The sequence below is a fragment of the Hermetia illucens genome, chromosome 2 (genome assembly GCF_905115235.1).
Source record: "Hermetia illucens chromosome 2, iHerIll2.2.curated.20191125, whole genome shotgun sequence".
Lineage (NCBI taxonomy): Eukaryota > Metazoa > Arthropoda > Insecta > Diptera > Stratiomyidae > Hermetia > Hermetia illucens.
The window spans coordinates 72651331-73228046 of record NC_051850.1 but is presented as its reverse complement, the minus strand read 5'-3'; the positions used below and the strand labels follow the sequence as shown (position 1 = coordinate 73228046).

General features: G+C 43.0%; 2 protein-coding genes and 2 long non-coding RNA genes across 15 annotated transcripts; 1 reads left to right on the top strand and 3 right to left on the bottom strand.

The window, feature by feature from the left end:
- Nucleotides 1–162243: 162243 nt before the first annotated feature.
- Nucleotides 162244–258918, bottom strand: LOC119647680 (type 1 phosphatidylinositol 4,5-bisphosphate 4-phosphatase). 5 transcript variants are annotated; one of them, XM_038048761.1, is made up of 6 exons: nucleotides 256704–256843; nucleotides 256472–256642; nucleotides 201980–202161; nucleotides 201715–201924; nucleotides 201498–201662; nucleotides 162244–162463 (listed from the first exon to the last, which is right to left on the bottom strand). In XM_038048761.1, the coding sequence occupies exons 2-6, from the start codon at nucleotides 256563–256565 to the stop codon at nucleotides 162347–162349; spliced, it is 768 nt and encodes a 255-aa protein (XP_037904689.1). In that variant the 5' UTR covers nucleotides 256566–256642; nucleotides 256704–256843; the 3' UTR covers nucleotides 162244–162346. The 5 variants fall into 5 exon arrangements, with proteins under 5 accessions (XP_037904689.1, XP_037904692.1, XP_037904691.1 ...); XM_038048764.1 differs by lacking the exons at nucleotides 256472–256642; nucleotides 256704–256843 and adding an exon at nucleotides 258864–258918 and having other exon boundaries at nucleotides 201980–202128; XM_038048763.1 differs by having other exon boundaries at nucleotides 201980–202125; nucleotides 256472–256783.
- On the bottom strand, nucleotides 219191–221328 carry LOC119647683. Its single transcript, XR_005248919.1, has 3 exons — nucleotides 220085–221328; nucleotides 219863–220017; nucleotides 219191–219804 (listed from the first exon to the last, which is right to left on the bottom strand). It is a non-coding gene; the product is annotated as an uncharacterized LOC119647683 (long non-coding RNA).
- A 71387-nt stretch (nucleotides 258919–330305) lies between the features above and the next one.
- Nucleotides 330306–555236, bottom strand: LOC119647708 (cyclin-dependent kinase 14). Of its 4 annotated transcripts, none has more exons than XM_038048795.1 (10): nucleotides 554967–555236; nucleotides 535177–535254; nucleotides 506869–507027; nucleotides 464876–465075; nucleotides 444512–444603; nucleotides 430333–430507; nucleotides 430015–430276; nucleotides 415883–416095; nucleotides 352360–352539; nucleotides 330306–331179 (listed from the first exon to the last, which is right to left on the bottom strand). In XM_038048795.1, exons 1-10 carry the CDS (start codon nucleotides 555040–555042, stop codon nucleotides 331115–331117), a joined length of 1500 nt encoding a protein of 499 aa, XP_037904723.1. In that variant the 5' UTR covers nucleotides 555043–555236; the 3' UTR covers nucleotides 330306–331114. The 4 variants fall into 4 exon arrangements, with proteins under 4 accessions (XP_037904723.1, XP_037904726.1, XP_037904725.1 ...); XM_038048798.1 differs by having other exon boundaries at nucleotides 555165–555185; XM_038048797.1 differs by lacking the exon at nucleotides 554967–555236 and adding an exon at nucleotides 554432–554452.
- Nucleotides 555237–555416: 180 nt separating this feature from the next.
- Nucleotides 555417–566361, top strand: LOC119647709. 5 transcript variants are annotated; one of them, XR_005248921.1, is made up of 5 exons: nucleotides 555417–557265; nucleotides 557532–557718; nucleotides 557781–557898; nucleotides 565587–566084; nucleotides 566164–566361. It is a non-coding gene; the product is annotated as an uncharacterized LOC119647709 (long non-coding RNA). The 5 variants fall into 5 exon arrangements; XR_005248922.1 differs by having other exon boundaries at nucleotides 555418–557265; nucleotides 565587–566026; XR_005248924.1 differs by lacking the exon at nucleotides 557781–557898 and having other exon boundaries at nucleotides 555418–557265; nucleotides 557532–557631.
- Nucleotides 566362–576716: the final 10355 nt, after the last annotated feature.

The window sequence follows — 576716 nt, the reverse complement described above, 5'->3', positions numbered from 1 at the left end:
ATTTAACCAATTTAATTATCATACTTTATTGGAATCATAATTTAATTGATTTATGACAACTAATACAGCTTTAAGATTAAAATTGATTTATGGAAACTAATATAGACTAGATCTTTTTTTTGTCGTAAGTCATTCTCTTTTTTGTTCTTAAAATATGACATTTTTCGTCACCTACATGGCACTCTGCTCTTCACTCCTGTAGCGAGGTCTAAACTGAGTGGAGAGCGCCGGGGACGTCATCTGTCCGCTGGTATTCGCAACATTCGAAATAAATTTCGAATGCCACGCCACATCACTCCGCCCCCGGATGAAACCGAGGGGTTTCAGCGACCGAATCCGGAACTGTGTTCCTGCCGTTGTTTAAGGGTGCACACGGGCTTCAGCCTGGAAACCGATCTCGAGCTGGAAGAAATGTTCTCCCCGCTCGATAACGCGGTACGGGCCTCCATAAGGAGGCTGCAGCGGCTTTCGGACGGCATCCATCCTGACCAGGACGTGCGTACACGTGTCAAGTTCCTTGGGCGCACAGACAGGTGTGGACGAGTGTTGTGTGGGAGATGTGGCCTTGATGCGTCGGAGATTGTCTCTCAGCAGACGCACCAACCCCGACTCTGTGAGACCCGATTTCTTGTCGAAGACCGGATCACTTGGAAGTTTCAGGGTCCCCCCGTTTACCAGCTACGCGAAGCTGGCACCTCTCGGCGGGTTGTACGTAGACCGAGTAGGACGAGAGGCAAGACTTGGGTCCAGGACGGATCGTCGTGTGCCATAATGGCGGATTTCAGCGTCCGGTGCCAACGTTCTAGCACCCCATTGGATTGCGGGTGGTATGCAGTAGTCCGCTGGCGTTTAAACCCCAGGAATTTGCCTAACTCGGAGAAAAGGGTGGACTCAAATTGCATTCCCTGGTCAGTGATGAATACTGCAGGGACACCAAAGCGAAGTATCTACCCTCCACAGAGAACTTCGGCCACAACGTTGCGCCGTAATGTCTTTCAGAGGTATTGCCTCAGGCCACCGCATAAACCTGTCGATGATTGTGAGGCAATACTTGTAACCGTACGAGTCTCGCAAAGGCCGTACTATGTTGAGGTGTATTGTGTGGAACCGCTTGGTAGTGCGGGGGAGTGAGCCCACTTCTTTCCTTACATACCTGGAGACTTTACACTTTTGGCATGCGATCCACTCTCTGCTCCAGGAATTGACATCCTTGCTCATGGAGGGCCAGCAGTACTTATCGGTGCCCAACCGATTTGTTGACTTGATACCTGGATGCGATAAGTCGTGAACCACGTGGAACACTTCCTTGCGAAATGTGGCCGGAATGTAAGGCCGAGGTCCCTTTTCCGGGTCTTCGCAACAGAGAGAGAGGTTTGAGCCGAAGATAGACAACCCTCGAAATTTGTATTTGGGGTTGGATTTGAGGCTCTGAAGCTCTGAAATCGAGTGAGGCGGGGATGTTAACCTCGGAGACACGAGACAAAGCGTCAACAAGAATGTTGTCCTTGCGGACATGTGCTGGATGTCTGACGTAAACTGGCTTATAAAGCTCAGGTGTCGAAGCTGACGAGGGACGCTTTGTCGGGCTTTTCTTTCAAAGCATACGTGAGAGGCTTATGGTCCGTGAACACTTGAACGGCCTGCCTTTTAGAGAGGAACGGAAGTATTTGATGCTCAAGTACGCGCGAGCATTTCGCGATCGTAGGTACTGTAGTTCCGTTGAGCGGGATTCAACTATTTCGAGAAGAAGCTCAACGGCTGCCAGACTTGATCCACCTTTTGGTGAAGGGCAGCACCTACTGCGATGTCAGAGGCATCAACAAAAACGGCTAGGGGTGCATCTTGCAGAGGAAATGCCAAGAGTGTAGCGTCGGCCAGTTGCTGTCGGGACTTATTGAACGCACGGGCAGCCTCGTCAGACCACACGATCTCTCGCGTGTCCTTATTTTTGGGGCCAGACAAGTACGCGTTCAAAATGAACTGGTGTTGGGCGGCCTTGGGCAGGAAACGACGATAGAAGTTTAGCATGCCCAAGAACCTCCTCAAATCCTTTACAGTTTTAGGACGCGGGAAACTTGTAATCGCTTGCACCTTGTCTGGGTCGGGCTGTATTCCTTCAGGGGAAATGGAGTGGCCGAGGAATCTCACCTGTGTTTGAAGGAACTTACATTTCTCAACGTTTAGGACTAACCCGGCCTCAAGGACATGTTGAAAAATGCACTCGAGAAAAGCTTAATGCACAGACTGTTCCATTCCACTCACCCACAACTTTGCGCATCACCCCGCGAATTGCCGCATCCGACAAAAAAAAAAGATGTCTAGTCTGTATTAGTTGTCATAAATCAATTTTAATCTTAAAGCTGTATTAGTTGTCATTAATCAATTAAATTATAATTCCAATTAAGTATTTTAATTAAATTGATTTATGACAACGAATGCAGCTTTAAAATTAAAATTGATTTATGACAACTAATACAGACTCGTGACTGTCGTAAGTCATTCCCTTTTTTTGTTCAAATATGACATTTTTCGTGACCTATATGGCACTTTGCTCTTCGCTCCTATAGCAAGGTCTAAACTGAGTGAAGAGCGCCGGTGACGTCATCTGTCCGTTGGGATTCGCAACATTCGAAATAAATTTGGAATGCCGCGAATCCCGCCGCGCCACATTTTCATCAAAAATTAACTAAAAGTAATCTGTTACAATAAATATTGATAAAGTTAAAATGGACGCAATCCCGAATTATGCTAAATTAAGACGACCGGCTCGGTCGACCGTTGGCAACTAACTCTATTCAATTATTTTATACAATTTTTTAAAATAACAAATTAGTTGGCAAGGCCTACTTCACACGACAACTACACGAGAGCACCGGTGGTGGCATCTGTCTGCCGCATTAACACCCTGTTGCGCCACAGACTTGCAATATAAAAATGTGGAAAACAGATTTGGAGAATGCACGTATTATTATTCAAATGAAGTAGACGAACATTTAGTGAGTGAGTGCATTCAGTTAAAATCGTACTTATTACAGCTCAAGCCAGAGTCTTGCACCTTTTGCAGAGAAACGAAATTCATTGAGGTTTTCCCAAATCGCGATACGTTGCCAATTTTTGAAATGTTACAAAAGTGCTGACATAATTTTGAAGCATATTGTGGGATTTTCATTATGAAAGTTATTGACCCTTTACATACATATGAATTTAGAAAATTAGAAGACAATGAAATTGGAATTCTAACATACCGTCCGCCACAGTTAGATACCAGACAGCTACCACACTCCCCCTTGCCCCTCAAGGGGGGAAATCAGTGCGAGTACGCACGATTTCAAATGGTTTTCCCCTTGAGCATGAGCGAGATGTAACGAAAATCCGATCTGCTGTGTTTGATACACTGCCCGGACTTGCCAATGTATTGGTGAGATCAGCAAGTTTCTGCTTATGGTTAGTGAATACGTGAAACAACTTTTTGCTATATGGGTGAGCAGAATAGCAAAAGCTCGACGATCTCTCTTTTACCAATACGATTTGACCACAGTTAGATACTAGACAGCTACCACAGTCCTCCTTGCCCCTCAAGAGGGGGGAAATCAGTGCGAGTACACACGATCTCAAATTGTTTTGCCCTTGAGCATGAGCGAGATGTAACGAAAATCCGATCAGCTGTGGTTGACATACCGCCCGGACTTGCCAATGTATTGGTGAGATTGGCAAGTTTTTGCTTATGGATAAGTGAATGCGTGAAACAACTTTTTGCTATATGGGTGAGCACGCCGTAGTACCAGAATAGCAAAAGCTCACCGATCTCTCTCTAACCAATACGATTTGACGAAGATTATGCCTTTTCCTTCTTTAGCGTCTCTGATGTGTACAGATAAGCTTCTGCAAGCACATTTGCAAGTGGGGTCATTTTTGTAAGGGTACTGCCTATAGTAGATCTACTGTGGATTTGACGAAGAGTATGCCTTTTCCTTGTTTAGCGTCTCTGATGTGTACATATAAGCTTCTGCAGCAAATTCGCAAGTCAGGTCATTTTAGTGTTGGTACTGCTTATAGTAGATCTACTGTGCCGTCCACCAAGAATCGCCGTGCTGGTTCTTTTAGGGGGGATCAATGGCGTGTACATTGCGATTGGTTAATTGTTTTGTTTCTAATATAACAAATGAGATCAGTACCCAATAGACTAAAAGTAATTATAATTGATATAGATGCTGATGCAATATGACGATGTAACGGCCTTCAGTCGATGTCGACAAGTTCCTCTTGATTGTCATAAGCTTTTGGGATTAAGTTCGAGAATGAGCCCGATGCTTGAAGTAATAAGGACCCATTTAGCATGGGGATAACGTCACTGGATTTGTTCATGGCCGGCTTAAAATAGACGCTTAGTCTTGACGTGATTTTGGTATTTTCTGCCAGCAGTAGAACTTCTGACGTAGATAAAGCGCAGTTTGGTGTCAGTCGAATAGTTCCTGCGCCGTTTAGCATCTCAGATCTGGTCCCACTTCATACCGCATGTGCTATGGCTGGAGACGGGGTGATATATAGCCAGTAGTTCGGTTGATTTTTTCCACATTATGGATTATAGGGAGAATGGTTCCGTAATTAAACGGGCCATGTACGTTCTTTCCTTTACAAGTAGGCTAGTCCTGAAGTCCTCGTTGAGAATCTGAAAGTATTTTTGATAGTCGTAATTTACCGCAAGAATTCCCTCATGAAATCTGCTAATGATGAACAAATTTTTGAGGAATATTGTGGGACTGGCTTGGCTTTAATCAAATCGCATTGGTCAGTCATAATCATCATCAACGGCGCAACAACCGATATCCGGTCTAGGCCTGCCTTAATAAGGAACTTCATGACAGCCCGGTTTTGGCCCGAGCAGTGCCAGTGCCAGTCCTCATGTATTCCACAAAGACTTGAGTTCTTAGCAAGAAAAATTGCGAACTCTTGGCTGCGTTCGAGAGAAGAATCTTCCGAAGAATTTTTGGCCCCCTACATGAGGATGGACGATTCCGTAGCCTACATAACGACAAAATCTATGAGCGACACCATGACCGTCTGGTTGTGGATAAAATCCAACTCAATAGCTCAATAGTATTGGGTGTTTTTCCGCGGTACTAATAGTCGCATTTTACAGTCGTCCGGCCACCCTGAGGATACCCTTGGTATCTAAATATGGACTCAACTGTAAAATTCGTGATTTCGACTCGATTGGTTTTCCCTTATTCAGTCTGGTAATTTCGACTCCGAAGACTTCCCGTTGGGCATTTTTAACACATACCATTTCGGCTTCCTGAAGTTCTTGTGCCGTCAAGAAATGCTCAAATCTGGGCCGTTGGGAGCCCACGTGATGCACAATCCGCTGGATTATTTGCTGATGAAATATAGTGCCAAGGAGCGATGGTGCTAATTAAATGTATATCGCTCATACGGTTCACGACGTGTGTATTCCAACGGGCCGGGTAATCACTAAGCCAAGAGGGGACGACACTTGAGTCAATCCAATAATGTGTCGGGATATCAGCGCTTTTGTGAAAGGATGATATTGTTTGTTCCATTAGCTTCACTGACAACAAGGCGCTAGCCAATTCGAGACGCGGAATGGTCTGAACTGCCAGGGGTGTCATTTTGTTTTCGAGGTCAACAGTTTGATCATTGGTATATCCTGCGCATCCTTCTGGATCCTAATGTAAATTACTGCCGCTGTTGCTTGTCTGGAAGCGTCACAAAATCCATTCTACTTTTTAAATGCGTTTTTCTCGAAACCACATGTTGAAAATCGGCTGCACCGTAGCCCAAAATCTATCCAACGACATTCTTTGAAATTTTCAGGACTTATTCAGAACATATTTCTACAGTCCACAAAGTAGGATTATTCAAAAATATTATCTCCATCTCCAAAAAAGGTGTTTTTCTGCTGACACGCTAGAGGGCGCCCCGATCATCTTAGAGAAAAAAAGCAAACGGCATTTTAACGTACAGACTTAACTACAGTCCGCAAAATAGGATTATTCAAAAATATAAAAAACTAAATTTTTGGTGCCGTGTTAAACCTTTTTTTCTTAATTTTGGCGTTATTTTACGGCTTCTCCAATGAATAAAAAACAAAACTACTGAAAGAATCGCAATTATCCTAGTTTGTGGACCGTAGAAATAGGTTCTGAATAAGTCCTGACAATTTCAAAGAATTTCGTTGGATAGATTTTGGGCTAAGGTGGCAGCCGATTTTCAACATGTGGTTTCGAGAAAAACGTATTTAAAAAGTAGAAAGCAGTTTTTAGCCATAAAATCTTAACTGACCATTAATCTGCTATACCTATTCGTTTTGAGAATGATGGGGTCCTAGGTCCGCATCAACTTAATACTGGACCGGACCAAATGGGGAGCAACTTACTCCGTCTTTCCTGGTCTTTTCAAAAAAGTCAAGTGATGACGGCATTTACGCTATACCTAGTCCGTAAACCTTAGGTTTCTTGAAGAAACACATGTACGGCTGTGGCGCAGCATTCGAAATTTATTTCGAATGTTGCGAATGCGAACAAATAGATGGCGCGGAACTTTCCACTTTGTAGGGCTCGCCACGGGAGTGGAGGACTAGCGAGGAAAGTGTGCCATGAGAACCACATGAAGACGGATCGTTCTCTTCTGTCTCTAATTTTTGGATAGTCGGTTGTCTTGCGTGCAGCCTTTGAATTTAAATTCTTTCGTTCCAATTATTCGTAATTAATTTAAACTCTTACGTTCTAAAAGTGATTTCCAAGTTGTTAAATATATACAAAAATATGAAATTACTGAGTTTGGTCTCAAGGGTGTAAAGAATCAATTAAACGCGAAAATCGCTAAGAAGTCTAGTGCAAATTGCACATATTGGTGACCCCGAAGAGCACCGCAGCGCCAGACGTCAGCACCACAGTCCCAATTGCGTGAACAACCGCAGTCGTTTCACCGTCGCCGCAGGGGTCGAACCCGCCCCCGTCACTGCAGCCCCGCTGTCGCCGTCGCCGCCACCGCTGCCGCCGCAGCCACCACCGCTGCCGTCACAGACGCAACAGCTGCCACCGTTGTCGCTACAGGCGCCGCAGCCACCACCGCTGTCTCCAAAGACGCCATCAACGCAGCCCCAGCCACCATCATTGCCGCAGCCACTTTCGCCGCCGGAATCGTCTCCACCGTCGTCGTCACTGCAGCCCTCGCCGTCAAGGCCAGCGCAGCTGACCGACACCAGCATCACTGCCACAGCCACCGCTATCAGGCAGAAGCCGAAGACTCCGCCACCATCGCTGCAGCAGAAGCCGCCGCCGCCGCGTTCACATCGACGCCGTCTTCACTAAAGACGCCGCAGCAGCGAAGAGTGATGTGGCGCGGCAGGATTCGCAGCATTCGAAATTTATTTCGAATGTTGCGAATGCGAACAAATAGATAGCGCGGAACTTTCCACTTTGTAGGGCTCGCCACGGGTGTGGAGGACTAGCGAGGAAAGTGTGCCATGAGAACCACATGGAAACGGATCGTTCTTTTCTGTCTCTAATTTTTGGATAGTCGGTTGTCTTGCGGTGCAGCCTTTGAATTTAAACTCTTTCGTTCCAATTATTCGTAATTAATTTAAACTCTTACGTTCTAAAAGTGATTTCCAAGTTGTTAAATATATACAAAAATATGAAATTACTGAGTTTGGTCTCAAGGGTGTAAAAAATCAATTAAACGCGGAAATCGTTAAGAAGCCTAGTGCAAATTGCACATATGGCCTTGGCTTCAATTCTTGTCCTTTTAGCGAAGTCATTCGTACGATAAATACGAGTTTTATTACGGCGATCGACATAAGTCTAGTAAATGACTTATCACGTATTTTACACTATAATTTCCGAATGACTAAATCATGACGAATATCAAAAGATCACTTTACCCATATATTCTACACTATATCTGGATACAATTGACGCCAAAAAAAATTCGATTCCGCGGATCCGACACACGGGATGACCCCATTAATGACACGGGAGACTAAAACGCTGATCAACAATTTCAGGTCGAATAACCAGCATCTGCTTCATCTGGTACAAGCGGAACGTCGACCCTAACGAACTATCAGTGCTATAGGGAGATTTGGCTCCATGGACGATGAAAATGCAGCTAAAATTTATAAACAACTCTTGATAATACAACTCAAGGAATTGCAAATATTTAACTTCCTCCATCAACAAGCCACGGTTATGGCAACTAACCTTCAGAAAATCGCACAGCCGCTACAGAACTTGGCCGCTCAAATGGAAACCATCGAGTGACATCAACTAGAAGTGGGTTTTAATAATCTCACCGCCCAATCGAACTGGGAAACCCAAGCGCTTAATGTGCCGGCGAAGGCTTACAAATTACTGACATCTATAAATTCGAAAATAATGGAAGTAGAAAGCAAATGGTCGAAATTAGCATACTGGACGGCCTCTTCCACGGAAAATTGCACCTTTCATACTCGATACTACCGATATAATGAAGGGATCGGAAAACGTCGGATTTATGAACAGTTTACTTGGGAAAAATAGCTACGTCTTGCAACAAATAATAGACAATTCGGTTTTGCCAGGCAATTTGAATTTTCTCATCAAAATTGTGGTACCATTCCCCAATAATATGGAATACATCGTTCGGGTTGTTCATTTAATCCCTATCACGTCCAATACTTAATGGGATTTAACGATTCACACTAAGCAGAAATATATAGCAGAATCGGTGGATCACTCATCCGACGACATGTTATTCGACGATGAGCTGTGCTACTGTAAACGCGTGTCCATCACCGTACTCGTTTGCAGCCTTAACGATCCCACCTTAATGACCGGGAGTGATTAGTGCTTAATCAAGCTCCTCCAACACTCAGAAAAAATCACTTCAGAATTGCAAATATATAACAGTTCCAGCGACTGCTTGATAAAAATGCTCATACCGAATAATTGGTTTCTAAGACTTTGTATAAAACAAAATCTAATTAAAATCGATTCACTGTTTTCCTGTCTATCTGTCATACGCACTTTCTTCGAAAACGGCAAACTGATCCGAACGAAATGTTGTGGACAGATGGGAACAATGAAATCCCATGCATATAATGAGTGATATAAATTTAGGAGAAGTTTAAAGGGAAGCCCGGGGGGAGTGTTCGGATGGCTCAAGTGGTTACAGCGCTTGGCTTTCGTAGCAGAAGGTTGCGGTGCAAATCCCACTGGTTGGCAGAGGGATTTGTTATCGTGATTGTATGTCGGATACCAGTCGACTCAGCAGTGAATGAGTACCTGAGTCAAATCGAAGTGAGAGGCGAGCGCAATGCTGACCGCATTGCCTCCTACAGTTTACTTTAGCGTACCGTTACGGTCTTGAATGAAGTGCTCTAACACACTTCAAGGCCCTGATCCAATATAGATTGTTGGCTCAACCATTATTATTATTAATTAATTATATTATCCGAGTTACCTAATACTAGCACTAAGTGCCAAGCATTTAGGCTCGGACCATCCTGCCTACTTAAACAGTAAAGGGGCGCTGATGGTGGTGGCCGGCCGTAGATCAATGGGAGAATCCGTTGAGAACTCCCCATAACATCGAGCACGTATGCGGAATGGTGTACTTCTGTATTGTTTGAACCAAACTGTGCGAGATTCCCAGGACATCAAGGGATGCCGTGAAGGATTTAGGTACAGTATCTGTAGGTGACAATACTACAACCACCCACTGGGGACACCAAATTTCTTTGATTTCCCGAGCCAGCAGCTCATAGTTCACCTTCATCTCCACGTATTTCCGTTCGATGTTGCTGTTATGGGGAAAGCAACATCAATAATATACGCGTCTTGCCAACTAACAGTACGTCAGGGTTGTTATGTAGAGTATGGCGAGCAGCATGCTGTAAGCAGAACTATCAAGTACTACTTGCGGCTCATATCAGTAAACCGGACATGTTCCCGTGATCAGTCCATGCTTGTATGCAAGGTTTTGATGGATAACCTTACACACAGCATTATGCCTGGTGTTGTATTGCACCGATGCCATAACAGTACAGCCAGAAATGAGATGGTCTAACGTCTCTAACGCCGAACCACACGTTCTGCATTGGTCGTTCTCCATCCGTTCTTTCATGGTTAGCTTTTTATAAGCTCGGGTGGCGACCACGCCATCCTGAATGGCACACATGAACCCCTCCGTCTCAGTAAAAAGCTCCCCAGAAAACAGCCATCTGTTCCACATATGCAAATCCGAAAATGGCTGCCAAGGACCGTGCATTGACTTCGACTTCATCTATTTGCTCTTGGTCCGACTTCACCTCACTCAGAGGATTGAAAGATCGATCCATCAAGTAAACCCACAGTCTGCATTACAAACAGCCGCATGCAAGTGACTCATCTGCTCTTCGCTGTAAAAATAAACGCGCAGCGAGTCGAATAGGCAATGATGTTGTACCACCACGTCAACCACCTCCGATATCACGAGGCAGGTTTTTCCGCTCCACGGCAGAGTTTCGATAATGCATTCGGAATTTGGACATAGTTGTCCGTATCCGCCGCTGGACGCTTTCCAGATCGATCTTCGTCCACAGCAATATTCCAAATGCATAAGCCAGTGAAGGGACAACGAATACGTGCAATGCGCTTCAGATCACCAGCTCGAGCTGGCAGAATTCCTAGGTATTTGTAGAAGTCTGTCTCGGTCATAGCTTCGATGTAGAGGTCACCAATGCTATGTTCGGCATGCGCCTCGTGGTGACCTTTATGGATGGTTTGGATTTGACACTTGTTTAATCCAAACTCCATCCGAATATCACGGCTGAACATTTCCACTGTTCACAACAGACTTCTAAGATGGTCGTCAATACCAACATACAGCTTAATGTCATCTACGTACATCAAGTGTGTCAGTTCGCACTTAGCACGTAGTCCATATTTTATTGCAAAACCATGCTCTCTAGCATCATTCAGTAGCCATGAAAGGGTGTTCAGTGCCATACAAAACCAAAGGGGACTCAACGAATCCCCTGGAAGATGACCCTCCGTATACGGATGGGCTCTCTATGACCGAACTCTCTCTCTCTCGCAGCCCTTCTGCTCCTCGGACAGAATGTTTATTTATTTATTTAATTAACGGACAACAAACAGAGAAAATTCCAATTAATTATTGTCCTCAGGAGGAGGAGAAAGCAAAAAACTTATCCTACGTTTAAAACTACTTAAAGTAGGGAATTTAAAAGGACCAAGCTGTTTTGCATTATAATTCCGGCAAAGTCTGGGAATCGGGGAATGAAAATAGACTTCGAGCTCCGCTAAGGGCACGTTGAAAATGTCTGTTGTTTGAGCGCCACAAGCCATAGATCGCATAAGTTGTATTTAAACAGCAGCGAGGCGGAAATGGATCGGAGTTCTTTTTGAGAATGGATCGGAGTTCTTTTTGGGTATTAAGCGGAGTTTTATTGAGTTTTATCGGAGTTCGGAGTTTATTGGAGTTGTTTTTAGCAGTTTTAGGAGTCTACGGAGTAATGGAGTAGCCGAGATCAAACAAGCGGTCGAGTAGCTAGGATAGTTAGAAAGTTGGTGTAAGATAAGGAAAATTAGTATATTATTAAAAGATGAATAAAGTGTTAGTGAAACCCGAGAAGAGTGTTTGTGCCTTTATTGGAACCGCTGGAACTTCCAAAACAATTGGTAAGTCCTTAACTTTGTCCTTTCCACAGCTTTACTCGACATCGAGGGCTCCCAAGAATTAAGCGCGCCGAGTTTAATACTGGGCTGGGCTTGGGTGCGATCTGCGCCCTATTAGATGACTCCCAAACAATTGGTCCGTTGAGCCGGATAGGATACCAAACTAGGATCCTTCACGTAAGTGTCTATAAATAAATTATAAGTTATAATATATTGAATTTCATAAAATTTTTGTGCAAATTGTGTTGTTAATGAAATTCAAGTGCGTAGTTTACAAACTTGTTAGTGTTCCGCCGCGACAATACTGAACGGCATGTATAGTTCATCGGTAAAATTATCGGTGCTTTGTTTGTGCTGGAGCAACATAGGAACGTTCAGACCAAAGGAAAGGTCCTTGTAGTGTTGCGTCTCCTACGTTTCCTGTGCACCATTTTGTTGTTACGTGGGCGCGTTCAGACCAAAGGATAGGTCCTTATAGTGTTGCGCTTCTCACGTATTCAGTGCCCCGTTCAGAGTATTGCCAATGCGGAGTGGAAATCACTAATTATTGTTGTTACGGCGCTCAAATTATTGTTGTTGCGGCGCCCAAATTTAAGGGCGCAAAATTGTTATTGTTGAGGCGCTCAAACTTAGGGCGCAAAATTACTGTTGTAACGGCGCTCAAATTAAGAGCGCAAAATTATTGTCGTTGCGGCGCCCAAATTAAGGGCGCAAATTGTTATTGTTGAGGCGCTCAAACTTAGGGCGCAAAATTATTATCGTTGAGGCGCTCAAACTTAGGGCGCAAAATTACTGTTGTAACGGCGCTCAAATGAAGAGCGCAAAATTATTGTCGTTGAGGCGTTCAAATTTAGGGCGCAAAATTATTGTTGTTACGGCGCTCGAATTAAGAGCGCAAAATTATTATCGTTGCGGCGCTTAAATCAAGAGCACAAAGTTATTGTTGTTGCGGCGCCCAAATTAAAGGCGCAAAGTTATACTATCGCCGCGGAGCTCGGCATTACCGCGATCTTCAAATTTAGCCAGAATGGAGATTCAGGCAATTATTGATGCCCAGCAGGAAAGGGTCGCAAAAGTTGAAAGTCCTCGCCGGCCACAGCCAACTTCTTCGCCAAAACGCTTCTAAGGACATTGTTTATTTCCGAGAAAATAAACTATCCGTTATGATCGGTATTTACAATGCGACTAAGGAGCTGATTGGGCGTGTTCATCGCGATCTCATTCCCGAAAGCTCTCCCGTCGATGTAGAAATCACAGGTGGAAGGGTAACATCAAGTCCGCGCCCCGGACCTTCAGTCGAGCTTAATGAAGCTCAAGGGGAGTCGGATGACGCGACAAAACAGCCGGAAAACTTGTTCTCTAGAGAATGGTTTCCCAGGGTTCGCGATGAATTGAACATACCTTTTAGTGACATACCGTTGCCGGCAAGAGGCTTCGGGCTAAGAAGCTCCGAGACCGAAGGCATTCCTTATTGGAATCGCGGCCATAGACCTCGTCCTTGTCCACCAGTCCCTGATATTCCTTCGATTGATGGGGACCTTCGTCACTTTGAGTCTTTCCGCAGTATTTTTCAATCAGTTTATGAAGGATCTGATATTGGTCGAGCTGAAAGGCTAATGATGCTGCAGAGCAAATTAAAAGGTGATGTGAGAAGAGTCGTAGAGCACTTAGGAGTGCATGGGGAAAACTACTTCTGGAACGACGCTACAGTAATCCTCGGGCGCTGGTTGAAAAGGAGATCCAGGCCCTCATAGATCTTCCCCAGATAGTATTACAAGACCCCAGTACCATTGGAAGGGCACAATGCGCTCAGTGGTTCAAAACCTGAGGAAAGCAGGGTTCAATTGTAATCAAGGTGTACCTTTATTATTATTATTATTCTGTAAAGGGAAAGTCGCACCGCGTCCTTGAAGAACTATTGTGCCCCTTTTACTGGTTATAGTGTACCTGTTGATCATAGTATCTCAAGCAGGCCAGTAACCGTTAGGAACTTTAGTATGTTCCCCACTTCCAGAAGTTTCAGCTTTGCATCTGGTATTAAGTGTTCTCCCAGATGTATCGACCTACTTTGCACAAGTGCCGGACACTGTCCCAGGACGTGCATAGAGGTTTCGTCCTCCTCCTCACAGAACCTGCAGGCAGTGTCCGTAGATATCCCTAGCTTCCCTAGGTGGTAGTTCAGCCGACAATGACCAGTGAGAATTCCCACTATGATTTGGAGTTTCTTTTTGGTGAGGTTTAAGCAATCCTTTGTGCGCATGGGTTCGTATCCCCCAATAAGCACCCTGGACTGCTCCATCCCTGGTAGGCATACCCAATATAGTTCCCTCAACCGTTTCTCTTCGTTTCTTAGATTCATAGCCATGAAACCGTTTCCGATTCCACAGAAGGGTTCTGGCCCGTATAAAGGCATCCCTGCTCCCTTCTTGGCTAGTTCATCCGCTGCCTCATTGCCTTCCAGCCCAGCATGGCCTGGAACCCAAAGTATCCAGACCTTGTTGGACGAGCCGAGTGTATTCAGTCTCTCAAAGCATTCCCATACCAGTTTAGAGTTCACCTGGTTAGACCTAAGTGCCTTGATCGCTGGTTGGCTATCGGTGAGAATAGCTATGTTCTGCCCCCTGTAGTTCCTTTGCAGATTAAAGGAGACACATTTGTCTATGGCGTAAATTTCCGCCTGGAATATGCTAGTGTACCTGCCCATTGGCTCAAAGTACATTTTCCTTGGACCAATGACACCGGCACCCGCTCCCTCTGCTGTGAGGGATCCGTCAGTGTACCAAGTAATCAGTTGCTGGTTTAAGCCGTATGTCGTAGCCACGCTCTCCCAGTTTGCCTTGTTACTCCAACGTGTTTCAAACTTCTTATCGAAGTGAAACCTCGTTGTCATGTTGTCCCTCGGTATCAGTAATTCGGGATACCGCCTAGAAAGGATATCAATCTTCCTTCGATTTAGGCAGCTCCCCGCCTCACTCATGCTACCGGCCATCCTGAATATTGATCTCCTTGCCTGCATCTGTATGTGCAGATGGAGAGGGGTTAATCCCAGAAGGACCTCCAGGGATGCCGTTGGGCATGTCCTCATTGCCCCACTGATACACACGCAAGCCAGCCTTTGGAGCTTATGTAATTCCCTGGCTTGTGTGCTGAGTTGGGTTCTTTCTGCCCAGATTACCGCTCCATAGGTAATCATTGGTCTTACTATTGCAGTATATATCCAAAGTAGTATCTTCGGGCTATAACCCCATTTTTAAGGTTTTGTGTGAAACAAAACCTTATTAGAATGGTGACGGTGTCTGTCTGTCCGTCTGTCCGTCTGTCTGTCTGTCTGTCTGTCTGTCTGTCTGTCTGTCACACCCGATTTATTCGGAAACGGCTAGACCGATTGTCACGAAAATTGGTGAGAGTATGTAATCTGGTGATCCCTTTACATGCAGTAAGTGGCGCCATCTTGCGTTAAGTTTAAGGGGGGGCTCCCCGTACATGTGAATGGAGGGTGCAAATTTTTTTTTCACAGAATGTAGCCAAGTGGGGTATCAAATGAAAGGTCTCAATTAGTACTTTTCGAATCTGGTTCAATATTTGATATTAGATGAAACATAGGGGAGTAAGGGTTGAAAATATGACCCACAAAAAGTGTAACAGGTCTCGTTCTCAGAACCTATCCAACCGAAAAATCTGGAAAAAATCACAGTGGTGCATCTCTACGAAATCTAGGCCTCAAAATATATCCGGTTCCGATATCTGCACAAATAAAGTTAATAATAGTATATTTCCACATTTTAGAAATTTACCCGGCACCCCCCTTTATATTCATCCCAGAAATACAAAATTTAGCATGAGTGTAACGAAGAATATAATGCACAGTTTGGTCAAGTTTGAAGAAAATCCAACTATTATTAACAAAGTTATTGGGGGTGAAACTTTACAATTTTTTGTGAATTTCGTGCACTCTACAACCCGCATGACGTCATCATCACATATCAATTCGTCAATACCACAACGAAATGAATTCTTATGAATTGGGTCGCAGACAATTATTTTGTTTTAGTTTGTTAGTTATTTGTCAACCAGACATGTGTATATGTAGGTATATAATATATGCGTGCTAATGAACTTTGCGGCTAGTGCCTAATTCAGTTAGATATAAGACGTAAATCGGAAATATGGGTACGATAAATTTAGATACGTGCATATATGTGTTGTTTGTTTAGGGTGAGCGTGATATCTATGGCTCTAATATGTACGTATGTCTCGTAGTTTGGAAAAATATGAAGGATTATGTTGGATTTGTAGCTATATACGGACGGAGAAATGTGCGCCTCTTACATAAGATGAACACAAAACCTTTATACCCGAAGCGCGAGCTTCCGGTATTCCGACTTGTTTTTCCTGCTATGGATCTGCAAGTCATCAGAGCCCTCGTGGCTTTCCGACAAGTGTTTCCGACATGTGTCTTCCAGAGTAATTTTTGGTCTAGCGTGATTCCCAAGTATTTGACCTCTGTTTCTCGTTTCACCTCCATATCATGTAATGTTATGGCTTTCAGGTGATCCAGCTTACGCCTCCTAGTGAATGGTACTATGGTGGTTTTGGTTGGGTTGATCCGCAGTCCCACCTTCCTGCACCAGGCACTAGTAACCCTTAATCCAGTTTGGATTCTATCACATAGGGTATCTTCATATTTGCCCCTACAGATTAGAACAATGTCGTCCGCGTAGCCCTGGACTTGTATTCCAGTATTAGTTAACACGTCCAGGAGTTCATCCACTACCATACTCCACATCAGCCTTGAGTGGTGTTCATGATAATAGAATTTGTACCTGTTTGTACCTCTATTTGTCTGCTTTCTAGCATTTTGCCCATCCAGAGTGCCAGGGTGTTTCCCACTCCTTTGCGGCTCAGGGCATCCTGTATCTCTGTGTGCGATGTGTTGTCGAATGCTCCTTCGATATCCAAAAACGCGCACAGTGCAATTTCTTTTGTTTCTATGGCGTCCCGTAGTACCTTTGTCAGCTGATACAGAGCAGTTTCAGTTGACCTTCCTGCCCGGTAAGCGTGTTGACAGTGATGTAAGGGATTACGCTTTAGAACGTTAGTTCTAATATAGTTGTCTATGACCTTCTCCACCGTTTTGAGTACGAACGATGTTAGGCAGATTGGTCTGAAAGATTTAGGGTGAAAAGGATCCTTTTTACCCGCCTTCGGAATAAAGACCACTTTTGCCCGTCTCCATGCCCTTGGTATGTAACCCAATGCTATGCTCCCCCTTACCAACCTCAGAAGAGACTCTAAGATAATTCCTAGGCCTCTCTGGATAAGTGCTGGGAATATGCCATCTGCTCCGGGAGATTTCATTGGTTGAAAGGTTCCCACTGCCCATCTTAGCCTAGCTTCTGAGCATACCTCTTTTGCTAGTTTCCAGCTCTCTTTCCTTCCCCCTTTATTCGTTGAGGTGTCAGGCAGATTATTGTCGCCTGCCGCCGAGGGGTAGGACCCCGGGAAATGAGTTCTGAGAAGCAGGTGTACCCTGTCCTCCTCATTCTCGGTGAATGTCTCATCTTCCTTTTTCAAGCAGACAGAGGATATTCTCCCGTCTTTGGCTACAGCCTTGTACAGCCTGGTTGCTTCTGTGATCTGTTCAATCTCTTCACAGAATTCCCTAAAGCTGTTCCGTTTCGCTTCCCTGATGGCGTTGCTATACGCAGTCAGTGCATTTTTATACCTCCGCCAGTCCCCGGTTCGTTTTGCTCGGTTAAAGAGTTTTCGTACCTCCGTTCTCATTCTGGCTAAGTTTCTGTTCCACCATGGTACATCCCTTGATGACTTGACTGTCTTGGCCGGACAGCTGGCCTCATATGCGTCAATGACGATTGTGTTGAGGTCTTCCACCACCGTTTCTAATTCTAATTCGCTCCTGATGTCACCGCTCCCTTGAAGGTGGACAATGTTGTTGCTCAGGTGCATTGTGTAGGATTCCCAATCCGTTCTCTTGGGATTGTACCTTTCATACCATTTATCCTTACCCGTAAAATGGATGTCTCCACCCGACGGGAATTTGACTCATTGCTTAAGCAGCCAAAACCTCCCGTAACAATTGATGATATTGATCTATTTCTGGAAAATAGATACATAGTTATGTCTCCCAGTTGGGAGGGGTTGGGCGGACTCGCGAAAGCTCAAGCAGAAGAACATTCTGTTGCTAAGAAGACAGAGACCTTAGGTGGTGGCAAAAAACCGCATGGGGAAATTTCCCTTGCCGTAAAAGCACAAGGGGGAAAAATAAAGCGTTTTCCATGCTACATTTGTATGGAAGCAAGGACAAAGGGGATCTGCTCCGGCATTATGGTATATGTGTCTTCTGTGCCTCCCACAAGTACAAACAAGTCGGGAAACCGGAAGCTAGGCGCTTCAGGTATGAAAGGTTTTGTGTATTTCTTTTATAAAGAGATTTGGGTGTGTATTTGTCCCATTAGCATGTAGCACGTAAAATATGCATATATTATGTGAAAATAGCCACTTTTAAGTGATATTGACATTCATAGTCTCGAATTTGCAGAGAAGCGACAGCTTTGACCTAGTATTACTTTGTTAGTAATAGTGCGATTTTCACCAAATTTAGCAGGATGATGCTCTATGCTGTAGCCTATATTGTTGCAAAATTTTGTGATTCTAAGGTGAACTTAAGGGGGGCTTTCCTGTCAATTACTAAAAATTATAGTAATGTACTATTATTAACTTTATTTGAACAGGTATCGGTATGGAGGGTATTTCGGAGCCTAGGCACCATATAGTGACAGCCCCCTGATTTTTTTCAGATTTTTCGGTTGAGTAGTTTCTGAAAATGGGTTCGTTAAAAAAATGAACACTTTCAACCCCCCGCACCCCCCACATTTTCAACAAATGTCAAAACTAAGACTGGCTTCAAAAAGTACTAATCGAGACCTTTAATTTGATACCCCACATGACTATATTTGATGAAAAAAAAATGTACACCCTCCCTTTGCGTGTATGGGGACCCCCCCTTAAATTCGTCGTAAAAGGATGTAACTCACTATATGCGTGACCGTTCACAGTTCCCACCTTTGTACCAAATTTGGTGCCAATCGCTACAACCGTCTTCGAGAAAAATGCGTGTGACGGACAGACAGACAGACAGTCAACCGATTTTAATAAAGTTTTGTTTTACAAACAAAACCTTAAATAGGTACGGAATATCAAAGGCGTAAGTTTTTGAAATGCGAGCTTTGTCATGGGCAGCATGAAACAGTATTGCATTCCGGCAATGATCGATCGGGCGGGTCATACATGCAAGGGAGTATTTCTCATCACGCGGAAAACTCTACAAAACTTGCCCATTCCGAAACCATATTGCCCACAGCTGTAATAAAGATAAAGGCAAAGGATGGAAGTGTAATTTCAGTTCGGTGCTTGGTGGACCAAGGTAGCCAGAGCAGTTATATCACTGAGGAATTAGTTCAAAGGCTGCGACTAACTAAGAAGAGAACCAATGTGGAAGTATCCGGAGTGGGAGGAGTATCCGCAGGAAGAGTGTCTTCAATTGTCGGGTTGAATCTTAGTTTGGAGAATGGTTCAAACGTGGAAACGAAGGCGCTAGTAGTCAAGCGAGTTACCAAAGGGGGTCTTCCTCGTCCACCTAGGGGAATTAGTTCATTGTTCCCAGGGAAGAGGCTGGCAGATCCGGTTACAGATCACGTTTCGCATGTTCCGGTTCTTCTAGGTTCCAATGTCCTTCCTCAATTATTTTTGGAAGGAGTGGAAGTTGTGGAAGGATTTTTAGCGCAAAATACTCGACTTGGATGGGTAGTATCTGGTTCTGCAGCATTGCCTGCTTCTAAAGTTACGGTCTCATATGTCTCCTTGGAGGAACTTGAGCAAAACCTAAGATCTTTTTGGGACATGCCCATTGACAAAAATGAGAGGGTTGAATTGGATGAAGAGCGATGTGAACATCTATTCCAATCACAGCACTATCGAACTGAAGACGGTCGGTATGTTGTACCAACCCCGTGGCGTCAGGAGGATATTCAGTGGGGAAACTCGTTTAGCGAGGCAGTTCAGTATTTTCTCGGCCAGGAGAAACGGTGGTTAAAGAACGCCGAACTCAAAACGAAATCGGGCGAGTTCATGTCAGAATATCGGAACTTGGGCCATATGGAAGAGGTCCCTACTGAACTCCGAGGTGATACTAGTGGAGACGTTTATTACATACCATACCTGAGTGTGATTCGCAAGGATGCTACCACATCGAAGCTCAGGAATGTTTTTAACGCCTCCAGTCCGACGTCGAATGGCGTTTGTCTCAATCAAGCAATTCTTCCTGGACCAAAGTTACAAACCCACATCTTTGACATTGTTACCCTTAGTCGGAAATTAGAGTTTGTTTTCTCCAGTGATATTACTAAAACGTATCGCCAGATTTTGCTAACACCAGAGGACTAGTTAAGACTGAGAATCTTATGGAGATCTAACCCGAAGGAATCTATTCAGGAGTATTTTCTGAAAACAGTGACCTATGGGATCGATTGCGCTCCCTGGCAGGCGATTAGGACACTTCATCAGGTAGCCGAGGACAACGCGCCCGATGAGGAGACAAAATGGGTAGTAAAAAACGCCTTCTACATGGATGATTTGTTGAATGGGGCAACAAGCATTGGTGCTGCCAAGGAAATGATTAAAAAAATTTCGGTAACATTGGAGAAGGGGAAGATGTCCCTAACGAACGGCCAGTAACCACAGGGAAGTGTTGGAAAACATAGATAGATCGCGGCAAATTGATTCCTTTGTAGAATTGCAAAAAGCCGAGAGTGACTTAAAGATCCTGGGGTTGCACTACAATCCTCAAAAGGATTGCTTTCAGTATAGTATCAAAGTAAGAAAAATTACTATGTTCACTAAAAGAAACATACTGAGTGTGAGTGCATCTCTGTTGGATCCCATTGGCTGGCTATTGCCCGTTATTATGAAGCTACGAATCGAAATTCAGAAGTTGTGGCAAGAAGGGTATGGCTGGGATGAAGAGATTTCGGGAGTTGCCCAAGAACAAATAGAAAAAGTGTTTGCTTCATTAGGGGATGTGAATCAGGACTGGGTACGGTAATGAGAGCCACGTAACTGAGTTAGTTGGTTTCAGTGATGCTTCGGGGGATGGATACGCTGCCGTTATTTATAGCAGAGTCAAGACACATCGTGGGTATGTCGTCCGTTTTATTGCATCAAAGGGGCCAGTTATCCCTCTGAAGGCAAGGGTTGGTCATGCCGAAGGGCTTTGTACCATTCCCAAGCTCAACCTGGAAAGCGTGGTATTATTAGTCGAATTATTAAGGGATATCAAAAAGTGCTCAACCTACACTGATTCTGAGGTAGCCCTCGTTTGGATCTGGAGTCAGAAGGAAATTGAAAATAAGGCTGTGAAGCGTAGGGTCGCATCAATTCGAAAGGTTCTCGCTCCTTCCGAAATTCATTATGTACAGTCAAAGTTGAACCCGGCTGATTGTGCATCAACAGGCATGCTCCCCCGGAAATTTGTCAACCATGGGCTATGGTTTGAGGGTCCTCCTTTTTTGCAAGGGGATCTACCTGTCACTCCCTTTGTGATAAAAAATTCAACAATAAGTTGCGTCTCTTTAGATCATGGGGAGTCGGTGGGCTTTACCGATTTTAGTACCCGGTTCTCATCGTTGACTAGATTGATCAACACCGTTGCGTGGTGCTTGAGGTGGAGAAACAGGGAGTCGGGCTTCCTTTCGGCCATGCAGTTAAAGCAAGCAGAAGTCGCGGCGACTAAATGGCAGCAAATGGAGCTATTTGGAAAGCAAATTGCGAGGTTGGCGCACAGGCTACCCGTGGAAAAACATCGTTGGCTAAGTACGCTCAATCCCTTCTTGGAGGAAGGAAGTGGTCTTCTCAGGGTGGGAGGACGGTTGAGCAACGCTCCATTACCATTTGAGCAGCGGCACCCCATCATTTTAGGAAAATCTCATTTGGTGAATCTCCTCATTAGACAGGTTCATGAGGGCAATGATCATTGTGGGATTGGAGTCACCATGACTATAATTCGAGAAATGTATTATATACCTGCCCTACAACAAAGGCTTAAAAAATGAATAAGGACGTGTACCAAATGCATTCGTATGAAAGGTCTAACAGTTACCCCCAGGATGGCAGATCTCCCAGTAGAACGGACAGCAGCTGAATTTGTGTTTGAAACCGTTGGGACTGATCTCAGTGGCCCATTTCAAATCAAAGGTGGCCCGTTGCGAAATTCAAAAACAATAAAAGTATACGTGGTTGTGTTTGTGTGTATGGTAACCAAGGCTCTCCATCTTGAGATTTGTTCCGACCTCAGCACCAATGCCTACCTTGCCTCCTTCCGTAGATTTGTGAGTCGAAGGGGGCAGCCGAGGTCGGTTTGGTCAGATAATGGCACGAACTTGGTCGGCGCAGCTAAAGTATTGACCAATGCTTGGCAGCAGGTGTCTGCCGAAGTCGGGAAAAGTTTAGCACAAAAGCGGATAGTTTGGCACCACAATCCGCCAAAGGCAAGCCATTTCGGAGGGTTGTTTGAAGCTGCAGTGGGAAGCTTCAAGCGTTTTGTGAGAAGGATGCCAGCGGTGGTTAATCTGTCATATAAGGATTTCCATACCGCTGTATGTACTTGGGAAGCCATCTTTAACAGTAGACCATTATACCCGTTGTCAGATAATAGTCACGATTTGCAGGTGCTGGCCCCCCACATTTTTTAGTCCAGCGGGGATTATTAAATCCTCCGATGGGGAAAGGTCTCAGGGAAGATCTTCCTGCAACAAGGCGGTAGCTGCAGGTCCAGGAATTACAGCATCAGTTTTGGGTAAAATTTGAACAAGATTACTTGGGCCATTTACGGAAACGATATAAATGGAAAAATCCAGGGCGCCAGCTAGATCAGGAAGATTTGGTTCTAATAAAGGAAAAGGATCATAGTCCCCTGAATTGGAAGGCGGCACGGGTCGTTGAGACGTTTCCGGATCCCAACGGTTTGGTGAGGCAAGTGAGATTAAAAACAATTGAACGGGATAACGTGAACCGTGCAGTGCATCAGCTTGTCCCATTACTACCGGAGGATGGTAAGCTGCAATCGGATTTATCAGCAGACAGCAGGCCTAATCCGGGAGGCGAAGCAGCAATCGATGGTCCTGCGTCTAGAACCCGTGGAGCCGTAAAGTTTAAAGGTGGCTTTCTGGCTCGAGCTGCCTTGATTTTGTGTTTGTTCTTTCTACCCGGCAGTTTGGCCTCCTCATCGGTAGAGCCGGTGTTAGAGTCAAGGAGTATTCATTTAGGCGATGTTCAAGTTAAGGTGTTCGAGTTAAAGTACATGGTAGCAACCTCAGTAAATTTAACCGCCGATTTAGAGGTCATAGCAGATCAAATGGAAAAATTTAAAAAAATATGCGCCAGACAAGTCAAACAGGACATCGAGGAACATTGCGGGACTCTGTTAATCGCTAACGAGCAACAGACTAAGGTCGTAAACCAGAACCTTATTACCGCTTATAAACCCAATCGAGCTATGCGGGCCCCAAGCGTGGTTCTGTTTATGGTAAAGGAGGCTGCGAAACTAGGGGTTAAGTACTTGCCAGCTGTGTTTGGCACGGGGGCAATGGTATACATGGGTTATCGAGATGTCGTGATCGGTAATGAGATACAGAGCTTGCAGAATCAGCAAGCTAAAATCGCATCCTTGATGCTTAATATCACGGATCTCGAGTACCATTAGGTTGAGGGGCAGATTAATGGTGTTGTGGAGCGACAGGAAGTAGCAATGCTCCAACAAGAAATATCAGAATACTCAATGGAGTTACAATCCCTAATAGCAGGGATATGGGCCAAGCATCAACAGTTGAGTAAACTGAGACCAATAGGAGAGCTTACATAATATGTAAAGCGAATAAATAAGGAAGTTCCAGGGATGACCTTACCAAATTTGGAGCATCCGGAGAGCATCTTTGACATTCATCTTCCTTCTGCATGGGTAAAAGACGATTTAGTCACTATCGAATTTTTAATCCCTCTGGCTTACAAAAAACGGTTTGCCCATGTAGCAGTAATTACTACCCCCGATCATCAGAGCCTTACGTGGGATTTGGGGACGGCTGTCCCGTTTCCGGGTTTATTCATGGGGTCTGGGAAAAATGACAAATTTTTCTTTGAGGAAGATGCAGTGAAGATTCTACCCGGATTCTTTGAAACTAAGCTTGTTCGATCAGGACCATCCTGCGTGCGTGAAATTGCAAAAGGAACAAAAAATCTGCAAGAGTGGTGTTCTCTTAGGAGGTGGAGTAATGGCACTTTTGTGGCACGTTTAAAACCACAACTTGGGGCAGTGTTTAAGGGTCAGGTGAAGGAAATTCCAATAATCTGTAGTGAAACTTCTTTAGAGCTTCGGTTTCCAGTGTCCTTGATAGACTTGGCTCACTGCACACTTGACATGGCCATGTTCAATATCACAGGGACTCCTCATACCGTAGTATTGAATTGGACAGCAAAATTTGAGGCAGTGACTCCTCGATTTCACCAATTAGATAAGTTGACAGCGGCCGCAAACATTTCGGGATATTGGTATTTTGCGGCAGGAATTAGAAGCAACACTTGGATCGGAATCAGATTTTCGGCAATACATCCCACACGGATTAATTGGAGGAGGTTTGTTGTTAATCGCAATCATTATCGCTGGTTTAATTTGGGTAATTAAAAGACGAGGTAGAAATCCGGAAGAAGAATCTAGCTTCGTGAGTCACCTATCCTTGGAAGATAGAAGGCCAGGGAGTTGGCGAGAGTCAGGGGAGCAAACCAGGGGCGAAGGAATCACCACTTCAATCGTATAAGAAAATTTATCAAGTAGGTGCACTGTATATATGTATTGTTTTTGTAAATATAGTAGTTGAGTTGAATATCTAGTTTTTCACGGCAACAAAAGTGGAAGATGGACGAAATGACGTCGTTTGGGGAGCGCCATTGAACCGATGTTGAAAAGTTGTAAAGTAGCTTCAATCTAAAAATTGTAAGGAAGTTACTAGTAAGTTAAATTGAACTAATATTATTACTTCGTAAAGTAGCTTCCATCTAAATCTTGTAAGGAAGTTACTAATCAACAGAAAATTAAATAGAAACTGTTATTACGTTGTAAAGTAGCTTCCATTTAAAAAAAAAAAACTGTAAGGAAGTTATTAATGAACAGGAAATTTTGAATTGTTACTTCGCAAGGTAGTTTTCAAAACAAGAGAGAATTTTAAAACAATCACTGATAAGCATCATGTAAAGATTTTTGTAAGTTTGGTAAAACTATTATGTATATTCCGTAAGAAATAACTTTGTAACATTAGAAAATAAGTGCGAAGTCTACACGTCATGTAATTCGTTATGTAATTCGTAAGAAAAAATCTTTTGTAATAATAGGTAATAAGTTCAAAGACCACAGGATTTACTCATCTGGTACAAGCAGATCAACAGAAGTTACTATGACCGTTATCAAAATCCTACGACTCAGCAGGAAGCTTTCTCGGGTGGGAGAATGTTTGAGAGATTTCCCACAAGCCATCGATCGCCTAAGTCCGCATCAACAGCGTCAGCAATCACCGGCAGTGATTGCTGCAAGGTCAGCGTGCGTTGCTGACTGATCAAATTTCACAACAAACAACAGCAATCTTGCCCATGTGCTAATGTACAACATGCACATGTGCTAATGTGCAACATGCAAGCGAGACCGTGTTCCGGCTTGCTACTGAGTGATGTCGTCACCAGTACCATAGCATATGGGAATATTCTGACGACATCGCCCATCGGCTGACTGTTGTGTATACTATTTTTTATTTGATCGGACCTTACAAACAAAGCTAAGTTTCGGGTTGCTGCGAATGGACTTGGCGTAATTAAACTGCAGCGAAGCGGAAATGGATCGGAGTTCTTTTTGAGAATGGATCGGAGTTCTTTTTGGGTATTAAGCGGAGTTTTATTGAGTTTTATTGGAGTTCGGAGTTTATTGGAGTTGTTTTTAGCAGTTTTAGGAGTCTACGGAGTAATGGAGTAGCCGAGATCAAACAAGCGGTCGAGTAGCTAGGATAGTTAGAAAGTTGGTGTAAGATAAGGAAAATTAGTATATTAATAAAAGATGAATAAAGTGTTAGTGAAACCAGAGAAGAGTGTTTGTGCCTTTATTGGAACCGCTGGAACTTCCAAAACAATTGGTAAGTCCTTAACTTTGTCCTTTCCACAGCTTTACTCGACAGCGAGGGATAAAGGGCCAGGACTCCATCGCTCCCAAGAATTAAGCGCGCCGAGTTTAATACTGGGCTGGACTTGGGTGCGATCTGCGCCCTATTAGATGACTCCCAAACATCTGTGTTAGGTGTGTTATAAGACGCAGGACGGCAGGTGATCTCGTCAGCGGCGGAGTAGTCCATCAGACTCGAGGAAAGTTTAAAGAATGTGCATAGATCCAGATAGGATCTACGCTGTTGTAGGAAGGGAAGGTTCAGGAAGCGGAGGCGGGAGGGGTAATCCACACGAGGGAAGCTTTTCTTAAAGAAGAGGGAACGGGTGAATTTACGTTGCACATTTTCAAGGGCAAGACAATCACAGTTACGGGAGGGTGACCAGATCACGGAGCAATACTCGAGGGTATTCCTCACGAGGGAATTAAAGAGAGCTAAGGAGGGTTGGATGGAGTCAAAATCAGAGGAGGAGCGAAGAACAAAGCCTAACAATTTTGCTGTTCGAGTGATGACATCGAGGCAATGGGTGTCAAAGCGGAGCTTATTGTCGAAAGTGACTCCGAGGTCTTGAGTGGAATGTAAGCAGGATAAGGAATGTCCGTCAAGCGAGTAGGAGAAAGAAGTGGGTGAGGATTTTAGGGAGTAGCACATAGAGTGACGCTTTCTGACGTTTAGCGCTAAACCATTAGTCGAGCACCAAAGGACCAGAGTGTCCAGGTTATTCTGAAGGGAAACACAGTTCATAGGCGACGATATAGCGGAAAACAGCTTAAGGTGGTCTGCATAGAGCAAACAGGGACAAGTAAGGAGGGGAGGAAGGTCGTTAATAAAAAATAAAAATAGCAAAGGACCCAGAATAGACCCCTGTGGGACGCGAGAAGAGAAGGAGAAGGAGCGGGAAGTACAGCCGTCAAAAGAGACGCGGCAGGATCGGTTGGAAAGGTAAGAGACAAGCCCTAAAACAAGTGGTATGGGAACGTTTAGGGACGAGAGTTTGGATAGAAGTATCTTGTGATTTACAGTGTCGAAGGCTTTCGTGAAGTCAGTGTAAATGGTATGCACTTCTTGCCGTGAATTTAGACATTTGGCGACAAAGTTGGTAAGCAGGTTGGAGGCAGTGGACCTACATTTAACGAAGCCGTGTTGCTCTTTCACTATGTGTTGGCCAAAGTGGGCGGACAACCAGTCGTTGACATATCTTTGCAGAATTTTGGAACAGGAGGAGAGGAGGGGAATGGGACGGTAATTCTCGGCAAGCGAACGATCGCCACTTTTGAGAGAATTAAATGGACGGAGGGGATAACTGGGCAGGGCAGCGGGAGTTGCGAATGTGGGACCAGAAAGGTTTCAGATTTCCGCGTTTTAGTGAGTCTTCCACGCTGGACAAATATTCCTTTCTGGACTTACGTATTAAGGATTTGACCGAGGAACGAAGGGATTTGAAAAAAACTAAGTCAGCAACGTTTCTAGAAGACAGGAACTTCTTTCTCGCAGCCTGTCTTTGACGTAGTTTTTTGTGAATTTCAGACGAAGGGATTGGGAAAGATAACGTACTGGAAGGTTAGTGAGGACAAGGTCAAGAGTGCGATCTAAGTGGTTTCTAGAAAGGGCGCCACAGGTGTACATGAAAGTGGATAGAGGAAGGGGAGGGTGGGTCGAGTTATTGGGGAGGGAGGGAAGGCCAGGAATAACGGGCCAGGAGAGCATAGGAAGATTAAAGTCACCACAGAGGATGAAAGGAAGTGAGGGAAACAAAACGGTTAGGGCCTCTGATAATCTGTCGAAGAAATCCTCGTACAGAGAAGGCGGGCTTAGGCAGGAAAAATATACACACGATATGATAAACGGACATACGTTTGGCGGAAGGACACGTATGGTAACAGAATCGTAAGAGGAGGAGGAGGAAAAGATAATTTGGGCACGACGAGGGGACTTAATAGCTATTAGGGCACCTCCGCCAGTTGCCTTGCCAAGCGCAACGCAGTCTCTTTCACAACGAAAGACAGAGTAACCTTCGAGGAGCTCAGAATCTAAAATCCTGTCATCCAGCCAGGTTTCGGAAATGCAAATGACATGATGTTGGAATGCTAAGACAGACAGTTTGAAATCCGACAGCTTGGTCCTTAGACCCCTTACATTTTGATAAAATAGCGTATAGTTATTGAAATCATTCAAGTTCGGCGAGGCAGGCGGGCGGGCCGGAAATTTTCACGAAGCTTAGACCTCTGATAAGGCTTAACGAAGACCCCCTGTGGCCAAAAGGAGGATTGGACGATAGCATCGAAGTCATGGGGATATGTTACTTTGAAGGAAGCTATCACTCGGTGAGGAGAGCCATCCTTCGTCAGCTTCACACAGGAAAGAGGTGACAAAGTTGAGTTGGTTTTGATTCTGATATAGGCCAGAATTTCGTCGGCGTAGTGGAGTACGCTAGCCTTGACACGAACAGCTGTTTCGGTAGCGAGGCGACGTTCAATTGGGGGCTGCTCGGACGACATGCGGTTGGAAAGACCTGCGGTTGAGCGGTGGCGGGCGTCGATGATACACACGTATTTCCGTTCAATGTTGCTATTATGGGGGATAGCAACATCAATAATATACGTGGAGCGACCCGTCTTGTCAACTAACAGTACGTCAGGCTTGTTGTGTGCGGTATGGCGATCAGTCAGAACTTGCCGGTCCCAATACATTCTGTAAGCAGAACTATCAAGTACTGCTTGCAGCTCATATCGGTAAACCGGGCAAGTTTCCGTGATCAGTCCATGCTTATATGCAAGGTTTTGATGGATAACCTTACATACAGCATTATGCCTGGTGATGTATTGCACCGGTGCCATAACAGTACAGCCAGAAATGAGATGGTCCAACGTCTCTAACGCCGAACCACACATTCTGCACTGGTCGTTCTCCACCCGATCTTTCATGATGAGCTTTTTATAAGCTCGGGTGGCGACCACGCCATCCTGAATGGCACACATGAACCCCTCCGTCTCAGCAAAGAGCTCCCCAGCACACAGCAATCTGTTCGACATATGCAAATCGACAAATGGCTGCCAAAGACAATTCACGTGTTTACCGTGCATTGCCTTCGACTTCCATTCATCGATCCACTCTTGGTCCGACTTCACCGCACTCAGAGGATTGAAAGATCGATCCTTCAAGTTAAGTGGAGTCAGTCCACAGTCTGCCTTACAGACAGCCGCATGCAAGTGACTCGCCTGCTCTTTGCTGTAAAAATAAGCGCGCAGCGAGTCGACTTGGCGATGATGTTTTGCCGCCACGTCAACCACGCCCCTACCTCCGATGTCACGAGGCAGGTTCATCCTCTCCACGGCAGACTTTGGGTGATGCATTCGGAATTTGGACATAGTTGTCCGTATCCGCTGGACGTTTTCCAGGTCAGTCTTCGTCCACGGCAATGTTCCGAATACATAAGCCAGTGAAAGGATAGCGAATACATTCAACGCGCTCATTTTATTCTTCCCCGAGAGATGCGATTTCAGCACCAACTTTACACGTCGCAAGAATTCAGACAGCCGAGCATCAGATCACCAACTCGAGCATGGGTTCGTTGCAGAATTTCTAGGTATTTGTAGAAGTCTGTCTCGGTCATAGCTTCACTGTGGAGGTCACCAATGTTATGTCGGGCATGCGGCTCGTGATGACCTTTGCGGATGGCTTGGATTCGACACTTGTCTAATCCAAACTCCATCCGAATATCACGGCTGAACATGTCTATTATTCGCAATAGACTTCTAAGATGGTTGTCAGTACCAGCATACAGCTTGATGTCATCTAGGTAAATCAAGTGTGTCAGTTCGCACTTAGCACGTAGGCCATATTTTATTGCAAAACCATGCCCTCTAGCATCATTCAGCAGCCATGGAAAGGGGGTTCAGTGCCATACAAAACCAAAGGGGACTCAATGAGTCCCCCTGGAAGATGCCGTTCCGTATACGGATGGACTCTGAGGTGTTAGCACCCTCAGGATTACGCACTGATAAGGTGGTATGCCACCCTGTCATGACTGCCAAAAACTTTATTAGTTTCGGATCAATGCGATACAGATGTAGGATATCGATTAGCCAGGTATGCGGAACGCTATCAAAAGCCTTGGCATAATCGATATAGCAACTGAAGAGGTTTCTTTGGCCTCTAGTTGCTTGTCCTACAACTACCGACTCGATAATGAGTTACTCTTTGCAACCCCTTGACCCAACTCGGCAGCCGTTCTGCTCCTCAGACAGAATGTTGTTGGTCTCGAGGTGCGCATTGATCCTTCCACTAATAATGGACGTAATGAATTTGTAGAGGGTTGGTAAGCAAGTGATCGGTGTTGTGTCTGCGGGGTCTTGCACCGTGTCCTTCTTAGGGATAAGGTAGGCAATCCCCGCAGTGAGGAAAGGTGTTAATTCCTCCGGCCAACTCATGACCTCATTTATACTACGTGCCAACCGACTGTGTACGCTGGTAAATTTCTTATACCAGAAATTCTGCACCCGATCCAGACCTGGGTCCCTCCAGTTCTTCGAGATGTTTATGGCTCGTCGAACTTTCTCTTCGGTAACATCCGCGAAATTCATGCCAGGTGTATTGGCATGGTGGGTGCCTTCGGCGGTGATCCACTCAGTCTGCTCAGCATGCTGGGCAGGTAACCCCCAAAGTCCACCCCAATACTCTTTCGCTTCCGTCACCGAGAACTGTATTGTCTGGGCGCTCTGTTGGGATTCGTTGAGAGATCTGAAAAAGCTCCGCTGGTTCCTCGCGTATGTTGCATTTTGGACACGTCTGGAATAACTTTCGCCATACCGTCGTAACCGACTGCATATGACAGAAAGTTTCTGTTTTAGTGTGTCCAGAATTTCAACTACGGGTGCCTCACAGGGGATGGCATAGTTCCGGTAAACCCTCTGCACTTTATTTCTCACCCGTCGGCTGGCATTGCCAGTGCTGATCTGAATCAGTCTAGCAACTTCCTGCCTTAGTAAGTCCCGCCGACGTTCCAGACGAATATTCCATTTTGGATCTCTTTTGTCACTCAAACCAATAACACGAAAACGAATCTTCTGACAGTGCAATCTGATAGCCTCAACTGCACCACAATACAAAAGTGATTGTAGTTGCAGCAGCGACATATCAGCACACAGTCGAGATGCAATCTCATCATTGATTTGAGATAGAATTCCCGGAGTTACTGGAGATGCATAGAGCTGGGAGTACCTGGTCTATGCAAAGGATCCATATCCGAGAATTCTATACACGCTCTTTGCAATTCGTCCCGAACCTCAGCGGAAACCTCAGCTGGACGGTGGAGAAGAGTGCTTCGGCGAGTACTGAACCTGTTGCCTGCAGTGCGGCGTGGTGTTGGTGATGCCGCCGTCTCTGCCCCCATCGACTCTCGGTTACCAGTTTCCCCGATGACTTCAAGTCGAACACGTTCCCTGATGGTGGCCGGGATTGTGTCGCTGCGAGTAATAAAGCGGTACTGGTCTGCGACTCGCTGCACAGTCACGTGCGCGAATTGCGAGAAACGCTCGACGAATCTCTGGTGCAACAAGGGGCGGTAAGATGTTGTACCCGCCCCCGCCGTTATTTCGTAGAAGGAGCGCATGATGAAGAGCTTTCATTTCTTCAGTCCATTTCATCCGCTTCCTACGCGAACCTGCTGAAGTGGTCGCCACAGATTGTGGCGAAACAGCTGCAGCAGGCGGAGCTGTGCTCCTGGTCGTCGTGGCGCCTAGACGTCGAACCGCCCCACGACTAGCGGTTTCGACGCCGTGCTGTCCATTAGGAGAGCCCGACCCAGTCTCCAAGTCAGACGACTCCCGCCGGTTATCCGTACCGGACCTTAAATTTCTCGTTCTTCTCATTGTTGGTGGTGCATTTTATCCCTAGCTGCCAGGCGTTGAGATAGCTTCCTTAGTGAGTAATCTGCAAGACTGCAAAGTTCCTGCACTTTCCTCACCTACCCCCTGAGACGCTGCGGTGGCGTACAGCCATTCAGACTGAAGCTATCCATCCCTCCTCCTTTCACAACCGGGCTTGGGACCGGCTTCGGTGGAGTTTATTATTATTAAAGGGGCTCTCCATACATGTAAAGGGGGATTTAACATTTTTCTTCACCGGATATAGTCATGTGAGGTATTAGGTCTCAATTATTGCTTTAGGAAACTGAGGTTAATTTTGGCTTCCGCGAGTAAGGAATCAAAATGTGCATACTTAGAGTGGGGCAGGACTCATTCTCGGATAGTACCCAACCTAAAAATCTGAAAAAACCGGATGGTTAATGAAATGTAGGCCTCAAAATATGTCCCATTCCGATATCTGCTCAAATAAACTTACTAATAGTATATTACCAACTTTTAGAAACTGACTAAGAAACCCTCCTTAAGTTCACCTTAAGCAGTTCAAACTTAATAATTTCATGCGAATTTACTGCATCTTAAGCCATGCAAATACGATGCTGACGTCATAATTACTGAGAATAGTTGACATTCGAGTGAAATATTAAAATTCCCTTTTTTGTATCTGTTGTATTTGTTAATAAGATTAAATTCCTAGTGTGAAGCCTATGAGGTTGACTATCGTCAATACAGTGCATTCAAGATCAATTTTTTTTATGTAAATGGATCCTTAAAAGATATGGCGCCGTTGAATATTTAACTATGTACACGCGAAACTGCTATGCACTCATCGTTACTCACATAGGGAAACACAAAACCTTTTATACTTGAAGCATCTAGCTTCCGGTTTCCTGACTTGTTTAAAATTAGAAACCAAACAGCTCTGAGCGTAAATTGTAATGGAGAATACTCCACCGTCCATTTTTCAATCTCCGGTATTCTCAAATTAATTCGACCTTGCAACTACAGCACTGAAGCGATGCGATTGCCCGGCGGAATAGAGCAACCGCTTTCAATTTCTTTATTCCGAACGTAAGCCCAATGGACCTAACCGGCATGCTTAATTTAATTGACTTTCAAACATCGAATAACAAGATTAAAGCGCTGTCTCCTATCAAGATGGGAAACCACCAATATATTCGAGGAACGATAGTGGATATCGGAGGGTTCGTACAGCAGTTAAATAATGATTGGATTCAAGCTAACGAATCCCGACAATTGACCAAGGACGATCGCGTCATGGCTAGCTATATCATCTATAGTGTGACAACAATGTTGATAGTCGGTGATGTGATGAGTTGGTTCGTTTTTAGGAGGACCAAAAAAGCGCCCTAACGAAACCGAGTAAACATTCAACTGCACACTATAACTTTATCGCATGTGATCGACTTTCAAAAGCCACGATAACTAACACCGCCACGTAAACCACGGGCACGCCAACGATCGTAGCGTCACCTTCAGATGAATTATTATATATACACATATATCGTATTCATGTTGTGGCTTTCTTCCTCCTCTCACATCCTTCCAGTATTTCAAACCACGACACCCGCACTCACTCCGTGCAGCACTTTTAAGCTTGATCGAATATTGGTCAGAGGATAGTATAGGTCCCAGGGCGAAACGTGGATTAGTACCCACGATGGAACATAAAACCTGAGAAATGCCTGCTGAACCAACACCAACAGCTCTACTACCAAAGCCTATCTCCACCTCCACGTGGTGACCGCTGGGAGCGCTTTCTTAACGAAAAGCTCCAGACGGAGAAGTATGAAGGCGAGTCTCCCGTGCTTAGAAACGGGACAAATTGTACCAACTGGTCCTCCTGCGGGTTCGGTAGGGCTGAGAACCCTACACGGAAAACCGAAGTTACGAAATCACAACAGGAGTCTCGGACTGGACGGTTAATAATACAACGGCGAACCCGGCAACGATAAAGAAATACCGATTTGCGCATTTTCTCATGGAAAGTGCGCTCCCTGTGCAGACCGAATGCTGCTGACCAGCTAGCCGATACCTTGCTCCAATATAGGGCTGATGTAACAGCGTTACAGGAGATGCGTTGGACAGGGACCGGTTTCTTGGAGAAGAGTCAATACACCATATATTATAGTGGCCATGCAGTAAACCATGTGTTCGGAGTAGGTTTCTTAGTCAGCCAAAAAATGAAACCTCCTGTTATCGACTTTGAAAACATAAGCGAACGACTATGCACTCTGCACTTGCGAGGTAAATTTAGAAATATAAGCCTCATTAACGTTCACGCCCCAACAGAGGAAACTGCAGAGTCGGAGAAGGATACCTGCTACGAGGCAGTAGAACGAACCCTCGAAGACTGCCCCAGATATGATATCAAAATCATACTTGGGGATTTTAACAGCCAAGTAGAGACGGAGCCCGTATTCGGGCGGTACGTTGGCTTTTATAGCTTACACCAAAATACAAATGATAACGGACTGCGCATTATTCAATTAGCAGTGTCACACGAAACGGTTATTGGAAGTACCTGGTTTGCGAGCAAAGCGGTCCACACACCTACGTGGGCCTTTCCAGACGGAACCACTTTCAACCAAATTGACCACGTGTTGATCGAACGCCGCCACCTCTCAGCCTTGATGAATGTGAGAACATATAGGGGGACCAATATAGACTCGGATCACGATCTCGTTGGCATGGTGCTCCGAGCTCGAATAACAATACCACCCAGAATCCCCTCTGAAAATCAGATGAGTAGTAAGTGGGATGCTCTCCCAATAGGTTCTGTGTGTTAGCGGGAGATAGCATGATAGAGCTTTTAAGCTGGGAGATAGCATGATAGAGCTTTTAAGCTTTCATGCTATCTCGCTCGCTCCGCCTCTTTCGCACTGCGAGCTTTTGAATGCGCGCCTTGGGTAAGAGTGTGCGCATTGGGTAAGGGGCGTGCCTTTGCTGAGGCTTTGGGCTGTGTGATTTTGCTGGGGCTTCGGGTGCGTGCCTTGGGTGAGGGGCGTGCCTTTGGATCCTTTGGGTTTGCGACTTGGGTATGGGGTGTTGCTTTGTGTGGGCGGCCTGTGCTTTTGTCGGGGGTCGTGTGTTGGTATCAGTGGTTTGTGTCTTGGGGATATTAAGTTCTATTGCTGTTTTTCTAGGATAAGTACTTTTGCTATGTGTTTTGGATAATACCGAGTTATATTTTGGTGTGTTTCTGAGACAGCGATCTTTTTCAAGTGTTTTTGGGGAGTGTGAAGTTTTATTTGGTGCCTTTATGGGGTATCGATCTTTTTGTTGTGCTTTTTGTGGGTTATTAAGCTGGTTTGGTGTGTATATGAGATAGCGATGTTTTCCGAGTGCTTTTTGGGGAGTGTCAAGTTGCCTGGATGCGTGTGTTTCTTTGTAGGGGGTATCGATCTTTTTGGTGTGCTTTTTGTGATTTATTAAGCTGTTTTGATGTATTTGCCTGGGTATCGGCTTTGCGGTGAGTGGCTTGGTTGAAGTGGGGCGGGCGGCTATGGTGCGGGCTTTAGGTGGTAAGCTTCGCCGCGGGCTTGAGGTGGTTGGCTTGCCGATGCAGATTTTGCGGTTATCATTGCTGACTTGGGACTTGGGATTAAGTTTAAATAAAAAAGTTCGTTAAAGTTCAAATATTTATTTTATTATACTTATTTACACATACATCATTCAATATTCTTTAGAATTAACAATATGTGTACACTTATTTATATATATTTTCTACTGTGCATCTAAAATGTGTACAATTCGCAATGTTTGATGAAGCCATTACAATTTTGGTGTATATAGTAGGCAAAACCTAGGGCTATAACTACTGCCGCTATAGGCTTCATTAGGTTGAAAATATGTTTGTGATTCTTCGAAGACGATGATTTAACACTCGGTCGATTAAAAGGTCTGCATACTTCTTCTCCGTTAACATAAACACATGTTGGTGAAAGACGCAGATGTTCAGCTTCAATGTCTGAGGGAGTGTTGAATGCGTTGACTTCTAACACACAGAAATAGCACTTAACATAGTCTTTTAAATTTGTGTAAAAAAATCCACTTTTTGCAAATTTTTGCGCCTTTCTATCCTCAATGTTCAAATTGCTGAAAGTTTTCAGACGATCGTATTCACGTTTTAAGTTTAACATTTTGGCTGTGAATTTCCACTTTGAATGACGTCTTTTATATTAATCCAGGAGTTGTGGTCGGATGTGAAACCAAGCCACTTGACAAGAACACGATCCCCCCTCCTTTTTAAGATCTTTTCTACGAGATATACATCTGGTCGCTTTGTTTGTAGTAATTCCAGTTCATAGAACCCTCCTTTTATTAAATTTCCTTGGTAATCTTTAAGAGTATAAGTACGCGGTTCTGTATTTTTTATCTGATCTACCCTGAATATTTCTGTGGACCAATTTGGAGTGAAGCCCTTTTCAAAGACATGTTTGTGCTTGCTAATTCTTACATAATCGCCTTTTTTTAATTTCGGTTTCGAGGTTACGTTAACCTTTCTATACACGGTTGATAATAACTTGATTTCCTTTGATGGGCCAACATCTACCGGCTTCATTTTAATGGTACGATGTTTAGTCATATTGTATAATATTTCTTTATTAATCTGCCGAGCAAATTGATCCAATGGTAGTTCCCGTTCATACTGAATTCATTCCACATAAAATGTTTTAGCGTACGGTTAAATCTTTCTACAATTGACGCTTTCAAGGAACTGTAGGTAGAGTAGTGATTGACCTCGAATTTCTTCATCAATTGTTTAAACGTTTTATTAAAAAATTCTTTGCCATCATCTGTCTGCAAATTTCTTGGTACACGTTTTTGGTTTAGAATTGTCTCTTGCCACTTCGCTCCCGCTTTTATTATATTTTTGATTGGCGCTGCCCAGGCAAATTTCGAAAATGTGTCGATGACTGTAAGGAGAAATTTGAATCCTTGGTTGTCAGTCAAAAATGCACTCATGTCAACCTAATCTGCCTGCCATAAGTCATCTATACCTTTGATAACGACACCTCGACGTCTAAAATTTCTGCGAGCCGGTTTATGTAACTCGTTGATAACCTGTCTCCTACTCATTTTCATAATAAATGCGTATAAATATCGGCTCGGATTTTATTTTTATATTGGTTGTACGTACCAGTGACTTTGTACACGAGATAAGAACTATGTTAAAGTTTATTCATCCATTTACAATGATGCTTGCCGGTCCTTCAGGATGCGGGAAGACAACATTTATAGAAAATCTTCTAAACAACACATCTCTAATACAGCCTCAAATTAAGAAAATTCTTTGGTGTAATGCGGAGAAACATGCCCTACCTTCAAACTTATCATTTGCAAACATTGAATACTTGGATACTATTCCAGATGAATTTACCAACATCCAAAATGAGCCGACACTAATTGTATTAGACGACATGATGTTGAATGCTTTTTCAAGGCAGGTGTGTGAGCTTTTCACAAAAGGATCCCATCATCGTAACTTTTCAGTAGTTTTAGTCACACAAAATGTGTTTCACCAAGGCAAATTCTGTCGCGACGTATCGCTTAATTGCAAATACCTAGTAGTTTTTAAAAACCCGCGGGACAAAAGTCAGTTTCTCCATCTCCATCAGATTTATCCAGAGATTAGTAGAGAGCTAGTGAAAATATATAAAGATATCATACAGAGGCCGTATATTTATTTACTGGTGGATTTAACCCAAAGTATAAACGAAATCCTTAGATTTCGGACCGATGTTTTTAAAAAAAAGTTTCCTTACATGTTATTGTTCACCAGACGGTATAAGGAATAATCATGGTGTCGAAAAATGAGACAATTAAAGGACAACAAGCATATATTGTGCATTCTCAAGAATGCTAAATCCTGTTTAAGAAATGCAATAATCAAGACGGCTGATCCGGAAGTGATAAAAGCGATATGTGAAATAACACTAAACACCCTCAATGGTAACCACCTGCCAAGCAGAAAAGTATTTAACCAACTCTGCAAGTATAAAAAGAATATGCGAAAGTTGGCTGAAGCAAAACGCTCTGTTCGAAAACAACGGAAAGTGCTTATTCAGCGGGGTGGCTTTGTTCCCATATTATTAGATAGTTTACTTTCAAGTCCTATAGGAGCAGTTACTTAAAAGCAAATATGCAGAGAAACAATGTTCTTAACAAAATGCTTCTATTATCACCCGAGGTATACGAAAACCTCAAAGACGTTATTGAAGAATCAAACAATCAGACTTTATTTGATAAGGCGATGAGTAAAATACTGAAGAATAAAAACCTTTCTGATATGAATAAGTGGTATAGCTATAGAAATGAGCTAATAAAATGTTTAAACGCCAAACGACGAGGTAGACATATTCCAGAACTAAAAGTCGATTTTCCAGCAGCTAGTGGAGGTTTGAGCAAAAAGGAAAGTCTTCGAGACAATCAGACGCAAACAAGATTGACTTTTAAAGAAGATTTATCAAGCCAGACATCACCAGAAAGGGAACCGTTCTTGACGGGAGAGAAATACTTTGAGGCAGAGACTGAAGAAATAACACCACCCAGAAAATCCCTTTCACCTGCAGCTAGACGACGTTTATCAGCAAGTAGTATTGCCAAAAATCTTCAGCAACCGAAAATGCAGAAAACTAGTACAAGTAGATCAGGCACGGATGATTATAGGGTAATAACAGTTGATGATGGTATAACTCAATACACAGTTCCTATAGACATGAGTCCCGGTGAAGTTGCCAGAGCTATGGAGAAGTTAGAGGAGAGAGTAGAGGAAGGGTATAAAAGGAAGCAAAAAGGTGCTGTCAAAAAGACTACATTAAAACCTTCACGTCTAGATCCTGGTCAATATGAAATATCTTTTCCAGTGAAAAAAACTGCAAGGCAAAGTGAACGTTTGAAAGGTAGAAAGGAGCGAGCCGATAGTGTACCGGATTTTGATTGGGAAAGGATATAAAGTAATAAAGATGCCCGTCGATATCGAAAGCGATGACTTTTATATTTCCCTCCTAAGTAATAGTTCGTTGCTCTTTTACCCTGATAACACACACGCACGTTTTCGAAATATATTACCAAGATTGTGTAAACTAAACGATACCTGGTGTGTGGGAATCACAGAAGTAGCATTGCCAGTGCAAAAGGTGAGCACAAAAAGATTTCCCGGCTAGTCAATTGAGGAAAGTGGTAAGAAGAGAACAAAACGTGCTTTACCAGAAATAACTAAAGCTAATCCCATAGCTTTGCGAATTGTACTGGACTTTGATGACTTTCATGGTTAAACTTAACTGGACGCAAAAGCAGCTCAAAGAGATAAGCAATAAAGATGGGTCAATTGATTGTACAGCGTTGATTTATTCTTTTCTAACCAGAATAGATCCTCCTGATCCAAGTAATCGGGGTCTCACCAGAGTAAAAGAGAAAATGTGGAAACGTGTAGAGGCTGATTTAACAGATAAAGTCATAGCTGAAGCTTCTTATGAGGCTCTCCCGACTGAATTTACACTAAACATAAAACAATCCGACACTGCTGTAGAGAAAGTTATTTTGAAAAGTTATACATATCCCTCTATTGAACACTTCATTGATGTGATTATAGGTCAAATCCTAAGGAAACGAAGAATGTATGACAGTTTAGAATCCATTATTGTTTTAGGTGCAACTTTGCCGCCACCATCCGTTGAATCTCTTAGCAAGATTCCAACTACTGACAGTGCAATATTATTAGAGAAGGTTAAAACAATGGGAAGCGATATTCATCGTATAATGGAAAGGCTCCCGGATGAAAAAACCGCATCATCTGAAAAGATTCATGAAGAATACACCTCAATAATGAATAAAATTAGCAGTCTTAATGAATTAATTGGTGAAGTTAATGGAACGCTTGATAAGAAAACCTCTGATTCTGGTAGAGGCTTTAGCAAAGAACTTTCAATGATACTAGATGAAATTCAATATTAGGATAAAAAAGTTGGGGGAATATCGAAGAGTACTTCAGAAAAGTCGCCTGCTGTATCTAGCAAATATGGCAATGGAGGAATGGCTTTTATCTCCAGTGACATTGTAAGACCAACAATGGTGGGTGATAGATTCGTACGATGCCTACGTGTAATACCACTGGAAGAGTGTGAGAAATTGTTAAGATTTGAACATATTGAATATCATCCAATCGAAACAACTTTTATTGAAAGTATTTCTGTGGAAGTAACTAAACAGCAAGGCGAATTGATTGAATTCCGTGCAAACGAGGCTCCATCATACCTCATGCTGCATTTCAAACGTCGATAAAGTATAAATATACTGGCTGGATGTCAGCCAGGGAATTCCTCAATTCAGAATTTATATCGACCGCCAGATATTAGTCAGCACGGTGGAGGTGTTGGGAGTTTCCTTAGAGGTTTAGTGCAACACGCAAGCCCGCTGGTCTCGGCAGGAGCTACAACCTTAAAACAACAAGCAGTAAAAACTGGTAAGGCAATACTATCAGAAGTAGGAAGTAAGCCGATTAAGATCATTCTAAAGAGGCAGGCTAAAACTGCTGCCCGCGAGCTAACCCAGAAAGGTATAAATAAACTCTTCAGAGGTTTACATAATGTTGTTATCAATAATCATTCATCTCGAAAAAGACCCAATCCCTTTGAGACGAAAAAATCAAGATCGATTTCGAAGTTTAAACGCAGGAGGTATTCTAAAGGAAGAAAAGCTGTTAAAAAATCTCCGTCTTCAAAGCAAGGCAAACCACGCAAAAAGCAGATACGTAAGCGTGTGATAGACATTTTCGATAAGTAGAAATGTCGTACAAAGAGTGCATGAAGTCTGAACTAGATCTCTTCTCAAGTTTGTCAATTCAAAGCCCATTAGATAACTCTACCGTTTTAGAATTTTTGTCGTTAGGTCATGGTGATACATACCGCGTGTCTAGCATATATCTTCGACTAAAAGTACAACTTATTAAAGCAAAAGATGGGAAAGAGGAATTGTACGATAAAGGTGCTCCACCAATTGGTGTTGTCAATAATGTTCTGCATTCGCTGTTCAGACAATGTACAATACAGTTAAATGGTAGGCAAATAGCGCAAACTGACCACAATTAGCAATACAGAGCGTATATTGGAAATTTGCTAAATTATGGCAAGAATACGGCCGAAACCCATTGGTATCTCGATGGTATCTCGATGAGAATGAGATGGACATAGTTGAAAGTGGAAAGCCATCTGATTCAAACCAAGGATATAATAAAAGATCCAAATTGCTTGCACACAGCAATGTGGTGGAGTTTATGGGAAAAGTTCATGGAGATAACTTAAATCAAGATAAGTTGCTAATCAACGGGGTAGATTTGCGTGTCATTTTTTCGCTAGAAAAACCCGAATTTTACTTGCATTGTAAAGACGACGTTCAGCCATCACTAATCAAAATTATAGAGGCGACAATGTACATGAACCATGTAACTGTCAATCCGAACATCTTACTTGCGCATGAAAGTGTTCTCCAAAGATCTAATCCAATATACGTGCAGAAGTGAAGACATATACTCTACCCGCAAACACATTTTCACTTTCACTCGATAATGTGGTCATTGGACAATTACCTAACTTGCTAGTGTTTGGTATGGTAGACAAACACAATAATCTGACAAGGTTCAATTTATCAGTCAATGGAGTACAAGTACCGAACCAACCTCTAGAGTTTGACTTTTCAAATGAAACTCCTATTAGTACGCGAGGATATCTAAGCTTGTTCAAGGGTACTGGAACACATTATTCCGACAAGGATCATCAAATATCAAAAAAAAATCTTCAATAATGGAGCGTTCTTGTTGGCGTTTGATCTCACTCCGGACAATTCGTACAATTCAACATGTGGAAGTCTACTCAACCAGGGCACGATTAGGATCGAGGGGCGATTCAAAGACGCTCTAAAGAAAAGCGTCACATGCCTTGTTTACGCAGAGTATGATAGCAGTATCGAGATAGACAAGGCTCGGAATGTTTTCACAAACTATTAAAATCTATATATAGTGCCGGCATAGTTAAGTATCATGCACACACACAGGACTCAAATACCCTTGAATCGTGCTCGCAAGTCAGCGATATTAAATTTCCTAATCTTAAACAAGTAAATTAACGCTGACTTGGTTTTCCATTTAATTACACAAACCGATGTGGCTTTCCAGTACTTATCATAACAAAAACAATCTTATCCTGCAGACGACTTATTGGAATCAAGAGATCTCATAACAATAACAATGTGATCTTGCGGACTAAACAAGAGATCTCATAATAATAACATTTTCTGTCTATAAAAGATTTCTGCAGCCAACGATTGTTAGTTAGTAAGCTTGAGGTTTTAGAAATAAACGAATCTTTTTCACCCACGTCTTAGTAATTCACTGTAAGTAGAAAGCCCGGATAACCTCAAACAATTAAAAGCGTATCGACACTTTATTCTTTTCACCTCTGCTCGGACTTGAAACTTCACTGGCGCAGTCTTGGTCTTTGGGAGGGAGGAATAATTCAAAAACCTTCTCAGAAATACATATCAACCTAAATCCGCGTAGTGAAAACCACGGAAAAAAACAATCCACATAATATCTATAAATCAGTATTTGTGTGATAAATAAATCTTATCTAGTAGCAAGTCTTAATGCTGTAACCCTAAAAGAGACCGGTTAGGGGCTAGATAATAATCAATTTAGTGAAAAGTGGAACGTGCCTTATTTTTTACAATATTAAACCAGTAGATCATCGGATCATCAGGTACTGTAAAAAAAGAAAATAGCAGTAGCGTTAACTTTTGTCAGAAGTGATTAGAGAAGCTAGAGCTGTACAACGGTACACGGGAGAAGATGGATTCCAGTTATACGATTATATAAATGAAGTAGAAAACGTAGTGCGATTAGCAGTTGAAGGGCCGCAAAGAGAACATGTTGCTCAAATCCTGATGTCAAAAATTCAAGGGAAAGCAGCAGCCGTAGTGAGACGTTTAAATGACAGAAACTGGGAAAATATGAAGGTGCTTACAAACACATTTGGAGTGAAAGAAACAAATCTACAAATCAAGGAGGATGCTGACAGGGTTCAACCGAAAAGCGCGAAGGAAATATTCGAACATCTTCAGTTTAATTTAGATAAGTTAAATTTGAAATATAAATTAGATAATAATCACCCTTTTGAATTTACCCCAACTAACAATGAGAGTAGTACATCAGAAAAATTTTTAAACAAAATTCATAGAAATTCATGCTATGTATCTTAGAACAATACCAGTAACTTCCTTAGAGCAGGCATAGAGTGAGTTACTATTGACAGGTTACAAAGAACGTAAACATAGTGACAAGAGCCGTGATAAAAACAAAGATTATAAATATAGGGATCGATGCAATCGGGAAAACGATCAAGACCGAACGAATAAAAGAAATTGTGAAGACAGTGGGAGGTATAATAGTAACAGGTGGAGAACGATAATTATCGGCATGTAAGTGGTAGAAATCGACAGCAACCACCGGAACCAATGGAAGTAAATAATACACAAAGTGTACAGGATTTTCCGTCAACAGCTTCGGAAACCTCAATTTTCCAATAGTGAAGATACACATAAATAACTTTCCGATCGGAGCATTGATCGATTCACTCCACTACATCATTGTTAAATGAAAAGAAATTGGGAAATCACCCAAGAATAAAAGTAGAAGGTGTACAATATAGGACCATATCCGGAATTCAACAGGTGCAGTTTGAGACCATTACTAAAACACCATCCGAAATTGAAATTCGAGAATTGAAAACGTGGAGACTGGCTGATCTTAGCAATAGAACATTTGACGCTATCATTGGTACTAATATCTTAAACCCAACAGGAGCTGTAATGGACTACAATTCCAAAACGGTCAAATTTGGAAACAACACCATACCCTTCCTAACCAATGAGGAAGTAGAAATAAAACACGAAGATGTGAATTTAATGGAACCAGTGGAAAAGGTGGAAATAAAAAGTGAACATTTGAATTCGGAGGAAAAAGAGAGGTTAACGAAATTAATTCGGAAGAACGAGGATATCTTTTTCAAAGAAGGAGACTCTCTAACTGCAACAAACATAGTGAGACATGAGATAAACACTACCACAGAGGATCCGATATATTCCAAAATGTGCCGCAATTAAAGAAATGCTTCGTCAAGGCATAATACGGGAAAATAAATCGCCATACAATTCGCCCGTAGTGATGGTTAAAAAGAAATTAGACAACTCTGGAATTGTAAAATGGCGTATGGCGATCGACTATCGACGGCTGAATGCTGTCACATGATAAACACCCACTGCCCAATATAGAAGGCATTCTAGAAAAATTGGGTCGCGCCCAATATTTCACCACTTTGGACTTGGCCAAGGGATTCCATCAGATCATGATGAATCCAGCCGATATAGCGAAAACCGCGTTTTCGACAGCTCAGGGACATTATGAATATTTACGCATGCCATCCGGACTGAAGAATGCGCCTGCCACCTTCCAACGCCTAATGAATCAAGTGTTAAAGGAAGAGATAAATAAAATATGTGTAGTGTATCTCGACGATATTCTAATCTTCGGAACATCGCTTGAAGAACACCTACAAAATATTAAAAATATATTCACCAAATTGCGAAGAGCTCACCTGAAAGTCCAAGTAGATAAGTGTCATTTCTTAGCTAGAGAAACTCAATTTTTAGGACACACAATTAATCAATATGGGATATAGCCCAACAGCGATAAAATTGAGAAAATTCAGACAATACCTATACCAACAACTGTCAAAGAAATAGAATCATTCCTAGGACTAACGGGATACTATAGAAAGTTCAGAAAGAATTACGCTAAGATAGCGCAGCCAATCACCCGATATTTGAAAAAGAACCAGAAAATAGATACTACAAATGCTGAATATATTAATGCAATTGAGAAATTAAAAATGATTCTAACTACTTCTCCAGTACTCAGATACCCGGATTTCGAAAAGAAATTCGTAATCACTACAGACGCAAGTAACTATGCGATAGGGGCTGTACTTAGCCAAAATAAGCATCCTATATGCTACATCAGTAGAACCCTAAATGAACACGAACTGAAATACGCCACAATAGAGAAGGAAATGCTAGCTATTGTATGGGCCGTGAATTATTTGAGACCGTATGTATATGGAAGGGAATTTGACCTCCAAACAGATCATCAACCCATCAAATGGCTCTATCAAAAATTCAAAGGTAAAGACATAACCCCACGTTCCCAATAAGAATTGATCGCGCTACTGTATAAAATTGAATTGTTGAATTGTTTCCATTGATTATTCGTCGTCGTCATATTTAAAATGAACATCAACGATCAATTGGAATACATAAAGAAAATGTCTAGGATATGATGTATGTATTTGCAATTTGAAATTTCAAAATGTCATATATAATCGCGTAAATATCGGCGGGTAATGGGAATATCGAATACAGATATGCTGGAATATAAAAATATAAGAATACATATACCTTATGTACATACCCGTCACATGTGTAGAAATATATTTCCTATATTGTATAATACAATAAACTCCGCCATGCTATTAACATAGTATGCTGGTCCCAAGCCCAGGTAAAGGAGGAGGGTTTGAGGCAACGTACTCTGTACTATCCTCAGTAAAACAAAAATAAAATGCTGAGATCAGGGAAAGAGATAAATAGAGTATAGTTGGAGTTATTCTACTATGCTAAATCCTACCTGATCTCTCTTGGTGACAGGCCCCGCGACAGGTCGACCAAGAAAATGCATAGAATGTCGTTACAAACATGATGATCGGACTAAGTCACAGGCCTCGGAGAAATGCTAGGGCGTCCACCTCAGTCGACGCGGCAGGACGGGCCCCGGTCCTGTCGAGAAATGGGCAAGGGTTCTTGACGCATGGACGGCGTCAGGACGTAAGCAAGTTAGTCCGCACACAACGAACAAAACACATACGTGTCTGCACGCTAAATGTTGGTACCCTAACTGGAAAGACCGAGGAACTCGCAAGAGCCCTTCGGAAAAGGTGCATTGACATCTGCGCTCTGCAAGAAACCCGATGGTCTGGTTCCAAAAGCTGCGACATTGAACGCGAACGCGGTAAAAATGGCTACAAACTTCTCTATTTTGATAACCCACACACTCAATATGGTGTTGGCATTGCCATCTCAGAGGGTTTCCGTGATGCCATTAAAGAAGTCGAACGATTTGATGATCGGCTGATGAAGCTCACCATTATATCAGCTGATCGCACTATTCACTTCTTCACCGCGTATGCACAACAGACAGGCCGACCTGATGCCGAGAAAGATGCCTTCTGGCAACTTCTCGATGAAAAGACTTGTCACGTGCCTGCTGACGATTACATAATCATTGCCGGCGACCTTAATGGTCATGTGGGTGAAAAGGCAGACGGTAACAGGTGCCATGGGGGAAAGGGGTTCGGAGCGCACAACGAAGGTGGCGAGCGTATAATCGATTTTGCGGACACCCATGACCTTGTACTTATGAATACATGGTTCATCAAACGATTGTCTCATCTTCCCACATTTTATAGTGGGAACAATAAAACGCAAATCGACTATATTCTCATAAGACGTCAACATTTTACCACTGTCACTGATTGCAAAGTCGTTCCCTATGAGACCATCGCACCTCAACATCGGCCGTTGATTGCCGTCCTGCGAATTAAGCCACCGATAAAACGGCGTGAGGAACGCACTGGCCCGCCGCGCATTAAATGGTAGCGATTTGGTGAGAAGAACGAAGAAACGGTCTCACTCATACGATTGCCAACCATTACGAATGTGGAAGAATCATGGAACCAAATGAAAGACACGATCCACAAAGCGGTCTCTGCAACCCTCGGGGTAACCAAGCCGGGTAAGCGGTACATCAACCGAGATACTTGGCTTTGGAATGATGATGTTGAAATGAAGGTCCGTGAAAAGAAACGCCTCTACCACAAATTTCTCGACGATAAAACGCCTGCTAATTGGCAAATTTATAAGAATGCCAACCGGGAAGCAAAGAAAGCGGTCGCTGTCACCCGAGCGAACCATTTCAAAAATCTTTAGATAAACTGGACACTCGGGATGGCGAGAGAGATCTGTACCGACTTGCTAAAAGCCGTGATGAACGCACACAGGATATCGAACACTTCTGTTGTGTTAATGACAAGAACGGTACTTTGCTTACTGATCGTCGAGCCGCGACGGATAGATGGCGAGAATACTTCGAGCAGATTTCAACTGAAGAATTTGCTCATCCTCCACTTCCACAATCATTGCCGACATTTGGAGCAGTTCCACCAGTCAGCGCAACTGAAGTTGAGGAGGCAATAAAACAAATGAAATCGGGGAAAGCAACAGGACCTGACGACATCGCATCTGAGCTCTGGAAAGCAAAGAGCTGGGACCCACCACCGTGGCTGAGTGAATTCTTTAACCGGGTTAATGAAGAACACCATCTGACTGGCAAGAAAGTACCACTGTTCCAATATGGAAAAAGAAAGGTAGTCCAGCAGAATGTTCAAATTACCGTCCGATCCGGTTACTTTCCCATACCATGAAGATTTTTGAACGCATTCTTGACAACCGTATTCGCGAAATCGTTGAAATAACCGTGAATCAAGCCGGATTTGTTAAGAACTGCGGAACTACTGACGCAATACACGCTGCGCGGTTACTCATGGAGAAACACCGTGAGAAACATCGCCCTCTTTACATTGCCTTTCTGGATCTAGAGAAAGCGTTTGACCGTGTACCACACGAACTCATCTGGTATGCTTTACGACAACACTTCGTGCCAGAAAAACTCGTGGGCTGGGTTCAATTGCTCTACCACGATCCGAAAAGTAAAGTTCGAAGTATGGCGGGTGTATCAAAACCGCTTCGTGTCTCTGTTGGAGTTCATCAAGGAAGTGCCCTCTCACCACTCCTCTTTGTCCTTGTTATGGACATCGTCACACGGGATATCCAACGTCCAGCGCCCTACACACTGCTTTATGCAGATGATGTTTTCCTAGCATCTGATAGCAAAAATGATCTCGAGCAACTTGTTCAAAAATGGAATGATCGCCTCATGCAACACGGTCTCAGATTGAATTTAAACAAAACTGAATTTTTGACGACCGATCCCCATGAAACAGGTACAATCACTGTCAGCGGCAGTGATCTGCCCAGATCTGAGCGATTTAAATACCTCGGGTCAACGCTATCAGCCAATGGAGAGCTGCGTTATGAAATTGCTTCACGCATTAACGCAACCAGGATGAAGTGGCGTTCCACAACTGGTGTCCTTTGTGATCGACGTATCAACGAACGTCTGAAATCTAAAATTTACCGCAATGTTGTCCGTCCAGTCGCTCTCTATGGTTCTGAGTGTTGGCCGACCATAAAAGACAATGAACGGCGTCTCGCGGTAATGGAGACGAAGATGCTACGTTGGACTAGTGGCGTCACACGTTTAGATCACATCCGAAATGAGGATATCCGCGATCGTTATGGGGTTGCACCGATCGTGGAAAAGTTGCGAGAGAGGCGTCTTCGATGGTATGGTCACGCAATCCGTGCAAACGAGAATTCACTTGCAAAGATTGGTCTGAACATCGAAGTCGATGGTAAACGACCAAAAAGCAGACCTAAGCAACGGTGGCTTGATACGCTGGATGGGGATTTGAAAGCCTCGAGATTGCACCCAGATCAGGCATTCGATAGAACCAAATGGCGAAGCCGATCACGACGAGCCGACCCCGCTTGTGAACGGGACAAAGGCTGAAGAAAAAGAAAAAGAAGATTGTATAATACAATAGCTATCAACATCTACATATATTCGCTTTCAATCATAGTCTGCATAACAGTCTTATAATAGTGCATGCTCGCACGTACATACGAATGTCATAAGTTTTTCCAATATGTATACACATATTTCATAAAAATCTAGCATACGGAAACGTGCAAAATAATCTAGCTTTAAGGGGAAAAGTTGTCATCATCATCATTCATTAATACATACTGTACAGGTAAATTTCGGGAATGAAAGAAAACAAACACACGCATAAACACACATATATTTCGGAAAAACGGCAAGAAATAGATTTGATTATTTCCAAAATCAAGTATAGAGTAGCGTGCGCAATATATAAAGTGCAGAACTAGTCATCATTTCAATATACATAAGATAAAACCAACGTACTTACTATTACACATCACATAAACACACAAAATGGCCGCCGACTCTTCTTACTACACTAAGATTTCAGGAGAATCAATGAAATTCTTCTTGCTAATGCAATTGGAATTGCAATTGCAATAAAAACGTGCAAATATGGCACGGTGGCGGCTTCGTTCTCAGTGCCGAGGTGCCGGCTATATATGGAAAAATGCAAAATTGTCGAAAAAGAGACGGAGCGAGCAAGATAGCATGAAAGCTTAAAAGCTCTATCATGCACCTATAGAGGGAAATGGATGCCGCAATAACCGCAGTCAACAGAGATTCTGGAGATGAAGCATCAACAAATGATCTTCACAACCACCTGAAGAACGTTATCCTTGATACGGCCGCAAAGGTACTTGGCCCATTCGCAAAAAGAATCGGAACCTCTCAAGCTTGATGAATGTCAGAACATATAGACTCGGATCATTATCTTGTTGGCATGGTGCTCCGAACTTCAATACCGACACCACCCAGAATCCCCTGTGACAATCAAGTGAGAGTTAACACTGAAGCCATCCACAACACAGCCCTCCGCAACACCTATGAGAGAGAAATGGGTGCCGCAATAACCGCAGTCAATAGAGATATTGGAGAATTATAAGCCCCCAGGAGCAGATGGAATTACAGCCGAATTGGTTAAATATGGAGGCGACCGATTACACCAAGTGGTTCATCGACTTGTGTTCAAGGTGTGGGACAGCGAATCAATGCCTGACGACTGGCAAAGAGGCATTACTTGACTCATACATAAACAAGTCGGAATACCGGAAGCTCGCGCTTCGGGTATAAAGGGTTTGTGCTCATCTTATGTAAGAAACTTCAAAGCACATTTTTCTATCCGTATATAGCTACAAATCCAATAAAATTCTTCATATTTTTCCAAACTACAAGACATGCGTACATATTACAGCCATAGATATTATCCTCACCCTAAACAAACCAACTGCTTATTTCCGAATATTGTACATATATATGCAAGTATATAAATTGATCGTTCCCATATTTTCGATGTACTTCGTACACAAAAGCATACATATGTGTGTATATTAAATGCGGCTGGTTTAATGTACAAATATATCTATCTGAATTAGACACTATCTGCAAACTTCATAGCACGCATATACCATATACCTATATACACACAAATAACTAAAAAACTAAAACAAAATAATTCTTTCTAATAATAATAGGATTTTCTTCAAACTTGACCAACTTGTGCATTATATTTTTCATTACACCTATGCCAAATTTTATACTTCTGGGATGAACATAAGGGGGTTGCCAGGCAAATGTGAAAATATACTATTATTAACTTTATTTGTGCAGATGTCGGAACCGGATGTATCTTGAGGCCCATATTTCATAGAAATGCATTTTTTTTGATTTTTTTAAGATTTTTCGGTTGGATAGGTTCTGAGAACGTGACCTGTTACACTTTTTGTGGGTCATATTTTGAGCCCTCACTCCCCTATGTTTCATCCAATATCAAATATGGAACCAGTTTCGAAAAGTACTAATTGAGCCCTTTAATTTGATACTCCACATGGCCACATTTTATGAAAAAAAATTGTGCACCTTCCATTCACATGTATGGGGAGCCCCCCTCAAACTTAACACAAAATAGCGCTACTTCCTGCATATAAAGGGAACAACAGATCACATACTCTTATCAATTTTCGTAACAATCGGTTCAGCCGTTTCCCAGTAAATCGGCTGTGACAGACAGACAGACGGACAGACGGACAGACAGACAGACATCGACACGATTCTATTAAGTTTTTGTTTCACACAAAACCTTAAAAAGGAGATATCAGACAGTGCAGCAAATATAGAGGAATTGTGGCGCGGCAAGATTCGCGGCATTCGAAATTTATTTCGAATGTTGCGAATGTGAGCAGTCCGATGACGCCACCGGCGCTCTCCACACATTTTTAGAACTCGCCACAGGAGTGGAGAGCAGGCGGTGGAAGAGAGCCATTAGTAGGCGGCGGAATGACAAGAAAAAAATGGCGAGTCTTCCGTCAGCCGTCATAGAAAGAAGGAGATTACGAAAAAAGATTTATATATCTTATGTATAGAAGTTGTAATTTTAATTATTTACAAAAATTAACTCGAATTAACAAAAATCGATCCCAATACGTTTTCATAATAATAGTGTTAGCTATAATGTGTAAAATAAAGTTGTATTAACTAAATGGGTATTATTAGCTAAATTGGTAACCCAGACGAATGCGTCCACTTCAGCACAGAATCGGAGTGAGCTAAAAACATTTGGCGACGACAACAACAACACCTTCGCCAGGGCGTCTGAAGCTCATCCGCAACAATCGCAGACTCTGGAATTGAAGAACGATACCTCCCTAGCTGTCTGAGGAGTCCCCACGAAAAACCCAACCAGAACCGGTACTCAACCGATCGCTTGGTGTTCAATTGAATCTGTGAGTCACCGCCGAGGGGATCCTTCGAAACGTCCCCGGCTTTTGATCTTCGTCGAACTTGCAACCCGCCTACTTGGACGTCAAACTTGCCGTCCCGTGCAGATCGTGCTGATTGCAGACTGAACCCAAAAAACAGCAAAAACCACGGAAAGCACCTCACCCAGATTGTGTCGCGCAACTCGGCTCGTGCCCGCGTTTCCTTGAACGGAAAACGTGAAAATTCACTCTAAGAAATCACCACCTGGCCACGATTTGTGAAGATTGTGAAGAGGTTACTCTCCGGATCCGTGTCGCTAACCATTTCATGATTTTCCTACATTGTGTGCCCCGTCCTCCGCCGCCCGCTCGCAGGATAACGTCCAACGAGGAGCAGCACGAACCGCAGCCCAGCACAAGTTCCGGCCGAAGAGCAACAGCTGCAGCGAGCAGCACGAATAACAGTTACAAATACAATATTTTTAATAGAATTCGTTCATAAAAATAAATAAAAATTTAAATCGCCCCAAGAGACGGCGTCGAGGTGTTTGCCAAATCTTTCATCGGTGGATCTCTTTTCGCCTGCTTTCCGCTCTTTTGGTGAGCTTTCGTAGTTCTTGTTGGTTTGTGCATCAAGCGTTCACTTTGGAGTACGTCGTTCCCGTTTCTTTTTTTTTCGCTCGTGCGGACATTTGAAGGTGCGGCCTGCCGTGTCGAATAGGGCTTTAGCTAAAGTCGGTATCACCGTGTTTTCGTCATAAATTCGCGTCGCAGCTTTAGCTTTTTGGAATGTCGGTTGACGGCAAAGACGTGGCAGGTCTATCGGACCCGCAAGTGACCGCCCTCACCGTGCGCGTCCCTCCGTTTTGGCGGCGGAACCCGGAATTGTGGTTCGTGCATTTGGAAGCACAGTTCCAGATGTCCGGGATCACAGCGGACGCGACCTGCTTCAATCACGCGGTGGTCGGCCTGGACGAGGAGTCCATCCTGCAGGTGTAGTGAAATGGGCTTCGTACTCGCTGCTGAAGACCGAATTGATGAGGCGCCTGTCAGTAAGTGAGTCGGCAAAACTGGATCCCTTGCTGGCAGGCCTAACGTTGGGAGATCGAACTCCCAGCAAATTGCTGCGCGAAATGGAGCAATTGGGTGGGAGTAAGATCGGCGACGAATTGATGAAGTCGCTTTGGCTGCGTCGGCTCCCGGAGGGCACTCAGACGGTTCTCGCGTGCGTCTCCGGTTCTTTGGAGGCCCTGGTAGCTGCGGCCGACAAAGTGCACGAGATGCACGCACGCCCGACCATAGCGGCCGTTCAACAGCCGTCGGACGAGGTGGGCGACTTAAGGCGCGAGATAGTCGCCTTAACAGCCAGTGTGGCCGAGATGCGGGCGACGCTGGACGCTCAGCGTTCGGGCGCCAGATCACGAGCTCATTGGCGTTCTACCACTCGAAAAGGGCGATCAGGTAGCACCACCAAATGTACGATTCCATGTAAATTCACGCCTCGCGACAGCCTCCTAGAACACAGCACTACGTCGCCTCACAATTTATGACCCTCTCAGCAAGCGCAACTACCTCGTGGATACTGGTGCGGAGGTTTTGGTTCTTCCCGTACTCCAGTACCATCGACTATTTCCACAACCATTAAAACTGGCAGCGGCAAATTCCTCCCGTATCTACACCTACGGGGATAGGCAAGTGGACGTGAGTCTTGGCTTGCGTACGACATTTTCGTGGCGTTTCACCCTGGCGGATGTCAGCTTCCCCATACTAGGCGTTTCTTATAGATTCCACGACCAGCCTTAATTCGTCGGGACAAATGGTATCTCACCCAGCCAATAATCTTTCCGTTCTTTTAGAAGACATTACCGACTCTAATGTTCGGGTCCTTCTCCAAAAGTTCAGCCAGATTACTACCGAGCGTAGTCTTTCAAAATCAGCGAAACACAATGTGCAGCAACACATTTAAGTATTTAACCAATTTTATTTTTATTTTAACACAAATGAATAGTTTATAGTAATTTTTATAATAGCAATAATTACAATATATTTTAAATTTTTAATTTTAAGTCACGAGTTCAGAGCCACGGTTGGATACCTCATTTCCAAAACGTTAGAGGCAGAAGAGAAGTCTCGCTTCATCTGTTTCTTTTCTGCCCCTAACTCATGGCACACTTTTCTCGCCGGTCCTCCACTCCCGTGGCGTGCTACGCAAAGTGGATAGATCCGCGCCATCTATTCGCTCGCACTCGCAACATTCGAAATAAATTTCGAATGCTGCGAATCCTGCCGCGCCACATCACTCCGCCCCCAGATGAAACCTAGGGGTTTCGGCGACTGATCCCCGAACTTCGTTCGCCGTTAATCCACAAAGCGGACACGACGTTGCTTCGGGGCGCATGCGGGTTTCAGCCTGGACAAAGAGACCGCCTTTTTGTGACCACCGATCTCGAGCTGGAAGAAATGTTCTCCCCGCTCGAGAACGCGGTACGGGCCCTCATATGGAGGCTGCAGCGGCTTCCGGACGGCATCCGTCCTGATCAGCACGTGCGTGCATGTGTCCAGTTCCTTGGGCGAACAAGCAGGTATGGACGAGTGTCGAGTGGGTGGTGGCGCTTTGATGCGTCGGAGATTGTCCCTCAGCAGACGCACCAACCCCGACTCCGTGAGACCCGATCTCTTGTCGAAGACCGGATCGCTTGGGAGTCTCGGGTTCTCCCCGTATACCAGCTCCGCGGGGCTGGCAGCAAATTCCTCTCGGCGGGTTGTTCGAAGGCCGAGTAGGACGAGAGGCAAGACTTGAGTCCAGGGCGGGTCGTCGCGTGCCATAATGGCGGCTTTCAGCGTCCGGTGCCAACGTTCTAGCATCCCATTGGACTGCGGGTGGTATGCAGTAGTCCGCTGGCGTTTAAAACCAAGGAGTTTGCCTAACTCGGAGAAAAGGGTGGACTCAAATTGCATTCCCTGGTCAGTGATGACCACTGCAGGGACGCCAAAGCGAGGTATCCACTCTCGACAGAGGGCTTCAGCACATGATTGCGCCGTAATGTCTTTCAGAGGTATTGCCTCAGGCCACCGCGTGAACCTGTCGATGATTGTGAGGCAATACTTATAACCGTGCGAGTCTCGCAAAGGCCCTATTATGTCGAGGTGTATGGTGTGGAAACGCTTGGTAGTGCGGGGGAATGAGCCCACTTCTTTCCTTACATGCCTGGAGACTTTACACTTTTGGCATGCGGTGCACTCTCTGGCCCAGGAATTGATATCCTTGTTCATGGAGGGCCAGAAGTATTTTCCGGTGACTAACCGGTTTGTTGTCCTGATGCCGGGGTGCGCCAAGTCGTGAACTGCGTGGAACACTTCCTTGCGAAATGTGGTCGGAATGTATGGCCGAGGTCCCTTTTCCGAGTCTTCGCAGCAGAGCGAGAGGTTTGAGCCGAAGATGGGCAACTCCCGAAATTTGTATTTGGGGTTGGACTTGAGGCTCTGAAGTGCTGCGTCATCCACTTGCGCCTTGGCAATAGCCGAGAAATCGAGTGAGGCGGGGATGTTAACTTCGGAGACACGAGACAAAGCGTCAGCAACAATGTTGTCCTTCCCGGACACGTGCTGGATGTCTGACGTGAACTGGCTTATGAAGCTCAGGTGTCGAAGCTGACGAGGGGACGCTTTGTCGGGCTTCTGTTTCAAAGCGAACGTGAGAGGCTTATGGTCCGTGAACACTGTGAACGGCCTGCCTTCTAGGGAGAAACGGAAGTATTTGATGGACAGGTATGCGGCGAGCAGTTCGCGATCGTAGGTGCTGCAGTTCCGTTGAGCGGGATTCAACTGCTTCGAGAAGAAGCTCAACGGCTGCCAAACTTGGTCCACCTTTTGGTGAAGGGCAGCACCTACTGCGATGTCAGAGGCATCAACAAAAACGGCTAGGGGTGCATCTTGCAGAGGGAATGCCAAGAGTGTAGCGTCAGCCAGTTGTTGACGGGATTTGTCAAACGCGCAGATAGCCTCTTCAGACCACACGATCTCTCGTGTGTCCTTAGTTTTGGGGCCAGACAAGTACGCGTTCAAAATGGACTGGAGATGGGCGGCCTTGGGCAGGAAACGACGGTAGAAGTTCAGCATGCCCAAGAACCTCCTCAACTCCCTCACTGTCTTTGGACGCGGGAAGCTTGTTATCGCTTGCACCTTGTCTGGGTCGGGCTGTATTCCTTCAGGGGAAATGAAATGGCCGAGGAATCTCACCTGTTGTTGAAGGAATTTGCATTTCTCAACGTTTAGGACTAAACCGGCCTCAAGGAGACGTTGAAAAATGCACTCGAAATGGGCTAAGTGCTCAGACTCAGTGGAAGAAGCGACCAAAACATCATCCAAATATACGAAACAGAACTCGAGGTTTCGCAGGACTGAGTGAATCAACCTTTGAAAGGTTTGCGCCGCATTGCACAATCCGAAAGTCATCCGGGTGAACTCGAAGAGTCCAAAGGGTGTGCATATTGCCGTCTTTGGAATGTCTTCAGGAGCTACTGGGATTTGGTGATAAGCCTTGGTTAAGTCCAAGGTCGAAAAGATGCGGCAATTCGCGAGGTGATGCGCAAAGTCGTGGATGAGTGGAATTGGATATCGGTCAGGAACAGTCTGTGCATTTAGCCTTCTGTAATCCCCACATGGGCGCCATTCGCCGTTTGGCTTAGGGACCATATGCAGTGGGGAAGACCAACAGCTGTTTGAGGGCCTACAGATACCCTGTTGAACGAGTTGTTCAAACTCTTTCCGTGCAATTGCCAGTTTCTGAGATGGTAGAGGACGCACCTTCGAGAAGATCGGGGAACCAGTAGTGATAATGTGGTGCTGCACATTGTGCTTCACTGGTTTGGAGAGACTACAGTTGGTAGTAATCTGGCTGAACTTTTGGAGAAGTGCCCGAACACGAGAGTCGGTAATGTCTTCTAAAAGAACGGAAAGATTATTGCCTGGGTGAGATACCATATGTCCCGACGAATTAAGGTTGGTCGTGGAATCTATAAGAGACTTGTTTTGCAAGTCCACCAGCTATCCATAGTGACACAGGAAGTCTGCGCCTAGTATGGGGAAGCTGACATCCGCCAGGATGAAACGCCACGAAAACGTCCTACGCAAGCCAAGACTCACGTCCACTTGCCTATACCCGTACGTGTTTATGCGGGAGGAATTTGCTGCCGCAAGTTTGAGCGGTTGAGGGAAAAGTTGATGTTGCCGAGGTACGGGAAGAACCGAAACCTCCGCACCAGTATCGATGAGGTAGCTGCGCCCGCTGAGGGGGTCGAAAATGGTTAGGCGACGTGGCGCTGCGTTCTGGGTGGCCGCCGCCAAGACCCCCCGCGGACCTAGTTTTTTGCGGTAGGAGAGAATCTACACGGTAGCGTACATCTTGTCGCTTTATCCCCGAATCTGCGGTGGTACCAGCAAATCCCTTGGTCCGTGGACTGTCTTGACGACCTGCTACCTGATCGCCCTTTTCGGGTGGCAGACCGCGAGCGTTCGTGATGTTTACAACGGCACTCCACACTCAACTGTAGATGCGAACGCGTGAAAATCGCTTGCCGTACGGTCTACTGATGTTTTTGATGGATTTCTCAGTCTTTGGAAGTTCTATTTCTGCCGTGTTGCTCGGACGAATTTTGTCGTTAATAGAACTTCACCAATGGCGGCGATGGCGGACAATTTGTCACTTTTTTAATATCGGGGTCACCAATTAAGTATTTAACCAATTCTATTTTTATTTTAACACAAATGAATAGTTTATAGTAATTTTTATAATAGCAATAATTACAATATATTTTAAATTTTTAATTTTAAGTCACGAGTTCAGAGCCACGGTTGGATACCTCATTTCCAAAACGTTAGAGGCAGAAGAGAAGTCTCGCTTCATCTGTTTCTTTTCTGCCCCTAACTCATGGCACACTTTTCTCGCCGGTCCTCCACTCCCGTGGCGTGCTACGCAAAGTGGATAGATCCGCGCCATCTATTCGCTCGCACTCGCAACATTCGAAATAAATTTCGAATGCTGCGAATCCAGCCGCGCCACAACATTAATACAGGGTGCGGCAGCATAACTTCCTTTTTTAAAATGCGCGCCACTCAGTTAGTTGATGTCATAGCGGAGCGCTAGTGGTCTCGTTCAGTCGCCATCATGCGTTGGAATAGTGAGGAGCGTGCCTTTGCCGTTGAGGTTTACTTTTCAAGCGGATGTTCGGTTATTGCAACACAGCGTGCATTCCGGAATCGCTTTAATTTAGACCCGTTGGCTCCCGTCCCAGACCGCAAATCAATTGTTACATGGGTCACTACATTCAGACAAACTGCAAGTACGACAAAAGGAAGAACTGGAGTCCCTCGGCCCGTTAGATCACCTGGGAACATTGAAGCAGTGAGAGCGTCAATGTTGCGATCGCCACGGCGTTCTGCGCGCAAACACGCATCTGCCCTTGGACTATCCGATCGTTCTGTGAGAAGAATTCTTCGTGATGATCTTCATTTTCATCCCTATAAGATGGCGATAATGCAGGAACTTTCAGAACGTGACTTCAACTCTCGGATGAACGCGTGTGATCTTCTTCTTGATGTCGTTCCCGAGGGTGCTATTGTTTTTTTAGCGATGAAGCCCATTTTCATTTGTGTGGGTCGGTTAACAAACAAAAGATGCGCTACTGGGCTGACACCAACCCTCGAGAATTGCATCAAAAGCCTTTGCATTCACCCAAAGTCACAGTGTGATGTGCAATTTCCTCAGCTGGAATTATTGGTCCCTGGTTTTTTGAGGAAAATGAGGTTACAGTGACAGTGAATTCGGACCGGTATGTAAACATGCTACATGCTTTTTTCCCACGGCTAGAAAATTTGGATTTGGGGGACACTTGGTTCCAACAAGACGGTGCAACAGCACACACTTCAAGAGCATCGACGGCTGTTTTGAGGGAACACTTTCCAGAGCGCCTTATCTCAATTAGAGGCGATTTGGAATGGTCGGCACGCTCTCCCGATCTGTCCCCTTGTGATTTTTTTCTATGGGGTTTTTTGAAATCCCGTGTTTATGTGAACCGTCCAAGAAGGCTTCAAGATTTGAAGATCAACATCCAAGAAGAAATTGCCAACATAACACCTGCTATGCTAACAAGAGTCATGACAAACGCCAGAAATCGGTTTACGCAATGTATGGAGAATGGGGGACGTCACCTAACAGATTTGATCTTCAAAACTGTGTAAATAAAAATTTTAGACATGTACCTACATTATAAAAAATAAATAAATATTTTCCGATGCATACAATAGCTTTTATTGAGTTTTTGAAAAAAGGAAGTTATGCTGCCGCACCCTGTACTACTGGTTCCCCGATTTTCTCGAAGGTGCGTCCTCTTCCATCCCTCAAGCACCTGTTGGTCTTCCCCACTGCATATGGTCCCTAAGCCACACGGCGAATGGCGCCCATGTGGGGATTACAGAAGGCTAAATGCACAGACTGTTCCTGACCGATATCCAATTCCACTCATCCACGACTTTGCGCATCACCTCGCCAATTGCCGCGTCTTTTTGAACTTGGACTTAACCAAGGCTTATCATCAAATCCCTGCAGCTCCAGAAGGCATTCCAAAGACGGCAATATACACACCCTTTGGACTCTTCGAGTTCACCCGAATGACTTTCGGATTGCGCAATGCGGCGCAAACCTTTCAAAGGTTCATCCACTCGGTCCTGCGAAACCTCGACTTCTGTTTCGTATATTTGGATGATGTTTTGGTCGCTTCTTCCTCAGAGTCTGAGCACTTAGTTTAGTCCTAAACGTTGAGAAATGTAAGTTCCTTCAAACACAGGTGAGATTCCTCGGTCACTCCATTTCCCCTGAAGGAATACAGCCCGACTCAGAAAAGGTGCAAGCGATTACAAGCTTCCCGCGTCCTAAAACTGTAAAGGATTTGCGGAGGTTCTTGGGCATGCTAAACTTCTATCGTCGTTTCCTGCCCAACGCCGCCCAACGCCAATCCGTTTTGAACGCGTACTTGTCTGGCCCCAAAAATAAGGACACGCGAGAGATCGTGTGGTCTGAAGAGGCTGTCCGCGCGTTCAATAAGTCCCGACAGCAACTGGCCGAAGCTACACTCTTGGCATTTCCTCTGCAAGATGCACCCCTAGCCGTTTTTCTGATGTCTCTGACATCGCAGTAGGTGCTGCCCTTCACCAAAAGGTGGATCAAGTCTGGCAGCCGTTGAGCTTCTTCTCGAAATAGTTGAATCCCGCTCAACGGAACTACAGTACCTACGATCGCGAACTGCTCGCGCGTACTTGAGCATCAAATACTTCCGTTCCTCTCTAGGAGGCAGGCCGTTCAAGTGTCCACGGACCATAAGCCTCTCACGTATGCTTTGAAACCAAAGCCCGACAAAGCGTCCCTCGTCAGCTTCGACACCTGAGCTTTATAAACCAGTTTACGTCAGACATCCAGCACATGTCCGCAAGGACAACATTCTTGTTGACGCTTTGTCTCGTGTCTCCGAGGTTAACATCCCCGCCTCACTCGATTTCTCGGCTATTGCCAAGGCGCAGGAGGATGACGCAGTACTCCAGAGCCTCAAATCCAAACCCAAATACAAATTTCGGGAGCTGCCCATCTTCGACTGGAACATCTCTCTCTACTGCGAAGACCCGGAAAAGGGACCTCGGCCTTACATTCCGGCCACATTTCGCAAGGAAGTGTTCCACGTGGTTCACGACTTATCGCATCCAGGTATCAGGTCAACAAATCGGTTAGTCACCGATAAGTACTGCTGGCCCTCCATGAGCAAGGATGTCAATTCCTGGACCAGAGAGTGCATCGCATGCCAAAAGTGTTAAGTCACCAGGCATTTAAGGAAAGAAGTGGGCGCATTCCCCCGCACTACCAAGCGGTTCCACACAATACACCTCAACATAGTAGGGCCTTTGCGAGACTCGCACGGTTACAAGTATTGCCTCACAATCATCGACAGGTTCACGTGGTGGCCTGATGCAATAACCCTGAAAGACATTACGGCGCAATCTTGTGCCGAAGCCCTCTGCCGAGAGTGGATACCTCGCTTTGGCGTCCCTGCAGTGGTCATCACTGACCAGGGAATGCAATTTGAGTCGACCCTTTTCTCCGAGTTAGGCAAACTCCTGGGTTTTAAACGCCAGCGGACTACAGCATACCACCCACAATCCAATGGGATGCTAGAACGTTGGCACCGGACGCTGAAATTTGCCATTATGGCACGCGACGATCCGTCCTGGACTCAAGTCTTGCCTCTCGTCCTACTCGGTCTACGTACAACCCGCCGAGAGGAATTTGCTGCCAGCTTCGCGTAGCTGGTATACGGGGAGAACCCGAGACTTCCAAGTGATCCGGTCTTCGACAAGAAATCGGGTCTCACAGAGTCGGGGTTGGTGCGTCTGCTGAGAGACAATCTCCGACGCATCAAGACCACACCTCCCATCACGTGTATGCACGTCCTGGTCAGGATGGATGCCGTCCGGAAGCCGCTGCAGCCTCCTTATGAAGGCCCGTACCGCGTTCTCGAACGGGGAGAACATTCCTTCCAGCTCAAGATCGGTGGACACAAAAAGGCGGTCTCCCTGTCCAGGCTGAAGTCCGTGTGCACCCCTAAACAACGGCGAGTTCGCTTCAGGGACTGATGGAGAACGCAGTTCCGGATTCAGTCGCTGAAACCCTGGGTTTCATCCGGGGGTGGAGTGATGTGGCGCGGCAGTCAGGTGACGCCCCGGGCGCTCTCCGCTCATTTTCTGAACTCGCCACAGGAGTGGAAAGCAGGCGGTAGAAGAGTGCAATTAGTGGGCGGCGGAATGACAAAAAAAAAATGGCGAGCCTTCCGTTCGCTGACATAGAGAAGGAGATTACAAAAAAAGATTTATGTATCTTGTGTATAAAAGTTGTAATTTTAATTATTTACAAAAATTAACTCGAGTTAACAAAAATCGATCCCAATACGTTTTTATAATAATAGTGTTTGCTATAATGTGTAAAATAAAGTGGTATTAACTAAATGGGTATTATTAGCTAAAGTATCCTGTTGCTGAGTACCATCTGTAAGATATTCTCCGCTATCTTGCTAGACCGGATAGCCAGAACATCATTAGCCCATACCAAAGAGGTTTCACTCAAGGCAAATCAGCAACAGATCAAAATTTTCTCTCTGTGGCAAGCGATGGAAAAACTGTTCGAATGTGGACATCAGTTGCACCATCTTTTCTTCGACTTTAATGCCGCCTACGGTAGTTTGGCGTGGCAGGATTCGTAGCATTCAAAATGTATTTCCAATGTTGCGAATGCGAGCAAATAGATGGCGCGCCGAACTCTCCACTTTTTAGAACTCGCCACGGGTGTGTAGGTAGGACTAGCGATGAGAAGGTGCTGTTGGTTGGGACAGAAAAAGACTGCATGCAGATAAGCCGGTCTCTTCTGTCGCAACCACCAAGAGGTACACGCGACTTCTCACGCGGCCAAGTAGAAAACCATTCACCAGTCACGGTATATTTAAACTCTCAAAAAGTAAGAAGTGGAATTCTTCGACTGAAGTTTCTAAATTGAGTGATAATAATAATAATGTTGTAACGTAGCGTTAATTAATATCAGGAATATGAAATCTGTAAAAATGAATGCTCGGAATGTCTTGAAAACCCATATATACCAAAGTTAGAAAACTGCGTTACTCCTTCTTTCGATGAAATTACTGAGTTTGATCACAAATGTGTAGAGAATCGTAATAACTGTGAATGACCAGGCGATACTGAATTTTTCTTAAAGTTTGGCGATTCAAATTGTATACCAAAGTACGCACCAAAGTGCGTGAGAGCGCCGCTGCAGCCACGCTCGCCACCGACGCCGCAGCCGTTGCCGCCAGCGCCGCCGGAGCTGTCGTCACCATCGTCGCCACAGCAGCGAATCACCCGCGACGGCCGCTCGCATTCACATCCGCCCTTCGATTGTATGAAAATTTAGGTTTTGTTAGGAATAAGGGATTATTTCGATATTATTTGAATGGGGTCGGCGCCTTACGTCTTAAATTGTGGTTTAGATGAGGCTTTCTCTAGGTTAAATGTCTTCGTTTGTTCTTAATTCAAAATTTTTATTCTCAGAAAACATATAAAATATTTTTTTTTTTTAAAGTGGTTTCAAGCAACCAAAAGTTAACATATTTAGAATGTGTACATGCAATTAAACCAAATATGCAACTATGTAAACTCACACAAAGAGAAGTCTAAGAATATTTATACTTAGTCTCGGTAATTCAAAGTCGCATATTTGAATGGGATTGGGTCGAATATTTATCACCAATTTTATACATATATACTAATAGGCTAAGAGCTATCAATAGGAATTTTCAAAAGGAAAAGCAATGTAGATTTCTATATTCGTGCGTTCATTTGTGGGTTCGGCCTGCGGTGTAGTTAGAGTAGTTTCACCGCGTCTCCGTTTAAACACTCACGTTGCAAAAGTAGTTTTTTTTGTTAGTCAAGATGTCGGTCGACAACAAAGATGTGGTCGGCCCATCGGACCCCCAAGTGACCGCCCTCGCCGTGAGTGTTCCTCCATTTTGGCGGCGGAACTCGGAGCTGTGGTTCATACATTTGGAAGCGCAGTTCCAGATGTCCGGAATCACATCGGATGCGACCCGCTTCAACTATGCGGTAGTCGGCCTGGATGAAGAGTCCATTCTTCTGGTGTCCGAAGTAGTGAAGTCGGCATAATACTCACAGCTCAAGAGCGAGTTGATCAGGCGCCTGTCGGCAAGCGAGTCGGCAAAATTAGACCACTTGCTGGCGGGTTTAACGTTGGGTGATCGAACTCCCAGCCAATTGCTTCGCGAAATGAGGCAATTGGGTGGGAGCAAGATCCGCGACGACCTGATCAAGTCGTTCTGGCTGCGACGGCTCCCGGAGGGCACCCAAGCTATCCTCGCTTGCGCCTCCGGTTCCTTGGAGGAACTGGCGGCGACGGCCCGCCCAACCATAGCGGCCGTTCAACCACCGTCGGACAAGGTGGGCGACTTGAGGCGCGAGATAGCCGCTTTAACAGCCAGCGTGGCCGAAATGCGGGCGACGTTGGACGCTCAGCGTTCGGGTGCCAGATCACGAGCTAATTCGCGTTCTGCCACTCGAAAAGGGCGATCAGGTAGCAGGTCGTCAAGACAGCCTGCGGACAAAGGCATTTGCTGGTACCATCTTAGATTCGGTGATAGAGCGACCAGATGTACGCTCCTGTGTAAATTCGCGCCTACCGCAAAAAACTAGGTCCGCGGGGGGTCTTGGCGACGGCCACCCAGAACGCAGCGCCACGTCGCCTAACTATTTTCGACCCCCTCAGAAGGCGCAACTACCTCGTCGATACTGGTGCGGAGGTTTCGGTTCTTCCCGTACCCCGGCAACATCGACTTTATCCACAGCCGCTCAACACATACGGGTATAGGCAAGTGGACGTGAGTCTTGGTTTGCGTAGGACGTTTTCGTGGCGTTTCATCCTGGCGGATGTCAGCTTCCCCATATTAGGCGCAGACATCTTGTGTCACTATGGGTTGCTGGTGGACTTGCAAAATAAGTCTCTTATAGATCCCACGACCAACCTTAATTCATCGTTCCAAATGGCATCTCACCCAGACAATAATCTTTACGTTCTTTTGGAAGACATTACCAACTCACGTGTTCGGACACTTCTCCAAAATTTCAGCCAGATTACTACCGAGTGTAGTCTCTCAAAACCAGTGAAGCACAATGTGCAGCACCACATTAACACTACTGGTTCCCCGATCTTCTCGAAGGTGCGTCCTCTACTACCCCAGAAAATTTGAACAACTTGTTCAACAGGGTATCTGCAGGCCCTCAAACAGCTGTTGGTCTTCGCCACTGCATATGGTCCCTAAGCGGCGAACCGCGAATGGCGCCCATGTGGGGATTACAGAAGGGTAAATGCACAGACTGTTCCTGACCGATATCCAATTCCACTCATCCACGACTTTGCGCATCAACCCGCGAATAGCCGCATCGTTTCGACCTTTTTTTTTGGGTAGGGTAGGTGAATCCATTTACGCACACAGTGTTGGACTCCCGATTCGGTACGTCGTCGGACTACCAACTAAACACCTCCGCATCGTCAGAGAGCTAGCCTGGAACCGTTTGTCATATTACTTCGGGGCAGCCCCCGAAACCCTCCCGCCTTCCGGAGCCTTCAAATCAGGGAATTCCTTTCACCAACGGGAGGGGAGAGGAGGAAGGAAACTGTCAGTTCAAGGAGCCCCCTGCCATCCGGCTCCTCCACCAGTCGAGTTCTATCTTCTTAGCAACGAGAAGGTCCCGAACGTAATGGGCAACACGGTTCCAGCTGTCAGCAGTCCTCAGCATCTCTTCCACAATGTTGTCTGGAGAGAGATCCCCTGTGTTTAAATAGAGCTACTGACGAACCCCATCCCACCTTCCACAAGAAAAAAAAGTGTGGTGGGCATCGTCCACAACTCCATTGCAAAACACACAATCCGGAGAACACGCCTTTCCAATTTTGTGCAGGTAAGACTGAAAACTTCTATGCCCACTTAAAAATTGGGTAAGTAAATAGTCAGTCTCACCATGCTTCCGATTCAGCCACGCACCTAAGTTGCCGATGAGCCGCGCAGTCCATCTGCCTCTAGTTTCATTTTGCCAAGAGAGCCACTCGCCTAGAGTATGTTGCCGTTCTTCGCGAGCAACCACCTCCCTTGGCTCATCTCCCTTGCGCTTGTATATGGCCTGACGCTCCCTAGCAAGAAGGGCAACGGGGATAACTCCCGCGATCTCCATCACGGCCGGTTCAGAGACTGTGCGGTACGCAGACGCCACCCGTAAAGCTCCCCCTCTCTGTATTTGCGCGAGGTGTCTACGATATACCTCCTTGCCAAGAGCGCCAGCCCATACCTCTGCGCCGTAGAGCAGGGCAGACTGCGTTGAGCTCATCAGGAGACGTCGCCTACTCGACGTAGGACCCCCAATGTTTGCCATTAGCCTACTTAACGCCGAAACTCCAGCCGCAGCCTTGTTCACTGCTGCTTGGATTTGCTCAGAAAAGCTCATCTTTGAGTCAAGAGTCAACCCGAGGTACTTTACCGCTGATTTTGATTCGATTATCGACTCGCCGAACGATATGGGACGCAGGGTCGGAATCCTCTTCTTAGTCAGGATGACTACTTCGGTTTTTCCAGTGCAAGGTTGAAACCATGAGTAGCCATCCATCCGCTTACCCGTCGCATCAATATGCCGAGTCTGCTTTGCGCCTGTTCGACAGTGCGTCCAGCAACAAGCGCAGCGACATCATCTGCGTAGTAGACCAGGCGCGACTCTTCTGGCATGTCGAGTTTAAGCAGACTGTCATAGGTAGCGTTCCAGAGGTCCGGCCCTAGGATGGATCCCTGTGCTACCCCCGACGTGACCTCCATCCACCTTTGACCCTCTAGTGTTTCATAGAGCAGGGAGCGGTTCCTCAGATAGTCCCTCAATATCCGTAAGAGATAGTTCGGCACGTTGAAGGTATTGTCTAGTTTGCCTAGAATGTCTTTCCATCTTACGGAATTGAAGGCGTTTCTGACGTCAAGCGTTACGAGGAGCACCATCCGTCGAGTTCGCCGGCTATGTGCCTCTGCTCGTCGAACGGCGTCCACGTCCTGCATGACAGCATCAATTGTTGATCTCCCTGCCCTAAAACCAAACGGCCGGGGAGATAAATCTCCGGCAGCGCGTATCGCTTCAGCGAGTCTACTTCTGATGAACTTTTCGAGCACTTTCCCAGCGGTATGAAGCATACATTAGTGAGCGGTATTAAGACGGCAGTTCGGGATCGCCTTTCCCTTTAGGGATCAGCGCAAGCCTCGCAACTTTGCAGCGAGCAGGGAAAATTCCCTCTTTCAGGCAAGCGTTGAATGCGCCGAGCAGTAGGTCTGGCCGGTGTTGGATCTTTTCGACCTTGGACTTAGCCAAGGCTTATGATCAAATCCCTGTAGCTCCTGAAGACATTCCAAAGACGGCAATATGCACACCCTTTGGACTCTTCGAGTTCACCCGAGTGACTTTCGGATTGTGCAATGCGGCGCAAACATTTCAAAGTTTCATCCACTCGGTCCTGCGAAACCTCGACTTCTGTTTCGTATATTTGGATGATGTTTTTGTCGCTTCTTCCTCAGAGTCTGAGCACTTAGTTTAGTCCTAAACGTTGAGAAATGTAAGTTCCTTCAAACACAGGTGAGATTCCTCGGCCACTCCATTTCCCCTGAAGGAATACAGCCCGACCCAGACAAGGTGCAAGCGATAACAAGCTTCCCGCGTCCAAAGACAGTGGAGGAGTTGAGGAGGTTCTTGGGCATGCTAAACTTCTATCGTCGTTTCCTGCCCAAGGCCGCCCATCACCAGTCCGTTTTGAAAGCACACTTGTCTGGCCCCAAAACTAAGGACACGCGAGAGATCGTGTATTCTGAAGAGGCTATCCGCGCGTTTGATAAATCCCGTCAACAACTGGCCGACGCTACACTCTCGGCATTTCCCCTGCAGGATGCACCCCTAGCCGTTTTTGTTGATGCCTCTGACATCGCAGTAGGTGCTGCCCTTCACCAAAAGGTGGATCAAGTCTGGCAGCCGTTGAGTTTGTTCTCGAAATAGTTGAATCGCGTTCAACGGAACTAAAGTACCTACGATCGCGAACTGCTCGCGCGTACTTGAGCATCAAATACTTCCGTTTCTCTCTAGGAGGCAGGCCGTTCAAGTGTCCACGGACCATAAGCCTCTCACGTATGCTTTGAAACCAAAGCCCGACAAAGCGTCCCTCGTCAGCTTCGACACCTGAGCTTTCTAAGCCAGTTTACGTCAGACATCCAGCACATGTCCGCAAGGACAACATTCTTGTTGACGCTTTGTCTCGTGTCTCCGAGGTTAACATCCCCGCCTCACTCGATTTCTCGGCTATTGCCAAGGCGCAGGAGGATGACGCAGTACTTCAGAGCCTCAAATCCAACCCCAAATACAAATTTCGGGAGTTGTCCATCTTCGGCTCAAACCTCTCTCTCTGCTGCGAAGACCCGGAAAAGGGACCTCGGCCTTACATTCCGGCCACATTTCGCAAGGAAGTGTTCCACGTGGTTCACGACTTATCGCATCCAGGTATCAAGTCAACAAATCGGTTAGTCACCGTTAAGTACTGCTGGCCCTCCATGAACAAGGATGTCAATTCCTGGAGCAGAGAGTGCATCGCAAGCCAAAAGTGTAAAGTCACTAGGCATGTAAGGAAAGAAGTGGGCTCATTCCCCCGCCTACCAAGCGTTTCCACACAATGCACCTCAAAATAGTAGGGCCTTTGCGAGACTCGCACGGTTACAAGTATTGCCTCACAATCATCGACAGGTTCACGTGGTGGCCTGATGCAATACCCCTGAAAGACATTACGGCGCAATCTTGTGCCGAAGCCCTCTGCCGAGAGTGGATACCTCGCTTTGGCGTCCCTGCAGTGGTCATCACTGACCAGGGAATGCAATTTGAGTCCACCATTTTCTCCGAGTTAGGCAAACTCCTGGGTTTTAAACGCCAGCGGACTACAGCATACCACCCACAATCCAATGGGATGCTAGAACGTTGGCACCCGACGCTGAAATCCGCCATTATGGCACGCGACGATCCGTCCTGGACTCAAGTCTTGCCTCTCGTCCTACTCGGTCTACGTACAAGCCGCCGAGAGGAATTTGCTGCCAGCTTCGCGTAGCTGGTATACGGGGTGAACCCAAGATTCCCAAGCGATCCGGTCTTCGACAAGAAATCGGGTCTCACAGAGTCGGGGTTGGTGCGTCTGCTGAGAGACAATCTCCGACGCATCAAAGCCACACCACCCACCCAACACTCGTCCACACCTGCTTGTTCGCCCAAGGAACTGGACACGTGTACGCACATTCTGGTCAGGATGGATGCCGTCCGGAAGCCGCTGCAGCCTCCATATGAGGGCCCGTACCGCGTTCTTGAGCGGGGAGAACATTTCTTCCAGCTCGAGATCAGTGGACACAAAAAGGCGGTCTCTTTGTCCAGACTGAAACCTGTGTGCGCCCCGAAGCAGCGTCGTGTCCGCTTTGTGGATAGACGGTGAACGAAGTTCGGGGATCAGTCGCCGAAACCCCCTAGGTTTCATCTGGGGGCGAAACGATGTGGCGCGGCAGGATTCGCAGCATTCGAAATTTATTTCCAATGTTGCGAATGCGAGCAAATAGATGGCGCGCCGAACTCTCCACTGTATAGAACTCGCCACGAGTGTGGAGGACTAGCGGTGAGAAGGTGCCGTTGGGTGAGACAGGAAAAGACCGCATGGAGATAAGCCGGGCTCTTCTGTCGCAACCACCAAGAGGTACACGCGACTTCTCACGCGGCCAAGTAGAAAACCATTCACCAGTCACGGTATATTTAAACTCTCAAAAAGTAAGAAGTGGAATTCTTCGACTGAAGTTTCTAAATTGAGTGATAATAATGATAATGATGTAACGCAGCGTTAATTAATATCGGGAACATGAAATGTGTGAAAATGAATGTTCGGAATATATTGAAAACCCATATATACCAAAGTTACAAAACTGTGTTACTCCTTCTTTCGATGAAATTACTGAGTTTGATCACAAATGTGTAGAGAATCGTAATAACTGTGAATGACCAGACGATACTGAATTTTTCTTAAAGTTTGGGTATTGAAATTGTATACCAAAAAGACTGTAAGCTACACTAAAGTAGCATAGCCAGGATAAAATTGGCCGTGTAGGTCATGAGAGAATTTGGTAGAAGCCAGATAAAAGCAGCAGTGTCACTTTCGGGACCTGTGAGTGTGAGTTATTCGCGATACAGATATAAGTCCTTCATCGACTTTAAAGCGGCCTATGATAGCATAGCCAGGGTAAAACTGTACACGGCCATGAGAGAATTCGGTATTCCGACGAAATTGATAAAACTGACTAGGCTGACCCTGACCAATGTGTGAGGCCAGATAAAAGCAGCAGGATCACTCTCAAGACCATTCGACATTAACAACGGTCTACGAAAAGGGGATGCCCTATCATGCGTCCTCTTTAACCTGGCCCTCGAGAAAGTGATCCGTTATGCTGAAGTAAATACAAGAGGTACCATTCTCTTTAATTCCACCCAACTACTGTCCTATGCTGACCATATCGACATCATAGGAAGAACGACTCGAGACGTATAATCTGCCTTCATCCAGATCGAGCAGGCGGCACGAGATCTTGGGCTGCACGTCAATGAAGGCAAGACAAAGTATATGGTGGTAACGTCAGCACCGAAAACCAACCAACCAACAACATCAAACCGGACTGATCAAACGGGAAGAATAAAGATAGAAGACTACAATTTTCAGACCGTTGATAATTTCTCCTATCTAGGATCGAAAAGCACAACCGATAACAGCTACGATGATGAAATCCGCGCACGGTTGTTGTCAGCCAACAGAACCTATTTCAGCTTACAAAAACTATTCCGCTCGAAACGTCTCACCATATGGTCAAAGCTCTTACTGTACAAGACCATGATCTGCCAGTCCTCATGTATTCCTCGGAAACTTGGGTTCTTGTCAAGAAAAATTGCGAACTCTTGACCGCGTTCGGGAAAAGAATCTTTCGAAGAATTGTTGGCCCCCTACATGAGGATAGACGATTTTGTAGCCTACATAATGACGAAATCTATGAGCAATACCACGACCGTCTGGTTGTGGATAAAATCCGGCTCAACAGGTTGCGGTGGGCGAGTCACTTAATCCGTATGGATGAGCACGATCCAGCGCGGAAAGTCTATAAGGGCAATACCTATGGTAGAAAAGGAAGAGATGGAGCGATGGCGTAGGTCAGGACGCCAGACAGCTTTTAGGTACAGCGAATTGGTGTATCTCGGCGCAAAACCGGGAGTCTGGAGTTCCTTGTTAAGGCTTGATGATGATGATGATATATATCATGTACATATAAACAAATACATTCAAATGAAAATTAGATTAATTGGAAAACGCAACGATACAATTCTTATCAATTTAAAAAAAATTATTTTTATTGCCCATTAATCTTTTTTTTGTATTTTATTTTTCGGTCGGATTGAGAGTTCGACTTATAACGTTTTTGTCAATTTCGGAATTTCAGACGTTACAGCCCACGTTCTCTGATGACGGGAGGGATTGTGTCGCTACGAATAATAAAACGGTACTGGTCTCTGGCCTGCGAGCAGCTGTACAGTCACGTGCGTGTACTACGGGAAGCGCTCGACGAATCTCTGGTGCAATAAGGATTAAGAAGATATTGTACCCCTCCGTTATTTCGTAATAGGAGTTAATGATAAATAGGCACTAATCTTCAGTCCACATCATCCGCTGCCTATACGAACCTGCTGAATGTTTCGCCACAATCTGTTATCCATACCAGACCTTCCTTCTTCTCGTCATTTTTGAGTTTGCATTTTATACCTCACTGCCAGGTGTGATGTCAGTTTCCTCAGCGAGCAAGTCTAGACAGTTACCGCACTTTCACCACCTGACGTTGAAGTACAGACATTCAGACTGAAACTTTCTATCCCCACTCCTTTTTCAACCGGGCTTAGGACCAGCTACGGCGTAATTACTAAGAGTATTAAGGTTAGGATTTTTATTGTTTGATCGAACATTATCTTTTTAAAATCGGTTTACTGTGTGTCTGTCTGTCTGTCCGTCACACGCATTTTTCTCGGAGACGGTTATAGCGATTGGCACCAAATTTGGTAGAAAGGTGGGAACTTTGAACGCTCACGCATACAGTGAATTACATCCTTTTACGTTGAATTTAAGGGGGGGGGGGGGGGGTGCCCATACATGCAAAAGGGGGTGTAAAATTTTTTTTCATCAAATAGAGTCATGTGGGGTATCAAATTAAAGGTCTCGATTAGTACTTTTCAAAGTCGATCTTAGTTTTGACATTCATTGGAAGGGTGGGGAGCGCGGGGGGTTGAAAGTGATCACTTCTTTAAGGGGGCCATTCTCAGAAACCACCAAACCGAAAAATCAGGAAGCTGCCAGTATATGGTGCCTGAGCTCCGAAATACCTTCCATGCCGATATCTGTTTAAATAAAGTTAATAATAGTATATAACTACAATTTTTTGTAATTGGTTAGAAATCCCCCTCAAGTTCATCCTAGTACCATGAAATTTTGCAGAGATATAGGCTATAATATAGAGCGTGATCTTACCAAGTTTGGTGGAAATCGCACTATTACTAACAAAGTTATAATACGTCAAAGTTGATGGTTCTTTGCAAATTCAAGACTGTGAATGTCAATATCACGAAAGTGGATACTATCACATAATATATGGATACGTGATGGATACGTAATACTACGTACTAAGAAATACACAAAACCTTTCGTACCTGAAGCGTCCATATGTGTAGAGGATTCCAAGTTATTAGACTTAAAACTCAAATTTAAAGCTAAAACTGCAATTCTTGAAGGATACATTTGGATACAGCTGGGCAAACAAAGATATTCAGTGGAAGACATCCAACAAGACGGTATAACCGAAGAGTTAGAAACCAGTTTGCCAAATTTACAAGAAAATTTCATCATGGCTGATTTTAACTTAGAAACAGCAATAAAGATAATCCCAATCTTTGGCGGAAAATATAAGGAACTAGAACCATTCCTTACAATTGTCGAATTACTATATACGACACTAGCAACAACAGGAAAAACTACACTGATAAACTTCGTCACTAATGTGAAACTCAGTGCCACTGTTAGACTATCGTTATGTAACGCCTCCATAACAGATTTTAATTCTTTGAAATCCGAATTGTTAGGGAAATACAAAAACAATTGACAATTCCGCAAATACATTCAGTGCTAAACAACACTTACCAAAAAAAATCAGGCGTCACAGTATACAAAGACAAGATTTTGCCTCTAGTTGATGAGTTGAATCAACTTCAGATTCAAGAATTGGGTAACCAAGCAACTTTGAGCGAAAAAAAGGTCATCACGTGCATGAACGAGACATATGCGTTAACTATCTTTAAAAAAGAATTAAATGACCAGCTCAAAAACACTATATTTTCAGCAAGACCCACAACCTTTTCTGGTGCTGTATCTTTAGCGTAAGAATTGGAGAATGTAGAGCTACAGGCCCCATCCAACATGTTGCACATTAAAAGCAACTGGAGAGGAAAAAGAAAAAATCAAAAATACAACGATAATTATAGAAATGATTATAACAAAAGTAATAAAGCACAAAATAACCGTAGCAATGGTAGAAACAATAAATGCAGCTACAATAACAATAACCGCAATAATAATAACAGTAACAATATAACCATAGAAACAATAACAATAATAGAAACCATAGGAACAGAAATAACTATAATGATTGACGGAACATACACATTACCAAGAACCAGGGAAACGTAATAGGTTCCGGAGAGAACACACAGAACCTCCCGGAAATAAATATGTAAATAATATTTTCGATATTAGTGGTAACTGTACTAATTTTGTCAAAATGCACAGTTACGATGCGAAGAGGCATCTATCTATTAATTGGGAATCAACGAATCAGGGAATCGTTCCACATTGTATACAGTAACTTTCCGATAAATACGGATGGTATTATCGATAGAGATTTGATGGTCAGCTTTATGTGCAAAATTGATTATGAAACGTTTACAATTACCTCCAATGTGAACGATGAAGAAATTGTGTTACCTATGGATACAAAAAGGCACGATCATTCAGAGGTCAACATATCTGCTAGAACTAAAATGATAGCTCCAGTCAATAAAAATGTAGATGAAGACAGTATAGTGTTGAACACAGAAATACAAAAAGGTATTTTTATTGCAAATACAATCATACCTGTAAAAGGTGCCCAACACATAAAAATTCTCAACACCACTGACGAAGCTGTTGTTATCAAACACTTTAATGTTAAAACCGAACCCACAGTTAGATACTAGACAGCTACTACACTCCCCCTTGCCCCTCAAGGGGGGAAATCAGTGCAAGTACGCACGATTTCAAATTGTTTTGCCCTTGAGTATGAGCGAAATGTAACGAAACTCCGATCAACTGTGTTTGACATGCCGCCCGGACTTGCCAATGCAATGGTGAGATCGGCAAGTTTTTGCTTATGTATAAGTGAATACGTGAAACAACTTTTTGCTATATGGGTGAGCACGCCGTAGGATCAGAATAGCAAAAGCTCACCGATCTCTCTCTTACCAATACGATTTGACGAAGATTATGCCTTTTCCTTGTTTAGCGTCTCTGATGTGTGCAGATAAGCTTCTGCAAGCCAATTCGCAAGTGGGGTCATTTTAGTAAGGGTACTGCCTATAGTAGATCTACTGTGACCGAACCATTAGAAATCTATAACATTTTCAGAGGAGAGAAACAAACATACAAACTAGATACAAAAAAATTTTGGAACTGATAAATAAAGACAATTTAGATCAACCCGCAATAATTAGTTTGCTAGAGATAATTCGAGAATATCAAGATGTATTCCACTTGGAAGGAGAGAAACTTTCCACAAATAATTGTTATAAACAAAGACTAAGGATTATAGACAACAACCCAGCCTACAAAAAAAATTATAGACTACCTCAAGTCCAAAACACAGAAATCTTAAAACAAGTAAAAGACTTGGAAACAAGCGACATTATTGAACCATCTATAAGTCCATATAATTCACCACTGTTGTTGCACCAAAAAAAAGTACAGATGGCAAGTCCAAATGGCGACTTGTAGTAGATTTTCGGAGACTGAACGATAAAATCGTCAATGACAAATTTCCCTTGACAAGACTAGAAGACGTTCTAGATAAGCTTGGTAGAGCAAAGTATTTCTCAACTTTGGACATGACCAGCTCTTTCCATCAAATTTAACTTCAGAAAGAGTCTAGGCCATTAACAACATTTTCGACCAGCGACGGTCACTATCAATTTAAAAGATTACCATTTGGATTGAAGATGTCATCCTACAGCTTTCAGCGTATGGTTACTATAGCTTTAAGTGGCTTAAGTCATGAAGCATTTCTATATGTAGATGACATTATTGTCTTTGGATGCAGTATTATACATCACAATACCAACCTCTGCAAAGTATTACAAAGGCTACGACGGCACAATTTGAAATTAAACCCAGTAAATGTCAATTTTTGAAATCGGAAGTTGTATATCTCGGTCATCTAATAATCGATGAGGGTATCAAGACCGACTCATCAAAGTACCAAACAATTAAAAACTATCCAATTCCAAAAATGCCGATGAAGTAGGTAGATTTGTAGCATTATGCAAACAACTATAGACGTTTTATTCCGTATTTTGCCGAAATCGCTAAAAGTTTAAATTCTTTATTGAAAAAGAATGTAACCTTTAATTGGACAGAACAATGTCAAAAGGCATACGAAACATTAAAAAACAAATTGATATAACCACCAATTCTCCAATACCCAGATTTTGATAAACCATTTATCTTAACTACGGATGCATCACATTACGCTCTAGGTGCAGTATTATCTCAAGGCGAAATTGGCAACGATTTACCCATTTCATACGCAAGCACGATATCAACAATCCTGTTATCGAAAAAAAACTTTTAGCTATACACTGGGGAATAAATTTTTTTAGACCGTATCTATATGGACGGAAATTCATAGTCGTGACAGATCACAGACCATTAGTTTCTTTATTCACCCATAAAAATCCTTCATCCAAACTTACTCGAATTAGAGTCGACCTATCTGATTATGATTTCACGATCGTATACAAAAAAGGCAGCAGAATACGAATGCTGATGCCTTGTCAAGAATCGAACTAGATTCTGATTCCTTAAAAGCAACATTCATTCCAACCCGCGTCATCATTAAAACAATAAATCACTTAATCGAGTAAACAAAACTTTACAAGATACCATTCCAAGGTACTTGAACTCGACATAGAATAAATTCACACGACCTAGAATTATATTCAAACAAGTCGGAATACCGGAAGCTCGCGCTTTGGGTATAAAGGTTTTGTGTTCATCTTATCTAAGAAATTTCAACTCACATTTTTCTATCTGTATACAGCTACAAAACTACCAGACATACGTATTACAGCGGGGGGTATGAGGGGCAAGGGGGAGTGTGGTAGCTGTGTAGTATCTAACTGTGGATGTTACGTTCAGTTCGCTTCGAAATCTCGTAGTGAACGGACGTGTAGCGGAGCAATCCAAGTGTTCTAGGAACGGAAAATTAAAAAGTGACGGAAGTGTTAAGTGGAGTGCTCTGTAGAGCAATTAAACAAAGGAAGTATCGTTCTGTTAACAATATACAGTGGATCTCAATATTAATGAGACACCGTATATTAAAGTATAATTTACATGCGATTGTTTTTTTTTGTTTTCTTTTAGTGAACCGATTTCCTGACATCCACGCAGGACGGGTTTGGGGACAGGATGTCCGCCAAGAGGGCGAAGACCGGGGTCCTCTGACGAAGAGAGGGGCCCGAGCCCCGGAGGCGAGAATCGAGCAAATCTGCTCGAGATAATTAAAATGCTGAAGGAGGAGATCGCGGAGCTCCGGGCAGAACTCAGAGCAGAACGTGAAAAACGGCAGGAGAAGGAAAACCGGCAAGCCGGACAGCCCATTGAAGTGGACGACATCGTGGGATGTGCGTCTGCTTTCGCCGGAGCTGTCTCGGTAGAGCCGACCAACTTTGAAGCCAGCAATATCGTAGTCGGCAACATTGAAGCCAACAACGTTGGAGACAGCAACATCACTGCCGCAACATCGGAGGACGATGACCCATTCAACTTCGTCACAAGACGTAAGCCAAAAAGGAGTAAGGTTAGTGCCAAAAGTGTTAAAATTAGTGAAAGCACTCCCCAGGCAAATATTACCCCAACCCCCGCTCAGAAACCAAAGAAGCAAAAGATACCGGTATTTACCGGATATTCATTAAATGTTCCTGTTCTGCTAAAGTCCCTTAAGGCAAAAGGGATAAAGGCAACGTTCAAGAACACGAAGGCGGATAAGACCCTCATTTTCGCCGAATCCATCGAGGATCACGGCAAAATCTTCGCTCTCATCAAAGAGCAAGGCTTAAACGCCACAACGAGTACCCCTCAATCCCTGAGGACGCAGTCCCCCATTATTCGAGGATTACATCGGGAAACCGATGCTGTAGAAATTCTGGCGGAGCTCAAAACTGAGCATCCGCAGCTTAAAATCCAGTCTGTAGCCAACTTCCTGACAAATCAAGACAAAGCTCTACTTAAGGGGAATCCTTATCTCCCAATGAAGTCTCAATCGAGACTTTTTATAGTAACCTTCGAGACCTCTCAAGAGCTCAACGACGCCTTCAAGGTGAAATACATTCTACACCAGAAGGTTACCTTAGAAAAAATAAGACCGTTGGGACAGATTCAAAGTTTCAGTTGTCAAAATTTTGGGCAGGTTGCTCAAAATTGTACAATTGTATATCGGTGCGTTAAGTGCACCACAAAACATCCGCGTGGCGACTGCCCACGCCCCTCAACGGAGGTGCAAGATATGCAGGCCCGAAAAGAAGCTGTCAAAGTCCGCAAATCTAAAGAAGCACAGCAGACCAAACAGGCAGTAGCACAACTGTCGCAAAGTTTGGCCAAACCAGGCATATCTTACGCACAAGCCATGAAACAATCACTGCCCCGGGTGGCCCCTGCACCTCCACCTCCAACAAAGTCTCTCCCAAACCAGCCGGCTGCATTCCGCATTCCAGCACGAATGAACAACGGCAATTCGCTGCCATTAAACTCATTCTTAATTTATGGAGTTAAGCATCGTTACTTTTAACTCCGCGTCCCTTGTATCTCACGCCAAACGTGCCACTGCCCGGGTGTTGATCGACTCTCTGAAAGCAGACATTTATTGCGTTTCGGAAACCCATCTTAAAAGCAGGAATAACGTGAACTTCACTGGATATAATACCCTCCGGGACAATAACAACACCAGCTCTGCCCTATTAATCAAAAAAGATTATGAATTCGCGGAAGTCGCCATAGACAACCTGCTAACCTGTTCAGTTGCGGCGGCTTTCATTAAAATGGCTGGCAATAAACGGATTCTCATTGTCTCCGTTTATATTAGGTGCCAATCTAGAAATGAGGAACTGGGCCATGACTAAAAGTCTTGAGCGATCTCCAGTTGAAATCTAATTACCTTGTCTTTGGAGGCGACTTCAACTCCAAGCACACTCACTGGGGCGACACGGCCATTAACTGTAATGGGAAAACCCTGCTCAAATGGATCCACGACCCTTTCTCGCCTACCAATCTCGTGATGATCTTGCCGAATTCTCCGTCAAGGCCCAGTAGTCAATCTAATTATATTAGACTACTTCCTTCTGTCTATGGAAATGAAGCAAAGCTTTCAGGTAATATCATGTGATACCTTACCAGGCATGTTCGACCATTTCGCGGTCAATCTCAAACTGTCCTCACCTCTTTCTCTGAAAAAGAGAATAATAACCACAATTAGGTCTTTCGCCCACACTGACTGGGATAAATTCAGAGTTGAATTAGCACCAAAACTCAACTTGAAAGAACTCTCAAATAATCGCAATCTTTGGGACAAAGAAATCGACGATTCTATTAACTTGGCGTCTGACGCTATTGACACTACTACACGCAGGAACTCTAAGCTGATAAAAGTCGATGAGTTTGAATTTAATTCTCTTCCACATGAGATAATGCTCCACTTGAAAGTTAGGCAGATTTGGAGGCGTAATCTCAAGCGCAAATTTCACGAGCACGGGAATAAAATAAATGCGGAATATAAAGCATTACTCTCCCGAATTAACTGTCTCAGTACGCTAATCCGTGGTATGGTGGCGACCTTCCGTAGCAAGGAATTGACCCGCAAACTTGCAAACATTAAGCCTGGAGCTAATATGTTCCAAAATATCAACAGGCTAACCGGGAAATGCAAAGCCCGTAACTTTGTTCTAACCCAAAACAAAGTGCGAGTCTGCAGTGATGCTGAGAAAGCAAAAACACTTGGGGAATTCTTCGAGCGGCACCTCAACGCAATACCTCCAAGCAACTGAACGGCTCTCACTAAGACTGTTGATTCAACAGTCCGAGATTTCACTTCTAGGAACTGCTACAGAATCACGTCTTTTTCTGCCCAGAACCCTTCCAACAAGCCTACTGATTCGAGCAAACTTCTGAGTTTATCACAACTCACTGCTATTACCCATAACCTTAACGGTAAAAACTCAGCAGGCCCAGATGGAATTACGAATTTCGTCTTAAAAAATCTTCCAGTAGCCTCCATTAAGTTCCTGCTTGCGGTTTTTAATAACTGCATTAATAATGGGTACTTCCCATCCACCTGGAAAATAGCCAAAATTATAGCCATTCGGAAAGGAGGTGTCTCCTGTGAACCTGGCAACTTCAGATCCGTTTCACTTCTATCTAACCTGGGGAAGCTTTTTGAGAGAGCATGGACCGTAGGGCTAGTCCAACACTGCAATCTTAACAACATTATTCCAGACCATCAATTCGGTTTCCGTACTAAACATGGAACACAGCACGCCCTGAGCTACCTCCAGGATACTTTGGCCGGCAGACTTAACGTCAATAACAAACCTTGCGCTCTAGATTTAGAAAAGGCCTTTGATTCCGTCTGGATAAACGGGCTAATCTATAAACTGATCAAATACGAATTCCCAATCCCGACGATCAGACTTGCCATCAGTTTCTTCGAGGATAGACATTTTTACGTCAGTGTTGGAAATGAGATTTCCGATCTCTTGCCGGTTACTTCTGGGATGCCGCAGGGATCCATTTCTGGCCCTACTTTATACAACATTTTCACTGCTGGTATCCCCTCCCCTGAGGTCGGTACAGAACTTATGCAGTATGCCGACGACACACTCGTCTACTCCTCTAATTTTCGCGCATACAAGGCAGTTAGCGATATAGAGGATTACTTGGTTGACCTCTGCTACTACTACTAGAGCTGGGGTATTAAAATTAACTCAACCAAGACACAAGTCTGTATCTTCAGGAGGAAATCTAGATACTCGGGATCTAGATCTATCCACAGGAAGGCTAAACGCCTGAAACTGGAAATAGGGAATACAATAGTAAGAGGGTCGAAATCGACCAAATATCTAGGAGTCAATTTCAACGAATTCCTAAGATTTAACGACCATGTTAAACTCGCCATAGGCAAAGCAAATGGTGCATTGCGCAAGATCTACTTTCTTCTTCGCAAAAAAGTGGGTCTAAGCAACAAAACTAAGCTGATCCTATATAAAATTGTCATCAGGCCTATCATATGCTACGGAACCCCTTCGTAGATCACTTGCTCTTCGAAAGCCATGGATAAATGCATGTCTTTCGAACGCCGTGTATTAAGACTTTGCACAGGATTGTCTTACAATTGGAAGACTACGAAGTGCGGCTAGAATGCCATAGTATACCCGCGAGCAAATATAGACCCCATTAGAGAATATATTCTCAACATTACGGTTTTTTAATAAACTTGAAAACCATCCAAACCCAAAAATTATAAGATTGCATGAGCAGGGCAAAACAATCCCACTAGCGACTTTCCTTAGGCCGTGCCAGATACCGAACCCTGACCTAAAGTCAATAATCCTGTCGCTCTTCGACACACCTTGCCTGGTAGGAGTGCAAAAAGGCTAAGCACTATATGAATATTAAGTGCTATTGTATATAGTAAAATTAAGTATTTATGTAATTAAATATAAGTAGTAATAAGGTAGATGTAAGTAAGTAAAACAAAACCTTCTTGCGTCATTAGTACGGACGCAGTTTTGAAAATAGGTTAAGTAATGTTTTAATTAAATACAAAGCCAAGGAACATTGTAAATTACAGTTTGTTAAGTTAATTACAGAGAAGGTCGGGTAGGCCAAACAATGTATAGCCACCCATTGTAATAATTCTAAGCTAACACTAATTGGAAAAAATAAAATGAAAAAAAAAATGTTACGTTCACCCTAAACAAACAAACTGCCTATTTTCGAATATTGTACACATATAGGCACGTATATAGATTGATCGTACCCATATTTCGGATTTACTTCTTATATCTATCTATCTATCTATCTATCGCAAAGTCCATTAGCACGCATATACCATATTTTTTTTTCTTTTTGTGCGTACACGGAGGTGGAAAATCTTAGAAAGACACGTCCGACGCAGCTCTGCCGCCCAAACGGCGGAACTACAGCGGGCGCGTGTGGGATTCACACCCACTAAAAACCACCCCCGGTCTCTCCAGCCCCAGCCCCACGGGACCACCATTGAGGTATTACTTCGCGGGGTAAGTTTGCACTCTTAGGCACTCATCCTTCTCCTATTTGCAGCTTTCCTCCTTCTTTGTTCCTTCAGCTACTCCTCCTGCATTTGGATGATTGTGGAGCCAACCGAAAGCCACTTCTCCTCGAACTCCAGCATCTCACTAACCAAGCTCTCTGGGGTCCCTCTCCTGCCCAGCACTTGGTTTAAGCTCATTCTCTCCATCGCAAATCGTGGGCAGTGAAACATCACATGCTCTGGATCCTCCGGTATGCCATCGCATCTGGGACAGTTCAGAGAATCATCCAACCCAAAGCGGTGCAGATACTGCTTATAGCAACCACCGTGTCCCGTGAGGAACTGGGTAATGTGGTAGTTGGTCTCCCCATGTTTTCGCTCAAGCCATATCCTAATGTTGGGAATGAGCCTGTGCGTCCACCGGCCTTTCGTAGACTCGTCCCATCTGCGTTGCCAGAGATCATGCGACTCTGACCTTGCCGCATTTCTACGCTGTGCATGCCCCTCCATATGTCTTGCATTATACAGGACACTCATTTCTTTGGCCAGAATGTCAACCGGGATCATGCCTGTCACCACCAATACTGCCTCATCTGATGTGGTTCTAAAAGCACTGCAAACCCTCAAAGCCATCCGCCGGTAAACCGAGTTCATCTGCTTCCATCTCTGAGAGTTTGCAAGCGCCTCTGCCCACACAGGCGAAGAGTAGAGCAGGATGGAGTGCACCACTCCGGCTAGCATCAACCTCCGGCAATGTTTTGGTCCACCAATATTTGGCAACATTTTTGCAAGTACCGTGGTGACACTGGCTGCCTTTTGGCATGCATACTCTAGGTGTTCCCTAAAACTCAATTTGGTGTCAATCATTACCCCCAGGTATTTGATAGCCGATTTTGATACGACCGTATGTTCACCGACCTCCACTTTTACAGTGTTATTTTTCCTGCGTTTCGTTATTAAGACCGCTTCCGTTTTCGTGTCTGCCAAGGTCAGCCCGGCCTTTTCTAGCCAGGACTTTACCGGTCTCACTGTTTCCGTTCCGTAAACCTCCACATCTTCTGGGTGTTTTGCTGCAACAACCACAGCTAGGTCATCAGCAAAGCCGACAATCGTAGTCCCCTCTGGGACGGGAAGAGCAAGCACCCCATTATACATGATATTCCACAACAGGAGACCAAGTACCGATCCCTGTGGTACCCCGGCTATGACAATGTACTCTTTGGGGCCCTCATCCGTCCCGTACCAGAGAGTCCTCCCTGAGAGGTAGTTTTCCACCAAATTCGCTAAGTATCCGGGGACACCTATGTCAGCCAACGCCCCTTTAATTCTATTCCAGTTGGCCAAGTTGAATGCGTTTTTGACATCCAACGCCACCACGGCACAGCAGCCGCCAGAAATCAGTACACCTTTTGCCAGGCTCACCACCGTGCCAATTGCGTCCACCGTAGAGTGGGCGCGTCGGAAACCAAACTGGCGTTCCGACAAACCATTGCTGGCTTCGACGATGGGCAGGAGTCTGTTGTAGATGACTCTTTCTATCATCTTCTCCATTGTATCCAACAGGCAGATAGGACGATAAGACGCTGGGTTTCCAGGTGGCTTGCCAGGCTTCGGAAGCAACACCAACTTTTGCTTTTTCCACTGGGCAGGGAATATTCCTTCTTTTATGCACGCCTCGAAGGTGTTGGCGAAAATGTCGGGCCTAGTCTTCACTGCCAGTTTCAAAGCTCGGTTGGGGATGCCATCCAAGCCTGGGGCCTTGTTGTCACCGCACCTACCACATATTTCCCGCAGCTCCTCCACAGTTACGAGCGGTATTATGCCGTCATTTAGCTGGACAAAAATTTGCCTTCCCCTATTTTGGGGAACATTAGTTATCCGGCTGCCCCATTCAAGAGCCCACGCATTGAAATCGCCTCCTATTATGATCGGCCAACGTCCTCTTGCATCCAAAACAAGAGCAGCAAGCATCCGCTCGTACTCGACGAGTGTAGCGCTGGGTGGAGCATAGCAGCTGTAGATGTGGATGCCCTTCACCTTCGCTCTAATGAAGCCCTCCTCCGGGTGCTCCATTATTTCCTGGAAGGCTTGTTCTCCACAAGTCCACAGCGCTGCTTGGCCCGTTTGGTCTTTGGCCCAAACGCTACCACCGCGGTTTCGGTATGGTTCACTTAGTATGGCCACATCGATGTTTTTCTCGCGGATGGTTTGCGCAAGTAGATCCTGCGCCGCCTCGCAGTCGTTGAGGTTGATTTGTATCAACCTCATCTGCGATTTGTACTAAGGGCTCTCCTGTATTCCGGGTACCTGCTGCTACCCGCAATGTGCCGATGGTCCACACCCTCCTTTCCTTTGCACAGTAGACAATTTGGGTCAGCTCCGCAGTCCTTGCTGATATGGCCTGCCACTCCGCATCTCCTGCATTGCTTTGACCTGTCATTTGGGTTAGTGCATGCCTTCGCAATGTGACCAAAGGCAAGGCATCTAAAGCACCGTTTTAACGCCACCTGTTCCCTAAGGCGACACATAACCCAGCCTATTCTAACTCTCCCTGCTGCTAACAGTTTGAGTTCGTTCTCCACTGGTAGGCTGATGATGGCGGTTTGTGTTCCCCCATAGGCTTTCCTTAGCGTTTTCACCACTGACTCTTGTAGTCCGGCAAGATCGAACTGTTTCTCCAACGCTTCGCGAACCTCCTCCTTAGTCGTGATTTCATCTATATCTTTGCAGATTATAGTGATCTCCGGCCTGCTAGCTCTTATGTCGGCTTCCAGCTCTAAAGTCTTTCCGATTTGGCTCAAGAATTTGTCCGCGGTTACATCCTTGAATTTCTTAAGCTCCAACATAAGATCTCCCTTCTGGGACCGTCTAATGCGGCTGACATTGTCTCCCAAATTGGTGAGTTCGGGGTCTGCCTTCACTTTCCTGAGAATGTCGGCATATGACCCTTCGCCCCGTTTGAAAATGAAAATCACCTCCAGTCTAATCTTCCTCCGATAATTTCTTTTCCGCGGTTCTACCTTCCTCCAAGCTTCCGCATCCGCCTTTGAAGGTTCGATCCCTTTTCTCGAGGTAGCCACTGCAGTATTTTCACTGGCAGCTTCAGAAGTACTTTTCATAAACTCCGCCTTTTTGGGAGTTGGGTCCTTTTTTCTTTTCGGGGTTTGCTGGCCTGTTGAGTCATTCAGCTTCTCGCGCAGCCTCTTCCCCGGTTTCTCCCCTTTTGTGTTTTGAACCGGCGTTACTTGAGTTGCCTGGTTCACTTTTCCAATCGGCGACTTCCCTACTCGTTCATCCTGGGCCTTGCCGCACGTCAAATGAATGCCTCTTATCATGGCCCTTATATTTTGGTGAATGTAACTGCGCTCCTTTATAAACTCACACAGCTCCATGATCTTTTTACCGAGGGCAGTAAAGGCAACTCCAGACTGATCATTGCCCAAAACATCGCTCGGGTGAATTGGCGTCCGCGATTCTTCCTCATCGAAGACTCCCGCTATACGCTTCCCACTGGGGGTAGCGATCGTGGGGGCTTGTGCCCGTGTGGGAGGGGATCTGCGAAAAATCGAGCTCCTTCTGAACGGATCCATCACTGAAGCCAGTTTAAGTTCCTCCCGTACGCTTGTAACATTAGATGCCACAGTAGCCAAGGTTCCACTACTGAGGCACTGCGGTCGTTGGATAAAGCCCGCTTGCTCACTCCCAAAAACCGCCGGTACTGGGTTTCCCGAAGCCCTGCACCGTAACTTCATTCTTCTTCTGCTCCTCCATGTTTGGTTTTATTTCTGGGTATCCTTCCCATAGCCAATTTTTATCCACGGGTCGGCGTTTACTTCCCACCTACCCGGCCTGCGCATAAACATGCCCATACACGCACATCTCCGGATGCGTGCATGTGCATGGCCATGACACATTCGCCGAGCATTCCCTTATCCGACCGAAGGGACGCGCCTGATGGGAGATTTGGCAACTCCACACAGGATGTATATGTTAATGGAATTCCTTGGTAGTGCCCAAATCAAACAGATATGCATATGTATAGCACCAGTGTATAGGCTATATTTATGACTTTAATATGTATGCAAATGTGTATATTTTGCAATTTGCAAATATATGAGGGACTATTTTGAATTTTCAGCAATGGTCGAATAGAAAAACCTGCATAGAAAGTTTCTCACATAAGTTAAACACAAAACCTGTATACCGCCGAGCTTTCGGTATTCCGACTTATATATATAATACAAACATATGCTTGATTAACCCATAATAAACAAAGGCAACGAGTGATTGTTTATCTTTTACTTGGCATCACTTGACTCACACTTTCGATATTCTTAATTAATGGCCGTTCTATCTACACAATGCAGAAGAAGAGAAATGGAAAGTGCATATTATTATACTTTAGTGGTAAATAATATCAGGTAATGTCATCTGATTTTTTTTTTTTTGTAATGAAAGGTGATTCTTGTTATATTACATTTTATTTTTTTTTTTCATTTACATTTACACTTTTTTCAAAAAGTAATAGTATATTACCTACAAAGGTGATGTTTGGCGTGTCTCTATTTATCATTTCAATTTCTGAGATAATCAAATTGAGTTAAAAGTTCAATTTATCTTGGAAACAAGGAGACTATACACACGTGGTGAAACTTGTCAAAGAAAGCAGAGGCCGAGTCAGGATTAAAGTGCGTTCGGCGCAACAGCCAACGTATTGTGGATCATGTTTTTATAGAACTTCTGTGTGTGCGAATCCCTGTAACTAGTCAACCAGCTACAAACAACCAATGCGTACGTACATAAATACAATAGGAAATTTGTAAAATCTCATCGCAATATTATTCGGATCGCCACCTGTATGATTAGTTTTGGCACCAAGCTGGAACATTTCTATAACAAACTTGAGAGTTAACACTGAAACCATCCATAGCACAGCCCTCCACTACACCTATAAGAGGGAAATGGATGCCGCAATAACCGCAGTCAACAGAGGACCTGGAGATGAAGCATCAACAAATGATCTTTACAAACACCTGAAGAACGTTATCATGGATACGGCCACGAAGATATTTGGCCCCAGCCGCAAAAGGAGTCGGAACGGCTGGTTTGACGATGAATGTAAACTACCAACGGAACGGAAGAATGCCGCATACCGAGTAATGTTGCATTTTCAAAAAACGCGGGCACGCGCAGAGACTTATCACGAACTCCGTCGAGCGAAGAAGAGACTTCACAGACGGAGAAAGGAAGCCTGAGAGAACCAATAAGTCTGTGAACTAGAAAAGTACAAAGAGCAACCGTACCAGGCGCGCAAGTTTTACCAACAAGTCAACAGGATGAAGTTTTATACACCTCGATGCTCATCCTGCCGAGACATAGAGGGAGATCTGATTTCCGACAGAATGGGCATATTGGAGCGATGGGCTGAGTACTTTGATGAATTACTGAACAAACAGAACATCGACGAGTTGGAGGTCCCGCCAACTGAAGACGACGGACAAATACTGCCACCACCAAGTTTAGGAGAAACAGTCCGTGCAATTCATCGGCTAAAAAATCATAAGTCGCCAGGAGCCGATGGAATTACACCGGAATTGGTTAAATATGGAGGCGACCAGTTACAGCAACTGGTTCATCAACTTGTGCTCAAGGTATGGTACAGCGAATAAATGCCTGACGATTGGCAACGAGGCATTATCTGCCTCATACATAAAAAGGGAGAAATCACACAGTGCAGTAATTATAGAGGTATCACGTTGCTGAGTACCATCTGTAAGATATTCTCCACTATCTTGCTAGGCCGGATAGCCCCATACGCCCAGAACATAATTGGCCCATACCAAAGAGGCTTCACTTCAGGTAAATCAGCAGCAGATCAGATTTTCTCTCTGCGGCAAGCGATGGAAAAACTTTTCGAATATGGACAACAGTTGCACCATCTATTCATCGACTTTAAAGCCGCCTATGATAGCATAGCCAGGGTAAAACTGTACACGGCCATGAAAGAATTCGGTATCCCAACGAAATTAATAAGACTGACTATGCTGACCCTGATCAATGTGCGAGGCCATATAAAAGCAGCAGCATCACTCTCAAGACCATTCGACATCAACAGCGGTCTACGACAAGGGGATGCCCTATCATGCGTCCTCTTTAACCTGGCCCTCGAGAAAGTGATCCGTGATGCTGGGGTAAATGCAAGAGGTACGATCCTAAGTCCACCCAACTACTGGCCTATGCTGACGATATCGACATCATGGGAAGAACCACCTGAGACGTACAAACTGCCTTCAACCAGATCGAGCAGGCTGCACATCAATGAAGGCAAGACAAAATATATGGTGGCAACGTCAGCACCGAAAACCAACCAACTTGTTAGTTGGTTGTTACATCAAACCGCATTGATCAAATTAGAGGAATAAAGATTGGAGACTACAACTTTGAGACCGTTGATAATTTCTCCTATCTAGGGTCGAAAATCACAACCGATAACAGCTACGATGATAAAATCCGCGCAGGGTTGTTGTCAGGCACCAGAGCCGCGAGATCTTGGGCTGCACATCAATGAAGGTTTAAGAACTTTTATAATTCTTTGTTCATTACATTTATTAAAAGTCGTAGACCGGACTTCAATTATTAATTTTCTTTGTGATCTGACGGCTGACAATGTATTCATTTTTAAACAATACAAATATTCATGTCAAACAAATTAAATAAATAATAACCAATTATAAAAAGTGTTAAGTTATTTAAGTTAAGTTTCGTTAAGTTATTTATGTGAAGTTTCGGAAGCTAAATACATTTATCTTTTCTTAAGTCATAACAATAACGTCTCTTGATGTTTCAAGCTTTTTTTTAAACTAAACAATATTTTCTCTTTTCCACATTTAGGTATACAATTGACGACGTTCGGCCGATATCAAGAAAGCAGGCATACTTTTTTTGTATTAGTTTTTTTTTAACATATCTGCCGTTCCTTTATGGCACTCTGATCTTCCCTCCTGTGGCGAGGTCTAAACTGAGTGGTTGCGCCGGTGACGTCATCTGTCCGCTGGTATTCGCAACAAATAAACTTCGAATGATTCGCGTGCCGCGCCACATCACTCCGTCCCCAGATAAAACCTAGGGGTTTCAGCGACCGAATTCGGAACTGTGTTCCCCATCAGTCCATGAAGCGAACGCGCCGTTGTTTAGGGGTACACACGGGCTTCAGCCTGGACAGGGAGACCGCCTTTTTGTGTCCACCTATCTCGAGCTGGAAGAAATGTTCTCCCCGCTCGAGAACGCGGTACGGACATCCATCCTGACCAGGACGTGCGTACACGTGTCCAGTTCCCTGTGTAGGGATGAGAAGTCGACATCGTGAAATTATTCAGATAGTTAAAATAAGAAGAGCTACATAAGTTACTTTAGAATTATAACTTTATTAAAAATAAAAACCTTCTTTTGATTTCCTATCTCCGCAACAATCTGCGGAAGCTACAATCAGCAGCAGTCTGCCGTTGGTCTAAATGACACTGGAATTGCTCAGGAAAGATATCGCTGTATAGCAATTATCTATCCTTATGAAAAGCAAACAACCAAGTGTGTCGAGCCTCGGGGCTCTAGTTCTTTTTATACGATTCTTACTTACATTCTAACATATGTTAATTCCTTATTTTCTATGCACTAACCAATCAAATTCCTTTAATTACTTACTTGCAAATTTCTTGACCAATTGGGTCTGTACATAACAATATATGATTGTGACGTCATAACTTTCTCTTTCTTTCAAATTACCAATCTATAAACATACGGGTCGTGCTGGTCATATGACCGTATGCATTTCTTATGCATAGTCATGTAGCTATGTATAATATATGGGTCATGTATGCATGGTATGTTGTGACTCAAGTGGATCTTATTTCTTGGCGGTAGATACAAAGTGAACTCTAGTGACTTATGAGGAAATATAGGTCAGTTAATGACTGATTGTTATTGTTTATGTAACTTGAATATTTGTGTGAGGTCGGGTAAGGTTTCGTATTACTAATGAATTAAATGAATGATGAATGATATCACTACACCACGGGGGTTTGGGAGATTGAGCATTTCTCGTAGTGAAATGTGAGATCTCGATATGTTTTGAAAAAAAGAGTGAAATTATAATTCGGTTGAATGTTAACAAATAAATGTTTTTTGTGTTTAATTTATGTTCTATTTTAAAATTTCTTTACTCTATTCTTATGTACGGTTTTTTCTACTCCGTTAATTTCTATATTCAAGTTTACATTATCTACACTTTTTACTTTATATAGTCCTAAATAAGGTGATTGGTTCTTTTTTCTTTCTTCATTTCTTAATAAGACTAAGTCTCCTATATTCACATTTATTGGGCTTGTTTTGTTATTGTCATTTATTCTTTTAATTTTTGTCATTTCTATGATTTTTCGAGCTTTATCTAAAGAATACTGTAGTCTAATCTTGAGCTCTTTCGCGTAATCGTCTATGTTATATACTTTGCTATTTATGTGTAATATGTCATCTGGTAAATAGGGTAATTTGCCGAAAACTAGTTCGTATGGAGTGTAGTTGTTATCCACGTGAGGTGTGGTGTTATATGCAAATGTGTAATATGGAATCCATATATCCCATGCCATATCTTCAGCGAATGCTAATATGTACTCGTTAAGTACGCGATGGTTTCGTTCGTTAGTGCCTAAAGTTTCGTGGTGGTAAGGCGTAGAAAATTTTTGGTTTATTTTCAGAAGTTCGCAAATTTCTTTCATTAGTTTGTTAGTGAATTCAGTTCCCTGATCTGATTTCAAAATTTTAAATATTCCATATTTTAGTATAAATTCTTTTACTAGTGTTTCTGCTACCGTTTTAGCATCTTTAAATTGTATAGGGGCTGCTACTACAAATTTTGTTAATTCACACTGCATTGTCAAAACATATCTATAACCGTTTGATATGCGTAAAGGGCCTACTGTATCTATCGAAATAGTTTCAAAGCTCGTCGATGGAGTGTCTGTTTTTACCATTCTTTCCTTTGTATGACGGGTTTGTTTATTTATTCTGCAAGATTTGCAGTTAGATATATAATCTTTTACCATTTTACTCATATTCTTCCAGCAATAACGTTGTTTTAATTTCAAAATTGTCTTCCTGACTCCTAAATGTCCTCCATGTGGCGTGTCATGGCACTTTTTTATCAAATTTTTCTGTATCGCGATATTCTCAATTCTTTTAGGGGGTTCATATATCATTATATTTACTTCGAAGTTCTTTTCTTGTTGCAACGTATTAATTATACTTTTTAATTCATTTTTACCTAGTACCTGGAAAATATCATCTGTGTTCGAAAGTGCTAGCTTGTGAATTTTCCATTTACCGCTGTTATCAATAACTTCTTCATGATAGATGCGTACATCATATCAGAATTATCGCTATTATTAACCGATTTGGTATCTGTGGAAAGTGTTACTGAATGTAGTTTGTCACTAATCGAAACGGATTTCTTATTAGTTTTATTGCTACAATATACACTTATTCCCTCTGTGGTGCGCATAATTTTATTCTTACTTGATTCATTCAAGATGAATTTCAATTTTAATATATCTCTGACGTCTGATATCGAAGAACAATCCCAAATATGAAGTTGATCAGGCTTCTTAGGATGATCTGCTTTTGCGTCCTCGTGCACGTTTTTTACAATATTGTCAAGCTTTCTCTTAGCTGACATACCCCTTGTAATCGCCAAAGTTTTCTTTACAGTAGTGTCATTCTCTACTGGAGTCATCTTCTTCAATATGTCTGAGTTTAATTCAATTCTTGAGAGTGCGTCTGCATTTGTGTTCATTTTCCCCTGCTTGAAAACAATGTCAAAGTCGTAATCTGAAAGGTCTAATCTGATTCTCGTCAGTTTGGAAGATGGATTTTTGTGTGAAAAGAGTGATACTAACGGTCTGTGGTCAGTTACTACAATAAATTTCCTACCGTACAGGTATGGTCGGAAAAAGTTGATACCCCAATGTATGGCAAGTAACTCTTTCTCGATAACAGGTTTGTTTAAGTCATGTTTTCCCAAAGACTTACTGGCATAAGAAATTGGTAAGTCATTGCCTATTTCGCCCTGCGAAAGTACAGCGCCCAATGCATAATTTGATGCATCTGTAGTTAATATAAAGGGTCTGTCGAAATCTGGGTATTGCAGTATCGGTGGTTGGATAAGCTTCTGTTTCAATGTATTGAAAGCAGTCTGACATGCCCCTGTCCAGGTAAAAGTAGCATTCTTTTTTAAGAGAGCATTTAGTTCTTTCGCTATTCCCGCGAAGTCCGGGATGAAGCGTCTGTAGTAATTGCAGAATGCAACGAATCTACGCACTTCATCTGCGTTTTTGGGTATGGGATAATTTCGAATGGTTTCGTTTTTTGTAGGATCGGTTCGTATCCCTTTGTCCGTGATAAGGTGCCCTAAGTATACGACTTCTGATTTTAAAAACTGGCATTTGCTGGCGTTCAACTTCAGGTTGTATTTGCGTAACCTCTGTAGAACTTTTATTAGATTTTCATTATGATGATTTATACTACATCCGAAAACTATAATGTCGTCAACATAAAGAAAAGCTTCTGATCCTAACCCAGTTAGTGCTATCGTTAACATTCGTTGAAAGCTATTTGATGAAATTTTGAGGCCGAAAGGTAGACGTTTAAACTGAAAATGACCTGTACCTGTTGAAAATGCGGTGAGTGGTCTAGAACTTTTTTCCAATTCTATTTGGTGGAATGAACTCGTCATATCCAAAGTTGAAAAGTATTTGGCCCTACCTATCTTGTCTAATATATCCTCTAGCCTTGTTAACGGAAATTTATCGCTTACGATTTTGTTGTTCAATCTGCGATAATCTACTACTAGTCTCCAGTGTTTTTTGTCATCAGTGCCCTTTTTTGGTACAATTAATAATGGAGAGTTGTATGGGCTTACCGAAGGTTCGATAATGTTACTATCGGATAATTGTTTGACCTGTTCTTCAATCTCATTAAGCTGTGCGTGTGGTAATTTATAGTTTTTTGTGTATACTGGCACATCATCCGTAACTGCAATTTTTTGTTTATAAAAGTTATTTACGGTAAGTTTTTCTCCTTCAAGGTGAAAAACATCCTGATATTCTGCTATGACCTTCATAAGACTATCCCTCGCTTTCTTATCTTTCACGTCTGTTTTTATCCCATCTAAAAGTCTCTGTAAACGGTCTGGACCTTGTGATGTTGCTTCTAGTATTCGATAGTTCTTTAGTGGTTTTATCTCAGCATCGAAATGCTTGAGTTTTACCGGTCTATCATTTGTATTTAGTATTTTTACGTGACAAACACCTTTGGCTGGAATTATGGTGTTGCCTACAAAAACGCCTCTCTGAATTTCCTTATTTAGAATCAAACTGTCTTCTTCTCTTACCAGATCTATTGGTATTATTACCTCAGCTCTAGCTGCTATGTTAACGTAAGAACTTGTTAACGGTTTGGTGTTCATAGGAATTGTTACCTCGTCATATTTCGTACTGAAGGTTATGGTGTAAGTTTCGAAATCTATCCGACATATGTATTTCTCTAAAATATCTCGCCCTATTATTCCATCTGTTTTTATTGGAAAGTTATCTCCTACTATATGAAATCTATTTCTATCAAATTTTTCACCTATACGTACAGTAAGTTCTGTGGTGCCTGAAGATTCTACTGACTCTTTAGTGATGCCATTTAACTTGCATTTTTCCTTATCATCTATTCTGTCTGAACTAATTGTTAGTTTTTTGCATAGCGAAATATCTGCCCCTGTATCTATTAGAAAAGTTAAATCTTGGCCCAAATCCTTGCAATAAAGTTTTATATAACTCGAAATCGAATTATTGTTCGATAAGTTGTATACATGGTTTCCGGTAAGGATTCTATCTTTATTTTCTAATCTTGTTCCTCGCCGGAGGGTGTCCCGTTTCCCTGGTTCTGAATTATATTTACTCTGTAGTTGTTCCTATTATCTCTGGGGTTATTGCGATTCTGGTTGAAATTACCTCTATTCCTACCACGATTATTGGGTCTACTTTGGGTATTGCTGTTATTTCTAGCGCTGAAATTTTGGTCACGATTCCGCCACGGTTGTTGATTATAGTTATTAGATCTGTAGCTGTTATTGGGTCGATGGTCTATTCTATTATTAAATGAGTTATTTGAAGAATGGAAATTTCCGCGGTTTGTATTTCTGTTTTGAAAATTTCTACCTGAACTATTCACTTGAAAAACGCTAGCCCGATTTCCTGAATCTCGTTTCTCTAACTCTAATGCGTAATTTGCGGCTTCAGTCATGTCTTTCGGTCTTGAAGAGAAAACGGTATCTCTTATCTCAGGGTTTAATCCGGTAAGGAAAGTTGTAAGAGCTTGTCGCCCATTTAGTTTTGTAATCAAATTCTTTTCTGCCTCTGTCACCGTTTCACCCAATTCGGCAACTTGTAGGTGACTCAACTCACTTGTAAGGTGTAGTATTTTGTCCCGATAATTAGTCACTGAAGATTTGTTCTGGGATACTGAATTCAGTGTTGTTTGGATGCTCTGGATTGTGTTCGAGCTTACAAATTTTTGTTTTAACAATTTTACAAAGCTTGCCATATTAGTGGGTACATTAGTACCTACAGCTAAGCGAGCTGTGTCTGTTAACTTGACATTTATGACAAAATCTAATAACTGTTTTCTCCCTGGTTCGTTTAATGTCTCATTTAAAAATTCTAGTAATTTTGTGAACGTATGGAGATCTTTATATTTACCATCGAAAGTTGGTATTACTTTGACGGCGGTTGTAATATCGAAGTCACTCATATTTGATTCTATTAATTGTATTTCAAGAAGTTCTTTAAATGTATTGTACGCTTGTTTAAAAGATGTCGATAAGCTCAAGGTTTTACTATCAGTAGTGTTCTGGATTATGCTCGAGGCTTGAGCCTTTATCTGTTCTAAGTTTTGCAATTTTGAAAGGACAGTGTCACGTTTGTAACCTCTACCCGCACTTTTTTTTGCGTTTGCTATATCTCTTTGTAAGTTACTCAATAATCTTTTTAGAGTCTCTAAATCGCCCATGAAAAATTATTTTTGTGAATAATATGTTGTATTGAACGTTACTTATAAAAAAAAAATTGCTCTATGGTTATACATTGTTTCTATTAACTACCTTCCTAACGTAATTCGAATGATACCTATTATATAAATATATGAAAAAAATTATGATGACGAAACATCCTGATGTCGTGATTGCCTGACGATATTCAGTCACGAGGCTGTTGTTGGTTGTCGAGCTGCAATTGCCCATGTTTAACGTTCTGCTTAAGTAGTCGCAGTTGTTCTGCTATCTCCTTAGCTTTCTTTATAAATTCGTTCTTCTGGCTCCCCGTTGCGATAGTCGCTAGTCTGTAGTACTCTGCTTTTTCCTTTCTCAATTTCTGCCGTTTACCTCCTCTTGTCTTCTTAAATTTTTGTCGATGTCGCTCCTCTGCTTCCTTCTTCGCTTCAGTTCGCGCCTTTAGTTCCGGAATTGTTAGTTTCTTCGGTCCTATATGTTTTAGTTCATCCTTCGGGGTTGCTACATATGGTGGTGGTGCTGTCCCTTGCTGTTTGATGCTTTCTGGCTTGTATTCCTCTGCTATCTTGATTATCCGATTAAATATACGGTCGACTTCTTTTTGAAAGTCGTCTTCGATCAGTATGTTGATGGTGTCGTCCATGATGTGGAATTACTAACTTCTTCTTTTTGGTCCATAATAGGCAGGATCGCCATGTAGGGATGAGAAGTCGACATCGTGAAATTATTCAGATAGTTAAAATAAGAAGAGCTACATAAGTTACTTTAGAATTATAACTTTATTAAAAATAAAAACCTTCTTTTGATTTCCTATCTCCGCAACAATCTGCGGAAGCTACAATCAGCAGCAGTCTGCCGTTGGTCTAAATGACACTGGAATTGCTCAGGAAAGATATCGCTGTATAGCAATTATCTATCCTTATGAAAAGCAAATAACCAAGTGTGTCGAGCCTCGGGGCTCTAGTTCTTTTTATACGATTCTTACTTACATTCTAACATATGTTAATTCCTTATTTTCTATGCACTAACCAATCAAATTCCTTTAATTACTTACTTGCAAATTTCTTGACCAATTGGGTCTGTACATAACAATATATGATTGTGACGTCATAACTTTCTCTTTCTTTCAAATTACCAATCTATAAACATACGGGTCGTGCTGGTCATATGACCGTATGCATTTCTTATGCATAGTCATGTAGCTATGTATAATATATGGGTCATGTATGCATGGTATGTTGTGACTCAAGTGGATCTTATTTCTTGGCGGTAGATACAAAGTGAACTCTAGTGACTTATGAGGAAATATAGGTCAGTTAATGACTGATTGTTATTGTTTATGTAACTTGAATATTTGTGTGAGGTCGGGTAAGGTTTCGTATTACTAATGAATTAAATGAATGATGAATGATATCACTACACCTGGGCGCACAGACAGGTGCGGACGAATGTTAGGTGGAAGGTGTGGCCTTGATGCGTCGGAGATTGTCTCTCAGCAGACGCACCAACCCCGACTCTGTGAGACCCGATTTCTTGTCGAAGACCGGATCACTTGGAAGTTTCGGGATCCAACTCCGCGAAGCTGGCACCAAATTCCTCTCGGCGGGTTGTACGTAGACCGAGTAGGACGAGAGGCATCGCTTGGGTCCAGGACGGATCGTCGTGTGCCATAATGGCGGATTTCAGCGTCGGGTGCCAACGTTCTAGCATCCCATTGGATTGTGGGTGGTATGCTGTAGTCCGCTGGCGTTTAAAACCCTGGAGTTTGCCTAACTTCGAGAAAAGGATGCATTCAAATTGCATTCCCTGGTCAGTGATGATCACTGCAGGGACGCCAAAGCGAGGTATCCACTCTCGACAGAGAACTTCGGCACAAGATTGCGCCGAAATGTCTTTCAGGGGTATTGCCTCAGGCCACCACGTGAACCTGTCGATGATTGTGAGGCAATACTTGTAACCGTGCGAGTCTCGCAAAGGCCCTACTATGTCGAGGTGTATCGTGTGGAACCGCTTGGTAGTGCGGGGAAATGAGCCCACTTCTTTGCTTACATGTCTGGAGACTTTACACTTCTGGCATGCGATGCACTCTCTGCTCCAGGAATTGACATCCTTATTCATGGAGGGCCAGAAGTATTTCTCGGTGACTAGCCGATTTTTTGTCCTGATGCCTGGATGCGCTAAGTCGTGAACTGCGTGGAACACTTCCTTGCGAAAGGTGGCTGGAATGTATAGCCGAGGTCCTTTTTCCGAGTTTTCGCAGCAGAGAGAGAGGTTTGAGCCGAAGATGGGCAACTCCCGAAATTTGTATTTGGGGTTGGATTTGAGGCTCTGAAGTACTGCGTCAGCTTCCTGCGCCTTGGCAATAGCCGAGAAATCGAGTGAGGCAGGTATGTTAACCTCGGAGACACGAGACAAAGCGTCAGCAACTATGTTGTCCTAATCGGACACGTGCTGGATATCTGACGTAAACTGGCTCAACGGCTGTCAGACGTGATTCACCTTTTAGTGAAGAGCGGCACCTACTGCGGTGTCAGAGGCATCAACAAAAACGGCTAGAGGTGCATCTTGCAGAGGAAATGCCAAGAGTGTAGCTTCAGCCAGTTGCTATGGGGACTTATTGAACGCACGGACAGCCTCTTCAGACCACACGATCTCTCGTGTGTCCTTAGTTTTGGGGCCAGACAAGTACGCGTTCAAAACGGATTGGTGTTGGGCGGCTTTGGGCAGGAAACGACGATAGAAGTTTAGCATGCCCAAGAACCTCCGCAAATCCTTTATAGTTTTAGGAGGCTGAAGCTTGTAATCGCTTGCACCTTGTCTGAGTCGGGCTGTATTCCTTCAGGGGAAATGGAGTGGCCAAGGAATCTCACCTGTGTTTGAAGGAACTTACTCTTCTCAACGTTTAGGACTAACCCGACCTCAAGGAGACCTTGAAAAATGCACTCGGGCTGGGGGGGCTAAGTGCTCAGACTGTGAGGAAGAAGCGACCAAAACATCATCCAAATATACGAAACAGAAGTCGAGGTTTCGCAGGACCGAGTGGATGAACCTTTGAAAGGTTTGCGCCACATTGCACAATCAGAAAGTCATCCGGGTAAACTGGAAGAGTCCAAAGGGTGTGTATATTGTCGTCTATGGAATGTCTTCTGGAGCTACAGGGATTTGATGATAAGCCTTGATTAAGTCCAAGTTCGAAAAGATGCGGCAATTCGCGAGGTGATGGGCAAAGTCGTGGATGAGTGGAATTGGATATCGACCAGGAACAGTCTGTGCATTTAGCCTTCTGTAATCCCCACATAGGCGCCATTCCCCGTGTGGCTTAGGGACCGTATGCAGTGGAGAAGACTAACAGGTGTTTGAGGGCCTGCAGGTACCCTGTTGAAAAGTTGTTCAAACTCTTTCCGCGCAATAGCCAGTTTCTGGGATGGAAGAGGACGCACCTTCGAGAAGATCGGGGAACCAGTAGTATTAATGTGTTGCTGTACACTGTGTTTCACTGGTTTGGAGAGACTATGCTCGGTAGTAATCTGGCTGAACTTTTGGAGAAGGACCCGAACATTAGAGTCGGTAATGTCTTCTAAAAGAACGGAAAGATTATTGTCTGGGTGAGATACCATTTGTCCCGACGAATTAAGGCTGGTCGTGGAATCTATAGGAAACTTGTTTCGCAAGTCTACCAGCAATCCATAGTGACACAAGAAGTTTGCGCCTAGTATGGGGAAGCTGACATCTGCCAGGGTGAAACGCCACGAAATTGTCCTACGCAAGTCAAAGCTCACGTCCACTTGCCTATACCCGTAGGTGTTGATGCGGGAGGAATTTGCCGCTGCCAGTTTTAATGGTTGTGGAAATAGTCGATGGTGCTGGGGTACGGGAAGAACCAAAACCTCCGCACCAGTATCCACGAGGTAGTTGCGCCTGCTGAGAGGGTGATAAATTGTGAGGCGACGTGGTGTTGCGTTCTAGGTGGCTGTCGCCAGGACCCCCCGCAGACCTAGTTTTTTGTTGGAGGCGTGAATTTGCATGGAATCGTACATTTAGCGGCTTTCTCGCCGAATCTGTGATGGTACCAACAAATCCCTCGGTGCGTGGACTGTCCTGACGACCTGCTACCTGATCGCCCTTTTCGAGAGGCAGACCGAAATTGTCCTACGCAAGTCAAAGCTCACGTCCACTTGCCTATACCCGTAGGTGTTGATGCGGGAGGAATTTGCCGCTGCCAGTTTTAATGGTTGTGGAAATAGTCGATGGTGCTGGGGTACGGGAAGAACCAAAACCTCCGCACCAGTATCCACGAGGTAGTTGCGCCTGCTGAGAGGGTGATAAATTGTGAGGCGACGTGGTGTTGCGTTCTAGGTGGCTGTCGCCAGGACCCCCCGCAGACCTAGTTTTTTGTTGGAGGCGTGAATTTGCATGGAATCGTACATTTAGCGGCTTTCTCGCCGAATCTGTGATGGTACCAACAAATCCCTCGGTGCGTGGACTGTCCTGACGACCTGCTACCTGATCGCCCTTTTCGAGAGGCAGACCGCTAATGAGCTCGTGATCTGGCGCCCGAACGCTGAGCGTCCAACGTCGCCCGCATCTCGGCCACGCTAGCTGTTAAGGCGGCTATCTCGCGCCTTAAGTCGCCCACCTCGTCCGACGGCTGTTGAACGGCCACTATAGTCGGGCGAGCGTGCACCTCGTGCACTTTGTCGGCCGCAGCTGCCAGGGCCTCCAAAGAACCGGAGACGCACGCGAGAACCGTCTGGGTGCCCTCCGGGAGCCGTCGCAGCCAGAATGACTTGATCAGGTCATCGTCGATCTTGCTCCCACCCAATTGCCTCATTTCGCGAAGCAATTGGCTGGGAGTTCGATCACCCAACGTTAAACCCGCCAGCAAGTGGTCTAATTTTGCCGACTCGCTTGCCGACAGGCGCCTGATCAACTCGCTCTTAAGCTGCGCGTACGATGCCGACTTCACTACGTCGGACACCAGAAGAATCGACTCTTCATCCAGGCCGACCACCGCGTAGTTGAAGCGGGTCGCATCCGCTGTGATCCCGGACATCTTGAACTGTGCTTCCAAATGCACGAACCACAGTTCCGGGTTCCGCCGCCAAAACGGAGGGGCGCGCACGGTGAGGGCGGTCACCTGCCGATCCGATGGACCTGCCACGTTTTTGCCGTCAACCGACATTCCAAAAGGCTAATAACTACGACACGAATTTGTGGGAAGGAAACTGCGGTAATACCAACTTCAGCTAAATTCCTAAACGACACGGCAGGCCGCACCTTCAAATGACCACACGAGTGAAAGCGAAACACCAACGACGTACTCCAACGTGAAAAGCTCGCTAAAAGAGCGGGGAGCAAGCGAAAAGAGATCCACTTATACAAACGCCTAGACGCCGTCTCTTGCGGTGATTTAAGTTTTATTTTTACCACCGTGTTTGCTGCGCGTCTGCTGAGGAGGCGGCAGATGGCGGAGTATCCTGCTCTTACGGCGATAGCGGTAGTGTTGGCGGCTACTGCGGCGGTGTCTGCTGTGATGATGTTCGAATGGGCTGTTGTCGACATCGGCGGCTGCAGAACTCTTACCTATTTCCAAGTTTTTGTATTCCTCAGGCAATTTCGGAGAGTGACGAAAAAAAAACCAACGCTATGGCCTTACTCAATTTCCTATCGACACCAGTGATTACTGCGAATTAGATGGGGGCTGTTGTTGCACTTGTGACCGTGAATTATGGTGTAGTGGATGTTGCGATGAAGACTTCAGCTTCTGTGTTGATGGTGAGGGCTGCAGTGACGGCGGCAGCTTCGACCCTTCCGGCGATAATGGAGACGAACACGGCAGTGATGGTGGCTGCAGTTGCGGCGGAGACGGTAATGGTATTAGCGGCTGCTGCTGCGGCGTCTATTCTTGCGCAGACTGTGATTTTATTGATGGCAATGGTGATGTATTTGTGCAATTTGTTGCATGGATATAGGCGTGAGAACCTGTTTTCAAAACCTCTTTTGGGATTAGCGTGGCGAACTTTCAAAACGTGCGATATACTCGAAAAACACAGCAGCCGCGGAAATTCACTTGTACCCTTACCACTTCTGTAGTTTCTATCGGGGTCACCAATTTAAGAACTTTTATAACTCTTTATTCATTACATTTACTAAAAATCGTAATTTCGAATGCCGCGAATCCTGCCGCGCCACAAAGGCAAGACAAAATATATGGTGGCAACGTCAGCACCGAAGACGGATCAACCAACAACATCAAACCGCACTGGTCAAACAGGAACAATAAGGATAGAAGAATACAACTTTGAGACCGTTGACAATTTCTCCTATCTAGGGTCGAAAATCACAACCGATAACAGCTACGATGATGAAATCCGCGCACGATTGTTGTCAGCCAACAAAGCCTATTTCAGCTTAGAAAAGCTGTTCCACTCGAAACGTCTCACCATAGGGTCAAAGCTCTTACTGTACAAGACAAGGATCATGCCAGTCCTCACGTATTCCTCGGAAACTTGGGTTCTTAGCAAGAAAAATTGTGAACTCTTGGTCGCGTTCGAGAGAAGAATCTTCCGAAGAATTGTTGGCCCCCTACATGAGGATGGATGATTCCATAGCTTACACAATGACAAAATCTATAAGCGATACCATGACCGTCCGGTTGTGGATAAAATCCGGCTCAGTAGGTTACGGTGGGCGGATCACTTAATCCGTATGGATGAGGATGATCCCACCCGGAAAGTCCATAAGGGCAATATCTATGGTAGAAAAAGAAGACGAGGCAGACCCTGCCTAAGATGGAGAGATGGCGTAGGTCAGAACGCCAGACAGCTTTTAAGGATATCGAACTGGTGGACCTCGGCGTAATACGTAATTATCGTGACTGGGAATTCATTATCGATTAATTTATATATAAGTCCGTTTACCCACACGAAGTCGAAGGCCTTTTCCAAGTCTAACGCGCATGCGACTGTAGGTTTATTGGTAACGACAGTATCGTGTAGGTAGCTCAGTACGTGCTGGGTTCCGTGTTTAGAGCGGAATCCGAACTGGTGGTCAGGGATAATTTTGTTGAGATTACAAGGCTGGACTAGCCCAGTTGTCCATGCTTTCTCAAACAGTTTGCCAAGGTTGGATAATAGGGAAATGGGCCTGAAATTGCTTGGCTCGCTGGAGGTGCCTTTTTTCCGGATCGCAATAATTTTTACAACTTTCCACGTGCATGGAAAGTAGCCACTATTAATGCAGTTGTTGAAAACTACCAATAACAATTTCAAGGTGGCTCTGGGGAGGTTCTTTATTACAAAGTTCGGGATTTCATCAGGCCCGGCTGACCTTTTACCGTTGAGGTTTTTGGTTAAGTCGGTGAGTTGAGGTAAACTCAGAAAATGTTGCGATTCCGATGGCTTGACTGAGGTGTTGGTTGCGACGAATTTAATTAGTTTCTGGGAGTTCTCAGAGACGAAGATCTTGATTGTTGAATCAACAATCGACGATACAGCCGGGTTGTTTTGACGCGGAGAGGAATTGAGCTCAGTCTCAAAAGATTCCGCGAGAACTTGCGCTTTCCTAGCATTACTGCATATGTGCTCCCCGTTCTTGGAAAGAGCGATATTGCAGGCTTAATATCTGCTAGTTTCCTTGTGAGTTCTTTGTTGTGGAAAATCGCCACTCTTTGCCGAATTATTGTATTCAGAGCTCTCCTCTTGAGCATGAGCGATATATAAGGAAAATCGAATCAGCCGGGTTTGAGATTAGCAGCTTGTTGGCTATGTATTATACATATAAGTGAATATAAGTGAATACGTGAAACAAATTTTGCCTACTTGGGTGAGCACGACGTTAGTGCTAGAATAGCAAAAGTTCATCAAATGAATTATGCGATATGACCAGATGGATAAGTATCGTCCAAATGTGTGGCGCTAATCCGGAAGTAACCGTTTGGCAATTTGGACGAAATGAAGTGCATAGCAAATTAATTTAATAATGAATAATATAATAATTCTATAAACTGCAGACTATCCATCTTAAATTGTTATAAATTTATATTCCGTATATCGGTTATAAATCTTATAAAAGCATAACTGACCTTCATTCAGTCTTCGATTGGTTTTATACTTGTTAGCACTGATGAAGGGAACAAGTTGTTCCCGAAATATCGGTATTTGCAAGAATAAATATCCGCACCAACGAAAAACAAACAACAAGTTTTTCTACAATTTCAGCCATTACAACATACGACATTCAAACTTTATCGCAAAAAAAACGCTTTTTATACAGAAACGGGTCCCATTTCCCTCATTTGTCAATAAAACCGCAAATAATTCAAGATAAACTAAACCTCTTCAAATAAAATTCCCACTTCCATTACCTTTCAAAACTCACGTTTCGTTGTACATATTACCTTTATTTACTTTTTATTTGCACTGAAGCAAACAATCAAACGTACATTTTAATTTTTAAACTTTTATAATGAAATTCTTGCGGTGCACGAATTTCATGAAAGAAACTATCGCATCGGCAGCTTCCAAATAAAGTTCGCTTGAGGCTACGCAAGATGCATGCCATTCAAATGTTTTTTTTTCATTTATTTCTCTTTTTTTGCTTCAAAATACAAAAATACACAAATCTGAGAGAGGCCTTGACGCATAATTTTTCAATCAATAAAATATGGCTACTCTTTTCATCTCTGTCTTACCAATACGATTTGACGAAGATTATGCTTTGTCCTCCTTTAGCGCGTATCATGTGTGCGGATAAGCTTCCGCAATACATTTGCAAGTCGGGGCATTTTAGTGTGGGCACTACCTATTAGATATACTGTGATGATGATGCTCAGAACACAACTGCGATCCTGACTGAAAAGCCCAGCAGACGCTATATTTTTTGTCCCGCAAAACTTCAAGGCTTGCCTAGGCAGTTTCACTTCCTATTTCCTGTGTATAGTCTTCTTGCATGGAAGGTTTCCAGATTACTTAAGTAACTTACAATAACACGAAACAGAATTTCAAAGCCATTATAGAACAATTAGATTCGACATATTCCGATATAGTCCATTGTACGTTTAAGAAAAGGAAGTGTCATTTATTCGACAGTGGACAATGGACTATATCGGAATATGTCGAATCTAATTGTTCGATAATGGCTTTGAAATTCTGTTTCGTGTTATTGTAAGTTAGAATTTCTTCAGTTGTTCCCTCTATTTTTGATCTTATGGTTGTTGATATCTCACGGCATGTGTTTTTGAACGTTTTCACTGTCTCGCGTAGCAGTACTGAAACTTTCCTCCGCGATCTGTACTCACATTGATTTTCCGTAAATATTGTATATGCAATATATGAATTTGTCCATATTTCCTTGCACAACGTTGTTGGATTGGCATAGTTAATTTGGCAAGTTTTGTTGTATATTTTTTCGACGACTGAAACTTTCTATTAGAGTCACGCGTTCGCTTTGTCTAGTTATTACTTGCAGCACTTCGCAGACAACACACAACGCTGTCACTTTCATTTTTATTTTGATTTTATTTTCCATAGTTCTTAATTTGACCAATTTAAGGACTACATCTTAAAGTTTTCCGTTTATTAAAGGTTGGTGGTCAAAGGGTAGTATAGGTCCAAGGGCGAAACGTGGATTGGTACCCACGATGGAGCACAAAACCTGGGAAATGCCTGTTGATCCAACACAAACAGCTACCCTATCTCCACCTCCACGTGGTGCCCGCTGGGAGCTCTTTCTTAATGAAAAGCTGCAGGCGGAGAAGCATGAAGGCGAGTCTCCTGCGCCTAAAAACGGGACAAATTGTACCAACTGGTCTTCCAGATTGGGGGTTGGGTAGGGCTGACAACCCTACACGGAAAACAACTTGTTACGAAGCCACAACAGGAGCCCCGGACAGGACGGATTACACAACGACGAACCCGGCAACGACAACGGAATAACGATTTGCACATTTTTTCATAGAACGTGCGCTCCCTGTATAGAGATGAAGCTGATGACCAGCTAGCGATACCCTGTCCCAATATAGGACTGATATAACAGCGTTACAGGAGATGTGTTGGACAGGGACCGGTTTCCTGAAGAAGAGCCACTACACCATATATAATAGTGGCCATGCAGTAAACCATGTGCTCGGAGTACGTTCCTTAGTCAGCCAAAAAATGAAACCTGCTGTTATCGGCTTTAAAAACATAAGCGAACGGCTATGCACTTTGCGCTTGCGAGATAAATTTAGAAATATAAGCCTCATTAACGTTCACGCCCCAACAGAGGAAACTTCAGAGTCGGAGAAGGATACCTGCTACGAGGCAGTAGAACGAACCCTTGAAGACTGCCCCAGATATGATATCAAAATCATACTTGGGGTTTTAACAGCCAAGTAGGGAAGGAGCCCGTATCCAGACGATACGCTGGCTCCCATAGCTTACACAAAAATACAAATTATAACGGACTGCGCATTATTCAATTAGCAGTGTCACACGAAACGGTTGTTGGAAGTACCTGGTTTATGCGGAAAGCGGTCCACAAACATACATGGGCCTCTCCAGACGGAACCACTTTCAACCAAATTGACACGTGTTGATCGAACGCCGCCACCTCTTAGCCTTGATGAATGTCAGAACATATAGGGAGACCAATATAGACTCGGATCTCTCATTGGCATGGTGTTCCGAGCTCGAATAACACCACCCAGAATCCCCTCTGACAATCAGGTGAGAGTTAACACTGAAAGCATCCACAACACAACCCTCCGCGACACCTATAAGAAGGAAATGGATGCCGCAATAACCGCAGTCAACAGAGGACCTGGAGATGAAGCATCAACAAATGATCTTCACAACCACCTGAAGAACGTTACCATTGATACGGCCACAATCATACTTGGCCCAAACCGCAAAAGGAGTCGGAACGGCTGGTTTGACGATGAATGTAAACTACCAACGGTACGGAAGAATGCCGCATACCGAGTAATGTTGCATTCTCAAAGAACGCGGGCACGCGCAGAGACTTATCACGAACTCCATCGAGCGAAGAAGAGAGAAAGGAAGCCTGAGAGAACCAACAAATCTGTGAACTAGAAAAGTACAAAGAGCAACCGTACCAGGCGCGCAAGTTTTACACAAGTCAGCAGGATGAAGTTTTATACAACTCGATGCTCATCCTGCCGAGACAAGGAGGGAAATCTGATTTCCGACAGAATGGGCATATTGGAGCGATGGGCTGAGTACTTTGATGAATTACTGAACAACCAGAATATCGACGAGTTGGAGGTCCCGCCAACTGAAGACGACGGACAAATACTGCCACCACTAAGTTTAGGAGAAACAGTCCGTGCAATTCATCGGCTAAAAAATCATAAGTCGCCAGGAGCCGATGGAATTACAGCGGAATTGGTTAAATATGGAGGCGACCAGTTACACCAAGTGGTTCACCAGCTTGTGCTGCAGGTATGGTACAGTGAATCAATCCCTGACGATTGGCAACGAGGCATTATCTGTCTCATACATAAAAAGGGAGATATCACACAGTGCAGCAATTATAGAGGTATCACGTTGCTGAGTACCATCTATAAGATATTCTCCGCTATGTTGCTAGGCTGGATAGTCCCATACGCCCAGAACATAATTGGCCCATACCAAAGAGGCTCCAGGCAAATCAGCAACAGATCAGATTTTCTCTCTGCGGCAAGCGATCGAAAAACTGTTGGAATATGGACACCAGTTGCACCATCTATTCATCGTCTTTAAAGCCGCCTATGATAGCATACACGGCCATGAGAAAATTCGGTATCCCGACGAAATTAATAAGACTGACTAGGCTGACCTATGTGCGAGACCAGATAAAAGCAGCAGCATCACTCTCAAGACCATTCGATATCAACAACGGTCTACGAAAGGGGATGCCCTATCATGCGTCCTCTTTAACCTAGCCCTCGAGAAAGTGATCCGTGATGCTGAGGTGAATGCAAGAGGTACGATCCTCTTCAAGTCCACCCAACTACTGGCCTATGCTGACGCTATCGACATCATGGAAAGAACCACCCGAGATGTACAAACTGCCTTCATCCAGATCGAGCAGGCGGCGCGAGATCTTCGCCTGCACATCAATAAAGACAAGACAAAATATATGGTGGCAACGCCAGCACCGAAAAACAACCAACCAACAACGTTAAACCGCACTGGTCAAACGGAAAGAATAAAGATAGGAGAATACAACTTTGAGACCGTTGATAATTTTTCCTATCTAGGGTCGAAAATCATAACCGATAAAAGCTACGATGATGAAATCCGCGCAGGGTTGTTGTCAGCCAACAGAGCTTATTTCAGCTGACAAAAACTATTCCGCTCGAAACATCTCACCATAGGGTCAAAGCACTTACTGTACAAGACAATGATCTTGCCAGTCCTCATGTATTCCTCGGAGACTTGGGTTCTTAGCAAGAAAAATTGCGAACTCTTGGCCGCGTTCGAGAGAAGAATCCTTCGAAGAATTTTTGCCCCCCTTACATGAGGATGGACGATTCCGTAGGCTACATAACGACGAAATCTATAAGCGATACCATGATCGTCAGGTTATGGATAAAATCCGGTTCAATACGTTACGGTGGGCGGGGCACTTAGTCCGTATGAATGAGGATGATCCAGCCCGGAAAGTCTATAAGGGCAATATCTATGGTAGAAAAAGAAGACGAGGCAGACGCTGCCTAAGATGGAGCGATGGCGTAGGTCAGGACGCCAGGCAACTTTTGGGGATATCGAATTGGTGGACCTCGGCGCAAAACCGGAATGTCTGGAGTTCCTTCCTAGACCGAATACCGGTTGTTGCACCGTTGCTGATGATGATGTTTATTCAAAAGTCATTTTTTCTATCCCGTCAAATACGGGTACTTCAAGAATTCTGCAAGTATTTACATTTACTCTATTTTTTCTACTTTTTACTTAACTCTACTCACTTCAGCTACCTTGGAGTATTCTTTTTCATGTCTGGAACTTGATGATTGGCGTCCTTCTAATTTCTGCGGCGCAGGATCAAGTTGATTCGATTTACTGTTGCCACCGACTCGGTTTCTTGATTTTAACAAACTGATGTTTAAGAGGAAATGTTGACTGCATATGATTTTTTCGAAGAACTACTCCGCCTCAGGTTTTGAAGCGGCGGCGGCGGATAATTTAAAAATAAATATTTCAACTTTTTAATAATTTTATGGGAAACTAGTATCTAAAATAAATTCGTTTTACGAGTCTTAACACTGCTCCCGGAGAGTGCTACTTTTCCTTGCTTGTCTTCTATTTCTTATAAAGTATACATGCGCGACTTTTTCTTTCATTTCTTCCTTGCTTATCTCATGTGTTCATCTACATCCTAAATTATTGCATGTGATAATTCTTATCATTTCCGACTTATGCATTGTGGCCGGTGGTGACTATATTTATAGTTCATACAATTTTGGCGCTCTTGATACCGATTCCCAAATTGTACTGAAGCTGGAACCTTCACGGACAATCTCCTGTAATGTAATTAACGGACAATTTGAATTAATCCCGTGGATGCGATCACGGTCCAACTAGCAGCCACAAAACACTTCACTCTCAAGATCGAATTCCTGACAACGATTAAAAATGCCCTGCGTTCAATCAAGAAAGAAAGGGTTTTATTTAGCACTAATTGTAACAAAAGAGTTTAAAAGGAACTAGGTTTTATTTAGTACTAATTGTAACAGAAGAGTTTAAAAAAGAACTATGAGTCGCTGTACTGCAAACAATCAACTGTACGCAGCCAAGGTTGAGGCAGAAGAGACCGGCTTATTTCCATGCGGTCTTTTCGTGTCCCAACCAACGGCACTTTCTCACTGCTAATCCTCCGCTCCCATGGCGAGTTCTAAAACCAGTGGAGAGTTCCGCGCCATCTATCTGTCCGCATTCGCAATATTCGAAATAAATTTCGAATGCTGCGGATCCTGCCGCGCCACATCACTCCGCCCCCAGATGAAACCTAGGAGGTTTCGGCGACTGATCCCGGAACTTCGTTCACGGTCAATCCACAAGGCGCACAACGACGCTGCTTCGGGGCGCACACGGGTTTCAGTCTGGACAAAGAGACCGCCTTTTTGTGTCCACCGATTTCGAGCTGGAAGAAATGTTCTCCCCGCTCAAGAACGCGGTACGGGCCCTCATATGGAGGCTGCAGCGGCTTCCGGACGGCATCTGTCCTGACCAGAATGTGCGTGCACGTGTCCAGTTCGATTGGATTGTGAGTGGTATGCAGTAGTCCGCTGGCGTTTAAAACCCAGGAGTTTGCCTAACTCCGAGAAAAGGGTGGATTCTAATTGCATTCCCTGGTCAGTGATGATCACTGCAGGGACGCCAAAGCGAGGTATCCACTCTCGACAGAGGGCTTCGGCACAAGATTGCGCCGTAATGTCTTTCAGGGGTATTGCCTCAGGCCACCGCGTGAACCTGTCGATGATTGTGAGGCAATACTTGTAACCGTGCCAGTCTCGCAAAGGTCCTACTATGTCGCGGTGTATTGTGTGGAACCGCTTGGTAGTGCGGGGAAATGAGCCCACTTCTTTGCTTACATGTCTGGAGACTTTACACTATTGGCATGCGATGCACTCTCTGGCCCAGGAATTGGCATCCTTATTCATGGAGGGCCAGAAGTATTTCTCGGTGACTAGCCGATTTTTTGTCCTGATGCCTGGATGCGCTAAGTCGTGAACTGCGTGGAACACTTCCTTGCGAAATGTGGCCGGAATGTATGAGAGCGAGAGGTTTGAGCCGAAGATGGACAACTCTCGAAATTTGTATTTGGGGTTGGATTTGAGGCTCTGAAGTGCTGCGTCATCCTCCTGCGCCTTGGCAATAGCCGAGAAATCGAGTGAGGCGGGGATGTTAACCTCGGAGACACGAGACAAAGCGTCAGCAACAATGTTGTCCTTGCCGGACACGTGGTGCATGTCTGACGTAAACTGGCTTATAAAGCTCAGGTGTCGAAGCTGACGAGGGACGCTTTGTCGGGCTTTTGTTTCAAAGCATACATGAGAGGCTTATGGTCCGTGAACACTTGAACGGCCTGCCTCCTAGAGAGAAACGGAAGTATTTGATGCTCAAGTGCGCGCGAGCAGTTCATGATCGTAGGTACTGTAGTTCCGTTGAGCGGGATTCAACTATTTCGAGAAGAAGCTCAACGGCTGCCAAACTTGATCCACCTTTTGGTGAAGGGCAGCACCTACTGCGATGTCAGAGGCATCAACAAAAACGGCTAGGGGTGCATACTGCAGAGGAAATGCCAAGAGTGTAGCATCAGCCAGTTTCTGTCGGGATTTATCAAACGGGCGGACAGCTTCTTCAGACCACACAATCTCTCGTGTGTCTTTTGTTTTGGGGCCAGACAAGTACGCTTTCAAAACGGACTGGTGATGGGCGGCCTTGGCCAGGAAACGACGATAGAAGTTTAGCATGCCCAAGAACCTCCTCAACTCCCTCACTGTCTTTGGACGCGGGAAGCTTGTAATTGCTTGCACCTTGTCTGGGTCGCGCTGTATTCCTTCAGGGGAAATGGAGTGACCGAGGAATCTCACCTGTTTTTGAAGGAATTGGCATTTCTCAACGTTTAGGACTAAACCGGCCTCAAGGAGACGTTGAAAAATGCACTCGAGATGGGCTAAGTGCTCAGACTCAGTGGAAGAAGCGACCAAAACATCATCCAAATATACGAAACAGAAATCGAGGTTTCGCAGGACTGAGTGAATGAACCGTTGAAAGGTTTGCGCCGCATTGCACAATCCGAAAGTCATTCGGGTGAACTGGAAGAGTCCAAAGGGTGTGCATATTGCCGTCTTTGGAATGTATTCAGGAGCTACTGGGATTTGGTGATAAGCCTTGGCTAAGTCCAAGTTCGAAAAGATGCGGCAATTCGCGAGGTGATGCTCAAAGTCGTGGATGAGTGGAATTGGATATCGGCCAGGAACAGTCTGTGCATTTAGCCTTCTGTAATCCCCACATAGGCGCCATTGCCCGTGTGGCTTAGGGACCGTATGCAGTGGGGAAGAATAACAGTTGTTTGAGGGCCTGCAGGTACCCTGTTGAAGAGTTGTTCAAACTCTTTCCGCGCAATAGCCAGTTTCTGGGATGGAAGAGGACGCACCTTCGAGAAGATCGGGGAACCAGTAGTGTTAATGTGATGCTGCACATTGTGCTTTACTGGTATTGAGAGACTACACTCGGTAGTAATCTGGCTGAACTTTTGGAGAAGTGTCCGAACACGAGAGTCGGTGATATCTTCCAAGAGAACGGAAAGGTTATTGTCAGTGTGAGATACCACTTGGCCCGACGAATTAAGGTTGGTCGTGGGATCTATAAGAGACTTATTTTGCAAATCCACCAGCAACCCGTAGTGACACAGGAAGTCCGCGCCTAATATGGGGAAGCTGACATCCGCCAGGATGAAACGCCACGAAAACGTCCTACGCAAGCCAAGACTCACGTCCACTTGCCTATACCCGTATGTGTTGATGCTGCCGCCAGTTTGAGCGGCTGTGGATAAAGTCGATGTTGCCGGGGTACGGGAAGAACCGAAACCTCCGCACCAGTGTCGACGAGGTAGTTGCGCCTGCTGAGGGGGTCGAAAATAGTTAGGCGACGTGGCGCTGCGCTCTAGGTGGCCGTCGCCAAGACCCCCCGCGGACCTAATTTTTTGCGGTAGGCGCGAATTTACACAGGAGCGTACATCTGGTCGCTCTATCACCGAATCTAAGATGGTACCAGCAAATGCCTTTGTCCGCAGGCTGTCTTGACGACCTGCTACCCGAACGCCCTTTTCGTGTGGCAGACCGTGAGTGAGCTCGCGATCTGGCACCCGAACGCTGAGCGTCCAACGTCGCCCGCATCTCGGCCACGGTGGCTGTTAAGGCGGTTATCTCGCGCCTTAAGTCGCTCACCTCATCCGACGGTGATTGAACGGCCGCTATGGTTGGGCGTACGTACAACTCCTGCACCTGGTCGGCCATCGCTGCCAGTTCCTCCAAGGAACCGGAGACGCAAGCTAGGATCGCCTGGGTGCCCTCCGGGAGCCGTCGCAGCCAGAGCGACTTGATCAGGTCGTCGCCGATCTTGCTCCCACCCAATTGCCTCATTTCGCGAAGCAATTGGCTGGGAGTTCGATCACCCAACGTTAAACCCGCCAGCAAGTGGTCTAATTTTGCCGACTCGCTTGCCGACAGGCGCATGATCAACTCGCTCTTAAGCTGCGCGTACGATGCCGACTTCACTACGTCGGACACCAGAAGAATCGACTCTTCATCCAGGCCGACCACCGCATAGTTGAAGCGGGTCACGTCCGATGTGATTCCGGACATTTGGAACTGCGCTTCCAAATGTATGAACCACAGCTCCGGGTTCCGTCGCCAAAACGGAGTAACGTGTACGGCGAGGGCGGTCACTTGCGGGTCCGAGGGGCCTGCCGCGTCTTTGTTGTCGAACGACATCCTGAGTAACAAAAAATAGGAATTTGCAATGAAAACGCGGTGAGTTTGTAATGAAAACGCGGTGAATTTGCTCCGACCCGGCAGGCCGCACCCACAAATGACCGCACGAACAGAGCAGATAACAACAACCCGAAGCGGACGTTCTCAAGCGCAGACCGAAATTAAGGAGGAACTCGCCAAGTGAATGGAGAACCCGCGATGATTATAAATGCTTCGACGCCGTCTCTTGCAGTGATTATTACTTTAATTTATATTTTTTTGTTTTTAAAATTGAAAATATGAATATAATTTAATATTACTATTAACTAACTATTTGCTTTTCAAAACTCTAAATAGTTCTCTGCACAGTTGAAATAACACTTGTTTTGGACGTTGCAATGGTCCGTACAATTAAAGTTAAAAAAAAAACAATACCGAAAGTAATTAAATTTTACTAATTCCCAAAGGCTGGCTCGGTGCTGCACTCTTTGTTGTTGCTGACGTGCGGGGCTGCGGTAATGGCGTCGCGGCTGCAGCGGCGGCTTTTCCAATGGAAACGGCTGTGGCGTTGATTACGGCGGCGGCGCCTTAAGGCTGTGGCGACGGTCGACTGCGCGTTCTCGTGGTCACCAGTTTGGCGCTCTTTATACCGATTTCCAAACTGTACAGAACCTGGAACTTTCACGGACAATCTCCTGTACTCTAATTAACGTGCAATTTGAATTAATCCCGTGGATGCGATCACGGTCCAACTTGCAGCCACAAAACACTTCACTCTCAAGATCGAATTCCTGACAACGATTAAAAATGCCCTGCGTTCAATCAAGAAAGAAAGGGTTTTATTTAGCACTAATTGTAACAGAAGAGTTTAAACAAGTCGGGAAACCGGAAGCTGGACGCTTCAGGTACGAAAGGTTTTGTGTATTTCTTGGTACGTAGCACATAATATATCCATATATTAAGTGAGAGTATCCACTTTCGGGTGATATTGACATTCATAGTCTTCAATTTTCAAAGAAGCAACAAATTTGAGGTATTATAACTTTGTTAGTAATAGTGCGATTTCCACCAAACTTGGTAAGATCATGCTCTATATTATAGCCTATATCACTGCAAAATTTCATGGTACTAGGATGAACTTAAGGGGGGTTTCTAACCAATTACAAAAAATTGTAGTAATATACTATTATTAACTTTATTTAAACAGATATCGGCATGGAAGGTATTTCGGAGCCCAGGCACCATATAGTGGCAGCCTCCTGATTTTTTTTCAGATTTTTCGGTTTGGTGGTTTCTGAGAATGGCCCCCTTAAAGAAGTGATCACTTTCAACCCCCCGCGCTCCCCACCCTTCCAACGAATGTCAAAACTAAGATCGGCTTTGAAAAGTACTAATCGAGACCTTTAATTTGATACCCCACATGACTGTATTTGATGAAAAAAAATTTTACCCCCTCTTTTGCATGTATGGGGACCCCCCCTTAAATTCGACCTAAAAGGATGTAATTCACTGTATGCGTGAGCGTTCACAGTTCCCACCTTTCTACCAAATTTAGTGTCAATCGCTATTACCGTCTCCGAGAAAAATGCGTGTGACGGACAGACAGACAGACAATCAGACAGACAGACGGACAGACAGACAGACAGATAGACAGACAGACAGACAAACAGTAAACCGATTTTAATAAGGTTTTGTGTTTACACAAAACCTTAAAAAGAACTATGAGTCGCTGTACTGCAAACAATCAACTGTACGCAGCCAAGGTTGAGACAGAAGAGACCGGCTTATTTCCATGCGGTCTTTTCGTGTCCCAACCAACGGCACTTTCAGTATTTAATTTTATCTCTACTTGTTTGCATTGAATATTTCCTCTGGACAAGCATTCATATCCTCCGATCTATTAGTGGAATATTTTACTTGGGCGCGTTTGAATTTTGGGTCTTTAACTCGTGCAAATGACTTAAAAATACTTTTCTTTCACCATACAAAGCAATGCTCCGGTAGATGAATAGCCTGTCCGGAAACGTAGAAGCAACCAGATTATATTGTGATCAGCGGTAGATTTAGGAGTTGTTTTCTGAGTGTGAAAAAAAGAAGAAAAGAAGAGGTGCTGACGTAGCCCTCTAGAGGGATCATCACCTAATGGTCGCTTGCGTGTTGTGCCCACCGCTTCTCGCACAATTGGAGAACTGCGACTATGGTACATACCACATGGAGTATCAACTGAAAGGGCCCAATTAGTAACTTTTGAAACCTTCCTTACTTCAGATACTGAGTCAAAAAATAGGGGAGGGACGGCTTAAAATGTTTGCTCCAAAAAGTATAACAGGTCTCGTTTTCATAACCGAAAACCCTGTAGTGCATCTATATGAAATGAAATGATACCTGTTCAAATATATTTAATGGCATATTACCATATTTTAGGAATTTTTCAGTTTCGGAGAACGAGAACCGAACTCACAAAAAAGAACCCTTAGTCGATTCAGGTAAAATTTGAATCTCATATGCCGATGTGTAGAAACTCAAAGAAATTTAATTTTCTATCATAATTGTTTACGATCATCAAATACATATAATAGCATCGATACGCATAAAATTGTACCATAATTGTTGAATCAGGGAAATTTTTAATTATTGGATTACAATAAAATCAAATCAAACGCGGTTGCAGTTCCTTAGTGAAGTCATTAAAGACCAAGCAATTAAACATAGCCACCGACTACCATCACATGAGAATAACGGAGTCCGAAAATTGACTGATATCGCCGATATAATGAGACGACTCAAACGAGTAAATCCAAACGACTTGCTAACATATAAGATGCCTAAAAATGCCTAGGCTACTGAGGAACAACCAGTTCCTCAGTGAAGCTAACCAAAGTGCTGGAGTGGACCACAGGGTCTTCTCTTAATAAAAACGAAACTTAAATTTGCAAAGAAAGCTACTGCATAGGGAAAACTCAATCGTAGCTTGACGAGAGGTTGTTTTAGTGGGTAAAAATCCCACACTCTCAGGGAACGAAACAATTGAGCGATCCTGGCAAATGGAGGAAATGAATTCAGGCGCAACAGCATTTGTTTTCTGGGTGTGCAAAACAAGAGAGGTGCTGTCATAGACCTCTAGAGGGATCATCACTTAAAGGTCGCTCGCATGTTGTGTCCACCGCTTCCCGTAGGGTTGGAGACTTGCGTCTCCTCAAGATCAACATTGATCGCATATATGTATGATCTAGATGTCGCTCGACAGTGGGAGAGCTGTTTTGATTTCAACAGTCCAGCGAGGGACGTAAACGGTGGAGTTAGTCCAGGCATTAAAGCTGAAAATCTGGTGCGACCTCCGAATTCTTTCAGTCAAGACCGGTTCACATGAAATTGGGGGTGGGGTAGAGAGTGGCATAAGAAATAAAAGTTTTATAGCGCCGATGTGCGCCTCTCGGGTTGTAATTTTTTTTTTCGAAATAACCACAGAATAATCGATTCTAAGCAGGAAATGGTTAGTGAAAGTTTTTCTTACATGGAGTAGTTTTCGAATTAATCGTTTTTTTTATCGAAAAAAAATGGATGTTTTCCACGGTTTTTCGCAAATAGCTCGAAAACCATGCGTTTCATGTAGAAATGAAAATAAACAGAAACAAAACATATTAAATAACAAAAAGTATGAATCTTTTATTTTTTTTGTGGGTTAGTTAGTTAGTTTAGTTAACTGGGGGGAGTCGCAGCTCCGAGCACTCAGGCCATTATTAGGCCCATTGTACCATCCCCGTAAGTTGCCTATTCAATGGCTTCCCGCCTACGGTGTTCGCAGGCCTTAGCGAATCTGAGAACATTCTCAAGAGGCAGAGAGTGTGCAGATTCTTCATTGAAGAAAACATTGCAAAGGTGTCTTCGTCTGAGATCTGAGGCTGCCGGGCAGCTGCATAAAAGTCTCCTCCTCCTCCTCACATTGGCTGCACACAGCCGAAACCACTACCCCAATCTCTTCCATATGGTAGTTTAAGGGGCATTGTTCTATTGTATTTTTTTTCAAAGCCTGCCACCATACAATAGAGCCGTACGTTAGGGTCGGACGCACTCCAGCGGTGTACATCCAGAGAACCATCCTCGGCCGGAGACCCCATTTCTTTGCAAAGGTTCTCTTGCAGGCATAGAAAGCTATACAGGCCTTCTCAACCCTCAGTTCAATGTTCAATCTCCAATTTAGCTTAGGATCAAGGATTACACCTGGATACTTTACATTAGAGGAAAAAAGAGGCAGAGGCAAATCGTCAGACGCTGCCTCACCTCTGCCCAAGGCAGAGAGATCTCTCTGCCCAGGGCAGAGAGATATAATTCGTAGGCATGTCGTGTTCTACGAATTATATAAAGGAGCATTCAACATCTGCGAGCCGCTACGGCCACGCTGCTCCCAGGGCAGAGGTGAGGCAGCGTCTGACGATTTGCCTCTGCCCTGGTAAGAAACCGTAAAGCCGTCGTCGCTTGACTTTTTTTAAAAGTTTGGGTGCAAGCCCTAAGCGAGGGGTTCGTGGACCAGGAAAGAGGGAGTAAGTTGCTCCCCATTTGGCCCGGTCCTGCATTAAATTGATGCGGACTTAGGACCCCCTTCACTCTCAAAACGAATATCCCTGATACTAATATCACCAAGTCGTCCGCATGCGCCACCACCTTCACCCCGCTGCTGTATGTAAAATACGTAAAATTCTGTCCATTACTATTAACCAGAGCACCGGTGAGATGGCGCCACCCTGGGGCGTGCCTTTGTTCACAGCTCTGGTCAAGTGGTTGCCTCCCCGATCCGATTGGATTATCCTGGTACTTAGCATGGATATAATCCAATGCGTGAGATACCCCTCCAATCTAATACCGGTCAAGGCTTCCTTGATGGCGTTGGTACTGACGTTGTTAAAAGCTCCCTCTATATCCAAGAAGGCAGCAAAGGTATACTCCTTGTACTACAACGACCGCTCAACCGTGCCAATTACCTCATGGAGGGCGTTTTCTGGGGATTTTCCTTTGAGATAGGAATGCCGGGACTTAGAGAAAGGCGTTCTCTCCATAAGTGAATGTCCAGGACGCGTTCTTCAGCACGAAAGAGCTCAGGCTGATTGGTTGAAAGTCCTTCGCGGACTCATGACCGCGCCTGCCCGCTTTCGGTATGAAAACCACTCGTGCGTGCCTCCAGGACTGCCGTACGTATCCTAAAGATATGCAACTCCGGTAAATCTCAACAACACGGCACAACCCTTTCCTGCTGCTTCTGCAGCATGACTGGCATTATGCCATCTGGGCCTGGAGATTTGTATGCAGAGAAGCTGTTTATAGTCCAGCCGAGCCCAGCTTTGGCATGCTGCAAATTAATTTGACTAACTCTTATGTTTGTATCCATAAGTGCAGTCTCATATGAAAACCGTCGCTAACTAAAAAGTCTGCTTCGTTCAATGTGGATCTTACCGGGGGTCAGCAGGTTGTCTTCACCTTCCGTTGAAATTTTCGCTTTCTTGCGTCTGATTTCTCTGGATATCGGGACACTTGGTGGTGTAGCAATGTCCATGTCCCCATTCCTAGGTTTCCAGTTCCTCTTATTAAGGGAGTTGCTGTGCTATCCTTTATGGTTTACCGCGCCGTAGATATCCGGTGTAGATTTTTTACTGAAGTGGAGAGCCTGTCTTCCACAGATTTCTCCGTGGGGAACATGAATTTGGTGAGGCCCCCAAATCCGTGCCTGTGACTTCTTGCCACTTCTTTTTTTTCTGATTTTTCTTGAGCATTTTTCACATTCACAAGCGGGGAATGCCTGATCTGAGTACAATCTCGAGGCTTTTAAATCCCCATCCAGCCACTTGAAGAGTTACAATCCTTTGTTTCTATCTTCACGTATTTTTGAACACCCTTAATGTAGTAGTAAACCACAAGCTCCCTGACCACGACAAGATTGTTGATGCTTGTACGCTAATCGACGGCGGTAGGTCTCGATTCTTAAGGGCTGCGGTCCAACACGGCGGTTACTGGTTTTGCTATTTTTTCCGCTGGGCCTATTTATGAGTTGGGTTCATCAACTGACATTACTTTAGTTTGGGTGCCCTTCTGGCAGGTGATCTTGTTGATTTTTGAGAATAGTCTGGAGAAAGCCCTATCCGAAATCTGCTGGTCTGTTGGTTGGATTTCCTGAACCACAGGTTCGCTTTTGTCCGGGATCTCCTGTCCATGTGACGGTCCCCATGTGAAGATCGTCACGGTCGCATTGTATTGATCCACCTATGCGCCATTTCAATCCCGTGTCACAATTTGTTGCGGGCGAGGTAGCGAACTCGTAAGCTCCCTGCTACACAACCGAAGGAGCCCTTAGGAGAAAACTCTTAGGTGATGTTTACCTCGTCAATGACGAGTGTCGTTTCGTTCGCTTTTCATTTTTATACAATACTTAAGCTAAATAATTTTCCATGCATTGTGTGCTTGCGCATACACTGGACTTCCAAAGTTTTCTCTTCCATCTTTTTACCAATAAATTTCTGAACCTACTATATCATATGAAGATTTTTTTGTTCTAAGTTTGCTCTTAAGTTACATCCCAATTCTAGAACAATATTTTTTTATGGTATCACAGTAACATTTTTTTGATATTCAGCAAATACGATTTTTTCTTTATCATACATATTTCTTATCTTTTTCCATACATTTTCTTATTTCTTCACATACAATTTTTTTACTCTCGCAACACAGTAATAATTTGTCATACAGGAGTTAACAACCTTATTTTCTAATTATCAAAATTTCTTACATCAACAAATGTTGCCTGCTTTAGCTTACAACCCGTTTCATTCCAGAAATCTACACTCGGTAACCGCACATAAACTGCATACTTTCACACAGAATTACATCACGCTTTCGTTCTTACATAGCCAACACAGCCAAATCACATGTGATTTGGCTCATGATACACATAAGTATAATATATACCTTCGCTCTGTTCTCATTCTTTTCACACCGCATACGATTCAAGTTCAATTTTTGTATTAGACAAATTTCAAAACATTGCTGCAAGCGGGCGTGCCCCCGTAGTTTGCTTAGTCATATGGCCTGGCGGAAAAGAAGCTGAACTTGAGATCATTTTTAAGGTTTTGGGTAAAACAAAACCGTATTAAAATCGGTGCTGCTTCCAAAGCCATGCAAATCAGATGCTGACGTCATAATTACCCGGAATAATTGACATTCCCGTGGAATATTAAAGTCGCATTTATGAAGAATCTATTTATCCGCAGCTCTTTTTAAGGTTTTGTGTAAAACACTTATGTGAAATCTAATCTTCGAGAGATGTCCCATTCCGGTATCTGCTCAAATAAATTTACTAATAGTATATTATCAACTTTTAGAAATAGACTAAAAAACTCCCCTTAAGTTCATCCTAAGTGTACTAAATTTTGCACCGACATAGAGGACAGCCTCGTGCATACACATGCCAGGTTTCATGAAAATCCAACTATTAGTGGGAAAGTTATAGCAGTTCAAACTTATCAATTTCGTGCTAATTAACAGCATTCGAAGCCATACAAATAAGATGCTGACGTCATAATTAACGAGAATAATTGAAATTCGAGTGAAATATTAAAATTCGATTCAAGAAGAATCTAATTCTCCCTAGCCCTTTTTAAGGTTTTGTGTAAAACAAAACCTTATTAAAATCGATTCAATGTCTGTCTGTCTGTCTGTCACGCGCATTTTTCTCCAAAACGACTAAACCGATCCGAATGAAATTTGGTAGACAGATGGGAACTATGAAATCCCACGCATACAGCGAGTGGCATAAATTTAGGTGGAGTTTAAAGGGGGGCTCCCCATACATGCAAAAGGGGGATTCAAAAATTTTTTTCACCGGATATATGATAGTTGTGTAGGGTATCAAATGAAAAGTACCGATTCGTACTTTCCGAAGCTGACATTAGTTTTGGCATAAATTGCAAAGTGCGTGAGTAAGGAGTCAAAATGTACGCACTTGAAGTGAGACAGGACTCATTTTCGGAAACTACCTAACCTTAAAATCCGAAAAAAATCGGGGTAGTGCGCCTAGATGAAATCTAGGCCTCAAAATATGTCCCATTCCGATATCTGCTCAAATAAACTTACTAATAGTATATTACTACTTTTTAGAAATTTACTGAAAAATCCCCTTAAATTAATACCAGCATAGGGGACAATATTTCGTATATATGTGCTAAATTTCATGGAAATCAGGCAACTAACGCCAAAGTTATAGCAGTTCAAACTTAGCAATTTCGCGCGAGTTTACTGTTTCCAAAGCCATGCAAATCAGATGCTGACGTCATAATTACCCGGAATAATTGACATTCGCGTGAAATATTAAAGTCACATTTATGAAGAATCTATTTATCTGCAGCCCCTTTTAAGGTTTTTTGTAAAACACTTATGTGAAATCTAATCTTCGAGAGATGTCCCATTCCGGTATCTGCTCAAAACATGTACTAATAGTATATTATCAACTTTTAGAAATAGACTAAAAAACTCCCCTTAAGTTCATCCTAAGTGTACTAAATTTTGCACCGACATAGAGGACAGCCTCATGCATACACATGCCAGGTTTCATGAAAATCCAACTATTGGTGGGAAAGTTATAGCAGTTCAAACTTATCAATTTCGTGCTAATTAACAGCATTCTAAGCCATACAAATAAGATACTGACGTCATAATTAACGTGAATAATTGAAATTCGCGTGAAATATTAAAATTCCATTCAAGAAGAATCTAATTCTCCCTAGCCCTTTTTAAGGTTTTGTGTAAACACAAAACCTTATTAAAATCGGTTTACCGTCTGTCTGTCTGTCTGTCTGTCTGTCTGTCTTTTTTTTTTTTTTTTTTTTTTTTTTTGAGGAGGTGGAAATCTTCAAAAGACACTGGTCTGCACACACCAGCGTGTGGGATTTTTACCCACTAAAACCACCCCCGACTCCCTCCCTGCCCCGCGGAACCACCATAAGGTATTACATCACGGGGCGGAGTCAGCTCACTCTAGCTTAATCCCATTTCTTCTATACGCGGCGCACGTGACCGCGTTTTTCTCCTTTCCTCTGCCTTTCGCAATTTATCTTGAATTGATGCGATCATGGAGTTGGCCGCATCCCAATTCTCTTGATGTGCTAGCATTTTCGGCACCAGATTTTCTGGTACCAGCACCTCTCCTAGAGTCTCCTCTAGGTTCCTCCTTTCTTCCACAAATCTCGGACAGTGGAAGAATACATGCTCTGGGTCCTCTGGGACTCCATCGCAATTTGGACAGTCGGGTGAGGTCTCCAATTTAAACCTGTGAAGGTATTGGAGATATCCTCCATGTCCCGTGAGAAACTGGGTGAGATTATAATTAACCTCACCGTGTCGTCTCTCCAACCACTCCCTGATGGCAGGAACGAGCCTGTGAGTCCACCGACCCTTTCCCGAGCGTTCCCACCGCTCTTGCCATCTATTTATGGATCTCTCCCTCTCAGCCTTCCTCGCCTGCAATAAGGGAGAGATTGGCTTCGCATGGTATATATTCGCCATCTCATCTGCCAAGATGTCAATCGGCATCATTCCAGAGATGACGAATGCTGCATCATCTGAGACAGTCCTGAAGGCAGAGCATACCCTCAGAGCTGTCCTCCTGTAGACTGCATTCAGTTTGCTTGTGTTAACTGACATCCGCAACGCCTCGCTCCAAACTGGGGTCGCATAGAGCATGATTGAGGTCACCACCCTGGCTATAAGCAACCTAGAGGTATGCCGTGGCCCTCCCACGTTCGGCATCATCCTGGCCAGGGCCATACTGGCAGTGGATGATTTATCACAAACATACTGTACGTGTTGCTTATAGCTGAGCTTCCTGTCTATCACCACCCCCAAGTATTTGATGGCCGGCTTGGAAGTGATGATATGATTCCCGACTTTAACACAGGCGTAATTTCTCTTCCGGCGCTTCGTGATGAGGACCGCTTCCGTTTTTTCCTCCGCAAGCGTCAGACCAGAGCTCTCAAACCAGCATTTGACAGCACCGACTGCCTCGCTTGAGTATAACTCAGCATCTTCGAGATGCTTTGCGACAACAACCATTGCAATGTCGTCAGCGTAACCCACCACTGTGGCTTCCTCCGGAAGGGGAAGATTAAGTACATCGTTGTACATGATGTTCCACAGTAGTGGGCCCAATACGGAGCCCTGCGGGACACCCGCGGAAACGACGTACTTCTGCGGTCCGTCATCAGTGTCGTACCAGAGCCTCCTTTCAGTTAAATAACTATCGACAATTGCGGCGAGGTAGGCGGGAATACCAACCTTCGCTAGGGATTTCCGGATTAGATTCCAATTGGCCGAATTGAATGCATTTTTCACGTCCAGGGTTACTACCACGCAATATTTGCTGGTACTACCCTTTCCGTGGATTGCATCTTCGGCCAAGCCAGTAACCAATTTGATGGCATCAATGGTTGATCTGGCTTTACGGAATCCATACTGCCGATCTGAAAGGCCGCCTTGGCTCTCAACTACTGGGAGTAATCTATTATAGATTACCCGCTCTAGCATTTTCCCCACCGTGTCCAAAAGACATATGGGTCGGTATGAGGATGGTTCACCTGGTGCTTTACCAGGCTTAGGCAGAAGCACCAACTTCTGCCGCTTCCATACCGCTGGAAATATTCCCTCGGACATGCACGCTTCGAACAACCCAGCAAACATGTCCGGCCTTGATTTGACGGCAAGCTTAAGGGCCTTATTCGGTATTCCGTCCAGACCCGGTGCTTTGTTGTCTCCTATTCTGCCGCAGATCTCCAGGAGCTCGTCTCTGGTGACTGGCGGGATTGCCGTCACATTCAGAGGTGGTTGGAATGTGTCGGTGTTCTCCTCTTGCTGGGGGAATAACCTCTGGATAATTTTCAACAAGAGGGTGGGGCACGTGATCTGCGGAGACGAACGGCCTCTAAATCGTCCCATCACGATTCCATAAGCTCTCCCCCACGGATTTACGTCCGCTTCTGAGCAGAGCTCCCTAAAGCATTTCCTCTTGCTTCGCTGGATGGCGAGCTTGAGGGTTTTGCGGGCTGCCTTGTAAGCGCACTCTTTCTGCCCTTGATCGACTCTACCTACCGCCCTCTGAGCCGCTCTTCTCGCTCGGTGGCAGGCCGATCGAAGGCCGGTCAGTTCATCATTCCACCAGTAGTTTGGTCTTCTACGGGGGAATGCGCACCTCCTAGGCATGGACGCGTCACATGCTTTGCCGATGCATTGAGCCAGATGGACAGCTCTTTCCGTAGAGGCGCCTACTTTATCAGGCTGATCTAACCACACCTCTATGAAGGTCTCCTCATCCAAAGATTTTGCAGACCAGCCTGAAATCTTTTTCGGTTTCGGGCATGATAGCTCTTTGCCCTGAGGTTCGACATATGTCTCAAAGAAAATTGCCTGGTGATCGCTGTGGGTGTAGCGTTCGCTGACGCACCAGGACATACCACGCGCCAGCGAAGGGCTGACAAAGGTCAGGTCTACAACCGAGCCTGATCCCCCTTTCTGGAAGGTGTTTACAGCACCTTCGTTAGCCAAAACTATGTCCATCTGCGCAAAAGCTTCTAATAAACTGCGCCCCCTAGCATTTGATTCCCTACTACCCCACTCTAGGGCCCAAGCATTGAAATCACCAGCAATCACCTTTGGACTTCGTCCCTTCGCGTCGAGAACAAGATTATCAAGCATTTGCTCGAATTCAGACAGTGTCAAACTTGGCGGGGCGTAGCAGCTGTATACATATACACCACTTATTTTCGCCCACACGAAGCCACTGCCTGCCTGACTTGCAGTACATTGTATGGCCTGTCGACCGCAAGCCCATATCGCCGCTCCACCAGTCGAATCTTTGACCCATATGCCACCGTGACGGTGTCTATACGGTTCGCTTATGATGGCGATTTCCATCTCAGATTCGAACGTGGTCTGCTCAAGTAAATCCTGAGCGACCCTGCAATGATTGAGGTTTATTTGAATAAACCTCATTTTCTCATTGCAGTGAGCGCCTTCCTAAATTCTGGACATTTACCACTCCCGGCAATATGCCGGTTATCCTGTCCCTCTTTTACTTCGCACAATAGGCACTTGGGGTCCCTATTGCACTCTCTGGCAATATGGCCTTTCTCCCCACACCTTCTGCATCGATCGGATCGATCAATGCTGCTGGTGCATGCCTTCGCGAAGTGTCCAAACATGAGGCATTTAAAGCACCTCTTCAGTGAAATTTGTTCCCTTAAACGGCAAACAACCCATCCAATCCGAACCCTTCCGGCAGCCAATAACATCTGTGCTGCCTCCGCTGGTACTCGTATTGTGGCTGTTTGAGTACCACCATAGGCTTTTCGTAAGCCCACAATAGACTCCTCGGTGAGTTCTTTCAACTTGAATTGCTCCTTCAGAGCAATACAAATTTCTTCTTTCGATGTTACTTCATCGAGATCCTTACATTGAAGGTAGATCTCATGTTTTTGGGCACGCACTGCGGCATTCTCCCCAAGTGAGTTTTTCACTTGAGTGCGAAAGTCATCAGTTTTGCCCACGCTGGATCTTTTCAGCTCGAACATGAGATCCCCTTTCTGGGTTCTTCGGATTCGGTTTACATTTCCGCTCAGATCTTTTAGGTCGGGATCCGCTTTGACCTTTTTGAGTATCTCCGCGTAGGACAGATTGCCCTTACTGGAGATAACAATTACATCTGGACGAGTTCGCACTTTTGCCTTTCGTTCCGCTTTTTTGTTGGTAACTTTAGTCCATCCATCGTTTTCGCTGGTCTTAGGCTTCGCAACGCTGGTCGAGTTTCCTAGATTCGCTGTACGGTTTCCTCCTTCTGACCTGTTGGTGTTGGTTTTCCGGATGTCCTGTCCGCCTTTTTTTCTCTTAGGCGCCTGCTGATTACTTAAAGGATCCCCCTCTTTTTCACGTACTCGCTTATTTCGCTGGGATTCGATGGTAGTACGGTTAGGCGTCACTTGGGTCGCTTGTGATACTGTTGGCACAGCGGGGTTCGGCGTATCCTTATTATTCTTTTCCTCCATCTGCGATCTATTATAGAGGACTCTAATAGCCCTCACCATATTCTTTATGGCTTGGTGCACGTTGTGCTTGTCCTTGATAAACTCGGACAGCTCAACTATTTTTGCCCCAAGCTGGGTGAAGGGTAATTCCTCCGGATCGGGACTCTGCTCCCTATAAGTCCCGGCAGGGTTACTCCTTTTACATGGTCCTTCACTTTTGGCCTGTACTTTATCCTTCATCGTCTTTGGCATTGGTGGAGATCTCAAAGTTGATGAGCTTCTTTTGAATGGATCTCTTCCTTGTTCCTGGAGCACCTCCTGCTGTCGAGCATCTTGAACATGTGCGGTGGGTGTTGTCACGGTTTTTGTTGTCCAAAAAGCTGCTTTTAGTTCATCTTTGTTTGGTCTTGTTATTGGTGTTCTCGGTAAAGTCGTACTTCGCTTGAATACTTCCTTCTCCAGATCCAAATCACTTGTAGCATTATATGCCAAGGTGGCCAAGTTGTCCACCACCGAGGCACTGCGGTCGAGGGATATCGACGACCGGGAGCCCGCTTGCTCACTCCCAAAAGCCGCCGGTACTGGGGTTCCGAGCCCCTGCACCGTAAGTTTCCTCCTTCTCGCGTCTTCCATGGTGGTTTTATGTTCTGGGTATCCTTCCCATAGCCATTTTGGTCCGCGCACCAGAGATGAGCAAACACTAGCCCATGCACAATCAAACAAGTCGGGAAACCGGAAGCTGGGCGCTTCAGGTACGAAAGGTTTTGTGTATTTCTTAGTACGTAGCACGTAATAAATGCCTATATTATGTGAGAATATTCACTTTCGGATGATATTGACATTCACAGTCTTGAATTTGCAAGGAAGCGACAACTTTGACGTATTATAACTTTGTTAGTAATAGTGCTATTTCGACCAAACTTGGTGAGATCATGCTCTGTATTATACCCTATGTTATTTCGAAATTTCATGGTGCTAACATGAACTTAAGGGGGGTTTCGCAGCCAATTACTAAAAATTATGGTAATATACTATTATTAACTTCATTTGTACAGATATCAGTATGGAAGGTATTTCGGAGCCCAGGCACCATATAGTAGCAGCCTCCTGATTTTTTTCAGATTTTTCGGTTTGGTAGTTTCTGAGAATGGCCCCCTTAAAGGAATGGTCACTTTCAACCCCCCGCACTCCCCACCTTTCCAACAAATGTCAAAACTAAGACCGGCTTCGAAAAGTACTAACTGAGACCTTTAATTTGATACCCCACATGAGTATATTTGATGCAAAAAAAATTTACACCCCCCTTTTCCATGTATGGGGACCCCCCCTTAAATTCGACGTAAAAGGATGTAACTCACTGTATGCGTGAGCGTTCACAGTTCCCATCTTTCTACCAAATTTGGTGTCAATCGCTGTAACCGTTTCCGAGAAAAATGCGTGTGACGGACAGACAGACAGACAGACAGACAGACAGACAGACAGACAGACAGACGGACAGACAGACAGACAGACAGACAGACAGACGGTAAACCGATTTTAATAAGGTTTTGTGTTTACACAAAACCTTAAAAAGAAAAGTGCATGAACACATATTTACACATCAATAGGTATGCCCCTATCCGCCAGCTGGGGTCGCGCCTGATGGGAGATCTGGCCACTCCTCACAGGTCTGTCTGTCTGTCTGTCCGTCTGTCTGTCTGTCTGTCTGTCTGTCTGTCTGTCTGTCTGTCCGTCACACGCATTTTTCTCGGAGACCGTTATAGCGATTGACACCAAATTTGGTAGAAAGGTGGGAACTGTGAACGCTCACACATACAGTGAGTTACATCCTTTTACGTTGAATTTAAGGGGGGGTCCCCATACATGCAAAAGGGGGGTGTAAATTTTTTTTTCATCAAATATAGTCATGTGGGGTATCAAATTAAAGGTCTCGATTAGTACTTTGCGAAGCCGGTCTTAGTTTTGACATTTCTTGGAAACGTGGGGAGTGCGGGGGGTTGAAAGTGATCATTTCTTTAAGGGGGCCATTCTCAGAAACTACCAAACCGAAAAATCTGAAAAAAATCAGGAGGCTGCCACTATATGGTGCCTTGGCTCCGAAATACCTTTCATACCGATATCTGTTCAAATAAACTTAATAATAGTATATTACTATAATTTTTTGTAATTGGCTGGAAACCCCCCTTAAATTCATCCTAGCGGCACGAAATTCTGCAGTAATGTAGGCTATAACGTAGAGCATGATCGTACCAAGTTTGATGGAAATCGCACTATTACTAACAAATTTATAATACGTTGAAGTTGTTGCTTCTTTGAAAATTGAAGACTATCAATGTCAATATCACCCGAAAGTGGACATATGCAAATATTACGTGCTACGTACTAAGAAATACACAAAACCTTTCGTACCTGAAGCGTCCAGCTTCCGGTTTCCCGACTTGTTTTATAATTGATGTTGGTTAAATTGTTTTCATTCGCTAATAATATTAACCTGAAGGCGTCAAGCGTATGAGGTTGACCATTACACAGGGCTTTCCATCAAGTGATTTATTTAAATTGCTTTCTAGAAAATAGAGGGCAATGGAGTTTTAGCTATATTACACGGAGCTGTCGTGCACTCGTCGCTCCTCACATCTTTTTCTTTTTCTTCAGCCTTCAGTTCACAAGCGGGGTCGGCTCGTGGTGATCGGTTTCGTCATTTTATTTTATCAAATGCCTGATCAGGATGTAATCGCGAGACCTTTAAATCCCCATCCAGCGTATCAAGCCACCATTGTTTTGGCCGGCTTTTGGGTTGCTTATCATTGCTTTCGATGTTCTGATCAATACTGGTTGTTGAATTCTCGTTAGCGTGAATTACGTGACCACACCCTCGAAAACGCCTCTCTTGAAGTTTTCCCACGATCGATGCAAACCCATATCGATCGAAGATATTCTCATTTCAGACGTAATCAAAACGTGTCACGCCACCAGTGCAATGCAACATCTTCGTCCCCATTACCGCAAGACGCCGTTCATTCTCCTTTATAGTCGGCCAACACTCAGAACTATAGAGAGTGGCAGACGGACGACATTTTACAGTAAATTTTAGATTTGGGATTTGGGTAAATTTTAGATTTGGGACGTGCGCTGATACGTCGATCACAAAGAACACCAGTTGGGGAATGCCACTTCATCCAGGTTGCATTATTGCGTGAAACAATTTCATTACGTAGTTCTCCATTGGCTGATAGCGTTGACTCGAGATATTTAAATCGCTGACTTCTGGCAATGGCAGTAACCTTCGAGATACTTAAATCGCTCAGTTCCCGCAATGGCAGTAACCTGCACAGAACTGACCGATTTCAATATCTCGGGTCAATGCTATAAGCCGATGGAGAACTACGTTATGCTCCTCACATAGGGAAACACAAAACCTTTTATACCTGAAGTGTCAAGCTTCCGGTTCCCCGACTTGTTCTTTTTTCGAGGTAGTCAATGAAAATTATACCATTCGCATCCCAGAATACGGACGCCATCACTTTGGTGGCCGACTGTTGTGTTTTTGCACGCTTCGGGCGGTTTTTACCGGTCGTACGCCATTCTGCTGACTGCCGACTTCACTCCGGAGTGAAATGATGAATCCATGTTTCGTCCACTGTCACATATCAACGCAAAAAATCCTGTTTATTGCGAGTAAACAGTGCCAAACAGCTCTCCGAATCAGTGATACGTTGTTGCTTTTGTTCCATTATGAGCAAACGTGGCACCCATTTGGAAAAAACCTTTTTCATAGCCAATTTTTGGTGCAAAATAGTAAATGCACTACCAGTTGATATGTTCTCCATCTTAGCTATGTCGCGCACTTTCATTTTGCGGTCACCCATCACGATTCTCAATACTTGCTTGGTGTTTTCGGGAGTTACTGCCTCATTTGGCCGACCCGAACGTTCCGCATCATTTGTATCAGCACGACCGCGATTCAAGTCAGCATACCACCGACAAATGGTTGTGTTCGACAGAGTAGAGTCCGGATAACGTTTTCCAAGCCATTGCTGAGCTTGAACAGTATTTTTTCCCATTAGAAAACAATGTTTTATCAACACACGAAACTCGTTTTGGTCCATTTTTTAAGGTTTTGTGTAAACACAAAACCTTATTAAAATCGGTTGACTGTCTGTCTGTCTGTCCGTCACATGCATTTTTCTCGGAGACTTGTGGGGTATCAAATTAAAGGTCTCGATTAGTACTTTTCAAAGCCGATCTTAGTTTTGACATTCGTTGGAAGGGTGGGGAACGCGGGGGGTTGAAAGTGATCACTTCTTTAAGGGGGTCATTCTCAGAAACTACCAGACCGAGAAATCTGAAAAAAATCAGGAGGCTGCCACTATATGGTGCCTGGGCTCCGAAATACCTTCCATGCCGATATCTGTTTAAATAAATTTAATAATAGTATATTACTACAATTTTTTGTAATTGGTTAGAGACCCTCCTTAAGTTCATCCTAGTACCATGAAATGATGATGAATGAATGAATGAAGTGATATAGGCTATAATATAGAGCATGATCTTACCAAGTTTGGTGGAAATTGCACTATTACTAACAAAGTTATAATACCTCAAATTTGTTGCTTCTTTGAAAATTGAAGACTATGAATGTCAATATCACCCGAAAGTGGATACTCTCACATAATATATGGATATATTACATGCTACGTACTAAGAAATACACAAAACCTTTCGTATCTGAAGCGTCCAGCTTCCGGTTTCCCGACTTGTTTCACGATTGCAAAGGTAGCGTCACTTTAACCACTATAGCTTTCTTGGTTATGTTTCGAATTACATCAAATTTTGACACATCGTATCTGAAGGTTGATACTTCTGAACCTTAGTATATAAATGGCATTATTAGCGCCATTTCTACGCTAGTCCCGGGACTTATTGAACGATGTGTTATTTCTCTGGAATGCCTCTAAAGCACTCCAGAAACGCTCTCTGTAGAAAACCTTCTCGAAATCGATGAAGAACAGGTGAAGTGAAGATCTAAACTCCATGCATTGTTCCAAAATTATTCGCAGCAAGATTCAAAGCGGAAACCAGTTTGCTCTCTGTCGATCAGGCCTTCGGAATGTTCCCTGACGCATGCCAGGAATATTTTTGCCACTACCTTTGCGACAGCAGAGGGGACGCCAATACCCCTCCAATTTCACACTCAAGACTTCTATCACTCTCTGGGAAAGGTAGAAGTGGAAGTAGTAGCTCTTAAGAAATTGTAGGAGCGGCGATGAATAGCTCTGCCAGAAGGCCATTAAGCTTCACTCCGTTTGACTGTATTGATGGGTGATGACGATTCCTCTTTGGTGGATCAGTTTGTATCCAAATGTTACGGCAACCAGCCATTTCATCCATAAAAGGTTAAACTTCACTGAATGCTCTACGGTTGGGAAGGAATGCTCTCTCTTCGTGAACGAAGAGTAGTGCAGTCACTAAAGCTTTCAACCTCCGAATTCTTTCAGTGAAGACCGATTGACATGAAATTCGGAGTGGGGGTAGACGGTGGAACAACAAAACAAAACACCAAATTTGCAGAATTTATTGTAGGGGGTTAAATGAAGGATTCGGCTTACTTTATGAGAAAACCAGGTTTTGTCTTTATTGATTTTTTTAGTGTATAGTGGAGAAATTTGGACTCTTGCCGGCAAGTGAAAATCCTTGTGAAGGAGTCTAGGGCCACTAGAGGGGCATTTTTGTTGTCCCTTAAGAAGTGGGACATGGAAACCCTAGTAGGGCTTTTGACGGGACACTGCCCCTTAAACTACCATATGGAAAAGATTGGGGTAGTGGTTTCGGCTGCACACAGCCCCACAGCTCCCATTTCTTAAGGAACAACAAAAATGCCGCTCTAGTGGCCCTAGGCTCCTTCACAAGCATTTTCGCTTGCCGACAAGAATCCAAATTTCTCCACTCGGCTGCGTGAATCCTTGTATTTCACCCTTCAGAGTAGACTTGACAGTAGATGATCGGATTCCAAGAGCTGGTTCTGGCCCCACCATTATGGATCCAGACTCTCGGCGAGCCAGTCTGTCAGCCTCCTCATTACCGGCGATGTTAGAGTGCCCCCCAGGTCTTACCTATCGCATTCCTACAGCACCAGAGCAACCTGCAGGATTTCTGATATTGTTCCTGGATATGATGCTTCCACGTTAACTTGGAGTCGAAATGTACTCCTAAGTACTTAACTGTTTGTGCCAGCTGGATTTCCGCCCCTGCTAAGGTGGGTAGCGTATAGCTGCCCCACCTGACGTTCCTAGTGAACATAACTAGTCCAGTCTTCCTAGCGTTCACCGTGAGTCCATTGCGGAGGCACCAGCTGTGGATTACAGAGTTGCATTCAAGCGGTCACATACTGTGTCTGCAAACTTGCCGGTAATTATTACGGCTAGGTCGTCCGTAAATGCTTGCGCGAAGACTTTTTTGTCCTCCAGGAGCCACAGCAGGGTATCCATCATCAAGAGCCATAACAGTGCAGAGAGAACCCCTCCCTGTGGGCAGCCCCTGAGACATCCTGTTTCAATATACTTCTGGCCGACCGATATATGAATTTTTCTCCACTCTAGCATGTGAAGGATATAACTGATTAGCAGCGGTTCCATTCCATGCTGTCTTGCCGCATCACAAATTGCCGGAAATGAGGCATAATTGAAGGCACCTTCGATGTCCATGAATATGCCTAAGGCGTATTCTTTTTCGGACATCGCCTTTTCAATTTTTGCCGTAGGTTCATGGAGTGCTGTCTCCGTGGATTTGCCTTTCTGGTAGGCGTGTTGCCTATGGTGAAGTGGCCATTTAGGAATGTGTGTATCCCTTATGAACCGATCTACTTGTGGGTACAATATGGACAGAGTTATGGCTCGTCAAACGTCAATTCGTAATATCTAAAAAAATAATTAATACTTTCAAGGTCAAATAACGCAAAATTAGTAAATTTTAGTGGAAAACTCTATCTAAGATCTAGAACTAAGGTTTTTTTTAAAGTGCTTGAAAAGTTCTTTCAAAATGAGGGATGATAGAAGTCAGTGGAATAAATAATAACGGAGCTATGATCAAAATATTGGAATTACCTGAATTTTTGATTTAAAAATCAATAAAGACAAAACCTGGTTTTCTCATAAAGTAAGCCGAATCCTTCATTTAACCCCCTACAATAAATTCTGCAAATTTGGTGTTTTGTTTTGTTGTTCCACCGTCTACCCCCACTCCGAATTTCATGTCAATCGGTCTTCACTGAAAGAATTCGGAGGTTGAAAGCTTTAGTGACTGCACTACTCTTCGTTCACGAAGAGAGAGCATTCCTTCCCAACCGTAGAGCATTCAGTGAAGTTTAACCTTTTATGGATGAAATGGCTGGTTGCCGTAACATTTGGATACAAACTGATCCACCAAAGAGGAATCGTCATCACCCATCAATACAGTCAAACGGAGTGAAGCTTAATGGCCTTCTGGCAGAGCTATTCATCGCCGCTCCTACAATTTCTTTAGAGCTACTACTTCCACTTCCACCTTTCCCAGAGAGTGATAGAAGTCTTGAGTGTGACAATTGGAGGGGTATTGGCGTCCCCTCTGCTGTCGCAAAGGTAGTGGCAAAAATATTCCTGGCATGCGTCAGGGAACATTCCGAAGGCCTGATCAACAGAGAGCAAACTGGTTTCCGCTTTGAATCTTCCTGCGAATAATTTTGGAACAATGCACGGAGTTTAGATCTTCACTTCACCTGTTCTTCATCGATTTCGAGAATAGCGAATGGTATAATTTTCATTGACTACCTCGAAAAAGGAAAAACCATCAATAGCGACTACTACATAGTGCCCACACATGAAGAAGAAGAAAGTCATCTTTCATCAAGACAACGCACCGTGCCACAAGTCAATCAAAACGATGACCAAATTCAACGAATTAGGCTTCCAACTGCTTCCTTATCCTCCGTACTCGCCGGATCTGGCCACCAGCGACTACTGGCTCTTTGCGTATCTCAAAAAGATGCTCCAGGGAAAAAGATTTGGCTCAAATGAGGAGGTGATCGCTGCTACTGAGGTTCATTTTGAGTCAAAAGACAAATCGTTCTACAAACATGGCATTGAAAAGTTAGGGAAGGTTTGGAATTACCCTTGAAGGAGATTATGTTGATGAATAATAAAGAATTTTGCCGATAAAATGTTGTTTTCATAGTTAGTCCCGGGACTTATTGAACGATGTGTTAAATATCTTCAGAGCGACATACGATTGCGTAAAAAGTCACATGTTACACCAAGGCCAAATTTCAAAGAAATTTGAGGTTCAAAGCTGAGCCCATAAGAGTTGCAGCTTGTCACCTGTTTAAGAAAATTTGTTGTTCGTTCTGCGTGCGATGTAACTCACGGTATACATGAGTGTTCCCACTTCCTACCTTCCCTCTAAATTTTGTGTCAATCAGTACAACCGTTTCTGAGAAAAGTACATGTGGTAGATAGATGGCAAACCGATTTTAATACGGTTTTGTTTTACCCAAAACCTTAAAAATGATCTCAAGTTCAGCTTCTTTTCCGCCAGGCCATATGACTAAGCAAACTACGGGGGCACGCCCGCTTGCAGCAATGTTTTGAAATTTGTCTAATACAAAAATTGAACTTGAATCGTATGCGGTGTGAAAAGAATGAGAACAGAGCGAAGGTATATATTATACTTATGTGTATCATGAGCCAAATCACATGTGATTTGGCTGTGTTGGCTATGTAAGAACGAAAGCGTGATGTAATTCTGTGTGAAAGTATGCAGTTTATGTGCGATTACCGAGTGTAGATTTCTGGAATGAAACGGGTTGTAAGCTAAAGCAGGCAACATTTGTTGATGTAAGAAATTTTGATAATTAGAAAATAAGGTTGTTAACTCCTGTATGACAAATTATTACTGTGTTGCGAGAGTAAAAAAATTGTATGTGAAGAAATAAGAAAATGTATGGAAAAAGATAAGAAATATGTATGATAAAGAAAAAATCGTATTTGCTGAATATCAAAAAAATGTTACTGTGATACCATAAAAAAATATTGTTCTAGAATTGGGATGTAACTTAAGAGCAAACTTAGAACAAAAAAATCTTCATATGATATAGTAGGTTCAGAAATTTATTGGTAAAAAGATGGAAGAGAAAACTTTGGAAGTCCAGTGTATGCGCAAGCACACAATGCATGGAAAATTATTTAGCTTAAGTATTGTATAAAAATGAAAAGCGAACGAAACGACACTCGTCATTGACGAGGTAAACATCACCTAAGAGTTTTCTCCTAAGGGCTCCTTCGGTTGTGTAGCAGGGAGCTTACGAGTTCGCTATCTCGCCCGCAACAAATTGTGACACGGGATTGAAATGGCGCATAGGTGGATCAATACAATGCGACCGTGACGATCTTCACATGGGGACCGTCACATGGACAGGAGATCCCGGACAAAAGCGAACCTGTGGTTCAGGAAATCCAACCAACAGACCAGCAGATTTCGGATAGGGCTTTCTCCAGACTATTCTCAAAAATCAACAAGATCACCTGCCAGAAGGGCACCCAAACTAAAGTAATGTCAGTTGATGAACCCAACTCATAAATAGGCCCAGCGGAAAAAATAGCAAAACCAGTAACCGCCGTGTTGGACCGCAGCCCTTAAGAATCGAGACCTACCGCCGTCGATTAGCGTACAAGCATCAACAATCTTGTCGTGGTCAGGGAGCTTGTGGTTTACTACTACATTAAGGGTGTTCAAAAATACGTGAAGATAGAAACAAAGGATTGTAACTCTTCAAGTGGCTGGATGGGGATTTAAAAGCCTCGAGATTGTACTCAGATCAGGCATTCCCCGCTTGTGAATGTGAAAAATGCTCAAGAAAAATCAGAAAAAAAAGAAGTGGCAAGAAGTCACAGGCACGGATTTGGGGGCCTCACCAAATTCATGTTCCCCACGGAGAAATCTGTGGAAGACAGGCTCTCCACTTCAGTAAAAAATCTACACCGGATATCTACGGCGCGGTAAACCATAAAGGATAGCACAGCAACTCCCTTAATAAGAGGAACTGGAAACCTAGGAATGGGGACATGGACATTGCTACACCACCAAGTGTCCCGATATCCAGAGAAATCAGACGCAAGAAAGCGAAAATTTCAACGGAAGGTGAAGACAACCTGCTGACCCCCGGTAAGATCCACACTGAACGAAGCAGACTTTTTAGTTAGCGACGGTTTTCATATGAGACTGCACTTATGGATACAAACATAAGAGTTAGTCAAATTAATTTGCAGCATGCCAAAGCTGGGCTCGGCTGGACTATAAACAGCTTCTCTGCATACAAATCTCCAGGCCCAGATGGCATAATGCCAGTCATGCTGCAGAAGCAGCAGGAAAGGGTTGTGCCGTGTTGTTGAGATTTACCGGAGTTGCATATCTTTAGGATACGTACGGCAGTCCTGGAGGCACGCACGAGTGGTTTTCATACCGAAAGCGGGCAGGCGCGGTCATGAGTCCGCGAAGGACTTTCAACCAATCAGCCTGAGCTCTTTCGTGCTGAAGAACGCGTCCTGGACATTCACTTATGGAGAGAACGCCTTTCTCTAAGTCCCGGCATTCCTATCTCAAAGGAAAATCCCCAGAAAACGCCCTCCATGAGGTAATTGGCACGGTTGAGCGGTCGTTGTAGTACAAGGAGTATACCTTTGCTGCCTTCTTGGATATAGAGGGAGCTTTTAACAACGTCAGTACCAACGCCATCAAGGAAGCCTTGACCGGTATTAGATTGGAGGGGTATCTCACGCATTGGATTATATCCATGCTAAGTACCAGGATAATCCAATCGGATCGGGGAGGCAACCACTTGACCAGAGCTGTGAATAAAGGCACGCCCCAGGGTGGCGCCATCTCACCGGTGCTCTGGTTAATAGTAATGGACAGAATTTTACGTATTTTACATACAGCAGCGGGGTGAAGGTGGTGGCGCATGCGGACGACTTGGTGATATTAGTATCAGGGATATTCGTTTTGAGAGTGAAGGGGGTCCTAAGTCCGCATCAATTTAATGCAGGACCGGGCCAAATGGGGAGCAACTTACTCCCTCTTTCCTGGTCCACGAACCCCTCGCTTAGGGCTTGCACCCAAACTTTTAAAAAAAGTCAAGCGACGACGGCTTTACGGTTTCTTACCAGGGCAGAGGCAAATCGTCAGACGCTGCCTCACCTCTGCCCTGGGAGCAGCGTGGCCGTAGCGGCTCGCAGATGTTGAATGCTCCTTTATATAATTCGTAGAACACGACATGCCTACGAATTATATCTCTCTGCCCTGGGCAGAGAGATCTCTCTGCCTTGGGCAGAGGTGAGGCAGCGTCTGACGATTTGCCTCTGCCTCTTTTTTCCTCTAATGTAAAGTATCCAGGTGTAATCCTTGATCCTAAGCTAAATTGGAGATTGAACATTGAACTGAGGGTTGAGAAGGCCTGTATAGCTTTCTATGCCTGCAAGAGAACCTTTGCAAAGAAATGGGGTCTCCGGCCGAGGATGGTTCTCTGGATGTACACCGCTGGAGTGCGTCCGACCTTAACGTACGGCTCTATTGTATGGTGCCAGGCTTTAAAAAAAAATACAATAGAACGAAGTATAATAGGATTCAGAGAACCGCGTGTGGAGGTGCTACTGGGGCTCTGCAGTCCTGCCCGGCAGATGCTCTCAATGTACTCCTGCATCTCCTCTCCCTAGGCCTCCACATTAAATATGTTGCAGCGTGCAGTGCCGTTAGACTACGTGATTCCGGATGCTGGGCAGCGAAGTCCTACGGCCATAGCAACATCTTAGATGAAATACCTCGGGAAATCTGGGGATCCGCCACGGAATATGCGACACACAAGCTGAACTTCACGAGAAACTTTGCTGTGGACCTTCCAACCAGGGCAAAGTGGAAGACCGGCGGCGTGTTGCAAGACTATGATACAGTATTCTTTACGTACGAATCAAAGATGGTCTATTGAGTCGGCGCGGGGGTTTTCTCGAATATGCACGGTGTATCCAAGTCGTATGGTCTCCCAGGTTTCGCCAGTGTATTCCAGGCGGAAGTACTGGCGATATTGGGAGTGTGTCGATGGCTGGAGCGTGATTCGAGCCCCAAGCGTAACATAGCCATTCTGACCGACAGCCAAGCGGCCATCGAAGCCATGTATTCAGCGACGACATCTTGCCGGCTGGTGGGGCATTGCCGAGACGTGCTGAATCGTCTGGTTGGCACGCTCATGGTCGCTCTCCTCTGGGTTCCCGGGCATAGAAACACAGAGGGGAATGAGCGGGCTAACGGATTGGCCAGGTAAGGCTCTGCTCTTGGCAGTCCTTCGGCGAATACAGTCGGTGTTCCGCTGGTGACTGTCGGGGGCCGAGTCTACTCGCACTACCTAGCAGCCACGGGCGTGAGATAGCGAAGGCTTACAAGATGTTCCATGTCAAGGAGAATTTGGCGCGGTTATAACATAGCCCGATCACGAGAGCTCCTGTGCCAGACGCGTACAAATGCATTCAAGATTACGCGATCTGCACAGGGCACTGACCCATAGGGGACCATGCCGCTAGGCTCGGGATACACTACAACTCGCATTGCTGAAGCTGCGGAGAAGGAAGGGAAACCCTCATGCACTTTCTCTGCGATTGCCCAGCTCTGGCTAGAGTCAGGCTGCGGACACTGGGTAAACCATCCTTTGGGGACCTCAGAGAGATTTCTAGCTGCAGGGTGGGAGAGCTGCTTTCCTTCGTGAATGCTGCGGGCTGGCTCTGAAGATCGCCGCCGGGTGGACTCTGCCTCCCTGCTCCCATAACAATAGTCACGGTCTTAGGAGTTTGTGGCATCAAAACGGTGGACCAAACCGCTAATTGGGCTCCTCGGAACGGCCACTGATAACTACGTACCTACCCATGCCAAAGCTTCTTCCTACCTTCCTGTCTTAGAGATGATTAAGAACTGCCGAGTGTTAGATGAAGTGTCACTCCCAGATCACCGTTACTTAGAATTTAGTCTGACCATTGCAGGCGAACAGCCGGAAAGACGGAATCCTAGGAAAACGGACCAGACAAAGTTTAATAAATTTCTTGGTGACAAAGTTGAGCTCCCTAGGCGGCTCCTTTGGCGATAGAAGATTAATTGAAAACTCTGAATCGCACACTTTTAGAGTGTTTTGAAGAAGCTTGTCCTATAACGCGGTAAAACCGTTCCATGGTGGAATCGAGAACTGCAAAGATTCAGAAAACCAGCCAAACGACTTCTAAATAGTGCTCGCAAAAGCAATAAATATGAAGACTGGTTAAACTTCCGGAACTCACAGCGTGAATATAAGAGACTCGAAAAACGAAACGAAACGAGACTCTTTTAGAGCATACTGTGAGAAACTGGAAGGTGAAATGGAGACTTCCAGGTTGTGCAGAGTCCTTAATAAGTCGGCCAAGTTGGACTCTTAGAAAACCGGTTGGTACTTTCACCAACCCCAGAGTTGAGTCTATACAGACTCTCTTGGAAGTACACCATTCGAGAGTACAGGTCTCAGAAGTGGAAAGAAGAGAATTGGCGGTTTCTGCAAACCCTTCAACACGAAGGTGTTGCAAGGGGAATAGGGACACTGCGAGAGCGGTTGTTACCAATGAAAAAGCCAAAGCTGTTGTACTATCATTTCAACACTTCAAAACATCTGGTCTGGATGGCATCCACCCAGCGATGCTAAAGGAGGGTATAGAGCACTTAGAGCAACTAAGAAATATTTTTCGAGGATGCGTGCTCTGGGCTACGTGCCTTCCTCTTGGCAGAAAGTGAAGGTAGTCTTCATACCAAAGCCTAGGAAAGATGACTATTCTAATCCAAAAGAACTTCAGGCAAATTTGCTTAACGCCATTTTCGCTAAAATGGGGAGACGGGTTGAGCGTCACATTCACGAGAGAGCACTAAAGTCGCACCCCCTAAATGAAAACCAGAATGCTTACCAACGTGGAAAGTCCTGTAAGTCTGCTCTTCATTCTTTGGTTTCAAAGATAGAGAATGCAACTCTGAAGGGTGAGTACGCAATGGGGGTGTTCGTGGAGATTGAAGGGGCTTTTGACTCTGGGCCCTTTCAAAAGCTCTGTGATGTCGCCAGAGAGCATAGTGTTGACGAAACTCTAATAAAGTAGATCTACGCTATTCTAATGCTAAGGTTGCTGTGTGCTGAAGTGGGTGTTGATCACTCCTTAACAACGGAATCGACGAAAGGCTGCCCTCAAGAAGGTGCGCTATCGCCACTTCTGTGGAGTATGCTGATCAACTCACTATTCAAGCTTATGCGGATGACATGGTTGTGCTGGCTGTTGGTCGAGATCTCGGAATGGTGTGTTGAAATACACAACGTCCCGTTGATTTGATTGACAGTTGGTGTCTCAGGCATGGACTTTCAGTAAATCCAAATAAAAGCACAATGGTATTATTAAAAAAAAGGAGGAAACTGAATGGGCTTTGGCTTCCAGAGATGAGGGGTACAACCCTTCAACTCTCCGAAGAAGTGAAATCTCTGGGAGTTATTCTAGACAAGAAGCTTCTTTGGAACAAACATGTAGAGGTAAAGATGAAACGGGCTCTCATGGTTTATGGGCTGTACAGACGGACCTTTATCTCGACATGGAGACTTAGGCCTCAGGTAGTGATGTAGATATCTATTGCCATCATTAGGCCGAAGTTCGCTTATGCATCCGTAGTGTGGTGGGTTAATGTGAAACAGACGAGTTTTCGCTGTAAACTAGCCACACTGCGAAGAACTGTGTGTTTGGGTATCACCGGTGCCATGAGCAACACATCCGGCGCAGCTCTGAATGCATTACTCAATTTGGATTTGTTTATTCAGAGCACTGCAATGAGAGCAGCCCATAGACTAATTCGAATCGGGGGCACAAAGTAGTCACAAAGCAGAGTCATTGGGAGAACTGAATCTAGTATTCGCAATGGATTTTGAGTCTCAGATCTGTTTGGTAGACGATATGATGTTATCTTAAAACGGAGAGAAAACTGGGACGCACCAGAAGAATGCGTGTCAGGATATATTGACGTCTTCTACACCGATGGCTCAAAAACAAAAAATGGTTCTCGAGCAGGAGTCTACCTCTCGAATAAAAAGGGGAAGTGGGCTTTTCCTTTGGGACAATTCACAGCAGTCTTTCAGGCTGAAGTGTAGGCGATCCTAAAGGCTGCAACTTCGATGATTGCGATAGTCAAGTGCATTAGGTAGTACTTTGATCACTTCAAAAATCATTCAGGAATATAGAAACCGATTGAATTCTGTTTCTAGATTCGATACGGTGGATTTACTCTGGGTCATTGTGGTGTAGACGGAAATTAAATCTCGGATGCCTTAGCAAAAGAGGCTTCAACTTCCCCCATGCCATGACCGGAACCAGCAACTGGGGTGTCGGTAGCATTGGCTGATTCTATCAAAAACTGGGAACAAACTTCCCACAATCACAAGGTGCGAAGCCTTAATTCTGCTAGAGAAATCAAACTTGTCTTGCTTACGGACGCATCAGACATCATATTTTTGGTGCTGATGTGCTCCAATTCCAGCGGATAGCATCACATCCACTAACGGAAGTCCTGCGATACATAAAGGGATCCGGGATATTCCGTTAGACGGAGGAATCGAGTACAATGGACCACTAAGGTCCGAATGCTCAGACGCTTTGCCTCTCCCCCGCCTCAAACACACACACACACGCTCCTCCTATGGATGCATCAGACATCAGATTTTTGGTGATGATATGCTCCAACTGCAGCGGGTAGCATCACATCTACTACTGCAATACATAAACGATTCCGAGATATTCCGTTAAACAGGGGAATCGAGGTCAATGGACCACTAAGGCCTGAGTAATCAGAGGCTTTCCCGCTCCCAATCTCAAACACACGTACACAGCCCGGGAGAACTAAAGCAGTATCAGCAATTGAAAAATTAGGAAATAATAACATGAAAACAAAAAAAAAATATGTATCAATAAAATGTAAATAGTCAGCCAAAAATCAATTCTTTGATTAATTCATTGAGGGTAAATCTCTCGATTTGCTTTCTCCAAATGGGCAAAACGCAGTCCAAAAGTATGGACAGTAATGCCGCAATAATCAATACAATTCAGGTAGAAGACACCGTGCAAGCTCAAAACGAGGAAATAAAAATTTTATTAGCTATAATCCTGCTCATTACAATATTAGAGATCACTTACAAAATTTGTAAGTCACATAGAAGAGGGCTTCGTACACATTACATGAGTACACCGGCTAATTTGAACGTTTAAGGGGGTCATCCCGTGTGTCGGATCCGCGGAATCATTTTTTTTCTTCTGGGATCAATTGTATCTAGATATAGTCTAGAATATATGGACCAAGTGATTTTTCTGATATTCGGAGTCGTTCGGAAATTATGTGTTAAATACGTGATAAGTCACATGTCAGATTTATGTCGATCGCCGTAATAAAGCTCGTATTTATCGGTCCGAATGACTTCGCTAAAAGGACAAGAATTAAAGGTTTATGGACTAGGTATAGTAGATTAATAATGGTCAGTTAAGGTTATATAGTTAAAAATCGCATTCTACTTTTTAAACGCGTTTATCTCGAAACTGCATGTTGAAAATCTGCTGCCACCATAGCCCAAAATCTATCAAACGAAATTGTTTGAAGTTTTCACGACTTATTCAGAACATATTTCTACGATCCACAAACTAGAATAATTGCGATTCATTCAGTCGTTTTTTTATACATTGGAGAAGCCGTGAAAAAATACCAAAATTCACAAAAAAAAGTTTAACACGGCCCCAAAAATTTTAATATTTTTTAATAATCCTAGTTTGCGGACTGTAGTTAGGTCTGTACGTTACAATGCCGTTTACTTTTTTTCTTTAAGATGATCGCAGCGCCCTCTAGCATGGGCAGCAGAAAAACACCTTTTTTTGGAGATGGGTGTATAGATTGCACTGTATTTCAATAACGAACTATGCGATCGGCTACCATGCACGCTCAAGATATCACTAAATCTATGGTGAAAAATTCATATTTATATCTTCATCGAGTTCTGCACAAAGAATTTATAAAAATAGGCAAGAAAACGGCCTTCACACGGGATGATCCCCTTAAATTTCCTGACAGTAGTCCTACATTGTAATTCCAACTAGTATCTCAACATTGTTTAGCCCTATCTACATACTAATGGAATCACTGATTGCTCATAAAACCCAGCTTAGTGCAATTTTAAGTAATTTTAAAAAAAGAAGTGTAAACAGACATTATAGTGAAAAGAGAAAAGATAGCAAGTAGAATAAATAATAGAAAACACTAAACAAATAATGAACATCACCCCAAAAACAGTGAAAGAAGCACCGCTTATTTTGCAAACATACGGCGAAATTAATAATACAACAATAAAATCCTTGAATTCATTAAAAATTAAACCGCCAATATGGCATTTGTCATAGAAACGGCGAAATCAAACCCTACGATGGAAACGTAGAGGAAACTGATTCATTGATAGAATCAATACGACTCCTAGATGTGCTTACAGGGGAAGACCAAAAGCCTCATGCTGAAATTTATCAAAACTAGAGTATGCGATAAAGCAAAATATGCCATCACTGCGGCTATTAACACAGTCAATAAATTGACTGATAAACTGAAAAGTAAATTTACCTCGAAAAGCCATCAGAGCGGTGCTTGCACAATTGAAAAAGTGCAAACAAAGTAATATGCCAATTTCAAATTATTCCACAACACAAGGAATTATCAAGGCAACTAACTCAACCCTTCATATCAGAAAGCATGCTCACAGGGGATGCAGCAGAAAAATTTGCCACTCAGTCACTAGTTGAAATGTAAACAACCCTGAAACACCCCTAATACTAACAGCAGGAAACTTCCCAACACTATCGGACGCGATAACGAAAGCCATAGCTCTAGATAACAATTTGGCCTCAAATAGAATTTTGCATTTCACCACAAATCGCAATAGCAGCTATTCGAACATCACCAACCGAAACAATAGACCTTCGTCGTGGAAATAGAAAAAAAACAGTCAATATATAAACCAAAATAACTTTTTCCGCAAAAATCAGACAAACATCCGAAATAGCTCTTCGAACTACAGTAGATCCCAAAATAAACAACAAAATAACAGACGAGTAAATCAATACAATTAGGGGAGCACCATACCCCTCAGCCAGAACAGGAGTCAGTCCGACTTAACGACAGTACCCAAACCGATGTTTCTCAATAATTGTTTCCTACATATTACAGGCATAGATATTATGCTCACGATACCCAAATATACATTGCCTAGTACCGAATACTGTATTCCATATGCGTGTATTAGTCGTACACCTATTTTCGATTTACTACATCCATAAAAGTATACAGATGTACATATAAAGTACTTACATTGAATACCGCTTGCCTAATGTACAAATATATCTATCTGAATTAGGCACTACCTCAAAGCTTCATCTACATATATATATGGATACATCCATATAGCTGTGTGGAGTAATTGATTTTGATATATAAATGATAAAAAAACTAAAACGAAATGTTTCCCTGCGACCTCGCATTCACCTGAGCTCACTTTGTCGTGGTATTGACCAATTGCTATGTTATGATGACGTCATACACGTTTTATAATGCACGAAATTCACACAAAAGTTTCATCTTCTATAACTTTGTTAATAATAGTTGGATTTCCTTCAAACTTCGCAAAGTCATTCCTTATGTTGTGACTCATGCACAATGTGAAACGTGAGCTGAAGGGGGGTTTCCGGCTAAATTTCCAAAATATGCTAATATATGTTACTAACTTTATTTGTGCAGATATCGGAACGGAATGTATTTTGAGGCCTAGATTTCCTTTAGATACATCGACATCGACTCGATTTTAATAAGGTTTTGTATCACACAAAACCTTAAAAAGGGAAAATATCAGGAGACCAAATAATAAATAAACCACTTGCCTAATTCAGGACGTGACAGGTTTAGAGAGAAAAACTATTGGTAAAGCCAATCCAGTAATAAGGATCAACCCACAAATTTCGGTTGAACACAACTTCCAATGGAAGCAGACGGTATCCAATGGAAGCAGTCGGTACAATACTAGCACCTTCCAGTTATGAAATTATTCTTAAATTACACGTTAAAAATACAACAAACACAGTGGTAGAAAAAAGCGAAATATAATCACGAATATTTATCGCTGGGACAATAATATCACCCAATTATTAGAATATTAAATACAAGCTCACAAACGGCGACTATAAAAAACACAACAGTTAGCACCATTATCAGACTATCAATAACTTACAGAATCGCAAAAATTAATTAAACAACTATGTCAGAAATACAGCGACATTTTTGTAACACAAAACACACCCTTACCCCACAACAATCCTCCTAGTACCAAAAAAACATAACTACCAAAAATGGGATCTAATAGTAGACTTCAAAATTTCGAACAAAAAACTGACTATAGTTGTGGCAGGCTTAGCACCAAAAATCACATTCTTAAACATCGATGATATAATCGTAATTGGTTGCTCCAAAAATCACCATTTAAAAAATCTGAAAACAGTATTTGATAGATAGAAACCTCGCAACCTTAAAATTAACGTAAATTCTTTCAAACTGAGGTAACTTTTTTGGGAGATGAAGTGCCTGCAGAAGGGACAAAACCAGACAGTACAAAATTCAGTTCAATAAAAAGTTACCCCAATACCCAAAAATGCCGACGAAATAAGACGATTCGTGATATTCTGTAATTACTACTGTCGTTTCCTACCAAATGTTGCTGAAATTGCACAACCATTAAATCAACTACTTCGGAAGAACACGAAATTAGATTGGACAGAAAACTGTCATAAAGCTGTGTGACCTCCACTTTCACTGTCCACTTCTTTTTAACACTCAAAATCTTTATTTCCGTTTCTAATGAAATTTTATTATTTATTACACTTAATTTACACTTTACACTTACATTTACGTTACTTTACATTACTTGAACTTTTCCTACCTGGCGGGTTCGCTTTTAAAAATCGACTAACTCTAACATTTCCTTATGCTTATTCTAGACCTACCTTAACCTACTTTCCTATTCTCATTTGCCGACCCACGATTACCTCAAAACATGTTTAAGAGGTCAGTGCTGTTATGCAAACACTCAGCATGTTGACACAATACTGACCGACAGGTATGTTCCGCATCAATATGCAATTAATACAACCAATATTACAATTAATACATCAATATTACAATTAATACAAAGCTTGCACTTTCCATCACAATATCGGTTACACACTTCCAGGTCGCACCCAATGAGTCACCTCATCCCTCCCACCTTAGATGAAGCTATCCCTGAGAGCGACCTCACAATTGCTCCGAGTCAATCTTGGCCTGCTAAATGATACTACTAACTTAATTAGCAATTACTATATATTATCATTATACAATATATTACTATATATTATCGTTAGAATGCCTTTTACCCCAAACAATATATATGAAATAAATAGTTTTCCTATTAATATAATTACAATTTACTTAACTTAAACAATTATCGACATGCCGATGATTTCTGTGAAGCTATTTCTCGTCGAGATGGATGCTGCTGACATTCGGCACTAGTTTTCCCTGATAAAGCCTGGCTCGATGATGCTAACCCCTCTTGTTGTATGGTGCCTGTGCGTGTGTCCAACGGCAAAGGTGGTGGAATCGGAACTTTCACTGGACGGCTCCTTGACAGGTTGCTGCTCGATAAGGGTGTTCCTTTTCTTAATACATCTGCTTGCTGGGTGTCGACCGAAGACGTCACTTTTTCTGCATTTGATTTAATCGATTGATCTCGTCCTGCTGTCCTCCTCCACCTGACATATGCCATCAACGTCACTGCAATGATAATAACGAACATAATGCCCAGTGTACCTGCTGATGTGTACATATGCAGTCTTCCCGCTGCCTGATGTTGTCGAACGAATTCCTCCTCCTTAACTCGTCTTGTTAGCTCCTCCACCGCCCGACCTTCGCTGCGCCACCGCTCACCTAATCCATCAGCGCTCAGTACGTGCAAGGGCCTTGTTTCGTTAAGTCGCACGAGCTCACGAACCTCTTCCAGCAACGGTTGAACCACGTCACAGCATTAACCCGTATGAATGAAGACCTCTTTCTTTACCACATCTTGCGACGTCAAGCGAAACCCATCCGCTCGCAAAACGCACCGATCTCCAAGTACCAACACTCTCATTCCGCTGAGGGTGCTATCCTCTCCTTGCCCATCTGAGCAGAGGGGCGTAACTGCCACTACCTTCCTCAGGATAAAGAGCCAGTAATTACGGGTATTCATTTTAATTATTCCATCCTAAGGGCTAGCCCAACTGCCACGGCAGCCCTTATTACCAATTTTGGCAAAAATGCTGGTCACACACATCCTTTCAGCCGACACAATGATAGCGACTTTCTTTTCACATGCGAAGCGTGTTTCATCAGCTGCCAACAGCATCGGGGTACATTCGCTAATTCCCTTTTCACTTCACTTTGCACCATTCGAACTTTCATCAAATTGATGATCCAGACTCAAAGTCTCCATATTCAGAGGATCCCGATTTGGTAGCTGTTTGAAGAGTGCTAGGAGGTCCTGATTATGAAGTAGACCTGGGTGTAGCCTTCCATATTTCGCGCTCTCAATAATCCCTCCTAGAGTTCGTTGACGGTCCAGCAAAATCTGAATTTCCAACTGCGCTAATAAAAAGAGCTCGATTACATCACTCCGTCGCTCCTCGAAGTTCACCGCACTCGCTGTCGAATTCAAAGCTGCTGCTAAAGATGCATAGAGCAGCACGATTCGCTTTCATTCTTTCGCTTCCTGCCCCCTCGTCTCGTTGTATAATTCGTAATTGGACTTCATCACGATCACTTGTTCCTCCAGTAAATGGAAAGTCGGATTCTCCTTGGCATCCAATTCCGCCAGCCCGTCATTAATTCGCTTCTCATCTGTGGAATCCATAGTACCAAAGGGAGTCTTGCTAAGCCTCCCAATACCATCAAAGAAAGATCGCCTTCCACACCGAGGGGTTTCTGTTATCACGTGGAGAAGCTGCCTCCTTTCGCTTTCCCCTTCATCCAGCCAGCGATGTAAGGTTGCTGCCAGAATTCCACACCTCGCGTCAATTCCATTCAGCTGTGCACATAGCCTGTCTGCATTCTTAGAGATGTTTGCCACCATTTCCCATGATTCGCTTGTATCTCCTAGTTGGATTTTCGTCAAGATAGACCATTGGGACGCGAAAATATACAAACGCCCTATCTCCTCAAACAGGGCTCCTGTAGGCTCGACCTGCTTCACCTGTAGCATTCCGCCGCAAACCAATGTCCACCACCACGAAACTAGCAGCAATATGCATGTTGCCTTATTTCTAACAGTTGTTATTCCTAATTTTACAAACTTCATGTTCTTTCCCACTAGCATCTACCACTAGCTATTATACAATATTTTTCTTTCCTTTTCTTCTCTTTTCCCTACTTATCTACTACTAACTACTGCAAATCTTACACTAATAGTGGGAGTAGCAGCAGCTGATGCCTGCAAAGAGAGAAAGAAACTTAATTTGGTCGCCTAAAGAGGGATTTACACAAATTTTACACAAAATACTTATTCACCGCAATTACAGCACCCGTCGCCAGTCCGCTCACTTGCTTAGTTGAGAAAACTGCCCGTTCACCTAGTCAAGAAAACAACATTACTCATTTGACCTTCTTGGCATTAAAAATTCTAACTCTGTTCACGTGAACTCTTCGCAACTTCCCGTTCACTAGAATGGATATATTTTCAGGAGAATTGACATTGACAACCTTGTACGGGCCTCGGAAGATAGAATCCAGTTTACTAGATCTTCGCGTATCTTTCAGTAGGACTATCACCAATGTGTACCTGAATAGAATTCATCTTCCTATCGTACCCCCTCTTAGATACCCCCCAAATTTTCTTTCGCATGCTTGAAAGCAACTTGCAGTTTCCTACGCAGCTGCTTATGGTACAGTTGGTCATTTTAAACCGGCTCAGGGGTTCTCTTGAGACTACTCGGTATATCTGACACAAACCCGAAAAGAGTTTCCATCGGACACAGCCCCGTTCGAGAGTGGGGCGTGTTATTGTAGGCGTGAGCCGCCGTCCTGAGGTATTCGTCCCAATCTCCAGGTGCATCATCCACGAAACATCTCAAATAGTTCCCCAAGGTCGAATGCTGCCTTTCTACAGCATTAGACTGCGGATGATATGCCGTCGTTTGCAACTTCTTCACATTCAAAAGTTTACATAAAGACTTGAAAACCTCACCTGTGAAATTTGCCCCTTGATCCGTCACAATGAACCGTGGTAAAGAATAGCGACTAATTATTTCATTAAACAATACCTTGGCCACTGCATTAGCTTCCTGGTCAGGCAGTGCAGCGAAATCCACAAACCTTGTCAAGTCGTCCACCATCGACAGAATGTACTTGTGACCCCTCGGGGTCTCAGGCAACGGCCCCACCAAATCGATATATATCTTATCGAATAGCCTGTCTGATACCGAAGGAACCACCAACGGCATCCTCGTTTGACGATGATTCTTGTTCTTCTGGCATTTAAGACACTTGGCCACATGTCGCTGGACGTCTTTTTTCATCCTCTTCCACTTGAAAAACCTTCTGACTGTAGCGAAAGTTTTACTGGCCCCAAAGTGGCCTCCGAACCGTGAGTCATGATAGTCTCTAAGGACTAGCCGTACTTCCTCTAGACTCCTTATTTCTTGCACGTCTTGCCTCTCTCAGACCTTAGGCTGCCCTAACTCCACCTTACCAGTGCGCCTTTCATCTTCTACTTGCACCTGTCCTCTTGATCGCGTTACCACTGAGTAATCAGACCCCGACTCTGCTGAGACTTCTCGCTGTACCACCCTAATCAAAGCATCTGCATTCCCTATATTACGGCCCGGCTTATATAGCAATTCGTAATCATACTCAGACAACTTCTGTTGAAGCCGAAGCATCCGGCTAGTGGGGTCTCTAGCCTTTAGCATTCCCTTCAACGGCTTGTGATCCGTGAACATTTTAAATGGTCTCCCTAGGAGGTAACGACGGTAATTTTTTGTCGCCCATGTCAGTACCAAAATTTCTCGCTCAGAAGTTGAGTAATTCCTCTCCGCTGGGTTCAGCATACGACTCGCATACCCCACTGGTCGTCCCTCCTGTTCCAGTACCGCACCCAGAGCTTCTAAACTAGCATCTGTCACCAATGCAAATTCCTTATCGAATTGCGGATACGCCAAGACAGGCGGCGAGACTAGTTCTTTCTTCAACCTCTCAAAAGCCTTCTCGCATCCTTCATCCCATTCAAACTTCACATTTTTCCTCACCAGGCGATTAATAGGCGCGGCAATATTCGCAAAACCGGGTACAAATCTTCTACAGTAATTGGCCAACCCAAGGAAGTATTTTATCTGCTTGGGGGTTTTCGGCCGCGGGAAATCCCTGACTTTCTCTGTTAGTTTGGGATCGGGTCTAATTTCATCTTCTGAGCAAATGTGCCCCAAGTAAGTTACCTCCTTTCGCAGGAACTGACACTTCACTGGCTGAAGCCTTAGCCTGGCTTCACGGAATCGTTGAAATATCTCTCTCAATTTTCGGTTCGTAGTCCAGGTTTTTGGCAAATACGACTACATCATCCAGATATACAAAGCATTTTATACCCTGTAAGCCTGACAAAACCTGGTGCAGCAAAGACTGGAAAAACGCAGGAGCAGTTTTAATACCAAAAGGTACCCTCTTAAACTGCAGGTGCTGGTACAAGAAACTGAATGCAGTTTTACATATATCCTCCTCATCGATAAGCACTTGGTGGTACCCTTGCGCCAAATCGAGTGTAAAGAAATATCTTGAGTTTCCAAGTTCATCCACGATATCCTCAATCCGTGGCAATGGATATGACACAGGTATCACTTTAGTGTTAAGGTCACGGAAATCTACACATAGGCGAAAAGTTTCTTCCCCGCCCTTTAGCTGCTTCTTCGGTAACAGAATGAATGGGGAGTTGTACGGACTATCACTTGGCTCAATTATATCCTCCTCCAAAAGTTTATTTATCTGCCGATTACATTCATCCCGATGAGCCCGCGGTATCCGATACTGTGGCTTATTTGCAGGCACCGCACACGGCAACAGGGGTATCGAAAAAGTCTTTACTTCCGTGTACGGCAACTTATCCCCAGGGAGTAGAAATATATTCCCATACTCCAGGCATAACTGAGTAATGCTATCCCTCTCTTCCTGATTAAAATTGTCCGATAACTCCAGTATCTCCTTTAACTGCTTAAGTCTATCGGCGTTCAGATGTCGGCTCGGTCCTTCCTCCGACCGCCAGAGTTTATGGTCAGACAAATACCCGAACTCAGGCCTAAGGTTCCTAAGCTTCACTTCCTTCTCATTCACGTTGATGAGCCCAATAAAAACCGTCCCATTTCGAGGTTTCACCACGGCATTACTTATAAATACACCCGGCACTACTTCCTGACGAAGACAAATTCGGGTCTCTTCAAACTCTACGGGTAACTCAACGATCACATCCTCCCTAGGACCTACCCTAATATTTTCTAGCTCTGCTTCCTCTCGTGTGGAACCTTCCCAGTTTTCAAGCTCCGATGCTACGCTGTTGCTGCTTTTTTCCGCCCTTTGCAGCTCTTCCAATGTTATTCCTGTATCCTCCGTCGCAGTTTCCGCACTCCTACCGTGCAGCTGCTTCGAGCCTACTCGAACGTCCTCATTCCTTATTTCGCCACTTTGTACCGACGCAAAACTCCTTCACAGTCTTCATCCAACAATAACTGAAATACTCTCCCCTCCGGTTCGTCCTCGTCGGATTCCTCAGTATCTTTCTCCGTCCTCTGAGAAGAATCATGTACTCCACGATGCGTATTAACCTGTCCGTAAGCCTTCCTGGATACCGGTAAAATTCCTGGAATACAATCAATGATGGCGCGCCCCTGCAAGAAGTCCCTCCCCAAAATTCCATCTTATAAGAGGGACTCCTGGTTCTCAACCACATTAAAATCACAATTGTGCCATTCCGAACCCAGTTTCACCCGACCTTTACATCTGCCAAGTGTTTTCCTTTTTTCCCCAAACAGTCCACTAATACTAATTTGTTCGGTTATATCTAAACCTACTCCTTTCCTCACTACTGAATTTTTTATTAAGTTACACGCCGCCCCTGTGTCTACCAGTAATAATAGTTTTGTTCTAATTCCTATATTAACGGGGACTTCAATCACTCCATCACAGTACACTTCAACTTCTGAAAATTCCCCTTCCTGTACCTCACTCTTCGTCTCATCTCCCCCAAGGACGGCTTCTACTCGTTTTTTGATTGGTTCTGTTCCGTCAGGTACTTGCGCAAGCAATTCGAATGGTGGTGATCTCGCGTAGCGCAAAAGTCGCAATAATGTGGCAACCCCTGTTCGCTAATATGTTGCGTCCCCTCATCATCCTGTAATCCTACAAAGTTTACGCTACGTCGACCCTGCTGGGAAGACGGGGGAGATTTCTGTCGGGAGCATTGTCCCGAGGTATGTCCGTACCTCCGGCAGTGAACGCAAAAAGGCTCAATCTGTCTCATTCTATACTCCCTTTCCCGGTGCCTGAATTTCCCACAATTGAAATAATCTACAATTTTCCCTTTCCTGCCAAGGGGTGGTCCTGAACTCCACGAAGGACATTGCCGGGGATCCTGTTCAGTCGAGGAGGAGGAAGTGTTATTGTGACTGCTGACATTATTAGAGACCGGCGGGTACTGTACAGATTCCAAAGGTGGCTTGTAGTTTCCCCCCGTCGTATATGACATACTCCCGAAAGGAACCCTGCTGGTAGCCTCAAAGTTAATTCCCGGAAACTGTCCGAAAGGGCGATCACTGAAACGCGAATAACCTAAAAGCGTTCTCTTTGGGACGTACACATTGCTCAGAGTCAATTCCAAATCTCTGATTGTTCTACAGTGCGCCGTGGATATCAAATAGTAGGCATCCCCTGTCAGCCTGTATTTAATACAACTAAACAGAGCAACCTTTTGCTCCCCTCGTAATCGCTCATAAAGCTCCGTCACGCAGTCTAAAAATTTAGATAGTTCCGAAACGAGGAAGGGTGATCTTTCCCCCGAAAATGAAGGAACAAACTTTATCACCATATCCATGACCCTATCATATATATCATTCCCTACCGGAGCCATTTTGTTAATTTCGCTTCTGGAGCTAGCCTGTACTTCATTTGCGCGCGTTTTCGATGAAGTGGCACCAGCACTTTCTGTTCCACTCACGCCACTGACACTTTTCCTCCTTTCGTATTTATTCAATTCCTTACTTCCGCGAACACCTTGTTCAATATTTACGCTTTTTCTGTTTAGATGCTTTTCCAATTCCACGTTGCACTCTCCTGCTTCCCTTAATTGCCGCTTTAGTTCACTCACTATCTTGCTTAACTGTTCCACGTCTTTATCCCTTTGTGCTAATTTCCCCTCCAATTCTTCTGCTGTACACTTTCTAGGAGGCTAGATAGTAGAATATCCACAACCTCCACCGCACTAAGAGTATCACTCTTTATATTTACTTGCTCCCCCCGAGCCCTTAATCCGGTTTCTATTTGCTCCGCAAAAAGGATGTAAAATACTGTAAACTTATCCACATTATCATTGCCTACTATGTAATATTTTCTCTAAAATACTGTAAATTCATATGTACCGGCCTACTAAGTATAGGTAAAAATTGTATAAAATAGAAAATATGAATTAAAAATACGTAGTTCGTTAGAACTATCGAACATAAGCCCAACGTATTTTATTCTGTGGAGTCCAGGCAATTTGCTGTTCCCAAAATTTACACTACTTGGCTAAATTATTGTGGAGTTCAGGCAATTGCTGCTCCCATAGCTGGTTAGTCTGGAGTTTGGCATTTAGCTGCTCCGACTAACCATAAACTCATTTACAAAGAAAGAAGAGTAAGGGATTGCCAAGTGGACTGGCAACATCCACATAAGGTGGCACATCACAGGAAAAGACTTTTCATTGTGCCTGCCTGAACCTTTTTCAGCTGAGCAATAGTGTCCGAACACAAACCATTTTCGACTTGCAGTGATTGAAAAAGAGCAAGCTCCTCTTTTGTCAATACGTTGGTCATTTAGTCCCACCCTCAGGACTCCACAACGGCACAATAACCTGCGTATAACAATTCAACGCCACAATAAATTTAACATTACACTAAATTTAACGGCATACTAACTTTTCCACGCAGGATTCACTCAATTATTCTAACATATAATTTATAATTTATTTAAAATAAGGAATATAAAAACACTTACCTAATACCGGCTGCGCCAAATGTCGTGACCTTCACTTTCACTGTCCACTTCTTTTTAACACTTTTCTTTTTCCTAGATAGGAAAAATTATCAACGGTCTCAAAGTTGTAGTCTCCTATCTTCATTGTTTTCATTTGACCAATGCGTTTCGATGTTGTTCGTTCTTTTGGTTTTGGCGCTGACATTGTCCCCATGTATTTCGTCTTGCCTGGATGAAGCTAGACTGAACATCTCGGGTTGTTCTTCCCATGATGTCAATATCGTACAGTAGTTGGGTGGACTTGAAGAGGATGGTTCCTCTCGCATTTACATCGGCATCGCGAATCACTTTCTCAAGGGCCAGGTTGAGGAAGACGCATGATAGGGCATCCCCTTGTCGTAGACCGTTGTTGATGTTGAATGGTCTTAAGAGTCGTTCTGCTGCTTTTATCTGACCTAGCACATTGGTCAGGGTCAACCTAATCAGTCTTATCAATTTCGTTGGAATACCGAATTCTATCATGGCCGTGTACAGTTTTACCCTGGTTATGCTATCATAGGCGGCTTTAAAGTCAATGAAAAGATAGTGCAACTGATGTCCATATTGCAACAGTTTTCCATCTCCTGGCCGCAGAGAGAAAATCTGATCTGTTGCTGATTTGCCTGGAGTAAAGCCTCTTTGACTGTTAATCCTGCTGTGCCACATCACTCCGCCCCCAGATGAAACCTAGGGGTTCCAGCGACTTAACCCGAAGCTGCGTTCTCCATCATTCCGTGAAACGACCGCGACGTTGCTTTGGGGCGCACACGGGCTTCAGCCTAAATAAGGAGACTTTTTGTATCCTCCGATCTCGAGCTGGAAGAAATGCTCTCCCCGCTCGAGAACACGGTACGGGCCTTCATATGGAGGTTGCAGTCGCTTCCGGACGGCATCCGTCCTGACCAAGACGTGCGTGCACGTGTCCAGTTTCTTGAGCGCCCAGACATGTGCGGACGAGTGTCGGATGGGAGGTGTGGCTTTGATGCGTCGAAGATTGTCCCTCAGCAGACGCAGCAATCCAGATTCTGTGAGACCCGATCTCTTGTCGAAGACCGGATCACTTGGCAGTCTTGGGTTCTCCCGTTGTACCAGCTCAGTGGGGCTGGCAGCAAATTCCTCTCGGCGGGCTGTTCGGAGGCCGATTAGGACGAGAGGCAAGACTTGAGTCCAGGATGGATCGTCGCGTGCCATAATGGCAGATTTCAGCATCCGGTGCCAACGTTCTAGCATCCCATTGGATTGCGGGTGGTATGCCGTAGGCCATGGGAGAATTCGGTATCCCGACGAAATTAATAAGACTGACTAGTCTGACCCTGACCAATGTGCGAGGCCAGATAAAAGCAGCAGGATCACTCTCAAGACCATTCGACATCAACAACGGTCTACGACAAGGGGATGCCCTATCATGCGTCCTCTTTAACCTGGCCCTGGAGAAAGTGATCCGTGATGCTGAGGTAAATGCAAGAGGTACGATCCTCTTCAAGTCCACCCAACTACTGGCCTATGCTGACGATATCGACATCATGGGAAGAACCACCCGAGACGTACAAACTGACAGATCCAGATCGAGCAGGCGGCGCGAGATCTTGGGCTGCATATCAATGAAGGCAAGACAAAATATATGGTGGCAACGTCAGCACCGAAGACGAATCAACCAACAACGTCAAACCGCAGTGGTCAAACATGAAGAAGAATAAGGATAGGAGAATACAACTTTGAGACCGTTGATAATTTCTCCTATCTAGGGTCGAAAATCACAACCGATAACAGCTACGATGATGAAATCCGCGCACGGTTGTTTTCAGCCAACTGAGCCTATTTCAGCTTAATATTTCACTCGAAACACTGTTCCGCTCGAAACGTTTCACCATAGGGTCAAAGCTCTTACTGTACAAGACTATGATCTTGCCAGTCCTCATGTATTCCTTGGAAACTTGGGTTCTTAGCAAGAAAAATTGCGAACTCTTGGCCGCGTTCGAGAGAAGAATCCTTCGAAGAATTTTTGCCCCCCTTACATGAGGATGGACGATTCCGTAGGCTACATAACGACGAAATCTATAAGCGATACCATGACCGTCCGGTGGTGGATAAAATCCGGCTCAATAGGTTACGGTGGGCGGGTCACTTAATCCGTATGGATGAGGATGTTCTCACCCGGAAAGTCTATAAGGGCAATATCTATGGTAGAAAAGGAAGACGAGGCAGACCCTGCCTAAGATGGAGCGATGGCGTAGGCCAGGACGCTAGACAGCTTTTAGGGATATCGAATTGGTGGACCTCGGCGCAAAACCGGGATGTCTGGAGTTCCTTATTAAGGCAGGCCTAGACCGAATACCGGTTGTTGCGCCGTTAATGATGAGGATGATGCCGTAGTCCGCTGGCGTTTGGAACCCAGGACTTTACCTAACTCCGAGAAAAGGGTGGACTCAAATTGCATTCCCTGGTCAGTGATGATCACTGCAGGGATGCCAAAGCGAGGGATCCACTCTCGACAGAGGGCTTCGGCACAAGATTGCGCCGTAATGTCTTTCAGAGGTATTTCCTCAGGCCACCGCGTAAGCCTGTCGATGATTGTAAGGCAATACTTGAAACCGTGCGAGTTTCGCCTTATTTCGCGAAGCAATTGGCTGGGAGTTCGATCGCGCAATGTTAAACCTGCCAGCAAATAATCCAGTTTAGCTGACTCACTTACCGACAGGCGCTTGATCAACTCGGTGTTGAAAAGCGTGTAGGAAGCCGACTTTACTATGTCGGCCAACAGTAGGATGTACTCCTCATCCAGACCTACTATCGCGTAATTGAACCTGGTCGCGTCTGCCGTTATTCCGGACATCTGGAACTGTGTTTCCAGATGGACAAACCACAGCTACGGATTCCGCCGCCAAAATGGAGGGACGCGCACACCGAGAGCGGTCACCTGAGGGTCCGATGAACCTGCCGCGTCTGTATTGTCGACATCTCCAAAAGCTGATTTTACGACGCGAGTTTCTTTCGAAGACGCGGTGATACCGAATTCTGCAAGGCCCTACTTTGACCACAGCAGGCCGCACCCACAAATGTCCGCACAAGCGAAACAGAAACACCAACGACGCACCCCCCGAAGCGGACGCTTGATGCGCAGACCGAAAAGAACAAAAACAAAATAACTCGCCACAAGGGCGGAAATGCACCGATGCAAAATTCCGCAAACAATGTCGATGCTGTCTCTTGTAGCGGTTAAACTTTTATTTTAGGGTGGTGCGCCTAGATAAAATCTAGGTCTAAAAATATGTCCCATTCCGATATCTGCTCAAATAAACCTACTAATAGTATGTTACTAATTTTTAGAAATTTACTGAGAAACCCCTTAAATTCATCCTAGGACTTCCGAATTTTGTACCAGCATAAAGGACAATATTTCGTATATACGTGCTAAATTTTGTGGAAATCTGGCCATTAACGCCAAAGTTGTGTGTGTGTACCAGTTTAACGGACAATATTTCGTATATACGTGCTAAATTTCATGGAAATCTGGCCATTAACGCCAAAGTTATAGCAATTCAAGCTTAGCAATTTCGCGGGAATTTACTGCTTCCAAAGCCATGCAAATAAGATACTGACGTCATAATTAACGGGAATAATTGACATTCGCTTGGAATATTAAAGTCGCATTTATGAAGAATCTACTTATCTGCAGCTCTTTTTAAGTGTAAAAAACTTAGGTGAAATCAAATCTTTGAGAGATGTCCCTTTAGGGGTATCTGCTCAAATAAATTTACTAATAGTATATTATCAACTATTAGAAATTGTCTAAAAAACTCCCCTTAAGTTCACCCTAGGTGTACTATGCACCGACATAGAGGACAGTCTCGTGCATACACATGCCAAATTCCATGAAAATCCAACTATTAGTGTCAAAGTTATAGAAATTCAAACTTATCAATTTCGTGCTAATTAACAGCATCCTAAGCCATACAAATAAGATGCTGACGTCAAAATTAACGAGAATAATTGACATTCGAGTCAAATATTAAAATTCCATTCAAGAAGAATCTAATTCTCCCTAGCCCGTTTTTATATTTAATGTTGGTTAAATTCTTGACATTTGCTAATAATATTAAACTAAGAGTGTGAAGCGTATGAGGTTGACTATTATCAATACATGGCTTTCCATCAAATGATTTATTTAAATCGCTTTCTAGAAAATAGAAGGCAATGGAATTTTTAGCTATGTGACACGGAGCTGTCGGGCACTCATCACTCTTCACATCATTTTCTTTTTCTTCAGCCTTTGTCCCGTTCACAAGCGGGGTCAGCTCGTCGTGATCGATGCCTGATCAGGATGTAATTGCGAGACCTTTAAATCTCCATCCAGTGTATCAAGCCACCATTGTTTTGGCCGGCTTTTTGGTTGCTTACCATTGACTTCGATGTTCTGACCAATATTAGTTAGTGAATTCTCGTTAGCGTGAATTACGTGACCACAACACGCCTCTCAGTTTTTCCACGATCGGTGCAAACCCATATCGATCGCGGATATTCTCATTTCAGACGTGATCAAAACGTGTAACGTCACCAGTGCAATGCAACAGTCCAGTAAATTTTAGATTTGAGACGTGTGTTGATACGTCGATCACAAAGAACACCAGTTGAGGAATGCCACTTCATCCAGGTTGCGTTAATGCAGGAAACAATTTCATTACGAAGTTCTCCATTGGCTGATAGCATTAACTCGATATATTTAAATCGCTGAGTCCTGGCAATGGCAGTAACCTGCGCCACGAGATATTTAAATCGCTCAGTTCTGGCAATGGCAGAATCCTGCCCATAACTGAACGATTTTGATACCCCGGGTCTATGGTATAAGCCAATGGAGAACTACGTTATGCTCCTTACATAGGGAAACACTAAAACCGTTTATACCTGAAGCACCAAGCTTCCGATTTCCTGATTTGTAATTTTTAGTTAAAATCTGATAATCATGACTGCGTGCACACTGCACGACGGTTGGAGCAGAAGAGACCGGTTGGTTTTCCATGCGGTTCCTCTGTCTCCAACAAACGGAACTGTTTCACCGGTTGCTTTCCCTTCTCGTGGAGACTTCTAAAAAGCCACGGAGAGTGTCGACGGCGTCATCAATCGGCTCACATTAAAAATATTCGAAATAAATTTCCAATGTCGTTAATCCTGCTGCGCCATACCTCTATAATTGCTGCACTGCGTGATATCCTCCTTTTTATGTATGAGACAGAGAATGCTTCGTTGCCAGTCGTCAGGCATTGATTCGCTGTACCATACGTTGAGTATCAGTTGATGAACAATTTGGTGTAATTGGTCGCCTTCATATTTAACCAATTCGGCTCCTGGCGACTTTTGGTTTTTAAGCCGATGAATTTCACGGACTGCTTCTTTTATGCTTGGTGGTGGCAACATTTCCCCGTCGTCTGCAGTTGGCGGGACCTCCAACTCGCCGATATTTTTGTTGCTGAGCAGTTCATCAAAATACTCAACCCATCGCTCCAATATGCCCATTCTGTCGGAAATCAGATTTCCCTCTTTGTCTCAGCAGGATGAGCATCGAGGTGTATAAGGCTTCATCCTGCTGACTTATTGGTAAAACTTGCGTGCCTGGTGCGGTTGCTCCCTTTACTTTTAGAGTTCACAAACTTGTTGGTTCTCCCGGGCTTCCTTTTCCGTCTGTGAAATCGGTTCTCCGCTCGACGGAGTTCGTGATAAGTCTCTGCGCGTGCGGCATCCATTTCGCCCTTATAGGTGTTACGGAGGGCTATATTGTGAATGGCTTCAGTATTCACTCTCACCTGATTGTCGGAGGGGGGTTGTAGGTGGTGTCGTGATTCGAGCTCGGAGCACTATGCTCACAAGATAATGGTCTACATTCATCTCCAGGATCTCTGTTGACTGCGGTTATTGCGGCATCCATTTCGCCCTTCTAGGTGCTGCGGAGGGCTGTATTGTGAATGGATTCAGTATTCACTCTCACCTGATTGTCGAAGGGGATTGTAGGTGGTGTCGTGATTCGAGCTCGGAACACTATGCCAACGAGATAGTAGTCTATATTGGCCCCCTATATGTTCTGACATTCATCAAGACTGAGAGGTGGCGGCGTTTAATCAGTACGTGGTCAGTTTGGTTGAAAGTGGTCCCGCCTGGAGAGGCCCACGTATGTTTGTGGACACTTTCCTAGCAAATCAGGTACTTCCAACAAACATTTCATGTGATACTGCTAACTGAAACACCCGCAGTCCGTAATCATTGGTATCCCTATGAGGCTATGGGAGCATTCGGTCTGCACACACATGAGAAAATGCGCAAATCGTTAATCCGTTGTCCTTGCCGGGTTTGTCGTTTTTAAATCCATCCTGTCTGAGGCTCCTTCCGTGGCTCCGTAACATCGGTGTTACCCAACCCCCAACCTGGAGGACCAGTTGGTACATTTTGTCCCGTTTTTAGGCGCGGGAGACTCGCCTTTATCCTTCTCCGTCTACAGTTTTTCATGAAGAAGGAACTCCCCGTGATCTCCACGTGGAGATGAAGATAGGATTTGGTAGTAGAGCTGTTGGTGTTGGTTCAGCAGGCGTTTCCCAGGTTTTATGCTCCATCGGGGGCACCAATCCACGTTTTGCCCTGGGACCTATACCAACCTTTGACCGCCCAAATGTATTACGATATATATTTACAAATCCCAGGTAAAAACCTTGAAACCTGAAACAATCGAATAAATACTAACAAACTTCGATTTGAAACCCACTAGGAGAAATTTTGGACAGAATAAATTTTATAAAAAACTGGAAGAATATGAAAAAAGCCATCAGCAATTTCATGAAAAATTGTGAGCTTTGTGCGAAAAACAACCATCAGCGAACAAACATCGAACTTATGGAAATTACAACAGCCCCAACCCAAGCATTTGATATCGTATCGATAGATACAGTTGGTCCTTTCACTAAAACCATCAATGGAAATAGGTACCCAGTAACAACAAAATGGGACCTTACTAAATACGTCATAGCAGCCCCAATAAATGATAAGGAGGCTAATACTGTTGCAAGAGCATTAGGAGACCAATTCATACTAATATACGGACCAATGAAAAAAATTAAAACCGATTTAACTACAGAATATAGAAAGAAAGAAATTGCAAATGCTTAAACGAGTACCTTCGATGTTTTGTCAACAATAATAAAGATGATTGGAACAACTGGGTAAAATATTATAAATCCTCTTATAACACAACCCCACATTCGGCACACAGCTACACATTTTTCGAACGGATATTCGCGAAAAAAAGTATACTTACCCTCGAATCTCGAAACAACCAAACCCGACTCCGTCTATAATCATGATCTTTATAGTAGTGAAATGAAATATACATTTCAAACTACAATAAATAGGATCAAACAATTACTAAACCCAACAAAACTAAAAACAAAGGATAGCAAGGATAGAACTACTAACCTAATTAACATAACCATAGTTTTACTGTCAGTGGGAAAAAGAAAAAAATTAAATTCTCTCTATAAAAGGCCATACACCGTAACCGACATTAACAACACTAATTGTGTAATAACAGACAGTCAAGCTGCCAGTACTACAATACACAAAAACAGACTCCGACTATTCAAATAATATTCATTCAAATTATAACACAACTGACCATACATAGAAAATATATGTAAATAAACAATGTAAAACAACAAATATATATCAACAATAGATATCCCATATACATAATTATATAGGTACTACTGAGAATAGATTAAGAAAAATCAAATTAACTATATAGTAAGCGAATTAACATATCTAATAAGCAGCACCAAGGAATGATAATCAATTAATAAAATACATATCATACAAAGGTAAATACATAAATCATGTAAAGTAAAATTAGGGCAATCATCTGTATATAAAAAATGTGTGATAGATTCATCTCAAATACCCATCAAATTATTACTCTGATTTGACTCAGGTACTCATTCACAGCTGAGTCGACTGGTATCCGACTTCAAATCACGATACAAATCCCACTGCCACCAGTGAAGATTTGAACCGCGATCTTCCGCTACGGCAACCCACCACTTGAGCCCTCCGGACACATCCGGTGTAGAATAAACCACGTAAACACACTCGTCACTGACGAGGTAAACACCACCTAAGATTTTTTTCTCTTTACCAATACGCAGTCAGTGGCCAAAAGTACAGCCTAAGGGCTCCTTCCGTTGGCTAGCAGGGCGCTCACGAGCTTGCTACCCCATTCATAACAAATTGTGATACGGGATTGAAAAGGCGCATAGGCGGATCCAAACAAGGCGCACCAAACTACAAAGTAGCGGATGAATTGTCAGATATTTTGTCAACAACATTAACGTTGCAATTAAGTCCAACAAACAACCGGAGCATGCGGAAGCTTGACGGACAAAGTGATCGCAAACAACCGGAGCATGCGGAAGTCTGACGGATTTAGAGTGGTTTCGAGCATCGCGCGATAGCAATTGGAACTCTGTGCAGTCAGACAAGAAAAACAAAGGTATTGTCATCCATTTTACAGAGTTTCAGGTCACCTAGGGAGTTGCCGAGCATCCGGGATTCAATATTAGACGCTTTGGGTAATCTCTAAAATATCACCGATATTATTTCTGGTTATCGGTGACGTTCTTCGTGCTGCCTTCTTTGGTTTCAATGGACCGAGCCACCTCGACTACACTGAAAACATATGTTTGCTGCTCAAAGGGTCAGGGATCTTGGCCAGAAGGCGGTGGAGTTGGAAAGAGAAGCACGTAACAGAGCATCGAAAGCGTTCCTCAATTTGTACTTTATAAGAAGGGGCGTTTCTGCCGAGAGTGGCATTGAACTTTATGCCGTTCGACGCATTAACAGCAGTAGAACCGCTTTCCCTACTTTATCTAAAATCTGAACATGCAGTGATCTTAACTCCGACATCAAGTTGAAACTCTTCTGTGCTAATACTCTTTCTACGTTGCTACATGGGAGAAAGCTTTCGTCAACACTTTCCCGCGAAATGATCAGGGTACGAGTTACCTTTAAACGTGTTGATCCAAAGGAGAAAGTGACAGTGGTTAGGCTACATATTAAAGAAGGGCAACATCTCCATTCCTGAAGGCGTCACACATATAGTGCGGTACTTTGGAGGAGTGCCAGCGTGAGTAAGAGTGAATGACAACTACATATATATATTAATTCCTGGGGAGGAAACTTAACAACATTTGAACATTTGTCATATTTAGTTTCATAGCCAATAAAACAATCTATTGGAGAGTCGAAATATTCATTGGAATGTCATTAAAATATTTTTCTGCACACTTGTAAAAAATCGAGTCATTTTGGAAATAAAAGCAATATATTTCTGGAAATACATGTAAACAATTTCATCAACATTGAAAGCAATACCAAAAGGGAATGATAAACAATTAATAAACTTTTACATAGGGCCATCTATGGCGCTCACTTGTAATCGACAATAGTACAGAGTACGGACAAATAAGAAAACAGCAATTAAAAAAATTGCGATGTAAGCGACGAAGATACCGCCATGATCCTGAAAAGGAAAAAATAAATTGTTATTATATTTCCGCTTGAATAATTTTCTATATGTATAAGAAATACTTTCGTTTTGTTTGTCAGAAAAAGAAAAGAAAGACAAAATGTAGGTGGTAGGGTGGTGGATTGGGCGGCGTTGGATGAAGACGATTCTCCCGCGCCTAAAAACGGGACAAAATATGCCAAATGGTCCTCCATGTTGGGGGTTGGATAGGGCTGACAACCCTACACGAAAAATCGATGTTACGAAGCCACGGAAGGAGCCTCGGACAGGATGGATATCAAAACGACGAACCCGACAACGACAACGGATTAACGACTTGCGCATGTAAAATACTGTAAAACTTATCCACATCATCCACATCATTGCCTACTATGTAATATTTTCTCTAAAATACTGTAAATTCATATGTACAGGCCTACTAAGTATAGGTAAAATTTGTATAAAGTAGGAAATCTGAATTGAAAATATATAGTTCGTTAGAACTATCAAACATAATCACAACGTGTTTTATTCTGTGGAGTCCAGGCAATTGCTGCTCCCAAAATTCACACTACGTGGTTAAATTATTGTGGAGTTCAGGCAATTGCTGCTCCCAAAGCCGGTTAGTCCGAAGTTTGGCATTTAGCTGCTCCGACTATCCATAAACTCATTGCATTTAAAAGAAAAGTAAGGTAAAGAGGAACTATCAAGTGGACTGGCAACATCACACGCATTTTGTCATGCAACGTGCGCTCCTTGTGCAGACTGAATGCTGCTGAGCAACCAGCCGATACCGTCTCAATATAAGGCTGATGTAATGGCGTTGCAAGAGATGCGATGTACAGGGATTGGTTTCTTGGAGAAGAGCCGCTACACCATATATAATAGCGGCCATCCACTAAACTATGTGCTAGGAGTAGGTTTCTTAGTCACCCAAAAAAAAAAGAAACCTGCTGTTATCGGCTTTGAAAATATTAACGAAAGGCTATGCACTCTGCGTTTGTGAGGCAAATTTAGATATATAGTCCTCATAAACGGTCAAGCCCCTACAGAGGAGGAGGATGTTACGGAGCCACGGAAGGAGCCTCGGACAGGATGGATTTAAAAACGACAAACCCGGCAAGGACAACGGATTAACGATTTGCGCATTTTCTCATGTGTATGCAGACCGAATGCTTCCATAGCCTCATAGAAATACCAATGATAACGGACTGCGGATTTTTCAGTTAGCAGTATTGCATGAAATGGTTGTTAGAAGTACCTGGTTTGCTAGGAAAGCGTCCACAAACATACGTGGGCCTCTCCAGGCGGGACCACTTTCAACCAAACTGGCCACATGCTGATTAAACGCCGCCCCTCTCAGCCTTGATAAATGTCAGAACATATAGGGGGCCAATATAGACTACTATCTCGTTGGCATAGTGTTCCGAGCTCGAATCACGACACCACCTACAATCCCCTTCGACAATCAGGTGAGAGTGAATACTGAATCCATTCACAATACAGCCCTCCGCAGCACCTACAAGGGCGAAATGGATGCCGCAATAACCGCAGTCAACAGAGATCCTGGAGATGAAGCATCAACAAACGATCTTCATAACCACCTGAAGAACGTTATCATAAATACGGCCACAAACATACTTGGCCCAAGCCGCAAAAAGAGTCGCAACGGCTGGTTTGACGATGAATGTAAACTAGCAACGGAACGGAAGATTGCTGCATACCGAGTATGCAGAGACTAATCATGAACTCCATCGAGCGAAGAAACGACTTCACATGCCGAAAAAGGAAGCCCGGGAGAACCAACAAGTTTGTGAACTAGAAAAGTAAAAAGTACGGAATCGTGATGGGACGATTCAGAGGCCGTTCCTCCAGCCAGGGGTTATTCCCCCAGCAAGAGGAGAGCGCCGACACATTCCAACCACCTCTGAATGTGCCTGCAATTCCATCAGTCACCATAGACGAACTGCTGGAGATTTGCGGCAAAATAGGAGACAATAGAGCACCGGGTCTAGACGGAGTATCGAATAAGCCCTTAAGCTTGCCGTGAAATCCAGACCGGACTGTTCGCTGAGTTGTTCGAAGTGTGCATGTCCGAGGGAATATTTCCAGCGGTATGGAAGCGACAGAAGTTCGTGCTTCTGCCTAAGCCTGGTAAACCTCCAAGTGAACCATCCTCATACCGACCCAAATGTCTTTCGGACACTGTGGGGAAAACGATAGAGCGGATAATCTATAATAGATCACTCCCGGTTGTTGGGAGCCAAGGCGGCCTTTCAGATCGGCAGTATGGGTTCCGTAAAGCCAGATTAACCACTGATGCAATCAAATTGGTTACTTGTTTGGCCGAAGATGCAATCGACGGAAAGGGTAGTACCAGCAAATATAGCGTGGTAGTAACCCTGGACGTGAAAAATGCATTCAATTCGGCCAATTGGAATCTAATACGCAAATCCCTAGCGAAGGTAGATATTCCCGCCTATCTCGCCGCAATTGTCGATAGTTATTTAACTGAAATGAGGCTCTGGTACGACACTGATGACGGACCGCAGTCGTACGTCGTTTCCGCGGGTGTCCCGCAAGGCTCCGTATTGGGCCCACTACTGTGGAACATCATGTACAACGATGTACTTAATCTTCCCCTTCCGGAGGAAGCTACAGTGGTGGGTTACACTGACGACATAGCACTGGTTGCTGTCGCAAAGCATCTTGAAGATGCTGAGTTATTCTCAAGCGAAGCAATCAGTGCTGTTAAAAGTTGGCTAGAGAGTTCAGGTCCGACACTGGCGGAGGAAAAAACAGAAGCGATCCTCATCACTAAGCGCCGGAAGAGAAACTACGCCTGTATAAGAATCGGGAATCATATCATCACTTTCAAGCCGACCATCAAATACTTGGAGGTAATGATATACAGGAAGCTCAGCTATAGCGATAGATCGTCCACTGCTAGTAAGGCCCTGGCAAGCATGATGCCGAACGTGGGAGGGCTGCGGCATACCTCTAGGTTGCTTATAGCCAGGGTGGAGTTCTCAATCATGCTCTATGCAACCCCAGTTTGGAGGGAGGCATTGCATTGCACTAACAAACTGAGTGCAGTATACAGGAGGACAGCCTTGAGGGTATCCTCTGCCTTCAGGACTGTCTCAGATGATGCAGCCTTCGTCATCTCTAGAATGATGCCGATTGACATCTTGGCAGATGAGATGACGAATATATACAATGCGAAGCCAATCTCTTCCTTATTACAGACGAAGAACGCTGAAAGGGAAGAATCCATAAATAGATGGCAAGAATGGAGGGGCATGGAGGATATCGGCAACACCTTCACAGGTTTAAATTGGAGACCTGACCCGACTGTCCAAATTGCGGTGGAGTCCCAGAGGACCCAGAGAATGTATTCTTCCACTGTCCGAGATTTGTGGAAGAAAGGAGGAAACTAGGGACAGGAGAGGTACTGGTACCAGAAAATCTGGTGTCGAAAATGCTAACACATCAAGAGAATTGGGATGCGGTCAATTGTATGATCGCATCTATCCAAAATAAACTGCGAAAAGCAGAGGAGAGGAGAAAAACGCGGTCACGTGCGCAGCGTATAGAAGAAAGGTGACTAAGCTAGAATGAGCTGACTCCGTGCGGTGATGTAATACGTTATGGTGGTTCCGTCGGGCAGGGAGGGAATCGAGGGTGGTTTTAGTGGGTAAAAATCCCACACGCTGGTGTGTCCAGACCAGTGTCTTTTGAAGATTTCCTTCTCCTGAAAAAAAAAAGACAGACAAACAGGCAGAGATCTGTCTTTTGAAGATTTCCACCTCCTGAAAAAAAAGACAGACAGACATCGACTCGATTCTAATAAGGTTTTGTTTCACACAAAACCTTAAAAAGGCGGACAGGAAACTCTGAAAACCAGCAACAATAACTCTGAAGGAGGAAAGCGTACAGCGAATGTACGAAACTCGACCAGCGTTGCGAAGCCCAAGATGAACGGAAACGATGGATGGACTAAAGTTACCAGCAAAAAACGAAAGGAAAAGCAGAAGTGCGAACCCATCCAGATGCGATTGTTATCTCCAATCTGTCCTACGCGGAGATACTCAGAAAGGTCAAAGCAGAGCCCAACCTACAAGAGCTGAGCCGAAATGTGAACCTAATCCGATGAACCCAGAAAGGGGATCTCATGTTCGAGCTGAAAAAATCCATCGTAAGCGGAACTGATGACTTTCGCACTAAAATTAAAAACTCACTTGGGGAGAATGCCGCAATGCGAGGCCAAAAACATGAGATCTACATACAATGTAAGGATCTCGATGAAGTGGCATCGAAAGGAGAAATTTGTAGTGCTTTAAAGGAGCAATTCAAGTTAGAAGAACTTACCGAGGAGTTTGTTGTGAGTTTACGACAAGCTTATGGCTGTACTCAAACGGCCACAATACGAGTACCAGCGGAGGCAGCGCAGAAGTTGTTGACGGCCGGAGAAGTTCGGATTGGATGGGTTGTCTGTCGTTTAAGAGAACAGGCACTAAAGAGGTGCTTTAAATCCCTCATGTTTGAGCACTTTGTGGAGGTGTGTACCAGCAGTATTGATGGATCCGATCGATGCAGTAGGTTGGGGAGAAGGGCTATATTGCCAGCGAGTGCAATAGGGACCCCAAATGTCTATTGTGCGAGTTGAAAGAGGGACACGATTATTATTATTCTGTTAAGGGAAAGTCGCACCGCGTCCTTGAAGAACTATTGTGCCCCTTTTACTGGTTATAGTGTACCTGTTGATCATAGTATCTCAAGCAGGCCAGTAACCGTTAGGAACTTTAGTATGTTCCCCACTTCCTGAAGTTTCAGCTTTGCATCTGGTATTAAGTTTTCTCCCAGATGTATCGACCTACTTTGCACAAGTGCATAGAGGTTTCGTCCTCCTCCTCACAGAACCTGCAGGCAGTGTCCGTAGATATCCCTAGCTTCCCTAGGTGGTAGTTCAGCCGACAATGACCAGTGAGAATTCCCGCTATGATTTGGAGTTTCTTTTTGGTGAGGTTTAAGCAATCCTTTGTGCGCATGGGTTCGTATCCCCCAATAAGCACCCTGGACTGCTTCATCCCTGGTAGGCCCGCCCAATATAGTTCCCTCAACCGTTTCTCTTCGTTTCTTAGATTCATAGCCATGAAATCGTTTCCGATTCCACAGAAGGGCTCTGGCCCGTATAGGCTGGTTCATCCGCTGCCTCATTGCCTTCCAGCCCAGCATGGCCTGGAACCCAAAGTATCCAGACCTTGTTGGACGAGCCGAGTGTATTCAGTCTCTCAAGGCATTCCCATACCAGTTTAGAGTTCACCTGGTTGGACCTAAGTGCCTTGATCGCTGCTTGGCTATCGGTGAGAATAGCTATGTTCTGCCCCCTGTAGTTCCTTTGCAGATTAAAGGAGACACATTTGTCTATGGCGTAAATTTCCGCCTGGAATATGCTAGTGTACCTGCCCATTGGCTCAAAGTACATTTTCCTTGGACCAATGACACCGGCACCCGCTCCCTCTGCTGTGAGGGATCCGTCAGTGTACCAAGTAATCAGTTGCTGGTTTAAGCCGTATGTCGCAGCCACGCTCTCCCAGTTTGTCTTGTTACTCCAACGTGTTTCAAGCTTCTTATCGAAGTGAAACCTCGTTGTCATGTTGTCCCCCGGTATCAGTAATTCGGGATACCGCCTAGAAAGGATATCAATCTTCCTTCGATTTAGGCAGCTCCCCGCCTCACTCATGCTACCGGCCATCCTGAATATTGATCTCCTTGCCTGCATCTGTATGTGCAGATGGAGAGGGGTTAATCCCAGAAGGACCTCCAGGGATGCCGTTGGGCATGTCCTCATTGCCCCACTGATACACACGCAAGCCAGCCTTTGGAGCTTATGTAATTCCCTGGCTTGTGTGCTGAGTTGAGTTCTTTCTGCCCAGATTACCGCTCCATAGGTAATCATTGGTCTTACTATTGCAGTATATATCCAAAGTAGTATCTTCGGGCTATAACCCCATTTTTTTCCTGCTATGGATCTGCAAGTCATCAGAGCCCTCGTGGCTTTCCGACATGTGTCTTCCAGAGTAATTTTTGGTCTAGCGTGATTCCCAAGTATTTGACCTCTGTTTCTCGTTTCACCTCCATATCGTGTAATGTTATGGCTTTCAGGTGATCCAGCTTACGCCTCCTAGTGAATGGTACTATGGTGGTTTTGGTTGGGTTGATCCGCAGTCCCACCTTCCTGCACCAGGCACTAGTAACCCTTAATCCAGTTTGGATTCTATCACATAGGGTATCTTCATATTTGCCCCTACAGATTAGAACAATGTCGTCCGCGTAGCCCTGGACTTGTATTCCACTATTAGTTAACACGTCTAGGAGTTCATCCACTACCATACTCCACATCAGCGGCGATAGTACTCCGCCCTGTGGACAGCCTTGAGTGGCGTTCATGATAATAGAATTTATACCTGTTTGTACCTCTATTTGTCTGCTTTCTAGCATTTTGCCCATCCAGAGTGCCAGGGTGTTTCCCACTCCTTTGCGGCTCTGGGCATCCTGTATCTCTGTGTGCGATGTGTTGTCGAATGCTCCTTCGATATCCAAAAACGCGCACAGTGCAATTTCTTTTGTTTCTATGGCGTCCCGTAGTACCTCTGTCAGCTGATACAGAGCAGTTTCAGTTGACCTTCCTACCCGGTAAGCGTGTTGACAGCGATGTAAGGGATTACGCTTTAGAACGTTAGTTCTAATATAGTTGTCTATGACCTTCTCCACCGTTTTGAGTGCGAACGATGTTAGGCAGATTGGTCTGAAAGATTTAGGGTGAAAAGGATCCTTTTTACCCGCCTTCGGAATAAAGACCACTTTTGCCCGTCTCCATGCCCTTGGTATGTAACCCAGTGGTATGCTCCCCCTTACCACCCTCAGAAGAGACTCTAAGATAATTCCTAGGCCTCTCTGGATAAGTGCTGGGAAAATGCCATCTGCTCCGGGAGATTTCATTGGTTGAAAGGTTCCCACTGCCCATCTTAGCCTAGCTTCTGAGCATACCTCTTTTGCTAGTTTCCAGCTCTCTTTCCTTCCCCCTTTATTCGTTGTTGGGGTGTCAGGCAGATTCTTGTCGCCTGCCGCCGAGGGGTAGGACCCCGGGAAATGAGTCCTGAGAAGCAGGTGTACCCTGTCCTCCTCATTCTCGGTGAATGTCCCATCTTCCTTTTTCGGTGACATATGGGTCACAGATTCGACTGGTGGAGCGGCGATATGAGCTTGCGGTCGACAGGCCATACAATGTATTGCAAGTCAGGCAGCCAGTGGCTTTTTGTGGGCGAAAATAAGTGGTGTAGATGTATACAGCTGCTATGCCCCACCAAGTCTGACACTGTCTGAACTCGAGCAAATGCTTGATAATTTTGTTCTCGATGCAAGGGGGCGAAGTCCAAACGTGATTGGTGGTGATTTCAACGCTTGGGCCCTTGGGTGGGGTAGCAGAGGATCAAATGCTAGGGGGCGCAGTTTATTAGAAGCTTTTGCGCAGGTGGACATAGTTTTGGCTAACGAGGGTTCTGTGAACACCTTTTAGAAAGGAGGGTCAGGTTCGGCTGTAAACCTGACCTTTGTCAACCCTTCGCTGGTGCGTGGTATGTCCTGGTGCGTCAGGGAACGCTATACCCACAGCGATCACCAGGCGATCTTCTTTGAGACATGTATCCATCCACAGGGCAAACACCCATTATGCCCGAAACCGAGAAAGATTTCAGGCTGGTCTGCAAAAACTTTGTATGAACAGAGCTCCATAGAGGTGTGGTTAGATTAACTTGCTAAAGCAGTTGCTTCTATGGAAGGGGCCGTCCATGTGGCCCAATGCATCGGCAAGGCATGTGACGCGTCCATGCCTAGGAGGTGCTCATTCCCCAGTACGAGACCAAACTACTGGTGGAATGGTGAACTGGCTGGTCTTCGATCAGCCTGCCACCGAGCCAGCAGAGCGGCTCAGAGCGCGGTAGGTAGAGTCGATCAGGGGCAAAGAGAGCGCGCCCATAAGGCAGCCCCCAAAACCCTCAAGCCCGCTCTCCAGTGAAGCAAGAGGAAATGCCTTAAGGAGCTCTGCTACACAGAATCGTTATGGGACGATTTAGAGGCCGTTCATGTGCGCACATCACGTGTCCTACCCTCTTGCTGAAATCATCCAGGGGTTATTCCCCCAGCAAGAGAACACCGACACATTCCAACCACCTCTGAAGGTGACGGCAATTCCGCCAGTCACCAGAGACGAGCTGCTGGATATCTACGGTAGAATAGGAGACAATAGAGCGCCGGGCCTGGACGGAGTATCGAATAAGGCCCTTAAGCTTGCCATGAAATCCAGGCCGGACATGTTTGCTGAGTTGTTCAAAGCGTGCATGTCCGAGGGGATCTTTCCAGCGGCATGGAAGCGGCAAAAGTTGGTACTTCTGCCTAAGCCTGGTAAACCTCCAGGTGAACCAACTGTGGGGAAAATGTTAGAGCGGGTAATCTATAACAGATTTCTCCCGGTTATTGAGAGCCAAAGCGGCCTTTCAGATCGGCGGTATGGGTTCCGTAAAGCCAGATCAACCATAGATGCCATCAAATTGATTACTGGTTTGGCCGAAGATGCAATTCACAGAAAGGGTAGTACCAGCAAATATTGCGTAGTAGTGACCCTGGATGTGAGAAATGCATTCAATTCGGCCAATTGGAACCTAATACGGGAACCTCTGGCGAAGATTGGTATTCCCGCTTATCTTGCAGCTACTGTCAACAGCTATTTACAAGAACGGAGGCTTTGGTATGACACCGATGACGGACCCCAGGAGTACGTTGTTTCCGTGAGTGTCCCACAGCGCTCTGTACTGGGCTCACTGCTGCGGAACATCATGTACAACGATGTACTTAATCTTCCCCTTCCGGAGGAAGCCACGGTGGTGGGCTACGCCGGCGATATAGTGTTGGTCGTGGTCGCAAAGCACCTCGAAGATGCTGAGTTATACTCATGCGAAGCGATCAGTGCTGTTAAGGGATGGCTAGAGAGCTCAGGTCTGACACTTGCGGAGGAAAAAACGGAAGTGGTCCTCATCACCAAGCGCCGTAAAAGAAATTTTTTCCGTATTCAAATTGGGAATCATATCACCACTTCTAAGCCTGCTATCAAATACTTGGGAGTGATGATAGAGGGGAAGCTAACTATAAGCAACACGTGCAGTATGTTTATGTTAAAGCATCCAATGCAAGTGTAGCCCTGGCAGTACCTGGCCGCAGTAACCGTGGATGTGAAAAATGCATTCAATTTGGCCAATTGGAATTTAATACGGAAGGTTGGTACTCCCGTCTATTTCGCTGCTATCGTCGATAGTTATTCAACTGACAGGAGGCTCTGGTATGACAACGATGACGGACCCCAGGATTACGTTGTTTCCGCGGATGTCCCGTAGGGCTCCGTATTGGGCCCACAACTGTGGAACATCATGTACAACGATGTACTTAATCTTCCCGTTCCGAGGGAAGCCACAGTCATGGGTTACCTTGAAAACAGCGCTGGCTGTTGTCGCAAAGCATATCAAAGATGCTGAGTAATACTCGCGATACCATGACCGTCCGGTTGTGGATAAAATCCGGCTCAATAGGTTACGGTGAGCGGGTCACTTAATCCGTATGGATGAGGATGATCCCACCCGGAAAGCCTATAAGGGCAATATCTATGGTAGAAAAAGAAGACGGGACAGACCCTGCCTAAGATGGAGCGATGGCGTAGGCCAGGACGCTAGACAGCTTTTAGGGATATCGAATTGGTGGACCTCGGCGCAAAACCGGGATGTCTGGAGTTCCTTATTAAGGCAGGCCTAGACCGGATACCGGTTGTTGCGCCGTTGATGATGAGTTATACTCGAGCGAGGCAATCAATGCTGTTAAAAGTTGGCTAAAGAGAACTACTGAATGAATCGCAATTATCCTAGTTTGCGGATCGTAGAAATATGCTCTGAATAACTCGTGAAAATTTCAAAGAATTTCGTTGGGTAGATTTTGGGCTATGGTGGCAGCAGGTTTTCAATATGCAGTTTCGAGAAAAACGCATTTAAAAAGTAGAATGTGATTTTTAGCCATAAAACCTTATCTGGTCATTAATCTGCTATACCTAGTCCATAGACCTTAGGTGACTTTAAGAAACACATGCAGCGCCTTGACTTCAGTTGTTGTCCTTTTAGCAAAGTCATTCGGACCGATAAAATTGCACTTTATTACGCCAATCGACATAAATCTGGCATGTGACTTATTACGTGTTTAACACTATAATTTCCGAACGATTCCGAATATCAAAAAATCACTTTGCCCATATATTCTACACTATATCTAGATGCAATTGATACAAAAAAAAATTGATTCCGCGGATTCGACACACGGGATGACCCTCTTAATGAGAAGAAAAACATATTATTTTCCCCTTAATGTTATTGGCATAAATATATTGATTTTTTTATTCATTACTACGATTAACATTTTTAAATGTATATTATGATTCTATCCCAGATTTTTTCTTGTACTATGGTATTTTTTCCTAAATCCCCCTTAAGTTAAAAGTAGTGTTACCATGAAAAAATCGATTTTTTTTAAGCATTTGATTGAAAGTCTTCGGTCCAAACTAAATATACTCCTAAAGTATAGAAATTCAAAATATTTCTAAAGTATAGGCATGGAAATTAGCCGCCAGGACTTGCTCCAATCGTCCCTTCTATATAATATCCTCCATCTTATATGGTTATAAATAGCTGACTAAGATCTAGGCATTACGTAAAAACATTTATTAAAAATAAAAAAAATAAGAAATCGACCCAGTACATGAGAAAGGATTTTAGAACATCTTATCAGTTAATTTTGTTATGAAAAATCGATTGTCAACACTTTAAACGTGTTTTAAATGGAACCAGATTTTTAAAGTGTCGGAGAAGCACTCATGAAAAACCCTTAGCCTTAGCCGATTTAGGTGAAATTTGAATCTCATATGCTACACACCTATGATGATGAAATCCGTGTACGGCTGTTGGCAGCCAAGAGAGCCTATTTCAGCTTACTTTGCTTCGCTTGAAACGTCTCAGGGTCAAAGCTCTTACTGTGCAAGATAATGATCATGCCAGCCCTCATGTATTCCTCGGAAAGCTGGGTTCTTAGCAAGCAATATTGCGAACTGTTGCGTCGCAATAAGTTCAAGAGAAGAATCTTCCGAAGAATTTTTGGCCCCCTATATAAGGATGGACGATTCCGTAGTCTACATAACGGCGAAATCTATGAGCGATACCACGACCGTCTGGTTGTGGATAAAATGCGACTCAACAGGTAGCGGTGGGCGGGTCACTTAATCCGTATAAATGTAGTTGCCTGGAAAGTCTATAAGGGCAATATCTATGGTAAAAAAAGAAGACGAGGTAGACCCTGCCTAAGATGGAGCGATGGCGTAGGTCAGGAAGCTAGACAACTTTTAGGAATATCGAATTGGTGGACCTGGGTGCAAAACCGGGGTGTCTGTAGTTCCTTATTAAGGCAGGCCTAGACCGAATACCGGTTGTTGCGCCGTTGATGATTATGATCAAATCCAACCAATATTCTAAACCTGTGGGGCGAGTTCTTGCCGAAAATGTTCACGTACCGTCAATACTCTTCTGCATTATTATGCCTCTTGAGCGCTGCAAGAGTGCGGCTAACGGCGGCCAATCTTCTGCAGACATGGGACAAATGTATCTATACTTGGCTACAACATGTCTACAGCGCCCGGCTACTGAATGGAAAATTAAATATCTAGAAAGATTAACGATGTTAAGTTGAAATTCCTACGTTAGCGATATTCGGATCGAATCAAATTAATGTAGCACATGCCGCTCAGACATAATCAGCGTTACTACAAGAAGTAAAATTTAAAGTAAATAGTCCGTCAACGACCCAAGACAATATTGCTCCAGAGGATTAAGAACTCCAAGTAGATCCAAGTAAGACGCTGTATTACTTTAAGACGCTAGGAATGATCTGACTACCACAAAGAAACCAATTCATGATCAGCACTAACGTGGAACAATCAAAGAGAATTACAAAACGAACAGTTGTATCAAAAATAGCCCGCTTATTTGGCCCATTGGGGCTCGTAGCACCGATAGTTCTTCAACAATTGTATAAGCTAGAATGGGATTGGAATGCTGCGTACCTCAGGAAATACTTGTATATTCAGGGTGGGGCCTGTGTCGAGAGCGACATGAGACATTTGATCACTTGCAGACCCAAGACACGATTGTTTACACGATTACGCAAAGATTTGACTGCATGTATTTGCCGATGTATTAGAATATGCCTTACGAGTTGCGTACATTCGGTCATTCGATGGAAACCACAGGGTTATCCTTCGGCTTGCCTGCGCAAGGTTGTAGCTATGTGTGGCGAAATTTGCTGCTCAACTATCAGAAAGGATCAGACGAGACTTCCAGATAGCATATATGGTAATTTTTTTCGAATCGACTCTGAAATTGTATTATCCTGGATAAATTAGAAGCCTACAGTGTACTGTTGTGTACCGTTACGGTCTTGAATGAAGTGCTCTAACACACTTCAAGGCCCTGACCCAATATGAATTGTTGCGCCAACGATTATTATTATTAATTAGAAGGTCTTCAACTACCAAACATTTATTGCAAACAAGATCGGAGCTGTATACGAAACCATCACTCCTAGCCAATAGCGTCATGTTCCAAGCATAGAAGATCCAGCAGTTGTCTTACCACGCAGGATCTTGTAATATTTAGCGAAAGCGTAGGTTGGAGCAATGTGATTAAAGGTTTCACGATTTCTCCACGAAATTGAAAACACATAGCGCTAGCGCAGATTCTATCCTTCAATAAAAATTTATAACGATTTCTGCGACAACATCAACAAAAAACGAAAATATCATAAATAGTATCAATCATGAGAATTCATTTTAAAAACTGTAATCAATCTTGGTATACGTGTAAAATTCATTAACCGAACACGAAATCCTCAATCCTATCAAGTGATTAAAACGTCCGTTGTTAGAGACGACTTTAAAGAGGAGATCCGTCAACTTCAACAGCATGGAAGGATCGACCAGAAAAGTTAATTTAGATTTCATTTAAATACATCACTGTGATTTTTTTAGATTTTTCGGCTGAGAACAAGACCTGTTACACTTTGTGAGGGTCATATTTCGAGCAATCACTCCCCTACGCCTCATCCGGTATTACATATGGGACCAGTTTCGAAAAGTACTAATTGAGCAATTTAATTTGATACCTCACATGATCACATTCTGCGAAAAAAAATGTGTACCCTCCATTCACATGTATGGGGAGCCCCCGTTAAACTTAACACAAAATGGCGCTGTATGTAAAGGGAATAACAGGCTACACGCCCTCACCAAATTTCGTGACAATCGGTCTAGCCGTTTCCGTATAAATCGGGTGTGACACACAGACATCAACTCCATTCTAATAAGGTTTGGTTAACAAAACCTTAAAAACAAGCAGGGAACCCGCAAGCTAGACGCTACAGGTATGAACGTTTTTGCTTGTTTCTTATGTAAGTACATTTGAGTGCAGAACTATCCCAATTGTACGAAGCCGGTAATGTATATGTATACTTATATTTCCACTTCCTCAAAAAAAAAAAAAATTATCGAAGTCAAGCAGACACACGAGTGCTTGAATTAAATCTTGCTTCAATGGAATATCGCCGATATATTGCCTTAGATGAATGTGTTTAATGCGCATCATATTTAATGCATGTTCATAAGAATTTGGGTTTGGTTGGTTTATGTATGAAATTCAGCTACATTCAAAACGAAAAAAAATAGTAAAAATACAAGTGATTTTCAAAGTTTCCCAGTGTGATTTTTATGAAAAATTTGGTAAGTTTTCTCTCCGAATTATGTGAGAATGTGCTGCACGAGATTTTCAACCCTTTTTTTCGCCAAAAAAGTAGATATTCTTGGGTCGATTCAGCCAAAACCTAACGCTAATTTAGAATTTAAAGTGAAAAACATCACGTGAAAATGCCCTTGCGAAGCATATGAAAAGTATATTTGGTGAACCGGAAGTTTCAATAGAACTGAATAGATTATTTTCCTGGCTGTTCATGAATAAGAAGTGTCTTTGGAATAAAGCTGGATTTAGTGATTTAATTTTATGGGAATACATCTTCAGGCATTATTAAACCACATTGCTTTGGATCTCAACGAATAGAGTTCATGTTAAGTAACCGTGTGGCAATATCTGTTAGTTTACATAACGAGAACATTGATGTTTTAAAATGTTTGATTGACACAATAATTGTTAAAAAACAAGTCGGAATACCGGAAGCTCGCGCTTCGGGTATAAAGGTTTTGTGTTCATCTTATGTAAGAAACTTCAACGCACATTTTTCTGTCCGTATATAGCTACAAATCCAACATAATCCTTCATATTTTTCCTAACTACGAGACATACGTACATATTACAACCATAGATATCACGCTCACCCTAAACAAACAAACTGCCTATTACCGAATACTGTACACATATATGCAAGTATATAAATTCGTACCCATGTTTCCGATTTACTTCTTATATCTATTTGGATTAGACACTACCTACATACACACATGTCTGGCTGACAAATAACTAAAAAACTAAAACAAAATAATTCTCTGCGACCCAATTCATAAGAACTCATTTCGTTGTGGTATTGAATTGATATGTCATGATGACGTCATGCAGGTTGTAGAGTACACGAAATTCACAAAAAATTGTGAAGTTTCAACCCCTATAACTTTGTTAATAATAGTTGGATTTTCTTCAAACTTGACCAAACTGTGCATTATGTTCTTCATTATACGCATGGTAAATTTTGTACTTCTGGGATGAACATAAGGGGGGTGCCGGGTAAATTTCTAAAATGTGGAAATATACTATTATTAACTTTATTTGTGCAGATATCTGAACCGGATATATTTTGAAGCCTAGATTTTGTAGAGATGCATCACTGTGATTTTTGTCAGATTTTTCGGTTGGATAGGTTCTGAGAACGAGACCTGTTACACTTTTTGTGGGTAATATTTTGAACCCTCACTCCCCTATGTTTCATCTAATATCAAATATTGAACCAGATTCGAAAAGTACTAATTGAGACCTTTCATTTGATACCCTACATGGCTAAATTCTGTGAAAAAAAAAATTTGCACCCTCCATTCATATGTGCGGGGAGCCCCCCTTAAACTTAACACAAGATGGCGCCACTTACTGCATGTAAAGAGAACACCAGATTACATACTCTCACCAATTTTCGTGACAATAGGTCTAGCCGTTTCCGAATAAATCGGGTGTGACAGACAGACAGACAGACGGACAGACAGACACCGTCTCGATTCTAATAAGGTTTTGTTTCACACAAAACCTTAAAAAGAGCTTAATTTTCGAATAATGAAAACTCCTTATTTTACAATCCTGGCAATTGGAAATCTGTGAAGTTTGTATATTCCGTTAATTAAGTCCCATATACATAGATTCTCTCAAATAACGGGTTTATCGAATGGCATTCAAAACGATCTTATTTCGGCTTTAGCTAATGTAATTCGAAATCGAATCGGAAAATGTAAAGGTAGACGAAACGCCAGATGCTAGCGACCGAAAATAAATGGGCAATGATTTTCAGATGAAATTGAAACAAGTCCGGAAACCGGAAGCTTGGCGCTTCATGTGTGAAAGGTTTTGTTTGCTTCTTCTGTGAGTATATTTGAGTGCAGAAGTATCTCATTTGTACGTAGCCCGTTACGTATATACATTTAGCATGTCAGACTATTCACTTTAGGGTGATATTGATATTTAGTTGCAGTAAATTTACACGATAAAGTCAACTTTGGCCTACTGTAACTTTGTTAGTAATAGTATGATTTTGATCAAACTTGGGAATAACATGCTCCATATTATATTCTATTCTACGACAAATTTTTATAACTCTGGGCTAAACTTAAGGGGGGTTTTACTCAATTTCCCCAAAAATATAGTAATATACTATTATTAACTTAATTTGAGTAGATATCGATATGGAGAGTATTTTATAAATATAAAGGCCGCTTCATGATATTTTTCAGATTTTTCGGTTGCGTAGTTTCTAAAAATGGGTCCGTTAAAGAAACCATCAGTTTCCACCCCTCCCACTCCACGCCATTCTAACAACTGTTAAAATGAAGACCGGCCTTTAGAGTACTAATCGAGACCTTTGATTTGATACCCAACGTGACTATATTCGGTGAAAAAAAATTGTTTGCAAACAAAACCTTAAAAAGATTCGTCGGATTGAAAGGCGTAATTGTCAATCGTACTGAAGCGCAGCAATATGTTCTTACATTTAATGTGCCAGTGTTACAGTAAACATCCGAAACTGAGGAAGGGAACAAGTTGTTCCCGAAATATCCAGATATGTCAAAATAAAAACCACTGTTAGCGGCGAAAACGGTGTTGCGTTTTAATCCATTAATTTTTCGTTAGAAACACCGTGAACACACACTTTCTCAGAGGTATTCTAATAAATCAATTTAAATTTTCTACTGACCGGAAAACAAATTCCTTGAACTGCTGAGTATCCTTGAGTTTTATTTTCTAGCACTCCACTTATAAAATTTCAGTGAAAACCATCAGGCAAATTTTTCTGACGTGTTTTCTGGAGTGACAAGCGATAATCAGTTATCTGACGAGGCTAAAGCAAGGGCCTGGAGAATTTTAATATCGGTAACAAATTGATTGCACAACGTTACGATGTCGCAGCAGACATGAATTCTAAAATTCACGCAGTTTAAATGATAATTCATGAAATACATAAATTAGCAATGTTCGTTCCATGTTATGGACATTCACCAAGCTTAGTTTTGGCCAAGAAGGCTGAGTTTATCCTGGAAATTATTTTTGTTTTTCCCGTATTGACAGAATCCCATATTTCTTTAATCATCATCATCAACGGCGCAACAATCGGTATCCGGTCTAGGAATGCCTTAATAAGGAATTCCAGACATCCCGGTTTTGTGCCGAGATCCACCAATTCGATATCTTTAAAAAAGCTGTTTGGCTTCCTGACCTACGCCATCGCTCCATCTCAGGCAGGGTCTGCCTCGTCTTCTTTTTCTACCATAGATATTGCCCTTATAGACTTTCCGGGCTGGATGATCCTCATCCATACGGAGTAAGTGACCCACCCACCGTAACGTATTGAACCGGATTTTATCCATAACCTGACGATCATGGTATCGCTTATAGATTTCGTCGTTATGTAGGCTACGGAATCATCCATCCTCATGTAAGGGGCCAAAAATTCTTCGGAGAATTCTTCTCTCGAACGGGGCCAAGATCCCTCTTTTTTTTGCTAAGAACCTAAGTCTCCGACGAATACATAACGACTGGCAAGATCATAGTCTTGTACAGTAAGTGCTTTGACCCTATGGTGAGATGTTTCGAGCGGAACAGTTTTTGTAAGCTGAAATAAGCTCTGCTGGCTGCCAACAACTGTGCACGGATTTCATCGTCGTAGCTGTTATCGATTGTGATTTTCGACTCTAGATACGAAAAATTATCAACGGTCTCAAAGTTGTAGTCTCCTATCTTTATTCTTCCCGTTTGACCAGTGCGGTTTGATGATGTTCGTTGGTTGGTTTTTGGTGCTGACGTTGTCACCATCTACTTTGTCTTGCCTTCATTGATGTATAAATTATAGTACAACAATAATATTTTTTTAAGGAAATCTACAGTACAAGCATATGTTATTTATATTGCTTGTACCATAGTTCTAAGATAAGATATCTTTGCACTTTGACCTGCGCGTCAAACAATGTAACATCTGTGTAACGCATGATTACAAGATGCACTCTGACCCAATCAGTGTAACATTTGTGTACCACGTGATGGGAATGTACGAGTATTAGATATTATGACATCTGCATCGCAGATGGTTGAATAAGAGTTTGACCTGCGTGCCAAAAATAGAAATCAATTTTATGACTTGTTCTTCATAAGAAAAGAACAATATTTGGCCTGCGTAGATATAGTATAAATAGTTAAGATCCTACATGTTAGTAGTTAGTTCTGATTCGGAAATAAAGAAGATCGTATGATCTTAGGAACGGAAACTCTGTTTTTTATAACGAAGTGAAAAACATAATTGGCGCCCAACGTGTATTAAACCCATGGTTCTGGGGGGTAAAAAGTAGCAGCGATAAAGTGTACGACGAGACGATAGCAGCGATAAGTGTACGACGAGACGATAGCAGCAGCGAAAAGGGCTTAAGGACGAGAGTTGCAGCTTTGCCGTAGCGTAGAAGGACCCAGAAGGCAGCGGAGACGGACAATGTTTATTTGGTATATGTAGGTATTCTAAATATTGTATAACTAGACATAAGATCAGTGTATTTTTTTGGAGATAACACTGATATAGTGTTATATTTATTGGGCAAATTGACCGAATGAAGACTTCAGGATCGTTTAAAAATGTCGTTGTCTGCCGAAGCTATTGCCGAGATGGTAGAGAGGATTACCCTTTCGGTAGCTAATCAGTTAAGGCAGGAGTTTCACGCTTCCTTAATGGAGCTAAGGTCACAGCCAGGTCCGTCTGTTGAAAGTACTGTAGCTATTGACACTATAGCCACTCAGCTTAGGCAGGCATTTCAAGCTTCGCTAAGTGAATTAAGGCAGTCAGGCCCGTCCGTCCAAAAATACGAAGAAATCAGTATTTCGAAAAAAATGGATTGCAACTTAAGGCTCGATTTACCGAAATCAATGCCTGATTTCAATGGTGCCATGGAAAGATATCCATCTTGGCGACAGTTAGCAAAGGCTGCGATTAAGCCATACGAAGGATATCTTGGGTCTGAAATATATTACCAGGCTGTTGCTATAATTCGCAACAAGGTAACTGGGTCAGCCGATATGGTCTTATCGTCATTCAGTACTCCACTAAATTTTGAAGCCATTCTCGCTCGATTTGACCACACGTATTCCGACAAAAGACCATTATACTTGTTGGAACAGGAACTGTCTACCCTTAGGCAAGGCCACCTATCCATTACACAATTTTTCGATGCAGTCGAAAAACAGTTGACCTCAATTACTAATAAAGCTATTATGCAATATGGAGATGATAGCGAAGTATTAAAATCTCTGAACCAAAAGTACAGAAACGATGCTTTACGCATATTCATTTCTGGGCTTAAAAGACCTATTGGCGACATTCTGTTTGCTAGTCAACCAAAGGATTTACCATCTGCGTTAGCTTTGGCTCAGGAGTTAGAGTCTAATAGACAGAGGTATAATTTTGCAACAGCTTTCGCAAATTCCAATTCCAATGTCGAATATAGTACCAATAGAAGCCCACATTATAAAGTGGTTCGTAAAGAACAAGAAAATAAAGATCAGGATCAACCTGAACCGATGGATGTGGATCCATCTTCATCTAGATTTAGACAGAACTCCAGAAGAAACAACAATTTCCAATCACACTCTTCGAAAAATAACTTTTCAAGAAAACACCAACTGAATACGTTTACGGTGGGAAAACCGAAAACCAACAATGGCCTTCGAATTTTAGAATCAGGATCATATCTTCCCTATATCGAGCATACTCTATTGAATGGACATAAAATTAAACTCCTTTTAGACACAGGAGCCGACAAGAATTATATCAAAGATCTTCCATTTTTAGTTGGTGTATCAAAGGTTAAAAATGCTTTCAGTGTTCATTCTATACATGGTGAAACTGCCATTAAAACAAAATGTCAAATAAGTATTTTTGGCGAAATTGCTGATTTTTATGTAATTCCCATCACCCACGATATGGACGGAATAATTGGTTATGATTTTCTGAAAAAAATCAATGGAATTGTTGACTCTTCCAATAGCAATCTTCACTATAGAGATGGAAGCCAAAAGCTTACTATTGATACTAGTTATCAAATTAACGTTCTTCAGAATATCGATTATAATTCTATTCCTAAAGAAGGGTTACAACAATTTAAAGTGATTATGAATGAAAATAAAAAAGTATTCGCGGATCCAAATGAGGCATTACCGTACAATACTAATGTAGTTGCTACAATTAAGACTACTACTGATGAACCCATTTACTCTAGAAGTTATCCATACCAGATGACGGCAACTAAGTTTGTTAACTCAGAAATAGAAGCCATGTTGCGTGATGGAATAATAAGAAAAAGTTCTTCACCGTATAATAATCCCATATGGGTGGTGAATAAAAAAGGTGTAGATGAACACGGTAACCCAAAACTTCGTCTAGTGATAGATTTTCGCAAGCTTAATAAAAAGACTACTTCCAACAGATATCCCATTCCCGAAACGTCCGTCATATTGTCAAATCTAGGCAATTCAAAATATTATTCCACTATTGATATGAAGTCTGAGTTCCATCAGATTCTTTTAGCCGAAGATGATCGAAAAAAACTGCCTTTTCAGTGAACAATGGCAAACATGAATACTGCTGTTTGCCATTCGGGCTCAAAAACGCTCCAAGCATTTTTCAGAGAGCGATCGACGATATATTGCGCGATGACATAGGCGTTCGTTGTTATGTCTATATAGATGATGTTATCATCTTTTCCCGTAATGTTGAGAGTCATCTCAAGGGCCTACAAATTGTGGTAAAGAAGCTACTTAATGCAAACATTCGCATTTCGTTAGATAAATGCAAATTTTTCAAATCGGAATTGGATTTTTTGTGGTTTATCGTATCTGAAATTGGACTCAAAACAGCCGATGATAAAGTTAGCGCTATTCTAACACTAGTTGCCACCGTCCACTGCAAAATTTTCGATTATACATCTTCAAATTACATACCAATACGAAATGGGGACGTGGGGATCTATGAAGACTACATATACCTGACGCATAACATTAACCTAACCGATTTTGAACAAATTATGGCGGATATAACCGATCTCAGAAACATGTTTGGAGTATCCGAACAAAAAGAGTCTATGGAAACCAACGCGAATGAAATTTCCAGATTAATCAAACCTCTTACATTAGGATGCAATAGACATAAGCGGTCTGTCGACTTTATTGGTTCTGCAATTAAGTTTGTAGCTGGTACGCCTGATCACGACGATTTCGTATTACTTGGCGAACGTCAATCTAGATTAATAAATGCCGAGAATCAGCAGGTAGAAATCAATTCTGACCTAACAGACAAAATAAATGAACTTACAGAGCAAATTAATGCAATGAAGTCTCAATATTATGATACTAATGAACCGAAATTTCCAGACCTATTTGAAATAGTCTCAATTAGAAACCAAAGAGCGATATCTTTGCTGACAAATGCTGTCTACTCGGTTGCTTTAGCCCAATTAAATGTTATTAATCCTGTTATTCTAACGGACGAAGAAGTCCTCACAATTTTAAAAAAAGAAGAATTACCAATAACAATTAGCGACTTAATTTCTTCATCACATGTAGAAATATATATAAGTAACAAAGTGTTTAAGTATATGATTAAAGTACTAAACGTAAGAAATATCTGCCCGCTGGTCATTGTACATCCAGTCAGACATAATAATACAATAATAGATTTAAGCAATAAGCACGTCGCAGAATGCAAAAAAGAAACACATTCTTTGAACAACTGCCGAGAAGGAAGTGGAATGCCAACTTGCAGAATCGATCGCTTCGACAAATGCCTCACCATGATTTTCAACAGTAACGCCGCTATATGCAAGACTACATCGTCGTATCATATTGCTCCTCTCTCGAGAGTGGATGATAATAAAATCATAATAAATGACGTCACAATATCCGAAGGTAATCAGAAGTTAAACCTCACAGAACATTCGGTTTCGGTAACATTACCCTACCTGCACCAAGTTCACCTGCGTAACTTGCACAAGATCGACAAATCCAATTCGGAAGCAAGATCAACAAGCAGGGTATGGTATATAATGGTGACGATATTAGCAATTGTGGGTTGTATCCTAGTAATTTATCTAAAATGCCATCACAAACAGCCGAATATAAGTCCAGTCACAACGAACTTCAACATGGAGACAGAGGTAGAAAGGATCGTACGCAATATCGCCGAAAGTCATCAGAAGATTCGGGACGAATCCGTTTAAGGGGAGGGGTAATTATAGTACAACAATAATATTTGTTTAAGGAAATCTACAGTACAAGCATATGTTATTTATATTGCTTGTACCATAGTTCTAAGATAAGATATCTTTGTACTTTGACCTGCGCGTCAAACAATGTAACATTTGTGTAACGCACGATTACAAGATGCACTCTGACCCAGTGTAACATTTGTGTACCACGTGATGGGAATGTACGAGTATTAGATATTATGACATCTGCATCGCAGATGGTTGAATAAGAGTTGGACATGCGTGTCAAAAATAGAAATCAATTTTATGACTTGTTCTTCATAAGAAAAGAACAATATTTGGCCTGCGTAGATATAGTATAAATAGGTAAGATCCTACATGTTAGTAGTTAGTTCTGATTCGGAAATAAAGAAGATCGTATGATCTTAGGAACGGAAACTCTGTTTTTTATAACGAAGTGAAAAACATAATTTGTACCCCAAGATCTCGTACCGCCTGCTCGAGCCGAATGAAGGCAGTTTATAGGTCTCGGGTGGTTTGTCCCATGATGTCGATATCGTCAGCATAGGCCAGTAGTTGGGTGGACTTAAAGAGGATACCCCTTGCATTTACCTCAGCATCACGGATCACTTTCTCCAGGGCCAGGTTAAAGAGGACACCTGATAGCGCATCCCCTTGATGTAGACCGTTGTTGATGTCGAATGGTCTTGAGAGTGATCCTGCTGTTTTTATCTGGCCTCGCACATTGGTGAGGGTCAGCCTAATCAGTCTTATCAATTTCGTCGGGACATCGAATTCTCTCAGGGCCATGTACAGTTTTACCCGGGCTATGCTATCATAGGCGGCTTTAAAGTCGATGAAAAGATTGTGCAACTGATGTCCATATTCCAAAAGTTTTTCCATCTCCTTAACGCAGAGAGAAAATCTGATCTGTTGCTGATTTGCCTGGAGTCAAGCCTCTTCTTTAATACATCCACTAAAAGGTCGAACCCCTTTCAACTATATTTAAGCGCCCTTTACCAACTTGTTTCCCAATAGCGTTGGCATTAACATTCTTGAATCATTAATGTCATATTTGAATAATATTATGTTGATATTAATAATGTTTTTAATAGGATTTTGAATCCCTTGACTTTTTCATACTCGTTAAAACTTTCAGAGTTCGACTTTCAGTTTTATTAAATTATTAATATTTTCAGAAATTTTTCTATATATATAGTCAAAAAAGCCCAGCGGACTCAGGGGCGACCAAGCTAAAGATGGGCTGAAGGCAACATCCAAAGGCCCGCATCACAGCGATGATGCGTTTCAACGCAAAGTCTGTGCGACCATGCAAAAATGTATTGCTACATTCCACTCTCTGCTACCGGCATGAGAGATAATAAATTATTTCCTTTGAATTTGAAAAGGAGAAAATGGGATCCCATATCGAAAGTTACTTCAATCTAACAGAAGGTCGATATGTGGAAAGAGAAACCCATTCATGGAGGTCATATAAAAAATTTGTTGTCGCCAGGCATTGACATCGAAGCCTCCAACAAATGGTTGACTAATGGTGTACTTTTCTTGAGACCGAAGCATTCCTAACTTCAATTCAGGATGCTTCGCTCCCAACAAGAAATTACAAACGATACATCCTTCATGACTCTTCAATCACCAACTCCAGTTGTAGGTTATGCAACTGTGAAGAGAAGACCATCTAGCATATAACATCTGCGTGCAGGATGGTGAGCAGTATCGAGTACACCAATCGTCATAACTCCGTCTGCAAGATTCTCCATGAAAATCTAGCGTTGAAAATATAACTTAGTGGCAACTTATCATCCTTATTATAAATATACACCGCAGAGAATATTGGAAAATGAACGGCTCAAACTACTGTGGGATCACACTATTGTCACCGACCAGTATTAATCACAACAGACCCGATCTGATTCTGTTTCTGAAGGGAGAACATATTTGACGCAGCAGTACCGTTGGAACGGAACACTGTTGCAAAAAGCCCGAAAAAACGGGGAACTACGACCGCTTGGCGGACGATATTAAGCAGACTGGGGACTACAAAAGATCGAAGTAGTGGTGATTTTAGCGATGCGATTAGTCTCGCAAAATTTACACAAAGCGCTGAAAACGCTCGATCTTAGGGCTAGACTATACATAGAGATGCAAAAAGCGGTTATCCTTCCAACCTGTGCTGTAGTCCGAAGAGTCCTCCCTGGCAATAGTCTGCTCTAGTGGGTTTCAGGCTCGATTCGTGCTGTCTTTAAAATAAAATCTATGCATCTGCAGATTATAACCATCGTGTCGGTGCTTGAAGTGTTCGTGACAATCGGGTATGTAGCAATAAATTTTCGCATGGTCGTTGGTTTGCGTTGAAACACATCATCGCAGTTCTGACTGATATTGCCTTCCACTCCGCATTTTCTGCATCGCTTCAACCTGTCATTTGGATCAGTGCATGCCCTCGCAATATGACCGAAGCCAAGACATCTGAAGCACCGCTTCAACGCCACCTGTCCCCTGAGACGACACATAACCTAGCATATTCTCATTCTCCCTGCTGTTAACAGTTTGAGTGCTACCTCTACTGATAGGCTGATGATGGTGGTTTATGTCCCACCATACCCTTTCCTCAGCGTTGTCACCGGCAAGATTGAACTGCTTCTTCAACGCTTCGCGAACCTCCTTCTTCGTCGTGATTTCATCTATATCTTTGCAGAATATAGTGGTCTCCGCCGTGCTAGCCCTATGTCGACCTCCTGTCCTAACGACTTTCCTGATTTGGCTCAAGAATTTGTCCGCGGTTATATCCTTGGATTTCTTAAGCTCCAACATAGGGTCTCCCTTCTGGGACCTTCTAATGCAGCTGACATTGTCTTCCAAATTGGTGAGTTCGGGGTCTGTCTTCACTCTCCTGAGAATGTCGGCATATGACCCGTTTGGAAATGATACTCACCTTCGCTCTTATCTTCCTTCGATTGTTTCTTCTCCGTGGTTCCACTTTCTTCTAGGCTTCTGCATCCGCCTTTGAAGTTTCAATCCTTTTTCTCGAGGTCGCCGCTGCAACAATTTCGCTGGCAGTTTCAGTCGAATCCTTTTTCCTTTCCGGGGTTTACTCTTCCCTGGTTTCTTTTGTATTTTGAACAGGCGTTACTTGAGTTGCCTGGTTCACTTTTTTGATAGACGGTTTTCCCCTCGCTCGTCCTGGGCCTTGCCGTACACCAAATGGATGCCTCTTATATTTTGGTGAACGATCCTGCCCTCCTTTATGAACACACAGCTACCTGATCTTTTTACCCAGGGCAGTAAAGGCAGCTCCAGACTGATCGTTGCCTAAAACATAGTTCTAGTGATTCGGCGTTAAGGATTCTTCCTCATCGAGGACTCCCGCTATACACTTCCCACGGGGGGTAGCGATCGCGGGGCTTATGCCCGTGTGGGAGTGGACCACCGAAGAATCGAGCTTCTTCTGAACTGGTCCGTCAATGGAGCCAGTTCCAATCCCTCACGTACGCGTGTAACATTAGATGCCACAGTAGCCAAGGTTCCCACTACTGACGCACCCCGTAAGCGTGTAACATTAGATGCCACAGTAGCCAAGGTTCCCACTACTGACGCACTGCGGTCGTTGAATATCGATGGCCGGGAGCCCGATTGCCTACTCCCAAAAACCGCTGGGTATTGGCCCTGCACCGTAACTTTATTCTCCTTCTATTCCTCCATGTTTGGTTTCATTTCTGGGTATCCTTCCCATCGCCAATTTTTATTCAAGGGCAGGCTTTTTGTTCCCACCTACCCGGCCTGCGAATGAGCATGCCCATACACGCACATCTCCGGATGCGTGCATGTGCATGCCCATGCATTCCCTTATCCGCACGAAGGGACGCCCCCGATGGGAGATTTGGCAACTCCGCATATCTACATATATAAATATAGTCAAAAACACTCACGGACCGACGGGCGACCAACCTAAGGATGGGCTGAAGGCAACATCCAAATGCCCGCTTTTTGCATTTCCATGTATAGAACAATACTAAGATCGAGCGTTTTCAGCGCTTTATGCAAATGTGGGACTAATCCCGTCGCCAAAATCACGACGAGAAAGGTGGCTCCTCGGAAAAAGAGAGATAGGAGAAGGATACGACCGGAGATTATCATCACCTCCAAGCGTGGTGAAGGGTCATGCGCTGATATTCTCAACAGAGTGAAGGCAGACCCCGAACTTACCACTCTGTCAGATAATGTTAGCCGCATTAGACGATCTCAGAAAGGAGACCTTATGCTGGAGCTCAAGAATATAACGGGACGAAAAATTCATGAGTCAAATTGGAAAGTCCTTGGGACAGAAAGCTGAATTCAGGGCTAGCAGACAGGAGATCTCTCTAGTTTGCAAGGATATATATGAGGTCACCAAGAAGAAGGAGGTTCGTGAGGTTTTGGAAAAAGAGTTTGACCTCTTTGGATGTGAAGAGTCAGCGCTACGAAAAGCCTACGGTGGAACACAAACCGCGATAATCAATCTGCCAGTGCAGGCAGCACTCAAACTGTTGGCAGTAGCGAGGGTTAAAATAGGCTGGATTATGTGTCGCCTCAGAGAAGGCATGTTCCAGTGCCGATGGCAGGTCGAAGCTATGCCGGACATGTGAAGCGGAGGGCCACATCAGCAAGGATTGTGGAGCAAACCCAAATTGCCTGCTGTGCAAAGGGAAAGAGGGAGTGGATCATCGGCACATTGCAGGCAGCAGCAGATGCCTCGAATTCAGGAGAGTTCTCAACATAAGCCGCAGATGAGGTTGATACAAATCAACCTCAACCACTGCGAGGCGGCGCAGAATCTTCTATCGCAAACCATCCACGAGAAAAATACCGATGTAGTCATAACTAGTGACCCATATCGAAACCACGGTGGTAACATTTAGTTCAAAGACGAAACGGGCCAAGCAGCGCTACGAGCTTGTGGGGAACAAGCCTTCGAGGAAATAATGGAGCACCCAGAGGAGAGCCAATGTGAGAGGTATCTACATCTACAGCTGCTATGCTCCACCCTGCGCTACACTTGCCGAGTATGAAGCAGATGTTTGCCGCTCTGGTTTTGGATGCAAGAGGACGTTGGCTGACCGTAATTGCAGGAGACTTTAACGCGTGGACTCTTGAGTGGGGCAGCCGGACAAATTATGTGAAGGGATGGGTTCTCCTGGAAACATTCGCTGAGCTAGACGTGGTACTGGCGAATGTTGGAGCCTGGGATCCATAGTGGACCTGACATACGTGAGTGCCACTTTAGCCAGTAGAATCGCTTGGCATGTCAATCAGGACTATACTCACAGCGACCACCAGGCAATCTGCATGGAAATCAAAGGCGGATCGAGCACGAAAAAGAGTTCTCGCAGAATGCTCGACTGGACAGCGAACGCTTTCGAGGATAACACGTTTTCCGGAGCATTTAAACACGACAAAGCCACCCAAATCACCCGATGGGTGACGGCAGCATGCGATGCTACTATGCGATTGCTCCCCAGTAGGCAACGCAACCACTGGTGGAACAACGAAATTCCAAGTTTGCGAGCGGCATGTTTCCGGGCAAGGAGGCTTTCCCAGAGACTCAGGGGAAAGCCTAAAGAAGAAAAGAATTGGCGACGGTCGAGAGGAGGCACACGAGCAACTGCGTGGCCGCCTAAAAGAAGCCATTCGGAGGAGCAAAAAGAACTGCTTCAAACAGCTGTGTGACCATGTCGACATAAACCCTTGGGGCGAGGCCTATGGAGTGGTAATGAAAAGGCTACGGAGACCATCCCAGGTGGCCCCCCTGCGCCTCCTGAAACAGATTGTTACCACTCTGTTCCCACACCACGAAAATAGGGGACGGCAAATTGTTGTCCAGGCTAAATGAGGGCATAATACCTCCAGTAACTGGAGGAGATGCGGGAAATATGTGGTAGGATCGGTGACAACAAGGCCCCAGGTTTGGATGGTATTCCCAACCGACCTCTGACACTGACAGTGAAGACTAGGCCCGACCTTTTCGCCAACACCTTCGGGGCGTGCCTAAAAGAAGGATTATTCCCTGTCCAATGGAAAAAGCAAAAGTGGTTGTTGCTTACCAAACCTGACAAGCCAACTGGAAACCCAGGATCGTATCGTCCTATCTGCCTGCTAGATACAATGGGGAAGATGATGAAGAGAGTCATCCATAACAGACTCCTACCCATCATCGAAGCCAGCAATGGTTGTCGGAACGCCAGTTTGGTTTCCGGTGTGCACACTCTACGGTGGACGCAATTAGCACGGTGATAAACCACGCAAAAAGCGCACTGACTTGTGACGGCTGCTGTGCCGTGTTGGTGCTGGATATCAAAAACGCATTCAACTTGGCCAACTGAAACACAATTAAAGGGGCGTTAGTACATAGGTGTCCCCGGGAATTTAGTATATTGTCACATTTGGGGTACCACAGGATTTGGTGCTTGGTCCCCTGTTGTGGAATATCATGTACAACGGGGTGCGTGCTCTTCCCGTCCCAGAGGGAACTACGATTGTCGGCTTTGCTGATGACCTAGCTGTGGTGGTTGCTGCAAAACACCGAGAAGATGTGGAGGTATACGCACCCAAGATTTCCAATGGAGCTTAAACCAGGTGCAGGCGCGTGAGCCCCGAAAACACAAGTAGGAGAAGGACGAGTGCCTAAGGGCAAACCTACACTGGGAAGTAATACCTAAATGGTGGTTTCGCGGGGCTGAAGAGACCGGTGTGGTTTTTAGTGGATGCTAATCTCAAACGCGAGATTTGGAAGGAGAGAGAGTCAAACCCTTAATTTTGTGTGAAAAAAATGTCAGGAAGGAAAAGTGTTGAGGAAAAGGCCGGTATTCTGGTTTTGCGGGAACGGGATGATAGAAATAGGGAAATAGGGAGAAAAATCAATTGTTCTGAGGTAAGTATGCCAGAGATGGCAGTCTGGGACGAAAGGAAGGGAGCGGGAGGAAGCAGGTGATTACTTCTCGGGCCAGGCGGTCATTAGAGTAAACATCTTTGCGAGATAGATTTGCAGCTGCTCCTCAATTACATACTGAATTGCTAGAAGGGGAAAATGTGTCAGTTAGTGTGAGAAGTTGCAGCGACGGTTGAATGAATTAGGACTCAGAGCTGTTGTTCCTACACATGCAAAAGGGGAAAGTAAATTTTTTTTTCGTCAAATATAATCATGTCGTCAAATGAAAAGTCTTGGTAAGTACTTTCCATAGTCGGTGTTAGTTTTGACATTTGTTGGGTGGGGAGTGCAGGGGGGTTGAAAATGATCATTTCTTTTACGGACCCATTCTCAGAAACCATCAACTCAAAAATCCGAAAAAAATCAGGGGGCTGCCACTGTATAGTGCTTAGCCTCCAGAATACCCTTCATACCGATACCTGTTCAAATAAAGTTAATAATATTACTATAATTTTTAGTAATGGGCTGCCCCTTAAGTTCATTAAGGAGCACCACAAAATTTTGCAGTAACGTAAGCTATAACATCCTACCAAGTTTAGTGGAAATCGCACTATTACTAATAAAGTCACAATAGGTCAAAATTGTCGCTTCTTTGCGAATTCAAGACTGTGAATGCCAACTTTTGGGTTGAAAGTGGATATTCTCACATAATATATGCTAATGGGGCGAATGCACATTCAAATGTCTTTATATAAGAAATATACAAAACCTTTCATACTTGAAGCGTCCAGCTTCCCGTTTCCCGACTTGTTGTTTTATCAACAATACTGTTCTTATTGACAGCTGACATTTTGGAACGAGGAGCTTGGCATACATTCGCTACCGTGGCCAGAAAACACTCCAGCTTTGAACCCCATAGAGAATTTATGGCCGTTCATGAAGCCGCAACTGCAACAAAGATCGATAAGGAACAAAGCAAATCTGGAAAAAACTTTAGAAAATATATGGTTTAACGAAATCCAGGACGATTTTATTGAAAATTTACATCAATCGATGCGCGCACGCGTTGCAGAGGTGATTAGGCCGAAAGGCGGTCACCGAAAGACCGAAAATAAAAAAAAAAGCCAAAATTAATTTCTTCCTTCGTTTATTTACTTTCATTAAATAAGTCGTTCGTGTATATGTTTATTTTCGACTTTTTTGTACTCTACTATTAACACACAAATCTTCGACGATCGTACCTTTTCCCTCAAAACTTCAACTTTCGTTTCTACCATATTCTTTGAATAGAACTTTTGCTGGTGTAAATAATAATGATTGCATATGAATCACCTGAGCGCACAACTTTATTTTCCAGCTTCATGATGAACCGGAAAAAGCCCTTTTAAACTTGGATTTTCTTTCATATTCGCAGTGCGAACATTTTTTTGTCGGGCACAATATATCTGTATATAGCTGTATCATTTTGAAAGCGGTCTTCCCAGCCGTATGTCCCAGTAGGACGTCCACGTTTCTCTCCGTATGGGCAATACGGCGACCCGGCTAAGGTGAACGGTTCTGCGGGATCCGTAATCCAACACGCCACTTTGCTGCATTCCTGAGACTGGTGATCCGCGGTTTAGGGAGGTAGCGCGCCTTAAACTAGAGGAAACACCTGAGTTAATACAACTAAAAGGACGTACAGACAGGCGGATGGTAGCTAACTCAGGAGATGCGCAGGTTGGACTACTTCTGTAGGCAGGCAATACCAGCACCAACAATAGAGAGCGACCGGCGACCGTACTGCCAGGTTGCAGGTGTCCAGGAAGGGACACCTAACTCCATACCAGATCCTTCCATAAGGAGTTCAGTGCTCCTTAGATCGCCACATAATCGAGCGAGATCGCCAGAGGGACGAGGAGTTTGTCAAATAATGACGGAAAAATGTAAGGAAGCCAAGTCCAGCGATGTGATTCTGATACCAGAGGATGAGTGTGATGCATGTCAGCGAGCGAATTACCCGGGAGCACTATTTGCCGCACTGAGTGAGAAGATAATGGAGCTCTGTGATTCATAAAGAATAGGAAGAACATCCACCAAAATATTAAGGCTATGATCAAAGGTAACAGAATGACGTATGGCAGAGCCCAGGAGGACAAAAGAGCGTGTAAACAAGACCAGAAAGTCACCTAGGCAACACAGGGGACACCTCCTCTGTGAAGGTTACTCGACGAGAACGCTAGAAAAACAAACCGCGAGGAGATGGCTGAAATACCTGGACCCGAACAGACCCCCAAAAGGATGAAACGCCCTTCTCCAAAGAAACCGAAAAGGCGGTAGCTGCCTGCAAATGAGACAGAGCGTGAATTGCGAGGCATGGAGCAAGGTCGCCTCCAAGAAGAGGAAGGAGAGGAGGAGGATACGGCCAGAAGTAATCGTCATTTCCAAAAAGGGGAAAGCAACTTATGCCGACATCCTTAAACAAGTTGAGCTGAACCCAGACCTTAGGGATCTAGGAAACAGCGTCGACCTAATTAGGCCTTGCAGAAGGGAGACATCATGCTGGAGCTAAAGAAATCTAATGACAAAACAGCGGAGAAATTCTTCGGTCAGGTGAAAAAATCCCTTGGCCAGCAGACTTAAGTAGAGGCCAGACGGCACGAGATGACGATCGAGTGCAACGACATCGATGAATCTTGCACGAAGGATGCCCGCGCAGCACTGGAAAAGGTGTTCGAGCTCCCGGGACTACAGGATTCGGCAGTCAAATCAATGCGAAAGGATTATGAGGGGACGCAGACTGCAGTTATCAGCCTGCCAGCAGAGACAGCGTTCAAAATACTAGTGGCGGGCAGAGTGAAGATAGGTTGGGTCACCTGTGGACATGAAGAGATGTTTCAGGTGCCTCGACTTTGGGTACATTGCCGCACCATGCACCAGCGCCCACAATAGATTAAAGCGGTCCAGAAAGTCCGGAGGACAGCGACATATCGCCAAGGAGTGCACAGTTCACCCGAATACATGCTGTGCGAAGGAAAGGAGGACATCAACAACCGCCATATTACTGGCAATAGCAGATGTCCAGTGTTCAAATTAGATTGATTCAAATCAATCTCAACAACTGTGAGGCGGCACATGACCTCTCACAGACCATCCGCGAAAAGGGAATTAACGTTGCCATTATTTGTGAACCCTATCGCAACTACGGTGACGGTGTCTGCACCAGGGACCAGACCAGTGACATAGGCGTGCGGCGGGCAGGCCATTCAGGAAGTTAAGCTAGCCTCGTGAGAGCAAAGATGGGCGGGATTCATATCTACAGCTGTTACGCTCCTCATAGCGGAACACGTGAGTAGTACGAGAAGATGCTGCACCATTTGGTGCTCGACGCACGGAGTCATACCGCGAAGATCATAGCTGGCGACTTCAATGCTTGGGCCTGTGGGGTAGCCGAAGAACAAACGAAAGATGACGTATCCTGCTCCTGCCAATGTTAGGAACTCATTTACGGTTAGAGAGAGAGGCCTAGACTCTGTCGTCGACCTCACGTACGTGAGCGGGGAACCACCTGGTATGTCAGTGAGCATTACACCCACAGCGACCACCAGGCGATCTTTATTAAAGTCTATGATGAGCCAAGTGGCTGGTTGAATGCTCGCAGAAAGCGAGTAGGGATGCTGGGCTGGACGACGAGGTCGTTCCAGCAGGATCCGTTCTTTGAAACTCTGTCAGATCAGGACGACCTCAGTGGCACGGCAACCAAAATGGCATCGAGAATAACGCGATGGGTGACCGAGGCATGCGATGCTACTATGCCCCGGAGGGGAGACGTTGCAAGCAAACAGCCAAAATATTGGTGAAAGGGCGAAATCGCGTAACTAAGATCGGCATGCCATCGAACAAGAAGGCAGTTCCAGTGATCCAGAGGAAGACCCGATATCACGGGGAGCGCGAACAGGATTATAGGTCGTTGCGTAGCAGAATCAAGGAGGCCATTAAACAAATAAGCAAATAAACCCCTGGAGCATGGCCTACAGGCTGGTTATGAATAAGTTGCAGGGGCAAGGTCGCCCCAGGTGACCTGTCCAAGCCTCCGGATTTGGATAGCATTCCTAATAAAGCGCTGAAGCTGGCAGTGACTTGATTGATTCATAAATCGGAAGTCGTTTTTGCTCCACAATTAAAAAGGCAGAAGCCGGTGTTCTTGCCTAAACGCGGCAATAGATTGCTCCCAATCGTGAAAGACGGGAATAGTCTTGCGGATGAACAATATGGCTTCCGGAAAGCTTGCTGTACTGTTGTCGCCGTGGGAAGTGTGGTGGACTTGGCTTGAACTGAGCCTGGCGGAGGAAGAGACGGAGGTAATCCTCATTACAAATCGCCGGAAAAGAAAGAAAGAAATATATAAGATTAATCTGCGAGTTGGAAGCCATATGATTCGTCTTAAAGCCGAACATCAAATACCTTGGCGTGACTCTCGATGTCACGATAAATTTCAAAGGGCATATATCGTACGCCTGTGAAAAAGCTGCAAAGGCCACCATAGCCCTTGCCAGGGTGATACAAAACGTAGGTGGGCTAAAGCACATTTTTGGAAAATTTGGCGACAACAGGTTTCACCGCATAGACGCACACGCGAATGATTTTTTATCGGGTTTTGTGTGAGACAAAACCATAAAAAGACGATCTATAGGTAAATTTGTAAAAGTAGCTACTTTTGAGAGTCAATTGTCCAACTTGTATATAATGGACGACAGTGTCATCATCGTCATAACATTAAACATGCAACGAAGCACTGAGTGTCTTTATTTACTTTGTTTGCTATTGATTAATGCATCGTCTATCAAAATATAGGATTATAACAAAAACAAGTCGGAATATTTCGATATTGCTGGACGTTTCGGATATAAAATTTGTATGAGAAATTCCGCCGTTCCTATGAAAACTGATGGCGTCATACATGTCTTAGAGTGTGATAAATTTACGTGAAATATACAAATTTGACCTTCTATAACTTTGTTAATAATGAATGGATGAATTATGAACAATATTATTGCTTATAACGGTACCAAATTGTGTACCTTTAGGACGAATCAAGGGGGGTTTTGCGGATAAATTTCTAAAATATGGTAATATGATATTATTAACTTTATTTGAAAGCAAGAATCGGAATGGGATGTATCTTGAGACCTAGATTTCATACAGATGCACCAATGTGAATTTTTTCACATTTTTCGGTTGGATAGGTTTTGAGATCGAGACCTCTTACGCTTTTCGAGGCATACATGTTTAGTCCTCATTCTCCTGTTTCACCCAGCATCAGAAATAAGATCATTTTCAAAAAGTAATAATCGAGCCCCTTTCATTTGATACCCCACATGAAAATATTCTGTGTAAAAAATTGCACTCACTTTCACATGTATAGAGAGCGTCCTTGAACTTAGTGTAAAATAATGCCATCTGTTGTATGTAAAGGGATTCACAGACCACCACCAAATTTCGTGATAACAGCTTCAGTGTTTTCCGAATAAATCGGATGTGGCAAACAGACTGACTGGCAGACAGACATTGAATTTGTTTCACACAAAACTTTAAAAATTAACCATTTAGAGAATATTCTGATCACTACTATTTACTACTGGTCTTGCCTTTGAATGATTTCACAATTTAAATGCACGATCAGCTAAGAAACCTACAGCACACTAATTAGCAGACGTTCGTTAATATTTAACAAACTGCATCTTTTTTTCCAAAGGTAACATATAATAATTTGTTTGGTTATGTTGTATAGAAGTCACATATTTAAGCAATGTAAACCACTCAAAAATTTCTCATTTCCGGGTTTCATTTATTTGATACAAAATAATAGCGGCTTTTTTTGCCTAGCTTTTTAATTAGCACACCCTGTTGTTTGTGAAAAGTTTTCCGAGTGTCAAAGTTTTAAAAGTGTTTGTTTTCATTAAAAATTATACAAAAAGAATCAAAAAGGGTCGCAAGAAAAGTTCTATCTGTATACGAGAAAGAAAAGTTATCGAAATTGCTCGATCCGTAGTGTATTCGCGCAAAAAAGTTCAAAACGCGATTAAACACCACCAGGAAAATAACAGTTTTCCAAATTCAAGACGTTGTTGGCCAAAAAATATCACAGATAGCGAATAATCTCTAATTGTTCGACAACCATTGTACGACTCTTTCACTACTTCCAGGCCGCAATGCCAACCATCAGACAGCGACTTTTGGGGAAAAACCTCAGAGGGTGTCAAAGATTGAAAAAAACAAAAATTACATATGTAGGGATGTAATAAGGAGTTGGATCCTCGTACACAAGGGAGTCGGTGAAATTCGATGATATGAAGTTGTTTCAGCAAACATGGAGCCGGGCTTATTGTTAAGGTCAAGGGGAAACTTAAAGCTTTAGCCTACCGAAGTTTGCTGTCAGAGCATCTTCTACTATTCCTGGAAAACCTCCCTTGTGAGTATATTCAAAGGCAACTTTCCAGAGAACGCGCCATATCACAAGCCGCGGCTTGTACAGCAAAGTTTCAAGGATGAGGTCATTTCAACCATGGAGTACATAAAGCTCGGGTTTAAATCTAACAGAAAGTTTATGAGCAATATTTAAACGGGGAGTTATAACACTGGAATCAACCACTGTGCAACAATTTCGAGCGGTCATCGAATAGGGCTGAAAGCAGATCCCAAAGAATCTATCCGAAAAACTGGTGGTCTCTATATAACGACGACGATTTGTGGTAATTTCACAAAAAGGATCTCCAACCAAATATCAAGTAAGTAAACAACTTACACTTTCATCTATTTCCACGACTTTTTAAAATTTCTTATATATTGTATATTTCTCTTCTTTTTTCAGGTGCGTTGGTAGCTTGATGTAGTTCTTACTACCTTTATTTTTATAAAGAATATTTCCAAACGCATATTCCCTGAATTAAACTCCATTTTATTTTCCAAAATGAAGTTAAAATATCAATAAAAAAATGCAAATTTTCAACAAAATCAACAAATATGTGCTATATGTATTTATTTTGTTTTGTACGTCTTCATGCGTACGTACCAGGGTATGCTAATTAGCGTGCCACCTCTGTATCTGTAAATTAGGAACCAATTTTCCACGAGCGCATAAAACTCAAAATTTTGGCTCTGGTGTAAAATCTATTGTTATCAGCAAAATATCATGAGATCATACTTTTTTGGGTTCGAATTCCAGCCGTCAATAGATGCCTGTGTTCGTCTTATTTGGTCACTGCTGTGAGCTTATCACTTGCATGGCATTAATGGTGATGATAATGAAGCTGAAGCACAGTCTCAACAAGTCGGGAAACTGGAATCTCGGGGCTTCAGGTATGAAAGGTTTTGTTTGCTTTTTCTGTGAATATATTTGAGTGCAGAACTATCCCATTTGGATGTAGCCCGTTATGTATATGCATTTAGAATGAGAGACTACTCACTTTAGGGTGATATTGATATTTAGTTGCAGTAAATGTACACGGTAAAGTCAACTTTAAGCTACTGTAACTTTGTTAGTAATAACGTGATTTTGATCAAACTTATTAATAATGGTTCACATCATATTCCATACTAGGATAGAAGGGGGGTTTTTACTCAATTTTCCCAAAAATATGGTAATGTACTGTTATTAACTTAATTTGAGCAGATTTCGACATGAAGAGTATTTTGAGGCCTGAATACCATATAGAGGCATGACTATATCCGGTGAAAAACATTTTATACCCTCCTTTTGCATGTATGGGGACCCCCCTTAATCTCAGTGTAGAGGGATATCACTTACTGCATGTCTGGGCGTTCACAGTGTCCACCTTCTCACCAAATTTCGTGTCAATCGGTATAGCCGTTTCTGAGAAAAGTGCGTGTGACAGACAGACATTGAACCGATTTTAATGAGGTTTTGTGTATTTCTTTTATAGAGATTTGACTGTGCTTTTGTCCCATTAGTATGTAGCACAGAATATATGCATACATTATGTGAAAATATCCACTTTCAAGCCTACATTACTGCAAAACTTCGCGATTCTAGGATGAAATTTAGGGGGTTTTCCTGCCAATTACTGAAAATTATATTAATTTAATATTAATAACTTTATTTAAACAGGTATAGATATGGAGGGTATTTTGGAGCCTGGGAGCCATACAGTGGCAGCCTCTTGATTTTATAAGATTTTTCGGTTAAGTAGTTTCTGAGAATGGATCCGTTAAAGAAATGATCACTTTCAACCCCCCGCATTCCTCACCTTTCCAACAAATGTCAAAACTAAGATCGGCTTCGAAAAGTACTAACCGAGAGCTTTAATTTGATAACCCACATGGTTATATTTGAAGAAAAAAATGTACACCTCCCTTTTGCATCCCCCCTAAATTCAACGTAAAAATGTAATTCACTATATGCGTGACTATTCCTAGTTCGCAAGTTGCCATTTCTGTGTTGACACAAAACCTTAAAAATGGAGCCAAGAAAACAACGATAACAAGGTAGAGACTATGTAGCTGCCCTATACTCCACTAAGGAGTAAACAGGAAACACTACACTAAGAATTTAGTGTACAAATTTGAGCCTACTCGTTCAAAAACAAATATCCACAACAGCATGTGCTAGTATAAATTGTTCAACCGAAAATGTTGCTGTAGCAACACAAATAATGCAGAAAACTAAAATTTAGCAATAAAAAATCAAAAAATGACTAACGATTTCGTCTAGGGCATAGGCAACTCTTCAGACGCTGCCTCGCCTCTGCCCTGGGAGCAGCGTGACCGAAAGTGCCAACAGGTAGAAAAACGCTTCCTTATATCATCGCAAAAATTATATTGAACTAAACCGCCAGTTGTTTTAGTCTAAGCTAGACTAAAGTTGGATAGTTGTTTAGAATATGCGGGATCCTCGTTCAGGACAGAGGCAACTCTTCAGACGCTGCCTGGGAGTAAGTTGCTCCTCATTTGGTCCGGTCTACCATCATGTGGATGTGGACTTAGGATCCCGGATATCCTAAACAACTGCTCAAATTTAGCAGTTTCTTGACGTTCTCAAGAATTGAGTCCGTTCACAATGGCCAGGAATGATATGGCATTAAAGTCATAAAAGCTACAACTGGCACAGAAATCCAGCAGAGTATCTTTAACGGTGTAGATTTGGTGATTGGATCGCTAATATTTTCAGACGAAACCCATGGGATGTTGATACAGACCTGGTAACTATATTTTGGGAAAATGAGGCTCGTTTGTTACCCTGCGCTGTAAAGAGATGCGCAACTTGTGGATATGTGATTCCAACAGGTTAAAACTATGCAACAGGTGCATGTGATTTTTCCATATTCCGAATCATTCCGAAATTACCGTGCTAAACAAAGGTTTATGTCGATCGCCATAATAAAACCTGAATCGACACGTTAGTGCCTATTTTTAAATGCTTCGGTGCCACGCCCCAAGCAAGGGATGGTCTCTATTTGGTTCGGTCCAACATCAAGTGGATGTGGATGTAGGATCCCTCATTATCCAAAACAATACTGAATCTACAGGTTCGAACGACGAATGACTTCGCTGAAAGAACGAGAATTGAAGCCAAGGCTTTACATGAGTTTTTTTAAGAAACCGAAGGCTTATGGAAATTCTTTGGTTAATAATCATCTTAATTTTTAAATGCGTTTTTCTCGAAACTTTTTCCGGTTCGCAAACTATCATATTGCGATTCCTCGGGGCGTTCTGTTTATACATTAAAGAAAACGTGAAAACCATCAAAATTTAAAAATAAAATTTCAACAAGCCACCAACAAAACTATATAAATACATTGAAAACAATAAAATCAATTCTTAAATATATACACAACAATATTTTGTTGTCGTCGGACCGTGTCATATATAAATATATTTCGAAAGGATTTTATTCTTTTAGATAAACTATATGGAATAAAAATCAAACAAACTAGAATTCTTGGCTATTATAATGGGTTATATATTTTTTATAATTAAGTTTATACCTTAGCGTAGGCGTAAGTTCCTATGGTTATCCCGATCCCGATAACTACAAAAATAACTCCTAAGATCAAAAACAGAATACCTCTTGCTCGGGCGAATTTCGAACCCACTGAAGATACTTTTCGACAGTGAGGACATCTTGCAAGTGCATTATTTAAAGTGTTAAACTGTAAAAAATATTGTTAATATTGCGTTACAAAAAGCAACAGATTTTCTTACCAAAAAAGTATCTGCACAATGACCACAAGTTACACGGCACATTCCAGGCATTGATGGAACCGGCGGAGTGACAGGGCTGGGCGCGAGATTGATGATCCTTTTACAATTCGGACGAGGGCATGCAATTCTTTGGGAAGAACTTTTGCATATAAGCAAGCAATTACACGGGCACCGAACATATTTTTTACCAGGCGGAGCATTACGTATTGGCTTTAAAATGTTAAAATTGTATAATTGAAGACAAATATAATATTTACAAAATTACCGTTGCTTCGTTACATTGATTGCATTTCACAACATGCTGCTCACGTTTATATGTTATATCAATCATTGCTTGGCATACACGACAAGTGACCATTGGAACACCCCCCAAACTTCCTTGTTGATAAGGTGGTGGCAACTCATCTGGACCTACTGAAAATACCGTAGCCTGTGATACACCGCTTTCTTTATAAATAAAATTATAGGAAACAAATTATTTCTCTTTCATTGTAAAGCAATGCTGGATTTAAATAAGCTACCGAGTAATATTATACCGACACAATTTCTAATAAAAATTATAATTACAATATATAACTAAAACAGTATAATTTCAATCTTCGGCCGATTGAAAGAAGTATTAAAATTATTAAAAAATCGTGGTAGAATATTTTTGCTTGTTAATAACCTGGTCATCCTTCAGACCAATAATTTATAACATAACAACTAATGATTATATATTGTTGAAAATTAACAACCACCTCTTCAATTCTTCAATTATTAGATATTAACTGAATGGTGGCTCGAAAATGGAAGACACATTATGTTGAAAAGGCACCACGTTTCCTGAAGTAAAGTCTGACCGACAAAAAGAGACAGACAACAGAACGATAATATATTTCATTTCCAGTTTTGCATAATTTTCCTAGTCTTGCAGGCTAACGAACTAGTACAATGTTACTCGAATTTTCCCGTACACCTCTACATAAATGTGTATTCAAGTTTATAAATACATAGCGTACAACTAACTACATGTGGGCGGAAGCTTCCCGTTTTTCACAATTTAGGCGTTTCTCTTTACAATTCATGCTAACACAAAACAGTAGCTTCAAAAAGTGAAATTACGGGTAATTAAAATTACAATATTATTAGGACACCATATAATATATATTTATTTGGTAAAAGTATCTATTAATTTACAGCGTAAATAATAGAGAGGAATCACCCCTCTTCCCGGGCTCGTTTCTGTACTCGAACTGAATCCTGTTAAAAATTGTTTTTCGATGTCATGGCCACCGCGATTCGCACTGACGTGCATCCGACACGCAAGTTGCTCGCTCGACCGCAAAGGGCTTTCTTTGACTTTTCAATTACTTACATTTGTTTTATGCTTAATTTGAAAAATATAGTGCTTTGATAGTAAACAAAATATATTTTTTCGAATTGTTAAGAATTTTGCCTGTTATCTCGGTCAATATGTTTTGACGACCCACATTCCAACCGAAGAATGTTGTTCTTTGCATTTTTACCCCAATGTTATGTGTAAGTACGTTTCATTTTGCCGTTTCAGAAGTACAAGATCAGTTCAAGATTCAATTAAAAATCGGGGAGATTTTTCACTTTAATAATTTATTTGCTTTCCTTCATCAAAAATTATATTTCCCACATAACTAGTAAGCCTATATATTATAATAAAGATGACTGAATTTTTTTAAGAATTTAAAATTGTCATTCGAATGTGCCAAACAAGTTCTCCATCGCACTCAAATCTAGAGAATATGCAGGTCAGTGCCTCTCAGTAATATTATCATTCTCAAAATACGTTTTAGAGCTGTGGCTCACATGTATTGCCGCAATATCCTCCCGAAAAATCAAATTCTGAGGACCATTCTGTCGCAAAACTGGAACGAATATCTCACCAAGGATATCCTCATTTATGGAAATTTCAGTGGTAATTTTCCGGAAACATAAAACGCAGTCCAAATTTTTAATGAGCCGTCACCGGAATTGCGATTTGGAAAGTATTTTTATTCCTTCCTTAGATTTCTCTTTATCCGAAAATATAACCTGTAAAACAAAGGGACGGCTTTGTGTCAAACAAAGCCTTATTTAAATCGATTCACTGTCTGTCTGGCTGTCACACACACTTTTCTCCAAAGCGCCTACACCGATTCAAACGAAAACGCAGTCAAAATAATTAATGAACCGTCTCCAAAATTGCGTTTTGGAAAGTATTTTCGTTCCTCCTTAGATTTCTTCTTATCCGAAATATATCCTGTACAACAAAGAAACCCATTTTTAAGGCTTTGTGTAAAACAAAATCTTATTTAAATCGGTTCACTGTCTGTCTGGCTGATCAAAGGGTAATATAGGTCCCAGGGCGAAACGTGGACTGGTACCCACGATGGAGCATAAAACCTGGGAAACGCCTGTTGAACTAACATCAACAGCTCTACTACCAAACCCTATCTCCACCTCCACGTGGTGACCGCTGGGAGCTCTTTCTTAACGAAAAGCTGCAGGCGGAGAAGGATGAAGGCGAGTCTCCTGCGCCTAAAAACGGGACAAATTGTATCAACTGGTCTTCCAGGTTGGGGGTTGGGTAGGGCTGACAACCCTACATGGAAAACAATTTGTTACGAAGCCACAACAGGAGCCTCGGACTGGACGGATTACACAACGACGAACCCGGCAACGACAACGGAATAACGATTTGCACATTTTTTCATGGAACGTGCGCTCCCTGTACAGAGATGAAGCCGATACCCTGTCCCAATATAGGGCTGATGTAACAGCGTTATAGGAGATGCGTTGGACAGGGACCGGTTTCCTGGAGAAGAGCCACTACACCATAGATTATAGTGGCCATCCAGTAAACCATGTGCTCAGAGTAGGTTCCTTAGTCAGCCAAAAAATGAAACCTGCTGTTATCGGCTTTAAAACATAAGCGAACGGCTATGCACTCTGCGCTTGCGAGGCAAGTTTAGAAATGTAAGCCTCATTAACGTTCACGCCCAACTCCGCCATGCTATTAACATAGTATGCTGGTCCCAAACCCAGGTAAAGGAGGAGGATTTGAGGCAACGTACTCTGTACTATCCTCAGTAAAACAAAAATAAAATGCTGAGATCAGGGAAAGAGATAAATAGAGTATAGTTGGAGTTATTCCACTATGCGAAATCCTACCTGATCTCTCTTGGTGACAGGTCCCGCGACAGGTCGACCAAGAAAATGAATACAATGTCGTTACAAACATGATGATCGGATTGAGTCACAAGTCTCGGAGAAATGCTAGGGCGTCCACCTCAGTCAACGCGGCAGAACGGGCCCCGGTCCTGTCGAGATATGGCCAAGAGTTCTTGACGCATGTACGGCGTCAGGACGTAAGCAAGTTAGTCCGAACACAACGAACAAAACAAATACGTATCTGCACGCTAAATGTTTGTACCTTAACTGGAAAGACCTAGGAACTCGCAAGCGCCCTTCGGAAGAGGCGCATTGAAATCTGCGCTCTGCAAGAAACCCGATGGTCTGGTGCCAAACGCTGCGACATTGAACGCAAACACGGTAAAAATGGCTATAAACTTCTCTGTTTTGCTAACCCACACACTCAATATGGTGTTGGCATTGCCATCTCAGAGGGTTTCCGTGATGCCATTAAAGAAGTCGAACGATTTGGTGATCGGCTGATGAAGCTCACCATTATATCAGCTGATCGCACTATTCACTCCTTCACCGCATACGCATCACAGACAGGTCGACCTGATGCCGAGAAAGATGCCTTCTGGCAACTTCTCGATGAAAAGACTTGTCACGTGCCTGCTGAGTTATAGAGGAAAATAGAACATCAGTTGACTGATAAGAAAGCACCACCGTTCCAATATGGAAACAAGTCGGGATACCGGAAATTGGACGTTGTGTGCGGAACTCTCTATGCACGGTTTCCATCCTTCTTCTCATTTGAAATAATAAAAACTTGTTCACAACTTGTTAGCACTAATGAAGGCAACAAGTGGTTCCCGAAATATCGGTATTTGCAAAAATAAACATTCACACCAACGAAAAAGAAACAACAAGTTTTTATTATTTTAAATAATTAATCGTGGGAAACACCGCATAATTTCGCCCAGATTCTTCTCATTGCTTAACTCCAAATACATATATATCAAAGCCCTAAATACTGTGCTAATCCTAAATAAACAAACGTTGCCTAACCAAACTAGTATAATGTTCAGTATAATTACTTCACGCGTTTCCACTTTCCTCCGTGCACAAAAGCATTATCTATGCTTTTTAAAGTTTTGTGTAAAACATGCATACATGCAGAAAGGGGGGGTGGGTGTACATTTTTTTCCTCAAATATATTCATATGATTAAATTCTCTTTCCGAAGCCGGTCTTAGTTTTGACAAAAGTGGTGAGTTCGGGGAGTTGAACCACCAGTTGAAAGTGATCATATCTTTAACGGAGCCATTCTCAGAAGGAAAAAATAGGCTGCCACTATATGGTGCCTAAACTCAGAAATAACCTACATACCGACACCTTTTAATAAGTTAATAATAGCATTTTACTATTGTTTTTAGTAATTGGCTGGGAAACCCCCTTAAGTTCACCGTGGTACTACGAAATTTTGGAGCAGTGTAGGTATAATATAGAGCATGATCCTACCAGTTTCATAGAAATCGCACTGTTACTAACCAAGTTATAATAAGTCAAAGTGGTCCTTTCTTTGCAAATCCAAGACTTTGAATGCCAATCACTTGAAAGTGGATATATTCACATAATATATGCATATATTACGTGCTACGTACTAATGGAAAAAATGTATTCTCAAATTTATAAAAGAAATACACAAAACCTTTCATACCTGAAGCGTCCAGCTTCCGGTTTATATAATGTTTTAGAATATTTAATATATGGTATGGTCCTGAAAGAAATTCATTTTTATTGTAAGCTTTCAATCTTTCTTCGTGATTTCGAATATTTGCAATCTTATATATAAAAATCAATTGCTGTTCGTTTGTCGCGCTAAAACTCGAGAACGGCTGAACGGATTTATGTTATCTTGGTTTTGAAATGGAGGTCTAGAGAAGGTTTAAAAGGTGAGAAAAATTCGAATAATTGCCGGTAGATCCCTGAAAACAGCACTTTTCTTTTTCCCATATAAACGTTTTTTTCTAAACAAGATCCTACAGGTATGCAAATTGATTGTTTGGGATGAATGCACAATGACCCATAAGAGGTCACTGGAGGCACTGGACAGAACGTTGAAAGATCTTCGTGACAAGCCAACTATTTTCGGTGGGGCCATGATTCTGTTGTCAGGTGATTTTCGTCAGACTCTTCCAGGTATTCCCCGATCAACTGTTGCTGATGAACTAAATGCATGCCTAAAACAATCGAATTTGTGGCAGTATGCAAAGACGCTCCAATTAACAACAAACATGCGAGTATTTTTGGAAGAAGATGATACTGCGAATGTGTTTGCAAAGCAGTTGTTAGACATTGGAAATAATAAAGGTGCAGTGGACACCTCGACCGGATTCATCACGTTACCCACAGATTTCTGTCACATCACAGACTCAAAAGAAGAGCTTATTCAGCGTATTCTCCCAGATATAGTGCAAAAGTTAAATAACCATAATTGGCTGGGTGAACGAGCAATATTGGCGGCGAAAAATAAAGATGTCGAGGATCTCAATGCGACCATTCAGAATTTTCTTCCAGGACAGTTGGTTTCCTTCAAATCAGTCGACACCGTTATGAACCAGGATGATGTTGTAAACTATCTCACGGAGTTTTTAAATTCACTGGAATTGTCTGGATTACCACCTCACAATTTGCAGTTAAAAATAGGGTCAGTTGTCATGGTGCTGCGTAACATTAATCAACCTCGACTGTGCAATGGAACAAGACTGGTTGTGGAAAAGCTGATGAATAACGTCATTGAGGCAACAATCAGAAAATACAAAGGAGAGGATGTCTTGATACCGCGGATACCAATGATTCCAACGGATTTACCATTCGATTTTAAACGCTTACAATTTCCACTACGCCTGGTCTTTGCGATGACCATAAATAAATCGCAAGGACAGTCGTTAGAAATTTGCAGAATCAACTTGGAGTTTCCCTGTTTCGCGCATGGACAATTATACGTCGCGTGTTCGCGTGTCGGACAACCGTCTTCTTTGTTTATTTACGCACCACAAAACAAAACAAAATATAGTTTATGAGAAAGCTTTAAATTGATTAACAAAACAAACTGTATCATAGCAGTGTGAGCCTGTCAATATCAAATTTAATCCTTATAAATAGCCAGTATCTCAGGAAAGCTCTATTTTGTAATTAAGCAACATGAAGTGTCGAAAGTAATAATAAAATTTCATGATTCATTCACAATATGCTTTTTTGTTTAATACGGATTCGTTTTGTTTGTTTTAAAATTATTTTATACAAAAGTTTGGGTCTTTTATTTATCGATTGAGGCAGTTCGAAGTCTGCCGGGTCAGCTAGTTAATAATAATCGTTGGCGCAACAAATCCTGAACTTAGTATCCAACGTCAACTCACGATAAAAATTCCACTGCCACCAGTGATATTTGAACCGCGACCTTCCGTACGACAGCCTTGTGCTCTAACCACTCAGTTATCCGGACACTACAATTATTGATATCTTTTACTGTATATTGACTTTTGTAAGGTGGTTAGTACTTTTTCCTGTGCAAGGTCACCTATCTTTAATTTTAATGGGTTTATGTGAGTTTGTTTGTTAACTCTCTTAGCTTTAGCGTTTTCAATTAGCTTTCTAGCTTTGTCTATGAATATTTTCAATCTTCATTTTAATTCATTTGCATAGTAAATTGGATTATTATCTCCCAGTATGTCCTTTGAAACTTATTATTTACCATAAACTAATTCGTAAGGACTATAGTGGGTGTCTACGTGTGGGGTTAAGTTATATGCGAATGTATAGTATGGAAAGCATGTTGAATTTCTGATAATCGGCAAAAGAAAATATATATTTTTTAGTTCCCGACGTTTCAACCGCACCTAAGGTTTGGTGGTGTATGAGGTTAAGAGGACTTGTTTAATTTTCAGCAATCCGCATACATCGCTCATTAATTTGTTTGTGAATTGGGTACCCAGATTCGACTTGAGGATTCTGAAAAGTCCATATTTCAGTATGAATTCATTTACTAAGCCTAAAGCTGCTGTATTGGCTGCTTTATTTTCACGCTATCACGAATTTAGTTAATTCACATTGTAGTGTTATTATACAGTACCCGACAAAAAAAAAGTTCTCACTGCGAGTGTGAAAGAAAATTCAAGTTCAGAAGGGATTTTCCGGATTTATCATGAAACTGGAGAATAAAGTTGTGCTTCATGTGAAGTTCTTATTATTTACACCAGCAGAAGTTCTATTTAAAGAATATGGTGGAAAGGAAAGTTTTGAGAGAACGTCTTAATAGTAGAGTATAAAAAGCACATACACAAACAAGTTGTTAAACGATTATTTTCAATGAAAGTAGATCAATGAAGGTATCTATAAATATCAAATTAAAAGAAATTAATTTTTGCTTTTTTATTTTCGGTCTTTAGTATTTCATACGACCGCCTATCGGCTTAATCCCCACCGCAACTCGTGCGGGCATCGATTGGTATAAGTTTTCAATAAAATCGGAATTTCATTAAGCCATATCTTTTTTTCTAGATTTGCTTTGCTCCTTGTTGATCTTTGTTGCAGTCGCTCCATTATGAACGCCCATAAATTCTCCATGGGATTGAAATCTGGACTGTTTCCTGGCGATGGCAACGACTGTATGCCAAGCTCCTCTTTCCAAGACGTTACCTGTGAATAAGAACGAAGATGCTACGTTGGACTAGTGGCGTCACACGTTTAGATCACATCCGAAATGAGGATATCCGCGATCGTTATGGGGTTGCACCGATCGTGGAAAAGTTGCGAGAGAGGCGCCTTCGATGGTATGGTCACGCAATTCGTGCCAACGAGAATTCACTTGCCAAGATTGGTCTGAACATCGAAGTCAATGGTAAACCACCAACAGACCTAAACAACGGTTAAAAGCCACCGTTGTTTAGGCCTCGAGATTGCACCCAGATCAGGCATTCGATAGAGCCAAATGGCGAAGCCGATCACGACGAGCCTACCCCGCTTTTGAACGGGACAAAGATTGAAGAAAAAGAAGAAGAACCGCATTGAGGATAAAACAAATAAAAAATTTGGCACGGGAAAAATTCCGTTTAACTCACAGTACGAGCTCTATGACACGGAGCCGAATCGTCCTGAAACATTACTTCATCAAAGTGCCCATTCAGTGCTTCTACCGTCTGAACAACGCAATCATCGTTAACTTTTTTGTACTTTTCTGCGTTGACAGCGCCGTTTAGAAACGAAAAACTAATGATTTCTTTGGATGTGATGCATCTCTACATCATTACTGAGGGAGAATGTCGTGCATTTCGTACAACACACTGGGGATCAAATCTCTCTGCTTTTCTTCTTCGCGCTGGGGGCGGACTGCCAGATCCCAGCAAATTGAATTTAGATTCATCAGGGAATACAACTTGCCTCCAATCGTCCACAGTCCGTTCTAATGTCCAATTCAGTCTTATTTTTAGCATAGCCTTCGTTAAAATCGGCTTTTTTGCTGGCCTTTGAGCTCTGAGTCCTAATTCATTGAACCGTCGCTGCATCGTTCTCACACTAACTGACATATTTTTCCCTTCTAGCAATTCAGTACGTAATTGAGGAGCTGGCCCGGGGAGTAATTCACCTTGCTTTCTCCCGCTCCCTTATTTTCGTCCCAGAATGCAATCTCTGGCACACATTTTAAAAAAAATCTAATACTTGCCTCAGAAGAATTGATTTTTCTCCCTATTTCCCTATTACTATCACCCCGTTCTCGGGGGGGAATACGGGCCTTTTCCTCAACACTTAACTTTCCCTCCTGACATTTTTTTACACAAAATTAAGGGTTTCACTCTCTCTTCTTCCAAATCGCCAAGCAAACTGATAATGAACTAAATCTGAATATGACAATCCTTTTAAAACACCAACATTTGAATTCCAAAACAGATATCATTAGGCGCGACTAGATGTTGGCTAGACATAATTAATAAGGTGGAATCATAAAAGTGTTGAGTGCGAATATTTTTTTGTCGGGCACTGTATATCGATGTCTATTCGAGATTCGTGAACCTAAAATGTCTATTTGTATTATCTCGTAACTTTTGAATGGCGTGACAGTTTTTACCATTTTTTCTTTGGTATGATTTTTTTTTACTATGCTGGCCATATTTTCCAAGTACTACCTTTGTCATAAGTTTTCTGTGTTTTTTCTTTCGATGTTAACGAATCATAATCTAATTGGATTCGTGATGTAAAGTCATAATCATGAAGGTTTGATGAAGGGTTTTTGTGTGACACTAGTGGTCTGTGGTCTGCAACGACTACGAATTTTCGACAGTACCGATAAGGTCTGAAGAAGTTTATTCTCCAATGGATAGCTAACAGACCTTTTTCGGTAACATATTCTGTTTAGCTAGTGATTTACTTGCATAGGAAAGTGGTAAATCGTGACCTATTTCACCTTGAGATAAAACTGCGCCTATAGTGTAGTTAAATGCATCCGTGGTCCAGACAAACGGTTCATCAAATTTTGGGTACTGAATCACGATCGGTGAGTTTGTCAATTTGCTGTTAGGGTCTTATATGCTTACTTTAATAAAGAATTTAAACTTTTGACGATTTCAGCAAAATTTGGAATGAAACGCCTATAATTGTTGCAAAACACACAAATCTGCGTACTTCGCCAGCATTCTTTGGAACTGGGTAGTTTTTAATGATGTCATATTTACATGGGTCGGTATTGATCACTTTCTCGGTTATTAAATGACTAAGATATACGACTTCCGATTTCAAAAATTGACATTTGCTAGGGTTTAATTTCAAATTATACTGGCGTAAGCTTTATAATACTTTATAAAGACTAGTGTTGCGATACTTGGTACTGCATCCGAAGACAATGATGTCATCGCCATATAAGAATGTTTGATGACTTAAGCCACTTAAAACGATCGTCAGCATACGCTGAAAGCTATTGGATGAAATTTTCAATCTTAAGGGTAGCCTTTTAAATTGATAGTGACCATTACTGGCTAAAAATGCTGTCAATGGCCTAGACTCATTCTCAAATTTAATTTGATGAAAGGAGCTGGTCACATCTAAAGTTGAGCGTGCTTTGCCCTTCATAGTCTGTGTAGAAAGTCATCTAGTCTTGTCAAAGGAAATTTGTCATTGACAACTTTGTCGTTCACATGGCGAATATCTACTACAAGACGCCATTTTGATTTGCCATCCGTATTGTTTTTAAGTACAACTAAAAGTAGTGAATTATACGGGCTTGTTGATGGTTCGATAATGTCGTTGATCTTTGATCCTTCTACTTGTAGAATTTCGTTGTTAGTCTATAGTTTTTTATGTAGACTGATTGTAATTTTGTTCCGTACCTTTGAAAATGTGATAGTTTGATAATGCTTCGCTATCTATAATAAAATGTTTTAAGATAACATTTTCGTCGTTGGAATTCAGAATTTTTACGTGTCTTACCCCTTTTACGGGTATAACTATGTTTGCTATAAAAGCGCTTTTTAAGGTTTTGTGTGAAACAAAACCTAATTAAAATCGATTCAATGCCTCTCTGTCTGTCAGACGCACTTTTCTCCAAAACGGCTAAACCGATCCAAACGAAATTCGGTGGACAGATGGGAACTATGAAATCCCACGCATACAACGAGTGGCATAAATTTAGGTGGAGTCTAAAGTGGGGCTCCCCATACACGCAAAGGGGGGATTAAAAATTTTTTTCCACCGTATATAGTCGTGTAGGGTATCAAATGAAAGGTCTCGATTTATACTTTCCGAAGCTAACATTAGATAAAATCTAGGCCTCAAAATATGTTCCATTCCGATATCTGCTCAAATAAACTTACTAATAGTATATTACAAACTTTTAGAAATTTACTGAAAAACCACCCTTAAATTCATCCTAGGTCTTCTTGATTCCTGCATAGAGGACAATATTTCGTAAATATGTGCCAAACTTCATGGAAATCTGGCCATTAACGCCAAAGTTATAGCAGTTCAAACTTAACAATTTCGCGCGAATTAACTGCTTCCAAAGCCATGCAAATAAGATGCTGTCGTCATAATTAAGGGGAATAATTGACATTCGCGTGATATATTAAAGTCGCATTTATGAAGATCCTGATCCGGATAGCTGAGTGGTTGGAGCACAAGGCTGTCGTACGGAAGGTCGCGGTTCAAATCTCGCTGGCGGCAGCGGGATTTGTATTCTGATTTGACGTCGGATACCAGTCGACTCAGCTGTGAATGAGTACCTGAGTCAAATCAGGGTAATAATCTCGGGCGATCGTAATGTCGACCATATTGCCTCCTACAGTGTTCTGTAGTGTAACGTTACGGTCTTGAATGAAATGCTCTAACACACTTCAAGGCCCTGATCGAATATGCATTGTTGTGCCAACGATTATTATTATATTTATGAAGAATCTACTTATCTGCAGCCCTTTTTAAGATTTTGTGTAAAACACTTATGTGAAATCTAGTCTTCGAGAGATGTCCCATTCCGGTATCTGCTCAAAAAATTTACTAATAGTACATTACCAACTTTTAGAAATTTACTAAAAAAACTCCCCTTAAGTTCATCCTAGGTGTATTAAATTTTGCATCGACATAGAGGAAAGTTATAGCAGTTCAAACTTATCAATTTCTTGCTAATTAACAGCATCCTAAGCCATACAAATTAGATGCTGACGACATAATTAACGAGAATAATTGACATTCGAGTGAAATATTAAAATTCCATTCCAGAAGAATCTAATTCTCCCTAGCCCTTTTTAAGGTTTTGTATGAAACAAAACCTTATTAGAATCGAGACGGTGTCTGTCTGTCTGTCACACCCGATTTATTCGGAAACTGCTGGACCGATTGTCACGAAAATTGGTGAGAATATGTAATCTAGTGTTCTCTTTACCATGCATGTGGCGCCATCTTGCGTGAAATTTAAGGGGGGGGGGGCTTCCCATACATGTGAATGGAGGGTGCAAATTTGTTTTTCACAGAATGTAGCCATGTGGGGTATCAAATGAAAGGTCTCAATTAGTACCTTCCGAAACTGGTTCAATAATTTATATTGGGTGAAACATAGTGAGGGCTCAAAATATGACTCCCAGAAAGTTTAACAGGTCTCGTTCTCAGAACCTATCCAACCGAAAAATCTGAAAAAAATCACAGTGGTGCATCTCTACGAAATCTAGACCTCAAAATATATCCGGCTCCGATATCTGCACAAATAAAATTAATAATAGTATATTTCCACATTTTAGAAATTTACCCGGCACCCCCCTTATGTTCATCCCAGAAGTACACAATTTGGCATGCATGTAACGAAGAACATAATGCACAGTTTGGTCAAGCTTGAAGAAAATCCAACTATTATTAACAAAGTTATAGGGGATGAAACTTCACAATTTTTTGTGAATTTCGTGCACTCTACAACCTGCATCACGTCATCATCGCATATCAATTCGTCAATACCACAACGAAATGAGTTCTTATGAATTGGGTTGCAGAGAATTATTTTGTTTTAGTTTTTTAGTTATTTGTCAACCAGACGTGTGTATGTAGGTATATAGTATATGCATGCTAATGGACTTTGCTGGTAGTGCCTAATTCAGATAAATATAAGAAGTAAATCGAAAATATGATTACGATAAATTTATATACGTGCATATATGTATACAGTATTCGGAAATAGGCAGTTTGTTTGTTTATGTAATATGTACGTATGTCTCGTAGTTTGGAAAAATATGAAGGATTACGTTGGAGATGTAGCTATATCCGGATAGAAAAATGTGCGTTGAAATTTCTTATATAAGATGAAGGGGTCAAGCAGTGCACTGCAGGATAGACTGATGCGGAACATAGCTCCCTGAGGCCAACCTATCTCTCTCTCTAAGGATGAGTTGTCTCTTCTCTGGGACGGTGTGTGCCTTTTCAGGGGCCAAGCCTCTCGTCTACCAAGACCGTTAGTGAGTGGTGATAGCCACACCCTGTACGAGGTGACCCTACTATTAACAAAACGCTACGGATCTAGACTGGGGAGTCGAAAAACACCTCCCCCAATCCAGGGTGTCATGCGAACCGTGCCCATTGGATAGTTTGCAGTCGGGGGTAACTGACTGTATTCGAACGGAGCCTCACTGATACCTGGTCGCCTCAGTGAGTAAGTTAGACCTTAGCGTGCTACGGGGGGCCATGGCACGGCGGACCTTTTAACCCCCATACTCGTGGGAATCAAATGAGTACAAAACTAGAAAAGAAAACAAAAACCAAAAAAGCGGGGCCCCGTACCGCACCAAAACTGGTTAATCAGGCGGAGGCACGTCTCCGAATTACTGAGAGCCAGGTGACTACACCCAAGAAGGGAGAAGTTGGGACGTCAAGCAGTGGATCCAAGGTGAGCATTGGTATACTGCGTGGACTACAGCCAACGAACACCACTGCTCAAAGTGCAGGGACCAGCAAAAGCACGTCTGAGGTAAATATAACAGACGTCAGGAAGGAGACAGGTCTCAGTGGCGCCGGGGTTAAATGGTACCTGCGCTATCTGAAGGAAGGCCTGAAACCAGAAGAGGCCCTTAAGAAGGCTTAGGACAGACCTAAGCCATCTCTACCGGAGCCGAGAAAGCGGGGAGCAGCAAAGATCAGCCCGCATGAAGGGAATGATCCCAAAAAATCCAGACCTGAACCCAAGGGAGGAGAAAACCCGGGCAGGTCAGGAGTGAAGGCAGGACCCAGGAAGCCCGGCATTGGCTATGCTAGTGCGGTCAAGGGCATTCGACTGGCCATACTGCCAAAAAGGTTTCCCGAGCAAATACTCACTCGGGAGGAACAGGAAATCATTGAGGAACTTGTCGTCAAGCAGATGATCAAGGGTTGGACGTCGAAACTGGTGTTCACCGGGATACGCTTTCGACCAGGCCTTATACTGGTGGACTGCGCGACGGAAGGCACCGCAGAATGGGTTAGAACCATAATTCCTAGATTGCCAGGCTGGGAAGGGGTAGAACTGTCAACATGTGCTGGGGATGATATACCAGGAGCCCACATGGTGACAGTTTTTCTGCCAAAGGCCGCGGCAATAGAAACAGAAGACCTTATGAGGCTCCTAATTGCGACGCGCAGGAAAGCGCCATGTCGGAGGAGGAGGGTGACACTCCGACAGTGGAGAAGAGCTCCAAACAATAACGGAGCCAATGGCCAGCACTAGGATAGCCCAGATAAACCTCCACCATGCGAGAGCTACATCTGCAGTGATTGCAAGGGCAAATTCCAAGGAGAACATTGGAATAGTGCTGGCTCAGGAGCCCTGGGTGTACCGGGGGCAGATTCGCGGTCTGCAAGGAGGAGACATGCAGGTAATTTGGGACTCTTCTTGTGAAAAACCAAGAGCTTGCACCATTCTCAAACGTAATTTAAAATACATGTCTTTCAGAGTTCTTAACCGGGGACCTTGTGGCTATCCAAGTCTCATTGGAAGCCGGCAGGAGCACTCGAGAGGCGTTGTAGCATCGGGATACTTCCCAGGAGACGAGAGCCGGGCTCCACCGGAACAAGTCGCAAAGCTGACGGAGTATTGCGACCACCACGAAGTCTGGGGAAACAGCGACACTAATCGTAGAGGTGAGTACCTTCTCGAATTTATTCTTAGTAATAAGTTAGAAATATACAACGTAGGGAACACTCCAACATTTGTGACCAGCACCAGACAAGAGGTACTAGATATAACTCTAGGAAATACCCTAATGAACGGGATGGTCAGGAATTGGAGGGTGTCGGATGAACCCTCAATGTCTGATCACAGGATAATCAGATTCGACATTGAGGGTAATTCCGAAATAAAAAGAATAATAAGGAATCCCAAGAGAACGGATTGGGAATCCTACACAACGCACCTGAGCAACAACATTGCCTACCTTCAAGGGGGCGGTGACATCAGGAGCGAATTGGAATTAGAAACGGTGGTGGAAAATCTCAACACAATCGTCATTGACGCATATGAGGCCAGCTGTCCGGCCAAGACAGTCAAGTCATCAAGGGATGTACCATGGTGGAACAAGAACCTAGCCAGAATGAGAACGGAGGTACGAAAACTTTTTAACCGGGCAAAACAAACCGGGGGCTGGCGGAGGTATAAAAATGCATTTATTAATATGAACACAATAATTAAATATTAGGTTGGGGAAAAAGTAATGTTGTATTTTGTTAATAGATGGTGACACTTAAACATATCTTGTGTTGTACTTATCGCATCGGGTCATACTATATGGCGAATTGAAGACGACAATCTGGGCTGCAGGTGTCTCTTTGACAGTTTTAGGATCGTACGTTTCAGTCTCAAGTTAAAGCGCGTCAAAAATAGAGTCCACCAAGCAAGAAATTCGTCATATTTTACATTTTTACTACCTGAGAGGTAAAAATGCAACGAAGGCGGCCAAACAAATTTGTGATGTTTATGGGTCCGATACTGTAACGATTCGCATAGCACAGCGTTGGTTCGATCGATTTCGCTCTGGTGTAGTGGAAGTCGAAGATACACCCCGTACTGGTAGACCAATCGTCGAAATCATCCAAGTAGACCGGCATGTGAACATTCCCTCGATTGGCCAGGAACAGGATTCCAAAAAATGCTGGATGTTTGGGTGCCACATGAATTGGCGGAAAAAATCTCTTGGACCGAATCAACGTCTGCAATGCACTGCTGAAACGGAACGAATTCGACCCATTTTTGAAGCAGATGGTGACTGGTGATGAAAAGTGGATCACGTACGAAAATCTCAAGCAAAAAAGATCGTGGTCGAAGCGCGGCGAGCCGGCGCAAACCCGGATTGACGGCCAGGAAGGTTTTGCTGTGTGTTAGGTGGGATTGGAAGGGAGTCATCCACTATGAGCTGCTCAACTATGGCCAGACCCTCAATTCGACCCTCTACTGTGAGCAACTCGACCGTTTGAAGCAGGCGATTGATCAGAAGCGGCCAGGATTGGTCAATAGGAATGGTGTTCTGTTCCACCAGGACAACGCTCGACCTCACACATTTTTGATGACCCGCCAGAAGCTACGGGAGCTCGTATGGGCTGTCCTATCGCCCCCACCATATATTCCGGACCTGGCACTAAGTGATTACCATTTCTTCCGGTCCATCTTCCGGCTTGCGAAAACTCGCTGTCTGAGTTTTTTGGAAATAAGGAAAGGGAGTTTTATAAAAGGGGGATAATCGAGTTGCCCTCTAAATGGCAACAAGTTTGCGAACAAATCGGCGCATATTTGACTTAAATCGAATAATTCTAAGTATGCTAAATAAAGCGTTAAAATTCGATCACAAATACGACATTACTTTTTCCCCAACCCAATATATCTTTAATATGTATTACACGTACATGTGTATCTTGTAGTTTGGCAAAATATGAAAAAATATTTTATATTTTTAGCTATATACAAATGGAAAAACGTGCACAGAGAGTTGCTTACATAAGATTAATACTAAACCTTCTTCCTGGCACGTCGAGCTTCCAGTATTCCGACATGTTTAAATATGGTTAGCTTCGTTCATACGCGTGATAACCTTTTTTCATTCTCCGTTGCTTGAGTACCTAGCTCTCGTATTTGAAATTGGCTTAATTCATCAACCAAAGATAACATTTTATCTTTGTATGAAGTGATACTTGATTTCTTCTGATACGTGTTATCCAGAATTAAATGTAGGTGTTTTTGCAACGATTTTGGTGTTCTTATATCTACTCAATAACTCTGTTTTTAGTATATCGAAAGTGGTAATGGAATTACTAATTAATGATAATTGAACATTAGCACTCAATTTTACATTTGTGACGAAGTTTATTAGTTTTGCTGCTGCTGACAGTATTGAATGAAAGAATTCAAGATTATATTATCTTTATTGCTGTTTCGAGGTTGAAATCAGTCATATTGAAGTTGGATTCTGAGGGAGGTGAACTGATTTCTAACTTCTCAGTTATATTTTATTGTTGAATATTCTCTTCCGAATACCCTTGTTTGCCTAAATGCTACCAAAGATGTCCTTCTAGTATTTGAATGTCAACGTCAAGTCAAGCAACTTTGTACTTTCCTTAGAAATGCCTTTTGAAACCTGGTTGAATTTCTCTCTTCTTTCCTGGAGTTCATTCAACTTGGCAGGTAAAGATTCAAAAGTGTGTCGACTCTTTGACGCCTTTTTTAAGTTTTTTAAAATTCTTCCATTTTCAAGAACCAATTCTTCTAGAATGTCCATGCAGCGAGAGAAAATCACAAAAAAAAATTCAAATGTTAATTGAACACCAAATAAAGTAAGAGATTATTATTATTTTTGAAATACTGATATTTCTATTTAATTTTGTTTTCACACATTTCATATTATCCTTATTATATATGTAGCACGTAGCTATTGCTACTAAGTATATCGTCGATATTGCCTGCTGGTACTTTTCTACTGTTTTGCTGTTGGATTGAACATTGGTTATCCATTATTTTATGTTGAACAATTGCTGTCTGAAGAGTTTCCGTTGTTCTCCAAACGAGATTCTGATGAGTCGGTGCAGCTCTGTACGTTCTCTTTTCTCCTACTTTTCTGACATCCTCCCGGACGTAGCTTGTGCGAGATGAATATGTTCTCCTCGGGAGTATTACTTGTTGTCCGCTTGCGATATTCCTCAATTGGCGATGGTTTGGGATCTCTTAAGTCCGAACGGCCTTTTGGCAAGGGCACGTGCGGTGGAGCTTGTTCCTCTCTGTGCATCAGTGGTTGAGAGACGTATTTCTCATCTTTTTTGGAGGAAACATCGAACATTCGATTGATCTGCTCTTTGAATTCCCTGTCATCAACGTCGAGGTAGTCCGGATCAGCAGATTCTATTTTGGTAGTCTATTTGGGCAGCATCACCATGCATTAATAATGAAATGAAGGCGCCATGTATGATGCTATGTCTGAGGAGTCTATCGAAGTGAAAATTTAACTGAGATTTTGTCTTCAAAATTTTAGTAAAATAAATACCAAACGAAGTGGCTGGGCCGCAGATAGGATGGCACCATACTCTAATTAGAGACTTAGATTCTTGCTGCGGCGTGCGACGAGTAAAACGCAAAATTAGAATTCCAATCGAGCATATATTCCAATTTTATGCTTTCGTTTATAAAAATTTCTTAAACCTAAATAACAATAAAACATATTCTTTATTGCTAACCTGTCACTAATTCATAAAATATTATTACATACCCATTAACGAGTTCACAAGTAATTCGACCCGAGAATTACTTAGTCCCACACAAAAAAATGTACTGTAGTCGATGTATCACAGCCGTAACGTGTCTCCGACGATATTCACCATGGAAGCACCCTCTCACCACTCCCCTTTGTTCTTGCTTTGGACACCGCACGTCGCATAGGAAAGCTGATCTCGAGCAACTTGTTCAAAAGTGGAATGACTGCCTCATGCAAGACAGATTTTTGGTAGACCGGTTCCCATGAAATAGGCATTATCACTGTCAGTGACAGTAATCTGATTCAAATATCTCAGATCAATGCTATCAGTCAATGGTAAACTGCGTTATGAAATTGCTTCAAGCATCAGCGTCACCTGAATCAAGTGGTGTTTCACAACTGACGTTCTTTGTGAGCGACGTATCAACGAACGTTTCAAATTTACCGTAGTGTCGTCCGCCCTGCCGCCCCCTATGGTTCTGAGTGTTGGTCGACTATAAATACCAATAAACGGCGTCTCGTAGTAAAGGAGATGTTACGTTGGAATAATGGAGTAACACGCCATGATGAAAATGGCACAACCGACGGCGAACCGATCAAGACGAGCCGACCCCACTTCTGAACGGGACAAAGACTGAAGAAGATAAGAAGTACATATATTACATAGTAAGTACTCTCTCTTTACACATATGTTCCAATGAATTGCTCTATCCTACTTCCAAATGATTATCACCCACTTCTTAAAGGGGAATATACAATTAGACTTTTCAGGAATTTCGTTTATTTTTAATTTGTTTAATCGATAGTATTATATATCTGAAGATTATTTCCCGAAATGTTCAAAGTTCAATTCGAAAAAGTTATATAGCCCTGTGAACTCTGGGCTTCAATCATCGAATTGAGCTAAGTAAGAAATATGCCCCATATTATTATTATTATGTTGATGCCAGGATGAACCTAAGGGCGGTTTTCCCTTAAATTCCTAACACATGGTAATATACTATTATCATCACCTTTATTTCCGCATCCTGGCCGAAAGCCCAGGTAAAGAAGGAGAGCTTGAGGCAACGTACTTTTTACTATTCCCAGTAAAACAAAAATAAAATTCTGAGATCAGGGAAAGAGATAAATAAAGTATAGTTGGAGTTATTCTACTATGCTTATTATCCTACCTGACCTTCCTCTCTATATAAGCTCATCGCGCACTATTCACTTCTTCACCGGGTACACACCACAGACAAGTCCACCTGATGCCGAGAAAGATGCCTTCCAGCAACTTATCGATGATGACTATATCATCAATGTCGGTGACCTTAATGGTCATGCGAGTGAAAAGGCAGATGGTAACAGGTATATCCTCATAAGACGCCGACTTTTTACCACCGTCACTGATTGCAAAGCCGTTCCTTATGAGATCATCGCACTTCAACATCGGCCGTTGAATGCCGTCCTGCAAATTAAGCCACCGATAAAACAGCGTGAGAAACGCACTGGCGCGCCGCGCATTAAATGGTGGCGATTTCGTGAGAAGAAAGAAGAAACGATCTCACTCATACGATTGCCGACCATTACGAATACCAAATGGAAGACACGATCCACAAAGCGGGCTCTGCAACCCTTGGGATCACTAAGCCGAGTAAGCGTACATCAACCGAGATACTTGGCTTTGGAATGACGATGTTGATATGAAGGTTCGTAAAAAGAAAAGCCTTTACCACAAGTTACTCGATGATAAAAGCAAATTTATAAGAATGCCAACCGGGAAGCAAAGAAAGCGATCAGTCCCATCTGATCGGACCATTACAAAAATCTTTAGGATAAACTGGACACTCGCTATGGCGAGAAAGATCTGTATCGACTTGCCAAAAACCGTAACGATCGCACACAGGACATCGAACACTTCTGTTGCGTTGATGACAAGAACGGTACTTTCCTTACCGACCGTCAAGCCGCAACAGATCGATGGCGAGAATGCTTCGAACAGATTTCAACTGAAGAATTTGTTCATCCTCCACGTTCACAATCAGTGCCGACATTCGAAGCAATTCCACCAACTAAAGTCGAAGAGGCAATAAAACGAATGAAATCGGGGAAAGCAACAGGACCTGACGACATTGCATCTGAGCTCTGGAATGCGAAGAGGAGGGGGTCTCAATACGGTGGCTCAGTGAATTCTTTGATCGCTGAGTCAGGAAAGTAGAATACCATCTGATCGGCTAGAAAGTACCACAGTTATATGGAAAAAGAAAAGCAATCCAGTAGAATGTTCAAATTACCGTCCAATCCGGGTACTTTCCTATAACATGAAGAATTTTGAACAGATTCGCAAAATTGTTGAAATAACCGTGAATCAAGCCAAATTTGTCAAGAACTACGGAAGTACTGAGGCAATACACGTTGCGCAGTTACTCATGAAGAAACACAGTGAGAAGCATCGCCCTCTTTACATGGCAATTCTTGATCGGGGGATAGAGTTTAACCGTATGCCACAGAAACTCATCTAGTATGCTCTATGACCACACTTTGTACCAGAAGAGCTCGTACGCTGGGTTCAATTGCTCTACCATGATCCGAAAAGTGAAGTTCGAAGTGTGGCGGTGTATCAAAATCGTTTCATGTCTCTGTTGGTGTTTATCAAGGAAGCGCCCTCTCACCACTCCTTTGTGTTCTTGTGATGGGCACCGTATGCCGATGATGTTTTCCTAGCATTTAATAGTAAAAATTATCTCGAACAACTTGTCCAAAAATGGAATGATCGCCTCATGCAACACGGTCTCAGATTGAATCTGAATAATACTGAGTTTTTGACGACCGACCCCCATGAAACAAGCACAACCACCGTCAGCGGCAGTGACCTCGGGTCTCGAGTCAATGCTATTAGCCAATGGATAACTGCGTTATGAAATTGCTTCACGCATTAGCGCAATTTGGATGAAATGGCGTTCCACAACTAGTATTCTTTGTGATCGACGTATCAACGAACGTCTCAAATTTAAAATTTACTGTGATGTCGTCCACCCTATCGCTCTCTATGGTTCTGAGTAATGGCCGACTATAAGAGACAATGAACGGCGTCTTGCGGTAATGGAGACGAAGATGTTGCGTTGGACTAATGACATGAGACATCCGAAATGAGGGTATCCGCGATCGATATGCAGTTGCACCGATCGTGGGGAAAACTACAAGAGGGGCGTCTTCGATGGGATGGTCACGTAATTTGTACTAACCAGAATTCACTTTCCAAGATTGGTCTGAACATCGAAGTCGATGGCAAGCGACCCAAAAACCGGCCGAAACAGCGGTGGCTTGATACGCTGGATGGAGATTTAAAAGCGTCGCGAATGCATCCAGATCAGGCATTTGATGGAACCAAATTGCGAAACGGATCATGAGGAGCCGACCCCGCTTGTGAACCGGACAAAAGCTGGAGCAAATTTTAAATTTAATAATTTTTAATTCGCTCATTTTTGAAATCAAATAAACATTATGTGCTTTTTGGTATTTATGAGTTGTTACGTATGGTCAGGTGTCCGGATTTCTTCATAATTAATAAAGTCGATTTACTATCTATCAAGAAATTTATTTGGAAACTATTATACTTATCGGGTTGGGTATGAAGAAGTGCAAACTTAAATCAGGGATCCATTCTCAGAAACTATCTGTTCAAGCGATTTCACCGGATTTTCTCCAGCAGCCGCATCTTTGGAGCTAGCCCCATGAAACCCAGTCTGCCTGCGCATTTAACCTCTTCCGTCGTTACATCACATGCTATGCAAATGGCCTGTTTGGACATCACGAGATTCTTTTCCGCCTTTGCATCAGCATGTTACATACCAAATGGTATATTTGGCCTCGACATGACTTTCTTCCGAGTCAGCAGTTCGCAGCGCAACAGCAGGTGTCGATTTGTCGCCGACAACCAAATTTACAATAATAAACAAGTGTTATTGTGTTGTGTACAAGAACACTTTCAAAGCAATGTGTAAACACGGAAGGGTCAAACATAGGTGATTTTAAGAATAACGTTACTTTTAATTTTGAGTTGTGAACAAGCCTCTGAACAGAGCTAAAGGGTTCTATCCGAGAACACTTTACGCGCGGGAATTACTTTAAAATCGCTTTTGAGATTAATTAAGTAAAAATTATTAATAAGAGTGAAATAGAAAATTGTGATTAGAAAATAAAGGTATTTTGAAGTGGAGTCGCGAGTGTTCTCATTTACTTAAGCCATACAAATCAAGTAAGTATCATTTCTAACCCCTTTAGTGTTTTCTGTTTTCAGTGGTGTTTTATTACCCCATCGTTCCGAAGTTAGGTTTCGGCAACCCGGAACGAGAGCAACCACGGTCCTCTAGTTAAACATCCAGGAGCTAGTGCGCGAGCTTGGCCAACGCCAAGCAGGGTAGTTCACTGGAAGAGGCCGTTTAGGAGAACGCTGAAACAGCTGGTCCGTCGAGCCGGATAACGATCCAAAGTAAGTTTTTAAATAAAATTGCTATTATAAAAATAATTTCTCTTGTGAAAAAATATATATAAAGTGCGGGAAATTATAGTGATTGTGTTTCGTTTACACAACATAAAACACTACTTGAACGTCAACGTTGGTGTGCATTGTTTCTTGTGTTGTTGATCCGTGGGCGCGTTCAAACCCAAGGCAAAGTCCTTTTAGTGTTGCGCCTCCCACGTTTCACTAACGACACTCTAACAACGTTGGTGTGAATTTTTGTGGTGTTGTTGATCCGTGGGCGCGTTCAAACCCAAGGCAAAGTCCTTTTAGTGTTGCGCCTCCCACGTTTCACTAACGACACTCTAACAACGTTGGTGTGAATTTTTGTGGTGTTGTTGATCCGTGGGCGCGTTCAAACCCAAGGCAAAGTCCTTTTAGTGTTGCGCCTCCCACGTTTCTCTAACGACACTCTAACATCGTTGGTGTGAATTTTTGTAGTGTTGTTCATCCGTGGGCGCGTTCAAACCCAAGGCAAAGTCCTTATAGTGTTGCGCCTCCCACGTTTCTCTAACGACACTCTAACATCGTTGGTGTGAATTTTTGTGGTGTTGTTGATCCGTGGGCGCGTTCAAACCCAAGGCAAAGTCCTTTTAGTGTTGCGCCTCCCACGTTTCTCTAACGACATTCTATCATCGTTAGTGTGAACTTTTGTGGTGTTGTTGATCCGTGGGCGCGTTCAAACCCAAGGCAAAGTCCTTATAGTGTTGCGCCTCCCACGTTTCTCTAACGACACTCTAACAACGTTGGTGTGATTTTTGTAGTGTTGTTGATTCGTGGGCGCGTTCAACCCAAGGCAAAGTCCTTATAGTGTTGCGCCTCCCACGTTTCTCGAACGACATTCTATCATCGTTGGTGTGAATTTTTGTGGTGTTGTTGATCCGTGGGCGCGTTCAAACCCAAGGCAAAGTTCCTTATAGCGTTGCGCCTCCTACGTTTCTCTAACGACACTCTATCATCGTTGGTGTGAATTTTTGTGGTGTTGTTGATCCGTGGGCGCGTTCAGACCTAAGGCAAAGTCCTTATCGTGTTGCGCCTCCCACGTTTCTCAAACGACACTCTAACATCGTTGGTGTGTATTTTTATTATTGTTGTTATTACGTGGGCGCGTTCAGACCAAAGGAAAGATCCTTATAGTGTTGCGCCTCTCACGTATTTTGTGTGTCGTTCTTATACACTGTCCGTACCAAACGGAAATATTTAATTCAATTAAGTGACAACCAGTTGAAATAGAACCAAAAATGGAGATCCAGGAGATCATTGAAGCTCAGCAAAAGCGGGTTTTGAAAGTTGAAGAGGTTCGCGAGACGCTATGCAAACTGCGGCAGGAAAAGCGAACTAAGGAACGCTTTGAAACCGCGTGGAGTGAGGTCCGGCAGATCTATTTAGAGTTCATTGCAGAACATAAACGGCTTCTATTATTGAATCCCTCGGCAGATTTAATATATTTTCGAGAGAATAAGCTGGGACTCATGCAATCAGTTTATTTGAAAACAAAGGAGTTCGTTGAGAGAGTTCATCCCTCTCTTATCCCTGAGGAGAGACAAACAGAGGTCGACCCGTTATCTTTGGGGTCAGTTAGGGAACAAGTCCCTAAGCTCCCGCCAGTGACTCAAAATTATGTATCATAGATCCCGGTGAAGGAAGTTCGAGTAGGGGGGCCGTCCCAAGACAAGTTGAAACAGGGTTATTAGAACGAGACTTGGGCATAGACGTCAACGACAGACTCCAAGGTGAAGCGACAGCTAGGGATCTGCCCAGGAGTTCAAGCAGATGTGAAGTTGCATTTGGAGGGGCATGGGGGGCCTGTGATAAGGATAAACAAAATTATCCAACGTGGAGAGACGAACCGCGTACATCTAATCTTGGGCCCTTCTCCACCCATCTACGACCGGACTATTTATTAGATCCTAGTCAGCCCCGCCCAGAATATTTGCGGACTCCTGGACCAAACCGCTCAGAATCCTTCTTGGATCCCAGCCAAACCCGGCCAAACCATTTTGGTCCTTCGAGCCATTTTTCCCCTTGGAACTCAGGATATCGTTTTAGACCCGCCCCACCAATCCCAGATATTCCAATATTCAGTGGGGACATCAGTCAATACGAACCATTCAAAAGCCTCTTTAACTCTGTATACGATGGCTCTGAAATCGGTTTTGCGGAGCGCTTAATGATGCTTCAGAGCAAGTTAAGAGGCGATGCAAAACGTGTAATCGACCATTTAGGGATATACGGAGAGAATTATCAACAAGCATGGGTTCTTCTTGACCGAAGGTACAGTAATCGTCGGGCCTTAATAGAAAAGGAAATTCAGGCGTTAGTTGACTTACCTCAGATAAATCAAAGGGAGGCTAGAACGCTGGGAAGAGCATTGGATACCATGCGTTCCGCAGTTCAGAACCTACGGAAAGCAGGATTCAATGCAGATGAAGGTATTCCATTCATTCCGTTCGTCCTGACGAGGAAAATGGATATGACAACTCGGAGGGAGTTCAACTTAACGTTACGAGATCCGAAAATGCCCGTTACGATAAACGACATCGACCAATTTCTAGAAAATAGATATGTGGTCATGTCCCCCGGTTGGGATGGTCTAAGTGGGATATCCAAGGCGGAGGATCTTGGGAATAAGAGGAAAACCCAGAAGGAGATAGCCTTGGTCTCCAAGTCGGATGGTGAAAAGAGAAACTGGATTAAATGCTTCTTATGTATGGGGAAGCACTTCACAGCCCAGTGTCCTCAATTCATTGAAAGTACCGACAAGGAGAAACTGCTCCGCCGTTATCATGTTTGCATTTACTGTCTCTCCCACAAATATATCAGGGGGGAAGCGTGCAATAAACGCAAGAATCTCCAATGCGAAATATGCAAAGGGCAACATCTTACTGCCATGCATCCGTGCAAAGGGGATAACCCGTCTTCTGCTGTTCATCATGCCAAAAATTCGACAGCATTGTCATGGTCCGGAACCGTTCTTCCAACAGCTGTCGTTAAGCTAGAGGCAAGAGAAGGACATGCCGTTCCAGTTCGGTATTTGATTGATCAAGGCAGTCAGAGCAGCTATATAACCGAAGATCTAGTACAGAAACTTCGGTTAAAAAAGAAAAAGACCAACATCGAAATTTCAGGAGTAGGTGGTGTGTCAGCAGGGAAAGTGTCAGCGGTTGTGTGTCTCACCCTTAAATTGGACGATGGTTCCGAGGTCAGCACTAAAGCGTTAGTAGTCAGACGGGTAACTAAAGGTTCCCTTCCACAGGTACCGCCGCAAGTAAAGGCATTGTTTCAAGGGAAGAAGTTGGCGGATCCCATAACGGAACATGCATCTCACGTTCCAGTTTTATTAGGGTCTAGTATCCTTCCACAACTTTTCGTGAATGGAGTAGAAACCGTAGATAGTTTCCTGCTCCAGAACACGAAATTGGGATGGATTGTGTCTGGTCCGGCGGAATCCTCGGTATCGAAGTTCACCTCAACACATGTCACTATCAAGGAATGGGAACAGGACTTAAGGGCTTTTTGGGATATGCCTCTAAGTAGAGATGAATCTAGTCGCATAGATGACGAAATTTGTGAGGACCTATTCGTAAAGGGTCATTACCGAAAGAACGATGGTCGATACGTGGTACCGACCCCGTGGCGACAAGGTAATATTAAACTAGGAAACTCGTACCACAAGGCTGTGCAGCACTATCTCGGTCAGGAGAAAAGGTGGTTGAAAAACAAAGACCACAAGCTCAAATCGGATGAGTTTATGGAAGAATATTTTAATTTGGACCACATGGCTGAAGTTCCAAAGGATCATCAATCTGACACTAGCGGCGAAGTATATTATATCCCGTATTTAAGCGTGGTTCGCCAAGAGGCCACGTCGACGAAATTGCGGAATGTCTTCAATGCTTCCAGTCCGACATCAAATGGTGTGAGCCTTAACGAGATGATCCATCCCGGTCCAAAGTTGCAAAACCATATTTTCGACATTGTCACTAGAATACGCAGGTTTGCGTATGTATACTCTAGTGACATTACTAAGATGTATCGGCAGATACTTTTGAGACCGGAGGATCAGATCAAGCTTAGGATTCTCTGGCGGGCGAAGCCTCAAGAACCGATAAGAGAGTATTACTTGAAAACGGTGACCTACGGGTTAGACTGTGCACCCTGGCAACCAATTCGAACGCTTCACCAGGTGGCAGACGACAATGCTCCTGATGAGGAGATCAACTGGATCATCAAGAACGCGTTCTATATGGATGATCTGTTATACGGGGCGTCCAGTATAAAAGAAGCTCAAGACGTCATCCGAAAAATCACAGAAACTCTAGGGAAAGGCAAACTTCCGCTAACGGAGTGGGCAATCGTCAGGTATCAACAAAAACTACTCTTCGGGAGGCAAATTTTCAGAATTCAGAAGGGATTGAATATCGAGAAAAACCATTGGCTGTCCACGCTAAACCCTTTTGTCGATGAGGTATCTGGGGTTCTCCGAGTGGGAGGAAGATTAGAGTAGGCGCTCATTCCGTTTGAGCAGAAACACCCTATAATTCTCGGGAAGTGTCACCTAGCTAACCTCATAATTCAACATGTTCATAAGTTTCACCAACATTGTGGGACAGGACTCACAATGACTATCATCCGAGAAAGATATTACATTCCAGTGTTGCAGCAGGTGAAGAAGTGGATTAGGGGATGCGTTAGGTGCGTTCGAATGCGAGGGGCCACTATAATCCCGAAAATGGCAGACCTTCCTCCCGAGCGAATCAGGTCATCCGCTGTTTTTGAAAATGTGGGAACCGATCTGTGCGGACCATTTCAAATAAAAGCATCAAATTTACGGACCACAAAATCTATGAAGGTCTACATAGTGGTCTTCGTATGTATGTCTACTAAAGCGATACATTTAGAGCTCTGTACGGATCTTACCACAAATGCATTTTTGGCTGCGTTTCAAAGGTTCGTAAGCCGGCGAGGCCAGCCGAAAACGGTTCGCTCCGACAACGGCACAAACTTAGTAGGGGCTTCCAAAGTGCTCAGGGAAGCCTGGGGAAAGTTGACCAGTGAATGCGAGGAGAGGTTGGCTCAGCGTCAGATCGTATGGCATCATAATCCCCCAAAAGCCAGCCACTACGGAGGGCTGTTTGAGGCAGCAGTGGGGAGTCTAAAACGCTACATAAAGCGGATACCTTCAATTTCGAACCTGACATATGAAAATTGTCAAACTGCCGTCTGCACATGGGAAGCAATATTAAACAGCCGACCATTGTATCCGTTGGCTGATAATAGTCATGACCTACAGGTACTAACCCCTGCACATTTCATCATTCAAAGAAGCCTATTGTCACCTCCGGCTGGGGAAGGTCTAAATGAAAGTCTCCCAGCAACCAAAAAATGGCTTCAGATCCAGGAACTGCAGAAGCATTTCTGGGTCAAATTCGAGACTGACTATTTGGGGTATCTACAAAAGCGGTATAAATGGAAGGCCCCCGGTAGGCAACTGAGGCCAGGTGAACTTGTTCTAATCAAAGAAAGTGGTCACAGGCCATTAGATTGGAAGACCGGGCGAGTGTTAGAAGTTTTTCCAGATCTACAGGGCACCATCCGTCAAGTAAAATTAAAAACTGCTGGTAGGGACAATATACATCGTGCTGTGCATCAGCTCGTTCCCCTTCTTCCAGAAGAGGAAGCTGAGCCCTCTCAAGCGCAGGAAGCAGATGATAATGCGTTAGAACCGGACAAGGCTCCACCTAACATTCCCTCCCGAACGCGAAGCGGAAAAGGATGGAAGCCGTGGTCTCTAGCGCAAGTGGCTACTCTGCTGTGTATATGCCTAATGCCCGCCACAGTGGTGTCCTGGGCAGTGGACCCGGTCTTGGAAACCAGAATTTTGGAATTGGGATTAGTGCAGGTAAAGGCATTTGACCTAAAATATACTATTGCAACCTCAGTAAACCTCACGCGTGATCTCGACACAATGTCGCAACAGTTGGAAAAATTCCATAGGATATGTGAGCGGCAGATGGTGGAGGAAGTCCAAGAACATTGCAACGAGCTGAAACTTGCAAGCGAACTCCAAGTCGCTGATGTTAATCGACGGTTGACCGCTTCCTATAAGGTCAACCGAGTTAGGCGGGCCTTTGGTATAGTCCCCATTATATCAAGTAGTTTATTGAAAACAGGTGCTAAGTATATCCCAGGTCTCTTAGCGGCGGGGACAGTAGCTTACCTTAGTTACCGAGACATAGCTATTCGCGAGGAAGTGAAAGCTCTTAGACATCAACAGACAAAAATCGCAGCGTTAACGTTAAACATCACGGACCTAGAGTACCATCAGGTGGAGAACCAGATAAACCAGCTAATGGAGCAGCAGGGGAAAGAAATGTTAAGGCAGGAGCTGTCGGAGTTCTCCCTAGGAATTAAAACATTAATTAGCGAAATCGTTGCCAAACATGAGCAATTACGAAACATTCGACCTACCAAGGAACTGGCGGCTTTTATAAGCCAGGTTAATAGGGAGGTCCCTGGGGTAGTCCTGCCGAAACAAGATGAGCCAGAAAGAGTGTTCGAGGTTAATCCAGTGTCTGCATGGCTTCAGAATGATCTCGTTACGATCGAATATACAATTCCTCTTGCGTATAAAGAGGAATTTAGACAGGTAGCAGTTATCACCCCTCCAGATTCTAAAAATAACACTTGGGACTTGGGGACAACGATACCATTCCGCATCCTATTCGTTGGGCCCAATGCGGACAAGTTTTTCTTCGAGGAAGAGTCTACAGAGATTCTCCCTCGCCTATATGAGACAAAATTGTTACGCTCTGGAGCATCATGTATTAAGGAAATTATACGGGGAGGCCAACAATTAAAGGATTGGTGTTCGACCACGCGGTGGAGCAATGAGACCTACATCGGTCGCATTAGCCCCCATGTTGGAGTGATATTCAAAGGGCAAGTTGATAAAATACCAATCACGTGTAATGACACTCAGTTAGAAATTCGGTTTCCTGTTTCTCTAGTAGAGCTCGACTATTGTACCATGGGCGAGGTCCCCTTCCAGATAAAAGAGATTCCACGAGCCATTACAGTAAACTGGACAAAGGTGTATGAAACAGTCACTCCTCGGTTTAACCTTCCATCAACCGAGATCAGTCTCGTCGGAGACAACAAGCACCTTATAGCCTCATTAAAGAGAGAACTCGATGGAGTAATTAATGACGATAATGTGTTCAAACAATACATTCCCCACGGTTGTACTTTGGCAGGGTTATTAGTAGGGGCCGTTATCGTAGGTATTTGGGTACGGTTAGCCAGAAAGAAGCGAAAGGGGGATGACGATCACCCTACCTTTATAAGCCATCTAGCAACAGCGGATCGGCAGCACGGGAGATGGGGTCAAGAATCGACAAACCCTATAGGTATCATGTCACCCGCAAATTCCTCAGTCTAGAATTCCTGTGTATACATTCCCATGTAAAAAAAACAAACCCGTAGTTGGATCCGAAATTGTAATGTAAATAAATGAAATTAAATAATGAACACTAACCTACGTAAAATTCTTGTGTATGAATGGATTGTAAATAAGTGACTAATACAAATTAACAACAGACCGGCGGCAAAAAAGTCACGGTCAAGAACAGTAGCATGGTGTCAAGGTATCAGATTTGTTTTGATTGTTTTTTTGTTTTTTGTTATGTTGGGTGACAGTCGCTGGATATGTGTTGTTGTTGGAATCATGAGTGCAAGCAAAAATGAATGCAGACGCGTGCAAAAGTGATTCAATGTCTGGGGCAGCCGGCGCTCTGATTTCAAATGTGCAAAGTCAACGCTTGATGGATCACATTTCTTTACCGTGGTACGTCATCGTGAAACTGAGCTGATGAGGTATTCCCTAGGCATTGAATCGCTTTCGAGTAATTTTGATTACTACGCGTGTAGTTTAATTACTACCAATAGGTAGCACACTTAAGTGCACAATGAAAAAAAAAACGAAATATAAGTAATCTGAGAACAATTAACTGAGAGTAAAAATATTGCAGAAATAGTAAGCAAAAAACGAAATGTGGTGATCTTGTGAAGTATGAATATTTTCTAAATCAACACTAAAATTAACTATAAACACAAAATGCATATGAACATAATGATAACTACATCATATACAAGCAAAATAGCATCCAATTAAACGATTCAAGTTTTCCAGGCGTTTATAAAAAACGACCAAGTACTTATATTTGTGTAATTATTACATTCTTCATTTTCATCCTCTTGTAACAAAGTCCTAGGGTTAAATAGCCTTTTTTATTATAATTTTTAAAGAGCAGATTCGATTATAAAAGAATAATGAACACAATGAAGAAAATAAGAACGATACATTTAAGAACAAACAAAATTGTGGACCCTTCCGCAAAAAGAAAATTAGGCATAAGCTTTGATATGTATAATACTAACAAGACAATCGACTTCATCGGAAAAAAGCAACACATCAACACCCGGAAGACAATTCTGCATCAATCGGAGATCTACCAGGGGACTGGCTATTGATGGAAGGGGTTATTAAGACGCTACGCACTACTTAGGGGTTTCCGTTTTGGGCGCCATCATTTCGATCGTTAGAGGTAGAAGGATGGCCTTACACCCTTAGAATGCAAGCTGGCAACGAGTGACACCAATACAAGAGTTTCCATATCCAGAAACTTGGGACCGTTTACCAATAGATAACAGTCCAGGTCCAGGCAATTGGACTTTCTTTGCGCGGGAGGATGTTCAAGCGATTTCACCGGATTTTCTCCAGCAGCCGCATCTTTGGAGCTAGCCCCATGAAACCCAGTCTGCCTGCGCATTTAACCTCTTCCGTCGTTACATCACATGCTATGCAAATGGCCTGTTTGGACATCACGAGATTCTTTTCCGCCTTTGCATCAGCATGTTACATACCAAATGGTATATTTGGCCTCGACATGACTTTCTTCCGAGTCAGCAGTTCGCAGCGCAACAGCAGGTGTCGATTTGTCGCCGACAACCAAATTTACAATAATAAACAAGTGTTATTGTGTTGTGTACAAGAACACTTTCAAAGCAATGTGTAAACACGGAAGGGTCAAACATAGGTGATTTTAAGAATAACGTTACTTTTAATTTTGAGTTGTGAACAAGCCTCTGAACAGAGCTAAAGGGTTCTATCCGAGAACACTTTACGCGCGGGAATTACTTTAAAATCGCTTTTGAGATTAATTAAGTAAAAATTATTAATAAGAGTGAAATAGAAAATTGTGATTAGAAAATAAAGGTATTTTGAAGTGGAGTCGCGAGTGTTCTCATTTACTTAAGCCATACAAATCAAGTAAGTATCATTTCTAACCCCTTTAGTGTTTTCTGTTTTCAGTGGTGTTTTATTACCCCATCGTTCCGAAGTTAGGTTTCGGCAACCCGGAACGAGAGCAACCACGGTCCTCTAGTTAAACATCCAGGAGCTAGTGCGCGAGCTTGGCCAACGCCAAGCAGGGTAGTTCACTGGAAGAGGCCGTTTAGGAGAACGCTGAAACACAGAAAAATCTGAAAAAAAAATGATGGAACCCCTGTATGCAAGAAAACTATATACAGGAAATTTTTTTGAAATTTTATGGAGACGGAAAAGTTATGCACACGTTCGACCGTGATGTGAGTTGCGTTAATGGTAATGGATCTTAAAGGAAACACTGAGCAAGTGAAGCTTCATCTATGGGAAGCTTGGTGGAAGCAAACACGCACAACATTCTCGGCAATAGTTTCATGTCTGCTCTCCTAGAAAATGAGGAGGAAATAAACAAGTACATCTAAGTTCAACGTTTCGAATGTATCCGTTTGCTTCTGGGATAAAATGAAGAAACATACAACAAAACCATCTAGCCGATATCGACATACCGACAAACCAATACCACTTACTCACCTCGTCCTTACCCGAAAGGCGCATAATAAAACTTCGTGCCCCGTTGCCGCTGAAGTTGCTCCTCCTGTATATAATCTTCTTGCCCGTATGATATCATCATCATTATCATCAACGCCGCAACAACCGGTATCCGGTCTAGGCCTGCCTTAATAAGGAACTCCAGACATCCCGGTTTTGCGCCGAGGTCCACCAATTCGATATCCCTAAAAGCTGTCTGGCGTCCTGACCTACGCCATCGCTCAATCTTAGGCAGGGTCTGCCTCGTCTTCTTTTTCTACCATAGATATTGCCCTTATAGACTTTCCGGGTGGGATCATCCTCATCCATACGGATTAAGTGACCCGCCCACCGTAACCTATTGAGCCGGATTTGATCCACAACCGGACGGTCATGGTATCGCTTATAGATTTCGTCATTGTGTAGGCTACGGAATCGTCCATCCTCATGTAGGGGGCCAAAAATTCTTCGGAGGATTCTTCTCTCGAACGCGGCCAAGAGTTCGCAATTTTTCTTGCTAAGAACCTAAGTTTCCGAGGAATACATGAGGACTGGCAAGATCATAGTCTTGTACAGTAAGAGCTTTGATCCTATGGTGAGACGTTTCGAGCGGAACAGTCTTTGTAAGCTGAAATAGGCTCTGTTGGCTGACAACAACCGTCCGCGGTTGTGGTTGTGATTTTCGACCCTAGATAGGATGTATGATATCCAGGATCAAAATACCACGTATACCAATGTGTTTAAATAAACTTTATAAAAATACATTAAGGGGACGTGACGGGTTCAAGTTTTGTTAAAAAAAATTTTTCTATCATTGATTTTGGTTGAAAATACATCGATTTTGAAAATGAGTAGCCAATGTATAAGCGCGGCGGGTCAAAACCGTCTCTTACGCCTTGTATCGTGCCTTTCCCTTCAAAATGTTTGCTTTAGATGGGTATATTACGCATTCCCGATTGTGAGTATGTTGTATAAATAGAAGAACGATTATGAGTCAGCTTGTGTACTGAAAAGTTACTACTGTCAATGCTGTGATAAATTTTTATACGCGTTTTTTTTTCAAAACAAGGTTTCTTGGGTTGGCGTGGGTGATTAAAAGAAAACCCTTGATCATTAGTTTTGAGATTTTAATGACATTGTACGCATTCAAAGCGATAGAATTAACCTCGGAGAAGGAGATAGGTGCTAAATATTTTGATTTATATCAGTTTTGGGGCCAAAAATCGAAAAATTTTAAAAATCCCCGCCATTTTCTTATTTTTTGATTGTGGTTCATTCTCTAGGGAATTTCATGCTGACTAAAACCCCGTTTTTAAGGTTGTGTGAAAACACAAAACCTTATTAAAATCGGTTCAATGTCTGTCTGTCTGTCAAGCCCGATTTACTCCGAAACCCCTGGACCGATTGTTACGAAATTCGGGAAAAACATGTGGTCTTTGTGTCCCTTTACATACAGCGACTGGCGCCATTTTCCGTTCAATTTTAAGTGGGCCTCCCCATATATGCGAAAGAAGGATGCTAATTTTCTTTTCACAGAATATGGTCATGTTGGGAATCAAATGATAGTGCTTAGTACTCCCCGAAACTGGCCTTTTTCTGATATTGAGTGAATTATAGGGGAGATAGTGAGGTGACTCATTGGGCGCGACCTGAAAGTGTGTAACCGATATGGTGATGGAAGGTGCAAGCTTTGTATTACAATATGCGGAATATACAGGGTGCGGCAGCATAACTTCCTTTTTTCAAAACTCAATAAAAACTATTGTATGCATCGGAAAATATTTATTTATTTTTTATAATGTAGGTACATGTCTAAAGTTTTTATTTACATTGTTTTGAAGATCAAATCTGTTAGGTGACGTCCCCCATTCTCCATACATTGCGTAAACCGATTTCTGGCGTTTGTCATGACTCTTGTTAGCATAGCAGGTGTTATGTTGGCAATTTCTTCTTGGATGTTGGTCTTCAAATCTTGTAGGCTTCTTGGACGGTTCACATAAACACAGGATTTCAAAAAACCCCATAGAAAAAAATCACAAGGGGACATATCGGGAGAGCGTGCCAGCCATTCCAAATCGCCTCTAATTGAGATAAGGCGCTCTGGAAAGTGTTCCCTCAAAACAGTCATCGATGCTCTTGAAGTGTGTGCTGTTGCACCGTCTTGTTGGAAACAAGTATCCCCCAAATCCAAATTTTCTAGCCGTAACAAAAAAAATTCTGTAGCATGTTTACATACCGGTCCGAATTCACTGTAACCTCATTTTCCTCAAAAAACCAGGGACCAATAATTCCAGCTGAAGATATTGCACACCACACTGTGACTTTGGGTGAATGCAAAGGATTTTGATGCAATTCTCGAAGGTTGGTGTCAGCCCAGTAGCGCATCTTTTGTTTGTTAACCGACCCACACAAATGAAAATGGGCTTCATCGCTAAAAAAAACAATAGCACCCTAGGGAACGACATCAAGAAGAAGCTCACACGCGTTCATCCGAGAATTGAAGTCACGTTCTGAAAGTTCCTGCACTATCGCCATTTTATAGGGATGAAAATGAAGATCATCACGAAGAATTCTTCTCATAGAACGATCGGATAGTCCAAGGGCAGATGCGTGTTTGCGCGCAGAACGCCGTAGCAATCGCAACATTGACGCTCTCACTGCTTCACTGGTGATCTAACGGGCCAAAGGACTCCAGTTCTTCCTTTTGTCGTACTTGCAGTTTGTCTGAATGTAGTGACCCATGTAACAATTGATTTGCGGTCTGGGACGGGTCCCAACGGGGCTAAATTAAAGCGATTTCGAAATGCACGCTGTGTTGCAATAGCTGAACATCCGCTTGAAAAGTAAACCTCAATGGCAAAAGCACGCTCCTCACTATTTCATCGCATGATGGCGACTGAACCGTGTCGGGACAAAACTTTACAAGTATCCCCTCTTGAACGAGACCACTAGCGCTCCTATGACATCAACTGAGTGGCGCGCATTTTAAAAAAGGAGGTTATGCTGCCGCACCCTGTACTTGTCGGTCAGTATTGTTTTGTAGAATGCTGAGTATTTGCATAACAGCACTGACCTCTTAAACATGTTTTGAGGTAATCGTGGGTCGGCAAATGAGAATAGGAAAGTAGGTTTAGAATAAGCATAAGGAAACGTTAGAGTTAGTCGACTTTTAAAAGCGAACCCGCAAGGTAGGAAAAGTTCAAGTAGTGTAATGTAACGTAAATGTAAGTGTAATAAATAATAAATGTAAGTGTAATAAATTTCATTAGAAACGGAAATAAAGAGTTTTAGTGTTAAAAAGACGTGGACAGTGAAAGTGGAGGTCACGACATTTGGCGCAGCCGGTATTAGGTAAGTGTTTTTATATTCCTTATTTTAAATAAATTATGTTAGAATAATTGGGTGAATCCTGCGTGGGGAAGTTAGTGTGCCGTTAAATTTAGTGTGATGTTAGATTTATTGTGGCGTTGAATTGTTGCACGCAGGTGATTGTCCCGTTGTGGAGTCCTGAGGGTGGGACTAAATGACCAACGTATTGAAAAAAGAGGAGCTTGCTCTTTTTCAATCGCTGCAAGTCGAGAAAGGTTTGTGGACGGACACTATTGCTCAGCTGAAAAAGGATCAGGCAGACACAATCAAAAATCTTTTCCTTTTTGTGGAGCAAATAGAAACCGAATTAAGGGCTCGGGGGAGTAAGTAAATATAAAGAGTGATACTCTTAGTGTGGTGGAGGTTGTGGATACTCTACTATCTAGCCTCCTAGAAAGTGTACAGCAAAGGGAGGAAGGCTTGGAGGGGAAATTAGCACAAAGGGATAAAGACGTGGAACAGTTAAGCAAGATAGTGAGTGAACTAAAGCGGCAATTAAGGAAAGCAGAAGAGTGCAACGTGGAATTGGAAAAGCAGCTAGACAGAAAAAGCGTAAATATTGAACAAGGTGTTCGCGGAAGTAAGGAATTGAATAAATACGAAAGGAGGAAAAGTGTCAGTGGCGTGAGTGGAACAGAAAGTGCTGGTGTCACTTCATTGAAAACGCGCGCAAGTGAAGTACAGGCTAGGTCCAGAAGCGAAATTAACAAAATGGCTCCGGTAGGGAATGATATATATGATAGGGTCATGGATATGGTGATAAAGTTTGTCCCTTCCTTTTTGGGGGATCACCCTTCCTCGTTTCGGAACTATCTAAATTTTTAGACGCCGTGACGGGGCTTTATGAGCGATTACCAGAGGAGCAGAAGGTTGTTCTGTTTAGTTGCATCAAATATAGGCTGACAGGGGATGCCTACTATTTGATATGCACGGCGGACTGTAGAACAATCAGAGATTTGGAATTGACTCTGAGCAATGCATACGTCCCAAAGAGATCATTAGATGAGCTTCGAGATGAACTTAGAATGTGCAGATAGCGGCCCGGAGAAGAACTAGAAGAATATGCACAGCGGATTAGCTTATTGCTAAAACGAACGCAGGATGCCATTAGCGTGAAGTATCCTGGGGGTGATGAAGGTCTTAAAAAAGAATTTGAGCGCGATCGTATCGATGCTTTTAAGGTAGGTGTATTGAATGTTGGTACAAGAGGGCATCTCGTGGGTAGAAGTTTTACAACATTGGAGCAAGCTAAAGCAGATGTCATTTGTTATGAGGACGACTGCCGAAGGCTTTTAGGTTATTCGCGTTTCAGTGATCCCCCCTTCGAACAGTTTCCGAGAAGTAGCTTGCCCGGCTGGACAGAATCCCCGGCAATGTCCTTTGTCGAGTTCAGGACCGCCCCTTGGCAGGAAAGGGAAAAATGTAGATTGTTTCAATTGTGGGCACCGGGCAAGGGAGTGTAGAATGAGACAGGTTGAGCCTTTTTGCGTTCCCTGCCGGAAGTACGGACATACCTCGGGACAATGCTCCCGACAGAAATCTCCCCGGTCGTCCTAGCATGGTCGCCGTAGCGTAAACTTTGTAGGATTACAGGAAGATGAGGGGGCGCAACATATTAGCGAGCAGGGGTTGCCACATTATTGCGACTTTTGGGCTACACAGGATCACGACCTTTCGAATTGCTTGCGCAAGTATCTGGCGGAACAGAACCAATTAAAAAACGAGTAGAAGCCGTCCTTGGGGGTGATGAGACGAAGAGTGAGGTACAGGAAGGGGAATTTTCAGAAGTTGAAGTGTACTGTGATGGAGTGATTGAAGTCCCCGTTGATATAGGAATTAGAACAAAACTATTATTACTTGTAGACACAGGGGCGGCATATAACTTAATAAAAAATTCAGTAGTGAGGAAAGGAGTAGGTTTAGATATAACCGAACAAATTAGGATTAGTGGACAGTTTGGGGAAGAAAGGAAAACACTTGGCAGATGTAAAGGTCGGGTGAAACTGGGTTCGGAATGGCACAATTGTGATTTTAATGTGGTTGAGAACCAGGAGTCCCTCTTATAAGATGGAATTTTGGGGAGGGACTTCTTGCAGGGGCGCGCCATCATTGATTGTATTTCAGGAATTTTACCGGTATCCAGGAAGGCTTACGGACAGGTTAATACGCATCGTGGAATACATGTTTCTTCTCAGAGGACGGAGAAAGATACTGAGAAAACCGACGAGGACGAACCGGAGGGGAGAGTATTTCGGTTATTGTTGGATGAAGACTGTGAAGGAATTTTGCGTCGGTACAAAGTGGCGAAATAAGGAATGAGGACGTTCGAGTAGGCTCGAAGTAGCTGCACGGTAGGAGTGCGGAAGCTGTGACGGAGGATACAGGAATAACATTGGCAGAGCTGCAGAGGGCGGAAAAAAGCAGCAACAGCGTAGCATCGGAGCTTGAAAACTGGGAAGGTTCCACACGAGAGGAAGCAGAGCTAGAAAATATTAGGGTAGGTCCTAGGGAGGATGTGATCGTTGAGTTACCCGTAGAGTTTGAAGAGACCCGAATTTGTCTTCGTCAGGAAGTAGTGCCGGGTGTATTTATAAGTAATGCCGTGGTGAAACCTCGAAATGGGACGGTTTTTATTGGGCTCATCAACGTGAATGAGAAGGAAGTGAAGCTTAGGAACGTTAGGCCTGAGTTCGGGTATTTGTCTGACTATAAACTCTGGCGGTCGAAGGAAGGACCGAGCCGACAGCTGAACACCGATAGACTTAAGCAGTTAAAGGAGATACTGGAGTTATCGGACAATTTTAATCAGGAAGAGAGGGATAGCATTACTCAGTTATGCCTGGAGTATGGGAATATATTTCTCTCCCTGGGGATAAGTTGCCGTACACGGAAGTAAAGACTTTTTCGATACCCCTGTTGCCGGGTGCGGTGCCTGCAAATAAGCCACAGTATCGGATACCGCAGGCTCATCGGGATGAATGTAATCGGCAGATAAATAAACTTTTGGAGGAGGATATAATTGAGCCAAGTGATAGTCCGTACAACTCCCCATTCATTCTGTTACCGAAGAAGCAGCTAAAGGGCGGGGAAGAAACTTTTCGCCTATGTGTAGATTTCCGTGACCTTAACACTAAAAAGGTACCTATGTCATATCTATTGCCACGGATTGAGGATATCTTGAATGAACTTCGGAACTCAAGATACTTCTCTACACTCGATTTGGCGCAAGGGTAGCACCAAGTGCGTATCGATGAGGAGGATAGATGTAAAACTGCACTCAGTTTCTTGTACCAGCACCTGCAGTTTAAGAGGGTACCTTTTGAAATTAAAACTGCTCCTGCGTTTTTCCAGTCTTTGCTGCACCAGGTTTAGGTATAAAATGCTTTGTATATCTGGATGATGTAGTCGTATTTGTCAAAAACCTGAACGAGCACAACCGAAAATTGAGAGAGATATTTCAACGATTCCGTGAAGCCATGCTGAGGCTTCAGCCAGCGAAGTGTCAGTTCCTGCGAAAGGAGGTAACTTGCTTGGGGCACGTTTGCTGAGAAGGTGGAATTAGACCCGAACCCAAACTAACAGAGAAAGTCAGGGATTTCCCGCGGCCGAAAACCCCCAAGCTGATAAAATCCTTCCTTGGGTTGGATAATTACTATAGAAGATTTGTACCCGGTTTTGCGAACATTGCCGCGCCTATTAATCGCCTGGTGAGGAAAAATGTGAAGTTTGAATGGGATGAAGGGTGCGAGAAGGCTTTTGAGAGGTTGAAGAAAGAACTAGTCTCGCCGCCTGTCTTGGCGTATCCGCAATTCGATAAGGAATTTACATTGGTGACAGATGCTAGTGGAGAAGCTCTGGGTGCGGTACTGGAACAGGAGGGACGGCCAGTGGGGTATGCGAGTCGTATGCTGAACCCAGCGCAGAGGAATTACTCAACTTCTGAGCGAGAAATTTTGGTACTGACATGGGCGACAAAAAATTACCGTCGTTACCTCCTAGGGAGACCATTTAAAATGTTCACGGATCACAAGCCGTTGAAGGGAATGCTAAAGGCTAGAGACACCACTAGCCGGATGCTTCGGCTTCAACAGAAGTTGTCTGAGTATGATTACGAATTGCTATATAAGCCGGGCCGTAATATAGGGAATGCAGATGCTTTGATTAGGGTGGTACAGCGAGAAGTCTCAGCAGAGTCGGGGTTTGATTACTTAGTGGTAACGCGATCAAGAGGACAGGTGCAAGTAGAAGATGAAAGGCGCACTGGTAAGGTGGAGTTAGGGCAGCCTAAGGTCTGAGAGAGGCAAGACGTGCAAGAAATAAGGAGTCTAAAGGAAGTACGGCTAGTCCTTAGAGACTATCATGACTCACGGTTCGGAGGCCACTTTGGGGCCAGTAAAACTTTCGCTACAGTCAGAAGGTTTTTCAAGTGGAAGAGGATGAAAAAAGACGTCCAGCGACATGTGGCCAAGTGTCTTAAATGCCAGAAGAACAAGAATCATCGTCAAACGAGGATGCCGTTGGTGGTTCCTTCGGTATCAGACAGGCTATTCGATAAGATATATATCGATTTGGTGGGGCCGTTGCCTGAGACCCCGAGGGGTCACAAGTACATTCTGTCGATGGTGGACGACTTGACAAGGTTTGTGGATTTCGCTGCACTGCCTGACCAGGAAGCTAATACAGTGGCCAAGGTATTGTTTAATGAAATAATTAGTCGCTATTCTTTACCACGGTTCATTGTGACGGATCAAGGGGCAAATTTCACAGGTGAGGTTTTCAAGTCTTTATGTAAACTTTTGAATGTGAAGAAGTTGCAAACGACATATCATCCGCAGTCTAATGCTGTAGAAAGGCAGCATTCGACCTTGGGGAACTATTTGAGATGTTTCGTGGATGATACACCTGGAGATTGGGACGAATACCTCAGGACGGCGGCTCACGCCTACAATAACGCCCCACTCTCGAACGGGGCTGTGTCCGATGGAAACTCTTTTCGGGTTTGTGTCAGATATACCGAGTAGTCTCAAGAGAACCCCTGAGCCGGTTTAAAATGACCAACTGTACCATAAGCAGCTGCGTAGGAAACTGCAAGTTGCTTTCAAGCATGCGAAAGAAAATTTGGGGGGTATCTAAGAGGGGGTACGATAGGAAGATGAATTCTATTCAGGTACACATTGGTGATAGTCCTACTGAAAGATACGCGAAGATCTAGTAAACTGGATTCTATCTTCCGAGGCCCGTACAAGGTTGTCAATGTCAATTCTCCTGAAAATATATCCATTCTAGTGAACGGGAAGTTGCGAAGAGTTCACGTGAACAGAGTTAGAATTTTTAATGCCAAGGTCAAATGAGTAATGTTGTTTTCTTGACTAGGTGAACGGGCAGTTTTCTCAACTAAGCAAGTGAGCGGACTGGCGACGGGTGCTGTAATTGCGGTGAATAAGTATTTTGTGTAAAATTTGTGTAAATCCCTCTTTAGGCGACCAAATTAAGTTTCTTTCTCTCTTTGCAGGCATCAGCTGCTGCTACTCCCACTATTAGTGTAAGATTTGCAGTAGTTAGTAGTAGATAAGTAGGGAAAAGAGAAGAAAAGGAAAGAAAAATATTGTATAATAGCTAGTGGTAGATGCTAGTGGGAAAGAACATGAAGTTTGTAAAATTAGGAATAACAACTGTTAGAAATAAGGCAACATGCATATTGCTGCTAGTTTCGTGGTGGTGGACATTGGTTTGCGGCGGAATGCTACAGGGGAAGCAGGTCGAGCCTACAGGAGCCCTGTTTGAGGAGATAGGGCGTTTGTATATTTTCGCGTCCCAATGGTCTATCTTGACGAAAATCCAACTAGGAGATACAAGCTAATCATGGGAAATGGTGGCAAACATCTCTAAGAATGCAGACAGGCTATGTGCACAGCTGAATGGAATTGCCGCGAGGTGTGGACTTCTGGCAGCAACCGTACATCGCTGGACATGAAGGGGAAAGCGAAAGGAGGCAGCTTCTCCACGTGGTAACATAAACCCCTCGGTGTCGAAGGCGATCTTTCTTTGATGGTATTGGGAGGCTTAGCAAGACTCTCTTTGGTACTATGGATTCCACAGATGAGAAGCGAATTAATGACGGGCTGGCGGAGTTGGATGCCAAGGAGAATCCGACTTTCCATTTACTGGAGGAACAAGTGATCGTGATGAAGTCCAATTACGAATTATACAACGAAACGAGGGGGCAGGAAGCGAAAGAACGGAAGCGAATCGTGTTGCTCTATGCATCTTTAGCAGCAGCTTTGAATTCGACAGCGAGTGCGGTGAACTTCGAGGAGCGACGGAGTAATGTAATCGAGCTCTTTTTATTAGCGCAGTTGGAAATTCAGATTTTGCTGGACCGTCAACGAACTCTAGGAGGGATCATTGAGAGCGCGAAATATACACTCAGATCTACTTCATAATCAGAACCTCCTAGCACCCTTGAAACAGCTACCAAATCGGGATCCTCTGAATGTGGGACTTTGAGTCTGGATCATCAATTGGTGGATCATTTGATGAAAGTTCGAATGGTGCAAAGTGGTCGCGTGCTGCTGTTTCGACTTGATGTGCCATTGCTAGAGAAGCGATTGTTTCAACTCTTCCGAGCGTATGCTATTCCGGCGGCCCTGGAGGGTTTCATTACTACCATTTGGAAGTCGACTATTTGGCGGTTAGTAGTGCCGCCCAACATTTCGCCCTGATGAGTGAAAAGGGAATTAACGAATGTACCCCGATGTTGTTGGCAGCTGATGAGACACGCTTCGCATGTGGAAAGAAAGTCGCTATCATTGTGTCGGCTGAAAGGATGTGTGTGACCAGCATTTTTGCCAAAATTGGTAATAAGGGCTGCCGTGGCAGTTGGGCTAGCCCTTGGGATGGAATAATTAAAATGAATACCCGTAATTACTGACTCTTTATTCTGAGGAAGGTAGTGGCAGTTACGTTCCTCTGCTCAGATGGGCAAGGAGAGGATAGCATCCTCAGCGGAATGGGAGTGTTGGTACTTGGAGAGCGGTGCGTTTTGCGAGCGGACGGGTTTCGCTTGACGTCGCAAGATGTGGTAAAGAAAGGTCTTCATTCATACGGGTCAATGCTGTGACGTGGTTCAACCGTTGCCGGAAGAGATTCGTGAGTTCGTGAGCTCGTGCGACTTAACGAAACAAGACCCTTGCACGTACTGAGCGCTGAAGGATTAGGTGAGCGGTGGCGCAGCGAAGGTCGGGCGGTGGAGGAGCTAACAAGACGAGTTAAGGAGGAGGAATTCGTTCGACAGTCATCAGTGCTAACAAATTTGCTTGTTATATCGGTATTTGCAAGAATAAATATCCACACCAACGAAAAGGAAACAACAAATTTTTATTATTTAAATTAATAAATCGTTGGAAACACCTTGCTAATTAAGTTAGTAGTATCATTTAGCAGGCCAAGATTGACTCGGAGCAATTATGAGGTCGCTCTCAGGGATAGCTTCATCTAAGGTGGGAGGGATGAGGTGACTCATTGGGCGCGACCTGAAACTGTGTAACCGATATTGTGATGGAAAGTGCAAGCTGTAATACAAAATGCGGAACATACTTGTCGGTCAGTATTGTTTTGTAGAATGCTGAGTGTTTGCATAACATCACTGACCTCTTAAGCATGTTTTGAGGTAATCGTGGGTCAGCAAATGAGAATAGGAAAGTAGGTTAAGGTACGTCTAGAATAAGCATAAGGAAGTGTTAGAGTTAGTCGACTTTTAAAAGCGAACTCGCAAGGTAGGAAAAGTTCAAGTAATGTAATGTAACGTAAATGTAAAGTGTAAAGTAATTGTAATTAATTTCAATAGAAACGGAAATAAAGAGTTTTAGTGTTAAAAAGAAGTGAACAGTGGAAGTGGATGTGACGACATTAGGGCACAAAAATTGTGCCCCAAAAAGTGAAAAAGATCTCGTTCTCAGGACCCATCCAACCAAGAAATGTGAAAACAAGTCGGGAAACCGGAAGCTGGGCGCTTCAGGCATGAAAGGTTTTGTTTGCTTCTTGGGTGAGTATATTTGATTGTAGAACTATCCCATTTTTTGTTTTACAAACAAAACCATAAAAATCACAGTGATGCAACTATATCAAGGCCTCAAAATACACGCCATTCCGAAATCTGTACAAATAAAGTTAATAATAATATATTACCAGGTTTTGGAAATTTCCCTTAAGTGCATCCCAGGAGTACAAAATTTGACGTCAGCGTAGACGATAATATAGGACATAATCCTGAAAAGTTTGAAGGCAATCCGATTATTATTAACAAAATTATAGAAGATCAAAATTTCGCATTTCAAGTAAATTTATGGCACCTACGTTACCATCATACAAAATGAACTTATGTGAACGGCAGGGTCGATGGGAACGTTTCAGTTTACCTTTTTTTTTTTAGTTTTTTGCATTTCAGTATCAATTACTTAAGGTAGACATGTGTATGTATATGTATATGCTAATAAAGCTTGTCGGTACTAACCAATATAATAGATATTTATTTTCTGGTTACCAGTGGTTTTTATTTTATGTACCTAACATATATATGCATACTTTTGTGCACGGAGTAAAGTGGAAATGGGTGAAGATGCGTTACATCCGTTTAGATACGCACATATATATCAGGTTGTCCACAAAGTTTTCGCACAAATCAAAGACAGAATTCAGCAGATAAGTTTATAAAAACCTTTAATTATTTAATCTAATATATAATTGCCTCCATTAGATACGACTTCCCTCCATCTATCGGGCAACTTCAAAATCCCCCCTCTATAAAACTCTTCCCCCTTCCCCTCAAAGTACGTGCGAAGTGCACTTTGGAGGTCAGCTTCAGAAGTCATTTTTTTACCATCCAGAAAATGTTGGAGGGACCTGAACAAATGGTAATCAGAAGGAGCAAGGTCGGGACTATACGCAGGATGACTCAAAACTTCCCAGCCAAGCTCACTCAATTTTCGCTGAGTAGTTAAAGATGTATGCGGCCGGGCGTTATCATGATGAAAGACAATATTTCGCCTGTTGACCAATGCTGGTCGTTTCGAACGTAGCTGGGTGTTTAATCTGTCGAGCTGCTCGCAGTACTTATCGGCGGTAATGGTCTCGTTTGGTCCCAAAAGCTCGTAGTGTATGGGGCCACGAACGTCCCACCATATACTGAGCATTCGCTTCTGCTGATGAATAGACGGCTTTGCTACCGATGGACCCGGTTGATCTCGATGAGTGTAGGCTCGTTTCTTCGCTACGTTTTCGTACACAATCCATTTCTCATCGCCAGTTACCAATCGATTCAAAAAAGGGTCGTTTTCGTTCCGTAAAAGGTTAGCGGAGCAAATTCTCACTCTATCGGCCAGATTTCGCTCAGTCAGTTCGTGCGGTACCCACTTTGTGCTCTTCAAAACATATCCAAGGCGCGTAATGGCTACTGCTACTCCTGATTTTGATACACCGAGATCCTCTGCAAGCACACGTGTCGAAAGAAAAGGATTCGCTTCCAGTTTGTTGCGCAGGATATCGTCGTCAATCGTATAGGGTCTTCCTGAGCGAGGTTCATCTTCAAGTGTCAGGTCTCCGCTGTAGAATTTTTCGAACCAATCGTAAACTGTCCTGCGCTTTACCTTTCCTTCACCGAATACCTTCGACAAATTTTCAATCGCCTTCGGCACCTTCGTCCCCATTTGAAACTCGTACAAAATGCAATGACGAAAATGTACTTTGTCGAATTCCATGTTTATCCTTGAATATCCTTCACAACACTGATCCTTCAAGGATAATTTACCATGCATTTTATAGTTAGGACTCTGACCTTTCCATTGGGATATCACATGTTGTACCTGCTGTTTTGGTTTGTCTGCTAATTGCTTTTTAATTGTCACATTAATATTTGTGCGAAAACTTTGTGGACAACCTGATATATGCGTCATCATCATGCGGCAATAAACATTTTCTTTTTATTTAGAGTGAACAGTGTATTTATATATATACGTTTATCTTGGAGTTTGGCAGAATATGACGTATAGCGAGTTTCTCACATAAGATAAACACAAAACCTTTATACCCAAAGCGCCCGGCTTCTGGTATCCGGACTTGTTTGCTTTTTTTCAACCGTCTCCGTTTCCCGAAGTCACCCACGCCTACTCTCAAAAAATAAACCGTTTGAAAAAAAGTAAAATAATCAAAATTTTAACGCGTCACGTCGCCTTAATCCATTTTAAGTTCATCCTAGTGGTGCAAAATTTCGTACCAATACAATTCTCGTAGCGCATGATACTGCACACTTCGATAGAAATACTATTATTAACAATACTGTAATATTGTTTGTCCAAGTTTTGTAAATTTAGTACATCCAAAACATAGACTAGCACCATCAAGTAAATAATCTGACACATGAAATGTACCTTACCCCACGAACGATCGTCCCCCGAAATATTGTCCATACTTGAAACGCCGAGCTCTCACTTTTCTTCCTCCCAATATTCTACTTGTTTATATTCCTTCAAAAGCTCCTAGGATGAATTTAAGGGTAGCAAAATTGTATTAATAATAATAATAATCGTTGGCGCAACAATCCATATTGGATCAGGGCCTTGAATTGTGTTAGAGCACTACATTCAAGGCCGTAACGGTACATTACAATATACTGTAGGAGGCAATGTGGTCAGCATTGCGCTCGCCCGAAATTATTACCCTGATTTGACTCAGGTACTCATTCATAGCTGAGTCGACTGGTATTCGACGTCAAATCACGATACAAATCTCACTGCCATCAGTGAGATTCGAACCGCGATCTTCCGTATGACAGCCTTGTGCTCTAACCACGCAGCTATCCGGACATTGAAATTGTATTATTGACTAGAAATGAGCAAGTCGTCGTTGTCGTTAGCCCAATTTCAAACTTTCAGAATGCACATTTTTCGTCCAATTCCTGAATCCAAAGCATAGCATAAACGGAATAAAACACAGTGCTGGAGAATCAGATGCATTTATTTCAAAAACTAGCTTTCATAGGGGCATCATTGGTTTTTTTTTTAGAATTTTCGATTTGTAGTTTCTGAGACAGGAGTGAGTCTTCATAGAAGTTTGTACTTTCTGTCCCCTTACTCCTTACTTCGAAACCAATGTCAAATCTAGCATCTGTAAAGTACTAATCAAAACTCTTTATATGATACCCCACGCAGCGACCTAGTGCAGTCCATGAGTTCTTAGCCTGACATAAATACAGGCTAGTTATATTTTTTCCTGATTAATGTCTGAATGTTTTATTGATTAGAGGCTGTCGCAACGAAAGTTTGAAGCTGAATACCGTGACGCTATAAAATTTTTGACGAATGAAGCTCTTACCCCAGCGCAGAAAAAAGATTGGATGACGTTGTCGTTGGAAACAGACCCATGTGAAAGACGCCCAGGAGCTACAAACAACAGCCGTTGTCGACTAAAAACTAAGAAATTTGCACCATAGACTGAATTTTCAAAAACAGGTGTTCTCAGGATCCTGACAAAAATTTGTGAAAGTTGAGGGGGTTGAATGTTGGAAGAAGTTTTTAGAGCTCTGCCGTAAGGACCAGGAAGCTGTTTTTCAATATATTGTGACATATGATACAAATATGATTAAATACTATTATTCAACATGCAAAAGAGATTCAATGGAGCAGCATTGAAAGAGGGAACCAGTACCAAAAGAATTTAACATCATCCAAAGCAATAAGATCATCGCTAAAATTGTTTCAGATTATAATAGAATATTTTTAATAGATTTCAAACGACACAGATATAAACGCAGTTTATTGCAGCGATTTACTACGGCAGCTGCGCGCGAGTATTGCAGAAAAGGAGGGAAAATTTCACAAAGTATGCTATTGCTACATAATATTGCTCCAATTGATACAATTGCGCTTTCCAAATATACAGTTAAAGACTGTGGCTTTAGTACAATTAATCAAACTCCTTACAGTCCTGGTTTGGCCTTAGTTTATTTTTTGTTTAGAAAATAAATGAATTTAACATTGATAATGGAACCAAACGGGCGTTTAAAATCACTTTAACAGTAGAGATTCAGCATATTTTTATAGTCGCATAAAATGTATTTCAATAAAGGTAGAGTACAATAAAAAAAATATAATAAATCATTTTTTTATTTCTACTAATCCTATCTTTCATCGTATGCGTGTGATTTCCCGTGTGATTCGCCATGTCTTGCAAATAGCAGGCTGGTCCCAAGCCCAGGTTAAGGAGAGCAATGTATTTAGCACAATCCTCAGTAAAAAATCCGTGATCAGGGAAAGTATGTGAAAAGCAGTTACCCAAGCTTAATTGAAATAACTACACTATAGGAGATTCTGCCTGTTTACACCCCTGCATCAAGGGAGTTTTGTGAAATTAACCTGATCTTCCAGGTTAGGAGCGATGGGCGCACAACCCGTCATTTACTATAGAACCAAACGTTATTTACAGAAACAACCTCGGACTAGATTGATACCACGGAAACGGCCCTGAAGAAGAATGAATGACTACGCTCTTGCATTCTGCAATGTTCGATCACTAAACAAATCAGGTGTTGTCAAAGACCTACCCCAATAGACCGGCAAGTACAAAGTCAGGACTCTAGTAGTCCATGAAACAAATTGGAATTGTGTAAACACAAAACCTTATTAAAATCGAGTCGATGTCTGTCTGTCACATCCCATTTATTCGGAAACGACTGGACTAATTGTCACGAAAATTGGTAAGAGCGTGTGATCTGCTGTTCCTTTTATATGCAACAAGTGACGCCATTTTGTGTTAATTTTAAGGAGGGGCTTTCCATACATGTGAATGGAGGGTGCAAAATTTCTTTTCATAAAATGTAGCCATGTTGGATATCAAATTAAAGAGCTCAATTAGTACTTTTCGAAACTGGTTCTATATTTTATATCGGATGAAATATCGGATAGTATAGTGAAGTGAGGACTCAAAATATGACCACCAAAAAGTGTAACAGATTTTGTTCTCAGAACCTATCCAACCGAAAAATCTGAAAAAAATTAGTGGCGTATGCCTATGAAATCTAGGCCTCAAAATGCATCCGGTTCCGATATCTGTACAAATAAAGTTGATCATATTTAGAAATTTACCCGGTATTTCCCTTATGTCCATCCCAGACGTACAAAAGGCATAGGTGTAAGGGATAACATCATGCACAATTTGGTCAAGTTTGAAGAAAATGTAGTATATTAGCATATTTCAGAATTTAAGCCGGAAACCCCCTTAAGTTCTCGCTATAACTACAAAATTTTGCATTTGTGTAAAGGACAACATAAGGCACAATCTGGTCAAGTTTGAAGAAAATCCTTGCTGTGAATTTCGTACATTCTCCACGTGTATGACGTCATCATCCCATATCAATTCGTCAATACCAGCTAATATGAATGGACGATAACAAAGAAACATTTTATTTTATTGGGCCATTTGCATATCAATAATAATTACTCCAGGCAGACACGTGTGTATGTAGGTACGGGTAGTTAATCCAGATAGATATATTATTAAATTAAACCAGTGGTATTCAATATACGTACTATATATGTACATAGTATACTTTTGCGCATGAAGCAAACCGGAAATATAGGTACGATCAATTTATACGTGCATGGATATATACAGTATTCGGTAATAACCAGCTTGTTTGTTTAGGATGAGAATAATATCTGTCTGTAATACTCGTATGTGCGCACATATTGTATTTTAAATATGAAGGAATATGTTGGATTTGTAACTATATACGAATGGAAAAATGTGCGTAGAAGTTTCTCATATATTTTAAGATGAACACAAAACCTTTATACCCGACGCGCGAGCTTCCGGTATTCCGACTTGTTTTTTCTTGGTTTTATTGATGCTTATTTTCAATCCAACCCTAATCTCCTATCTTATACGCCTGCCGTGTTTCGTCCCATCCTAACGTACGGTTCTATTGTATGATGACAGTCGCTGAACAAAAGTACAATAGAACGAAGTTACTGGAGCTTTGCTCCCCCTAAACCTCCAGATTAAATACGCTGCAGCATGCAATACAATCCGAATACAGCGAAGCCCTATAACCGTAGTAACATCCTAGACGAAATTCATTGTGAACTCTGCGCGTTCCCCACGGACTACGCCGGACACAAACCGAGCTTCACGAGGAACTGTGCTGTGAACTTTCCAACCAGGGCAGAGTGGAAGACCGGCGACATGTTGCAAGGTTCTGACGATAGACCGACGGATCAAAGATGGATTCTGGGGTACACACAGCGTAGCCGAGTCGTACAGTCTCCCAGCACTCGCCAGTGTATTCTAAGCGGAAGTACTGACGATACTGGAAGATTGTTAATGATTGGGGCATAATTAGGGTTCTAATAGTAACATAAGCATTCTGATCGATATCACGGCTTTGTACTCAGCGGCGACATCTCGAGGCTGGTGTAGCACAGCGTGCTCTCTAAACAATAGCTAAAATAATCCTAGAACGCATCAAAGAACATCTCGAAAGCTTAATCTACAGAAAACAGGTCCTTTCCGCCCGGGGACCCTCCTGCATTGGCCACATCAACATCCTACGGATCATTTTGGAACAATGCGCGGAATTTAGATCTTGGCTGCACCTGCTTTTAATCGATTTGAAGTTTTGAAGTTTCTGGTTCTGACGGATCATCGCACTCTCCCCATCTGTATCAATGGCCAGAGCATCGAAGACGTCAATCAATTTGTATATCTAAAAAGCATGATTTCTGCCAACGGTGGCACTGAACTAGCATTAATCGCGCTCAATCCCCGTTCGCTGCCCTGTCTAAAATCTGGAAATGCAGTTATCTCAACTTATCAAAACTCCTCCTGCATTGACCACATTAATACCGCACGGATCATTTTGGAACAGTGCACGGAATTTAGATCTTCGCTGCACGTGCTCTTCATCGATTTCGAGAAAGCTTTCGACAGCGTGAACAGGCAATGTATCTGGAGTGCTCTACGCAGGACGAGATATAGAATCGAATAGCTATCAGAACGCCTATGATGGCGCAAAGTGTCAAGTGCTGCACCGAGGTAAAATTTCGAAGAATTGTGGGGTCCAAAGCGGAGTCCGCCAGGGTTACATCCTGCCACCGATATTTCTTCTTATTTGAAATAATTACAACTTGCCTTTTTCTACTCGCTATTAATGTGTATTAATGTGGTTAGAGCGCAAGGCTGTCGTACGGAAGGTCGCGATTCAAATCTCACTGGTGGCAGTGGAATTTGTATCGTGATTTGACGTTGGATACCAGTCGACTCAGTTGTGAATGAGTACCTGAGTCAAATCAGGGTAATAATCTCGGGCGAGCGCAATGCTGACCACATTGCCTCCTAGTGTACCGTTACGGTCTTGAATGAAGTGCTCTAACACACTTCAAGGCTCTGATCCAACATGGATTGTTGCATCAACGATTGTTATTATTATTAAGCTTGTAAATACTGATATTCGGGAATCACTTGTTCCTTTCATTGGTGCTAACAAGTCCGCACAGGCGAGTATTTGAAGCCTTAGTAAACATTACTAGCGAATAGAAAAAGGGAAGTCGTAATTATTTCAAATAATTTGATCGCTGGAAACACCGCTAGATTACACTTAAATATTTCTTTTTGTTATCGGTGAGGTTCTGCATGCTCCCTTGTCCGGAGAAATTCAATGGACGATGACACCATCCTTCAACCAACTCAACTACGCTGATGACATCTGTTTGCTATCTCACCGGGTCATGGACCTTGACCAAATGACTTTGGATTTGCAAAGTGAGGCAAATATAGTTGGACTGGAAAATAAACACCAACAATGCGAAGGTTCGAAGTTTGAAAGGTTACCGCACTTTCCCTGCCTGCATTAATGGGCAGAGCATCGGGAGTGGTAATCAATTTGTATATGTAGGAAGCATGGTTATTGCCGACGATGGCGCCGAACTAGATGTTGCCTGACGCATTAATAGTGCTAGATCTGCTTTCGCTGTCCAGCAATTATCTCAATACTAAGATCAAGTTGAGACTGTTCTGTGCTAGTATTCTTTCTGTGTTGCAATATGGGAGTAGCCAATGGAAACTATTGCTTTTTTCAATACCTATCTGCGTCGTATCATCGGAGTACGCTGTCCTGACGTCTCATACGAAGAACTTGGTCAGCGTACAGGTTTGGCACTCGTACGCGATGTGATTGGAAGACTTAGTGCGAATGTCTCGAGGAGTTGTGGGAGCTAAAAGGCATTAATCGCGAGCGATGACACGTAGGTGTGTTTGACGCACTATACCGCACGAAGAAGCTTGATTCACGGTTACTTAAACGATGTCACGATTATGGTTGTGAAGAATGCGTTCAAAAATCATGTTATGGGACAGTAACCGGGCCGGACGAAAATTTGAACACTTTGCTGAACTACCTATTCCGAAGCCTCTATCTATCTTGGTTGACAAATGATGCCAGGCTTGGTGACCGCAAGGGTGGAAATGGTCGTTTTGTGTAACGTGTTTTTAACTTGATTCCACGATCCTTCGATATTTGTAATGGTTGGTAACTGCGTTAGTGAGATTATGTAACAATATTTGGGTACATGATGGAATTACAGCCGAATTGGTTAAATATGGAGGCGACAAATTACCCAAGTGATTCATTAACTTATGCTCAAGGTGTGGAACAGTAAATCAATGCCTGACGACTGGCAAAGGGGCATTATCTGTCTCATACATAAAAAGGGAGATATCACACAGGGCAGCAATTATGGAGGTATTACGTTGCTGATATTCGCCGCTATCTTGCTAGGCCGGATAGCCCAATACGCCCAGAACATCATTGGCCCATATCAAAGAGAATGCGGTATCCCGACTAAATTGATAAGACTGACTAGGCTGATCCTGACCAATGTGCGAGGCCAGATAAAAGCAGTAGAATTACTCTCAAAACCACTCGACATCAATACTACAACTTTGAGACCGTTGATAATTTCTCCTATCTAGGGTCAAAATCACAACCGATAAAAGCTATGACGATGAAATCCGTGCACAGTGTTGGCAGCCAACAGAGCCTATTTCAGCTTATAAAAACTGTTCTGCTCGAAACGTCTCACCATAGGAGCAAAGCTCTGTCTATACAAGAAAATGATCTTACCAGTCCTCATGTATTCCTAGGAGACTTGGGTTCATAGCAAGAAAAATTGGGAAATCTTGGCCTGGTTCGAGACGATTCCGTAGCCTACATAACGTGGAAATCTATGAGCGATACTATGACCGTCAGGTTGTGTATAATATCCGGTTCAATAGGTTACGGTGGGTGGGTCACTTAATCCGTATGGATGAGGATGATCCAGCCCGGAAAGTCTATAAGGGCAATATCTATGGCAGAAAAAGAAGATGAGGCAGATCCTGCCTGAGATGGAGCGATGGAGTAGGTCAGGACGCCAAACAGCTTTTAGGGATATCAAATTGGTGGCCCTTGCCGCAAAACCGGGATGTCTGGAGTTCCTAATTAAGGCAGGCCTAGACCGGATACCGGTTGTTGCGCCTTTGATGATGATGACATGATGGTTCCATTTGTATCTAGCTCGCAGTGTATATATGTTGAATATACCTTACTTTACCCGCGGGAATTGTTTTCGGCCTTTTTGTCATATAGATAGCAATGCCCCCTTCTGCATTCAGATTTTGCCATGATGCCCATACTTACATTTTCACTTCGTGGTTGTTCTGCTGTAGAAGTTCCAACATATTCCGCGTGCTCCAAAAGGTGCTCTATTATTTTTATCAAATTAGTAAAAAATTACCTAGCTTTTAATCTGTCTTTCGACAACAAATCTATACCAATCTGGCATTTGCATTTCATAGATTATTCTAAATTAGAAACTTTTCGGACCTCCGCACTATTCCCCTTTCGAACCAATGCTAAAACTAATAACTGCTTCGGAAAGTACTAATTCTTCCATTTGATACCACACATGGTTCTATTCAATGAAAGAAAATTGTGCAACCTTCTTTTAGTAGTAACGTTCAAGTTCAGCAACGTACAGCAATGTAATTTAACGCACCGTATTTTGTGTCAACAGGTGTAACCTTTTCGGAAAATGTGTGGCAGACAGACACAACCGATTTTAATAAGTTTTGAACTAAAACTTAAAAAGGTATTAATTTCAGAGCTTCTAGCGTTCGACTGATTATTCAAACAAATAACCCATCTAACGCCCTTTATATTACCCTGGCTTCATTTCTATGCGTAATGCATATGATAATCAATATATGTAAAGGGCTGATAAACTTCGCTTCCATGAGTTCAACGTGAAAAGTATTGCACTGTGCAATCGCTTGAACTTGTAACTTAAAGGGAAAATAAAATATCAAGCCACTTGGTAGCGGTGACTGTTTTCAAGTCAACACATTTTTTTGTGTTCACTCCGATGTTTTCTGTTTTGCTCTGAAATGATTACAAATAGCCTTTTGATGTTTTAAACTAGTTCGGTTTCAATGCGATGTATACATCAAATTCTGGGACATTTGTACCACATTTGAGAAACTTCTTCTAAAATTACAACTGCGTACGTGAATTACAATATTATATTTTTACCTGAATTTTGTGGATGTGCATCTGAGTCACCATTACCAAACGTCGATGTTGCACCAGATTGCGGTAACAGTGGTTGTTTTTCTACATCACTCATGTTTGCTCGCAAGCAATTTCTTTATTATATCTGGCGTCTCAACCAAATCAACGTCACCTTAGAATTTAAATCCAATGCTTCAAAAACATTTAAGCATTAAAACAACCCCGTTATTTAACTTTGAAACTTAATACATACTTCGTGATTCCACAAAGAACTCAGAAACCACCCGAACAACACTAGCCCCTGCTCAAATTCTACAGACCTAGCGAATTGTCAATTATTCTTTGAGACAGACCCAACGAGTTTAGATTAGTGGGGAAAGTCAGGACCTTCCTTCGGAATTTGGTGAAATCACTGATGCGAATAAAGTGGGAAACATAATCAAGATGCGTGCGTAGTGCGCACGAGACAAGCTCCGAACCGCTTGTAGTTCCAATGTACAATAAATATTTCAGGTTGGCAAAGTTCGCTGCATGTCGGCAAGATTCGTTGCGATGACAAATTTCGCCAGTTACAATTTGACAGGGCTTTTCGTTTTGTAATTAATTTAAATAAATTCGTTTTAGAAACTGCGAAAGCAACTACTTGAGTTACGAGCGCTAATTATTAAAGTCAGCTCCATAAGTTCCGTTGATTCCATTCATAAAAATTGAATTTAAGCCGGATGTATGTGCACTCATAGCGGTGTTTAATTACGTCAATTTCATTACATAAAATATACACGCAGATCGATTTTCCGCGCAAGAAATCACGCCATTGCACATAGCCTTCAAGTTTACGCCACTAGCATGAATGAAAGCGGCGAGTCTTCCGAGTAACTAACATTCTCGGTTTCTTCTCTATCATTAATAAGTTCAAACATATCGGTATCGAAGGTTCATTTGAAACCGAAGTCATTTGTATTTCTGCTTCTAATAAGGACTAAACGCCCTATGTCCTTGAACCACCGCAGCACATGACGTTACGAGATTACTTAGATGAGCGTGTGCATAAGTTAAAAAATATAAATATTAGAGTAAAAATGAGTACGCTGGGTTCCACTTCGATCCCACGAAAGGGTTAACTTTATTTGACCAGATATCCTAACGAACGGTAAGCGACATTAATAATTAGCACATCCAATTCAAATAGTGTCTTCCGCAGTTCTCAAAATGAATTATATACAAAAGTACCTGTCCAAAACGAAAAGTGCCACCAAATTGCAAACGAGGTGAAGTGTCAACACACTATCATCCGTCATGCATCAAAAAAGTTCACTGCAATCTATATAAATTATTTTGTGCCTGCTTACTTAATTTACTTTTAATTAAGATTACTAAATACTAAATAGTTCCTCAATGTTCAGACAAGCGAACATGGAATTTACTGAAATTAAATCTCCATCTTATCTTATTTGCAGGTTTCTTTTGAAATTTGGTAAAGTAATGACAGGTATGCGACCACACAGAAGGAAAATATCGGAACCTTTTGTGAGTGAAACTATTTCCATGCTCGAATCTAGTGACGATGACTTAATTGACATCCTATCTGATGGTGACTTTTAGGTTCTGAGAACTAATGAATGTACTAACGGAATTGTTACAAATAAATTTTTTAAAAATTTTCACTAATTTTTCGGCAAAATCCATGTGAGCCTCACTTAGCTTTGACATTTTTGCCTTCAAAAGGTGAGTCACCCAGGCTAGCCCGATCATTTCGGACGCCTATTCACTGAAATCTATAATTGTACTAATAATTAATAATAATCGTTGGCGCAACAATCCATATTGGATCAGGTCCTCGAAGTGCGTTGGAGGATTTTTTTCAAAACCGAAGCGGTACACTACAGTAACACTGTAGAAGGCAATGTGGTTAACATTGCGCTCCCCCGAGATTATTACCCTGATTTGACTCAGGTATCCATTCACAGTTGAGTCGACTGATATCCGACATCAAATCGCGATATAAACTCTACTGCCACTAGTGACATTTAAACCACGACCTTCCGTACGAAAGCCTTGTATTCTAACCACTCAGCTATCCGGACACACACGATTCTAATAGCTATATAATCAAAATAGTTAATACAAATCGACAAAGCATATTAATTGCCATAATTAACAAAAAATAATTATGTATGCTTTACACTGGATATATCATCAGAAGTTCGATCATTTTATTTCATTTTTCATACATTTGCAGAGCACCTTAGATTCACTCTTTATTAATTAAAATATTTCCATTACTGAAATGTAAGAGGCTGGCTGCTTAAACATTGTCGTGTAAGGGAAAATAAATAAACTTCTTTCTGCCAACATTTAAATTCCAATTTAATATTGCGGGACGAAACCAACCCTAACTTGTTTTAATACTTACCAAATGTTGATGCTGCGAATTTCTTCTGTAGTAATTTCATGTGAAATGTTCACAGTAGATTTGAAAAGTAGACACACTGAACGTGTACTATCAGCTGCCTCATATTTATTACTAAAAGTTCACCATTTTGGATAGTAATAAAAATGTGTTTTCCAGTGTTTGTGAGCCTCGACAAGCGTTCCATTTGGAATTTGTATCTAACCGCAATTTTTATTCGTTACGCGAGCCTTCAATCACACTTCGCGTTGTTACTTTAAAACATTAAGACGAAATGTCAAGTCAATTCAGAAACAAAGGGAATTTTCTATTAAACCACATTACATACAATTACATACAATTTTTTCCTAAATAATCACCCCTTAAATCTCCCTCTTGGCAGTTAAACGCCCTTAAGCAAACGAAAAGTCATTCCCTGTACTGGACTTGCAAAGTCCACGCAAGGCTAGCAAGCGCCTAATAAAACACAGCTATAGTATTCAGTCATCTCGTAATCTATAATACTTCTCTTTTATTCATCGTATTCCCAGCCATTATGTGGGAATATCCACTTTTGGCTGACACTGACATTCAAAGTCTTGAATTTGCACAAAAGCGACAGGTTTGACCTACCGTAACTTTCCTAGTAATTCCGCGATTCCCATTAAACTTGATAGGACCATGCTCTATACTCTACATTGCTGCAAAATTTCATGATTTCAGGATAAATTTCACGGGGGTTTAACAGTTGTTTCAAAATTTTATTAGATGGTTGCGAATATTTACAATATAAAAACTTATTAAGTTTACTAATATAATAATAATGTAGTCTTTTGAAGACACTTTAACAGTTGTTTCAAAACGTTTTATTTGATTGGCTCGAAATTCCCGAGAATAAGACTTTAACTTTGTCTAGGTGTGTTCACCGCCGCGGTTGGAGACAGGAGAGACCGGCTTATTTCCATGCGGTCCTTACTGTCCCAACCAACGGCATTTTCTCACCGCTAATTCTCCACTCCCCTGGCGAGTTCTAAAATGAGTGAGTGGAGAGTTCCGCGCCATCTACCCGTCCGCATCCGCAACATTCGAAATAAATTTCGAATGCTGCAGATCCTGCCGCGCCTCAGGGGTTTTGCAGTCAAGCACTAAAAATTATAGCCATATACAATTATTAACTTAATTTGAGACAATATCGGTGTAAAGGATATTTCGGAGCCTAGGTACGATACAGTGGCAGATCAGATTTTTCGGTTGTGTAGTTTCTGAGAATGGGTTCGCAAAAGAAACGATCAATTTCGACCTCCTCCTCCCTGTCTTTCCAACACATGTCAGAGTTAAGACCGGCTTCGGAAAGTATTCAGCGAGACCTTTCTTTTGATTTCATAGAATAATGTAACTCACCGTATGCATGAGTGTTCACGGTTCTCGCCTTTTCATGAAATTTGGTGTCAAATCCCGTTTTCAAGAAAAATGCGCGTGACAGGCAGACAGACAGACAATAAACCGATTTTAATAAAGTTTCGTTTTACACCGATTGCAACTTCTGATATTTTTCACATTTTTTGAAAGCATAAAGCAGAAAATGCAAAATGCTTAAAAATCATAAGTCGCCAGGAGCCGACAGAATAACAACCGAATTGGTTAAATATGGAGGCAACCAATTACACCAAGTGGTTCATCAACTTATGCTTAAAATATGGGACAGCGAATCAATGTCTGACGACTGGAAACGAAACAGTATCTGTCCCATACATAAAAAGGGAGATATCACGCAGCGCAGCAATTATAGAGGTATCACGTTGCTGAGTACCATCTATAAGATATTCTCCGCTATCTCGCTAGCCCGGATAGCCCCATACGTCCAGAACATCATTTTCTCTCTGCGGCAAGCGATGGAAAAACCGTTGGAATATGGACATCAGTTGCACCATCTTTTCATCGACTTTACGGTCGCCTATGATAGCATAGCCGGGGTAAAACTGTACACGGCCATGGGAGAATTCAGTATCTCGACGAAATTGATAAGACTGACTCTCAAGACCATTCGACATCAACAACGGTCTACGACAAGGGGATGCCCTATCATGCGTCCTCTTTAACCTGGCCCTGGAGAAAGTGATCCGTGATGCTGAGGTAAATGAAAGGCAACTTTTAACGGGTCGCTTACGATACGGGATGTGACGTCCCCGAGGTGCCCGAGTAAGTAGTTCTGCCCCCTAGCTAGCAGCATACCTGCGTCCTAGGTAGTAGCCTCGAGAAAGCTTCTCGGTGAAGAGCGAACCGCGAATGACCGGTACACATCAGGACACACTGTGAGTCTCCGGAAACGTCGACAACTCTCTGTCGGCATCGACGGGGTGATGTGAGCGTTGCTCTGCCAAGGTGGTTACGACGTGTATCAGGAGCCAGCCTCTTCGGGACCCAGGTCGGGAAGTGTGTATTGAATTCGGTGTTAGTAGACCGCGTTGCCTCGAGCGAGCGCTGATCCGTCCATGAATTCCGGGATCAGCTAAGCGTAGGTCAGGCCTCAGGGAACTGGATTAGGAGCTGTGTCCCCGAGGGTATACCCGTTCCTGACTATTGCGGCCCGCTCCCTTGCACACAATGCGCTGGTAACTTTTTCATGGAGAATATTCATAAACTTATAAAAAAAATCGACGAAACAACAGGCAAGGAGGAAGAGCTGGGTGCGTTTGGGCGGAGCACAAAAATGCGTCGTTCACCGCAGCGATCAGCGAAAAAGGCAACGAGGGCTGACATACCCGATGTGACACCGGGGCGCGCAAATAAAGAGGAAGCTTCATCAAGTGGCGCGACTGACCGTGCGGAGATGGCAACTCGAGCACCTTAGTAAGTAAAGAAGTAAGCTTAGTCAGTATCGCTAGTCCTGGCCAGATGGATTCGGACACAAATCGAGTGGAGGTGCAGTCGACCGTCCTCGCTAGAGCCGAAGAGGAAATGCTCATCAGGAAGTGCGCAGCAGTGGTGAAATGTATGCGGTCGACAACGTTCCTTCAGAGGAACGTCAGCAAAGGCGTCAAAGACGGCAACGGAACTGGAGAAACTACTGGACCGCATCTCCTTCTACAGACGAACGTGGAGAGCAGCGGAAGACGATTGTAGAGCAGAAACAGTCACACTGCCCGCTGAGAATGTTGCTTGCGTCAAACGGACCGCAAATAGCCCTCTGCAAAGGGAACTGGGGAAAAAGCGGAAAGAGGACGACCTGCCTGAAGGAGATTTTATCGAAGTAGTCTCCAGGGCCCAAAAAAAGAAGGCGAAAAAGGAAAAAAAGAAAAGACGACTCCGTCGCCAGAGACACGTCTGTCCAAAAACAAGGAGACTGCCAATCAAAAGCCAGGAGCGGAAAAAACGAGGAAGCGAAGAAGGGCTAGACCGTCGGCTCTGCTCATTAAGCCGACGGAAGGCAAGACATTTGCGGAAGTCCTTAGTGAAATCCGTTCCAGGATGAAACCCGAAGAGAACGGAGCAGAGGTGTCTTCGATACGGAAAACGAGGAGTGGTGGAGTTCTCGTTGAACTGGGCCCAAAGACGACCAAGAAGAGCACGTTCTGCGAAACGGTCAAGGGGCTATTGGGGAGAAGGCTCTTGTTTCCAGCCTAGAATCCATGTACTCTCTAGAAATACGGGATCTTGGCTGCCTCACAGAAATGGTCGAAGTAGAGGTGGCGCTAAAGCGTGAATGTCCAGACGTAACCAATGCCCGGGTAGGTATTATCTCTGTAAATGCTCGAGGCCAAAAGCTCGTCGTGGTGGAAGTCCCCGAGCAATATGCGAGCAAACTCCTTAGCAGCGGGGCAGCAGGGAGAATCAAAATCGGATGGGTAGTATGGAGGGTACGAATGTGGGTAGTCCCCACCAAGTGCTACAGGTGTCTGGACTATGGACACACGTCAGCAGCTTGCAAGGGTCCGGACAGGAGGACAGCATGTCGGAGATGCGGACAAGTGGGTCATCAAGCGAAGACTTGCAAGGAAAGCGACAGTTGTGTTCTCTGCAGGGATCGTGGCGCGTCTGGTGAAAGCGTCGCACACACTGCGGGCTCGGGACGGTGTCCGATCTTCAGGGCGGAATTGGAGAGGGCTCGGGTGCAAACGCCATGATCCGCATTTTGCAAATTAATATGCACCGGAGTGCAACCCCTCACCAGTTGCTAGCACAGTTCGCTGCGGAAATAAATGCTGATCTTGTGCTGATTAGCGAGCAATACCAAACCAAGGACCCGTCCTCATGGCTTCCATGCCCCGGAGAGGCCCCTGGCGCGACAAGTCTTCTATGTATTGGTGGACGGCAGAAATTGCCGACCTACGGAAGGAGTGTCATAAGCTCCGCCGTTTGGCACAACGTTTGCACGCCAACGAAGAGGCATGTACCATAAAGGCACAATATAAATCAGCAAAAACGAGACTCCGCAACGCTATAAATAAAAGCAAAGCTCGCGGCTGGCAGAATCTTGTTAATGAGGTGAATGAGGACCCGTGGGGACTTCTCTATAAGCTTGTCACCGGTAAAATCGGTGCTCTGCGGAAGCCCTGCATACTGAGCACCGATCAGATGGACCGCATTGTGAGGGCATTGTTCCCTAGACGTCGAGGATTGCCCCCTTTTCCCAATAAGAGAGCTCGAAGAAGCGGTTCTCACTATGAAAAACAGGAAGGCGCCAGGTCCTGGTGGCACCCCGGCGGAAGTTTACAAACTGGTGTTTCGCCAACGGCCAGAATTGCTGCTTGAAGTGTTCAACGCCCGCTTGAAGGAGGGCATTCTTCCTTGTCGCTCGAAAGTGGCCGGACTCGCGTTGATCAGTAAGGTTAAAGGAGACCCGGAGCTCCCGCCTGCATAGCGGCCGCTGCGTATGCCTGACACAGTCGGAAAAGTGCTCGAGAAGCTCATCAGGGGTAGACTCGCTGAAGCGATTCGTGCTGTCGGGAACTTATCCGCAAGGCAGTTCGGGTTTAGAATAGGGAAATCTACAGTGGATGCTGCTATGGAGGCCGTAGATGCGTTTAATCGAGCCGGGGCACACAGCCGCCCATCTCGACGGGTAGTGCTCCTCATAACGCTTGATGTCAGAAATGCCTTCAATTCCGTAAGATGGACAGATATGCTAGGCACACTAGAGAACTCCTTTCACGTGCCAAACTATCTTTTGCGGATATTGAGGGATTCTCTGAAAAACGGGTCCCTGCTCTATGAGACGCTAGAGGGCCAGAGGAGGATGGAAATCACATCAGGAGTAGCACAGGGAACGCTTCCTACGATAGTTTGCTGAGACTCGATATACCCGAAGAGTCGCGCCTGGTCGGTTATGCAGACGACGTCGCGGCACTTGTTGTCGGACACACTGTCGAACAGGCACAAAGCAGACTTGGCATATTGATGCGACTGGTAAGCGGATTTATGACTGCTCACGGTTTCAACCTTGCGCTGGAAAAAACCGAAGTAGTCATCCTGACTAGAAGGAGAATCCTGACCCTGCGTCCCATATCGATCGGCGAGTTGACCATAGAGTCAAAACCAGCGATTAAATATCTTGATTTAATGCTCGACTCGAAGATGAGCTTCTTCGAGCAAATCAAAGCAGCAACGGACAGGGCTGCAGTTGGAGTCGCGGCCTTGAGTCGACTAATGGGGAACGTCGGGGGCCCTATATCAACTAAAAGACGTCTCCTCATGAAAGCGACGCAGTCGGTTCTTCTCTATGGTGTGGAGGTATGGGCTGATGCCCTTGACAAGGAGGCGCATCGTAAACGCCTCACTCAAGTGCAGAGGCGGGGAGCTTTGCGAGTGGCGTCTGCTTATCGCACCGTCTCCGAACCGGCTGTGATGGTAATCGCGGGAGTGATCCCCGTTGCCCTCCTTGCCAAGGAGCGCAAAACTGTCTACCGCCGTAAGGGTGAAAACTTAAGAGAGGTGAAGAACGTCAACGCCGCCTTAGCGAGTGGCAACTTTCTTGGCAAAATGAGGCAAGGGGCAAGTGAACTGCGCGGCTCATCGACAAATTGGACCCATGGTTGAACAGAACGCACGGTGAGATTGATTACTTCCTTACCCAACTTCTAAATGGGCATGGAAGTTTTCAGTCTTACCTGCACAGGATTGGGAAGGCGCGATCTCCTGATTGTGTGTTCTGCAATGGAATGGCGGACGACGCTGAACACACCTTTTTCTCGTGCGAGAGGTGGGAGGGCCTCCGCCAGCAGCTTTATGCAGACGCAGGGGAGCTCGCTCCAGACAACATTGTCAGAGAGATGCTGAAGAGCGCTGGTAGCTGGAATCGTATTGCGCATTATATTCGGACTCTTCTTATTACGAAGAAGATTGAACTCGACCGGCGGAGGGATCGGATGGTACGGGGTTCCCTGAACTAACAACAACTCTCTTCCTCCCCTCCCCTCCCGTTGGTGAAAGGAATTTCCTGACTTGAAGGCTCCCAAAGCCGAGAGGGCGGGAAGGCTAGCCTGAAGTAATGTGTCAAACGATTCCAGGCTAGTTCTCTGATGACAGGGAGGTGTTTAGTTGGTAGTCCGCAAGCGTGCTGTTGCGGGAGTCCAACACTCTGTGCGTAAACGCATTCACCTAGCCTACTCCCAAAAAAAAAGTATGGGACAGCGAATCAATGCCTGACGACGACGAGAGATTTGCTGTTCCATACATAAAAAGGGAGATATCACGCAGCGCAGCAATTATAGAGGTATCACGTCGCTGAGTACCATCTATAAGATATTCTCCGCTATCTCGCTACTCCGGATAGCCCCATACGTCCAGAACATCATTTTCTCTCTGCGGCAAGCGATAGAAAAACTGTTGGAATATGGATATCAGTTGCACCATCTTTTCATCGACTTACGGCCGCCTATGATAGCATTGCCAAGGTAAAACTGTACACGGCCATGGGAGAATTCAGTATCTCGACGAAATTGATAAGACTGACTCTCAAGACCATTCGACATCAACAACGGTCTACGACAAAGGGACGCCCTATCATGCGTCCTCTTTAACCTGGCCTGGAGAAAGTGATTCGTGATGCTGAGGTAAACGAGAGGGGAATGATCCTCTTTAAGTCCATCCAACTACTGGCCTATGCTGATGATATCGACATTATGGGAAAAACCACCCAAGACGTACAAACTGCCTTCATTCAGATCGAGCAGGCGGCGCGAGATCTTGGGCTGCACATCAATGAAGGCAAGGCAAAAGATATGGTGGAAACGTCAGCACCGAAAATCAACCAATCAACAACATCAAACCGCACTCAAACGGGAAGAATAAAGATAGGAGAATACAACTTTGAGATCAAAGCTACGGTAATGAAATCCGCGCACGGTGTTGACAGCCAACAGAGCCTATTTCAACTTACAAAAACTGTTCCGCTCGAAACGTTACCATAGGGTCAAAGCTCTTATTGTACAAGAAAATGATCTTACCAGTCCTCATGTATTCCTCAGAGACTTGGGTTCTTAACAAGAAAAATTGCGGACTCTTGGCCGCGTTCGAGAGAAGAATCCTCCGAAGAATTTTCGGCCCCCTACATGAGGATGGACGATTCCGTAGCCTACATAACGTCGAAATCTATGAGCGATACCATGACCGTCAGGTTGTGGATAAAATCCGGTTCAATAGGTTACGGTGGGCGGGTCACTCAATCCGTACGGATCGTAGGATGATCCAGCCCGGAAAGTCTATAAGGACAATATCTATGGTAGAAAAAGAAGACGGGGCAAATCCTGCTTGAGATCGAACGATGGCGTAGGCCATGACGCCAGACAGATTTTAGGGCTATCGAATTGGTGGACCTCAGTGCAAAACCGGGATGTCTGGAGTTCCCTATTACACCAGGCCTAGACCGAGTACCAGTTGTTGCGCCGTTGATGATGATGAAGATGCATATGCTAATTGGATAAACTTGAAGATTATGCGCGCAATGACGCGATATTGTGCGCGGACAATCGACTTGCATGTGTATTTTATGGTATTATGCAGTTGATGCTGGTAAGAGTGCACATCACCCCGGTTTAACTTCAATTTTTATGAATGGAAGCGACGGGACTAATGCAAATGACATTAATCATTAGCACTTGAAAACGTTCAATTTTCAGGAATTTTTTTGCGTGCATTGCGCATTGAACTTGTATATTATTCTAGCTCTCTCTCAACGCTTACCAGAGTTGTCTTCATTGAAAACTTGCGACACAACTTTATGTGAAGTTGATGGCGAGCTCCTGAGTGACGTCTGTTTGAAATTTCCATAGGTAAGTTCGTTGAATTCGCGATGGTGTCGCGGTAAGTGTCTTTCAACGAACCTTGCCGCTTCCGAAGCTGACATTAGTTTTGGCTTGAATTGCAAAGTACGTGAATAAGGAATCAAAATGTACGCACTTAAAGTGGGACAGGACTCATTTTCGGAATCTGCCCAACCTAAAAATCCGAAAAAAATGAGGGTGGTGCGCCTAGATGAAATCTAAGCCTCAAAATATGTTCCTTTCCGATATCTGCTCAAATAAACTTACTAATAGTATATTACAAACTTTTAGAAATTTACTGAAAAAGACCCCTTAAGTTCATCCTAGGACTTCTGTACCAGCATGGAGGACAATATTTCGTATATGCATCCTAAATTTCATGGAAATCTGATCATTAACGCCAAAGTTATAGCAGTTCAAACTAAGCAATTTCGCGCGAATTAACTGCTTCCAAAGCCATGCGAATAACATGCTGACGTCATAATTAACGGGAATAATTGACATTTGCGTGAAATATTGAAGTCGCATTTATGAAGAATCTACTTAGCTGCAGCCCTTTTTAAGATTTTGTGTAAAACACTTATGTGAAATCTAGTCTTCGAGAGATATCCCATTCCGGTATCTGCTCAGAAAATTTACTAATAGTACATTATCAACTTTTAGAAATTGACTAAGAAACTCCCCTTAAGTTCATCCTAGGTGTCCTTAATTTTGCACCGACGTAGAGGACAGCCTCGTGCATCACATGCCATGAAAATGCGGCTATTAGTGGGAAAGTTATAGCAGTTCAAACTTATCAATTTCGTGCGAATTAACAGGATCCTAAACCACACAAATAAGATGCTGACGTTATAATTAACGAGAATAATTGGCATTCGAGTGAAATATGAAAATTCCATTCAAGAAGAATCTAGTTTTCCCCAGCCTCTTTAAAGTTTTGTGTAAAACAAAACCTTATTAAAATCGATTCAATGTCTGTCTGTCTGTCTGTCACTAGCACTTTTCTCCAAAACGGCTAAACCGATCCAAACTAAATTCGGTGGGCAGATGGGAACCATGAAATCCCACGCATAGAGCGAGTGGCATAAATTCAGGTGGAGTTTAAAGAGGGGCTCCCCATACATGCAAAGGGGGATTCAAACATTTTTTTCACCGGATATTGTCGTGTAAGGTATCAAATGAAAGGTCTCGATTTGTACTTTCCCAGACTGATATCAGTTTTGGCTTGAATTGCACAGCACGTGAGTAAGGAGTCAAAATGTACGCACTTACAGTGAGACAGGACTCATTTTCGGAATCTGCCTAGCCTAAAAATCAGGGTGTTGCGCCTAGATGAAATCTAGGCCTCAAAATATGTCCCATTCCGATATCTGCTCAAATAAACTTACTAATAGTATATTACCAACTTTTAGAAATTGACTGGAAACCCCCCTTGAGTTCATCCTAGGAGTACTAAATTGCGCCGACATAGAGGACAGCAATAGCAATGGCAGTAACCTGCCCAGAACTGAGCGATTTAAATATCTCGGGTCAATGCTATCAGCCAATGGAGAACTACGTTATGCTCCTCACATAGGGAAACACAAAACCTTTTATACCTGAAGCGTCAAGCTTCCGGTTTCCCGACTTGTTTGACATTTGGAGTCGTTCGGAAATTACAGTATTAAACAGGAAAAATGTCAGATGCCAGGTGTATGTCGATCGCCATAATAAAGCGGGTATTTATCGGTCCGAATAACTTCGGTAAAATCATAAGAATTGAAGCCAAGGCTTTACTTGTTCTATTTCAAGAAACCTAAGGTTTATGGACTAGGTATAACATATTAAATTGTTTGTTTAAAAATCGCATTCTCCTTTTTAAATGCGTTTTTCTGGAAACTGTATGTTGAAAATCTGTTGGCATCCTAGAATCTATCCAACGAAATTCTTTGAAATTTTTACGACTTATTCAGAACATATTTCTACGTTCCGCAAACTAGGATAATTACGATTCATTCAGCAGTCTTTTTCATTAACCACCAAAATGTAAAAAACAAATTTAACAAGGCACCAAAAATTTAGATTTCAATATTTTTTAATAATCCTAGTTGGCGGGCTATGGTTAATTCCGCACGTTAAAATGCCGTTAACATTTTTTCTTTAAGATAATCACAGCGCCCACTAGCGTGGCGCCAGAAATACACATTTTTTTGCAGATGGGTATATAAGTTGCTCTGTATTTTACTAATGGATTATGCTATCGGACTGGAAAAATTACTACGCATGCTCAAGATATTAATAAATCTATGGCGAAAATTTCGCATTTGTGCCTTTATCAGTTCTTCGCAAAAAAATTCAGAAAAAAGCAAGAAAGAAAACGGCCTTCACACGGGATGACCCCCTTAAAAGAATAATATTTAATAGGCAGTACCTACACTACAATGCCCGAACTTGCAGCTTGTCGGTATGCATCATCGTGTTGAACATGTCAGCCATATTTAATTGGAGGAAAAATTATATGTCATAGCGGCTGTCGTATTTTTCGTGTATATTTTTTGTATTTTGAATGGAAAAAAGAGGAATTCCTCAATGAAAAAAAAAATGATTGAAAGGTTTTTAAAGCTATCCCTGAAATTATCGTATCTTAATTACGTTTTTCTAGTTTTTCCTAATTTTCGAAATGTGGTGACTTTCGTATGTGCCTAGTTTCCTAGTTAGTGCCGTTTACTTCGTTCAACATGTCGGCATTACCCAACGACAACCGCGGGCTTGATGTGTCTTTCTTGCATATTTGGCTTCCTTTCTGCATTCTAACACCCGGTTTTTGACAAGCCGATACAGATCCCTTCGCGATCCTGAGTATCGTCCAGTTTATCGTGGAAATCAGTGCAATGGATCCATCGGGTAACAACGATCACTTTCTATGTTTCCCGTTTCGAATTATTATAAATTTTGCCAATTGGTCAATGTTTATCCGCAAGAGATTTGTAGTACAGGAGTTTCTTTCTATTGATCTTCATTTGAACATCACCACTAGAAAGTCAAATATATCAATTGATATACCTCACGCTGCTTTCACGCTGAGTCGATTCAAAAGGGATCAACGGCCGATGAATCCCTCCTCATCATGGGCCGTTAATTCCTTATAGGGCTTTGTGACGGACAGAGAACGGCAGCATCTTATGATCTTATACTGTTCCCACTGAAGAATGTAGGAAGATAGGACATCCACTTAATAAACTATGTATTGACAAGTACAACGTCATGAATATCCGCACAACTGACAATGCGGTCACTTCCCACATATTGTGTTCCCCTATGGTAGCTGTCGTCGTCTACCTTCTCACCTATACGATCAGTAAGATCACCCGCAATGAGGATGTAGTCATCGGTAGGTATGATATGGTTCTTTGAGTTAAATAGTTGCGATCCATCCTTCTTGATGGTTAAGAAATGAATCGTGCAGTCAACTGAGGTAATAGTGACCTCCAACAGCCAGCCATAAAATCTTTCGATTTCTTTAATGGCAGCACCGAAATCCTCTAAGATTGCAAGCCAATAATCTACCGAGCACATAATAATAATAATCGTTGGCGCAACAATCCATATTGGATCAGGGCCTTGAAGTGTGTTAGAGCACTTCATTCAAGACCGTAACGGTACACTAGGAGGCAATGTGGTCAGCATTGCGCTCGAGCACATAGACTACAAAAATAGCGCAATTTGTAGTAATCTTTTCCGTATTCGCGTCTATGTCGCAGCTTTTAAAATCAAACAAGTCAGTTTTTTGTAAAGTGCAGGTATCCATGCGCCTCTTACCAAGGGCGTTTGCAAGTTTCTCCGTGTTACCAGCGAGGGTGCCAATATTTATCGCGCTGACATTGTGTGGCTCGGACCAATTTCCTTATATTTTGACACGGTCCATGATTCAAGAGCCCTTGCTCATTTCTCAATGGGACCGGTACCCTTTTTAAAGTTTTGTGCGAAACAAAACCTTATTAGAATCCAGACGGTGTCTGTCTGTCCGTCTGTCTGTAATTTTTTTTTTTTGAGTAGGTGGAAATCTTCAAAGTCACTGGTCTGGGCACACTAGCGTGTGGAATTTTTACCAAATAAAACCACCCCTGACTCCCTTCCTGCCCCGTGGAACCACCATAAGGTATTACATCACGGGGCAGAGTCAGCTCATTCTAGCTGAATCCCATTTTTTCTATAGGCGGCGCACGTGACCGCACTTTTCTCCTTTCCTCTGCCTTTCGCAGTTTATCTTGAATAGATGCGGATCATGGAGTTGACCGCATCTCAATTCTCTTCATGTGCTAGCATTTTCGGCACAAGATTTGCTGGTACCAGTACCTCTCCTAGAGTCTCCTCTAGATTTCTCCTTTCTTCCACAAATTTCGAATATGCTCTGGGTCCTTTGGGATTCCATCGCAATTTGGACAGTCGGGTGAGGTCTCCAATTTAAAGCTGTGAAGGTATACGAGATATCCTCCCTGTACCGTTAGAAACTGGGTGAGATTATAATTAATCCCACCGTATCGTCTCTCCTGTCTGTCTGTCTGTCTGTCACACCCGATTTATTCGGAAACGGCTAGACAGATTGTCACGGAAATTGCTGAGAGTACGTAATCTCGTGTTCCCTTTACATGCAGTAAGTGCCATGTTGTGTTAAGTTTAAGGGGTGCTCCCAATACATGTGAATGGAGGGGGCAATTTTTTTTTCGCAGAATGTAGCATGTGGGGTATCAAATGAAAGGTATCAGTTAGTACTTTTCGAAACTTTTTCATAAAATGTGGTCATGTGGGGTATCAAATTAAAGGGCTCGATTAGTACTTTAGTACTGGTTACATATTTAATATTAGGTGAAACATAGTGGAGTGAGGGCTTAAAATATGACTCCCAAAAAGTGTAACAGGTCTCGTTCTCAGAACCTATCCAACCGAAAAATATGAATAAAATCACAGTCGTGCATCTCTACGAAGTCTAGGCCTCAAAATATATCCGGTTCCGATATCTGCACAAATAAAGTTAATAAAATAGTATATTTCCATATTTTAGAAATTTATCCCAGAAGTACAAAATTTGGCATGCGTGTAACGAAGAACATAATGCACAGTTTGGTTTAAAGAAAATCCAACTATTATTAAGAAAGTTATAGGGAGTGTGTCCGGATAGCTGAGTTGTTAGAGCACAAGCCTGTCGTACGGCGGTTCAAATCTCACTGGTGGCAGTGGAATTTGTATCGCGATTTGACGTCAGATACCAGTCGACTCAGCTGTGAATGAGTACCTGAGTCAATTCAGGATAATAATCTCAGGCGAGCGCAATGCTGACCACATTGCCTCCTACAGTCTACTGTGGTGTATCGTTACGGTCTTGAATGAAGTGCTCCAACACACTTCAAGGCGCTGATCCAATATGGATTGTGGCGCCAACGATTATTATTATTATAGGGGTGAAACTTTACAATTCTTTGTGAATTTCGTGCGCTCTATAACTTGCATGACGTCATCATCACATCACAATTCGTCAATACCACAACGAAATGAGTTCTTATGAATGGAGTCGCAAAGAATTATTTTATTTTAGTTTTTTAGTCAATTGTATATGAATATCAATTACTCCAACCAGACATGTGTGTATGTAGGTATATAGTATATGCGTGCTAATGAACTTTGCTGGTAGTGCCTAATTCAGATAAAAATAAGAAATAAATCGAAAATATGATTACGATAAATTTATATACGTGCATATATGTATACAGTATTCGGACATACGTACATATTGCAGCCATAGATATTACGCTCACCCTAAACAAACAAACTGCCTACTTCGGATAGAAAAATGTGCGTTGAAATTTCTTACCTAAGATGAACACAAAACCTTTATACCTGAAGCGCGAGCTTCCGGTATTTCAACTTATTTTGAATTTCGAACTAGTACGTTATCTAAATAATACAACGGAACGCGAAAAATCGACGTTGCGAGTAACAAGTCGAACGGGTGTATCCCACAGCGTATAACCTTGCAAGAGGTAACTTCTATGCTAAGTGACATGACTTCAACAACCAATCAGAACAAGGTGGTATGCATAAGTTTACTGCGTATCGTCCGTTCATCATCATCATCAAAGGCGCAACAACCGGTATCCGGTCTAGGCCTGCCTTAATAAGGAACTCCAGACATCCCGGTTTTGCGCCGAGGTCCACCAATTCGATATCCCTAAAAGCTGTCTGGCGTCCTGGCCCACGCCATCGCTCCATCTTAGGCAGGGTCTGCCTCGTCTTCTTTTCCTACCATAGATATTGCCCTTATAGACTTTCCGGGTGGGATCATCTTCATTCATACGGATTAAGTGACCCGCCCACCGTAACCTATTGAGCCGGATTTTATCCACAACCGGACGGTCATGGTATCGCTCATAGATTTCGTCATTGTGTAGGCTACGGAATCGTCCATCCTCATGTAGGGGGCCAAAAATTCTTCGGAGGATTCTTCTCTCGAACGCGGCCAAGAGTTCGCAATTTTTCTTGCTAAGAACCCAAGTTTCCGAGGAATACATGAGGACTGGCAAGATCATAGTCTTGTACAGTAAGAGCTTTGACCCTATGGTGAGACGTTTCGAGCGGAACAGTCTTTGTAAGCTGAAGTAGGCTCTGTTGGCTGACAACAACCGTGCGCGGATTTCATCATCGTAGTTGTTATCGGTTGTGATTTTCGACCCTAGATAGGAGAAATTGTCAACGGTCTCAAAGTTGTATTCCCCTATCCTTATTCTTGTTCGTGCTTGTGTTTGACTAGTGCGGTTTGATGTTGTTGGTTGATTCGTCTTCGGTGCTGACGTTGCCACCATGTATTTTGTCTTGCCTTCATTGATGTGCAGCCCAAGATCTCGCGCCGCCTGCTCGATCTGGATGAAGGCAGTTTGAACGTCTCGGGTGGTTCTTCCCATGATGTCGATATCGTCAGCATAGGCCAGTAGTTGGGTGGACTTGAAGAGGATCGTACCTCTTGCATTCACCTCAGCATCACGGAGGGCCAGGTTAAAGAGGACGCATGATAGCGCATCCCCTTGTCGTAGACCGTTGTTGATGTCGAATGGTCTTGAGAGTGATCCTGCTGCTTTTATCTGGCCTCGCACATTGGTAACGGTCAGCCTAGTCAGTCTTATTAATTTCGTCGGGATACCGAATTCTCTCATGGCCGTGTACAGTTTTACCCTGGCTATGCTATCATAGGCGGCTTTAAAGTCGATGAACAGGTGGTGCAACTGTTGTCCATATTCCAACAGTTTTTCCATCGCCTGCCGCAGAGAGAAAATCTGATCTGTTGCTGATTTGCCTGGAGTGAAGCCTCTTTGGTATGGGCCAATGATGTTCTGGGCGTATGGGGCTATCCGGCCTAGCAAGATAGTGGAGAATATCTTATAGATGGTACTCAGCAACGTGATACCTCTATAATTGCTGCACTGTGTGATATCTCCCTTTTTATGTATGAGACAAATTATGCCTCGCTGCCAATCGTCAGGCATTGATTCGCTGTCCCATACCTTGAGCACAAGTTGATGAACCACTTGGTGTAACTGGTCGCCTCCATATTTAACCAATTCGGCTGTAATTCCATCGGCTCCTGGCGACTTATGATTTTTTAGCCGATGAATTGCACGGACTGTTTCTCCTAAACTTGGTGGTGGCAGTATTTGTCCGTCGTCTTCAGTTGGCGGGACCTCCAACTCGCCGATGTTCTGGTTGTTCAGTAGCTCATCAAAGTACTCAACCCATCGCTCTAATATGCCCATTCTGTTGGAAATCAGATTTCCCTCTTTGTCTCGGCAGGATGAGCATCGAGGTGTATAAGGCTTTATCCTGCTGACTTGTTGGTAAAACTTGCGCGCCTGGTGCGGTTGCTCCCTGTACTTTTCTAGTTCACAGACTTGTTGGTTCTCCCAGGCTTCCTTTTTCCGTCTGTGAAGTCGCTTCTCCGCTCGCCGGAGTTCGTGATAAGTCTCTGCACGTGCCCGCGTTCTTTGAGAATGCAACATTACTCGGTATGCGGCATTCTTCCGTTCCGTTGCTAGCTTACATTCATCGTCAAACCAGCCGTTCCGACTCCTTTTGCGGCTGGGGCCAAGTATATTTGTGGCCGTATCCATGATAACGTTCTTCAGGTGGTTGTGAAGATCATTAGTTGATGCTTCATCTCCAGGTCCTCTATTGACTGCGGTTATTGCGGCATCCATTTCCCTCTTATAGGTGTCGCGGAGGGTTGTGTTGGATGGCTTCAGTGTTCACTCTCACCTGATTGTCAGAGGGGATTCTAGGTGGTATTGTTATTCGAGCTCGGAGCACCATGCCAACGAGATAGTGATCCGAGTCTATATTGGCCCCCCTATATGTTCTGACATTCATCAAGGCTGAGAGGTGGCGGCGTTCGATCAACACGTGGTCAATTTGGTTGAAAGTGGTCCCGTCTGGAGAGGCCCACGTATGTTTGTGGACCGCTTTCCGCGCAAACCAGGTACTTCCAACAACCATTTCGTGTGACCCTGCTAATTGAATAGTCCGCAGTCCGTTATCATTTGTTTTTTCGTGTAAACTATGGAAGCCAACGTATCGCCTGAATACGGGCTCCTTCCCTACTTGGCTGTTAAAATCCCCAAGTATGATTTTGATATCATATCTGGGACAGGCTTCGAGGGTTCGTTCTACTGCCTCGTAGAAGGTATCCTTCTCCGACTCTGCAGTCTCCTCTGTAGGGGCGTGAACGTTTATGAGGCTTATATTTCTAAACTTGCCTCGCAAGCGCAGAGTGCATAGCCGTTCGCTTATACTTTCAAAGCCGATAACAGCAGGTTTCATTTTTTGGCTGACTAAGAAACCTACTCCGAGCACATGGTTTACTGGATGGCCGCTATAATATATGGTGTAGTGGCTCTTCTCCAGGAAACCGGTCCCTGTCCATCGCATCTCTTGCAACGCTGTTACATCAGCCCTATATTGGGACAGGGTATCGGCTAGCTGCTTATCAGCTTCATCTCTGTACAGGGAGCGCACGTTCCATGAGAAAATGCGCAAATCGTTGTTCCTTTGTCGTTGCCGGGTCCGTCGTTTTAACATCCGTCCTATCCGAGGCTCCTGTTGTGGCTTCGTAACAGGTTGTTTTCCGTGTAGGGTTGTCAGCCCTACCCAACCCCCAACCTGGAGGACCAGTTGGTACAATTTGTCCCGTTTTTAGGCGCGGGAGACTCGCCTTCATCCTTCTCCGTCTGCAGCTTTTCGTCAAGAAAGAGCTCCCAGCGGTCACCACGTGGAGATGGAGATAGGGTTTGGTAGCAGAGCTGTTGGTGTTGGTTCAGCAGGCATTTCCCAGGTTTTATGCTCCATCGTGGGTACCAATCCACGTTTCGCCCCGGGACCTACACTACCCTTTGACCACCGTATCGTCCGTTGCAATTAAAAAAGTGACAAAATGAATGTGTTTCCTGGCCCATGGCTTTCCGTATTCCTAGGCTCGTTTCCTTGCGCTAAGTGACGTTTCATTAGGCCATACAAGCAGCATTTACGATGTACATAATGAAGTGTTACTTGGTGTAAGAAGCTTAGTATAAGATAGTGTCACGTAATGTGGCCTACAAGGTGATTCAAGAAACGAAAGAAGTTCCAAAGGCTAGGTACTTTTTCTCCTTAATTGATAAAGACAACGAAAAGAAGAAAACTATACCCATGAGGTACAACTATCGACATAGAATACATAGAATACATAGAATAGATCCAAGAAAATCCCTAGCGAAAGTAAGTGATGTGAAAAATTTAGTCCACAATTCTACGCAGCTCTTAGTCGCGATATATGGTCTATGTTGAATGTCAATTTATCAACGCTTTATAAACCAAAGGTCTGACTGCCGACATAGAGGACGAACTAGATTTCAGTATATACCATCAAAGACATCAAACTATGGTATCACAAGTCCGAATACCGGAAGCTCGCGCTTCGTTTTGTGTTCATCTAAAGAAACTTCCACGCACATTTTTCTATCCGTATATAGCTACAAATCCAACATATTTCTTCATCATTCACTCACTTCACTCATTCATTCTTTTCCAAACTACAAAATATACGTACATATTTCAGCCATAGATAGTATCCTCACCTTAAACAAACATTCGCGAATACTGTACATATATATGCACGTATATAAAGTGATCGTACCCATATTTTCGATTTACTTCGTGCACAAAAGCATACATATGTACATATATAGTACGTATATTAAATACGGCTGGTTTAATGTACAAATATATCTATCTGAATTAAATAATACCCGTAAACTTGATTAGCACGCATATACTATATGCTACTACTCCCTACATACACACATGTCTGTTTGAGGCAATTGATATTCATATACAAATGACTAAAAAAAATAAAAACAAAGTAATTCTTTGCGATCCTATTCATATGAACTTACTTCGTTGTGGTAGAATGCACGAATTTCACAAAAAAAAATGGCAAAATTTCACCTCCTATAACTTTGTTAATAATATTTGGATTTTCTTCAAACTTGACCAAATTGTGCACTATGTTATCCCTTATACTCATGCCAAGTTTTGTACTTCTAGAATGGACATAAAGGATGTTGCCGAGTAAATTTCTAAAATATGGAAATATACTATTATTAACTTTATTTGTGCAGATATCGGAACCGGATGTATTTTGAGGTCTAGATTTGGTAGAGATGCACGACTGTGATTTTTTTCAGATTTTTTCGGTTGGATAGGTTCTGAAAAGGAGACCTGTTACACCTTTTGATGGTCATATTTTGAGCCTTCACTCCCCTCTGTTTCACCCGATATCAAATATGTAACCAGTACTAAAGTACGAATCGAGCCCTTTAATTTGATACCCCACATGACCACATTTTATGAAAAAAAATGTGACACCCTCCATTCACATGTATGGGGAGCGCCCCCGAAATTTAACACAAAATAGCGCCACTTACTGCATGTAAAGGAAATAATAGATCACATGCTCCTACCAATTTTTGCGACAATCGGTCCAGCCGTTTCCGAATAAATCGGGTGTGATAAACAGACAGACGGACAGCCAGACAGACAGACTCGATTCTAATAAGGTTTTGTTTCACACAAAACCCTCAAAATATGGTGGATATGAAATGCAGAAAATTCATATCCCTTGAATGGACATTACGACAAGTTATGGTGGAATCATGCTATCTGTGCTACTAAGATGTCGCTCCTTGCTCCTTGGTTTCCTGACAATTCGTTATGACAGCGGCATTTAGTTTAGCTGAAAAATTTTGTACGATATTTTGTTTCTGGTCGAAAGCGATCATTTGCAAGTGCGCAATTTATATATACGCAGGTAGCTAAAATGTCTATACAATTACTTTTGAAAAGTTTTTTTTGTAGTTAAAAGTCTGACGTGAAATGTTGTAGTGTTCTACGTAAAACGGTGCTCAACTTTAATTTTTTTAGCTTAGATTATAGCGATGCCTCGTGGAAAAGTGTTAACCGAAGAAGAAAAAGCCCAACTTGCCAGAATGGAAGATTCGGGTTGCACAATGACAGCGATGTTGAGGGAAATTAGTAGATCCGACGGAGTTGTGCGGAATTTCTTTAGATTAAAGGGAAAATATGGTACAAAAAAGCATCCACGTGAAAATAAAAAAATCGGGAAAAGAGAAATCGCCCTGATTAAAGAGGAAGCTACTAGAAATAAAATTTGGTTCGTTCCAGATTATGCCGAAATTCCTTCTTCCTATTAAAAAGAGAAGGTTGCAACAGATTTTCCTTACTGATAACTTCATTAACTATAAAAACCCTGCTATTTTAAGCTCATTTAACACCGACAAATAATAAGGCTCGTCTCAAATTGGATAGATCGTGGATGAAATGGGAAGAAAAATGGAAGACAGTAATTTTTTCGAAAGAGAAGAAATTCAAGCTTTACGGCCTAGCTGGATTTAGCGCATTTTGGCACGATCTAAAAAAAAGAAGCTCCTCTAATGAATCGCAACTTTGGAGGCGGCAGTGTTATGGTTTGGAGGGCATTTTCTTTTCCCTGTAACCTTCGACAGGGAATCGTACCAATCAAAATGAACTCATTAATTTATAATGAGCTTTTGGAAGCCATTTTGATGCCGCACTTAGATGAGAATAATAACAAGGGAGAAGGGAATTTCCAACATCACAACGCCGCGGTACATGCTACTTCATACACGAAATCATTTTTTAATGACAAACAAATAAAAAATTTGCAGTGGTCCCATCGAAGTCCTGATCTTAACCCCATAGAGAATATATGGGGGATACTTGCAAGGAAAGTCTATGCGAATGAACGCCAATTTAGCTCCGTACTTGAGTTAATGACAAAAGTTTTAGAATGCTAGGATAAAATCTAAGAAAATACTTTAAAAATTTCATAGTCTCAACGTCAAATCGAATTTTCGAAGTCATAAGGTCCAATGAGGGCAAAACAAAATATTATAATAGTAACTAGTCAATATGCGTTTATTTATTTCAATAAGCTTAAAAGTACAAGTGAGTATATAGAAATTGCGCAGTAAAAGTGTAATTTTTGGCAATTAAAAAAAAAATTAAGATGTATTTTGTTAATTTTTTGTTATTCTAAACTTAAATAAAGATACATTTACTATCATACAAACTTTATATTTCTCAAGGCTTCTATATAGTTACAACAAGCAATATATGGGGTGCGTATATAGAAATTGCGCGGCAAGAAAGTACCACTGTTCCAATATGGAAAAAGAAAGGTAGTCCAATCCGGTTACTTTCCCATACCATGAAGATTTTTGAACGCATTCTTGACAACCGTATTCGCGAAATCGTTGAAATAACCGTGAATCAAGCCGCGGTTACTCATGGGGAAACACCGTGAGAAGCATCGCCCTCTTTACATTGTCTTCCTGGATCTAGAGAAAGCGTTTGACCGTGTACCACACGAACTCATCTGCTATGCTTTACGACAACACTTCGTGCTAGAAGAACTCGTGCGTTGGGTTCAATTGCTCTACCACGTTCCGAAAAGTAATGTTCGAAGTATGGCGGGTGTATCAAAACCACTTCGTGTCTCTGTTGTGATGGACGCCGGCACACGGGATATCCAACTTCCAGCGCCCTACACACTGCTTTATGCAAATGATGTTTTCCTAGTGTTTGATAGCAAAAATGATCTCGAGCAGCTTGTTTAAAAATGGAATGATCGCCTCATGCAACACGGTCTCAGATTGAATTTAAACAAAACTGAATTTTTGACGACCGATCCCCATGAAACAGGCACAATCACTGTCAGCAGCAGTGATCTGCCCAGAACTGAGCGATTTAAATACCCCGGGTCAACGCTATCAGCCAATGGAGAACTGCGTTATAAAATTGCTTCATGCATTAACGCAACCTGGATGAAGTGGCGTTCTACAACTGGTGTTCTTTGTGATCGACGTATCAACGAACGTCTCAAATCTAAAATTTACTGCAATATCATCCGTCCAGTCGCTCTCTATGGTACTGAGTGTTGGCCGACTATAAAAGACAATAAACGGCGGTAATGTAGACGAAGATGCTTCGTTGGACTAGTGGCGTCACACGTTTAGATCACGTCCGAAATGAGGATATCCGCGATCGTTATGGGGTTGCACCGATCGTGGAAAAGTTGAGAGAGAGGCGTCTTCGATGGTATGGTCAGGCAGTTCGTGCCAACGAGAATTCACTTGCAAAGATTGGTCTGAACATCGAAGTCGATGGTAAACGACCAAAAGGCAGACCTAAACAACGGTGGCTTGATACGCTGAATGGGGATTTAAAAGCCTCGAGATTGCACCCAGATCAGGCATTCGATAGAGCCAAATGGCGAAACCGATCACGACGAGCCGACCCCGCTTATGAACAGGACAAAGGTTGAAGAAAAAGAAGGAATGCCTGCTGCAGGAAGGCGGAGCTGCATATCAATCGAACCAAAACTACCATAGTAACGTTCACTAGGAAACGTAAGCTTGACCACCTATGAGCCATAAGTTTACATGACATGGAGGTGAAACGAGAAACAGAGGTCAATTATTTGGAAATTACACTAGACCAACAATTACTCTCAAATACGGTAAAACACTTGTCGAAAAACTACGAGAGCTCTGATCACTTACAAGTGCATAGCAAAGCTACGAGAGCTCTGATCACTTACAAGTGTACAGCAGGGAAAATTGGAGTTGCACCCCGAAAAAACTATTTTGAATATATACTGCAATAGTAAAACCAATTACCTATGGGCTGGTAACCTAGTCAAAATGAACTGAACACACAAGCCAGGGAGTTACACAAATTCCAAAGACTGGCTTACGTGTGCATTAGTGGGACAATCAGCATATGTCCTTCAACATTCCTGGCGGTCCTTCTAGGATTAACCCCTCTTCATCTGCACATAGAAATGCAGGCAAGGAGGGATATCTTCAGGATGGCCGGGAGTATCAATGCAAAGGGGAGCTGTCTAAATCAAAGGAAGATTGATATTCTTAAGCGATATCGTGAATTATTGATACCAAGAAGTTTTAAACACGTTCGAGTCACAAAGCATTCCTCCGCCACGGACACTACCTTGTCCTGGTGAAGGAGCTTGTGGTAGTTTACTACTGCACTAAAGGTGTCCGAAAACAAGTGAAGATAGAAACAAAGGATTGTAACTCTCCAAGTGGTAAGAAGTCTAAGACTCCAAATCTACGCACGGATTTGAGAAATCAGGTCGGGGCTGAGGCATGGATTTTGGAGGCCTCACCACGCCACGGAGAAATCTGTGGAAGACAGGCTCTCCACTTCAATGGAAAACCTACGGCGCGGTCAACCAAAAAGGGAGAGGGAGAGGAACTGGAAATCTGATACTGTTGTTTAACTCTTCTAAAATACGGAAGAGGAAGACTCGGCAGAAGGAAACTTTAATCGCAAAGGAGAAGGGACTTCAGGGTTGCCTGTCAGAACATTCTCCTTCGCCTATAGCCGGAAAAACGGAAGAACGCTGGTAATGCGGATACAACTAGTCTAATGCCGGTATGTGAAAACAGATCCAAACACTGTGAACCTGGGAGGACTCCTAGCCGACGACAACGGAAGGCACTGCGAAAGTAGGCGAAGTTTCTTGGGAATGAGGACATGGATGGCGGTTTTTATATTAGACTACACTTATGGTTACACACACAAGAGTTAGTCGAATCAACCTACAGCATACCAAAGCTTCTTCCTATCTACTGGCGGCAAGGTTGGAAAAGTTGCAGAACTGTCCTTATCTATTTCTGGTTCAAGGGCCTTGGGTCGATTTAACAGAATCTGTGGTATTGGATCAGTCAAGGAGATTAGGATCTTCTTCGATGAAAAACCCTCGAGACCGAGGGCCTGCGTTCTGATGTCAAAATTGGAGGTAATCATGCTGAGACAATTCTGCTCCCAGGTAAGAGCAAGAGAGAAACGCATGGTTGCCTCTGCTTACTTACCCTATGATTGTGCCCTCCGCCTAGCAAGAACTAAGGGATCTGGTAGTGTATACAAAATCAAATGGCCTTGAGCTTTTAACAGGTTGTGATGCGAACGTTCAGCATATTTGTTGGGGCAGTAGCAAATGCAATCCTAGAGGAGAGAAACTGTTTGAATTTATCACTTCAGCTGGTCTTATGACTGCAAACGTAAGGTGCACTTAACGTAACTGCACTTCAAATTTGTTAGAGTTGATTAGAAACTGCCAAGTGCTAGATGAAGTCCCACCCTCCCTGTTACTTAGAATTTAGTCTGACCATTGGAGGCGAACAGCCTGAATTACAAAGACGAAATCTTAGGAAAAAGGGACTAGATAAAGTTCAATGAACTGCTTGGTGACAACATTGAGCTCCCTAGGCGAGTAAGGACAGCTTTGGGGATAGACGATCAATTGAAAAATCTGAATCGCACACTTTTAGAGTGTTTGAAGAGGCTTGTCCTATTTCCCGAGGCCAAAGTGGTAAAATGGTTGCCTGGTCAAACCGGGACTCAGGAAATCAACCAGACGACTTTAGAAGTCGTTCTAAAAAAAGCAATAAAGATGAAAACTTGTTAAACTTCCGGAACCCACAGCGTGAATATAAAAGGCTCGCAAAACATTCAAAACGAGACTCATTTAGAGCATACTGTGAGGAACTGGAAGGTGAAAGAGAGACTTCCAGGCTGTACAGAGTCCTTAATAAAGATGAGTCGGCCAAGTTGGACTCTCTTAGAAAACTGGATGGTGCTTGTACGAACTCCAGAGTTAAGTCTATACAGACCCTCTTGGAAGTACACCACTTGGGAGAAGAGAAGAAAATTGGCGGTTTCTGCAAATCCTTTAATAAAAAGGTGACACAAGGGAAATTGGGACACTGCGAGAACGGTTGTTACCAATGAAAAGGCGAGAGCTGCTATACTATCATTTCAACAATTCAAAGCACCTGGCATGGAAGTTATCTTTTCGTTCCGCGGGTACGATAAAAAAATAACACAAGTTCGATTTATAACTTTATTTCTCTATAGTTACAACAAGAATGCTTACTCGTTAAGACTTACTTCTATTTATACATGAAAAATGCAATTACTGTAATTATAAAAATGCCAAATGTGCAAATACAAACAAAATCCAGTTACCGAGTTCAATGTGCATCGGTTGATGAACTGAAATTTGCCTACCTATGGGAAGCGTGTGCATACAGATCACGTTGTGTGTATTCGCATGATTAAGAGTGTGATAACTCCTTCCTCCTCAAAAATCTGTGTCGCACAGATTAGAACTGTAATCTTATAGGATCCGGATGGGAATAGGGTAGGTTTGTTTCTAATTTCAGGGAGGTATTTCTACGCCGTAAAAAAAGGAATAAGACAATGGCGGCTAATGATAAGGTTACGATAGCAATTACAGTGTCAGAAGCAATTGACACAGTGTTGTTGGATGTTAGATTTTCAAGCCTTTTAATGTTATCCAAATGAAGTTTGTGCAAGTTTCCGATATCAACTTTTACATCATTTTCGGTCAAATTGCTAGTTAAAATTGAGGGTAAAAAATGGAAGCTTCTGATTTCTCTGCTGGTGTACTTTACGTCGTCCACCTTTTTCTATCATTTTGGAAACTAATTAGAAAGGTGCCATTGAGAACCCTTGTTGTATTATCATAGTTTAGTTTACCTACAAAATTTGTTAGATATAGCGTGTTTTCATTAATGAGTTCGACTACGGGACTATTGTGGAACTGGTAGTCACAGATCGCATTGGTTCCCTGCAATATTTGGTAAAGGCATTCAGTAGATCTTAGTTCTCGCAACTGATTCTTATTGCAAATGGCTAATATTAATCGCATGAATAATTTTAAAGTTCCCTGTTAAGATTCTCCCGACTCCCTGTTTCATGGTCATAAGTGGTCCATTGCACTCGTAAACATCCACAGAAGCCCGTACATTCCAAAAGGTCAGTCTGAAATGGAAGGGATATTTTTTAGATGAGACTTGTGAACCTCCCTACCCTTGGTTGTGGTGATAGTGACACGGTTGTCCTGTGCAACAATTTCCTTCTTATACAAGGGTTTGCTTTTTGCTTTAATTTGCTTATCAACTTTGAAGACTACATCTCCAGACTTGTAGGCTTTTGGTTTAGTTCTTTTAGAATTGTGTTTACTAATCTGATTCTTTTGTTTTCGCATGATTTCGCATTTAACATCTTGATTTAGTTTGGTTTTAAAATCAAGTAACTTCTGATAATTTATGCGCTGTAATCTAGCGAAGAATATGTCAACCGGTTTCTTCCCAGTAACGGAGTGAAAGGAATTATTGTATCTGTCTACGGTAACGTTTATTGCCTCGTTAAGAGAAAGGTCAGGGTATTCCTGTCGGATGCATCGCAAAAGTTCAAGAATAGTGGAATGCTGGCGTTCAGCCGTACAGTTAACCTCACTTTTTTGAGGTGGTGTCAAATATACGGTTATCCCTAATGCTTCAAGGTAGTTTAAGATTGTTGGACTAACGCAACTTGGTTCGTTGTCTGAAACCAGTAATTCAGGAACGCTGAAATAGTGAAGCACCTTGATTAGCTTGTCGCGTAGATGAAGAACGGACTTATTCTTTAAGTGAAAAAACTTTGCGAACTTGCTAAACTTGTCCACGCAGGTAAAGTATTTTTCCCCTGAAATTTGAAAAATGTCCATATGCAAGATTTGTGTCGGATATTCTGGAACAGGTGTTTCCTGCAATTCCAGCTTGGATGGATGGCGGTCATACTTGTTCCTATTACAATTGTCACAGGTTGCCACATATTTTTTAATTTCCTTCGTCATTTTCGGGAAGTAATATCGCTCTAATATCTGCTCTTTATTTTCTTTATGATTTCTATGAGCTCGCCGATGTTCCTGTTGTATAATTTCGACCTTGTTTTCTTCATTAGCAATATCCTGCACCATTCTTTGGGTGATGCGAATTTTGAATTTTGAAAAACTTTCCTTAAAAACTTCCTGAAGTAACTGCAAATATACCTCGGGAATTTTAATGCCATTAACGACATTAGGGTTTAACCTTTCCTTGAGTACCTTAGTTAAGCTGTTTTTGTTTATTTCGCTTAACTGAATAAAATGTCTGTTGTACGCTGGGTGTGGTTCCTCGTAAGCACTCATCTCCTTACCTAAGGATATTATAAGCTGGTTTTTAAACACATTAATTGGAGCCTCGGTATGAGGGATGAGATCTGTGCTGTCTTCCTCTGCACTGTGAATTGTTGCTGAGCCGGAGTCAAGGATGTTTACCTCCAACGGTAGCCTAGAGAGGGCATCGGCCACGACATTGGTTTTCCCTGGTTTGTATAGTAACTCGTAATTGTACTCTTCTATTCTCGATTTCCATCGCTTGAGTTTCGCATTATTATTACTATTACTCAGAGCGAACGTAAGTGGTTGATGGTCTGTTAGGATTTTTATCTTCTTTGCCCCGTAGAGGTACGTCCTGAGTTTGTCGAGGGCCCAAACGATAGCCAGCAACTCCTTCTCGTTTGTGGCGTAATTCTCTTCGGTTTTATTTAGTGATCTTGAAACATAAATGATAGGCCTGTCACTTCCCACTTCACCTTGCGACAAAACGGCTCCAATTGCATGGTTTGACGCGTCAGTGGTTAGAATGAATGCCTTCTCGAAATCTGGAAATGCTAGAACCTCGGATGACGTAAGGAGTTCCTTCAACTCGTCGAAAGCTTGCAATTCTGTGGGCCCGAGTTTAATTTCCTTTTTCTTCGATTGGTTAGCCTTGACTTGTGCGTTCCCATTTCTCGTAATGTTGGTTAAAGGTTTCGCGACTTTTGCGAAGTCTCTAATAAATTTCCTATAATACGAGGCTAATCCAAGGAATGCCTTTAAATCCTTGAGATTTGTTGGAGGCTTGATTTTCCTAATTGCAGCGATTTTATTCGGATCAGGCAGAATGCCCTCTTGGCAGATAACATATCCCAGAAATTCTACTTGAGTCCTTAAAAATTTAGATTTCTCTAAGTTGACTTTTAGATTTGCTTTCTTCAGTTGCCCAAGTATCGTCCGTAGATTTCCTAAATGTTGTTCTTCTGTTTCACCTAAGATGATAATGTCGTCGATGTACACGTAGCATATCTTCCCAACGAGCGGTTTTAACACATCATCTATCATTCTTTGGAAGATAGCGGGAGCATTCTTCAGGCCAAAGGGGAGTCTAGTAAACTCGTACTTGCCATTCGCGGTTGAAAACGCCGTTTTAGCTATATCGTCCTCCTTCATTCTAATCTGATGGAATCCTGATGTTAAATCGAGTGTCGTAAAGTACTTGGATCTTCCGAAGCTTGCTAGGGTGTTGGTGATGTCCGGTATAGGGTACGTGTCTGGAATGGTGACCGCATTGAGTCTTTTAAAGTCCACCACTAGTCGATATTGCTTTTCGCCCAAGGAATTTGGTTTTTTTGGTACAATCCAAGTGGGTGAATTATACGCACTATTCGAGGGACGTATGATACCGTTTGCAAGCATCTCGGATATCTGTCTTTCTGCCTCGGCTCTCAAATTGACAGGGTAGGGGTATGATTTTGTATAAATGGGATCAGACGTAGTGGTTCTGATTTCTGCCCTTACATTTGTTTCCACCATCTCGCTGTCATTAATTGGTCCGAAGGTCTCGCTATATTCCTCTAATAACCCCCGCAATTTCTCTTTCATTCCATCACAAAGGTGGTCGTTCTTTATTGCTATGCTATTTACCTGCATAGATTCCTTTGCTTTCAGGGGAATCTTAATGTTCGGCGAAATTTTTAGAGTATTATTTTTCCTGTCAATGACAGCATTAAGTTGCTTCAGAGTGTCGTCGCCTATTACCCCGTCGAATGATTTCAGACCAGGCAAAACGTAAAAATTTAGTGGCGTGTCGTTCCCGGCGCTCTCAAAGAACTTGCCAGTAACTACTAGTGTTATAAGGATCTCCCCCGCGGCTGATTGAATTTTAAATGGTTTAGCTATTGGTTTAGCATTTTGGGAAAATTCAACAGAGATGAAATTTTTGTTCGCACCAGTATCCACTAAAAACTTGAGTATTCTACCATTTCGGATACGATACTCTAAGTATGGTACGCTAGACAGGCGTCCATCATAAAATTTAGTTGATTTTCTTGAAATACAGGCTCGCATTCCTCAATTTGATCAAAGTGACTTTCCTCTGGTTCGTCCTGAGGCTCTACGTTATAATAACCGGACTGATCATGGTCAATACACGCATCAGTTACTTGCTCCTGCGATTCTAGGTTATGGAGATGCTGCGATTTCCTAGGCAGATTCATAGAATCGTTTGAGCGCTTATTAGGGTAAAAGTTACGGGGTCTGTTCGTATAATCCACCTGACGAGTCTGGATGGATCTATCTACTTCCATAGGTGTTGGAGGTTTAGGATTTGTGGGTCTCGGAGGAGGATTGGGTGTATCCGCCTGAGGTGGTTTGCTGGGACGATTATTATATACCCAATTTCGCTCAGCTGCACTTAACTGCTGATATGGTACTGTTATCCTAGGATTGTTAAAAGCGCGGCGCGGAGTGAAGATTTGGTTAACTGGGGAAGATATGGAATTATTAACATTCTTCTGTCGGATGTTAATATTTCTGAAATTGAGGTTCTGGAACTCCAAACAGGAAGCATAAGCCTCGGGAAGAGTTTGTGGTTTCTGAACTATCAACATTCTTGAAAGGTCCCCATTCAAACCCCTGATGAAGACATCCAATGCTCTATTCCTATAACTCTGCGTTAGAGCTGTAATTGTCTCCTGGGAATAGTCCTCAGTTTTGATTTTATTCACCAACAAAGAAAGTTGGTGATTCACGGCTGCATAGAATTCATCGACACTCTTGCTCCCTTGGAACATTGAGTGTAGCTGGTGCTCCAGTGTACGAACATCTCGCTTGTCCGCATAATGAAGCGATAAACATTGCTTAATGCAAGACCAATCGTCATCGAATATATTGTAGGAGATGAGAGCAGCATCTGCTGGTCCTCTCACTTTTTGCCTAATATGGCGAAGAATGGCCCTATATATCGGTTTCTGGCGGACGATCTGATAATCCGCAAGAATGGTTTCCACACTGTGGACCCATGATATACTCGTATATTGAATTGGGTTGCCGTCAAATACCTGTAAGTCCCTAACACAATCAGGGAGTTTTTTAATATCCTCTAGATCCTTCTCATTCTGGGAGAGCGTGGGGATTGATTGGCTTTGAGAATCTGAAGGCTGGGTCTTAATTGCTTTCTCTAGAAACACCAATCGTGCTTCTGTTTTTTTCGAAATTTCGATTTGGGCATTAAGCGCCCCAGTTAATTGCCTTAAGGTTTCCTGAATAGTCTCCATTATTTCCTATAGGAACGGGAACGATACAATGAGGAGTTGTGATTTTTTAGATTTTCCGTGTTCTGTATGCACAAAGCAAACCCAAAAAAAAATTCTTTTTTCCTTCCTTTTCTTTTCTTTTTAACACTCTTTGCGCATTGAAAATGGCTCACACCAATCTTCACAATTGAACACTTCCCACACAGATTCCACTTATTTAAAAAATAGAGATTTGATTTATATAATATTTCGATTATTCAATTTACGTATGGTAACAATTCAATCAATGTTTAAGAGAAATTAGTAAAAATAAAAAATTTGATGCTTACAGAAAAATATATATAAATGCTGTTGAAGTAACTGCTTCTTATTCGGGACCGTCCGTATTCTTCCTCTTTAGCGCAGGCCGTTAGTGGATGGATTGGGATGCGCCTACTAATGGTACTGGATCTAATCACTCACTTGCAGCTACAGCACTATCTGCTTCCAATATTACCCTCACACACCGTGTTCCTATGGGAACGATGAAATCGCTGGGGCTTGTTGTTACTATTAATTTATTATTATATATATTATTTTTTCTTTTTAAGATCAGGTCTATCGCCAGCCTCAGCGATAGTTTTAAGGAACCTTTAGGCTTCGTGTGTTCCCCTGGCCAATTAGAAAATTAATTAATTATCAGTTATCCGTAGCTGTGTTCTCGTGGGAACAGCTATTACTATACGGTTTTGAATCGAACGCGCTGTATTTACCCGGAAAGTATTAAGATTTTTCTCGGACTTTTAACTACCGGAATACTGTGTTCTCGTGGGTACAGTATTAAATTTTGCTCGGGCGCCAGTTATCTTTTCCTTCCGCGGGTACGATAAAAAAATAACACAAGTTCGATTTATAACTTTATTTCTCTATAGTTACAACAAGAATGCTTACTCGTTAAGACTTAGTTCTATTTATACATGAAAAATGCAATTACTGTAATTATAAAAGTGCCAAATGTGCAAATATAAATAAAACCCAGTTACCGAGTTCAATGTGCATCGGTTGATGAACTGAAATTTGCCTACCTATGGGAAGCGTGTGCATACAGATCACGTTGTGTGTATTCGCATGATTAAGAGTGTGATAACTTGGATGACATCTATCCAGCGATGCTAAAGGAAGGTATAGAGCACTTAGAGCAACTTCTAAGAGATATTTTTCGAGGATGTCTTGCTCTGGGCTACGCGCCTTCCTCTTAGCTGATGATGACTATTCAAATCCAAAGAAGTTCAGGCAAATCAGCTTGACATCATTTTCGCTGAAATTTCTGAAGAGGCTGGTTGAGCGTCACATTCGCAAGAAGGCGCTAAGGTAGCACCCACTAAATGAAAACCAACATGCTTACCAACGTGGAAAGTCCTGCTCTTCATTCTTTGGTTTCAAAGATAGAGGATGAAACTCTGAAAGGTGAGTACGTGATGGGGTGTTCGTGGACATTGACTGTCCGCCTTTCCAAAAGTTCTGTTATGCCGCCAGAGACAATAGAGTTGACGAAACTCTAATAAATTGGATCTATGCTATGCTAACACAGAGATTGTTGTGTGCTGAAGTGGGTGTTGATCGCTACCTAACAACGGAAGCGACGCAAGGAGACGTAGGACGAAGAACGTGGTGTGCTATCACCACTTCTGTGGAGTATGCTGATCAACTCACTACTATGCAAACTGCTAAGTCTCCCAATACACGTTCAAGGTTATGGGGATGGCGTAGCTGTGCTGGCTGTTAGTCGAGATCTCGGAATGGTATGAAGAAATACACAATGCCCCGTTGATTTGATTAACAGTTGGTGTCTCAGGCATGGACTTTCAGTAAATCCAAATAAAACCACGATGGAATTATTTATAAAAAGGAGCAAACTGAATGGTCTTTGGTTTGCAGAGATGAGGGGTAAAAGCTTTCACCTCTCCGAAGAAGTGAAATATTTAGGATTCGCTCTAGATAAAAAACTTCTTTGGAAGAAACAAGTAGAGGTATAGATGAAACAAACTTTCACAGCTTATGGGCTGTGCAGACGGACCTTTGCCTCGACATGGGGGCTTCGTGTAGTAATATAGATATACGTTGGTATCATTAGGCCGATATTCGCTTATGCATCCGTAGTGTGGCGGGTTAAGGTGAAACAAAAGGGTTTTCGTTGTAAACTAGCTACACACCAGTGCAATGAGCACCACGTCCGGCGCAGCTCTGAAGGCATTACTCAATTTGCAGACCTTCGATTTGTTTATTCAGAGCACTGCAATGAGAGCAGCTCATAGACTAGTTCGATAAGATCTATGGGAAAACAATGGACAAGGGGGGTACAGAGCATTGGACGAGTCATTGGGAGAACTGAATTTAGTTTTCACAATGCCTTTCGATTCTCAGATCCCCATACATCCATATTGGATCAAGGCCTTGAAGTGTGTTAGAGCACTTCGTTCAAGACCGTAACGGTACACCACAGTATACTGTGGGAGGCAATGTGGTCAGCATTGCGGTCGCCCGAGATTATTACCCTGATTTGACTCAGGTACTCATTCACAGCTGAGTCGACTGGTGTTCGACATCCAATCACGATAACAAATTCCTCTGCCCCCAGCGAGATTTGAACCGCGACCTTCCGCTACGACAGCCCAGCGCTCTAACCACTTGAACCATCCGGACATAGTAATTTGATCACTTCAAAAATCGTTCAGGAATGTGGAAACTGATTGAACTCTTTTTCAATAGATTCAATATGGTGGAATTACTCTGGGTACCTGGTCATTGTGGTGTAGCGGAAAATGAAATCTCGCATGCCTTAGCAAAAAAAAGCTTCAACTTTCCTCATGCCCGGACCGGAACCAGCAAGGTAGTATCGGCTCACGCTGCTATCAAAAACATGACAGGCGGCGAAGCCTTAATGCTGCTAGACAAACCAAACATTTCCTGTCAGAGCCAAACAAACATACTGCACAGTTTATCATGTTGAAAAGCAGGAAGATTTGTAGAAGTATTGTGGGCATTCTGGGGGCATAATTCACTAGCTGAGGATATCGAAATAAATTTCAAATGTTAACCCTGCTGGGCCACATCACTACCCCCGAATCCCGAGACCCGATCTCTTGTCGAAGACCGGACCACTTATTAGTCTTGGGTTCTCTCCGTATACCAACTCCGCAGGGCTGGCAGCAAATTCCTCCCGGCGGGTTGTTCGGAGGCCAAGTAGGACGAGAGGCAAGAATTGAGTCCAAGATGGATCATCGCGGGCCATAATGGCGACTTTCAGCGTCCGGTACCAACGCTCTAGCACCCCATTGGATTACGGAGTTTGCCTAACTCCGTGAAAAGGATGAACTCAAATTGCATTCCCTAGTCAGTGATGATCACTGCAGGGACGCAAAAGCAAGCGATCCACTTTCGACAGAGGAATTGCCTCAGGCCACCGCGTAAACCTGTCGATGATTGTAAGGCAATACTTGAAACCGTGCGAGTCTCGCAAAGGGCCTATTATGTCGAGGTGTATGGTGTGGAACCGCTTGGTAGTGCGGGGAAATGAGCCCACTTCTTTTCTTACATGCCCGGTGACTTTACACTTCTGGCATACGATGCACTCTCTGGCCCAGTAGTTTATGTCCTTATTCATGGAAAACCAGAATAATTTCTCGGTGTCTAACCGATTTGTCGTCCTGATTCCTGGATGCGCTATGTCGTGAACCCCTTGGAACACTTCTTTGCGAAAGGTGGCCGGAATGTATGGTCGGGGTCCCTTTTCCGAGTATTCGCAGCAGAGAGGGAAATTCGAGCCGAAGATGGGCAACTCCCGAAATTTGTATTTGGGGTTCTGAAGCACTGCGTCATCTTCGAGAAGTCGAGTGAGGCGGGGCTGTTTACTTTGGAGACACGTGACAAAGCGTCAGCAACTATGTTGTCCTTGCCGGACACTTGCTGTATGTCGGACGTGAACTGGCTTATAAAGCTAAGGTGTCGAAGCTGAGGGGACGCTTGTCGGGTTTCTGTTTCAAAACATATGTGAGAGACTTATAGTCCGTGAAGACAGTGAACGGCCTGCCTTCTAGGGAAAAGCGGAAGTATTTGATGCAGTTCCGTTGAACGAGATTCAATTGTTTAAAGAAAAAGCTAAACGGCAGCCAGACTTGATTCACCTTTTGGCGGAGAGCAGCACCTACTACGATGTCAGAGGCATTAAAAAAAAGGGCTAGGGGTGCCTCTTGTCGAGGAAATGCCAAGAGTGTAGCACCAGCCAGTCGTTGTCGGGATTTATCAAACGCGCGGACAACCTCTTCAGACCACACAATCTCTCGTGTGTCCTTTGTTTTGGGGCCAGACAAGTACGCATTCGAAACGGACTGCTTTTGGCCGCGTTGGGCAGGAAGCGACGATAGAAGTTGAGCATACCCAAGAACCTGCCGAGACAAAGAGGCAAATCTGATTTCCGACCGAATGGGCTAATTGGAGCGATGGGTTGAGTACTTTGATGAGCTACTGAACAACTAGAACATCGGTGAGTTGGAGGTCCCGCCAACTGAAGACGATGGGCAAATACTGCCAACACCAAGTCTAGGAGAAACAGTCCGTGCAATTCATCGGCTAAAAAATCATAAGTCGCCAGGAGCCGATGGAATTACAGCCGAATTGGTTAAATATGGAGACAACCAGTTACACCAAGTGGTTCATCAACTTGTGCTTAAGGTATGGGACAGCGAATCAATGCCTGACGATTGGCAACGAGGCATTATCTATCTCACACATAAAAAGGGAGATATCACACAGTGCAGCAATTAAAGAGGTATCATGTTGCTGAGTAGCATCTATAAGATATTCTCCACTATCTTGCTAGACCGGATAGCCCCATACGCCCAGAACATCATTGGCCCATTCCAAAGAGGGTTCACTCCAGGCAAATAGGCAACAGATCAGATTTTCTCTCTGCAGCGAGCGATGGAAAAACTGTTGGAATATGGACAACAGTTGCATCATCTATTCATCGACTTTAACGCCTATGATAGCATAGCCAGGGTAAAACTGTACACGGCCATGAGAGAATTTTACCTGGCCCTCGAGAAAGTGATCCGTGATGCCGAGGTAAATGCAAGAGGTACGACCCTCTTTAAGTCCACTCAACTACTGGCCTATGCTGACGATATCGACATAATGGGAAGAACCACCCAAGATGTACAAACTGCCTTCATCCAGATCGAGCAGGCGGAGCGAGATCTTCGGCTGCACATCAATGAAGGCAAGAGAAAATATATGATGACAACGTCAGCACCGAAGACGAACCAACCAATAACATCAAACCGCACTGGTCAAACAGGAAGAATAAGGATAGAGGAATACAACTTTGAGACCTTTGACCATTTCTCCTATCTAGGGTCGAAAATCACAACCGATAACAGCAACGATGATGAAATCGGCGCAGGGTTGTTGTCAGCCAACAGAGCCTATTTCAGCTTATAAAAACTCTTCCGCTCGAAACGTCTCACCATATGGTTAAAGCTCTTACTGTACAAGACTATGATCTTGCCAGTCCTCCTGTATTCCTCGGAAACTCGGGTTCTTAGCAAGAAAAATTGCGAACTCTTGGCCGTGTTCGAGAGAAGAACCCTCTGAAGAATTTTTGGCCCTCTACATGAGGATGGACGATTCCGTTGCCTACACAATGACGAAATCTATGAGCGATACCATGACCGCCCGGTTGTGGATAAAATTCGGCTCAATAGATTACGGTGGGCGGGTCACTTAATCCGTATGGATGAGAATGATCCCACCCGGAAAGTCGAGGCAGACCCTGCCTAAGATGGAGCGATGGCGTAGGTCAGGACGCCAGGCCACTTTTGGGGATATCCAATTCGTGGATCTCGGCGCAAAACCGGGATGTCTGGAGTTCCTTATTAAGGCAGGCCTAGACCGGATACCGGTTGTTGCGCCGTTGATGATGATGATTATTCACAAAGTTAAAGTTGGTCAAAATTTGCTATTTCGCGCGAATTTATTGCGTTTCAATAATGACGTCATCATCAAATAAAGTGAGCTCCTCCGCTCCTATCTATTGTATATCAGTATCAATTCCTCGGGGGGGATATATATATTTGTATATGCTAAAGAAGTTTGCGGGTAGTATCCAATTGAGGAGAAACTACACTAGGAGGTTTTCAAAATCAACTTTTTTAATAAAATATATGTAATAACATAGACTGTTAGCTTAGCTATCCCAGAATACGCTACAACAATTTCAAAGCGGAATTCGTGGTCCTTTAGATTTTATGGACATAGAACCGAGCGATTATCGGATAGAGGCTCAGGGTCCACCTATAAGGGCAATATCTATGGTAGAAAAAGAAGACGAGGCAGACCCTGCCTAAAATGGAGCGATGGCGTAGGCCAGGGCGCCGGATAGCTTTTAGGGGTATCGAATTGGTGGACCTCGGCGCAAAACCGGGATGTCTGGAGTTCTTTATTAAGGCAGGCCTAGACCGGATACCGGTTGTTGCGCCGTTGATGATGATGATGATGCCCAAGGACCTCCGCAAATCCCTCACGGTTTTCGGACATGGGAAGCTTGTGATTGATTGATGAAGTGGGGAAGACCAACAACTGTTTGAAGGTCTGCAGATACCCTGTTGTATAAGTTGTTGGAATTCTTTCCGTGCAATAGCCAGCTTCTGACGTGGTAGGGGACGCACCTTTGAGAAGATAGGGGAACCAGTGGTGTTAATGTGATGCTGCACATTGTGCTCCACTGGTCTAGAGAGATTACATCCGGTTGTAATCTGGCTGAACTTTTGGAGGAGTGCCCGAACACGAGAGTCAGTAATTTCTTCCAAAAGTACGGTAAGATTGTTGTTGGGAAGAGATGAAATTCTGCCTGACGAATTAAGGGTGGTTGTGGAGTCTACAACCCGTAGGGACAAAAGAAGTCTAAAATGGAGAAACTGACATCCGTCAAGATGAGTCGCCACGGGAACGTCCTACGCAAGCCAAGACTCACGTCCACTTACCTGGACCTGTAGGTGTTAATACGTGAAGAATTTGCCGCCGCAAGTTTTAAAGATTGAGGGAATAGCGGATGGTGCCGGGGTACGGGAAAAACCGAAACCTCCGCACCAGTATCTGTAAGATAACTGCGCCTGTTGAGAGGGTCATAAATTGTTAGGCAACGTGACGCTGCGTTCTGGGTGGCCTTCGCCACTTACCGACAGGCGCTTGATCAACTCGGTCTTGAACAGTGTGTAGGAGGCCGATTTTACTATGTCGGCCGCCAGGAGGATGAATTCCAGGCCCACAATCGCGTAATTAAACTTTGTCGCGTTCGTCGTGATCCTGGACGTTTGGATTTGCGCCTTCCGATGGATGAACCACAGCTCCGGATTCCGTCGCCAAAATGGAGGGACGCGCACAACGAGGGCGGTCACCTGAGGGTCCGATGGGCCTACCGCGTCTTTGTCATCCATCGACATCACAACAGCTAAGTTTACGACGCGAGTTTTGTCGAAGACCGAATTCTAAAATGCCCTACTCTAACTACAACAGACCGCACCCACAAATCCCCGCACGACCGAAAAAGCAACACCACCGACGCACCCCGAAGCGGACGCTTGATGCACAAACCAAAATAAAGAACTCGCCAAAAGAGCGGAAATCCAAAGAGTATCAATGCGTCTCTTGCGGCACTTTTATGATGATTATTAATTTTAATACTTATTGAATTTTATAATTAATATAAATTCTATAATTATTGTTCGCGTCGGGAACGATGGAGCACCCGCACCCAGGTTCTTTCTGCTGAGCTGGGCCTCCAACTCGAATTAGGCTGCACGGCTCTGCCTGGGCGCAATCGTCGCAAGTACACAATTTCCGCTCTTCCGCTGTGTGGCTGCGGGTCGGGAACGATGAAGCGCTCGCAAACAACGCCTCCGATGAGAATTGTTGATCCTGTTGCTGTGATTGGTACTATTTATCCGCAGCAGTAGTCGTCATTGCAGCTGAATCTGTCGTAACTTGCTATTGATTCTTGACCGCGGCTCCGGCTTCCTGCGGCGACGTCGTCGCAGTCAGCTTCCGCTTCTTAGAGGCTGGTGGCTCAACGGTCTGCTCAATGATTTCAGCTCTTCCAGTCAGCGCTGATACGTGGCGTCCTCCGCAGAATTCCTTGCGATCACTCAATCGAAGCAGCATTCGCGGTGATGCGTCTGGTTCTTCTGGGGAGAGAACACAGGTAGTGGCAACTGTCAATCGAATTAACAACATTCGCGCCACAAGCCCATGATGCTTATTGCGGGTTGCGGACCCAGGTGCACAAAGCATTGTTTAAATCTCACCAAGAAGAACCTCCGTGCGAATTCTCACCGGTCACTGCCGACTAAATTATCACCTAGGGAAGCTGGGGAGATCTACGAACACTTCCTGCAGGTTCTGTGCCGAGTGTATCGAAACCTCTATACACGTTCGGGGATAGTGTCCGGTATTTGCGTAAAGTATGTCGAATCACCTGAGAGAACACTCAATACTAGATACAAAGTTGAAAGATTTGGAAGTAGAGAATATATTAAAATTGCTAACGGTTGTAGGCTTGCCTGACATACAACAATAAAGACAATAGGTACACTATAACCAGCAAAAGGGGCACAACCGTTTTCTAAGGGCGCAGTGCTTCCCCTTAACAGAATAATATGAATATAAGCAATTAGTATTTCTTAAATTTGTCATCAGTTCCAATATTTATTGCAAAGAGGAAGTGCAGGGGCTGTAAAGTTATCATTTCTTTCGCGGAAGGAAATATCAATAGATAAGAAATACACAAAACATTTCATACCTGAAGCGTCCAAATTTTCATTTCCCGACTTGTTTTTCACTAATTATGCAAAAAACACCCTCAAGAATATCATATAATCCAAAATACTTCGTAATTTTATAAGAAAACATACCTCCAAATTTCATAATGATCGATTCATTACTTTTTGAGCAAAATGTATTATAAAAATCGTCATTTAAAAAAAAAACCGAGTTTGAAAAAAACTTAAAAACTCCCCTTTCAGATATGAAGACATTTAGCTGGCTTAATTACGAAAAAAATGTAGTTACCACAAAGGATTTATGAATACACTATTTACATAACGTTACAATATCTCGTAAGCATATAAAGTGACTACCTCCTAGCTGGTGGACCTCTATCCGATAATCGCTCGATTCTATTGTCCATAAAATCTAAAGGACCACGAATTCCACTTTGGAATTTTTGTAGCGTATTCTGGGATAGCTAAGCTGACAGTCTATATTATTACATATATTTTATTAAAAAAGTCGATTTTGAAAACCTCCTAGTGTGGTTTTCCCTCAATTGGATACTACCCGCAAACTTCTTTAGCATATACAAATATATATATCCGCCCCGAGGAATTGATACTGATATACAATAGATAGGAGCGGAGGAGCTCACTTTATTTGATGATGACGTCATTCTTGGAAAGCAATAAATTCGCGCGAAATAGCAAATTTTGACCAACTTTAACTTTGTGAATAATCACCATCATCAACGGCGCAACAACCGGTATCCGATCTAGGCCTGCCTTAATAAGGAACTCCAGACATCCCGGTTTTGCGCCGAAGTCCACCAATTCGATATCCTAAAAAGCTGTCTGGCGTCCTGACCTACGCCATCGCTCCATCTTAGGAAGGGTCTGCCTCGTCTTCTTTTTCTACCACAGATATTGCCCTTATAGATTTGCCGGGTGGGATCATTCTCGTCCATACGGATTAAGTGACCCGCCTGTCGTGACCTCCAATTTCACTGTCTACTCCTTTTTAACACTAAAACTATTTATTTCCGTTTCTAATGAAATTTTATTATTTATTACACTTAAATTTGTTATTCATTACACTTAATTTTCACGTTACACTTACATTTACGTTACTTTACATTACTTGAACTTTTCCTACCTTGCGGGTTCGCTTTTAAAAATCGACTAACTCTAACATTTCCTTATGCTTATTCTAGACCTACCTTAACCTACTTTTCTATTCTCATTTGCCGACCCATGATTACCTCAAAACATGTTTAAGAGGTCAGTGCTGTTATGCAAACACTCAGCATTCTACAACACAATACTGACCGACAAGTATGTTCCGCATATTGTAATACAAAGCTTGCACTTTCCATCACAATATCGGTTACACACTTCCAGGTCGCACCCAATGAGTCACTTCATCCCTCCCACCTTAGATGGAGCTATCCCTGAGAGCGACCTCACAATTGCTCCGGGTCAATCTTGGCCTGCTAAATGATACTACTAACTTAATTAGCAATTACTGTATAGTATCATTATACAATATATTACTATCTATATATTATCGTTACAATGCCTTTTACCCCAAACAATATATATGAAATAAATAGTTTTCGTATTAATATAATTACAATTTACTTAACTTAACTTAAAGAATTATCGACATGCCGATGATTTCTGTGAAGCTATTTCTCGTCGACATGGATGCTGCTGACATTCGGCACTAGTTTTCCCTGATAAACCCTGGCTCGATGATGCTAACCCCTCTTGTTGTATGGTGTCTGTCCGTGTGTCCAACGGCAAACTTGGTGGAATCGGAACTTTCACTGGACGGCTCCTTGACAGGTTGCTGCTCGATAAGGGTGTTCCTTTTCTTAGTATATCTGGTTGCTGGCTGTCGACCGAAGACGTCACTTTTTCCGCATTTTACTTAATCGATTGATCTCGTCCTGCTGTCCTCCTCCACCTGACATATGCCGTCAACGCCACTGCAATGATAATGAAGAACATAATGCCTAGTGTACCTACTGATGTGTACATATGCAGTCTTCCCACTGCCTGATGTCGAACGAATTCCTCCTCCTTAACTCGTCTTGTTAGCTCCTCCACCGCCCGACCTTCGCTGCGCCACCGCTCACCTAATCCATCAGCGCTCAGTACGTGCAAGGGCCTTGTTTCGTTAAGTCGCACGAGCTCACGAATCTCTTCCGGCAACGGTTGCACCAGGTCACAGCATTGACCCGTATCAATGAAGACCTCTTTCTTTACCACGTTTTGCGACGTCAAGCGAAACCCATCCGCTCGCAAAACGCACCGCTCTCCAAGTACCAACACTCCCATTCCGCTGAGGGTGCTATCCTCTCCTTGCCCATCTGAGCAGAGGAACGTTACTGCCACTACCTTCCTCCGGATAAAGAGCCAGTAATTGCGTGTGTTCATTTTAATTATTCCATCCCAAGGGCTAGTCCAACTGCCACGGCAGCCCTTATTACCAATTTTGGCAAAAATGCTGGTCACACACATCCTTTCAGCCGACACAATGATGGGACTTTCTTTTCACATGCGAAGCGTGTCTCATCAGCTGCCAACAACATCGTGGTACATTCGCTAATTCGTTTTTCACTCATCAGGGCGAAATGTTGGGCGGCACTACTAACCACCAAATAGTCGGCTTCCAAATGGTAGTAATGAAACCCTCCATCCAGGCCCGCCGGAATAGCATACGCTCGGAAGAGTTGAAACAATCGCTTCTCTAGTAATGGCACATCAAGTCGGAATAGCAGCTCGCGACCACTTTGCACCATTCGAACCTTCATCAATTGATCCAATAATTGATGATCCAGACTCAAAGTCTCCACATTCAGAGGATCCCGATTTGGTAGCTGTTTCAAGAGTGCTAGACTTCCTAGCACTCTCTGATTATGAAGTAGATCTGAGTGTAGCCTTCCATATTTCGCGCTCTCAATGATCCCTTCTAGAGTTCGTTGACGGTCCAGCAAAATCTAAATTTCCAACTGCGCTGATAAAAAGAGCTCGATTACATTACTCCGTCGCTCCTCGAAGTTCACCGCACTCGCTGTCGAATTCAAAGCTGCTGCTAAAGATGCATAGAGCAACACGATTCGCTTCCGTTCTTTCGCTTCCTGCCCCCTCGTCTCGTTGTATAATTCGTAATTGGACTTCATCACGATCACTTGTTCCTCCAGTAAATGGAAAGTCGGATTCTCCTTGGCATCCAACTCCGCCAGCCCGTCATTAATTCGCTTCTCATCTGTGGAATCCATAGTACCAAAGATAGTCTTGTTAAGCCTCCCAATACCATCAAAGAAAGATCGCCTTCCACACCGAGGGGTTTCTGTTACCACGTGGAGAAGCTGCCTCCTCTCGCTTTCCCCTTCATCCAGCCAGCGATGTAAGAGCGTCAATTCCATTCAGCTGTGCACATAGCCTGTCTGCATTCTTAGAGATGTTTGGCACCATTTCCCATGATTCGCTTGTATCTCCTAGTTGGATTTTCGTCAAGATAGACCATCGCGACGCGAAAATATACAAGCGGCCTATCTCCTCAAACAGGGCTCCTGTACGCTCGACCTGCTTCACCTGTAGCATTCCGCCGCAAACCAATGTCCACCACCACGAAACTAGCAGTAATATGCATGTTGCCTTATTTCTAACAGTTGTTATTCCTAATTTTACAAACTTCATGTTCTTTCCCACTAGCATCTACCACTAGCTATTATACAATATTTTTCTTTCCTTTTCTTCTCTTTTCCCTACTTATCTACTACTAACTACTGCAAATCTTACACTAATGGTGGGAGTAGCAGCAGCTGATGCCTGCAAAGAAAGAAAGAAAATCAATTCGGTCGTCTAAAGAGGGATTTACACAAATTTTACACAAAATACTTATTCACCGCAATTACAGCACCCGTCGCCAGTCCGCTCGCTTGCCTAGTTGAGAAAACTGCCCGTTCACCTAGTCAAGAAAACAACATTACTCATTTGACCTTCTAGGTATTAAAAATTCTAACTCTGTTCACGTGAACTCTTCGCAACTTCCCGTTCACTAGAATGGATATATTTTCAGGGGAATGGACATTGACAACCTTGTACGGGCCTCGGACGATAGAATCCAGTTTACTAGATGTTCGCGTATCTTTCAGTAGGACACTATCACCAATGTGTACCTGATTAGAATTCATCTTCCTATCGTACCCCCTCTTAGATACCCCCTTAGCGTTCATCAAATTTTCTTTCGCATGCTTGAAACAACTTGCAGTTTCCTACGCAGCTGCTTATGGTACAGTTGGTCATTTTAAACCGGCTCAGGGGTTCTCTTGAGACCACTCGGTATATTTGACACAAATCCGAAAAGAGTTTCCATCGGGCACAGCCCCGTTCCAGAGTGGGCCGTGTTATTGTAGGCGTGAGCCGCCGTCCTGAGGTATTCGTCCCAATCTCTAGGGGCATCATCCACGAAACATCTCAAATAGTGCCCCAAGATCGAATGCTGCCTTTCTAAAGCATTAGACTGCGGATGATATGCCGTCGTTTGCAACTTCTTCACATTCAAAAGTTTACATAAAGACTTGAAAACCTCACCTATGAAATATGCCCCTTGATCCGTCACAATGGACCGTGGTAAAGAATAGCGACTAATTATTTCATTAAACAACACCTTGGCCACTGCGAAAGTTTTACTGGTCCCAAAGTGGCCTCCGAACCGTGAGTCATGATAGTTTCTAAGGACTAGCCGTACTTCCTCTAGACTCCTTGTTTCTTGCACGTCTTGCTTCTCTCGGACCTTAGGCTGCCCTAACTCCTCCTTACCAGTGCGCCTTTCATCTTCTACTTTCACCTGTCCTCTTGATCGCGTTACCACTAAGCAATCAGACCCCGACTCTGCTGAGACTTCTCGCTGTACCACCCTACTCAAAGCATCTGCATTCCCTATATTACGGCCCGGCTTATATAGCAATTCGAAATCGTACTTAGACAATTTCTGTTGAAGCCGAAGCATCCGGCTAGTGGTGTCTCTAGCCTTTACCATTCCCTTCAACGGCTTGTGATCCGTAAACATTTTAAATGGTCTCCCCAGGAGGTAACGACGGTAATTTTTTGTCGCCCATGTCAGTGACAAAAGTTCTCGCTCAGAAGTTGAGTAATTCCTCTCCGCTGGGTTCAGCATACGACTCGCATACCCCACTGGCCGTCCCTCCTGTTCCAGTACCGCACCCAGAGCTTCTCCACTAGCATCTGTCACCAATGTAAATTCCTTATCGAATTGCGGATACGCCAAGACAGGCGGCGAGACTAGTTCTTTCTTTAACCTCTCAAAAGCCTTCTCGCACCCTTCATCCCATTCAAACTTCACATTTTTCCTCACCAGGCGATTAATAGGCGCGGCAATGTTCGCAAAACCGGGTATAAATCTTCTATAGTTATTGGCCAACCCAAGGAAGGATTTTATCAGCTTGGGGGTTTTCGGCCGCGGGAAATCCCTGACCTTCTCTGTTAGTTTGGGATCGGGTCTAATTCCATCTTCTGAGCAAACGTGCCCCAAGTAAGTTATCTCCTTTCGCAGGAACTGACACTTCGCTGGCTGAAGCCTCAGCCTGGCTTCACGGTGCTGGTACAAGAAACTGAGTGCAGTTTTACATCTATCCTCCTCATCGATAAGCACTTGGTGGTACCCTTGCGCCAAATCGAGTGTAGAGAATTTCATGAGTTCCCAAGTTCATCCAAAATATTCTCAATCCGTGGTAATGCATATGATATAGGTACCACTTTAGTCTTAAGGTCACGGAAATCTACACATAGGCGAAAAGTTTTTTCCCCACCCTTTAGCTGCTTTTTCGGCAACAGAATGAATGGGGAGTTTATTTATCTGCCGATTACATTCATCCCGATGAGCCTACGGTATCCGATACTGTGGCTTATTTGCAGGCACCGCACCCGGCAACAGGGGTATCGAAAAAGTCTTTACTTTCGTGTACGGCAACTTATCCCCAGGGAGTAGGAATATATCCCCATACTCCAGGCACAACTGAGTAATGGACAGCACGGCGTCGAAACCGCTAGTCGTGGGCGGTTCGACGTCTAGGCGTCACGACGACCAGGAGCGCAGCTCCGCCTGCTGCAGCTGTTTCGCCACAATCTGTGGCGACCACTTCACGTGTAGGCGGCGAATGAAGTGGACAGAAGAAATGAACCTCTTCGTCATCCGCTCCTACTACGAAATAACGGCGGGGCGAGTACAACATCTTTCCGCCCCTTGTTGCACCAGAGATTCGTCGAGCGTTTTCCGCAATTCGGGCACGTGACTATGCAGCGAGTCACAGACCAGTATCGCTTTATAACTCGCAGCGACACAATCCCGGCCATCATCAGGGTCGTGTTCGACTTGAGGTCATCAGGGAAACTGGTGACCGAGAGTCGAGGGGTGCAGAGGCGGTGGCATCAACAACATTATGCCGCCCTGCAGGCAACAGGTTCAGTATTCGCCGAAGGACTCTTCTCCACCGTTCAGCTGAGGTTTCCGCTGAGCTTCGGGATGAATTCCAAAGAGCATGTATAGAATTCTCGGAAATGGATCCTTGGCATAGACCAGGTATTCCCAGGCTCTATGCATCTCCAGCAACTCCGGGAATTCTATCTCAAATCAATGATGAGATTGCATCTCGACTGTGTGCTGATATGTCGCTGCTGCAACTACAATCACTTGTGTATTGTGGTGCAGTTGCGGCTATCAGATTGCACTGTCAGAAGATTCGCTTTCGTGTTATTGGTATGAGTGACAAAAGAGATTCACCATGGAAAATTCGTCTGGAACGTCGGCGGGACTCACTAAGGCAGGACAATGCTAGACTGATTCAGATCAGCAATGCCAGTAGACGGGTGAGAAATAAAGTGCAGAGGGTTTACCGGAACTATACCATTCCCAGTGAGAGACCCGTTGTTGAAATTCTGGACACACTAAAACAGAAACTTTCTGTCATATGCAGTCGGTTACGACGGTATGGTGAAAGTTATTCCAGACGTGTCCAGAATGCAACATACGCGAGGAACCAGCGGAGCTTTTTCAGATCTCTCAACGAATCCCAACAGAGCGCCCAGACGATACAGTTCTCGGTGACCGAAGCGAAGGAGTATTGGAGTGGACTTTGGGGGTTACCTGCCCAGCATGCTGAGTGGATCACCGCCGAAGGCACCCGCCATGCCAATACACCTGGCATGAATTTTGCGGATGTTACCGAAGAGGAATTTCGACGAGCCATAAACAGCTCGAAGAACTGGAGGGGCCCAGGTCTGGGTCGGGTGCAGAATTTCTGGTATAAGAAATTTACCAGCGTACACAGTCGGTTGGCACGCAGTATAAATGAGGTCATGAGTCGGCCGGAGGAATTTCCACCTTTCCCCACTGCGGGGATTACCTACCTTATCCCTAAGAAGGACACGGTGCAGGACCCCGCAGACACAAGACCGATCACGTGCTTACCAACCCTCTACAAATTCATAACGTCCATTATTACCGCAAGAGCCAATGCGCACCTCGGGACTAACAACATTTTGTCCGAGAAGCAGCTCGTGTTGGTGATCTGAAGGATGCTCTGCTGTCCTAATTCCTGCGACGTGTAAAGCTGGTGCTGAAATCGCATCTCTCGGGGAAGAATAAAATAAGCACGTTGAATGTATTTGCTATCCCTTTACTGGCTTATGCATTCGGAATATTGCCGTGGACGAGGATCGACCTGGAAAACGTCCAGCGGCGGATACGGACAATTATGTCCGGCGTGGTCGCCACCCGAGCTTATAGAAAGCTCATCATGAAAGAACGGCTGGAGAACGACCAATGCAGAATGTGTGGTTCGGCGTTAGAGACGTTGGACCATCTCATTTCTGGCTGTACTGTTATGGTACCGGTGCAATACATCACCAGGCATAATGCTGTATGTAAGGTTATCAAATCAAAACCTTGCATACAAGCATGAGCTGATCACGGGAACATGCCCGGTTTGCCGATATGAGCCGGAAGCAGTACTTGATAGTTCTGCTTGCAGCATGTATTGGGACCGGCAAGTTCTGACTGATCGCCACACTCTACGCAACAAGCCTGACGTACTGTTAGTTGACAAGAAGGGTCGCTCCGCGTATATTATTGATGTTGCTATCCCCCATAACAGCAACATTGAACGGAAATACGTGGAGAAGGAGGTGAACTATGAGCCATTGGCTCGGGAAATCAAAGAAAATTGGCATCTCGAGCGGGTGGTTGTAGTTCCCATAATATTGTCAGCTACAGGTATTGTACCTAAATCCCTCACGGCTTCCTTGATGTCCTGGAACTTTCGCACAGTCTGGTTCAAACCATGCAGAAGTACACCATTCTGCATACGTACACGAGGTTGCAGGGAGTACTCGACGGATTCTCCCACTAACCTACCACCGGCCACCACCACCAGTGCCCCTTTAGTTTTTAAGTATGTAGGATCGGCCGAGCCTAAATGCTTGGCACTTAGTGTTAGTATTAGATAAAATCCGGCATCTGCCGAGATTGTGATAACTCGGATATAATAATTGTTGGCGCAACAATCCATATTGGATCAGGGCCTTGAAGTGTGTTAGAGCACTTCATTCAAGACCGTAACGGCACACTACAGTATATTGTAGGAGACAATGTGGTCAGCATTGCGCTCGCCCGAGATTATTACCCTGATTTGCCTCAGATACTCATTTACAGCTGAGTCGACTGGTATCCGACGTCAAATCACGATAAAAATCCCGCTGCCACCAGTGAGATTTGAGCCTTGTGCTCTAACCACTCAGCTATCCGGACACACCTAAGAACTTTAACCTCTGCTTAAAAGAAACGAAGTTTAAGGGACCGACCTAGTTTGCGTTATAACTCTGAGAAGTCTGTTGCGAATAGTAGACATGTTCAGCTGTGATATTCAGATGGAGTTTGAATTAAACAGTTGTTGAATCCAAGCCATTCGCAAAGGTCATCACGAGCCGCATGCCTGTGGCGCAGCGGGGTTAACAACATTCGAAATTTAGTTGTTAACTCGACTGACAGATGCAACCACCGGTGTTCTCCTTGGACTTGATATCTGATTAGAAAAAATGGTAAAAACATAATTGAAGTTGACAGTCAGTTCACAACCGCTGACATTTCATTGGAATTAAATTTAAGTTATTAATAAATGAATATGGGAAAAATAAAAATGTTTAAATACAGTTAATATAGTTATACTAAAATTGGTGACCCCGAAGAACTTGCCTGATTGATTGGAGCGAAGAAAAAAGGTAGGTTTTTTTGCGGAAATTTGCAATTGCGACGATTGTGCCCAGGTAGAGCGAGGCAGCGCATCCAGGAGTTGAGTGAGAGCCGACATCGTCACAGGGCCAGTTTCGGGCTGTTTTTTGTGTGCCGCTCGTTGCGAAGATAGCGAAAGGTAGTGAAATCTTGCGCCAGAAGGAGCCAAACGCATCACCGCGAACGCGGCTTCGATTGAGCGATCGCAAGGAATTCTGTCCAGCACGCCCTGTATCAACGCGGTTTATTTCGCTGGGATAGACGCGAAAAATGGTTTTTGTGTGCCCCTATATCTAGTGCTGAAATCATTCATCAGACCGTTGAGCCGCCAGCCTCTAAGAAGCGGAAGCTGACGTCGCCGCAGGGAGCCGGAGCCACCGGCAAGAATCAATCGCAAGCTCAGAAGCTCCAACCTTAAAACAAGTCGGAATACCGGGAGCTCGCGCTTCGGGTATAAAGGTTTTGTGTTCATCTTATGTGAGAAACTTCATCGCACATTTTTCTGTCCGTATATAGCTACAAATCCAACATAATCCTTCATATTTTTCCAAACTACGAGACATATTATAGCCATAGATATCACGCTCACCCTAAACAAACAAACTGCCTATTACCGAATACTGTACACATATATGCACGTATATAAATTGATCGTACCCATATTTCCCATTTACTTCTTATATCTATTTGAATTAGGCACTACCTGCAAAGTTCATTAGCACGCATATATTATATACCTACATACACACATGTCTGGCTGACAAATAACTAAAAAACTAAAACAAAATAATTCTCTGGGACCCAATTCATGAGAACTCATTTCGTTGTGGTATTGATGAATTGATATGTGATGATGACGTCATGCAGGTTGTAGAGTGCACGAAATTCACAAAAAATCGTAAAGTTTCACCCCCTATAACTTTGTTAATAATTGTTGGATTTTCGTCAAACTTGACAAACTTGACAAACTGTGCATTATGTTCATTACACGCATGCCAAATTTTGTACTTCTGGGATGAACATAAGGGGGGGGGGGTGCCGGGTAAATTTCTAAAATGTGGAAATATACTATTATTAACTTTATTTGTGCAGATATCGGAACCGGATATATTTTGAGGCCTAGATTTCGTAGAGACGCACCACTGTGATTTTTTTCAGATTTTTCGGTTGGATAGGTTCTGAGAACGAGACCTGTTACACTTTTTGTGGGTCATATTTTGAACCCTCACTCCCCGATGTTTCATCTAATATCAAATATTGAACCAGATTCGAAAAGTACTAATTGAGACCTTTCATTTGATACCCTAGATGGCTACATTATGTAAAAAAAAAATTTGCACCCTCCATTCACATGTATGGGGAGCCCCCTTAAACTTAACACAAGATGGCGCCACTTGCTGCATGTAAAGGGATCACCAGATTACATGCTCTCACCAATTTTCGTGACAATAGGTCTAGCCGTTTCCGAATAAATCGGGTGTGACAGACAGACAGACAGACGGACAGACAGACACCGTCTCGATTCTAGTAAGGTTTTGTTTCACACAAAACCTTAAAAAAACGGTATCAGTGCCAGCCGCCGCAGGGAAAACTCAAATAAGGCAACAATGAGGTATCATCCAACAACACCACCAGCAGCAGCATAATCAACAAGCGCCTCAACAACAACTTATATTATTAAATAGGTTAAGCCATTATTCTTTTGTAATTTTTTTTTTTGTTAACATTAATAATCATTATAGAACCGCTGCAGGAGACGGCGGCGATATTCTTGTTTAAAAATTCATCCTTGGAGTTCCGCTCTCTTGGCGAGTTTTTTATTTATTTTGGTCTGCGCTTCAAGCGTCCACGTCGGCGGTTTCTCTTTTCTCTTTCGTACGGGTATTTGGGGGTGCGGTCTGCCGTCGTCAAATTAGGGTCTGCTAGAATTCGCTACAGCCGCGTCCTCGACTCAACTCAGATCGTTAAACTTAGCTTTTGACATATCGCTAGGCAACAAAGACGCGGCAGCCCATCGGAAACTTAGGTAACCGTCCTTGCTGAACGCGTCCCTCCCTTTTGGCGAAGGAACCCACAGCTGTGGTTCGTCCACCTGGAGGTGCGATTCCAGATGTCTGGAATCACAACGGACACAACAAAATTCAACTACGCCATTGTGGGCCTGGATGAGGAGTCCATCCTCGTTCGAACTCCCAGCCAATTGAAATGAGACAATTGGGTGGGAGCAAGATCGACCACGACCTGATGAAGGCGCTCCGGCTGCGAAGACTTCCGGAGAGCACCCAGGCGATCCTTGCGTGCGTCTCCGGTTCTTTGGAGCACGCGCGTCCCATGATAGCGGCCGTTCAGCAGCCTTCAGATGAAGTAGGCGAGCTGAAGCATTTGTTGGTACCATCGTAGATTCGATGAAAAGGCTACCAGATGTACGATCCCGTCTAAATACGCGCCTACCTCAAAAAACTAGGTCCGTGAGGGGTCCTGGTGACGGCCATCCAGAACACAGCGCCACGTTGCCTAACAATTTATAACCCTCTCAGCAGGCGCAGTTATCTTGTTGATACTGGTGCAGAGGTTTCGGCTCTTCCCGAACCCCGGCACCATCGGCTACTTCCTCAATCTTTGAAACTTGCGGCGGCAAATTTCCCGCGCATTAGCACATGCGATTACAGGCAAGTGGCCGTGAGTCTTGGCTTGCGTAGGATGTTCCCGTGGCGATTCATCCTGGCGGGTGTCAACTTCTCCATTTTAGGCGTAGACTTCTTGTGTCACTATGGGTTACTAGTGGACTTGCAGAACAGGTCCCTGATAGACTCTACAACCAACGTTAATTCGTCACGCAGAATCTTATCTGACCCCAACAACAATCTTTCCGTACTTTTGGAGGACATTACTGACTCACGTGTTCGACCAGTGAAGCACAATGTGCAGCACCACATTAACACTACTGGTTCCCCTATCTTCTCAAAGGTGCGTCCTCTGCCACCCCAGAAGCTGAATATTGCAAGGAAAGAATTCAAACAACTTATGCAACAGGGTATCTGCACACCTTCAGACAGCTGTTGGTCTTCCCCACTCCATATGTTCCCTAAGCCAAATGGCGAATGGCGCCCCTGTGGGGATTACAGAAGGCTAAACGCGCAGAATGTTCCTGACCGATATCCTATTCCGCTCATCCACGACTTTGCACATCATCTCGCAAACTGCCGCATTTTCTCGACCTTGAATTAAACCAACGCTTATCACCAAATCCCTGTAGCTCCAGAAGACATTCCAAAGACGGCAATATGCACACCCTTTTGACTCTGCGAGTTCACACGGATGATTTTCGGGTTGTGCAATGCGGCGCAAACATTTCAAAGGTTCATCCACTCGGTCCTGCGAAACCTCGACTTCTGTTTCGTATATTTGGATGATGATTTGATCGCTTCTTCCTCAGAGTCTGAGCACTTAGCCCACCTCGAGTGCATTTTTCAACGTCTCCTTGAGGCCGGTTTAGTCCTAAACGTTGAGAAATGCAAATTCCTTCAACAACAGGTGAGATTCCTCGGCCACTCCATTTCCCCTGACGGAATACAGCCCGATCCAGACAAGGTGCAAGCAACCACAAGCTTCCCGTGTCCGAAAACCGTAAAGGAGTTGCAGAGGTTCTTGGGCATGCTAAACTTCTATCGTCGCTTCCTGCCCAAGGCCGCCCAATACCAGTCCATTTTGAACGCGTGCTTGCCTGGCCCCAAAACATAGGACACACACAATAGGTGCTGCTTCACCCAAAGGTGAATCAAGGGTCGCAGCCGTTTAGTTTTTTCTCTAAACAGTTGAATCCCGCTGAACGGAACTAGAGCACCTACGATCGAGAACTGTTCGCCGCGTACTCGACCATTAAATACTTCCGCTTCATCTTAGAAGGTAGGCCCTTCACAGTGTTCACGGAACATAAGCCTGTCACGTATGCTTTGAAACAAAAACCCGACAAAGCGTCCCCTCGTCAGCTTTGACACCTGAGCTTTATAAGCCAGTTCACGTCCGACATACAGCACGTGTCCGGTAAGGGCAACATAGTTGCTGACGCTTTGCCTCGTGTCTCTGGCTATCGCCAAGGCGCAGGAGAATGACGCAATGCTTCAAAGCCTCAAATCCAACCCCAAATACAAATTTCGGCAGTTGCCCATCTTCGGCTCGAACCTTTCTCTCTCTGCTGCGAAGATTCGGAAAAGGGACCTCGGCCATTCATTCCGGCCACCTTTCGCAAGGAAGCGGTTCACGGCCTAGCGCATCCAGGCATCAGGACGACAAATCGGTTAGCCACCGAGAAATACTTGTGGCCCTCCATGAATAAGGACATTAACTCCTGGGCCAGAGAATGCATCGCATGCCAGAAGTGTATGGAAAGAAGTGGGCTCATTCCCCGGCACTACCAAGCGGTTCCACACCATACACCTCGACATAGTAGGCCCTTTACGAGACTCGCACAGTTTCAAGTATTGCCTTACAATCATCGACAGGTTTACGCGGTGGCCTGAGGCAATACCTCTGAAGGACATTACGGCGCAATATTGTGCCGAAGCTCCCTGTCGAGAGTGGATCCCTCGCTTTGGCGTTCCTGCAGTGATCATCACTGACCAGAGAATGCAATTTGAGTCCACCCTTTTTTCGGAGTTAAGCGAACTCCTGGGATTCAAACGCCAGGGGACTACGGCATACCACCCGCAATAAAATGGGATGCTAGAGCGTTGGTACCGGCCAGCCCCGCGGAGGTCTGATCTTCGACAAGAGATCGGGTCTCACAGATTCGGGATTGCTGCGAGTGCTGAAAGACAATCTCCACCGCCTTAAAACTACACCTCCCACCCGACACACATCCATACCTGCCTGCGCTCCCATGGAGCTGGACACGTGCACGCACATCCTGGTCAGGACGGATGCTGTCCGGAGCCGCTGCAGCCTCCTTACGAAGGCCATGTTCTCGAGCGGGGAGAGCATTTCTTCCAGCTTGAGATCGGGGACACAAAAAGGCTGTCTCCTTATCCAGGCTGAAGCCCGTTTGCGCCCCAAATAAAACGCAGTTCCGGGTTCAGTCGCTGAAACCCCTAGGTTTCATCTGGGGGCTCAATGATGTGGCGCAGCAGGGTTAACAACATCCGAAATTTATTTCTCCGTGGCGGAGTAGGCCTTGATATCTGATTAGAAAAAATGGTAAAAACATAATTGAAGTTGTCATTTTCACTTTCATTTCATTGGAATTAAATTTAATTTATTAATAAATAAATATAATAAAAACAAAAATGTTTAAATACAGTTAATATAGATATACTAAAATGCCGTACATATCATTGGTGACCTCCACATCGAAGCTATGACGGAGACAGACTTCTACAAGTACCTAGAAATTTTGCAAGGAACCCATGCTCGAGCACTAGCTTATGCATTCGGAATATTGCTGTGGACGAAGACCGATCTGGAAAACGTCCAGCGGCGAATACGGACACACTATGGCCAAATTCCGAATACATCATCCAAAGTCTGCCGTGGAGCTACTGAACCTGTCTCATGACATCGGAGGTAGAGGCGTGGTTGACGTGGTAGCACAACATCATCGCCACGTCGACTCGCTGCGCGCTTATTTTTACAGCAAAGAGCAGGCGAGCCCTTGCATGCGGTTGTCTGTAAGGCAGACTGTGGGCTGACTCCATTTGAAGGATCGATCTTTCAATCCTCTGAGTGGGTTGAAGTCGGACCAAGAGCGGGTCGATGAATGGAAGTCGAAGGCAATGTACGGTAAACACGTAAATTGTCTTTGCCAGCCATTTGTCGATTTGCATTTGTCGAACAGATGGCTATGTGGGTTAAATATCCGCTTGGGTCGCCAAGCTTATCTCCCATTTACAGTTAATTCCCAAACATTGTAAACATTATTGAGTGCACCTGCATAACGGATGCACAAACTAATAGAATCATAAATATTATTGAGTGCACCTGCATAACGGATGCACAAACCAATAGAATCATAAACATTATTAAGTGCACCTGCATAACGGATGCACAAACCAATAGAATCATAAACATTATTAAGTGCACCTGCATAACGGATGCACAAACGAGCGAGCATCATAGGTATTTAAGGTAGCATTAAGGATTATGGCAGGCAGTCTAGTTGGAACTGTAGGAGGATGAAGATCAATAAAATATATTAAATTAATAACTTCAAGTGTTATTAATTTTAGTGGCGCAGTCGGTAGGATCCATGCATCGAGCAGGATCCAGTGATACGCGAAGTTACGTGCTTTAAATTCGTTCAAGAACCGGCGCAATTTTTTAGAAACAAAGTTGTTTTAACTAAAAAAATCAAGTGTCGCGATTCGTTTAATAATATAAAAAAAAAAAAATATATTAACTAAAATAAATACAAAGCTAGGAGGCGGAGTAACAAGCATAAATCCGTCTTAAAACACATTCTGAGGCTGGTTTGGAATCCTAGCAATAAAAAAAAAAAATCTAATATAAAAGTGCAGTGAAATAGACTCACCTCAAGACTCAACGTAGAGACAGACTAGCTATTTACGATCGACGCATCCTTCAAGCCGAAATGGATAACGTATTAGCGCAACGATTGATAGCAGCTTTGGAGAATTTAGCTAATCTGCAACGGCCAAATCGAGCAGAAACAATAATAAAACAAATTGCCTACATAAAAGAGTTTTCGGGAGACAGGAAGCAGCTAACGCAGTTTTTAACAACCGTTGGTGGTCATCTTAGTGCTATTGATGAGGAATCACGGGAAGAAGCCTGGCAGGTAATTTATAACATAAAAATTACAGGAGCGGCAAAGGAACTTTTGTTAAATAATCGTCCGGAAAACTGGGAGTCGGCTAGAAATTTACTCAAACAACATTTTCGACCATCTACGAACTACAAGGACCTTTCGAAAAGAATAACGCAACTCAAAGTATGTTCTATCTCCGATCTTAACTCTAAAATTGAATATATTATAGAAGAAATCAATACATTCGCCACTTATGAATCGAATACAGCGGAAACTCGCCAAACTTTCTACGCGTTATTAATGAATAGAATTAAGCAAATAGTTAGTGGTAATTTGTCACGTGATATAAGAAATTTGTTTGATTTACATGAAGTAAAAGAAATTTTATACTCGTATGTGGGCTACGATCAAGATAATTTAGACCGAGAAACACTATATCAGGAAAGAAAGAATTATAACAGTCAGGACTATAGGAAACACCATAACAAACAGGACAATAGACAGAAACAATCCGGTAATCATGGACAATACAATTCAAATTTTGGTAGACCAAATAGGGTAGAATCAAATCAATACAGACGTAGCTCGGGACATTTTTGGCAAGATCGACAAAATTCTCGACTAAATAACTTCCGAGATTCTGGGTTTAGAAATAATAATAATAATTCTACTCAACATAGACAACATTCCTGGAATCGTTCTGACCAGGTTAGGCGACCACCACCTGAACCTATGGAGATAGGTACCGTGACCCATAGAAGATCAAACCAAAATAGAAGTGACCCATCACCCGGGTCTAATTCAGTAAACGAGGAGGTTCATAATATTGAACCAGAGTTTTTTTATGAATTAGGCCTCGGAAACAAAATCTTTGCTAATCTTACCATTGATAATAAACTGTACAAGTGCTTGATAGATACAGGTTCAACAATGAGCATTGTGAACTCTGCTAGAGTAGATTGTAGCAAGTTTAAAATCTTCGATAAGACTAACATCCGTTTGCAGACTATAAACCATACAACCACGGAAAGCGTTGAACGAGTAATTACAAATATTCCAATAGAATTTAACTTTGATCCAAAAGATGGAATCAAATGGTATAAGAGGGATTTATTAGGGAAGTCGTATGACTTTTTAATCGGAATGGACATATTATCCAAAATTGTGAAAATGTTCAATTTTGAGAATAAATGTCTCATCCTAAATAATGGTAGTAAAATATCTTTAGATTCTTCAGAAAATGAAGAAAACCTCAAGTGCTTTGAACTTAATGCCGAACAAGGGAAAGTTGATTTAAGTCATTTAAATAAAGAAGAAAAAAGTGAAATGGAAAAATTATTTAAGGAATTTAGTGGGTTAATTTACAAGGAAGGGGATCCTTTAACTAACACCGACACAATTATGCACGAAATAAAAACAAAAACGGATCAGTCAATCCATTCGAGGCTATACCGTCTTCCTCCAAAACACGAGGAGGAAGTCCGCCGGCAAGTGAGGGAGTTTGAGAAAATGGGGATAATTCGGAAATCACACAGCCGATATGCCTCACCTATTGTAATCGTACCAAAAAAATTAGATAAATCAGGTAAACAAAAATTTCGCATGTGCGTAGATTACAGGGCGTTAAACGAAATCACAGAGGATGATCAATTCCCCCTACCTAACATAGAGAGTCTATTAGATAAGCTCGGACGAGCACAATATTTTTCAGCCGTAGACTTGGTTCATGGATATCATCAAATAAAAGTACATCCGAGGGATATCCACAAAACTGCCTTCGTTACACCCGACGGCCTATACGAATTCCTTAGAATGCCCTTTGGGCTAAAGAATGCCCCAAGGACCTTCCAACGATTTATGAACTATATACTTCGAGACTGTGTAGGCGTAATCTGCATCGTCTACTTAGACGATATTCTCATATTCTCCACTAGCCTAAAAGAGCATATTAAGGCATTAAGAAAAATATTCCAAATTTTATCTGACCATAATTTAAAAATTCGTTTTGACAAATGTTCTTTTATGCAAAAACACACCGAATTTCTTGGACATATCCTTACAGCTGAGGGTATGCAGCCTAACCCAAATAAGGTAAAGTGTATACAAGAGTATCCACTACCGTCAACAATTACAGTTAAGGGGATTTTTAGGTGCTACAGGCTATTATAGAAAATTTGTAAAAGACTATGCAAAAATTGCACACCCGATGATCAAATACCTGAAAAAGGACAAACAAATTAATGTTAGAGATCCAGAATATATTCAAGCATTCGAACAACTAAAATTAGTTTTGACTAAACAACCGATTTTAAAATTTCCCGAGTTCGATAAACCTTTTACACTCACTACCGACGCGAGCAATTATGCGATAGGGGCCGTGTTAACACAGAATAATCAACCTGTGTGTTATGCCTCTCGATCGCTAAATGATCATGAGAAAAATTACTCTGTTACCGATAAAGAATTTTTAGCAGTTGTCTGGGCTGTAACATATTTCCGTCCCTACTTGTGGGGTAATCGATTCAAACTTATAACAGACCACCTACCAGTAAAGTATATGACAAAGAAGTATAAGGGGAAAGAATTTAGTCAACGTAATCAACGGTGGTTACTGAAACTACAAGAGTATCAGTTTGATATAGAGTATATAAAAGGTAAGGAAAACAAGGTTGCAGACTTCTTGAGTCGCATTCCAGAAGCCACTAATCAAAAAGAAAATTCCACTGATAACCAATCGATCAATGATTTGTCAGATAACGCTACAGTTCATTCACAAGATGAACAACAGTTGGATCACATTCCTATTAAAGAGACCATAGTAAATAAATATAAAACGCAGTTAATACTAGCATATGACGTAGATCAGGAAATAGAAATATTGCATAACCGTAGAATAATATATATGGATATGACTAGGGGATAGGGACCATTGGGTTGACCTTTTAAGAAGGTATATTCGACCAGGTATAACAGGAGTCTACACCGAACTTTCATACCATCAGTTTAATAAAATTCAGCAAGTATTAATTGAACTATTTGGAGACGATAGGAACATAAAGTTTATCAAAGCTACAATGAGGGCTAGAGAAATAAAAACAGCAGAGGAAATCCATAGACAGATATCCTTATATCACACAGTTGAGAGTATGCACAGTGGGATTATAGAAACCTTTAATAGTCTAAAAAATAAATTGTATTACCCGAAGTTAGTCGAGGAGATAACCAAAGTTATTAATAATTGTAAAACGTGTTTGGAAACCAAATACGAACGTAAGCCTTTCAGAGTTAAATACAAAATTAGTGAAACTCCCACTAGTATAAACGAAATTTTGCATATGGATATATACTATTTCATGAAGCAGGCATTTCTAACGCTAATTGATAAGCTGACGAAAAAAGCTTATATTTATCATTTGCAAAATAGAAATTGGAATAGGAAGATCGAAGTGTTGGAAGAACACTTCTCTAAATTTGGTAAACCGCAGAAGATTATTACCGATAATGAGTTCGCCAGTATTAATATCAAGGACTTCTTTAGAGAGCAAGGTATAGCATTACATTTCACGAAACCTAATACCCATACAGGGAATAGTGATATCGAAAGGTTTCACTCAACATTACAGGAAAAACTAGTATCTATGAGGAAATTAGATCTAACTTTATTACAGAAAATACATAGGGCAGTAAGTAATTATAATGATAGATATCACTCTTCTATCAAAATGACTCCGAATCAAGCAGTACGGGCTGATCCTGCAATGCTTGAAAAGACTTTGAAGGAGTACAAGAATAAATATATAAATAAGCTTAATAAGAAAAGAGAAGATTATAGGGAGACTAGGAGAATTATTCCAGTTAAGAACTATAAACGTAATTACTATAAGAACGAACCGAGATATAGGATTAAAGAATTAGGTAGAAAACATCCCATTAATATAAAACGTCCTCGTAAATTTGCAGGTGATGACCTCAGTTTGGGTAGCAACTTCTACTATTAGCAACACCACAGATAGACAGGAAATAGTAGAACATATCCAGCTAATAGAAGAGAATTGTGAAAATGCAGTTCAAAACCTTAATAAACAAATTGAACTCAATTCTCATTTTAATAACTCGATTAAATACCTTAAAAATCTGATAGAGTCAGACTGAAACGCAATTAGTAAAACCTTTCAACAACTCACAGAAAACGAAAAATTATTAGTAAAAAAAAAACAACTGAAAACAGACCAAATTTTAAAAACTCCTAATTTTGGAAGAGAAGTTAAATCAGATTATTGACAACATAGCAATGATGAAACATGGATTGATTCACTCTAGTATGCTAACAGCAGCCGAAATTTTGACGACTAAACTGGACTTTTATAAACTCAAAAACGTACGAACCGGACTACTGAAGTATAAGGAAAACACATTAATTTTGTCCCTTAAAATTCCAAATTCTTACAAAATTGAAGAGTACAAATTAATTACATCGTTACCCACTACGAATAATTTACAAGCAATGTTAGAAGATCAGTATTTTATAGAAATAAATGGAACAAAATATGTTTATGATGAAAAATTGAATTATGAAGGGGAGTTGAAACCCTTGAGTAAGAGTATTACAAGAAATAATTGCGTACTTGTAGAAAATAATGGAACAGAAATTGTGAAGGTTGATGATAACACTATAATCTGTAAGAATCTTAAACAAACTAATATTGTTAATTATTGTGACGACAGAAACATACACCTAAATGGTAACTATTAAATCAACATCAATAACTGTACAATCCAGATACTAAATCAAACCTTTGGTAACACAAATGTAAAATTTATTGACAGGTTCTTTTATAATGAAAATACGGATTATAATTTCACCAAAAACATTGATTTCAAAGAGATAGTTTTAGTAAATAAGAGAAACTTGGAACATATCAATATTTTAAAATTTCATTTCATTTCTGTTAATACTATTTATCATAATACTTACCCTATATCATGGACACAAAAAAAATTGAAAATTGTTGTAAGAAGCTCGCAATCCAGTAAAATTACGGAGAATTTCAAGTTAAATAGGGGAGAGGTTAAATATCCGCTTATCTCCCATTTACAGTTAATTCCCAAACATTGTAAACATTGTAAACATTATTGAGTGCACCTGCATAACGGATGCACAAACTAATAGAATCATAAACATTATTGAGTGCACCTGCATAACGGATGCACAAACCAATAGAATCATAAACATTATTAAGTGCACCTGCATAACGGATGCACAAACGAGCGAGCATCATAGGTATTTAAGGTAGCATTAAGGATTATGGCAGGCAGTCTAGTTGGAACTGTAGGAGGATGAAGATCAATAAAATATATTAAATTAATAACTTCAAGTGTTATTAATTTTAGTTGTGCTGGTGAGCTTTCTACTGAGACGAAGCGGTTCATGTGTGCCATTCAGAATGGCGTGGTCGCCACCCGAGCTTATGAAAAGCTCATCATGAAAGAACGGGTGGAGAACGACCAGTGCAGAATGCGCGATTCGGCGTTAGAGACGTTGGACCACCTCATTTCTGGCTGTACTGTTACGCCACCGGTGCAATACATCACCACGCATAATGCTGTACGCAGCCTACAGCCCATGTGCTCTCTAGAAATACGGGATCTGGACTGCCTGACAGAAAAGGTCGAAGTAGAAGAGGCGCTAAAGCGTGAATGTCCAGAGGTAACCAATGCTCGGGTGGGTATTACCTCTGTAAATGCTCGAGGCCAAAAGCTCGCCGTGGTGGAAGTCCCGAGCAATATGCGAGGAACTTAGCAGCGGGAGAATCAAAATCGGATGGGTAGTATGCAGGGTACGAATGCGGTGCGGGACTATGGACAGGGTCCGGACAAGAGGACAGCATGTCGGAGATGCGGACAAGTGGGTCATCAAGCGAAGACTTGCAAGGAAAGCGAGAGTTGCGTTCTCTGCAGGAATCGTGGCGCGTCTGGTGAAAGCGTCGCACACACTGCGGGCTCGGGACGGTGTCCGATCTTCAGGGCGGAATTGGAGAGGGCTAAGGTGCGAACGCCATGATCCGTATTTTACAAATTAACATGCACCGGAGTGCAACCCCTCATCAGTTGCTAGCACAGTTCGCTGCGGAAGTAAATGCTGATCTAGTGCTGATTAGCGAGCAATACCGAAACCAGGACCCGTCGTCATAGCATCTCGACTTATCGGGCACCGCTGCCATCTGGGTTCGGGACAACGTTCGACTTCGTTTTCTTGTCGAAGGCCGGGAGACCGGGTTTGTCTGGATCCGGTGTTTAGGGATAACGTTTTTTAGCGTTTACCTGACGCCGAATGAGACGATACCGGACTTTCGGCGCCGGCTTGATGCTCTGGAGGACGCCGTTTCGAGTCCTCCGTGCTCGAATAACTGGTTGGCGGTGATTTTAATGTCAGGGGCATGCCTCAGTCAGACTCCAGTGGGGAACGGATTCCGGAAATGGCGGTGAGAACCGGACTCGTAGTTTTAAACACCGGATCCACGCCAACGTTTCGGCGCCCAGGTTGTGCAGGAAGCATTCCTGACATCACTTTTACGTCGGAATCTCTGGCATCATCGGTGGACGGGTGGCGAGTCCTAGAAGACTTCTCAGCAAGTGATCATCAGTACATTGCGTTCGAAGTGGTTGACGCTACTTGCCGGCGAGTAGAATGTCGCGAGGGTGAACATCGAAAAGTTCGTCGAAGCTCTTGGACCAGGTAGGGTGGCGCTGGGGGGAATTCCGGGGGGTGGTAGTGTCGCAGCTGACACCGTCATAAATTCAGTAATGAACCTGATAACGACAGCGTGTGAGGCTTCCATGCCCCGGAGAGGCCCCAGGCACGACAAGCCTTCTATGTACTGGTGGACGGCAGAAATTGCCGAACTACGGAGGGAGTGTCATAAGCTCCGCCGTTTGGCACAACGTTTGCACGCCAACGGTACAATATAGATCAGCAAACAGGAGACTCCGCAGCGTTATAAATAAAAGCAAAGCTCGCAGCTGACAGAATCTTGTTAACGAAGTGAATGAGGACCCGTGGGGAAAATCGGGGCTCTGCGGAAGCCCTGCATACTGAGCGCCGATCAGATGGACCGCATTGTGAGGGCGTTGTTCCCCAGACACCCTGTACGGGTTGATGTAAATAGCTCGCGGATTGCCCCCTTTTCACAATGAGAGAGCTCGAAAAAGCAGTTCTCACTACGAAAAACAGGAAGGCGCCAGGTCCTGATGGCAGCCCGGCGGAAGTTTACAAACTGGTGTTCCGCCAATGGCCAGAATTGCTGCTTGAAGTGTTCAACGCCTGCTTGAAGGAGGGCAATTTTCCTTGTCGCTGGAAAATGGCCAGACTCACGTTGATCAATAAGGGTAAAGGAGACCCGAAGCTCCAGTCTGCATACCGACCGCTGTATATGCTTGACACGGCCGGAAAAGTGCTCGAGAAGCTCATCAGGAGTAGACTCGCTGAAGCGATCTGCGCTGCTGGGGACTTATCCGCAAGGCAGTTCGGGTTTAGAACAGGGAAATCTACAGTGGATGCTATTATGGAGGTCGTAGATGCGGTTAATCGAGCCAAGGCACACGCTTGATGTCAGAAATACCTTCAATTCCGTAAGATGGACAGATATGCTAGGCACACTAGAGAACTCCTTTCACGTCCCAAGCTATCTCTTGCGGATATTGGGAGATTCTTTGCCATAGTGCCAAAGGAGGATGGAAATCACGTCGGGAGTAGCACATGGATCCATCTTAGGGCCGGACCTCTGGAACGCTTCCTACAATAGTCTGCTGAGACTCGATATGCCCGAAGAGTCGCGCCTGGTCGGTTATGCAGACGATGTTGCGGCATTTGTTGCCGGACGCACTGTTGAATAGGCGCAAAGCAGACTTGGCATATTGATGCGACGGGTAAGCGGATGAATGACTGCTCACGGTTTCAACCTTGCGCTGGAAAAAACCAAAGTAGTCATCCTGACTAGAAGGAGAATCCCGACCCTGCGTCCCATATCGATCGGCGAGTTGACCATAGAGTCAAAACCAGCGATTAAACACCTTGATTTAATGCTCGACTCGAAGATGAGCTTCTTCGAGCAAATCAAAGTAGCAGCGGACAGGGCTGCAGCTGAAGTCGCAGCCTTGAGTCGGCTAATGGCGAATGCCGGGGGCCCTATATCAACTAGGAGACGTCTCCTCATGGGAGCAACGCAGTCGGTTCTTCTCTATGGTGCGGAGGTATGGGCTGATGCCCTTGACAAGGAGGTGCATCGTAAACGCCTCACTCAAGTGCAGAGGCGGGGAGCTTTGCGAGTGGCGTCTGCTTATCGTACCGTTTCCGAACCGGTCGTGATGGTAATCGCGAAAGTGATCCCCGTTGCCCTCCTTGCCAAGGAGCGCAAAGCTATCTACCCGTGAAGAACGTCAACGCACCCTTGCCGAATGGCAACTTTCTTGGCAAAATGAGCCAAGGGGCAGATGGACTGCGCGGCTCATCAACAAATTAGACCCATGGTTGAACAGAACGCACGGTGAGATTGATTACTTCCTTACCCAACTTCTAAGTGGGCATGGAGGTTTTCAGTCTTACCTGCACAGGATTGGGAAGGCGCGATCTCCTGATTGTGTGTTCTGCAATGGAGTGGCGGACGACACTGATCACACCTTTTTCTCTTGCGAGAGGTGGGACGGCCTTCGCCAGCAGCTTCATGCAGACACCGGGGAGCTCTCCTTCCAGACAACATTGTCAGAGAGATGCTGAAGAGCGCTAGCGAAGAAGACTCAACGCTCTCACTCAACGTAAGGGGGGAGTCCAACACTCTGTGCGTAAATGCATTCACCTACCCTTCTCCCAAAAACAAAAATAAAAATAATGCTGTACGTAAGGTTACCCATCAAAATCTTGCATACAAGCATGAGCTGATCACGGGAACATTTCCGGTTTACCGACATGAGCCGCAAGCAGTATTTAATAGTTCTGCTTACAGCACGTATTGGTACCGGCAAGTTCTAACTGATTTCCTTACTCTACATAGCAGACCTGACGTATTGTTAGTTGACAAGACGGGTCGTTTCGCATATATAGTTGATGTTGCTATCGCCCATAATAGCAACGTCGAACGGAAATATGTGGAGAAGAAGGAGAACTATGACCCACTGGCTCTCAAAGAAATTTGTTAGCATAATATTGTCAGCTACAAGTATTGTACCTAAATCCCTAACGGCTTCCCTTGATGTCCTGGGACTTCCGCACAGTCTGGTTCAAACCATACAAAAGTACACCATTCTGCATACGTGCTCGATGTTGCGGGGAGTTCCCGACGGATTCTCCCATTTAGTTTTTAAATAGGCACGATCGTACGAGCCTAAATGCTTGACACTTAGTGCTAGTATTAGGTAAAATACGTCATCTGCCGAGATTGTGATAACTCGGGATGATAACAGGTGAGGTAGGTGAGGAAAGTGCAGGAACTTTGCAGTCTTGCAGATTACTCACTGAGGAAACTATCCCCACCCGGTGGTTAAGTATAGAATGCAAATCCATCTAATGAGAAGAAGAAGAAATTTGAGGTCCGGTACGGATAACCGGCGGGAGTTGTCTGACCTGGTGACTGGATCAGGCTCTCGTGATGGGCAACACGGCGTCGAAACCGCTAGTCGTGGGGCGGTTGGACGTCTAGGCGCCACGACGACCAGGAGCATTGCTCCGCCTGTTGCAACTGTTCCGCCACAATCTGTGGCGACCATTTCAGAAAGTTCGCGTAGGCGGCGGATGAAGTGGACAGAAGAAATGAACCTCTTCGTCATCCGCTCCTACTACGAAATAACGGCGGGGCGGGTACATCTTTCCGCCCCTTGTTGCACCAGAGATTCGTCGAGCGTTTCCCGCAATTCGCGCACGTAATTGTGCAGCGAGTCGCAGATCAGTACCGCTTTATTACTCGCAGGGACACAATCCCGGCCACCACCAGGGAACGTGTTCGACTTGAAGTCATCGGGGAAACTGGTGACCGAGAGTCGAGGGGTGCAGAAGCGGTGGCATCAACAACACCATGCCGCCCTGCAGGCAACAGTTTCAGTATTCGCCGAAGCACTCTTCTCCACCGTTCAGCTGAGGTTTCCGCTGAGCTTCGGGATGAATTCCAAAGAGCATGTATAGAATTCTCGGAAATGGATCCTTGGCATAGACCAGGTATTCCCAGGCTCTATGCATCTCCAGCAACTCCGGGAATTCTATCTCAAATCAATGATGAGATTGCATCTCGACTATGTGCTGATATGTCGCTGATGCAACTACAATCACTTGTGTATTGTGGTGCAGTAACGGCTGTCAGATTGCACGGTCAGAAGATTCGCTTTCGTGACATTGGTTTGAGGGATCGAAGAGATCCACCATGGAAAATTCGTCTGGAACGTCGGCGGGACTCATTAAGTCAGGACATTGTTAGACTGATTCAAATCAGCAGTGGCAATGCTAGCAGACGGGTGAGAAATGAAGCGCGGAGAGTTTGCAGAAACTATGCCATCCCCAGTGAGATACCCGTTGTTGAAATTCTGGACACACTAAAGCAGAAACTTTCTGACATATGCAGTCGATTACGACGATATGGCGAAAGCCACTCCAAGCGTGTCTAGAATGCAACATACGCGAGGAACCCGCAGAGCTTTTTCAGATCTCTCAACGAATCCCAACAGAGCGTCCAGACAGTACAGTATTCGGTAACGGAAGCGAAAGAATACTGGGGTGCACTTTGAGAGTTACCCACCCAATATGCTGAGTAGATCACCGCCGAGGGCACCCGTCATGCCAATACGCCTGGCTTGAATTTCGCGGATGTTACCGAACATGAAGTTCGACGAGCCATAAACACCTCGAAGAACTGGAGGGTACCAGGTCTGGATCGGGCGCAGAATTCTTGATATAAGAAAATTACCAGCGTACACAGTCGATTGGCACACAACATAAATCAGGTCATGAGTCGGCCGGAGGAATTTCCACCCTTCCTCACTGCGGGGAATACCTACCTTATCCCTAAGAAGGACACGGTGCAGGACCCCGCAGACACAAGACCGATCACTTGCTTACCAACCCTCTACAAATTCATAACGTCCATTATTACCGCAAGAGCCAATGCGCATCTCGGGACTAACAACATTCTGTCCGAGGAGCAGAAGGCCTGCCGAGTTGGGTCACGGGGTTGCAAAGAGCAACTCACTATCGACTCGGTAGTTGTATGACAAGCAACTAGAGCCCAAAGAAACCTCTTTAGTTGCTATATTTATATTACGTCAAGGCTTTCGATAGCATCCCGCATACCTGGCTAATCGATGTCCTATATCCTATATCTGTAACATCAGTGTCCGGATAGCTCAGTGGTTAGAGCACTAGGCTGTCGTACGGAAGATTGCGGTTCAAGTCTCACTGGTGACAGTAGAATTCGCATCGTGATTTGACGTCGGATACCAATTGACTCAGCTGTGAATGAGTACCTGAGTCAAATCAGGGTAATAATCTCGGGCGAGCGCAATGCTGACTACATTGCTCCTACATACTATTCTGTATTGTACCGTTACGATCTTGAATGAAGTGCTCTAATACACTTGAAGGCCCTGATCCAATATGGATTGTTGCGCCAACGATTATTATTATTATATATCTGTATCGCATTGATCCGAAACTAATAAAGTTTTTGGCGACAGTCATGGAAGGGTGGCATACCACCTTACAGTGCGTACATCTGAGGGTGCTAATACCTCAGAGTTCATCCGTATACTGAAGGGAATCTTCTAGGGGGATTCGTTGAGTCCCCTTTGGTTTTGCGTGGGACTGAATCCCTTTCATGTCTAATTAATGATGCTAAAAGGCATGGTTTTGCAATTAAATATGGCCTACGTGCTATGTGCGAACTGACACACTTAATGTACTTAGATAACATCAAGCTGTACGCAGGCACTGACGACCATCTTAGAAGTCTGTTGCAAATAGTAGACATGGTCAGCCGTGATATTCGGATGGAGTTTGGATGAGACAAGTGTCGTCATCACGAGCCACATGTCGGACATAGCATTGGTTACCTCCACATCGAAGCTATGAAAGAGACAGATTTCTACAAGTACCTAGGAATTCTGCAAGGAACCTATGCTCGAGTAGGTGATTTGAAGGATGATCTACTGTCCGAATTCCTGCGACATGTAAAGCTGGTAATGAAATCGCATCTCTCGGGGAAGAATAAAATAAGCGCGTTGAATGTATTCGCTATCCCTTTACTGACTTATGCATTTGGAATATTGCCGTGGACGAGGACCGATCTGGAAAACGTCCAACGGCGGATGCGGACAACTACGTCCAAACTCCGAATGTGTCTTCCAAACTCTGCCGTGGGGCGGATGAACCTGCCCCGTAGCATCGGAGGTAGAGACGTGGTTGACGTAGTGGCACAACATCACCGCCAAGTCGACTCGCTGCGCGCTTATTTTTACAGCAAAGAGCAAGCGAGATCCTTACATGCGACTGTCTGTAAGGCAGACTGTGGGCTGACTCCACTGAAAATGAAGGACCGATCTTTCAATCCTCTGAGTGGGGTGAAGTCGGACCAAGAGCGGGTCGATGAATGGAAGTCGAAGGCAATGTACGGTAAACACGTGAATTGTCTTTGCCAGCCAGTTGTCGATTTGCATTTGTCGAACAGATGGCTATGTGCTGGGGAGCTCTTTACTGAGACGGAGGGGTTCATGTGTGCCATTCAGGACGGCGTGGTCGCCACCCGAGCTTATGAAAAACTCATCATGAAAGAACGGGTGGGGAACGACCAGTGCAGAATGTGTGATTCGGCGTTAGAGACGTTGGACCATCTCATTTCTGGCTGTACTGCTATGGCACCGGTGCAATACATCACCAGGCATAATGCTATATGTAAGGTTATCCATCAAAATCTTGTATGGGTTGATCATGGAAACATGTCCGGTCTACCGATATGAGCCGGAAGCAGTACTTGGTAGTTCTGCTTACAGGATGTATTGAGACTGGCAAGTACTGACTGATCGCCATACTGCACATAACAAGCCTGAAGTATTGTTAGTTGAAAAGACGAGTGGCTCCGCGTATATTATTGATGTTGCTATCCCCCATAATAGCAACATTGAACGGAAATACGTGGAGAAGAAGGTGAACTATGAGCCATTGGCTCGGGAAATCAAAGAAATTTGACGTCTCGAGCGGGTGGTTGTAGTTCCCATAATATTGTCAGCTACAGGTATTGTACTTAAATCGCTCACGGCTTCCCTTGTTGCCCTGGGACTTTCGCACAATCTGGTTCAAACCATGCAGAAGTACACCATTCTGCATACGTGCTCGATGTTGCGGGGACTTCTCGACGGATTCTCCCATTGACCTACCACCGGTCACCACCATCAGCACCCCTTTAGTTTTTAAGTAAGTAGGATCGTCCGAGCCTAAATGCTTGGCAATTAGTGCTAGTATTAGGTAAAATCCGCCAGTGAGATTTGAACCGCGATCTTCCGTACGAGCACTCAATTATGCGGACAGCTATCGAGAAATAGCAAAAATTGTCGAAGTCAGCGTGACGACAGTGTTCCGAATCCCAGAAATTTTCTCAAAAGTCAAATGTACGCATGGAAAATATTTGAAATAATAGGAAAAATTGTGGCAGGAAATCTAAAAAGAGATCGCACTGTAAGAAAAATAGTAAATATTGCTTTGAATAATAAAAGGAAACCAACTGGAGAAATTGTCAGGGAGTTGATTTGAAGCGTAGAGACAATATTAGCTACAAATAACTTAAAATACCGGCGTTATGCAAAAAAGGGCCAAATTGACACAGAGAATGAAAAAAAAAAAAACTAATTTGGATAAGGTAAGCTTCTTGAATGGTATCATTTAATTTGCTTCTTTCATTCCTATGAATAGCGAAATTAATATATTTAGAAAGTAAATTGTTGCATCTTTCCTTTTCCTTTACTTTCAGCGCATTGCTCTCGCCCGAGATTTTTACCCTGATTTGACTCATGTACTCATTCACTGCTGAGTCGACTGGTATCCGACGTCAAATCACAATAAAAATTCAACTGCTACCAATGAACCGTGACCTCCCGTACGACTGCCTTGTACTCTAACCACTTAGCTATCCGGACACAAAAAAGATTGTGTGGTAAAAAAGTGAAACTTACACCCTTTGTAATGATTTGGTCCTTTATTTCGTCAGAAAAGCCAGGGCCAATCCACTTCGTCAATAATACAATGAACGATCAGTATATAATGGTGCTCAGAGATGTTTTCTTGCCATATATCAATAACTTACAGTCGTCGGCATCAGAATATACATTCATGCAGGACGGGGCACCATGCCACACCCCCAAGAAAACATACTCTTTGCCAACCAGCAAAATTCAGATCTTTTCATGGGCAGGTAATTTTCGTAACCTTAACCGTATTGAAAATTGTTGGTCGTACTTAAAGTCGAAAGTATATAGTCGGAAAAAGACCCCAATCATTACCCTTAAAGAAAATATCCTGGGCCTATGGAATAATAAACCGGGATTAAAAAATATGATAACAAGCTGCATTAATAGTATGCCGAGAAGAATAGAAGAATACTATTTTTTTTAGTTTCACCTTAATTTCCCTAAAATGGGGATGAAATGCTTTTAAAAGAAAAGAAGTTTTATTTTGAAGATTCATTGATTTATGGAAATAAAATAAAACAGTTTCTGAAAAATCTGCTGTGTTTGTAATGTAATGTGATGATGTTAGTTGATGCGGTAGTGCGTTGTTGTCAGGTGATGCGGTAATGCGGTGAGGTAATTCTAGGTGATGATGTAATGTTTGGTGATGTTTTGATCGCGGCCACCATCATCGGCCGGATATTACATTTAAGGGTGATATCACTTTTGTAATATTACATACATCACCTACCCATCTCTAGCAAATATCTCAATTCAAATTAAATTTAGGATAAAAATGTAAAATATCCACAAAATCTAAGAAGGGGTTTCATGTACATACATATATGTGAATACATGAGATGTAAAAAAAGTATAAGCTAGGTATAGTAACGAAAGAATTACTGATTACTATATACTTGAATAGAATAGTCGATAATATAACTTGATGTTTATAGCAGAGCAAATGTCGGAAAATTTTTGGTATGATTACTCCTTTTTTCAAAAATTGGGTGTCTATTTTTCGAATGGTATTACTCCAAAGATATATAAGTAGTGTATGTAAAAATATGTGAAGTCATTCCTAAAACGAATATTTCAGCTCTGGCCAAGCTCAGGTCAATAAGGCGGATTTGCGCTCACTATAATTCGTAGTCATGTCGTGTTCTACGAATTATATAATGGAGCACGCAACATCTGCGAGCCGCTACGGTCACGCTGCTCCCAGGGCAGAGGTGAGGCAGCGTCTGATGATTTGCCTCTGCCCTGGTAAGAAACCGTAAAGCCGCCATCGCTTCACTTTTATGTGAAGTCATATTTATTTTGTGAATCTACTTAAAATTTTTCTTTCTTCACTACAAGGGTTCTCTTGGTGTACCTTATAAATAGCGTTTGAAATGCCTCTCTGTAGCAACCTGCATCCTTGATATCTGCTTGATCTCTTGAGTCCAGATGAGATTGGAGAAAATGTATTTTTAGGCTCATGACGCAACTTAAGGTTTGAAAAAATTTCTCGACAACATCGTGTCATTTTCAGAATCGGAGCTCGAGTCCTGATCGTCCTGAAGTTATACTTTTCCTTCATCTGACTCTGGTATGCTAACGTAGCAGGGGGCTTTGGCACTGGTTTTCCTGTACCATAAGGCAGCTTATGTGTAGTAAGCATGTTACGTGTACGTGAAAACCTATATCTTTACCTGATGCTACTTCAGTTCTATTCCATCTCTATAATAATATCAAGTTAGAAAATCTCATGTAAAAAATGTTGATCCCTAGACATTTTTCGTTTGTAGCACATCAAATTGTATAAGAATCAGATGAAGCTTTTCCAATAGCTTTTCCAATAGCTTTTACAATTTTTTCATTGTATACAATTCAGAATTAGGTTGTACAGTCACGAATATATCAGGCTACTCCATTCGTACGAGATCATCCTCTAACTAATACAATTGTAAACCTAGCTTAACTCTCTTTATGTCATACATCAAGCAGGGTATAAATTTGCAATGGATTCATAGATTTTCGCACTGACATAAGAATCTTTAATAGATCTACGGTGAATTGCCGAGGCTATAAATCGGGTTCCACGATGTTTTGCTGTCGATTAATTTAAATCATTTTCTTTTCCATTTACTTTTTTGGCGCTTACTACTTGAAAAGTTAGTCATTCTTGCATTTCAGTAGCAATAGGATCATTTTATTTAAAAACCAATAGAAAAGAAAACTTATTTACTACTTTTCCTTTGAATATATCTCATAAAAACTTCTGTAAATAATATCATGGGGTTTATTAGATCCTGCGGTTATAATTTGTATATGGTTGCATGGATTTAATACAATTTCTTAAAATATCTATATACTTGGGTGAAAAAAATGCAGGTAACCTTTTGAATCGGTATTAGTACATGGATTTCTAAAGAGAATTAACATTACTAAGAATGGGAATCAAGCTTTCAGTGCTTCGATGTACATATGAATATGTTCAATGTTCCCGTTAATGACGAGATGGTGGCATTAAACACAGGTATATATATCACTTTTTCTAGAAATTTGCAAATGCAATTACGGTATATTCATTTTACCCCGGCTTTCATTTGCTATGTTGATGACTATTAAAACTCTTTTTATTAAATAACCATTAGAAATATCTACGTTCCTATTTAAACAGTATGAAACTAAGTAAGTGTTTACAACAGGTATATTAGTTTTCCTTCTTCTGAGAAATCTATCAACTGAAGATATAGAATATCGATTTAATTGTAAAATTATAATAAAATTCTCATATTTTGATAGAAGCATCCATTTTAATAAAATGATCGTCAGCTTCTTTATTTATATAATGTAGGAAACTTATTTTAAAAGAATACATACAATGAAGTAGCTATGTATGGAAAGGCTAAATTATTGCTAGATATTTTGCACAAAGTTGCGCCTTAAAAAGAGGATTTTTCACGGCTACACTCTCTGCATGTCATAATTACAATTTACAAACAGTCTGTTCACGAACAAGGTTTTTTGATATTGATAATTCACTAGCAAAACTGTAGGACGTTATCCGATAACCGGGTATACTTTAATTTTCATTTGCTTTGACGAAGTGGTTCTGGATGCAAATATACTCCCTCCACGCTGAATATTGATGATTCTGTAAAATAATTGTAATTACTGAGAATGACATACTTTTAGGCATTTAAAAATTTAATCCAAATAATAATAAATTTATGTGAAAGTAGGGTTAGTCAATTCTGAATAATAGTTAAGTTGACGATTAACTCTGCCATGCTATTAACATAGTATGCTGGTCCCAAGCCAGGTAAAGGATCCTCAATAACACAAAAATAAAATGCTGAGATCAGGGAAAGAGATAAAGAGAATATAGTTGCAGTTATTCCACTATGCGAAATCCTACCTAATTTCACTTGGTGACAGGTCCCGCGACAGGCTGACCAAGAAAATGCATACAATGTCGTTACAAACATGATGATCGGATTGAAACACAAGCCTCGGAGAAATGCTAAGCGTCCACCTCAGTCGACGCGGCAGGACGGGCCCCGGTCCTGTCGAAAAATGGGCAAGGGTTCTTGACGAATGGACGGCCGGCAGAACGTAAGCAAGTTAGTCCGAACAAAACAAACAAAACAAATACGTGTCTGCACCCTAAATGTTGGTACCCTAACTGGAAAAACGGAGGAACTCGCAAGAGCCCTTCGGAAAAGGCGGCATTGATATCTGCGCTCTGCAAGAGACCCGATGGTCTGGTGCCAAAAGCTGCGACATTTAACGCGAACACGGTAAAAATGGCTATAAACTTCTCTATTTTGGTAACCCACACACTCAATATGGTGTTGGCATTGCCATCTCAGAGGGTTTCCGTGATGCCATTAAAGAAGTCGAACAATTTGATGATCGGCTGATGAAGCTCACCATTATATCAGCTGATCGCACCATTCACTTCTCCACCGCGTACGGACAGACAGGTCGACCTGATGCCGAGAAAGATGCCTCCTGGCAACTTCTCGATGAAAAGACTTGTCATGTGCCTGCCGACGACTATATTATTATTGCCGGCGATCTTAATGGTCATGTGGGTGAAAAGGCAGACGGTAACAGGTGCCATGGGGGAAAGGGGTTCGGAGCGCGCAATGAGGGTGGCGACCGTATAATCGATTTTGCGGACACCCATGACCTTGTACTTATGAATACATGGTTCATCAAACGAATGTCTCATTCCATCATTTTATAGTGGGGATATTAAAACCAAATCGATTGTATTCTCATACGACGCCGACATTTTACCACATTTTTATCACTGATTGCAAGGTCGTTCCCTATGAGACCATCGCACCTCAGTATGGCCGACCATTACGAATGTGGAAGAATCGTGGAACCAAATGAAAGACACGATTCACAAAGCGGGCTCTGCAACCCTCGGGGTCACCAAGCCGGGTAAGCGGTACATCAACCGAGATGCTTGGCTGTACCACAAATTTCTCGATGATAAAACGCCTGCTAATTGGCAAATTTATAAGAATTCCAACTGGGAAGCAAAGAAAGCGGTCGCTGTCACCCGAGCGAACCATTATAAAAATCTTTACGATAAACTGGACACTCGGGATGGCGAGGGGATGTGATTATGCTCAAGCGAGAAGAGACCTTCGGACCTCGGCATGGTGTTGTATTTCAACACGAGTGCCGTACTCCTTAGTTCGGTAGAGATTTAGGTATGTCTTGCATCCACCAGTATGAATGCTAAGCCATGCACTTGGTATAGACTGGTACCGTTGTTGCTTCTCTTAGCGGGGCTCTGATTGTGGTCCCAAAATCAATCCGTGTCTTGAGAGGACCGTAGGATTAAGTCTTCACGACAGGTACTCACGGTAAAACCCCAAGATTTTCATGTTAGCGCAACTGAAGTCGAGGAGGCAATAAAACGAATGAAATCGGGGAAAGCCACAGCACCTGACGACATCGCATCTAAGCTCTAGAAAGCGAAGAGCTGGGACCCAATACTGTGGCTCAGTGAATTCATTAATCGGGTTATTCAGGAAGGAAGAACACCATCTGACTGGCAAGAAAGTACTACTGTTCCAATATGCAAAAAGAAAGGTAATCCAGCAGAATGTTCAAATTACCATCCGATCCGATTACTTTCCCATACCATGAAGATTTTTGAACGCATTCTTGACAACCGTATTCGCGAAATCGTTGAAATAACCGTGAATCAAGCCGGATTCGTCAAGAACTGTGGAACTACTGACGCAATACACACTGCGCGGTTACTCATGGAGAAACACCGTGAGTAGCATCGCCCTCTTTACATTGCCTTTACATGCACTTAGTACCAGAAGAACTCGTGCGTTGGGTTGAATTGCTCTACCACGATCCGAAAAGTAAAGTTCAAAGTATGGGGATATCAAAACCGCTTCGTGTCTCTGTTGGCGTTCGTCAAGGAAGCGCCCTCTCACCACTCATCTTTGTTCTTGTTATGGACACCGTCACACGGGATATCCAACGTCCAGCGCCCCACACACTGCTTTATGCAGATGATGTTTTCCTAGCATCTGATAGCAAAAATGATTTCGAGCAACTTGTCCAAAAATGAAATGATCGCCTCATGCAACACGGTCTCAGATTGAATCTAAACAAAACTGAATTTTTGACGACCGATCCCCATGAAACAGGCACAATCACTGTCAGCGGCAGTGATTTGCCCAGAACTGGGCGATTTAAATACCTCGGGTCAACGCTATCAGCCAATGGAGAACTGCGTTATTAATTTGCTTTACGCATTAACGCAAGCTAAACGGCGTTTTGCGGTAATGGAAACGAAGATGTTACGTTGGATTAGTGGCGTGACTCGTTTTGATCATATCCGAAATGAGGATATCCGCGATCGTTATGGGGTTGCACCGATCGTGGAAAAGTTGCGAGAGGCGTCTTCGATGGTATGGTCAGGCAATTCGTGCTAACGAGAATTCACTTGCGAAGATTGATCTAAACATCGAAGTCGATGATAAACGACCAAAAGGCAGGCCTAAACCACCGTGGCTTGATACGCTGGATGGGGATTTAAAAGTTTCGATATTTCACCCAGATCAGGCATTCGATAGAGCCAAATGGCGAAACCGATCACGACGAGCCGACCCCGCTTATGAACGGGACAAAGGCTGAAGAAAAAGAAGAGTTAAGTTGACGATTTGAAGATTTTTATGATCATTCTTCCTCTTTCCCTGAGGTCAAAAAAGCTGTAGTAGACTCCCCGCCTTATTTTCACTAATTAGGGAAATCACTTCTATAGTCCAATCTAACGAATTCTCAAAGGCAATTAAAAACCAAAAATGTGTGTTTGAAATTATCAGCAAGCTCGCGCCATGTTGTGTGACGTCACAACCCGAGCCAAGAAACTTCAATAGCCCGGCAACTGGCAGTTACTCATAAAAATATAAAACTGTCAATGTTAATTTCGCGCGTGAAATGCTAAGGAGGACGATGAAATATTGTTTCACGCTTTGCTGCACAAAGAATTCCATAAAACCCCGTAGAAAGCTTTTTTGGCTGTTCCGAAAGAAGATTTTCGGAGAAGTGGATCCCCATCGTGTGATGGAATCCAGTTTTTTTGGAGTCAGGTTTAAATTGTGAGGATCATTTCAATGTGAGTTAAACATTTTTTTAACTTTAACTCCACTATTGTTCAAATCCAGATCAAATTACAAAACAAGAAATACCGCCGAAGGTTCAAATCCCGCTCAGTGCAAATCTTTTTTTTTTCTGCGGGCTGTGAATTGCCAGTACGTTTTATTGCCGCCCAGGTAAAGATGCCAGAATTTGCTAAATAGCTTGTTACCATTACTGTCGAAACTTAAAGTGACTTGAAGGATTGCCCATTCCCGCATCAATTTCCCACTTTCCAGTTAAAAACTTATTGATTACTTGAAAAACACTAAACCGGGTGCCTTCATGTAGATGAGTTTCAAATTGCTCGCTCCATGACGTCACCGCATTTTCTTTTCCGTCTTGTGACAATTCAATTTTTCAACTGTTATAATTAACAAATCCCGAATTGGTCTTTTTAACGGGTATGGTAATTTAGCAAATAAAACTACTATTTTGACGTAAAAAACATAGTCATTTTTTAATGTGGGAAGTATATTCTTAATTGAGAACGGTGTATTTTGCAAGTACTTAAAAAGAAACCCACTTTGAGAAGTTGGAGTATTATCAATTTAAAGTCAGAGCATCGGATAACCTTATGACTTTTTAGAGCAATCAATCAATGAATATCTATGGTACACTCCAAAAGAACGCCCTGAAATTGTTCTGCTGTATATTAAAAATATCCCCTGAATTATAAAAACTAAACTAGCGCTTCGTAGAAAAAGGCAAAAGTGATCTAAATGAGAAGACTGTAACGCGGCTATGCCCAAATTTATGAGTTCCGGCAGTCTTAGTAACCAGTCTCGCATCCAGACGAATATAGAAGCCGTACGAGCCAGTGTTGAGGAGTTTCTAATAACGTCGGGGAATTAGGTATAATAATTTAAAGATGATTGCGTACGAAATGCAAATGGCCCAAGGGCCAAACTCAGCTAATTACCCACGTCGTTTTAATTATGACAAATGGAGCACTGAAATGGACGCAAACGAAGGTGACTTTTGGCGAAAAACCACCCTGTCTGGCTAGGCATATCGTTAAATATAGGCGTAAATAAGACAAATTTTCTAGCCATGATAATGGACTTTGTTCTGGACTGGTTTCAACAATATGGCGCCGCCATTGTTGCCAGGGCGACCGTTATCGAAAAGTTACGGACAATGAAAGCTTCACCAACGTGATGGAAAACAGTCTTTTTCACTGTTTTCATTCAGCCGCCAAGGCGCGATATTATCTCTAAAATTAAATGGAATCAACAAAATAAGAAACAAATCGGAAAACCGGAAGTTAGACGCTTCAGGTATGAAAGGTTTCGTGTATTTCTTTTATAAAGAGATTTGAGTATGCATTTGTCCCGTTAGTATATAGCACAGAATATATGCATATATTATGTGAGAATATACACTTTCAGGTGATATTGACATTCCAAGTCTTAAATTGCACAGAAGCGACAGCTTTGACCTATTTGTTAGTAATAGTGCAATTTTCACCAAATTTGGTAGAATCATATTCTCTCCTGTAGCCTACGTTGCTGCAAAATTTCCTGATTCTTGGGTGAACTTGCCAATTATTAAAAATTATAGTCTTCTTCTTTTTCTTCAGCCTTTGTCCCGTTCACAAGCGGGGTCGGCTCTTCGTGATCGGCTTCGCCATTTGGCTCTATCGAATGCCTGATCTGGGTGCAATCTCGAGGCTTTCAAATCCCCATCCAGCGTATCAAGCCACCGTTGCTTGGGTCTGCCTTTTAGTCGTTTACCATCGACTTCGATGTTCAGACCAATCTTTGCAAGTGAATTCTCGTTTGCACGAATTGCGTGACCATACCATCGAATACGCCTCTCTCGCAACTTTTCCACGATCGGTGCAACCCCATAACGATCGCGGATATCCTCATTTCGGATGTGATCTAAACGTGTGACGCCACTAGTCCAACGTAGCATCTTCGTCTCCATTACCGCGAGACGTCGTTCATTGTCTTTTATGGTCGGCCAACACTCAGAACCATAGAGAGCGACTGGACGGACAACATTGCGGTAAATTTTAAATTTGAGACGTTCGTTGATACGTCGATCACAAAGGACACCAGTTGTGGAACGCCACTTCATCCACTATTATGAACTTTATTTGAACAGGTATCGGTATGGAGGGTATTTTGGAGCCTAGATACCATATAGTGACAGCCTCTTGACTTTTTTCGGATAGTTGGGTAGTTTCTAAGAATAAGAAAACAACTTGTTACGAAGCCATAACAGGAGCCTCGGACAGGACGGATTACACAACGACGAAACCGACAACGGAATAACGATTTGCGCATTCTCTCATGGAACGTGCGCTACAGAGATCAAGCTGATGAGCAGCTAGCCGATACCCTGTCCCAATATAGGGCTGATGTAACAGCGTCACAGGAGATGCGTTGGACAGGAACCGGTTACCTAGAAAAGAGCCGCTACACCATATATTATAGCGGTCATCCAGTAAACCATGTGCTCGGAGTAGGTTTCTTAGTCAGCCAAAAAATGAAACCTGCTGTTATCGGCTTTGAAAACATAAGCGAACGGCTATGCACTCTGCGCTTGCGAGGCAAGTTTAGAAATATAAGCCTCATTAACGTTCACGCCCCTACAGAGGAGACTGCAGAGTTGGAGAAGATACTTTCTACGAGGCAGTAGAACGAACCCTCGAAGCCTGTCCCAGATATGATATCAAAATCATACTTGGAGATTTTAACAGCCAAGTAGGGAAGTTGCCCGTATTCAGGCGATACATTGGCTCAAATAGCTTACACCAAAATACAAATGATAACGGACTGCGGATTATTCAATTAGCAGCGTCACACGAAATGGTTGTTGGAAGTACCTAGTTTGCGCGGAAAGCGGTCCACAAACATACATAGGCCTCTTTAGACGGGACCACTTTCAATCAAATTGACCACGTGTTCATCGAACGCCGCCATCTCTCACCCTTGATGAATGTTAGAACATATAGGGGGGCCAATATAGCCTCGGATCACTATCTCGTTGGCATGGTGCTCCGAGCTCGAATAACAACACCACTTAAAATCCCCTCTGACAATCAGGTGAGAGTGAATACTGAAGCTATCCACAACACAACCCTCCGCGGCACCTCAACAGAAAACCTGGAGATGAAGCATCAACAAATGATCTTCACAATCACCTGAAGAACGTTATCATTGATACATCCATAAACATACTTGGCCCCAGTCGCAAAAGGAGTCGGAACGGCTGGTTTGACGATGAGTGTAAGCTAGCAACGGAACGGAAGAATGCCACATACCGAGTAATGTTGCGTTCTCAAGGAATGCGGGCACGCGCGGAGACTTATCACGAACTCCGTCGAGCGGAGAAGTGACTTCACAGACGGAAAAACGAAGCCTGGGAGAACCAACAAGTCTGTGAACTAGAAAAGTACAGGGAGCAACCGCACCAGGCGCGCAAGTTTTACCAACAAGTCAGCAGGATGAAACCTTATACACCTCGATGCTCATCCTGCCGAGACAAAGAGGGAAATCTGATTTCCGACAGAATGGGCATATTAGAGCGATGGGTTGAGTGCTTTGATGAGCTACTGAACAACCAGAACATCGGTGAGTTGGAGGTCCCGCCAACTGAAGACGACGGACAAATACTGCCACCACCAAGTTTAGGAGAAACAGTCCGTGTAATTCATCGGCTAAAAAATCATAAGTCGCCAGCCGAATTGGTTAAATATGGAGGCGACCAGTTACACCAAGTGGTTCATCAACTTGTGCTCAAGGTATGGGACAGCGAATCAATGCCTGATGATTGGCAACGAGGCATTACCTGTATCATACATAAAAAGGGAAATATCACACAGTGCAGCAATTATAGAGGTGTGACGTTGCTGAGTACCATCTATAAGATATTTTCCGCTATCTTGCTAGCCAGATAGCCCCATACGCCCAGAACATTATTGGCCCATATCAAAGAGGCTTCACTCCAGGCAAATCAGCAACAGATCTGATTTTCTCTCTGCGGCAAGCGATGGAAAAACTGTTGGAATATGGACAACAGTTGCACCATCTATTCATCGACTTTAAAGCCGCCTATGAAAGCATAGCCAGGGTAAAACTGTATACGGCCAGGAGAGAATTCGGTATCCCGACGACTAGGCTGATCCTGACCAATGTGCGAGGCCAGATAAAAGCATCAGGATCACTCTCAAGACCATTCGACATCAACAACGGTCTACGACATCTGATCCGTAGTGCTGATGTAAATGTAATAGGTACGATCCTCTTTAAGTCCACCCAATTACTGCCCTATGCTAACGATATCGAAATCATGGGAAGAACCACCCAAGACGTACAAACTGCCTTTATCCAAATCGAGCAGGCGGCGCGAGATCTTCGGCTGCACATCAATGAAGGCAAGACAAAGTATATGGTGGCAACGTCAGCACCGAAAACCAACCAACCAACAACATCAAACCGCACTGGTCAAACAGGAAGAATAAGGATAGGAGAATACAACTTTGAGACCGTTAATAATTTCTCCTATCTGGGGTCGAAAATCACAACTGATAATAGCTACGATGATGAAATCTGCCCACGGTTGTTGTCAGCCATCAGAGCCTATTTCAGCTTACAAAAACTATTCCGCTTGAAACGTCTCACCATTGACCCTCTTACTGTACAAGACACTGATCTTGCCAGTCGTCATGTATTCCTCGGAAACGTAGGTTCTTAGCAAGAAAAATTGCGAACTCTTGGCCGCGTTTCACTATAGGGTCATAACTCTTACCTTACAAGACTATGATCTTGCCAGTCCTCATGTATTACTAGGAGATTTGGGTTCTTAGTAAAAAAAATGCGAACTCTTGCCGCGTTCGGAAGAAGAATCCACCGAAAAATTTTTAGTCCCCTACATGAGGATGGACGATTCCGTAGCCTACACAATGACGAAATCTATGAGCGATACCATGATCATCCATTCCATTGCGGCCTACACATAGGTACAGGTGTTGACGCGCTACGATCCTATAGCTTGGTACAGGCTCCTTTTTTCCATCGTGAACTTTGGGCAGTAAAATATGACATATTCTGCATCCTCCGGTGTGCCACTACATGCAAGACAATTCGGGGAATTATCCTACCTAAAGCGGTATAAACTAAACTATAGCAACTACCGTGTCCCGTGAAGAACTGGGTAACGTGGTAGTTGGTTTCTCCGTGTTGTCGACCAAGCCATACCCTAATGTTAGGAATAAGCCTGTGGGTCCACCAGCCCCTCGGCTCGTCCCATCTGCGTTGGTAGAGATCATGTGACTCTGACCTTGCCGCATTCCTACATTCCATGTGCCCTCCATACACCTTGCATGGTATAGCACACTTATTTCATTCACCAGAATGTCACCTGGAATCATGCCCGCCATTACCAATGCTGCCCCATGTGCTTCCAAAGGCACTGCACACCTTCAAGGGCATTAGCCAGTAAATTAAATTTGCCAGCCTTCGTTTTTCAGAGTTTGCGAGGAACTCCGCTCACACAGGTGACGCGTAGAGCAGAATGGATCGCACCACTACAGCTAAAAGCAATCTCCTGAAATGTTTCGGAAAGTACGGTAATTCTCAACTCGGGAGAAACTGGAAATCTGACTCCGACCGGGCCGTTCGCGGTACTATAGCGCAAATCTACCCGCAAACGGAAGAGGAACGCTCGGCAGAAGGGAAATTCGGCTACTAAGAAAGGAGGACTACAGGCTGAATCCTGCCTTTCAGAACCCTAACCGGGAAGAAGGGAAGCTGATGACGTGGACACTACTGGTTGAACGCCGGTATGTGGAATGGATCCATGCGGCTCGGACATCGTGAACCTGGAAAGGCTTCAAGCCGGCGGCAGAAGAGGGCACTGGAAAGGAGGATGAAACATCTTGGGAATGAGGACATGGACATGGTTGTACCATTAGCATCCATTAACATTAACGTCCAGAGAAATCGGACGCAAGGAAGCGCGGGGAGGGGGGGGGGGGTTGAGATGCTGCCTTGGGAGTTTCCTAAAAGGATGGAAATCAACCTGCAGTATGCCAAAGCCTCCTCCTATCTATTGGCAGCGAGGCTGACAAAACTGCATGACTTCCCCTACATTTTTCTGGTGCAAGAGAGCCGTAGGTTCGAAATCAACCTGCAGTATGCCAAAGCCTCCTCCTATCTATTGGCAGCGAGGCTGACAAAGCTGCAGGATTTCCTCTACATTTTTCTGGTACAAGAGCCATGGGTTCGTTTAACAGAATCTGTGGCATTGGATCAGTAAGGGGAATCTTCTACGATTAAAGATTCATAAAACCAAGAGCTTGCGTCCTGATGACAAGACGATTAGAGGCAACCTTGCTGAGACAGTTCTGTTCATCACTTCAGTTGGTCTTATGACTGCAAACGTAGTGTTCGTGGGACCAAGAAGAAGCGAAGTATTGACCTAACAATCCGTACCTCAAAAGTGTTGATTGCACACTGGCGAGTGCTAGACGAGGTCTCACTGTCACATCACCGACACCTAGAATTCAATCTGACTAGTGCGGGCGAACAGTCTGCAGTACAAAGACGAAACCCTAGGAAAACGGATTGGACCAAGTTCAATGAACTTCTTCGCAATAAAGTATAGTTTCCGAGGCGAGTAAGGACTTCTTTGGCCCTGGAAGATGAAATTCTGAACTGCACACTCTTAGAGTGCTATGAAGGGGCTTGTCCTATTTCCAAAGGCCAAAGCGGTAAAACGGTTCCTTGGTGGAACCGGGAACTGCAAAAACTCAGAAAATCAACCAGGCGAGTTCTGAACCGTGCTTGCAAAAGTACTAAGAAGGAAGAATGGTTAAACTTCAGGAACTCATAGCGTGAATATAAGAGCCTCTTTAGGTGTTCCAAACGAAACTCCTTTACTGTGAGAAACTGGAAGTCGCAAGAGAGACTTCAGGGCTGTGCAGAATCCTTAAAGGGGATGAGTCGGCCAAGTTGGACTCTCTTTGAAAACCCGATGGTACTTTCACGAGCTCCAGACTGGATTCAGTACAAACTCTCCTGGAAGTACACCACCCGGAAGAGAGAAGTGGCAGGGGTAGCGAAAGCGGTTGTTACCCATGAAAAGATGAAAGCTGCCATACTGTCCTTTGAACATTTCAGAGCACCTGACATGGATGGTATCTATCCGGCAATGCTGCAAGAGGGTCTGGAGCACTGAGAGCAACCTGCAAAAAATATTTTTCAAGGAGGCTTGCTCGGGGAAAGGACGGAGGTCCTTTCCTCTTAACAAAAGGTTAAGATAGTCTTCATGCCGAAAACTGGGAAAGATGACTATTCTAATCCAAAGGACCTCAGACAGATCAGCTCGGTTTCATTCTTGCTGAAAGGTTTGGAGAGATTGATGAAGGGTCACATTCGTAGAAACGCACTTAGGTCGCACCCACTTAATGAAAACCAACTTGCTTACCAGCGTGGAAACTCCTGCGAGTCTGCTCTTCATTTTTTGGTTACAAAGGTAGAGGATGCAACTTTGAATGGTGACTGTGCGCCTTTTCATACGTTTGTGATGCATGTTGGTGCCTCAGACATGGCCTTTCAGTTAATCCGAATAAAACCACAATGGTGTTATTCATAAAAAGGAGAAAACTGGATGGACTCTGCCTCCCTGTGATGAAAAGTCACTGTATATAAAAAACTTCTTTGGAACAAATATGTAGAAGTAAAGATGAAACGAGCTCTCACAGCTTATGGGCTGTGCAGACGGACCTTTCCTTCGACATGTGGACTCAGGCTTCATGTGATAATGTGGATATACGTTGCTATCATTAGGCAGATGTTCTCTATGCATCCATAGTGTGAGACAAAAAGGTTTTCACCGTAAACTAGCCGTACTGCGAAGAACTGTGAGTTTGGGTGTCATGGGTGCTATGAGTACGACATCCGGCGCAGCTCTAAATACATTACTCAATTTGCAGTCCCCGGATATATTTATTCCAAGCACTGCAATGAGAGCAGCTCATAGAATAATTCGATTAGATCTATGGGGAAACAACGGATGTGAGGGCACAGAGCATTGAAAGAGTTACTGGGAGTACTGAATCCAGTTCTTACAATGCCTTCCGATTCTCGTGTCCCCATACATCAGTTTGGTAGAAGATATGAAGTTACCCTGAAGCGTAGAGAGAACTGGGAAGTCCCATAGAAATGCGTGGTGGGATATACGGGCGTCTTCTACACCGATGGCTCAAAAACAGAACAGGGTCCTGGAGCCGGAATCTACCTCTCGAATAAAAACGAGAAGTGGGCTTTTTCTTTGGGACAATATGCAACGCCAAGCAAGCCAAAGTTTATGCGATCCTAAGGGCAGCAAACCGGGTGATTGACGAGCGGTTGAAGGGCAGGCGCATCGGAATCTGCAGTGATAACCAAGCTGCATTGAGGGCGTGGAGTAGTCCTTTGATCACCTCGAAAATCGTTCAGGAATGCAGAAACCGCTTGATTTAATACGATGGAACTTTTCTGGATACTTGGTCACTGTGGCGTAGAGGGAAATGAAATCTTGGATGCTTTAGCGAAAGAGGGGTCAATCTCCCCAGTTGCGACGGGTAGCATCACGAATTCGGAATATTCCGTTAGATGGGGGTGGCGAGTACAATGGGTCTACACGGCCTGAGTGCTCAAAATCTGTAGCTTCTCCCCCACCACAAACACACACCGCCCCATTCAAGAGCCCACGCATTCAAATCACCTGCTCTTATGGTCGACAAACGTCCTCTGGCATCCAGGAGTTGTTAAGTTACGAGCGGTGGACAAAAACCCCCAACCGTCATGTGGCAAGTCACGCGGGAGACGCAGATGACACCCCCTCGACATAAGGTAGGTTAGAGTGCAGGCAAACGGAGTAGGGGCGGAATAAGTGAACCCCTCGGTGCCAAGCAAGCGACCAAGGAGAAAAAGGCCTCTTCGCAGAAGAAAGATACGGAGAAAGTTTCGGGTCGTTCTTCGACTAAGGCTCTAATCGTAAAAACCGGCAGAAGGAAAAGAAAGAAAATTCGCCTGGAAGTAATCATTATTTCCAAGAAATCCGCCGATATCCTTGGGAAAGTCAAAGCCGATCTGGAATTAGTCGTACGGAAAAGGAGGATCTAATGCTGGAGCTAAACAAATCCAAATCCAGCGAGAAAACAGCGGATAGTTTTCACGGCCGAGTGGAGAAGATGCTAGGTGAGCAAACTGAAGTAAAAGCTCGAAAGCAATAAAAATGAATCGAGTGTAAAGGCCTAGGTGAAGCCACATCACGAGAGGATATCTGTGCTGCGTTAAGGGAAGAATTCAACCTTAGCGCAATAGAAGAAAGTGCGATAAAGCGAATGAAGAAGGCGAATGGAGGTACACAGACCGCTATCATTAGCTTCCCGATGGAATCAGGAATTAAACTGGTTACCACGGGCAAGAAAAAAATAGATTAGGTCATGTGCAGGCTTAGGGAGCAAGTATCTCTCAATAATTGTTTCAGATGCCTGGATTTCCGTCACTGTGCAGGAAGTATGGAGACGGTAGTAGGTAATCTTATCAATGACTGCACTGTGCAAAGGGAAAAATCGTTGCAGGTGGTGGTAGGTGCCCCGCAAATAGGAGGAAGCTAAATCGTAGGGCTAAATGAGTTTGATACAAATTAACCTCAACCAGTTCCTTGCAGCCTCGGGAGCCCTTTAGTTTTGCGAATTCTTTTTGCTCCTCAGCTATCAATTTATGAACATCAAGATGTTTTGAGATGTTCGCGCACAGAACTGAAGTGAAGTCTTTGTCGATGGTAGGAAGACAAGTAATTGGTTGACATTTTGAAGGGCAAGAGGCACCTTGTTCCTTGGGGATGAGGAAAGTTATCCCCTTGGTGAAAAATTATGGAACTAAATCAGAATCGGCAATCATTTGATTAAATTGATTTGCCAATATCCTGTGAGTGCTCTTGAATCGCTTAAGCCAGAAGTTGTGAATCTTGTCAACTCCTGGCGCCTTCCAGTCACCTGCCTTGTCAAGGGCTGTTTCTACGTCGACTTTAGTTACGTCAGGCATGGTCATTTCGGGGAGGGCCTCGCATGAACACATAACGTGTGGGAGCCACGCTGTTTCTAAATTGCAATGGCTGGATTCGCTCCAAACACTTCTCCAGAAGTTTGCTGCCTGATCCAGATCGAGGCTACTTTCCCTAACTGAGATGGCGAGATTTTTGTAGAATCCCCGTTGGTTCTGGAAGAACAAGGTGTTGTCTATCCTTCGCTGAAAGCTCTTTTGATACCTACGGATGCGATTGGAGCATACCGCAAGTTTCTTCTTTAGCACCTCGAGGATTTCTTCGATTGGCATACCATTGGACAGATGGTAGTTTCCAATGATGTTCCCAACGCATCTGTGCACCCTTTCTGACGGATTTCCAAGACGGATTTCCAACGGCAACAATGATGTTAGTAGTTGCCGAAGCAAAGTTCAGTTTTGGGATCTTTGGCCTAGCGTCTGGGAGAATCTCAGCATATTCTGTGAATGTGATCTGGAATGCGGTAAAAGCCTCATTATAAATTGAGTCGACATCCCCAGTCATTAAGCTTCTCCTGATTACTGGCTATCGGTATGAAGCAGACTACTACAAAGATCCAGCTAATCCTAGTCGTACCTTCAGCAACGGGATCAGTCCCGAAAAATACATAAAGCGCTGAAAACGCTTGACCCTAGGGCTGATCTATAAATTGAGATGCAAAAAGTGGTTATCCTTTTTTTTGGGGGTAGGGTAGGTGAATGCATTTACGCACACAGTGTTGGACTCCCGATTCGGTACGTCGTCGGACTACCAACTAAACACCTCCCCATCGTCAGCGAGCTGGAACCGTTTGTCACATTACTTCGGGCTAGTCCGCAAACTCTCCCGCCTTGGGGAGCCTTCAAATCAGGGAATTCCTTTCACCAATGGGAGGGGAGAGGAGGAAGGGAACTGTCAGTTCAAGGAACCCCCTGCCATCCGGCTCCTCCACCGGTCGAGTTCTATCTTCTTAGCAACGAAAAGGGCCCGAACATAATGGGCAACACGGTTCCACCTGTCAGCAGTCCTCAGCATCTCTTCGACAATGTTGTCTGGAGAGAGATCCTCTGTGTTTAAATAGACCTGCTGACGAACGCCATCCCACCTTCCACAAGAAAAAAAAGTGTGGTGGGCGATGAGCCGCGCAGTCCATCTGCCTCTAGAGTCATTTTGCCAAGAGAGCTGCCACTCGTCTAGAGTGTGTTGCCGTTCTTCGCGAGCAACCAACTCCCTTTGGCTCATCTGACTTGCGCTTGTATATGACCTGACGCTCCCTAGCAAGAACGGCAACGGGGATCACTCCCACGATCACCATCACGGCCGGTTCAGAGACAGTGCGGTATGCAGACGCCACCCGTAAAGCTCCCCGTCTCTGTACTTCCGCGAGGCGTTTACGATATACCTGCTTTTTAAGAGCGCCAGCCCATACCTCTCCGTCGTAGAGCAGGACAGACTGCGTTGAACTCATCAGGAGACGTCGCCTACTAGACGTAGGACCCCCAATGTTTGTAATTAGCCTACTTAACGCCGAAAATCCAGCCGCAGCCTTGTTCGCTGCTGCTTGAATTTGCTCAGAAATGCTCATCTTTGAGTCAAGAGTCAACCCGAGGTACTTTACCGCTGATTTTGACTCGATTATCGACTCGCCGAACGATATGGGACGCAGGGTCGGAATTCTCTTTTTAGTCAGGATGACTACTTCGGTTTTTTCCAGTGCAAGGTTGAAACCATGAGTAGTCATCCATCCGCTTACCCGTCGCATCAATATGCCGAGTCTGCTTTGCGCCTGTTCGACAGTGCGTCCAGCAACAAGCGCTGCGACATCATCTGCGTAGTCGACCAAGCGCGACTCTTCTGGCATGTCGAGTTTAAGCAGACTCTCACAGGTAGCGTTCCAGAGGTCCGTGCTACCCCGGACGTGACCTCCATCCTCCTTTGACCCTCTAGTGTTTCATAGAACAGGGAGCGGTTCCTCAGATAGTCCCTCAAAATCCGTAAGAGATAATTCGGCACGTTGAAAGTATTGTCTAGTGTGCCTAGAACGTCTTTCCATCTTACGGAATTAAAGGCGTTTCTGACGTCAAGGGTTACGAGGAGCACCACCCGTCGAGTTCGGCGGCTATGTGCCTCTGCTCGTCGAACGGCCTCCACGACTTGCATGGCAGCATCAATTGTCGATCTCCCTGCCCTAAAACCAAACTGCCGGGGAGATAAATCTCCGGCAGCGCGTATCGCTTCAGCGAGTCTGTTTCTGATGAGCTTTTCGAGCACTTTCCCAGCAGGATCAAGCATACATAGTGGGCGGTATGAAGACGGCAATTCGGGGTCGCCTTTCCCTTTATGGATCAGCGCAAGCCTCGCAACTTTCTAACGAGCAGGGAAAATGCCCTCTTTCAGGCAACCGTTGAATGCGCCGAGCAGTAGGTCTGACCGGTGTTGGAATACCAGTTTGTAAACCTCTGCTGGAATACCATCGGGTCCTGGCGCCTTCTTGTTTTTCATAGAGAGGACGGCCTGTTCCAACTCTTTTATAGAGAAAAGTGGACAGTCCTCTGCGCTCTCCGCGCCGATGTCACCACCCCATATGGGGTGCGCAGGGAAGAGTGCCCTTACAATGCAGTCCATCTGCTCGGCCTTAAGTGAATAGAGTTTCCGCAGAGCCCCGATTTTTCGTGTTATCAGTTTATAACCGAGTCCCCACGGATCCCCGTTCACCTCGTCGACCAGATCTTGCCAGCAGCGAGCTTTGCTCTTGTTTATTGCGCTGCGGAGTCTCCTTTTGGCTGATTTTTACTCCATTATGTTGGTACATGCCTCCTCCCGGTCGCCTAGAAATTGTGTTAAGCGGCGGAGCCTATGCCACTCCTTCCAGAGCTCTGCGATTTCCACTGTCCACAAATACATGGAAGGTTTAACGCGCCTCGATGTCTTCCTAGGCATGGAGGCTCCGTAAACCGTCGTTATAAGGTTCATAACTGAATTTACGACAGTGTCAGCTGCGGCGCCACCGCCCCCAGGAGTACCCTTCAGCGTGGCCCCACCTGTTCCCAAAGTTTCGACAAACTACCCGGGGTTCACGTTCCATGTACAGAAAGATCGCTGGGGTGGCGCACACCAAGAGTTTGTGTCCACCACTTCGAAAGCAATGTATTGCTGGTCACTTGCCGAGAAGTCTTCCAGAACTCGCCACCCGTCCACCAGCGACACCAGTGATTCCGACCCGAAGGTTACGTCTGGAATGCTTCCTTCGCAGCCCGGGCGCCGGAACGTTGGGGTGGATCCGGTGTTTAGAACTACCAGTCCTGTTCTCGCCGCCATTTCCAGAATTCGTTTCCCTCTGGAATCTGTGTGAGGCATGCCCCATTCAAGTGCCCTAGCATTGAAGTCACCCCCGACCAGGATCCGCCCATCCGTGCTTAAGATAGCGTCCTCAAAAGCATCAAGCCTCCGACGAAAGTCCGGCATCGTCTCATTCGGCGTAAGATAGACACTAAAAAACGTTATCCCTGAATACCGAATCCAGACAAAGCTGTCCCCTTGGCCTTGGGCAAGAACCCTAAGAAGGGTGCCGTCCCGAACCCAGACGGCAGCGGTACCTGATATGTCTGGGTGCCATGACACTGGGTCCTTGTTTCGGTACTGCTCACTGATGAGTACTAAGTCAGCTTTGGTCTCCGCAGCGAACTGCGCTAGCAACTCGTGAGCGTATTGCTCGGCAACTTCCACCACAGCGAGTTTTTGGCCTCGGGAGTTCGCGGAGGTGATACCAATCCAGATATTGGTTACCTGCGGGCATTCGCGTTTGATGGCCTCTTCTACCTCGATCTTTTCCGTGAGACAGTCAAGGTCTCGGATTTCCAAAGCACACGTGGGTTCCAGGCTCGAAACCAAAGCTTTTTCTCCCAGAAGCCCCTTGACTGCTTCACAGAACGTGACTTTATTTATAGTCTTCGGACCTAGTTCGACTAAGACTTCACCACCCTTCGTTTTACGTATGGAAGACACTTCCGCTCCATTGTCTTCGGGTTTAATTTCGTAACGGATTTCGCTGAGAACTTCCGCAAAAGTCTTGCCTTCCGTCGGCTTAATAAACAAAGCTGGGCGTCTAGTCCTCCTTCGTCTCCCCACCTTTTCTTTTGGTACTCCGTCCTTCGTGTCCGCCTTAGTTTTAGGCAGAGGTTTTTCTGATGGCGCGACGTGTTGTTGTCTTTTGTTCCTCTTCGCCTTCTTCTTTTCAGCCTTGGAGAGTACCTGAGTGAAGTCTCCTTCAGATGTCCCTTCCTCTTTTCGTTTTTTACCAAGTTCGCTCTGCAATGGGCTGTCAGCGATCCGTTTGGTACTCGTGGTGTTCTCCTCGGGAAGCGCGGTTGTTTCTGCTTCCTGCGGATTTTGTCTTACTTTCCATGTTCGCCTATAGTATGAAATCCTGTCCAGGAGCTCTTCCAGTTCCATTAGCCCATTTTTCACCCCCTTGCCGAAGTTTTTCTGGAGGAACGTCGCAGATCGCATGTGCTTCACAACTGCCGTGCATTTCTTAATAAGCCTTCCCTCTTCAGCTTCCAGAGCTGCCAGAGTAGTCGACAGTCCTCCCACTCGGCTTATATTCGAAACCATTTGATTAGTTTCGGCAGTTTCCACTGTGCTTCTTTCCCCAATTATAGCACTGTGTGGTATGGTCTCGGTTCCTATCTGCGTTGCAGGGGCCGCATCACTTTGCGAGTCTTTCTCTCCGTCTGCGCGTCCGGATGTCTCGTCGGGTATTTCAGCCTTTGTTGCGTCCTTCGCTTGGCGCTGGGGCGAACGGCGCATTTTCGTGCTGCGAATAAACGCAGCGAGCTCACTCTCCATTTCCACTATCTCCTCGTTTCGTTCGTTTTTATTCTCCATTTGAGTTGTTTACCAGCGCATCGTGTGCAAGGGAGCGGCCCGCAATAGTCAGGAACGGGTATACCCTCGGGGACACAGCCCCTACCCCAGTTCCCTGAGGCCTGACCTACGCTTAGCTGATCCCGGAATTCACGGACGGATCAGCGTTCGCTCGAGGCAACGCGGTATACTAACAGCGGTTCAATGCACACTACCCGACCAGGATCCCGAAGGGGCTGGTTCCTGATACATGCCACAACTACCACCTTGGCAGAGCTAGGCTCACATCACCCCATCGACATCGACAGGGAGTTGTCGACGGCTCCGGGGACTCCCAGTGTGTCCCGGCGTGTATCGGTCATTAGCAGTTCGCTCTTCACCGAGAAACTTTCTCGAGGCTACTACCTAGGACGCAAGTATTATGCCAGCTAGGGAGTCAGAACTACTTGCTCGGGCACCTCGGGGACGCCACTCCCCGTATCGTAAACCACCCGTGAAGGATCGTTGACCAACAGCATTGAACGCGTACTGGCAAATCATTTTAATCAGATGATTGTCGATCTGAAATTAGTTCCACAATTTTTCACCAAGGGGATAACTTTTCTCAACCCCAAGGAACAGATGCCCAGATGAGGCCGAACTACGGTATGAAGCAGACTACTACAAAGATCCAGCTAATCCTAGTCGTACTTTCAGCAACGGGATCAGTCCCGAAAAATTTACATAAAACGCTGAAGACGCTTGATCCTAGGACTGATCTATAAATGGAGATGCAAAAAGTGGTTATCCTTGCAACTTGTGCTATAGTCCGAAGAGTCCTGTTCGGTAACAATCTGGCCTAGTGGGCTGCAGGCTTGATTTGCACTGTCTTCGATTTAAAATCAGTACGTCCCTGCAGCTTAAGACCACCGCGTCACTGCTTGAAGTGCACGGAGGTGTAGGAATAAATTACGATGATTATTGAGATGAATAACTGTGGCAACTGCAACGTAGATAAGGCTATGAACCTCTGTAGCAGTAACTTCACTAGCCAAGCAATCAATCAAAATTCTGTCAACGGCACCAATGATGTCAGTAGTTGCCGAAATAAACTTTAGTTTTGGGATCTTTGGGCTGGCGCCTCAGAGAATCTCAGCATATTTTGTGAATGCGACCTGGAATACGATCAAAGACTCATTATGAGTTTGGTCGACATCCCCAGTTACTAAGTTTTTTCGCACTACTAGGTTCATAAAATGCCTTATCAGTGGAGGATTTGAGTTGCTCGTTTGTTCAGCCCGGTTTGTTAAAGACTTCACGCCGGACTCAAGTGAACCTTCGTTGAAAATTTCTTGGCTGATTTTTAGGGTAACTCGTTATTTTCTGCTATCACCCGGTACTGATTGACAACGTTCTACTCCGGAACATGACTTAGTTCCGGAAATCGGTACATTCGGTGTCTGTAACCTGATGGATTCCGTTCCAAATGCGTGACACAGTAATCGGTGCGGACGATAAATTCCGTGAGTTGGTTCGTCCAAACCATACGACGCCTAGGTTGGTGGTTGGTGGTTGACGGCATAACCGCCAAAACATCAAGGACGACAAGCCGCTTTGATATTGCTGAGCGACTCTCAACCGTGTCGGGTACTGTCTTCGTGTGCCTGAGGTCCCATCTACAGGATTGAAACAAATGTTCCCAATTTTATTCCCATAGGTAAAGGGCGACAAGTCAGACTTGAAACAGAGCCTCTAGGTTACAATGCCTCAAGGTTATCTGCAAAGGTAGGAAAGGTATTCAGAGATGAGCCGTTGAAATACAGAATAACGTCACTAGAATTCATTCGATAGGCGCGAAAATCCCTTAAATCCGGATTACGAATTTTTAAGGAGGTCTACTTCTCCAACAAAGGAAGAATGAGTTATATAGCTTCAACTTCACCTTCTTCTTCAGTTCACTTTAACCTAAGAATCTGAAAAAAAAATCATGGAAATCCTACTATTATTAACAAAATTATAGTAGGCCAAATTTTCCCTTTTCCTGTGAAATTACTGCTCCCCACGAGATAAAATGTCAGTATCATGTCAAGTGAATACCAGATATACTCAACGTATATTTACTACGAGTTATGTAGATGTGTCTGGCTAGCTGAGTAGTTCGAGCACAAAGCTGTCGTATGGAATTTCACGTTTCAAATCTCACTGTTGGCAGCGGGATTTGTATAGTGATTTGACGTCGGATACCAGTCGACTAAGTTGTGAATGAGTACCTGAGTCAAATCAGGGTAATAATCTCGGGCGAGCGCAATGCTGACCACATTGCCTCCTACAGGGTTCTGTAACCCCGTAGTGTACCGTTACGGTCTTGAATGAAGTGCTCTAACACACTTCAAGACGCCAAAGATTATTATTATCTAGAAGTGCAACTATCGTGTAGCCAAATATTCTTACATAAAAGAATTAACAGAACATTCCACATCTGAAGCGTTCATTCCGGTTTCCCGGGTTGTTTGTTTCGCCGAAAAAAGAGACTTGAAAGAGACGTTTTTTACCGATGTTGCTGCGGTGAAGGATAAAATGACAAACTTGGTGTCAAGTTTAAGAGAAGACGAATTTAAAAATGTGTTCGACAACTAGATAATTATTTTAGCTTCAAAAGATTATTTCGAAGTGGTGGGTAATAATAAAAATTTTGTTCACCAGCTCGTATCTGTTCAAAAATGTTTCACATCTTTGGCAAGAAAGACGGTTTGGTACTCACCATCGGGCAATTCGTATAATTTTCTAGGCAGTTGTGCGAAATAAGGATGAAAAATCGCTTCTTCCGCTCCTATCCTGTTTTCGGGATTTAATTGTAATAACGCAGTAGCAATCGCTTCTCCTTCGATTATATCGTACAATTTCGGAAAACTGTGGCCTAATTTCCTTGGTCTGTAAAAACCTGCAAAAAATTTATAAAATCAGTCAGTCAAAACAGTTTTCTTTCATGTTTAAAACGAAAGCTTTAATATTATTTAAATATTCAAAATTGTGATTTGTTGAAAACTAAAAGCTACAACAGAAATATTATTACTCAAGTTTTTAATTCGGACTACGTATGAAATTTCTGCAAGGATTAACGCTTGCCGCAGGAATCATGAAATGTATGCGGCATGGGGGATTTTTATCGTTGCAATTAATATATTTGCCATTCCCGGCACTTTTATGGATTTGCAGATTTTGATGTTCACCGAACGTAGTCATTTTTATCATGCCGATTGTTTGATCCAATGCAGTATCAGCGAGGGGAAAGTTACAACAACGTCGACAGCACCAAAATATTTTAAATTAACACAACACACAGTGAACGAAATTGAAATCAGGACACTGTCGTACGAACATGAATATTCAGAAAAGGGGTACATCGATATTTTAAAACAATGGCAGAGAAATTGGGTATTTGCTACACATTGTAGATATGCCAAAACGGTGGCTCGAAAGCGTGAAAAACACGTATTGATAGTGCTCAATTGTCCGAAGCTACTCAAAATCGCTCCACAATCCTCGGACTGCAGGTAATTATGTCGACGATAGGCTTGGCGAAGGCCCTATTTTGAGCAAAAAATACTTGTTGGAACGTCTTCTCGAATAATGGAGAAAAATTCCACCCGAGTAAGTTCAACGTTTGATTGAATCCATGCCACTAGTGATGGGAAATATGACTCCTTTCAGGGAGGCGACTCATTTTGCCACACTTACTTCGCTGAATCGACACAAAAGAGCCAACATTATTTCTACTTCTACTTCTACTACTCTAATGAAAACTTAAAAAGTAGCTAAGAATAATAAAGTACATGTAACTTAATTTCAAAATAAAAATTTTCCATTCCGTTAGTCAAGAAAGTTTCTCTCAGAAAAAAGAAGTACTTATATTATCGATATATTAGAAAGAGGTGTGATAGATAAATGGCCGAGCAACAGCGCCTCCTAAAAGTTCCCCACCAATAGGTCCTATAGATGGCGGCAGTAGTAGCAGCTACACTTGGTGAATGAGCAATACCGGATGTCTTGCTTTTAAATGTCTAGACAAGTTAAAAAGTGATCCAACGTCTAAAGTAAGAATTTCGAAGCACAAATCACATCGGGCTTTTCATGGAAAATTTGCTAAAAATAACTCCACATAGGACTTATTTTCTCAATCCGGCCTTATCCATTTTAAGGTTGTGTGAAACAAAACCTTATTTATGTCTGCCTGCCTGTCACACCCGATTTATTCGGAAACGGCTGGACCGAGAGACCCTGGTATTCCCTTTACAGAAAGCAGTGCCGCCACTTTATGTTAAATTGAAGGGAGTTGGAGGGTGTAATTTTTTTTTTCACAGAATGTGATCATGTGGGGTATGAAAGGGCTCAACTAGTACTTTTCCCCATATTTAATATCATAGGGGAGTGAGGGCTAAAAATATGACCGCCAAAAACTGTAACAGGTCTCGTTCTCAGAACCTATCCAACCGAAAAAATATGAAAAGAACACAGTGGAGTATCTAAACAAAATCTAGGCCTCAAAATACATCCCGTTCCGATATTTGCACAAATAAAGTGAATAATAATATATTAGTATACTTTGGAAATTTTGCCAGAAACCCTCCTTAAGTTCAGGCTAGAAGTACAAAGTTTGGTACTAGCATAATAGATAACATAACATGTACAGTTTTAAGGAAGTTCAACTAATATTTACGAAGTTGTAGAAGGTGAAGCTTTTACATTTTGTGTGAATTTCGTGCATTTTAAAACGCCTATGACGTCATCATAACAATCAATTCATCAATACCTTTTCATTTTAGTTTTTTAATCATTTATATCATATATCAATATCAACTACTCGAGACATGCATTTGTATATATTTATATGTATATGCTAATGAAGCTTTGGGGTAGTGTCTAATTCATTTGCATATTGAACAAGGGGTATTCAATATACGCGCTTTATATGTGCATATGTATACCTTTATGGACGATGTAAGTCGAAAATATTATAGGTGTACGATCAATTTATATACACGCATATAGAATACAGTATTCGGTAATAGGGAAAGGATATTTTGGGTTTTTAGCTATATACCAATGGAAAACTATGCGTAGAAAATTTTATTTTGGTAGAAATTTCACTTGAGCTAGTGGACTATTCGAGTAGAGCAAGGAACCCCGACTCAGTAATTAGGAGCAGTTTGGTATCCGGGGATGTCGACCCAATTTATAATGAGTCTCTGAATGCATTTCAAGTCGTATTCACAGATATGCTGCCGTTGATAGGATTTCAGATAATCCTTTGGCTAGCGAAATTAAATTTACCGTTCTGTATTTCGACTCAACAAAAAAGTCGAAAAGTTGAGAAAGGAGTTTGATCACGCAAGCAAATCTTGAAAATCTATTACCCAAAGTGCATAGGTATGTTGCGGACATCATTGGAAACTACCCCCTCTTCAATAAAACGCTGGAATAATATCATCTGCATATCGCGTTGGATGTCCCATGTGAGTGTCCATAACAAGAACAAAGAGGAGTGGTGAGAGGGTGCTTACTTAATGAACACCGACAGCGACACGAAGCGGTTTTGAGACACCTACCACACTTCATACTTTACTTTTCGGATCATGGTAGAGCAATTCAACCCAACGCACGAGTTGTTCTGGTACTAAGTGTTATCGTGGAGATACCAGATGAGTTTGTGTGACACACGGTCAAACGTTATCTCCCGATCAAGAAACACCATGTAAAGAGGGCGATACTTCTCATCGTGTTTCTCCATGAGTTCACGCGCAGCGAGCATTACGTTAGTAATGTCGCAGTTCTTGACAAATCCGGTTATTTGTTTGATTTGAAGTCTTCGATGGTATGTCTCGTAATTCGCGTTTTGAGGAATATCGAAGTCGATGGTAAGCGACCAAAAGGCCAGCCGAAACAACAGTAGCTTGATACGCTGGATACGCTTGATTTGAAAGCCTCGCGACTGCATCTAAATCAAGCCAATGGCAGAACAAAGTGGCAGCCGCTCACAACGAGTCGACCACGCTTCTGGATAGAACAAAGGCTAAAGAAGAAGAAAATAAACACGTTTGGTGGCGGTTGTAATAATTTGCTGATATTGAAATGGTAAATAACTAATGGCGTCTTAAAATGCATATTGCACGTGATTCAAGTTTGTACGTTCAAGTAATAGATAACATATAATCAAGTTGTTGATTGCAACGAGATTGCACGTCTGCTTGAAAAGTTGGTTGCACTTCTGTGGCTTGTATCAATCCGACCCAACACGTTTGCCGCTTGCCGCAACCCAGCGGGAATCAAAGGCAGAATTTGCATATTATGAACATACATACATAAGAACATAACACATTGTATAAAACAAGACAACACTTTTGCCGCCTGCTGCAACCCAGCGGGAATCAAAGTCAGAGCTTCCTTAAAATGTGGTCAGCCATGCACTTTAAATTATCAACATACATACAAAACATAAAATATCCTATGAAACAACACACATTATAAAAACATTAATTCTATAAATACATATCCATCTATTTAACCAAATCACCGTAAAAAGTGACCAACCGAGATAAGAAGAATCCTAAAACAAGAGAATTATAAAGCAATATAAGATAAGCATGCCAGTTACGTAGGCATAAGATAAACGGACGTAAATTCTGTTACTTGAGTTCTGTCACCAGACATAGTTCTGCTAGACAAGTATTTTTTAAATAGCAATATTGAAATAGGACCCAGATAAAGAAACTACGCTGATTTGCAAAGTATTTTTTATGATATGCAATAAGTATAAAGATTTAATTGGGGGCTCAACCGGGATGCAATGAGAGTTAATCGAGCAGCGACAACAAGGATAAAAAATACCGCAGGTTCTCCAGCGAGTAATGACGTACGCCACGAAATATCCACCTAAGCTGCATAAAACCACAGTAACCTGTGTTCACTTACAGGTGAATTCGGCGGGGCGCGGCTGCGATATTAGGGGTCGTGCTGCCTTATACGAATTATTCCTTGCTATTGTGCCCTTCACCCAGGTCAGCGCAAATTTTGAGCATGCACTTCTTTGTTTGCGAGCATGGGAGTCAGTACTTCGGTTCGCTTGGAACAGCTACGATGCTCCTTCCCGCCGCATGAGGGTTTTTCGTCTCCGCGTGATAAAAATAGCAACCGGATTTTTCTTTTGCCGCTCATCGAGAGGAATGGACGCTTCCGCGTAGTGATCCTCTTTTTCTGGTTTTTGGCCAAACAGCACCACCCGAGTCGCTCAACTTCTCTCCCTGCTGGAGTTTGTAAGCCAAGTCGACAACACTATCCGGTATGTATCATCCGCTTTATTAATAACAAGTCGGAATACCGGAAGCTCGCGCTTCAGGTATAAAGATTTTGTGCTCATCTTATGTGAGTAACTTCAACGTATATTTTTCTATCCGTATATAACTACAAATCCAACATATTCCGTCATATTTTCCCAAACTACAGGAGGTACGTACATATTACAGCCATCGATATTATGCTTACCCTTAGCAAACAAACTGGCTATTTCCGAATACTGTACATATATGTGCGTATGTAAATTGATCGTACCCACATTTCCGATTTACTTCGTGCACAAAAGCATTCATATGTAAATATATAGTACGTATGTTCAATAAGCCTGGTTTAATGTACAAATATATCTATCTGAATTACACAACCCGCAAACTTCATTGGCACGCATATATATATATACCTGTATGCACACATGTCTGTTTGGAGTAATAGATATTCATATACAAATGCCTAAAAAACTAAAACACAATAATTCTTTGCGACCCCATTCATAAGAACTCATTTCGTTGTATTATTGACGAATTGATATGTGACGATGACGTCATACAGGTTGTAGAGTGTACGAAATTCACAAAAAATGGCAAAGTTTCGCTCCCTATAACTTCGTTAATAATAGTTGGATGTTCTTCAAACTTAACCAACTTGTATATTATGTTCTTCATTAAACCCATGACAAATTTTGTACTTCTGGGATGAATTTGAGAGTAAATTTCCGATTGCCGAGTAAATTTCTAAAATGTGGAAGCATATATGGGAACCGGATGTTTTTTGAGGCCTAGATTTCTCAGAAATACACCACTGTAATTTTTTTCAGATTTTTCGGTTGGATAGGTTCTGAGAACGAGACCTGGTACACTTTTTGAGGGTCTTATTTTGAGCCCTCACTCCCTTACATTTTATCCAATATCAAATATGGGACCAGTTTTGGAAAGTACTAATTGAGACCTTTCATTTGATACATGGCCACATTTTATGAAAAAGATTTTGGGAAATCGAAGAGGTTCCACATAAACCGTTACTGATTCGTGACGAGAAAAGATGCGTAAACCACTTTGCTGATACGCACGACGAAAACGAAAGATTCATCGTCTGTTTGCCCTTTGCTAAGAGGCCTAATATCGCTGCTTGTCTGGCTGGATAACCTGAATTGAGAACCCGTTTTATCGCAACCTTTTCAAGATCGTTGGACGCAATTTCGAAGCGGCTTTGCGGAGATCTCCACCATTCGCGTCCCCACATGGCTCGGCATGTTTGAGGACGATAACAGGCAGCTTCTAGATTCGCAGCCGCTTCTCAACAAGCTTATGCCGCCGCTACAAACATCTTATAAGCTGTCGTTCCTGGACGTACATGTACGCTATTAACAAACGAAGGTTGCTCCAACAAAGGTTCAATCCTTACCTTGATTGGAACTGCGCAAGCAGTGACGCTTCTCCTTCGATTGGTTTCGCATATCTTCAATGCAACGCAGCGGCCACCGAAGGCAACTCACGTGTGGGACCGACTCTTGAGCCGTGCTGAAATGACTCAAAGACCATCCGTCCAGATGGCAAACATTTATTGCTAACCGCACAAATGAAGTCATCACCCGACTTCCTATGGCTACCTGGAGCTGACAACGCCGCAGATTGTGTAACGCGAGGCCTGAGTCCTGCTGCTCCAGATGGCGAACATTTATTGCTAACCGCACAAACGAAATCATCACCCGACTTCCTATGGCTAGCTGGAGCTGACAATGCCGCAGATTGTGTAACGCGAGGCCTGAGTCCTGCTGCTCTCGTTCCCATCGCCTTTGATGGCATGGGCCAGATTGGATGACGAAACCAGAAACCGACTGACCATCCTCAATGTCTATCGACTTGCACGCCGATGAGGAGGCCAAGTAAATCACTTTAAAAATCGCCCTCAACTATGGATCGTACCTAAAATGGGAACCGATGAAGGTAAACCCAAGCAACGAATGGTTACAGAGTTTCAAAAATTGAACGCAGAAACGATAACGGATAGATATCCAATACCAGATATAAATCTTACTATACAAAATCTGAGAAAAGCAAAGGTATTCTCAACACTAGATCTTGAATCAGGAGTGCACCGGATTGAAATTAAAAATTACGGCATAGAAAAAACCACATTCTCTATAAATGGAGCAAAGTACGAATTTGAAAGGATGCCATTTGGACTAAAAATGCACCTTTAATATTTCAACGATGCGTTGAAGATATACTTAGACCATATATTGGGAAGTTTGCATGCGTTTATATTCCTTCCACTTCCGAAGAACATATTAAACACATTGAAATCATTACTGACGCATTCTGTAAAGCTAAAGTGAAGTTATCTGTTGGGAAGCCACATTTCTTTAAATCAGAAATAGATATCTAGGACATATAATTCGTCATAATAAAGTAACTGTGGACCCAATTAAAAAATATGAAAGACTACCTAATTCCGCACGATTTCAAGTCATTAAAAGGCCTCATACTATAGGAAATTTATTAAGGATTTTCCAAAAATTGCAATTAACACTGTACTGGTGGCAACGTTTGCGCAAAAATCAAAGAACGAACAACATCGAATCGCACTAGTCAAACGAAAACAATAAAGATAGGGGACTACAACTTTGAGATCGTTGAAAATTTCTCCTATCTAGGGTTGAAATCACAATCAATAAGAGCTATGATGTTGGCTGTCAACGTCTGCGTGTCTGCGCAAAACTAGGGTGTCTGGAGTTCCTTACTAAGCCATAATGATTCCCGTATTAAATTGACAAAATTGATTTTAAATGGTTGTGGGGGAGTTAAATTCTCATAAAGAACGACAAATAAAAATATCAACACATGCATGCATGCATTCCCATAAATGCGAAAGGAGGGTGCAAATTTTTCTTCACAGAATTAATACTCGAAACTGGTCCCATATTGATATTGGCTGAAATGTAAGGGAGTGAGGGCTCAAAATAAGACCCTCAAAAAGTGTACCACGTCTCGTTCTCAGAACCTATCCAACCGAAAAATATGAAAAAATCAGAGGTATATCTAGGCCTGAAAATCCCGTTTCAATATCTGCACAAATAAAGTTAATAATAGTATATTAACATATTTTAGAAATTTTGCTGAAAACCCCCCTTACGCTCATGCTAGAAGTACAAAATTTAGCAGTGGCATAAGGGATAACATAAGGCATACTCGTGGGAAGTTTGAAGGAAATCCAACCACTATTAACAAAGTTATAGAAGATTAAACTTTGCCATTTTTTGTGAGTTTCGTGCATTCTACAACGTGTATGACGTCATTATCTCATATCAATTCGTCAATACTATAACAAAGTGAATTCTTACGAATGGGTGGCCGCAAAGTAATATTTTGTTTCAGTTTTTTAATCATTTGCATATCAATTACTCGAGACAAACATATGTATAATTTTATATGTACATATGTATATGCTAATGAAGCTTTGGGGTAGCGGTATTCAATACTGTACTGTATATGTCATATGTATGCTTTTGTGCACGAAGAAAATTGGAAATATGTGATCAATCTATATATGCATAATACATATATAAGTACTATATAGTATTCGATAATACGAAATGTTTGTTTGTTTAGGATGAACATAATATTTACGTCTGTAATATGTACGTATATCTTAAATATATTTTAAAAGAAATATGAAGGAATATTTTGGGATTTTAACAATATACGAATGCAAAAATGTGCGTAGTTTTTCACAAAACCTTAATTCCCGAAGCTTCCGATATTCCGACTTGTTTAAATATAACAAACACTTTTCCTACGTTGCTAGCGGTTCAATATTCACAAGCATTTCAAAGCTTTTATATTGGTTCTTCTTCTATTTTTGGGTAGCAGTCCAAGAGCAAATGAGCTGCATCGGAATCTAGAAGGAGGCAACATCAAAGCTCTTTACTACTCCGGCGCAATGACATGCAATGTTAAAATGAAATGGGGTGTCTTGGAAATGAAATGCATACACACCCACCGAGGCAGCAGTCAATTATTAACTTTTGATGCATTCGTTTCCTACAACTGCAATGTACAATGATAATTCCACGTCGCCTAGGTTCGTTCACAAAGTTCATTTCACATGGCTCTTCATCTTGAACACACACACGCACACACCCTTTGATTTTTGCCAAAAAAAAACACTATTGGATCGGCGGCATACCCTCGCGAACGTACTTTTACACTCTATTCACACGTTTCCGTTATGACGCACAGTGCATCGAATGTATGGAATGTGTGACCAAAAATTGAGACGATCGAGTTTTTGTAGGCTAACATATTTGCATTATTTTTGCTATGGAGTAAATGTTAAAGATTAATAGTGCAAATAAATTTAAAATATTTTTAGTTAGCACGGGTGGGACAAGCTTGTAGCTTTTCCCTCACAGAAGATAAAACCATTTGTTCTATTTACAGAGGTTGAATTGATGTTTATAAATTTCTACAGCTGAAAATAGATATATTTCCTCCTGAAAATGCAACAGAAAATATAAACAATATACATAAAAGTGGTTTTTCTTCAAAATAAGAGTACGAAATACATGTTTCTTCCCTGCCTCGAACTTGACACTTTTTTCAGGCAGTAACTCATGTGTAAAATACACCAAAAAACCAACTTTGAATTTTTGCTGTTCTTCACAACTATAAGAAACAAATATTCATCCATGCTTAATGCGTTATTGGTGACCGTATACTTGTTATGGTTTGTTCTGTCATCGAATCCTCATTTTCATATTTTAACTTTCCTCCTTCATCTAAACTTACAATTTCTAATATACTCTGTATTGATAGTTGCAAAAACAGCAAAAGAATTTGGGCAGGTTGAAATTTCAACTTTCCTCCAAATTTAATGAGTAGGCTGAGAAAGCAGTCTTTCTCATCTTCTAAGCGAGGTCGAATCGCCGTGATTGATTACGCCATTTGGCTTTTATGCAGACCGTTAATCACAGACTTCGAAAATGTATACTGCTTTTCGGGCAAATCTGAGTCAATGTATAAAGCTAGTATTTGGTGAGGATTTAAAGATGACTGCTAATCATTAGCTGAAGATTTTGCAGCCATATCGATAGCAAAGCTCCTTCACTCGCTTTTCAGTTCTTATCGAAACTGAATGAAATCTTCCACAAAGTCCGTTCGGCCCAGACTACTTTGACCCATTGGCAGCTGTACGTATCGTAGGAGGTAAAAAGCATAGCGCAGATAAAATTGTCTGCAATTTCTATCGACTTCATCATCATCATCAACTGCGGTATCCGGTCTATGATTGCTGAGGTCCACTAATTCGATATCCCTAAAAGTTGTCTGGCGTCCTGGCCTACGCTATCGTTTCATCTCAGGCAGGGTAGGCCCTGTCTTCTTTTTCTATCATAGAAATTCCCCTGTAGACTTTTCGGGCTGGATCATCCTCATTCATATGAATGACCGCAACCTATTGATCTGGATTTTATCCACAACCTGACGATCGTGGTATCGCTCATAGATTTCGTCGTTATGTAGGCTACGGAATCGTCCATCCTAATGTAGGGGACCAAACATTTTTTGGAGGATTCTTCTCTCGAATGCGGCCAACAGTTGGTTAGAAGCCAAGTCTCCGAGCAATACATGACTAGCAAGATCATTGTCTTGTACAGTAAGAGCTTTGACTCTATGTTATGTTATGGTGAGGATTTTCAAGCGGAACATTTTTTGTAAGCTGAAATAGGCTTTGTTGGCTGCCAACAACCGGGAGCGGATTTCATCGTCGTAACCGTTATCGGCTGTGTTTTCGACTAGATAGGAGAAATTATCAGCGGTCTCAAAATTGTAGTTTCATATGTTTATTCTTCCCGTTGATTTTTGGTGCTGAAGTTCTCACCATATATTTTGTCTTGCCTTCATTGATGTGCAGCCTGCTCGATCTGGATGAAGGCAGTTTGTACTTCTCGGGTCATTCTTCCCCCCCGTTGGGTGGACTTGAAAAGGATGGTGCCCCCGCATTTACCTCAGTATCACGGATCACTTTTTCCAGGGCCAGGTTAAAGAGGACGCATGATGGGGCATCCCCAGTCTTAGACGGTTGTTGATGTCGAATGATCTCGAAAGTGAGCCTGCTGCTTTTATTTGGCCTCGCACGTTGATCAAGGCCAGTCTTATCAATTTTGGCGGGATACTGAATTCTCTCGTGGCTGTGTACAGTTTTACCCTGGCTATGCTATCATAGACGACTTTAAACTCGATGAAAAGATGGTGCAACTGATGTCCATATTCCAACAGTTTTTCCATCGCTTGCCGCGGAGAGAAAATATTAGATTTTCTCTGCTGTTGCTGATTTGCCTGGATTGAGGCCTCTTTGTTATGGGCCAATGATATTCTAGACGTATGGGGGCCGACCTAACAAGATAACTCCGCAACGTGAAATCTCTATAATTGCTACACTGCGTGATATCTGCCGACTTAGCTCAATTTTTTATCAAATTTGAGGCAAAGTAACCCACCTATGTTACTGATTTTCTTTTGCAATTCTTTCTATGGCTCATTGATCTCTCTTGGTGACAGGTCCCGCGACAGGCTGATCAAGTAAATGCATTCAATGTCGTTACAAACATGATGATCGGATTGAGTCACAAGCCTCGGAGAAATACTAGGCGTCCACCTCAGTTGACGCGGCAGGACGGGCCCCGGTCCTGTCGAGAAATGGGCAAGGGTTCTTGACGAATGGACGGCGGCAGGACGTGAGCAAGTTAGTCCGAACAAAACAAACAAAACAAATACGTGTCTGCACCCTAAATGTTGGTACCCTAACTGGAAAGACGGAGGAACTCGCAAGAGCCCTTCGGAAAAGGCGCATTGATATCTGCGCTCTGCAAGAGACCCGATGGTCTGGTGCCAAAAGCTGCGACATTGAACGCGAACACGGTAAAAATGGCTATAAACTTCTCTATTTTGGTAACCCACACACTCAAGATGATGTTGGCATTGCCATCTCAGAGGGTTTCCGTGATGCCATTAAGTCGAACAATTTGATGATCGGCTGATGAAGCTCATCATTATATCAGCTGATTGCACCATTCACTTCTTCACCGCGTACGAACAGACAGGTCGACCTGATGCCGAGAAAGATGCCTCCTGGCAACTTCTCAATGAAAAGACTTGTCACGTGCCTGCCGACGACTATATTATTATTTCCGGCGATCTTAATGGTCATGTGGGTGAAAAGGCAGACGGTAACAGGTGCCATGGGGGAAAGGGGTTCGGAGCGCGCAATGAGGTTGCCGACCGTATAATCGATTTTGCGCATGTATTCATAAGCAGAAGAATCGTGGAACCAAATGAAAGACACGATCCACAAAGCGGCCTCTGCAGCCCTCGGGGTCACCAAGCCGGTACATCAACCGGGATACTTGGCTTTGGAATGATGAAATGAAGGTCCGTGAAAAGAAACACCTCTATCACAAATTTCTCGATGATAAAACGCCTGCTAATTGGCAAATTTATAAGAATTCGAACTGGGAAGCAAAGAAAGCGGTCGCTGTCACCCGAGCGAACTATTACAAAATCTTAACGATAAACTGGACACTCGGGATGGCGAGAGAGATCTGTATCGACTTGCTAAAAGCCGTGATGAACGCACACAGGATATCGAACCCTTCTGTTGCGTTAATGACAAGAACGGTACTTTGCTTACCAACCGTCGAGCCGCAACGGATAGATGGCGAGAATGTGCACTTCCACAATCATTGCCTACATTTGGACCAGTTCCACCTGTCAGCGCAAGTCCCACGTACTCAAGGAGGGCGATCAAACCAGAGTCTGCAAGGGTCTCATCTGAAGTGGCTTCGGCCACGAAGCCTCACCAGAGGTTATCTGGTACCATGGGAACCGGGACGGCCCTCTGAGAGCAATGTTCCAGGAGAATTCCTGGAGGATGTGTTCTCGGCCCGGTTATTTGCGGTTGGCCCTCTAGTGGGAGTATCATGGTGGTTATGCCTACATCGCGGGCAGAGTTCGTTGGAGCTCAAGCGTGTACAAATCGGGTGCCGTACCCCTTAGTTGCGGCAGAGGTGTTAGGCCTCGTATCCACTGGTATGAATGTTGTGCCTGCACTCAGTATAAACCAGGACCGCTGGTGTGGTCCCAAAATCAATCCGTGTCCGAAAAGGACCGTGGGATTATGCCAACACGGCAGGTACTCACGGTAAAACCCCAAGATTTTCATGTTAGCGCAACTGAAGTCGAGGAGGCAATAAAACGAATGAAATCGGGGAAAGCCACAGCACCCGACGGCATCGCATCTGAGCTCTGGAAAGCGAAGAGCTGGGACCCAATACTGTGGCTCAGTGAATTCTTTAATCGGGTTATTCAGGAAGGAAGAACACCATCTGACTGACAAGAAAGTACTACTGTTCCAATATGGAAAAAGAAAGGTAGTCCAGCAGAATGCTCAAATTACCATCCGTCTCGATTACTTCCCCATACCATGAAGATTTTTTAACGCACTCTTGACAACCGTATTCGCGAAATCGTTGAAATAACCGTGAATCAAGCCGGATTTGTCAAAAACGACGGAACTACGGACGCAATACACGCTGTGCGGTTACTCATGGAGAAACACCGTGAGAAGCATCGCCCTCTTTACATTGCATTTCTGGATGTAGAGAAAGCGTTTGACCGTGTACCACACGAACTCATCTGGTATGCTTTACGACAACAGTTAGTGGCAGAAGAACTCGTGCGTTGGGTTCAATTGCTCTACCACGATCCGAAAAGTAAAGTTCGAAGTATGGCGGGTGTATCAAAACCGCTTCGTGTCTCTGTTGGTGTTCATCAAGGAAGCGCCCTTTCACCACTTCTCTTTGTTCTTGTTATGGTCATCGGCACACGGGATATCCAAACGTCCAGCGTTCTACACAGCTTAATGCAGATGATGTTTTCCTAGCATCTGATAGCAAAAATGATTTCAAGCAACTTGTCCAAAAATGGAATGATCGCCTCATGCAACACGTTCTCAGATTGAATCTAAACAAAACTGAATTTTTGGTGACCGATCCCCATGAAACAGGCACAATCACTTTCAGCGACGGTGATCTGCCCAGAACTGAGTGATTTAAATACTTCAGGGTCAACGCTATCAGCCAATGGAGAACTGCGTTATGAGATTGCTTCACGTATTAACGCAACCTGGATGAAGTGGCGTTCCACAACTGGTGTGCCTTGTGATCGACGTATCAACGAACGTCTCAAATCGAAAATTTACCGCAATGTCATCCGTCCTGTGAAAGTTGGCCGACTATAAAACACAATGAATGGCATCTTGCGGTAATCGAGACGAAGATGTTACGTTGGACTAGTGACGTGACACGTTTTGATCACATCCGAAATGAGGATATTCGCGATCGTTATGGGGTTACATCGATCGTGGAAAAGTTGCGAGAGAGGCGTCTTCAATGGTATGGTCACGCAATTCGTGCTAACCTGGGACACTGTTTTTGTCTTTTCAATAATAATTAAACGTCGCCATGACTTTCACTATACATTCTTTGGTTATTTACAGATGTTAACAACTGTCGACTGTCCACAACGAAATTATTCAACAGTTCTTTGTTATCTCCAGAGTTCACGTTCCAGACATTTGAGTTGATATCCACTACTAATACAGTCGATAAGGTCCAATTTCCACGCGTTTTCCCTCTGCACATTTTCTTTTTAAATACTTTTGGTTGGCAAAGTGTCCTGATTTTTTATATAGTAAACGTTTCGCCACTGGCTGGTGTTTGTTTACATTCTTTGTTGACTGTCTTCTTAACAATGAATTCTATTCACATCAATCAAAATGTCTGCAATGGTTCTCCTGTAGTAGCTTGCTATTCGCAGTTTCACTATTCAATTATGTTGGAATTATCTAATCTTATTATAAGTAGTTGTTAATCCATGTCGCACATCTTTTAGAGATACGCTTCCAAATCACTGAATTGTTCCAACTTTGTTGCAAACAACGTCCGCAATAGGCCAAGTCATCTGCAAAGCCTCGTATTCGTACGCTTTAGGTTATTTCATTACACTAGTATCCGACATACAGCCTGAAGGTAAGGGAACTATCATAAAACTTGATTGAGAAGCGGGTTTACCTATGGAAATTCACACTAAATGGCTAAGGTTTCGGAGAGAATTAAAGGCTGTGGAGGACATGGTAATACCACGCCATGCATACAGCCAACATTTATTCAGAACGATACAACTACATTCGCCAACGCATCCACAAAAGTCTACGGCGCAGTTACATGCATACGGTAGATCCAGAGAAACAACACAGTCATTGTTAGATTATTGTGCGCAATATCATATGTAGCATCAATTAAAAGCATCACTTTGCTTGGTCTAGAACTCTGTGCTGCTTAATTGCTAGTGAATTAGAAGATCGCGTCAAGGAAATACTCAATATAATGAATATTCTAACCAATTATTGGACAAATTTGCAGATAGTGTTATCATGGATTCAATCGCAGTTTTCGGCTTCCCATAACCCAAGAATTCCAGCCGACACAATGGAAACACGTAGGAACAAATTTGAATCCGGTCTTTCTTTTCACCATACCGATGTCTCCAAATAATTTAAATTCTTGCAATTTGCGGTTTTTCGGACTTGTGTTCCTGTATAGTAACGAGGAAGGATGACTTAAGGCACTTAAGGCTCCAACACTGGAGAATGATGCCGAGCGCAAAGTGAATCCTTTGCATAAACATCATCAACATTTGTCGTTTTCAAAATACCACATAGGAACCCTTTTGGAAGGTTACTTCGCATCACAGGCTGCTTCTATGTTTTATAACGCGATATAGGAAACAACGTCAGGAAAAATCTATCTCTTGGTCTTGGTCGCGCTCAAAACAACTAAAGGAGTCACTTCATTTAGAGTTGGCCCAACCCTACCATCTCACAATGGAATCGAAAAGAATCCATCAAAATTTTTTCACCGAATAAAGTCATGTGGGGCATCAAATGAAAGGTCTTAATTAGGGCTTTTCGAAGCCGGTCTTAGTTTTGAGATTTGTTAAAAAGGCGGGGAGTGGGAGGGGTGGAAAGTGATGTTTTCTTTAACGGACCCATTCTCAGAAACTACCCAACCGAAAAATCTGAAAAAAAATCATGAAGTTGCCTCTATATGGTGCCCAGGCCTCAAAATACTCTCCATATCGATATCTGTTCAGGTGGTCAAAGGGTAGTATAGGTCCCAGGGCGAAACGCGGAATGGTACCCACGGTGGAGCAACACCAACAGCTCTACTACCAAACCCTATCTCCACCTCCACGTGGTGACCGCTGGGAGCTCTTTCTTAACGAAAAGCTGCAGACGGAGAAGGATGAAGGCGAGTCTCCCGCGCCTAAAAACGGGACAAATTGTACCAACTGGTCCTCCAGGTTGGGGGTTGGGTAGGGCTGACAACCCTACACGGAAAACAACTTGTTACGAAGCCACAACAGGAACACGGAATAACGATTTGCGCATTTTCTCATGGAACGTGCGCTCCCCTGTACAGAGATGAAGCTGTCGAGCAGCTAGCCAATACCCTGTCCCAATATAGGGCTGATATAACAGCGTTGCAAGAGATGCGATGGACAGGGACCGGTTTCCTGGAGAAGAGTCACTACACCATATATTATAGCGGTCATCCAGTAAGCCATGTGCTCGGAGTAGGTTTCTTAATCAGCCAAAAAATGAAACCTGCTGTTATCGGCTTTGAAAATATAAGCGAACGGCTATGCACTCTGCGCTTGCGAGGCAAGTTTAGAAATATAAGCCTCATAAACATTCACGCCCCTACAGAGGAGACTGCAGAGTCGGAGAAGGATACCTTCTACGAGGCAGTAGAACGAACCCTCGAAGCCTGTCCCAGATATGATATCAAAATCACACTTGGGGATTTTAACAACCAAGTAGGGAAGGAGCCCGTATTCAGGCGATACGTTGGCTCCCATAGCTTACACGAAAAAACAAATGATAACAGACTGCGGACTATTCAATTAGCAGGGTCACACGAAATGGTTGTTGGAAGTACCTGGTTTGCGCGGAAAGCGGTCCACAAACATACGTGGGCCTCTCCAGACGGGACCACTTTCAACCAAATTGACCACGTGTTGATCGAACATCGCCACCTCTCAGCCTTGATGAATGTCAGAACATATAGGGGGGCCAATATAGACTCGGATCACTATCTCGTTGGCATGGTGCTCCGAGCTCGAATAACAATACCACCTAGAATCCCCTCTGACAATCAGGTGAGAGCGAACACTGAAGCCATCCACAACACAACCCTCCGCGACACCTATAAGAGGGAAATGGATGCCGCAATAACCGCAGCCAACAGGGGACCTGGAGATGAAGCATCAACAAATGATCTTCACAATCACCTGAAGAACGTTATCATGGATACGGCCACAAATATACTTGGCCCCAGCCGCAAAAGGAGTCGGAACGGCTGGTTTGACGATGAATGTAAGCTAGCAACGGAACGGAAGAATGCCGCATACCGAGTAATGTTGCATTCTCAAAGAACGCGGGCACGCGCAGAGACTTATCACGAACTGCATCGAGCGGAGAAGCGACTTCACAGACGGAAAAAGGAAGCCTGGGAGAACCAACAAGTCTGTGAACTCGAAAAGTACAGGGAGCAACCGCACCAGGCGCGCAAGTTTTACCAACAAGTCAGCAGGATGAAACCTTATACACCTCGATGCTCATCCTGCCGAGACAAAGAGGGAAATCTGATTTCCGACAGAACGGGCATATTAGAGCGATGGGTTGAGTATTTTGATGAGCTACTGAACAACCAGAACATCGGCGAGTTGGAGGTCCCGCCAACTGAAGACGACGGACAAATACTGCCACCACCAAGTTTAGGAGAAACAGTCCGTGCAATTCATCGACTAAAAAATCATAAGTCGCCAGGAACCGATGGAATTACAGCCGAATTGGTTAAATATGGAGGCGACCAGTTACACCAAGTGGTTCATCAACTTGTGCTCAAGGTATGGGACAGCGAATCAATGCCTGACGATTGGCAACGAGGCATTATCTATCTCATACATAAAAAGGGAGATATCACACAGTGCAGCAATTATAGAGGTATCACGTTGCTGAGTACCATCTATAAGATATTCTCCACTATCTTGCTAGGCCGGATAGCCCCATACGCCCAGAACATCATTGGCCCATACCAAAGAGGCTTCACTCCAGGCAAATCAGCAACAGATCAGATTTTCTCTCTGCGGCAAGCGATGGAAAAACTGTTGGAATATGGACAACACTTACACCATCTGTTCATCGACTTTAAAGCCGCCTATGATAGCATAGCCAGGGTAAAACTGTACACGGCCATGGGAGAATTCGGTATCCCGACGAAATTAATAAGACTGACTAGGCTGACCGTTACCAATGTGCGAGGCCAGATAAAAGCAGCAGGATCACTCTCAAGACCATTCGACATCAACAACGGTCTACGACAAGGGGATGCGCTATCATGCGTCCTCTTTAACCTGGCCCTCGAGAAAGTGATCCGTGATGCCGAGGTAAATGCAAGAGGTACGATCCTCTTCAAGTCCACCCATCTACTGGCCTATGCTGACGATATCGACATCATGGGAAGAACCACCCGAGATGTACAAACTGCCTTCATCCAGATCGAGCAGGCGGCGCGAAATCTTGGGCTGCACATCAATGAAGGCAAGACAAAATATATGGTGGCAACGTCAGCACCGAAGACGAATCAACCAACAACATCAAACCGCACTGGTCAAACACAAACACGAAGAAGAATAAGGATAGGAGAATACAACTTTGAGACCGTTGACAATTTCTCCTATCTAGGGTCGAAAATCACAACCGATAACAACTACGATGATGAAATCCGCGCACGGTTGTTTTCAGCCAACAGAGCCTATTTCAGCTTACAAAGACTGTTCCGCTCGAAACGTCTCACCATAGGGTCAAAGCTCTTACTGTACAAGACTATGATCTTGCCAGTCCTCATGTATTCCTCGGAAACTTGGGTTCTTAGCAAGAAAAATTGCGAACTCTTGGCCGCGTTCGAGAGAAGAATCCTCCGAAGTATTTTTGGCCCCCTACATGAGGATGGACGATTCCGTAGCCTACACAATGACGAAATCTATGAGCGATACCATGACCGTCCGGTTGTGGATAAAATCCGGCTCAATAGGTTACGGTGGGCGGGTCACTTAATCCGTATGGATGAGGATGATCCCACCCGGAAAGTCTATAAGGGCAATATCTATGGTAGAAAAAGAAGACGAGGCAGACCCTGCCTGAGATGGAGCGATGGCGTGGGTCAGGACGCCAGACAGCTTTTAGGGATATCGAATTGGTGGACCTCGGCGCAAAACCGGGATTTCTGGAGTTCCTTATTAAGGCAGGCCTAGACCGGATACCGGTTGTTGCGCCGTTGATGATGATGATGATCGATATCTGTTCAAATTAAGTTAATAATAGTACATTACCATATTTTTGGGAAAATTGACTAAACCCCCCGCCCCCCTTAAGTTTATCTCAGAGTTAAAAAAGTTGGTAGTAGTATAAAATATAATATGAAGCATATTATCTTCGAGTTTGATAAAAATCATAAAATTTGTAACAAAGTTACAGTAGCTCAAATTTGTCTTTACCGTGTAAATTTACAACCCGAGGTACTAAATCTGATATGCTAAATGCACATAATGGGCTACGTACAAATGGGATCGTTCTACACTCAAATATACTCACACAATAAGCAAACAAAACCTTTCATACCTGAAGCGCCCAGCTTCTGGTTTCCCGACTTGTTTCTATAATATAGTTGTAAAACAATATTTCCACTTCCCCAATGAAGTCTATATTTATAACACTGCATAGTTGTACTTAAAACTTTTATTCATTTTACTGCCCTTGAGAAGTGGCTTATATCAATTAAACATTTTCCAAAAAGTTCATTTAGAAAAATAGAAACAAAAGAATAACAAGTTGGGAAACCGAAAGGTGAACGCTGCATGTATGAACGACCATGTGCATTTCTTTTAGAAAAACATTTAAGTGGACCTTTGTCCCATTAGTGCTTATCACGTAATATGAGCATACTAACATTCAAAGTCTTGGATTTGCACAGAAGCAAGAACTTTGACCTATTATAACTTTATATATATTTTTATTATAGTGATAGAAAGAAACCTGTCAAGATAATGCTATATATTACAGCCTACAATGCTAGAAAATTTCGTGATTCTAGGATGGACTGAACGGGGTTTCGCAATCAACTCTGCTGTGAATGAGCACTTGAGTCAAATCAGGGTAATAATCTCGGGCGAGCGCTATGCTGACCACATTGTCTCCTATAGGGTACTGTAATCCTGTAGGGTAACGTTATGGTCTTGAATGAAGTGCCGTAACACATTACAAGGCTCTGATCCAATTGGATTGTTTCGCCGATATTAATTATTATTGCACTATTATTAACTTTATTTGAACAAATATCAGTATGGAGGGTATTTCGAAGCCTAAGCACCATATAGTGGCTGCCTCGATATTTTTTCAAATTTTTCAGTTGGGTAGTTTCTGAGAATGGGTCCATGAAATAAATGAACAATTTCAATCCTCGCACTTCCCACCTTTCCCACAAATGTCAAAACTAAGACCGGCTTTGGAAAGTACTAACCGAGACCTTTCATTTGATACTCCACATGACTATATTTAAAGAAAAAAAATGTAGACCCTCTTTTGCATGTATGGGAACTCCCTGCCCCTTAAATCCGACGTGGAATGATGTAATTCACTGTATGCGTGAGCGTTCACAGTTCCCACCTTTTCACCAAATTTGGTGTCAATCGCTATAACAGTTTCCGAGAAAAATGCGTGCGACAGACAGACAGTAAACCGATTTTAATGAGGTTTTGTTTTACACAAAACCTTAAAAATGTATATGCGTGTGCACTTCCACCAAGCTTCCTATAGAGGGATTTTGAAGCATCATTCGCTCACAGATTCCATTGAGATCATTTGCTATTAAACCTAAATTAATCTTTAATGAAGCCCTGTTTTTTGTTCCCGCTGGGTTGCAGCAAGTGGCAAACGTGTTGAGCCGGCTTAATACTAGCCACATACATACCTGCAAGATAGTTGTCAATTAAGCTGTTGTTTGCAGTTTGGAGATTCCACGTTCGTGGGCAAGTTGCGGTTGCAGCAAGATTACACACCTGTGGGCAAGTTACGTTTGGTGGATTTAATGAGGAAACCACGTTAGGAGGAGTTCGAAATTGGCTTTTTTTTTATAGCATAGATCGTTAGGCTAGCCATCCCGGAATACGCTGCAGAAATTGCAAAGTGAAATTCGTGGTCCTTTAGATTTTATAGGGGAGAAGCGGGCGGTTATCAGATACCGGGTTAGTGTCCACCTTACGAAATCTGGTAGCTTTGTGGCGGCACATTGAAGATAAGAACCATCGACTGCATTGCCGGCGGTGAGATCACCTCCGCCGACGCACTGACCCTCCTCCTGAAAGTCGTCAGGAAAAATTTATACCTACGCAAACGACACTCTTTTTTCATTGTTTTCGAGGACATTGCCTACCATCACATTCGCAGACTAATCCAAAAATATCGCAACATTACTACTGAAAGTAGTTTCTACTAGCCAGTTAAGCACGATGTACAACACCAGATCAACTCAACTGGATCCCCGATTCTCAAAGGTAATTTTCCTATGACCCTAGAAGCTAGCTGTTGCAAAGAAAGACTTCGATGATCTAATGAAACAGTGTATTTCTAGATCTTCCAGTAGCAGCTGGTCATCTCCACTCCATTTACTTCCTAAGGCAAACGGATAATAGAGGCGTTGCGGAGATTACAGGCGTCTGAATGCTCAGACAAATCCCGGCTGATACCCTATTTGACTCATCCATGGTTTTACGCGTTCACTCTTAAACTGCGGTGTTTTCACGACCTTGGATCTGGCCAAGGAATATCACCTAATCCCTCTGGCTCCCGAAGACATACCAAAAATGACTTTCGGATTGTTCGAGTTTACCAGGATGACATTTGGCTTGCGCAGATATTTTAGAGATTCATCCACTCTGTCCTACGAAACCTTAACTTCTGTCTCATCTACATGGATGATGTTTTGGTCGCCTTCTTCCGAATCTGAGCATTTGGACAATTTCGTGTGCATTTTTTAACGTATCGTCGAGGCCGGGCTCGTTCAAAAAATTGACAAATGCAAATTAGTACAGAAGCGGGTGAAATTTACGGCACAATTCAACCAGACCCAGAGAAGGTTGAAGCGATCAAAAACTTTTCACTGCCAACCACGGCGAAGGATCTGCGAAGATTTTTGGGCATGTTAAATCTCTATCGTCATTTCCTGCCCAAGGCCACACATTACCAAGCGATCCTCCACGCTTACTTGTCACGCTTACAGCACGAAAGACTCCCGCGAGGTTGCATGATCTGCTCAGGTCGTCCAAACGTTTGAAACTGTGGCTTGTTCACGCTACACTACTGGCATTTCCTTGGCGAGATGCATTCCTAACCATGCTTATTAATGCCTCAGACACAGCGATAGGCGGCGCTCTTCACCAATGGCTGAACCACACGTGGTTAAGTTTCTTTTCGAATCAATTCAAGCCAGCTCAACGTAACTACAGCGCCTACGATCGTGAGCTACTCGCCGCGAATCTCTCCATTAAATACTTCCGCTTCTCCCCTTCAGGGTAGGCCGTTCACTGTGTTCACATACCACAAGCCCCTTACTTTCACGTTTAAATAAAAGCCCGACAAAGCATCTCGTCGTCAAATTCGGCAACTGAGCTTTATCAGCCAGTTTACTTCCGACATCCAACACGTGTCTGGAGAAGACAACATCGTTGCGGACGGTTTGCCTCGAATCGATGGAGATCACAGTCCTCGTCGCGGTCGATTATACAGCACTCACCGAGGCGCAGAAAGACGACGCAGAACTTCAGAGCCTGAGGGCAAACTCCAAGTATAAGTTCAAGGAGTTTCCTATCTTCGGTTAACACTCCTACTTAGTCTGCGAGACTTCAGACAAGGGACCTAGGCCGATCCGGTCGAATTTCACAAGTATTTCATGCAGCACATTTCGAGGCTGAAAACCTCCGCTGAACCGAGGGATACTCCAAAAAAGCGTCCGCGAAGCGTTAGGTTTGCCTGGTAACTCCATTAGCGAGATCACGTCCCGGGTTCCTCCGCTGAACACGCGCGGTTGTAGCTGGGGGCGGAGTGATGTGGCGGTACTGACTGACCACCAACTCCATTGCCGGCGATGAGAACATCTCCGCTGACGCACTGAATTGTTTCAATTGCATTGAGGTTCATATTCTTAGAAAATAAGTTAATGATGATTTTTATTCTTAAGAGTTGTTCGAAATATGACTTGAATCCCTCACACTAAAAAAAAAAAAAAATCTCAAAAAAGTATGCGCAAAAATGCCATCTAGTGCAGTTTCTCGCCTTAAGCTGCGGCAACCGCAACTTGTCCACACACTTGCAATCTCGCGCCAACAAACAACTTGCTTCACAGCTTGGTTGCACGTATGTGGCTAGTGTACACGAGTACACGATGACGATGTTAATATGCAAGATCAAGGTAAAGTTTTGTTGAAGATTTGGAATTTGCAAGTAGCAAGTGTCTGGACGCGATTCTAACTACCGAAGACACTACAAAGCTTCTATTGAATGAGATTCAACACGGGGGAAAATGTATAAAATGACATATTAAAACATATTATCATACAGGGAACGAGACAAAGGCGGAAGAAAAAGAAGATCTGATTTTTAAGGTTTTGTTTTATACGCCTTATTCAAATCTATTAATTGTCTGTTTGTCTGCAATACGCACTTTTCTCTAAAACGGCTACCTCCATTCAAACGAAATTTAGTGAACATATTGGAACTGTGAAGTCCCACGCATACAGTGACATAAATTTAAGTGAAGTTTAAAGGGAGCTCCGCATACATGCAAAGGGGGGATGCACATTTTTTTCACTTAATGCACCCGTGTGGTGTATCAAATGAAAGGTGTCGACCAGTATTTTCACAAGGAAGGGGTCAAAATGTGCACACTTAAAGTGAGACAGGACTCATTTTCGGAAACACCCAGAAATTTCAATTTCAATTCAAGGCGATGAGTTTATATAAAATCTAGACGACAAAATATGCTCTACTCCGATATCTGTTCAGGCAAAGTTAATAATATTCTAGTATATTACAACTTTTCGGAAATTGATTGGAAAACTCCCGTTGAATTCATCCTAGAAGTACATACCAAATTATTATAGATAGTATCTCGCATAAGTTTCGTGGAAATCCGTCTATTAATATGAGAGTTATAGCAGCTCAAACTTATCAATTTCGCGCGAATTTACTGCATCTTAAGGGGTTCCGGTAGTCTAGAATTTTCAAAGAATTTTTTTTTTTTATATTTTTAAAAGTTAAGATTTTAGAGAATATATTGTGAAATTTTTGACAGGATTTTTACAATATCCTTGCGTCTACAGCCGCTTTAGCAGTAGAGAACAGTCCGGTTGTTTCATAAATGAATGCATTGTCCGTAGCGAGCCCGCTTCTACTTAAACGCAACACGCGTAGACGCAAATTCTCTTTAAATGCACACATTCTCTGAGCCACATGCCTTTTCCTTCAAATTTGGTCTAGAATCTGGTGGTTAATTGCAACACGCATAAATGCGAAATCCTTATGTGCAAATTAGGGGAACGCCATGTGTTCAGATACGGTTAAATGCAAGTATCGTTTTACACACGTGTGCATATCTTGTTTTGTGTAAAACAAATCCTTATTAAAATCGGTTTACTTTCTGTCTGTCTCTCTGTACGTCACAAGACACCCAAATTTGGGAGGCAAGATGGGAACTATCAACGCTCAGGCATAGAGTGAGTTCCATCTTTCTACGTCGAATTTAAGAGGGGGAGGTCTCCATTCAATGCAAAAGGGAGATGTAAATTCTTTCCACAAAATATAGTCATGTGGGATGTCAAATAAAAGGACTAAGTTAGTGCTTTTCGAAGCCGGACTTAGTTTTAACATTTATTGGAAAGGTGGGAAGTGCGGAGGGACGAAATTGATCATTTGTTTCACAGACCCATTCTCAGAAACTACCTAACCGGAAAATCTGAAAAGAATGAATATAGTGCCTAGAGTCCTAAATACCTTTCATATTCATATTCAAATAACGCTAATAGAATTTTACTATAATGTGTAGTAATTAACTGCAAAACCTTCCTTAAATTCATCCTTGTTTTCACTAATGACGGAAATCACAAAGCTCTCAGAGACCGGTTTTGAAAAAAACGATGTTTGAAATTATCAGCATTTGAAATTTCAACCATGTTGTGTGACGTTACAGCTCGAGCCAAGAAACTTCAATAGCCCGGCAACTGGCAGTTACTCATAAAAATATAAAACTGTCGATGTTAATTTCCCGCGTGAAATGCTAAGAGGGACGATTAAATATTGTTTCATGCTTTGCTGCACGATCAACTCCATAAACCCCCGCAGAAAACTTTTTTGGCTGTTCCGAAAGCAGATTTTCGGAAGAAGTGGATTTCCATTGCCCGACGGAATCCAGTTTCTTTGGAGTCGGGTTTAAATTGTAAGCATAAGTTCAATACACTTTCAATTACACTTTAACTCCAATCTTAATTGATAATATATGATTGCGTTAGAATTTTGTGTGACTATTATTCAGATTCAAATCAAGTTACAAGAGAAAAGATACAGTAACTAGTATATTCAATGTGCCTTAGGTTCGAATCCCGCACCGTGCAGAAACGTACGTTTTATTGCCGTTCAGGGAAAAATATCAGAAATAGCTATATGTTACCGTTACTGTCGAAACTTAAAATAACTTGAAGGATCGTCTATTCACGCATCAATTTCTCACTTTCCTGTTAAAAACTGATTGATTACTTGTAAAATAGCAAGTAAGAAACATTAAACCGGATGCCTTCACGTAGATAGGATTCGAGTTGCACACATTTTCTTTTCCGCCTTGTGAGAATGCAATCTTTAAACCATAATAATTAACCGTTAAGTGTTCCGAATTTGTGTTAAGTTTAAGGGGGGCTCCCCTTGCATGTGAATGGAGGGTGCAACATTTTTTTTCATAAAATGTGGCTATCAATCAAAGGGCTTAATTAGTACTTTCTGAAACTGGTTCCATATTTGATATTGGATGAAACATAGGGGAATGAGGGTTCAAAATATGACCCCCAAAAAGTGTACCAGGTTTCGTTCTATCAAACCGAAAAATCTGAAAAAAATCACAGTAGTGCATCTCCACGAAATCTAGGCTTAAAAATACATCCGGTTCCGATATCTGCACAAATAAAGTTAATAATAGCATATTTCCACATTTTAGAAATTTACTCGGCAACCGCCCTTATGTTCATCCCGGAATTATAAAATTTGGCGTGACTGTAACGAAGAACATAATGCACAAGTTGGTCAAATTTGAAGAAAATCAAACTATTATTAACAAAGTTATAGGATGTGAAACTTTGCCATTTTTTGTGAATTTCGTGCACTTTGCAACCTGTATGACGTCATCATGGCATATCAATTGCTCAATACCATAACGAAATGAGTTCTTATGAATGGGGTCGCAAAGAATTATTTTCAGTTTTTTAGTCATTTGTATATGAATATCAATTACTCCAAACAGAGGTGTGTGTCTGTAGGTATATAGTCTATGCGTGCTAATGAGGTTTACGGGTAGTATCTAATTCAGATACATTAAACCAGCGATATTTAATATACGCACTATATATGTACATATGAATGCTTTTGCGCACGAAGTAAATTGGAAAATGGGTATGATCAATTTATATATGTGCATATATATGTACAGTATTCGGAAATAGGCAGTTTGTTTAGGGTGATAATAGTAGTAATATTGTATGTACGTACGTCTTGTAATTTGGAAAAATATGAAGGAATATGTTGGATTTGTAGCTATGTACGGATAGAAAAATGTGCGTTGAAGTTTCTTACATAAGATGAACACAAAACCTTTATACCTGAAGCGCGACCTTCCGATATTCCGACTTGTTTTTTAATGGATATGGTAATTGGGCAGGTGAAACCACTATTTCGGCTTAAAAAAACATATAGTCATTTTCTAATGCTATTGGTTGGTGAATGTTTGGCGCTTTGTAAACTAAAGCACTTCCTGGAGGTACATTAACATACCGGGACAACAATGTCCCTATGATAGAAATGTGCATGCAGAGACTACTGTTGCTTATGCGATTCCGATGGGTTTAATTAGCATTATAGACAGTTTAATTAACATTATAGAGGTTGGCAGTGCCTCCACCATATTCTAATTGAATTGCTTATAATGATCAACGCAAACTGCAATAAAATAAACAAACCACGGAACACGGAATACGGAAAAAGGAAGCCTGGAAAAACCAACAAATTTGTGAACTAGAAAAGTACAGGGAGCGACGGCACCAGGCGCGCAAGTTTTACCAACAAGTCAGCAGGATGAAGCCTTATACACCTCGATGCTCATCCTGCCTAGACAAAGAGGCAAATCTGATTTCCAACAGAATGGACATATTGGAGCGATGGGTTGAGTACTTTGATGGGCTACTGAACAACCAGAACATCGGTGAGTTGGAGGTCCCGCCAACTGAAGACGACGGACAAATACTGCCACCACCAAGTTTAGGAGAAACAGTCCGTGCAATTCATCGGCTAGAAAATAATAAGTCGCCAGGAGCCGATGGAATTACAGCCGAATTGGTTCCAGTAGTTCATCAACTTGTGCTCAAGGTATGGGACAGCGAATCAATGCCTGATGATTGGCAACGAGGCATTATCTGTCTTATACATAAAAAGGGAGATATCACACAGTGCAGCAATTATAGAGGTATCACGTTGCTGAGTGCCATCTATAAAATATTCTCCACTATCTTGCTAGGCCGATTGCCCCATACGCCCGGAACATCAGTGGCCCATACCAAAGAGGCTTCACTCTAGACAAATCAGCAACAGATCTGATTTTTTCTCTGCGGCAAGCGATGGAAAAACTGTTGGAATATGGACAACAGTTGCATCATCTATACATCGACTTTAACGCCTATGATAGCATAGCCAGGGTAAAACTGTACACGGCCATGAGAGAATTCGCTATCCCGACCAAACTAATAAGACTGACTAGGCTGACCCTGACCAATGTGCGAGGCCAGATAAAAGCAGCAGGATCACTCTCAAGACCATTGACATCAACAACGGTCTACGACAAGAGGCTGCCTTATTATGCGTCCCCTTTAACCTGGCCCTCGAGAAAGTGATCCGTGATGCTGAGGTAAATGCAAGAGGTACGACCCTCTTTAAGTCCACTCAACTACTGGCCTATGCTGACGATATCGACATCATGGGAAGAACCACCCGAGACGTACAAACTGCCCTTCATCCAGATTGAGCAGGTGGCGCGAGATCTTGGGCTGCACATCAATGAAGGTAAATATGGTGGCAACGTCAGCACCGAAGACGAATCAACCAACAACATCAAACCGCACTGGTCAAACACAAACACGAAGAAGAATAAGGATAGGAGAATACAACTTTGAGACCGTTGACAATTTCTCCTATCTAGGGTCGAAAATCACAATCGATAACAGCTACGAGGATGAAATCCGCGCACGGATGTTGTCAGCCAACAGAGCCTATTTCAGCTTACAAAGACTGTTCCGCTCGAAACGTCTCACCATAGGGTCAAAGCTCTTACTGTACAAGACTATGATCTTGCCAGTCCTCATGTATTCCTCGGAAACTTGGGTTCTTAGCAAGAATAATTGCGAACTCTTGGCCGCGTTCGAGAGAAGAATCCTCCGAAGAATTTTTGGCCCCCTACATGAGGATGCACGATTTCGTAGCCTACACAATCACGAACTCTATGAACGATACCATGACCGTCCGGTTGCGGATAAAATCCGGCTCAATAGGTTACGGTGGGCGGGTCCGAATTTGTGGACCTCGGCGCAAAACCGGGACGTCTGGAGTTCCTTATTAAGGCAGGTCTAGACCGGATACCGGTTGTTGCGCCGTTGATGATGATGATGAAACTATCTTCAAATTGACAAGTCATCATCATCATCAACGGCTTTGATGATGATGATGAAATTATCTTCAAATTGACAAGTCATCATCATCATCAACGGCGCAACAACCGGTATCCGGTCTAGGCCTACCTTAATAAGGAACTCCAGACATCCCGGTTTTGCGCCGAGGTCCACCAATTCGATATCCCTAAAAGCTGTCTGGCGTCCTGACCTACGCCATCGCTCCATCTTAGGCAGGGTCTGCCTCGTCTTCTTTTTCTACCATAGATATTGCCCTTATAGACTTTCCGGGTGGGATCATCCTCATCCATACGGATTAAGTGACCCGCCCACCGTAACCTATTGAGCCGGATTTTATCCACAATCAGACGGTCATGGTATCGCTCATAGATTTCGTCATTGTGTAGGCTACGGAATCGCAATATTGTTCCATATTGAACTTAAAAGGGAGGTCCTCATACAAGTAAAAGCTGGGTGAAACTTTTTTCCACCGAATACAGTCAAATGAAAGGTTTTCAATTTTACTTTTCGAAGTAGATAATAGTTTTGAAAGTAAATTTAAAGGGAGGTGATGAGGAGGTCCAGAAGACGTCAATTACTTTAAGGAAGCGTTCTTAGAAATTACCCAACCGAAGAATTTGAAAAAAAATGATGGTGATTCATGAACATATGGTATCTTGGCCTTTACACTCTTCATTACGATATCTACTCAAATAAAGATGATATAGTATATTATCATATTTTGAAAAATTTACTGAGAACCCTCCTTAATTTTATTATAAATTCGGAAAATTTTGCAATAATATAGATTAGGTTTGAATATGAAGCATCAGGCTGGTAAGTTTGTTGGAAATCCTATTATTAGTTATTAACAAAGCTATACTAGGTCAATTGCCTCTCTCACGTCAAATTGTAACACTACTCTCTAAAAGATAAAGCATCAGTACCACATTGAATTGAATATCGCATACATTCAACGTATAAACATTACGGAACTATCGTGTACCAAAGTATTCTTACAAAATTGATCAACAAAACATTCCGGTTTCCGACTAGTTTCATTCAAAAATGCATGTTTTTAAACGGTTTTTTATGCGAATAACTCGAAAACTAAGCGTTTTATTCAGAAGTGATACTAAGCAGAAACAAAGCAAATTTAGTAACAAAAAGAATGAATCCTTTTTTAAGGTTTTGTGTGGAGGGTAGGGGGGGTAGGGTAGTATACAATATATACGTTTGTTATAATATTATAAATCGGCTTTTATGTGCCGGTTACTTTTCATGGAGAATAAACATAAGTTACTAAAAAAAAATCGACGAAACAACAGGGAAGGAGGAAGAGCTGAGTGCGTTTGGGCGGAGCACAAAAATGCGTCGTTCATCGCAGCGATCAGCGAAAGAGGGAGCGAGCGCTGACATACCCGATGTGACACGGGGGGGCCCAAATAAAGAGGAAGCCTCATCAAGCGGCGCGACTGACCGTGCGGAGATGGCACTTCCAATACCTTGTAGTGCCCCTGTTCCGGAAGTAAGCTCAGTCAGAATCGCTAGTCCTAAGCAGATGGCTTCGGACACAAACCGAGTGGAAGTGCAGTCGACCGTCCTCGCTACAGCCGAAGAGGAAAGACTCATCAGGAAATGCGTAGCAGTGGTGAAGCGTATGCGGTCGCAACGTTTCTCCAGAGGAACGTTAGCAAAGGCGTCAAAAACGGGCTGATGGAACTGAAGGAACTATTCGACCGCATCTCCTTCTATAGACGAACGTGGAGAGCAGCGGAAGACGATTGGAGAGCAGAACCAGCCGCACTCCCGCTGCTTGCGTCAAACGGACCGCAGATAACTCACTGCAAAGCGAACCGGGGAAAAAGCGGAAAGAGGACGACGTACCCGAAGGAGATTTTATCGAAGTAGTTTCCAGGGCCCAAGAAAAGAAGGCGAAAAAGGAAAAAAATAAACAACTGACTCTGCCGCTAGAAACTCATCTGTCCAAAGACAAGGAGGTTACCAATCAAAAGCCAGGAGCAGAAGAGACGAGGAAGCGAAGAAGTTTAGCAATAAATAAAATTAGTTTATTTAAAACACAAAAAAGATTAACTTTATCACAATACTTTAATCACTTTCTGAATTAGGGCATTCCAACTGGGATCTTTGTGTTTCGTGTGTTCGCCGCCGCGGTTGGGAACAGAAGAGACCGGCTTATTTCCATGCGGTCCTTACTGTCCCAACCAACGGCACTTTTCCACCGCTAATTCTCCACTCCCCCCGGTGCGTTCCGAAAATGAGCGAGTGCCATCTACCCGTCCGCATCCGCAACATTCGAAATAAATTTCGAATGCTGCAGATCCTGCCGCGCCACATCACTCCGCCCCCAGACGAAACCTAGGGGGTTTCGGCGACGGATCCCCGAACTTCGTTCGCCGTTAATCCACAAAGCGGACACGACGCTGCTTCGGGGCGCACACGGGTTTCAGCCTGGACAAAGAGACCGCCTTTTTGTGACCACCGATCTCGAGCTGGAAGAAATGCTCTCCCCTCTCGAGAACGCGGTACGGGCCTTCATATGGAGGTTGCAGCGGCTTCCGGACGGCATCCGTCCTGATCAGCACGTGCGTGCATGTGTCCAGTTCCTTGGGCGAACAAGCAGGTATGGACGAGTGTCGAGTGGGTGGTGGCGCTTTGATGCGTCGGAGATTGGCCCTCAGCAGACGCACCAACCCCGACTCCGTGAGACCCGATCTCTTGTCGAAGACCGGATCGCTTGGGAGTCTTGGGTTCTCCCTGTATACCAGCTCCGCGGGGCTGGCAGCAAATTCCTCTCGGCGGGTTGTACGAAGGCCGAGTAGGACGAGAGGCAAGACTTGAGTCCAGGACGGGTCGTCGCGTCCCATAATGGCGGCTTTCAGCGTCCGGTGCCAACGTTCTAGCATCCCATTGGATTGCGGCTGGTATGCAGTAGTCCGCTGGCGTTTAAAACCCAGGAGTTTGCCTAACTCGGAGAAAAGGGTGGACTCAAATTGCATTCCCTGGTCAGTGATGACGCCAAAGCGAGGTATCCACTCTCGGCAGAGGGCTTCGGCACAAGATTGCGCCGTAATGTCTTTCAGAGGTATTGCCTGAGGCCACCGCGTGAACCTGTCGATGATTGTGAGGCAATACTTGTAACCGTGCGAGTCTCGCAAAGGCCCTATTATGTCGAGGTGTATCGTGTGGAAACGCTTGGTAGTGCGGGGGAATGAGCCCACTTCTTTCCTTACATGCCTGGAGACTTTACACTTTTGGCATGCGATGCACTCTCTGGCCCAGGAGTTGATATCCTTGTTCATGGAGGGCCAGAAGTATTTTCCGGTGACTAACCGGTTTGTTGTCCTGATGCCAAGATGCGCCAAGTCGTGAACTGCGTGGAACACTTCCTTGCGAAATGTGGCCGGAATGTATGGCCGAGGTCCCTTTTCCGAGTCTTCGCAGCAGAGCGAGAGGTTTGAGCCGAAGATGGGCAACTCCCGAAATTTGTATTTGGGGTTGGATTTGAGGCTCTGAAGTGCTGCGTCATCCTCCTGCGCCTTGGCAATAGCCGAGAAATCGAGTGAGGCGGGGATGTTAACCTCGGAGACACGAGACAAAGCGTCAGCAACTATGTTGTCCTTGCCGGACACGTGCTGGATGTCTGACGTAAACTGGCTTATGAAGCTCAGGTGTCGAAGCTGACGAGGGGACGCTTTGTCGGGCTTTTGTTTTAAAGCAAAAGTGAGAGGCTTATGGTCCGTGAACACTGTGAACGGCCTGCCTTCTAGGGAGAAACGGAAGTATTTGATGGACAAGTACGCGGCGAGCAGTTCGCGATCGTAGGTGCTGTAGTTCCGTTGAGCGGGATTCAACTATTTCGAGAAGAAGCTCAACGGCTGCCAGACTTGATCCACCTTTTGGTGAAGGGCAGCACCTACTGCGATGTCAGAGGCATCAACAAAAACGGCTAGGGGTGCATCTTGCCTAGGAAATGCCAAAAGTGTAGCATCAGCCAGTTGCTGTCGGGATTGATTGAACGCGCGGACAGCCTCTTCAGACCACACAATCTCTCGTGTGTCTTTTGTTTTGGGGCCAGACAAGTACGCGTTCAAAACGGACTGGTGATGGGCGGCCTTGGGCAGGAAACGACGATAAAAGTTTAGCATGCCCAAGAACCTCCTCAACTCCCTCACTGTTTTTGGACGCGGGAAGCTTGTGATTGCTTGCACCTTGTCTGGGTCGGGCTGTATTCCTTCAGAGGAAATGGAGTGGCCGAGGAATCTCACCTGTTGTTGAAGGAATTTGCATTTCTCAACGTTTAGGACTAAACCGGCCTCAAGGAGACGTTGAAAAATGCACTCGAGATGGGCTAAGTGCTCAGACTCAGTGGAAGAAGCGACCAAAACATCATCCAAATAGACGAAACAGAAATCAAAGTTTCGCAGGACTAAGTGGATGAACCTTTGAAAGGTTTGCGCCGCATTGCACAATCCGAAAGTCATTCGGGTGAACTCGAAGAGTCCAAAGGGTGTGCATATTGCCGTCTTTGGAATGTCTTCAGGAGCTACTGGGATTTGGTGGTATGCCTTAGCTAAGTCCAAGGTCGAAAAGATGCGGCAATTCGCGAGGTGATGCGCAAAGTCGTGGATGAGTGGAATCGGATATCGGTCAGGAACAGTCTGTGCGTTTAGCCTTCTGTAATCCCCACAGGGACGCCATTCGCCATTTGGCTTAGGGACCATATGTAAAGGGGAAGACCAACAGCTGTTTGAGGGCCTGCAGATACCCTGTTGAACAAGTTGTTCAAATTCTTTCCGCGCGATAGCCAGTTTCTGGGGTGGTAGAGGACGCACCTTTGAGAAAATCGGGGAACCAGTAGTATTTATGTGGTGCTGCACATTGTGCTTCACTGGTTTCGAGAGACTACACTCGGTAGTAATCTGGCTGAACTTTTGGAGGAGTGTCCGAACACGAGAGTCGGTGATGTCTTCCAAAAGAACGGAAAGGTTATTGTCAGCGTGAGATACCATTTGGCCCGACGAATTTAGGTTGGTTGTGGGGTCTATAAGGGACTTATTTTGCAAGTCCACCAGCAACCCATAGTGACACAAGAAGTCTGCGCCTAATATGGGGAAGCTGACATCCGCCAGGATGAAACGCTACGGAAACGTCCTACGCAAGCCAAGACTCACGTCCACTTGCCTGTACCCGTAAGTATTGATGCGGGAGGAATTTGCTGCCGCCAGTTTGAGGGGTTGTGGATATAGTCGATGATGCCGGGGTACGGGAAGAACCGAAACCTCCGCACCCGTGTCGACGAGGTAGTTGCGCCTACTGAGGGGGTCGAAAATAGTTAGGCGACGTGGCGCTGCGTTCTGGGTGGCCGTCGCCAAGACCCCCCGCGGACCTAGTTTTTTGCGGTAGGCGCGAATTTGCAAGGTAGCGTACATCTTGTCGCTTTATCTCCGAAGTTACGATGGTACCAGCAAATACCTGTGTCCGCAGGCTGTCTTGACGACCTGCTACCCGAACGCCCTTTTCGTGTGGCAGACCGTGAGCGAGCTCGCGACTCGAACGCTGAGCGTCCAACGTCGCCCGCATCTCGGCCACGCGGACACCAGAAGTATGGACTCCTCGTCCAGGCCGACCACTGCGTAGTTGAAGCGGGTCGCGTCCGATGTGATGCCGGACATTTGGAACTGCGCTTCCAAATGCACGAACCACAGCTCGGGGTTCCGCCGCCAAAACGGAGGAACGCGTACGGCGAGGGCGGTCACTTGCGGGTCCGATGGGCCTGCCGCGTCTTTGCCATCAAACGACATCTTGTTTCGCGAAAAGTACGAGTTGTAATGCAGACGCGGTGAATTTAAAACGAAACGCGGTGAATTTTACTCCGACACGGCAGGCCGCACCCACAAATGCACGCACGGACAGAGAAAATTACGACCGAAGCGGACGCTCTCCAGCGCAGACCAAAACAACGGGAGCGTTGTTAATCCGTTTATCACATTTGTCGTCAACACAGGCCGAATTATAGTTTGTATTGTTTGCGTTTGCGGATCACGTCGGGGTCACCAATTTAGCAATAAATAAAATTAGTTTATTTAAAACACAAAAAAGATTAACTTTATCACAATACTTTAATCACTTTCTGAATTAGGGCATTCCAACTGGGATCTTTGTGTTTCGTGTGTTCGCCGCCGCGGTTGGGAACAGAAGAGACCGGCTTATTTCCATGCGGTCCTTACTGTCCCAACCAACGACATTTTTCCACCGCTAATTCTCCACTCCCCCGGTGCGTTCCGAAAATGAGCGAGTGCCATCTACCCGTCCGCATCCGCAACATTCGAAATAAATTTCGAATGCTGCAGATCCTGCCGCGCCACAGAAGGACTAGACCATCGGCTCTGCTCATTAAGCCGATGGAAGGCAAGACATTTCCGGAAGTCCTTAGTGAAATCCGCTATAGGATGAAACCCGAAGACAACGGAGCAGAGGTGTCTTCCATACGGAAAACGAGAAGTGTAGAAGTTCTCGTCGAACTGGGCCCAAAGACGACAAAGAAAAGTACGTTCTGCGAAGCCTAGAGCCCATGTGCTCTCTAGAAATCCAGGATCTTGACTGCCTCACGGAAAAGGTCGAACCAGAGGTTACCAATGTCCGGGTAGATATCACCTCTGTAAATGCTGGAGGCCAAAAGCTTGCCTGATTAGCGAGCAATGCCAAAACAAGGACCCGCCTTCAAGGCATCTCGACTTATCGGACACCGTTGCCATCTAAGTTCGGGACGCCGTTCGACTTCGTCATCTTGCCGAAGGCCGGGGGAACGGGTTTGTTTGGATCCGGTGTTTAGGGATCACGTTTTTCAGCGTTTACCTGACGCCGAACGACGATGCCGGACTTTCGGCGCCGGAGGGACGAATCCTGGTAGGTGGTGATTTTAATGCCAGGGCTCTTGAATGGGGCATTCCTCAGTCAGACTCCAGAGGGAAATAGATTCTGGAAATGGTGGCGAGAACCGAGCTCGCAGTTTTAAACAACGTTCTTCTTCTTTGGACTGGTGGACGACAAAAATTGCCGAAATGCGGAGGGAGTGCCATAAGCTCCACCGTTTAGCACAACGTTAGCACGTCAACGAGGAGGCATGTGCCGTAAAGGCACAGTATAGATCAACAAAAAGGAGACTCCGCAGCGTTATAAATAAAAGCAAAGCTCGCGGCTGTCAGAACCTTGTTAACGAGGTGAATGAGGACCCGTGGGGACTTGGCTATAAGCTTGTCACCCGGAAAATTGGGGCCTTGCGGAAGCCCTGCACACTAAGTACCGACCAGATGGATCGCATTGTGAGGGCATTGTTTCCCAGACACCCTGTACGGGCTGAAGTAAATAGCGCGGAAAACGTCGAGGATTGACCCCTTTTCACAATGAGAGAGCTCGAAGAAGCAGTTGTCACTATGAAAAACAGGAAGGCGCCAGGCCCTGATGGTATCCCGGCGGAAGTTTTGCAAACTGGTGTTCCGCCAACGGCCAGAATTACTGCTTGAAGGAGGGAATTTTTCCTTGTCGCTGGAAAGCGGCCAGACTTGCGTTGATCAATAAGAGTAAAGGAGACCCGGAGTTCCCGTCTGCATACCGTCCGCTGTGTATACTTGACACGGCCGGAAAAGTGCTCGAGAAGCTCATCAGGGATAGACTCGCTGAAGCGATCTGCGCTGCCGAGAACGTATCCACAAGGCAGTTCGGATTCAGAACAGAGACATCTACAGTGGATACTGTTATGGAGGTCTTAGATGCGGTTCATCGAGCCAAGGCACACAGCCGCTGATCTCAACCGATAGTGCCCCTCATAACGCTTGATGTCAGAAATGCCTTCAATTCCGTAAGATGGACAGATATGCTAGGCACACTAGAGAACCCCTTTCACGTCCCAAGCTATCTCTTGCGGATATTGAGGGATTATCTGAAAGACCTCTCCCTGTTCTTTGAGACGCTAGAGGGCCAAAGGAGGATGGAAATCACGTCGGGAGTAGCACTGGGATCCTTTCAAGGGCCGGACCTTTGGAACGCTTCCGACGATAGTCTGCTGAGACTCGATATGCCCGAAAAGTCGCGCTTGGTCGGTTATGCAGACGACGTCGCGGCACTTATTGCCGGACACACTGTTGAACAGGCGCAAAGCAGACTTGGCATATTGATGCAATGGGTAAGCGGATGGATGACTGTTCACCGTTTCAGCCTTGCGCTGGAAAAAAATCGAAGTAGTCATCCTGACGAGAAGGAAAATCCCGACCCTGCGTCCCACATCGATCGGTGACCATAGAGTCAAAACCAGCGGTTAAGTACCTTGGTTGAATGCTCGATTCGAAGATGAGCTTCTTCGAGCAAATCAAAGCAGCAACGGACAGAACTGCAACTGGATTCGCGGCCTTGAGTCGAATAATGGCGAATGTCGGGGGCCTTATATCAACTAGGCGACGTCTCCTTATGGGAGCAACGCAGTCGGTTCTGCTTTATGATGCGGAGGTATGGGCTGATGCCCTTGACAAGGAGGTGCATCGTGTAGAGGCGAGAGGTTTGCCAGTGATGTCTGCTTATCGCGCCGTCTCCGAACCGGTCGTGATGGAGATCGTGGGAGTGATCCCCGTTGTCCTCCTTGCCAAGGAGCGCAAAGCTATCTACCACCATTAGGGTGAAACCTCAGGAGAGGTGGTTGCCCGTGAAGAACGTCAAGGCACCTTTAACGAGTGGCAACTTTCTTGGCAAAATGAGCCAAGGTGGTTGAACAGAACGCACGGTGAGATTGATTACTTCCTTACCCGGTGCTCAGAGGTGGCGGTAAGGAAGACGGGGCGGCAACCCTGTCGGCCAAACCAAAATCAAGTGGCCGAGGAGAACCTCCATAGTGGTGGCACTAGGAGATGCTGTTCTCACTTTGGTTTGCCGACCGTGATTCGATAGGCGAATGTTCGAAAAGCCTAATCAGGGCGATCAGACCCGAGTTTGCACGGGGACTCATCTAAAGTGGCAAATTGGTCACGAAACCTTACCAGGGGTATACTGGTACCATGGAAACCGGGATAGCTCCTGGACTCTCATACTTCGGGTGAACTCCCGTTGTATGTGAGTACAGCTCGGTTGTGGTTGTGCTCAACCGAGAAGAGACCCTTCGGGCCTCGGCATGGTGTTGCGTTTCAACACAGGTGCCGTACTCCTTAGTTCGGTAGAGATTTAGGTAATTCTTGCATCCACCAGTATGAATGCTAAGCCACTTGCACTTGATATAGACTGGTACCGTTGTTGCTTGTCTCAGCGGGGCTCTGACTGTGGTCACAAAATCAATCCGTGTCTGAAGAGGACCGTAGGATTAAGTCTCCACGACAGGTACCTACGTTAAACACCCATTTCCTTACCCAACTTCTAAGTGGGCATGGAGGTTTTCAGTCTTACCTGCACAGGATCGGGGAGGCGCGATCTCCTGATTGTGCAATGCAATGGAGTGGCGGACGACGCTGAAGACATTTTTCTCTTGTGAAAGGTGGGTCAGCAGCTTTACGCAGACGCAGGGGGGCTCTCTCCAAACAACATTGTCAGAGAGATGCTGAAGAGCGCTGGCAGCTGGAATCGTATTGCGCATTATGTTCGAGGTCTTCTTATTGCGAAGAAGATTGAACTCGACCAGCGAAGGGATCGGACGGTAAGGGGTTCCCTGAACTAACAACAACTCCCTTCCTCCCCTACCGTTTGTGAAAGGAATTCCCTGGCTTGAAGGCTCCCAAAGTCGGGAAAGCGGGAGGGCTAGCCCGGAGTAATGTGTCAAACGGTTCCAGACTAGTTCTCTGATGACAGGGAGGTGTTTAGTTGGTAGTCCGACGGGTTGCGGGAGTCCAACACTCTGTGCGTAAAAGCATTCACCTACCCTCCTCCAAAAAAAAAGAAAAATAATAGACATGTGTGAACGTTTTTACCAGTGGTTTTTAATTTACGTACATATATCTATGTTTTTATGCATGGAGTAAAGTGGAAATGCATGAAGGTACATTACATAAATTTAGATGCATCATCATGCGGTGATAGGCAATGTTTGTTTATTTAGGATGAACACAGTATTTATGATATGTATGCACATACTATATATGAATCTTGGAGTTTAGCAAAATATGAAGGAATATTTTGTGTTCTGAGATATGCACGAATGGAAGATCGTACATAGTTTCTCACATAAAATGAAAACAAAACCTTTATACCTGAATCGTCCAGCTTCTGTTATCCTGATTTGTTTGTATGTAAATTTGTAATGACTAAACAAAAAATTAATGCTTTCCAGGCCAAATAATGCAAAACCAGTAACTTTTTAATGGAAATTGCTTTTTTGAGGTGCTCGAGAAAATCTTTGAAAAATGAGTTGTTATAGTAGTCAATGGGATAAATAATAATGGAGCAATAATCAAAGAAAGCCGAATCCCTTGAGAATCTGCAGTAGTTCGAGAAAAGTGTGATTAACCCCAACAATCATTTTTTTATTTTATCAGAAAAAAAATATACGATCCAGCAGCAGGCGTTCAGTATCCACTACGGAGGGCATCGTAGAAGCCAAGAACACTGGTCTCTTGCATTGAATTTTATGATAGGAGAAAAGTATTATATTTGCGAAAATTATGTTTGAATTCTTGAGAGGTACATTTTGATAGATTGGTCTCCGACAGAACAATTCTTAAAAAACTCATGCGCATGTCTATGCTCTATGGAAGCGATCCAATGGAAAGGGTTTTGAATTTCACTACTGGGACAATTTCCAGCACCGGGAAAAATATTCCTTGCAAGAATTCTGACTTTGTCTGCTTTTGGATCGTATGAATACTCTCACAGTAGATACATATATGGAACAATTCTTTTGTGTCTGTGATGTGCAGTGCTGGATACACTAGCCGCTGGATCACTCTTATATGAATGTAGCTAAAAAGGGCAGGTGTTACACGTGCATTCCCCTAACACTTTCCGCAGCAGTGTATTAACTATAAAGACACGTGCAGGGAGTATTAACTCTCAGTCTAAATTTCTCAATAAACTTTAAAATTGCATATTATTGTTTACGGAACATTCACTGTAATTGATTGACCGGCGAATGCCGGGTACTTTTTTTCAAACGATTTTTTTCAAAAAATGGTAAAATGGTAAAAATGAATGAAATGAAAAATTTACTGATTAGAAATAACTCAACTTTGGGGCCGGATCAACCGCGATTATATAGCAGTGTGAAGCAGCTGCACATCCAGCCCCCACAGGATGAATTAATAGAGAGGCTTACAGCTCCGAAAAGCTCAACACCGAATAAAGAAACGTCTGATCCATCAAAGACTGGCACGGATCAGCACATTAACATCGAATATACAGAATACAGAGAGTCGATAGAATCGAGGAATCCTGGTAAATTCTCAGAAACTGAATCGCTCACTGAAGCTATCAAACAGACCGAACCAGCTTAAGAAAAAACTGAAGCCACCACCTCTAGATTTGCGCGAAAAAAGCTAGCAATTAACTAGTTTTTTTTTATTGCAACTCAGTGGAAAAAATAATTTTCATGTTGTTCCTATCATCAAAGGAAACATTCAATGAACAAAAATACAAATCTACTGCGAAGATCATTTCCGTAAAGTGGTGTCAGAGTTCAATATAAAAAAGAAAAGCTCCTATACATATCAATTGAAGTAGAGCACAGGATTAGTTGTCGCCATGAAAGGTATCGAGTCTAAACTGGAATGGGCTTGCTGTCAAGTATATTTACAATATTGTAAATCGTAATAAAGTCTTGCAGCCTCTCTATCGGATTAACTCGGAACTATCCGGTCACAAATTAAAAGTCCAGGAAACTCATCCTATTGATAATCTTCGTTATTACTCCATCAAAGAATAACAGGCGAGGAACTTCGTAAAATAATTGACCCAGCTTGTTGTCAAAACTGCCAGGAATTTTGACATACAAAAGCCTATTGCAAGCTGCCAAGAATTTGCGTGATCTGCGGTGATTTGAACCCAACAGCAATCTGCAAAACAAACAAGGGTGATGCAAGCCTAAAAAAATATAGTGATCGTGGTAGACCACATACAGCCAACTATCGAGAATACCCGGTATACGCAATCGTGAAACAGAAAAGCGGCTTATCTGGTGTCAGCATCCCAAATCGCAATTCTCCTATCCCGAACAGAGTTGAACCCGGCGATAGAATTCCAGAGAAACTTCAAGCCCGAGCTACATACGCAAACGTTCTAAAATCCAATGGCCAAGAGGAACCTTGCAATAGTCGACACCAGCAAAACTTAGAAAGATTGGTTTTAATACTCCGGCAATCTCTAAACTAATTCAAGAACTCTATGCAAGTAATGAAGCAGGAATTAATTCGTAACTAGTCGCAAAAGTTTCAAGCTTTACTCAGTAAATAATAATAATAGTGATCGTTGGCGCACCAATCCAATTGGATCAGGGCCTTAAAGTGTGTTAGAGAACTTCATTCAAGTCCCTAACGATACACTACAGGAGGCAATGTGATCAGGATTGTGCTCGCCGAGATTATTACCCTGATTTGACTCAGGTACCCATTCACAGCTGAGTCGGCTGGTATCCGACGTCAAATCACGATACAAATACCACTGCCACTAGTGAGATTTGAACCGTGACCTTTTGTACGACAGGCTCTAAGCACTCAGCTATCCGGACACACTTACTCAGTAAATGAGCACCCTTAAAATATCCGACTGGAATGCAAACGGTATAAGCCAACACTCAAATTGGAATGTTTTCTTAATAATAATGAAATATATATCATGTTCACCTTTGAAGCACACCTAACGGATAAATACAACTTCAGGATTCACCTTCTACCATACGAAATATGCTTATAAAATCACGGTTAAAGCATTATGTCCTTGAAAGCTATCGTACCAATTGCCTACAAGCAACTTCTATTTGCTTAACAGAGATATCCGATGAACTAACTTTATCATTAGTCTACTGTCCTCCAAATTCAGAATTAGCGCCAAACAATTTCAATAGTTTGTTTTGACACGGGGCAAATGCGAAACATACCCACTGGGACTCACGACTTGTCGATTCGAAAGGTAAGGAGTTTTGGAAGGTTCCCAACGGAACAAAAAATTATGATTTCATTTCATCTGGGCACCTAACTTACTGGCGGACCGACCACTACAAAATCCCTGATCTTATCCATTTCAAAATTACAAAAAATATTCATGGAGAGACGATTTCAGCTGCATCATGTTACCACCTCTCATCCGATCACTGCCCTATCATCATACAATTGTTAGAATAACGCTATAGAGAAAAAAATCTACTAACTACCATGACCTTCACACGTATCCTAGAGATGATCAACAGAAAACGAAATCTGAGACATGCATGGCAAACACATCGTCACTCAAGGTTAAAAGTTGAACTATCAAAGGCGACATAAAGCGTGCGGAAAGCTCTGAATGATAAAACTTAGCAGAGTGCAAAACTATCTTAAAGGTTTAACTGCGACAGCGGACACCGATTATTCTCCTTGGAAGGCTTGTGGAAATCTAAAAAGACCACCCTTGCGCCTAGGAAACGATGACTGGGCTCGTAGTAACGTTGAAAAGGGTCCTGCACTGCGGACCCATTTGGAAAATATTTTTACATCGAATTCAGTGAAAAACAAAGTCTAACTTCCGAAATGCTATCACTCATCTGCTAAAACAAACCTCCGATTTACAGTTAAAAACATCGCTCGTATGATTAGGAAACTCAATCCTAAGAAAGCATGTGGCCACGGCGTAATTTCAAGCCACCAAGCACTTAATAAAGACCTTGAACGCGATGATACATGTTGGTTACTTCCCCGAACATGTGAAAAAGTTAGCTATAATTAATGTCGCAAAAACCAAGCAAAGATCCGAATCGTACCGTCCGATAAGCCTGACTCCTATTCTATTATATCAAAAGTAAAAAACTACTGGCATCAAAGATTCTGTCGTCGCTAAAAATGTTCAATATGCTCCCCAACTGTCAATTCGGCTTCCGGCAAAGTTGCACGCTTTCAACGGAAAGAAATATTGATCCGCCGTCTTTCTCGACATTTGCTAGGCTTCTGACAAAGTATGTCACAAATCTTCGACGTTAATTGCCGAAGAAAACTTGTACGCATATGATCTGGTGGTAGTGCCGTATATGTGATGCAGTGCATTGGTATGTGCTCACGTGATTGCGGACCGAGGAACACATGCAAGAACACCATCTAAGCGCCGTCGATACACCAAGTCGTTAATCACACGGATCAAGGGCCAGTTGGCCTATTCCCCACCCTAAAGATACACAGTGACATTCCGTGCCCCGTTGCCGCTGGATTTGCTCCTCCTTATACAGTCTTCTTGGTCCAGATTCTTGGAGTTCTAGACGGAAAACGCCCATTTATATATTCGCAAAAACACGCCAAGAGTGCGAATTATATCCAAGTGAAACCGACAATAGTTTGAGCCGAGGCTAAAGCTAAACTATTGTTTAGGATAGTGAGGGATCCTAAGTCCACATCCACTTGGTCCGGTCCAACATCAAATGGATATGGACTTACGATCCCTCACTATCCTAAACAATATCCTGAATTATTATAACCAAGATATAATATGACAACCAGAGGAAAATAACGGATGCCAGATGAAATACTTGGAAATATGGAACATTATTCCTGCCGGTTACAGTTAATAGGTATACTATAACCAATAAATCGTTCTTCTGCTTCAGTATAAATTAATAGGAAATGTTTTTTTAAAATTAGCCAAAATATTTATGTCTGAAGTAACTTTTTGATTTTCGAATGGAAAAATATGTAGAAAGTATCTCGCATAAGGTAAATCAACAGGCTTGCTTTCAAAGTTGATCGATCCCTTTGGAAGCTGACGGCATGAAGATTTGGCAGCAGATAACCTCTTATTTCTCCCATATCAGGGTAGTCATAATTACTCAAACGATAGAAAAGATGTACGCGCAGAGTATGAAGAATATTTTGCAAGCAGCTAAAGAAAGTTTCTTGATTTTTCAACTTATGAATTTTGCTTTTTATTCTTTGGTCATCATTCCAAATTCTCCCGCCATTTCCTTTACGGCATTTTATTTTTGAAGTCTAGAATTAATGCTTGTTATATCTGATAGTTCCAACTTACTGTGATACATGTAAATCAGTTTTTCCATGTCGGCTTTAAACTACTCTTTTTTTCCCCATACTCACCCGACATTTATTTCACTATCCTGAAAAGTACATGAACAACCAACTTTCGCGAAGTGTCAGAGGGCTTTGAATTTGCAATTAATCAGCGTTTACATTTAATCATATAGAAATGTTGACACAAATAGCTGGTGGTTGGAGTATACATATATATCTGACATAAATTTTTCACTGTTTACATTAGTCGCGATTTCTGTCGAACATATGGAAATGTAAGCAATATAAGCATAAATACTTGCATAGTGAATATATGAAAGAATACATATGTGTCTGACACGTTCTGCGCTGGGCACGCTACTTGTTGGTAAGTATGAATACTTACTGTGCTGCCTCTGACACGTTCTGTGCCAGTTTCATATTTACTGGCTTATATCGTCATTGCGACTGATCTTAATAGTCATGTGCGTGAAAATGCAGACCGCAACAGGTTCCGTGAGGAGAAAGAGTTTGAAAACATAATGAATGTGGCAGGCGTATTGAGGATATTGACAATCTTGCACTTGTCAATGCATGGTTTATTAAATGATTGTCTCATCTCCCTCCATTTTATTTAATATATGGTTGGCATTCACTTCTTCGTGGGGTATAGCGCGTCATCCACACCTACACGCTGTGGTGTTCTCATAAAATGCCGTTATTTTTTCTGACAAATAACCACGAAGCCAGGGAGCAGGGAGAACTTCCTTGCTAAGATTCGTCTGAATATCGAGGTCGATGGGAAGCAACCAAAAGGCCAACCAAATCAGGCCTATCACCGAACAAAGCGGCGCAATTGAAGGAGAAGACGGCTATCTGATGTCTAACCAGGAGATGTGAATATTGCCATCCAACCCAGAAGCTGAACTAACCCTGTATATCAAATAGAATCAAGTATAAATCCATGTAAAATGAGCTTTATCAGTCATATTCCTTCCATTGAAGGGTGCAAACCGTCCAAAATAAATATCCTACCAAGATGGATTCAGTTAAAAAGCACCAATTGTTGGATCGATTTCTTAGAAGACAAGCATGGCACTACAGAAAGGTAGATAGGCCGCGACATGTCACTTACGCGGACGGTTCTAACTATTTGGTCATATCTCAGAAAATTCACACTGGGTGAATTTCACCCAACGTCGAAAAAATAATATCTTGCTTCGGTACTGAATCTTGTTAATCAAACAATAATTTATATGTGTTTTTGAACGATTGCTAAAAGCGTTCTCTGAGTATTTGTAATCACAATTTGATATAATAGAAAAATCTTCCTTTTTATTAGAAATATATCAATTTGATTGTTTCCGGATAGCTAAGTGGTTAGAGCACGAGTTTGTCGTACGGAAGGTCGCGGTTCAAATTTCACTAGTGGTAGTGGGATTTGTATCACGATTTGACGTCGGATACCAGTCGACTCAGCTGTGAGTGAGTACGTAAGTCATCGTGATAATCTCGGACGAGCGTAATGCTAGCCACATTGCCTCCTACAGGGTACTATAATCCTGTGTACCGTTAAGATCTTGAATGAAGTGATCTAACACACTTCAACGTTCTGATTCAATTGGATTGTTGCGCCAATAATAATTATTATTATTTCAGTCCCAACAGAACTGATATGAAGCCAAGAAATTTTTCATTAAAACAAAATATTGTTTATTAAAATATTACTTCTAAGCCACGAATAATTGCCTAAAAGTATAGAGGGTATCTCAGACTAACGAAAGATGGCGTCATATGGCTATTATTAAAATATGATTATGATAATCTCCGAGGAACTTAAATTTTTTTTGGTGATAGGATCAATACTTCGTTTACACCGATATAAAATCTTACGGACTTCGGTTAATAACCAGGTCGTGCATCAGATTGGGTAACAAGGCTACTAAACTTGACAAAGTTCAAATTTGGGCCTATTTAAACTACGGGAAATTGTGAAGACAACTGTATTATCAAAGGACATAGTCTAGTTAATTTATCCTTACTGGTATATGAACAGAGAACTTCTACTCTGAATTCTTTCAACGCCAGCTTTCACAACTAGCATAGACCAAAAGTAAAATGTCGAGACAAAAATACAATGTTAAGCTAATTGCCGTCAAGTTACAGAGGTTTGAACTGTACGCGCACATTTGGTATATGCGAAGAAAAAAATCCTAATCTAGTATCAGTACTTTGCTTATTGACTTACTTACTGATCTTCATTTTAAGAAATTGCTGAACATTACACAATTGACCTAGACTTTTCAATTTTTCAATGTTAATACTCTTTCCATGGGAGTATATACTATATACATAAGGCATGTAAGCAATTCCGTTAGTGTTTAAGACATATCAGTTATTACAGAATGTTGGTGTATTTTTCATATCTTAAAACAAAACAAGTAGGAATACCGGAAGCTGGACGCTTCGAGTATAAAGGTTTTGTGTTCATCCTGTGTGAGAAATGCCCTACGCTTCTCCATTCGTACATAGCTAAAGTTCAAAACATTGGTTGATATATCCAACTCCTCCGTTCATATGAGATCACTTTATATGATCATGACGTCATAAACGTCTTTGATTGCGATAAATTCGCGCAAAATACAAAAGTCCCCATACATGCAAAAGGGGGGTTTAAAAATTTTTTTTAATCAAATATAGTCATGTGGGATATCAAATTAAAGGTCTCGGTTAGTACTTTTCGAAACCGGTATTAGTTTTGACATTTGTTGGAAAGGTGGGGAGTGCGGGGGGTTGAAAGCGATCATTTCTTTAAGGGGGCCATTCTCAGAAACTGCCCAACCAAAAAATCTGAACAAAAACAGGAGGCTGCCACTATATGGTGCCTAGGCTCCGAAATACCTTCCATACCGATACCTGTTCAAATAAAGTGAATAATAGTATATTACTGTAATTTTTAGTAAATGGCTGCAAAACCCCCCTTAAGTTCATCCTAGCATCACGAAATTGCAGTAATGTAGGCTATAATACAGAGCATGATCTTTGGTGGAAATCCCACTATTCTAACAAAGTTATAATAGGTCAAATTTGTTGTTTTTTTGCAAATTCAAGACTTTGAATGTCAATATCCCCTTAAAGTGGATATTCTTACATAATATATGCATATATTACGTGCTACGTACTAAGAAATACACAAAACCTTTCGTACCTGAAGCGTCCAGCTTCCGGTTTCCCGACTTGTTTGTTATTTTGTGGGGTATCAAATGAAGGGCTTAATTAGTGCTTTTCACAATTACCTTAACTTTCTATATCAACTGGAAGATAAGGGAACTGGGACTCAGAATGTAGGCACCATAAAATGTAACAGGACAGGCTAAATTAGAGCTACTTGGAGGTCAGTTTATGTTACCTCGTCTGAATACCAATTTTCCAAGAAAAAGTTCCCGAACAACCAGTATAGACACTTTAGACATGTAAGGTATTGCTTAAAGCCAACAAAATATTGCAAAGTTGAAGTGAAAAAGTTGCATATTAATCATTTGCATTTATTATTCTAAACAATACTATACTTCGATCAGCTAAAAAATGTGGACCAATAAATCCTCTTACCAACAATTTGCGAACAGAAACTGGTATTCGCTCTCACTGACTGACGTACGCTCTCAGCATTTTCCTCGTTTCTCAAAGACCTAAGCCTAAGACGGTGCCTCATTTATGCTCAGTAGTCGATGCCTCATTTATGCCACGCAATCGGAATTATTGCTTCTGTAAAATTCGGTCACATGACACGCACGTTTCACTCCTGTCAAATGGTCCATATCGATGAATTCCTAAGCAAGCGGTTTGCGACCGCACAATTTCCGATTCCCGCCCTTCACTCGTATTCGAACAGACGCCGATATATAATCCATATACAAATAGAATATAGGTTACTCCATGTATGTTTCCTTGGGACAATAAACTCCCAAAAAATAGACAAATTTAACCTACTAGAACTTTGAAAGTAATAATAGCATTTCCTTCAAATTTTCCATTATAATGTCCTGTATATACTTCATACTTATGGGGAATTCCGTAAATCAAGAATGAATGATGATAAATTTCTAAAATTTAATAGTATACCATTATCAAATTTATTTGAGAACTTATCGAAGTTGGACATATTTTAAGGCCTAAATTTTATGTGGGTGCTTTATCGTGCTTTTCTTAAATCGGTTGAATAGGTTTTGATTTTAAACAGGTTTTGTTTTAAAACAGAAAAACAAAGCGGAATAATTTTCTTCTTCATTTATGACGAAAATTAACCAGTCGAAAAATTAGAAAAGCTTCACGATATCCCATCACGATATCTACTCCAGGGAGTATAAAATTATAATAATAATAATCATTGGCACAATAATCCAATTGGATCAGGGGCTTTGAAGTGTGTTAGAGCACGCACTTTATTCAAGATCTTAACGGTACACAGGATTATAGTACCCTGTAGGAGGCAATGTGGCTAGCATTACGCTCGTCCGAGATTATCACGATAACTTACGTACTCACTCACACACGACGTCAACACATGATACAAATTCCATTGTCACCAGTGAGATTTGAACCGTGACCTTCTATACGACCGTCCTGTGCTCTAACCACTCAACTATCCGGACACATCAAAATAATACTAGGAAACTTCATACCCTACAATTAGGAACATGAATTTTTTTTTGGTTGGCATCTAATTCTAGGTAACGAGGGGTTTGGCATCCGCAGCCTGGTGGGATTACCAACCACCACCACCAGTCAACTTTTCCATAACAAGGTTATCGTAATCCGATTGACACTAGGTTGAACTCAGATTTGGGTAACTGCTATTCCCCATTGTTTAGAAAACTCTTAAAGTAAAATAATCTCGTCTTGTTTTAGGATTGATAAATTAGCTATTAGGAAGTGAATTAAATATTTATTTCTTTTCAGGACCTAGATATAAGTTTTAAGATAAATTAGCTATTAGGTAGTTAAATTAAATATTTATTTTCTTTTTCAGGACATATAAATATGTACATACATAAATATTATAAAAGTAAATAAATTTCACTGCCACCAGTCAGATTCGAATGCATCCGGAGAGATAAATATTATATTATGCTCATCCTAACCAAACAAAAATCACCTACTACCGTATAGCGATGTATATATATATATATATATAGTTCAAAAAGCCCACGGACCCTCTTCCCGCCCAACCGGACCGAGGGGCGACCAACCTAAGGATGGACTGAAGGCAACATCCAAAGGCTCGCTTACCAGCGATGACGCGTTTTAACGCAGTGTGTGCGACCATGCCAAAATGTATAGCTACATCTCGATTGTCGCAAACACTTCAAGCAATGATGCGGTGGTTCTAGACTACAGAGACATGGATCTTAAATCGAAGACAGAACAGATTAAGACTGAAACCCATTAGGTCAGATTGTTATCGGACAGAACTCTTCGGACTATAGCATAGGTTGCATGTATAGTCCAACCCTAAGATCGAGCGTTTTCAGCGCTCTATGTAATTTCTGCGAGACTAATCCCGTCACTGAAATTACTACTGGGACTACTTCGATCTTCTGTAGTCTCCAAGTCTGTTTCATATCGTCTGCCAAGGGGCCGTAGTTCCGGATTTTTTCGTGCCGTTTTTCAACAGTGTTCAGGTCTAACGGTACGGCTACATCGATTATGAAGCACGCTCGTTCTTCCTTCAGAAGCAGAACTAAATCCGGTCTGTTATGGTTAACACTGTGGTCGGTGGTAATAGTGTGATCCCACAATAGTTTGACCCGATCATTTTCCAAGATTCTCTGCGAAGTATACTTATAATAAGGATGGTAGGTTGCCACTAAGTTATACTTTAACACAAGATTTTGATGGCGAATTTTGCAGACGGAGCTATGACGATTGGTGTATTCGGTACTGCTCAACATCCTGCACGCAGATGTTATGTGCAGAATGGTCTCCTCTTTACAGTTGCATAACCTACAACTGGAGTTGGTGATTGAGGAACCGTGAAGAATGAACCGTTTATAATTTTTTGTTGGGAGCGAAGCATCCTGAATTGAAGTTAGGAATGCTTCCGTCTCATAGAACAGTACCCCATTAGTCAACTATTTGTTGGAGGCTGCGATGTCAATGCCTGGCCACAATAAATTTTTTATATGACTTCCGTGAATGGGTTTCTCTTTCCACATCTCGATCTTCTGTTGGGCTTCAGTGACATTTGACATGGGATCCCATTCTCTGCTTCTCAAGTTCAAAGGAGATAATTTATTATCTGCCATGACGGTAGCCTAAAAGTATTTGGCTAGAGGGTTGTTTCTCGAAGAAAAACTAACAAAGAAAATGCACTTGATTATAGTGCAATGTTTTCAAATCAAGTACTCCCCCTTCCTCCCTGATGACGTGGGATGATGATGCTCAATTTCTCGGCAGCTCTATTGTGCAGGTTGTTGTTTGCAAGAACTACCGTTACCCGTCTATTGACAGATTCTAAATCCGTATTACTCCACTGTATCACACCGAAAGTATAAAGGACGAGAATGGCGAAGTTGTTGATCGCCACGATTTCATTTTTACCGAACGGCTCAGTTTTTTATCCAGACGCCGTTCAAATTTCCCCAGCAATTAGATTTGATTATTGCCACAGCAGGTGTTGTTGTTTGCGGTATGCTGATGTATTTGTAGACGTCTTCCGAATCCATACCATCAATTCGGATGTTATTTTGGCTGTGTCCTCCGTTGTCGGTGTGTTTTCTCCGCACAATTGTTCTTATGCGACATTTCTCCAAACCCAATTGCATGCCGATATGCAACAAGGAGCGAAGTTGGTTCTCGTCTTTGGCTTACAATTGTCAATACGACAATATGCCATGTTTGACTTGGAACCCATATTTGCTTTCATGCAGAAGATGGAATGTGGATTCAAAGGCAAACAAAACCACAGTGGCCCAAGAGAGTCGCCTTGGAAAATGCCACGTTTGATTGGTATCTCTCCTGATGTTCGTGAGGATACCGATAGCTTCGTGCTCCAATTCTTCATCACTGTTTTCAGGAGAAGAATGACATTCGGGTTGATTTGGTACAAGCATAACACTTCTAGTAACGACGAATGCGATATGGAGTCAAAGGCTGATTTATAATCGATGTAGGTTGTCGAGATATTTCGATTTTGGTGGACAGCCTGCTTTATACCGATTGCATCGATTTTCCGCATCCTTTTCCCTCTTCAACTATCAATTTATGAACATCAAGTTATTTTGAGATGTTCGCGCACAGAACTGAAGTGAAAACCTTGTAGATGGTGGGAAGACACGTAATTGGTCGACATTTGAAGGGCAAGAGGCATCTGTTCCTTGGGGATGAGAAAAGTTATCCCCTTGGTGAAAAATTGTGGAACTAATTTCAGATCGACAATCATCCGATTAAAATGATTTGCCAATATACGTTGAATGCTCTTGAACCGCTTCAGCCAGAAGTTGTGAATCTTATCAATTCCTGGCGCTTTCCAATTACCTGCCTTTTCAAGGGCTGCTGCTACGTCAGCTTCAGTAATGTCAGCCATGGTCATTCCGGGTACGGTTTGGCAGGAACGCATAAGGTGTGGAAGCTTCCCCCCTAGCAACCAGGCTACAAATTTTCCACGAAGTTTCACTTAAGCTCGGTATGGAGTCACCAATTTACCGGACTGAACAAAGGAGCAACACGAATATTCCACCTATAAGGCACTCCATGAACTGAACCCAGTAATCAGGAAAAGTTTAGTGACTGATGATGTCGACCGAATTTATAATGAAGCGTTGACCGCCTCCCCGGTCGCATTCACAGAGTATGCTGAGATTCTCCCAGACGCTAGGCCAAAGATCCTAAACCTGAAGTTTACTTCGGCAGCTACTAACATCATTGATGCCGTTGACAGAATTTTGGCTGATCGTTTGGCTAGAGAGGTTACTGCTACAGAGGTTCACAGCCTGATCTACGTTGCAGCTGCCACGGTTATTCGTCTCCATAATCAACATCTCAGAGCGAATAACAGAGGTATGCGCAGAAGGACTTTACCGTTCTGGGTATTTCGACTCAACAAAAGAGTCGAAAAGTTGAGAAAGGAGATTGGTCGTGTCACGCAAGCACTCCTTGGAAATCCATTGCCAAGAGTGAACAGATGCGTTGCGAACATCATTGGAAACTACCATCTGTCCAATGATATGCCAATCGAAGAAATCCTCGAGGTGCTGAAGCAGAAACTAGCGGTATGCTCCAATTGCATCCGTAGGTATCAAAAAAGCTTTCAGCGAAGGACAGACAACACCTTGTTCTTCCAGAACCAACGGGGATTCTACAAAAATCTCACCAACTCAGTTAGAGAAAGTAACCTCGATCCAGATCAGGCAGAAGACTTCTGGAGAAGTGTTTGGAGCGAATCCAGCCGTTACAATTTAGAAGCAGCGTGGCTCCCACACCTTATGTGTTCATGCGAGACCCTCCCCGAAATGACCATGCCTGAAGTAACTGAAGTCGACGTAGAAACAGCCCTTGACAAGGTAGGTAACTGGAAGGCGCCAGGAGCTGACAAGATTCACAACTTCTGGCTTAAGCGGTTCAAGAGCACTCATAGGATATTGGCAAATCATTTCAATCAAATGATTTCCGATTCTGAATTAGTTCCAGAATTTTTCACCAAAGGGGTAACTTCGCACATCCCCAAGGAACAGGGTGGCTCTTGTCATTTAAAATGTCGACCAATTACTTGTCTTCCTACCATCTACAAGGTCTTCACTTCAGTTCTGTGCGCAAACATCTCAAAATATCTCGATATTCATAAATTAATAGCTGAGGAGTAAAAAGGATGCGCAAAAGAACAGTGTAGTGGTGTGATACAGTGGAATAATATGGATATAGAATCTGTCAATAAACGGATAAGGGTAGTTCTTGCAAACAACAACATGCACAATAGAGCTGCCGAGAAATTGAGGATCACTATCCCATGTATTCACGGAGGAAAGGGGTAGTTGAATTAAAAATATTGCACTATAATCAAGTGCAGTCCCTTCGTGAGATTTTCTTCGAGAAACAATCCTCTAGCCAAATACACCAGGCTACCGTCATGGCAGATAATAAATTATCTCCTTTGAACTTGAGAAGCAGAGAATGGGATCGCGAAAATGCTTAACTCACCCTGTTCAAGAAGTGCTTTTGTATAAACAGAAACAAAAAAAAATTCCATTCATCCAACAGTACAATATTTGAAAGAAAACACATCTAGAGAAACAACTATCATATTGAGAATCTACCACGTCTAAGGATCAACTTGTAAAAATTTATGTGAACTAAAAAGTGATTAATTGTAATAAAATACTGTAAAATCCTAGAAAATAAGAAAGCAAATATTTTTTGTGAAGAATAATGAAAAAAAAAAAGAAAAAACGATTACAAAAGTATACAAAATTTCATTAAATTGAGGGACCAACTCCGTGTAACAAAGGGGAGTTGTTACGATTCGAAAATCATCTTATCACATTTAAGAAAAACGTGACTTGATTACACGCGCTTTAAAAGTTTTGTCTACGTTCAATTTTTCGTAGACTTTAGAATTCATTAATTTCCCAAATTCCATAATGCTGAGTAATTGGTTTTTTCTTTCAAATTCAGCTTGCGGGCTAAAGATGTTGCCCAGTTTGTTGATTAGAAGCGAGCGCAAGTCTGTCCGTCGGAATAAGATTTTATTCATTAGAAACTTTTCTATACTTTAAATAAACTTCTAAAAAGAAAAGATCTGTGTCTTCTTTACCATCTAATAGCAAGTTCACTTCATTTACCAACGATGCGATTGCGTTCCTGAAATAATATTGTTTCTTTGGTTCTAAACTTATCCGAGTTAAAACGAGTTACATCGAGCAGATCAATCTCCGGAAACGAAATTAATTATATATATATAGTCGCTGCAAAGCAGGTTCTCCATCAGAAACGAAATATCTCGACAGCCTACGTCGATTATAAATCACCCTTTGACTCCATATCACATTCGTGGTTACTAACGTCGTTCTTCTTCTGAGAACAGTAATGAAGAATTGGAGCACGAAGCTATCGGTATCCTCACAAACATCAGCAGAGATATCAATCAGGCGTGACATTTTCCAAGGCGACTCTCTAAGCCCACTGTGGTTTTGTTTGGCTTTGAATCCACTATCCCATCTTTTGCATGAAAGCAGACATGGGTTCCAAGTCAAGCATGCCATATTGTCGAAATATACATTAAGTCATTTGATGTACATTGACATCAAATTGTAAGCCAAAGACGAGAACCAACTTCGCTCCTTGTTGTACATCACCATCCAGTTCAGCAGGGATATCAGCATGCAATTGGGTTTGGAAAAATGTCGCATAAAAGCAATTGTTCGGGGAAAACACACCGACAACGAAGGATACAGCCAAAATAACATCCGAATTGAGGGTATGGATTCGGACGACGTCTACAAATACCTCGGCATATTGCAAGCAATAACACCTGCTGTGGCAATAATCAAATCTAAGTTGCTGGGGGAATTTGAACGGCGTCTGGATCTTGTCCTTAAAACTGAGCTGTACGGGAAAAGTAAAACCATGGCAATGAACACTTTCGCCATTCCCGTCCTTCTATACACTTTCGGTGTTATACAGTGGAGTAATACCGATTTAAAGTCTGTCAATAGACGGGTTGGGGTAGTAATTGCAAACAACAACATGCACAATAGAGTTGCCGAAAAATTGAGCATCATCATCCCACGTCATCAGGGAGGAAGGGGGGTACTTGATTTGAAAACATTGCACTATAATCAAGTGCATTCTCTTCGAGAGTTTTTCTTGGAGAAACATCAGGCTACCGTCATGACAGATAATAAATTATGTCCTTTGAACTTGAGAAGCAGAGAATGGGATCCCATGTCGAATGTTACTTCAGTCCAACAGAAGATCGACATGTGGAAAGAGAAACCCATTCACGGAGGTAATATAAAAATTTTGTTGTTGTCAGGCATTGACATCGAAGCCTCCAACAAATGGTTGACTAATGGTGTACTGTTCGATGAGACCGAAGCATTCCTGACTGCAATTCAGGATGCTTCGCTCCCAACAAAAAATTATAAACGGTACATTCTTCACGACTCCTCAATCAAAAACTCCAGTTATAGATGATGCAACTGCGAAGAGGAGACCATCAAGGCGCGAAAGTAAACGGGAACATACCGAAATGGCGTTTGTTACACTCGGGGAACGAATAAATGAACTTTGCAAGTTCCTCGAGGAGAGACGGAATATCCATCAGAATATTCGAGCTTTGATAAAAGGCATTAAATTGATTTATATCAAGGCACTCGAAGAAAAGGATTCCCAAGCATCAGGTGGCAAGGTCATAAGGGAAACGCAGGTGACGCCTCCCCAAGATAAGACAATACATGCAAAAGTGGAAGAGACCAACGCTCGGAGGCCCGAACAATTGATTAAGGTGAACAACAAGAGGAAAAAGGACAGAAAGAAGCTCCGCCCGGAAATAATAATTATTTCCAAGAAGGGAAATATGTCCTATGCCGACATCCTTCGAAAAGTGAAATCCGACCCGAAACTGATGGATTTGGGAGATAGTGTAAGCCGTATCAGGCGAACGCAGAAAGGGGATCTGATGCTGGAATTATGTAGATCCGCCGACAAGTCGGCCGATAACTTCCGCGGCAAGGTGGAAAAGGTATTAGGAGAGGAAGCTGAGGTAAGAGCTCGGAAGCGGGAGATAGTGGTTAAATGCAAGGACCTAGATGAGGTCACCTCACGGGAGGACATCTGTGTTGCGCTAAAGCAACAGTTCAACCTTAGCGATATAGACCAGAGTGCCATAAAAAGGATGAAGAAGGCATATGGCGGCACACAGACTGTTATTATTAGTCTGCCGATTCCGCCGCTATTAAGTTGATTACCGCGGGCAAGGTAAGAATAGTTTGGGTCGTGTGCAGGCTCAGGGAGCAAATATCTCTAAAGAGATGCTTCAGATGCCTCGATTTTGGCCATTTTGCGGCGGCATGCACTAACCAGCATGATAAGTCGAGAAGTTACAGGAAGTGTGGGGAACAGGGCCACCTCATCAAAGATTGCACCGGAGATCCACGGTGTATGCTGTGTAGTGGGAAAGAGGGCGTGGACGACCGGCATGTTGCGGGAAGCAGCAGATGTCCGGCATATAGGAGGGAGCTGAACCGCACAGACAAATGAGATTGATACAAATCAATCTCAATCACTGTGAGGCAGCTCGGGACCTGCTCTCGCAAACCATTCGAGAGTCGAATGTGGATGTCCGTACAGAAACCACGGCAGTGCGACTTGGGCGGTGGATGCGTCTGGCAACACCGCAATCTGGGCGTGCGGAAGACAAGCCATTTAGGAAGCCGATCGACGAACACCAGAGGTCAAATTCGGTTGGAGTAATTTGCGGAGCTGGACAACGTGCTGGCAAACGTTCGATGCGTGCCCACCTTTCGAGGAAGAGGGCCGGGTTCGATCGTGGACCTGACATTTGTTAGCACTTCACTGGTGAGGAAGATGGTTTGGCAAGTGAGTGACCACTACACCCACAGTGACCATCAGGCCATCTTCCTCCGCATTGGGAACCGGGGAAGCAGTCAACGATGCTCTGGACATGCAAAGGCTAAAGTGGTTGGCTGGTCTATCGGAGCTTTCGACGAGGAGACATTCCTGGCCGCATTGGAGGGAGCTCATGATCCGGATGGAACAGCGGTGGAAAGGGTCACACAGCTGTTTCAGCGTGTAACCGAAGCATGCGACGCTACGATGCCACGGCGACGTTTGCACCACAGCAAGAGGCCAAACTACTGGTGGAACAAGGAGAACCTTGCCTTGACATCCTCTTGTCTCTGAGCGAGGAGACTTTCCCACAGGACAAGGGGAAGGCCGGAGCATCAGGAGCGTGAAGAGGAATACAGAGATCTGCGGAACAACCTTAAGAAGGCCATACAAAGAAGCAAGCGGGAATGCTACCAGAAGCTCTGCATGGAGGCTAATACGAATCCGTGGGGTACAGCCTACCAAGTTGTAATGAACAAGATCCGCCGGCGAAAATCACCTCAAGTGATATGCCCACGGCTCTTGTTGTAAATAATTACAACTCTTTTCCCGCAGCAGGAGCAGGATGAAAGTGAACCCCAACTGGCAGCTCAACAGAACGTCTTCTCGATCCCTGGGATTGGACGGAATTCCGAACAAGACTCTGAAGGTGGCGGTCAAGGCCAGACCAAGGTGGTTCGCAAGCACATTCGAATCGTGCATGGCGGAAGGAATATTTCTCGCCCAGTGGAAGAGGCAGAAGCTGGTGTTGCTACCGAAGCCCCAAAAACCACCCGGCGTGCCATCTTCATATCGCCCTATTTGTCTCTTAGGGTGTGGGGAAGATGTTGAGGAGGGTGATATATAACAGGCTGCTCCCGTTCATCGAGCTTGCAGGTGGTCTTTCAGAGCGGCAATATGGGTTTCGGTGAGCCCGTTCTACGGTCGATCCAGTAGCAAAGGTCGTGGAATTGGCTCGAAATGCAATGGTCATGGGCAAATGCTGTGCTCTGGTGACGCTGGACGTCAAAAATGCTTTTAACTCAGCCAATTGGGGCTGGCGCTTTGGCTAAACTGAGTGTTCCTAGTTACTTGGCTCGGCTAATCGAGAGTTACCTCTCGGACAGACTTCTCTGGTACGAGACGGACGACGGGCCGAAGGAGTACATTGTGACAGCACGTGTGCCTCAAAGTTCTGTATTGGGACCACTGCTGTGGAACGTAATGTACGGCGCAGTGCTTGGCCTACGCATGCCGGAAGAGGCAACGCGGTTTGTTTTTGCGGACGACTTGGCGGTAGTTGCAATTGTAAAGCATCCCGAGGATGTGGAGCTTTATGCAAATGAAACCATTCATACCATCATGTCATGGTTAAGAATGGCCAAGCTAGACCTGGCGGACGAAAAGACGGAGGCGGTCCTCATTGTCAACCGCAGGAAGAACAACACGGTTACTATCCGGGTTGGTTGTCGTGAGGTCGTCTCAAAATCAATTGTCAAATACCTAGGGGTGATGATCGATGCCAAACTGAGTTTCAAGGGATACTGGGATTATGCGCGGAAGAAGGCAGCAAATGTTAGCTCATCCCTTGCAAGGATTATGCCTAACGTGAGAGGGCCGAAGTATAGTCGGAGGCTACTCATCGCGGTGCTATACCCGAGGACCTGGAGCACGTTATGTTCCATTTTCCCAGATTTCTGCAGCAGAAAGGGAGGTTGAACAGCATCTTGAGGGCAGACATCGAGCCCACCAACCTGATGGAAGAGATGCTGAAGTCGGAAGAAACTGGATGGGGGTAAATGAGGCAGTAGCCGTGGTGCAGACAAAACTCCTGGATTTGGATCGAGCTAGGAAGGCGGCGCGACATGGACGAGTTGGTGTAGCGAACCAGAGCCTCCCTCGCGAAGTAATACTACACGGTGGTCCCGCGGGGAGGGGCGGAAGAGTGGGGGTGGTTTTAGTTGGTGTGAATCCCACACACTGCTGCAACCTGGCGCTGCAGCGTCTTTCTAAGATTTCCACCTCCATCCATAAAATATAGTTCAAAAAGCCCACGGACCCTCTTCCCGCCCAACCGGACCGAGGGGCGACCAACCTAAGGATGGGCTGAAGGCAACATCCAAAGGCCCGCATCACAGCGATGATGCGTTTTAACGCAAAGTGTGTGCGACCATGCGAAAATGTATTACTACATCCCGATTGTCGCAAACACTTCAGCCAATGACGCGTAGGTCCTACACTACAGAGACATGGATCTTATATTGAAGACAGTGCGGTTCAAGACTGAAACCCATTAGGTCAGATTGTTACCGGACAGGACTCTTCGGACTATAGCACAGGTTGCAAGGATAACCGCTTTTTGCATCTCCATGTATAGTCCAGCCCTAAGATCGAGCGATTTCAGCGCTTTATGTAAGTTCTGCGGGACTAATCCCGTCACTGAAATTATTACTGGGACTACTTGGATCTTTTGTAGTCTTCAAGTCTGCTTCATATCGTCTGCCAAGGGGCCGTAGTTCCGGATTTTTTCGTGCTGTTTTTCAACAGTGTTCCGGTCCAACAGTACGGCTACATCGATTATAAAGCACGCTCGTTCTTCCTTCAGAAGCAGAACTAGATCGGGTCTGTTATGATTAACACTGTGGTCGGTAGCAATAGTGTGATCCCACAGTAGTTTGGCCCGATCATTTTCCAAGATTCTCTGCGGAGTATACTTATAGTAAGGATGGTAGGTTGTCACTAAGTTATACTTCAACGCAAGGTTTTCATGGAGAATCTTGCAGACGGAGTTATGACGATTGGTGTACACGGTACCGCTCAACATCCTGCACGCAGATGTTATGTGCTGGATGGTCTCCTCTTCACAGTTGCATAACCTACAACTGGAGTTGGTGATTGAGGAGTCGTGAAGGATGTACCGTTTATAATTTTTTGTTGGGAGCGAAGCATCCTGAATTGAAGTTAGGAATGCTTCGGTCTCATAGAAAAGTACACCATTTGTTGGAGGCTTCGATGTCAATGCCTGACAACAACAAATTTTTTATATGACCTCCGTGAATGGGTTTCTCTTTCCACATGTCGATCTCCCATTCTCCCATTCTCTACTTCTCAAGTTCAAAGGAGATAATTTATTATCTGCCATGACGGTAGCCTGATGTATTTGGCTAGAGGATTGTTTCTCATAGAAAAACTCACGAAGAGAATGCACTTGATTGTAGTGCAACGTTTTTAAATCAAGTACCCCCCTTCCTCCCTGATGACGTGGGATAGCGATCCTCAATTTTTCGGCAGCTCTATTGTGCATGTTGTTGTTTGCAAGAACTACCCTTACCCGTCTATTGACAGATTCTAAATCAGTATTACTCCACTGTATCACACCGAAAGTGTATAGAAGGGCGTATTATTTTTCCCGTACAGCTCAGTTTTAAGGACAAGATCCAGACGCCGCTCAAATTCCTCCAGCAACTTAGATTTGATAATTGCCACAGCAGGTGTTATTGCTTGCAATATGCCGAGGTATTTGTAAACGTCGTCCGAATCCATGCCCTCAATTCGGATGTTATTTTGGCTGTATCCTTCGTTGTCGGTGTGTTTTCCCCGAACAATTGTTTTTATGCGACATTTCTCCAAACCCAACTGCATGCCGATATCCCTGCTGAACTGGATGGTGATGTCCAGCAAGGAGCGAAGTTGGTTCTCGTCTTTGGCATACAATTTGATGTCGTCAATGTACATTTCGACAATATGCCATGCTTGACTTGCAACCCGTATTTGCTTTCATGCAAAAGATGGGATAGTGGATTCAAAGCCAAACAAAACCATAGTGGGCTTAGAGAGTCGCCTTGGAAAATGCCACGCCTGATTGGTATCTCTCCTGATGTTTGCGAAGATACCGATAGCTTCGTGCTCCAATTCTTCATTACTGTTCTCAGTAGAAGAACGACATTCGGGTTGATTTTATACAAGCGTAACACTTGTAGTAACCACGAATGTGATATGGAGTCAAAGGCTGATTTATAATCGATGTAGGCTGTCGAGATGTTTCGTTTTTGGTGGACAGCCTGCTTTACAGCTACCGTATCGATTATAAGCTGTTCTTTGCAGCCTCGGGAGCCTTTTGCGCATCCTTTTTGCTCCTCAGCTATCAATTTATGAACATCAAGATGTTTTGAAATGTTCGCGCACAGAACTGAAGTGAAGACCTTGTAGATGGTAGGAAGACAAGTAATTGGTCGACATTTTGAAGGGCAAGAGACACCCTGTTCCTTGGGGATGAGGAAAGTTATCCCCTTGGTGAAAAATGGTGGAACTAAATCAGGATCGGCAATCATCTGATTAAATTGATTTGCCAATATCCTGTGAGTGCTCTTGAACCGCTTCAGCCAGAAATTGTGAATCTTGTCAATTCCTGGCGCCTTCCAGTTACCTGCCTTGTCAAGGACTGCTTTAACGTCGACTTCAGTTACGTCAGGCATGGTCATTTCGGGGAGGGCCTCGCATGAACGCATAAGGTGTGGGAGCCACGCTGCTTCTAAATTGCAACGGGTGGATTCGATCCAAACACTTCTCCAGAAGTCTTCTGCCTGATCCAGATTGAGGTTACTTTCCCTATCTGAGCTGGTGAGATTTTTGTAGAATCCCCGTTGGTTCTGGAAGAACAAGGTGTTGTCTGTCCTTCGCTGAAAGCTTTTCTGATAGCTACGGATGCGATTGGAGCATACCGCAAGTTTCTGCTTCAGCACCTCGAGGATTCCTTCGATTGGCATATCATTGGACAGATGGTAGTTTCCAATGATGTTCGCAAAGCATCTGTGCACACTTGGTGATTGATTTCCAAGGAGTGCTTGCGTCACACGACCAATCTCCTTTCTCAACTTTTCGACTCTTTTGTTGAGTAGAAACACCCAGAACGGTAAATTCCTTCTGCGCATACCTCTGTTATTCGCTCTAAGATGTTGATTATGGAGACGAATAACCGTGGCAGCTGCAACGTAGATCAGGCTGTGAACCTCTGTAGCAGTAATCTCGCTAGCCAAACGATCAGCCAAAATTCTGTCAACGGCAGCAATGATGTTAGTAGTTGCCGAAGTAAACTTCAGTTTTGGGATCTTTGGCCTAGCGTCTGGGAGAATCTCAGCATACTCTGTGAATGCGACCTGGAATGCGGTCAAAGCCTCATTATAAATTGGGTCGACATCCCCAGTTACTAAGCTTCTCCTGACTACTGGATTCATGGAGTGCCTTACAGGTGGAGTACTTGTGTTACTCCTTTGACTAGTCCGGTAATTTGATGACTCCAGCCCGAGCTCAAGTGAAACCTCTTGGAAGATTTGTTGCCTAGTTGGTAAGGGAACTCGGTTGTTATTCACTATCACCCGGTACTGGTTGACGACGTTCTGTTCCGGAACATGACTTAGCTCCGGAAATCGGGTTATGAACGCGTCATGTAGTCGATGTCTGTACCCTGATGGATTCCGTTCCAAATCCGTGACACGGTAATAGGCGCGGACGATAAATTCGTTGAGTTGGTTCGTCCAAACCATACGACGCCTAGGTCTCCCGTCCCTGGTGGTTGACGGCATAACCACCAAAACATCCTCTGATGTTGTTGAACGACCCTTAACCGTGTTGGGTACTGTCTTCATGTCCCTGGGGTCCCATTAAGAGAATTTAAATTGTTTTCCCCAATTTTATTCCCACGAGTATTGGGGAAGCAGTCAACCCTGCAACAGAGCCCCAATGTTGCAATGCCCCATGGTTACCTCCAAAGGTAGGGAAGGTATTTGGAGGGGAGCCGCTGAAATACAGTGTAACGTCACTGCAATTCATCCGATAGGCGCGTCGATCCCTTCACCCCGGATTACGGATTTGTTAAGGAGGTTTACTCCTCCTGAACGGGAAGAATCGGTAAGGGAGGACGAACACAAAGGGAAACGTTCTGCTTGTCCGCGGCTACTTATTTACAAGATTAACTTGCGATATTCGTAGCTGACCCGGTGGGTCATGTCATTATCCGCAACCCATGACACGCGCCTGGCCGCATGCAGCTCTGCGTTTGCAACTCAGGTGAGGATAAACCTGGTACGCCAGGTGGCGCCCCCGGGTGGGCACGAACCACCAACCTTTCGGTTAACAGCCGAATATATATATATATATATATGGACGTATCTAAATTGATCTAACGCGTCTTCACATTTTCCAATTTACCCCATCTTCAAAAGCATACACATGTACGTAAAATAATTACCGCTATTACTAACGTACAATTGATACTGGTATACAAATAACTAAAAAAAACCTAAAAGGAAAGAGTCACCGAGTAAGTTCGCTTTTTAAAATGGGATGTGTTCCCGGTTTTCCTCTACGCAGAAGGGATATGTTCCCCTTAATGTGTGTGCATATGTGGGGCTACTTACTGAGTATTATGTATACTCATCTTTCCACCCCTTTCCAGGTAGCGACTCGAACGACGCAAGGAACTTAACCCGGGCAGCCAACGCCTCGACAAACATAATGAATTAGTGTTCTTGTGCAAACGTGTGATTTGTTGTCTTAAAATTTAGTAAAGTCGAGCTATTTGAAAACTGCACGTGTATTATTTTTTTTGTTTTGTATTAATATTTTGTTTTCTCAGTTATATACGAAGAGAAAATCCTGCACAGAGTTTTTTCACATCCAGCTTCCGGTATCGCGACTTGTTTATTTTGATTTCATTCCTTATCTTATCACAAACACTACTTTGAGTGTGAAAAGTTTTTTAACGAAAAAAATCGACTTCCCCCTTAAATATGGGATAGACGACATTGTGTCGATAATAATATTGAATTCCTAGCAAGAAAGAAGATATGAAAGCCAGCAATCAAGAAGTTTCCGAAGATTTCTTTTGTTTGTAATAATGAAATTTATTACTATAATATATAATACTATACTATACTTGCTATACTGTAGAAAAAAATTACAGGATGGAAGGCCGACGATTTGAGACTAGAGCATCTATTTAATTTATACGTACCCAATTTATGTGGCCTGTATCCAGGAAGGTGCGTCACACTAGGCCATGTTTCCTCAGTCGGTGTACCGAGAAGTTTGAATATTTTATCCAGCTGGTCGTATGTGTCTCTGATGCCGGGAAACGTAGGCATGCCTGTTACCATTTCTACAAATATGCATCCTACTCCCCACATATCCAAGGATGTTGAATATTCCGTGCTTCCTAAAAGTACATCTGAAACAAAAAATATTCAGGTGTATGAGTAAGAAGAAAACGGTGAACATTTTTTTGATGATAATACTTGAAGCCAAATAATTTGGTTATTTTTTTAAGAAAAAAGTCGTCAAAATTATTTTTAGAGCACATCATGGAAAAAATGTATGCGTTATACTAGCTGACCCGGCAGACCTTGTTCCGCCTGCGTATATTTGCAAAAATTGTCGATTTTCTTCGGGTACTGGAAAAGTTAACTAATCTGATGATACACTTGCTTATTTACTATGAATGTGCCTGCGGAGTATTACACAGAATTGAGATAAGAATAAGAAAAAATTTGTGAGTATAAGAAATTTTCAATCGTTTAAGTAAATAAAATTTCATTTCGACTGTGATCAGAACACCAAGCCCTAAGGTGGATAAGCCTTAACAGCGGACGCTAGCGAGAAGCTTTGTCCGAAACAAAAAAATGTTTTGTGTTAATTTTGTTTATTGTGCAGCTATCTATAGCAAGTGGCAAAAAACAAGTGTTTTTCGTGTTGTGCTCTTTGCGGGCCTCATATAATTCAGGGGCCAAATAATTATTTTCGGGCCTCGCATTTTCAGGTCGAAAAACAAAGTGTTTTTTTCGTATTACGGGCCTCATATAATTTAGGAGCCAACTAATTTTTTTGGGGCCTCACAATTTACAGCCCAAAAAATAAAGTGTTTTTTCGTGTTACGGGCATTATATAATTCAGGGGCCCAATATTTATTTTATATATACAGGCCTAGACCGGATACCGGTTGTTGCGCCGTAACACGGAAAAACACTTTGTTTTTTTGGCCTGTTCTTCATGTCGTGCACTTTACGGGTCTAATAGAATTCACAGGCAAAATATTTATTTTGCGAGCCTTAAAGAATCCGGGGGCTAAATAATTATTTTCGGGTCTCCCACCGTTTCGCGTAAACACAAATAGACATCCAGAGAATCATTGATGCCCAGCAGGCGCAGATATTCAAAATTGAGGAAATTCGGGAATCATTGTGTAAATTTAAGCAGGAAAAGTGCACTTTGGAAAAGTTCGAATCAGCACGGCTGGAAATCCAGAAAGCTTTTTCAGATTTTATGGCCGATAATATAATAATAGCCTTCTGGAGCAAAACCCATCGGAAGACTTGATATACTTCCGGAATAACAAGCTAGAACTGATGCAAGGCGTCTATGCTAGGGCTAAAGAATTCATCCGTAAAGTTCATAAAACGCTTATCCCCGAGGAAATTCAAGACGACCTGCGAACGTTAGAGGTAGCAGCGGGCGGAGCACCCGTGACTTCGCCAGTGCAGCATGGAATGAATCATCAAACTTTTAGTATGAATTCAAATGAGAGGGTTCCAAGTTGGGGAGCAGTCCCGCGGCCTCGTAAAGAAGCAGGCGAAGACAGCATCCACGGCTTATTATCAGGTAGGGAACGCCCGAAAGCGCCCAGCAGATATGCAATATCTTTTCAAGATGCACAAACAAAAAATCAGGGGGCGGGCGATCCTGAGCTAAGCCACCCAGGAAATCTTCTATCATGGAGTCGAGGGTATCGGTCTCGACCCAGCCCGCCAATACCGTATATCCTGCGTTCAGTGGCGACATTAGTCAATATGAACCATTCCGAAGTGTATTTAATTCGGACCGTGGACCGTCTAACGATGCTTCAAAGCAAGCTAAGAGACGATGCGAAACAGGTAATTGATCATCTGGGGTGTACGGGGAAAATTATCTACAAGCATGGAACTTTCTGTATCGAAGATATAGTAATTTCGGGGCCTTAATAGAAAAGGAGATCCAGGCATTAATGGACCTTCCGCAAATATCTCAAAGGGAACCCGGAACTTTAGGGAAAGTCTTGGATACTATGCGGTCCGTGATATAAAACCTGCGTAAAGCCGAGTTCAACTCGGATGAAGGTGTTCCATTCATTCTGTTTATCCTAACAAGGAAAATGGATGTGCCCACGCGCAGGGATTTCGACTTATTTTTGAAGAATTCGAAGCAACCGGTTATGATCAAAGATATTGATCAATTGCTGGAACACCGATATGTAATTATGTCTCCTGGCTGAGATGGTGTGAATGGGGATCCAAGTCAGAAGATTCTACCAGCAGGAAGAAAGTTCAGAAGGAGGTAACACTTCTTGCTAACATTGGTGGAGAGAAAAATAAATGGACGAAATGTTGGTAAAAAGGGTGACTAAGGGAGGCCTCTCTCAAATACCACATCGATTGAAATTGTTGCTGCAGGGAAAAAAATTGGCAGACCCTGTAACCGAGTATGTCCCGCATGTTCTGGTGTTACTGGGATCTAGCGTCCTTCCACAGCTTATCGTAAACTGTGGATAGTTTCTTTTTCCAAAGTACGAAGCTGGGGTGGATAGTGTCCGCCCCGGCTGAATCGTCAACATCTCAGTACACGTCAGTGCATGTATCAATGGAGAAGTGGGAGCTAAAGTCGAGAGCCTTCTGGGATATGCCGCTAAGTAGAGATGACTCCAATCTAATAGAAGATCAAGTTTGTGAGGAACTTTACGTGAAAACCCATCACCGAAGAGAAAATGGTCGGTACATGGTACCAATTCAATGCCCGCAGGATAACGTAAAGCTTGGGAGATTTTATCATAAGGCAGTTCAACATTTTCTCGCTCAAGGGAATAGGTAGCTAAGAAATGAGGATCACAAGCTCAAGTCTGGGGAATTTATGGCTGAATATTTGAGGTTGGGCCACATGGATGAGGTTCCAGAAGAACTTCGCGGGGATACCAGCGGAAAAGTATACTGCATTCCATATCCAAGTATACTCCGGCGAGGGCTACTTCAACAAAAATATGGAACGTGTTCAACGCATCAAGTCCGACTGCAAGTGGGGTCAGCTTAAATCAGATAATCCATCCGGGTCCAAAGATGCAAAATCACATCTTCGACATCTTCACTAGGATATGCCGATTTAAATATGTATATTCTAGAGACACCACTAAAATATATGGGCAGATTCAATTCAGACCGGAGGATCAGTTAAGACTCAGGACCCTTTGAAGAGCTAAGCCTGAGGACCCAATTAAGGAATATTTCCTGAAAACTTACGGGTTGGATGACGCCCTCTGGCAAGCCATCAGTACGCTCCACCAGGTGGCCGATGATAATGCTCCGGATGACGAAACCCACTGGAGCCTTTTATATGGATGACTTGTTGTACGGGGCATATAATATAAAGGAAGCGCAGGTCATTCTGCGTAAAATCGCAGAGACTTTAGTAAAACGTCAATTTACATTAACGAAATGGGCATCTAATAGGCAGGAAGTTCTGTAGTTAATTGGTAAAAGCCATCAAATAGAGTCCTAAGTAGAGCTCGAAAAAGTAGAGAGCGATCTGAAGATCCTTGGTTTACATTATAACCCCAAGGAAGATTGTTTTCTCTATAGCTTTAGTCCAAAGCTAAATGCCGTATATAATAAAAGAAGGATATTAAGTATAGCCGCTCCCATATATGATCCAATCGGCTGGTTACTGCCAGTCGTGATGAAATTGAGAATCGAAATTCAGCGATTGTGGCAGGAAGGGTACGACTGGGATCATACTATTAAAGATCCAGTCAAGGACTAGTTAGAAAAGGTCTTGACTTCACTGAAATGCTTAAATGAAGTTCAAATCCCACGATGGATTGAGCATAGTTCCGAAGGTGAAAAGATAGAACTTATAGGGTTTAGTGATGCCTATGCAGCAGTAATCTATAGACAGACGAAGGCCAGTAAAGCTTACACCGTGCGTTTGATTGCCGCTCGAGGACGCGTGACTCCACTGAAAACGCTAGTGAGTATGAGTTCCAGGTCATGCACCATTCTAAAGCTTGAATTGAAGAGTGTGGTGCTTCTGGAGGAGTTATACAGAGATGTGCGCAACAACTTAGGAGCGATCCCTATCAGGTTCATAATATATACTGGCTCGGAAGTGGCCCTTTGTTGGATTAGGAGCCAAAAAGCCATTGAAAACAAATTGGTGTGGCGGAGGGTCGCGGTCGTGCATAAGTATTTTTCACTCAGGGATATTCACCACGTGAAGTCCAAGCTGGATCCTGCAGATTGTGCTTCTAGAGGCCTCTGTTCACAGAGATACATAGAACATGGGTTGTGGTTTAGCGTTCTGGTAACCCCAGTTCTTGGAAGGCGAGCTTCCTCTCACAGCATCATACAAACAGACTCCGAAACGTTGGCTCATGTAGGGATGTAGTGCAGGTGAGGATGCTTCCTCAGAAGAAGCAGCTATTCGGAAAACAGACAAAGAGGGTTCCGCAAGGGATGGCAGTAGAAAAATACCGTTGGCTATCATCCCTCAACCCACTTATTGAGAAGCCGACGGGCATTCTGCGCATGGGTGGAAGGTTGGAACAGGCACTCATTTCCTTCGAACAGAAACAGCCCATATTATTAGGTAAATCGTACCTGGCCGACCTAATTGTACAGCAAGCCTACAGAGGAAACCAGCATTGCGAATCGGACTCACATTGCCTATTGTGCGGGAAAAGTATTTTATTCGTGCCCTGCAGCAGAAGGTTAAAAAGTGCATCAGGAGATGTGTCGAATGTATGAGAATGCGGGGAGAAACCGTGGCTGATTTTCCTTCGGGACGAATTAGACCATCTGCAGGATTTGAAAACGTTGGTAAGGAACTATGCGGGCCGTTTCAGATAAGAGCCTTTAATTTACGAACCGCGAAAACTATGAGTGTACGTAGTATTGTTCGTTTGTATGGCTAATAAGACCCTGCATTTAGAAATATGTATGGACCTTATTTATTATTCTCGGAAGTTTGAAACGATACGTGAGACGACTGCCTTCCATATCCAACCTTACAGACGACAATTTCTATATTGCCATTTACACGTGGGAGGCAATACTGAATAGTCGGCCTTTAAATCTGTTATCTGATAATAGCAACGACTTGCAGGTGTTGACTCCAGCTCATTTTATTATTCATAGGAGCCTGCTGTCACCCCTATGGGGTGATGGATTGCGCGAGGAGCTCCCGGCAACAAAATTGCTAATCGATATGATTGCCAAGTTGTTTCCGTAAACAATGCGAGCGTTCTGCCGCAGATGCAAAATGCGACATACGTAATTGAGGGTATAATAACACACTCACTCTAGGGCATAAGAATTACCTCAAGTCCACCATAAAAAGGTCTTGAGCACGTTAGCAGAAGTCAGAAAGGTGAAGGCAGCATGGGAAGGCACCACGTCGAGCAAGTGCTCGACTGCAGGTGTACAAGGTTAAGCTGGTAGCAGTACAGCAGCAGCTCGAGCGCCGAGTACGATCTGGTGAGGCAATTAATTAAGTTAAGGAAATTATTAATATGTAAAATATAAAAATATAAAATCATTATACTTAAATTAAATCAAAAGTCGCAGTTATTATTTCTCCCCCCAAGCTTTTAGGAACCTTTCAGCCACCCTTTAAAAGAAATTCCGTCGGAACATCACAAGCGGCCTGGAGCAAGCGAGCTGAAGTAACATTTCAGTCGGTGTATTTGGGAATCGCCCATCGGTGATGAATCTTTTAAACATCGAATCGCTCCGTCGGTGACGAATCTTCTAAACAGGGTGATAATGAAAAATAATCGAGTTGCCCTACCAACCAGGCAACAATTTTTCCATGAAGTTTCATTTGAACTCGGTCTGGAGTCATCAACTTTCCGGACTAAATAAAGGAGCAACACGAATATTCCACCTGTAAGGCGTTCCATGAACCCAGTAATCAGGAGAAGTTTAGTGACTGGGGATGTCGACCCAATTTATAATGAGGCGTTGACCGCCTTCCCGGTCGCATTCACAGAATATACTGAGATTATCCCAGACGCTAGGCCCAGGATCCCAAAACTAAAGTTTATTTCGGCAACTACTAACATCATCAGAATTTTGGTTGATCGTTTGGCTAGAGAGATTACTGCTACAGAGATTCATAGCCTGGTCTACGGTGCAGCTGCTTCTATTTTCGTCTCCACTATCAACAACTTAGAGCGAACAACAGAGGCACGCGCAGGAGAAATTTACCGTTCTGAGTATTTCGACTCAACAAAAGAGTCGAAAAGTTGAGAAAGGAGATTGGTCGTGTCACGCAAGCACTCCTTGGAAATCCATCACCAAGAGTGAACAGATGCGTTGCGGACATCTTTGGAAACTACCATCTGTCCAATGATATGCCAATCGAAGGAATCCTCGAGGAGCTGAAGCAGAAACTTGCGGTATGATCCAATCGCATCCGTAGGTATCAAAAAAGTTTTCAGCGAAGGACAGACAACACCTTGTTCTTCCAGAACCAACGGGGATTCTACAAAAATCTCGCTATCTCAGTTAGGGAAAGTAACCTCGATCTAGATCAGGCAGAAGACTTCTGGAGAAGTGTTTGGATCGAATCCAGCCGTTACAATTTAGAAGCAGCGTGGCTCCCACACCTTATGTGTTCATGCGAGACCCTCCCCGAAATGACCATGCCTGACGTAACTGAAGTCGACGTAGAAATAGCCCTTGACAAGGTAGGTAACTGGAAGGCGCCAGGAGTTGACAAGATTCACAACTTCTGGCTTAAGCGGTTCAAGAGCACTCACAGGATATTGGCAAATCATTTCAATCAAATGATTTCCGATTCTGAATTAGTTCCAGAATTTTTCACCAAAGGGGTAACTTTCCACATCGCCAAGGAACAGGGTGGCTCTTGTCGTGTAAAATGTCGACCAATTACTTGTCTTTCTACCATCTACAAGGTCTTCACTTCAGTTCTGTGCGCAAACATCTCAAAACATCTCGATATTCATAAATTGATAGCTGAGGAATAAAAAGGATGCGCAAAAGAACAGTGTAGTGGTGTGATACAGTGGAATAATATGGATATAGAATCTGTCAATAAACGGGTAAGGGTAGTTCTTGCAAACAACAACATGCACAATAGAGCTGCCGAGAAATTGAGCATCACTATCCCATGTCATCACGGAGGAAAGGGGTAGTTGATTTGATAACCTTGCACTACAATCAACTGCATTCCCTTCGTGAATTTTTCTTCGAGAAACAATCCTCCAACCAAATACATCAGGCTACCGTCATGGCAGATAATAAATTACCTCCTTTCAACAGAGAATGGGATCCCATCTCGAATGTAACTTCAGCCCAATAGAAGGTTGACATGTGGAAAAGGAAACCCATTCACGGAGGTCATATCAAAAATTTGTTGTTGACTAATGGTGTACTTTTCTATGAGATCGAAGTATTCCTAGCTTCAATTCAGCGGTACATCCTTCACGACTCCTTAATCACCAACTCCCGTTATAGGTTATGCAACCGTGAGGAGGAGACCATCCAGCACATAACACCTGTGTGCATGATATTGAACACTACCGACCGCCAGCAAGATTCTCCATCAAAATCCTGCGTTGGAGTATAACTTAGGGGCAACTTACCATTCTTTTTTAGTGTCTATCTTACGCCGAATGAGACGATGCCGGATTTTCGTTGGATGCTTTGGAGGACACTATGTTAGGCACGGATGGGAGGATCCTGGTTGGGGGTGACTTCAATGCTAGGACACTTGAATGGGGCATGCCTCCCACAGACTGCAGAGGAAAGCGAATTCTGGAAATGGCGGCGAGAACAGGACTGGTAGTTCTAAACATTGGATCCACCTCAACGTTCCGGCGCCCGGGCTGCGAGGGAAGCATTACAGACGTAACTTTCGCGTCGGAATCGCTAGTGTCGCTTCCAGCAGACTGGTATTCCAAGACCGGCCAGACCTGCTGCTCGGCCCATTCAACGCTTGCCTGAAATAGGGCACTTTCCCTGCGCGTTGGAAGGTGGCGAGGCTTGCGCTGCTCCATCAAGGGAAAGGCGACCCCGAATTGCCGTCTTCATATCGCTCACTATATATACTTGACACTGCTGGGAAAGTGCTCGAAAAGCTCATCAGAAGTAGACTCGCTGAAGTGATACGAAGTTTCAACGAACACGAAATTTCAACAATATAGGATATAACAAAGAGCATGCTCTCACCAAGTTTGGTGGAAATCGTGCTATTATGTCAAAGCTTCTTTGCAAATTCAAGACGTGTCAATATTATCCGAAAGTGGATATTCTCACATAATATATGCACATATTATGTGCTACGTACTAAGAAATATACAAAACCTTTCGTACCTGAAGCGTCCAACTTCCGGTTTCCCGACTTGTTTTTCTTGTGGAAGGTGGGATGGGGTTCGTCAGCAACTCTATTTAAGCACGCTTCCCGGAACTAAGTCATGTTTTGGAGCAGAACGTCATGAATCAATACCGGGTAATAATGAGAAACAATCGAATTGCCCTACCAACTAGGCATCAAATTTTCAACGAAGTTTCACTTCTGCTCGGTGTGGAGTCATCAACTTACGGGACTGAACAAAGGAGGTATCTTATTGAGAGCCTATCCAGCCGGGAAACCTGAAAATCCACAATGGTGCATCTATACGAAACCTAGGCATCCTAATAAATCCCATTCCGATATCTGCTCAAATAAAGTTAATGAAGGCATATTATATTTTAATTTTTTGTATTTGGAAAGAACTAAACTTGTATTTTGAGTTTTATTGAATAAGTTACCTAAAATTTTAAGCATATCATTCTTGAAGAAATGAGAATGTGTCCTACGGAAAAATCGTTCTCTCTCTTTAATAGATTACTAATTTTACAAGCAGATTCAACAGCCGAGTAGGTTGTCAAAATAAGCAAACTTAAAGTAAGAGAGCTGTAATTTTTAGAAAGTATCCAACCCAAAAATATGAACAAGTCGGGAAACCGAGAGCTGGGCGCTTCAGGTATGAAAGGTTTTGTTTGCTTCTTATGTGAGTATATTTGAGTGTAGAACTATCCCATTTGTATGTAGCCGGTTAAGAATATGCATTTAGCATGTCAGATTTAGTACTTCGGGTTGTAAATTTACACGGTAAAGACAACTTTGAGCTACTGTAACTTTGTTACTAATAGTATGATTTTGATCAAACTTGGGGATGCTTCATATTATATTTTATACTACTGCCAACTTTTATAACTCTGGAATAAACTTAAGGGGGTTTTACTCAATTTCCCCAAAAATATGGTAATATACTATTATTAACTTAATTTGAACAGATATCGATATGGAGAGTATTTTGAGGCCTGGGCACTATATAGAGGCAACTTCATGATTTTTTTTCAGATTTTTCGGTTGGGCAGTTTCTGAGAATGGGTCCGTTAAAGAAATCATCACTTTCCACCCCTCCCCGCTCTTTTAACAAATCTCAAAACTAAGACCGGCTTCGAAAAGTACTAATCGATACCTTTCATTTCATACCCCACATGACTATATTTGGTGAAAAAAAATTTTATACCACCCTTTTATATGTATGGGGAAAATCGGAGAGAGTATGTGATCTGCTGTCGCCATTACATACAGCAAGTGGCGCCATTTTGTGTTAAGTTTAAGGGGGGCTCCCCATACATGTGAATGGAGGGTGCACATTTCTATTTCACAGAATGTGGCCATGTGCAGTATCATGATGAAAGGACTCAATTAGTACTTATCGAAACTGGTTCCATATTTGATATCGGGTGAAACATAGGGGAATGACAGCTCAAAATATGGCCATCAAAAAGTGTAACAGGTCTCGTTTTCAGAACCTATCTAACCGAAAAATCTGAAAAAAATTACAGTGCTGCATCTCTACGAAATTTAGGCCTCAAAATACATCCGGTTCCGATATCTATACAAATAAAGTTAGTAATAGTATATCTGCATATTTTAGAAATTTACCCGATAGCCCCTTTATGTTCATCTCAGAAGCATAAAATTTGGCATGGGAATAAGGGATAACATAGTGCACGATTTGGTCAAGTTTAAAGAAAATCCAACTATTATTAACAAAGTTATAGGGTTGAAACTTTGCCATTTTTAGTCCTTTGTATATGAATATCAATTATCCAAAAACAGACATGTGTGTATGTAGGTATGTAGCATATGTTTGCTAATATAGTTTGCGGATAGTGTTTAATTCATATAGATATATTTGTAAATTAAACTAGCGGTATTCAATATACGTACTGTATATGTACATATGTATGCTTTTATGAACGAAGTAAATCGGAAATGGATATGTACAGTATTCGGTAATATGCAGTTTGATTGTTTCAGGTGAGAATAACATCTATGGCTGTAATATGTACGGCTTGTAGTTTTAAAAGGTATGAAGGAATATGTTGGATTTGTACCTATATACGGATGGAAAAATGTGCGCAGATGTTTCTTACATAAGATGAACACAAAACCTTTATACCCGAAGCTGCTAATAATATTTTATTCCTAGCGTGAAGCGTATGAGGTTGACTATTGTCGATGCAGTACTTGCCAAATCAAATAATGTATTGGCCCTTGAACAAGTCGCGAAACCGGAAGTTCGGCGCTTCAAGTATGAAAGGTTTTATTTGCTTCTTCTGTGAGTATATTTGAGCGCAGAACTGTCCCATTTATATGCAGCCCGTTATGTGTATGCATTTAGCATGTCAGACTGCTGACTTTAGTGTGATGTTGATTGTTGCAGTGAATTTACACGGTAAAGTCAATTTTGAGCTATTGTAACTTTGTTATTAATAGTATGATCAAATTTGGGGATAACATGCTTCATATTATATTCTATACTATATATTTCTCGAGCTTAGACTTGGTCTGGGTAGAGAGGCTCTCAAATCGGCATCTAGCGTATAAAGTCATAAAAATAAAACTAGGTAGCTTGCTCCTACTAAGTAAGTAGCTTTCGAAATACCTATTTACTAACTATTAAAATATATTGTAGTAGGAGCAAGCTACCTAGTTTTATTTTTATTTAGAAGAACTACAAGCATCGGAACGATAACTATTTTTTGTATAAAGTCATGTTTTGGTCGAACTGCTGCTCGATTCTCTGTCCAATCTTAGCTAGTGAGTTCTCTTCAGTTCCAATTACATAACGATAACATCGAAAATGCCTCTCCCGCAATTTTTCCACGATCAATACAACCCCTATATTGTCACTAAATTCTCGGCAGGTTGCTGTCCCTGACGGTGATATTTCTTGTTTCCCTGGTGGTTGACCATCAAAAGCTCTGTTTTGATCAGGTGGAGACCATCACTCCACTTTTGGAAAAGTTCCTCTGACAGTAAGCGTTACCGCAAAGCATTCCGGACGAGTTTATGAGTACATGGTCAAAGGTCTAAAGAAGCCAGGAATGCAATGTAGAGAGGGCAATGTTTCTCGCGGTTGTTTTCCTTGGGTAATTGCGTTGCGTGTAATTATTCCGACATTCTTGACTAATTCGCCTTGTGATTTAAACGATGATGCAAATAGGTTGTCAAAAAGGCGTTCAAAAACATTCATGGTATGAGGTAATAATCGAATCGTACGGTAATTTGAACATTCTGCTGAACTGCTATTTTTTGTATAGTGGAAGTGTAGTGATTAAGTGGATTTGGACCATGGTCAAAAGACTATTCTAAGTGGCTGGATTCGATCTAGAAGGGAAAGCTATTCCAAAAACCTAAAAATTCGGTGAGATTGAGCGTGAAGGTCCACCCGCGAAAACTGAAGGTGAACCGCCGACACGCGCCTGCTTGCCTCTTTGTTAGCCAGTCTTGGGAATTCGGGGGTCCTAGAATTGGAGAATCCACTCGTCTTTGTCTGGAATTCGTTAACGAGATGAGAATACATTATTGGAGACGGCCCGATCCAGGACCCAGCTGCGATCTCCGATATCCAACCAAATGCTATACCATCACCAGTTCCTCCTTCCCTTCAAAAAGAGAAGATGAGAACGAAATCCGCGCCAATCTAACCTTCGATATTTGAAGTCAGAAAGTTAACCGGAGACGAAGTACTGAGGACAGTCAGCAAGTTACATACCTTTGTTTCTAACAGAATACTCTCCACCAAACAACATCTTTCTCCAAACAACGAAGAAAAGGCGTCTCTGCAATCATCATGAGCATTAAAGCGTGAACATTTATTATTCCATGTATGGTATCAGAAGCCAGAAAGAGTGAAATATTGAGGGCAACCGGGTATAGTACCTCCCTACAATTCTTCATTTCCAACTTAATGCGCGTTCCCTCCGCTTCCTTAATCCGAAACAAAAATAAAAACGTTTTGTCTTGCATGGCACTGAATCCCCTTTCATGGCTACTGAATGATGCTGGAGGGCATGGTTTTGCAATAAAGTATGGCCTACGTGCTAAGTGCGAAGTGACACATTTGATGTACTTTGATGACATCAAGCTGTATGCTGGTTGGTCTGGTTCAAACCATGCAGAAGTACCCCATTCTGCATACGTGCTCGATGTTGTGGGGAGTCCTCGACGGATTCTCCCATTGACCTACCACCGCCACTACCACAAACGCCCTTTATAATCTAAGTAGGTAGGATCGACCGACCCTGAATGTTTGGCTTAGTATTAGGTAAAATCTGCCACCTGGCGGGATTGCGACAACTCGGATAAAATAATAAGAGCCAAAAACTCATAGACAATCAGCCTCTTCCTTGCCACAAGACAGAAAAGATCAGTAAGCACGCGACGAAATCTGGAAAGAATCGTAATTCACAGAAAAGTCAGAAGAGAGAGATCCCAAAAATTCGGCCGGCACAATCTTCTAGTCTCCAGCCAGTAAGGCCCGTTTTCCAGGGACTTAAGGAACACGTCCTTATAAGACTTAAAGTTTCAAACACAACACAAATGACGATAAGGGCAAGACATTTCTGGGAGTCTGGACTCATTTCCAACAACCCCTGAGAGGTTTCCTCTACGAAGTCTACATTTCAGCCTGGAACAAAACTAAAATTTGAAAAATTAAATTAAGTGGACGGGGAGCCTAACCAAGAACAAACTTGAGAAACTATTGTTATTCTATCCGATACACCAAAATGACGTTGGGTGCTGGAATAGGCTATTTTGCACTGATTAATCGGAACCAAACGGATATTGGGCGCCATTGGTAATGACTCTATGAAATTTGGCGATGATAAACAATTTTCCTGTGTGGCCGGAAACGACTAAGAGGAGAGAGTTATTCCAAAATCCTAAAAATTGACCGGAAAGGTCCCCCCAAAAATACTGAAGCTCCAACGTGCACTACAATTTTTTCCCCTTTCGGAGGTTTTCGCGGTGATGCCGTCAACTTATAGGGATGGAATACCTATGCGTCGTATGCGTTGGAAGAATAAAATGAACGTCCGCACCTTTTGTCGTGCCACCGATTTAGAACAGGATCACACATATCGCAGAATAATATTGTCCGCAGATAAGTCATGTTCTCGAATAACGTTGTCAATCAGCAACGAGTTATAGTGCAAAATAATAGTCTTCTAACTAGACAACAAAGTCGCATTTAAGCTGGGCCAGGAGTTATCTATTAACTGGACTGTCAAAAGAGCAACTCGAATACTATACTTGTAGGGCAGCCATGAACGCAGTAGCCAGAAGAAGCTTAGTAGGTGGGAATGCTGACCTAATTCATAATGAGGTTTTGACTGCATTGATATAATTTCGGATTATCTTTTAACTGGCGAGACTATTGCAATCGGCGGAGGGATCGGATAGCAAGAGATTCGTTGAATTGAAAGTTCCCTTCCTTCTTTCCTCCTGTTGATGAGAGAAATTCCATGACTCGAAGGCTTTTTAAGCCGAAAGAGCTAGCGCGAATTAATGTGTTACATGACTCCAGGCTAGTTCTCTGATGATGATGAGTTCTCTCGCCCTATACCAACTAATCGTCAATCTATACATTACTTTTTCTATTCTAAAAAAATAAGTGATACCGCGCTTTCTATATACCCTATACATATATACATAATATAATAGGATAACGTTTATGAAAAATTTATAAACAAATTTTACCTGGAGGACGGTACCATAAGGTAACCACTTCGTGTGAATATGTATGACTTGGAACACTTTTAGCTCTAGCGAGTCCAAAATCTGCAAGTTTGAGTTCTCCTAGTTCGCTAATTAATAAATTTTGGGGTTTTACATCACGGTGTAGCACTCTGCGTTTATGGCAATATGATAATCCACGAAGAAGTTGAAATAAAAATAAACGAACATTGCGATGATCCAAACCACCAGCATGCTTCTCCATATATTGGGATAAATCGGTATTCTGAATGAAAAAAGTTTCAGTAATAGTGAAATTTGCAGCTATTATATATTACGTACAACATATTCGAATACAAATGTCAATGTTTCGCGGGTATGTACAATGTCATGCAAAGTCACGATGTTTGAATGCTTAAGTTCTTTTAATAACGATGCTTCGCGAATTGCAGTGAACGGTGCACCCTCTTCTTCCTGCAGTCGGATTTCTTTCAAAGCCACAACTTGATGAGTCAAACTGGAATTAAAATCGCGGGAAAAAAAGAACATATTTTGTAAATCCATGTAAATCTATAAAACCAAATTGAAGAATAACAAGATATATGGTGCTGGACAAAATAGTCAGTAGCTATATTTTTTTTATTTAAATTATCGAAGCGGAGTGTCCGGATGGTTCAGTTGTTAGAACGCTAGGCAGTCGTAGTGGAGGGTGGCTGTATTTGGATTCCTGGCTCTGATCCAGCTGGCTTATCGCGCCTGCCATTGTTATTCTCTATGTTGAGATATTTATTAACTAACGAAAAAAGTCAGAGAACCTGAAGTTCAAAGATTTTGCATTTTTCTCTTGTGTGAAGCTTTCAATGTATAGTTTCCCATTCATACATAATTAAAAGTTTGAAATATTCCTTCGTGAATTTCGAAACTCAAAAGATATACCTACATATTATATCTAAGTACGTACATATGGAAGTATGTACATATGAAGAATTATTATGGTCATCCTAAACAAAAAACCTTGCCCATTACCGAATTCTAGTGTGTACAGTAAATTCATATATATGTACACCACTGGATTCAGCGTACGCACCTAAATATTTTCGCTTTGCTTCTCAGAAGCGAATATCACTCGAGAAGTTACATATAGATTCATCTGAATTGGATGCTACCCGTACAATTCGAACTCATATAAAATCATATACAATATGGTGCAAAACTGATCCAAAGAATATCACGAACCGAAAAAGTACTTGAAATCTCTTTGAATGTGTATTTTATGCACAAGCATCGAATGTGATATTTGAAAAAGGGCGAAGGGACATTTGAATAAATACTATATTTTCGGATAACCAAGATTGGTGCAAACCTAATCCGATTGTTAACTTTTTTGAAACGAAAGTGAAAATTTCACGCAAAATTAAACACTTTGACCCACTGTAGCTTTGTTAGCAATGGTAGCACTTTCCTGAAACCCTCCAGCTCTTTATTATCTTATATGCTTACGTCGTATTTCGTATTACTAGCATGAATTTACGATGGCATTTTTGATAAATTTCCAAAATTTAGTAATATATAATATAACATAGGTACTATTGTTAACTTTATTTATTTGGGATGTATTTTGACGTCTAAATTTTATATAGATGTTTCAGTGTCATTTTTTTTTCCAGATTTTCCGGGTGGATAGGTTCTTAGAACGAGAACTGTTACACTTTATGCTACCTTAATTTTGGGTCGTAATTTCCTTACCATCCAGCTAATGTCGAAAGCACTACTTTTTGTTACTTACATTTGTTACTTCGCATGACCATATTCTGATAAAAATAAAATAAATTATAACTCCTTTTGATATGTATAGGCAGCTCCCCCGTATTAAATGTAAAGGGATTCAAAACCTACAGGTTCTTATAAAATCTCGTGACAATAGATTTGGCCGTTTCCTAGTGAATCGGGTGTGACAAGCAGTCATTGAATCACTTCCAGTAAGGCTTCGTTTCACACAAACCCTTAAAAATGAGGAATCAACAAACAGATCAGATTTTCTCTCTGCGGCAAGCGATGGAAAAACTGTTGGAATATGGACAACAGTTGCACCATTTGTTCATCGACTTTAAAGCCGCCTATGATAGCATAGACAGGGTAAAACTGTACACGGTCATGAGAGAATCCGGTATACCGACGAAATTAATAAGACTGACTAGGCTGACCCTGACCAATGTGCGAGGTCAGATAAAAGCAGCAGGATCACTCTCAAGACCTTTCGACATGAACAACGGTCTACGACAAGGGGATGCGCTATCATGCGTCCTCTTTAACCTGGCCCTCGATAACACCTACGATGATGAAATCCGCGCAAGGTTGTTGTCAGCCAACAGAGCCTATTTCAGCTTACAAAGACTGTTCCGCTCGAAACGTCTCACCATAGGGTCAAAGCTCTTACTGTACAGGACTATGATCTTGCCAGTCCTCATGTATTCCTCATAAACTTGGGTTCTTAGCAAGAAAAATTGCGAACTCTTGGCCGCATTCGAGAGAAGAATCCTCCGAAGAATTTTTGGCCCCCTACATGGGGATGGACGATTCCGTAGCCTACACACTGACGAAATCTATGACCGATACCATGACCGTCCGGTTGTGGATAAAATCCGGCTCAATAGGTTACGGTGGGCGGGTCACTTAATCCGTATGGATGAGGATGATCCCACCCGGAAAGTCTATAAGGGCAATATCTATGGTAGAAAAAGAAGACGAGGCAGACTCTGCCTAAGATGGAGCGATGGCGTAGGTCAGGACGCCAGACAGCTTTTAGGGATATCGAATTGGTGGACCTTGGCGCAAAACCGGGATGTCTGGGGTTCCTTACTAAGGTAGGCCTAGTCCTGATGATTGTTGCGCTGTTGATGATGATGATGAATCAACAAACTAACAAGAGCCAGGTTTCCGTTTCCCGATAAAGCGTTTGATGTAGCTTACTGAGCGGGAGTGTACAAAGCAATACTAACCAAAGCACACTTTTTCAAAGGAGGACGAGAAGGAAGAGACTTTATGATCCCTGGAAAGTTTGTAATATGCTTAGGATGGTCAAATTTCCATTCCCAATACCATATTTCTAAATTTGGAAGAGCATGGCAGCTAATTGTTAAAAACTACAAAATCCCTGCTGGCGATGGATAGTATTATACAATAGGATGATGGATAGGCTGGAAAAGTAGGTGCCATTTTTTTAAATGTCAAATTTGTATTTTCTAAAACTTTTATTTTTACAAATAGTTTTTAAGGTTTTGTATAAACCTCATTAAAACTGATTCACGCACTTTTCTCCAAAGTGGTTACACACATTCATGGGAACTATGAAATCCTACGCATACAGAGAGTGACATAAATTTAGGTATAGCTTAAAGGAGGCCCCCCATACATGCAGGAGATGTAACATTTTTTTTCCATCTAATGTACTTGTGTGGTATTCACTGAAAGGTCTCGAGTAGTAGCAGTACTTTCACAAACAAATTTTAGTTTTGACGTAAATTCAAAGTTATAAATTTCGCGGGAATTTACTTATCTTAAGCCATGCAAATGAGATGCTGACGTCATAATTAATGAGAATAATTGACATTTGAGGAAAACGTTAAAGTCCTATATATGAAGAAGCTACTGCAGTCCTCAGTCCTTTTAGCCTTTGCGTGTGTGCCCCTTTACATGCAGCGAGTAGCGCCATTTTGTGTTGAGTTTCAAAGGAGGCTTCCCAAACATGCGAAAGGGGGTGCAAAATGTTTTTTCCACAGAATATGGTCATGCAAGGTATCAAATGAAAGGGCTCGATTAGTTCCTTTTAAGGTTGTGTGTGTGAAACAAAACCTTATTAGAATCGATTCGGTGTCTGTCTGTCACACCCGATTTATTCGGAAACGGCTGCACCGATTATCACGAAAATTTGTAAGAGTGTGTAATCTGTTGTCCGTTTTACATACACTAAGTGGCGCCATTTTGTGTTAAGTTTAAGGGGGGGCTCTCCATATACATGTGAATGGAGGGTGTAAATGCTTTTTTCATAAAATGCGTTGGTAAAATGCGGAGTATCAAATAAAAGGGCTCAATTAGTACTTTTCGAAACAGGTTCTATATTTGACATTGGGTGAAACATAGGAAAGTGACAGCTCAAAATATGACCCATAAAAAGTGTAACAAGTCTCGCTCTCAGAACCTAACCAACTGAAAAATCTGAAAAAAATCACAGTGGTGCATCTCTACGAAATCTAGGCCTCAAAATACATCCGTACAAAGTACAAAATTTGGCATGGGTGTAATGAATAATGGAAAATTTGGTCAAGTTTGAAGAAAATCCAACTATTATTAACAAAGATATGGGGGGTAAAACTTTGCTGCTCCATGACGTCATCATCACATATCAATTCGTCAATACCACAATGAAATGAGTTCATATGAATGAGGGTCGGAAAGAATTATTTTGTTTTAGTTTCTTAGTCATTTGTATACGAATATCAATTACTCCAAACAAAAATATGTGTATGTAGGTGTACAATATATATGTACTAATGAATTTTCCTGGAATTGACTAATTCAGATAGATATATTTGTACATTAAACCAGCGGTATTCAATATACGTTCTATATATGTACATATGTATGCTTTTATGAACGAAGTAAATCGGAAATATAGATACGATCAATTTATATACGTGCATGGATATGTACAGTACTCGGTAATATGCAGTTTTTTTGTTTAAGGTGAGAATAACATCTATGGCTGTAATATGTTGGATTTGTATCTATATACGGATGGAAAAATATGCGTAGATGCTTCTCAAATATTGTAAGATGAACACAAAACCCAAAGCGCGAGCTTCCGGTATTCTGACTTGTTTAAACTGGCCTTAGTTCTGACATTTGGTGAAAGATAGGGGAGTGAGGGCTCCAAATGCGTGTCCCAAAAAGGAAACAGGTCTCGTTCACAGAATTTACCCAACTGAAAAATCTGAAAAAAATCAAAGCGCGTGCACAATATTTATGTTTTTAATTTGTATGGACAAACGCATATTTTGTTTGATAATATATGATGGAATATTTTGCAATCATAACTATATACGAATGGAAAAAAGAACATAAAGAGTTCCTCACATAAGATGAACACAAAATTTTATACCTGAAGCGCCGAGCTTCGGGGGAGGTCTGAGGAATATGGTGTGTTAGGTAGAGTGCCGTAATTTAATTGATACAGTTTCTGCATTGTTGTGCTCGATACATGTAGCTTGGCGTTGTCGTGAAAAAAAAGAATGACACCATCTTCTTTTTTTTCTTCAGCTTTTGTCCCGTTCACAAGCGGGGTCGGCTACTCAATCCGATCATCATGTTTGTAACAACATTGTGCATTTTCTTGGTCGGCCTGTCACGGGACCTGTCGCCAAGAGAGATCAGGTAAGATTTACTACAGTGGAATACTCCAACTATACTCTATTTATCTCTTTCCCTGATCCCAGCATTTTATTTTTGTTTTACTGAGGTTAGTATAGAGTACGTTGCCTCAAACCCTCCTCCTGTACCTGGGCTTGGGACCAGCATACTAATATATAATAATCGTTGGCGCAAGAATCCATATTGGATCAGGGCCTTGAAGTGTGTTAGAGCACTTCATTCAAGACAGTAACGGTACACTCCGGGGTTACAGTACCCTATAGGAGGCAATGTGGTCAGCATTGCGCTCGCCCGAGATTATTACCCTGATTTGACTCAGGTACTCATTCACAGCTGAGTCGACTAGTATCCGACGTCAAATCACGATACAAATCCCACTGCCACCTGTGAGATTTAAACCGCGACCTTCCGTATGACAGCCTTGTGCTCCAACCAGTCAGATATCCCGACACTGTTGACTAATACTGGCTGTTTTTTAAAGGTTTTGTGTAGGCGGGAGCTGGAAACTGGTCGATATCTTTCAGGGACCCATTCTCAGAACTTACCCAACCGAAAAATTTGAAAAATCATGAAACTCCTACAACAATACGGCGCCTAGGTTCCGAAATATCCTCTATACAGATATCGGCTCAAATAAAGTTAATTATAGAATATTACTATAATTTTTAGTAATTGGATGTAAAACCCCCTTAGTCCATTCGAGAGCCATAAAATTTAAATTCTTTCTAGAATCATGAATTTTTGCAGTGATATAGATTATAATATAAAGCATGAACAAAGTTATACGGTCAAAATTTCCACTTCAGTGCAAATTCGAAGACTTTCAATGTCAATATCACGCCAAAGTGAATATTCAGACATAATATAAGCATATACATTATGTGCTAGGCGCAAATGGAACAAATGCTCACTCAAATATTTTTATATAAGAAACACACAAAACCTTTCATACCCGAAGGGTCTAACTTCCGGTTTCTCCGACTTGTTTAATAATTTATTGTGCAGTTCTTGGCCGCGTTTATTGCTTCGTTCGCGTTCAATAACTCCAGCTGCGTATCACCAAACGCTCATCATTATTTGCGTTGGTTGAAGACTTGGCTTTGGTGCTTGATTGGCGTCAAGCCATTGAACAGATCATCGGCTATTATCATAAAGAATTCATTGCACCTCTCAGTTTTGTGCAAAAAAGAGTTAATTTTGTTTCGCGGAAGGAGAAGAAGTGCATACTCTAATCAACCGGTCTTATGCCGCTTTATCAATTAATGTTGAACCCATCCATCTTTTTCACCTTATTGAATAATTGAATAATGAACACCTAATTTTTCCATTTTGGGTTTGCCTTCATTCAATGAATGAATTATCGCTACTATCGAAAACGACCATTTCAGGTGCAACCACCTAATATTTTGAGTAAACTTTTACTATTTAAGGAGGGAAAACATATGAGATCTATTATCACGTACTGTTTTCGGATTTTTTTTTAATTGGAAAAACTAATTGGAATTCATTCAAACTGTACTCATTGAACATCGTATTAGTCATAGTACGAATAGTTTTTGAAAAAATTTGACCCAAAGTAACAAAGACATTAATCCACTGAAGGTCGCGACTAGATTTCTCTAACTGCGGGACGTGCAGCGACTCCGATTTCTTTCTGAATTACCAACTTCTATTCTAAGAATATTAACCTCAATATAGGCAAATATAAGAAAAATTAAAAATTTGGAAGCTGTTGGAAAAAAAAAGTCTTTATTTTCACCAAAGATTTTATCATCCTAAAGGTTGATTCATATTCATGGTAATTTTGTAAGGAATTATACCTCCAAGCTTCACAATGATCGGTTCATTAAGTTAGAATTCCCGCAAATGTGAAAAAATAATTTTGAGTATTTTGAAAAACATAAAATAATTTGAAAAATCCCATTTCGGATTTGCAGACATTTCTCTCTCTTAATTATAAACAAAATACAGTTACAACAAATACAACTGCATTCGTAGCAGGGACTGATGCCAAGTAGTTATAAATGCATTATTTAGATAGTTCACGTAAGATATAAAAGAGACTCCCTCCTGGGCGTTCGTGCCTCATCCTGTACCCAATAATTGCTCGGTTCTAGGTTCATAAAATCTAAAGGAACACGAATTTTGCTCCGAAATATTTGCAGCGTATGCTTGGATAGTTAACTTAATGATTCTGAAAACCTTTTAATGTGGTTTCACTTTTTATGAAGCAGATGCAAAAAAAACTGTAGTTTGTCTAAAAAAAATACCCATAACTATTCGGCATTTTTCAAAGAACGATGAATCGTTAATTTGGCAATCTATAGCGGTGAAACAAAAGTGCTCTTATGGAAAGTAAATATTCATTCAAGGTAAGGTGGTTTTGATGAATTGATTGACTTCGCTAAAGTTTCGGACACCGAACTGATGGGGCAATTTCATAAGTCTGATTTGCTGCAGTCTGATGGATAGAATCTATAATAAAAACAATCTAGATTGGATGCATGAAGAAAATAATTATCGCAACTATGGAAAGGGGGAAATTGAATCAATACAGTGCATTAAAACTACTTAGTCGCGCACAGTGATTTTCAAAAAAGTAATGGTAAAACACCAACACTTAAAATTTTATCTGTGTAACATTATGTTCTGAAGCCCTCATTTGATGCGATAAGTGCAAGAAAAAAGTGAATAGAATGATAATTCAATTTCAATATGTGAATTCGATATTCGTTTTGTGTACGATATTTGCTTAGCTGCAGTGATATTCTAAAGGTCGCGTCGATGAGTCCTCTTTAATTTTTGTATGTTTTTTTTTTGCAATAATTTAAAAAAAAATAATTTCTTAGAAATATTTTAGGCTAACGATTTGAATTAAGAAAAAGAAAAGAAACATTCAAATGGCAAACAAAGCTTTCTAAATGAAGTAGGGAAAAAATCAAATTCAAATTTTAGGTAAAACTAGGTTTTCAAATCTTAAAATTGATTTTCGAATTAATAGAACAGAGAAAGTTCTACAATTTTTTTTAACTGGGAGGCAAATACGGCCGTTTTGAGCTTCGAGGGACTGAAGCTCCTCACCGCAACGAGAAGAGGCAAACGCAATACGAAAGGGAAGGTACGCGATCATCAAGTTCCTTCGAGGCTGATATCAACGGTTCCCTTGTTTCGCACATTCAGAAGAGCTCATTTACTGATGATCGCGACGTTGTCAATCTGATTAAATGTATATTGCCGATCATTAGAGACCCAAACTTATGGCAGTATCTGTGCTCGAACGATGTACCACCAAGTAAGATGAGGCGGTGAAATTTGAAAACCGGCGGAAAATAGAGATCCCTAAATAGATAGCAACGGCAATGAGATGGCTAAAAAGGGGTTGTTAGACACACAGGCTGCTCCGTGCCATGAGGGTTGGGTCAAGAGAAAGCATGGGGAGATCGATTATGATCTCATGGGGCATGGAAAGTACCAGCAGTATGCCTACAGATTTAAGTTTGACACTTCACCTGGTTTTACAAATTGCTCCAGGTCCGCCGAAGAGAATAAAAAATCTAGATAAAATGCTGGTATTAGAAAATCTGATGCGGAGAATGCAACATGCCAGAACGATTGGGGTGCCACCAACTTGATGATCGGATGTCCCTTATAGTAAATTGCGAAACATGAAAGATACCATGCAAGCGCGGTTACGTGCCACGTATAGAGGAAAGGAGACCTAGAGTGAACTAACTCTTTCTGTGATGTAATACATGATGTCAATTCAACAGGGCAGGCAAGGGAATGGTTTTAGTGGGCATAAATCTCACGCAATAGCGTGTCTAGGCCAGACAAACTGACAGTGAACCAATTTTAATATGGTTTTGGTCTTCATAAAACATTTAAATAGTATAAATTGCGAAACCGGAAGCTGGAGGCTTTGTTGATTTTTCATGTATGAATATTTACTAAAGCATTTTATTTTATTTTATAACTTACATTTACAATTATTATTTTAGTTTTAGATAAAATACAAATGAAGTCGACCAGTTCGGTTGATGGTTCGCTAGCAACTTTAAACGACCAAAAGGCAGGCCTAAACAACGGTGGCTTGATACGCTGGATGGGGATTTAAAAACCTCGAGATTGCACCCAGATCAGGCATTCGATAGAGCCAAATGGCGAAATCGTTCACGACGAGCCAACCCCGCTTGTGAACGGGACAAAGGCTGAAGAAAAAGAAGAAGAATTATTTTTGTTACAGACTCCGGTGGTGGCATCTGTCAGGAGACATTACATGCTTCAGAATTGCGGTGAAGTGCTCCTTTCAACTTTTAAGTTACTCATCATGGAACCTACCGAACACCTCTCGCTGGACCATACAAAGGCTTACGACCACCTGCAAACTCTTTCTTGATGCAGGAAATGGTGGCAAAATCGATATCACCACCGATATAAAATCGTGACATAATCCGAACAGGTTAAAATGATCCGGAAAGTCTATATAGGCAATATCTATGGTAGAAAAAAGATATGGTAGACCCTGCCTTACAAGTAGCAATGGCGTAGGCAAGGACACCAGACATTATTTTTGAGGAATATCGAATTGGTGGGCTTCCGCACAAAAGCTGCTAAGGCACACCTATATCGGATACCAATTGTTGTGCCGTCGACGAGGATTTTTTAAGTTTGGATATCTGGTGATCTTCTACAATTTTTGGTCTGGATGATTTCAGACAACGCAATGATTGAGAAAGTTGAGCGTCAACCTCTCAATCTCGTTGCCCTGGGCTCGAATCCCAGTCGTCATGAATGCTTGTGTCCGTCTTTGTGCTTGTTTTATCGCCTTGAGCTTATTACTTATACAGTATTTCAGTATCGAGGTTTAAAAGTTTTGTGTTTTTCTTAAGTGAAGAACTTTCGATGAAAGTCCCATCATTTGTACAAACATACCCGACTTTGTGAGAGTTAAGAGCGTTGACCTTTACATTTGTAGCCGTTATGCCGCGCCATTTAAACTAGACTATTGAAACATGATAGACAGACAAAGATCCAAACCCCAAAATGATGGCCCCGGCGACTTCGATGCAAAAGGGGTGGAGTGAGTAAGTTGGGAAACGAGTGAAAGAGTAATCCAGGTTTTCTCCTGGTTAAACATCACTCTTGCCAATGTCGGCAATGTAAAGGCGTTTATATTTGGGGGTTACTAGGTTCCGTCGTGGATCTTACTTTCGTAAGTTGCATCCATACTGGTCTGTCTGCGAAGAGTATGCGCATAGTGACCGCCAGGTTATATACTTATATATCACCATTTATAGACGAACCACAGCAGCAAATCCTAACCTGCAGAGATCAGGAATCAGTTGATTGTCTAAATCACTTGATGAGGATACATTTCTGGAAATATTGCAGTGAAATACCGGCTGTAGATAAGGCGTCGTAGTGTTCCCAACAAATATATCAAGCATGTGATGATTTCATGTCAAGATGCGTACACTCTCAGAGGCGCAACTACCACTACTGGTGGAATGCCGAAATAACGAAATCTAGTATGAAATGCCTGCAGGCCTATAGTTAAAGTCAACGATGTGGTAATATTTCCCTAAGATCTGCCAATGTCATCCCTCCAACAACTAAAGACGAAGTCCCGTACGCAATGAAAGGATTCTAAATAATGTAACCCCGGTATTGATCGGAGCGCTTATACTACATACTAAGTACAATTTTCGACTACTTTCGATAGGAAAAGCTACTCAACAATTGGAACAAAGTTTGTTCTATGGCTCGCAGCATCTAAACAAGCTGTTGTCGTCGGATTCGCTGTAGGGATCTATGCATGCGATGCGACAATCACGTCTTGGCTTAAAGATTTTGGACTATGTGCCGAACATAAAACTGAGTCGATACTTTTTGTAATTTTTTTTTCCATCGAATATAGTCATGTGTAGTATCAAATGAAAGATCTTGATGAGTACTTTTCGAATTAGGTCTTAGTTTTGAAGCCCATTGTGAAACGAGGGAGTACGAGGGTTACAAAAGGATCACTTTAATTAAGGAGCCATTCTCAGAAACTACCCTCTGGAGAAAACTCAAAAAAAATCATGATGATGCCTCTATATGACATCTAGACTCCGAAATACCCTTCACACCGATACATGCTCAAATAAAATAATAATATATATCAATTGCCCGCGAAGCTGAAGTTCTTCATCGTTAAAGTGGTACAAAAAGGTTCTAGTCGAAGACCACATTGAATGAATGGACCTGGATCGCCGTATCCTATGCTTTAAGGGGGTAATTTTTTAGAATTTTTTGTGAAGAACTGGATAAAGAGACAAATACTAATTTTTCACCATAGATTTTGTTATATCTTGAGTGTGCATAGTAATTTTTCTAGCCCGAGCGCATAGTTCGTTATTGAAATACAGAGCAGTTTATACACCCATCTCCAAAAAAAGATGTTTTTCTGCTGCCACGATAGAGGGCGCTGTGATCTTCTTAAAGAAAACATTAAACGGCATTTAAATGTACAGACTTAACTACAGTCCGCAAACTAGGATTATTCAAAAATATTGAAAGCTAAATTTTTGGTGCCGTGTTAAACTTTTTTTTATGAATTTTGGTGTTTTGTTACGGCTTCTTCAATGAATAAAAAAAACTACTGAATGAATCGCTATTATCCTAGTTTGCGGACCGTAGAAATATGTTCTGAATAAGTCGTCAAAATTTCAAAGAATTCCGTTGGATAAATTTTGGGCTATGGTGGCAACCGATTTTCAACATGCAGTTTCGAGAATAAGACATTTAAAAAGTAGAATGTGATTTTTAGCCAAAACCCTTAACTGACTATTAATCTGCTATACCAATCCATAAATCTTAGGTTTCTTGAAGGAACACATGTACAGCCTTGGCTTCAATTCTTGTCCGTTTAGCGAAATCATTCGAACGTCATTCGGATCGATAAAAAGTTTTCTTACGGCGATCGACATAAATCTGGCATGTGACTTACCACGTGTTCAACACTATAACTTCCAAACGACTCCGAATATCAAAAAGTCATTTTACGCATATATTCTACACTATATCTAGATACAATTGATGCCAAAAAAATTCGATTCCACGAATCCGACACACGGGAAAAATAATAATCGTCGGCTCAACAATTCGATTGGATCAGGACTATGAAGCATATTAGAGCACTTGATTCAAGACCGTAACTGCACTCTACAGTACACTGTAGGAGGCAGTGTGGTCAGCATTGCGCTCGCTCGAGATTATTACCCTGATTTGACTCAGGTATTCTTCAGAGCTGGGTCGATTAGTATTCGGCATCCAGTCACGATAACAAATCCCTCTGCCCCAGTGAAATTTAAACCGCGACCCTCCGCTACGATAGTGCAGTGCTCTAACCACTCGAGCCATTCCGACATGTTATAATTTGGCTAATCAAAATTAATGTTCTATGCAACAGAAGGGATTCGTTGTGTTCGAATACCTTTGGAAAACGTTAAGACAGCAAACACCAAGTGCCCACGGTCAAATATGGAGGTGGATCTATGATGGAGGATCTTGGCAGCGGGAATTGTATCGTGATTTGGCGTCGGATACCAGTCGACTAAGTTGTGAATGAGTACCTGAGTCAAATTAGGATAATAGTCTCGGCCGAGCGCAATGCTGACCACATTGCCTCCTACAGGGTACTGTAACCCTGTAGTGTACCGTTAAGGTCTTGAATGAAGTACTCTGACACACTTCAAGGCCCTGATCCAATTGGATTGTTGCGCCAAGGATTATTATTATAATCAATGCAACCTCATTCTCGCGGTAAATTGGGCAACCATTGGGTTTTGATACATTGCACCATACCATGATCCGAAACTTTCAGTTCGACAGGCGAAAAGTTAGCTGGCATGTCTTTCAATGCCCTGCACAAGCCCCTGACTTGAACCTCATCGAACATCTTTAGCAAATCATTGACAAAATTCCAGCCGTACCTGTCGTGACTCCACCCCAGTTATAGTCCTAATTTGCGATATGAGGACACCATTTTAAAGGAATCTTTTTACACAATACGGTCACGCAGACAATGATTTCCTCCTTTCTTTCTTGCAACGGGCTTCGTGTTATGGAATCCGAAAATGAGATGCTAAGTTCTTTAGAAACTACTCTTTCACTAGATTCTTTTTGTACCATTTTAACTATAAAGAACTTCTCGCGCCGTTATCTTTTAACAATACAATAAATCAGCAATATGCTAAGAAAATTACTTTGAGCACGTGTGTTTCCAATGATTAAACCATAGGTTGGAAAAAATACTTTGAGCAGTTTTTTTTTCTGTCCGAAAAATTGGCAAAAATGGCAATAATGAACTTTCATCTCTTGATTACTTTACGACAACTTTTCTTTGAAAATTGAAATTACACATCTTATTCTATATCAAATATGCTAACATATAACGCAAAGATTAAAGATACATGCGTTTTTTAATGGAAAGCATCAACTTTGCGCATGTTTTGTTCCGGCACTACAGATGGCTAAAGATGGATAAAAGGATAGAGGTGTCATGTCAGACTACTACTGGAACAGCAAGGGTCATAAACGCAAATTTCTGCTTGAATAAAGTCTAAGTGAGATTTGGGCAAACTTACTCGTAATTCTCAAAATTTTAGACGAAACTCTGATGTAATTATATATGTTGATCTATTTAATCTATTATATGTACTAAATTGTTATACTATATTCTCATTAGGACGATACCAAAGAAGACATTCTATTTCATTACATTAAACTAAATGTAGGAATTTTACATTAAACCATATGGTATATTGAATTGTGAAAAAAGAACTAGTTTACGGAAAGAAATAATTTTGGATTTAAGATTAGCGCATTCAAATTAACTAAGGACAAGTATTTTTAGGAATGAAAAGTTATTATTTTCGAAATAATTCCATAGTAAGTTTATTCCAACCAATACTTTCAAAAGTATGGCTACTTTATTATTATCATAAATCACACGGTAAGTAACGCTTAAAACGCCATTGTAAGATATTTTTTTACAAATGAAAATGAATTTCTTGCGCTTGACCTTATTGGGGAGTTCAGTATTAATACTCACTTGCTATAACCCTTATAAACCGTGGCATATGATCCCTCACCAAGTTGTTCAAGTTTTATATACGCTTCAGATTTGCCGAAAGGCGAATCACCCTGTAAAGCAAACAAAGTCGAAAAGATTAATCTGGAATTACATTATATAAATAATAACTCAAATTAAAAATCAATTGGGCGTATAACCGCATATAATGAAAAACATGAAATAAAATTAGACAGACTGTGATTTTTTAAGGTAGTAGTGCAGTGACGTACGATATTTCAACGTTATTTCACTATTTTTAAGGTTTTGTGTGAAACAAAACTTTATCAAATCGATTCAATGTCTGTCTGTCTGTCACAAACCGATTTATCGGCAAACGACTGAACCAAGTGTTACGAAATTTGGTGGTAAGACGTAATCTGTGAATCGCTGTACATATCGCAAGTTGCGCAAGTGGGTTTGAGAAGGGATTCTCCATACATGCAAAAGGGGCGTGAAATTTTTTTTGTACAGAATATGGTGGCCACATGGAGTTTTAAATGAAAGGGCTCGATTAGTACTTGTCCGAACTGATATTATTTCTGATAGGGGAGTGGGAACTCAAAATGTGTTCCCCAAAAAAGTGAAACCCGTCTTGTTCTCAAAGCCCATACGAAATCTAGGTCTCAAAATACATCTTATTTCGATATCTGCTCAAATGAAATAAAGAAAAGCATATTGCTAGATTTTAGAAATATACCCGGAAACCCTTTGAATTTCATCCTAGTAGTACAAGCATAACTTTAGGAAGTTTGAATGAAATCCAACTACTATTAACAAAGTTATAGTAGATCAAAATTTTACGTTACACGTAAATTTATTGCACTCTAAGGCGTATATAACATCATCATCATATAAAATGAACTTACATGAAAAGCGGGGTACATGGGGACATTTTAGTTTTCCTTTTTAAGGTTTTGTTTGCAAAACAAAACAAACAAACAAAAACCGGTTCAATGTCTGTCTGTCTGTTTGTCACAGGCACTTTTCTCAGAAAAGAAACCGATTGACACGAAATTTGGTGAGAAGATGGGACCTATGGATTTCCAGACATGCAGTGATTGATATCCTTTTACGTTGAGATTTAGTGGGGGTGCCCATACATGTAAAAGGGGGATGTAAACATTTTTTTCACCAAATATAGTCATTAAAGGTCTTAATTAGTACTTTTTGAAGCCGGTCTTAGTTTTGAGATTTGTTAAAAAGGCGGCGAGTGGGAGGTGTGGAAAGTGATGATTTCTTTAACGGACCCATTCCCGAAAAATCTGAAACAAGTCGGGTAACCGGAAGCTAGACGCTTCAGGTATGAAAGGTTTTGTGTATTTTTTTTATAAAGAGACTTGAGTGTGCATTTGTCCCATTAGTATTTAGCACGTAATATATGCATACATTATGTGAAAGTATCCACTTTCAAGTGATATTGACATTCATAGTTTTGAATTTGCACAGAAGCGACAGCTTTGACCTAGTATAACTTTGTTAGTAATAGTGCTGTAGTCTACATTGTTGCAAAATTTCGTGGTTCTAGGGTGAACTTAAGGGGCGTTTCTTGTCAATTACTAAAAATTATAGTAATGTACTATTATTAACTTTATTTGAAAAGATATCGATATGGTTGGTATTTCGGAGCCTAGGCACCATATAGTGGCAGCCCCCTGATTTTTTTGAGAACGGGTTCGTTAAAAAAATAATCACTTTGAACCCCCCGCACTCCCCACATTTCCAACCAATGTCAAAACTAAGACCGGTTTCGAAAAGTACTAACCGACACCTTTACCCCACATGACTATGTTCAGTGAAAAAAAAATTTACACCCCTCTTTTGCACGTATGGGGACCCCCTCCTTAAATTCAACGTAAAAGGATGTAACTCACTATATGCATGAGCGTTCACAGTTCCCACCTTTCTACCAAATTTGGTGTCAATCGCTACAACCATCTCTGAGAAAAATGCGTGTGACGGACGGACAGACAGATAGATAGACAGACAGACAGACAGTAAACCGATTTTAATAAGGTTTTGTGTTTACACAAAATCATGAAGCTGCCTGTATATGGTGCCTCCAAATAATTTCTATATCGATTTCTCTTCAAATTAAGTTAAGAATAGTATATTACCATATTTTTGGGAAAATTGAGTTTATCTCAGAGTTATAAAAGTTGGTAGTAGTATAAAATATAATATGAAGCCTATTATCTCCAAGTTTGATCAAAATCATACTACTACTAACAAAGTTACAGTAGCTCAAAGTTGCCTTTACCGTGTAAATTTACAACACGAAGTACTAAATCTGACATGCCAAATGCATCTTCTTAACGGGCTACGTATAAATGGGATAGTTGTACACTCAAATATACTCACACAAGAAGCAAACAAAACCTTTCATACCTGAAGCGCCCAGCGTTCGGTTGCCCGACTTGTTTAGTTATTTGTTTTTCAATATGAATTACAGGCATGTGTATGTATATGCATGGGCTAATTAAGTTTGCGGGTTCATACGTTTCTGCGCGGATTAAAGTGGAAATGCGTGAAGATGCGTTAGATGAATTTGGATGGGCAACGTTTGTCTATTTAGAATTAGCAGAATATTTATATATTTGATATGTATGTATGTACATCTGGAATTTAGCAATTAATGAAGGAATATTTTGCATTTTTAGCTATGTACGGATGAAAAACCGTGCAAGAGAGTTCCTCATACAAGATGAACGCAAAACCTTTAAACCCAAAACGCCCAGGTTCCGGTATCCCGACTAATATATACAGGGTGCGGCAGCCTAACTTCCTTTTTTCAAAACTTAATAAAAACTATTGTATGCTTCGGAAAATATTTATTTATTTTATAATATAGGTACATGTCTAAAGTTTTTATTTACATTGTTTTGAAGATCAAATCTGTTAGGTGAGGTCCCCCATTCTCCATACATTGCGTAAACCGATTTCTGGCGTTTGTCATGACTCTTGTTAGTATAGCAGGTGTTATGTTGGCAATTTCTTCTTGGATGTAGGTTTTCAAATCTTGTAGGCTTCTTGGACGGTTCACATAAACACGGGATTTCGAAAAACCCCATAGAAAAAAATCACAAGGGGACAGATCGGGAGAGCGTGCCGGCCATTCCAAATCACCTCTAATTGAGATAAGGCGCTCTGGAAAGTGTTCCCTCAAAGCAGCCATCGATGCTCTTGAAGTGTGTGCTGTTGCACCGTCTTGTTGGAACCAAGTGTCCCCCAAATCCAAATTTTCTAGCCGTGGGAAAAAAAATTCTGTAGCATGTTTACATACCGGTCCGAATTCACTTTCACTGTAACCTCATTTTCCTCAAAAAACCAGGGACCAATAATTCCAGCTGAGGAAATTGCACACCACACTGTGACTTTGGGTGAATGCAAAGGCGTTTGATGCAATTCTCGAGGGCTGGTGTCAGCCCAGTAGCGCATGTTTTGTTTGTTAACCGACCCACACAAATGAAAATGGGGTTCATCGCTAAAAAAAACAATAGCACCCTCGGGAACGACATAAAGAAAAAGCTCACACGCGTTCATCCGAGAATTGAAGTCACGTTCTGAAAGTTCCTGCACTATCGCCATCTTATAGGGATGAAAATGAAGATCATCACGAAGAATTCTTCTCACAGAACGATCGGATAGTCCAAGGGCAGATGCGTGTTTGCGATTGATCTAACGGGCCGAGGGACTCGTTTTCCCTTTTGTCGCACTTGCAGGTTATCTGAATGTAGTGACCCATGTAACAATTGATTTGCGGTCTGGGACGGGAGCCAACGGGGCTAAATTAAAGCGATTCCGAAATGCACGCTGTGTTGCAATAACCGAACATCCGCTTGAAAAGTAAACCTCAACGGCAAAGGCACGCTCCTCACTATTCCAGCGCATGATGGCGACTGGACGTGTCGGGACAAAACTTTACAGTATCCCCTCTTGAACGAGACCACTAGCGCTCCGCTATGACATCAACTAACTGAGTGGCGCGCATTTTAAAAAAGGAAGTTATACTGCCGCACCCTGTATATACATATACCTTTGGCAGTTTGACAATATTTGGAGGAATACGTTGCATTTTGAAGGTTTTGTGTGAAACAAAACCTTATTAGAATCGAGACGGTGTCTGTCTGTCTGTCTGTCACACCCCATTTATTCGGAAACGGCTAGACCGATTGTCACGAAAATTGGTGAAAGTATATAATCTGGTGTTCCCTTTACATGCAGTAAGTGGCGCCATCTTTTGTTAAGTTTAAGAGGGGGCTCCCCATACATATGAATGGCGGGTGAACATTTTTTTCCATAGAATCTAGCCATGTGGGGTATCAAATGAAAGGCCTCAATTACTTCACTTTACTTTTCAAAACTGGTTCAATATTTGATGTTGGGTGAAACATAGAGGAATGAGGGCTCAAAATATGACTCCCAAAAAGTGTAACAGGTCTCGTTCTCAGAACCTATCCAACCGAAAAATCTGAAAAAAATCTCAGTGGTGCATGTCTTCGAAATCTAGGCCTCAAAATATATCCGGTTCCGATATCTGCACGAATAAAGTTAATAATAGTATATTTCCACATTTTAGAAATTTACCCGGCACCCCCCTTATGTTCTTCCCAGAAGTACAAAATTTGGCATCCGTGTAATGAACAACATAATGCCCAGTTTGGTCAAGTTTGGAGAAAATCCAGCTATTACTAATAAAGTTATAGGAAGTGAAACTTTCCAATTTTTTGTGAATTTCATCAATACCACAACGAAATGAGTTCTTATGAATTGGGTCCCAGAGAATTATTTTGTTTTAGTTTTTTAGTTATTTGTCAACCAGACATGTGTGTATGTAGGTATATAATATACGCGTGCTAATGAATTTTGCGGGTAGTGGCTCATTTAAATAGATATAAGAAGTAAATCGGAAATATGGGTACAATATTCGGAAATAGGCAGTTTGTTTAGGGTGAGCATAATATCTATGGCTGTAATACGTATGTAGTACGTATGTCTCGTAGTTTGGAAAAATATATTGGATTTGCAGCTATATACGGATAGAAAAATATGCGTTGAAATTTCTTACATAAGATGAACACAAAACCTTTATATCCGAAGCGCGAGCTTCCGGTATTCCGACTTGTTATGTATATGCACAGACAGTTCCTGAACCCAAAGCGCCCAGCTTCCGATATCCCGACTTGTTTTTTTTTTCTTTTGAACAAAATACAAGAAAATATTTTGGTTGATATATAAATGATTAAAAAACTAAAGCGAAATGTTTCCCTGCGACCTTCCATTCAAGCTCGCTTTGTTGTGGTATTGACGAATTGATATGTTATGATGGCGTCATACACGTTTTCGAATGCACGAAATTCACACAAATGTAAAAGTTTCATTTTGTATAACTTTGTTAATAATAGTTGGATTTCCTTCAAACTTCCCAAAGTTATGCCTTATGTTATCCCTTATGCAAGTGCCAAAATTTTGTAGTTCTAGGGAAGGTTTCCGGAACTTAATGGACTTCCCTTCCGGCTAAATTTCTAAAATATGCTTATATACTATTATTAACTTTATTTGTGCCGCTATTGGAGCGGGGTGCATTTTGAGACCTAGATTTCGTTTAGATACATCACTGTGACTTTTTTCAGATTTGTCAGTTGGATAAGTTCTGAGAACAAGACCTGTCACACTTTTTGAGGATTATATTTTGAGCTCGGATTCCCCTACGTTTCACTCAATATCAAATATGGGAAGTTTCGAAAAATTGCACCCTCCATTCACATGTACCCACATGACTCCCCTTAAACTTAACACGAAACGCTACCACTTGTTGAATGTAAAGGAAACAACAGATCACACGCTTTAACCAATTTTCGCGACAATCGGTTCAGCCCTTTTTCGAATAAATCGGATGTGACAGACAGACAGACGATAGAGGTAGACATCGACGATTCTAATAAGGTTTTGTTTCACACAAAACCTTAAAAAGGTGAAGATTTTTTGCATGCCCGTGGATATGTAATTTTAGCATGTACGCAATTTCGTTAGTATTTCAGATCTAGCCACAAATAAAAACATTCACTGTAATGTCATTTGAAGCAGCAAGCCTTTATTATCCAGTGAGGCTGCTGGGGGCTTCGAACGATATATACACTTAGCTTACTTGATTTTGTGCTTCACTGAATCAAGTATCAAACCCATTCGGTATTTCACCGAAATAAATTGCAATAAATAAATGTTTTTTGGTGACCCCGATATGGTCGGTCATCACAGCAACAGTTAACGCGGGTATTAAATCCAACACAGAACATCAAAAAGTGTTGTAGCCAACCATAGAGGCATTACAGAAGAAGGTCGATCAGCTCACTCCCCAACAGGACGTGACTGATCAAGAAATTCAACGCATCTCTAGCAACTATCGGAAGAATCCCAAAACTCGATGAATCCGCGGACATCGCTGTGAGCCGCTTCCTCCAACTAGAACGAAAGTTAACACGCAACCCGGACTAATATAAACAATACAGTAAGTTTATGAACGAATACAATCAATTAAGACATATGACCGAAAGCGACGTAAAAAGTATCCCGAGCCCCCATTACCGTGTGCCGTTGGCCCAACCATCTAACCAGATTATTCATTATTCTCGTGCGTTTCCGGTTTCCGTCTTGTTTTTACTCTGACATCGATAAGATGAATCGGCAGGTTATGTCGGAAGAAGACAAGAGATTTTAACTAATACTATGGCGAAATGAGCCTAGTGAATCTATGAAATGTTAGAAACTGAATACGGTCACGTATGGTACTTCCGGTGCACCGTATTTAGCTACCAAATGCTCAAAACAGTTGCCGTCACAAATGGTGTGCGAACAACTAGGACCTGTTAAAAAACATTCGCATTGAAAATCTGGCACTCCAGCTGGACATAACGCAAGAAAAAAGGGGAAATATAAAACCAATAAATTTAGTTTGGACACCCAAGAGAGATGGATTCCAAATTAGATGCCCTTATGCAGAATCTGAGAAAGTTACGGAGAGGTCAGCGCTATCAGACATCGCCCATATATTGGATCCGCTAGGATTGACGGCACCAGTAACAATTACTGTCAAGATCTTTCTTCAGAAGCTATGGAGCCCCAAAATGGACTATGAGTAAGAAGTGCCTCTGGAATTGCAGGTGGAATGGTTGAGATGCCGTAAGTAGCTGGAAAAGCTAAATCAGATTCGCATGCCTTGTTATATGTTTGGAGGAAAGGTACCTAAAAATATACAGTTACATGTCTTTTCAGATGCTTCAGAGAAGGCGTATGGGGCAGCGGAATATCTACGAATGATTCATTCAAATGGAGTTCGCACTGTTTCTCTTCTATGTGCAAAATCGAAGATGGCACCATTAAAAATAGTAACATGCCAAATGTTGAAGCTCCTGACCTTGCTTACTTTTACTTGACAGAATTAAGCATCCTCATTCTAAACGTTACGAGTCGCTGCTATACAACAAACATCCTCGCCAGATCAATGCAGGCACGTTCGATCAAAGGAGAATCCAATAGACTTGGTCAGAGTGAAATTATGCGGTGTTTCCAACGATTAATTAATTGAAATAATAAAACTTGTTGTTTCTTTTTCGTTGGTGTGGGTATTTATTCTTGCAAATACCGATATTTCAACAAGTTTTGCTCCTGCAAAACTTGTTTGCACTGATGAAGGGAACAAGTGGTTCCCGAAATATCGGTATTTGCAAGAATAAATACCCACACCAACGAAAAAGAAACAACAAGTTTTATTATTTCAATCAATAGACTTGGTATGAAGAGGTATAGTCCTCGAAAGACTGCAAAATTACGTTCCCTGGTTCTTCCGGCCTACATTCCTCCATGGAGCTAGAAAATGTTCGCTGAAAGGGTATCAAAGCGTGGATTTCAGCTTAGAGAACGAAGATGGTATAGGCCATGATGAACGGCGCAACTTCGTTTATTAATCAAATCGATCACCAAAATTCCTTTCACTGATTACAACCCGTAGTGGCATATGTGCTGTTAAGAATATACGAACGCCAAACAGAAGGAACAGAACAAATAGCTTTTAACTGTAACAGAAATAGAGGATGCCATGCGAGTGGTGATCAAAGAATGGAATGGGATGTACATATATCGGGAATCTATATAACAACTGATGTCTAGCAAGCAACTAAACAACAGTGATCCATTAAATAGTCTGCATCCATTATTGGACCATTTTGGACTCCTAAGAATTGGCGCCCAGCACGAAGCTTCAAGCTTAATTTATGATACCAAGCCCCCATCATCCTTCCTTATGCACATTACACTTACACCGATTGGAAATCTTATCGGATTCGTTGTACCATCACATCTCGTCAAGTTAACTCACCATGAAAATATGGGAGAATCGTTTCTACAAAACATAGAAAGGTAAAAAGCAAGCCGCCACAAAAATTTTCGAACGGGCTATCTTCAATAGGCTCTTACCGTTCACAGAAAGGGAGGGTGGCCTCTCAGATAGGCAGTTCGAATTCCGAAAGGCAAGATCAACTGTCAATGGGATCAGTACGGTGCCGTTGTTGAGGAATCAATAGAGGCCAACAAATCTTGCGCGGTATGATATGATATGAAGGATGCCTTGAATACAGCATTGACGAACACATGATGCATTCGCAATCATCATCATTGTCAAGTTAAGTCATCACGAAAACATAGGTGAATCGTTTCTACAAAACGTAGAAAGGTAGAAAGCAAGCCGCCCCCCCTCGCCTTGCTTGAGCCGTAGATTGGGCTAGTTGCGAAACAAATGCAAGAGGCTGCATATTGCTCGAAGTAATTTCACGTCCTAACGTCGTTCTGGCAAATAATGGCGGCGTCAATACTTTTCGGAGACGGTATATGGGATCGTTGGGCGGCCTGGTCTGATTATGCTTCAGGTTAAAGTTGCATAATTCGGCAAGTCCTCACAAGACCTCCTCGTGGTGGCCGCTGGAAACCGTCTTCGGGCGGGCCAAGAGTGTGTAGGGCCGGGCTGGGAGTAGGCTCATCTAACCAATGAGAATATGCTTGTCTGCCGTTCATGTGTTAGGGGCAAGTAGATCTGGCGGGGGGATGGACCGAAGCAACTGCCCGGGGATCGTCCTCCCTGCACCGGAGAAAGTGCTAATAGGATCCCAAGCCAAGGTGGAACAGCATACGCCGAGGGCTGCGTGGCGAATGGGGAGCTTGGTCTTTAGTATGCGAACTTTGAATACCTTGGGCACTTTTAGTTTTGATCCGCATGGATAAGGACAAGTTCGTCCAACGACGACGACCTAGACCCAATCGACGCCGCCAACGAGCTGTTGGAGGAAATGGCGATCGACGATCCGACGGGGAGAGACGAAGCCCGCACGCAAGCAGATTATCCTGAGGGTAACGCAGATAAATCTGCAGCACTCGAAGTGCGCCTCGGCTAATCTGCTTGTCTTCCTCTTAGAGAAAGACAAAGAAAATATTTTAATTTATTCCACAGCACAGGAGACGCTGATCATGTATTCTCGCGCTCCAGTCTGGGCATCGTCTTTGAAGGTGGAAGCAAACAGAAGAAAAATCGCAGCCCCATACCGATTAAGCGCATTACGTACGTCATGGGCTTACCGTACAATTTCAGATGAAGCAGCTTGTGTGATAGCCGGCATGATCCCCATCGACATCTTGGCGAATGAGAGTCGACGCCTGTATGACCCATCATATGCAATCGGTGAGTCTTATACCAATCGTCGGTAATTGGCACGAAGTGATTCTATTTTGGAATGGCAGAAAGGTGGGATGATTCACCTAAAGGACGCTGGACACCCAGGATTATTCCAGATGTCTCTAAATGGACCAAACGAAGACACGGCGAGGTTAGTTACCACCTAACTCAATTCCTAAGCGGACACGGAGGGTACCGTGCATACCTTTATCGCTTCGGGCGTGATGACTCCCCGTATTGCCCAACATGCGTGATGATTCCGGAAGATGCGGAGCATGCTGTTGCCCGCGGTTCGCTGCACACAGAGCGGAGGCGGAAATTGACACCGAGGCACGGTTGACACCCGAGAATATCGTGGACTACATGCTAGCCTCTGAAACATCTTGGAGGGGGGTGGAAAAATTAATGAAGGCGATCCACAATCTGCTGAGGAGGAAGGAGCTTCGTAGGAAAGTGACAAATAACGACAGAAGCCGCAGTTCATAACTGATCCTGCCCGCGATGTAATACCGAAATGGCAGTCCCGCGGGGTAAGCGAAGGAGAAGGAGGTGGTTTTAGTGAGTAAAAGTCTCACATAACCGTATGGCAGGAGCCAGCGGTAGGTTGTGAACCTTTCCACCTTCCAACGTATAAAAAAAAAAAAAAGACAGACAGACAGACAGCCTGTGCGGAGTTGCCAAATGTCCCATCAGGCGCGTCCCTTCGTGCGGATAAGGGAATGCTCGTTGGATGCGTAGGAATATGCACATATACGCATTTGGAGATGTGCGTGTATGGGCATGCTTATGCGCAGGCCGGGTAGGTGGGAAGTAAACGCCCATCCGTGGATAAAAATTGGCTATGGGAAGGATACCCAGAAATAAAACCAAACATGGAGGAACAGAAGGAGGATAAAGTTACGATGCAGGGCTTCGGTAAGCCAATACCGGCGGCTTTTGGGAGTGGGCAAGCAGGCTCCCGGCCGTCGATATCCTTCGACTGCAGTGCCTCGGTGGTGGATTACTTGGCCACCGTTGCATCAAATACTACAAATAGCCTGGAGAAAGAGGCATTTAAAAGGAGTACATCACTCCCGAGAACGCCTGTTCAAAACACAAGAAAAGATGGGGCACAAACTATTAGCCCATAGCGAGGTAACTACACCTGGTCGAAACATGCCGCAGGACTTAGTGTTTGATCCATTTAAAAGAAGCTCGACGATCGTGCGATCTCCTCCGAAATCAATCTTGATGAAGGAAGGAAATCAGGGGAGCTCCCGGAAGGCTAATAAGTACGTAAGCGCCCAATGTGAAAACCAAGCGGAGGAGCTATGTCAGAGTCCGGACGAATCATCGTTTGCCCTACTCGGAGGTAAAATAGTAGAGTTGTCTGAATTTATTAAGGACAAACACAACGTGCACCAAGCCATCAAAAACATGGTCCGTACCATTCGGGTACTATACTCGTACAATGGCGCCAAGGAAGAAAAAAACGCCTCGAAGAAATCAAGCGTCACCCAGGCAACACAAGTGACACCCCCTCAAAATCCAAAGGGCGGTAAGCTTGAAAAGAGGAGTAGAGAGGGCGCGAACGATTCTTTCGGATCCTCACAGGACACGAAAAGGCAAAAAGGCCTCTCACCGGCAAAAGGCAAGGCAAACAAAGCTACCAACATCGTGGAAACTGCGGCGCCGGCTCCAAATGACCCAAGGGAGGCAAAGCCTCAAAAAGGGACCAAGGTTGACGGAAGGAAAAATACGACGCAGAAAAGAAGATTACGGCCCGAATTAATCATAATCTCCAAAAAAGGGGATATAACTTACGCCGATATCCTTAGGAAGGTCAAATCCGATCCCGAGCTGATGGACCTTGGAGAAAACGTCAGCCGAATCAGACGCTCCCAAAAAGGAGATTTGGTGCTGGAGCTGAAAAAGTCTCCGGGCAAAACGGTGGAAAATTTCCTCGGCAAGGTGGAGAAGTCCTTAGGGGAAGAAGCTCAAGTACGGGCCAGAAAGCAGGAGATTGTCATAGAATGTAAGGACATTGACGAAATCACGACCAAGGAGGATATCCGCGACGTCTTAGAAAAGCAGTTCGGATCAATTGGCTTGCAAGATTCCGGAATTAGGGGACTGAGGAAGGCATACGGAGGCATGCAAACGGCAACCATAAGCGTCCCAACTGAAGCAGCGTTCAAACTGCTGGCGGCTGGGAAAGTAGAAATAGGTTGGGCCGTTTGCCGACTCAGGGAGCAGGTGTCCCTTAAGCGCTGCTTTAGATGCCTGGAATTCGGCCACATAGCGGCGAAATGCACCGGTGACTGTGACAGGTCGAAATGTTGCAGAAAATGTGGGGTAGAAGGCCATATGTTCAGGGAGTGCAAGGCTGAGCCTGAATGCATGCTCTGCAAGGAGAAAAAGGGCGTCGACTGTCGGCACGTTGCAGGCAGCAGCAGATGCCAAGTGTTTAGGCGGGCCTTGAATGCAGTAAAAAAATGAGGTTGATACAAACCAACCTCAACCACTGCGAGGCAGCGCAACACCTTCTCTCGCAGACCATCTGTGAGAAGGGAATCGAAGCTGCCATAATCAGCGAGCCTTATCGCAACAATAAGAGCGGTGCCTGGACTGCAGATGAAACTGGCAAGGCGGCAATATGGGCGTGTGGAAATCAGGCCATTCAAGAAGTGATGGAGTTTCCAGAAGTTGGATTCGTCAGGGCAAAAATAGCTGGTATCTATATATATAGTTGCTATGCTCCACCAAGCGCGGCGATAACAGAATTCGAAGGAATGCTAGCTATGCTAGTCTCGGATGCAAGAAGTCTAAACTCCAAGATCATAGCTGGTGATTTCAACGCGTGGGCCGTGGATTGGGGCAGTCGCACTACGAACACCAGGGGCCGTATCCTCCTCGAGGCTTTCGCGGAGCTAGATTTGGTGCTTGCCAACATGGGAAACGTTTCCACTTTTCGTGGGACAGGGTCGGGCTCAATAGTCGATCTGACATATGTGAGTACCACATTGGCGAGGAGAATGACATGGTTTGTCAGTGAGCATTATACTCACAGCGACCACCAGGCGATTTTCCCCCAGATCGAATATGGGCCATGCGTCGATGCGTATTCCCGTGATGCTGGAAACCGGGGCTTGAGGAGGATGCATTCATAGAGATGCTATTGGGAGGCCAAAGTCCCGGTGGTGCGGCTACAGAAAAGGTAGAGCAAATGACGGGACGCATAACAAGAGCATGCAACGCTGCTATGCCGAGGCGACAAGTTCTCGCAAAAAGGCGCTCAAACTATTGGTGGAATGAAGATATCGCGGTGTTACGGGATGAATGTTTTCGTGCTAGAAGGATCTGCCAACGATCTAGAGCAAGGCCAGACTTCGACGAGAAACGGCTAGCATATGTGAACCTTCGAGGTAGGCTTAAGCAGGCTATACGGACCAGTAAACGAGAATGCTTCAAGGAGCTTTGCACAGAGGCAGACCAAAGCCCCTGGGGAACAGCGTACAGGATAGTTATGAAGAAGATGAGAGGGCGAACACCACAATTGACCTGCCCGCATCTTCTGCTCGATATCGTGACGGCGCCCTTCCCCCCGGATAAAGGGGAGCGCAAACAACACAAGCGAGCACTGGACGTCTACACCATACCTGCGGTAACTGAGGAGGAACTTACGCAATTTTGCCGGAGAGTTGGTGATAACAAAGCACCTGGTCTGGATGCTGTTCCCAATAGAGCCCTTAAACTCGCTGTTAAGACCAGACCCGGCTGGTTTATCAGCGTGTTTGAAACATGCATGATAGAAGGAGTTTTTCCCGACCGGTGGAAGAGGCAAAAACTAGTTTTGCTCCCGAAGCCGAATAAACACCCAGGACACCCATCATCATACCGATCGATTTGCCTTATCGACACGGCAGGAAAGATGCTCGAAAGGGTCATCTACAACAGACTGCTCGCTATCATTGAATATAAGAATGGACTATCGGAGCGACAATTTGGATTTCGTCAAGCCCACTCAACGATCGACGCCGTAGAAGTTGTTTTGAAGCTGGCTCGAAATGCGATGTCGTCTAGAAAATGCTGTGCCGTAGTGACGTTGGACATCAAAAATGCGTTCAATTCCGCAAGCTGGGAGTGGATAAACAGTTCACTGGCTAAAACGGGTGTCCCTAGTTACTTGACTAAGCTCCTCAACAGTTACCTTTCGGAGAGGACACGGACACGGATGAGGGATCCAAGCAGTGCACCGTCACCGCAGGAGTACCACAGGGCTCAGTGTTGGGTCTTCTCCTGTGGAACGTCATATACAATGGGGTCCGTGTCCTTTCCGTGCCAAAGGAGGCCACGATAATCGGTTTCGCAGATGATCTAGCTGTGGTTGTCGTCGCGAAAGAACCTGAAGACGTTGAAATGTACGCTAATGAAACCATTAGCGCCATAAAAGCGTGGCTGGAGATGGTTTAGCTTGACCTTGCGGAACAAAAGACGGAGGCGGTCTTGATTACCAACCGTAGGAAGAGGAATACGGTTAATATTCGCGTTGGTGGTCACGTCATCACTTCGAAACCGGTTATCAAATACCTAGGGGTGATGATTGACGCTAAAATCAATTTCAAGGGACATCTGGAGTATGCCTGTGAGAAAGCGGCAAATACCAGCGTATCATTAGCGCGGATGATGCCTAACATTGGAGGTCCAAGGTACAGTAGCAGATTACTTGTGGCCGGAGTGGTTCGCTCCACACTATTATACGCGGCACCAGTTTGGGAGGAAGCATTAGCGTGTGAGAGTAATCGTAGGAGAGTGAATATGACTTACCGCTTAGTGGCGCTAAGGTGTGCAGCGCCTTCAGAACAATATCAGGCGAGGCAGCGTGTGCTATTGCGGGAATGATTCCGATAGACATTCTGGCAAGTGAGACACGCTGCCTGTACGAGGCAAGGAAAATGAATCCTCTTGAAAAGGATGCAGAATACCGAAAGGCGGCAAGGCGAGAGTTGCTGGAGAAGTGGCAGAAACGATGGGACGACTCGCAGAGGGGTCGCTGGACCCACACTTTGATTCCCCGTATTGAGGAGTGGATCCAGCGACGACACGGTGAGATTAACTACCATCTGACGCAATTCCTGTCAGGACATGGCGGTTACAGGAAGTACCTGCACCAATTCAGGCTGGATGATTCTCCCGTGGGTCCTGAATGTGGTTGCACACCTGAGGACCCGGAGCATGTTATGTTCCACTGTCCACGATTTCTTTCAGAAAGGAGGAATCTCGAAGACTCCCTGAAAACTACCCTAAGCCCGCAGAACATCGTCGGGGAAATGTTGAAATCGGAGGGAAACTGGTGTGCGGTGAACACCGCAATCAAACGAATACAAGAGGAACTTGGCAGAGCGGAGCGCGCAAGGAGGACGCGAAGAACAACGCAAAAATACGACAAGGTTGCGAATTATATTGGAAACAACGCCAGTTGTTTTAGTCTAAGCTAGACTAAGGTTAAAGCTAGGTAGTTGTTTAGGATATGCGAGATCCTAAGTCCAGATCTACTGGATGGTGGACCGGACTAAATGAAGAGCAACTTACTCCCACGTTTTCTAGTCCATGGATCCCTAGTTTGGAGCATAGCACCCCAAGCATTAAAAATCAAAAAATGACTGATTCGAAATTTATTTCGAATGTTGTTAATTCGATTGAGAGTGGCCACCATCGGTGTTTTCAGTGGCCGAGCAGGCCATGATTAATTAATTTTTTGGAATTGAAAAAAATATGAATACTGATAAGTTGAAAAATGTCAGTTAAAGAAAATAAAAAGAATTTTATGTCCCGTCTTCATGTAATGAGTGTATTTTTGTCTTCAGTGGATTTAAAGCTCTCCAAAGTGCTATGTAGTGACTAACATGCCTGAATTTTCACTAGGCGAGAGATTTTCTGGTATTTAAACATCATCACTCACTGAAGCACAATATCTAGTTCTGTCCGGTATTCCGAATAAAGACGCTCAAAGTGATGTGTGGCTTTACCTAATAAGGTAGAACCACAATTGGTGACCACGAACTTCAAAACCAATCCAGCGACGCAGATTCCCGAAATTATTGTCATTCTAAATGACGCTTTTCTCACCATTAGAAATTGGAAACAATATCTTTGAAAATTTTGCCAAGCCGAAGCTACAAATTGACATCATACTAGCCAGTTCAAAGTTCAGACTCTTCCACCAATCCCAGCTAGTCTGCTTACACCAAGTTTACAGCAAATCGACTGCAGCCAGTTCGGCGAAACTCAACTCAATTCAACAATCAACTGACTTCGATGACGTCGCCGCAAGGAGCCATCAAAAGGAAAAAAATTAAGTTATTTTTATTCTTTTATTTGCTATCATTACTTTGTTATTTTTTTTTTAGAAATATACTGTCAGTACAAAACTTTTTCCCACTTTGCGGGTGAACAGTAGATTTTGGGTTACCGTGAGCTATATATGTGTTTCTGCTGTTTACTTGTTTGCGGAGTATAGAGAATCCGGACAGGAGAGTCTTACGTTTAAAATAGACTGTTATTCGGTTTCACAACCATCACAATTAATGCTGTGCAAGTAATAGGCTTAAAGCAGCGGGACAGCATGAATACGAACACAAACATTTAAGACGGCGGGATTAAAACCAAGGTAACGAGATCGAGAGGCTGGCGCCCACCATCTCGACCAACGCATCAGTCAGTCAGTCAGCCAAAAATTTTGTTTTACAAAAGTCTATTGAACTGTATAATGAACACCATTCCGAAAACTCAGTTTTAAAAGCACAAAAACAACTAAAACTTCCTTGTGGTTCAATTATTTGTCAACTTATTTGTAGTGGCCGCGGCTTTGCATGGGAGCAGAATTTCATTCGCCTTTTTCTGGATTAATTTGCTCAAATAGTGCATTCTGCAGTGTGCAATCATCTTAAATTTCGCCGAATGTTGCACATTATTGAATGGATTTCCGGCGAATTGACCGGCACAGAGGGGAATGATTTGCCGCATCTGTATGCGCATGCGTATGTTGTTGGCAACATAAACTCTCGAAATTCGCGACCTTCTTTTTCAATCAAGGAGAATTTATCTAAAGAGATTGTAGCTTGTCGGATTTTCAGTAATCCATTATTTCATGCAGTTTTTTCTGAATCTTGTGGATTGATAGCCTGAAAACTTGCAAAGTTAGCCACCGAGTGTGGCGAAAGTACAAAATTTTGTGGGAAGTAGGAAATTTGAATCGCAAAAAGGCAAAAGGACAGATAATTAAAGTATCAGCCGAGGGATGGTAATTCCTGATCTGTGTACATGCTAACACATAAAACGTGAAGTACGAAATTATAAAGAATAAGTGAATTAATGTCAGTTTTTTTCTAAGGACTATATATTTTTCTATTATTAATATTATGAATATGTAAACAAATCCGGAAACGGGAAGCTTGACGCTTCAGGTATAAAAAGTTTTGTGTTTTCCTTTGTGAGGAGCATACCGCAGTTCTCCATTGGCTGATAGCATTGACTCTAGATAGTTAAATTGCTCAGTGCTGTTAGCTGCAGTAACCTGCTCAGAACTTAGTGAATTAAATATCTCGGGTCAATGCTATCAGCTAATGGAGAACTGCGTAATGAAATGGTTTCACGCATTAATGCGACCTGGATGAAATGACATTCCACAACTGGTGTTCTTTGTGATCGACGTATCAGCAACGTCTCAAATCTAAAATTTACCGACAAGCCGACCCCATTAGTGAACGGGACAAAGAAAAATAAGATGTGACGAGCGACGAGTGGATGGCAGCTCCATGTAACATAGTTAAAAACTCCATTGCCCTCTAGTTTTTAGAAAGCGATTTTAATAAAACATTTGATCGAAATCCCTGTATTGATAATAGTCAACCTCATACGCTTCGCACTCTGAGTTTAATATTATTAGCAAATGCGAAGAATTTAACATACAACAAATAGAGCTCGGTCGGGAAACCGGAAGCTGGGCGCTTCAGGTATGAAAGCTTTTGTTTGCTTCTTCTGTGAGTATATTTAAGTGTAGAACTATCCCATTTGTACGTAGCCCGTTATGTAAATGCATTTAGCAAGTCTGACTACCCATGTTAGTATATTGATATTTAGTTCCAGTAAATTTACATGGTAAAGTCAATTTTGAGCTACTATAACTTTGTTACTAATAGTATGATTTTGATCAAATTTGGGGATAATATGCTTCATATTATATTTTATACTACTACCAACTTTTATAACTCTGAGATAAACTTAAGGGCGGTTTTACTCAATTTCCCCCAAAATATGGTAATATACTATTATTAATTTAATTTGAACAGACATCGATATGGAGAGTATTTTGAGGCCTGGGCACCATATAGATGCAGCTTCATGAATTTTTTCAGAATTTTCGGTTGGGTAGTTTTGTGAGGATGGTTCCGTTAAAGAAATCATCACTTTCCACCCCTACCACTCCCCGCCTTTCTAATAAGACTAAGACCGGCTTTGAAAAGTACTGATCAAGACCTTTCATTTGATACCCCACATGGCGATATTCGGTGAAAAAAAAATTTTACACTCGCGTTAGCATCTTGTTTGTATGACTTAGGATGCGGTAAATTCGCAGGAAATTGATAAGTTTGAACTGCTATCACTTTGACATTAATAGTCGAATTTCCATAAGATGTGGCATGTGTATGCACGAGACAGACCTCTATGTCGGCGCAATTTAGTACTCTTAGGATGAACTTAAGGGGGGTTTCCAGTCAATTTCTAAAAGTTGGTAATATACTATTAGTAAGTTTATTTGAGCAGATATCGGAATCTTTCGAGGATTAAATTTCACATAAATGTTTTGCACAAAGCCTTAAAAAGGGCTAGTAAGTAAATTCTTCATAAATGCGAATCTAATATTTCACGTGATTCTCAATTATTCTCGTTAATTATGACGACAGCATCTTATTTGCATGGCTTTAGAAGCAGTAAATTTTGCGCGAAAGTGCCAAGTTTGAACTGCTATAATTTTGGCGTTAATGGCGAAATTTTCATGAAATTTGGCATGCGTATGCGAAATATTGTCCTCTATACTGGTGGGGTATTGGTAGTCCTAGGACGAACTTAAAGGGGTTTTTTAGTCGATTTCTAAAAGTTGGTAATATACTATTAGTAAGTTTATTTGAGTAGATATCGGAATGGGACATATTTTGAGGCCTAGATTTCATCTAAGCGCACCATCCTGATTTTTTTTTCGAATTTCTTGGATGGGTAGTTTCCGAAAATGAGTCCTGTCTCACTTTAAGTGCCTACATTTTGACTCTGTACTCGCGCACGCCAAAACTAATGTTAACTTCGGAAAGTACTAATCGAGACCTTTCATTTGATACCCTACACGACTATATCCGGTGAATTTTTTTTTAAATCCCCTTTTTCCATATATGCGGAGCTCGCCTTTAAATTCCACCTAAATATATGTCACTCGCTGTATGCGTGGGATTTCATGGTTCCATCCACCAATTTTCGTACAAATCGGTTTGGCCGTTTTGGGAAAAAGCACGTGTGACAGACAGACAGTGTATCGATTTTAGTAAGGTTTTGTTTTACACAAACCCCTAAAAAAGAAACGTTTTGATGAGCCTATTTTCGTTAAAAATGATTAGGTGTAATCATATTTGAGAATACCGATTGGTATAAAAAGTATATGTTCACCAGAACTCATGGAGAGGGATTTATTTGGACATTTTTTTTACTTTCTTTATTATCACTACTTATTTTCTCTCCCTTTCCGGAGTGGGTCCTTCCATTATTTTTTTTAAATTCTTTTTCTTATTTTAATTTTTATTCATTTAGTTATTATTTATTTTATTTACTTCCGTTTCCTTCTGCTTCATTATTACTTTGGTGATTTGAGTACTTTTCCATTCTGATACTTTCTCTTACATTGTCTATTTTATTTTGTTTTGCGTGATTGCATCTTTTGTATATTATTTTTATTTTTATGAATATAATTCTAAATATGAATTAAATCTTTCGTCAATTTGAAGACTTCTTTTTTTTTCCTCCTCCTTAACCCAGCAAAACTCTAACAAGTTAGGAGCATCCCCTAAATATTTGCCTAAGGATGCCAAAGGAGGGGAGGGGACCCCAGGGGCCGCGCCTCATTGAAAATCTGCGGCAGAGGAAGCAATGATTCAGGCTGTGATCCGTCGTGGACTAACTCGTTAGGCTTACGCAAATCTGAATTTTCGTGTAGTAATTTTCAAGACCCACGCACTGGTATAGACAAGTTAAGTGTTTAAGTATTTCATTACAAATAGATCTAGCACATTTATGTGTCTGGTTCTGTCCCGACTTGTAATTTTTAATAAATGTGAAAAGAATATCATTTGACATTCGAATTTATACAGCTCCTTTTCACATGAACTCGTTCATACGAGTATGACGTAACTCCTTTATAGAAAATTTTATAAGTTCTAGAATCTTTAAGCGAGTTAACTGCTCTAAACAGGCTTCTCTTTAAATACTGAGGGATGGTACTCCCTGTACTCACCTGCAATCTTCGTATGTAGAAATAAAATTTAATGATATACAATATTTTCTAAAACAAAATGTTTAATAAGAAAGCAATATATATTTACCCCAAATGCGCTGAACCTTTTCCTTTTAGGGTGTAATTCTTGTTTATTTAAGAAAACTTCGGATTTAGGCCTAGGAGGCTTCTTGGGTCTAAGTATCACCCTCGTCTCCTCTCGGATATCTTCGTCAAGTAATTTACTATCTGAAGAAACAGAAAGTTGTCTTTTAACCCGTTCATGATCATTTCCTCCACTTCTCCAATCTGAAAAAAAAAAAAAATAATAGTTCTTCATATTACTGAAGTTGACAACTTTAGAATAGGTTAATTCTCTAAACTGAGTTCAGTGTCAGAAAGGCTTAACGCATAAACCATGGCCGCGGTCACTTCCGTTTTAAGCTTTTTTCAGATTTCGATTTATTGTTCCCACTTTTGCACCGGGGTTTCTGGTCAAATTCTTCTTCTTCTTTTTCTTCAGCCTTTGTCCCGTTCACAAGCGGGGTCGGCTCGTCGTGATCGGCTTCGCCATTTGGCTCTATCGAATGCCTGATCTGGGTGCAATCTCGAGGCTTTCAAATCCCCATCCAGCGTATCAAGCCACCGTTGCTTAGGTCTGCCTTTTGGTCGTTTACCATCGACTTCGATGTTCAGACCAATCTTTGCAAGTGAATTCTCGTTTGCACGAATTGCGTGACCATACCATCGAAGACGCCTCTCTCGCAACTTTTCCACGATCGGTGCAACCCCATAACGATCACGGATATCCTCATTTCGGATGTGATCTAAACGTGTGACGCCACTAGTCCAACGTAGCATCTTCGTCTCCATTACCGCGAGACGCCGTTCATTGTCTTTTATGGTCGGCCAACACTCAGAACCATAGAGAGCGACTGGACGGACGACACTGCGGTAAATTTTAGATTTGAGACGTTCGTTGATACGTCGATCACAAAGGACACCAGTTGTGGAACGCCACTTCATCCAGGTTGCGTTCATGCGTGAAGCAATTTCATAACGCAGCTCTCCATTAGCTGATAGCGTTGACCTGAGGTATTTAAATCGCTCAGTTCTGGGCAGATCACTGCCGCTGACAGTGATTGTGCCTGTTTCATGGGGATCGGTCGTCAAAAACTCAGTTTTGTTTAAATTCAATCTGAGACCGTGTTGCATGAGGCGATCATTCCATTTTTGAAGAAGTTACTCGAGATCATTTTTGCTATCAGATGCTAGGAAAACATCATCTGCATAAAGCAGTGTGTAGGGCGCTGGACTTTGGATATCCCGTGTCACGGTGTCCATAACAAGGACAAGGAGGAGTGGTGAGAGGGCGCTTCCTTGATGAACTCCAACAGAGACACGAAGCGGTTTTGATACACCCGCCATACTTCGAACTTTACTTTTCGGATCGTGGTAGAGCAATTGAACCCAGCGCACGAGTTCTTCTGGCACGAAGTGTTGTCGTAAAGCATACCAGATGAGTTCGTGTGGTACACGGTCAAACGCTCTCTCCACATCCAGAAAGGCAATGTAAAGAGGGCGATGCTTCTCACGGTGTTTCTCCATGAGTAACCGCACAGCGTGTAATGCGTCAGTAGTTCCGTAATTTTTGACAAATCCGGCTTGATTCACGGTTATTTCAACGATTTCGCGAATACGGTTGTCAAGAATGCGTTCAAAAATCTTCATGGTATGGGAAAGTAACCGGATCGGACGGTAATTTGAACATTCTGCTGGGCTACCTTTCTTTTTCCATATTGGAACAGTGGTACTTTCTTGCCAGTCAGATGGTGTTCTTCCTTCCTGAATAACCCGGTTAAAGAATTCACTGAGCCACAGTGTTGGGTCCCAGCTCTTCGCTTTCCAGAGCTCAGATGCGATGTCGTCAGGTCCTGTTGCTTTCCCCGATTACATTTGTTTTATTGCCTCCTCGACTTCAGTTGCGCTGACTGGTGGAACTGCTCCAAATGTCGGCAATGATTGTGGAAGTGGAGGATGAGCAAATTCTTCAGTTGAAATCTGCTCGAAGTATTCTCGCCATCTATCCGTTGCGGCTCGACGGTTGGTAAGCAAAGTACCGTTCTTGTCATTAACACAACAGAAGTGTTCGATATCCTGTGTGCGTTCATCACGGCTTTTAGCAAGTCGATACAGATCTCTCTCGCCATCCCGAGTGTCCAGTTTATCGTAAAGATTTTTGAAATGGTTCGCTCGGGTGACAGCGACCGCTTTCTTTGCTTCCCGGTTGGCATTCTTATAAATTTGCCAATTAGCAGGCGTTTTATCGTCGAGAAATTTGTGGTAGAGGCGTTTATTTTCACGGACCTTCATTTCAACATCATCATTCCAAAGCCAAGTATCTCGGTTGATGTACCGCTTACTCGGCTTGGTGACCCCGAGGGTTGCAGAGGCCGCTTTGTGGATCGTGTCTTTCATTTGGTTCCATGATTCTTCCACATTCGTAATGGTTGGCAATCGTATGAGTGAGACCGTTTCTTCATTCTTCTCACCAAATCGCCACCATTTAATGCGCGGCGGGCCAGTGCGTTCCTCACGCCGTTTTATCGGTGGCTTAATTCGCAGGACAGCAATCAACGGCCGATGCTGAGGTGCGATGGTCTCATAGGGAACGACTTTGCAATCAGTGACAGTGGTAAAATGTTGACGTCTTATGAGAATATAGTCGATTTGCGTTTTATTGTTCCCACTATAAAATGTGGGAAGATGAGACAATCGTTTGATGAACCATGTATTCATAAGTACAAGGTCATGGGTGTCCGCAAAATCGATTATACGCTCGCCACCTTCATTGCGCGCTCCGAACCCCTTTCCCCCATGGCACCTGTTACCGTCTGCCTTTTCACCCACATGACCATTAAGGTCGCCGGCAATGATTATGTAATCGTCAGCAGGCACGTGACAAGTCTTTTCATCGAGAAGTTGCCAGAAGGCATCTTTCTCGGCATCTGGTCGGCCTGTCTGTGGTGCATACGCGGTGAAGAAGTGAATAGTGCGATCAGCTGATATAATGGTGAGCTTCATCAGCCGATCATCAAATCGTTCGACTTCTTTAATGGCATCACAGAAACCCTCTGAAATGGCAATGCCAACACCATATTGAGTGTGTGGGTTACCAAAATAGAGAAGTTTGTAGCCATTTTTACCGCGTTCGCGTTCAATGTCGCAGCTTTTGGAACCAGACCATCGGGTTTCTTGCAGAGCGCAGATGTCAATGCACCTTTTCCGAAGGGCTCTTGCGAGTTCCTCGGTCTTTCCAGTTAGGGTACCAACATTTAGCGTGCAGGCACGTATTTGTTTTGTTCGTTGTGTGCGGACTAACTTGCTTACGTCCTGACGCCGTCCATGCGTCAAGAACCCTTGCCCATTTCTCGACAGGACCGGGGCCCGTCCTGCCGCGTCGACTGAGGTGGACGCCCTAGCATTTCTCCGAGGCCTGTGACTTAATCATGTTTGTAACGACATTCTATGCATTTTCTTGGTCGACCTGTCGTGGGGCCTGTCACCAAGAGAGATCAGGTAGGATTTAGCATAGTAGAATAACTCCAACTATACTCTATTTATCTCTTTCCCTGATCTCAGCATTTTATTTTTTGTTTTACTGAGGATAGTACAGAGTACGTTGCCTCAAACTCTCCTCCTTTATCTGGGCTTGGGACCAGCATACTATGTTAATAGCATGGCGGAGTTTTCTGGTCAAATTTAAAACATGGTTATATAAAATTATTAATTTTATTTGTGCAGATATAAACTCCACCATGCTATTAATATAGTATGCTGGTCCTAACCCCAGGTAAAGGGATTTGAGGTAAAACAAAAATAAGAAGCAGAGATCAGGCAAAGAGATAAATAAAGTATAATTGGAATTATTCCACCATGCTACATCCTACCTGATCTCTCTTGGTGACAGGTATCGCGACAGGCCGACCAGGAAAATGCATCCAATGTCGCAAACCTCGCAAAAATTCTAGGGCGTCCATCTCAATTGACGCGGCAGGACGGACCCCGGTCCTGTCAAGAAATTGGCAAGGGCTCTTGACGCATGGACAGCGTCAGGACGTAAATTAGTCCAAGTAAAACAAATATGTTTCTGCACGTTAAATATTGGCACTCATACTGGGCAAACCGAGGAACTGGCAAGAGCCCTTCGGAAAAAGCGCGCTATAGAAACCCGATGGTAAAAATGGCTATAAACTTCTCTATTGAGCTAGCCCAAACACTCAATACGATATCGCCAATGCCACCTTTAAGGTTTCTGTGATGCCAATAAAGAAGTCGACCCATTTCATTGCCAGCTGATAAAGTTGATCAATATATTCACATTTTCACCGCGTATGTACCACCAGATGCCTACCGGCAACTTCTCGATACAAAGACCTGGAATATCCCTGCTGATGACTATATCGTCATTGCAAGCGACCTTAATGGTGGGTGAAGGCAAACGGCAAAAGGTGCAATGGGGGAAAAGTTTTTGGAGCGCTCAATGAGGGTGATGAGTGTATAGTCGATTTTACGGACATCCATGAACGTGTACTTGCGAATACACATTATACATTTTATAGTGCGAACAGTAAAATGCAAACCGACTATATTATCATAAGAAGCCGACATTTTACCACAATCACTGACTGCAAAGCCGTTCCTTATGAGAACATCGCACCTCAACATCGGCCGTCGATTGCTGTCTTGCGAGCCAAGCCACCGATAAAACAGTGTGAGGAACCCATTTACCCACCGCGCAATAAATGTTGGTGATTTCGTGAGAAGAAAGAAGAAATGATCTTACGCGACTACCAACCATTACGAATGTGGAACGATCGTGGAACCAAATGAAAGACACGATCCACAAAGAGGCCTCTGCTACCCTCGGGGTCACTAAGCCAGGTAAGTGATACATCAACCAACATACTTGGCTTTGGAATGATGATGTTGAAATGAAGGTCCATGAAAAGAAGCGCCTTTATCGCCAAGTTTCTTGGCGATAAAACGCTCGCCAATTGGCAAATTTATAATGCCAACCAGGAAGCAAAGAAAGCGATCGCTGTCACCTGAGCGCGATGGCGAGAATACTTCGAGCAGATTTCAACTGAAGAATTTGCTCATCCTCCACTTCCACAATCATTGCCGACATTTGGAGCAGTTCCACCTGTCAGCGCAACTGGTGCTCAGAGGTGGCGGCGAGGAAGATGGGGCGGCAACCCTATCGGCCAAACCAAAACCAAGTGGTCGAGGAGAACCTCCATGTGGTGGCACCGGGATACGCTGTAATTACTTTGGCTTGCCGGCCGTGATTCAGTAGGCGAATGCTCCAAACACCTAATTAGGGCGATCAGACCCGAGTCTGCACGGGGACTCATCTGAAGTGATAAATTGGTCACGAAACCTTACCAGGGGTATACTGGTACCATGGGAACCGGGAAAGCCCCTGGACTCACATACTTCGGGTGAACTCCTGTTGTATGTGAGGACAGCTCGGTTATTTGCGGTTGGCCCCCCTAGTGGGAGTTTCATGGTGGTTGTGGTTGTACTCAAGCGAGAAGAGACCTTCGGGCCTCGACGTGGTGTTGCGTATCAACACGGGTGCCGTACTCCATAGTTCGGTGGAGATTTAGGTAATTCTTGCATCCACCAGTATGAATGCTAAGCCATGCACTTGATATAGACTGGTACCGTTGTGACTTGTCTCAGCGGGGCTCTGATTGTGGTCACAAAATCAATCCGTGTCTGAAGAGGACCGTAGGATTAAGTCTCACGACAGGTGCCTACGTAAAACACTATGGGCTTCACTGTCAGCGCAACTGGTGCTTAGAGGTGGCGATAAGGAAGACGGGGCGGCAACCCTATCGGCCGAACTAAAACCAAGTGGCCCAGGAGAACTTCCATAGTGGTGGCACCGGGAGACGCTGTACTCACTTTGGTTTGCCGGCCATGATGCAGTAGGCGAATGCTCCAAAGGCCTAATCAGGACGATCAGACCCGAGTCTGCACGGGGACTCATCTGAAGTGGCAAATTGGTCACGAAACTTCACCAGGGGTATACTGGTACAATGGGAACCGGGATAGCCCCTAGACTTTCATACTTCGGGTGAACTCCCGTTGTATGTGAGTACAGCTCGGTTTTTGCGGTTGGCCCCCTAGTGGGAGCTTCATGGGGGTTGTTGGTTATGCTCAAGCGAGAAGAGACCTTCGGGCCTCGGCGTGATGTTGCGTTTCAATACGGGTGCCGTACTCCTTAGTTTGGTGGAAATTTAGGTAGATCTTGTATCCACCAGTATGAATCTAAGCCATGCACTTGGTATAGACTGGTACCTTTGTTGCTTGTCACAACGGGGCTCTGATTGTGGTCACAAAATTAATCCGTATCTTAAGAAGACCGTGGGATTAAGTTTACACGACAAGTACCCACGTAAAACACTCAAGGACTCACTGTCAGCGCAAATGAAGTCGAGGAAACAATAAAACGAATGAAATCAGGGAAAGCCACAGGACCTGATGACATCGCATTTGAGCTCTGGAAAGCGAAGAGTTGGGACCCAACACTGTGGTTCATTGAATTATTTAATCAGGAAAGTGGAACCCCATTTGAATGGCAAGAAAGTCCCACTGTTCCAATATGGAACAAGTCGGAGAAAGCTAGACGCTTCAGGTATGAAAGATTTTGTGTATTTCTTCTATAAAGAGATTTGAGTGTGCATTTGTCCCATTAGTATGTAGCACGTATATATGCAATATTATGTGAGAATATCCATTTTCAAGTGATATCGACATTCAAAGCCTTGAGTATGCACAGAAGCGACTTTGACTTATTATAACTTTGATAGTAATGGTGCGACTTTCACCAAATTTGGTAGGATCATGCTGTAGCCAATATTGCTGCAAAATATCGTGATCCTAGGAGGAACTAATGGGGGGTTTTCCCTCCAATTACTAAAAATTATAGTAACGTACTATTATTAACTTTATTTGAGCAGGTATCGGTACGGAGGGTATTTCGGAGTCTAGGCACCATACGGTGGCAGCCTCTTGACTTTTTTCAGATTTTTCGGTTGAGTATAATAGTTTCTGAGAATGGATTCGTAAAAGAAATGATCATTTTCAACCGCTCCCACTCCGAACCTTTCCAACGAATGTTAAAACTAAGACCGGCCTCGAAAAGTACTAACCGAGACCTTTAATTTGATATCCCACATGACTATATTTGATGAAAAAACAAATGTACACCCCCCTTTTGCGTGTATGGGGACTCCCCCTTAAATTCGACGTAAAAGGATGTAACTCACTATATACCTAAGCGTTCACAGATCCCGCCTTTCTACCAAATTTGGTGTTAATCGATACAACCGTCTCCGAGAAAAATGCGTGTGATCGACACACAGATAGACAGTAAACCAATTTTAAACACAAAACCTTAAAAAGAAAGGTAGTCCAGCAGAATGTTCAAATTAGCATCCGATCCGGTTACTTTTCCATACCATGAAGATTTTTGGACGCAGTCTTGACAACCGCATTCGCGAAATCGTTGAAATAACCGTGGATCAACGCGGATTTGTCAAGAACTGCGGACTACTGACGCAATACACGCTATGCGGTGACTCATGGAAAAACACCCTCTTTACATTACATTTCTGGATCTAGAAAAAAAAGTTTGACCGTGTGCCACACAAACTGATCTACGATAACACTTACTAACAAAATAAATCGTGCGCTGGGTTCAATTGCTCTACCACGATCCGAAAAGTATATTTGAAATAAAACTATTTAGTAAAATGAAAAGTTTCCAGTTTAACTATAGAATTTTATTTATTTAAAGCTGGCAAACCCGTGTTTCGGAGACAAAATGTGTCCTTCTTCAGTGCTGAAACCAGCACGTGTGGTGTCCGAAACACGTGTTTGCTACCTTTAAATAAATAAAATTCCATAGTGAAACTGGAAACTTTTCCTTTTACTACTTTTTATAAAACTTACGGATCGAACCCACTAAATTGCTGTAAAACAGATTTTATCTCGGATCGCTAAGGAGCAGTTAGACCATCATCCTTTGTGTAGTTGAGCCTCTCGGATTTCGAGGAGTGTTACAACAGAAAGGAGGACGTGAGTTTTCGCAACGGATTCACATCAACAGGAGGATTGCTTTTGGTTTTCCGTGATTTTTCTTTGTCAATCAATGAAATTTTATTTAAAGAGGTTTTAGCACGGAGGACTTCTCCACAGTTAAGTGTTTAGTGCAGTTTTCTCTGATTTTTAGTAGATTTTATAGCCTGAGAACTTTCAACGTTCGCAACCGAGCGTGATTTGGAAGATTTTTGTCTTGTCTTGTGGAAAATTTGAATCGCAACCAAAAACAGGCGCTTCGGATATAAAGGCTTTGTGTTCATCTTATATGAGAAACTCGCTGTGCACGATTTTCCATTCGCACATAGCTAAGAATACCAAATATTCCGTCATATTTTGCCAAACCCCAAGATCCACATATGTACATTCAATTCAGCGACATAAATACTACACCCTAAATAAACAAACATTTTTAAGGTTTTGTTTGTAAAACAAAACCTTATTAAAATCAGTTCAATGTCTGTCTGTCACAGGCACTTTTCTCAGAAACGGCGATACCGATTGACACGAAATGTGGTGAGAAGGTGGGACCTGTGGACCCCCAGACATGCAGTGAGTTGCCTTACCGTGTAAATTTACAACCCGAAGTACTAAATCTGATATGCTAAATGCATATTCTTAACGGGCTACGTACAAATGGAATAGTTCTACAGTCAAATATACTCACACAACAAATAAAACCTTTATACCTAAAGCGGCCAGCTTCCGGTTTCTCGACTTGTTTATTATTGCACGACGGTGCATGCGTATACATATATGTACGCATCTAAATTGATGTAGCACATCTTCACGTATTTCCATTTTACTCGGTGCACAAAAGCATATATATAAATATATGTTAGGTACATAAATTAAAAACCGTTAGTAACCAGAACACGCATGTCTATTATATTGGTTACGACCCGCAAGCTTTATTAGCATATACATATGTTACGGTAGAACTGGGCGTGTTCTCTCTAACAAGCCTTGTCACCTCCTCAGTTGGATGGTTCCAAAGAATCGATGAATTAATCCTTCTCTTCAACTGAATGATTCCAAAGGCTCGACGAATTATTCCTGTAAACTGAAGGAGAGAAATGCACCCCAAGCACGAGAATAGATCCTGATGTAAATAGACCTCTTTTAATACAATTTAGTTCCACCATGAAAAGTAAAATGCCTTCCTTTTCACTTACAATAACTAATTTATTTAGGACTAAGTTTAATTGTTCTGTACTTATCTACAAACAATGACGGACTGAGCAACTGAGCACTCAAGAAATAGAACACCTTGCTTTTATGAAGGTGAATTGATGCTTCTTTAGACATTTAGTAAAATGGAATTTCACATAGAAGGCAAATTTGATGTACATTGAATGCATTAAGTGTAAGATTCGCAGCAAGAGCAATTTTTACATACTGAAAAATTGATGTCGTTGTGCGGATCACTTGTCATACCAACGTGACATCTAATTTTGCTAGCGTAACAACTCCCCTTTGTAAATCGAAAGTTGGTCCCTCAACCTGTTTTTTCTTTCTTTTCGTCATAAATTCCCTTTTTTTACAAGATCAAGGTACAACATTTTTGAAAATATGTCAAAGTATTTACAAAATTTTCCCAGTTTTTACAGATTTTACTGTGTTTTACACTTTGTCAGTGTAGTTTGTTTAAAGAGAAACACTTTTTGAATAGAGTGAATTTACATTTACCGTTGAGATAACATTTCGTAAAAAAATATAAGAAAAGGATCAAAATTACCATTCCAATTAGCGACCTGTACCATTTGTATTCTGTAATAAATTTAGGCAGGGATTTGATACTATTTTGCCAAAATATATTTTTCGATAACTCCTCCTTTAGTTTATGGATGTTGCTCGATGTTAATTTATTTATTTTTACATCGTTTTATTAATTCTATTTGGTAACAACATGCATCCAATTCGATAATTCGACCTCTTAGGGAAGTTATTTCCTCTTCTCTTCTAGTAGGTATGTAATCCTGGTTGATTTCAAATTTTCGGATTTATTACATCTACATTCATATGTGGTTTCCATTATGTTTGCAACTATTAATTGCAAATTGTTTATTTTGTGCTCAATGTCAAGGTAATTTAATTTTCTATATTCACAAAATTTGTGTCCGGATAGCTGAGTGGTTAGAGCGCAAGGCTGTCGTACGGAAGGTCGCGGTTCAAATCTCACTGGCGGCAGTGGAATTTGTATCGTGATTTGACGTCGGATACCAGTTGACTCAGCTGTGAATGAGTACCTGAGTCAAATCAGGGTAATAATCTCGGGCGAGCGCAATGCTGACCACATTGCCTCCTAGTGTACCGTTACGGTCTTGAATGAAGTGCTCTAACACACTTCAAGGCCCTGTTCCAATATGGATTGTTGCGCCAACGATTATTATTATTATTATTGTAAAATTAGATTTTTATTTCTTACTGTTTCTCTTCTCTGCCTGTAAATTGTTATTCGAAAACTTTGAGAGCCCACAATGGCCATTAGATTTAAGTTATTTTTGTTATTTTAAAAGATTGTTTTTTATTGTTCATTTTTCCAATCTATATACTATTGTTACCTACTTCTTAAAAATAAAAATGATAAAATTAAAACTACCCAACTGGTCCAATATTTCGGATATATTGGGCAGTAGATATTTGTCTGCTACAGAAAGATCATTAAGTCTCCTGTTGTTTTACCTAAAGCATCTTGCTGCTGGTAGATCCACAGAGGTGAATTCCACGGAGAAGTACTTTCTCTAATAGTATCATCTTCCAACATTGTTTCCACTTGTTCTTTCACCTCTTTCTCGTGTATTTTGGGATATCTATAGATCTTGACGTAGACAGGTTCTGCATCCTCTACCGCATCTGCTGAATGTTCAGCTGCGTTGGTTAGGTTTTTCAGATCAACTTTACGAAAGATCTCCCTATTCTCATGGATGATATCTTGTGTCGATGCGTTCTCTTCTTTGTTCAATTTTGTCTATCATTTCATCTCGTTTATATCCTCCTGAATTTTATGTACTTTTACTTCGTTAAACCTGCATACGACAGGCGACTCTCCTGTATTAAGACTACTAACGGGAACTCTATTTGTCTCGTCAACTATTCCAATGCTGTTTAGAACAGTGAGTCTCTTCACTTTAATTTTAGGTAGAAGAACCTCTTCGCTTACTTTACCATCGATGCGGACAAAACGTAAAACTTCGTGTCGACTTGGGACCTCAAAGTCGTCGTTTTCAAGTTTCACGGTAACATTCGCTAAGGTGAGAATGTTGTCCCTAAAGTTGAATAACACGTTGTGCTCTCTCAAAAAATGCGTGCCTAAAAGTGCTCCAAGGTCCCGTAAAACAGGTTTTTATACTGTGTGAAGCCCAACTTCAAATGGCGTGTTAGCAACCAAACAATTGATTGAAGTTTTGCCAATAGAGTTTGTACTCACACCGCTTATTCCTTTAAATTTAATTGTTGCCCCATGATTGACTTGACGTTTTCCTTTAAAATTAGACTAACGTCTGCCCCTGTGTCAATCAACGCTTTAATATGGTTACCATTTATTTTAACGAAAATATAAGGGCTGTTAGTAATATCTGTGCGCACTTCTAAAAATTTATTAACAGATTTTACTTTGAAATTGCTTTCCTTATTTTTGAGTTTGTTAGGATCAGAACTTCCATTGTTTCAATGTTTTGTAGTTAGGCGTACTCTGTGATCTACACTCTCAAGCTATGTGCCCAAGTTTTCGACAATAGTAACACTTAGTAGACGACTTGACATGACCAATTTTGGGAAGTTGGTTTTTATTTGAGAAATCTTGATTCGTATTAGTGTTGAACACATTGAGCCTTTATTCCTCTTCTTGAGCAAATCTGCTCGCTTCCTCTACAGTTTTAGGACGTTGTATAATAACGTACTTTCAGAGATTCTGTCGCAAGCCGTTAATGAATACGGTGTTTCTTCATTTAGATAATTCACTTCACCAGTTAGGAACTCCTTTTTCACCTTTTCGTTCGACAATATAATGTTTGAATACGTATATGAGTATATGAGACAACGGTGGAACGCCACTTCATCCAGGTTGCGTTAATACGTGAAGCAATTTTATAACGCAGTTCTCCCTTGGCTGATAGAATTGACCCGAGGTATTTAAATCGCTCAATTCTGGGCAGATCATTGCCGCTCAAAGTGATTGTGCCAGTTTCATGGGGATCGGTCGTCAAAAATTCAGTTTTCTTTAGATTCAATCTGAGACCGTGTTGCATGAGGCGATCATTCCATTTTTGGACAAGTTGTTCGAGAACATTTTTGCTATGTGATGCTAGGAAAACAACATCTGTATAAAGCAGTGTTTAGGGCGCTTAACGTTCGATGTCCCGTGTGACGGTGTCCGTAACAAGAACAAAGAGGAGTGGTGAGAGGGCGCTTTCGTGATGAACACCAACAGAGACACGAATCGATTTTGATACACCTCCCATACCTTGAACTGTACTTTTCGGATCGTGGTAGAGCAATTGAACCCAGCGCATGAGTGTTGTCGTAAAGCATACCAGATGAGTTCGTGTGGTACACGGTCAAACGCTTTCTCTACATCCAGAAATGCAATGTAAAGAGGGCGATGCTCTCACGGTGTTTCTCCATGAGTAACCGCACAGCGTGTATTGCGTCAGTAGTTCCGCAGTTTTGACAAATCCGGCTTGATTCACGGTTATTTCAACGATTTCGCGAATACGGTTGTCAAGAATGCGTTCAAAAATCTTCATGGTATCGGAAAGTAACCGGATCGCACGCTGATTTGAACATTCTGCTGGACTACCTTTCTTTTTCCATATTGGAACAGTAGTACTTTCTTACTAGCCGGATGGTGTTCTTCCTTCCTGCATAACCCGATTAAAGAATTCACTGAGCCACAGTGTTGGGTCCCAGCTCTTCGCTTTCCAGAGCTCAGATGCGATGTCGTCAGGTCCTATCGCTTTTCCCGATTTCGTTCGTTTTATTGCTTCCTCGACTTCAGTTACACTGACAGATGGAACTGCTCCAAATGTCGGCAATGATTGTGGAAGTACAGGATGAGCAAATTCCTCAGTTGAAATCTGTTCGAAGTATTCTCGCCATCTATCTGTTGCGGCTTGACAGTTGGTAAGCAAAGCATCGTTGTTGTCATTAACGCAACAGAAGTGTTCGATATCCTGTGTGCGTTCATTACGGCTTTTAGCAAGTCGATGCAGATCTTTCACGCCATCCCGAGTGCCCGGTTTAACGTAAAGATTTTTGAAATGGTTCGCTCGAGTGACAGCGACACACTGATCCAATATGGAGTGTTGCACCAACGATTATTATTATTATTATTAATTCGTAGGACGGCAATCACCGGCCGATGTCGAGGTGCGATGGTCTCATAGGGGACGACTTTGCAATCAGAGACAGTGGTAAAATGTTGGCGTCTTATGAGAATATAGTCGATTTGCGTTTTAATGTTCCTACTATAAAATGTAGGAAGTTGAGACAATCGTTTGATGAACCATAAGTACAAGGTCATGAGTGTCCGCAAAATCGATCATATGCTCGCCACCCTCATTGCGCGCTCCGAACTCCTTTCCCCCATGGCACTTGCTACCGTCTGCCTTTTCACCCACATGACCATTAAGATCGCTGGCAATAATAATATAGTCGTCTTCGCTGTGACTAATCGCATTATTATTTTCGGAATGCGAGGTTTAGTTAAATTTTAGTTAATTTCCGACGGGTTTTGGACAATATATCCATAAGGAATTGCTCTTCAGGATTTCTCAATGAATGCGATTTCATTGGTTGAATTTATCTCCAGGAGATAAGACACTGAATTTATAAAGATTCCAACCACAAATTTGCAGTTTCTTGAATAAAATTAACATGCAAACACCTTTACATTTTCACCTGTTTACTTGACTGAAATCTCACAGGAAACGATTTTACAGAGCCGCGAAATTATTTTTAGAACCACACCACTTGCACCAAATGTTATTACCACTTGCACCAAGTATTAAAATTGGTCCCAACAATCAGAAATTAATTTTCATAATAATTCATTATTCTCAGTTGATTCTTACTTTCTAATACTTATTTAATCAAGAAAATAGGTACAAGAATAATAGCTTCAACTGCATACTGTCGTTTATTATAATGAGTGCCGTAAAGAAGTGAAGTTAGTTGAAAATTAATTTTTCCAAATGTTGTCCTTAGTTCCGTAGATGAGGATGTCGTAGATACTCCGGAAATACTATTTCACGACGTGTCTCTCGCACAGTTCTGATGATTTGTAGTCGTTGAGTATCCGTTTCACAATTATTCTGCGTGCTCCTTTTATGAAATTGTTGAATAGCAAAATTTGCCGTACGTAAACTTTCTACTTGCGGGCCACCATTAATTTGTTACGATAGAACTGAATGAATTAATCCTTGTCTTCAATTGAATGGTTCCAAAAAATCGACGAATTACTCCTGTAAACTGAAGGAGAGTAAAGAGACCCAAATACGAGAATAGATCCCGTTGTAAATAGACCTCTTTTTACACAATTTACTTCCACGTTAAAAAGTAAAAACCTTCCTTTTCACTTACAATAATTAACTAAATTATTTAGGACTAAGTTTAATTGTTCTGTACTTATCTACAAACATTGACGGGCAGAGCGACTGAGCACTCAAGAAATATAACACCTTGTTTTTATGAAGGTGAATTGATGACGATGCGCCTTCACACATTTAGTAAAGTAGAATTTCACATAGAAGACAAATTCGATGTACATTGAATGCATTAATTGCAAAATTTGCAGCAAAGGCAATTTTTGCATAATGAAAAATTGAAGGCTTTGTGGGGATCACGTGTCATGCCAACTTGATATCTAATTTTGCTAGCGTAACACATACATAAACACATGTCTCCCTGGAGTAATTAACACTGAAATGCAAATAACTAAAAAAAAATCAAAAAAAAAACGTTCCCACGATCCCGCCGTTCATATAAGTTCACTTCATATGATGATGACGTCATACATATCTTGGGTGCCATTTATATGAAGTGCGAAAATTTGACCTCCCATAACTTCCTTTCGCATAAATGGAGAGCCCCCCTTAAAATTCAACACAAAATGGCGCCACTCGCTACATGTAACGGGACACATAGGTCACATGTTCTCACCAAATTTCGTAACAATCGGTTCAGCCCTTTCTGATTAAATCGGGTGACGGACAGACAGACAGACGGTATATGTCATGTGGGGTATCAAATGAAAGACCTCGGCTAGTACTTTCCGAAGCCAATCTTACTTTTGACATTTGTTGGAAAAGTCAGGGGGTCAAAAGTGATCATAAACGAACCCATTCTCAAAAACTACTCAACCGAAAAATCTGAAAAAAAAAATAGAGGCTATGGTGCCCAGGCTCTGAAATACCCTGCATACCGATATCTGCTTAAATAAAGTTAATAATAGTATTTTACTTTAATTTTAATAATTAGCTGCAAAACTCCCCTTAAATTCACCCTAGCACCTCGAAGTAGGCATTGTGTAGGCTATAAGATCGAAAAGTGTCCGGATGGCTCAAAGGGTTAGAGGGCTGGGCTGTCGTAGCGGAAGGTCGCGGTTCAAATCACGCTGGGAGCAGAGGAATTTGTTATCGTCACTGGATGTCGGACACCAGTCGACTCAGCTGTGAATGAGTACCTGAGTCAAATCAGGGTAATAATCTCGAGCGAGCGCAATGCTGACCACATTTCCTCCCACAGTGTACTGTGGTGTACCGTTACGGTCTTGAATGAAGTGCTCTAACACACTTCAAGGCCTTGATCCAATATGGATTGTTGCGCCAACGATTATTATTATTATTATAAGATCGAAAATGGTCCTACCAAGTTTAGTAGAAATCGTACTATTACTAACAAAGTTATAATAGGTCAAAATTGTGGCTACTTTGTAAATTCAAGACTTTGAATGTCAATATCACCTGAAAGTGGATGTTCTTACATAATATATGAATATATTACGTGCTACGTATTAATCGGACAAATGCACACTCAAATATCTTTATAAAAGAAATACAGAAGACCTTTCATACGTGCAGCGTCCAACTTCCGGTTTCCCGACTTGTTTGATTTTCTTTCCGATTTTTGTGAATTGATGTACATTACGAAGAAATACTGTTTGCGAAGGAGTGTTGGCTGAACTGTAGCATACGCTGGTTATAGTTAGTGTATTTAATATTCAAGGGACTCCATGCTCCCTCAATAATTTGAGAATCTTATTGCTCGGTCCGGTAATCGAACTGCCCGCAAGTAGCGCGTGTATAAACAGAATAGAAGAAGAAGATATAAATTTTTACTTTAATTAATTTCCATTTTATCCTCAGCAATAAACATGCATTTCAACACGCAGAGCTCTGGGTGGAAAGTTTTCTTTTTTCGAATTTAAGGGGGAGTCCCAATACACACAAAAGGAGGGTGTTCTTAAGGTTTTGTGTAAAACAAAACCTTATTAAAATCGATTCAATGTCTGTCTGTCTGTCTGTCTGTCTGTCACACGCATTTTTCTCCAAAACGGCTAAACCGATCCAAACGAAATTTGGTGGACAGATGGGAACTATGAAATCCCACGCATACAGCGAGTGGCATAAATTTAGGTGGAGTTTAAAGGAGGGCTCCCCATACATGCAAAGGGGGGATTCAAAAATTTTTTTCACCGGATATAGTTGTGTAGGGTATCAAATGAAAGGTCTCGATTTGTACTTTCCGAAACTGACATTAGTTTTGGCATAAATTGCAAAGTACGTGAGTAAGGAGTCAAAATGTACGCATTTGAAGTGAGACAGGACTCATTTTCGGAAACTACCCAACCCAAAAATCCGAAAAAAATCAGGGTGGTGCGCCTAGATGAAATCTAGGCCTCAAAATATGTGCCATTCCGATATCTGCTCAAATAAACTTACTAATAGTATATTACTACTTTTTAGAAATTTACTGAAAAACCCCCCTTAAATTCATCCTAGGACTTCCGGATTCTGTACCAGCATAGAGGACAATATTTCGTGTATATGCCCTAAATTTCATAGAAATCAGGCAATTAACACCAAAGTTATAGCAGTTCAAACTTAGCAATTTCGCGCGAGTTTACTGCTTCCAAAGCCATGCAAATCGGATGCTGACGTCATAATTACCCGGAATAATTGACATTCGCGTGGAATATTAAAGTCACATTTATGAAGAATCTATTTATCTGCAGCCCTTTTTAAGGTTTTGTGTAAAACACTTATGTGATATCTAATCTTCGAGAGATGTCCCATTCCGGTATCTGCTCAAAAAATTTACTAATAGTATATTATCAACTTTTAGAAATAGACTAAAAAACTCCCCTTAAATTCATCCTAAGTGTATTAAATTTTGTACCGACATAGAGGACAGCCTCGTGCATACACATGCCAGGTTTCATAAAAATCCAACTATTAATGGGAAAGTTATAGCAGTTCAAACTTATCAATTTCGTGCTAATTAATAGCATCCTAAGCCATACAAATAAGATGCTGACGTCATAATTAACGAGAATAATTGAAATTCCAGTGAAATATTTAAATTCCATTCAAGAAGAATCTAATTCTCCCTGGCCCTTTTTAAGGTTTTGTGTAAAACAAAACCTTATTAAAATCGATTCAATGTCTGTCTGTCTGTCTGTCTGTCTGTCACACGCATTTTTCTCCAAAACGGCTAAACCGATCCGAACGAAATTTGGTGGACAGATGGGAACTATGAAATCCCACGCATATAGCGAGTGGCATAAATTTAGGTGGAGTTTAAAGGAGGGCTCCCCATACATGCAAAGGGGGGATTCAAAAATTTTTTTCACCGGATATAGTTGTGTAGGGTATCAAATGAAAGGTCTCGATTTGTACTTTCCGAAACTGACATTATTTTTGGCATAAATTGCAAAGTACGTGAGTAAGGAGTCAAAATGTACGCATTTGAAGTGAGACAGGACTCATTTTCGGAAACTACCCAACCCAAAAATCCGAAAAAAATCAGGGTGGTGCGCCTAGATGAAATCTAGGCCTCAAAATATGTGCCATTCCGATATCTGCTCAAATAAACTTACTAATAGTATATTACTACTTTTTAGAAATTTACTGAAAAACCCCCCTTAAATTCATCCTAGGACTTCCGGATTCTGTACCAGCATAGAGGACAATATTTCGTGTATATGCCCTAAATTTCATAGAAATCAGGCAATTAACACCAAAGTTATAGCAGTTCAAACTTAGCAATTTCGCGCGAGTTTACTGCTTCCAAAGCCATGCAAATCGGATGCTGACGTCATAATTACCCGGAATAATTGACATTCGCGTGGAATATTAAAGTCACATTTATGAAGAATCTATTTATCTGCAGCCCTTTTTAAGGTTTTGTGTAAAACACTTATGTGATATCTAATCTTCGAGAGATGTCCCATTCCGGTATCTGCTCAAAAAATTTACTAATAGTATATTATCAACTTTTAGAAATAGACTAAAAAACTCCCCTTAAATTCATCCTAAGTGTATTAAATTTTGTACCGACATAGAGGACAGCCTCGTGCATACACATGCCAGGTTTCATAAAAATCCAACTATTAATGGGAAAGTTATAGCAGTTCAAACTTATCAATTTCGTGCTAATTAATAGCATCCTAAGCCATACAAATAAGATGCTGACGTCATAATTAACGAGAATAATTGAAATTCCAGTGAAATATTTAAATTCCATTCAAGAAGAATCTAATTCTCCCTGGCCCTTTTTAAGGTTTTGTGTAAAACAAAACCTTATTAAAATCGATTCAATGTCTGTCTGTCTGTCTGTCTGTCACACGCATTTTTCTCCAAAACGGCTAAACCGATCCGAACGAAATTTGGTGAACAGATGGGAACTATGGAATCCCACGCATACAGCGAGTGGCATAAATTTAGGTGGAGTTTAAAGGGGGGCTCCCCATACATGCAAAAGGGGGATTCAAAAAAATTTTTCACCGGGTATAGTTGTGTAGGGTATCAAATGAAAGGTCTCGATTTGTACTTTCCGAAACTGACATTAGTTTTGGCATAAATTGCAAAGTGCGTGAGTAAGGAGTCAAAATGTACGCATTTGAAGTGAGACAGGACTCATTTTCGGAAACCACCCAACCTAAAAATCCGAAAAAAATCGGGGTGGTGCGTCTAGATGAAATCTAGGCCTCAAAATATGTCCCATTCCGATATCTGCTCAAATAAACTTACTAATAGTATATTACTACTTTTTAGAAATTTACTGAAAAACCCCCCTTAAATTCATCCTAGGACTTCCGAATTTTGTACCAGCATAGGGGGTAATATTTCGTATATATGCGCTAAATTTCATGGAAATCAGGCAACTAACGCCAAAGTTATAGCAGTTCAAACTTAGCAATTTCGCGCGAGTTTACTGTTTCCAAAGCCATGCAAATCAGATGCTGACGTCATAATTACCCGGAATAATTGACATTCGCGTGGAATATTAAAGTCACATTTATGAAGAATCTATTTATCTGCAGCTCTTTTTAAGGTTTTTTGTAAAACACTTATGTGAAATCTAATCTTCGAGAGATGTCCCATTCCGGTATTTGCTCAAAAAATTTACTAATAGTATATTATCAACTTTTAGAAATAGACTAAAAAACTCCCCTTAAGTTCATCCTAAGTGTACTAAAGTGCACCGACATAGAGGACAGCCTCGTGCATACACATGCCAGGTTTCATGAAAATCCAACTATTAGTGGGAAAGTTATAGCAGTTCAAACTTATCAATTTCGTGCTAATTAACAGCATTCTAAGCCATACAAATAAGATGCTGACGTCATAATTAACGAGAATAATTGAAATTCGAGTGAAATATTAAAATTCCATTCAAGAAGAATCTAATTCTCCCTAGCCCTTTTTAAGGTTTTGTGTAAACACAAAACCTTATTAAAATCGGTTTACTGTCTGTCTGTCTGTCCGTCTGTCTGTCTGTCTGTCTGTCTGTCTGTCTGTCCGTCACACGTATTTTACTCGGAGACGGTTATAGCGATTGACACCAAATTTGGTAGAAAGGTGGGAACTGTGAACGTTCACGCATACAGTGAATTACATCCTTTTACCTTGAATTTAAGGGGGGGTCCCCATACATGCAAAAGGGAGGTGTAAAATTTTTTTTCATCAAATATAGTCATGTGGGGTATCAAATTAAAGGTCCCGATTAGTACTTTTCAAAGCCGATCTTAGTTTTGACATTCGTTGGAAAGGTGGGGAGCGCGGGGGATTGAAAGTGATTACTTTTTTAAGGGGGCCATTCTCAGAAACTACCAAACCGAAAAATCTGAAAAAAATCAGGAGGCTGCCACTATATGGTGCCTGGGCTCCGAAATACCTTCCATGCCGATATCTGTTTAAATAAAGTTAATAATAGTATATTACTACAATTTTTTGTAATTGGTTGGAAACCCCCCTTAAGTTCATCTTAGTACCATGAAATTTTGCAGTTATATAGGCTATAATATAGAGCATGATCTTACCAAGTTTGGTGGAAATCGCACTATTACTAACAAAGTTATAATACCTCAAATTTGTTGCTTCTTTGAAAATTGAAGACTATGAATGTCAATATCACCCGAAAGTGGATATTCCCACATAATATATGCATATATTACGTGCTGCGTACTAAGAAATACACAAAACCTTTCGTACCTGAAGCGTCCAGCTTCCGGTTTCCCGACTTGTTTATATTTGATGTTGGTTAAATTGTTTTCATTCGCTAATAATATTAAACTCAGAGCGTGAAGCGTGTGAGGTGACCATTATCAACACAGGGCTTTCCATCAAATGATTTATTTAAATCGCTTTCCAGAAAATAGAGGGCAATGGAATTTTTAGCTATATTACACGGAGTTGTCGTGCACTCGTCGCTCCTCACATCGTTTCTTTTTCTTCAGCCTTCAGGTCACAAGCGGGGCCGGCTCGTGATGATCGGTTTCGTCATTTTATTGTATCAAATGCCTTATCAGGATGTAATCTGATCAATACTCTCGTTAGCGTGAATTACGTGACCACACCATTGAAAACGCCTCTCTTGCAGTTTTCCCACGATCGGTGCAAACCCATATCGATCGCGGGTATTCTCATTTCAGACGTAATCAAAACGTGTCATGCCACCAGTGCAATGCAACATCTTCGTCCCCATTACCGCAAGACGCCGTTCATTGTCCTTTATAGTCGGCCAACACTCAGAACTATAGAGAGTGGCAGACGGACGACATTGCAGTAAATTTTAGATTTCGGACGTGCGCTGACACGTTGATCACAAAGAACACCAGTTGGGGAATGCCACTTCATCCAGGTTGCATTAATGCGTGAAACAATTTCATTACGCAGTTCTCAATTGGCTGATAGCGTTGACGCGAGATATTTAAATCGCTGAGTTCTGGCAATGGCAGTAACCTGCCCAGAACTGAACGATTTCAATATCTCGGGTCAATGCTATAAGCCAATGGAGAACTACGTTATGCTCCTCACATAGGGAAACACAAAACCTTTTATACCTGAAGCGTCAAGCTTCCGGTTTCCCGACTTGTTTTTAATAAAATCGGTTTACCGTCTGTCTGTCTGTCTGTCCGTCACACGCATTTTTTTCGGAGACGGTTGTATCGATTAACACCAAATTTGGTAGAAAGGCGGAAACTGTGAACGCTCAGGCATATAGTGAGTTACATACTTTTACGTCGAATTTGAGGGGGAGTCCCCATACATGCAAAAGGGGGGTGTAAAATTTTTTTTCATCAAATATAGTCATGTGGGGTATCAAATTAAAGGTCTCGATTAGTACTTTTCAAAGCCGATCTTAGTTTTGACATTCGTTGGAAGCGTGGGGAGCGCGGGGGGTTGAAAGTGATGACTTCTTTAAGGGGGCCATTCTCAGAAACTACCCAACCGAAAAATTTGAAAAAAATCAGGAGGCTGCCACTATATGGTGCCTGGCCTCCGAAATACCTTCCATGCCGATATCTGTTTAAAGAAAGTTAATAATAGTATATTACTACATTTTTTTCTAATTGGTTAGAAACCCCCCTTAAGTTCATCCTAGTACCATGAAATTTTGCAGTGATATAGGCTATAATATAGAGCATGATCTTACCAAGTTTGGTGGAAATCGCACTATTACTAACAAAGTTATAATACCTCAAATTTGTTGCTTCTTTGAAAATTGAAGACTATGAATGTCAATATCACCCGAAAGTGGATACTCTCGCATAGTATATGGATATATTACGTGCTACGTACTAAGAAATACACAAAACCTTTCATACTTGAAGCGTTCAGCTTCCGGTTTCCCGACTTGTTTTGTCATTAGATACAGTCATGCGTGGTATCAAATGAAGGATCTCGGTTAGTACTTTACGAAGCCGGTCTACGTTTGGAAGGTGAGGAGTGTGGAGGGGTTGGAAGTGATAATTTCCTTAACGGACCCATTCTCCTACCCAACCGAAAAATCTGAAACAAATCAAGAAGCTGCCACTATATTGTGCCTAGCCTCCGAAATTCCCTATATACCGATAATTGTTAAAAAAAGTTAATAATAGTATATTACTATAATTTTTAGATGCTACGTTGGACTAGTGGCGTCACACGTTTAGATCACATCCGAAATGAGGATATCCGCGATCGTTATGGGGTTGCACCGATCGTGGAAAAGTTGCGAGAGAGGCGTCTTCGATGGTATGGTCACGCAATTCGTGCAAACGAGAATTCACTTGCAAAGATTGGTCTGAACATCGAAGTCGATGGTAAACGACCAAAAGGCAGACCTAAGCAACGGTGGCTTGATACGCTGGATGGAGATTTGAAAGTCTCGAGATTGCACCCAGATCAGGCATTCGATAGAGCCAAATGGCGAAGCCGATCACGACGAGCCGACCCCGCTTGTGAACGGGACAAAGGCTGAAGAAAAAGAAGAAGACTATAATTTTTAATAATTGGCTGCACACCCCCTTAAGTTCACTCTAGTACCACGTAATGCAGCAAGAGTACTTTCTGAGAATGGGAACGTGAAAGAGATGACCACTTTCAACCACCCGCATTCCCACCTTCCCAACAAATATCGAAATTAATACATGCAAAGGGGGAGTGTACATTTTTTTCACCAAATATAGTCATGTGGGGTATAAAATGAAAAGTCTCGATTAGTACTTTCCGAAGTTGGTGCAAATTTCGATATTTGTTGGGAATGTGAGGAGTGCGGGGGATTGAAAGTGATCATTTCTTTCACCGACCGATTCTCGGAAACTAATCAACCAAAAAATTAAAAAAAAAAATTAAGAGGCTGCCGTTATATCATGCCCAGGCCCTGAAATACCCTCCATACTGATATTTAATCAAATAAAGTTAATAAGTTCACCGTAGAATTACACAGTAATGTAGGCTATAACATAGAGCATGACCCTACCAAGTTTCGTGACAATCGCGCTGTTACTAACGAAGTTATAATAAATCAAAATTGTCGCTTCTGTGCAAAGTCAAGACTTCGAATATCAGTGTCATGCGAAAGTGAATATTTTCACATAATATATGCATATATTATGTGATAGGCACTAATGGGAGAATGTCCACTCAAATGTTTTTATAAGAGAAATATACAAAACCTTTCATACCTGAAGCGTCAGGCTTCCGGTTTCCCGACTTGTTTGAGTTGCGCTTGAATACATGCATACCATGCATATGAGGTAATCTCTTTAATTTGAACTTTTTCCTTTTCTCCTCCTCCTTGACCTCGCAAACTCGTACACTCTAGGGACATTCCAAAATAGTGGTCGGAGGACGTCCAAGAAGGGAGGGAACCTCAGGGGTCGCGCCTCATTGAAAATATGAGGCAGAGGAAACAATGATTAAGGCTGTGATACGTCGTGGATTTCTCCCCCTCCAATCGCGGCACTCAGGTCCGGAGACTCATAGCTCCACGCGCACGGTCGAGTAGTTTTTTCTATATATTTTGCAGGTTTAGCTCGCTTTCTGGTTTATCTTGTTAGACCGTCGCGGATTCCCTTGTTCATTGGATTATTTGCAGATCCGGTGCGGACTCCCGCATCAGTATAGACACATTGATTTTGTAAAAATTACACCTGAATGATCGAAGTGCTCAAAAGAACCCCTCATTCCCGAGCCTGTCTAGCACAAAGACGTGCTCTTGCACGTGTTAACCGAGCACTCTGATGGAGCTTCACTATTTGCGGACAGACCTTCACGGTCACTTAGCCTTTTAAGTTTTGGGGTAGCTTTTCCCTCTAGGTCGTTTTCAGCCACTCAGGATGGTTGTTTGACCACCCTTATCCAGAATAGTCCATTACAAATGACGTCCAAAGTGGGGGCCAATATTTCTTGGATTCAGGCATAATATTTCTTTTATAAAGGTTTCTTGAATCGGTTGAAGATAGCCTATTCCGGCTCAACTTCGTTTGGTGGTGTCGAATAGAGAATCAATAGATTTCAACATTGTTCCCGGGTAGGAACCACGGAGAAGCGGCGGACTGGTACTGAGAGTATCGGCAAGGCAACGCAGACGCTCAATGGCCGGATCTGCGGGACGCTCTCCGGGTTTGCCAGACATTGGTCTCTGGGAGCGGATCCGAAGCCGGACCCAAAAAGACCAAGAACCCATCGCGGAGTTTTATAAAGACGTCCAACGTTTGTTGTCCAGACTCTAGCAACCGCCTAAGGAGGCTGAACTGGTGGAAACTGTGCGTCGCCGCCTGAGACCCGAGATCATGCGGGCAATTTTTCACATAACTACACAATTCGCGAGTTACGTGCATGGGTTGAAAAATTTGAGAATCAGTAAGACCGCTTAGCCGTACGTCGGCTAGTTAAATTGTCGGATCGAAAGCGTCATCTGTTGGAAGCGGACGCAACCGAAACTTTTTGCGAAAGGGCTAAACAGGATTTCAATGATATGCGGGAACCAGAGGTCGAAGCTCTGCAGCCCCGTGGCTGCTGTAGCTGCGGGGGTATGGGACACCAGTGGCAAGATTGCTTGGGGGAATTACGTCGTTTTTGCTACGGCTGTGGAACTCCAAACAAAATGATGACACCCCCCCCCCCCCCAATCGTGGGCACTGCCAAAAACTGGACGACTGCAACAATATCAAGCGGCCAGAGAACGAATTTTCGGACTAGTAGAGATGGCGACGAGAAAGCCTAAGCGTTCAACACTTTGCTTACGTTAATATTAGCGATGAATAATGCACAACCGTCGCCTCTACTACTCTGCCGTTTTTACAAGTCGGCCTAGCAATGTTATTCGCCCCTATGCGGATGTCAGTCTTCGGTGAACATGTTTCTGAACTGATCGATACCGGAGCCATCGTAAGTTGTTTGGCTTCGGATTTCGCCCAATACAGCAGGTGGGAGAGACTACGCATCAATCTCAGGACAGCCGACGGGACTCGACAGTAGGCAGAGAGTCGGCTGACATCATATTTCGTGATCGGACGGAATCGATGTTGTTCCTTCTAATCCTGTCGTTAACTCCAAATTTGTACCTTGGTGCTGATTTTGTGCGCAAGTTCGGACTCGCACAGGACCTATTTGCATCTTCCATATGTTCCATCGAAAATGTCGAGAACGTCAATCAGCACCAGTTGACGACACACCAGCGACCAAGGCTCGATGCTATCATTGGCAGTTTTCCGTCTTTCGAGTCGGAGGGCTTAGGATGTACAAGTCTACCGATACACGTCATCGATGTCGGGAATAATAAAACAACTATGCAGCGACTGATGGACAAAGTCATCCCTGCACATTTACGCCATCAAGTCTTTGTATATCTAGATGATTTTTTGGCGGTAGATTGCGGTTGTGGTTTCATTGGCCTAAAATGGTTTCACAGGCCGTAATTTTGAAACGTGCAAAACGTGAAAAGCTCCCAACGAAACGCTCCAGCCTCTAATGGGAAAAGAGCTAATCTCCGATCGAGTCTTTAAACGCTTGTATATCAATCTGATGGGCCCATACTACGGATCTCACGCCGGAAACATTGGAGCAATAGTTGTCCTGGATTCTCTTTCGAAGTTTTCTTTCGCGGTGCCGATTAAATGGTTTATCGCGAACATGGTAACTGAACACTTAGAGAAGAGAATATTTCATGTGTTTGGAATCGCTGAACCGATAACGTCTGATAATGGGCTACAGTTCAAATCCGTCGCTTCCAACGATCTTTTGAACCAGTATGGCATTCAACACATTTACACTACTTTATACCCTCCGCAGGCAAACGCCTCGGAGAGAGTAAATAGTTCACTGTTGGTTGCTATACGCGCTTACATCGGTCCTGATCAAAGAGATTGGGATAACAATTTGTCATTCATCAACTGTGCACTTCGTTCAGCGTTCAGTGCCTCGATAGGGACTTCCCGCTATCACGTCGTTTTTGGACTAAGCATGGTCACTCGTGGGAGTAATTACGCCCTTTTACGACTACTGAACGACTTGCACGATGCGACCCTGGAAGTCTGTTCTCAGGATAAACTATTCTGAGAGCAGAGGTTCAGAGGCGCAATCCTCCAAGCAAGAGAGACACAACAAAGGGGTTACAACTTGCTGTCCCGAGCTAGTGAATTTCAAGTCGGAGATATCCTTCAACTTAAGCAGGTCAGCAGAGCTGTACAATGCCAAAGTGGATCTGAAGTCATCGGTAGGTTCAATATGAGTTGGAAGACATGGATGATCGTAATCTAGGCGTCACTCATGCGAAGGACCTCAAAGTTTAACCCACTGTTTGAATCTTTGGCTGCCTTTCGTAGTGCAGGACTCAAATACACAGCCGCTTACCAGCAGTGATTGCCTCTCTGGTCTTCAGCTGCCTTTCCTTGAGCGGGCCTCGCGGCGGGAGCGGTATTTTATTCGGCTTTATCGGGATTAGTATGATCAAATAATGCATTACACAGTGTGCAATTATCTTGATTTTTACCTCATATTGCACATTATTGAATGCATTCGAGTGAATTGATCGTGACAGAGGCGACCGCATCTGTCAACGCTGCTGCGCAAGCTGGTCGCAACATGAAATACAGAATTTCAAAGCCAAATTTAGCGGGACCGGCTGATCGAGAGACGGTTGATGGGCAGAGATCATTTTTTGCTTGAGATTTCGGTCGTGTTAGAAGCAAGTAACAGTTCTGTTCTTTGTACAACAAATTTAGGAGATAACTCCACCGAAAAGTAAAATATTGGGGGAAATCGTTGAACATTGTCAGAACGGATTGAACCCGCTAAATTGTTGTTAAAGCGCTAAGGAGCAGTTGGGCCTCTCAGATGTCTAGCGGTGTCACAATAGACAGGAGAACGTGAGTTTTGTCTTTGTCGAGTGGAAAATTTGAATAAAAACCAAAAAACAAGTTGGAATACCGGAAGCTGGTGCTTCGGGTATAAAGGTTTTGTGATCATCTTATGTGAGAAACTTTCTACGCACATTTTTCCTTTCGTATATAGCTAAAAACCTAAAATATTCTTTAAAAAACGAAAATATTTCCCTGCGACCTACCATTCACGTAAGCCTATTTAGTTGTGGTATTGACGAATTGATAAATTATGATGAGGTCATACACGTTTTAGAATGCACGAAATTCACACAAAATGTAAAAGTTTTACCTTATATAACTTTGGTAATAATGTTTGGTTTTCCTTCAAACTTCCCAAAATTATCCCTTATGTTATCTCTTATACCACTGCCAATTTTGTCCTTCTAGCGCGAACTTAAGGGGGTTTCCGGCTAAATTTCGAAAATATGCTAATATGTATTTTCAAGCCTAGATACACGATTATGACTTTTTTCAGACTTATTTCGGTTAGATAGGTGCTGAGAACGAGCCCTGTTACACTTTTTGAGGGTCGTATTTTGAGCCCTCACCCTCCTACGTTTCCTTTAAAACCTTAAAAAGGCCATTAACAGCGTTGAGTTTCTTTTACTAGAAATTGTGTGACTTCGAAAGTAGGCAATTGGGGAAATTCCTCATAGTTTGGGAAGAGTTTCGCGTTCGGTGTAGAGGAGACACTATACTAGTTTCGACTTCAAGTATTTTTGTTAATTTTCTTTTCGATTTTTGTGAATTGATATATGTTGGCTCCCAGAGCCTACATCAAAATACAAATGATAATGGACTGCGGATTATTCAATTGGCAAATGGTTGTTGGAAGTACCTGGTTTGCGCGGAAAGCGCTTCACAAACAAATGTGGGCCTCTCCAGATGGGACCACTTTCAACCAAATTGACCACGTGTTGATCGAACGCTGCCAGCTCTCAGCCTTGATGAATGTTCTTCATTCATATAGGGGGGCCAACATAGACTCGGGTCACTATCTCGTTCGTATGGTGCTCCGAGCTCGAATAACAACACCAACCAGAATCGCCTCTGACAATCAGGTGAAAGTTAACACTGAAGCCATCCCACAGCACAGCCTTCCTCAACACATGTAAGGGGAAAATGGATGCCGCAATAACCACAATCAACAGAGATCCTGGAGATGAAGCATCAACAAATGATCTTCACAATCACCTGAAGAACGTTATCATAAATAAATACGGCCACAAACATACTTGGCCCGAGTCACAAGAAGAGTCGGAACGGCTGGTTCGACGATGAATGTAAGCTAGCAACGAAACGGAAGAATGCTGCATACCGAGTAATTCTCAATTCGCGCGGATACTTATCACCAGCTCCGGTGAACGAAGAAGCAACTTCACAGACGGAAAAAACCTGGGAGAACCAACAGCTCTGTTCGAGGAATTCGCAAGAGCCCTTCGGAAAAGGCGCATTGATATCTGCGCTCTGCAAGAAACCCAATGGTCTGGTGCCAAAAGCTGCGACATTGAACGCGAACGCGGTAAAAATGGCTACAAACTTTTCTATTTTGGTAGCCCACACACTCAATATGGTGTTGGCATTGCCATCTCAGAGGGTTTCCGTGATGCCATTAAAGAAGTCGAACGATTTGATGATCGGCCAATGAACCATTATATCAGCTAAATGCCGAGAAAGATGCTTTCTTGCAACTTCTCGATGAAAAGACTTGTCATGTGCTTGCAGATGACTATGTTATCATTGCCGGCAACCTTAATGTCATGTGGGTGAAACGCAGACGGAAACGGGTGCCATGGAGGAAAGGGGTATCAAGCGTATTTCCGAATACTGCGCATATATATGCACGTATATAAGTGGATCGTACCCATATTTCCGATTTACTTCGTTCATAAAAGCATACATATGTACATACATTAAATACCGCCGGTTTAATGTACAAATATTTCTATCTGAATTAGACACTACCCGCAAACTTCATTAGCACGCATATACTATATACCTACATACACACATGGCGGGTGGAGTAATTGATATTCATATATAAATGACTAAACAAGTCGGAATACCGGAAGCTCGCGCTTCGGATATAAAGGTTTTGTGTTCATCTTATATAAGAAATTTCAACGCATATTTTTCTATCCGTATATAGCTACAAATCCAACATAATCCTTTATATTTTTCCAAACTGCGAGACATACGTACATATTACAGCCATAGATATTACGCTCACCCTAAACAAACAAACTGCCTATTTCCGAATACTGTACACATATATGCACGTATATAAATTGATCGACCCATATTTCCGATTTACTTCTTATATCTATTTGAATTATCATTAGCACGCATATATTATATACCTACATGCACACATGTCTGGCTGGTAAATAACTAAAAAAACTACAACAAAATAATTCTCTGAGACCCAATTCATAAGAACTTATTTCGTTGTGGTATTGACGAATTGATATGTCATGATGACGTCATGCAGGTTGTAGAGTGCACGAAATTCACAAAAAATTGTAAAGTTTCACCTCCTATAATTTTGCTAATAATAATTGGATTTTCTTCAAACTTGACCAAATTGTGCATTATGTTCTTCATTACACGCATGCCAAATTTTGTACTTCTGGGATGAACGTAAGGAGGGTGCCGGGTAAATTTATAAAATGTGGAAATATACTATTATTAACTTTATTTGTGCAGATGTCGGAACCGGATATATTTTGATGCCTAGATTTCGTAGAGATGCACCACTGTGATTTTTTTCAAATTTTTCGGTTGGATAGGTTCTGAGAACGAGACCTGTTACACTTTTTGGGGGTCCTATTTTGAGCGCTTACTCCTCCATGTTTCACCCAATATCAAATATTGCACCAGTTTCGAAAAGTACTAATTGAGACCTTTCATTTGATACCCCACATGGCTACATTCTGTGAAAAAAAAATTTGCACCCTCCATTCACATGTATGGGGAGCCCCCCCTTAAACTTAACACAAGATGGCGCCACTTACTGCATGTAAAGGGATCACCAGATTACATACTCTCACCAATTTTCGTGACAATCGGTCCAGCCGTTTCCGAATAAATCGGGTGTGACAGACAGACAGACAGACAGACAGACAGACGGACAGACGGACAGACGGACAGACAGACACCGTCTCGATTCTAATAAGGTTTTGTTTCACACAAAACCTTAAAAACTAAAACAAAATAATTATTTGCGACCCCACTCATAAGACCTCATTTTGTCGTGGTATTGACGAATTGATATGTGATGATGACGTCATACACGTTGTAGAGTGCACGAAATTCACAAAAATGGCGAAGTTTAAGCCCTATAACTTTGTTAATAATAGTTGGATTTTCTTCAAACTCCAAGTTGTGCATTATGCTATCCCTTACACCAATGCCAAATTTTGTACTTCTGGGATAGACATAAGGGGGGTTTCCGGGAAAATTTCTAAAATGTGGAAGAATACTATTATTAACTTTATTTGTGCAGATATCGGAACCGGATGTATTTTGAGGCCTAAATTTCGTAAAGATGCACCACTGTGATTTTTCGGTTGGGTAGATTCTGAGAACGAGACCTGTTACACATTTTGTGGGACATATTTTGAGCCCTCACTCCCCTATGTTTGTCTTACTTTCCATGTTCGCCTATAGTATGAAATCCTGTCCAGGAGCTCTTCCAGTTCCATTGGCCCGTTTCCCCCCCTTGCCGACGTTTTTCTGGAGGAACGTCGCAAATCGCATGTGCTTCACAACTGCCGTGCATTTCTTAATAAGTCTTTCCTCTTCAGCTTGCGCCAGAGTAATTGACAGTCCTCCCACTATCTCCTCGTTTCGTTCGTTTTTATTCTCCATTTGAGTTGTTTACCAGCGCATCGTGTGCAAGGGAGCGGCCCGCAATAGTCAGGAACGGGTATACCCTCGGGGACACAGCCCCTACCCCAGTTCCCTGAGGCCTGACCTACGCTTAGCTGATCCCGGAATTCACGGACGGATCAGCGCTCGCTCGGGGCAACGCGGTCTATAACACCGGTTCAATGCACACTACCCGACCAGGGTCCCGAAGGGGCTGGCTCCTGATACACGTCGTAACTACCACCTTGGCAGAGCAACGCTCACATCACCCCGTCGATGCCGACAGAGAGTTGTCGACGTCTCCGGAGACTCACAGTGTGTCCTGACGTGTACCGGTCATTCGCGGTTCGTTCTTCACCGAGAAACTTTCTCGAGGCTACTACCTAGGACGCAAGTATTATGCCAGATAGGGGGTCAGAACTACTTGCTCGGGCACCTCGGAGACGCCACTTCCCGTGTGGTAAACGACCCGTGAAGGATCGTTGAAGATCCCTGACCCGCTTCCACTTTTTCCCAATCAGCCAGATCTACTGACGTCCCAAGAACAGAGTATTTTTGATGGCAGCCCAAAGCTTATTGATGTTCTTAGGCGGATTACACAATATATCTGCCATCTGATTGGCAAGATACCTCTTGAGCAGTCGCAGTTCCCCAACCCTGGGGGAAGTGACCATCAGATGATGATCCTTCTCGAGACCCCCCTCTTTACGCACATCCAGGAGACCAATGCTAAATATATTAATCATCATCAACGGCGCAACAAATAGTATCCGGTCTAGGCCTGCCTTAATAAGGAACTCCAGACATCCCGGTTTTGCGCCGAGATCCACCAATTCGATATCCCTAAAAGCTGTCTGGCGTGCTGACCTACGCCATCGCTCCATCTTAGGCAGGGTCTGCCTCGTCTTCTTTTTCTATCATAGATATTGCCCTTATAGACTTTCCGTGTGGGATCATCCTCATCCATACGAATTAAGTGACCCGCCCACCGTAACCTATTGAGCCGGATTTTATCCACAACCGGACGGTCGTCGTATCGCTCATAGATTTCGTCGTTATGTAGGCTACGGAATCGTCCATCCTCATGTAGGGGACCAAAAATTCTTCGGAGGATTCTTCTCTCGAATGCGGCCAAGAGTTCGCGGTTTTTCTTGTTAAGAACCCAAGTCTCCGAGTAAGAGCTTTGACCCTATGGTGAGACGTTTCGAGCGGAACAGTTTTTGTAAGCTAAAATAGGCTCTGTTAGCTGACAACAACCGTGCGCGGATTCCATCATCATAGCTCTTATCGGTTGTGATTTTCGACCCTAGAAATTATCAACGGTTTCAAAGTTGTATTCTCCCATCCTTATTTTTCCTGTTTGACCAGTGCGGTTTGATGTTGTTGGTTGGTTAGCTTTTGGTGCTGACGTTGCCACCATATACTTTGTCTTGCCTTCATTGATGTGCAGCCCCTCTCTATAATTGCTGCACTGTGTGATATTTCCCTTTTTATGTATGAGACAGATAATGCCTCGTTGCCAATCGTCAGGCATTGATTCGCTGTCCCATACCTTGAGCACTAGTTGATGAACCACTTGGTGTAACTGGTCGTCTCCATATTTCACTAATTCGGTTGTAATTCCATTGGCTCCTGGCGACTTGTGATTTTTAAGCCGATGAATTGCATGGACTGTTTCTCCTATACATGGTGGTGGCAGTATTTGTCCGTCGTCTTCAGTTGGCGGGACCTCCAACTCGCCGATGTTCTGGTTGTTGCTCCCTTGCACACGATGCGCTGGTAAACAACTCAAATGGAGAATAAAAACGAACGAAACGAGGAGATAGTGGAAATGGAGAGTGAGCTGGCTGCGTTTATTCGCAGTACGAAAATGCGCCGTTCGCCCCAGCGCCCAGCGAAGGACGCAACAAAGGCTGAAATACCCGACGAGACATCGGGACGCGCAGACGGAGAGAAAGACTCGATCTTCGACGTTCCTCCAGAAGAACGTCGGTAAGGGGGTGAAAAACGGGCTAATGGAATTGGAAGAGCTCCTGGACAGGATTTCATACTATAGGCGAACATGGAAAGTAAGACAAAATCCGCAGGAAGCAGAAACAACCGCACTTCCCAAGGAGAACACCACGAGTACCAAACGGATCGCTGACAGCCCATTGCAGAGCGAACTTAGTAAAAAACGAAAGGAGGAAGGGACATCTGAAGGAGACTTCACTCAGGTACTCTCCAGGGCTGAAAAGAAGAAGGCGAAGAGGATCAAAAGACAACAACACATCGCGCCATCAGAAAAACCTCTGCCTAGAACTAAGGCGGACACGAAGAAAGGGGTGGCAAAAGAAAGGGTGGGGAGACGAAGGAGGACTAGACCGCCAGCTTTGCTTATTAAGCCGACGGAAGGCAAGACTTTTGCGGAAGTCCTCAGCGAAATCCGTTACAAAATCAAACCCGAAGACAACGGAGCGGAGGTGTCTTCCATACGTAAAACGAAGGGTGGTGGAGTCTTAGTCGAACTAGGCCCGAAGACTATAAATAAAGTCACGTTCTGTGAAGCAGTCAGTCTAGCCTGGAACCCACATGTGCTTTAGAAATCCGAGACCTTGACTGTCTCACGGAAAAGAACGAGGTAGAAGAGGCCATCAAACGCGAATGCCCGGAGGTAACCAATATCCGGATTGGTATCACCTCCGCGAACTCCCGAGGCCAAAAGCTCGCTGTGGTGGAAGTTGCCGAGCAATACACGAGGAAGCTTCTAAACAGCGGGAAAATAAGAATTGGTTGGGTAGTGTAGGATACGAATTCGGGCCGCCCCAACCAAATGTTATAGATGTTTGGATTCTGGGCACACATCTGCAAACTGACGGGGACCTGACAAAAGGGCAACATGCCGCAAATGCGGTCAGGCAGGCCATAAAACGAACAGCTGCAATGAAAAGGAAAGCTGCGTCCTATGCAGGGACCGTGGCGCGACTGATGAGAGCATTGCGCACACTGCGGGATCGGGGCAGTGTCCAGTTTTCAGAGCAGAGCTGGAAAGAGCTAGGATACGGTCAACATGATTCGCATCCTACAAATCAATATGCACCGGAGTGCAACCGCTCACGAGTTGCTAGCGCAGTTCGCTGCGGAAACCAAAGCTGATTTAGTACTCATCAGTGAGCAGTACCGAAACAAGGGCCCAGTTTCATGGCATCCAGACATATCAAGTACCGCTGCCATCTGGGTTCGGGACGGCACCCTCCTGGGGGTTCTTGCCCAAGGCCGAGGGCACGGCTTTGTCTGGATTCGGTGTTCAGGGATAACGTTTTTTAGTGTCTATCTTACGCCGAATGAGACGATGCCGGACTTTCGTCGGAGGTTTGATGCTTTGGAGGACGCTATCTTAAGCACGGATGGGCGGATCCTGGTCGGGGGTGACTTCAATGCTAGGGCTCTTGAATGGGGCATGCCTCACACAGATTCCAGAGGGAAACGAATTCTGGAAATGGCGGCGAGAACAGGACTGGTAGTTCTAAACACCGGATCCACCCCAACGTTCCGGCGCCCGGGCTGCGAAGGAAGCATTCCAGACGTAACCTTGGCGTCGGAATCACTGGTGTCGCTGGTGGACGGGTGGCGAGTTCTGGAAGACTTCTCGGCAAGTGACCAGCAATACATTGCTTTCGAAGTGGTGGACACAAACTCTCGGTGTGCGCCAGCGATCTTTCTGTACATGGAACGTCGCGAAAGTGAACACCGGGAAGTTTATCGAAACTCTGGGAACAGGTGGGCCCACGCTGGAGGGTACTCCTGGGGGCGATGGCGCCGCGGCTGACACTGTCGTAAATTCAGTTATGAACCTTATAACGACGGTCTGTGGAGCCTCCATGCCCAGGAAGACATCGAGGCGCGGCAAACCTTCCATGTATTTGTGGACAGTGGAAATCGCAGAGCTCCGGAAGGAGTGTCACAGGCTCCGCCGCTTAACACAACGTCTAGGCGACCGGGGGGAGTCATGTACCATAATGATGGAGTACAAATCAGCCAAAGGGAGACCCCGCAGCGCAATAAACAAGAGCAAAGCTCGCTGCTGACAAGATCTGGTCGACAATGTGAACGGGGATCCGTGGGGACTCGGTTACAAACTTGTAACCCGAAAAATCGGGGCTCTGCGGAACCTCTGTTCACTTAAGGCCTAGTAGATGGACTGCATTGTAAGGGCACTCTTCCCTGCACACTCCATATGGGATGGTGACGTCGCCGCGAAGAGCGCAGAGGACTCTCCACTTTTCTCTATAAAAGAGTTGGAACAGGCCGTCCTCTCTATGAAAAACAAGAAGGCGCCAGGACCCGATGGTATTCCAGCAGAGGTATACAAACTGGTATTCCAACACCGGCCAGACCTACTGCTCGGCGCATTCAACGCTTGCCTGAAAGAGGGCATTTTCCCTGCTCGTTGGAAAGTTGCGATGCTCGCGCTAAAGGGAAAGGCGATCCCGAATTGCCGTCTTCATACCGCCCACTATGTATGCTTGATACTGCTGGGAAAGTGCTCGAAAAGCTCATTAGAAGTAGACTCGCTGAAGCGATACGTGCTGCCGGAGATTTATCTCCCCGGTAGTTTGGTTTTAGGGTAGGGAGATCGACAATTGATGCTGTCATGCAGGTCATGGACGCCGTTCGACAAGCAGTGGCACATAGCCGCCGAACTCGACGGGTGGTGCTCCTCGTAACGCTTGACGTCAGAAACGCCTTCAATTCCGTAAGATGGAAAGACATTCTAGGCACACTAGACAATACCTTCAACGTGCCGAACTATCTCTTACGGATTTTGAGGGACTATCTGAGGAACCGCTCCCTGCTCTATGAAACACTAGAGGGTCAAAGGAGGATGGAGGTCACGTCGGGGGTAGCACAGGGATCCATCCTAGGGCCGGACCTTTGGAACGCTACCTATGACAGTCTGCTTAAACTCGACATGCCTGAAGAGTCGCGCCTGGTCGGCTACACAGATGATGTCGCAGCACTTGTTGCTGGACGCACTGTCGAACAGGCGCAAAGCAGACTCGGCATATTGATGCGACGGGTAAGCGGATGGATGACTACTCATGGTTTCAACCTTGCACTGGAAAAAACCGAAGTAGTCATCCTAACTATTATAAAAAGAGAATTCCGACCCTGCGTCCCATATCGTTCGGCGAGTCGATAATCGAGTCAAAATCAGCGGTAAAGTACCTCGGGTTGACTCTTGACTCAAAGATGAGCTTTTCTGAGCAAATCCAAGCAGCAGCGAACAAGGCTGCGGCTGGAGTTTCGGCGTTAATTAGGCTAATGACAAACATTGGGGGTCCTACGTCTAGTAGGCGACGTCTCCTGATGAGCTCAACGCAGTCTGTCCTGCTCTACGGCGCAGAGGTATGGGCTGACGCTCTTAACAAGGAGGTGTATCGTAAACGCCTCGCGCAAGTACAGAGACGGGGAGCTTTACGGGTGGCGTCTGCGTACTGCGCACTGTCTCTGAACCGGCCGTGATGGTGATCGCGGGAGTTATCCCCGTTGCCTTCCTTGCTAGGGAACGTCAGGCCATATACAAGCGCAAGGGAGATGAGCCAAGGGAGGTGGTTGCTCGCGAAGAACGACAACACAGTCTAGACGAGTGGCAGCTCTCTTGGCTAAATGAAACTAAAGGCAGATGGACTGCGCGGCTCATCGGCAACTTAGGTGCGTGGCTGAATCGGAAGCATGGTGAGACTGACTATTTCCTTACCCAATTTTTAAGTGGGCATGGAAGTTTTCAGTCTTACCTGCACAAGATTGGAAAGGCGCGTTCTCCGGATTGTGTGTTTTGCAATGGAGTTGTGGACGACGCCCACCACACTTTTTTTTCTTGTGGAAGGTGGGATGGGGTTCGTCAGCAGCTCTATTTAAACACGGGATCTCTCTCCAGACAACATTGTCGAAGGGATGCTGAGGATTGCTGACAGGTGGAACCGTGTTGCCCATTACGTTCGGGCCCTTCTCGTTGCTAAGAAGATAGAACTCGATCGATGGAGGAGCCGGATGGCAGGGGGCTCCTTGAACTGACAGTTCCCTTCCTCCTCTCCCCTCCCGTTGGTGAAAGGAATTTCCTGATTTGAAGGCTCCGCAAAGCGGGAGAGTTCGGGGACTAGCCCGAAGTGATGTGACAAACGATTCCAGGCTAGCTCTCTGACGATGGGGAGGTGTTTAGTTGGTAGTCCGACGACGTACCGAATCGAGAGTCCAACACTGTGTGTGTAAATGCATTCACCTACCCTACCCCAAAAAAAAAATATGCCCATTCTGTCGGAAATTAAATTTCCCTCTTTGTTTCGGCAGGATGAACATCGTGGTGTATAAGGCTTCATCCTGCTGACTTGTTGGTAAAACTTGCGCGGCTGGTGCAGTTGCTCCCCGTACTTTTGTAGTTCACAGACTTGTTGGTTCTCCTAGGCTTCTTTTTTCCATCTGCGAAATCGCTTCTCTGCTTTCGTGATAAGTCTCTGCGCGTGCCCACGTCCTTTGAGAATGCAGCATTCTTCCGTTCCGTTGCTAGCTTACATTCAGCGTCAAACCAGCCGTTCCGACTTTTCTTGCGGCTGGTGCCAAGTATCATTTGTTGATGCTTCATCTCCAGGATCTCTGTTGACTGCGGTGATTACGGCATCCATTTCCCTTTTATAGGTGTCGCGGAGGACTGCGTTGTGGATGGCTTCAGTATCCACTCTCACTTGATTGTCAGAGGCGATTCTAGGTGATATTGTTATTCGAGCTAGGAGCACCATGCCAACGAGATAGTGGTCCGAGCCTATATTGGCCCCCCTATATGTACTGACATTCATCAAGGCTGAGAGGTGGCGGCGTTCAATCAGCACGTGATCAATTTGGTTGAAAGTGGTTCCATCTGGAGAGACCCACGCATGTTTGTGAACCGCTTTCCGCGCAGGTACTTCCAACAACCATTTCGTGTGATACTGCTAACTGGATAATGCGCAATCTGTTATCATTGGCATCCCTATGTAAGCTATGAGAACCGCGTATCGCCTGAATACGGGCTTCGCCCCTACTTGACTATTGAAATCTCCAAGTATGATTTTGATATCATATCTGGGACAGGCTTCGAGGGTCCGTTCAATTGCTTAGTAGAAGGTATCCTTCTCCGACCCTGCAGTCTCCTCTGTAGGGGTGTGAATGTTTATGAGGCTTATATTTTTAAGCTTGCCTCGCAAACGCAGAGTGCATAGTCTTTCGCCTTTATTTTCAAAGCCGATAACAGCAGGTTTCATTTTTTTGGCTGACTAAGAAACCTACTCCGAGCACATAGTTTACTGGATGGCCGCTGTAATATATGGTGTAGCGCCTGTTCTCCAGGAAACCGGTCCCTGTCCATCGCATCTCTTGTAACGCTGTTACATCAGCCTTATACTAGGACAGGATATCGGCTAGCTGCCCAGTAGCATTCGGTCTGTACAGGAAGCGCACGTTCCATGAGAAAATGCGCAAATCGTTAATCCGTTGTCGTTGCCAGGTCCGTTGTTGTAAGATCCATCCTGTCCGAGGCTCCTTTCGTGGCTTCGTAAAATCGGTTTTCCGCGCAGGGTTGTCAGCCCTACCCAACCCCCAACCCGGAGGACCAGTTGGTACATTTTGTCCCGTTTTTAGGCACGCCTAAATATACTGCTGATCGTCAAATGGTCGATTTGATTGGTCGGTTGTAACCCAACTGACTTTATGGCAGGCTCTATGGTCGAACCTTCTGCTACCAATGACAAGGCGTTGGACACTGCAGAAATCCACAAACCTCCCACTATTATCGTTACGTGTCCAGATAGTTAAGTGGTTAGAGCACAAGGCTGCCATACGGAAGGTCGGGGTTCAAATCTCACTGGTGGCAGTGGGATTTGATCTTGATTTTACGTCGGATACCAGTCGACTAAGTTGTGAATGAGTACCTGAGTCAAATCAATCAATGCTGACCACATTGCCTCGTAGTGTACCGTTACGATCTTGAATGAACTGGATTGTTGCGTCAACGATTATTATTATTATTCTTATCGCTACAGTGTGTCTTCCCGTCACATACACGAGGAACGTGTTATCAGAGGTTTGGCATTCATCACCCATGATGATCACAATTTCAGCTTTAGGAACCCTCCGTATTCTTAACCCCCAATTTACCAGGTTGAATGACACTCGTGACTGGGAAAAGATCCTCTACTTCAAGAACGCCCAAAATATGACCGGATCAGAGCTTATTTCAAGACCTACTGATAGATCAGAAAAGCGAAATGCATGATTTGATAACTTGCCAATGTATGAATTACACATTTTTGCGCAAAAGAGTCTACTTCCAGAGCTGCTGCCATTGCAAGCAGCATTCAAAGCAAATAGAGACAACAATTATGAAATGCATGGAAATGTTCTCATTGATCTAATGGCTATATTGTGCTTACATTGTCGCGCTTTTAAGTTTCAGTAGGAAATGCTTGATATGTGTGGTTTCACTGGAAAGATCAATTTGCCACAATTGCCTGAACTGTCAAAGCCACTTCCAACTCATTTTGCTTGAGCGCAAGAATTCAAACACTTTTCACAGCATATGCGGAAATATTGGGTTGGGGAAAAAGAAATGATTTAAGTCAAATATGCGCCGTTTTGTTCGCAAACTTGTTGCCATTTAGAAGGCAACTTCGTTGTCCCTCCCTTATAAAACTCCCACTTCTTATTTGTAAACAAAACTCAGAGAGCCAGTTTTCGCAAGCCTCTTTTGACGCCAACTTAGTAGCACTAAGAGCGTTTTGCATGAACCGGAAGAGAAGGTAATCACTTGGGGCCAGGTACGGACTATACGGTAGGTGCGATAGGACATCCCATCCGGGCTCCCGTAGCTTCTGGCGGGTCATCAAAGATGTGTGAGGCCAAGCGTTGTCCTGGTGGAACTGAACACCATTCCTATTGATCAATTCTGGCCGCTTCTGGTCAATCCCATGCTTTAAACGGTCGCGTTGCTCATGGTAGAGGACCGAATAGAAGGTCTGGCCATAGTTGAGCAGATCATGATCATGATGATTGCGTTCCAATCCCACCAAACACACAGCAAAACCTTCCTGACCGTTAATCCGGGCTTGGCGATGGTTTCAGCCGGTTCGCCGCGCTTCGGCCACGATCTTTATCGCCTGAAGTTGTCGTACGTGATCCACTTTTCATCACCAGTGACCATCCGCTTCAAAAATGGGTCGAATTCGTTCCGTTTCAGCAGTGCATCGCAGGTGTTGATTCGGTCCAAGAGAATTTTTTGCGTCAACTCGTACGGCACCCAAACATCCAGCTTTTTTTGGAATCCAATCTTCTGCAAATGGTTCCAAACGGTTTTATGGTCTATACTCAGTTCCTGGCCAATCGAGCGAATGCTCACATGCCGGTCTACTTGGATGATTTCGACCATTTTATCGGTTTCTACGACACCCCAGTACGGGGTGTATCTTCGAAATCCACTACACCAGAACGAAATCGATCGAACCAACGCTGTGCTGTACGAATCGTTACAGTATCGGGCCCATAAACTTCACAAATTTTTTCGGCCGCCTTCGATGCATTTTTACCTCTCAAGTAGTAAAAACGTAAAATATGACGAATTTCTTTCTTGGTGGACTCCATTTTTGACGCGCTATAACTTGAGACTGAAAGGTACGACCACAACACTGTCAAAAGGACACTTGTAGCGCAGATTGTCGTCTTCAAATCGCCGTATAGTATGACCCGATGCAATAAGTACAACACAAGATATATTTAAGGGTCGCCATCTATTGACAAAATACGACATTTCTCTTTTCCCAACCCAATATAATGCATACTTGGAAATGGCATCGTATAGAGTGTGATGAAATGATTTCATAAACACATTCAAAGTGAAGGCAAGTGTATCATCAGATGATGACGCCTTAGATTACGATAAATTCAAGTGAAATATTTTCACCATCTATAATTTTGTTAATAATCGTTGACTTTCCTTCAAACTTTCCGAAATTGTGTATTATACCATTACTTATTGTGTATTATACTATTATTCATAATAGTTCTAGAATGAACTTAAGGGGGGCTTCCAGTAGATTTCTATAATAAAGTAATATGCTATTATTAACTTTATTTGTGCAGCACTGGGAATGAGATGTACTTTGAGGACTGGATTTTTTATAGGTGCACCGTTGTGATAATTTTTTTTTAATTGGATAGGTTCTGAAAATGAAATCTGCTACAGTTTTCGGGGCATTCCTTTTGAGCGCGATCTCCCCTATGTTTCACCCAATATCAGAAATAAAAACAATTTCGAAAAGTACTAATCGAGCCCTTTCTTTTGATACCCCTGTTTCACATGTATATGGAGAGCCCCCTCCCCAACTCAACAGATAATAGCGTCACTTCCTATATGTAAAGGGATTCCAAGACATGTTCTCGCTCAATTTTATAAGAATACTCAGCCTTTTTCGAATAAATCAATTGTGACAGATAGCCAGACATTGAATCGATTCTAACCAGGTTTTGTTTCACACAAAAAATCGTTCAAAGTTTTGCAGCGGACAGAGGCAATTCGCTATTATTATTAATTGATTACTTTAATGGAATTATTATGGTTATATCAACCAAAAATGGATAAATTTTCAAATTTACATGATACGCATTTGTAAAAAACTCACCGTATCTCATGCTTGATTTATCGACAGGAATATTCCCATTTGGTTCGAGCCTGTCCAGATATTCGTCAGAATTGTATCCATTGTACGGTACTTTGCTGGAACAGTGTTTATGTCCTATTCTGTGGGGATGGGTTTCATCATCGTCTTCGCGTGAAATAGCTGAAAGAAAGGGATAAGTAGATCATATGAATGAACTGAATGAAATAGTATAGAGCAATTAAGAATATGTTTGCTATTTATTAAGAAATGGGTTTTCAGTCCATATGCATATGTAACTTTGATAAATAACACATGGTGCGGCAAAATAACCGACCGAGAACGATTTCCGGCAATTTTTTGTATTTGTTTATTTTTTGGATATAAAATAACACCGAGATTGCAACCTTTTCACAGACGAGAGACTGTTGATTGTGGATCAAAGGAACATCCACTAAAACGAAAGAAGTATCGAAAAAGGATCGTATCATATTTTGCACCTTTACCGTTCTTAATTTTTATTTAATGCATTTATTATTGTTATTCATTTACTTTGTTAAATTTATTTTTATTTAATAAAAGTATGATCATAAACAGATAAAAATGTACGTTCCATCAACAGTCCTCAATTAAGGAGGTGCTCTCATGTGACCACCGAGTTGTGAGGCGTTTTTTTAGAATTTTACTGTGAGAAAAGTATGCAATATTTTGCAATTCATTTTTTCTTAATTTTTTTTAACACTTAATGTAAAAAACAGTAATATTTTGTAAAAAAAAAAGTCGCTCAATTTGGGCACTACACCCTTGCGAAGAGCCGCCTTTTACAAAAGATGGCTTAATGGTTCGCATTACGGTTGGTCTGAAACACAAGTAAAGATTTCTTTCAATCTATACTTTTGTGAGCATCTTCCGACTGTTTTATAAATGTTTATCATAACAATTTTTAAAATGGCGGTCTCTAGAAAAAAAATTTTTTTTTGAACGATTTAAAAAAATTGCTAAAATATTTGCTATTTATAATAAGAGGCTAAATTGCGGTTGGACGATAGCGACACCATTATTACACATTTAAAAAAACGGACTCAAATCTATTAGTTTTTTAGAAGTTTGAAAAACGTAGTTTTGAGAAAAACTCGTTCAGCTTTAAGTTTCGCGGAAACTTGTCTTAAAGCTTATTTTTTTCATTTTGAATCCTGCAAAATCCTCTTGTAGATATTTAGACTTAAAATAAGTCGGGAAACCGGAAGCTGGGCTGGGAAGGTATGAAAGGCTTTGTTTGCTTCTTGTGTGAGTATATTTGAGTGTAGAACTATCCCATTTGTACGTAGCCCGTTATGTATTTGCATTTAGCATGTCTGACTACCCACTTTAGTGTGATATTGATATTTAGTTGCAGTAAATTTACACGGTAAAGACAACTTTGAGCTACTGTAACTTGGCCACTAATAGTATGATTGGAGATAATAGGCTTCATATTATATTTTATACTACTACCAGCTTTTATAACTCTGAGATAAACTTAAGGGGGGTTTTACTCAATTTTCCCAAAAAATATGGCAATACACTATTATTAACTTAATTTGAACAGATATCGTTATGGAGAGTATTTGGAGGTCTGGGCGCCCCATATAGAGGCAGCTTGGGGTTGGGTAGTTTCTTAGAATGGGTCCGTTAAAGAAATCATCATTTTCTACCCCTCCCACTCCCCGCCTTTTTAACAAATCTCAAAACTAAGACCGGTTTCGAAAAGTAATAATTAAGACCTTTCATTTGATACCCCACATGACTATATTTGCTGAAAAAAATTTTTACTCCCCCCTTTTACATGTATGGAGACCCCCCCAAATCTCAACGTAGGAGGATATCACTCACTGCATGTCTGGGGGTCCACAGGTCCCACCTTCTCACCACATTTCGTGTCAATCGGTATAGCCGTTTATGAGAAAAGTGTCTGTGACAGACAGACAGACATTGAACCGATTTGTTTTGCAAACAAAACCTTAAACAAGTCGGGAAACCGGAAGCTAGACGCTTCAGGTATGAAAGGTTTTGTGTATTTCTTTTATAAAGAGATTTGGGTGTGCATTTGTCCCATTAGCATGTAGCACGTAAAATATGCATATATTATGTGAAAATAGCCACTTTCAAGTGATATTGACATTCATAGTCTCGAATTTGCAGAGAAGCGACAGCTTTGACCTAGTATTACTTTGTTAGTAATAGTGCGATTTTCACCAAATTTGGCAGGATCATGCTTCATACTGTAGCCTACAGTGTTGCAAAATCTTGTGATTCTAGGGTGAACCTAAGGGGGGTTTTCCTGTCAATTACTAAAAATTAGAGTAATGTACTATTATTAACTTTATTTGAACAGGTATCGGTATGGAGGGTATTTCGGAGCCTAGGCACCATATAGTGACAGCCACCTGATTTTTTTCAGATTTTTCGGTTGGGTAGTTTCTGAGAATGGGTTCGTTAAAAAATGACCACTTTCAACCCCCCGCACCCTCCACGTTTTCAACAAATGTCAAAACTAAGACCGGCTTTGAAAAGTACTAATCGAGACCTTTAATTTGACACCCCACATGACTATATTTGATGAAAAAAAATGTACACCCTCCCTTTGCATGTATGGGGACCCCCCCTCAAATTCGTCGTAAAAGGATGTAAGTTCACAGTTCCCACCTTTCTACCAAATTTGGTGTCAATCGCTACAACCGTCTCCGAGAAAAATGCGTGTGACGGACAGACAGACAGACAGACAGACAGACAACGGACAGACAGACAGACAGTAAACCGATTTTAATAAGGTTTTGTTTTACAAACAAAACCTTAAAAAGATGCAAAAGAAAAGTTTTTTTTGAAAGTGCCTGTGACAGAGAGACAGATATTTAACCGATTTTAATAAGGTTTTGATTTGCAAACAAAACCTTAAAAAAGATACAAAAGAAAAGTTTTTTTGAAAGTGTCACATGAGAACACTGCCTTAACTTGTTAGTCCTCGAATAAGGCCTTTACTATCTTCAACAAAGACTGGTTTTTGAATGCACTTCGGTATCCAGGGTACCCAGGGTTCTCTATATGAATGCATCCTACAGATTGAGCGGGGTTTCCACTTATTGTGATTACCCGCTGTAAACCTGTAGCGGTAATTGATTGAGAAGACCCGCCATATTTATTTTGGTTCGCTGTCTAGCATGGAGATTTCGCCATCTGCAATCCTTGCGGAGCAATAGACTAGTTACATTGTTGTGAATAGGTCCTACACAATAAGTCCATTAGTTTTTAACAGGGGTGTGCAGTGTCCGCGGCTTCGAGGCATATGCATCATTTCATTAGCTTTGTCCTGTGATGGTGATGATAGGTGGTGATATTTGATGTTACAAACCAAATGGAAATGTTATTGTTATTAAATATATTACGAGTTACAAGTTGACTTTGGGTGTGGAAAATGTGCGTGAATTCAATCCTCATAGAGAATGCATAATAATTAACTATGAATAAGCCAAAACATATATAATGTGCAATACAGACAATGTCGTCGATACATTTACTACCCACATAGATTCAAACCTTTTTAAACGCAATGCATGTTTAGTGGCATGCAAGCAAAATCTATTTTTGCAGAAATTTCTTTCACATATCTTTTTAAATCAGATAATAGAACCGCGCTTCAGGAACATTTGAGGTAAGAGAAGTATCGCTCCCCATACATGGGAATGGAAAGTGCAACCATAGATATTGCCCTTATAGACTTTCCAGGTGGGATTTTCCTCATCCATACGGATTAAGTGACCCGCCCACCGTAACCTATTGACCCGGATTTTATCCACAACCGCACGCTCATGGTATCGCTCATAGATTTCGTCATTGTGTAGGCTACGGAATCGTCCATCCTCATGTAGGGGGCCAAAAATTCTTCGGAGGATTCTTCTCTCGAACGCGGCCAAGAGTTCGCAATTATTCTTGCTAAGAACCCAAGTTTCCGAGGAATACATGAGGACTGGCAAGATCATTGTCTTGTGCAGTAAGAGCTTTGACCCTATGGTAAGACGTTTCGAGCGGAACAGTTTTTATAACCTGAAATAGGCTCTGTTGGCTGACAACAACCGTGCGCGGATTTCATCGTCGTAGCTGTTACCGGTTGTGATTTTCACTAGACACTAGATAGGAGAAATTGTCAATGGTCTCAAAGTTGTATTCTGCTATCCTTATTCTTCCTGTTCCTGGTTTGATGTATTTGGTTGGTTCGTCTTCGATGCTGACGTTGGCACCATATATTTTGTCTTGCCTTCATTGATGTGCAGCCGAAGATCTCGCGCCGCCTGCTCGATCTGGATGAAGGCAATTTGTACGTCTCGGGTAGTTCTCCCCCCCCCAGCCAGTAGTTGGGTGGACTTTAAGAGGATCATACCTCTTGCATTTACATCAGCATCACGAATCACTTTCTCGAGGGCCAGGTTAAAGAGGACGCATCATAAGGCATCCCTTTGTCGTAGGCCGTTGTTGATGTCGAATGGTATTGAGAGTGATCCTGCTGCTTTTATCTGGCCTCGCACATTGGTCAGGGTCAGCCTAGTCAGTCTTATTAATTTCGTCGGGATACCGAATTCTCCCATCACCGTGTACAGTTTTACCCTATCTATGCTATCATAGGCGGCTTTAAAGTCGATGAATAGATGGTGCAACTGTTGTCCATATTCCAACAGTTTTTCCATCGCTCGCTGCAGAGAGAAAATCTGATCTGTTGCCTATTTGCCTGGAGTGAACCCTCTTTGGAATGGGCCAATGATGTTCTGGGCGTATGGGGCTATCCGGTCTAGCAAGATAGTGGAGAATATCTTATAGATGCTACTCAGCAACATGATACCTCTTTAATTGCTGCACTGTGTGATATCTCCCTTTTTATGTATGAGACATATAACGCCTCGTTGCCGATCGTCAGGCATTGATTCGCTGACCTATACCTTGAGTACAAGTTGATGAACCACTTGGTGTAACTGGTCGCCTCCATATTTAACCTATTCGGCTGTAATTCCATCGGCTCCTGGCGACTTATGATTTTTTAGTCGATGAATTGCACGGATTGTTTCTCCTAAACCTGGTGCTGGCAGTATTTGTCCGTCGTCTTCAGTTGGTGAGACTTCCAACTCGCCGATGTTCTGATTGTTCAGTAGCTCATCAAAGTACTGAACCCATCGCTCCAGCTCAAAATATGACCATTAAAAAGTGTAACAGGTCTCGTTTTCCGAACCTATCCAACCCGAAAGTCTGAAAAAAATCGCAGTAGTGCGTAGCGGAAGGTCGCGGTTCAAATCTCACTGGTGGCAGTGGAATTTGTATCGTGATTTGACGTCGGATACCAGTTGACTCAGCTGTGAATGAGTACCTGAGTCAAATCAGGGTAATAATCTCGGGCGAGCGCAATGCTGACCACATTGCCTCCTAGTGTACCGTTACGGTCTTGAATGAAGTGCTCTAATACACTTCAAGGCCCTGATCCAACATGGATTGTTGCGCCAACGATTATTATTATTAGTGCATCTCTACAAAATCTAGGCCTCAAAATACACTTGGTTCCGATATCTGCACAAACAAAGTTAATAATAGTATATTTCCACATTTTAGAAATTTACCTGGCAAACCTACCCCCCCCCCCCCCCCCTCCCCCCGCTTATGTTCATCCCAGAAATACAAAATTTGGCATGGGTGTGAGGGATAGCAACACTTCTCCCAGCGAGATTCTATGCCAGTTTCGTAGAAGTCCAACTGTCGGGTGTTGATAAATTCGTCGAAGGCAATTTTGACAGCCTCTTGGTTCCTAAATTGTTTTTCTGCCAAAAAATGATTCAAATACTTAAAAAAGTGATAGTCGGTTAGCGAAAGGTCCGGTGAATATGGTGAATGAAACAGAGTCTCATACTGCAATTCGCTCAACTTTTGAACCGTTGTTCTGGATACATGGGTTCGTGCATTGTTGTGTAGCAAAGGCAGCTCGTCGTTGTCAATCGATGGTAATGAAGTTTGCGGTAAGTATCTAATTCAGATAGATATATCTGTACATTAAACCAGCCGCATTTAATATACGTACTATATATGTACATATGTATGCTTTTGTGCACGAAGTAAATCGGAAATACGACCAATTTATATATTATACGTGCATAACGGTATTCGGAAATAGGCACTTTGATTGTTTAGGGTGAGGATAATATCTATGTCCGTAATATGTACGTATGTCTTGTAATTTGGAAAAATAAGGAGTATGTTGGATTTGTAGCTATATACGGATAGAAAAATGTCTGTTGAAGTTTCTTACATAAAATGAGCCCAAAACCTTTACACCCGAAGCCCGAGCTTCTGGTATTCCAACTTGTTTATTTTCTGGTTATAATTCGCCAGTTTTCTTCCGCTAGGTTCGCGCGATTATACTTTTTTGGTTGTTTTCCGTGCGTGGTCCGTGGTTCCGGTGCGATCCCAGGCATCGACGAAAGGGCAGGATGTTTGATATGACACCTGAGGGATTGAAGTGTTCAAAAGGACTAAGCAAGCTTGGCTGGCACAGCAGCGTGCAAATGATCTTTTTTACCCTAGAGGAAGAAATAACGGTAGGTTCGAGGACCTACTTACAAAACCGCAGTGTGTGACAACTTAAGATCGCTCTAAATGGCCCTTAACACGACCGATAAAAATCCTGTTCTGGTCATGTGTGGCATGTGGGTCGGCTCGTCGTGATCGGTTTCGCCATTTGGCTCTATCGAATGCCTGATCTGGGTGCAATCTCGAGGCTTTTAAATACCCATCCAGCGTATCAAGCCATCGTTGTTTAGACCTGCCTTTTGGTCGTTTACCATCGACTTCGATGTTCAGACCAATCCTGGCAAGTGAATTCTCGTTTGCACGAATTGCGTGACCATACCATCGAAGACGCCTCTCTCACAACTTTTCCCCATAACGATCGCGAATATCCTCCTTTCGGATGTGATCAAAACTTGCCACTATTCCAACGTAACATCTTCGTTTCCATTACCGCAAGATGCCGTTCATTGTCTTTTATAGTTGGCCAACACTCAGAGCCATATAGAGCGACAGGACGGACAACATTGCGGTAAATTTTCGATTTGAGACGCTCGTTGATAAGTCGATCACAAAGAACAACAGTTGTGGAACGCCACTTCATCCAGGTTGCGTTAATACGTGAAGCAATTTTATAACGCAGTTCTCCATTGGCTGATAGCGTTGACCCGAGGTATTTAAATCGCTCAGTTCTGGGCAGATCATTGCCGCTCAAAGTGATTGTGCCTGTTTCATGGGGATCGGTCGTCAAAAATTCAGTTTTGTTTAGATTCAATCTGAGACCGTGTTGCATGAGGCGATTATTCCATTTTTGGACATGTTGCTCGGGTCCTGGGCGTTGGATATCCCGTGTGACGGTGTCCATAACAAGCACAAAGAGTAGTGGTGAGAGGCCGCTTCCTTAATGAACACCAAAAGAGACACGAAGCGGTTTTGAGACACCCGCCATACTTCGAACTTTACTTTTCGGATCGTGGTAGAGCAATTTAACCCAGCTCACGAGTTCTTCTGGTACTAAGTGTTGTCGTAAAGCATACCAGATGACTTCGTGTGGTATACGGTCAAACGCTTTCTCTACATCCAGAAATGCAATGTAAAGAAGGCGGTGCTTCTCACGGTATTTCTCCATGAGTAACCGCGCAGCGTGTATTACGTCAGTAGTTCCGCAATTTTTGACAAATCCGGCTTGATTCACGATTTCGCGAATACGGTCGTCAAGAATGCGTTCTAAAATCTTCACGGTATAGGGAAGTAATCGGATCGGACGGTAATTTGAATATTCTGCTGGGCTACCTTTCTTTTTCCATATTGCCAGTCAGATGGTGTTCTTATTCTTCCTGAATAACCCGATTAAAGAATTTACTAAGCAGAGTTCCATCTCATTCCGAATTTAAAGCAGCACTTCGCTTCATAAGCACGAACATCAGTTAGTATCTAAAATATAAATAAGTTATTTTCATCGGCAAGTACAACGGCTTATTAATGTCAATATAGCCAGATCGCTATAGTACAGTGGTGACTGGTAAGTAATGGCAAGCGAATTCAAGTCACAATTATTTTTCCGTCTCAATTTCTACATTTTTTACAGGGACTGGCTGAAAACTTTTTTTGACAAAGCTCTTCGATCGATTTGGATGAGCCGATTGGCTCCAAATATGCAAATGAAGTGAGTTAACGTTACAGAAAATTAGCGGACACAATTCTTCAGAGTGTCACCACAAATAGGTTTGCGGAGTCAACCCCAGCAGAACTTTCGAGGAGGAGCTTGACATCACGCGTGTTCAGGATTGCGCGGTTCCTGGCCTAGGCTGGTGTCGCGCGTGCTTTGACATTCAGTAAATAAAGAAAGTACAAGAACAGGTGTGCTGATCGCGAGAAACGCGTCGGACCGCCGTTAATGGCGACAGATGCATTCGTAAAACTCCTCTCCCCTTCATCTCGTGATAAGTGCAAGCCATGTAGCGATTATCTAGGTCTGAATAACAGAACAGAACCCGATCGATAATAATCATTAAGATTTTGTGTGAAACACATTTTAGCCGTGTGAAACAAAAGTTTCACAATCGATTCAATGTCTATCTGTTAGTCTTACTCGATTTATTCGGAAAAGACCTACTTTCACGAAATTTGGTGAGAATATGTGGTCTGTGAATACTTTTAGATACAGCAAGTAGCGTCATTTCCTGTTGAACAAAAGGAGGATATAGATTTTTTTACAGGATATGGTCATGTGGGGTATCGAATGAATTAATTCAATCGGTATTTGGGGGTGAGCAAACGGTCTGAAGCTGCCAGTGAATATATTGCAGCGGCTACCTCGAGAAAAGGGATCGAACCTTCAAGGGCGGGTGCGGAAGCTTGGAAGAAGGTAGAGCCGCGAAAAAGAAATGATCGGAGGAAGATAAGACCAGAGGTGATTATCATTTTCAAACGAGGAGAAGGGTCATACGTCGACATTCTCAGGAAAGTGAAGGCAGACCCCGAACTCACCAATTTGGAAGACAATATCAGCCGCATTAGACGGTCCTAGAAGCGAGATCTTATATTGGAGCTTAAGAAATCCAAGGACAAATTCTTGAGCCAAATCGGAAAGACTTTAGGACTGGAAGCCGACATAACAGCTAGCAGGCCGGTGATCACTATAATCTGCAAAGATATAGATGAAATCACGACGAAGGAGGAGGTTCGCGAAGCGTTGGAGAAGCAATTCGATCTTGCCGGACTAGAAGAGTCAGCGGTGAAAACGCACACATTGCGAAGGCATGCACTACTCCAAATGACAGATCAAAGCAATGCAGGAGATGCGGAATGGAAGGCCATATCAGCAAGGACTACAGAGCTAACCCAAATTGTCTACTGTGCAAAGGAAAGGAGGGTGTGGATCATCGGCACATTGCAGGCAGCAGCAGGTGCCCGGAATACAGGAGAGCCCTTAGCACAAATTGCAGATGAGGTTGACACAAGTCAACTTCAACCACTGCGAGGCGGCGCAGGATTTACTCTCGCAAACCATCCGAGAGAAAAACATCGATGTGGCCATAATAAGTGAACCATATCGAAACCACGATGGTAGCGTTTATGTCAAAGACCAAACGGGCCAAGTAGCGCGTTTTCGGGCAAGGAGGCCTTGCCAGAGGCTATGTGACCATACCGACATAAACCCTTGGGGTGAGGCTTACAGAGTGCTGATGAAAAGGCTGCGGAAATCATCCCAGATGACCTGTCCGCGCCATAATACCTCCTGTCACTGTTGCGGAGCTACGGGAAATATGTGGTAGGTTCGGTGAGAACAAGGCCCCAGGTTTGGATGGCATCCCCAACCGAGCTTTGAAACTGGCAGTAAAGACTAGGCCCGACCTCTTCGCCAACACCTTCGAGGCTTGCCTAAAAAACAGAAATATTCCGAAACCTGGCAAGCGACCTGGAAACCCAGCGTTATATTGTCCTTTCCGTCTGCTGGACACAATGGGAAAGATGATGGAGAGAGTCATCTACAACAGACTCCTGCCCATCGTGGAAGCCAGCAAGGGTTTTTCGGAACGCCAGTTTGGTTTCCGACGCGACGGTGGACACAATTAACATAGTGGTAAACCTGGCAAAAGCTGCACTCATTTCTGGCGGCTGCCATGCGCTGGATGTCAAAAACGCATTCAACTCGGCCAACTGCAATAGAATTAAAGGAGCGTTGGCTGACATAGGTGCCCCCGGATACTTAGCGAATTTGGTGAAAAACTACCTCTCAGAGAGGACTCTCTGGTACGGGACGGATGAGGGCCCCAAGGAGTACATTGTCACGGCCGGGGTACCACAGGGATCGGTACTTGGTCCCCTGCTGTGGAATATCATGTATAATGGGGTGCTTGCTCTTCCCATCCCAGAGACTACAATTGTCGGCTTTGCTAGCTGTGGTTGTTGCACAGCAAAACACCCAGAACATGTCGAAGTTTACGCAACGGAAACAGTGAAAGCGGTAAAGTCCTGGCTAGAAAAGCGGGGAACCGCAGGAAAAACAACACTCTGAAAGTGGAGGTCGGTGGACATACGGTCGTATCAAAGCCGGCTATTAAATACCTGGGGGTAATAATTGACACAAAATTGAGTTTTAGGGAACACCTAGAGTATGCATGCCAAAAGGCAGCCAGTGCCACCACGACACTTGCAAAAATGTTGCCAAATATTGGTGGACCGAAACATTACCGAAGGTTGGTGCTAGCCGGAGGGATGCGCTCCATCCTGCTCTACTCGTCGCCTGTGTGGGAAGAGGCACTTGCAAACTCTCAGAGACGGAAGCAGGTAAACTCGGTTTACCGGCGGATGGCTTTGAGGGTTTGCAGTGCTTTTAGAACCACATCAGACCAGGCAGTATTGGTGGTTGCAGGCATGATCCCTGTTGACATTCTCGCTAAAAAAATTAGTGTCCTGCACCATGCAAGAGGTGTGGAGGGGCGTGCACAGCGTAGAAATGCGGCAAGGTCAAATTGGCATGATCTCTGGCAACGCAGATGGGACGAGTCTACGAAAGGTCGATGGACGCATGGGCTCATTCCCAACATTAGGGTGTGGCTTGGGCGAAAACATGGGGAAACCAACCACCTCATTACCCAGTTTCTCACGGGACACGGTGGTTGCTACAGGCAGGCTTTGGGTTGGATGATTCTCCGAAATGTCCCAGATGCTATGATATATCGGAGGATCCAGAGCATGTGATGTTTCACTGCCCACGATTTGCGATGGAGAAAAGGAGCTTAAACCAGGTGCTGGGCCGCGTTCGGGCGGCCGAGCTGCGGTGGACGTGTCTTTCTAAGATCTTTGGGCCACGCAGTTTCTGAGAAGCGCTTCGACTCCTACGAAAATTTGCCGAAATGGCTCACTGAGCGGTTCAAATCCAAAGACAGTCAATTCTACTGGTGTGGTATTCACAAATTATCAGGTGGACAAAATGTGTAGAAAGCGATGGAAAATATTTCGAATAAAATACTACTACTTATAAGGTTCCCTTGGAATTATGTATTTTACTCACCAAAAAACCGGAAATAAATTAGGAGTACACCTGGTAGTCCCACAATTTTTCACCAACAGGATGACTTTCCCCATCCCCACAACAGGGTGCCTCTTGCCCTTCAAAATGTCGACCAATTACTTGTCTTCCTACCATCTACAAGGTCGTCACTTCAGTTCTGTGCGCGAACATCTCAAAACATCTTGATGTTCATAAATTGATAGATGAGGAGCAAAAAGGATGCGCAAAAGGCTCCCGAGGTTGTAAAGAACAGCTTATAATCGATACGGTAGCTGTAAAGCAGGCTGTCCACCAGAAACGAAATATCTCGACAGCCTACGTCGATTATAAATCAGCCTTTGACTCCATATCACATTCGTGATTACTACAAGTGCTACGCTTGTACAAAATCATAACGAAAATGGTTCTTCTCCTCAGAATAGTGATGAAGAATTGGAGCGCGAAGCTATCGGTATCCTCACAAACATCAGCAGAGATACCAATCAGACGTGGCATTTTCCAAGGCGACTCTCTAAGCCCACTGTGGTTTTGTTTGGCTTTGAATCCACTATCCCACCTTTTGGATGAAAGCAGATATGGGTTCCAAGTCAAGCATGCCATATTGTCGAAATGTACATTAAACCATTAATGTACATTGACAACATCAAATTGTATGCCAAAGTTGAGAACCAACTTCGCTCCTTGGTGGACATCACCATCCAGTTCAGCGGGGATATCGGCATGCAGTTGGGTTTGGAAAAATGTCGCATAAAAACAATTGTTCGGGGAAAATACACCGACAACGAAGGATACAGCCAAAATAACATCCGAATTGAGGGTGACGACGTCTACAAATACCTCGGCATATTGTAAGCAACAACACCTGCTGTGGCAATAATCAAATCTAAGTTGCTGGAGGAATTTGAGCGACGTCTGGATCTTGTCCCTAAAACCGAGCTGTACGGGAAAAATAAAATCATGGCAATCAACACCTTCGCCATTCGCGTCCTTTTATATATTTTTGGTGTGATACAGTGGAGTAATACCGATTTAGAATCTGTCAATAGACGGGTAAGGGTAGTTCTTACAAACAACAACATGCACAATAGAGCTGCCGAAAAATTGAGGATCACTATCCCACGTCATTAGGGAGGAAGGGGAGTACTTGATTTAAAAACGTTGCACTACAATCAAGTGCATTCTCTTCGAGAAACCTCTAGAAAAATATACCAGGCTACCTTCATGGCAGATAATAAATAAAATAAAATAAAATATTTCCTTTGAACTTGAGAAGCAGAGAATGGGATCCCATGTCGAATGTTACTTCAGTCCAACAGAGGATCGACATGTGAAAAGAGAAACCCATTCACGGAGGTCATATAAAAAATTGGTTGTTGTCAGGCATTGACATCGAAGCCTCTAACAAATGGTTGACTAATGGTGCATTGTTCTATGAGACCGAAGCATTCCTCCAATTCTTCATTACTGTTCTGAGGAGACGAACGACATTCGGGTTGATTTGATTGATAACCACGAATATGATATGAGGTCAAAGGTTGATTTATAATCGATGTAGGCTGTCGAGATATTTCGATTTTTGTGGACAGCCTGCTTTATAGCTACCGTGTCGATTATAAGCTGAATTTGAACTTGTGTATGAGACCGAAGCATTCCTAACTTCAAATCAGGATGCTTCGCTCCCAATAAATAATTATAAACGGTACGTTCTTCATGACTCCTCAATCACAAACTCCAGTTGTAGCTTATGCAACTGTGAAGAGGAGACCATTCAGCACATAGCATCTGCGTGCAGGATGTTGAGCAGTACCGAGTACATCAATCGTCATAACTCCGTCTGTAAGATTCTCCATCAAAACCTTGTATTGAAATATAACTTAGTGGCAACCTACCATCCTTATTATAAGTATACTCCGCAGAGAATCTTGGAAAATGATCGGGTCAAACTACTGTGGGATCACACTATTGCCACCGACCACAGGAAATAACAGGGCTCCGGGTCTGGATGGCGTGCCGAAGAAGACCCTTAAGCTTGCCGGACCGGACCGGCCCGAACCGGACATGTTCGCTGAGTTGTTCGAAGCGTGCATGTCCGAGGGGATATTTCCTGCATCATGGAAACGACAGAAGTTGGTGCTATTGTCTAAGGCTGGCAAACTTCCAGGTGAGCCAACCTCCTACAGATCTATTTCTGTTTTGGACACTGTGTGCAAAATGCTAGAGTGAGTAATCGGTCTTCTGCTCGAAAAGTGCAATCGGGTAGCAGGTCGTCAGGAACTTACGGACCGAAGTATTTATTGGTACCATCGCAAATTCGACGAAAAAGCCACCAAATGTACGATCCCGTGTAAATTCGCGCCTACCTCAAAAAACTAGGTCCGCGGGGGGGTCTTGGCGACGGCTACCAAGAACGCAACGCCACGTCGCCTAACAATTTATTACCCTGTCAGCGAGCGCAGTTATCTCGTAGATACTGGTGCGGAGGTTTCGGTTCTTCCCGTACCCCGGCACCATCGACTATTTCCTCAATCGTTAAAACTGGCGGCAGCAAAACCCTCCCGAACTAACACATACGACTATAGGCAAGTGGACGTGAGTCTTGGCGCGCAGCATCCTCATTTTAGGCGTAGGCTTCTTGTGTCACTATGGGTTGATGGTGGACTTGCAAAACAAGTCTCTTATAGATCCCACGACCAACCTTAATTCGTCGGGTCAAATGGCATCTCACCCCAAGTAACAATCTTTCCGTACTATTGGAGGACATTACGGACTTTCGTGTTCGGGCATTCCTTCAAAAGTTCAGCCAGATTACTACCGAATGTAGTCTCTCTAAACCAGTGAAGCACAATGTGCAACACCACATTAACACTACTGGTTCCCCTATCTTCTCGAAGGTGCATCCCCTACCACCCCAGCAGCTGGCTATTGCACGGAAAGAGTTTGAATAATTTATGCAACAGGGTATCTGCAGACCTTCGGACAGCTGTTGGTCTTCCCCACTTCATATGGTTCCTAAGCGAAATGGCGAATGGCCCCCATGTGGGGATTATAGAAGGCTAAACGCGCAGATTGTTCCAGACCGATATCCTATTCCACTCATCCACGACTTTCCACATCATCTCGCAAACTGCCGCATCTTTTCGACCTTGGATTTAACCAACGCCTATCACCAAATCCCTGTAGCTCCAGAAGACATTCCAAAGACGGCAATAAGCACACCCTTCGAGTTCACACGGATTACTTTCGGGTTGTGCAATACGCAAAGATTCATCTACTCGGTCCTGCGAAACCTCGACTTCTGTTTCGTATATTTGGATGATGTTTTGGTCGCTTCTTCGTCAGAGTCTGAGCATTTAACCCATCTCGAGTGCATTTTGCATCGTCTCCTTGTGGCCCGTTTAGTCCTAAACGTTGATAAATGCAGATTTCTCCAAACACATGTGAGATTCCTCGGCCACTTCATTTCCCCTGACGGAATACAGCTCGACCCAGACAAGGTGCAAGCGATCTGAAGCTTCCCGCGTCCGAACACCGTGAAGGATTTGCGGAGGTTCTTGGGCATGCTAAACTGCTATCGGCGTTTCCTGCCCAAGGCCGCCCAACACCAGTCCGTTTTGAATGCATACTTGTACGGTCCCAAAACAAAGGACACACGATAGATCGTGTGGTCTGAAGAGACTGTCCGCGCGTTTGATAAATCCCGACAGCAACTGACTGATGCTACACTCTTGGCATTTCCTCAAAAGGATACACTCCTAGCCGTTTTTGTTGATGCCTCTGACATCGCAGTAGGTGCTGCTCTTCACCAAAAGGTGAACCATGTCTGGCAGCCGTTGAGCTTCTTCTCCAGACAGTTAACCCCTGTTTAATGGATCTACGGCACCTACGATCGAGAACTACTCGCCGCGTACTTGAGCATTAAATACTGCCGCTTCTCCCTAGAAGGCAGGCCGTTCACAGTGTTCTCGGACCATAAGCCTCTCACATATGCTTTGAAACAAAAGCCAGACAAAGCGTCCCCCCGTCAGCTTCGAAACCTGAGCTTTATAAGCCAGATCACGTCTGACAAACAGCACGTGTCCGACAAGGACAACATAGTTGCTGACGCTTTGTCATGTGTCTTCGAGGTTAACATCCTCGCCTCGTTGATTACCGTCCTGCGAATCAAGTCACTGATAAAACAACGTGAGGCCTTGGCCCCGCGCACTAAATGGTGGCAAATTCGTGAAAAGAAAGAAGAAATTATTTCACTTACCCGATTACCAACCATTACGAATGTCAAACAATCATGGAACCAAATTAAAGACACGATCCACCAAGCAGCCATTGAAGCCCTCGAGGTTATCAAACCAGCGATTCATCAACTGAGATGGTTTTGGAATGACGATATTGAAATTAAGGTCCGTCCGTAAGTTTCTCGACGTTCGCCAATTGGCAAATTTATAAGAGTATCAACTGAGAAGAAAAGAAAGCGATCGCTGTGCCTCGAGCGGTTCGTTCAAAAATCTTTACGATAAACTGGACACTCGGAATGGCGAGAGAGATCAGTAACGACAACCGACATGAACGTACACAGGATATCGAACACTTCCGTTGCGTTAACGACAAGAATGGTACTTTGCTTACGGACCGTAGCGTCACGACGGATAGATGGCGAGAATATTTCGAGCAAATTTCAGCTGCAGAATTTGTTCACCATCTACTTTCACAACCATTGTCGAGATTTGAAACAATTCCACCTGTGAGTGCAACTGAAGTCGAAGAAACAATAAAACGAATGAAATCGGGGAAAGCAATAGGACCTGACGACAAGGCACCTGAGGTCTGGAAACCGAAGAGCTAGGATCAAAACATTGTGGCTCAGTGAATTCTTTAATCGGGTTATTTAGGAAGGTGCAAAAACCATCTGACTGATAAGAAAGTATAATAATTCCAATATGGAACAAGTCGGAGTACCGGATATTTTTACTTCGGGAATAAAGGTTTTGTGTTCATCTTATGTGAGAAACTTTCTACGCACATTTTTCCATTCCTATATGGCTAAAAACCTAAAATATTCCTTCATACATTTTACAAACTACGTACATATTATGCTGCCCTAAACAAACAAATATTGCCATACCATGAAGATTTTAGAACCAACCGTATTCGCGAAATCATTCAAATAACCGTGACTCAAGCCGGATTTGTCAAGAACTGCGGAAAACACGCTGTGCGGTTGCTCATAGAGAAACACCGTGGGAAGCATTGTCCCCTTTACATTGTATTTCTGGATCAAAAGAAAGCGTTTGTGTCATACGAACTCTTCTGGTATGCTCTACGATAACACTTATTACTAGAAGAACTCGTGCGCTGGGTCCAATTGCTCTACCACGATCCGAAAAATAAAGTTCGAAATGTGGCGGGTGTATCAATACCACTTCGTGTCTCTGTTAGTGTTCATCAAAGAAGCGCCCTCTCACCAATCCTCTTTGTTCTTGTTATGGACACTGTCCAACGTCCAGCGCCCTGCTGGTTTATGCAAATGTTTTGCTAGCCAGCTATCAAGGAATATTTAGAATTGAAGGTATGTACGAATAGGAAAACGTACATAGGAAATTTTTCAGATACGATGAACGCAAAACCCTTATACTCGAAGGGTCCAGCTTCTGATATCCACGCTTATTATAAATTAGATACGAAGGCAACATATACAAAAGTTCTAATTTACATTTGATCTTTGAAAGCTTTGAGAGCTGATTGAGCCTTTGAAACTGGCAATCTAGATACCAATAAAATAATAACCAACGGATGATATCAAACTACATAATTAATAAATGAACAAATTAGTTCACAATAAACGAACTGAAACTGCTGAATATAGGTTTTAACTATGCTTTCACGCTAAGCCTGTCCTGGCTTGTCCAACAATTATGGATATAGAAGCAGTTTGAACAAGAACGGAGTACAATATACTCCTCCAACTAGAAGAAAATCATAAAAACTAGTAAAACGAACTATAAACCCCCATCCCGAGAACTAAATGCTATGAAATAACTTAACAGGAGAAATGTCTACTACCTTAAAACTGACAAAGTCAATGCACTGGTAATCATGGGTAAAAAAAATACGATAAACAAATATACGAAAAGTTAAGACGAAGAAACTTCTTTGTTATATACCGTTGTCATGACCGGTGAAATTGTTATTGCATATTTTTTAAATACACTATCTGAAGAATATTCTCACCAAATTTCATAGCAATCCGAGAATTAGGTCCGAATATAATAGTTGCCGCGACAATCCAATAGGACCACGGTCTGTAGGAGGCAATGTGGTCACATTCGCAGCTGAGTCAACTGGTATCCGACGTCAAGTCACGGTATAAATTATAGCTATTTACAACGCATTACCTCACTACTCCAATGTACTTGTGCATAAACTTTCGAACCTTCATCGATGACATTTTGCTCTTTTTGTTTAAGGGGGTCATTCCGTGAGAAGGCCGCTTTTAAGGTTTTGTGTAAACACAAAACCTTATTAAAATCAGTTTACCGTCTGTCTGTCTGTCTGTCCGTCACACGCATTTTTCTCGGAAACGGTTACAGCGATTGACACCAAATTTGGTAGAAAGGTGGGAACTGTGAACGCTCACGCATACAGTGAGTTACATCCTTTTACGTTGAATTTAAGGGGGGGTCCCCATACATGCAAAAGGGGTGTGTAAATTTTTTTTTCATCAAATATACTCATGTGGGGTATCAAATTAAAGGTCTCGGTTAGTGTTAGGGCCCCGCGATCATCTTAGAGAAAACAAGTCGGAATACCGGAAGCTCGCACTTCGGGTATAAAGGTTTTGTGTTCATCTTATGTAAGAAATTTGAACGCACATTTCTCTATCCGTATATAGCTACAAATCCAACATAATCCTTTATATTTTTCCAAACTACGAGACATACGTACACATTACGCTCACCCTAAATAAACAAACTGCCTATTTCCGAATACTGTACACATATATGCACGTATATGAATTGATCGTACCCATATTTCCGATTTACTTCTTATATCTAGCTGAATTAGGCACTACCCGCAAAGTCCATTAGCACGCATATACTATATACCTACATACACACATGTCTCGTTGGAATAATTGATATTCACATACACCCCGACTTGTTTATTACAAGTCGGGAAACCGGAAGCTTGACGCTTCAGGTATAAAAGGTTTTGTGTTTCCCTATGTGAGGAGCATAACGAAGATCTCCATTGGCTTATAGCATTGACCCGATATATTGAAATCGTTCAGTTCTGGGCAGGTTACTGCCATTGCCAGAACTGAGCGATTTAAATATCTCGACGGGCAGGTTGCCGACATTGCCAAAACTCAGCGATTTAAATATCTCGAGGGGCAGGTTACTGCCATTGACAGAACTCAACGAATTAAATCTCTCGAGTCAATGCTATCTGCCAATGGAGAACTGCGTAATGAAATTATTTCACACATTAACGCAACCTGGATGAAGTGGCATTCCCCAACTGGTGTTCTTTGTGATCGACGTATCAGCGCACGTCCCAAATCTAAAATTTACTGCAATGTCGTCCGTCTGCCGCTCTCTATAGTTCTGAGTATTGGCCGACTATAAAGGTCAATGAACGGCGTTTTGCGGTAATGGGGACGAAGAAGTTGCATTGCACTGGTGGCGTGACACGTTTTGATTAGGTCTGAAATGAGAATATCCGCGATCGAACGGATTTGCACCGATCGTGGAAAAACTGCAAGAGTGGCGTTTTCGATGATGTGGTCACGTAATTCACACTAACGAGAATTCAACGACCAGTATTGGTCACAACATCAAAAACAATGGTAAGCAACCAAAAATCCGGCCAAAACAATGGTGGTTTAATATGCTGGATGGGGATTTAAAGGTCTCAAGATTACATCCTGATCAAGCATTTGATAAAATAAAATGACGAAACCGATCACCACAGGCCGACCCCGCTTGTGAACTGATGGCTGAACAAAAAGAAAAAGATGTGAGGAGCGACGAGTGCACGACAGCTCCGTGTAATATAGCTAAAAATTCCATTGCCCTCTATTTTCTAGAAAGTGATTTAAATAAATCATTTGATGGAAAGCCCTGTGTTGATAATGGTCAACCTCATACGCCCCTGTTTATTATTATTACGAGTTTAATATTATTAGCAAATGCCAACAATTTAACCAACATCAAATATAAAAAAGGGCTAGGGGGAACTAGATTCTTCTTGAAAGGAATTTTAATATTTCACTCGAATGTCAATTATTCTCGTTAATTATGACGTCAGCATCTTATTTGTATGACTTAGAATGCTGTTAATTAGCACGAAATTGATAAGTTTGAACTGCTACAACTTTCCCATTAATAGTTGGATTTTCATGAAAATTGGCATGTGTATGCATGTAGCTGTCCTCTATGTCGGTGCAAATTTAGTACACTTAGGATGAACTTAAGGGGAGTTTTTTAGTCTATTTCTAAAAGTTGATAATATACTATTAGTAAATTTTTTGAGCAGATACAGGAATGGGACATCTCTCGAAGATTAGATTTCACATAAGTGTTTTATACAAAACCTTAAAAAGGGCTGCGGATAAATAGATTCTTCATAAATGTGACTTTAATATTCCACGCGAATGTCAATTATTCCGGGTAATTATGACGTCAGCATCCGATTTGCATGGCTTTGGAAGCAGTAAATTCGCGCGAAATTGCTAAGTTTGAACTGCTATAACTTTGGCGTTAATTGCCTGATTTCTATGAAATTTAGCGCATATACACGAGATATTGTCCTCTATGCTGGTACAGAATCCGGAAGTCCTAGGATGAATTTAAGGGGGGTTTTTCAGTAAATTTCTAAAAAGTAGTAATATACTATTAGTAAGTTTATTTGAGCAGATATCGGAATGGGACATACTTTGAGGCCTAGATTTCATCTAGGCGCACCACCCTGATTTTTTTCGGATTTTTGGGTTGGGTAGTTTCCGAAAATGAGTCCTGTCTCACTTCAAATGCGTACATTTTGGCTCCTTACTCACGCACTTTGCAATTTATGCTAGAACTAATGTCAGTTTCGGAAAATACAAATCGAGACCTTTCATTTGATACCCTACACACCTATATCCGGTGAAAAAAATTTTTGAATCCCCTTTTTGCATGTATGGGGAGCCCCCCTTTAAACTCCACCTAAATTTATGCCACTCGCTGTATGCGTGGGATTTCATAGTTCCCATCTGTCCACCAAATTTCGTTCGGATCGGTTCAGCCGTTTTGGAGAAAAATGCGTGTGACAGACAGACAGACAGACATTAAATCGATTTTAATAAGGTTTTGTTTTACACAAAACCTTAAAAACTAAAACCACCCAATTCATGCGAACTTACTTCGTTGTGGTATTGACGAATTGATATGTGATGATGACGTCATGCAGGTTGTAGAGTGCACGAAATTCACAAAAAATTGTAAAGTTTTACCCCCTATAACTTTGTTAATAATAGCTGGATTTTCTTCAAACTTGACCGAATTGTGCAGCTCTTCATTACACCTATGCTAATTTTTGTACTTCTGGGATGAACATAAGGGGGGTGCCGGGTAAATTTCTAAAATGTAGAAATATACTATTATTAACTTTATTTGTGTAGATATCGGAACCCGATATATTTTGAGGCCTAGATTTAGTAGAGATGCATTACTGTGATTTTTTCATATTTTCCGGTTGGATAGTTTCTGAGAACGAGACCTGTTACACTTTTTGATGGTCATATTTTGAGCCCTCACTCCCCTATGTTTCACCCAATTTCAAATATTGAATCAGTTTCAGAAAGTACTAATTGAGACCTTTAATTTGATACCCCACATGACTACATTCTGTAAAAAAAAATTTTGCAGCCTCCTTTCACATGTATGGGGAGCCCCCCTTAAACTTAACACAAAATGGCGCCAGTTGCTGCATGTAAAGGGAACAGCAGATCACATACTCTTACCAATTTTCGTGACAATCGGTCCAGCCGTTTCCGAATAAATCGGCTGCGACAGACAGACAGACAGACAGACAGACGGACAGACAGACATCGAATCGATTCTAATAAGGTTTTGTTTCACACAAAACCTTAATAAACGCACAGACTTAACTACATCCGCAAACTAGGATTATTAAAAAGCTACATTTTTGGTGCCTTGTTAAACTTTTCTTTTGTGAACATTGGTATTTTTTTCACGGCTTCTTCAATGAATAAAAAAAACTACTGAATGAATCGAAATTATCCTAGTTTGCGCACCGTAGAAATATGTTCTGAATAAGTTTTTCAACATGCAGTTCCGAGAAAAACGAATTTTAACTGACCATTAATCTGCTGTACCTAATCCATAAAAATTAGGTTTCTTGAAGAAACACATGTACAAGCCTTGTCTTCAATTCTAGTCATTTTAGCGAAGTCATTCGAACGTCATTTAGACCGACAAATAAATAAATCTGGCATGTGACTTATCACGTGTTTAAGACTATAATTTCCAAACGACTCCGAATATCAAAAAATCACTTTACCCATATATTCTACACTATATCTAGATACAACTGATACCAAAAAAAATCCGCAAATCCGACACAGGGGATGGCCCCCTTAATTCAAAACCCGAAAAGGATATAAACTATACTGCCCGAATGGGCCAGGTTTGCACCTAGACTGGTTCTAGCTAATACAACTAGTTTTTGAGGAGTCCTCAGTGCGCCATCTACTGAATGACGAAGTAGTTGCTTCTCAAATCAGTGCGGCCAGCCATTAGCAGATGGCGGGTTCGGAACCATTGGAATGCAATGACTTCATGTGAAATACAAAACTTTGACCTTCTATAACATTGCTAGTTATAGCTGGATGGCCTTAAAACTCCACAAATTTCAAATTTCATACTTCTAGCGTGAACTTGCGGGTAAATTTCTAAAATATATTATAGTAATATGCAATATTAACTTTTTTTGAGCAGATATCGAAATGGGGTGTATTTTGATGCATTACAGTGATTTTTTCGGATTTTTCGGATGGATGAGTTCTGAGAACGAGACCTGTCTCACTTTCAGAGATCATATTTTGTAAAAAAAATTTGCTTCCCCTTTGGAGTGGCGTCATTAGAAGCAAGGGAAGCATAATACTGCTCAAAATATTGAACAGCAGTTTGACAGAGCAAAAGCAGAACAGCAACAGAAAGTGTCCGATTCACGATACATGTTCCTTGGCTTTTTAAAATCTGCCTGTATGACGGTCCATTGAAAAAACGAATTTATAAACTGTATGGAACCAATAGGATAAAGTACATTCTTGTATAGGTGTTTTCATCAGCAGCAGCAGAATTGGTTGCTGATGAGCCGTGCGGTGTATTGTTCCGACCGAATGCCTAAATTTCCAATTTGATTCCGATTGAAATAAACAATGAATCTTCTTTTTCTTCAGCCTTTGTCCGATTCACAAGCGGAGTCCGCTCGTCGTGATCGATTTCGCCATTTGGCTCTATCGAACGCCTGATCTGGGTGCAATTTCGAGGCTTTTAAATACCCATCCAGCGTATCAAGCCACCGTTGTTTAGGTCTGCTTTTTGGTCGTTTACCATCGACTTCGATGGTCAGACCAATCTTGGCAAATGAATTCTCGTTAGCACGAATTGCGTGACCATACCATCGAAGATGCCTCTGTCGCAACCTTTCCACGATCGGTGCGATCCCATAACGATCGCGGATATCCTCATTTCGGATGTGATCAAAACGTGTGACGCCACTAGTCCAACGTAACATCTTCGTTTCCATTACCGCAAGACACCGTTCATTGTCTTTTATAGTTGGCCAACACTCAGAACCATAGAGAGCGACGGGACGGACAACATTGCGGTAAATTTTCGATTTGAGACGTTCATTGATACGTCGATCACAAAGAACAACAGTTGTGAGATGCCACTTCATCCAGGTTGCGTTCATGCGTGAAGCAATTTCATAACGCAGCTCTCCATTGGCTGATAGCGTTGACCCGAGGTATTTAAATCGCTCAGTTCTGGGCAGATCGCTGCCGCTGACAGTGATTGTGCCTGTTTCATGGGGATCGGTCGTCAAAAACTCAGTTTTGTTTAAATTCAACCTGAGACCGTGTTGCATAAGGCGATCATTCCATTTTTGAAGAAGTTACTCGAGATCATTTTTGCTATCAGATGCTAGGAAAACATCATCTGCATAAAGCAGTGTGTAGGGCGCTGGACATTGGATATCCCGTGTGACGGTGTCCATAACAAGAACAAAGAGGAGTGGTGAGAGGGCGCTTCCTTGATGAACACTAACAGAGACACGAAGCGGTTTTGATACACCCGCCTTACTTCGAACTTTACTTTTTGGATCGTGGTAGAGCAATTGAACCCAACGCACGAGTTCTTCTGCCACTAAGTGTTGTCGTAAAGCATACCAGATGAGTTCGTGTGGTACACGGTCAAACGCTTTCTCTACATCCAGAAAGGCAATGTAAAGAGGGCGATGCTTCTCACGGTGTTTCTCCATGAGTAACCGCACAGCGTGTATTGCGTCAGTAGTTCCGCAGTTTTTGACAAATCCGGCTTGATTCACGGTTATTTCAACGATTTCGCGAATACGGTTGTCAAGAATGCGTTCTAAAATCTTCACGGTATCGGGAAGTAATCGGATCGGACGGTAATTTGAATATTCTGCTGGGCTATCTTTCTTTTTCCATATTGGAACAGTGGTACTTTCTTGCCAGTCAGATAATCCGATTAAAGAATTCACTGAGCCAGTGTTGGATCCCAGCTCTTCGCTTTCCAGAGCTCAGATGCGATGTCGTCAGGTCCTCTGGCTTTCCGCGATTTCATTCGTTTTATTGCCTCCTCGGCTTGGGTTTCGCTGACAAGTGGAACTGATCCAAATGTCGGCAATGATTGTGGAAGTGCAGGATGAGCAAATAAACAAGGAATGAATGCTGAAATTTCTAATTTGATTTGCGGTTGTATGTGATTTGTAGTGTATTGAAGAGTAATATTGAATAGTAGAGTATTATACACGTTGTACATTTGCAAGCGCATGTGATTTAAAATTAAAAGTAGTATTGAGTACTTTTCGAATTGACAATGCAATCTTTATCGAATCAATGGAAGGTGAAAATATTCATTTTTACTAGATTGTAGATTTCTTATCGAAGTCTTTTGGATCGCGTTCGTTTGTTAATAAGGAAGAAATTGGGGATAAATATCGATATTAAATATTATTAAATGCCGGTATTAGAAATTAAAGCAGGAAGAAGTTTTGCAATCAAGATATTTCTAGTAAATTATATAATGTTGTGGTTTGATTCACATTTCAGATCGGCTTTAGCTTTTTCTAAATTGGATGACGGTCTGAGAATCGAAGATTTGATTGATACTGATCATTGATACTGCAGATCATTAATTTTAAAGCATTGTTATATAGTATGTACGTATAAATTTCATGTATGTTTTTGCATGCTACTTTGTTGTCTTTTAAATAACTTTAATGCAAAGCGTTACCATACTGAAAAAATTTTGTATATTTATTTACAAATTTATTTATTTTTCGCTTTTAAATATATGTAAATATTTGGTGGTTGATATGGTAAATAGGTTTTGCCGACGCCAGGGCCGAGTTAAGCAACATTTAAGGGAGGTAGAATCAGCCAAACGTCATAATAGCCAACCTATCAAATCATCCGTAGTGAAGCATATAATAGAAGGAAACAATAGACCAGGGAAAAGTATTGAAACTGGTTAAGCATGCAAAGCCTGATACTTACGAAAGTTTTTTTATAGGCAAACTGTAAAAACAATTTTCCCTGTCAAAAATTGTTTTTCGATGTCATGTCCACCGCGATTCGCATTGGCGTGCGTTCGACACGCAAGTTGCTCGCTCCGGCACAACACTCTATCCCAGCTAAAATCAAAGGGGATTTCTGCGAGGAACCCGATGCGCGGCTCCCTCAACTCGGTTGCCGCAAGTCAAAACGGACCCGTCACGCGCTCCTCGCTCCTTTAGTCGAGCCAAAGAGACGCGTATGACTGTGCCCCCGACTTAACGCTAACGCGTCGGCTACGTTGGAGAACTTTGAAGGGGTTGCAACGGCTTTGGAGCAGACTCCGTAGGACATGCGTACAGGATTCGAGATCCCTGGGCACTTCAGCCACGGGTTTCGCGTGGTTGGTGGCGGCTTCAGCTTTGGCATTGCGTCCTTGAGCAGACGCAACAGGCCCGTAGCGTCGAGTCCCGAGCTGATGTCGAGAACAGGGTTGATGTGGAGTATCATGTTCTCCCCGTACACCAGCTCCGCGGGACTTCCAGTAAATTCTTTTCGACTGGCTACCCGGAGGCAGAACCTGCGGCCAAAAAAGGTCGCCTTGGTCCATTATAGCGGCATTTAGCTCCTGTGCCACCCTTTGAGCGTCCCATTGGACTGCGGGCGGTACGCGGTTGTCCCGTGACCTTTAAAGCCAAAGAGTTTGCCCAGCCCTGAGAAAAGAGAGTACTCAAAATCTATTCCCTGGTCGGTGATTATAAATGCCGGCACACCAAAGCAAGGAATCTATTCTCGACAGAGGGCCTCTGCACAAGATTGTGCAGTAATGTCTTTCAGAGGTATCGCCTCAGTCCACCGCGTCAACCTATCCTTGATTGTGACGCAATACCTCCCAAAGGGCTAATGATGTCGAGGTGGATTGTGTGGAAATGCTCGGTGGACCGAAGGAATGAATATCCTTGTTCATTGACGGCCAGAAGTACTTTGCGGTGACTAACCGATTCGATGTCCGAATGCCTGGGTGAGCCACATCGTAAACGGCGTGAAATACTTCCTTTCGAAAATCGGTCAGAATATATGACCTTGGTCCCTTGTCGGAGGTCACGCAGTATATACTAGGTGTTGAAGCGAAGATAGGAAGCTCAAGTTCTGAAGAACTGCGTCGTCCTGCGCCTCGACGATTGGCGAAAAATCGACGGTGGCGCGGATCTTGTTCTCAACACGTGTTATCTTCTCCAGACACGTGTTGAATGTCGGAAATGAACTGGCTTGTAAAGCACAAGCGCCAAAGTTGGCGGGGGGACCCTTTTTCGGGCATTTGTTTTAAGGTGAAAGTGAGTAGCTTATGGTCCGTGAACAATGTGAACGGTATTGAGAATACCGGAAGTATTTAATTGTGAGGTATGCAGCGAGTAACTAACAATCATAGGTGCTGTAGTTCCGTTGATTCGGATTGAGGTATTTGGAGAATAAGCTGCTAGATTTGATTCCCTTTTTTGGTGAAGACCAGCACCTGCGGCAATATCTGAGCCATCAACGAATACGGCTAGAGGTGTATCTTGCTGAGGGAATGATAGAAGTTTAGGATCCAACAGCTGTTGCTTGGTGGTCTCAAACGCCTGGACAGGCTCCAGGAACCATACAATCACACAGTAGCGGCTAACGTATCCAGAGACCCTGAATACGCACATGAATGGCCTGTGTGCCCTTCGGAAGCCTCGGCAGTCACAGACTGCAGCAGCTCTGTACCGACTTTGTCAACACCCAACTGCTTCATTTTTCGGAAATTTCCAACATTCATTCTACAACGTGTATGACGTCATCATCACATATCAATTCGTCAATACCACAACGAAGTGAGTTCATATGAATGCGATCGCAAAGAAATATTTTGTTTTAGTTTTTTAGTCATTTTTTTATCATTATATTGATAAAGTTACTGCTGGAACTATAGTTGATGGTGAAACGGACGCTCCTCGGATTACACTGAACGCCCCTTTTGCTGTGCTCACTTTGATCGCCTTTTGTATTTTCACGGAATTTATTTTTAATTTTTACGGGGTCACCAACTGTGATCAGACACTTTAACTCTATTTTTCTTCAGATACAATTGACATTTAGTACTTAATTTATGATATTTAAATTTAGCAATTAGTTGAGAGGAGTCCTTCTTCTCGCTTCTCCGCTCGAACTGAACTTGACACCGAAAACAATTTTCACTGTCAAAAATTGTTTTCCGAAGTCATGGCCACCACGATTCTCACTTGCGTGCGTCCGACACTCAACTTGCTCGCTCCGCCACAGACGCCTCAACCAATTCATCCGCCATTTCTTTTAACAGATTTTGTTTCTTGTGTCTATTTTTACAGTTGTTAGCTGTTAAATCCCACATTTCCGATTTACCGTGATACATATACTTCTTCGTTCTTGGCTTTAAACTACTTTTTTTCTGACCCATATTTACACTCATTTCGCTGCCTTGACAAGTAGAAAAACATCCAACTTTCGGGATAAGTGTCAGACGGCTTTGAGTTTTCCAACTAACCGGTATTACATTTACTTGTTCCGAAGTGCCAACACAAATAGCTGGCAATTGTGACAAATATATCTGACACAAATTCTTCACCGTTTATATTAATCAGAGTTTCTGTCTGATATAAATGTCATATGTAAATGCACCTTTGTAGAGGCCACACCAATTTTTTTTCAGATTTTTCGGTTGGCAGTTTCTGAAAATGGGCCGTCGAGTAAAATGTGCCCCTTTTGACAATCTACAAATGAATTATACGCTAGCTGCAATCTCACAACTTAATCATATTTGAGTATAAGAACTATACACACTGCTCTCACACAACGCAAAGAGTTGAGGGAAAAAGGAAATAATTATATGTTTACACAGAAAAGCGAAACTGAAATAAAAGTAAAATAATCTTACTCAAACGGCCGAAGCTGTGTGATAGTCTTTTTTTTAGTTTTTGAAGGGCACCTCCTTTTTTCTCCCGCATTGTTACACCTGAAATGTAAAAAAAAATCATTTTATATTTTGAAATATCAAACAACTGCATGATTTCTAAATATAGTTGATCAACATTTTCCACTTACACGATTTGCTAGACTAAAAATATTATACAAAGAAAGCAAATCTTGATTATAGCCTTTCTGCTTCCAATTGAATTATTTGGCCGGAAAGATTTCCCATTTTTTTTTTTTAAATCAATTCCATTTCGGCGTGCCTACTATTAAAATAAGCTAATCAAAATGCATTAAACAGCTCGCCAAACAGAAAGCAGACTGGCCGTCGCGAACTCTTTATTATGAAATATTGCATCATCCTAGTCAAACAGCAAGCGGTTTACCGCGGCGGATCAATCTTGTCCGCTGCGAAAAAAAGTAGAAGTTCTTCTTCTTTCTTCATCGGATATCATCTTGGAAACAAAATTCGCAGCAGTATACATTCAATCACTTTTTGCATAAAACTAGTGCGCTGTAAACAGTCCACGTGATGTTTGACATCATCTGTCCGCGACGGACTGCGGCACGAATAGTTCGAGCGGACAGTCCGCTTTCTGTTTCGCGAACCCTTTTACCTAACATAATACTTTTCTGTAAAATATCTATAATAAACTGGCCTCCACTATAATTAAGTCATGGAATTTTTAGAAGCTTAAAACTGTTTGTTCATATTTATTTCCAGAAGGACCGATCTCTCTCTCAAAACCCGCATACAAGTCCACAAATTAATTCATTCCCATATAAATCCAATGCCATCAAATCTTAACCAAGATGATATTAAACCTAACATCCGTAGTAAACCTGATATACGATATGTACTTAGCCGTCTGGCATGGTATAAAAATAATACGGTAAATGCACTTGGAATTAAATACCAAACATGCGATAAGAGTAAACATCTGTAGGTAAAACTAGAATGCAGATGTTTGCAATATGGGGGGGGGGGGGGGTGACTCCAAACCATTACAACCTTTGAGGATACTTAGTACCGAGTCAAGGCTTGTACATTTGGAAAGACCATAAAGACCGATAGACATTTTATCAACCATAACACCTGGCTCTGAAATAACGCCTCCCCATTGAAGGATCCCACATTGTCAAGATTGACTACTACCGGAGCGGTGTTTCGACTGCTCCCTGAAATCAATTAGGTAATCAACGCAACCTAGATGAATTGGCATTTGGTGCAGGCGGCCTTTCTAATCGACGCATCACCGCAGCGCCGATACCCGATTGCCCTTTGCGAATTTAAGCATTAGGCAACCCTCAAAAACGACAAATGTGACCTACAAATAACCATGATCGTCTTCACTGTAAACGACTAGCCGACCGCTTCTTAAGTGGGTCATCTCGTCTGAAGGCCGTTTTTTTCGCTTTATTTAGAAATTTTTTGTGAAGAACTGGATAAAGATGCAAATACGAATTTTCCACCATATATTTATTAATATCTTGAGCATGCGTAATCATTTCAGCCCGATAACATGGTTCATTATTGAAATACAGAGCAATTTATACACCCATCTCTAAAAAAAGGTATTTTTCTGCTGTCACACCAGAGAAAAAAGTAAACGGCATTTTAACGAGCAGACTTAACTACAATCCGCAAACTAGCATTATTAAAAAATTTTAAAAGCTAAATTTTTGGTGCCTTGTTAAACTTTTTTTTGTGAATTTTGGTGTTTTTAAGGCTTTTTTAATGAATAAAAAAACTACTGAAAGAATCGCAATTAGTTTAGTTTGCGGACCGTAGAAATATGTTGTGAATAAATGCTGAAAATTCCAAAGAATTTCGTTGGATAGATTTTGGGCCATGGTGGCAGCAGATATCCAGTTTCGAGAAAAACGCATTTAAAAAGCAGAATGTGATTTTTACCCATAAAACCTTTATTGATCATTAATCTGCTCTACCAAGTCCATAAACCTTAGGTTTCTGAAAGAATCACATGTATAGCCTTGGCTTCCATTCTTGTCCTTTTAGCGAAGTCATCGAACGTCATTCAGACCGATAATACGCGCTTTATTACGACAATCGACATAAATCTGGCATATGACTTATTACGTGTTTAACACTATAATTTCCGAACGACTCCGAATATCAAAAAATCACTATATCTAGATACAATTGATCCCAAAAAAATTCAATTCCGCGGATCCGACACACGGGATGACCCCCATAATGGAACAAGGGTTGTAGAAGAAGTCTTCACTGTATGCCTGGTTGCTACCGGTGTTATGAGCATAATTTTCAGCGCATAAATATATACATTCAGAAATAGAGGCACATGGAATTTTGGATGCCTTATTAAAAGAGGTTTCAATTCCCATTCTGAGATCGGACCCAGTAATTGGAGCATCGGTAGTATCGGCTACTGCTACTATCAAAAACTGGGAATACCCATATGGACCAGTAGCACGGCCTAACTGCCGCTTACACACCAAACTTTTCTGGCCAACAACGTGAATCCCCTATAAAACTAGAGGATAACGCCTGAGCGAAAAATGCTACGGAAAAGTGTGCGGCATTTGCTACCTATTTAAAATAAACAGATTATCGACACAATCACACAAGTCGGGAAAGCGGACACTGGACGCGTCAGGTATAAAAGGTTATCTGTTTCCATATGTGAGGAATGATGAATGCATGACAGTTCCGTGTGTACATAGTTAAAAATTCAATTGCCCTCTACTTTTCAAAAAGCCACTTACACAAATAATTTGACCTGGAAATCACTGTATTGATAGGAGTCAACCACAAACGCTATTATGTGAGAAACTTTCTACGCACATTTATCCATTCGTATATTCAATATACAAGATACATGTACGTACATATTACATACGCATATATTATGCTTACCTTAAGCAAGCATTACCTATTACCGAATACTATACTTATGCCTGACGAGAGGGGTGGAAAGGAGGAGGTTCTCCTTCGCCCCGGGTTTTTCTCGTGGGCCCGAAGCAGAAATTTCAATGAAAACTAAGGCAAATAGGAGGACTTGCATAACTTTCACCCATGACGGGGATAATTTTCACCTCGGGCAACGTTTTCCGCATAATTTCTACCCCGACCCGGATTTTCTCTCTACGGCCCTGACTATGCTTATCCACGTATATAAATTGATCGTACACATACTTCCGATTTACTTCGTACACAAAAGCATACATATACAGTACGTATATTGAATACCGCTGGTTTAATGTACAAATAAATCTATCCGAATTAGGCCCTACCCCAAAGCTTCCTCAGCATATGCGAATATATACATACATATGTCTGTCTCTCCAAACTCCATGCCTTTAATAATACAATAATAATACATAATTATGTATTATGCTCATCCTAAACAAGCAGACACCGCCCATTACCACTTAATGAAGCGTAAAATATAGACATATGGTATTTGTCCATCGAACTATAAAATCTAGACCTCAAAATACATCGCATTTTGATATCTGTTCAAATAAAGTTAATAATTGTATATTACTAGATTCTAGAAATTTACTCATATTACCCCCTCAAGTTCATTCTAGAAGTGCAAAAGTGGACTTTGGAAACATTTCAGGAAATACCTTGAATTTTTAGCTCTGTACGAGTGAAACAAATCGGGAAACCGGAAGCTGGACGCTTCAGGTACGAAAGGTTTTGTGTATTTTTTGTACGTAGCACGTAATATATGCATATATTATGTGAGAGTATCCACTTTCGGGTGATATTGACATTCATAGTCTTGAATTTGCAAAGAAGCAACAACTTTAACGTAGTATGACTTTGTTAGTAATAGTGCGATTTCCACCACTTGGTAAGATAATTTTCTATATTATAGTCTACATAACTGCAAAATTTCGTGGTGATAGTATGATTCTGTAGGCGAATGCTCCAAAGACCTAATCAGGGCGATCAGACCCGAGTCCGCACGGGGACTCATGTGAAGTGGCAAATTGGTCACGAAACCTTACCAGCGGTATACTGGTACCATGGGAACCGGGATAGCCCCTGAACTCTCATACTTCGGATGAACTCCCGTTGTATGTGAGTATAGCTCGGTTGTTTCCGGTTGGCCCCCTATTGGGAGTTTCATCGGGGTTGTGGTTGTGCTCAAGCGAGAAGAGAACTTCGGGCTTCGGCGTGGTGTTGCGTTTCAACACGGGTGCCGCACTCCTTAGTCCGGTAAAGATTTAGATGTGTCTTGCCTACACCAGTATGAACGCTAAACCACGCACTTGGTATAGACTGGTATCGTTGTTGCAGTAGGGCTTTGGTTGTGGTCAGAAAATCAATCCGTGTCTTAAGAGGACCGTAGGATTAAGTCTCACGACAGGTGCCTACGTAAAACACTATGGGCTTCACATCTCTGCTGCGCGGACCAAAATGGCTATGGGAAGGACAACCAGAACATAAAACCACTATGAAAGACGTGAGAAGGAGGAAACTTACGGTGCAGGGGCTCAGAACCCCACTACCCGCGGCTTTTGGGAGTGAGCAAGCGGGCTCCCGGTCGTCGATATCCCTCGACCGCAGTGCCTTGGTGGTGGACAAATTGGCCACCGTGACATCTAATGCTACAAGTGTTTTAGATTTAAAAAAGGAAGTGTTCAAGCGAAGTACCACTCTACCAAGAACACCAGTAACAAAATCGAAGAAGGATGAATTGAAAGCAGATCGCTGGACGACAAAAACAGCAACAACACTGACCGAGCAGCAGGAGGTACTCCAGGACCAGGAAAAGGACCCGTTCAGAAGAAGTTCGTCAACTTTGAAATCTCCGCCAATGCCAAACATCAATTAAGATAAAACGGAGGCAAAGTAGTAATCTGGTTAGGAATTATGGAGAGCAGAGCCCTGAAGCATAGGAATTATCCTTCACACAGCTTAGTGCAAAAATACAACGTGCACCAAGCCATTAAAAATATGGTGCAAGCTATTAGAGTGCTCTACAACAAATCGCAGCAGGAAGAACGAAACGCCAAGGGCAAGTTGAAATCTGTTGCCCAAAGGGTGTCACAGGAGCCCCAAGTGACACCTAATCGTATTGTAATTAACCTGCCATCAAACAAGAATGCGGGAAAGAAATGTGCATCCTCTGGGAAATGAGCAGGCGCCTAAGAGGAAAAATGCTACACAAATAGTTCCGAAAGCAGGTCCCCCAAGTGCGAGCTCCGGCAATCGACTCGACAAAATGCAAGGGGAATGAAAACGATGGATGGACGAAGGTCGTTAAGAAAAAGGCGAAGAAAAAGGCAAAAGTGCGAATTCGCCCAGAAGCGATTGTGATCTCCAGCAATGGAAGTTTGTCCTACGCGGAGATACTGAAAAAGGTCAAAGCTGACCTCGACCTAAAAGATCTAAACGGAAATGTCAGCAAGATTCGAAGGACCCAAAACGGAGACCTCATGTTTGAACTGAAAAAACCAGCTTGGAGAGAACTGATGGTTTCCGAACTCAGGTTAAGAACTCACTTGGGGAGAATGTTACAGTATGGACCCAAAAACATGACGTCTATATACAGTACAAGGATCTCGATGAAGTGATATCCAAAGGAGAAATTTACGCTACCTTGATGGAACAATTCATGTTGGAGGAACTTGCCGAAGAGTCCATTGTGAATTTGCGGAAAGCCTATGGCAATACTCAAACGGCCACATTGCGATTACCAGTGGACGCAGCACAGAAGCTATTGTCGACCGGGAAGGTTCGAATCGGATGGGTTGTTTGCGGTCTGAGAGAGCAGATTTCTCTAAAGAGGTGCTTCAAGTGCCTCGCGCGTGGTCATTTCGCGAAACCATACACCAGCGGCATTAATCGGTCCGATCGATGCAGAAGGTGTGGGGCCATATTGCCAAAGCAATATGGCAAAGCGTGCAATACGAACCCCAAATGCTTATTGTGGGAAAGAAGTGAGGGACGGGATTACCGGCATATTGCCGGAAGTGATAATTGCCCGGAATTTAGATAGGCGGTGACTTCAATGAAAAAATGAGGTTTATTCAAATAAACCTCAATCATTGTACGGTCGCTCAAGATTTACTCGAGCAGACCATCGACGAATCCGAGGTGGAAATTGCCATCATTAGCGAAACCGTCACAGTGGCGTATGGGTAACAGATGCGACTGGTGGAGCGGCGATATGGGCATACGATCGGCAAGCCATACAATGTACTAAGGGTCAGACATACAGCGGCTTTGTGTGGGCAAAAATAAACGCCCCATCAAGCCTGACACTGCCCGAATTCCAGGAAAAGCTTGACAGTTTTGTTCTCGATGCAAGGGGTCGTAGTCCAAGGGTCATTGTTGATGACTTCAATGCTTGAGCCCGTGAGTGGGGTAGCAGAGAGACAAATGCAAGGGGCCGCAGCCTATTGGACGCTTTCGCACAGTTGGATATCATTGTGGCCAATGAAGGAAATGTAAACACGTTTCAGAAAGGGGGTCTGCATCAATCGGAGACCTAACTTTCGTCAGCCCTGCACTGGCACGCGGTAGGTCCTGGTGCGTCAACAAGGACTACACCCACAGCGATCACCAGACAATCTTCTTTGGGCTATGCGTGGAGTCACCGGGCAGAAGATCATCATGCCCGAAACCGAAAAAGTTGTCAAGCTGGTCCACTAAAGCTCTGGATGAGCAGACCTTCATAGAGGTGTGGTTAGATCAACCTAATAAAGCAGGTGCCTCTACGGAAAGAGCTGTACATGTGGCCCAATGCATCACCAAAGCGTGTGGAGCGTCCATGCCTGGGAGATGCTCATTCCCCAGTAGAAGACCAAACTACGGGTGGAATACTGAACTGGCCAGCCTCCGATCAGCCTGTCACCGAGCCAGAAGAGCGGCTCAGAGAGCGGTAGACAGAATCGACCAAGGGCAAAAAGAGCGCGCCTATAAGGAATCCCGCAAAACCCTCAAGCCCGCCATCCAACGGAGCAAGAGGGAAAGCTTTAAGGAGCTCTGTTCGGAAGCGGACGTAAACCCGTGGGGGAGCGCTTATAGAATCGTGATGAAGCGATTCAAAGGCCGATCATCTCCGCAGATTACGTGCCTTTCACTCTTGTTAAAAATTATCCAGGGGTTATTCCCACAGCAAGAGGAAGGCATAGACAGCTTCCAGCGACCTCTGAACGACACGGCAATATCGCCAGTCACCAGTGACGAGCTGCTGGAGATCTGCGCTAGGTTAGGAGATAACAAAGCTCCTGGTCTGGATGACCTGCCGAATAGGGCCCATAAGCTTGCCGTGAAATCCAGACCGGACGTGTTCGCTGAGTTGTTCGAAGCGTGCATGTCCGAGGGGATATTTCCTGCATCATGGAAACGACAGAAGTTGGTGCTACTGCCTAAGGTTGGCAAACCTACAGGTGAGCCAACCTCCTACAGATCTATTTGTGTTTTGGACACTGTGGGTAAAATGCTAGAGCGAGTAACCCATAATAGATTACTCCCAGTTGTTGAGAGCCAGGGAGGTCTCTCAGATCGGCAGTATGGGTTCCGTAAAGCCAGATCAACCATTGATGCCAACAAAATGGTTACTGGCTTGGTGGAAATGCAATCCACGGAAAGGGCAGTACAAGCAAATATTGCGTGATAGTGACCCTGGATGTGAGAAATGCATTCAATTCGATAAATTGGAACCTAATACGGGAATCTCTGGCGAAGATTGGTATTCCCACTTATCTTGAAGCTATTGTCAACAGCTATTTACAAGAACGGAGGCTTTGGTATGACACTGATGACGGACCCCAGGAGTACGTTATCCCTGCGGGTGTTCCACAGGGATCCGTACTGGGCCCACTGCTGTGAAACATCATGTAAAACGATGTACTTAATGTTCCCCTTCCGGAGGAAGCCAGACTGGTGGGCTACGCCGACGATATAGCGCTGGTTCTGATCGCAAAGCACCTCGAAGATGCTGAGTTATACTCATGCGAAGTGATCAGTACTGTTAAGGGTTGGCTAGAGAGTTCTGATCTGACACTTTCGGAGGAAAAAACGGAAGCGGTCCTCATCACCAAGCGCCGTAAAAGAAATTTTGCCCGTATTCAAATTGGGAATCATATCATCAATTCTAAGCCTGCGATCAAATACTTGGGAGTGATGATAGACGGGAAGCTTAGCTATAAGCAACACGTGCAGTATGTTTATGACAAAGCATCCACTGCGAGTGTGGCCCTGGCAAGGATGATGCCGAACGCGGGAGGGCCACGGCATGCTTCTAGGTTGCTTATAGCTAGGGTAGTGGGTTCGATCCTGCTCTATGGGCCTCCAGTTTGGGGAAAGGCATTGCAAGCTACATTTAACGCTAACAAACTGAGTTCAGTCTACAGAAGAACAGCCCTAAGGGTGTGCTCGGCATTCAGGACTGTCTCAGATGATGCAGCATTCGTCATTTCTGGAATGATACCCATTGACATCTTGGCAGATGAGATGACGAATATATATAATGCGAAGTCTATCTCTCCTTTATCGCACTCGAAGAACGCCGAAAGCAATAGATCTCTAAATAAATGGCAAGGGCATTGGGAACGCTCGGGAAAGGGTCGGTGGACACACAGGCTCATCCCTACCATCAAGAAGTGGTTGGAGAGAAGGCACGGTGAGATTAATTATAATCTTACTTAGTTTCCCACGGGGCATGGAGGATATCGCTAGTACCTGATCAGGTTGAAACTAGATACCTCACTCAGTTGTCCAAACTGCGCTGAAGTCCCAGAGGGCCCAGAGCGTGTATTCTTCCACTGTCCAAGGTTTGTGGAGGAATGGAAGAACCTAGAAGAGACGCTAGGGGAGGTGCTCGTACCAGAGAATCTGGTGCGAAAAATGTTAGCATGTCAGAAAGACTGAGATGCGATCAATTCCATGGTCGTATCTATCCAGAGCAAAGTGCGAAAGGCAGAGGAGACCAGAAAACCGCGGTTACGTACGCCGCGTAGAGACGAAAGGGGACCAAGCTAAAATGAGCTGACTCCGCCCCGTGTTGTAATACCGTACGGTGGTTCCACGGGGCTTGGGGGGAGTCGGAGGTGGTTTTAGTGGGGAAGAATCCCACACGTGGGCGTGTCCAAGCCAGTGCCTTTTTAAGATTTCCACCACCCCCAAAAAAAAGACAGACAGACAGACGGACATGCAAACAGACAGAAAACAGTAAACCAATTTTAATAAGGTTTTGTTTTACATAAAACTTTAAAAATGTGCATAGAATGCTTCCGACACAAGACGAACACAAAACCTTTATACCCGAAGCTTTCAGCTTCCAATTGTTCGAAATTGTGCTTTTTGGGTTTTTCTCGGCAAAATCCGGAAGTTAACTTTCGAATTGTTATATGTGAAGCTTGGAACCTGTTTAACGGTGCAGCAAAAAGATTGATTTTATTTAGCATATATATCTCAATTTTATAATAATGGTAAATTAATAAGAAATGGGTAAGAAAGGAGATGTTAAGACAGAAAAAAATGCAAGTTGTATTTCTTTTAAAAGAGATCAAGCTATGAAACTATTGGGGGGCTCACAAATTAATCGGAGGACTACTCAAAGAAAGACCAACTAATTTTGCAGAAGGCTCTAGAAGCAAGAACTGCAACCTCTGAGTATTTTTGATGACGTGACAGATGCTGGCGTTGAGATATCTCATCATACACTACGCAGGCGTTTATATTAAAGCGGATTAAAATGCAGGAGGCCAGCTTAAAAGCTGAAATGAACAGAAACGAACCTCTCAGAGTACTTTTGATGACGTGACAGATGCTGGCGTTGAGATATCTCATCATACACTACGCAGGCGTTTATAATAAAGCAGATTAAAATGCAGGAGGCCAGCTAAAAGGCTGAAATGAACAGAAACGATGCAGCGAGGAGAACTGCTATGGGCCCGCTTGCACAAGGATTACAAGTCGAGCTATCGGTTTAAAAAAATGTCTCTGTACCTGGCAAATAACTGCCAAAAAAACATTTAAATAACCTCATAAACTGCAACTTCATCGAAACAAGTATCCATACGCAAAGGAGCTAACTCTCCAACGCGACTTCATTTTTAGACTTTCATAGTATTTCTGCGAATTTAGTGTCCGTTTAATTATTTTCGATCAAAAATATTGCCCATACATGCAAAAGGGGGGGGGGGGGGGGGGGGTGTAAATTTTTTTTCATCAAATATAGTCATGTGGGGTATCAAATGAAATAAAATTATAGTAGGTAAAATTTGTTTCTTTGCAAATTCAAGACTGAATATGGATATTCTCACATATTCTTCTTTTTCTTCAGCCTTTGTCCGGTTCACAAGCGGGATCGGCTCGACGTGATCGGTTTCGCCATTTGCTTCTATCGAATGCCTGATCTGGGTGCAATCGCCACTAGTTCAACGCAACATCTTCGTTTCAATTACCGCAAGACGCCGTTCATTGTATTTTATAGTCGAGCAACACTCAGAACCATAGAGGGCGACAGGACGGACGACATTGCGGTAAATTTTGGATTTGAGACGTTCGCTGATACGTCGATCACAAAGAACACCAGTTCTGGAACACCACTTCACCCAAGTTGCCTTAATACGTAAAGCAATTTCATAACGCTGTGGCGCAGCAGGGTTAGCAACGTTCGAAATTTATTTCGAATGTTGTTAATTCGACTGACAGATGCCACCACCGGTGTTCTCCTTGGAATAGTAGGCCTTGACAACTAATTTAGATTGATAAAAATAATAATTGAATATGATTTTGAAGTCTACAGTCAGCTGCCGCTCGTGCATCATTATTATTAATAATTAATGTTTATAAACGAATTTATAATAGTAAGCCATTTGCTTTGCATGAATCGAAAATAAATTTGCTTTGCATGACCGAAAATAAATTAATAATTAATATTTGTAAACGAATTTATAATTTCTAATGAACCGAAAATAAATTGAATTAATGTTTGCACAATTAGATTTAATTGATTTAAGTTTATATCCACCAATTAGCAAATAAATGCTTAATTAAAATAATATGATATAATAAAATATATAAGCAACAAAATCGATGACCGCGAAGAACTCGCAGCAGGGCCAGTTCAGGCTATTTTTTGTGTGCCGCTCGTTGCGAAGATGCGGAAAGGTGGCTAAACCCTGCGCCAGAAGGAGCGAGACGCAGCACCGCGAACGCGGCTTCAAATAAGCGATCGTAAGGAATTAATTTCGTGGAACGCCGCTGTCGTGGACGTGGCCTCCACATGAAGAAAGCACCGTATCAGCACCGACAGTGAAGTCCATGGTGTTTTACGTAGGCACCTGTCGTGAGACTTAATCCTACGGTCCTCTTCAGACACGGATTGATTTTGTGACCACAATCAGAGCCCCGCTGAGACAAGCAACAACGGTACCAGTCTATACCAAGTGCATGGCTTAGCATTCATACTGGTGGATGCAAGAATTACCTAAATCTCTACCGAACTATGGAGTACGGCACCCGTGTTGATACTGAACACCACTTGCCACTTCAGATGAATCCCCGTGCAGACTCGGGTCTGATCGCCCTGATTAGGTCTTTGGAGCATTCGCCTACTGAATCACGGCCGGCAAACCAAAGTGATTACAGCGTCTCCCGGTGCCACTACTATGGAGGTTCTCCTCGGCCACTTGGTTTTGGTTTGGCCGATAGGGTTGCCGTCCCATCTTCCTCGCCGCCACCTCTGAGCACCTATCAGCGCCGACAGGAAGAGCTGAAATCATTGATCAGCCCGTTGAGCCGCCAGCCTCTAAGAAGCGGAAGCTGACTTCGACGGCATCGTCGCAGGGAGCCGGCATCAAGGATCAATCGCACGCTCAGGAGCCTCAACCCCAAAAAATGCTGTTCAAGCCGCTGCAGGGAAAATTCAAAAGGATTTTGTGTACTTATTATTATTATTACTTCATTCTTCATACAATAAATATAAAAACGCCGCAAGAGACGGCAACGATATTCTTTTTAAAATTCGTCGTTGGATTTCCGCTCTCGTGGCGAGTTTTTTATTTTTGGTCTGCACGTCAAGCGTCCGCTCCGGGGTACATAAGTGGATTTTGTTGAAGTATGTTTTTCTTTTGTCTTTCGTACGGGCATTTGGGGATGCGGTCTGCCGTCGTCAAATTAGGGTCGGTTCAAATCCGTTACAGCCGCGTCCTCGACACATCTCGCATTATTTAACTTAGCTACTATCATGTCTATGGTCAACAAAGACGCCGCGTCTTTGTTGTCCATCGGACCCTCAAGTGACCGCCCTCGCTGTGCGCGTACCTCCTTTTCGGCGAAGGAACCCGGAGCTGTGGTTTGTCCATCTGGAGGCGCAATTCCAGATGTTCGGAATCACAGCGGACGCGACCAAGTTTAACCACGCCATTGTAGGCCTGGATGAGGAGACCTTCCACTTTCTGGCAGACATTGTCAAAACGGCCTCTTACAACGTACTCAAAACGGAACTAATTAAGTGCCTGTCGGTATGTGAGTCAGCTAAGCTGGATCACTTGCTGACAGGTTTGACGTTGGGCGATCGAACTCCCAGATCGACGACGACTTGCTGAAGCCTTCAGAAGAAAGAGGCGAGCTGAAGCGCAAAATCGCCGCTCTTGTGGCCTGCATGGCGGAAATGAGGGCGACGCTTGACGCTCAGCATTCGGGCAGCAGGTCGCGAGCTCGCTCGCGGTCTACCGCCCACAAAGCGGTAGCAGGTCGTCAGGACAGCCTACGGACCCAAGCATTTGTTGGTAATATCGTAGATTCGGCAAAAAAGCCACCAGATGTATGCTCCCGTGTAAATTCGCGCCTACCTCAAAAAACTAGGTCCACGGGGGGTCCTGGCGACGACCACCCAGAAAGCAGCGCCACGTCGCGTAACAATTTATGACCCTCTCAGCAGGCGCAGTTATCTTGTTGATACTGGTGCGGAGATTCCAGTTCCTATTCTTTGAAACTTGCGGCGGCAAATTCCTCGCGCATTAACACATACGGTTACAGGCAAGTGGACGTGAGTCTTGGCTTGCCTAGGACATTTCCGTGTCGATTCATCCTGGCGGATGTCAGCTTCCCCATTTTAGGTGCAGAATTCTTGTGTCACTATGGGTTGATGGTGGACTTGCAGAACAGGTCCCTTATAGACTCCACAACCAACCTTAATTGGTCAGACGAAATCCCACACTCCTAACAACAATCTTTCCGTACTTTTGGAGGACATTACTGACTTTCGTGTTCGGGCATTCCTCCAAAAATTCAGTCAGATTACTACCGAATGTAGTCTCTCTAAACCAGTGAAGCACAATGTGCAACACCACATTAACACTACTGGTTCCCCTATCTTCTCAAAGGTGCGTCCTCTACCACCCCAAAAGCTGACTCGAACAACTTATGCAACAGGGTATCTGCAAACCTTCAGACAGCGGTTGGTCTTCCCCACTCCATATGGTCCCTAAGCCAAACGGCGAATGGCGCCCCTGTGGGGATTATAGAACACTAAACGCACAGACTGTTTCAGACCGATATCCCATTCCACTCATCCACGACTTTGCACATCATCTCGCAAACTACCGCAACTTTTCGACCTTGGATTTAACCAAGGCCTATCACCAAATCCCTGTAGTTCTAGAAGACATTCCAAAGACGGCAGTATGCACACCCTTTGGACTCTTTGAGTTCACACGGATGACTTTCGTGCGCAAACCTTTCAAAGGCTCATTCATTCGGTCCTCAGAAACCTCGACTTCTGTTTCGTATATTTGGATGATGTTTTGGTCGCTTCTTCCTCAGAGAACTTCTGCAGCATCGATTGTGCGACGTGAAGCCGGGCATCAACCTGAAGGAGAATCGGCCCTTTTCGATTGATGCCAGCTATTGTTGTCGAACTTTTTAATACACTTCTTTAATTTACTGACAATACTTCCCTGATGTTTTTCAACAGCTTCCTGAATAGATGTCATTGATTGAACCAGTCACCATGGCCTTATCTTGGTATAAATTTGGTTTAGAGAAGTGTTGAGGAGCTATATAGTAGGCCAATTATTGAACTGAATGCCGTCAATATTCGTATAGGATCCATTTCTTGTAGTACAAACATTCAAGAAACGGATCGACCATAAAATGGGGAAGGTAACGGTTTGCAAATAGATCAAACATAACAAATTGGGCCCCCACCGTTTGAATACAGATATTGGTAATGCGCTGTCATATCTGTATTCATTGATAAATTAAGATAAAAGAAATTAAGATATAATTAAGGTTGAGCCATTAAGATAATTATTAGGCATTTCTGGGTTTATTCCGCTGAAGAAGGCAAGTGGCTGCCGAAATACGTATTCGGTGAATAATAAACTGTCATACCTTTTGAGTCTTTACGATTTCAATATTTTAAAAGACATTTTTTAGAAATTAGCACCTATTGGGTTAAGAAATCGTTGGATCATAGGCGTAACACGCTATGACCACATTCGAAATAAGGACATCCGCCATCGGCTTCTTCAATGGTGGCCGTCGATGGGGGATTTCGATGGCAGGCATAGTATTTAAAAATACCATTGAGGAGGTCATCCCGTGTGTCGACTTCGCGGAACCGAATTTCTTTTTGCATCAATTGTATCTAGATATAGTATAGAATATATGGATAAAGTAATTTTTTGATATTCGGAATCGTTCGGAAATTATAGTATTAAACACGTGATAAGTCACAGGTCAGATTTATGTCGATCGTCATAATAAAGCTCGTATTTATCGATCCGAATGACTTCGCTAGAAGGACAAAAATTGAAACCAAGGCTGTACATGTGTTTCTTCAAGAGACCTATGGTTTATGGATTAGGTATAGCAGATTAATGGTCAATTAATGTTTTATGACTAAAAATCGCATTCTACTTTTTAAATGCCTTTTTCTCGAAACCGCATGTTGAAAATTTTCACAACTTATTCAGAACATATTTGTACGCTCCGCAAACTAGGATAATTGCGATTCATTCGGTAGTTTTTTTTATTCATTCAGTAGTTTGCAGACTGTAGTGAAGTCTGTACGTTAAAATGCCGTTCACTTTTTTTCTCCAAGATGATCGCAGCGCCCTCTATCGTGGCAGCAGAAAAACGCCTTTTTTTGGGAATGGATGTATAAATTGCTCTGTATTTCAATAACGAACTATGCAATCGGGCTACTATGCACGTGTCCGTCACAACTGAACTAACAACTGAAATAAAATGAACTGAGAACGTAGACACTAGCCGATAATGCGCTCTTGTAGTGGAACACATCACCCGAAGTATAACAAACCCTAAAAACTATCTTTCGGTTGCACTTACTTAGCCTGATGGCTAAGACAGATTCTCTCACATAAATGAATTTTGGTAGGGCAACCAATGAACAGCAATATGGGATAATCTATTCTAATCCTACACAGAGCACCCGCACCCATCTATCCAAATGAAGTCAAATTTATATTTGGCGATGTTAAACTTTGCGGATTTACTTCCTATCACCTGTTTTGGTACCATACATTTTTCACTCCCACACATGCTAGCAGAAATTACCCACGTCTTGAGATGGTCGCGGATAAGGTAACAAACAAATGGAAGAATATATTTGTACTGCTGAAAAGAAATGTACTTTAAGTGCTCCTCGCGTTCCCATTCCTTATTTCCTAGAACTACTTAAAGACACAGCGGATAAGGGGTTGCAATAGAAACTAAAGTCCTTCAAAACCCCAAAACAAAGAAAAAGACACAACGTCGGAATCCACTGTCATCAATAAGACTTTTAGCGGCATAATCAGTTGAATCCAATTCCACCTCCACCTCAAAATCTTAAACTTGAAATATTTAAATTCTGGTGACTTCAACTCAAGGCACAGCTGAAGTCAGTAGGGACAAGACATTTTCAAAGTTCAGCTTAGAAGTTTCAACACAACTATCACCTATACACCTACAAATCGAAAAAAAAATGGCTCAGGGATCTCGAGCGAAATTTCAATAAACTTGGTATTAAAGTTGATATATGAAATAAAGCATTACTATCCTTGATTGATTGCATATGAGAAATAGTTTTGAAATTTGAAGGAATTAATTCACAAGCTAACATATGTACAACTTCGTTAATACTATGAACGTGGTATCTTAAGGTCGTTAGCCCCCTTAGAAGTCAGCTGGTTCGACGATGAATGTGAGCATATTGGAGCGATTAGTTGAATATTTTGATGAACTGTTCAACAACCAAAATGTCGACGAGTTGGAGATCACGCCAACTGAAAACGACGGACGGCATTTGTCCACCAAAACCAAGCATAGAAGCAGTCCGCGGAATCCAACGACTTAAAAACCATACATCACCAGGATACGATGGAATTACAGCCAAATCGGTTAAATATGGAGGCGATTACACCAAGCAGTTCAACAACGAATCAATGCCTGACGACTGGCAACGAGCCATTATCTGCCCCATACATAAAAAGGGGGATATCACGCAGCAATTATATGGTACCAAGTTGCTTAGTTCCATCTATAAGATATTCTCCGCTATCTTGCTAGGCCGAATAGCCCTATACGCCCAGAACATCATTGACCCATACCGAAGAGACTTCACTCCGGAAAAATTCAGCAACAAGCGATGGAAAGACTGCTGGAATATGGCCATCAGTTGCACTATCTTTTCATCGACTTTAAAGTCACCTATGAAAACATAGCCAAGGTAAAGCTGTACACGGCCATGAGAGAATTCGGTATCCCGACGAGGCCAGATAAAAGCATCAAGATCACTCTCGAGACTTTCCAACATCAACAACGGTTTAAGACAAGGGGATGAGAGAGAAGGTGTAAATGCGAGACGCAAAATCCTCTTCAAGTCCACCCAACTACTGGCCTACGCTGACGATATTGACATTATGGGAAGAACAACCCGAGACGTACAGTCTTCATTCAGATCGAACAAAAATCTCGGGCTGCACATTAATGAATGCAAGACGAAGTACATGGTGGCAACGTCAGCGCCAAAACAACAACATCAAATCGCACTGGTCAAACGAGATGAATAAAAATAGGAGACTCCAACTTTAAGACCGTTGAAAATTTCTCCTATCTAGGTTTGAAAATCGCAACCGATAACACCTATGACGATGAAATCCGCGCGGTTGTTGGCTGTCAACATTTCAGCTTACAAAAAATGTTTCGCTCGAACCGTCTCACCATAGGGTCAAAGCTCTTACTGTACAAGACTATGATCTTGCCAGTCCTTATGTATTCCTCGGAGACGTGGGTTCTTAGCAAAAAAAAATTGTGAAGTCTTGTCCGCGTTCAAGAGAAGAATACTCCGAAGAATTTATGGTCCCCTACATGGATGGATGATTCCGTAGCCTACATAACGACGAAATCTATGAGCGAAACCACGACCGTCTGGTTGTGGATAAAATCCAGCTCAACAGGTTGCGGTGGGCGGGCCACTTAATTCAGCCCGGAAAGTCTATCAAGGCAATATCTATGGTAAAAAAAGAAGATGAAGCAGACCCTGTCTGAGATGGAGCGATGGCGTAGGTCAGGACGCCAGACAGCTAGGGATATCGAATTGGTGGACCTCGGCGCAAAACCGGGGTGTCTAGAGTTCCTTACTAAGGCAAGCCTGGACCGTATACCAGCTGTTTCGCCATTGATGATGATATAAGGTCGATTGCTGCACCACGAGACAAATCTTCACCTTTACAAAGTTTCAAATGCCCAACTTCTCTCCCAAGAATCCATCAATTAAACCATAGGACCGGAAACATTTTTTGGTTACAATGTTTCTTATAACCATCATCAAAACATTAAGGTGAAGAATTAGCCGGTCCAGAGGAGTACTTAACTTCTCCATAAAGAAATTCTTCAGAATTTCGAACCGTGATCGAATTTAGAATTTTTAAAAACTGCATAACCGTGAATACACGATGACAAGCTTTTTGTCTTCAAGCTGATTGATACTTAGTAGAATGCAAATACAACGCAGCTATCAAAATTAAGGATTAAATTAAACGCAAGTATGTACTTTTCATCGAAAATGTAGATATTTCAGGTCTGTATCTATTCAAAAGAAAGCTACAAGTAGAGATCGTCAGGCATTAAACTCAATTCAACAAATTCAAACCTTATGTCAAGTTCGTTATGAGTACAGCAAGCGGTGCGGTAACTGGTATTCATTCTCATCTTTGTAAGAAAGTAAAATAGAACCGAAACTAGCCTGATCTTCTACAAAATACTTAAATAAGCGAGATGACTTTACTTGTACAAGATGCTCGTATCCAGGCACCGGACCTACGACACCGCCGACGTAGTCGGAAAACAAAACGCTCAAGTATGTCTCCGAGCAAATGTTCTTCACCCAATCCTCCGGAAAGGTTATTCGAAAGGACGTAAAACAACCCAAATACCAATCGAAGACATCTTTAACTACAATCCTTTGCCTGTTAGTTATTGGTCGGTTACCTTTCTTAGACTTTGCCAAATAGTCCCCTTCGATCCTGCTTGCCTAGTTACCAGAGATATATAGAAAACAAGATCAAAACTTTATTCAAATGCATTTGAATAAAATTCGTAGCGGTGAAAGATCTATGGGCTAAAGATGAAAGATCCTTTTTGCCGCACTGTAGACATCCTACGAAGATACATGAAAAATTAAATTTTCTGCGTCAAAATTTTAGATAAGGAATGGTAGTGCAATGATACATTTATTTGCTGAAGTTATCTATACAATAGCGACAACCAAGAACAGGGAGAAAGGTATTAGAACAATCCAAAGATCCCACATTAAGACAAAAATATTGTTTCTGGACGTAACCAACACAAAAGGATTCGAGGATGCCTCCATTTACTGCCAGGAATTTGCCACGGTCAAATATTAAACAACATGAAGACCCAAAGCTGGCAGCTTCAAGTGCCTAATTTCTTAGATATAAAGCTGATTTGTTATTTGCTTTAATTTCCTGCATAATTCTCACATTGTATTTTTTCTTTAATGACTAGTTTACCGCAATAAAAATATGTTTTTGAGCACGGCTAACAACATTTTTAAGCTCTCTTAATCGGCCTACAAAATAAAAGGAATAACGTTCCCATTAAATCTATTTGGAAGCATATCCGGATGGGCTGCTACTTGAAGTTTAGATTCTAAGTTGGAATATGGCTAGTGTATTTTGGTTGCAGTTTCATAGAACGGAGCCTGTCATAATTTAGAGATTTTGCAACTAACCTTTTATATACTCAGCTTTTTAACTTCAAAGTGAATATTTCCACATAAAGGTACCATTGAGTGAATGCCTATTTAGTAAAATTTATAATGTCAATCGATGATGAAACATCTGACAAGTTAAAGCTAAAGTTAAATCGTTTTGATTTGCAGTGTAAAATATATGAGAAACAAAACTGAGATTTAAAATACGCCCTCATAGTGATACGATTAATAGCTCCACTGTAACAACCAAACGCCAATCAGCTGCCAGATAGCGTTACTTACTGCATGTAAAAGTATTGACATTTGAAATTTCTTTTCAATGTGTAGCATGAGTATTGGGATACAATCTCATACAAGGAATGCAACTTTGAAATTTGCATTTTTGACGATATTCTACACCGAAATTGAAGCTGAATTGAAAACGCCTTTTATATTATTTGCTAAACTTTTCAAGAGCGGATGGAGCGTTATCCTAATGGAAAAGTTAGAAACCCATACTTGAAAAGTGTTACACCTAATCTATATCCACTCAGATTTGCAATATTTTACTAGCCTTCTCTGACGTTTTTTGTTTGACTCGAACTGTCACCGCCCCCAGCTGATTGACTCTTTTCCATAGAACAGTACATTTTTTCCGTCCAGTATTAATTTCTCCGAAATCCCGAAGTCGTGACAATTTACAATATAACGACAGATAAACTCAACGATTCACCGAAAGTTCATAATAAGAACCAATGTTTATTAAACGTACACTTCTCACAATACTGAAACCGACAACTCCCCTCTTAGCCACATATCAAACTACAATCGACCTGAAGTTTACAATAAAACTTGCAGAATTGCCAACAGTATAAATTGAGACAAAATCTCGACTGAAATTGCCCCTAGATGGCACAATCATCTATTTAGGAATGCCGCAGATTTTGCAAACCACCTTCTATAATGCCGGATCGACATTTAATCTGACAACTTGGGACGTTAGAGCAATATAATAGAAAAAGTGAATGTGTGAATATAAACGAGAAATGAAAAGGCAGTTCCGACCACAGCATATCTAATAGGCAGTACCCACATTAAAATGCTCCGATTTGCAAATATATTGTGAAAAATTATTCGTACACATGATTGGCGCTAAAAAAGGACAAAGCATAATCTTCGTCAAATCGTATTGATAAGAGCCATATTTGATTGAACGAAAATTGATGTGTTATGGCCTCCGTCAGATTTGTATATACAAAAATACAAAAATTTTGAATCGAAGAAAAGGGGAATTTCTGAATGAAAATAAAAAACATTTGAATGGCTTCCATCTGGCGTAGCCTCAAGCAAACTATTTCGAAACTACCGCTGCGATAGTTTCATTCATGAAATGCGTGAGCCGCGCGAATTTCATTCCAAAAATTGAAAATTTAAATTACACTTTTCATTGCTTACTTCAGTGCCAACAAAAAGTAAACAAAGGTAATACAACGAAACGTAAATCTTGAAAGGCAATGGCAGCGGGAATTGTATATGAAAAATAAATGGAAATTGGATCAGTTTGTCTATAAAAAGCGTTTCTTGCGGTAAAGTTTGAATGTAATGGTTAAAATTGTAGTTGATGAACGAAAAATTCTCTCTGAAGCAACAAAGTAAGGCGTGGGCGGGCTGCCAAACCTGTCAAATTTGGGTCAGAAACAAGCACGGCTGAATTTTTGCATACATGTAGAGTGAAGACCCAGAGATACAGAACAAATATTGTCAGAAGGCTAGGTAGAATATAAAATGTTGCCAACAAGCTTAAAGTTGCAAAAAACATAAAATTTACATATTTAAAAAATCAATGCCCATGAACTAGCAGTTATGAAAGGTTATAACTATTTTCTGCTTTTGAGTTCAGTTGCTTGGTGTTTCTTTTCAATGAGTGGGTTTCCATTTAATCTATTATAACTAGCACAAACTGGACACTTAGGATAAAATGATGTCAACAACATTTTTTCAGGGTGAAATGAAGATAATTTTTTGGTGAGAAGATTAGCAAACTGTGTATAATAAAATTCGAGGAAAATAGGGTTAAACGGCAAAATTTGTGGGTAGAAAAACACAATTTTTGCATTTGGAAAGTTATAATGTTTTCACAGACTGCTCTACCTTCACAAGCACACATATTCTAGAATAATGTCTTGGTTGCTATTCAACGTCTATTCCAATGTTCTAGCTATCGTAGTTTCTAAGTTATAATTATTTTGGTAGTATAAAATATGATACCTTTTCTAGAAATTAAAAATACCTGCGGACACTAAAGGGCAAAGAAATGGAAAAAAATTACATATTTTTTGCTTAGAATTACTTGAGGAATCGGCTAAAATGCAGTTTGTCTGGTAATTTTTGAACACAATATATATGTGAAACCTATAAATTCGAATTGTCAAAGTACCTTTTAATATACAAATTTTTTTTTCAACTTTAAGCCTTCTGACAACCTTTTGTCTTCCAACTAGCCTTCTGACAATATTTGTCCCGTGATTGTGTAAGTTTCATTCTGTATGTATGCAAAAATCTAACCGGGCAGGAGTCAGTTTTATCTTGACCAAAATTTGACAGGTCATATGATTAAATAAATAAATGTCATCGTTACACATCAAGTAGTGAGGGTCATAAAACAACTGTGGAAGAGCGAAAAATTGTAAATAATTTATTTAAAAAAAGGCGTAAATTCAAAAAAATAAGTGAAAGTACCAACAGGCCAGTTACAACGATTAAAATCATGGTGTACAGGTATCTAAAGCAGGAAAGTGCCCGAAGATCTGACCGACCGAAAAAAAAATCCAAGGCAAATTGCGTCCAAAATAGCTGCTGAGGTGAAAAAAGAGGTAGGGAAAACCGCATCGGTTGAAACTGTAGCGCAGGTTATAATGTATTATTATACTAAGAACAAAAATAAACTACTACACACCAAAATGTCATGGTTAGTACCATTATCTGGTAATATTTCAAGAGAAAATGCATAGAATATAATGATGACGTTTAATATGTGTTTTTATTTTGGAGTGAGTTACTTATTTTTCATTTTATTCCTAAGAAGTAGATACAAGAGAAAAATTGAACACATGTAATGAATATTGTCTTTTTTATTCAGCTATGAAAATCCTGAATTAGTCACGGAAAAGTTAAGCAGACGAATACTTTCTTGACACGCTGTATCTACGGTTTTGTGCACGAGTAAATCGGAAATATGGGTATGTACAATGTATATACATACATTACACATGCACTATTTGGTAAATAGGCAAGTTTTGTTTGTTTAGGGTGCGTATAATATCTAGGTCTGTAATATGTATATATATTTTGTAGTTTGAAAATATAAAAAAATAAAATGGATTTGCAGCTATATACGGGTGGAAAAATATTCGTAGACAGTTAAACCTTTATACCTGAAGCGCGAGAATCCGGTATTCCAACTTGTATTATATGACTATTGAATCAAACAAAAATGGAATGAAATGGTAAGTACAGTGAAAAGAAATGTTCGAATCCACGAATTGAATAATAGAAATATCGAGTTGGACTAGTTTTGGTACAAATTACTCTTTGAAGGAGTGATGGGAATATTTACCTTGACACTGTAGGTAACTTTTGAGAAATGGACCATTTATACTGATGATGATGTACTTGCTCCCGCGGTGTCCCTAATCTCCCGCCAGTTCCCGGGCCTTATTCGCACAATCACAGAAACGATCATGACGCACAACAAGAGCACTCCTCCCACACAATCAAGAGGAATGTATTTCGGCATGTCATCTCCTCCTTTTATTGTATTCTTCAAAACTTGTTTTAACGCATCTAACTACTTTGTGCTCCGTTCAGAATCAACCACTTCCAAATTTTCTAGCTACTGGAGTCGAGAACTCCGGGGAAGTTCGGTTAAAATAAATTCACCAAGGTAACAGGGAACTGCATTTCTAGCTGGATATTGTTGGGGACGCTCTCTGACTGAATCTTAAAAACAGCCCCAAATCATTTTTGATCCGGGCCACATATCCTCAAATCGGACCATTCCGGCCGCTTTTTCATGTCCTTTGCCAAATCTTGAACACAAGCTGGTCCAGATCGGATTAGCTTGATTTCATAGATGTGGAATAGGATCTCGATCGTATCTTCCTCAAAGAAGAACTTATCCTTCCCAGGGCAAAAGAATATATCTCCGAAAGGTGCGGCAGTTCCCAAGTCCCAGATGAGACTCATCGAATTGCGAATGGTGATCAAGTTCGGTAACCTCAATCCAGCAACCCCCTTCTTAAGGCCCGTCACATATTCGCAAGTTTCGTGAGGGTTCGCAGTTGGAATAATTGATTGTGCTTCGCTATTATGGCCCCAATCAATGCCTGCATTTCCATTGAATATTCCGATATCTTCTGCTTTAATATGGCTATTTCGTGCCGACCTATCACTGCATTTTTTTTACCTTCTACTTGACTACATTCAAGGTCGGTTATATTGAGCACTAGCTGACCCGACAGGCGTTGTCCTATCTCACAGCGTTGCCATTCCTCCATCAATTTCTTGTTGCGTTTTTCAATTCAAAATTACCAACATACTTTAAACCATTCATTGAAAGCTGCTAACTAGACAGATGGTAGAAATTTATAATCTCCTATTATAGTTGCATTGAAAGTGGGCATAAAATTATCTCAAATAAGTTTATTATTAGTGTATTATTTCAGGGTATAAGTAAAAAAATGTATAGAATCTGCTCCATTTCCGGAAACCAATTTTAGCTGTCATTTACGTTTTGTTATTCCACTGTCATTTGCGTTTTGTTATTCCATGGCAGGTGCGTTTTTGTTATACCACGTTTTATAGTGACTTGACGGAAACTTGGTCGAACGGGTTAAAAAGTATCCTATGTCCGTCTCCTGATTCTAAGCTACCTCTCCATCAATTTTCAGCCAAATCGGTTCATCCGTTCTTGAGTTATAAATAGTGTAACTAACACCACTTTCTTTTATATATATAGATTAAAGCCTCAATCTTCGTCTGCTTTTGCTTCATTGCATTGCATGTATCTCCTTATTAAAAATTACCTTCCTAATTTCCATATATGTTACTGCTCCGTGGAAATTACGGCTGGCAGCATTTTGACACTGAATAAATACTTAACCCCTGCTTTTAAGACTTGACCGATAGCAAAGGGAAGAAATACCGTAGGAGCCCGCTAAACCTGGCCGATATCGTAGGTCACTTTCAGTTCTCGAGGGGCATCTACAGCCTGCAGGTCTGCAGGTTGAGGCAATGATCTCTCGCATCTTCCTTTGTCTGTCTTTCGCATAGCTTACCGAATCTCTTCGCAGCTCCCAAAGCGTTCCTTCTCTAGTTTGGAACAGACCTCATAAATCTGTCCCTATATTTTCAAACACATACTCCGACGACACTCGTTCTACTGGAAGGTCAGCCATCATGGGCGCGGGTGTCTGCCCTCTAAATCTGATGCATTAGATAGATGTATTTCTTTACCCTTTGCTGCAAAGCGGGAACATAATATCTTTCTCAAAGTCATCGATAATCCGATTCCACAGTGACCATTTTCCTCGTATACTTTGCAGACCAACAGATCCGTTAAATGACACTTCCTTAAGATGATGGGATGTTTCTGCTCGTAAGATATTGAGGCTTTGCTCACACATCCTCCCACTCGAAGGAGGTCGCAGAGCTCATCTATGAAGGGAGGGTTCTGGGATTTTTCTACTGGCTGGCCTTGCCAGTACAGGTAATTTGAGGCTGGTCTATGGTTACATGCTCACATGTAACTTGACTAGGAGTTCTCCCGTTAGAAAAGAGGGTAAACCACAGGTCATGCCCCACAAATTTCGGCGGAACTATCTCTCTGGAAGCGAAGTCGGATGTCAAGAACCTTGGGTATCTTTGCGTTTGTGTTTCATCATTTTATTCTCCAACACCCTTTGGCTCCGCATCCGCGCGAGAGCTACCTAGGCCACGGAATCGCATAGTGCGGAACAACCCCCGTCAGTTTCACATCGCGATATAAATCTGCCAGGGGATCCGATCTGGTTGAGATGATCCAGGCGAAAGACACCTTATCGAATTGAACCTGCGTATTCCCTACAATCCGATCATCCCAATTGTAGCCCATTTGCCATAGCCGCTGAATCGAAATCCGCAATTTCGACAGGAAGTGGCCATCTAATGAGATTGTGTACAAAAGCCACTATGCTCAAAATTTGCCTTGCCGTAAGCGCCGTTTTCTCATTTTTATAATGTTGGCACTGGAAGCAATCCTCTCGTGGGTTAAAATATAGACTCAGGTCAGTTCTCACCTTCTCCAGGTCAACGTTAGCACCCACCTGTCGTACCTTATCCACGTCTGCCCTGAGGGGTCGTCAACGATCTTTAACGGGTCGCTTACGATACGGGGAGCGGCCTCTCCGAGGTACCCGAGCAAGCAGTTCTGACCCCCTAGCTGGCATAATACCTGCGTCCTAGGTAGTAGCATCGAGAAAGTTTCTCGGTGAACAAAAAATCGGTAATGACCGATACACGCCCGAACATACTGCGAGTCCCCGTCGATGGGATGATGTGAGCCTAGCTCTGCCAAGGTGGTAGTTGTGGCATGTATCAGAAGCCAGCTCCTTTTGGACCCTAGTATTAGAACAACCGCGTTGTTTCGAGTGAGTGCTGATCCTTCCGTGAGTTCCGTGAGAATTGGGGCTGGGGCTTTGTCCCCGAGGGTATACTCGTTCCTAACTATTGCGACTCGCTCCCTTACAAACTATGCTTTGGGCCACCTATCAAGGGCTGAAATACCCAACGAGACATCGGGATGCGCAAACATAGAAGAATACTCGCAAAGTGAAGCGGCACCTGCGATAAAGACGGCAATCCGCACAGTACCACGCAGTACTCTAGTTGCGGAAAGGGGCACACTGGAAACTACGGGAAATGACCAGATGGTTTCGAATATAGACCGAGTGGGAGCGCTGTCGACTATCCTGGCAAAAACTGAAGAGGAGAAGCTTATTAAGGGGCATCTCAAGGAGACTTCACTCATGTACTCTCTAACGGAGCACAGGTCGTCATCAGAAAAACATCTCCTTAAAATTAAGGCAGACACGAAGGATGGAGCACCAGAAGAAAAGGCGAGGAGACGAAGGGGGACTAGCCCACCAGCTCTGTTTATTAAGCCAACCGAAGGCAAGACCTTTGTGGAAGTCCTCAGTGAAATTTGTTACAAGATCAAGCCCGATTATAGCAGAGCAGAAGTGTTTCCATTCGAAAAATTAAGGAGGGTGGAGTCTTGGTCGAATTAGGCCTGAAGTCAAGAAATAAAATTACGTTCTGTGAAGCAGTCAAAGGGTTTGTGGGGGGAGAACGTTTTGGTTTCTAGCATGTGCTTTCAGAAAATCTGAGACTTTGACTACCTCACAGAAAAGAACGGGGTAGAAGAGGAAATTAAACGCGAATGTCCGGAGGTAATTAATGTCCAGATTGGTATCACCTCTGCGAGTTTCTTAGGCCAAAAACTCGCTGTGGTAGAAGTTATAAGAAGAATACGCGAAGAAACTTCTAGACAACGGGAAAATCAGAATTGGTTGGGTAGTGTGTAGGATACGAACCCGAGCCGCCCTAACCAAATGTTACATATGTTTGGATTATGGGCACACATTTGCTACCTGTCGGGGATCGAGCAGGCCAGAAATCGAACACCTACAATGAAAAGGAGAGTTGCGTCCTATGCGCCGACCGTGGTGAGTGTAGCGCACACTGCGGATTCGGAGCGGGTTCCAGTCTTCAGAGCAGAATTGAAAAGATTTAGGACGCGATCAACTTGATTCGCATCCTACAAACCACTATGCACCGGAGTGCAACCACTCATGAGTTACTAACGCAGTTCGCTGCGGAGACGAAAGCTGACTTAGTGCTCATCAATGAGTAGTACCGAAACAAGAACCCACCTTCATGGCACTCGAATTATCAGGTGTCGTTGCCATCTGGGTTTGAAACGGCACTTACTCCCACAACGGAACAGGAGTGTAAGGCCACAAAAACCACCATAAAGGTAAAAAAACCGACTTGACCTATAACCAACTAGGAGTCTGAATCCGCATAAAACACAGGCATTTTGACTATAGCTCTACATTGGGCGGGAACAAAAGCCCACAATACAGGTAGGCTGCCAACCAATTCTTTTTTACAAAATTTGATTTTATTATTCAATATAGTTGCCTTCCAGAGCGAAACAACGACACGAACAACTCTTTCTTTTTCTTCAGATGGGGCCCTTTTTTCCGCGATTTCATCCTTCAAACGCTCTCATAATGCTATGTAATAGTCGCTGTTGATGAATTTTTACTAACAAATCTGAAAATAATGATGCCATAGCCCTTTCCAGCCGACTGCTGCGTCTTTGCATGCTTTGGAGTCGGTTCACTACGCGCAGTCCACCCAATGCCATATTTATCTATTGTCACATATCGACGCATAAATTCGGGTTTTTTTTATAAAGGAAGAGCTTCAAACACTGCTCAGAACCATCAATTCGTTGTTGTTTTTAGTCGATTGCAAACACGTGTGGCAACCACTTTAAACAAAGCTTTCGCATACGTAAACATTCATGCACGATATGTCCAACAAGTTCCTTTGACATCTTTAGATATTCAACTATTTCGACCAACTTCATTTTGTGAACCTTTTGACGTTTTCGTCGTTAACAGCCCCTTTGAGGCGTCCACCGCGTACATCGTCCTCGGTGCTCATTTGGCCTCATTTAAACTTAGCAAACCATTTCTCAACGGTTCATTTTCCTGGTGCAAAGTCCGAATAATGTTTCCCAACCAAGTAAATACAAAACCCTATTAAAATCGGTTCAATGTCTGTCTGTTCATCTGTCCGTCTGTCTATCATAATAATAATCGTTGGCGCAACAATCCATATTGGATCTAGGCCTTGAAGTGTGTTAGAGCACTTCATTCAAGACCGTAACGGTACACTACAGCAGACTGTAGGAGGCAATGTGGTCAGCATTGCGCTCGCCCGAGATTGTTACCCTGATTTGACTCAGGTACTCATTCACAGCTGAGTCGACTGGTATCCGACGTCAAATCACGATACAAATTCCACTGTCACCAGTGAGATTTGAACCGCGACCTTCCGTCTGTCTATCACACCCGATTTACTCAGAAACAGCTGAACCTTTACAGCCAGTGGCGCCATTTTGTATTGAATTTTAAGTTTAAAGTTGCTTCACTCAAAATCTTCTTTTTCTTCAGCCTTTGTCCCGTTCACAAGTGGGGTCGGCTCGTCGTCATCGGTTTCGCCATTTGGCTCTATTGAAAGCCTGATCTGGGTGCAATCTCGAGCCTTTTAAATCCCCATCCAGCATATCAAGCTACCGTTGTTTCGGCCTGCCTTTTGGTCGTTTACCATCGACTTCGATGTTCAGACCAAACTTGGCAAGTGAATTTTCGTTAGCACGAATTGCGTGATCATACCATCGAAGACGCCTCTCTCGCAACTTTTCCACGATCGGAGCAACCGCATAACGATCGCGGATATCCTCATTTCGGAGGTGATCAAAACGTGTCACGCCACTAGTCCAACGTAACATCTTCGTCTCCATTACCGCAAGACGCCGTTCATTGTCTTTTATAGTCGACCAACACTCAGAACCATAGAAGGCGACAGAACGGACGACATTGCGGTAAATTTTAGATTAGAGACGTTCGTTGATATGTCGATCACAAAGAACACCAGTTGGTGAACGCCACTTCATCCAGGTTGGTTTAATGCGTGAAGCAATTTCATAACACAGTTCTCCATTCGCTGATAGCGTTGACCCGAGGTATTTAAATCACTCAGTTCTGATCATCTGAGATCATCTTTACTATCAGATGCTAGGAAAACATCATCTGTATAAAGTAGTGTGCAGGGCGCTGGACATTGGATATCCCGTGTCACGGTGTCTATAACAAGAACAAAGAGGAGTGGTGAGAGGGCGCTTCCTTAATGAACATCAACAGAGACACGAAACGGTTTTAATACACCCGCCATACTTCGAATTTTACTTTTCGGATCGTGGTAGAAAAATTGAACCCAACGCACGAGTTCTTCTGCCACTAAGTTTTGTCGTAAAGCATACCAGATGAGTTCATGTGGTACACGGTCAAACGCTTTCTCTAGATCCAGAAATGCGATGTAAAGAGGGCGATGCTTCTCACGGTGCTTCCCCATGAGTAACCACCCAGCGTGTATTGCGTCAGTAGTTTCGCAATTTTTGACAAATCCGGCTTGATTCACGGTTGTTTGTACTCAAAATGTTAAAAACTAATAGTCCGACAGCTGTCAAATTTCTATATGTGTCTTCTGAAGGTTAAGGCTAACTACAAATAGTATGGATTAAATACTAAAACAAGTCGGAATACCGGAAGCTGGCGCTTTGTATATAAAGGTTGTGTTCACCTTATGGGACAGACTTTCTACGCACATTTTTCCATTCATATCTGGCTAAAGACTCAAAATATTCCTTCATATTTTTTTCAAACTACAAGAAATACGTACATATTACAGATGTAGATATTACGCTCGCGCTAAACAAACAAACATTGTCTATTACCGAATATTGTATTTTATATGCATGTATACAAATTGATCGTACAACTATCTCCGATTTACTTCGTGCTATATGTATACACATGTACATATAAAGTACGTATATTGAATATCGCTTGTTCAAAGTCAAATCCATCTTTCTGAATTAGGCACTACCACAAAGCTTCATTTACAATACATATAAATACATACATATGTCCGTCGGGAGCAATTGATATTGATATATAAATGATTAAAAACCTAAAATGACATGTTTCTCTGCGACCACCAATTCACGTGAGTTCCCTATGTAGTGGTATTGACGAATTAACATGTTATGATGACGTGATACACGTTTTAGAATGCTCGAAATTCACAAAAAAGGTACAAATTTCACCTTCTATAACTTCGTTAATAATGATTGGATTTTTTTTAAACTTCCTACACTTATGCCTTATGTTATCCCTTTTATACTTCTAATATGAACTTAAGGGGGATTTCCGCTAAATTTGTAAAATATGCTAATATACTATTATTTTCCGCTAAATTTCTAAAATATGCTAATATACTATTATTAACTTTATTTTTGCAGACATCGGAACGGGATTTATTTTGAGGCCTAGATTTCGTTTAGATACACCACACTTTCGGTTGAATGGGTTCTGAGAACGAGACCTGTTACACTTTTTGGGGGTCATATTTTAAGTCCTCACTCATTTACGATCAAACATGGGATCATTTTGAAAAATGCTAATCGAGCTCTTTCATTTGGTACCCCACATAGCCACATTCTATGAAAAAAAATTTTGCATTCTCCATTCACCAGTATAGGGAGACCCCCTTAAACTTTACGCAAAATGACGCCATTTGTTATATGTAAAGGCAACAACAGACCATATGCTCTAGCCAAATTTCGTGACAATCGCTTCAGCCGTTTCCGAATAAATCGCGTGTGACCAACAGACGGACGGACAAACAGGCAACACAATTCTAATAAGGTTTTGTTTCACACAAAACCTTAAAAAGGCACACGTAATTCAAATGTTCCCTTTTATTTTGTTATGTCTGGTATTTTTGTCAAAATACATGTGTACGTATTTATATATATATATGTATTTATAATTAATTATTATTGTAATTAATATAATTAATTATCATTGTACTCACAGTTGGATCTGGAACTGAAGATGAGCAGCAACGTCTACTGCAATATCCATCGCATCCGCTTGACGGACCATTCGTAGATTGCCCAAAGCGTTTGGCGAAACTCTGATGCTCAGCAACTGAAACTCTGTAAAGTGTTTTTTCCTGCCTGACAGCTTCCATGTAATTCCTGAGGATAATAATAAAACTCGGATTCTCAATTAGTTTTATAGTTATTTATTGCACACAAGTACCGAACAATTTTACTAGCATTTTCCATGAGCTTACGTTCTCCCGAAGTATAGCACAAAATTCCAATTTGCGACGCGCCATGCAGGAAACCATTCTAAATATGTATCCCTCAAGCTTCCGCATGCTCCGATTGTTTGTAACCACTTTGGTGAACTAAATTCCAACGTTGATGTTGTTGACGAACCATCCAACAATTCAGCCTCTATTTTGTACACCTGCGGTAGACAGCGAGATGTCGAGATTAACACCTGCATGGGAAGTCGTCATTCGCTTCAACGTCAACAACAACAAAACTGCGGAACAGTCATGAGCTTGTGCATTGCCTGTTCGTACTTTCCACATGCACAGAATTTCCGTCTTCACCAGTGACAAGCAAATTTGCTCAAACAAGGCAGAAGGCACACTGCTGACACCAGCTAATCAACGACATAAACAGCGAGCCATGGGGCCTCAGGTATAAGCTGGTTACCAAAAAACTCGGTGCTCATTGGAAGGCTTGTTCTATAGAAACAGCAAAGATGGAAGAAATCGTACAGGTTTTTTTCCTCTCCGCCCCATTCGAACTGATGCTGTCCATGAAGGAGTGATTACTGCCGAATGATCACTCTTCACTGCACTTGTGACCCTAGATATAAGAAACGCCTTCAATTGTGCGAGGTGGTGTCACATGCTTGATGCATTGGAAAATCGTTTCCATACTCCAGGCTTACTATTGCGAATGTTGTGTGACTTAGGAATATTTCCTTGCTCCGGACCTTTGGAATGCTCTGTAGGATAGTATTCTACGATGCAAGATGTCTGATGAATCGTGTCTGGTCGGATACGCGGATGATGCTGCGACACTGGCTACCGCACGCACGGTTGAGCAAATTCAACGCCTACTAGGAATGATGATACGGCGAGTAAGCAGATGGATGAGTGAACATGGGTTCTCCTTAGCTTTGGAGAAAACCGAAGTCGTTGTGCTGACCAAGGAGAGGGTTCCCATACTCCTCCCTATTGAGGTTAGTGAAACCATGGTCTTGTCTAAGCCGGCAGTGAATTAATTCGCATCATGATAGAAACGTTGATGAGCTTTTTCGAGCAGATTTGCAGCACAGTACATAACTGCGGCTAGAATATTTGCAATTTGCCGGCCGATGTCAAATGTCGGAGGTCTTTTATCCAGCAGTCGTCGCTTGATGATGTATGCAGTTCAGTCCGTCTTCCTTTGCGGTTCCGAAGTATGGGCTGACTCCTTTAGTAAGGAAATGTACCGGAAGCGACTAGCGCAAGTACAGCGACTAGGGGTTCTGCGAGTTGTCTCCGTCTATCGTACCGTTCCAGAACCAACACTCTTGGTAATAGCGGGAGTTACTCGATCGCCACATCTTTTTCTTCTGCAAAAAGTGGGAGCATTGTCACTACCTTTCGATGAAAGGGTGTCTTGATTCCCCGGGCATCATAATGGAGGTCATGCTGCAGAGCTAGGATACGTGGAGTCGAGTGACACGTTACACTCAAGGCATTTTTTAGCGGGAGATGGATAGGAGAAATGATAGGGTAGCTGAGGCTCCCTGAATCCACGGGGTTTTGCTCTTATATCGAATAGGCCTGGGCTGAGGTAATGTGTCAAACGGTTCCGGGTCAGAGTCCTAGACGCTCCAGGGGGTTTTTAGTCGGTAGTCTGTCTGTGACTGGAGTCCGGCACTTTGTGCGTAAACGCATTTCACCAATCTACAAAAAAAATAGTCATCGGCAGGCACGTTATATGTCTTTATGTTGAAAGTTTCCAGAAGGCCTCTTTCTCCCTATTTGTAGTGTGTATGTAGTAAAGAAGTGAATCGTGCTATTGGCTAATATAATAGTGCACTTTATATGACTGTCATCAAATCGTCCGCTTTGTTTAATAACATCACGGAAACTCTCAGAGATGGCAATGTCAACATCATATTAAGCACGTGCGCTACCAAAATAGGGAACTTTATTTTTTTTATAGTGTTCGCATTCTATAGGCATGTCGTAGCTTTACGTTTTCCGGAGAGTTCTTGCGAGTTTCTGCATCTTTCAAGTGAGGATACCAATATTTAACGGGCAGACACGTATTTATTTGATTTGCACTACCTAAATCCTGATGCCGCCCATGCGTCTAGAACACTTGCCCATTTCTCGATATGACCTGGACCCATTCTGCCTTAGTATATTTCTGAGATGTTTTACTCAACGCTATTATTTTTGGTTTTTAATGACATTAAAAGCATTTTCTTGGTCGGCCTGTCGCCCAACCCTCCTCGTTTATCTGGGCTTCCTATCATCATACTATGACAATAGCAAGGTGCAGTTGTGCGACTATAAGACCTGTCTAGTGACTTCGTGTTGATATGGGCATTTGTTTAGGCTTATAATTCCAACTGTAAAACGCAGTCGTAAGAATCCGCGGTAGTATTCCTAGTATTAGATCAATAACGCGATAAGATGCGTTGTCAGGCCTTGCTCTAAAATGTTCCATCACGTAGGATTTGTATGGGGAGCCGGTTGTTTGTGGGGCGGGGATGTAGTGTACGATTGGTATGATTGGTCATAAAAGTGTTGTTGCAGCGTGAAAGTTGGATTTTTTGAAAGTTGATTTCTTATATTCGGGCTTCCAATTTGATTGGGTACAGGGAAGATTTTAGCGCGAGTTTTATGGAATATGTTTCAAAAAATGATTTTGAGCTGGGGTGGGCCCTTAAATGGTTGTTTGTTGGGATGCCGCTTTTTAAGGTTTTGTGTAAAACAAAACCTTATTAAAATCGGTTTACTGTCTGTTTGTATATCTGTCTGTCTGCACGCATTTTTCTCGGAGACGGCTATAGCGATTGGCAACGAATTTGGTGGAAAGGTGGAAACTGTGATCGTCCACGCATACAGTGAGCTACATTCTTCTAGGTCGAATTAAGGGGGGGGTGTCCATACATGCAAAAGGACGGTGTACATTTCTTTTTTAACCAAATATAGTCATGTGGGGTATCAACTGAAAGGTCTTGGTTAGTACGGGCTAAGCTTTGATATTAATGGCAAAGGTGGGGAGTGCGGGGGGTCGAAAATGATCATTTCTTTAACGAACCCATTCTCAGAAACTACCAACCCGAAAATCTGAAAAAAATCAGGCAGTTGCCACTATATGGTGCCTAGGCTCCGAAATACCCTCCATGCCGATATCTGTTCAAATAAAGTTAATAATAGTATATCGCTATAATTTTCAGTATTTGACTGCAGTCATGAATCCTGCAGCAATGTAGGCTATAGGATAGAACATGATTTTATCAAGTTTGTTCGAAATCGCACTATTATCAACAAAGTTATAACAGGTCCAAATTACCGTTTCTGTACAAATTTAAGACTTTGAATGTCAATATAACGCGAAAGTGGATATTCTCACATAATGCATGAATATATTATGATACGTGCTAGGTTCTCATGAGACAAATGCACACTCATATAGTTTTATAAAAGAAATAAACAAAATTTTTCATACCTGAAGCGTCAAGCTTTCGGTTTGCCGACTTGTTTGAAATTTGCAATTGATGATTTTATGTAAGGGTGGCATTATAGTGTGACAGTCGTGTTTTGTAAACTTTAAACTTTGATGGTAAACCTTTTTTTGGTTGATAGACTAGTAGTGTACTCCAAACTACAATTTTATTTTATAATGTATTATATATATATTTCGGGAGCAACTTAACTCCTTCATCAGTACAAAGCTAGAGTAGCTTAGTGTATATATACACTATAAAATAAAATTGTATTATAGTTTGGAGTACGCAACCGGTCTATCAATTTTAGGCTTAACTACAAAGAGAAGACAATATCTAACCTCTTTTTCTTCGTGTTTTATGGAGCATCAAGACAGATTTGGCGAAATATTTTTTGAAATGTATTTGGTATTATAGTGGTCCGGGGCCCCCTAAGCATCGTCGCATGAAGAAAATGGTTTCAAAGAGGAATATGGATAAGACAGGTTTTCAATCGTGATGGCGATGGTTGCTTGGCGCTGATTGGTTGGGTGAGAGGTGTTTGATTGTTGCAATGATGTCTGCCTGCTGCTTATTGGCTGGGGTTATGAACATGAGATATTACAGTGTTGCCGGGCAGGTTTATTTTGCGTGGAAGATTGTGCAGAGGCTGAGTCGATGAAAGAAACACTACATTGTCATCTCGCTTTCTCGGAGCATGCGAATAGTAGAACAGATGGAATCTTGGTGAAAGTGCGCACGGGGGTTGCCGTATCGCTTTTACTTTCTTAGAGCAAGTGGATGGTAGAACGGGTAGGATCTAGTGGCTGTGGTGTTGTCAATGGGAATAGAATCGGTTGAAGGTTGAATTTCTGGAGTCTATGTGTGCTAATATTACATATTATGCTGCTATGTCCTAAGGGAAAATATTTGAGTTAAGTTTATGCTTTTTACTAGCAAGGTTACTTACCATCTCTTCTATTAAATACGTTGTTTGTACCATGTTCAAAGAATGTCTATACAACTCTAAAGATTATACCCGATTTACATAGCATTTGCTTCAGAAAAATAGAAAAAATACAAAGTTTGATAGCTATGCTCGCGTATGGGGTACTTTAATTTTTGCCCTACAACGACGAGGCTTTATCTCAATGTTAATGTTAATAGAAATAATTTACCTGATATCGATTTCGCAATTTTCTATTAGACGGTTTTATTACTTTAAATGAATCAGATTTTTAATTGTTAGTAATACCTAACTGTTAACGATCGTAAAATTATAGTATAAATAATACTTTTGATTACAGTTTTAAGATATGAATTTCACAATTTTCTATAAGGCGAAACGAAGAAATGAACTTTGCAATTTTCTATCTAATAATTTATTACATAAAATATCTAGATGGGGTAGTACCTACTAACGATTGCAACTTGATATTACATTCTACAATTACAAGCTTTGAATGAACGTACATCTAATGACTGCGAGCTTCGATGGGGCAGCCATCCTGCGTGCGACTAAATTATATACAGTATAGATCGTGCAGTTCTAAAACCGTCTCTAGCTGTTCAATTAAATCAACGCATTCACAAGAGTATTTTCCCTGAAGCAAAACATTGTAAATTTTTTCTCATCTTCGTTATGGGTTTTGTATTTTTTTAATACCCCTGTATATATTGAATTTTGTAATGTGCCTAGCATATCTGTCTATGTTAGGGAATTGAGGGTGTTTCTGGCATCAAGTGTTATGAGGAGCACTATCTGTCGAGATCCGCGGCTTTGTGCCTCGACTTTATGAACCATATCCACGACTCCCATAACAGCATCCACTGTGGATCTCCCTGTTTTGAACCCGAACTGCCTTGGGGATAAGTCCGTGGATTTCCTCAGCAAGTCTACTCCTGACGAGCTTCTCGAGCACTTTCCGGCCGTGTCAAGCATACACAGCAGTCGGTATGCAGACGGGAACTCCGGGTCTCCGTTTCCTTTGCTGATCAGCGTGAGTCTGGCCACCTTCCAGCGATAAGGACAAATGCCGTTCTTAAAGCAGGTGTTAAACGCCACAAGCAACAAGTCTAACCGTTGGCGGCACACCAGTTTGTAAATTACCACCGGGATGCTATCAGGACCTGGCGCTTTCTTGTTTTTCAAAGTGAGCTCGAAGAAGTGAGCTCTTCCTTTACAATAAAAAGGGGGCAATCCTCGTCTGGGGAATAATGCCCGTACAATGCGGTCAATCTGATCGGTACTCAATGTGCAAGGCATCCACAGAACCCCGATTTTGCGGGTGAAAAGTGTATAGCCAGGTCCCCACGGGTCTTCATTCACCAAGTTGACCAGGGTCTGCCAGCCGTGAACTTTGCTTTTATTTATAGCGCTGCGGAGTCTTCTTTTTGCTGATTTGCCTTTATGGCACGTGCCTCCTCGTTGGCGTGTAAACGTTGTGGCAAACGGCGGAGCTTATGACATTCCCTCCGCAGGTCGACGCGGCTGGGGCCCCTCCGGGACATGGAAGCCCCATACGCCTTCGTTATCAAGTTCATCACTGAATTTACGACGGTGTCTGCTGCGACGTTACCACTCGCGGCTCTGCCTACTCCAAGAGCTTCGAGGAACTTCTCGATGGTCCCCTTGCGATATTCCATAGGCACGGGGAGCATCGGGTTGGTGCTCGCCGGCAAGTAGCGTTAACCACTTGATGTACTGGTGATCAGTTGCCGTCATCCGTCCACCGATGGTGCCAGAGATTTCGACGCAAAAGTGAAGTCAGGAATGCTTCCTTCACAGCCTGGGGGCCAAAGCGTTAGTGTGGTGTTTAAAACTACGAGCCCGCTATTTCCACAAGCCGTTTCCTTCTGGAGCCTCCCTGAGGTCTGCCTCATTTAAGAGCCCTGACATTAAAATCACCGCCTACCAGGATTCGCCTCTCCGTGCCCGAAACGGCGTCCTCCAGAGCATCAAGCCGGCGTCTAAAGTCCGGCATGATCTCGTTTGGCGTCAAGTAAACGCTAAAAACGTAAACACCGAATCCAGGCAAACCCATTCCCTCGGCCTTGGGCAAGAATACGAAGTCGAACGTCGTCCCGAACCCAGATGGCAGTGATGCTCGATAAATCGAGATGCCATGAAGCCGGGTCCCTCTATCGATATTGCTCGTTGATTAGCACTGGATCGGCATTTACTTCCGCAGTGAACTCCGCTAGCAACTGGTGAGCGGTTGCACTCCGGTGTCTGTTAATTTGTAAAATGCGGATCACGCCGTTCGCACCCTAGCCTTCTCCAATTCCGCCCTGAAGATCGGACGACGTCCCGAGCCCGCAGTGTGTGCGACGCTTTCATCAGACGCGCCACGATCCCTGCAGAGAACGCAACTCTCGCTTTCCTTGCAAGTCTTCGCTTGATGATTCACTTGTCCGTATCTCCGACATGCTGTCCTCCTGTTCGGACCCTTGCAAGCTGCTGACGTGTGTCCATAGTCCAGACACCTGCAGTACTTAGTGGGGACTGTCCGCATTCGTACCCTATATACTACCTATCCAATTTTGATTGTCCCGCTGCTAAGAAATTTTTCTCGCATAGCATGCTGGTCCCAAGCCCAGGTAAAGGACGAGGGTTTGAGGCAACGTACTCTGTACTATTCTCAGCAAAACAAAAATAAAATGCTGAGATCAGGGAAAGAGATAAATAGAGTATAGTTGGAGTTACTCCACTATGCTTAACCCTACCTGATCCTTGGTGACAGGTCCCGCGACAGGCTGACCAAGAAAATGCAAACAATGTCGTTACAAACATGATGATTGGATTGAGTCACAAGCTTCGGAAAAATGCTAGGGCGTCCAACTCAGTCGACGCGGTAGGACGGGTCCCGGTCCTGTCAGAAATGGGCAAGGGTTCTTGGCGCATGGACGGTGTCAGGACGTAAGCAAGTTAGTCCGAACAAAACAAACAAAAAAAATATGTGCCTGCAGTCTAAATGTACCAACTCTAACTGGAAAGACCGAGGAACTCGCAAGAGCCCTTCGGAAAAGGCACATTGATGTCTGCGCTCTGCAAGAAACCCGATGGTCTGGTTCCAAAAGCTGCGACATTGAACGCGAACGCGGTGAAAATGGCTATAAACTTCTCTATTTTGGTAACCCACAGACTCAATATGGTGTTGGCAGTGCCATCTCAGAGGGTTTCCGTGATGCCATTAAAGAACTCGAATGATTTGATGATCGACTGATGAAGTTCACCATTATATCAGCTGATCGCACTATTCACTTCTTTAGCGCGTACACATCACAGACAGGTCGACCGGATGCCGAGAAAGATGCCTTCTGGCAACTTCTCGATGAAAAGAGTTGTCACGTGCCTGCTGACGACTATATTACCATTGCCGGCGACCTTAATGGTCATGTGGGTGAAAAGGAAGACGGTAATAGGTGCCATGAGGGAAAGGGGTTTGGAGCGCGCAATGAGGGTGGCGAGCGTATAATCGATTTTGCGGACACCCATGATCTTGTACTTACGAATACATGGTTCATCAAACAATTATCTCATCTTCCTACATTTTATAGTGGGAGCAGTAAAACGCAAATGGACTATATTCCCGTAAGCCGCCAACATTTTACCACTGTGACTGATTGCAAAGCCGTTCCCTATGAGACCATCGCACCTCAACATAGGCCGTTGATTGCCGTCCTACGAATTAAGCTACCGATAAAACAGCGTGGCCCGTCGCGCATTAAATAGTGGCGATATGGTGAGAAGAAAGAAGAAACGATCTCATTCATACGATTGCCGACCATTACGAATGTGGAAGAATCATAGAACCAAATGAAAGACACGATCCACAAAGCGGCCTCTGCAACCCTCGGGGTCATTAAGCCGGGTAAGCGGTACATCAACCGAGACATTTGGCTTTGGAATGATGATGTTGAAATGAAGGTCCGTTTCTACCACAAATTTTTCGACGATAAAACGCCTCCTAATTGGCAAATTTATAAGAAACAAAGAAAGCAGTCGCTGTCAACCGAGCGAACCATTACAAAAATCTTTACGATAAACTGGATACTCGGAATGACGAGAGAGATCTGTATCGATTTGCTAAAAGCCGTAGGATATCGAACACGTTAATGAAAAGAACGGTACTTTGCTTACTAACCGTCGAGTTGCAACGGGTAGATGGCGAGAATACTTCGAACAGATTTCAACTGAAGAATTTGCTCATCCTCCACTTCCACAATCATTGTCGACATTTGAACCAGTTCCACCTGTCAGCGCAACTGACGTCGAGGAGGCAATAAAACGAATGAAATCGGGGAAAGCGACAGGACCTGATGACAGCGCATCTGAGCTCTGGAAAGCGAAGCGCTGGGACGCAACACTGTGGCTCAGTGAATTCTTTAATCGGGTTATTCAGGAAGGAAGAAGACAATCTGACTGGCAAGAAAGTACCACTGTTCCAATATGGAAAAAGAAAGGTAGTCCAGCAGAATGTTCAAATTACCGTCTGATCCGGTTACTTTCCCATACCACGAAGATTTTTGAACGCATTCTTGACAACCGTATTCGCGAAATCGTTGAAATAACCCTGAATCAAGCTGGATTTGTCAAAAACTGCGGAACTACTGACGCAATACACGCTGTGCGGTTACTCACGGAGGAACACCGTGAGACGCATCGCCCTTTTTATATTGCTTTTCTGGATCTAGAGAAAGCGTTTGACCGTGTACCACACGAACTCATCTGGTATGCTTTACGACAACACTTAGTGCCAGAAGAATTCGTGTGTTGGGTTTAATTGCTCTATCACGATCCGAAAAGTAAAATTCGAAGTATGGCGGGTGTATCAAAACCGCTTCGTGTCTCTGTTGGTGTTCATCAAGGAAGCGCCCTCTCACCACTCCTCTTTGTTCTTGTTATGGTCACCGTCACACGGGATATCCAATGTCCAGCGCCCTACACACTGCATTTTGCAAATGATATTTTGCTAGCATCTGATAGTAAAAATGATCTCGAGCAACTTGTCCAAAAATGGAATGATCGACTCATGCAACACGATCTCAGATTGAATTTAAACAAAACTGAATTTTTGACGACCGATCCCCATGAAATAGGCACAATCACTGTCAGCAGCAGTGAGAACTGAGCGATGTAAACACCTCGGTTTAACGCTATCAGCGAATGGAGAACTGTGTTATGAAATTGCTTCACGCATTAACGCATCCTGGATGAAGTGGCGTTCCACAACTGATGTTCTCTGTGATCGACATATCAACGAACGTTTCAAATTTAAAATTTACCGCCGTCACCTGAGTTGCAAACGCAGAGCTGCATGCGACCAGGCGCGTGTCATGGGTTGCGGATAATGACATGACCTACCGGGTCACCTTCCCTACTTTTGGAGATAACCATGGGACATTGCAACATTGGGGCTCTGTTGTAGGGTTGACTGCCTCCCCAACACTCGTGGCAACAAAATTGGGGTTAATTTTTCAAATTCTTTTGATGGGACCCCAGGGACACGAAGACAGTACCCAACACGGTTAAGGGTCGTTCAACAACACCAGAGCGGCTCTTCGCCCTTGGATGTCTTGGCGATTACGCTGTCGACCACCAGGGACGGGAGACCTAGGCGTTGTATGGTTTGGACGAACCAACTTAACGAATTTAACGTCCGTGCCTATTACCGTGTCACGGACTTGGAACGGAATCCATCACGGTACAGAGATGGACTCCATGACGCGTTTATAACCCGCTTCCCGGAACTAAGTCACGTTCCGGAGCAGAACGTCAATCAATACCGGGTGATAGTGAATAACAACCGAGTTGCCAACTAGGCAACAAATCTTCCAAGAGGTTTCACTTG

Bases quoted from the DNA above. Each gene is read 5' to 3' on its own strand.
- LOC119647680 (XM_038048761.1), bottom strand. From the start codon at position 256,565: ATGAGTGATGTAGAAAAACAACCACTGTTACCGCAATCTGGTGCAACA. The intron at 201,925-201,979 runs GTAATTTTGTAA...AACATTTTAAAG, and splicing joins ATCAATGTAACGAAGCAACG to CCAATACGTAATGCTCCGCC. The intron at 162,464-201,497 runs GTATAAACTTAA...TTTCCTTTTCAG, and splicing joins GAACTTACGCCTACGCTAAG to GATCATGGCGGTATCTTCGT.
- LOC119647708 (XM_038048795.1), bottom strand. From the start codon at position 555,042: ATGTACTGTTCTATGGAAAAGAGTCAATCAGCTGGGGGCGGTGACAGT. The intron at 507,028-535,176 runs GTAAGATTATTT...CCTTTCTTTCAG, and splicing joins ACACAGCTTCGGCCGTTTGA to CTATTTCACGCGAAGACGAT. The intron at 444,604-464,875 runs GTAAATATATAT...TTTGCTTTACAG, and splicing joins AAAGGTTCAGCGCATTTGGG to GGTGATTCGCCTTTCGGCAA.